A 576,716-nucleotide genomic window follows, 5' to 3' on the forward strand; every position below is an offset into this window, starting at 1 on the left:
ACACAAAATAAATAGCTTAAAACAGATCAATAGCTTTGGTTTTGTACTGTTGATTTTGTTATAGGTGCTGGGGGTCGCAGGATTTAGCTATCATTTTCTTTCTCAAATGGCAAAGATAATTTGGTATGGTCTCTTTAAAAGTTGCTGCCCACAGACCAATACACTGATTTTACAGTGAAATTATCACTTAAAGGTGCTACACAGGATTTGTTTGTATTTCTGCATTGTAATTTCAGAAAATGTCCATAATATTACCCACAAATGTTGTGATTGGCTGTGATATTCACCTATTGATTTCTCCCATCAGAGCTGCATCTGTTGTCAAAATGGGAAAGCTGTGACTGTGTTCTCTAGTGGAAATCGGGTCAATCACCAATGTAGAAATCGCTCTGTAATTTCCAGGTTTCTAAAATTCTACACTGTTCGCTCAATTTCAGTTTATGTGATAAAACAAGCACTGAACAGTGTAGGGAGTCATTGTACCATCTAAATCGCTGTGGAGTATATTTCCAATAACAAAAAAATCTAAATTATAAGTCTCAAGCGCGACTCTCAGCCTTGTTATGGGAAAATGTGATGCGGGGGGAGAGAGGATTTGTTTTGAATGTGCCTAGTGCAATTCACCTAGCTTCCACAAAGCGGAGAAATTCTGAGAAATTCTAGGTGTAGCACCTTTAAATAGCAGCCAACCTTTGTCACTGTTGATACCCTATGGCAGGTCGTGATTCGCTGAAGTTAACAGAAAAAGCGGTTTCTTCCCTTTTCCATGATGGCAGCCTCCCGAAATCAATATCCGCCATTCCAAAATATAGGTATAAGCCTTCTACAAGTTCTCATCTAACCAACCACGTATAGGTTATTCACGTGTCCATGTGCCCTTTGAAAAGTGTTTGTTAAAAAAGCGCTACACCCCAAAAGGTTGCACCCTGTTCTATTGATTTCAGTGTGATATCGAGGATAACAAAACGTGTTGCATTAGGGACCGATCTAAATTTACTGTTAAAAATATTTTCACTTGACTCTCCCCTTGTACTGTAAAATAAATTGAACACCCTCCCCCCTCATATAATTAACTCAAAATAATGTTTACGCCCACAAATATCAATAACTGTAGCTACCCTGTGTTTATAAATGTGGATATTGACTTTGCCACTTCAACATGCTTTTGTGTCACAGGGCTATGGGCCAGAAGGTTCACTGACCACCACAGACAAGCTCACTCTCCCTGTCTGTTTCATTGCTTCACTACCAGAGACGGTTGCAGACTGATCAGCTGGGGGAATCCGATTTTCAAAATGTTGATGTCATATTTATAATTATATACAATATGTGCAACAAATGTTCCAATTTCTAGCTTTACCCTTAGACTTGGCGTGACGTAGTGTCCCCATGAGTAACAGATCACTGAGCCAATCACGGCCCAACACTCTGTATTGTCTGCTGAAACACCTGCATTTGGGAGCTGCCTTACTCAATAAAAAAAAGAGACCCTGATTGTACGCGGCTTTATTAACTCAATGATAAATATGTTTTTATTACATTGTTTGCAAACTGATATGTGACACTTATTAATTCCAAAATAACATGCAAAACAGGCAAGCACAAAGGCATACTCTACTGACACTGACAACAGATCAATAAAAAATGACCTTGTCTTGAATGCAACCATGTAATCTAGGCCAAAAATGGGTCCTGGCTAAAAGGATCCAGCGTTTGTCAAATTAACATCAAAAGTGTTTTATTTTTTTATTTTAGCTAACCCTAACCCTTTTCCTAACCATAACCTAATTTTCCTAACCTGCTGCGTAAATTCTCCTAATCTGCTACGAAATGTCACATATCACATTAATTTGACAAAAGCTGGATCACATCTAGCCATGACCATGAAAAGGAAGAGGCAAATTGTACAATATCACATCCATATACCCTGGAAGACATGATTGTCCCAAAAAATCCAGTGGCTATCATATATTCATATAATAACCCATCATAATGTGTTGCTCTGGACTACTGACCTCTGCCTGACCCCGTTTCTGTAATAAACTGCATGCATCTGGGTCTTCTCCTGAGCCTTGTAGTTTATGATATTTTAAACATACTCTACTTAAATAGGCTATTGTTGTATGGGTGAAATTAAAAGCATTGTCAAATCAAAAATCAAACCAAATTTATTTATATAGCCCTTCGTACATCAGCTGATATCTCAAAGTGCTGTACAGAAACCCAGCCTAAAACCCCAAACAGCAAGCAATGCAGGTGTAGAAGCACGGTGGCTAGGAAAAAAACTCCCTAGAAAGGCCAAAACCTAGGAAGAAACCTAGAGAGGAACCAGGCTATGAGGGGTGGCCAGTCCTCTTCTGGCTGTGCCGAGTGGAGATTATAACAGAACATAGCCAAGATGTTCAAATGTTCATAAATGACCAGCATGGTCAAATAATAATAATCACAGTAGTTGTCGAGGGTGCAGAAAGTCAGCACCTCAGGAGTAAATGTCAGTTGGCTTTTCATAGCCGATCATTAAGAGTATCTCTACCGCTCCTGCGGTCTCTAGAGAGTTGAAAACAGTAGGTCTGGGACAGGTAGCACGTCCGGTGAACAGGTCAGGGTTACATAGCCGCAGGCAGAACAGTTGAAACTGGAGCAGCAGCACGGCCAGGTGGACTGGGGACAGCAAGGAGTCATCATGCCAGGTCGTCCTGAGGCATGGTCCTAGGGCTCAGGTCCTCCGAGAGAGAGAGAGAAAGAGAGAATTAGAGAGAGCATACTTAAATTCACACAGGACAAGACAGGAGAAGTACTCCAGATATAACAAACTGACCCTAGCCCCCGACACAAACTACTGCAGCATAAATACTGGAGGCTGAGACAGGAGGGGTCAGGAGACACTGTGGCCCCATCCGATGATACCCCCGGACAGGGCCAAACAGGAAGGATATAACCCCACCCACTTTGCCAAAACACAGCCCCCACACCACTAGAGGGATACCTTCAACCACCAACTTACCATCCTGAGACAAGGCCGAGTATAGCCCACAAAGATCTCCGCCACGGTACAACCCAAGGGGGGGGGCGCCAACCCAGACAGGAAGATCACGTCAGTGACTCAACCCACTCAAGTGACGCACCCCTCCTAGGGACGGCATGAAGGAGCACCAGTAAGCCAGTGACTCAGCCCCTGTAATAGGGTTAGAGGCAGAGAATCCCAGTGGAGAGAGGGGAACCGGCCAGGCAGAGACAGCAAGGGCGGTTCGTTGCTCCAGAGCCTTTCCGTTCACCTTCACACTCCTGGGCCAGACTACACTCAATCATATGACACACTGAAGAGATGAGTCTTCAGTAAAGACTTAAAAGTTGAGACCGAGTCTGCGTCTCTCACATGGGTAGGCAGACTATTCCATAAAAATGGAGATCTATAGGAGAAAGCCCTGCCTCCAGCTGTTTGCTTAGAAATTCTAGGGACAATTAGGAGGCCTGCGTCTTGTGACCGTAGCGTACGTGTAGGTATGTACGGCAGGACCAACTCGGAAAGATAGGTAGGAGCACTGGAGTAATATGATCAAATTTTTTGGTTCTAGTCAGGATTCTAGTAGCCGTATTTAGCACTAACTATCTTTGCCTAAGCCCATTGAATCAAAAGTATTTCTTATAGCCCAACTATTTTCTTTCATTTACAATCTAACTTCTTAGTGATCCCTTCGCGCGACGGGATTGATTTGACAACACCCAGTGAAATAGCAGCGCGCTAAATTCAAAAACAGAAATACTCATAATAATAATTCCTAAATCATACAAGTGTTATACATCGGTTTAAAGATTAACTTCTTGTTAATCCAGCCACAGTGTCAGATTTCAAAAAGGCTTTACGGCGAAAGCAAACCATACTATTATCTGAGGATAGCACCCCATCAAACAAACAAATTATGAAAATCATAATTCAACCCGTCAGGCGCGACACAAAAGTCAGAAATAACGATATGATTCATGCCTTACCTTTCAAAATTGTCTTCTGCTGGCACTCCAATATGTCCATTAAACATCACAAATGGTCCTTTTGTTCGATAAATTCTGTCGTTATATCCCCAAAATGTCCATTTATTTGGCACGTTTGAATCAGAAAATACACCGGTTCCAACTCGCGCAACATAACTACAAACTAGCTAATAAGTTACCTGTAAACTTGATCCAAACATTTCAAACAACTTTCCTAATCCAACTTTAGGTATTTTTAAACGTAAATAATCGATCAAATTTAAGACGGAATAAACTGTGTTCCATACCAGACGAAAACAAAGTGGAGCGAACTTTCAGGTCGTGCGCCCCAACCACAACAGTACACTTGGCTATCCACCCAGATAGGAAATGGCTACTTCTTCGTTTCTCAAAGGAAAAACATCAACCAATTTCTAAAGACTGTTGACATCTAGTGGAAGTAATAGGAACTGCAAGAAAGTGCCTTAGAAATCTAAATCCACATAGAAAACCCATTGAAAAGAGAGTGACCTCAAAAAAAGAAAATCCTGGATGGTTTGTCCTCGGGGTTTCGCCTACCAAATAAGTTCTGTTATACTCACAGAAATAATTTTTAAAATTGTTAGAAACGTTAGAGTGTTTTCTATCCAAATCTACCAATTATATGCATATCTTAGCTTCTGGGCCTGAGTATCAGGCAGTTTACTTTGGGCACACTTTTCATCCGGACGTGAAAATAGTGCCCCCTAGCCTTAAGAAATTTAGCATAGACAATGTAATTGTTGTGGTAGTCTTAGGCAAACCATCTTCATTATCACAGTGGCACCCAAGTGCTACTCAGACCTTATGGGAGAAAAGTATCTGGCATTGAACTTGGATCCCATCTCCTGCTTCCACACATTTCACCACCTAGATTACAAGGGTTGGTTTGCTTTAAACAATTTAATGTCAGCACAATATATGTACAAAATCCAGTATACTGATTAGGCTCATTAGACTCATAGGTACATTGTCTACTGCTATTGTTTTTAAATTGAGAACATAAAGCTGAACAATGTATGAGTTAAGCTATTATTAGCTTCAGATGCACAATGTCAGGGGCTGCATTGCAAATGCCCATAAGGCTAATGCCATCATACTGGAGTTGGGAACCACTGCTGTAGACCTATGGCTGCATTGGCGTTGCATGCCATTATCAGCTGCAAAATGGTTTCACATGGCTGATATACTGACATTGTGAAAATTAAAACTAATTGGAGAGCTTATGACTGAACAAAAAGGTAATGTTAATTTGAGAATACAACAAGGAAACAGACAAATTAGAGACAGATTGCCTTCCCCTCTTTATTGCAGGAATATGATCTGCTATTAATCAACATCGACACTGGTTCATCTTAAATAATAGTTAAGTTAACAATTAAAACAAGTTTAAACACTTAACTTCAAATAATCAACACTATTTCATATAATTTCAAAGTCTACAAGTAATCTAACTCATATGTATTAGTAACAAGCAGGTTATTATACTCCAAGGCTCGATCCTAGGCCCCATGCTCTTCTCAATTTACAACATAGCTCAGGCAGTAGGAAGCTCTCATCCATTTATATGCAGATGATACAGTCTTATACTCAATTGGCCCCTCTACAACAAAGCTTTCTTAGTGTCCAACAAGCTTTCTCTGCCCTAAACCTTGTTCTGAACACCTCCAAAACAAAGGTCATGTGGTTTGGTAAGAAGAATGCCCCTCACCCACCGGTGTGATTACTACATCTGAGGGTTTAGAGCTTGAGGTAGTCACCTCATACAAGTACTTGGGAGTATGGCTAGACTGTACACTGCACATATCAAAGCTGCAGGCTAAGGTTAAATCTAGACTTGGTTTCCTCTATCGTAATCGCTCCTCTTTCACCCCAGCTGCCAAACAGTGATTCAGATGACCATCCTACCCATGATAGATTACGGAGACGTCATTTATGGATCGGCAGGTAAGGGTGATCTCAAGCGGCTAGATGTTGTTTACCATTCGGCCATCAGATTGCCACCAATGCTCCTTATAGGACACATCACTGCACGCCTCTGTAAACTGGTCATCTCTGTATACCCTGCCGCAAGACCCACTGGTTGATGCTTATTTATAAAACCCTCTTAGGCCTCACTTCCCCTTATCTGAGATACCTACTGCAGCCATCATCCTCCACATACAACACCGTTCTGCCATTCACATTCTGTTAAAGGTACCCAAAGCACACACATCCCTGGGTTGCTCCTCCTTTCAGTTCGCTGCAGCTAGCGACTGGAACGAGCTGCAAAAAACACTCAAACTGGATAGTTTTATCTCCATCTGTTCATTCAAAGACAATGGACACTCTTACTGACAGCTGTGGCTGCGCCGCATGATGTATTGTTGTCTCTACCTTCTTGCCTTGAGCTAACTACCTAGCTACAAATGCATTTAGTTATAACAATAAATACATCACGATAGCTAGCGAACTAGCTAATATGAAGTTAGAAAGCTGGTGATATTTAATTCACTTAGCTAGATATACGGTATGTAAATTTAGCTAACTAGCGAACATTATATTGGCAGCTCATTTGAGTTATCCTGCACACTAAGTTTCTGTAGCAAGCTAGCTAGCTAATAATACATGTTTTTTAAATATTTACTTACTTGAATAGGTTCTCCCAATTCCTCAGTTTTCTGGGTCCTTAAATAAACAAAATAATGGGCAATCTTCCCAAAGTTTCCGATGGTAGTAAAATGCAGCCAGCCATGTGGACGATTGGAGAACTTCCAACAAACTGACTTTGGTCTTCCAACATGGCATCTGGTGTGGTTGCTAGATGATTTGAGACACAACTGCAAGCCCTCTGTACGAGTATTTCATTAATACATTTTTTTACCCCCGTTTTCTCTCCAATTTCATGATATCCAAACGCGACCCAATTACGATCTTGTCTCATCGCTGCAACTCCCCGACGGACTCAGGAGAGGCGAAGGTCGAATCATGCGTCCTCCAAAACATGACCGCCAAGCTACGCTTCTTAACACTCGCTTAGGAAACACTGTTCAACTGACTACCGAAGTCACCACCATGAGTCACTAGAGTGCGATGAGCCAAGTAAAGCCCCCCCGGCCAAATCTTCCCCTAACCCAGGCGATGCTGGGCCAATTGTGCACCACCCCATGGGATTCCCGGTCACGGCTGGGTTGTGACACAGCCTGGGATCGAACCCCCAGGCTGTAGTAATGCCGCAACACTGCGATGCAGTGCCTTAGACCATGCGCCACTCCGGAGGCCTCAGGGTTTCCTTTAAGGAAAATTTGGTGGACAACATGCCCGGGAAGATGTTAATTTACTGGACATTTAAAGATTTGAGAAATTTGGAGCAGCCAGCACCCCAATAAAGGAGGGATATTGGCTAAATGAGCCACATTGACATGTCCTTAAAAACAGCCTAAAACAAATTACAAAAACACTATTCCTTGTGTTTGGATGTGTAGCACATACAAAACTTTATAGCCAACTTTCCTAAAACAATCATTTGAGCACTAAATGCATCAGGGCATTTCACGCATAGGCCTAGGTGTCCACTGTAAAATATGAATATAAAAATATATATATTGCCTATATAAAGGAAGAGAAGTTTAGGCCTATCCCCAGAGAGATTGCGATAGAGATATGCCGGTGGCATGCTACAACACCGACATGCAATTCTTTATGCCAGATGGCTACTGCATCTGCTGTACAGATTTAGGGCTCTATTTTCGGCTGGCGTTAGTCAATGGGGAGGGGTGGAAATATTTGAGGCGTGTCTTTAAAAACACGATCCAAAGTGCTAATTTCAGGCAGCGTTTATAGCGATATTTAAGACCAACCAAAAGCTGGTTTTAGCGGTAACGCAGTTGGTTAGGGCATGAATTTTGACAGCGGAAACGCAGACTATCCAGCCTTGACGCACACTGCCCATATGCGCATGGAACAACAGTAGCCTAATGTGCTTTTTGTGCCTGTATACTTTGAATTTAGAAACGTAAAAAACGATAGTTTTTTCCCCATTTAATTTAATTTGGTTAAAAACCAAGGATAGCCTCCTTTCCTCTCAGTGACGGTTGTTTTGTCCTGCCCAGTGCAATTAGTCAAGACTGTCAATAAAGGGTTTGGCTCGTGAGACCGCTTGGAAATAAATCTTAATCACCGAAGTATTATTAAAATATAAAGTTTGAGGGGAGTAAAACAGTGAGCTGATGTTCCCTTTTTATCTATGCATTGTATCTATGCGTTTTGAAGATGCGTAAAACCCCCTCTATGATGTAGGCTACGTGTCCACGCATCATGAAATGAGAACCTTGTTGAATACCGGTGAACCTCATTTCGAATGTATCTGTAACATTTGCTTGTTTTTTCATATGTTCAAAACCCAAGCCCTCCCTTAGGCCTACTATAAGGAAGGCTGGTTCAACAGCAATGCGTGTCTTTCTTATCCTGGTGGTTTTATGATATCATTACATTTTACATGTATTTGTTTAATTTAAAAAAAAAATGTTTGTAATAACATTTTACAAAAAACAAGCAATCTTATTAGAATGATTCACCTTCCTGGTTTTATGGTTACAACATCATGTTCGCTCATGTAATTCAACTTCTGGAGATGTGTGAATGCGATCTGATCTGTAACATGGTTTTGATTATGTTCATAAAACATAGGCCTATTTGGGAGCAGTATAATGGTGAGTGGACATTCTCCCATTCTCTTCATATTGGATCTTTGTCCAGCTACTATGAAAAGTTTGGATGTGTCTACAACCCTCTATAGTCTGTTTTAATATCACATGCCCATTGGAAGAAATTATGGTGCCTGTAAGTGTGGCAAAGCCTATTTAAAACAAGTTTAGTCTTGGTTAGAATTTGAGTCGAATTATTGGTTTCCTGTAAATACTCAACTACATATTTTGCCATGGATCACGTTCTGATTGACCAGTGAGGGGCCAAGCCTTGACCCACCCACAACTTCTTTATTCATCAAAACCCAGGCCCATAGACTTACAGGAGGTTAATTCATACATTTGCAATCCCAATATATTGTATAAATATAAGCATTATATTGTTAGAATATAGGAGTAACTCTGCTAGGCTTGAAACACTATTAACACTAAGTTCAACTGTAGGAGTCAGTTGGAGCACCAGTAAGCACTGCCTTCCTATCATAGGCTTGCAGTAGCTAAAGCTTAATAGCCACATTCACACCAAACCTTCACAAAAGTTTCTGAACTTGATTATGTTAGTATCAAATGTATCGTTTATAGAGAACACATGAGCAGGCTATCATATTGTGGCAAACACAGCATTACAGTTGGAATTTAATTTGGCCAAAGACCAAAATGATCAGAATAAGACTCAGATGCAGACAGTTCGACTCAGAAGTTTATTTACAAAACGGGGCAGCCAAACGACAGGTCAAGGGCAGGCAGAGGTCGGTAATCCAGGGCAGAGTCCGTAAAGTACAGAACTGCAGGCAGGCTCGGGGCAGGCAGAGGTCAGTAATCCAAGGCAGTGCCAAAAGGTACAGAACGGCAGGCAGGCTCAAGCCAGGCAGAATGGTCAAAACAGGAAGCCCTAGAAAACGGACTAACACGAACAGGAGTATGGCAAAACGGGGGTTGGCTTGACGAGACAAGACAAACTGGCAACAGACAAACAAAAAAAAACACAGGTATAAATGCACAGGGGATAATGTGGAAAATGGGTGACACCTGGAGGGGGGTGGAGACAAGCACAAGACAGGTGAAACAGATCAGGGTGTGATAGAAATAAAAAAATTGCAAACTGGTTTAAACCTTCACAAAAGTGTTGAACAGGCTATATTGTAGCAATTACCAACAAAGGCTGGTGCCTACCCTACCCAACAAATGACAGAAATAGGCTAACGTTGTTTATTTTATAACAGACCTAGTCATCTTAAAATAAATATGGAGCACACAATTAAAAAGACAGATCAAATTTAATTTAGCCAATGAAAATGTCTCAACAGAATTAAACAAAACAGGTTTTGCATATAAAAAAACTGGTTTTGATGAATAAATAGGCTTATATTAATAGCAATGATATACAATAATAATAATGAGAAAAACAAATATTATTAATAAATGTAAGGTCCAAAATTGCATCCTATCTGAATAGGTAGTTGCATATTTTCAACTCTAGGCCTACTGATGTTTTTGTCACCAAAAATGTTGCATAGGTATAGCGAATGTGCCCACTCTGGTATTGGCGCGTGCGCTCTAGCCAACAGCTTGCAGATACAGTGCGACGTATAGCCTATTACATTATGAGATTATCATGTGCGAGATTATAAATGTGCAAGATTATTTTTTATTTGTCAAATGGTAGCCAAGCATCGATCATCGTGTCACCAGAATATGACCCTCCATATTTATTGGAAGGAGCATCAACCTCATCACTGTGGACTTTCACCACCCTGTGAAGTTCATCATAACTTATTTCATCTGTAGCCTAATAAAGTTCACGTCAATCCATTTTTTATCTGACATTAAAAGGTTAATGCATCTTAAAGCCTAAAGTTAAAGCCTATTTTAAAGCCTATTTTACAAGCAAATGTAACATACAACCTTAAAATTAGTAACACATCCATGGCTACATTTTGAGCTTACTCTAACTATAAATGTATTTTTCTGTAATCATAGAAAGCATGCAGGTTCAAGATAGCATGCATAGATCGTCGCAGGTCTGTGGAGATTTTCACAATTGCTTTAATAATCTGAGCAGAGTCTCGAACGGCATTGATCACTTGCACTATGCAGCACCCACTCGTAGCACGCGCTCCAGCAGGTATATCTCACTGGTCACCCCCAAAGCCAATTCCTCCTTTGGTCGTCTTTCCTTCCAGTTCTCTGCTGCCAATGACTGGAACGAACTGCAAAAATCTCTGAAGCTGGAAACACTTATCTCCCTCACTAGCTTTAAGCACCAGCTGTCAGAGCAGCTCACAGATTACTGCACCTGTACATAGCCCGTCTATAATTTAGCCCAAACAACTACCTCTTCCCCTACTGTATTTATTTATTTATTTTGCTCCTTTGCATCCCATTATTTCTATTTCTACTTTGCACATTCTTCCACTGCAAATCTACCATTCCAGTGTTTTACTTTCTATATTGTATTTACCTCGGCACCATGGCCTTTTTTTGCCTTTACCTCCCTTATCTCACCTCATTTGCTGACATTGTACATAGACTTATTTTTCTACTGTATTATTGACTGTATGTTTTGTTTATTCCATGTGTAACTGTGTTGTTGTATGTGTCGAATTGCTATGCTTTGTCTTGGCCAGGTTGCAGTTGTAAATGAGAACTTGTTCTCAACTAGCCTACCTGGTTAAATAAAGGTGAAATAAAACATAAATATGTACTTCTAATGTAATCTCATCTGCAATCCAGGTCATGTGGTTCTGCTACTAGATGAAGCACAATGGTAACGCATACCGTTTTTGTATACTGTAAATAAACACAATTTTACATTGTATTCCTCAACTTTGCTGTGAATTTAAATGGTTGAAAGCGCAGTGACATACATTTGGGTGACTAAACCAAAAATCGTTTTTCCATTGGAATTTGGTTGTGCTTTTAGATTGTTGAAAGTATAGAGTTAACACATTGTAACTAACTTTTGGCTGTCTTTTTAAATAGGTCAATATACACCGAGTGCACAAAACATTAAGGACGCCTGCTAGTAGGTGCCAGGCGCAACGGTTTGTGTCAAGAACTGCAACGCTGCCAGGTTATTCACGCTCAACAGTATCCCATGTGTATCAAGAATGGTCCACCACCCAAAGGACATCCAGACAACTTGACACAACTGTGGGAAGCATTGGATTCAACTTCCCTGTGGAAAGCTTTCAACACCTTGTAGAGTCCATGCCCTGACAAATCAAGGCTGTTTTGAGGTCAAAAGGGGGGTGCAACTCAATATTAAGAAGTTGTCCTTAATATTTTGTACACTCAGTGTATCTTGTCAGCACATTGTAGTGAATGGCGGGGCTAGGAAGCGAAACCAGTTCGCTGGCTTGAAAGGCAAACACCCTACGCATGGCGCCAATAGGGTTTGTTTCCCTGCCCTGACATTCCTTCCAATATTTTACATAAAGCATAAACAACTCCTAGGAGGAGACCAATCATCTATTCAATACAGAAACCATGGCCTGGCATACCGGCCACAGCACTGACATACCAGACACCCCCTCAGCCCCTGCAAGGCTACGGGGCCCACAAGCTCTGGGGGCCCAATGCGCCTGTCATTGATGTACTTTAAAAAAAAATATATATATATATATATATATAAATAATTTGGACAGTTAACTTCCAAAAAGTCCTTCATAAACCTGTACTAGGAAGCTAAGTATTTGTTTCTTGAGCTTCAACAATGTGACTGATCAAAGTGCCTCAGGCCTTAAAAAATAAATAGCTGAACTGATTGAAAGTAAGGGGATATCATTGAACAAATGCTGTGGTCAAGGCTATGACGGACAATGAGTGGAGCTTACTCAGGTGTTCAAAAGCACATATCAGACGAGAGCTTCTTAGGTAGTTATTTATTAGTTTTAGTTTAGAAAATTATCTCTTCGCAGAAGCGACAGTTACAGGGATGGTACAGCAGTTCTGCAACATCTTCAATTGAGCCTCTCATTCTCCTTAATTGTCGGCCTCAAAAAAGTTACGGAAAGAGATTAACTGTATAGGAAGCTCTGGGACAGATCATCAGGATACTGGACAGCCAATAAATTGGCAGATGCAAACAGATGATCATGTTCAGCAGACAACAGTTTTTTAGTGATAGTTCCACCTGTCACCAGAGGGCGGCAGAGACCATCCTAGAGACAATTATGACACTCAGGTGTGTCCTATTACTCATTATGATTTCCCTGTTAAAAGAGGTGTGTTTTCTGGTATCCTTTGAAGAAGCTTGAAATGTTTAGTGCGTGCGTGCGTGCGTGCGTGCGTGCGTGCGTGCGTGCGTGCGTGCGTGCGTGCGTGCGTGCGTGCGTGCGTGCGTGCGTGCGTGCGTGCGTGCGTGCGTGCGTGCGTGCGTGCGTGCGTGCGTGCGTGCGTGCGTGCGTGCGTTGTTTTTGAGACTTAGTGTTGAGTTCAAGACAACTGGGAACTCGGGGGAAAAAAACGGACTTCGACTGGGAAAATATGTTTTGAACGGTCATCCAACTCAGAATTTTAAAACAGGAACTTGGGACTCTTTCTAGAGCTCCATATTGAAGATCATTGACGTCATGATTCAACCTTGTTTTTTTAGGATTCCCAGTTGTCTTGAAAGCACCTTTGACACAATTTTCCCACAAGAAGGATCACTGTACCACCTTCCTGTTCAAGTGAGCACAGCACAACAACATTGAGTCCAAAAATGCATTGTATTCTGTTGCATAAATTAGCTTATGTACTTTTCAAGAGGGGATACTATATAATGTTATTGGGTAACCATGTTTGACATTGACAGTCTCTCTTCCCAATCAAATATTTATTTTCAACAAAAAATCAGTAATAGACCCATGTACACTGAACAAAAATATAAATGCAACATGCAACAATTTCAAAGATTTTACTGAGTTATAGTTCATATAAGGAAATAAATTAATCAGGCCTTAATCTATGTATTTCACATGACTGGGAATGCATCTATGCTTCTGTTGGTCACAGATACCTTAAAACAAAGAGGGTTGTGGATCAGAAAACCAGTCACTATCTAGTGTGACCACCATTTGCTTCATGCAGCACGACACATCTCCTTCTCATAGAGTTGATCATGCTGTTGAATGTTGTCCCACTCCTATTTAATGGCTGTGCAAAGTTGATGGATATTGGCGAGAACTGGAACACTGTGTTGTACACATTGATCCAGAGCATCCCAAACATGCTCAATGGGTGACACTGATGAGTATTCAGGCCATGGAAGAACTGTGACATTTTCAGCTTCCAGGAATTGTGTACAGATCCTTGCGACGTGGGGCCATGCATTATCATGCTGAAATATGAGATGATTGGCAGCGGCTGAACGGCATAACAATGGGCCTCAAGATCTCGTCACGGCATCTCTGTGCATTCAAATTGCCATCAATTTAAAATACATGTTTGTTGTCTGTAGCTTATGCCTGCCCATAGCATAACCCCTATGCCACCATGACACTCTGTTCACAACATTGACATCAGCAAATCACTCGCCAACACACTGTTGAGCATTTGCCCACTGAAGTCGATTATGAAGTCACACTGTAGTCAGGTCAAGACCCTGGTGAGGACGACGAGCATACAGATGAAGTTCCCAGAGACAGTTTATGACAGTTTGTGCAGAAATTATTCAGGTTCCGGTACCGCTTGCCGTGCTGTAGCAGAGAGAACAGTCTATGACTTGGGTGACTGGAGTCTTTGACAACATTTGGGGCCTTCCTCTGACACCGCCTAGTATATAGGCCCTGGATGGCAGGAAGCTTGGCCCCAGTGATGTACAGGACCGTACACATTACCCTCTGTAGTGCCTTACGGTCTGATGCCGAGCAGTTGTCATACCATGCGGTGATGCAACCGGTCAGGATGCTCTCGATGGTGCAGCTGTAGAACTTCTTGAGGATCTGGGGACCCAGGCCAAATCTTTTCATTCTCCTGATGGGGAAATGGTGTTGTCGTGCCCTCTCCACGACTGTCTTGGTGTGTTTGGACCATGATAGTTCGTTGGTGATGTGGACACCAAGGAACTTGAAACTCTCAAGCCGCTCCACTACAGCCCTGTTGATGTTGATGGGGGCCTGTTCGGCCCGCCTTTTCCTGTAGTCCACGATCAGCTCCTTTGTCTTGCTCACATTGAGGGAGAGGTTGTTGTCCTGGCCCACACTCCCAGGTCTCTTACCTCTTCCTTATAGGCTGTCTCATCGTTGTCGGTGATCAGGCCTACCACTGTTGTGTGTCCCCCCCCCCCCCCCCCCCCCCCGCCGTGTTGAGGATCAGTGTGGCATATGTGTTGTTACCTACCCTTACCACCTGGGGGCGGCCCATCAGGAAGTCCAGGATCCAGTTGCAGAGGGAGGTGTTTAGTCCCAGGGTCCTTAGCTTAGTGATGAGTTTTGTGGGCACTATGGTGTTGAACGCTGAGCTGTAATCAATGAACAGCATTCTCACATAGGTGTTCCTTTTGCCCAGGTGAGAAACGGCAGTGTGTAGTGGTATTGAGATTGAGTCGTCTGTTGATCTGTTGGGGTGGTATGCGAATTGGAGTGGGTCCAGGGTTTCCGGGATGGTGTTGATGTGCGCCATGACCAGCCTTTAAAAGCACTTCATGGCTACCGATATGAGTGCTATGTGGCTGTAATCTTTTCGGCAGGCTACCTTCGCTTCCTTGGGTAGAGGGACTATGGTGGTCTGCTTGCTGCTTGAAACATGTAGGTATTACAGACTCGATCAGGGAGAGGTTGAAAATGTTGGTCCGCGCATGCTTTGAGTACATGTCCTGGTAATCCGTCTGACCCTGCCGCTTTGTGAAAGTTGACCTGTTCAAAGGTCTTGCTCACATCAGCTACTGAGAGCGTGATCACATAGTCGTCTGGAACAGCTGGTGCTCTCATTCAGTGTTGCTTGCCTCGAAGTGAACATAAGGCTTTTGGCTCATCTGGTTGGCTCACGTCACTGGGCAGCTAGCGTCTGGGTTTCTCTTTGCAGTCCGTAATGGTTTAAGCCCCGCCACATCCGGGCGTCAGAGCCGGTGTAGTTGGATTCAATCTTAATCCTGTATTGTTTCTTTGCCTGTTTGATGGTTCATCTGAGGGCGTAGCAGGATTTCTTATAAGCGTCCGGATTAGTGTCCCGCTCCTTGGTCAGATTTTCCAAATGGAGGGCGATGGAGAGCTTTGTATGCATCTTTGTGTGTGGAGTAAAGGTGGTATAGAGTTTATTTATTTTATTTTTTTATTTCCCTCTGCTTGCACATGTGACATGCTGGTAGAAATGAGGTAAAACGGATTTAAGTTTGCCTGCATTAATGTCCCCGGCCACTAGGAGCGCCGCTTCTAGATGAGCATTTTCTTGTTTGCTTATGGCCTTATACAGCTTTTTGAGTGCGGTCTTAGTGCCAGCATCGGTTTGTGGTGCTAAATAGATGACTACGAATAATATAGATGAGAATTCTATTGGTACATAGTGTGGTCTACAGCTTATGGGGTACTCTACCTCAGGTGAGCAATACCTCAAGACTTCTTTAATATTTGACAACTAGACACACACCCCCACCTTTTGTCTTACCAGACGTAGCTTCTCTGTCCTGCCGATGCACAGAAAATATAGAGCTGGCTGGGTTATCTGTATCGTCGTTCAGCCACGACTCGTTGAAACATTATACATCACAGTTGTTAATGTTCCGTTGGTAGGATAGTCTTAATCGTAGATCATCCATTGTATTTTCCAATGATTGCACGTTGGCCAATAGAACAGTTGGTAGTGGAGGTTGACTCACTCGCCTACGAATTCTCAGAAGGCACCATGACCTCCGCCCCCTTTTTCTGTCTTTTCACGCAAATGACAGGGATTTCAAATCAAATTTTATTTGTCACATACACATGGTTAGCAGATGTTAATGCGAGTGTAGCGAAATGCTTGTGCTTCTAGTTCCGACAATGCAGTAATAACCGAGTAATCTAACCTAACAATTTCACAACAGCTACCTTATACACACAAGTGTAAAGGGATGAAGAATATGTACATAAAGATATATGAATGAGTGATGGTACAGAACGGCATAGGCAAGATGCAGTAGATGGTATCGAGTACAGTATATGCATATGAGATGAGTAATGTAGGGTATGTAAACATTATATAAAGTGGCATTGTTTAAAGCGGCTAGTGATACATTTTTTACATGTATGGCAGCAGCCACTCAATGTTAGTGGTGGCTGTTTAACAGTCTGATGGCCTTGAGATAGAAGCTGTTTTTCAGTCTCTCGGTCCCTGTTTTGATGCACCTGTACTGACCTCGCCTTCTGGATGATAGCGGGGTGAACAGGCAGTGGCTCGGGTGGTTGTTGTCCTTGATGATCTTTATGGCCTTCCTGTGACATCGGGCGGTGTAGGTGTCCTGGAGGGCAGGTAGTTTGCCCCCAGTGATGCGTTGTCCAGACCTCACTACCCTCTGGAGAGCCTTACGGTTGTGGGCGGAGCAGTTGCCATACCAGACGGTGATACAGCCCGACAGGATGCTCTCGATTGTGCATCTGTAGAAGTTTGTGAGTGCTTTTGGTGACAAGCCGAATTTCTTCAGCCTCCTGAGGTTGAAGAGGCGCTGCTGCGCCTTCTTCACAACGCTGTCTGTGTGGGTGGACCAATTCAGTTTGTCCGTGATGTGTACACCGAGGAACTTAAAACTTTCCACCTTCTCCACTACTGACCCGTCGATGTGGATAGGGAAGAAATCTTTGTCGAAAAAAGAATCTTTGTCCAGTTCGCGGTGGGTAATCGCTGTTCTGATGTCCAGAAGCTCTTTTCGGTCATAAGAGACAGTAGCAGCAACATTATGTACAAAATAGGTTACAAACAAAGCAAAAAAACTAACAAAATAGCAATAGCACAGTTGGTTAGGAGCCCATAAAACGGCAGCCATTCCCTCCGGTGCCATTGTACATTATCACTTGTGAATGATGCCCATCATAAGTAACAATGCCTTTTTTTGCTACATTTTCTATACATAGTCGCACACCTCATGTAGCCAAGCTATGGAGGTACATTTGTACTAGTGGTTGTTTTAATTTGGGATCTATCCACAACTGTCCCAGATTATGTTTGGATTTTTTTTTTCTCGCACAGAATAGAATAGGTCAACTTTGTACTATGGGGGATAGTAGATTGACATAGGCTAGTGCCTTTGCTGTTCGTTAGGCCTACTCATCTTGACTGACAAAGTAAATGTGGATAGTTCTTCCAATATCTTCAATATGCACCTCGGAATTGGATAAGGACACTCACAATTGCGTCCACCTCCACTACCATCCGTTCACTCAGGGAGAAGGGCACAACTCAGCATTCCGGGCCAAGGGCACAATGGCCACTGGCCGCAAAAGCCATGGACTTTTTTAGGGTGCATTACGGCCACTCAAAAGGGATGTCGCAGTGAAATTGGAGGCATTATCAAGTGCTTGTCAAATTGTGAATGAGAAACTGTACAGCCTGCACAAAAAAAACTTAGCAGAGCTCATGCCTTTCAAGCTACTTTTTTCAAATCATTAGTCGCATCATGCAGCCTTACAATGTATTAAAAATCAAAACATATAGCCCAGCATTCGTAGAACAACTAAATAACTCTAAATTAACATTTTGTCTGACAAAACTGCACATTTTTAGTGGCCTTTTATTGTCCCCAGCACAAGGTGCACATGTGTAATGATCATGCTCTTTTATCAGTTTCTTGATATGCCACACATGTCAGGATGATGGATTTATCTTGGCAAAGGAGAAATGGAACATTTCTGGGATCTTTTATTTCAGCTCATGAAACATGGGACCAACACTTTACATGTTGCGTTTATATTTTTGTTCAGTATAATTCCTTTTGATATTGCGAGTTTGCCCCACCAAGATGTACATGCTAAAATCGCCACTGACAATGTCTCAGGAAAGACTGTCTGGGTCTATTAGCCAGTCAAACAATAAACATTGGCTAAATGTATTCTCAAGCCGACTACTTTTTTCTTAATTGTTAGGCTATTTGATGTGTAACTTTTATCAAAAAGTGTATAAATAGCAGCTAAATACTGTATATACAGTAGCTATAGATAGTAGGCTACACTGCATAGTAAAACACTCCATAGTAAGCTAGTGTTTTGAGGGTGGACTGACTGTATTATTTGGCGTTAACAGACTGATTTTATGCACAACTTTCTATCCACGTTGGGAGACAGCATGAGGACGGCTCATGTCATGCAGGTTCAGGTATGCTATGCATTGCAGCTGTATTTAAAAAAAAAAAAATGTATTGCTAGTTAGTATCAATTTTTTTTTTTACAATCTGCAATGTTTGAATTTTAATTACTGAACAGGTATTTACATTATTGCCAGCAGTCTAAATGGCAGCCTTGATTAGCTTTGTTTCATGTTTTAGTCATTTAGCAGACATGCTTATCCAGAGCAACATACAGTAGTGAGTGTATACATTTTTTCATTTGAACCCATAACCATAGCATTGCAAGTGCCATGCTCTACCAACTGAGCCACACGGGACCCTTTATGAAATGTTAGGTTTAACATGAAAAAATGACAACCAAATAGGCCTACCAATAAACATTTATCCATTAGCTAAAGCAACGCTATAGGCTACATGCCCTTGCACCACAGAAAGCCGATCATTGATTTGATAACCAGCTGCATAGACATGTCCCAATTTCGCACCATGGACAGCGTTCAGTAGTCTATACTGGTATGGCTGTCTGGCTGAAAAACTAATGCCAATGTGCAACGTTTTCAATCAAACAGGGACCTCTTGTGGTTTGTCTGAGTGTCACAGTTGTAAACTGTGAAACAGGATTTTTAGAAAGACTTGTCAAGGGCTTGACATACAAACTAAACTATCCATTGACTAAATGACTATTGTTTACTTGTATGAAAATTATAATAAAAACATGTAACAATGCAGAATTCCATATGAACTATGTCAGATCGGAAGGCTCAGTGTGACTGAGACACTTCAAGTTTATATCATGCATTTCTTTGGTCTTGTTCTCTTCAAAGCAATTGTCAGATCCATAATACAATTTTATATAATCAACAGCAGCATTAAAGTGCAATGATTTGCAACCACATACAGTATAGCACTATGTAAAGAATATGGGTTAAAACAGCCTGCAGATACAATGCCTGCTATACAAGTTTCTATGTCTTGTAATAAGGCATATAGTATGTTATATCTCTGTCTCTCCAGATCATTAGATGAGTATAAGACAGACACTATAATATGGGGTAAAATGCTCTTAACAAGACTCGTAATCCATTATAACTGCATCATATTGCTTTATGTAAAGTGGTGGCAGGTAGCCTAGCGGTTTGAGCGTTGGGCCAGTAACTGAAAGGTTGCTAGGTTGACTCCCTGAGTTGACAAGGTAAAATTCTGTTCTGCCCCTGAACAAGGCAGTTAACCCACTGTTCCTAGGCTGTCATTGTAAATAATTTGTTCTTGACTGACTTGCCTAGTTCATTTTTTTTAAATAGACTAGTTGTGGTTCTCTGCAGCTCAGTTGGTAAAGCATGTTGCTTACAATGCCAGGATTATAGTTTTAATTGCTGTTGGGGCCACTCATACCAAAATGTATGCACGCACTACTGTAAATTGCTTTGGATAACAACAAAAGCGTCTGCTAATATGGCATATATTATAATTAGTTATTTAAAGACATGCTCTGGAACTGTGGTGACTACTACATGTAAGTATTTTTTAAACCTCCCGCTTTGGGCTGGGTGTCAATGTGTAGTTCATACGTGAATAATCTATAAGCAGAATTACTGTTTTACCTCAATTAAGAGGTAAGACATTTTCCCCCATGTGGGCCAGCCCCCTAGCAATTTCTATTTAAACCAATGAGCTTCAGCCCCTCGCCATATGAGTGACACATAGCAAGAGGCACATCATGCACCCACAGCAGCGTGAGGGAGAGCAATGATGTGGTGCACATATCTGCACATAATGTGACGTTGTACCAATTTTCGGGGACCACTTTTGGCTTGTGAGCGCTACTTTCAGAACTACTGGCTAAAAATTATACAAACATACTGGAGAATCTCTTTAATTGATTTAATTGTTTATAACACAAAATGCACATTAGCAAATTGACTATATACAGTTTCAAATAATGCGTTTTTAATAAATTGTGTATCATTAAATCACAACTGTATTATTTTGGAGCGCCTTGATGCATTGTAACAAATGGAAATGTGTGTCCTGAATTAGGTACAGTTTGCTTTTACTCAAAGGTAATGACCTACTCTTGGAATCTTCTGGGAGTGTTTAAAATGGCAGTTAACAATGGTGAGTCATTATTTTCCCTATCCAAACCAATCAATATGACACAGTATAGGCCTCCATCTTGACACTATTCTTCCCAGTTCCCATCAATACAGCAACAGCACCTCTTTGGCACAAAACCTAATGAACCTTACTCTGTGTTGCTGTTCAACATATCCCCTACAACCACATTTCCCATTATAGTGGAAATAATTAGTTGACTAGCAACTTGTAGCCTCATTAATTCACCATTGAATGTTTTTATTTACAAAACAGATGGTGACCCCCTATCACACAGTCCAGTGGAGAATATCCTATTGACCCCTTATAAGTCTATTGATAGAGAATGTCCTGTGTTTTACTCTCCATAATACTCTAGTTTTCCATTAATGTGGTCAGTAAATGCAGCAGTCCAATTTTGTTGGATTGTGGCCCCCTGAGATTTTTATATTAGGTTAATCATAAATTAGATTTCAGGGCACAAGATTAATTGATGGTATAGAGACAATAATGACCAAAGGGACAAGGGACTTGCTACATACAGCATGTTATACATTTTGGTTTAAGGTATTGTAGACTTGAGCATTCAGGCCAGTGGGTAGCCCGAACAGGCATCGAACCTGGGTCCTCATGGCTGTCAGTCCAATACATTAGCCATTACACCAAGAGGTTCAAACCCTCTTGATGAGGTATCTACACTACCCCTTCCTTCAGAAAGTGCATCCCTGCACCTCACTCTTACATGTCCCTCATGCCCATACCAATTGGCGATGGGACACACTTTCAATGGTCTCACCAAGATGCACTTCTAAAACCAATGTAGAAAATTCAGGGAGTAGCCCAACCAGGACTTGAACCTGTTCTGCAACTGTCAGTCCAACACCTCATTCATAGGGAAGGATCACTGCCGCTACCTCAATTTCCAACCAAGGTGCAAACTGTTGTAGAAAGGAGATTCAGCAACACTTGGAGGACAAAGGAGAACACTTGGAGGACCCATCGCAAAGAATATGCAAATACAAACACGATGTGATTGGTTAAAACAGTTGTAGAAAGAGCAACCAATAGATTGAGTGCATGTTGCTACGCCCTCAACCGCATGTCTCTCCAGAGGGTGGTGCAGGCAGCCCAATGCATCACCGGGGGCACGCTGCCTGCCTTGAGGACATATACAGCACCCGGTGTTCAAAGGAAGGCCAAGAAGATCATTAAGGACCTCAACCACCCGATCCACGGACTGTTCACTCGTCTACCGTCCGACAGACAGACAGTAGAGGTACATCAGAGCTAAGGCCAATGATATACTGTGCGTTCGGGAAAGTATTCAGATCCCTTCACATTTTCCAAATTTTGTTACGCTACAGCCTTATTCTAAAATAGATTTTTTTTAAATCCTCAATCTACACACAATACCCCATAAAGAGAAAACAAACAGGTTTTTAGAAATGTTTGCAAATTTATAAAAAATGTATAACAGAAATACCTATATTTACATAAGTATTCAGGCCCTTTGCTATGAGACTTGAAATTGAGCTCAGGTGCATCCTGTTTCCATTGATCATCCTTGAGATGTTTATACAACTTGATTGGAGTCCACTTGTGGTAAATTCAATTGATTAGACATGATTTGGAAAGGCACACATCTGTCTATATAAGGTCCCACAGTTGACCGTGCGTCAAATCAAAAGCCAAGAGGTCGAAGGAATTGTCGGTAGAGTTCCTAGATAGGATTGTGTTGAGGCACAGATCTGGGGAAGGGTACCAAAACATTTCTGCTGCAATGACGGTCACCAAGAACACAGTGTCCTTCATTCTTAAATGGAAGTTCTGAACCACAAAGACTTTTTCCAGAGCTGGCTGCCTGGCCAAACGGAGCAATCGGGGGGGGAAAGGGTCTTGGTCAGGGAGGTGACCAAGAAGCCGATGGTCACTGACAAAGCTCTAGAGTTCCTCTGTGGAGATGGGAGAAACTTTGAGAAGGACATTCATCTCTGCAGCACTCCAACAATCAGGCCTTTATGGTAGAGTGACCAGTAAAAGGCACATGACAGCCCGCTTTGAGTTTGCCAAAAGGCACCTAAAAGACTCTCAGACCATGAGAAACATGATTCTCTGGTCTGATGAAACCAAGATTGAACTCTTTGGCTTGAATGCCAAGCGTCACACCTGGAGGAAACCTAGCACCATCACTACGGTGAAGCCTGGTTGTGGCATCATCATGCTGTGGGGATGTTTTTCAGCAGGAGGGACTGGGAGACAGGTCAGGCTCAAGGCAAATATTAACAGAGCAAAGTACAGAGATCCTTGATTAAAAACCTGCTCAGGACCTCAGACCGGGGTGAAGGTTCACCTTCCAACAGGACAACGACCCTAAGCACCCAGGCAAGACAATGCAGGAGTGGATTCGGGACAAGTCTCTGAATGTCCTTGAGTGGCCCAGCCAGAGCCCGGACTTGAGCCCGATGGAACACCTCTGGAGAGACCTGAAAATAGCTGTTCAACAACGCTCCTGATCCAACCTGACAGAGCTTGAGAGGATCTGCATAGAAGAATGGGAGAAACTCACCAAATACAGGTGTGCCCAGCTTGTAGCGTAATACCCAAGAAGACTCGAGGCTGTAATCGCTGCCAAAGGTGCTTCAACAAAGTACTGAGTAAGTCTGAATAGTTACGTAAATGTGATATTTCCGTTTATTTAAAAAAAAATATTCGCAAAAATGTATAAACCTGTTTTTGCTGTGTAGAATAGGGCAGTAACCTAACAAAATGTGGATAAAGTCAAGGGGTCTGAATACTTTCTGCATGTACTGTATGTAATGGGGAATTGATAGACACAGCAAAAAATGCACTCAATGAAGTTATGAAACAATAAATACCCATGAAATGGCAGGAGAGAGCACATTCTGGAGAGAGACATGCCTTGTGCATCCGAGCTACAATCTCTCTTGGACTGCGGCATCCCTGCGGCCTCCTCAATGGATTAGTCCACTGAAACAGGCACAAATCATTCAGGAGTCTCGTGTGCCATGAAAATATATATATATTTGCGACTGCTCGACAAAGCAAATGTGTTCAATACCAACCCCTTTTGTCATACAGTATTTCGTATAAGGCACCCAGACCTTATGAAAGTTGCACAGTATACCCTTAATTGTAATACATGAAATCTAGTGATACATAACTTGACATTTCTGCCATCCAGTGTGACATTGTGTGAGGATAACCAACCTTCCAGTTAATGGCAATTCCAGTTAATGGCAATGGATTTCATGGATGGATTGGATCCTCTCATGGATTTCTTAGCTGCTGTAATTGCTAAGTTACACAGTTTAATCTAAGTTTCCAGTATCAGCATTTACAAGCAAACAAAAACAGAGAGAAGGGAGAATCTGTATACCTCCTGAGATAAAATAACATATTCTTTGCCAGAATTCAGCCAGCCTTCACATGATCATAACATATGCAAATATGTTCCCTTTTTTGTTTTACACCTCCAGCAGAGGAATTACATTTCTGAGTGCATGATATTCAGTTTCACTGGCATATAGTATGTTCTATGGAGGACCTTAAAGTGCAGTAATTTATGTCTGTGATTTATATGAACATGACTGGGCATTCAAATATATCTGTATCCATTCATCAATAGTGTCTCCCAGGTCTTCCTCACATTTTTGTTTGGCATGTTTTTGTCACACCCTGATCTGTTTCACCTGTCTTTGTGCTTATCTACACCCCCCCCCAGGTGTCTTCCATCTGCCCCATTATCCCCGTGTATTTATACCTGTGTTCTCTGTCTTTTGCAAGTTCGTCTTGTCTTACCAGCGTTCTTTCCTGTCTTCCTGTTTCTCAAGTTCTGTTTCCTAGTTTTTCCCGGTTCTGACCATTCTGCCCTGAGCCTGCCTGCCGTTCTGTACCTGCCTGACTCTGACCTGATTATGAACCTCTGCCTCTCCTGAGCCTGCCTGCTGTCCTGTACCTGCCTGACTCTGACCTGATCACGAACCTCTGCCTGTCCTCGACCTTCCCTTTGCCTGCCCCGTGTTTATAATAAATGATCTTAGAACTGTACTATCGGCCTCCTGTGTCATTCTGAGTCGTGAAAGTATGAACTGGCCATGACTGGCCCAGCAGACTCAGACCAGCTCCCCATGCAGTCTCCTCCCAGGGAGCCACCATTGGAAGACACGGGGAGTTACTTCAAGGTCTTATGGAAGGATTCCAGACCTTGGAGTAACGCCAGGACCGTGCCTTCAACACATTGCTTGAACAATTCCGCAGATTGTCTGAGGCAACTACAGTAACCCCTCAGACGGCCAATTACCCCGCTACCAGTGGCGTTTTTCCCCAATCTACCCTTTCTTCCCAAGAACCTTGCTTACCACCTCCAGAGCGCTACGCTGGAGATCCCGGATCCTCCCGGGCATTTCTCTCCCAGTGTTTCCTCATCTTTGAGCTTCAGTCATCTTCATTTCCCTCGGATCGCTCGAGGATAGCGTACATGATAACGCTGATGTCCGGGAGGTCTCTTGCCTGGGCTATGGCGGTGTGGGAACAACAATCCACCGTTTGCCTCAAGCTGGAGGAGTTCGTGGTGGAGGTAGGGAAGTGTTTGATTGAATTAAAGACGAGCTCGCAGCCCGGGAGCTGCCCCTGGACCTCAACTACCTCATAGCCTTGACCATCCAGATTCCTCGGAGGCGAGGAGATCCCCGAAGCCCACATTTCCGAGTGGATCCGATGTCGCCCGAGTTCTCTAAGAGGTCACATAGGGCTGTCGAGTCGTCTCCTCCGGAGCCCATGTAACTGGGCAGAGCTAGATTGTCTCCTGCTGAACGCTTACGCAGACTTAACACCCAGAGCTGTCTGTATTTTGGAGCTACGGGAGCTTTATCTACCTGCCCAGTAAAGAACCAGGCTCATCAAGTAGGTACTAGTACGCTGATGAGCCGTATGGGGAGTTTCCCATCTTCCATTTGTCGTACCCGTCTCCATGCTACCCTGTTGTGGGGTGACCAGTCCAAATCTCTCCGGGTGCACATAGACTCTGGGGCCGACGAGAGCTTTATGGACGCTACCCTAGTGTCGGAGCTGGGAATCCCCACACAACCCCTCTCCGTTCCCATGGACGTCAGAGCGTTGGATGGGTGCTCTATTGGCAGAGTCACCCACACTACGTGTCCCATTAACCGGGTAATCACAGTTAGTCCATGCAGTTCCTGCCCATCGACTTCCTCTCATGCACCCATGGTTTTGGGGTTTTCCTGGCTCCAGAGGCACAACCTTCTGATCGACTGGGTTACTGGCTCTATCCTGGGTTGGAGGCCATTTTGCCATGCGGATTGCCTGAAGTTGGTGCTGCCTGCCCCGGGACATCTTCCTGCGGGCTTGGGAAAACCTGCGAGAGGTTTTCAGCAAAGCCAGTGCCACCTCGCTTCCTCCGCCATCGACCTTCTCCCGGGCACTACACCGCCTCTGGGGCGGCTTTATTCCCTGTCAGGGCCAGAGATCAAGGCGATGGAGACGTATATTGAAGACTCCCTGGCTGCAGGGGGTATCAGTCCTTCTGCCGGCACAGGGTTCTTCTTTGTGGAGAAGTAGGAGAAAACCCTGCGTCCGTGTATCGACTACAGGGGGCCTGAATGACATCATAGTTAAAAAACATTACCCGCTTCCACTCATCGCCTCTGCTTTCGAAAATCTCCAGGGGGTTAAGTTGGACCTCCGGAACGCCTACCATCTGGTACAGATACAGGAAGGGAATGAGTAGAAGACCGCCTTTAACATGGCTAGCATGTACTACGAATACCTGCTGATGTCATTCGGACTGACCAACTCTCCTGCTGTGGTCCAGGCCCTGTTCCGGTACATGTTGAACCGGTTCGTATTCGTCTACCTTGATGACATCCTTGTCTTTTTCCACTCGGCTCAAGAACATGTCCTCCATGTCAGACAAGTCCTCTGGCGTCTTCTGGAGGACCAGCTTTTCAACGAAGCAGAAAAATGCGAATTCCATCGCTCCACCATCTCCTTCCTTGGGTACATCATATCTGCAGGCAACATACAGATGGATCTTAAAAAGGTGAGAGCGGTGGTGGATTGGCCGCAACCCACCTCCAGAGTGCAGCTGCAACACTTCCTGAGGTTTGCCAATTTCTACTGCCGGTTCATCCGGGGCTACAGCACCCGGGCTCCCCCCCCCCTGTCAGCGCTCACCTCTCCTAAGGTCCCCGTTTACGTGGTCTACAGCTGCAGACTAGGGGTTCTTGGACCTCAAGCACCATGGGGGCCATCCTAATCCATCCGGATCCGTCCCAGCAGTTCGTGGTGGAGGTTGACGTCTCAGTTGTCGGAGTGGGGGCTGTCCTGTCCCAGCGTTCGGCCCAGGACCAAAAGCTGCATCCCTGCGCCTTCTTCTCCCATCGTCTCAACCCCACAGAAAGGAATTACGACTTAGGAAACTGGGAACTACTTGCGTTGAATATGGCGTTGGAGTGGAGGCAATTTTCAATTATTGAACCATTGATTCTATTCTTGGATATCGTGCATAAATGGTTCAATAATTGAAATCACAGTGGTTCCCCCAGAACAGAGAAACAAGGGGTTTTACTCACCCTACTTCCTGGTTCCAAAAATGACAAGGGGCTTGAGGCAGCCTGAATGAGAGCATAGCCAAACCGCCCTTTCACATGCTCATGAACAAAAAAAATGTCTGCTGGAATGTATGCACCTAAACAATTTTTGTACGAGTGTAGACCTGAAGGATGTGTACTTTCATATGCTGGTGACACCACGCCACAGGAAGTTTCTCCTCCTTGCCTTCCAGGCAATACCACAAACGAGTGTCTTTCGGTTACTATCAGGCCCCTCTAACCTTTTCCAAATGTGTGGAGGCAGCTACAGAGCTATAGACACTCATCAACACAGACGGTTAATTACGAGGAGATCGCATTGCATATCAACCACTAGGCTAGAAGCTAGCTAAATAGTTTGTCACTAGCAAACCTGCCAATATGACAACCGAATTCAGAAATATTAGTGGCAGAGGGAATAGGAGAAATTCATGTTCATCACTCACCACGTTAGGTCATCAGATGCTCCCAAAAAATATGTCTCTGCAAAAACAAATCAATGCAGACGCCTCACAAGTCCTCAGGGACTTGGATGCTGGCCTTCTAGGCAGTTGCAAAGAAACAGCCATATTTCAGACGGGCCAATAAAAAAAAATAAGATGGGCAAAAGAACACCGACACTGGACAGAGGAACTCTGCCTAGAAGATCATCATCCCGGAGTTGCCTCTTTACTGTTGACGTTGAGACTGGTGTTTTGCGGGTACTATTTAATGAAGCTGCCAGTTGAGGACTTGTGAGGCGTCGGTTTCTCAAACTAGACACTAATGTTCTTGTCCTCTTGCTCAGTTGTGCACCGGGACCTCCCACTCTTTCTATTCTGGTTAGAGACAGTTTGCGCTGTTCTGTAAAGGGAGTAGTACACAGCTTTGTACATGATCTTCAGTTTCGTGGCAATTTTTTCTCATGGAATAGCCTTCATTTCTCAGAACAATAGACTGAGTTTCAGAAGAAAGGTCTTTGTTTCTGGCCATTTTGAGCCTGTAATCGAACCCACAAATGCTGATGCTCCAGATACTCAAATAGTCGAAAGATGGACAGTTGTATTGCTTCTTTAATCAGCACACAGTTTTCAGCTGTGATAACATAATTGCAAAATGGTTTTCGAATGATCAATTAGCCTTGTAAAATTATAAACTTCGATTAGCTAACACAATGTACCATTGGAACACCAGCGTGATGATTACTGAGAATGGGCCTCTGTATGCCTATGTAGATATTCCATAAAAAATCTGCAGTTTCCAGCTACAATTGATAACGTTGTAAATGACTATGTCTACACTGTATTTCTGATCAGTCTGATGTTATTTTAATGTGTTAATGGGAGTGTTAATGGGATTTATCTGTTAATTAAATGAATAGAATATTCCACCCTGAAACCATATTGTATGGAATTGATTAGAATGCATAAAATTATAATCAATAAATGTGTAGTTCTAGTCAGAATTAGGGTAAAACAATATAGCTAATGTTTGTCTTTATGGTATTTTAAAGACGGACTGTCTGAGCAAAATTCGGCGCCAACCCGAATAGAGATTTGGGAGAGAACGGGGAGTACGTCTCAAGGTCAAGGTCTCCCTAATCTCTGTCGGCTGGGTAGTGAGACAGTATGTGCGTAGGATACCTTCTGTGTGTGTGTATATATATGTGCGTAGGATATCTACTGTTTGTGTGGAAGTATGTGCGCAGCAATAAAATGGATGTCTTTGTATTCTTGACTTTAGAACATTCTCTGAATAAACTGTACTAACCTTTTGCATAAGCTGAGTGTTTGACTAATTATTATACCCATGGTCTTACAAACCTCGGGAATTGGTCAGAGCTATTGATTGATTGTTATTATCATTGGGATTGGAAATTCTCGTGACACTAAGTGACCCCAAACTTTTGAACGGTATTGTAGTTCTTAGAGATTATTCTGAACTGAAGACACGTGTAAGTGTAACCACGTTAAGTCTTAGCCTATTGGTGATAGTAATTTACTCTAAGTAGGCTGAAATGTATCATGTATCTCATGTACACTGTAATTTGAGTTAATTCTTTCATGACCCAATAAATTATATTAGTTGAATTGAGTAAATGCATTCCTCATATTACAGAGTAATTATTTGATTATACACTTATAATTTAGTAGGTCTATTGGTAATTATATACACTACATATGCCTCAATAAACTAATGCTAGAACATTGGTCGCCAGGATTAGCTATTTGTATCCAGCCTCTTAATAATCGCATAACGATGAAAGTTGGACACATGGTCATTGTTGTCACGTCCTGACCTTAGTTCCTTTTTTATGTCTCTATTTTGGTTTGGTCAGGGCGTGAGTTGGGGTGGGCATTCTATGTTTTCTGTTTCTATGTGTTTGGCCTGGTATGGTTCCCAATCAGAGGCAGCTGCTTATTGTTGTCTCTGATTGAGAACCATACTTAGGTAGCCTTTTTCTACCTATGGTTTGTGGGTGGTTGTTTCCTGTTTTGTGTTGTGTCACCTTTCAGGACTGTTTCGATTTTTGTTTCTTTCATTCACTTTGTTATTTTGCATTTTGTCACGTTCCTGACCTGTTTTCCTTTGTTTTGTATTTATTTTAGTTGGTCAGGGCGTGAGTTGGGTGGGTTGTCTATGGTTGATTTTCTATGTTGGGATTTTGTGTTCGGCCTGGTATGATTCTCAATCAGAGACAGCTGTCAATCGTAGTCCCTGATTGAGAATCATACTTAGGCAGCCAGGGTTTCACTTGTGTTTTGTGGGTGTTTGTTCCTGTGGAGGTTTTGTTGCCACACAGGACGGTTTCGGTTTTGTCACGTTGGTTGTTTTTGTATTTTGAAGTGTTTTGTTGATTTTCATTAAAAGAATGAACACTAACCACTCTGCGTTTTGGTCCCCACCTTCTGTCAGCGAGGACAGCCGTAACACATTTTCGTGTTCAGTTGTAATAAATTAACATGGACACTTACCACGCTGTGTGTTGGTTCAATCTATCCTGTTCGTCAGATGAAGAAGATCGTTACAATTGTAGTCATACTGAGAGGTGAGATAAGGCTCACTTCCTTGACTAGATTCTTCCAGAGATGCACAGGGTCTTTTGTATTTTTTCACATAATATTGGAGTCAGATTGATAAATGTAGTTTATTATTATATTCAACATAACACCTACATAATAGTTGAATAACTTCCACCAACCTATATGCCTACTTGTTAATACTACTTGTTTAGACAAAGATGTCTAATATTTACATACGAGTTCACTTTATTTGTACATTTTGAAGTGAAGTGTAAAAACTTGTTTTAATTGTTAAACTACTATTCAAAATGAACTAGTGTCAATGTTTATTAATCACATATCACAATCCTGCAATAAAGAGGGGCTAGGGGTTCTGTCTCTGTGTTGCATTCTCAAATGAACATTTCCTTTTTGTCTAGTTGTAAGATCTTCAATCTGATTTACTTGATTGTCACGCTCTCTCTCTCAGTATATCAGCTATGTGAATCAAATTAGCAGCTTATCATATGACATGCGTCACCAATGCAGCCATAGGCCTACAGCATGATGGCATTACTGGCCTTCTGTCATCTGAAGCAGAGAATAGCTAAACTCACACATTGTTTACATGTTGAGATATATGTTCTAAATTTAAAATGATACCAGTAGACAATGTATATGATTTTTGTACATGGCTTTTGAAGTGCTGACATATAAAATGGTTTAGTGCAAATCCAACCCTTGTAAATTAGGTACAGTATGAAAATAAGATGACAATCAGGCTACATGAAATTAGCATTTTATTTAATTCATTTCAGCAATGTTGCTTGGAAAATGATTGCAGTTATTCCCATAGAGCAACCATGTGCTGTCTATGTATCACTGATCCTGGATAAGCTAGCAACTGGGCTAACCTATTAGGTCAATAATATCCCCTAGAATCTATTGACGCACCGGCGCGTCAATCTAAGTAACATAAGGATTAAATCCCCATCAAAATCAGTCAGTTTAAGCTAGAGATGTTTTCTTCCATGGGCTGCGTCTCAATCCACCGTAACCACATATGACGGCCTTCCGCATCTCGGGGGAAGGTGGCCAAGCTACAGCGGTGTTTGTCAGACCATGAGACATCCCGAAAATCGGTCTTCTTGCGAAAACGTCTATAGCGTCCGAATGATGGTGTTCTCCGTTTTGCTCTATGCACCCCACAAGTATCACATGACTCGTCTGAAGGTAACAGTTTAAAAACGTATGGTAGTGTGGAGGTAGTTTTGTAGCTAAATGATACATGGTATGACGCCCCCCCCCCCCCCCCCCCCCCCCCCCCAACGTCTTAGGCTCATAAGAAATAATATGCTGTTTTCATTCACATTTTGTTGGCTTTATAATCTTGATAGAAATTTAACTAACTTAGCTAGATAGTTACTTATACATAGGTAGTTTACAAGGTTAGCTGACTTTTCTCAAAACAAACTTCATTGTGCCTTGCTACTTCTTGTCCCTGATACTAGCCTTTACTGCCAAATATCACTTCAGAAACGTAAAAATAAAAGATTGTGATATAGCCAGCATTGTAGACCATTTCTCCCCTCTTGCTGCAGCTTTAGCTCATCTCGAAATAACAGAGAAATGCTGTGAAAACCCACGCGCTGCAAACATTCCAAAATGTTTTGTCACCAGCGCTTGTTTTGTTCTTTTTTGTCCTCACGGACTGTTGCTCCTAAGGCACTAATCTGGTGAGCACCTTCGGAGCTCCGACCAAGCAAGGCATTTGATTGGTTGGACGTGTTGCTCGGCATCACTGATTTACACTGGGTTCCGACCCAGGGGCGAAAATCTGATATCAACCTTGGAGGGAACAATTACATTAAATTTTCTCAAGAGCAATTCCTGAGGGGGACACCAAAAGTAGTGCTGTAACACATAGCCTACGTTGTAATACAGTAATCCCTCGTTTATCGCGGGGGTTACGTTCCGAAAATGACCCGCGATAAGTGAAATCCGCGAAATAGAAAACTTTTTTTTTTTTTTTACAATTAGCAACTATTACATGTATACAAATACAGTGACTCACGTGTAGGCCGTTTCACTGCTCTTCAGAGCGTTTCGTCGACATTATGGGTTTAGGAGATGTTCGAAATTACAAGATAATTTGGCCAACTTAATGTAAGTTTGCCAAGCTGTTTTATGTACGTACACATAACTGCACGAGACGACAAAATGATAGCACAATTCGTAGCATGTTTTGATACAAGAAGCGGGAGTGAGTTTTTAGCGAATCAGAATGCAGAGCACAATGCACCAAAAAAAAAAATAAATGCATTCTGAAAATCCGCGAAATAGCGAATCCGCGATAAGTGAACCGCGAAGTGGCAAGGGATCACTGTATGTTAAATGTATATTGAGGAACCATAATTCCTACAACTGGATAATTGATAGGTACAGTAGTTAACTGAAGGGTTTTCCCAACTTGTTCAAATGTTTAAATCATTATAATTCTACTACTAATAATAGTTATAGCAGTGCTCCTTACCAGTCCAGTATGTATGCAGGTATTCGTACTTACAACCAGCAATATCAAGAAAGGTCAGTAGGTGACAATGGTACTGTACACTGTATGGGTGTAGTTTTCATAAATACAATGAACATGGTGTGATCACATCTAAAAGAATCTCCATTGAGACCCATCACAAAGTTGGTCTCCGTATTGAATTGACCTTTTAATTTGACTTTTTCTGATACATTTATATAGTCATTAAATATGTGCACCTGGGCTGAGTCTACTACAATATCTTTGCAAGAACAAAAAGCTTAAAATAAGTACAGTTCTAAAAGCAAGATAACTACTTCAATGAAAAACCCAAACAAATCAAACAAAATATCCTTCAGTCAGTGTCTCAACTCTTCAAACAGCAGCTATGGACAAGTATGTCGCACAAACTATGCAATTTTAAATAAAATAACATGAAATAAATAATTTGTGTAATAAAGTGTACTGAAAACTACTAAACAAAAGAACAAATATCAATTACACCAAGGGTTCTCAAACAGGGATCCATGGACTAATTGCAAGGGGTCCATGAAATGAAAAAGTGTAATGAATGTAGTCAGTACCACAAGGTTTCCAGTAAGTTTACATATAATATAGAGGGGGTGGAGGTCCCTGAGGACCGCTCAAAACCTTGCCTGCCTTGCCTTGCCTCAAAATATGCAGGGGTTCCAGTACCCCAAAAAGGTTGAGAACCACTGCTATACACACTACTGAACAAAAGAACCGAGCATATGTTTGCGGGTTTCCTCAACAACACATCAGTTGCCACTTTCGCAATGCCCTCGCCTGTTGTCTCCGACACCCTGTATAGCCCAATAAACTCCTCGTGAGAGACAAGGTCATGGTCAACATAACGCAGACAGACACTCTCCTGTTCAGCACCAGAGACATCTTGAGTACCATCAACAATTAATGAAAATTGTACAATCGGAAGAGACCTAATCTCAGCTGCAATGCCTCAAATGACTATTGGCCATGATGTTCAGAATTTCATTCCGTGCTTTGGGGCCTGTGTACATTGTGGTACGCTCTGTTAACCACTTCAGTAAAATCCTCTTCTGCCCTAAGTTTCAAAATCTGGTATAAATTCCCACTGTCATCCGTGTGGCCTCTAAAGGCTTGTCCCTGTCTTACTACATGCCGCACCGAACTAACAATTTTCATCAAGCAATGCCTTGCGTCATCCTGCTGTTTACCCCACGCGCTGGATAACTGGACACTGATTGGATTTAGCTAATGAAGGCAGCATCTGCTCTTTGGCCAAAAGATGGCTGGCTTGAAAACCCTTGGCTACAGTGAAAACACAACACTCCTTTTATTGATTGATAATAATGTAGCCAGGGGAAATCGCGAAACCATCTCTCTTGAAACGTCAACACTCTGTTGGCAAGAGTTTGCGGTTCTATAAATTGTGGGTGTGGCTGATATGGTTTTGTGCCATCACTGTGGTAACTGGACAATGCTGTGCCACTGTCCCCTATACTGGTGCTGCTGGCAACAAGGGTGACACTTGGTCCTGCCGTGGCTGTGACACTGTCCTCTGAAGTCTCTCTCCCTGGCTCTTTCCCTTTCACCACCCTAACTGACTCAGTCTGTCTCCTAGAAAATAAATAAGGTGTTTGCCGTACTCCTAACTACCGGTACCCAAAACTACACAATTAATCACAACAGCAATACCATTGCCGTAAACAAATCTTAGTTTAGTCACCAGTTTAAGTTGAGAGTGGGGGTATCCATGGCATTTTCCAATTATGTCCCTATTTTACAAGTCAAAAAAATTGAGAACCTTTCATAATGTTGCCAAACAAAGACTCAACAAACTTACCTGAGACTCCCTGTCTCTGCCAATCTGTCCCTGCATATCTGTCCCCAGCTCTGCTGTCTGTGTCCCATCTGTTGCCTGCTCTGCCTAATGACATCATTGTGAAACAATACCATTAGCATTTCACTTCTTTCTTATGAACATTTTATCAACTAGTCTTTGAGATATTAGGCTACTAGAGTTCTTACTATGCGTTTTGGTGTACTGACAAATACTCTGATGTCCGTCTTCTTACTTTTTTCTGCCATTTTTCTACCTGGCTGGCTGGCCTAGCTGCACACACACACATTTACACAACACATGCTGCAACCTTTTGTAATTTTAACATAGTTTGTTTCATATTGGCTGGCTTCCAACAATAGCTGAATTTGTAAAGCTAGCGAGCACCAATTCCGTTTCTGTGTGTTTGCTATAATCTTTGCTACCTGGTTAAATAAAGGTGAAATAAAATAAAATAAAAAAAGTTCACTAGCGACAATTTATCTTTTGCAACGAGACCATTATATATATTTAAGACAATGGTAGAAGAGAGTGTAGTTCTGTTCTGTTCAATTTGGACTTCAGTTTGTCGCTAACCTTATCACAGGGACGTCGAAGCACTACAGCTGCATGCTGATCTTGGAATAAACTGACGATAGCAAAGATTCCATCTTTGACGACGCCACATAAATGGAATAGGTACTAACTAGCTTGATAGTTAATGTTTGCTTTAGTTTGCGCGCTAGCTCTGCAAATTCAGCTAGTGTGTGAACCCTGCCAACATAAAATAAATAAATAACATTGCTATGGACCTGCTATGGATTGACTGGATTACCTCACGTCAGTTACGTACATGTGCCTTTCGGACAGTAGATACGAACCCTCTATTACCTTGCCAGCTAAAGAACTGGCAGTGGATCAAACCATCGTGAGGCAAAGGGAGGGGGAGGTCGCAATCTTTTGAAACTTAAAAACGCGCTATTAAGTGTCTATAATCAGCACAAGTGCTTTCATTGCGTATTATTAATATTATTGAAATTACATAGTTATGTTTACAGTGATATATTGGGGGGGACAAATCATATTTTTCCCAAGATGGGGGGGCCGTGTCCCCCCCGTCCCCCCTGGGATTTCCGCCTATGTTCCGACCACTGAGGTATAATAAGAACTGGAGTATGTATCCAAGATGTCCAACTGTTTTCTCGGTAATCTACTCACGTTCGCATACGCTGATTCATGGACAGTCTATATCCGTGTTTCTTCCGGTTTAAACACCCTAACATCACATGCACACTAGCACTGAGGACGCAGTGCGAGCAGCGACAATGTCATCACTTTATCCAAAAACATGTTAGACATTGGATGAATATAAAATGTTAATACTGTATCTTCGGCTGCGCTTGCCCACGCCTCCGCTACAATTATTTGTGTAACAGTCCTGACCTGTTTTATGTTGTTTTTTATGTGTTTATGGTCAGGGCATGTGTTTTGGGTGGGCAGTCTATGTTATCTGTTTCTATGTGGGTTTCGGTTTGCCTGGTATGGCTCTTGATTAGAGGCAGGTGGTTTGCATTTTCCTCTAATCAAGAGTCATATTTAGGTAGGGCATTATCACTGTGTGTTTGTGGGTGATTGTCTCCTGTGATGTTCTCGTGTTTTCGATGTATTCACTTTTGGAGCTGTTTGGCTGTTCGTTTGTTTCGATGTCCGTTCCTGTTCGTGAGTTTACGTTTGTCATGTGAGTTTATGTTCAGGTTCCGTTCTACATCGTTTTGTTATTTTGTAAAGTTTTGTAAGTGTTTTGTTTTGTTTAGTCTTCGTCGTTTTTTGTAAATAAAAATGGCTTATTTCCCTGACTCCGCATTTTGGTCCGAAGATCCTTCTCTCCTCACCTCATCCGAGGATGAGGAGAGCGACAGCTATTACAATTTGAATAATTCGATGACCGTTTAGTGCACAAAGGTGATGACTAAAGTGTCTTAGACATTAGACCAATTTCTTATTAGGAATTTTCAAATCTGACTTCTCTATGTGACCACCTATGGGCATCAGTTAAACTACAGTAACAAAACAACTCTGTAGGAGCAGTCGAAACTGTGCTTCTAGACCGGAACCCTGGAACCTTGGTTCCGACCCCGCTTTAGCGGATTTCTGAAACCTTGGTCTCAGCCTTGGCTGGATTTGACCTTCTCATTAGATGGGAAGTGCTGAGTCCGGCATGGAGTACATTCTGGGCATCATAGGCTTTGCCCTAAACCAATAGGAACGAAGCCCCCCTCTGGGGTGGAGTTTTATGACCTACAGTACCAGTCAAAAGTTTGGACACACCTACTCATTCAAGGGTTTTTCTGTATTTTGACTATTTTCTACATTGTAGAATAATAGTGAAGACATCAAAAATATGAAATAACACATAGGTAATCATGTAGTAACCAAAAAAGTGTTAAACAAATCAAAGTATATTTTATATTTGAGATCCTTCAAAGTAGCCATCCTTTGCCTTTATGACAGCTTTGCACACTCTTGGCATTTTCTCAACCAGCTTCATGATGTCACGTTCTGACCTTAGTTCTTTTGTTATTTCTTTGTTTTAGTATGGTCAGGGCGTGGGTTATCTATGGTCGTTTTTCTATGTTGGTTTTTGCGTTTGGCCTGGTATGATTCTCAATCAGAGGCAGGTGTCAGTAGTTGTCTCTGATTGAGAATCATACTTAGGTAGCCTTTTTCCACCTGTGTTTCGTGGGTGTTTATTTTCTGTCTTTGTGTATGTCACCAGACAGGAGTGTTTCGTGTCATTCTCGTTTATCGTTAGTTTTGTTCGAGTTTCGCTTTCATTAAATTAAAAGGGATAATGAATACTTACCACGCTGCACCTTGGTCCTCCTCTCTTTCTCCTAACGACGAGCGTTACACATGAGGTAGTCACCTGGAATGCATTTAAATTAACAGGTGTGCCTTGTTAAAAGTTACATTTGTGGAATTAATTTCCTTCTTGGTGAGTTTGAGCCAGTCAGTTGTGTTGTGACAAGGTAGGGTTGGTATACAGAAGATAGCTCTATTTGGTAAAAGACCATATTATGGCAAGAACAGCTCAAATAAGCAAAGAGAAACAACAGTCCATCATTACTTGAAAACATGAAGGTCAGTCAATCCGGAACATTTCAAGAAAGTTTCTTCAAACCATCAAGCGCTAAGATGAAACTGGCTCTCATGAGGACCGCCACAGGAAAGGAAGACCCAGAGTTGCAGAGGATAAGTTCATTAGAGTTAACTCAGAAATTGCAGCCCAAATAAATGCTTAACAGAGTTTAGGTAACAGATACATCTCAACATCAACTGTTCAGAGGTCAAATTGCTGCAAAGAAACCACTACTAAAGGACACCAATAAGAAGAAGAGACTTGCTTGGACCAAGAAACACAATCAATGGACATTAGACCAATCCTTTGGTCTGATGAGTCCAAATTTGCAATTTTTGGTTCCAACTGCCATGTCTTTGTGAGACGCAGAGTAGGTGAACGGATGATCTCTGCATGTGTAGTTCCCACTGTGAAGCATGGAGGAGGAGGTGTGGGGTGCTTTGCTGGTGATACTGTCTGTGATTTATTTAGAATTCAAGGCACACTTAACCAGCATGGTTACCATAGCATTCTGCAGCAATACGCCATTCCATCTGGTATGCGCTTAGTGGGACTATCATTTGTTTTTCAACAGAACAATGACCCAACACACCTCCAGTCTGTGTAAGGGCTATTTGACCAAGACGGAGAGTGATGGAGTTCTGCATCAGATGATCTGGCCTCTACAATCACCCAACATCAACCCAGTTGAGATGATGTGAGATGAGTTGGACCGCAGAGTGACGTAAAAGCAGCCAACAAGTGTTCAGCATATGTGGGAACTCCTTCAATACTGTTGGAAAAGCATTCCAGGTGAAGTTGGTTGAGAGAATGCCAAGAGTGTGCAAAGCTGTCATCAAGGCAAAGGGTGGCTACTTTGAAGAATCTCAAAAATAAAATATATTTGGATTTGTTTGACACTTTTTTTGGTTACTACATGATTCCATATGTGTTAGTTCATAGTTTTGATGTCTTCACTATTATTCTACAATGTAGAAAATAGTAAAAATAAAGAAAAACCCTTGAATGAGTAGGTGTGTCCAAACTTTTGACTGGTACTGTATAACAATACTTGGAATTGTAACTCCAGTTATATGAGTAAAGTGGAGGCCCATAGGGCTTCAAGCCCTGCCCGATCTCAGGAGTCTCGTTGAAAATATTGTTTGGGGAGGCAGATTGAGGGAAATAGCCTCAATATATAAGGGCACCTGTACTCTCATACCCTCAAGGTGTGTGCATAATTAATTTTCTCAGGCAATGCTGCAGCAGGGTAAACCAATAGGAGCGTAGCCTCCCTATCTACTCATATGACTGGAGTTACAATTCCCAGTAACTATCGTTCTTCTCTTTGCAATAAAGACACTTTTTTATTTAATTCCATTTGTCCTCCAAGTGTTGCTGAATTGCCTCTCTACCTCAACACTTCCTTCATTACCAACAAGCTCAAACCTTTTGCAATATTACCATTGCATAGATCTTTTCAACTCATGAAGGAACAAACAAATCTTATTACATGCATGAGAGGATATAACAGTGTTATATCAGTGTGGAGATCTGTATTATGAGTTTGTTTCTACTGTAACTCATCCTGTATCATAAATGTGTGTATTGTATAAGCCTAGTATGGAATCGATCAGTTTTTGATACATTCTGTTATAATCCACTTTACAGTTATACCATTGTAGTGATCTATAAGAATATTTCATTATGCTTCATAAATATAGCTTGACTTACAGTGCCTTTGGAAAGTATTCATACCCCTTGACTTAATCCACATTTTGTTGTGTTTCAGCCTGAATTAAATATTGTTTTGTCTCACCCATCTATGCACAATATCTCATAATGACAAAGTGAATTTTGTTTTTAGAAATTTGGCCATATTTATTGAAAATTTAAATACAGAAATATCTCATTTACATAATTATTCACACCCCTGAGTCAATCCTTTGTTGAAGCACCTTTGGCAGCAATTACAGCTGAGTCTTTCTGGATAAGTTTCTAAGAGCTTTCCATACCTGGATTGTGCAACATTTGCCCATAATTCTTGCCATTTGGCCATTGCTAGACAACCAATTTTCAGGTCTTGCCATAGATTTTCAAGTAGATTTAAGTCAAAACTGTAACTCGGGCCACAGGAACATTCATTGTCTTCTTGGCCAACAATTGCAGTGTAGATTTGGCCTTGTATTTTTGGTTATTATCCTGCTGAAAGGTGAATTAATCTCCCGGTGTCTGGTGGAAAGCAGACTAAACCAGCGGTCTAAGGCACTGCATCTCAGTGCTAGAGGCGTCACTACAGACCCTGGTTCGATTCCAGGCCGTATCACAACCGGCTGTGATTGGGAGTCCCATAGGGCGGCACACAATTGGCCCAATGTCGTCCGGGTTATGGTTTGGCCGGGGTAGGCCGTCATTGTAAATAAGAATTTGTTCTTAACTGACTTGCCTAGTTTAAGGTTAAATAAATTTAAAAAATGTGTTTTTATTTTATTTTACCGTTATTTACCGTTATTTACCGTTTACCGTTGTTGGAGGAAACACCTTACAACTTGTGACCGAACTCAGCGTCTATGCGCCCGGCCTGCCACAAGGAGTTGCTAGAGCACAATGGGACAAGGACATCCTGGCAGGCCAAACCCTCCCATAACCCGGACAACACTGGGCCAATTGTGCGCAGCTTCTTGGGTCTCCTGGTCACAGATGGTGAAAACCCTAAGCGATTTCCTTCCTCTCCGGCAACTGAGTTCATAAGGATGCCTATATCTTTGTAGTGACAGGGTGTATTGATACACCATCAAAAGCGTAATTAATAACTTGACGATGATCAAAGGGGTATTCAATGTGTGCTTTTTTTTACCCATCTACGAATAGGTGCCCTTCTTTGCGAGGCATTGGAAAACCTCCCTGGTCTTTGTGATTGAATCTTTGTTTGAAATTCACTGCTCAAATTATCTGTATGTATGGGGTACAGAGATGAGGTAGTCATTCAAAAATCATGTTTAACACTATTATTGCACACAGAGTGAGTCCATGCAACTTATTAAACAGATGTTTACTCTTGAACGTATTTAGGCTTGCCATAACAAAGGGCTTGAATACTTATTGACTCAAGACATTTCAGCTTTTCATTTTGTATTAATTTGTATTATGGGGTATTGTGCGTAGGCCAGCTTAAAAAAATTAATTTCATCAATTTCAAATCCAGGCTGTAACACAACAATATGTAGAAAAAGTAAAGGGGTGTGAATACTTTCTGAAGGCACTGTATCATAAACAACTATTCTCAAATTATAATAAAAACATGGCGCACTTGTAAAGGGCGCCTGCCCACGCCTCATTTTCACAGCAGCCGTCACCAGAAATCATATGCAGCGGTTCTTCGTGCATTTTTGATACTTGGCATAACCGTTTTATTATGTCGAACGCCCATTCAACACTGAAAATGAATGCAGATTGACTGGCTATGAAAAAGAGACGAAAGTAAGTGGTGCTTTTTCATCAATCGACAATAAGGACAAAAGAGGGTAAATGCGCAGGATTGGGACCGTGGCAAGTCAAAGCAGCAACAAATTGCTCCGCGTATTTCTATGAACCGAGTGCTACTTCTCTCCAGATGAGTTTCACTGAGTTTACATCCGGGTTTTTTCCCTAGGCAATGGAAGGCGTAGTACCCATGATCCTTAGGCAAAGTGAAATAAATTCGCAGCACCGTGACAAAAAAATAGTTCGCTTTTCAAACACATTTTCGTTTCACCTTGTGACGAAAATCGACTCAAAATTAATAACTTCAACGATATACTATTAATGAATCAATCGATTTGGGGTACAACGGCTACAATTGTCACATTTAAAAATAGTTTTCCTACCCCCTTCTTCTCCCTTCTCTTGAGCGCATTGATAACGGTTGTGCTCAGGCTGTGGTGAATGAGATTGAAGAAGAGTTCTTGTTTTGTATCTCAGTTTCTCTCTTTTTGGACAAATTTTATTTAAACAAATAAAAATATACTACGGAGATCTCAGACTCTAATCAATGGAGGGTATTTTAATATTTACATCATAATTGTATCGGATATTCGGTAGAGCGGTATTGGGTTGTTTTGTAAATATTTATTTAATAAATTTCTGAGGAGAGAAGGACTGCTGCTGAGTAGAGTGGAGGGTAAGTGCACGTTGGGATCTTTTATTATTATTTGAAGTTTCATTTTCATTGTTTAGAAACTTTCATTGTTTTCACATGCATTTGATCCCTATATCCGTAATTCGTGTTATTATAGGCAAGATGGCTTGAAGGATACTGTTTTTGTTCATAGCTATTTCTTATGATAGGAGTTGGATGATACTCTAGCTAGCGAAGTGCCCTGCTATTGGAGGGCAGCGGACATGGCTAGCTAGAAAGGGGTTGATTCTAACTTGTAACCACCAGCGCGTGCCTATTTGTGATAATTTAGTCAAATTCTATATTTTAAGCTATCCCCCAAATATTTTTCTTAATCTTATGCTACCGGTGTTTATTTTATTTTATAATTACTTAGCTACCTAGATTGACAGCTAGCTTGTTTTCTAACGTACATTTAGGGTTGACAGTTTTATGTGGCTTATGTAGCGAGCTAGCTAGCTTGCTCTTGTAGTGATTGGCTGCTGTGAAAGCTCGACTTGTACTAGCCGGTTATTTTAGCTTGCGAAGAGGCTAGCTAACGTTAGCTAGTTGACGTGGATGTCTATGTATACCTTTTTTAGTTGGTGATAGCTTATTTTGAAACGAGTTTTAAATCGTGAAAGTTAACTAATAAAGTCTGACTCTATCCCATTGGCTAACAACGTGATGTTGTTCTCTCTAGTTTGCACCAACTAGCTATGTAACAAGCCATTTCTAGCTACCTGGCTAACGAAGTCGAATTAAACGTGCGCGAGCGGCTGGACAGCGCAAGATGGCTAGCTATTTGTACTCTTATAAATGAAAGTTATGAAACACTTTTGTTGACGCTGAAATACTGTTAGTATAAAATATTATATAATAACATGTTAGCTCAGTATGAAAACATTACAATTCGAAACCCATCATTTCAAATGTCTTAGGTAAATTTATATTTGATACACATCTTACCTAGGCCTAGCGTTCAATGGTATGTGATGGTGCCTGAAGTTTACCTAACCGGCTAGCTAGCTACCTACCTAACTTATTCAGATCCAAAGAGACTGCGCCTTGAAAGCAGTCTTCCTAGATAGTGGTATTACAACAAGCATATAAGAGAAGTCACTTATCTATTTCAGACAGAAAAAGACAATGCAACTGGTAGCATGGCATTGTGCAAAGCCGGGCCAAATAGTGCTAAAGAGGAGTTTGGGCCCTTATGTTATGAAAACGAATCAACATGCTCACGGAGTAATTTTATAGACTGCACGCCATATTAATCATTATGAAAAATGTAGATTACTGTTTGCCCCCCAAAATGCTTTAAAAGTGCCAAAGTGAGGGCCATTTAGGATGTTTGTGTAAGGTCATGTTTCTATGCAATACAGTCTATTTAGAAGGTAGCCTTATTTAACTAGGAAAAGTACGATGAGGTCCTCATCAAGGCATCATAAAGGTTCCAAATCCTTACGCTTCACAGAAGTGAACAAAAGTGGACTGTCCCTTTTGTGTGGGTGTATGTAGGCCTAGGCCTGTGAGTGTGCATGTGTATTTAGATCAATCCCCAATGCTGGCTTTAAAAATAACCCCAAACCATAAAACAATACTGTGAGGTTGTAATCTTCTATCTATAGCATAAATTAAGTGAAATAGTGTTGAATGGAAGAGAGCGAGGTTGCTCTGTTGGCACTGACAGGGTAGGAGATGAGGTGGCTGTCGTTCTGTGCGTCTCACCTCGGCAGGTTAATTACTAGACTGAACCGCATGCCATTACTCTGATAAAGGCTACCTGCTTAAATGGTCTCGTAAGCTATTCTTTTCTGAACATTAGATGACGTACAGATTACTTAGATCGTGTGAAAGTGAAATTTGATAGAAATTATACCCCTAATTGTAAGCTAAGTAATGGTTTTTTTAGACTGTTCTACTGCTGGTCTGTAGGACGGCTCCATACTGTAGAATGGCCACTGGAATTTTTATGAAGTGACTCAAGCTTTAAATTACACACTCTTACTCAGCTTTTCTAGCTTCATAAAATCAACCTCTATAAAGAAAATACTTTCATGTAAAGTAACTGTAGCCCACCTAATGAACTATGTGAGATTTCCTGATTACGTTTCACACTAGTAGGTTTCAAACCAATCTGTGTCATTAGGAAGCATGGGTACTGGATTGTACAGGTGGTATAGATCAGAAGTAGGGAAACCGAAAGGAGCCAAGGGCTAGTATTGCGACCCAGTGCTACCGATGGACTTTTATACGTGATATTATTGTCTGTTATGACCACAACCATACATGAGAATTAATGTTTGGTCAACCCACGTTTGGTTGTGAATTGTCCTGCAGGTTGTCCACCCATGTTTAACATGACAGACTTCAGTATGGCATCGCTGTAATACTGTCACTTTACAATTGACTTTGGCTCGGTTGCTCTGGTGGTTTTCCAACATTGGGATAACTTAAACATGCTGAAAGTCCCATTTGTGGTGGTGGGGAATCTCATGTACGCCTAATGGGCTCTGTTTGTCCTGTCTTGCAGGGAGTCGGAGAGATTGGAGACCAGTCACACTGCCAGGTGGTGAGTACTGCAACAGCTCCTGTTGTAATTGTTCTCTTGTCTCACAGCCTTGGCCCGGAAATCAATCGGACTGGGCGGCTGTAACATCGCCTCGGACAGACTCACTGGTTTCCTGGTTCTCACTGTCTATTAATTGTTGCGCCACGGAACCAGCCAAATGGATGCTTTTGTGAACTTGGCTTTTAGTCATTGCTCTGCGAATGTCATTTCCGAGTTGTTTTATTTACTCTCGTGCATGCGGAGAACAAAAATCCCAATTCAGAACACAACGCAATTGTCTTTTCTTTTTTTCTTTTTTACATTGCACGCAGATCCATAAACCAAGGCGGTTGTGCAGGATTTAAAGTGCTGTCTCTTTGGCATAGTAATACTCTGGGCCTTTGAATCAATGAGCTTTACACAGATGCATATCATAATTACAGTCCCTTTAGATCTGTCAGGGGGACAGTTGGCGTAAACACAAGTTCCCTTTGAGTCGGTACTCTCGGTCAGGTTTTCGCTTAGGAAAATTTGGCCCCCGGACAACGTGACTGGCAAGATTTTGATTTACAGGACATTTGAGAAATTGACCGGACATCCAAATGCATTGGGTGTGTAACGCATAAGGTTGTCCACCCACGGTGCTCAAAATCACATTTCTAATATTGTAATTCACCATAACAGAATAGTAATTTGTAATAAAGTTGTAATAAAGTATAATGATGTTCTTATACCAACGCGACAGGGTTTATGAAAAGCAAAACATTTCCCATTGGATTTTCATCCCTGCTATATATCACGAATGAATATAATTTTTTTTTAAATGTAGCCCAGAAGAACAAGTCGCATAAACAGAAAAAACTTCAAAATATATTTCTATAATATAATTTGCGAATGACCTGTCCCATAGGATATTTGTATGAACATTTTAATTAATACATAACAAAACAGCTGTTTTCAAATACAATCTATGCCTCTCATTTAATTTAACTTAGGCATGAACATTTTAATTCGGTCTAATAAATAATAAAACATGTCTGTCTACGAACTCCAGGGCCGGCCCGCCCCACACCTCATTTCTGCTGTGATTCAGTACCACAGCAGTGGAAAAAGGCCACTCTAGGCACCCACAAAATGAAGAAATTATTAAATTGATGTAGGACAATAAAATTCAATATGTAAATAAATAAACAAAATTCGTTAGGTTTTCTTCATTGAGTAAGCATATTTTACAATGCTCCTGTGAAACGAGGCCCGCGCCATGCATTTATGAAAGCACTTGTTTCCAAAGATCTAATTTTATCTCACGCTTTTAAGTTCTACTGGATGATGTTAATAAATGTTATGTTTATTGTACACTGAACAAAACATTTTGCATAACATGTAAAGTGTTGGTCCCATGTTTCATCAAATCAAAGCAAAGTTTATTTGTCACGTGCGCCGAATACAACAGGTGTAGACCTTACAGTGAAATGCTTACTTACAGGCTCTAACCAATAGTGCAAAAAAGGTATTAGGTGAACAATAGGTAAGTAAAGAAATAAAACAACAGTAAAAAGACAGGCTATATACAGTAGCGAGGCTACATACAGACACCGGTTAGTCAGGCTGATTGAGGTAGTATGTACATGTAGATATGCTTAAAGTGACTGCATATATGATGAGCAGAGAGTAGCAGTAGCGTAAAAGAGGGGTTGGTGGGTGGCGGGACACAATGCAGACAGCCCGGTTAGCCAATGTGCGGGAGCACTGGTTGGTCGGCCCAATTGAGGTAGTATGTACATAAAAGTATAGTTAAAGTGACTATGCATATATGATAAACAGAGAGTAGCAGCAGCGTAAAAAGATGCAATAGTCCGAGTAGCCATTTGATAACCTGTTCAGTTGAGAAGCCTTTTTGTCCTAAACTTGGCACTCTGCTACAGCTTGCCATGCGGTAGTAGAGAGAACAGTCTATGACTGGGGTGGCTGGGGTCTTTGACAATTTTTAGGGCCTTCCTCTGACACCGCCTGGTGTAGAGGTCCTTGGTACTGTACCATGTACTGAGCCTCTGTAGTGCCTTGCGGTCAGAGGTCGAGCAATTGCTGTACCAGGTAGTGATGCAAACAGTCGGGATGCTCTCGATGTTGCAGCTGTAGAACCTTTTGAGGATCTCAGGACCCATGCTAAATCTTTTTAGTTTCATGAGGGAATAGGCTTTGTCGTGCCCTCTTCACAACTGTCTTTGGACCATTCTAGTTTGTTGTTGTGGTGGACACCAAGGAACTTGACGTTCTCAACCTGCTCCACTACAGCCCCGTCGATGAGAATGGGGGCGTGCCTGGTCCTCCTTTTCCTGTAGTCCACAATTATCTCCTTTGTCACGTTGTTATTATGGCACCCCATAGGCTGTCTTGTCGGTGATCACTGTTCTGTCGTCTGCAAACTTAATGATGGTGTTGGAGTCGTGCCTGGCCATGCAGTCGTGGGTGAATAGGGAGTACAGGAGGGAACTAAGCACGCACCCCTGGGGAGCTCCAGTATTGAGAATCAGCGTGGCAGATGTGTTGCTACCCACCCTCACCACCTGGGGGCGGCGCGTCAGGAAGTCCAGGATCTAGTTGCAGAGGGAGGTGTTTAGTCCCAGGATCCTTAGCTTAGTGATGAGCTTTGAGGGCACTATGGTGTTGAACGCTGAGCTGTAGTCAATTTTTATTTATTTTACCTTTATTTAACTAGGCAAGTCACTTAAGAACAAATTCTTATTTTCAAGAACGGCCTAGGAACAGTGGGTTAACTGCCTGTTCAGGGGCAGAACGACAGATTTGTACCTTGTCAGCTGGGGGATTTGAACTTGCAACCTTTCGGTTACTAGTCCAACGCTCTAACCACTAGGCTACCCTGTCACATTCTCACATAAGTGTTCCTTTTGTCTAGGTGGGAAAGGGAAATGTGAAGTGCAATAGAGATGGCATCATCTGTGGATCAGTTGGTGCGGTATTCAAATTGGAGTGGGTCTAGGGTTTCTGGGATAATGGTGTTGATGTGAGCCATTACCAACCTTTCAAAGCACTTCATGGCTATGGACGTGAGTGCTATGGGTCTGTAGTCATTTAGGCAGGTTGCCTTTGTGTTCTTGGGCACAGGGACTATGGTGGTCTGCTTGAAACATGTTGGTATTACAGACTCAATCAGGGACATGTTGAAAATGTCAGTGAAAATACCTGCCAGTTGGTCAGCGCATGCCCGGAGCACACGTCCTGGTAATCCGTCTGGCCCCGCAGCCTTGTGTATGTTGACCTGTTTAAAGGTCTACCTCACATCGGCTACGGAGAGCGTGAATACACAGTCATCCAGAACAACTGATGCTCTCATGCATGCCTCAGTGTTGCTTGCCTCGAAACGAGCATAGAAGTGATTTAGCTCATCTGGTAGGCTCGTGTCACTGGGCAGCTCGTGGCTGTGCTTCCCATTGTAGTCTGTAATAGTTTGCAAGCCCTGCCACATAAGACGAGCGTCGGAGCCGGTGTAGTATGATTCAATCTTAACCCTGCATTGACTTTGCCTGTTTGATGGTTCGTCGCAGGGCATAGCAGGATTTCTTGTAAGCTTCCAGGTTAGAGTCCTGTTGGTAGGATATTCGTGATCATACCTCGTCTAATTTATTGTCCAATGATTGCACGTTGGCGAGTAGTATTGACGGTAACGGAAGCTTTCCCACTCGCCTTCTCCGGGTCCTGACCAGGCACTGGCTCTTTGTCCTCTGTACCTGCATCGCTTCCTCTTGCAAATAACGGGGATGTCAGCCCTGTGGGGTGTTTGGAGAATGTCTTGTGCGTGCTCCTTGTTGTAGAAAAAAATCTTTGTCTAATCCGAGGTGAGTGATCCCTGTCCTGATATGCAGAAGCTCTTTTTTGCCGTAAGATACGGTTGCAGAAACATTATGTACAAAATCATTTACAAATAACGCGGGAAAAAACACATAATAGCACAATTGGTTGGGCGCCCGTAAAACTGATGCCATTTCTTCCGGTGCCATTTTATGAGCTGAAATAAAAGGTTCCCAAAATTTTCCATAGGCACACAAAGATTATTTCTCTCAAATGTTTCGCACAAATTTGTTTACATCCCTGTTAGTGAGCATTTCTCCTTTGCCAAGATAATCCATCCACCTGGCAGGTGTGGCATATTAAGAAACTGATTAAATGGCATGCTCATTACACAGGTGTACCTTGTGCTGGGGACAATAAAAGGCCATTCTAAAATGTGCAGTTTTGTCACACAACACAATGCAACAGATGTCTCAAGTTTTGAGGGAGCGTGCAATTGGCATGCTGACTGCAAGAATGTCCATCAGAGCTGTTGCCAGAGAATTGAATGTTAATATCTTTACCATACGCCGCCTCCTTTTATAGAATTTGGCAGTACTTCCAACTGCCCTCACAACCGCAGACCACGTGTAACCACTCCAGCTCAGGACCTCCACATCCGGCTTCTTCACCCGTGGGATTGTATGAGACCAGCCACCTTGACAGCTGATGAAACTATGGGTTTGCACAAACAAAGAACTTCTCAGGGAAGTTCATCTGCGTGTTCGTCGTCCTTACTAGAGTCTTGACCTGACCATTCTATTATCCCACAGCTCACCCTGAAATTCTTTTCATTCCAGGTAATTACATTCAATAACAAATCATCCCCTGTCTGTTACCACAGAAGGGGTCTGTTTTTAAGAGCTGTCTGCCCCTTTCCTAGCTAGGTTACAAGGCGCTTTGTTGCCTGTACCTATGATTGGTCGGTAGGGTAACCTCCATGATGAAGTCTAGTTTTGTGCAGTCCAGCCCTGCAGTCCAGCCCTCGGTGCCAGACAGTTACCAGAACACATCTTATCACCTAAATTGAGTGAGGTTTGTTGTGACAACAGTACCCACAAGTGGCACTGCCAATCGGGGTATGTCACTGATCGCCAGAGCCCTTGTACCCAGAGTAGGCCGGGCTTTAGGCAAACCTTGGCTCATGAACAGTTTCAGCTCCAAGTTCCACAGTGTTCATGGGTGTCAAGTGTTGTCTCCCGTGTTAGTTGTTCAATTAAGTGTCCCTTCTCCACATCCAGACACACGGTTGTCAAGAGTGGTGGACATGGAAGCATAACCACTCTCTCCCATTCCACAATGTGGTGTCTTGCCCCTTCAGTTGGCACTTCACGGGAGGTTCGCTGTCTGCGCCAACCAATGATGCACATGCGTAGTGTCGCACTGGATCATGTGAGCAGTGACGTCGGGGTATGGGATACAATTTGTTGTGCTTTCCCCGCCCTTCTTCTGCGTTATCACGTCAACTGTTCCCGAGGCCTCAGCGCCCGTTTTGAGGGAGGAAATATCCTCCCTACTCCAGGAGCAGGAAATCCGAGTGGTTCCTGTGTCGGAGATCCAGGACAGCTGGTACAGCTGGTATTTCCTGGTTCCGAAAAGGGACGGGACTTTGCGTCCCATTCTAGACCTACAGTACCAGTCAAAAGTTTGGACACACCTACTTTCTTTTCTTTTTTTTGCATTTTCTACATTGTAAAACTAATAGTGAAGACATCAAAACTATGAAGTAACACATGGAATCATGTAGTAACCAAAAAGGTGTTAAACAAATCTAAATATATTTGCCTTGATGACAGCTTTGCACACTCTTGGCATTCTCTCAACTAGCTGCACCATCTTCCATGCTTCACGGTGGGAACCACACATGCGGGAACCACACATGCGGCTATCATCCGTTCACCTACTCTGCGTCTCAGGTAGACACGGCGGTTGGAACCAAAACTCTCAAATTTGGACTCATCAGACCAAAGGACAGATTTCCACCGTTTTAATGTCCATTGCTCATGTTTCTTGGCCCAAGCAAGTCTCTTCTTATTGGTATCCTTAAGGAGAGGTTTCTTTGCAGCAATTCGACAATGAAGGCCTGATTCATGCAGTCTTCTCTGAACAGTTGATGTTGAGATGGGTCTGTCACTTGAATTCTGTGAAGCATTTATTTGGCCTGCAATTTCTGAAGCTTGTAACTCTAATGAACATATCCTCTGCAGCTGAGGTAACTCTTCCTTTCCTGTGGCGGTCCTCATGAGAGCCAGTTTCATCATAGCGCTTGATGGTTTATACAACTGCACTTGAAGAATCATTCAAAGTTCTTGAAATTTTCCACATTGACTGACTATGTTTTAATAATGGACTGTCTTTTCTCTTTTCTTATTTGAGCTGTTCTTGCCATAATATGGACTTGGTCTTTGACCAAATAGGGCAATCTTCTGTATACCACCCCTATCTTGTCACAACACAACTGATTGGCTCAAACGCATTAAGAAGGAAAGAAATTCCACAAATTAATCTTTAAAAAGGCTCACCTGTTAATTTAAATACTTTCCAGGTGACTTCCTCATGAAGCTGGTTGAGAAAATGCCAAGCGTGTGCAAAGCGGTCATAAAGGCAAAGGATGGCTACTTTGAAGGATCTCAAATATAAAATGTATTTTGTTTAACACTTTTTTGGTTACTACATGATTCCATATATGTTATTTCATATTTTTGATGTCTTCACTATTATTCTACAATGTAGAAAATTGTAAAAATAAAAACTCTTGAATGAGTAGGTGTGTCAACTTTTGTCTGGTACTTAACGTACCCCAACAGGCGCCTCAGTCTACATATTCGCCGGCTATTACAGTGGATTGTTTGGTGGCAGCAGAGTATAGGGAACAAGCAGTGTTACATACATCCATGCTTCTATCCTGTATTGTCTCGAAGCTGAATAAGAAACCAGAAAAATAGCTTTCTCACTCCATCTCAGTGCTTTCCTCTTCTGGGTCTCGAGCTAGACTCACTCGCCTGTCACGCTTTTCTATCCCCACAGAGGGTGTTCCTGGCTCTGCTTAGCCAAATCTCGGCTGGTCACGCAGTGCGTTTTCGCCTGTGCCTGTCGAACCCTCCTTTATGCTTAAAGAAAAGTTAAATGTAACCTTTATTTAACAAGGCAAGTCAGGTAAGAACAAGTTGTTATTTACAATGACTGCATACGCTGGCCAAACCCGGACGAAGCTGGGCCAATTGTGTGCCGCCCTATGGGTCTCCCAATCATGGCCAGTTGTGATACAGCCTGGAATCGAACCAGGGTGTCTGTAGTGACACCTATAGCTCTGAGATGCAGTGCCTTAGACCACTGCGCAACTCTGGAGCCCATTTCCTCACATGAAGCTGATTAACCCCACGTTGGGGAGAGTGACTGGTGGGCTTGTCGTGGATTTGTGGCCCGCTGTTGGCGCAAGCAACTTTGGTCCGTGTAGATCTTTTGCCTATTGGACGAGGTCCTGTGGCAACTCCCACTGCGCGGAGATCTGTTATCCCAGGCGCACGGGCAGGTTTACCACCGTTGCCTAGAGATTTGGGGTCTATGGGCTTGTCCACTGAGTGTTCCAATCTCGTGGATGGTTTACCTCTGAACGTGATCACAACTATTCTTCCGTACGGGAGGGCTGTATAAGTGGCAGGATTATTTTGCTCGTACTGTAGGCCACTCCCGACCGGTCACGTTGTACAGCGCCTGAGTGGCGCAACAGTTAAGACAGTGCAAGCTGTGTTGCTACAGATACTGGTTCAATACCTGTGCTGGCCTTGACTGGGAGACCCATGAGATGACTGCAGAATTTTGGTTTTTCTCCCTCAAAAAACAGAAATAAATCATTCTAAATAACGAACTGGCGTTATTTACAAATTAGTTACAATGTCTCACCCCATTTTAGTTACAATGTCTCACCCCACTCACCCCACCTCATTTTACGTTATTTGAAAACAAAAGCATCTCCAAAATATATATTTTTTTAAACAAAGCGATTATTATTCATTTAGAATTATATAAAAGCCTGTTGGATATTCTCACAGATATATTATTAACCCTGTTTTTATTATGACAAAATATATTGGTCATGGCTCAAGTTTTACAACTTGCAAATGTTTGTTCCATAATGCTATTAGCGGGAAAACACGGTTGTCAAAAGGGCATTGCAGTTTCATGTGACAGAGACAAATATCCGTTAGAACGAGAGGAGATCTAATAGGCTACTTTGACGCAAGGTAAGACATGCCTCATATGTATTACAACGTTCAGGTTTCGAACAATTGAAGTATGTATTTTCAAAATGCGTACTGCCTCCAGCTCATTGCAAAGTGTTGTGTGATGCGCTGATGAAGCCTGACTTCTGTTGCCGTTTGATGCCGCGTTAAAAACAACTGGAAACCCAAATCTCCGACTTCAAGACCACTGGGGGAAAAACAAGTTCCGACTGGGGAAAAATATTTTTGAACTGTCATCCAACTTGGAATTTCAACTCGGGAACTTGCGCCTCTTTCTAGAGCTCTGACTTTCTGACCTGAAGATCACTGACATCATGATTTGACCTCGTATTTTTCAGAGTTCCCAGGTGTCTTGAAAGCACCACGGGATGCTTATCTGTCTATAGGTTAATTTGATAGGTTTAGTGGAATTAAATTTGCGCATTTACGGTTTTCGTCATGTACCTTATTTTTCACACCCATAAAGCATACAGAAACAGAGCTTTTGAGTGGAAAACACCTTCTCAAACAGCAAATGCATAGGGAACGGAAGACAGGCTTCATCAGCGCGTCACATACCACTTTGCAATGAGCTGGAGGCAGTATGCATTTAGAAAACATACTGTATACTTAATTGTCTTGCCATGTCTTGCCTCGCTTCAAAGTACCCTAGCCAAAACCAGACCATATCCGTTGAGGCAATTATTTTATTTCAACTTTCTTTCATTGTCCGGTAGCCAAAGGCACAATCCTAGTCATATTAGCAATCCATGCTAGTTGTTGCATATTAGATCTCCCCTGTTTCTAATAGATATTTTCATCTCTGTCTCGTGAAACCATGTAGCATGTACAAGGTGCTTTTGTCTTGTGTTTTCCTGCTAATTGCATTATGGAACAAACATTTGCGTGTAGCCTACCGCCTGGTGCGCATTGCACCCTCAACTTGCATGTTCGGTTAATATGAATTACCGTGATCTAAATGGGATTTCTGTCAGTCCTATAAAGTGTAGTAGAATTGCATGAAATGTGTTTATAAAATGCCAAGAAACGTATCTGATATAGCCTAGGCCTGCATTACGCCACTACGCAGTTTTTTTTTGCGAACAGTGATTGAGTTGTATTATTTGCCTAAATTGTCTATCCAATCTATTCATCACGTTAGGAATGGTAGGCTGTCTTACATAAGTTTGCAAATGCGATGATGCATGGAATGCCTTTATTATAAAGGTGCATTTTTATGATGAAAATGTGCCTCCCCAAACTTGAAACTCACGCACCGCCTATGGCTACAGAAACGCGCCCTCTGCACCATGGGGTCTGGCGGCATCTTGGGTGCTATATTTAAAGGGTTGACTGTAGGGGATATTTGGGCTGCGGCGTGTTTGGAATCATCACACTTTTTTGTGAGGTTTTATAGCTTGTATGTCACTGCTCCCGGTGTAGCCTACAGTGTGCTTACAGCTGGGACAGGAGAGGGTCATTAGGCATCAAGCAATGTGCAAAATACCCGGATCTTGTCTGGATAGTCTGCCATGGGCCATTTCATTTTGTATTTGTTGTGGCCGGCTTGAGGCGGGATTCCATTTCCCCATAGCTGTGCCGTACAAAGAGTACCGACTGAAAGGGAACGTTAACCTGTTGGGGATGGGGGCGCTGTTGAGACTATTTATGCTAATTGGGTAATTTTTGAAACGGCTTCCCACAAAATCCTTGATCGTACAATATGCATATTATTATTATTATTGGATAGAAAACAGTCTATAGTTTCTATAGGAGTTGAAATTTTGTCTCTAAGTGGAACAGAGCCCATTCTACAGCAATTTCCCTGACATGGATTCAGATTTCAGAAATGTTGGCCACTGTTCTGAAGTCAGTTAAAACGGCACTGATATTGCTATGACTATACGGACACTTCTTACGTCTTCCCCTGGATGCCTTTACGTGATGACGATTCCAATGGGGTCGATTGCGCGTTCACAGGCCCTATAAATCAAAAAACCCTGTAGCTAGCAAGTCTTTCCTTGGTGCGTAACGCGCGTGCTGGACACCGACCCGCTCCTGTTCCAAGCGTTAGTTTAGCCTGTTATATTTCTCCGGTCATCTTTTCACTCGTTATAGGAGTTAAAAACATCATAAGGTAGTTAATTTAAAGCGTTTTATAGCAATTTATATCCGTTTAGTGCGATTTTGGGACATTTATTTTTGCAACGATGTGAATAGTTGGGCACGCTTTTCAGTTCATCCCGAACGCAGTTGGCATTTCCACATGGCAAGAGGACAGCTTTCCACCAAAAGACGATTGCTCCCAAGAAAGGATCCTTTGCCCAAGATACTGATGGAAGAACAGCTCAAGGTAGGACATTTTTATTATGATAAATCGTGTTTCTGTCGAAACATTTTAGTGGCTTAGGACGCCATGTTTTTTGACGTAGCTTCGCTTGGCGCAAACTGTATTGAAAAGTAAGGATAAATTAAAAAATGTTATTCCGCAATTGTATTAAGAATTAAATTGTCTATCAATCCCTGTCCACCCTATATTTTTTAGTCACGTTTATGAGTATTTATGTATAAGAGTAGATCACTGTCTAAGTGGCGCAAGGACTTTTTCTGACCAGCTTGTCTACATTTCACATTGTCTAACCATGATTTTGGTGGCTAAATATAAACATTTGCGATCAAACTCTATATGGAATGTGTAATATGATGTTACAGGAGTGTCATCGGAAGAATTCTGAGAAGGTTAGTGAAAAAATTAATATCTTTTGGCGATGTTGACTTTTATCGCTCACTTTGGCTAGAATCAATGCTGGGCTGCTATGTGCTATGTGCTATGCTAATATAACGATTTATTGTGTTTTCGCTGTAAGACACTTAGAAAATCTGAAATATTGTCTGTATTCACAGGATCTGTGTCTTTCGATTCGTGTATGCTGTGTATTTTTACGAAATGTTTGATGATTAGTAAGTAGGTAAACACGTTGCTCTAAGTAGTTTTTCTATTCCATTTGTGACGGTGGGTGCAATTGTAACCTATGCCATCTACCTGAAATATGCACTTTTTTCTAACAAAACCTATCCCATACCATAAATATGTTATCAGACTGTCATCTAATGAGTTTTTTTGTTGGTTAGGGGCTATAAATATCTTAGTTTAGCCGAATTGGTGATGGCTACTGGTGTTGGTGGACAAATAAAAGATGGTGGATTATGCTAATGTGTTTTTAGGTAATAGATGTACATCTTTACATATTGTGTCTCCCCTGTAAAACATTTTAAAAATCGGACATGTTGACTGGATTCACAAGATCTGTGTCTTTCATTAGCTGTATTGGACTTTAATGTGTGAAAGTTAAATATTTAAAAAAAATATTTTTTTTGAATTTCGCGGCACTGGTTTTTCAGTGGGGGGGGGGGGTGTGTGCCGCTAGCGCCACGCTGATCCTAGACAGGTTAACATTATGCCTAACTACTGTTCCCTGAAGAAGGGAAACAAGGTACAACACCTGTTTGGCCCCGCCCAGTTTTTGGCTCGGTGAAGAGTGGTACTGAAAGAATGAATCCGAGCCTCAGGGTTATCAACTGTGAAAGGCAGGGCTTTCAGCGACGTGTGTGGATTTCCTTGGCCTAGTCAGGCATGATTCTAATTCTTCAATCGAGGTCTCGAGAGTGTAACTCCCCATAGTTGTGTTGTACCTCGCTTCCCTCCTTCAGGGAACAGTAGTTATAGCAGGGGTCACGTTAACCTCTACAGAGTACCTAACCCGGATCCGGGAGCACCCCCCACACCCCCCACACTGATTAGCATCGCTAGCATAGCGTCACAATTAAATAGTAGCATCTAAATATCATTAAATCACAAGTCCAAGACACCCAATGAAAGACACAGATCTTGTGAATAAAACAACCATTTCAGATTTTTTAAATGTTTTACAGGGAAGACACAATATGTAAATCTATTAGCTAAACACGTTAGCAAAATGACACCATTTTCTTACTCCAACAGTTTCTTACTCCATCAGGTGCTATCACCAATTCGGCTAAACTAAGATATTGATAGCCACTAACCAACAAAAAAATTCTTAAGATGACAGTCTGATAACATATTTATGGTATAGCATAGTTTTTTTTTTTTAAATGTGCATTTTTCAGGTATAAATCACAGTTCTACATTGCAGCTGCAATCTGATATAGTGCTGATGCAGCTAGAACAATTACAGAGACCAACGTTATATAACTAATTACTTGTCTTAAAACATTTCAGAAAAAATACACAGCGTACAGACATTGAAAGCCCAACATCTGGTGAATCCAAACAATATTTCAGATTTTTTAAATGTTTTATAGCGAAAACAAAATGTAGCGCTAAATTAGCATAACCAGGCCAGCCAGAACCAGCTGGACGCGCGCGACCAGTTCACATGCACGACAGATATATGAAATAACATCGTAAATTGGGTCTTACTATTGCTGGTCTTTCATCAGAATGTTGATCAAGGTGTCCTTAGTCCTGATGAGTCGTTCAATCCATTCACAATGGCAACTTCCCCTCTTCATTTAGCCTGGGTACTGGTCGACTAGCACGGCTCTGTCCAAAGTTAAAAAACTCAAAGAACGGAACACGGCAAAACTCCCGAAAAAATTCTAATAATCTGATTAAACTATATTGAAAAAACATACATTACGGTGATATGGTCACATGTATCAAACAAACTTTGACACGGAGATAGTTTTCATCCGTAACGTCAGCATAACAAAAGTCAATGGCTTCTCTAAACGCGCATCTCAGGAAACCGGAAGTTGTCGGTCACGCTAAAGAAATAGGTCTTATTTCACGTCAGTACAAGATAAACAAAAAATTTCTCCTCTGACGTCTTCCAGAGGAAGAAGAAGGAAGTGTGTTTCGGGTCATAGGTCGCGTGACCATATATAGGCAGAGCTTTGAAGCGAGCATACACATCTTGCAATCTTTTTCTGGCTCAGGGAAAGTGCTGTGAAATGACCTGTGTTTGACTCAGAGACAAAATTGGAACGGTTTTAGAAACCATAGCTTGTTTTCTATCCAATGGCATATGGTTATATGCATATAGTAACAGCAATAATTGAATAAGAGGCAGTTTTATCTGTAGAGGCAATTATGCTAATGTGAAAACAGCACCCCCTGTATTCTCAAGAAGTTAACTCAGGATTCTACGTTTATCATGCAGAAAAGGAAAGATAAACGCAGAAATAATATCTTGCTGTGTTTTGTAAACGCATATCTATAATGTTTTTTATTGTAAATTCTGCTCGGCTTCAGTCAGAGTTCGCTTCTTATCATTACTGTAAAAGGACTATTTTTGCGCTTCAGTTGCACTTCTCCTCTCAGATGAAATGTCAGACAGCACTCTGGCTGATGTGTAGGCTACTTTTCTCCGGTACTTTCCTCTGGTGTACAGTCGTGGCCAAAAGTTTTGAGAATGACACAAATATTCATTTTCACAAAGTCTGCTGCCTCAGTTTGTATGATGGCAATTTGCATATACTCCAGAATGTTATGAAGAGTGATCAGATGAATTGCAAAGTCCCTCTTTGCCATGCAAATGAACTGAATCCCCCAAAAACATTTTCACTGCATTTCAGCCCTGCCACAAAAGGACCAGCTGACAACATGTCAGTGATTCTCTCGTTAACACAGGTGTGAGTGTTGACCAGGACAAGGCTGGAGATCTCTCTGTCATGCTGATTGAGTTAGAATAACAGACTGGAAGCTTCAAAAGGAGGGTGGTGCTTGGAATCATTGTGCTTCCTCTGTCAACCATGGTTACCTGCAAGGAAACACGTGCCGTCATCATTGCTTTGCACAAAAAGGGCTTCACAGGCAAGGATATTGCTGCCAGTAAGATTGCACCTAAATCAACCATTTATCGGATCATCAAGAACTTCGAGAGCGGTTCAATTGTTGTAAAGAAGGCTTCAGTGCGCCCAGGAAAGTCCAGCAAGCGCCAGGACCGTCTCCTAAAGTTGATTCAGCTGCGGGATCGGGGCACCACCAGTACAGAGCCTGCTCAGGAATGGCAGCAGGCAGGTGTGAGTGCATCTGCACGCACAGTGAGGCGAGGACTTTTGTAGGATGGCCTGGTGTCAAGAAGGGCAGCAAAGAAGCCACTTCTCTCCAGGAAAAACATCAGGGACAGACTGATATTCTGCAAAAGGTACAGGGATTGGACTGCTGAGGACTGGGGTAAAGTCATTTTCTCTGATGAATCCCCTTTCCGATTGTTTGGGGCATCCGGAAAAAAGCTTGTCCGGAGAAGACAAGGTGAGTGCTACCTTCAGTCCTGTGTCATGCCAACAGTAAAGCATCCTGAGACCATTCATGTGTGGGGTTGCTTCTCAGCCAAGGGAGTGGGCTCACTCACAATTTTGCCTAAGAACACAACCATGAATAAAGAATGGTACCAGCACATCCTCCGAGAGCAACTTCCCCCAACTATCCAGGAACAGTTTGGTGACGAACAATGCCTTTTCCAGCATGATGGAGCACCTTGCCATGAAGCAAAAGTGATAACTAAGTGGCTCGGGGAACAAAACATAGTTATTTTGGGTCCATGGCCAGGAAACTCTCCAGACCTTAATCCCATTGAGAACTTGTGGTCAATCCTCGAGGCGGGTGGACAATCAAAACCCCACAAATTCTGACAAACTCCAAGCATTGATTATGCAAGAATGGGCTGCCATCAATCAGGATGTGGCCCAGAAGTTAATTGATATTATGCCTGGGCAGATTGCAGAGGTCTTGAAAAAGAAGGGTCAACACTGCAAATATTGACTCTTTGCATCAACTTCATGTAATTGTCAATAAAAGCCTTTGACACTTATGAAATGCTTGTAATTATACTTCAGTATTCCATAGTAACATCTGACAAAAATATTTAAAGACTCTGAAGCAGCAAACTTTGTGAAAATTAATATTTGTGTCATTCTCAACTTTTGGCTACGACTGTGGGTTTTCTCAGGTAGCAGGTTAAAATGATAGATTAACTTCAAGCAAAACATTAGGATATGTAGCTGGCTACATTCTTTCTATTTATCGTTTTTGCAAAAAATAAAGTTAAAAAAACCTCCACTTGACTTTCAATATAAATGCAGGTTAAATGGTTTAAAATAAGTTTTTGAAAGCTAATGCAACCCCTGGTTATAATAATAATAACGTTATATCATAGGCTACCCTCTTTGAAAAAGGACAACGGCGGGGGAAGAATTTCTTGTACTTATCCAAAAACATAGGCTTGTTTTCTGTTGGAAACCGTGTACCCTAATAGACAACCCATTTGTCTTGTTACTGAAACGTGAATTGTAAAAATTCTGTAACTTTGTCGTTTTCTTTTTTGCATACAGCGGCTCTTTAATGCTTCAATTGGATGGTATTCAACCTGGAGACGGTGTGAAGGTAAGATATGGAGTTAATTAGCTCATTCCCTCACCATTTTTAACATTCACAAGGTTACGTCATTCTGTTTTTTGTACGTCCAAGGCTATGGTGATGAATATCCTAAAAGACTCAAACAAAAAGTGAATAGCTGTTGTTTGAGGCCGTTTGACTCATAACCTTGCTTTGTTACCAAGATGTATTCCCTTCTGGACTTATGTAATGCACTGTACTCAATGGACATGATTCTCTGTGATGTACATGGTTAAGTAGAAAACCAAGTCGTTATTACAACCTAATGAGTATTATGTTCAGAGTCCGATGGGGACAGTGTAATTGTTTGAACTCTCCACATATTGCCAACAAAATGGTTGCCATCATGGATTGTGTGACCGCATTGGAAACAGGGTCCGACGTTAACGCTGGCCCGTGGTCAGTAAAAACATGTTGGGCCAGTGGATCTCATCAGTCACAGGCCCAGTCAACTTCTCAGTGCATTTTTGCTTTCCAGTTCAACATTTACCTGCTCTGTCATAGTCTACCATTGAAAACTACACGCTGAAAAGTCATGCCATTTATATTTGAGCAATATGATTGGCCATTCATTCAAGCACCACCACACTCCTGCGAGTCGCAACTTCTCGAGACGTATATAAGTTGATGCCTTCACACAGCACACGTGAGCTGTCCAGAGCAAAAAGAAGTGCCCATCAATCTACTCGCTGAGCTGATTTATTTTAGCTAGGGAAAGCGATTTCCAAAAGTTAAGCTTCAATAGTGAAGATGCTTGCAATGTGTTGGCTACTGTTGATTAGCCTGCAAAGAGAAAACTACAAAAAGACACATTTGTCTTGGCTAGCTTACTCTAGCCAGGTTATCTCTTTTCAACACATTTGTCTTAAAGGGGTTGTGTCCTTTTTTGAGATGTAAAAGAACATCTAAAAATGGCATACTATTCTAAAGAATATAGTAATGACTTAAATTTGGAAATTATATTAGTTTTTTTATACACGTCATAGTAACCAAATGTAGCCTATTAGAGATTCTCTGGTACCTTTTTTGTATACTTTTTAGCCAGTAGTGGTGAAAGTAGCGCTCACAAGCCAAAAGGGGTCCCAGAAAATTGCGTACTACGTCACATACGGTATGTGCAGATATGTGCATTACGTCATTGCTCTCTCTCGCTCCGCTGTGTGTGCATCTTGCTAGCTGTCATTCAAATGGCAGGAACTCTAATCGCTAGGGGCCTGGCCCACATGGCGGAAATTGAAAGCGACTGTTTATTGGAAGCAAACTAGGGATTTCGTGGCTAATTGAGGTTGGACAGTAATTATTCTCATAGATTATACATGTATAAAGTACACATTGACACATCCAGCCCAAAGCGGGAGGTTTAAAAAAAAGACTTACTAGGCCCAGTGCCTTTTAAAAACTACACCATTTCCGGGCCAGTAGATTTTTGGACAACTGGCCGTGACAGGGCCAGTGAGAGAACATATGTTACCGTTGGACCCTGTTTGGAAATTTTTCATTATTTTTGGTTGCTATTACTGCAAGCTTGAAACCACTCATTCAACTTTTACAGAAATACACCATATAACAAAATGTAGTATTTGTGAGAAATAAAGGGGATTTATTTTAATGTGTTCGCCATTCCCCCTCTGTCTCTGTACATAGGCTGAACGTTTCCCCGGACTGATTGGCACACTGACTGGCTCAATGATGGAACTACAAACATTACAGGAGGCCCTGAAAGTGGAAATTCAAGTCCATCAGGTAGGAGGAAAACATCCCTAGATGGTTTTAAAATTGATTTGTTGTTCATCTGCTCTGTGTTCAGGCTCTTTGTTAGGCCTGCAAATGATTAAAATACTTTTAATCATCTGGGCTAACTCAAATGTTGAGGGTCACCACTATTATGTGGTCACCACTATTATGAAGAGTGCTATTGAGAAGATCCACTGAAGACTATTGCATTATGGGGCGATTCCAAACGTCCACTTAAGCGGAATTTTCACTTTGTCTCCCATTTGATATCAATGCATGACTAGGTTCAAATTTGACTCAAGTGGGAAGTTAGGATTTGTCCCTATGTTTCAACATCAGGCATCCATTTGTATTCCATGTTCGTTAGTGAGTAAGCATGAGTGTAATGGAGGTTCTCTCCTCTGTATGTGCTATGATAAGGCATGCGTCCCAAATGACACCCTATTCACTGCTTTTAACCAGGGCTCATAGATTACATTTACATTTAAGTCATTTAGCAGACGCTCTTATCCAGAGCGACTTACAAATTGGTGCATTCACCTTATGACATCCAGTGGAACAGCCACTTTACAATAGTGCCTCTAAATCTTTTAACCTGTCTAGGATCAGCGTGGCGCTAGCGGCACACCCCCCCCCCCCCCACTGAAAAACCAGTGCCGCGAAATTCAAAAAAAATATTTTTTTAAAATATTTAACTTTCACACATTAAAGTCCAATACAGCTAATGAAAGACACAGATCTTATGAATCCAGTCAACATTTCCGATTTTTAAAATGTTTTACAGGGAAGACACAATATGTAAAGATGTACATCTATTACCTAAAAACACATTAGCATATTCCACCATCTTTTATTTGTCCACCAACACCAGTAGCCATCACCAATTCGGCTAAACTAAGATATTTATAGCCCCTAACCAACAAAAAAACTCATTAGATGACAGTCTGATAACATATTTATGGTATGGGATAGGTTTTGTTAGAAAAAAGTGCATATTTCAGGTATATGGCATAGTTTACAATTGCACCCACCATCACAAATGGACTAGAATAATTACAATGAGCAACGTGTTTACCTAACTACTAATCATCAAACATTTCGTAAAAATACACAGCATACACGAATCGAAAGACACAGATCCTGTGAATACAGACAATATTTCAGATTTTCTAAGTGTCTTACAGCGAAAACACAATAAATCGTTATATTAGCTTAGCACATAGCAATTAGCAGCCCAGCATTGATTCTAGCCAAAGTGAGCGATAAAAGTCAACATCGCCAAAAGATATTAATTTTTTCACTAACCTTCTCAGAATTCTTCCGATGACACTCCTGTAACATCACATTACAACATGCATATACAGTTTGATCGAAAATGTTTATATTTAGCCACCAAAATCATGGTTAGACAATGTGAAATGTAACTCAGCTGGTCAGAATTTGTCCTTGCGCCACTTAGACAGTGATCTACTCTTATACATAAATACTCATAAACGTGACTAAAAAATATAGGGTGGACAGGGATTGATAGACAATTTAATTCTTAATACAATTGCGTTATTACATTTTTTAATTTATCCTTACTTTTCAATACAGTTTGCGCCAAGCGAAGCTACGTCAAAAAACATGGCGTCCTAAGCCACTAAAATGTTTCGACAGAAACACGATTTATCATAATAAAAATGTCCTACCTTGAGCTGTTCTTCCATCAGTATCTTGGGCAAAGGATCCTTTCTTGGGAGAAATCGTCTTTTGGTGGAAAGCTGTCCTCTTGCCATGTGGAAATGTCAACTACGTTCGGGATGAACTGAAAAGCGTTCCCAACTTTTCACATCGTTGCAAAAATAAATGTCCCAAAATCGCACTAAACGGATATAAATTGCTATAAAACGCTTTAAATTAACTACTTTGTGATGTTTGTAACTCCTATAACGAGTGAAAAGATGACCGGAGAAATATAACAGGCTAAACTAATGCTTGGAACAGGAGAGGGTCGGTGTCTTCCACGCGCGTTACGCAGCAAGAAAAGACTTGCTAGCTAAAGGTTTTTTTCATTTGTAGTGCCTGTGAACGAGCAATCGAGCCCGTTGGAATCGTCATCACGTAAAGGCATCCAGGGGAAGACGTAAGAAGTGTCCGTATAGTCATAGCAACGACAGTGCCCGTTTAAATGACTTCAGAAAAGTGGCCAACGTTTCTCAAATCTGACTCCATGTCAGGGAAATTGCTGTAGAATGGGCTCTGTTCCACTTAGAGACAAAATTTCAACTCCTATAGAAACTATAGACTGTTTTCTATCCAATAATAATAATAATATGCATATTGTACGATCAAGGATTTTGTGGGAAGCCGTTTAAAAAATTAGCCACATTAGCATAAATAGTCTAAACAGCGCCCCCATCCCCAACAGGTTAAGGGGGGGGGGGGGGGGGGGGGCAGAAGGATTGCTTTATCCTATCCTAGGTATTCCTTGAAGAGGTGGGGTTTCAGGTGTCTCCGGAAGGTGGTGATTGACTCCGCTGTCCTGGCGTCGTGAGGGAGTTTGTTCCACCATTGGGGTGCCAGAGCAGCGAACAGTTTTGACTGGGCTGAGCGGGAACTGTACTTCCTCAGTGGTAGGGAGGCGAGCCGGCCAGAGGTGGATGAACGCAGTGCCCTTGTTTGGGTGTAGGGCCTGATCAGAGCCTGAAGGTACTGAGGTGCCGTTCCCCTCACAGCTCCGTAGGCAAGCACCATGGTCTTGTAGCGGATGCGAGCTTCAACTGGAAGCCAGTGGAGAGAGCGGAGGAGCGGGGTGACGTGAGAGAACTTGGGAAGGTTGAACACCAGACGGGCTGCGGCGTTCTGGATGAGTTGTAGGGGTTTAATGGCACAGGCAGGGAGCCCAGCCAACAGCGAGTTGCAGTAATCCAGACGGGAGATGACAAGTGCCTGGATTAGGACCTGCGCCGCTTCCTGTGTGAGGCAGGGTCGTACTCTGCGGATGTTGTAGAGCATGAACCTACAGGAACGGGCCACCGCCTTGATGTTAGTTGAGAACGACAGGGTGTTGTCCAGGATCACGCCAAGGTTCTTAGCGCTCTGGGAGGAGGACACAATGGAGTTGTCAACCGTGATGGCGAGATCATGGAACGGGCAGTCCTTCCCCGGGAGGAAGAGCAGCTCCGTCTTGCCGAGGTTCAGCTTGAGGTGGTGATCCGTCATCCACACTGATATGTCTGCCAGGCATGCAGAGATGCGATTTGCCACCTGGTCATCAGAAGGGGGAAAGGAGAAGATTAATTGTGTGTCGTCTGCATAGCAATGATAGGAGAGACCATGTGAGGTTATGACAGAGCCAAGTGACTTGGTGTATAGCGAGAATAGGAGAGGGCCTAGAACAGAGCCCTGGGGGACACCAGTGGTGAGAGCGCGTGGTGAGGAGACAGATTCTCGCCACGCCACCTGGTAGGAGCGACCTGTCAGGTAGGACGCAATCCAAGCGTGGGCCGCGCCGGAGATGCCCAACTCGGAGAGGGTGGAGAGGAGGATCTGATGGTTCACAGTATCGAAGGCAGCCGATAGGTCTAGAAGGATGAGAGCAGAGGAGAGAGAGTTAGCTTTAGCAGTGCGGAGTGCCTCCGTGATACAGAGAAGAGCAGTCTCAGTTGAATGACTAGTCTTGAAACCTGACTGATTTGGATCAAGAAGGTCATTCTGAGAGAGATAGCAGGAGAGCTGGCCAAGGACGGCACGTTCAAGAGTTTTGGAGAGAAAAGAAAGAAGGGATACTGGTCTGTAGTTGTTGACATCGGAGGGATCGAGTGTAGGTTTTTTCAGAAGGGGTGCAACTCTCGCTCTCTTGAAGACGGAAGGGACGTAGCCAGCGGTCAAGGATGAGTTGATGAGCGAGGTGAGGTAAGGGAGAAGGTCTCCGGAAATGGTCTGGAGAAGAGAGGAGGGGATAGGGTCAAGCGGGCAGGTTGTTGGGCGGCCGGCCGTCACAAGACGCGAGATTTCATCTGGAGAGAGAGGGGAGAAAGAGGTCAAAGCACAGGGTAGGGCAGTGTGAGCAGAACCAGCGGTGTCGTTTGACTTAGCAAACGAGGATCGGATGTCGTCGACCTTCTTTTCAAAATGGTTGACGAAGTCGTCTGCAGAGAGGGAGGAGGAGGGGGGAGGGGGAGGAGGATTCAGGAGGGAGGAGAAGGTGGCAAAGAGCTTCCTAGGGTTAGAGGCAGATGCTTGGAATTTAGAGTGGTAGAAAGTGGCTTTAGCAGCAGAGACAGAAGAGGAAAATGTAGAGAGGAGGGAGTGATGCCAGGTCCGCAGGGAGGCGAGTTTTCCTCCATTTCCGCTCGGCTGCCCGGAGCCCTGTTCTGTGAGCTCGCAATGAGTCGTCGAGCCACGGAGCGGGAGGGGAGGACCGAGCCGGCCTGGAGGATAGGGGACATAGAGAGTCAAAGGATGCAGAAAGGGAGGAGAGGAGGGTTGAGGAGGCAGAATCAGGAGATAGGTTGGAGAAGGTTTGGGCAGAGGGAAGAGATGATAGGATGGAAGAGGAGAGAGTAGCGGGGGAGAGAGAGCGAAGGTTGGGACGGCGCGATGCCATCCGAGTAGGGGCAGTGTGGGAAGTGTTGGATGAGAGCGAGAGGGAAAAGGATACAAGGTAGTGGTCGGAGACTTGGAGGGGAGTTGCAATGAGGTTAGTGGAAGAACAGCATCTAGTAAAGATGAGGTCAAGCGTATTGCCTGCCTTGTGAGTAGGGGGGGAAGGTGAGAGGGTGAGGTCAAAAGAGGAGAGGAGTGGAAAGAAGGAGGCAGAGAGGAATGAGTCAAAGGTAGACATGGGGAGGTTAAAGTCACCCAGAACTGTGAGAGGTGAGCCGTCCTCAGGAAAGGAGCTTATCAAGGCATCAAGCTCATTGATGAACTCTCCAAGGGAACCTGGAGGGCGATAAATGATAAGGATGTTAAGCTTGAAAGGGCTGGTAACTGTGACAGCATGGAATTCAAAGGAGGCGATAGACAGATGGGTAAGGGGAGAAAGAGAGAATGATAGGGGATAGTGTGCCATTTGGGATGCAGGCCAGGTCTTCAGCCTCCTTGCTGTTGAGTAACTAGCAGGTCAGGCCAGCATCTTATAGTGAGCTCAGTCCCTAAAGTCCCATAACCACACTCAGCACATTGAACAGGCATCTCCCAGAGGAGTGGTCAGCCACGTAGAGTAGACCTGGCATCAGCGCTTTGATAGGCCAGCTAAGTAATGTCCCCAATCACCTCATAGCGATAGGAACCAGAGTTTAGCACCCAGTTTATGAAGGTCTAGGGTGACCTTGGCATGTGGGGTTAGTTTTATATGTATTTTTTTTTATTACAACCCTTATCCACGCTGTTTTTTTTGTATTTAGTTTTTGTTTGTGTTAATTGTTCTGCAGGATGAGTAGGACATTTTAATATCTCTGCAGTTTCTTTATAAAATTGGATGTAAAATGTATGGGTGTAAAGTGTATGGGTAAGTAATTCCTATGTAAGAAGTCACATTTCACTATTTATAAAGTAATCTCCTAATCTGATATTCAAATTATAATAATCATATTTATACTATATGCTATTCAGTGTTATGCCTGTTCAAACTGAATGATTGCCACTGTCACAATTAGGTATGGGACAGGATTAGATGAATGTATTAGTCACATGCTCACGGTCACAGATGTAATTGCAGGGTACAGTGAAGTTCTTAAACTCTGAGCTCTAACCAACAGTGCAGGTCAAAAGAGAAATGCATGAAACAATAATAAAAGTAATAATATACACATTTACGACTGTAACAATGATACATGTCCACAGGGGGATGGGGACAGGGTAAATGTCTGTGGGGGGAGGGGGTTGTTGGTGTGTAAGAAGGTCCATAGGCGGATGTGTGCAGTTACCGTAACAGTATTCTCTCGATGGTGCTCCTGTAGAACACTGAGTGCCCTCGGGACAGGCCGAATTTCTTCAGCCTCCTGAGGTTGAAGCGTTACTGCCGTGCCTTCACCATGGTGTCCGTATGGTTTGACCATTTCAGCTCTTTGGAGAGAAACTTGAACGTTTTTGACCGTCTCCAGTGCGGCCCTGTTGATGAAGATGGGGGCCTGCCCAGGCTGGTTCCTCCTGAAGTCCACGAGCCGCTACTTTGTTTTAGTGATGTAGAGGTTGTTTACCTGGCACCACGGAGTCAGAGTACCTACCTCCTCTCTGTAGGCCGTCTCAAAGTTTTTGGTAATCAGACCACTACTGTCGTGTCATTAGCGAACTTGAGGATGGAGTTAGAACTGTATGAGGCCACACAGTCTGAGTATACAGGGAGTATAAGAGGGGACTGAGGACGCACCCTTGTGGGGACCCCAGGTTGAAGATCAGTATGGAGGAGGTAATGTTGCCTACCTTCACCACCTGGGGATGGCCCATCATGAAGTCCAAATGGAGGAGCCATTCCCAGGGCCTTTGAGCTTTGTGTTGAGCTTAGAGGGCAATATCGTGTTGAAGGCTGAGCTGTAGTCAATGAACAGCATCCTCACATATGCATTCCTTTTGTCCAGGTGGGTGAGGGCAGTGTGCAGTGCAATGGCGATTGTGGATCTGTCAGGGCTGTAGGTGAATTGGAGAGGGTTGAGTGTGTCGGGAAGGGAGGAGGTGATGTGGTCTTTGACTAGTCTCTCAAAGCACTTCATGCTGAAGGTGCACTGGGTTAAATGCAGTGCCTGTAGGTGTCACTGTCCACAGGCTGTAGTATAGTCTTGTGGAATGTCCCTGAATGCATTTGTTATTCTACTGACATTTTGTATCCTTCTACAGAAACTGGTCGCCCAAATGAAACAGGACCCACAGGTAAAGACATTTATCATTAATAATTGTTTTTGCTATTAGTAGACATGGAAATGTTGCCAACAAATTGCATATTTTGTTTCAGTCATTTAGCAGACGCTCTTATTCAGAGCGACATACAGGGGCAATTAAGGCTGTGCCTTGCTCAAGGGGACATGGACAGATTTTTAACCTAGTCGGGTCGGGGATTTGATCCGGCGACCTTTCGGTTACTGGCCCAACTCTCTTAACCGCTAGGCTACCTGATGCCCCATACATTTCTTACTGATAAGATACAATTTATTTGGAGATGTTTGTGCATGTGAAGCATTAGTGTGGCGAATGCGACAAAAGTGTTAAAATTCAGTTGTAAATTGTTGGTCAGGTTTAAATGAACCAAACTGCCTTTTCATGTTAACCTGGATGTGAATTGCTTGAGTTTGGAATGAAAGTGCCCTAAAAAGAGCTTTGCCTTCCTTTGCAGAATGCTGATCTGAAGAAGCAGCTCCACGAACTTCAGGCTAAGATCACAGCGCTTAGCGAGAAGCAGGTATTTCAAGACACCCTGCTGACACAACACAAGGATATCCCAGGTTGCCCTGTATGAGTGCAGACGCACACCATGCGTTTGATAAACAGGAGATTTAAAAAGGAGGAGATTCCAGGAGATTCACCTGGAATGCTTTTCCAACAGTCTTGAAGGAGTTCCCGCATATTCTGAGCACTTGTTGGCTGCTTTTCCTTCACTCTGCGGTCCAACTCATCCCAAACCATCTCAATTGGGTTGAGGTCGGGTGATGGCGGAGGCCAGGTCGTCTGATGCAGCACTCCATCACTCTCCTTCTTGGTCAAATAGCCCTTACGGAGCCTAGAGGTGTGTTGGGTCATTGTCCTGTTAAAAATCAAATGATAGTCCCACTAAGCGTAAACCAGATGTGATGGCGTATTGCAGCAGAATGCTGTGGTAGCCTTGCTGGTTAAGTGTGCCTTGAATTCTAAATAAATCACTGACAGTGTCACCAGCAAAGCACCATCACACCACCTCCTCCATGCTTCACGTGGGAACTACACATGCGGAGATCATCCGTTCTCCTACTCTGTGTCTCACAAAGATTTCCACCGGTCTAATGTCCATTGCTCGTGTTTCTTGGCCCAAGCAAGTCTGTTCTTCTTATTGGCATCATTTAGTAGTGTTTTTTTTGCAGCAATTTGACAATGAAGGCCTGATTCATGCTTTCTCTTCTAAACAGTTGATGTTGAGATGTGTCTGTTACTTGAACTCTGTGAAGCTTTTGTTTGGGCTGCAATTTCTGAGGCTGGTAACTAATGAACTTATCCTCTGCAGCAGAGGTAACTCTGGGTCTTTCTTTCCTGTGGCGGTCCTCATGAGAACCAGTTTCATCATAGCGCTTGATGGTTTTTACGACTGCACTTGAAGAAACTTTCAAAGTTCTTGAAATGTTCCGGATTGACTGACCTTCATGTCTTCAAGTAATGATGAACTGTCGTTTCTCTTTGCTTATTTGAGCTGTTCTTGTCATAATATGGACTTGGTCTTTGACCAAATAGGGCTATCTTCTGTATACCACCCCTACCTTGTCACAACACAACTGACTGGCTCAAACTCACCAAGAAGGAAATTAATTCCACAAGTGTACAAAGGCACACCTGTTAAAACCTCTCTAGGATAGGGGGCAGCATTCGGAATTTTGGATGAAAAGTGTGTCCAAATTAAACTGCCTGCTACTCATGCCCAGAAGCTAAGATATGCATATTAGTAGATCTGGATAGAAAACACTCTGAAGTTTCTAAAACTGTTTGAATCATGTCTGTGACTATAACAGAACTTATTTGGCAGGCGAAACCCCGAGAACAAACCATTCAGATTTTTTTTTTTTGAGGTCACTCTCTTTTCAATGGGTTTTCATTGGGAATCCCGATTTCAAAGGGACCATCTTGCACTTCCAATCGCTTCCACTGGATGTCAAAAGTCTTTAGAAATTGGTTGTTTTTCCTTTGAGAAATTAAGAAGTAGCCATGTTCAGAATGAGACTCGAAGGAAGTATACTCTTTGTTAGAGGCGAGTGACCTGAAAGCTAGCTACACTTTGTTTTCCTCCGGTATTGAACACAGATCATCCCGTCTTCAATTTTATCGATTATTTACGTAAAAAAATACCTAAAGTTGTATTACAAAAGTAGTTTGGACAAAGCTTACAGGTAACTTTTGTAGTCATGTTGCGCGAGTTGGAACCGGTGTTTTTCTGGATCAAACGCGCCAAATAAATGGAAATTTTGGATATATATCGATGGAATTAATCGAACAAAAGTACCATTTATGATGTTTATGGGACATATTGGAGTGCCAACAGAAGAAGCTCGTCAAAAGTAAGGCAGGAATTATATCTTTATTTCTGCGTTTTGTGTTGCACCTGGAGGGTTGAAATATGATGGTCTCTGTTTGTTTGCTTGGGTGCTATCCTCAGATAATAGCATCGTTTGCTTTCGCCGTAAAGCATTTTTTAAATCTGACACGTTGGCTGGATTCACAACAAGTGTAGCTTTAATTTGGTATATTGAATGTGTGATTTCATGAACATTACATTTTTAGAGGAATTTATTTGTATTTGGCGCTCTGCATTTTCACTGGATGTTGGCCATTTGGGTCGCTAGCGTCCAAACATATCCCAGAGAGGTTATTTTAAATCAATTCCAGGTGACTACCTCATGAAGCTGGTTGAGAGAATGCCAAGAGTGTGCAAAGCTGTCATCAAGGCAAAGGGTGGCTACTTTGAAGAATTTGTTCAATACTTTTTTTGGTTACTACATGATTCCATATGTGTTATTTCACATTTTTGATGTATTCACTATTATTCTACAATGTAGAAAAAGGTCAAAATAAAGAAAAACCCTGGAATAAGCAGGTGTGTCCAAACTTTTGACTAGTATTGTATGTCCACACTGAACTTGGAATAGTAATGTGAAAATTATGATAATGCTCTTTTTAGTGTTAGAGCTGTTTTAGAAGACCACCTGAAATCTCAGCCTGTTTTGTTGGGATGGTGTTTTGGCCTACTTGGTGACATCACCAGGCAGTAAATTAGTTAATAGACCAATAACACAGCTAGTTTTCAGTTTTCCTCTCCACTCAGAACAATCCACAACAAAATTCTTGCTTGAGAAGTTGGTCATTGCTAAGAAGCTATTTTTGACCATTTTAATTGAAAATAATCACAGTAAGGTATATGATTGCTACCCAGAAATGATTTGGTATTGAGATAAAAATGACCGCATTAGAACTTTAACATCATATTCGAAGATAACCACAAATGAATCATACATGTTTAAATGTTAACCGTTTGTCTTAAAGGAAATATGCACCCATTTTGAATGTTATATAATTTGTAGGCATCTCTGAGCAATGTTCTATCGATTCCCAGGGTCATTTCATGTTTATCTGAGCTCTTGCCGTTCACGTGGGCAGAAATGTAGCTGGTATGACACGGCCTTTCTAGGGTTTTTCCTAGCCACTGTGCTTCTACTAGAGGTCGACTGATTAATCTGCATGGGCGATTTTTCAAGTTTTCATAGCAAACGGTAATCGGCATTTTTGGAAGTCGATTATGGCCAATTACATTGCATTCCATGAGGAAACTGCGTGGCAGGCTTGACCACCTGTTACGCGAGTGCAGCAAGGAGTCAAGGTAAGTTGCTAGCTAGCATTAAACTTATCTTATAAAAAAACAATCAATCTTCACATAATCACTAGTTAACTACACATGGTTGATGATATTACTAAGTTAACTAGCTTGTCATGCGTTGCGTATAATCAATGCGGTGCCTGTTAATTTATCATCAAATCACAGCCTACTTCGCCAAACGGGGGATGATTTAACACATTCGTGAGAAAAGCGCAATCGTTGCACAAATGTACCTAACCATAAATGTCAATGCCTTTCTTAAAATCAATACACAGAAGTATATTTTTTTAAACCTGCATATTTAGTTAAAATAAATTAATGTTAGCAGGCAATATTAACTAGGGGAATTGTCACTTCTCTTGCGTTCATTGCGCGCAGAGTCAGGGTATATGCAACAGTTTGGGCCGCCTGGCTCGTTGCGAACTATTTTGCCAGAATTTTACATAATTATGACATAACATTGAAGGTTGTGCAATGTAACAGCAATATTTAGACTTAGGGTTGCCACCCGTTCGATAAAATATGGAGCGGTTCCGTATTTCACTGAAAGAATAAACATTTTGTTTTCGAAATTATAGTTTCCGGATTTGACCATATTAATGACCTAAGGCTCGTATTTCTGTGTTTATTATAATTACGTCTATGATTTGATAGAGCAGTCTGACTGAGTGGTGGTAGCCAGCAGCATGCTCATAAGCATTCATTCAAACTTTACTGCGTTTGCCAGCAGCTCTTAGCAAAGCTTGATCCACTGTTGTTTATGACTTCAAGCCTATCAACTCCTGAGATTAGGCTGGCAATACTATAGTGCCTATTAGAACATCCAATAGCCAAAGGTATATGAAATGCAAATGGTGTAGAGATAAATAGTCGACGCGTCATAATTCCTATAATGACTACAACCTAAAACTTCTTAACTGGGAATATTGAACCACCGGCTTTCATATTTCTTATTTTATTTTATTTCACCTTTATTTAACCAGGTAAGCTAGTTGAGAACAAGTTCTCATTAACAACTGCGACCTGGCCAAGATAAAGCAAAGCAGTGCAACACAAACAACAGCACAGAGTTACACATGGAATAAACAAGCGTACAGTCAATAACACAATAGAAAAAAAGAAAGTCTATATACAGTGTGTTCAAATGGCGTGAGGAGGCAAGGCAATAAATAGACCTTAGTAGCGAAGTAATTATAATTTAGCAGATTAACACTGGAGTGATAAATGAGCAGATGATGATGTGCAAGTAGAGATACTGGTGTGCAAAAGAGCAGAGAAGTAAATAAAAACAATATGGGGATGAGGTAGGTAGATTGGATGGGTTATTTACAGATGGACTAAGAACAGCTGCAGCGATCACTTAGCTGCTCAGATAGCTGATGTTTAAAGTTAGTGAGGGAAATAGAAGTCTTCAGCTTCAGAGATTTTTGCAATTCGTTCCAGTCACTGGCAGCAGAGAACTGTAAGGAAAGGCGGCCAAAGGAGGTGTTGGCTTTGGGGATGACCAGTGAGATATACCTGCTGGAACGTGTGCTACGGGTGGGTGTTGTTATCATGACCAGTGAGCTGTGAGCTGAGATAAGGCGGAGCTTTACCTAGCATAGACTTATAGATGACATGGAGCCAGTGGGTCTGGCAACGAATATGTAGCGAGGGCCAGCCGACTAGAGCATACAGGTCGCAGTGGTGGGTGGTATAAGGGGCTTTGGTAACAAAACGGATGGCACTGTGATAGACTGCATCCAGTTTGCTGAGTAGAGTATTGGAAGCTATTTTGTAGATGACATCGCCGAAGTCGAGGATCGGTAGGATGGTCCGTTTTACTAAGGTAAGTTTGGAGGCGTGAGTGAAGGAGGCTTTGTTGCAAAATAGGAAGCCGATTCTAGATTTGATTTTGGATTGGAAATGTTTAATATGAGTCTGGAAGGAGAGTTTACAGTCTAGCCAGACACCTAGGTATTTGTAGCTGTCCACATATTCTAGGTCAGAACCGTCCAGAGTAGTGATGCTCGTCGGGCGGGCGGGTGCGGGCAGCGAATGGTTGAGAGCATGCATTTGGTTTTGCTAGCGTTTTAAGAGCAGTTGGAGGCCACGGAAGGAGTGTTGTATGGCATTGAAGCTCGTTTGGAGGTTTGTTAACACATGGTCCAAAGAAGGGCCAGATGTATACAGAATGGTGTTGTCTGCGTAGAGGTGGATCAGGGAATCACCCGCAGCAAGAGCGACATCGTTGATATATACAGAGAAAAGTTGGCCCGAGAATTGAACCCTGTGGTACCCCCATAGAGACTGCCAGAGGTCCGGACAACAGGCCCTCCGATTTGACATACTGAACTCTATCGGAGAAGTAGTTGGTGAACCAGGCGAGGCAGTCATTTGAAAAAACCAAGGCTATTGAGTCTGCCAATAAGAATGCGGTGATTGACAGAGTCGAAAGCCTTTGCCAGGTCGATGAATACGGCTGCAAAGTACTGTCTTTTATCGATGGCGGTTATGATATCGTTTAGTACCTTGAGCGTGGCTTAGGTGCACCCGTGACCAGCTCGGAAACCGGATTGCACAGCGGAGAAGGTACGGTGGGATTCAAAATGGTCAGTGATCTGTTTATTAACTTAAGGCAGGGCAGGATGCATATAGGTCTATAGCAGTTTGGGTCTAGAGTGTCACCCCCTCTGAAGTGGGGGATGACTGCGGCAGCTTTCAAATCTTTAGGGATATGTTCTGAGCAAGGAACTTAAACGTTAGCTTTTTTACATGGCACATATTGCACTTTTACTTTCTTGTCCTCTGTGTTTCTTGCATTATTTCAACCAAATTGAGCATGTTTCATTATTTAATTGAGACTAAATAGATTTTATGTATTATATTAAGTGAAAATAAGTGTTCATTGTTCATTCAGTATTGTTGTAATAGTCATTATTATATATATATATATATATACATATATATATATATATATATATATATATATATATATATATATATATATATATATATATATATATATATATATATATATATATATACACTGCTTAAAAAAATAAAGGGAACACTAAAATAACACATCCTAGATCTGAATGAATGAAATATTCTTATTAAATACTTTTTTCTTTACATAGTTGAATGTGCTGACAACAAAATCACACAAAAATTATCAATGGAAATCAAATTTATCAACCCATGGAGGTCTGGATTTGGAGTCACACTCAAAATTAAAGTGGAAAACCACACTACAGGCTGATCCAACTTTGATGTAATGACCTTAAAAAAAGTCAAAATGAGGCTCAGTAGTGTGTGTGGCCTCCACGTGCCTGTATGACCTCCCTACAACGCCTGGGCATGCTCCTGATGAGGTGGAGGATGGTCTCCTGAGGGATCTCCTCCCAGACCTGGACTAAAGCATCCGCCAACTCCTGGACAGTCTGTGGTGCAACGTGGCGTTGGTGAATGGAGCGAGACATGATGTTCCAGATGTGCTCAATTGGATTCAGGTCTGGGGAACGGGCGGCCCAGTCCATAGCATCAATGCCTTCCTCTTGCAGGAACTGCTGACACAATCCAGCCACATGAGGTCTAGCATTGTCTTGCATTAGGAGGAACCCAGGGCCAACCGCACCAGCATATGGTCTCATAAGGGGTCTGAGGATCTCATCTCGGTACCTAATGGTAGTCAGGCTACCTCTGGCGAGCACATGGAGGGCTGTGCGGCCCCCCAAAGAAATGCCACCGCACACCATGACTGACCCACCGCCAAACCGGTCATGCTGGAGGATGTTGCAGGCAGCAGAACATTCTCCACGGCGTCTCCAGACTGTCACGTCTGTCACGTGCTCAGTGTGAACCTGCTTTCATCTGTGAAGAGCACAGGGCGCCAGTGGCGAATTTGCCAATCTTGGTGTTCTCTGGCAAATGCCAAACGTCCTGCACGCTGTTGGGCTGTAAGCACAACCCCCACCTGTGGACGTCGGGCCCTCATACCACCCTCATGGAGTCTGTTTCTGACCGTTTGAGCAGACACATGCACATTTGTGGACTACTGGAGGTCATTTTGCAGGGCTCTGGCAGTGCTCCTCCTGCTCACAAAGGCGGAGGTAGCGGTCCTGCTGCTGGGTTGTTGCCCTCCTACGGCCTCCTCCACGTCTCCTGATGTACTGGCTTGTCTCCTGGTAGCGCCTCCATGCTCTGGACACTACGCTGACAGACACAGCAAACCTTCTTGCCACAGCTCGCATTGATGTGCCAATCTGGATGAGCTGCACTACCTGAGCCACTTGTGTGGGTTGTAGACTCCGTCTCATGCTACCACTAGAGTGAAAGCACCGCCAGCATTCAAAAGTGACCAAAACATCAGCCAGGAAGCATAGGAACTGAGAAGTGGTCTGTGGTCACCACCTGCAGAACCACTCCTTTATTGGGGGTGTCTTGCTAATTGCCTATAATTTCCACCTGTTGTCTATTCCATTTGCACAACAGCATGTGAAATTTATTGTCAATCAGTGTTGCTTCCTAAGTGGACAGTTTGATTTCACAGAAGTGTGATTGACTTGGAGTTACATTCTGTTGTTTAAGTGTTCCCTTTATTTTTTTGAGCTGTATGTATGTATGTATGTATGTATGTATGTATGTATGTATATATATATATATATATATATATATATATATATATATATATATATATATATATATATATATATATATATATATATATATATATATATATATATATATATATATATATATATATATAAATCGACCAATTAATCAGTATCGGCTTTTTTTGGTCCTCCAATAATCGGTATTGGCGTTGAAAAATCATAATCGGTCGACCTCTAACTTTTACATCTGCATTGCTTGCTCTTTGGGGTTTTAGGCTGTGTTTCTGTATAAGCACTTTGTGACATCTGCTGATGTAAAAAGGGTTTTATAAAAACATTTGATTTAAAGTCAATAGGAATATGACTTTTAGATCACGGAAACCTCTCATACATGTATTTCAATACTTACCAATGTTATAATGCGGGAGGTTGTCTTTTCACGGATGAGCCATTGATCATATTTTTGCAATATTCCTACCTCTAGAAATATGTTATTTAAGAGGTTCCACCACATTTCTCCTATTTTTATGCCTCTTAAGGCTAGGGTGCATTGCTTAGTGCCGTTCCATGGCCGTTGCTAATCTGCAGGTTGAAAATGGTGAGATTGTAGACTCCTTACAGCTAACTAGCTACTAGGGCTGTGACGTTTATGGAAATTTGGAAGACGGTAATTTACAGCCAAATGACCACTGTCTCCGTAATAACCGTTCGAATAAACATTTTCTATTTTACCATTTTAAAAGGTAGATTCTGCGGCTAATGGGCTTTGGAAAAACGGGGCCATCTTGTTACAAAGTTGCCTTGATGTTGCTATGCTTCTCACTGAAACCGGCATTCTATTTATTTTTCAGCGAGGAAACAATGTTTCTGCCTTTTAATAAATGCTGCATGAACAAACATTGTAGATAGCATAAACTGGGACTAATCAACTAATTATGATCTTTGATCTAGACTGGGGACTTCATTAAAAGACCGTTGTTACACTCGTCTCTTCTACCTGATTCGGGTGTGTGAGGAAGAAAAGCAACATAATAGTTATGACTAATATGGCGATTTTATATAATTTTCCCAAAGTGAATTATTAGTAACTTACAATGCCATGCATGCAAGAAGCCTTGACCTGGTGCACACGTACACAATATATACAAAAGTAACTGGACACCTCTTCAAATTAGTAGATTTGCCTATATCAGCTACACCCGTTGCTGACAGGTGTATAAAATCGAGCATACCGCCGTGCAATCTCCACAGACAAACATTGCCAATAGAATGGCCTTGTTGAAATTCACTGAGCTCTTTAGTATGGCACCACCTTTCCATCAAGTCAGTTCATCAAATTTCTGTCCTGCTAGAGCTGCCCCGGTCAACTGTAAGTGCGGTTATTGTGAAGTGGAAACGCAGCAAAGCCTGCTCCTAGAAGTGGTAGGCCACACAAGCTCACAAAACAGGACCGCCGAATGCTAAAGCATGTAAAAATCGTCTGTCCTCAGATGCAACACTCACTGCCGAGTTCCAAACTTCCTCTGGAAGCAACGTTGGGAGCTTCATGAAATGGGTTTCCATCACCGAGCAGCCACACACAAGCCCAAGATCAACATGCGCAATGCCAAGCGTCAGCTGGAGTGGTGTAAAGCTCACCGCCATTGGACTCTGGTGCAGTGGAAAGGCGTTCTCTGAAGTGATGAATCACGCTTCACCATCTGGCAGTCCAATGAAAGCTACCTGCCAGAATGCATAGTGCCAACTGTAAAGTTTGGTCGAGGTGAAATAATGGTCTGGGGCTGTTTTTCATGGTTTGGGCTAGGCCCCTTAGTTCCAGTGAAGGGAAATCTTAACGCTACAGCATACAATGGCATTCTAGACGATTCTGTGCTTCCAAATTTGTGGCAACAGTTTGAAGGCCCTTTCCTGTTTCAGCATGAAAGGTCCAGTGTGAGGTCCATACAGAAATGGTTTTTGAGATCGGTGTGGAAGAACTTGACTAGCCTGCACAGAGCCCTGACCTCAACCCCATCGAACACCTTTGGGATGAATTGGAACGCCGACTGCGAGCCAGGCCTAATCGTCCAACATCAGTGCGCACCTCACAAATGCTCTTGTGGCTGAATGGAAGCAAGTCCTCACATCAATGTTCCAAAATCTAGTGGAAAAGATTCCCAGACGAGTGAAGGCTGTTATAGCAGCAAAGGGGGGACCAACTCCATATTACTGAACGAGATGTTTGACGAGCAGGTGTCCACATACTTGTCATGTAGTGTATCTTCTTCCATCACTCCAGTGTCCCTACACATTGTAAATTTGGAATTGGAATTCACTTTTTACAAACATTTCCTGTATATAGTATGCCCCCCCCCCCCCCCATTTCTTGTAGTCCGCGATCAGCTCCTTTGTCTTGCTGATGTTGAGGGAGAGAATGTTGTTCCGGCACCAGACTGCCAGGTCACCCTGTAAGCAGACTCACCGTTGCTGGTGATCAGGCCCACCTACCACTTTTCAGCGAACTTGATGATGGTGGAGTCGTGCTTAGCCACGCAGCCATGGGTGAACAGGGAGTACAGGAGAGGATTAAGCCCAGACCCCTGTGGGCCCCCTGTGTTAAGGGTCAGCCCGTCAAGGATCCAGATGTAGATGGAGGTGTTTAGACCCAAAGTCCTAAGCTTGGTGACAAGCTTCAGGGGATAATGGTGTTGAATTCTGAGCTGTAGTTAATGAAAAACATTCTCGCATAGGTATTCCTTTTATCTAGGTGGGTGAGGGCAGTGTGGAGAGCAGTTGAGTCTGTCGTCTATGGATCTGTTGGTGCGGTATGCAAATTGGAGTGGGTCTGGGGTGGCTGGGATGGAGTTAATGTGTGCCGTAACCAGCCTCTCAAAGCACTTCATGATTAAAAAGTGAGTGCTACAGTTCTCGTTGTGGCATGAAGCCTTAGAGTTTTTAAACTGAAATGATTGTGGTCATCTTAAAACATGTGGGGATTACAGACTAGGAGGTTGAACATTACTATGATTATGCCTGCCAGCTGTTCTGCGCATGCTCTGAGAACGCTCCCTGGAATCCCGTTGGGCCACGCGGCCTTGCAGGTGTTGACCTGATTTAAAGACCCTTCTCACGTTGGCATCAGAGCGAGATCACCCAATCCTATGGGTCGGTGACGGCCCTCACACCCGGCTCGATGTTGTTGTCAAAGCGTGCACCGAATGCATTGAGTTCGTCTGGTAGAAAGGCATCGTTGTGCAGATCACAGTTGGGTCTTCCTTTTGTAATCTGTAATGGACTGTAGCACCTGCCACATGAGGCGGGCGTCGGGGGCCTGTGTAATATGATTCCAACTTATTCCTATATTGTCCTTTTGCTCTTTTGATGACTCTGCGGAGGTCATACCAAGACATCTTATACTTATTCCTGTCCTCGGCCGTAGCCTCAGGGTTGTTAGCTTGTCAACGTTATCGGCGGAGTCTAAACATATTTCAATTAGCACTAGCAAAGCAGTCCTGTAGCATAACCTTTGATTCTGGTGACCATTTCTCAACGGAGTGAATCGTGGATACTTCCTGTTTCAGCATCTGCTTGTCAACAGGAAGCAAGAGTACAGAGCCATGATCTGATTTGCCGAATGGCGAACGAGGGAGGGCCTTGTATGCTTGGTTGTGGGTCGAATCGCAGTGGTTTAGGACTTTATCTCCCCTAGTGGCGTTGGAAACGTGTTGTTGGAACTTGTCTTAGTGATGCCAAATTTAAAATCGCCGGCAAACAGAAAGGCAGCCTCTGAATTGGCAATGTCTGAAGAAGCCACACTATAGTAGGTCTATGTGCTGTATGGACCATGGGGTGTGTTTTTATTATTAATATAAATTAATTTTTTCTCCCCCTTCCTGCTTCTCAGGGGCATATAAGAACTTCCCTCCCTCTGCCTCCAGCTTAGCCCTCCTGGCTCAGGTGTCTAACAAAGGTTACTAAGAGCTCAAGTGTAGCTCTCAAGTGTCCACAGGACGTGCCCGTTTCAATCGCATCTTTGAGGGGTGCCCTTTGATGGGCTAGTAGGCTGTTTATACCGACCATAAAGATGCTTTTTCCCCAGATTCTCCTACAACGGCTGTCTTGTTTGCTGTTGAGGTAATAGGGCCAACTGTGGATGTCAGGCTTGATTTATAACCCTATTTGATTAACAGTATTTAAGGCTGCCCCCTGCCAGGTCCCATAAAAAGGACAAACACACAGTAAATCGTCCTCTTTTTTCCCCCTCGGCTGCTGTTTAAAGGACTCTTGATTAACATGGAAATTGGCTTCTTGGCAAGAACACCAAGCCATGTCTCTCCGGAAAAAAACTGCCAACAGCCTGAAGCATGAAAGGCAGCAAAGGGATTTGCTGAATCTCTTGTTTGTAGCACGTTTTGTTAGATTGGCTCTGCAAAACCACTTTAGGCGCATCCCACTTTTCTTTCTTCAAGCGAAACCCTCCAATGCAGAAAAAAAGAGCAAAAGCTCTATGCAGACTGCAGATAATATAATGAGCAAAGAGAAGCAGTTGGAAGTACAATTTTCCCCCCAAGAACAGGAGACGGTGCATTTGCTTGCTTCAGACCAGCACACGTCTTGGTTTTCCTCTGTAAATGCATATCCAACGGCCTAAGTCAGGTTCCATGAGTAAATATTTACCAAAAATAATGAATGTGCACTGCAACAGTACTTATTTCATACTTGCTTGCTCCCCAGTCTCTACCCTTCCTCAGAGCAAGTCTAATTCCCTGTCCGGAAGAGCATTTTGTGTCTTCATAGTAGCGGAATTAGCCATTGAGGTGACTTGGCAGTGTCGTGGATGCTAATTTGCTTTTTTACTCTTGTGAGAGCTGCAGTTGATGCCAAGGTGAAAGGTCAGAATCTCCTCGAATTTAAGTCATGGAAGTCTGTTTGATCTTTAAGCCGAGGAACCATCATCACATTTTGGTATTCTCAACGTGAATTAACCAACTTGGTCAACGTAAAACTAAAAAGTTCTAAATGTGCAGTGATTTTGATTTGACATCCAATTGTTTGCAAATGTTAATGAGTCTTGTTTAGTTACTCATACATTTTGAGTGAGTGGATGGGTCATGGATAAAAAGGAGGTTACCGAGCATTTTGTGCTGCGACTTCTTGACACACTTCTCTCCCTATCTGCTACACCCCTCCCCTCTGCTTTTCCCATCCTGTACACCCCTCTTTCCCTCCCCCTCTACTTTCTCTCCCCCCCTCCCTTCTGTTCTCCAGAAAAAGGTGGTGGAGCAGCTGAGGAAGGACCTGCTGGTGAAACAGGAGCCGGAGGTGAAGGTTCAGGTGCTGGCTACAGACAAACACGTCCTCCAGATCCCCTCCTCCACTACTCTGCAGGCCCTACAGCAGACCACACACAGCCAGGCCCTGCAGCAGGTAGCCACACAAGTCCACAGACACTGTCGACCTCTACTCAATTGCTTGTTATGTTGCACAAAGGCTCGTTGTAACTTTGCAGTAGAATACACAAGGTTTGCAAAATTCCCTAGGTTTTCAGGAATTCCAGTTGGTGGAACATTGCAATGGAGAGATGTAGAATTTTTGGTCATGTTTGTGGAATTTTGAAAACCTAGCCTACCCTAGCCTCAAACTTGTCAGTGTTCACAAACTTGTACTACTATAGAGCAGGGGTCTTAAACCACTTCTTGCCCAGGGACCCCCTCCCAGGCAAAATGGCGACCCAGGGAGCCCCATCATACGTTAGCAAAAAATGTTCTTATCATCAGGTCAATGATAATGGCAAGGAAAAGTAATTAACATTTTTAAATTAAAAGATTTGGTAAATGAATAGATTTTGACCTCCCACAATATAATTGGAAGAGGAAGTGTAAACTCTTAACAGCCTGTTTTCTAGAAAGGTAACTCCAAACACATTTTCGCTTAGAGTTATTGTTTAGCTGGTTGATCGACTAAGGTCGATGTCCGCGTGGAAATCTAATTGGCATAATAAAATAATCCCAATAAAAGTCTGTCATCTTAAACTAGAGATCTGTTATTTTACATTGGATGTATCTCAATCCACCGCATCCACGTATGTAACACTTCCCCGTTTGTGGTGAAAGGTGACCGAGCTAGAGCGGTGTTTGTCAGACTATGAGACATCCCGAAAATCGGTCTTCTCACATAATCGTTTGTAGCGTCCGAACGGTTTGGCCTATAAAACTAAGTATGACCCCTCTATGGAAAGATGAGACACTAACGAGCATGTACATGCTGCTCTCGGGCGCCCACAGGCCTCAAGACTCATCTGAAAGTCCCCCGGGTACCAGTTGAAAAAATGTATGGGAGTGTTTAGTGTAAATAGAAAAATAAGGGTTTTAATACATTTTACATTTGTTTTGATATTTCATGGGGTCTTAAAATTCTAAATCAAATGGCAAAATTATCCTTGGTATGACCTTTTTAAAACAATTCCATATAGCTTAGTAAACCCCCCCCCCCCCCTCACCCAGCTTAGAGGGTCTTAGGCTGTTTAGTGCCAAAAATAAGGGGGTAAACACATGTCCAAAAAAATTACATGTTTCCTGATCTTATAGGACAGACTCTTCAGAACAAACTTCCTTTAGATTTTTTGGGGGGGATTATCTGTTCTATGTAGTGAATCTGTTAATCAATGCTAATATTGGCTAATAGCAGCAAGGCCAAAAAAAACATTTTCATCAATTATTTTTCTGAATTGTTTTTGATACTACAAGGGGTCTTTTAAAATTAGAAAATCGAATAGAAAAATGGTCCTTGGTATGAGCTTCTTAAAACAATTAAATCACCCTAAGAAACACCATCAGAGGCCCCTGGTCAAAAGTGTCTGACTTTCTGGGTTGTTCCTTGTACTGACATTAGTTACGTTATGAGATGTCCTTCAGCGATGCCAGTTCTTTTCGGCAGTACTTCTTCGTTCTCAGACCTTGATCCCCACTAGACGGACACAGCTGTAAAACCTCAAATCTACGTCATTCATGGCTCTGTAGATTTATCTCTAGCTCTTAGCGCAATGGGAAGTGCTCAGCTGGCAGGTTTCCTGTGGCGTTTGATGTAATCAGAGCTGCGTATGTCTGCGGCGCTCCTCTGGCTCAAGCCTGCCTTGATGGCAATGGGAAACGACTTGGCCGATAGAATTGCTGACTAGGCCCTCTTCCTCTGGGTCCTGTTGAGGGGGTGAGGTAGGGGATTGGAGAGAGGGAGGGGACTCCCTACAGGGAATGGTTTGAAGTTAGCCCTAGTATTGAGTCCCCAGGCTTCACATAAGTTCACATTTGCTTAAGCTAGATATAACAATCTCACTTGTCCTCTCCCTTTTTTCAACCCAATCTCATTACTATCTCTTCTATTTTTCTCTGCGCTCCGATGAATCAACTATTTCCTTCTTTCTTTCCTTTCTCTCCTCTGTCAGAAGACGCTGACAGTCACCCCAGTCATCTCCACTAAGACTCTACCTGTAGTGCTGAAAGCTGCCACTCCCACCATGCCTTCCTCTGTTGTGGCGCAGCGCCCTGCCATGGTCGCTGCCATCAGCCATGCCTCCAAGCCTAGTATCGTCAACTCCAATTCCCAGAACACACCAGTGAACCTTCAGGTGGCTAGCAAATTGACCAATCAGTGTTTTGAGCCCGTCCGACTGGTGTCGAAGAATGCACTTGTGGTAAGGGTCATTCATTTCCTATCATTGTCATCCTTTCTAGTTCAACTCTTTCAAACACTTATATTATAACTGGTGGCAGTTTGGGGACACCAAAGTGTTTTCAAATTAAGCAGTAGATTCAATCTGGGTTTTTTTTGGTCTCTTACAAAGTTTATTAGAGCAAAGTGGCTAGAACGTGTTTCCTGTGTAGATGTGTATGGAAATATGCATGGTCAAAATTGAGATTTATTTGATTGAAAACCATGTCTCTTAATGAGGAGGTGCTTTGGGGCGGTGGTGTGTGGTGGCGCTTGGTACAAAGTCATCTTTCTCTCTGTAAAACTACTTGCAGAAGTCGACGAGTTTAGATATATAATTGTCTGCAGCTCAGGTAGAGAGAATACAGTATTTGCTGTGGTTTTGTCTCAGGTGCAGGCCACCACCACCCCCACCTCAGCACAGCCAATCAAAGTTCCTCAGTTTGTCCCTCCTCCTAGACTGACGCCTCGACCCACCTTTCAACCACAGGTGCGTCCCAGTAAGACCTGCCCCCTAACCTTAATCCCCACCAAAGATTTTCTATTATATTGACATGATAGTGAAGTGACCGCTCTAACAATGGAAATACATGTCCTCAAATGTGGAAGACAGGTGGGAGGAGGCCATGTGGCAGGTGGGAGAATGCCACCTATATCAGTGCATTGGTAACAACCTAACCATTACGGAACTTATATTAGATCTAATTAGCTTTTTAGCAAATTAGCTATTACATTTTTTGGTTGACCAAATTTGATACTCATTGACCTCTATACAAAAATTTGTGGGGTTATTTTACTATGAAAATATATGCACTCACTACTGTAAGTCGCTCTGGATAAGAGCGTCTGCTAAATAAATTACATGTACATTATCGGGGACAGATTTTGGGCAGATTAAAACCTCTCGCTTCGCCGCTTCCACTCTGCCATCAATACAATCCAATGTGAGAGTGGCCACATGAAATTTAAGCTTTTAACTCAGCAGTCACTAGAGGGCGACAGTGTACACAAGAACAGTGCAGTCAGTCTTGGCTCCAAGTTATTGTTTGTGTTGCTTTTTTCATAACCTTTCCTCTTGTCTTCTATTGCTTTCAGAATGTGTGCTTATGTTGCATTTGTCTGTGTTAATACATTCCTTTGCTGCTGTTGTGTGTCTTTGTCTTTATGGTGAAATATTTTGTTGTCCAGCAGCTTCTGAATGTTTTGTGTTTTGGCTGTTGGTATAAGGGTATAAGGGTAATTCCACGGTAACAGTGATGCTGAGACTCAAATATTTCACTTTTAAAATGTATGTCATACAAAAACCATTGATTGCTAAGTTAAACAAACCATACAACTCGTTGATGTACAAGGACTACTTTTAACAATTTCCGCAGGACATTTGACAAACACATTTACCCCGAGGACCAGTGCAGATCAGGGTTTCTGTTAGGAAAATGTCGTGCTGGACAACATTTTGGGGATTTTTTTAAATTTACCAGCCATTTAAGAAATTTGCGGACCCGTATACTATGGGTTCATAGCCCATTATGGCATCCACCCACGGTGCTAAGAATGACGGAAATCACATTTAGATTATGGTAATAGATCTTAACAGAAAATGCAACTCATGTAACGAAGAAGCAAATAAAATGTCATTTTCAAACGTTTGCCAAAGTACAATTCACGAGGAAAGACCATTCGAAACAGCGCACCTGATAGCGGTTCCATATGTCACAGAGATCTGTTAGAAACTTAGAAAGAGGGGAATCTAAAGATGCAACAACTATGATGGTTTGCTAATATGACTAGGATTGTGCTTCTGGACAACGAAAGAAAGTTGATATGAAAACCAATAGAACTGGAGAGAAATGGCACAGCAGCGGAAAATGGAAATAAATTGGCCAGAATTATATAATTACCCCTGTCTGTACAGAAATAAATAACATGATTCCAAATATTTCACCAGAAAGCTTGACTTAGCCACAGAGGAATTGAGGATCATTAGCTTATTTACATTATTTTTTTTGCTGTGGATTGTTTCAAATCACAAGCTCGTAGGCTTGCCTATTGGGGAAGCCTGCAATTTGGGCATTGCGCATGGCAATAGGCCTTGCTGATTATTGACTTGCTGCTGTCAGTGAAAAGCATCTAAAATATATATATGTGAAGATAATGTCTTCAGTACAATAAAAATAATTGAGACAAGAAGGGGAGGGGTGTATGGCGAAGATATAGGCGAGTCTCTCTCCAGAATGGCTCAGCTGTCTCCCGCAAATTCTTGCGCATTCATTGTTTAATTGAGTGTTGAATTGTTTGCCCTTCAAATTTTCCAGGGTGGATCAATTCTCCATTACATAGGTCACCAGTAGTAAATGTATCGTTAATCCCTGTCAGTTGGTGACATAAACTTCTGTTAATGCATGTATTATTTACAGTCTCATCATTCTCGGAGTGGAAATGTTTGCACAGTTCCCTACAGCTACACCTATGAGAAACAAGTTTTGGTTGATTTCACAACCTGTCTTTTGTTTGGAGTGCTCCATGTGAGCAATGAGTGTGTCTGGTTTCTCTGTCATGATAATGTTGAGGTAGCGAGCGCGCATAGAAGTACTTGGCCTGCTGCGTGGAAATGTAGGAGTGTTTTATTCATTTTTACATCTGTTCCAAATGATAATTTATCACCTTCGATTATTTGGGGTAATTGCCAGTTTACAGAAACCCTGGTGCAGATGCAAAGTTTAACAGAATGACAATTTGTTCTGTTTGTGCCATCATTCTGTTACCAGACTTTGCGTCTGCACGGTTACATTTTTTAAAAATTAAAAGTAGTCGTGCATAGTTGCATGGTTTGTTTAACCCTTTAAAACCCATAGCGGCCGTCAACGGCCTTTCTTTAAATGACTTTGGGAACAGTCTTGTTTTTCTAACAATAATATTGGTGTCAAATATCGCAAAATGTAGTTGCTAACAACCTGTTGTCGTATTCGCGTGGCAGTTGTCATCAACCAGAAACCGGAAACTGGGTATGCTGTCATTTTGACTTTTAAAAGTTGCGCCGAGCAGCCACGATTTTTCACTGTGGAAGAGGCTGTATCTATGTTGGTTGGTGATATGGATTCGGACATGTCCTTGCACTTTGAAAGCGATGATGTCGAGGTGAGTGAAATAAGTAAACAGCAGATATGTTTGGTGTTGATGTTTGATGCTGTGAAACTTGGGGAATAGCTCTCAGATTAGCAAATCCTGTCATGATGAGCACATCAACGGTGGAGCAGGAGCTTGAATGATTGCTCTCTCTCATGGAAATAATTGCAGTGTTTAGCTGGATATAGTCTAGAGGTCGACTGATTTAATCGGCATGGCATTTTTGGACGCCGATTACATTGCAATCCACGGAGACTGCGTGGCAGGCTGACCACCTGTTACGCGAGTGCAGCAAGGAGCCACGGTAAGTTGCTAGCTAGCTTTAAACTTATCTTATATAAAAACAATCAATCTTAAAATAATCACTAGCTAACTACACATATTCAATGTGGTGCCTGTTAATTTGTCATCGAATCACAGCCTACTTCGCCAAACGGGCGATTTAACAAAAGCGAATTAGCGTCAGGGTATATGCAGCAGTTTGTGCCGCCTGGCTCGTTGCAAACTGTGTGAAGACCATTTCTTCCCAACAAAGAACGTAATTCATTTGCCAGAATTTTACATAATTATGACATAACATTGAAGGTTGTGCAATGTAACAGCAATATTTAGACTTAGTTGCCACCCGCTAGATAAAATATGGAACGGTTACGTATTTCACTGAAAGAATAAAAGTTTTGTTTTTTTAAGTCATAGTTTCCGGGTTTCACCATATTAATGACCAAAGACTCGTATTTCTGTGTGTTTATTATATTATAATTAAGTCTATGATTTGATAGAGCAGTCTGACAGAGGTGGTAGGCAGCAGCAGGATCTTAAGCATTCATTCAAACAGCACTTTCCTGCGTTTGCCAGCAGCTCTTCGCGATGCGTGAATCACAGCGCAGTTTGACTTCAAGCATATCATCTTCCGAGATTAGGCTGGCAATACTATAGTGCCTATAAGAACTTCCAATAGTCAGTATAGGTATATGAAATGCAAATCGTATAGAGAGAAATAGTCCTATAATTCCTATAATAACTACAACCTAAAACTTCTTAACCGGCAATATTAAAGACTCATGTTAGAAGGAACCACCAGCTTTCATATGTTGTCATGTTCTGAGCAAGGAACTTAAACGTTAGCTTTTTTACATGGCACGTATTGCACTTTTACTTTCTTCTCGAACACTGTATTTGCATTATTTAAACCAAATTGAACATGTTTCATTATTTGAGACTAAATAGATTTTATTTATGTATTATATTAAGTTAAAATAAAAGTGTACATTCAGTATTGTTGTAATTGTCATTATTACAAATATGTATATATAAATTAATCGGTATCGGCTTTTTTTGGTCCCCCAGTAATCTGTATCAGTGTTGAAAAATCATAATCGGTCGACCTCTAATATAGTCAGCTAAGCGCCAAACTCAGCTGTCACTTTCACTAGCTAGTTATATAGACAACCAACTAACTAGCCACAAAAAATGGAGATTTTAAAGTAATTTGTGTTTATCTGTTGGGCTTAGGTCCGGGTTTGTCAAGTTTGCTAGGTACAGATGTTCATAGGATATACATTGCCTCGTTTTCCTATTATTTGACAGCCTAGCTGTCGCTTTAGGGTAGATGCCCGCGCAGTTGAGCTCATGATATTGCGTTGCAGTGATATTTGTTTACATTGCCAGCGAACAACTTGCTTGTTTTGTCCTGTTTCTACCTATTCAATTCATTTGGAAACTGTCCCAGCTTCGTAACTAATCAGCGAACACTGGCAAACTCTGTAGTTAGTCTGTCAGGCAAGAAAACGAGTTGGAGGCAACATTGTGCTTCGCTCATAATGCTGTCACTTGATCGTCTCACTCCCTCCCTACGAAGACAAACATCTAACTATGCCCATTGAAGTAGATGAGGTAATATTCTAAACGTGTTGGGCTAAATTGCACAGAGTCATCTTTGTAATCTTTTTCTTTCAACATCCGAAATGAATAAACAATAGTTGATGGGATTGGAGGGAGAAAAACATGAGGGAGATAAGGATGCAGAAGGAGAGGAGGAGGAAGCAAGCAGAGGGAGAGCATACCCAAGAAGGGAGCCTATGTTTCCATGGAGTGCGCCTGCCCCGTCAACTTTTTGTCAGGCCTAGTCTGTACTTAATCTTATTAAGAGAGGTAATCTACATTTTGAAATAGTCTGAATAGTTGTTAGCATTTTTACATTGTTACAGTAGTAAGAATCTTTGTCAATTCAATGGCCTACTTTGTGTGGGTGCGTTTTTAGATTTTTTCCTCTTAATCTTCATCTAATACTTGTTGCATTAACTGAATTGTTGTCAAAGTAAGCTACTATTTCTACATTTGGTGTCAGGCCTGATCGGTACTAAATCTTATTTAGAGAGGTTATTTACATTTTGATATAGTTCTTTTTTTATTGTTACAGAAGTAAGAGTCATTGTCAGTCAAATAGCCTACATTGTTTGGATTTTGAAATACATTTTCCTCTCGTCACATTTTTTGATCATTTGAAATATTTGTGTAAATACTATTTCTAAGTATAATATTTTATACTTGGTACATTTTGAGTGAGTAACTTAGTCAAATTTACTACAATTTGAATACTCAAGTTTTATGTTGTGTTATCGTTTTTTGATAGAGTGTCTTTACAAAATGAGTGTTATTCCTATAGGCATGAATGTGGTGTCATATTAAAGAGGAGGTTGTGCTCTTTAAAACTACACTGAACAAAAATATAAACGCAACATGTTAAGTGTTGGTCTCATGTTTCATGAGCTGAAATAAAAGATCACATAAATGTTCTATATGTGCAAAAAGTGTATTTCTCTAAAATGTTGTGCATACATTTGTTTACATCCCTGTTAGTGAGCATTTCTCCTTTGCCAAGATAATCCATCCACCTGACATGTGGCATATCAAGAAGCTGATTGAACAGCATAATCATTAGACAGGTGCAGCTTGTGCTGGGGACAATAAAAGGTCACTCTAAAATGTGCGGTTTTGTCACACAACACAATGCCACAGATATCGTGTCGAGATCCCGAGGCCCATTGTCGTGCTATTCATCCGTCGCCATCACCTCATGTTTCAGCATGATAATGCACGGCCCCATGTCTCAAGGATATGTACACAATTGCTGGATGCTGAAAATGTCCCAGTTCTTTTATGGTCTGCATACTCACCAGACATGTCACCCATTGAGCATGTTTGGGATGCTCTGGATCGACACGTACAACAGCGTATTCTAGTTCCTGCCAATATTCAGCAACTTTGCACGTCCATTGAAGAGCGACAACATTCCACAGGCCACAATAAACGGCCCAGTCATGTGAAATCCATAGATTAGGGCCTAGTGAATTCATTTAAATTGACTGATTTCCTTTATATGAACTGTAACTCAGTAAAATCTTTGAAATTGTTGCGTTTATTTTTGTTCGGTGTAAGTTAACTTGTAATTGTCATTTGTTCTTTGTTTTTGAGCTATGTCTGTTTTGAAATATATGTGATTTGTTTTATCTTAAATTCTTAATTCTAGAATGTTGCTGTAGATTACTATTGAGGTCTAAAGGATTACATTTGCAATTATTGATTTTTGTTTGACATCTTGAAGTGAAAAATCTTGAGTCTCTGTATCACTCATTTACTGTGGAATTTCCCATAACCTGTTTTTAACCCTGGGTGTGAACGTTTGATTTAATGCCCTGTTATTAAGGTGTGTAATGCCACTGGGAGCTCAGCATTCCTCAACAGTGGGCTCATTCTTAGTCGCGCTTTAGGCATTCCCGGTCCAGCGCGACTCACAGTAAGTCCATCCAACCAGGGGGTTAAACTAAATCGTGGTGGGCTATGGTGTATTGAACTCCTAGGAAATAACAACGCGACTCTAACAAGCCATGTTGACTCCTGCAAAAATGTTCTGCTTATATGGATAAGGAACACCAGCAAAGGTAAAAGGAACATTAGCAAAACCACCAAGGTCACCAGTATTGTTGCTGGTTTTGATTGTGTTCTTTTTTTAAATGAATGACTGCTCACATCTGTGGTGTCACTTTTACTTATAACTGACTTACCTAAGTGTTCATAGTTAAGTGGCGACTGTAGTACGCCTCCATCTACAGTCAGTGATATCTCAGCACCACGCTGGCATTACCTTTCCCTGGTCGATCCCTTTTACACACGTTTATGAAGACCCCTAAGCTCCAAAATGACACTTAATGCCTTATCGACTAATTGGCTAATCTTTGACCCCTATCCTTACGACTCAGGTCCGGCCGAAGCCCGCCACGCCCAATAACAACGTGCCAATCGCCCCGGCACCCCCTCCGGCCATGATGGCGGCGCCCCAGTTGCTCCAGCGGGGCCCGGTGATGCTGACCACCAAGTTGAGCTCCTCCTCGCTGACCTCCAGCACCGGGCCCATCCACCAGGTGCGCATTGTCAACGGCCAGCCATGTGCTTCCGCTGGCGCCAAAAGTGGCCAGCACACAGGCACTGTGACAGGCATCGTTATCACGGCCCCGGCATCGGCACGCCTCACCACCCCCAAGCAGACACTGCAGATCAGCAGCCTCTCCTCAGACACCAAGGTCAGTACCATGGTTAGGGGATGGGGAAAGCGACTTGTCTCCTTTTCAGAATTGAAGTCATTATACACTTATAACTCTTACTTTGTTGGTTTGTAATTTGAGAGCTTTGTTTTCCTCTCACATGTTTCCAGGCTGTTAAAGCTCACAGGGGATTGGAGCAGAAAATGTTGACAAGCAGCACCCCTCCTCTGTCTCCAGCACCCAGACCGAAGAGAGAGGACAATCCTCAGGTACACTGGAGTTGGCACTAATGCTTCATTGTAAACTTGGGGTCAAACCGGCATAACAAATGCATACTTTTACATTTTGGGGAGTATCAGCCTACTGATAGAACCTCAGTTTTAGACAATCCTTCACAGATAACATTCTGTAATGAGGCAGGCTCTGCCAAAGATACAGTATAAACATATCAAGTAAATTATAGATAGTGCCTTCAGAAAGTATTCACACCCCTTGACTTTTTCCACATTTTGAGAGTTTACAACCTTATTCTAAAATTGATTAAATAGTTTTTCCCTCGTCTATCTACGCACAATAACCCATAATGACAAAGCAAAAACAGTTTTTTATACATTTTTGCTAATTATTATATATTTTTTTAATTAAATATCACATTTAAATAAGTATTCAGACACTTTACTAAGTACTTTGTTGAAGCAGCGATTACAGCCTTGAGTCTTCTTGGGTATGAAGCAAAAAGCTTGGACAACTGTATTTGGGGAGTTTCTCCCATTCTTATCTGCAGATCCTCTCAAGCTCTGTCAGGTTGGATGGGGAATGTTGCTGCACAGGCATTTCCAGGTTTCTCCAGAGATGTTCGATCGAGTTCAAGTCCGGGCTCTGGCTGGGCCACTCAAGGACATTCAGAGACTTGTCCTGAACCCTCTCTTGTCTTGGCTGTGTGCTTAGGGTCGTTGTCCAGGTTTTTATCAAGAATCTCTCTGTCCTTGTAAAACATCCCCACTGATGCTGCCACTACCATGCTTCACTGTAGGGATGGTTTAAGGTTCCCTTCAGACGCTAAATCTTGGTTTCATCAGACCAGAGAATCTGTTTTTATTGGACACCTCCCTGACCAATGCCGTTCTCCCCTGATTTCTCAGTTTGGCTCTCAGAATGTGTTCTTGGTGACTTTCAATGCTGCAGAATTTTTTTGGTACCCTTCTCCAGATCTGTGCTCGGCACAATCCTGTCTCAGAGTTCTACAGACAATTCATTCGACCTCATGGCTTGGTTTTTGCTCTGACATGCACTGTCAGCTGTGGGACCTCATATAGACAGGTGGACTTACCACAGGTGAATTTGCCACAGGTGAACTACTATCAAGTTGTATAAACATCTCAAGGATGCTCAATGAAAACAGGATGCACCTGAGCTCAATTTCGAGTCTCGTAGCAAAGGGTCTTAATACTTAAGTAAATAAGGTATTTCAGTTTGTTTATAAATTGGCAAGAAATGTTTTAAATATGTTTTCACTTTGTCATTATGGGGTATTGTGTGTAGATTTAACGTGAAAAAGTCAAGGGTGTGTGTGTTTTAAAAAATAATTAGGAATTCTCCTCACACAGGGCACCATTTTTGTGGGGGGTTGTCCTAATACCTTTTCATTGTTTCCCCCAGAAACTTGCCTTTATGGTTGCCCTCGGACTTGTCACCCATGACCATATGGAAGGTACGTGCTGCCGGTTAGGCCTGAATTAAATTCCAGTTGCTACATTCACCTACATTCCCTAGACGTTTATACTGCAATGCTTGTATTAAGATACTGCTCTTTGTTTATAGAAATTCAAAGCAGGAGGCAGGAGCGTAAGCGAAGAACAACGGCGAACCCGGTGTACAGTGGAGCTGTGTTTGAGCCCGAGGTATGGCTGTTCTTCTACTTAACAATTTTTTTATATAGTGTAACCACACGTTACTACAACAACTGATACACAATCAATGTTGGGCGGATTACTTAAAAAATGTAGTCCGTTTACCGATTTTATTTACATGAAAAGTAAAGTAATCATTAAAGTATTCCTTTGGATAACTCAAAATGAATAAAGTAATCTGATTACTTTCACTTATAACACCCAGATGTTTTAAAAACAGGCACCTACTATAGCATTATTTCATTTAGTAGCCTAAAATAAGTATTTCCAAATTGCGATGTGTGAGATTATAAAGGTCCTATCAGTCACATGTTCTTTATGTGTGAGAGCATTGTCACAGGGCTCCATACTAAAGTTTTCAGCCCATGATTGGGTTGCAAAAGAATTTGTGGCAGGGTCACGCAATAGATAAAACGTATAGACAAATCATCTTGAAAAGTCATTCAACATGCTTCATTAAGAAGTGTACTAGACTAAGATGGTATGATTTTAAGAAATTAATTGTTTAATCTAACATGTCCAAGCAGGAAGGCATGATTCCAGTTTTTTTTTTGTGATTGTTGGGATTTTTGTTGTTTATTTGACTGTCAAAATGGGGTTCCAGAATTATTTATTTTTTTGTTCAATAGAGATTAATTTGTCTACATGGGGCACTAATGTCAAATAGCCTGGGCTAATTCACCACCAGGGTAGTAGTAGCTAGATTGCTAACTCTCATTGATATATCCCAATATTTAGGTTACTGATATGAGGCTAAGCTGTGTAATTGATATCAGTAATAAATTGAATGAAAAGGCCTATTCGCTCACCTTAAAAGAATACAAAAGAAGCCATCCACCCTTGATAGGCGATCAGCAGAACAACAATAGAATCTTTCGATAGCATGTGAGAAATTTTGAATATGTGCTAAATGACAGCAATGCTGACAAATCAGGTATTTTTAAGAATGTAACTGTAATCTGATGACATGTTGTTTTTTAAGTAATCCAAGCTGATTAGTTACTTCATAAGCCGTGGCTACGGGTACAGAGTTTTCGCCCATGCCCCCACCGGCCCCTCCAGAGACCTCTTTCTTAATGCTAAATATCAGGATCACATTCTGTTATTTTACTGTTATTTTACACACACATTTGAAGCTGCTGCTCACACCCCCCCTCCCTTCGAGTTTCGCTATTTACTCACCTTCTGAACCATGATGATGTAGCCTGTGTCTTTGCCTCATATTTCTGAACAGCTGAAATAAAAACCCTGCGGCGATTTGAACTAACATTCCAAAACATATATATTATCAAGGCTACAACCTGTCTGTCTGTTGTAACTGATATTGCAGTTGCACAGCAGGACACAGTCCCTACACTTTCAAGCAAAACAGTCAGCGTTTTGTGTGATGATGTAGGCTAATCTTTATAGTTGCTGCCATATCGTAGTTCCTGAGAAAAGAACACCACTTGACTGCCTGTCTGCTGCCTGCGCAATTTAGGCAATATTGGCAATGATGATAAAAAAAAAAACATTCAATCGCTAATTAGACTGCGTGTCTGTGTCTTGCTGCGTTCCACCTCTGGGCAGCCGAATGTTCTAGGCAGCCGAGCATGTGTCCGGACCGGTAAAGAGTCTGAATGGGCAAGTTTGTTTTTGAATTGCCCAGTGCCATAGTTATGCCATATGTTGATATCGTGGCGAGAGGAAATATGTGCATGTAAGTCGGCAGCTAAGAAGAACATTAAGTCGCTATACTGCCTGTTTGTGTTGTGCTTATAATTTAATTTGTATTCATTTAACCTTCATTTAGCTAGGCAAGTCAGTTAAGAACAAATTCTTATTTTACAATGACGGCCTACCCCGGCCAAACCCTCCCCTAACCCGGACGACGCTGGGCCAATTGTGCGCAGCCCTATAGGACTCCCAATCTTGGCCGTTTGTGATACATCCCGGGATCGAACCAGGGTCTGTAGTGACACCTTTAGCTCTGTGATGCAGTGCCTTAGACTGCTGCACCACTCGGGGGGGGGGGGGGGGGGGGCGCAGTATTTGCAACACTGACAACGCATTTTGTACGAACATGTCGATTTAATGTTTTTTGTGTAAAACATGTAAATAGAAGAAAAAAAACATGAAATCGTTCTTATGCTAACTGAGGCATGGACTGCAGTAGTTCAAACAGTTTTGTATACAGCATGAAGTTTGCAGGCGACACTAGTGACCAGACAAGGGAAACCAAGGAGGGGAGATAGGCAGCGGAGCACTCAGCACAGCAGCTACGTTGGCAACGAAGTAGGCACTGGCTACGTAAAAAACAATATCCTGCACATGTGCAGAAATATCTGTATTTTTAGCAAAAGCAAATTGGAATACAGAAACTCCATATTTCCATATCTGTAATCGGATAACGTAATCTCCATTACATGTAATCCATTACTACCCAACCCTGTACACAATGTGTTTCTTATTAGGTTGAATGCCAGTGCACATACTTTTAAAAATGCGACCATAATACGCACCATTTTCCTTGCATGTGAATATCTGAATTCATGTGAATATCTGAATGCATGGACTCCGAGTTAGAATTTAGCCCTGTGTTGCATATGAAAAGAAAACGGGTGTCCTTTTGAGTGAGCAACATGGACTTTGCAGTCAAATCAAAGCTGGATTTGTTCTCCCACATATGTATTCCTTTCGACGCTGTGCAGAGGAAGAAGAGTGCAGTGACCTACCTAAACACTCCGCTCCACCAGGGAACCAGAAAGCGAGGTCAGTATCCACTCAACAAGCTGTCAACACTGGAGGCTGTAAACACCTGCACATACACCTGTTCCAATGCCCAGGGTACATATAGATGTATACATTACTGAGCTGGCCTATATTTGATGCATGTATGTTTTAATCTACTTAATGTAAATGGTACGAAATGCTCTGAATGTCTCACACACAACTTTTCTGCTGACACCTCTTTGCTTGCTGGCCCGAATCGCATGCAGGGACACTTACTAAGAGACTGCTATTCTGACCTTGAAGACTTCATTATGACTGCCTTTTCTTTATCCCTAACTGTAGAAATTTCTTGAGTTTTTCCCAATTGTCATTTGTGAAAAACGGAAGGTTTTGGTGAGAGAGATAATAGTTCATCTCAAAGTGTAACAGTGTCAGATGTTTCCATGCATCAACTAGAGCGGAGTCAATTTGTTGATCCGAGCACTAGGAAATCGGTAGGCCTCAACCCCAAATGAATGGGAAAGATGGGCACCATCCAAATACACTTACACACCATGTTTTGCTGAATGAAAGCATCTGACAAACTGTGATTCACTTTGAACTGTCTCTTTTTGAGGTTGATTTTGTAGACGTCCAAGTGAATAGGGAGAGATGTCTCACTCCCTTCAACTGTCAGCTTCCCTCCACCCTGCCAACGTATTTGCTCTGCTTTTTCTTTTGAACCCCACTTGCATGTAGCTTCTGTCTCTTAGTGCACTAACTCCGCTCTGTGCTTCTCCTCCTCCACCCTCAACTCAACACCATCCCCTTTTTCACGCTAGCCAACGAGGACCGCCTGTCAAAGGTATGTTGGACAGACGGTTTGTTTGTTTGTTTGTTTTCCTCCCACCTCCATCTTTTTTTTTTTTTTTTTCGTCTGTCTCATTTCACCCAGGTCGCCCACCCAAATACAGCAGTGTTCCGGAACTGGGCAGCCACACCCCGACCTCCCCCTCCAGCTGTCTCACTGCTTCCCTGGTCCCCGAGCGGCCCAACACGGGGGGGAGATTCCCCTTCCATGTCCACCCCCACCACTCTCTCCCCCTGCCCAGCCCCAGCTCTGGGGATGTAAGTAGCAGATGGAGAGACCAGAACAGCAGCCTGGACTTTCTGGGGCTCTATCCCCACTTACTTACCTACTGTCGCCACTCCCTTTTTTATACCGGTGGTATTATCCACAGGCTGTAACCTCTCCATCACACACAAATACTTAAGTGGAGTTCAAATCTCCCAGTTCCTTCACATCTAAAGACCTAGACAAGTACAGACACTTGTTTATTGATTTACTCCCTACTGTCTGATCCTGATCTTATTATTTAATTGTTTTTATGCATTACAAAGTGAACAGTACCCCTCTCCTTAAATTTAGTACCTCTTTCCCCCTACTCTTAGCCTGTCAAATGGATAATTTACTCATTTTATGTTTTAAGTGGGATCAGTTCGTTTAGATCCTCTTTTAAATACCATTAAAAATATACTGCAGTTTATTACATAGGTTAAACTATATTTTTAAATAAGAAATGTAGAATGGTATGCACAGTGGCTTTTAGAATGGCCTTCACCCATTTCAGTGTTGGAATTACACACCTTACTTCCTTAAGTGTTCTCTTTTTATAGGGTGGCTAATTAAGTTATTTAGGCTCAGTTTCAATCTTTCTCTTTAGGAAATGCGACTGAGAACGAGATTTGGGTCTTGGCGGCGTGCTTTGATGTGGGTGTCTCTTGTGTGGGAAGCATTTGTACATTCACTCTGCCAAAACAGTACACAGTTAGTCACTCACTGTTCTAGATTATTTATAACAATCTAACCAGGTCTTGTCTGGAACTAGCCTAGGCTGGCTAGCAAGCTAGCCAACTTCTTTAGCCAATTAGCTACAGCCAGCCTGTGTGCAACTGTGGCAAAATTGGTTCGACTTTGGATAGCTGATCTGTGGGGTTAGTTGCGGACCGCCAGTATATATTACATTATATTGTAATTCATGTTATACATTTTTTCATTAAATGCTTTGAATATTTGTATATGAAGTTCTACAATTTGTTAGGGATTTTTGGATCCAATTTTAGAGTGGAAATATTCACAGATAACTGATAACTATTTATACAAAAGTATATGAACACCCCTTGAAATGAGTGGATTTGGCTATTTCAGCCACACACGTTGCTGACAGGTGTATAAAATCGCGCACACAGCCATGCAATCTCCATAGACAAACATTGACAGTAGAAAGGCCTTACTGAAGAGCTCCATGACTTTCAACGTGGCACCATAGGATGGCACCTTTTCAACAAATCAGTTTGTAAAATTTCTGCCCTGCTAGAGCTGCCGGTCAACTGTGCTGTTATTGGGAAGTGGGAATGTCTGGGAGCAACAATGGCTCAGCCACGAAGTGGTAGGCCACAGAAGCTCACAGAACGGGACTGTCGAGTGCTGAAGCGCATAGAGTGTAAAACTCATCTGTCCTCGGTTGCTACATTCACTACCGAGTTCCAAACTGCTTCATGAAATGGGTTTCCATGGACAAGCAGCCGCAGCACACAAGCCTAAGATCACCATGCGCAATGCCAAGCGTCGGCTGGAGTGGTGTAAAGCTCGTCGCCATTGGATTCTGGAGCAGTGGAAATGCATTCTCTGGAGTGATGAAGCACGCTTCACCATCCGGTTGTCTGACGGACACATCTGGGTTTGGCGGATGCTAGGAGAACGCTACCTGCCCAAATGCATAGTGCCAACTGTAAAGTTTGGTGGAGAAATACTGGTCTCGGGCTGTGTTTCATGGTTCGGGCTAGGCCCCTTAGTTCCCGTGACGGGAAATCTTAACGCTACAGCATACAATTACATATTAGTCGTTTCTGTGCTTCCTACTTTGTGGCAACAGTTTGGGGAAGGTCCTTTCCTGTTTCAGCATGACAATGACAATCCCCCGTGCACAAAGCGAGGTCCATACAGAAATGGTTTGTCGAGATCGGTGTGGAAGAACTTGACTTGCCTGCACAGAGCCTTGACCTCAACCCCATCCAACACCTTTGGGATGAATTGGAACGCCGACTGTGACCCAGGCCTAATCACCCTAGGAAGAGTAGCTGCTGCTTTTGCAACAGCTAGTGGGGATCCTAATAAAAATCCAAATACATCAGTGCCGACCTCACTAATGATCTTATGGCTGAAGAAAAGTCCCTGCAGCAATGTTCCAACATCTAGTGGAAAGCCTTCCCAGAAGAATGAAGGCTGTTTATAGCAGCAAAGGGGGGACCAACTCCATATTAATAATGCCCATAATTTTGGAATGAGACGTTTGACAAGCAGGTGTCCACACACTGTAACGCTCGTCTTCCTCCTCGGCTGAAGAGGAGCAAGGATCGGACCAAAACGCAGCGTGGGTTGAATACATAATAATATAAAAAATAATAACGAAGACGAAAATACACTTGAACAAACTACAAAATAATAAACGACGTTAACAGACCTGAACTTGAGAACACATAAAACAATGAACGCATGAACAGGAACAAACGAACGAACGAAACGAAACAGTACCGTGTGGTGAACAAACACAGACACAGCAACAATCACCCACAAACAAACAGTGAGAACAGCCTACCTTAATATGGTTCTCAATCAGAGGAAACGTAAAACACCTGCCCCTGATTGAGAACCATATCAGGCTAGTTGACAATGAACCCAACATAGAAACATAGAAACCCCAAGGTGCGGACTCCGGCCGCAAAACCTGAACCTATAGGGGAGGGTCTGGGTGGGCATCTGTCCAAGGTGGCGGCTCTGGACGTGGCCCCCACCCCACAATAGTTAATCCCCGCTTCCGTGGCCTCCTTCTAATGGCTACCCTCCATATTAACCCCACTGGATTAAGGGGCAGCACCGGACTGAGGGGCAGCACCGGACTGAGGGGCAGCACCGGACTGAGGGGCAGCACCGGACTGAGGGGCAGCTCCTGGCTGACTGACGACTCTGGCGGATCCTGGCTGACTGACGGCTCTGGCGGATCCTGGCTGGCTGACGGCTCTGGCGGATCCTGGCTGGCTGACGGCTCTGGCGGATCCTGGCTGGCTGACGGCTCTGGCGGATCCTGGCTGGCTGACGGCTCTGGCGGATCCTGGCTGGCTGACGGCTCTGGCGGATCCTGGCTGGCTGACGGCTCTGGCGGATCCTGGCTGGCTGACGGCTCCTGGCTGGCTGGCGGCTCCTGTCTGGCGGGCGGCTCTGGCGGCTCCTGTCTGGCGGGCGGCTCCTGTCTGGCTGGCGACTCCTGTCTGGCTGACGGCTCTGGCGGATCCTGGCTGGCTGACGGCTCTGGCGGATCCTGGCTGGCGGCTCCTGGCTGGCTGGCGGCTCCTGTCTGACGGGCGGCTCTGGCGGCTCCTGTCTGGCGGGCGGCTCTGGCGGCTCCTGTCTGGCGGGCGGCTCTGGCGGCTCCTGTCTGGCGGGCGGCTCCTGTCTGGCGGGCGGCTCTGGCGGCTCCTGTCTGGCGGGCGGCTCTGGCGGCTCCTGTCTGGCGGGCGGGTCAGGCGGCTCCTGACTGACGGACGGCTTTGAAGGCTCAGGACAGACGGGCAATGCAGGCGGCGCTGGGCAGACGGGCAATCCAGGCGGCGCTGGGCAGACGGACGGCTTTGAAGGCTCAGGACAGACGGGCAATGCAGGCGGCGCTGGGCAGACGGGCACACCTGTAGGGAGAAGACGGAGAGACAGCCTGGTGCGTGGGGCTGCCACAGGACCCACCAGGATGGGGAGACCTACAGGAGCCTTGGTGTTAGGAGGAGGCACCTGAAGGACCGGGCTGTGGGGGAGCACTGGAGCTCTGGTGCGCAGCCTTGGCACCACTCCCCCAGGCTGGAATACTACTCTAGCCCGGACCCTCCAGAGTGCAGGCACAGGTTGAACCGGGCTGTGGGTGAGCACTGGAGATCTAGTGCCTACTACGCGGACCTCTCCTTTAGGCTCCACTCCCACATTTGCCCGATACGAGCGGAGCGCAGGCATAGGACGCACTGCACCCTCCCAGCGCCCGGAGACACAGCACGCAGAGCCGGCGCAGGATACCCTGGACCGAAACTGCGTACCGGAGACCAGACGCGCTGAGCAGGCACAATACGCCCTGGCTGGATGCCCACACTCACATGACACTTTCGGGGGGCTGCCCTATAGCGCACCGGGCTATGGGCACGCACTGACAACACGGTGCCTGACCAGTAACGCGCTGCTTATGATAAGCACGAGGAGTGAGCTCAGGTCTGCTACCTGGCTTAGCCACACTCCTCTTTAGCGCCCCCCCCCAAAAAAAAAAAATTCTGGGGCTGCCTCTCGTACCTGTCGCGCTGCCGTGCTGCCTCCTCATATCGCCGCCGCTCAGCTTTCGCTCCCTCCAACTCAGCTTTGGGGCGACGATATTCCCCAGCCTGTGCCCAGGGTCCTTCTCCGTTTAAAATTTCCTCCCATGTCCAGGAGTCCTGAGATTTTGGCCACTGCTGCTGTTGCTGCCCGTTACCATGCTGCTTGGTCCTTTTATGGTGGGTGATTCTGTAACGCTCGTCTTCCTCCTCGTCTGAAGAGGAGCAAGGATCGGACCAAAACGCAGCGTAGGTTGAATACATAATCATTTTAATAATAATAACGAAGACGAAAATACACTTGAACAAACTACAAAATAATAAACGACGTTAACAGACCTGAACTTGAGAACACATAAAACAATGAACGAACGAACGAACCGAAACAGTACCGTGTGGTGAACAAACACAGACACAGCAACAATCACCCACAAACAAACAGTGAGAACAGCCTACCTTAATATGGTTCTCAATCAGAGGAAACGTAAAACACAATTCCCTGATTGAGAACCATATCAGGCTAGTTGACAATGAACCCAATATAGAAACACATAACATAGAATGCCCACCCAGCTCACGTCCTGACCAACTAAACCATACAGAACAAAGGAAATAAGGTCAGGAACGTGACACACACTTTCGGCCATGGAGTGTATCTGCCGATATTATAATAATGATAATAATAACTGAAATTTAAAAAAAAATATATATATATATATATATATATATATATATACACACACACACACACACAGTACCAGTCAAAAGTTGACACCTACTCATTCAAGGGTTTTTCTTCATTTTTACTATTTTCTACATTTGTGGAATAATAGTGAAGACATCAGAACTATTAAATAACACATATGGAATCATGTAGTAACCATAAAAGTGTTAAACAAATCAAAATATATTTTATACTTGATTCTACAAAGACCATCAAGCGTTATGATGAAACTGGATCTCATGAGGACCGCCACAGGAAAGGAAGACCCAGAGTTACCTCTGCTGCAGAGAATAAGTTCACTGCACCTCAGATTGCAGCTCAAATAAATGCTTCAGAGTTCGTGTAACAGACGCATCTCAACGTCAACTGTTTAGAGGAGACTGTGTGAATCAGGCCTTCATGGTTGAATTGCTGCAAAGAAACCACTACTAAAAGACACCAAGAAGAAGAGACTCGCTTGGGCCAAGAATCACGAGCAATGGACATTAGACCGGTGGAAATGTCCATGAATTCTAATTTAAAAAACTGATGAGTCCAAATGTGAGATTTTTTTGTTCCAACCGCCGTGTCTTTGAGACGCAAAGTAGGTGAACGGATGACCTCCGCATGTGTGGGTCCCACCGTGGAGCATGGAGGAGGTGGTGTGGGGCTGCTTTGCTTGAGACACTGTCAGTGATTTTAATTAGAATTCATGGCAGACTTAACCAGCATGGCTACCCCAGCGTTCTGCAGCGATACGCCATACCATCTGGTTTGCGTTTAGTGGGACTATCATTTGTTTTTCAACAGGACAATGACCCAAAACACACCTCCAGGCTGTGTAAGGGATATCTGACCAAGGAGAGTGATGGAGTGCTGCATCAGATGACCTGGCCTCCACAAACACCCGACCTCGACCCAATTGAGATGGTTTGGGATGATTTGGACCGCGGAGTGAAGGAAAAGCTGCCAACAAGTGCTCAGCATATGTGGGAACTCCTTCAAGACTGTTGGAAAAGCATACCTCATGAAGCTGGCTGAGAGAATGCCAAGAGTGTGCAAAGCTTGTTTAACACTTTTGTTTTCTGCATGGTTCCATGTGTTATTTAATAGTTTTGATGTCTTCACTGTTATTCTGCATTGTAGAAAATAGTACAAATATAGAAAACCCTTGAATGAGTAGGTGTGTGCAAACTTTTGACTTGTACTGTATATGTTTGTAAAACAGCCCTACAACGATACTCAGAAAGCTGATTTCTCAAGTTTGATGAAAGAACATTAATGGAAGCACCACATGATATGTATGTGCACCTGAAAGATTGGATTTTATTCATGGAAAGACTGTGTTACTCTATTGAAAGGAGTATAAACTACAATGATTCCGGCAAAAAATGTACCTAGGCTCTGAAGACTCATTGCCCCCCAGCAAAACTAGCTTACATTTAGGCTATTGTTTATATGTCTATTTCACTCTATGTTGAGGTAAAAAATCAGAGTATAATGCTTGTATGGATGTCAACCCCAATACATGTTCATGTCATCATCAATCAACTGCATTACAGTTAAACTACCACCGATTTATGTATGCTAGTTATGCTACCAGCTTATACGAATGGGAGTTAGCATTTAGCAGTCCGTTTTTCTAAACCTGAAAAAGGACGACTTCTAAATGTTATGCAGCAAAAACAGCCAAATACAGTTGAAGTCAGATGTTTACATACACTTAGGTTGGAGTCACTTAGGTTGGAGTCATTAAAACTAGTTTTTCAATCACTCCACAAATTTCTTGTTAACAAACTATAGTTTTGGCAAGTCGGTTAGGACATCTACTTTGTGCATGACGCAAGTAATTTTTCCAACAATTGTTTATAGACAGATTATTTAATTTATAATTCCCTGTATCACAATTCCAGTGGGTCAGAAGTTTACATACACTAAGTTGACAGTGCCTTTAAACAGCTTGGAAAATTCCAGAACATTATGTCATGGCTTTAGAAGCTTCTGATAGGCTAATTGCCATAATTTGAGTCAATTGGAGGTGTACCTGTGGATGTATTTCAAGGCGTACCTTCAAACTCAGTGCCTCTTTGCTTGATGTCATGAGAAAATCAAAAGAAATCAGCCAAGACCTCAGGGGGGAAAAAATTGTACGCCTCCACAAGTCTGGTTCATCCTTGGGAGCAATTTCCAAACGCCTAAAGGTACCACGTTCATCTGTACAAACAATAGTAAGCAAGTATAAACACCATGGGACCACGCAGCCGTCATACCACTCAGGAAGGAGAAGCGTTCTGTCTCCTAGAGATGAAAGTACTTTGTGTGCGAAAAGTGCAAATCAATCCCAGAACCACAGCAAAGGACCTTGTGAAGATGCTGGAGGAAACAGATACAAAAGTATCTATATCCACAGTAAAACGAGTCCTATATCGTCATAACCTGAAACGCCGCTCAGCAAGGAAGAAGCCACTGCTTCCAAAATCGCCATAAAAAACCCAGACTACGGTTTGCAACTGCACATGGGGATAAATATTGTACTTTTTGGAGAAATGTCCTCTGGTCTAATGAACCCGAAATAGAACTGTTTGGCCATAATGACCATTGTTATGTTTGGAGGAAAACGGGGGAGGCTTGCAAGCCGAAGAACACAAGCACGGGGGTGGCAGCGTCATGTTGTGGGGGTGCTTTGCTGCAGGAGGGACTGGTGCACTTCTCAAAATAGATGGCATCATGAGGCAGGAAAATTATGTGGATATATTGAAGCAGCATTTCAAGACATCAGTCAAGAAGTTAAAGATTGATCGCAAATGGGTCTTCCAAATGGACAATGACCACAAGCATACTTCCAAAGTTGTGGCAAAATGGCTTAAGGACAACAAAGTCAAGGTATTGGAGTGGCCACCTCAAAGCCCTGACCTCAATCCCATAGAAAATGTGTGGGCAGAACTGAAAAAGCGTGTGTGAGCAAGGAGGCCTACAAACCTGACTCAGTTACTCCAGCTCTGCCAGAAGGAATGAGCCAAAATGTACCCAACTTATTGTGGGATGCTTGTGGAAGGCTACCCTAAACGTTTGACCCAAGTTAAACAATTTAAAGGCAATGCTACCAAATACTAATTGAGTGTATGTAAACTTCTGACCCACTGGGAATGTGATGAAAGAAATAAAAGCTGAAATTAATCATTCTCTCTACTATTATTCTGACATTTCACATTCTTAAAATAAAGTGGTCATCCTAACTGACCTAAAACAGGGAATCTTTACTAGGATTAAATGTCAGGAATTGTGAAAAACGAGTTTAAATGTATTTGGCTAATGTGTATGTAAAGTTCCGACTTCAACTGTATATCCAAATTGGATTTTAGTAACCACATTGTGAGCCTGTTACCATACGTATTTGACAAATGTCCACTTTGTTAGATCAGATTTGTTCAATATGCGCCAATCCAGCATCCTTCTCTTCCCCCCACTGTCTGCATTCCATTGACCTCTTTACCGCGTCTATCCCCGTTACCCTCTCTCGCTCTCTGACATGTGACAACCCATGCATCAAAACGTAGCTACGAAGCGTTACTTCGTAACCTGCTATGTTTATTGTTTTTGTGTCTCTGAAAAAATTAAATGACAGAGCTTGAGGAATACCCTTCGCAAAAAGCAAATATAACCCACCAGATTTCGCAGGCTTCACTAAAGGGCTGTAATGTTAACGTTACCACAGTTGAATGTTCCTAGCACGGCACTGGCTTTATGTTTGGGCATAGCATCCATTGTTTGTCACAACACCCAACACGACACTTCACGTAACAGTTTGTGACAAGTGCGCATTTGACACTTTATTGAGCTGGCAAGCTTCTATCTACTCGGCACTCACCGTAGAAGCAGTAACAGTTAGATCACAGTAGTTCACTCTCTTCTCCGACTGGCGTAGTTGCATTGGGTGATAGTGTCCAGCCAAAGCAAGATTGGGTTATACCCATGTAAAGAGCACCCTGTTCAGGACATATAATGAAATGCACCAAAAAAGTCACCTTCTATGAAGGATGCCTTTTTTCTTCATCTTATATCAGTCCTTTTCTGTAGATTAAATGCCGACACAAATACATCCATGAAAGGTAAATATCGGTCAACTGATATATCGGTTGGGCTCTCCAATTCATAGTTGGTTTGAGTTTTTTTACTAATTGAAATTTTGAGCTAATGAAATGTTTCGGAGTGTCCAATTTGACTGACTAGCACCATAGGGATATCCAAACCAAATGTTGCATGGTCAGTGCGTGTTGGGCATTACGATCGGGTCTCTTGCGGTTGTGCTCCAAATGTATGATTACTTGGATGCTGTGGGCATTTTGGCAGGATTTAAATAAACGCAACCCAACGAAAACTGTTACATACCATTAATTCCTTGACATACCCTTTTTTCCTAATTATCTTGCAAATCTCTGAGACTGAATTTATGACCAAAATGATCTAACACTTTGTAGTCCATTTTGATACTAGAATAAATCTGACTCGTCTCCATGCCACATAAGCCGTCTCCAGCCACTTTTTAAGTGTTTTCTTTAAACGCCACAAAGACCCTAATATAATTCGATAATCAACAAACATGGCCCCTCCCCTCTGCCCTGCCTCTGCACACCTGATTGGTCAGGCCTAGACGGGCAGTGAAACTGATTGGTGCAATTCTTCCTGACAGGGAGACATCCATGAGGATTTCTGCACTGTGTGCAGACGCAGTGGCCAGTTGCTCATGTGTGACACATGCTCACGTGTCTATCACCTGGACTGCCTGGACCCACCCCTGAAAACCATTCCTAAAGGCATGTGGATCTGTCCAAAATGTCAAGACCAGGTAAACGCAGCACCCGACCTACTGATCAGGGGGGGGGCATGGCCCAGCAGTCCAGTGGTTCAGTGGTCTAGATCTGAAAAATTGGTTGCCTTTTCAAAGTGGGCAATTGCCACAGAATTGGCCACAGGTTATCCAGAAATGTAATCTTCCCCTTAGGCTGTCATCAGCTAGGCTTTTTTCCTAAACGACAACATTAAGATATGGCTGTTCAAGAAGGAACGGCAAGCTTCAACATGATTCAATATTGTTTTATGTAATTCTTTCCCATTCATTTTGTTAGTGGATGATGGCATCTTACACTCCCATCTGATTTTGTTTGTTTGTCCATCGTTACATCACCAGAGGGTGGCCAGAGAAATGTTCTCTTCCATGTCTAGGTAATGTAGTGACATCACAATCACAATACAACAAAGCTGTGCTCTTCTCTCCAGATACTGAAAAAAGAAGATGCAATTCAATGGCCGGGAACATTGGCTATTGTTCATTCCTACATCGCCTATAAAGAAGGTAGGAATAGCACACCAAAGACCTTGTGCCTCGACAAACATGAAATGTGTGGTTGGGCTACATTCAGCTGAAGCGGTGGTAGATGGAACAGTTCTGTCACTGGCATCTCAAACAACCAAATGGCCTTTTAAATCTCACTGTTGTCTGTGTGTTGTTTCTGTTTCCTAACAGCTAAAGAAGAGGAGAAACAAAAGCTAATTAAGTGGAGTGCTGAGCTGAAACTGGAGCGGGAGCAGTTGGAACAAGGGGTCAAACAACTCAGCAACTCTATAACGGTAAGCTCCATAGTAACAGCAGATCGCCTTTGTAAGCGAGTTGTTTCCAGATGGCCATACTGGAATAGACGGAAGTGGCTCAGATCTTGAATAATAGTGTCAGCTAGGTATTTCACGTAACTACCCCTATTGCTCTGATCAGAGATGCAAACTCGTCACTTTTCGGCAAGATTTGCCATTTTGATCTCCAAAATAGGTAATCCACGTGAATCGTGTAGTGGGCTGACGAATAGTGCGCAGATGCAGTGTATCACCCATTGAGCTATAAAAGAGAGGCGCTAACAGATACTGTGCAGCAAAACTTTTCCTAATCTTTAGTCTTTTTTGGAACACTTATATAAATGTGTCCTGTGGAATGCACATGGAATTTTGACTTGGGAGCACCAGTGTGCTCAGATAATACATTGAATGCTCAGGCTGTTGTTTTTATATGTATCATTTTAGGGGTGTGCGTCACGAGCTAAATAATTTGTAAAATGTACCACAGCCTCTGCCATAGAAACTAATGGAGCATTGTTTTGTGCCTATGGTTGCACCTCTACAATGCAGAAAACCGGTTGTCTCTAGAACAAACCATTTTAAACTAAAGACCTATTTTACCGGAATAAGTGAGGATTCACAGGATGCTCTTTAAGGGGTATACACAAATGAATCATCATGATTTGAACAATAGTTCAAATAAACCCAATTTAATCTTTAAAAATAATTTGTCACAGAAAATAGATGATTTGCACTATGTATCAGAGGTCATTACCACTATAAATTAATAGGGACATTTTCAGGTATGGCACCATTTATATTCTTTACTACATTCCTTTACTACATAACCTTTTCTATTATAGAGTAAAAAGTGTGATGTGTTGTATTGAGTAGAGGTGTGATTAAAAGGGACAGGTTTTTGGGAAGAACACATAGAATATGGGAACATGCATCCTCGGGGGGGGGGGGGGGGGGGGGGTACTCTGTGGTATCATGATGCTACTTGGTATCTTGATACTTGACCTGTTATGAAATCGATAGTAAAATGTTGGTATTGTGACAACCCCACTCTAAAGATAGGCACATTTTCTTGCAGTTAACACCGATTTTTCACATGTTTCCATGCGAAAAAACATTTCACCTTTTTTTGGCCCTCACCAGTTTGCATCCCTGTCTGATGCTCTCGTGGCTTTAAAAAAACAGATAATGCCCAGAGATACTGATGGCTGACGTTAAATTACATTTAAATAGAACTGCATAAAAAATGTTGCACACTGTTAGCAAAGCTTTCTAGCTACATAGCCAAATGCTAGCTAATTGTCTAAAGTCCTACAGTTTGCAGTTAATTAGCTATCCTAATACTGTAGCTGATTTCGAAAAACTTTGCATTTATAATAACCGCACTAGTAGTGATATTTTTATAGTATATAAAGTATATTATAGTATATATAGTTAGAGTTCAGTAATTGGCCATGATGGAGACTAAGCTAGCTTGCTATCTCGCTTGTTAGCAAGTGAATGTGGATCTGTCAGGAACAAACATGATAAAAGATACAGCTATGACTAGTTTTGGGGAATCTTAATCTGACAGCAAAATATTTCTGTAAGCAAATGAAGAATCCATTTGACACCAGATAAGGTGCAGTGGCGTAAAATAATGGTCTCAATATAGAGTATTTTGAAACTGTTCTTTTTTAAGTGGCTTTATTGAATTCATTTAAGTGTGTTCATTTATTATTATTTAACCCTGTTTCCTCCCCTCTAAATAGAAATGCATGGAGACCAAAAACACCATCCTGTCTCGACAGAAAGAAATGCAAGTTTCGTTGGAGAAGGTCAAACACCTTGTCCGCCTCATTCAGGCTTTCAGTTTCAGTCAAACCATGGAGACCGAGGGTACAGGTGACATCACAGAAGATGTTACAAAGAACATCACGAGGGCCAAGGATGCAATTGTCCCAACTGAAAATGCTGTGGACACAGTCAACACAGAGGCTGTAGCAGAAGTCAATATCCAGTCTGTGTATGGGGTGAAGGCCAAGGTCACAGCACAGGACAGCAGCGATGTTGAAGCCGGAAAGGAGGAGGTTGTAGCTGATGTTACCATCAAGACGGTAGCAGGAGTTAGTGCTGAGCCTGTTGCCGGGGTCAGCACCGTGGCTACAGTGGACAGCCGTGTTGAACCCGTGGCTGAGGTCAACACCGCTGAGGAAGTGACTGAGGCCGAGATGAAAGCCACAGCAGTGGTCAGTGCAGAGGACTCTACTGGGGTCACGACCAATGGCACCACTGACCTTGTGTGTACTGACGAGAGCTGTACTAACAAGGATGAGAGCTGTACTAGCAACACAAACACCAACCCTGAGAACAAGGTCACCACCACTAACAACACAGAGCAGGTGGAAGAAGAGGAACAGGAAGAGAACACAAACGATGATGGCAGCAGCACCAACAACAGCAAAACCTCAGAACCTTCCCAGAAATCTTTGCCAGCTCTTCTCGACAGTTTGGACAATAAAGAGTAACACTCTTAGATCGACCCCACCACCACATTAAAAAATGACTTTGCTTTCAGCTTTGAAAGGTGCCCGACGTTGCCAATCTATATAAATGTTACTTGTTTTCAATGTATTGTCAGACTGTGTCAATAGTAAATCTACAGCCCGAGTCTGAGATTGCTCTTGGATGCTGTAGGCTATTATACCCCAAGCATGGGTGAAAGGGTGGTTTGTGTACCAGTGTCATGCCAATTAAGGATAGAAAGAATAGTAGTAATGCTAAAAGCAAGATAATTTATAACATCACACCATTGTGTGCCTGCAACAGCTGCCCTCAGAACTCTTGTGGGGGTTGTTTTTTTTAGGTTGTCTTTTGTTCCTGGGGAGGCAGGTTAGAGATGTCCAAAGACTGCTGCACCGAGAACGTGGTTCTCTGGCATTAACTGAGAGAAACATCAAACCAAAAGATTGGCAAAACAGCTGAGGATAGGGCTTTGAAAAATTCTAAAGCATCAGTATTTAAGTGGGAAACATTGAGGCGCCAGTTGAGCGTCATTGAAAATCAAACATGTAAAACAAGGGAGCCTTCAGTTATCCCAATACCTTCCTCCCCTTTCCCCATTCTCAACCTTACATGACCAATAACTATTGACCCATTTACACAACACCTCAGGCAAAAAAAAGCACCGTCCACCTGCTTTTGAAGTATGAGGCAGACTGCTTATAGAGCTTGCTGACCAGGGCCTTGCTGAGGAAGACCCAGGTAACAAAGACGGTCATCTCAAGAGACAGTGGAGTCAGATCACACATGGTAGCTTAAAGTTTTCAAATGGTGTAGGTCCAGTGCAGTGATTTGAGTTTCATTCGTGAGTCAGTGTCAACTGTGAGCACTAAATGTTCAATTGCAATAATGTTGCAATGTCAAAAACAAACACACAAAAATATCTATATCTGGGGTGTGTTTCTTTTATAGGAAAAGATATTCAGGTCTTCCTAGTCTTAAAAAATAAGTGCATTTCTGTTTCATAAAACAGTTGTTTGTTATTAAATGTGTTTAACTGGCATAGTTTATGCAAGTAATTATCTTTTAAAAGAGGTGACCTTTGCATATTATGAAATGTATGTTTTTGTTTTAATTCTGAACTGCCAAAATGCTATTGTATCCAAATATAGCAGGGACATGTCCACTAACTGTATGGAAAGATCAAGGGAAAAAAATTGAATATTCAATACCATCTCAGAAATTGGCAATACCTGGTAAATAAGCATGAGTGCTTATTCAACAATCTCATCAAAATATATTTATTTCCTGGAAAATGGAGAGTGTGTTGCATCAGCCCATTTTGGTGGTGGTAAGGAAAAAAACAAATCCTGAGATTAAAGCACAAGCTTCTGCATAACAAATGTGTGCTGAAAAGCTTTTTTGTATGTTACATATAGAACATAACAGTATGCATTTTGTTCATTGTCATGTAATTTATCCCCAACTTGCCAATATTTTTGTATTACCCAACTTATCTTTGAGGGTGAGACTGAGGCCTTGTGCAGCAGAAATTGTCTTGCTTTCCTACCCATGAAACATGCTTGGATAACAGAACTAACCAACAAACCTATCCCTAAATACTCAATAGATTTGTGCTTCCACTGGTATTTGTTTTTTAATGCGCCATCAACATATCTGTCCAATGTTTTATAATTTGTGGGGCCAGTACCCAGTTTTTCCTCCACTTGTTTTCGACCAAGTTGTTCATGAATTGTTCAGCAACTTTTGGGGTTGGGACCATTCAGGAGACTGGGGATATATATTATTAGAGCATGTGTCAGGTCTCAATTGAAATTAATATTATTTTTTTATGCTATACTGTTGCGCTTTGCAGTGCACAGACGGCAACATACATATCATGTTGACGTCAATCAATGACCAATCGACATGTCTTTGGAGAATGTTTTCTGTTTTGAAAACGGGGACTTTAAATTCCAGAAATTCTACATTTCAAGGGGCTGAATTTTCTCAACATTGCAATTTTTCTTTCTTAGCTATGTTTAAAAAAAAAAAAAAAAAAAAAAGATTTATAAATGCTGAGTCAATCAAAATACAAGTCTATTTTTTTGCAGTTTTTTAAACATCTTAATGGAAGAGTTTGACCAAGAGATGCAATCAAGTGCAATGGCTATACTTTCTTGTCTTGTACTTTCTCATAGATTGAATGAAAAGGTTTTTTTGCCTTCTGAGTCTCACACAGTACTCGTAAGGATATATCTTCACCACGGAAACACTGCATAAATTGGCTGGATGTCAAACATTTTTCATACTGTGTCCCTTGAATAGAACAAAGTATTCAGAAATCCACTTCACATTCATATGTTTTTGTCTTTGTTAAACCTGAACTTATTTTACAGAGAAACTTGACCTTTCCCCTTTTTAGGTACCTCGAGTGCCTTTCTTCCAACAGCATATTTTGTCTCTTGACTTGCACTGTGGCTTGTATTATTACCTTACTACACACAAACACACTTGTCTAGCTCTTGTCCTATGTTTTCCCCATGTGATTTCATATCCGCCCACAAAACTTTGAATCTTCAGCAAACATATGCATCTGAATTATAGAGCACAATTTGAATCTGCATAATGAAGAGAATTTTTGTTTTTGTTTTTCACAAGTAGTCTGTATAGCAGCTGCCTTAAATGTATTTTATTTTTTGTTATCTCAAGGTGAATTCAATTCATTTTGAAATATCTGTAATGGGTAATTCCTGTAAAACATGGGCAAATCTGTGATTTGTTCATAATGTACACCACTCAGTAGTTTGTTCAAGTGTCACAGGCACTGGTACAATATTTATGGAGGATTATTTACAAGCTCTTGTATAAGAAATGGAACATGTGTGACTGTTAGAATGGTATGTTTTGTTGTGATGCACTTTTGGTTGAATTCCCACCCAGTATTATTTTTATACGGTCCCGTCCACCCCAAAAGATGTGATGTGTACATAATATGAAATAGAAATAATCCAGATATCTTCTTACCCTGAATTTACCTCCCTATTGTTGAGATTCTACAGAGGCATTCTAGACTAGTCAGCATTAAAACTCCGTAAGTACAGTGCCAGTGATCATTACTTGTCCTCTTTTTGTTCCCTCCTTGTGGAGCTTTTTCTTTTCTCACCCATTCTTTTGTATTTGTCGTGCAGTAAGTTTCATCAAATCAGGTCATATGAATTGAGCCTTGGCCTGTGTGCGTTCAAACAAAACAGCACCCTGATTGGATAAACTTTTAACCCCCCTTAGCACCATCTTTCCAATCAGTCCAACAGAAAGCATGCCTTCTTATGCAAGTTTTTTTTTTATACAAATGTTTGTCAAACTTTTTTAATATGCATTAACTGTCTGTTTATTTTCTAAAGGTTGTGAAATTAGTCACTTTTCATTTTACATTCTGGCAACATGCCATAACTATAGTATACACAGTAGGCATCTCAAAATAAGAAAAATGAAGTTTTTTTTAAACACCATTTGATGTGGCATCTCTGGCAATAGTGTGTTATATTTGGAATTCTCTAATGGCAGAGGATTCTAATGCCATGAACTGTGAAGTCTGTAATTGAGGAAAAAACATCATATAAGATGTCATGAAAGTGCAGTGTCTTTTGGCTCATTCTTCTCAAGGACCATTTTCTATAAAATGTTTGCCTTCGCTAATGCACCATGCTGAATGTTATTGTTCGGGACATGGGGTGGGGATAGTTGGAAGTGGTCTAAAATGGTCTTGTCTAAAATTGTTGAGTGCATTGTCGTGTAAAAAAAAAAAAAAAAAAAAAGAGAAAAGAAAAAGAAAAAAAAACATTCAGTTAAAGTACTTGAGCTCTTAAACCAATATACCCAAAGAATATTGCAAATGTGCATTTATATTTGGAAGCCATTATGCATTTGATACATATCAGTTCATAGTGAGGCTATGTTAATTTCTGCTTCAGTATAGCGTATAAGTTCACGGATGTGAAGGAAAAAGTAGTTAGCAGCGGAGACACACTCAGATGTACGTTGTTGGGCTAGAGGGTTGAAAAGTGAAAGAGTTTCTTTTATGCATAAAAATTACATTTCCCGTTCATTCCAGAGTGAAACTTCACAGAACGATCCTGTAGAGTAGCTCACTTGTACATTCTCACAAGTGCATTATATTCTGTCAATGGCTTTTTTAATATAGTCGGGATTTTTTGTTCTTATGATATACCAAGTCATGATCGTGGCCTTCTAGTATTGTTGGTACATTTCATCATCCATAATACTCATCATTCATATGTTGTGACTTCCCTGTTGTGACACCTTGAGCTTCTTACCTCATCCACTGTAAATTCAATTGGAGGAGTTTCTTTTTTAAGAGTGCAAAAAAAGTGTCAAAAAAAGAAGCTTCCATTTGGTGAAAGATGATGCATTGTAGCGATACAAATAAACAAAGGTTCACCTGGTGTGCTGAATTATGTGTAAATTGTTAATTACACAACTGAATATTTGTAAAAATTGTTTGTATTTTTTCATAATTTTAAAAGTGTGTATTTGACTTCTCTTCTGTTACAGATATTTTTTGTTTGTTCGCCTGACATTGAGTGGTCCGTTGGGTTTCTTACCTCTCCTGTATTGAGCCAATTCTGTGATGAATAATTTGTATGCAGTGTTTAGAAAATACTGTAGGGAACATGGGAAGAAGTTGATATTAGGAGCATTTGATCAATTTGTATTTATTTATTTTATCATTTTGTTAATAAATTGTCAAAAGCAACCTGCCTTGTCATTCATTGGTGTGTGTTAGGGCTTGTGGGAGAGGGAATATTCGATATAGTTTCTGCAAAATGAAATGTTCTGTTGTACAATTTAACTATTTAGTTTAACTAAGAAGTTTAGTTTGACTCAACTTTCCTTTACATACATTTACATTTCAATCTCGTCTTGTGATTGTCCATTAACTGTTGAGGTCTGGTTTGATTGTGTACATTTTCCAGTTATTTCAACCATAGTGCCGAAATAAGTCTATTTGAGTGTACCCTGTAAAACTTAATTAACTTTTAGCGTGGAACAATTCTACAGTTTAGTTGCTGAGCATTCCGACTCAAGGTTGTTTCTCTCACGCCCAGACAGCAGCTCCAGCAATGCGCGTTACACAAAAGGTGAGTCATTTTTCACCAGAGATAAATATTTTTGTACTGCGCCTTTCATCTCTGAATTCAAGTAGGTTTCTTCCGTTTTCCATGTCATTTCCTGTAATAAAAAGATGGTGGTCAAAGCCGAGAGAAGCGGTTGACTCGTAGCAATTATTTCTAATAAACACTGCATTGCCCTGGACTAGTGAAATCAAAGAGTGGCGGTCCGTCAACGGCGAGGAATACAGAGGCTTGAGTTGTGGTCGGGGGATAACGTGTTCATCGCAGACCGTCCGAAGCACTGCAGATTCTGTAGAAGGTGAGTGTCTTACTAGCCAATGTGGCCAATGAAAAATGGCTTCCGAAAGCGTTAGGCAAATTGCCAATTGCCTGCAGACGGGAACCAAGGAAATATCTGGGAATAGCGCAGTGCAAGACACAGCTGGAGTCTGTCACATAGCATACATGTTGCTGTGCTTTTCCTTGTTATTGTGTAGTAACAGCAAACTTTGGCGATAGGTGTAAGTTTTTTGTTTGTTTTTGTATCATTGTAACGTTATCCCGTTTATGTTCCGTGTCTCTACTCACTAAACTCGAGCCTACTGAGAGCGGCAGTCTTTCCGACCAATTAGATTTCGCTGCCGAATTTATTTTTGCTGCCGATATATTTTGTGGGGATTTGTTCCGGAAGGTGCATTATCAACAACCGTGTGGGTCGGACTTGGGTTTCTTGCGGTCACTTCGAACGTTTGATGTCCAGATTTCCCCGTTTGTGTTCTCAGAATACAAACTTTGCATTATGAGATGTTTACAATCTAACCATATTTGCTTGGTCTGTAATGGTTTTTGCCTTTGAATGGATCTTGCATTATGAAAAACTGTTTACTAATTAAAAATATATATTTTCAAAGACTGGATGTTAATGACAGTTTCCCCTATTGCATTGAGTCAGAGCGAGAGGGTATATGTCGCGTTCAAAACAACTAACTGGGAACTCAATTTCCGAGTTCCCATGGTCGGAAAGTCGGAATTCTGGAAAGAGGCCCGAGTTCCCGACTTGGAATTCCGAGTTGAATGACCATTCAAAACGATTTTACCTTGTCGGACCTCGTTTTTTTCCCCCGAGGTCCTAGTGTCTTAAACGTTCTGAAGTCTTAAATCAGAGATTTAGGCAGTTAACCCACTGTTCCCAGGCCGTCATTGTAATTACGAATTTGTTCTTAACTGACTTACCTAGTTAAATAATAAAAAATGTATAACATTTTCGAGTCCGAGCTCCCTGTTAAAATCGGTCCAGGAAAATGACACCACCAAGTGGGTAATTTTTGTATGGAGGTAATGAGTATCGAATTTGGTCAACACATTTTCTTTGTTATTGCTAATTTGCTATGTGAGGCTTGTTCTATGAGATCATCTTCATCAGCTAACGTCACTTTTTGTGGATTTTGAAGCATTAATGTAAAACAACTACAAAGCACAGCTTCATAAAGGTCATGTTAACTTTATTTATTTAACTAGGCAAGTAAGTTAAGAACAAATTCTTATTTACAATAACGGCCTACCCCGGACGACGCTGGGCCAATTGTGCGCCGCCCAATGGGACTCCCAATCACGACCGTTTGTGATACAGTCTGGATTTGAACCAGGGACTGTAGTGACGCCTCTTGCATCGGGAACTGACTAATATTATCTCAGATCAAAACGTGTAAGATCTCATAAACCTGTGTTAACACCTTATTTTCTGAGTTTATTCCAAAACCCTATTAATTTTGCCCATAAGAATGGCTGAAGGAAGTGGAGGTAAATCATTTCTGTTTTTTTTTTACTAAGCTGTTAAGCTCTGACAGTATACGGTGTATGAGGTTGTATGTAGGTCACTGTTTTTCCTTGTGTTATTTGCAGATGAATTATGTGGGACTGAATTTGCACTCAGTGAGCCCACTTCCCTCCACAATGGCAGCATCGTCTGCCTATCAAACCAAGCCATCCTCAGAAGCCGGGCCCAACAGCAGCACCAGGTGGGTGATGCTCCTCACAGACAAACAAGCTGTCCTGACTGATTTTATATATACTGAACAAAAATATAAATGCAACAATTTCAGTTATTTTACTGAGTTACAGTTTATACAGTATGAGGAAATCAGTCAATTGAAATGCATGCATTATGCCTTAATCTATGCATTTCACATGACTGGGAATACAGATATGCATCTGTTGATCAAATATACCTTAAAAAAAAATGGGCCTCACTAATGGGCCTCAGGATCTTGTCATGGTATTTTTGTGCATTCAAATTGCCATCGATAAAATGCAATTGTGTTCGTTGTCCGTAGCTTATGCCTGCCCATACCATAACACCACTGCCACAATGGGGCACTCTGTTCACAATGTTGACGTCGCCCACACGACGCCATACATGTGGTCTGTGGTTGTAAGGCTGGTTGGACGTACTGCCAAATTCTTTAAAATGTTGGGAGGTGGCTTATGGTAGAGAAATTAACAATAAATTCTATGGCAACAGCTCTGGTGGACATTACTGCAGTCAGCACGCCAATTGCACACTCCCTCAACTTGAGGGCAATGTGTTGTGTGACACAACTGCACATTTTAGAGTGGACTTTTATTGTCCCAAGCACAAGGTGTAATGATCATGCTGTTTAATCAGCTTCTTAATATGCCACACCTGTCAGGTGGTTGTATTATCTTGGCAAAGGAGAAATGCTCACTAACAGGGATGTAAACAAATCTGTGCACAATTTGAGAGAAATAAGCTTTTTGTGCGTTTGGAACATTTCTGGGATCTTTTATTTCAGCTCTTGAAACATGGGACCAGCACTTTACATGTTGCGTTTATTTTTTTTCAGTGTATATTCACATCAGCATCAACAGAGTAACTGTACATTATACTGCCCTTGTACCACAGCATTGTTGAGTACTAATTTATGATTGGCTAGAAGGGCATTCTAGAATGGTCATTAAAACCAGATAACGGGACAGTTGGAAAAGATATTGGGACACATTTCAATCATGACCCAATATGCGCCATTGACATGCAGACATTGACAGCCATTCCTTGTCATGTTGCTCATAAAGGTTTTGGGATTAGGCAGCAACCAAATTGACTAGTATTCAGTTATGCAGTGTTGCATTGTTCTTTGCATGCAATGTTGAAGAGAAGCTTTTCAAACCCATGTAGTGTATCATAAATAATCATGTACTGTATGTGACTTACCACAGCCTAATCAAAGACGAGTGTGAGTCCGAGGAACCAAGCAAGAAACTCAAGGTTGATCACGAGCACGGTGCCAGTGAGAGCCACCATAAAGTAGACTTCTGGTGTAAGTGTCATCATATTTTTCCAACAATTCTCGCGCTGAACATTGATGTATACTCCCATCAAAAATGGATCCATAGGGTAATAATTGTAATGAGGTAAAGCCATTTGAATTCAATCACTTTTTGACAGCACCCCTTTTGATTTGAATGAAACCTTCCATACATATTTTGCCCATTGCAGAAGTTCACAGAAAGTGGCTTTTTGGACCTGAATGCCAAAATCTTCAAGAGATAAAGGGTGCTCGAAGTTGACCCATTTTGCATACCCCACCATATCACGAGACATCCATGTCTTCATCACTGGAAAATATAAACGCTTGAGATTTGATATATTTTAAAAGTTTACAATCGAAATGTCAACTTTCAAATGCTTGAATTTTGAGAGAATCTGTCGCACACCCGAAAGTGCAGGAGATAAAAAGTAACACTGAAATTAAAAGGAATCTCCTCACACTCAGGATCAATGCACAATTTTCTATTTATTTAGGCTGAGTTTTCTGGCAGCGTCATTAAATAGTACCCGCAAAATACCAGTCTCAACGTCAACAGTGAAGAGGCAACTCCGGGATGCTGGCCTTCTAGGCAGAGTTCCTCTGTCCAGTGTCTGTTCTTTTGCCCATCTTAATCTTTTCTTTTTATTGGCCAGTCTGAGATGGCTTTTTCTTTCCAACTCTGCCTAGAAGGCCAGCATCCCGGAGTTGCCTCTTCACTGTTGACGTTGAGACTGGTGTTTTGCGGGTACTATTTAATGAAGCTGCCAGTTGAGGACTTGTGAGGAGTCGGTTTCTCGAACTAGACACTCTAATGTACTTGTCCTCTTGCTCAGTTGTGCACCGGGGCCTCCCACTCCTCTTTCTATTCTGGTTAGAGACAGTTTGCGCTGTTCTGTGAAGGGAGTAGTACACAGCGTTGTATGAGATCTTCAGTTTCATGGCAATTTCTCGCATTGAATAGCCTTTATTTCTCAGAACAAGAATAGACTGACGAGTTTCAGAAGAAAGTTATTTGTTTCTGGCCATTTTGAGCTTGTAATCGAACCCACAAATGCTGATGCTCCAGATACTCAACTAGTCTAAAGAAGGCCAGTTTTATTGCTTCTTTAATCACCACACAGATTTCAGCTGTGATAACATAATTGTAAAATGGTTTTCTAATGATCAATTAGCCTTTTAAAATTATAAACTTGGATTAGCTAACACAACGTGCCATTGGAATGCCGGAGTGATGGTTGCTGATAATGGGCCTCTGTAAGCCTATGTAGATATTCCATAAAAAATCTGCTGTTTCCAGCTACAATAATCATTTACAACGTTAACAATGTCTACACTGTATTTCTGATCAATTTGATGTTATTTTAATGGACAAAAAATACACTGCTCAAAAAAATAAAGGGAACACTTAAACAACACAATGTAACTCCAAGTCAATCACACTTCTGTGAAATCAAACTGTCCACTTAGGAAGCAACACTGATTGACAATACATTTCACATGCTGTTGTGAAAATGGAATAGACAAAAGGTGGAAATTATAGGCAATTAGTAAGACACCCCCAAAAAAGGAATGGTTCTGCAGGTGGTGACCACACACCACTTCTCAGTTCCTATGCTTCCTGGCTGATGTTTTGGTCACTTTTGAATGCTGGCGGTGCTCTCACTCTAATGGTAGCATGAGACGGAGTCTACAACCCACACAAGTGGCTCAGGTAGTGCAGCTCATCCAGGATGGCACATCAATGCGAGCTGTGGCAAAAAGGTTTGCTGTGTCTGTCAGCGTAGTGTCCAGAGCATGGAGGCGCTACCAGGAGACAGGCCAGTACATCAGGAGACGTGGAGGAGGCCGTAGGAGGGCAACAACCCAGCAGCAGGACCGCTACCTCCGCCTTTGTGCAAGGAGGTGCACTGCCAGAGCCCTGCAAAATGACCTCCAGCAGGCCACAAATGTGCATGTGTCTGCTCAAACGGTCAGAAACAGACTCCATGAGGGTGGTATGAGGGCCCGACGTCTACAGGTGGGGGTTGTGCTTACAGCCCAACACCGTGCAGGACGTTTGGCATTTGCCAGAGAACACCAAGATTGGCAAATTCGCCACTGGCGCCCTGTGCTCTTCACAGATGAAAGCAGGTTCACACTGAGCACATGTGACAGACGTGACAGAGTCTCGAGACGCCGTGGAGAATGTTCTACTGCCTGCAACATCCTCCAGCATGACCGGTTTGGCGGTGGGTCAGTCATGGTGTGGGGTGGCATTTCTTTGTGGGGCTGCACAGCCCTCCATGTGCTCGCCAGAGGTAGCCTGACTGCCATTAGGTACCGAGATGAGATCATCAGACCCCTTGTGAGACCATATGCTGACACATGCACATTTGTGGCCTGCTGGAGGTCATTTTGCAGGGCTCTGGCAGTGCACCTCCTTGCACAAAGGCGGAGGTAGCGGTCCTGCTGCTGGGTTGTTGCCCTCCTACGGCCTCCTCCACATCTCCTGATGTACTGGCCTGTTTCCTGGTAGCGCCTCCATGCTCTGGACACTACGCTGACAGACACAGCAAACCTTTTTGCCACAGCTCGCATTGATGTGCCATCCTGGATGAGCTGCACTACCTGAGCCACTTGTGTGGGTTGTAGACTCTGTCTCATGCTACCACTAGAGTGAGAGCACCGCCAGCATTCAAAAGTGAAAAAAACATCAGCCAGGAAGCATAGGAACTGAGAAGTGGTGTGTGGTCACCACCTGCAGAACCATTCCTTTTTTGGGGGTGTCTTGCTAATTGCCTATAATTTCCACCTTTTGTCTATTCCATTTGCACAACAGCATGTGAAATGTATTGTCAATCAGTGTTGCTTCCTAAGTGGACAGTTTGATTTCACAGAAATGTGATTGACTTGGAGTTACATTGTGTTGTTTAAGTGTTCCCTCTATTTTTTTGAGCAGTGTATGTCTGTGACCCCAAATTTAATGGACAAAACTTTTGCTTTTCTTTCAAAAACAAGGACATTTCTAACTTTTGAACGGTGGTGTTTATATGTATATATACATTGCATTCGGAAAGTGTTCATACCCCTTGACTTTTTCCACATTATGTTACATTACAGCCTTATTCTAAAATGGATTAAGTGACATTTTTTCCTCATCAATCTACACACAATACCCCATAATGACAAAGAGAAAACAGGTTTTTAGAAATTTTTGAAAATGTATTGATAATAAAAAAAGATATACTTATTTACATAGGTATTCAGACCTTTTGCTATGAGACTCAATTGGGCTCAGGTGTATCCTGTTTCCATTGATCATCCTTGAGATGTTTCTACAACTTCATTGGAGTCTACCTGTGGTAAATTCAATTGATTGGATATTATTTGGAAAGGGACACACACAGTGGCCTCCATCATTCTTAAATGGAAAAAGTTTGGAACCACCAAGACTCTTCCTAGAGCTGGCTGCCCGGCCAAACTGAGCAATTGGAGAAGGGCCTTGGTCAGGGAGGTGACCAAGAACACGGTGGTCAATCTGACAGAGCTCCAGAGTTCCTGTGTGGAGATGGGAGATCCTTCCAGAAGGACAACCATCTCTGCAGCACTCCACCAATCAGGCCTTTATGGTAGTGGCCAGAGGGAAGGCACTCCTCAGTAGAAGGCACAAGACAGCCCGCTTGGAGTTTGCCAAAAGACACCTAAAGACTCTCAGACCATGAGAAACAAGATTCTCTGGTCTGATGAAACCAAGATTGAACTCTTTGGCCTGAATCACGTCTGGAGGAAACCTGGCAATATCCTTACGCTGGGCATCTTGTGATGACATGCATTATCTGAATTAGGCCCACAGAATTATACCTACAGAGGAGCAGCTTCTATGGAACTTTGAATGTCTTTGAACTTCAGAGTTGGTTCTAACTTTGGGCCAAAGAAACTAGCTAACAAGCTTGTCTGTACAGAGCAGCACCGGATTTAAATACACGTCTTACCTTTTTTGTAGTTAATAAATCCAATTTGATAACTATAGTATCCCTAACTAGCATTGAAAAAGTGAGTCCATTCTTCTCTAATTAAAAAATATCTCTCCCTATCTTCTGAATTACTCTTGTAACGTCAGTAGGCTACAGGTATGCTTTGGTGGGGGAGGGGCAGGTGGCCTGCACACACACACTGACAAAGATTTTCAGCTGGCAGTTAGACACTGGAAAAAGTTTCTGAGTGACAGAGGAGGGTTTTGCATAGGCGCTTTGTGTTTTTTTTGTGGGACTGGGAAACCGGAATGTAAAAGAGCGTTATTAATCGCATCCCATGCTTTTACAATACCGGGTCTGTTCCGGAACAGGGTAGATCCTTTTCGTTCCCAGTTCTGATTCTGTGTGGTCTTTCAAATAAAAGGAATGCTGTCAAAAAGTGATTGATTTCAAATGGATTTACCCAATGTCCACTTTTTTTCAGTCTGTGAGGAGTGCAAAGAGTATTTCTTGGAGGAATGCCCAAACCATGGTCCTCCGGTCTTTGTGCCAGACACACCAGTGGCACTGGGGGTGCCCAACCGGGCTTCCCTCACAGTGCCCTCGGGAATAGAGCTCGTCCGGGAGGAGGAGGAGGTGGATGTGTGCTGCATAGATGCGGGCATCCCCAAGGGGGCGCTCTTTGGCCCGTATCAGGGGGAGTTGGTATCTAAGGACTATTCCTCAGGGTTTTTCTCTTGGATGGTGAGTCGAGCAACATCCCCACTCTCTTAGGTGCACCATGTGGTGCAGGGACGTTTCCTGGAAGTCGTCCAGTAACTTTCACAAAATAAGCATTTTAATGAACTATTAATAAATATGTATTTCATTATTTGTCAATGTTTTTAAGCATTTATAATAGCTTATTCATTTCATTAATGTTTATTCATGAAAGTTATTATAAAAATGTTAACCCAACTTTGCATGTTAGACATTTGTAGCCACATCCTTCAGTGTGATAAAGGCTTAAACATGTCAGGGATCTTATCTTTCTCCAGAGAATGTATCTCATCCTTGAGCTCTCATCTATTCTAAAGCATCGACCACACCATTTCATCCTTACTCTCTCAGATCGTTGATGAGAACAACACATACAAATCCATTGATGGCAGTGATGAAACTAAAGCCAACTGGATGAGGTATAATTTACATGTTGATCATAAACCCTCTCAGTTTTGAGATTAGAGTTGAACAGAAACAGAGGAACTTAATCAGCTGTGATACTTTGACATCAGTGACGAGTATTCAAGGAATGTGAGAGGACAGCATATATGAGGGTTGTGAAAATCCGGTATAATCGAACTGGTTGACTGTATGTACATTGCTTAAAACATGTTGTATGCTGCAACCCATGTTGTATCAATGCCTTATGCAACTAAATGATATTTCTGGGTTTTTGTTGCCTCCAGGTATATACGTAATTCGTCGGATGAGAATGAGAGGAACATGACTGCGTTCCAGCATGGAGAACATATATATTTCCGTGTGTGTCGGGAGTTGTCGGCGGGAGAGAGGCTCCGTGTGTGGTACAGCGATGACTACATGAGGCGGCTACACAGTGTCTCGCAGGACAGTATTGGCCACAACCTGGACACAGGTGAGACGTCCCCCTGAAAGTTATTTCAATTTGCTTCTCATATTGCTGCTCAAAATGACTGACTTTGTGAAAGAAATATCCATCAAGTAGTAAAACTAGTGTTATTCGTGTTCCATTGACTTCTTTTGGAGCGATTATGACGGCCAGTGTGGATCGAGGGAGATTTCAAATTCAAACAACACTGCACAATATTTTTGTACTTTTTAATTTCTTTTTGAATCTTGGATGGACGCAAAACCTGTCTCGGTCAGTACAATGATTTTAATCCGATGCTCGGTTCATTGAGCCATTGAATAAGTTTTTCTTAAACTACAAAACATGAAATGTTCGTCACAAATTTCCTTGAATAAACTCTCAATTTAATTCAAAGATCAAATGAAGGACAGTTATTATCCTCTTGAGCATCCTGGGATGATATAACTTCACCACATGATGGTGCGATTGACTCCTTCATGCTGACCAAACTAGCTCCACGCGTGTATCTGCATGCGCCATCGTATCATGTTGACTTTGTCTGTCCCCACCAGACTCTTTCATGACACGCAGGTTAAAATACCTGAACCAACTGTACATTTGGGGAAAGGTCAAAACACACATGAAACATTCATGGAAATGTAGCTAGCTTGCTGTTGCTTGCTCATTTGCCCTGGGAGATGAACATCAGGCTGTTATTTTACCTGAAATTCAAATGGTCCTTTTAAAAATATATATTTTGTTGAATTTTGACCCATTTTGAGTCACACAAAATTGTGTGTTCTCTACTCTGACAATTCATCCACAGAAAACTAACTAGGTTTCCCCATTTTTTTCTTTGATGAATCTCTCCTCGTTCATCTTGCTGCTTCTGTGGATTTTATATGGCGGTTGGCAACCAAGGTGCATTACCGCCACCAACTTTCAATCACCAACGTGTGTATTATGGTCTTTCTTATTAATGAAGGGGCCAATGTGTGACATCAGAGTAAACATTTCAAAATGATTAGATATACATTTTAAATATGATTTTCTTGCAGCTTCACGTGTAGTTACAGGAATACATTTCTAGGTAGGCACAATGAGACCGTAACTCTACGTAGCAACAACAAAACATCTACATGTCATTCAAAATGTCACAAGAAACATAGACACAGCGTGTTTCTTTGTCATGCCTTGTTGCCAGTTCTTTTTGTGCTTTCGTCAACGTCTCTCATTTAGATCCATGCTAAACATTCCTGAAGAATGAAAAAGATAAACAACAGCATGTCTATGTTATAATAAAAATAATTTTGTTGGCAAAGCCCATTATAGAAAATAAAAATAATCATTATAATCAGTGAACTCTTTAGGCATTGTGTGTGTGAGTCTGTGTCTGAATTAGCCATCAAATTCTTGCTTCCTCTGTCCTTGTTTCTTCCACTCCTTGCCTTTACTTGAAAGTGCATTGTAGCCTGAGGGGAGGAACCTTCACTCCTCTCCCACAATGTTCTTTGAGAGGAAGGTGAGGAATGGGGGAAACAAAGGGGAGAATCTCAATTGAGATTCACCAAAGGACAGAGGAAGCAAGTATTTGACCGCTATTAAAGCCCCCATGAAGTCTTTGTCATTTTACTTAATCATCACTGTATGTCTAATAAAGCACTGTTTTATTTAATGAAAATAACTTAAATATATTTTTTTTATCATTTATTTTCGTGAGCCTACTTCTGCTCTTGAAATGCCCAGTCTGATCGTATAGGCATTAGGAAACAAATGTGAAGATATTTACATACACAGCCCTGATTGGCTGATGGGATTGTCTAGAGCCCACCCCCTTACCCAGATGAACAATCATTGGTCTATCCCACCTGGACAGGGTGTAATTTCAGGCATTTTTTTCAAATAGTTCTTACACAAAAAGTGCATTATCATAATTTTCACAATCTCAGAGGGTTATTTCGACCTCATAGTAGGGCCGGGACTATACCAGTTTCGCGATACTCGTTAGCATCGTGGCAACGAAACAAAACACTTCGTGGATTTAACCTCTTCAGGAAAACAGCCTTAATGTTGGAAACATGTTGTCATTCAGTCACACATTTATTTTCCAAGCTATAGCACACTATTTTACATACAGCAGGTTTTTAAAGGACCAAAGTGTTTGGTCTGCTTCGTGTTTTCATTTTTGCCATGGAAAAAAATATTGTGATACTGATATCATCCTGGCCCTATCGCATAGCGTGTGTGTGGAAATATAATTAAAAAAAAAAAAAAAGCTACATCAAGTTTAACTGCACTGTCCCTTCAACATTTTAGACAGTGCTAGGCTGACTGACTGCGCTGCCATAATACCCATATCCTGTCTAGAAGTGGTAGGCCCCTACTGGCCATAGTCTAGACACTTGTGGAGATCTGAGAGGGATTGATGGGTGGTAACATGGTGAGAGCTCCACCTTACACCTGTCCAATCATCTCAGATCTCCACAAGTGTCTAGGGGTAGGGGGTTGCTTCTGGCAGGACCCCACAACCCTCCGGTGGACCTACTGCATTGGTTGGATGTTTCATTCCATTGCTATACACACATGGATTTCGACATAACCTGAAAGGCCGCACAGCAAGGAAGAAGGCACTGCTCCAAAACCATAAAAAAGACAGACTACGGTTTGCAACTGCACATGGGGACAAAGATCATACTTTTTGGAGAAATGTGGTCTGATTTGGCTCTGGTCTGATGAAACAAAAATAGAACTGTTTGGCCGTAATGACCATTGTTATGTTTGGAGGAAAAAGGGGGAGGCTTTCAAGCCGAAGAACACCATCCCAACTGTGAAGCACGGGGGTGGCAGCATCATGTTGTGGGGATGCTTTGCTACAGGGGGGACTGGTGCACTTCACAAAATAGATGGCATCATGAGGGAGGACAATTATGTGGATATATTGAAGCAACATCTCAAGACATCAGTCAGGAAGTTAAAACTTGGTTGCAAATGGGTCTTCCAAATGGACAATGCATACTTCCAAAGTTGTGACAAAATGGCTTAAGGACAACAAAGTCAAGGTATTGGAGTGGCCATCACAAAGCCCTGACCTCAACCCTATAGAAAATTTGTGGGCAGAACTGAAAAAGCGTGTGCAAGCAAGGAGGCCTACAAACCTGACTCAGTTACACCAGCTCTGTCAGGAGGAATGGGCCAAAATTCACTCAACTTATTGTGGGAAGCTTGTACCCAAAACATTTGACCCAAGTTAAACAATTTAAAGGCAAAGCTACCAAATACTAATTGAGTGTATGTAAACTTCTGACCCACTGGGAATGTGATGAAATAAATAAAAGCTGAAATAAATCCTTCTCTCTACTGTTAGTCTGACATTTCACATTCTTAAAATAAAGTGGTGATCCTAACTGACCTAAGACAGGGAATTTTTACTCTGATTAAATGTCAGGAATTGTGAAAACTGAGTTTAAATGTATTTGGCTAAGGTGTATGTAAACTTCCAACTTCAACTGTAGATGAGAAATGCAAAATATGTAAACATTATTTAAGTGACTAGTGTTCCATTTATTAAAGTGGCCAGTAATTTAAAGTCTATGTATATAGGCAGCAGCCTCTAATGTGCTAGTGATGGCTATTTAACATCTTTGATGCACCTGTACTGACCTCGCCTTCTGGAAGATAGCCGGGTGAACAGGCTGTGGCTTGGGTGGTTGTTGTCCTTGATGATTTTTTTGGCCTTCCTGTGACATCGGGTGCTGTAGATGTCCTGGAGGGCAGGTAGTTTGCCCCCAGTGATGCATTGGGCAGACGCACCATTCTCTAGAGAGCCCTGCGGTTGCAGGCGGTGCAGTTTCCATACCAGGCGATGATACAGCCCGACAGGATTTTCTCAATTATGCATCTGTAAAAGTTTGAGGGTTTTAGGGTCCAAGTCAAATTTCTTCAGTGCTGTTATTGTGAAGTGGAAACGTCTAGGCGCCACAACGGCTCAGCTGCGAAGTGGTAGGCCACAGAAGCTCACAGAACGGGACCGCCGAGTGCTGAAGCTCGTAAAAAGCATCTGTCCTCTTTTGCAACACTCACTACCGAGTTCCAAACTGCCTCTGGAAGCAATGTCCGCACAAGAACTGTTCGTCGGGAGCTTCATGAAATGGGTTTCCATGACCAAGTAGGCGAAAACAAGCCTTAGATCACCGCGCGAATGCCAAGTGTCAGCTGGAGTGGTGTAAAGCTCGCCACCATTAGACTCTGGAGCAGTAGAAATGCGTTCTCTGGAGTGACGAATCACGCTTCACCATCTGGCAGACGGACAATCTGGGTTTGGTGAATGCCAGGTGAACGCTACCTGCCCGAATGCATAGTGCCAACTGTAAAGTTCGGTGGAGGAGGAATAATTGTCTGGGGCTGTTTTTCATAGTTTGGGCTAGGCCCCTTAGTTACAGTGAAGGGAAAGCTTAATGCTACATCAATCAATGACACTCTAGACGATTCTGTGCTTCCAACTTTGTGGCAACAGTTTGGGGAAGGCTCTTTCCTGTTTCAGCATGATAATGCCCCCGTGCCCAAAGCGAGAACGATACAGAAATGGTTGTCGAGATCGGTGTGGATGAACTTGACTTGCCTGCACAGAGCCCTGACCTCAACCCCATCAAACACCTTTGGGATGAATTGGAACGCCGACTGCGAGCCAGGCCTAATCGCCCAACATCACTGCCCGACCTCACTAATGCTCTTGTGGCTGAATCGAAGCAAGTCCCCACAGCAATGTTCCAACATCTAGTGGAAAGCCTTCCCAGAAGAGTGGAGGCTGTTATAGTAGCAAAGGGGGAACCAACTCCATATTAATGGCCACGATTTTGGAATGTGTGCTTACTTTTGGTCATGTAGTGTATCAGTCAGCTAACCATTTACAGCAACCACAGTTCTTTAAGTCATTACACACTAAATCATAATCAGAAATTGAGAAATTAAATGTGTACTTTGGCTGTTCAATTGCGTGCAGTTTCACACCAGTTCTTTATCATTCAGAAAATAATTACCTGAATCGGCTGTTGCACGATAATTTCCCCACATAACTAAACAACTCACCCAACAACATCAATTGCACACCCAACAACTATTATGCGTAATTATTGAAGAACCCCATTAATGACAGTGTACATTTTGGTTTGATTCATCTTGTTAAAGTTACTCTTTCTGTTAGAAGCATTTGATTTTGCAATCCCATACATTATTTTGGATATGTGTGCCCATAAACTGTTTTCACACCATAACATAGGGAACTACGAAATGTTACGAGGTTACAGTGCACTTCTGAGATCGCCATACAAAAGAGTCCGACAGCAATATCCAGGAATTTTACAGGATCAAGTTCAATGTGTAATTCAATTGTTAAATGCTTAGTATATGATATAATGACAAACAGCAATATCATAAATGTAAGGAAAGAAAGGTAGTGTTTTTTGTCACATGATTTCTACCAAATCTGTGAAGACTCTAAGCATGAGAAAGGGTTTAAACAGGTTTATTATTAATGACTTTGTAACAGCTCCAAATAGTTGTCCACTACAAGAAATGCGCACTGCTACCCGAGTTTATAGAAAGACCTAATATGCTCGTAGATAACCAAAGAATAGATGGGAGAGACAGGACTTACAGCGCGTCAAGCATCTAAAATAGAACCAAGTTCTAGTTTAGGGCCTGGCTACGCAGGCACCTGTTGACGCGCGTGAGCAGTTTGGATGAAATGATTGAATAACATGTATGTGTTCTTTTATTTTTGCAACGCTCGCGCATGCTATGTGGCCGGTTTGGTCAGCATGCTAGACTTTTACATCCAGGGCTCAAATTGAGGGGGTGTGCCCTACATCCATGACAATATGTGAACAATCACCACTGGTTTCCGTCTGTACTCCAACAACCTGTATTTTAAAAGAATGGATTAGAGCAACAACAAAAAATCACCAATGAGTAAACACTATCTCCATTGGGAAAAGCGTCTGCTATTTGACAAAACAGGTCTCTGATATGATAATCTGGCATTGGGGATTAGGTCTACTCTAGCCAGTTGGTGCACCGTTGACCCACTTATGCTATATGAGTAGCTACGTCCTACATCCAGATCCAAGCCTATGGTCTTAGTATTTTAATCTGATTATGAAAATTTGCCTGGGATGGCAAAAACGTGGCAAAATCATGTAGTGTATGTCTGATGAAATGAAAAGCGACGTCATCGGGATCATTTCAGTTGACATTTTATTCATATCTCCTTTGACCTTCGGCATTTCAAAACAATCTCTATAGGGCTGAAACTTCCATTCTGTTGTTTAAACCGTTGCCATTTTTAACCAGCAACAATACTCTCCAAGAGGAAAAACCTTCCGGATCGTTTACCTGCATAGGTTCTGCAGGTAAGCAAAGTAGGTTCTCGTTTTCTTATGCTGTTACGTTTTTTTATAGGATAGGGAATTAGTCATTGTCTTTGTCTGAGGTTACTTTTCTTTTCATTCTGCTTGGTATTTTGTATGTTATCACATCCATTGTACTAGTAGTTGGCAATATTATACACCGGTGTACTTCTACACAGCTAACTCTGCACTGTTGTGTTCCAGGACTGTTGACTGTTGGGAAATCCGAGGCCCAGGAGGAGACCAAAGGACCTGTGCTCAGGTCAGCTCTGCATGGCAGGTGCAGCCTCAGCAAGCACACCAGCGAGGAGGGGGACGGCCAACCACAGGCCAAGAAGAAAAAGATCGACCTGATCTTCAAAGATGTCCTGGAAGCTTCTCTGGAGGCCTCCAAGAGCCAGGGAAACCCCCTGAACAGCACCTTCTCCATGAGGCGGACCAGAGCTCAGCGCGTCACGCTCACTTCCCAGAGTGGGGAGTCCTATCTGGCCCAGGAGGAATGCAAAGTGGCTGGTCTGGGTCTCCACCCATCAGAGCACCTAGAGGGGGGCTTTAATGTTCGGTGTCTGAAGATGGAGGATTCCGAAGACGACCCTGGTCAGATTCATGAGGAGCCTTCTACCTCGTTCTGCCCCAACTGTGTGAAGCTGAAGAGGAGGATTCGGGAGCTGGAGGCAGAGGTGATTCGTCTGAGGGGAGGAGAGCAGGTGGAGGTACCACCCCACCCTGAGCTGGCACCAATAGATGAGCTCCAAGGTAGGTCACAGAGAGAAACCGAGCAGTGTGGCAAGGGTTATTTGGTGAGATTATTCCTCTGCTTTGTAGCACAGAATTTCAGATGTGACATTTTCTTCACATTTAATATTCACCTTCAGTTAAGATTTGAGTTCCCCATATCACAATCTTTATCATTATCAGTAGAAAAGCATGTTTTATTATTTTGGTTAGACTAAAACTGAATTTAGAAACCCCAAATAGTTAAATTAACATTGAATTACCACACAACAGGGTTTAAGAGAAACTGTCAGTGATTTCTTGCTTTTGATTTTGTGGTGGTGAATGTTTGTTTTTTGTATATTCCATTGGATTTCAAATAAAAATTTGTTTGCACATTTTGTCTTTTTACTTTGTCTCAAATTAAAATCACATTAAATTAATTAAAAACTGATGTGTTCATTTCCGTGGTTAGTATTACCACGCGTCATTGGCATTTTATAGTTTTAAAACAAATTATTAATTTCTAGGCACATTTTGGAAATGTTTTGATATACTGTGGATTTGGTATAATATTAATCTGATCGAATTCCCTTAATAGGATGAAAAGCTTCATTATTTTCCTTAGGTGTTGAATGAAAAGACATCGGTCTACTCAGATACAGTATAGATAGCATTGCTGAGGTTGTCTTTTATGATATTAATGTTATATCTTATTCTTTTCAGCAGCTGAGGCCATGACCCCTATTCCCGTGGTGCTGGATGAGGATGATCAGGATGTGGACTCTGCAGATGAGTCCATCACTGCTGACCTCATGGTGGCTGCTGACGACTCCTCCAAGCTGTTGGCTGGGCCTGGCCGACGGATACGCCGCTTCAAGCAGGAATGGCTCAAGAAGTTCTGGTTCCTGCGCTACTCGCCAACCCTCAACGAGATGTGGTGTCATGTCTGCCGCCAGTATACCGTCCAGTCCTCACGCACCTCCGCCTTCATCATCGGCTCCAAGCAGTTCAAGATCCACACTATCAAGCTGCACAGCCAAAGCAACCTGCACAAAAAGTGCCTGCAGCTATACAAGCTTCGGATGCACCCGGAGAAGACAGAGGAGATGTGTCGTAACATGATGCTGCTGTTCAATGCTGCTTACCACCTGGCACTGGAGGGCCGACCCTTCTCAGACCTGCGAGCGCTGGCTGAGTTGCTCAAGAAGTGCGAGCTCAAGGTGGTCGACCAGTACATGAACGAAGGTGATTGCCAGATCCTCATCCACCATATCGCCAGGGCGCTTAAGGAAGACCTGGCGGAGAGGATACGCCTGTCGCCCTTCCTCAGTGTCATCATGGACGGGCAGAACGATGACTTGCTGTCAGACACCGTTGCCGTCTATGTGCAGTTCACCACCAGCGAAGGACCCCCTGCCACAGAGTTCCTCTCCCTACAGAGGCTAAGCGTTGGCAGTGTGGATGGCTACCTCCAGGCCATTGATCGGGCCTTTGCTGTGCTTGGTCTGAAGCTTCAGGACATGCTGGTGGCCGGTCTGGGGGTCGATGGCTCCAACATCTCCTCCAGTTTGAGAGCAAATCTGTACATTGCAGTACGGAAGAAGCTTCCCTGGATCCTCTGCTTGCCGGTCATGATCCATCGTCCTCACCTGGAGGTGCTGGATGCCATCAGTGGGAAGGAGCTGTCCTGCCTGGAGGACCTTGAAAACAACCTGAAGCAGCTGCTGAGCTTCTATCGGTACTCCCCTCGCATGATGGCCGAGCTCAGGTCTACCGCCCCCACGCTGTCTGAGGAGACAGAGTTCCTGGGAGATATACGAGCCGTCAGCTGGATTATAGGAGAGCCAAACGTCCTGAATGCCCTTATCAAAGATTACCTGGAGGTGGTGGCGCACCTCAAGGATATCAGCGGCCAAACGCAGAGGGCAGATGCAGCTGCCATCGCCTTGACCCTGCTTCAATTCCTCATGGATTACCAGTCTGTCAAGCTAATATACTTTCTCCTGGATGTCATCGCTGTTCTTTCGCGTCTGGCCTTCATCTTTCAGGGGGACTACCTGCTGGTGTCTCAGGTAGACGCCAAGATCGAAGAGGCAATCCATGAGATCGGTCAGCTGGTGGACTGCCCTGGGGAGTATCTGCAGGAGTTTGAGGAGAACTTCCGCGAAAGCTTCAACGGCGTAGACCTGAATAACTTGCGCGTCGCCGAGTCCAAGTTCCAATCCATCCGCGAAAAGATCTGCCAGAAGAGCCAGGGAATCTTGTCCCAGCGACTCGACATGCACAGCCGCACGGTGGTCAAGGCGTGCCGTGTGCTTGACCTCACCACCTGGCCACGCAACAGGGATGACCTACGAGCCTTCGGGGAGGAAGAGATCCTGCTCATTTTTGACCACCTTGAAGCGATCCCCTCGGCTGTCCGGGAGACGTCGCGGGACAGAACTGACGCTCGGGGCAGCTTGCTGGTGGAGTGGAGGGACCTCAAAGCCGACTACTACAGCATGAATGGCTTCAAGGAGGTGGTCAGTCAAATCTCCAGGCACAAGCAGCGCTTCCCTCTGCTTAACCGCATACTCCAAGTTGTCAGGGTCTTGCCCACTTCCACCACCTGCTGTGACAAGGGCCGAGGGTCCCTGCAGAAAGTGCGCAAGAACAACCGCTCAAGGCTGACGCTGGACCAGATGAATGACCTACTGACCCTAGCAGTCAACGGGCCGCCAATAGCAAACTTCGATGGCAAGCGACCATTGGACAGCTGGTTTGAGGAGAAGTCTGGCAACAGCTATTCACTCTCAGCCGAAATGCTGAATAGAATGTCGGCTAATGAACAAAAGTATGTTCTGCACAGCATGAATGTGAACACAGAGTTCTACCCTGATATTTGACTGATGAGAGCCAGGGCTTTACTTCACTTTATTCCAAAAGCCATCCCGGGGGGAGGGGTGATCTGGGCTATAATGTGATTGGCCATACAAGTGTGCAATGGCCCTGCTGCTAAAATGGCCTGATCAGCATCACTTTAGAAAATGGAAACCTAGCTAGTAAAATCTGTTGAGCACACGTTTATGTCAAGCTCAGGAGGCAAAGTTGGTCTTAAAAGGCAAGACAGCAAACCTGACTTAGTGAAAACAATCAGTTTGTATGAGTGTTGAATTTTAAGTATGTGTAACATATAGCACTTATTTAGAGCATGTGCTGATCACTGGTATCAACTCTGTTAGAAATGGCCATTATCATTTAGTGGGGCTTTTAAAATCTGCAGTCAACACCATTATTTGGAAAATGCCATAGGTTAATAGCTCAAGTATATGTTTTTTGTAACAATGCAAATTTATTTCTCTTTCAAACAAGTCTTTGCTTTCTATACATTTACGGTTTATTTTAAAAGTAGTAAATGTTTGGTTCAAATGACATTTGTATGAGATAGTGCCATAACAGCATATTGCAAGGTGATAAAGTGAAAGTTCACAAATAACCAAGGTGCTATGCCACACATCGTCACAAGAGATTATATGGTTTGTTTAAGTGGTTTTTTTTTGTACAGGTGTATATACTGCTGTGGTGATTGATATTTCTTTTGTGGCTTTTATAGGTCTTAAAAGATTCCATCGAGGGGAATGTATTCTTTGTTTAATTGCCTAAACAAATGTAGGTCTATTATTCATTATGAAGCAGGTAGTTTGGATGCTGATTGGATGAAAGGCGTGGTATATCAGACATAATGAACTCGGGGGTTCGAGCCCTGAATGCTGATTGGCTGACAGCCGTGGTATATCAGACCGTATACCATGGGTATGACAAAACATTTATTTTTACTGCTCTAATTACGTTGGTAGCCAGTTTATAATAGCAATAAGGCACCTCGGGGGTTTGTGGTATCTCGCCAATATACCACGGCTAAGGTCTGTGTCCAGGCACTCTTCGTTGCGTCGCGCATAAGAACAGAACTTAGCCGTGGTATATTGGCCATATACCACACCCACTCGGGCCTTATTGCATAAATATACCACGGGTATGATGCAAAATTACTTGTTTACTGTTCTAATTATATTGGTAACAAGTTTATAATAGTGTTAAGGCACCTTGGGTATGTGCTATATTGACCATACACCACACTTATTGCTTAATATTAAAGTATACTATTCGTTTTGCAAGGTGAAGCTTATATAGCCATAAATTAGCCAAAAGTTTTCAATATATTGTTTATACTTTACATTTCTTGTAGCATTTATTCTTAAGTATTTGTTTAGTAATACTTCTGCCAAATCATGTATGCAAGACAGAGTGCATTCAAAAAGTATTAAGACCCCTTGACTTTTTCCACATTTGACATTCTAGAATTGATTCAATTGTTGTTTTTTCTCATCAATCTACACACAATACCCCATAATGACAAAGCAAAAACAGTGAATTTTTTTTTGTGCAAATGTATTAAATATAAGAAACTGAAATATCACATTTACATAAGTATTTAGACCCTTTACTTAGTACTTTGTTGAAGCACCTTTGCCAGCGATTACAGCCTTGATTCCTCTGGGTATGACGCTATAAGCTTGGCACACCTGTATTTGGGGAGTTTTTCCCATTCTTCTCTGCAGATCATTTCAAGCTTTGTCAGGTTGGATGGGGAGCGTTGCTGCGTAGATATTTTCAGGTCTCTCCAGAGATGTTCGGTCAGGTTCAAGTCCAGGCTCTGGCTGGGTCACTCAAGGACATTCAGAGACTTGTCCCGAAGCCACTCCTGCATTGTCTTGGCTGTATGCTTAGGGTCGTTGTCCTGTTGGAAAGTAAACCTTCACCCCTGTCTGAGGTCCTGAACACTCTGGAGCTGGTTTTTGTCAAGGATCTTTCTGTACTTCGCTCTGTTATTCTTTCCCTCGATCCTCCCAGTCCTAGCCGCTGAAAAACATCCCCACAGCATGATGCTGCCACCATGCTTCACCTTAGGGATGGTGCCACGTTTCCTCCAGACGTAACGCTTGGCAATCAGGCCAAAGAGTTCAATTTTGGTTTCATCAGAATAGAGAATCTTGTTTCTCATGGTCTGAGTCCTCTAGGTGCCTTTTGGCGAACTCCAAGCGGGCTGTCATGTGCCTTTTACTGAGGAGTGGCTTCCGTCTGGCCACTACCATAAAGGCTTGATTGGTGGAGTTCTGCAGAGATGGTTGTCCTTCTGGAAGGTTCTCCCATCTCCACAGCGGAACTCTGGAGCTCTGTCAGAGTGACCATTGGGTTCTTGGTCACCACCTTGACCAAGGCCCTTCTACTCCAATTGCTCAGTTTGGACGGGAAGCCAGCTCTAGGAAGAGTCTTAGTGATTCCAAACTTCTTCCATTTAAGAATTATGGAGGCCACTGTGTTCTTCAATGCTGCAGAAATGTTTTGGTGTACCCTTCCCCAGATCTGTGCCTCGACACAATCCTGTCTCGTAGCTCTACAGACAATTCCTTCGACCTCATGGCTTGGGTTTTGCTCTGACATGCACTGTCAACTGTGGGACCTTATATAGACAGGTGTGTGTGCGCCTTTCCAAATCATGTCCAATCAATTGAATTTACCTCAGGTCAGGGCCAGGGCCAATCAAGTTGTAGAAACGTCTCAAGGATGATCAATGGAAACAGGATGCACCTGAGCTCAATTCCGAGTCTCATAGCAAAGGGTCTGAATACTTATGTAAATAAGGTATTTCTGTTTTATTTTTAATACATTTTCAAAAAACGCAAGATGTGGAAAAGGGTACGGGTCTGACTACGTTCTGAATGCAATGTATGTTACTAGAATTTATTCACAACGAGTGCAATATGTATTATGACTTATGGCCAAATTCAACAACCATTTAGAGGGGGAAAAGTTATCCCCATCTTATTATACAATTTACTTATTGACATTGCCAAATTAAGTAGTGGACAGAAAGTTTTGCTAAAATGCATTTTGCATATTATTTGTGGCTGCTACAGTTGTTGTCATACATGCCAAAGTTTAGATTTCAGAAGGGTTTGTAAACTGGAATGTGTTGACATAATGACAACTTTCTTTGCTTTTTGAAAACACTTTTGAGATAGTATACTTCATCAGTAATCTGAAACTCAGATCATTTAGGTGGAGTGAAATGTGTTGAAAATCCTAGAAACCACTAAATTTGCACCTGTGTTGTATGAACTGTATGAGTAACTGTTAACTAAGGTTGATGGGATCATTTCTCTCATGTTGGTTCATGACCTAAGACTTTTTGACTTTACTGTTTGAAATGTAATTGAAATTGTACATGTATTATACTTTTATATTCACTATATAAAATTAATAAGTGGCCATGCATTAATAGGCAAAGAATCTTTTTGCTTGTATGTTGAAAGTGAGTTATTTGAACTTAATTTTGGATATTATATTGAACCTTTTGGTTGGTTTCAAAATATTGTTTTAAATTGTCAACAATTAAATTACTGAAAGGCATATTTAAAAAATAAATCTATTTAACCTTTATCCAGGCGAAATAATTAAGAAAAAAATATTATTTACAATGACGGCCTGGCATACCAGTCTGAGCCAGACTGCTTTAAGCCTGTGATTTCACCTTTAAATGAATTACTGTAGTAATTTTAAGAGGTACGCACACTTGCTTGTTTGCATGGTTGTTGTACTGTATATGCACCACGATTGTAATCTTCAAATTATTACATGCCAATTTAAATAACATGCATTCTTCATATGTGTTTTGGGTGGATGTATAGACTATTACCTCAATGAGGTATGCTATGAAGTGTCACAAAAACAATTTTGCTTTCATTACTGTGTTTACTTCATGTATGGACTCTTAACGATAGGCAGCTGTGTAATTCATGGGAGGGGGTTGAGAGAAATTTTGTCAACAATCACTTCTTCACAACTGGAATCACAGTGCCAAAAATATTTCCCACCCCAATGCAAATATTCAGAGGAATGCTTTTTTTGTGTTATCTTGGCCAATCATCTTTTTACTTAGATTAGGTCGGGGTATGTGGAGTTTTTTTGCTTATTCTATAAATGATTGTTTTGCACCTTATATGTTTATATTTCTGTGTATTTTATGTTAATGATTGTGAGTATGTCCACAGCAAATGTGCATGTTAATTCATGAGCCAAGACCAAGAAAAATAAGGAGTTCTTGATCCTAGTGCATCTAGATTTATACTGTCATCTATTTCAGATTTTCCAAACTGAGCTTGTACCAAAATTCAAATTCTAGATCTACATTTAGCCTACCATTTGATATATTGTAATATACACAATGTAGTTTTAACAAATGTATGTATGCACAATATTGTATGCAGCCAAATGAAAGTCAATCAGTTATACTGTGGTATTAGTGTATTTCTTATATATTTTTGAGGGGGGAAATTGCAACGATTCATTTGAATGGTTGAAATGCCTGCACTCTTAACACTCTGTTTTTGAAAAGGGATAAATTAACAATATAAACATTTACCTTAATCGGTAACACTTCACATTTAAGGGGGTTGTAAAGGGTTTATACGTATAACGAACAAAAATCTAAACGCAACATGTAAAGTGTTGGTTTCATGAGCTGAAATAAAAGATCCCAGAAATGTTCCATATGCACAAAAGCTGATTTCTCTCAAATGTTGTGCACACATTTGTTTACATCCCTGTTAGTGAGCATTTCTTTTTTGCCAAGATAATCCATCCACCTGACAGGTGTGGCATATCAAGAAGCTGATGAAATGGCATGATCATTACACAGGTGTACCTTATGCTGGACACCTTAAAAGGCCACTCTGAAATGTGCAGTTTTGTCACACAACACAATGCCACAGATGTCTCAAGTTTTGAGGGAGCGTGCAATTGGCATGCCGACTGCAGGATTGTCCACCAGAGCTGCTGCCAGAGAATTTAATGTTAATTTCTCTACCATAAGCTGCCTCCAACATTGGACGTACTGCCAAATTCTTTAAAACAATCAGCCTCACAACCGCAGACCACGTGTAACCACGCCAGCCCAGGAACTCCACAGCCGGCTTCTTCAGCTGCGGGATGGTCTGAGACCAGTCTCCTGGACAGCTGATGAAACTGAGGAGTATTTCTGTCTGTAATAAAGCCCTTTTGTGGGTAAAAGCTCATTCTGATTGGCTGGGACTGGCTCCCCAGTGGGTGGGCCTATGCCTTCCCAGGCCCACCCATGGCTGCACCCCTTCCCAGTCATGTGAAATCCATAGATTAGGGCCTAATGAATTTATTTAAATTGACTGATTTCCCTTTCTGAACTGTAACTCAGTAAAATCATTAATTGTCGCATGTTGCGTTTGATATTTTTGTTCAGTATAGTTTAAAAACAATTCATTATTAATTAACATGTAGTTCATAAATCATTGATAAACATTTAAATCAGAAACATAGTGTATAAGACAATCAGATTGGAATAGTCATTTTGTTAAATAGTGTGATTATGCCGCCAGAGGCATCATGCCCATAGTGAGCACAGGGGCATGTGCCCCCTCAGATTTGTCCTGTTGAAAAATAAATACAAAAATATACATTTCTTTTGTTGTTTCTCTGTAAAACTGCTAGCCACCTAGCAATATTATGAAATTGGCTTTAGTTAGCCCAGATAGATTCCCAACATCATAACTAGCTACCAAGAAGACATTTCAGGATATCAGTGAAGTTCGAGTAGCTAGCTTGTCTAACTATCTTAGCTTGCATGCCTGTTGTCAAGGTCGGTAGACTTTAGAAAAGCAAATATTTCCTAAATGTACTGAATAAGACTTGCATTCCTTTCAATCTTTGCAGAGAAGCATATTTCTTATTTTTTTTAAAGACATGTCAGAAGCATATATGCTTAGATATGCAGAAGAATACGGCTCTAGATTGCAGGAAAAGGGGTGTTTCAGGTGTTTAAAAAGTCAAAGTTCTTCAATTTACAGATGGGGGGCCTAGCCCCCCTATGGACCACTCCCCCAGCCATCCTCACATACTTTGTGCCCTCTTAGATGTTTGAGGTGCATGATGCCGCTATACCATTATTAATAACCATAGTAGTTGATTACAGTGCACAACTCCCATTAAAGGGTACTTAATGTAAAATGTTACTAATTAATCTAACTGTTCAGTGGTACCTGTTTGGATGCATTTAACACTGGAAACATATAAACCTGTCTGTGAACATGAGTATAACGTGTACATATATCCATATATATTCATATGACATGTATACATGAAAATGTATAGACCCCCTGTAATTGATATTGTAAGAATATCTATATGGCGCAAATAATTGTTTAATAAAATATTTTCCATGGTATTTTAACTATTTGTTCATCATGAAGAAACTATTGTACTCAAAGCAAAGCTTTGTCTGGATAGTTTAGTTTCAATCGTGAGGTTCACAAATCAAGCGGTAACTAAGCTGAAGTAATGATTTATTTCTTAAGTCATTTTATAACTTTTTTATAGAGATTTCATTGTACAAAATAATGCTTTTGTCCAACATAAACCCAGCATCATGTAGAATAGTATACATGCCTACAAGCAAGAGGCCAATCAAGTAGTCTTTGTTGAGGCCCATCAATAACGATAAGTGGCTGGGCCAATTATTTTGTCATCATAACGTCCACTTTGTCTCAAGAGTGCAGATGGCATGGCTTTCTTGCATTAGTTATTCTATTCTGCAAGACTAACCATTTGTTACATTAATTGCATAAATCGAATACAATTACTTCAGTTCCCTTGGAAGAAAAAAGTGTTCTCAATGCAATATTGTCAAAAGCACAAACTGATATCACATTCAAATGCTTACACACGAGACCCATAGAGAGGTCATGAATTGAACACTGACACTGACATACAGTATGCCTTTTGTAAACACCAGCTGGGCGTACTGAAAAGATGTCTGAATAATCAGTGTGTCATCCCCGGTAACTGGTAGTTCTCTATCCAACTTTAGGCAGGCAACGCCAATACACAAACCATTGCCATTTCTAAAAAGATTTTAGGTATATAAGGATTTTGCTGATCATATGACACACTCCATATTCCAGCAAATGTACATGAAATGTTGACAGTCGCTTGTAGGCTACCTTCCAGACCAGTTACTTAATAGTGCAGGATACTCTGTTGCCCTAGAGCGGCAGGGTAGCCTAGTGGTTAGAGCGTTGGGCTAGTAACCGAAAGGTTACAAGTTCAAATCCCCGAGCTGACAAGGTACAAATCTGTCGTTCTGCCCCTGAACAAGGCAGTTAACCCACTGTTCCTAGGCCGTCATTGAAAATAAGAGTTTGTTCTTAACTGACTTGCCTAGTTAAATAAAAAAAAAAAGGTTAAAAATGTAAGTCGCTCTGGATAAGAGCGTCTGCTAAATGACTTAAATGTAATGTAAATGTAGACTTTTCTACATTGCTGTTGGAGGGATAATGTTCCCAGGGAGCAACACACATTTGTAATAACACAAGGTACTTGAATAAATGAAGTACGATCGGTTTGTTTTCCAGCTGAGGTACAGCACAGTGACCTAGGGTACCCTTTCATAGGTTGGCCTGAAAACTAGAGTAAGGAAAGTAAAATACATCTTGATATGACATTTAATAAAATGCACATACAATTATATTTGTATTCTGGGTGCACGTGTTGTTGAAATACTATCCATAGAAAGAATGCCAGAACCAGTAAGACACAATTGAACAGTTCCTCTGGGGACTGGGGGAGGAGCTGTGTTTGACAGAGAGCCTTTGTACTGGACAAAGAAGTCTTCATATTAGATAGATCAGCCTGACTGCTGCCGGTCATTTCATGCTGAACTTGGAGGAGGCATAACGCTAATCAATAGAGTAGGTGTGAGTATTGATTGTATCCTAGTTAGCAACCTAATTTAACCTTTGTCTTAATTCCCTTTGTATTCTTGGAGGGTATCTGGGAATGGTTAAGACTTCACATACTGCCTACTACAAGAAGGATACAGCTTAATGATTCATGTGTTTCATCTAGTTTGTCTGCAGATTTCAAATTTTCCTAATGAATACGGTCTTATATTTAGGGTACATAACAAGGCAGCAAAAATGAAGCGCTCCCTTGGACTTTGCTTGGTGGTCTGTTTTGGGATACTCGATTTGGGTAAGTGCACTTTGGCTGTAGTGCGCTTTTAAATTGCTGTATGAGGTTTGACTAGTGCTATATATATCACACTTTTTGGTGAAAGATGAGGAATAATAAACACAACTCATTCATTGTAAGAATAGCTTCATTTTGTGACATGTTATATATGATATGTTTGTGATATGTTTAATATGTTGCATGAAAACAATTGCCGTTTGTAGGTTAATTCTTAAGATCACTGAAAACGTTTTCTTGCCTCGGAGCCATGCAAACTTAATTGTACTCTCAGAGTGATGCAATCTACATTTATAAGTTGATGTTTGAAAAATATCTGACTTCAAATAACCTACTCATTAAAAAACATATATATTTTTAGGCTGTGCACTTCGTTGCTTCAAGTGCTCTGATTACACAGGGCGCTGCGAAAATGTTCAAGACTGCACTTATGAAGATTCCTGTTTATCTCTGAGTGAAAGAGGTGTGTTTTTAAGTAACTTTGGATAAGAGTGTCTTATATGACTAAAATTTAATGTAAATATAAGTTTGCTATAGGTGGGTAAAATGTACATTTAAATCTGATTACACCATATGTAGGACATTGGCTGAAACATTTTAGGTCTAAGGCATTTGATTGTAATTGAATAACAGTTATATTCTTTATAGGTGGGAAGACAATTCGACAGTGTATCAGATACACAGACTGTGACAATTCTCGGCTGTCCCAGATGTTCCCTGCAGTCTCCGGATTCACGTACCGGTGTTGCAGCAGCAACCTGTGTAATAGTAGTACCACTATTGCCACGAGAGGGCCAGTTTTCGCTTTGATGGGGTCACTATTGGTCTTTTGGTGGTCCTCACTGTGAGCTCCAACTGCCATGGACAGCTGACGCAGAGCCGTAAATGGAGTCAGTAATATGATTTTATGTTATGGTTGATAGAGTTAAATGTGTTGTTTAAACTGTGGATGAACAATGTCCGACTTAGCTGCAGTCTTCCTGTTTTCTCAAATGCTTTTTTTTTCAGTGAACTAACCTAGAGGAACACTCAAAATAGAAATGTACATGTTTATTTATTTTGGTTGTTGTAAATTGATACTTGACAGTTATGTGCATATTTGGGTTAGGCCATTCGCTTTAGAAGCATCAGGCTAAGACAACCTCGTTCATCCAATAATGAATAACCGGGAACATAGTACAATGCTATCCATACTGTAGTCTGAAGGAGGGTTTCCTCCCACTCTATGTACACTTACTACAGCCTCATTTTACCATGATGATTAATCAATTTCACTAGGAACGCAGAATAGTCGTGAAGATAGGCTGCACAGATGGGATGGGATATGTTAGTAATCTATTCACCCACCTAGGCACCTACTCACCCAAGTCAAGACTGAAAAAAATGTAAGCTGAAAATATATTCCCCCAGTGTTTTAAGTTGTGATAAGAAATTTGTTTCAATAACATTTAAAACCATGTTAAAAGTTGTAAATTGTCAATCAGTTTTATTCTCACTTGTAAAAGACTCACCCAAACCAATAAAAGGACCTAACGGTATTTAAAAGAGACTGTTTCCCATTTCTTTCTAACCCTGTTTATAATAGTAGCAAGGAGGTTATCTACAGTAGCCTGTAGCTGCCATAAATGGACTGTTAAGTTTCCAGCTGCTAGCTTACTAGCTAGCAACAAACAAAAAAGCAACAATAGTATTGGATTCTCCATCAACACACTGCAATTTAAGACACACTTTTGAAAGTACGGCCAAGTGCATCTTTTAATTATTTAACTATTTATACAGTTTATTTTTTCTGGAAATTGTTTCACTTTTTTTATTTTTTTTTATGAGTTTGTCGGGTAGGGAAAGTTACTATGCACCGGAGCACGGCGAATGGTTGACCAGCCAATAATGTGCCCGAAATTAAATTACACCAGTTGTTTGCATAACATTTGGAATATAATTGAATGTTCACATCAAATATTGGTTATCAATAAATACAAATAAATACATATATTAAAAACATCCCGTGGCATTATGTGGGATGCAGTGGGATCTAAAAAGGATTCTGGGAACCCTCTCCATTGTGATTATAATAAGCTACTTGAGTCTACACTTTGTGCTTTCTTACAATTTAACTTAATTTATGTTAAGGTAAAATAAGAATGACAATACTGTTGACTAAGGGCTCTATTCGATCTGTAAAGCTGAAGTGTTACAGATCCCGCAATAGAAATGTAAAGGTAATTTCTGATTGAGCCAACATATGCAACGTTTGCCATGAATGCAGTCTCCGCTAAAGCGGGAACATTGCCTTTAAATTTCAATCAGCTGTAAAACTAAACTTCCGTGGTGTGGACTGAATAAAGTCCTAAGTCAACAACTATTTAATAAAATAAAAATGAAAACAAAGGTAATCATTTCACTAGAGCATTATATCAATACATGTACCTTATTTTCAGGCATCAATTTTACTATTCTCTGTCACTAAAGTCTCCCAGACCTTCCACCTCAATCTTTCGACCAATCTCTTCCAGCTGAACTGCTTTCTTCTGCCCATTCTTCTCCTTTGCTTTCACATGCTCCTCCTTCTCTGGCTGTGCTGCATACCAGGGCCGGGAGGCAGAGCTGCTATCACAAGTCCGTCCCCCTCTTCGGAACCCTCCCCTGCCAGCCCTGACCAATCCCCAGCCCTGTAGCTGGCCTTCAGGCACGTCCCCTTCCTGCACTCCTCGTATCTGGTCCAGCTCCTTGGCGCTGAGGGCAGGCATGCGCACAGGGACCGTGTTCCCGAACTTCGAGTAGTCCACTGAGTAGCGGCCATCCTCCTCCGTCATGATGGAAACAAAACGCCGGCCCCACAGAATCTCGTCGGGGGTGTAGGAAGTACGCGCCTGCATGGTGATACCTGTGGTCTCCACCACACCTGTCAATCAACAAAGACAATAAATCAGTCATTTGTTTTTGACAAATCAGAATACCAAAAATGATTGATTACTTAGAATGAAATTCAAAATTCATTTATTTGTTTGTGATACTGTAGACATGAAAGAGTATACAAAAAAAACTATAATTTGAAGGGCTACAGTAGAGCACTTGAGGTCTGAAAACATCTGACAAACTTTGATTTTGGAGTGAACTATCACTTGAAGGTTGTAGGCTCTATTTTAACAAACCTAACGCAATGGTAAATGTTAGTGCTGGCGTCAGGAATATCTTTTGCTTGATGAATAAACAAGTTGTGTAGGTGTCGAGGCTTGGCCCCTCACTCAGAATGTGCTCCATGGCTAAATATGTGGTTGCTTCAAGTTGTGTATTTACAGTCTTATGTATTACGTAGTCATAAACTCTAATTATAATGTTAGTCCGTTATAGCCTAGTTTGCCCCATATTTTCTAAATATCTTGAACATGTTTCTAGTCCCCATTGTTCTCATTGCATTGCTTCAATATGGAAATACATTGTTAAACATAGGCTAAAGCATTCACACTGATATAGTACAAAACTTCTGTAAATTGCAGTCTGGACATGGACATGCCAAACATAGTCAATAAGCAAGACTTAATTCACTGGGCTATTGATAAGGCCTAAAAATACAGTTTATAATTCTAATTATTCTAATTCACTTCTACTTGATCACAATCCCGGATCCGGGAGCATCCTCATTAGTAAAAAAGCTGACTAGCATAGCCTAGCATAGCGCCACAAGTAAATACTAGCATATAAATATCATGAAATCACAAGTCCAAGACACCAAATGAAAGATACACATCTTGTGAATCCAGCCATCATTTCTGATTTTTAAAATGTTTTACAGCGAAAACACAATATGTATTTCTATTAGCTAACCACGATAGCAAAAGACTCAATCGCATATTTTCACAATTTTTTTACCGCATAGGTAGCTATCACAAATTCAACCAAATAAATATATAATTAGTCACTAACCAAGAAACAACTTCATCAGATGACAGTCTTATAACAGATTTATTGTATAGCATATGTTTTGTTCGAAAAATGTGCATATTTCAGGTATAAATCATAGTTTTACATTGCAGCTACAATCACAAATATCACCAAAGCAGCTAGAATAACTACAGAGAGCAACGTGAAATACCTAAATACTCATCATAAAACATTTATGAAAAATACATGGTGTACAGCAAATGAAAGACAAACATCTTGTGAATCCAGCCAATATTTCAGATTTTTAAGTGTTTTACAGCGAAAACACAATATAGCATTATATTAGCTTACTACAATAGCCAACCACACAACCGCATTCATTCACCGCAAAGGTAGCGATAGCGAAAAAAACAGCAAAAGATATACATTTATTCACTAACCTTGACAAACTTCATCAAATGACAGTCCTATAACATCATATTACACAATACATATATGTTTTGTTCGAAAATGTGCATATTTAGCGGTACAAATCGTGGTTTTACAATGTGAATACGTAGTCAAAATGCACAAAATTGTCCGGAGAAATCTTGGAGAGTCACCTAATCTAATCAAATAACTCATCATAAACTTTACTAAAAAATACATGTTGTACAGCAAATGAAAGATACACTAGTTCTTAATGCAACCACTGTTTTAGATTTTTTAAATAACTTTAGTACGACATACAGCTTACGTTATAGCGAGACAGCGCCCAAAATCATGGCGGAAAATATGACTAAACATTTTCAACAGAAATACGAAATAACATAATAAATGGTTCCTACTTTTGATGAGCTTCCATCAGAATGTTGTACAAGTTGTCCTTTGTCCAGAATAATCGTTGTTTAGTTGTAGAATGTCCTCTTCTCCTGTCGAATTAGCAACCAAAGCTAGCCATGTGGCGCAAACGTGCCCAACTTCACATAACGCAAAGAAAAGAAAATGCCGAAAATCGCAATAAACTGATATAACTCGGTTTAAAATAACTACTTTATGATGTTTTTAACACATATATCAAATAAAATCAGAGCCAGAGATATCTAACGTCTATACCGAAAGCTTTTCAGAACGCAATCTGGGGTCCCTTCTCGCGCCTTCCAAGACAATGAAAATTCTGGTCACGTCATTCCAAAAGCTCTTGTTCGGCCTCAGATCAAGCTAGACACCCCATTCCACCTCTCACTGCCTGGTGACATCTAGTGGAAGGTGTATGCAGTGCATGTAGATCCATAGATTTCAGGCAAATTAATAGGAAGGCCCTGGAACAGAGCCTCAATTTCAGATTTTTCACTTCCTTACAGGAAGTTTGCTGCAAAATTAGTTCTGTTTTACTCACAGATATAATTTAAACGGTTTTAGAAACTAGAGAGTGTTTTCTATCCAATAGTAATAATAATATGCATATTGTACGAGCAAGAATTGAGTACGAGGCAGTTTAAATTGGGAACGATTTTTTACAAAGTGAAAATAGCGCCCCCCTATTGAGAAAAGGTTTTAAAGAAGACATCAAAACTATGTAATAACACTTATGGAATCATGTAGTAACCAAAAAAAGTGTTAAATCAACATATATTTTATATTTGAGATTCTTTAAAGTAGCCACCCTTTGCCTTTAACAGCTTTGCACACTCTTGGAATTATCTCAACCAGCTTCACCTGGAATGCTTTTCCAACAGTCTTGAAGGAATTCCCACATATGCTAAGCACTTGTTGGCTGATTTTCCTTCACTCTGCGGTCCAACTCATCCCAAACAATCTCAATTGGGTTGATGTCAGGGATTATGGAGGCCAGGTCATCTGATGCAGCACTCCGTCACTCTCCTTCTTGGTCAAATAGCCCTTACACAGCCTGGAGGTGTGTTGGGTCATTGTCCTGTTGAAAAACAAATGATAGTCCCACTAAGCGCAAACCAGTTGGGATGGTGTATCGCTGCAGAATGCTGTGGTAGCATTGCTGGTTAAGTGTGTCTGGAATTCTAAATAAATCACTGACAGTGTGACCAGCAAAGCACCATCACACCTCCTCCTCCATGCTTCACGGTGGGAACCACACATGCAGAGATCATCCGTTCACCTACTCTGCGTCTCACAAAAACACGGCGGTTGGAACCAAAAATCTCAAATTTGGACTCATCAGACTAAAGGACAGATTTCCACCGGTCTAATGTCCATTGCTCGTGTTTCTTGGCCCAAGCAAGTCTCTTTTTCTTATTGGTGTCCTTTAGTCGAGGTTTCTTTGCAGCAATTTGACCATTAAGGCCTGATTCACGCAGCATCCTCTGAATAGTTGATGTTGAGATGCGTCTGTTACTTGAAATCTGTGAAGCATTTATTAGATCTGCAATTTCTGAGGCTGGTAACTCTAATGAACTTATCCTCTGCAGCAGAGGTAACTCTGGGTCGGTCCTCATGAGAGCCAGTTTCATCATAGCGCTTGATGGCTTTTGCGACTCCACTTGAAGACACTTTCAAAGTTCTTGAAATTTTCCAGATTGACTGACCTTCATGTCTTTAAGTAATGATGGACTGTCATTTCTCTTTGCTTATTTGAGCTGTTCTTGCCATAATATGGACTTGGTGTTTTACCAAATAGGGCTATCTTCTGTATATCACCCCTATCTTGTCACAACAGAACTGATTGGCTCAAATGCATTAAGGAAAGAAAATCCAATAATTAACTTTTAACAAGACACACCTATTAATTGAAATGCATTCCAGGTGACAACCTCATTAAGCTGGTTGAGAGAATGCCAATAGCGTACAAAGCTGTCATCGAGACAAAGGATTGCTACTTTGTAGAATCTCAAATATAAAATATATTGTGATTTGTTTCACACTTTTTTGGTTACTACATGATTCCATATGTGTTATTTCATAGTTTTTTATGTCTTCCCTATTATTCTACAATGTAGAAAATAGTAAAATAAAGAAAAACCCTGGAATGAGTTGGTGTCCAAACTTTTGACTGGTAAGTAGGGGTAAAAGTGACTAGGCAGGCCTCCCGAGTGGCGCAGCAGTCTAAGGCACTGCTTCGCAGTGGTTGAGACGTAGCTGTAGACCCGGGCTGTCTACAGACCGGGACCGGGACCGGGAGACCCATGAGGCGGCGCACAATTGGCCCAGTGTCGTCCGGGTTAGGGGAAGGTTTGGACGGCCGGGACAACCTTGTCCCATTGCACTCTAGCAACCCCTTGTGGCGGGCCGGGAGCCTGCAAGCTGACATCAGTCGCCAGCTGGACAGTGTTTTCTTCGACATGTTGGTGCGGCTGGCTTCCGGGTTAAGCGAGCAGTGGCAGGGTTGTTTTTCGGAGGACGCATGGCCTCTCCCAAGTCCATAGGGGAGTTGCAGCGATGGGACAAGACTGTAACTACCAATTGGATATCAGGAAATTAGCTTGGTACCTAGCTAGCACCAATACAATCAGCCTGAAAACAATTACTAGTTGAAGCTGCAGTCATTTTCATTATTCTTAACAATGATTTAGGAATCCTTGTAAGTAAGTATTAGCTAGGTTGCCACTTGTTGTTCGCCTATTGAAATTGAACTTCAGTTCATGAAAATAAATGTTGTCCAAAGCTAACGTTATAAGCAGCCAGCTAGCTTCATCTGGCTAGTGAGGCTCGACGGGACAGGGTTATGTGTTGTGAAGCTAGCCACAATAAGGATTAGGCACAATAGTGGACTTTGCGATTAGCCTTCAAAATAAAAGTATATTACATTGCACTAATTTGCCAGAATTTTACGTAATTATGACATAACATTGAAGGTTGTGCAATGTAAGAGGAATATTTAGACTTATGGATGCCACCCGTTAGATAAAATACGGAACGGTTCCGTATTTCACTGAAAGAAAAAATGTTTTGTTTTCGAAATGATAGTTTCCGGATTCGACCATATTAATGACCAAAGGCTCGTATTTCTGTGTGTTATTATGTTATAATTAAGTCTATGATTTGATATAACAGTCTGACTGAGCGATGGTAGGCACCAGCAGGCTCGTACGCATTCATTCAAACAGCACTTTCGTGCATTTGCCAGCAGCTCTTCGCAATACTTCAAGCATTGAGCTGTTTATGACTTCAAGCCTATCAACTCCCGAGATTAGGCTGGTTTAACCGATGTAAAATGGCTAGCTAGTTAGCGGGGTGCGCGCTAATTGCGTTTCAATCGGTAACGTCACTCGCTCTGAGACTTGGAGTAGTTGTTCCCCTTGCAGAGGGGCTTTTGTGGAGCGATGGGTAACGATGCTTCGAGGGTGGCTGTTGTCGATGTGTTCCTGGTTCGAGCTCAGGTAGAGGCGAGGAGAGGGATGGAAGCTATACTGTTACACTGGCAATACTAAAGTGCCTATAAGAACATCCAATAGTCAAAGGTATATGAAATACAATCGTATAGAGAGAAATAGTCCTATAATTCCTATCATAACTACAACCGAAAACTTCTTACCTGGGAATATTGAAGACTCATGTTAAAAGGAACCACCAGCTTTCATATGTTCTCATGTTCTGAGCAAGGAACTTAAAACCTGTTATGGCTGCACGCTGAATATTGAAAAAACTGGAAAATGTGTGCACATTTTCAAACGGCCTCCTAAGAAACTTTTTATTTTCCAATATGCATATATTTACTACTGTTGGATAGATAACAGTCTGTAGTTTCTAAAAAGGTTTGAATTGTTTCTCTAAGTCGAACAGAAATATTTTTACAGCCATTTTCCCAGCCGAATTGAGTTTCCCAAAATGCGATGTGTCTCTTTAAGACCTTCTCTATAAAAGGCCATTTGACTTGGGACCATATAAACACGTCAGAGGCGTTCGTCAGACTGTAATGCGGAAGTGAGAATTGAAAGGAGTCGAATATCTCGTCCCTGGACTGAATAACAGAACTTCTTGTGAGACCTGCGCAGTTAAAATAAAAATCCGGGCGCGAAGGATAATTTGATCTCGGCTTCTGGAACAAGGTAGATAACGTTGAATATGATGCCTGACTACGATATTATTTGCTACATGTCACAAAATCATCCTAAAGTATGTTTTTTCAATATACTTTAATTATATTATTGCAATTTATTCTGGACTTTAGATGTGAAACGACTGAAGAATTTTTTGAAGAAACGCTTTCTGGCGCAGCAATGCTACCGTGCTAGCTAACCAAAGAGGGAAATAATTCGTTCTGGAACCCAACTAAAGACTCTACTGGACATTGGACCCCGTTACAACATTCTGATGGAGTACCAAGAAAGATAAGACCCAATTTGGGATGCTTTTTCATATATATGTCGAACTGTTGAATGCTAACTCTGCTAACTATGCTAGGCTAGCGCTTGACTAGAATCAATGCTGCCTTATGCTAGCTTATGATGTTAGCTAATATAACGATATATTGTGTTTTCGCTGTAAAACACTTCAAAAATCGGAAATGTTGTCTGTATTCACAAGATATCTGTCTTTCATTAGTTATCCACCATATGTTTTTCTGAAATGTTTTATGAGGTGTAATTAGTAGCCGACGTTGGTGTATGTATTTTCTCTGGCTACTCCCGGCTGGATTCAGACTGTAGCTATGTATTAGCATTTTTGGGTAGCATCAATGTAAAACAGATTTATAGCTAAAATATGCACTTTTTATGAACAAAACATAGATTTATTGTGTAACATGTTATATGACTGTCATCTGAGGTCGTTTTTTCTGGGCTCTTTAGGTTGGTTTTAGTTTATTTCGGTTGGTTGTGCATGCTACTTCAATCATAATTCATACTTCATAATCATAATTCATACGTGTCTGTCCACTTTTGTATTTGGTGGTGAGCTAACATAAATATATGTGGTGTTTTCTCTGTAAAACATTTAAAAAATCGGACATGTTGGCTGGATTGACAAGATGTTTATCTTTCAAATGCTGTATTGGACTTGTTAATGTGTAAAAGTTAAATATTTTTAAAAAATAGATTTTGAATTTCGCGCTCTGCAGGGGTGTCATTTTCGGTCCGAGGTCGGGCTTGCACCCCAAACAGGTTAACCTGTTGAGGCTAGGGGGTGCTGTTGTCACTATTTATGTAAATCGTGTAATTTTTTAAACGGCTTCCTACTAAATTCTTGATCGTACAATATGCATATTATTACTATTATTGGATAGAAAACAGTCTATAGTTTCTATAGGCGTTGGAATTTTGTCTCTGAGTGGAACAGAACTCATTCTACAGCAATTTCCCTGACATGAAGTCAGATTTCACACATTTTGGCCCCTGATCTGGAGTCAGTTTTAAGGCCACTGTTATTGCTATGAGCATACAGACACTGCTTACGTCTTCCCCTGGATGCCTTTACGTGATGACGATTTGAATGGTGTCGATTGCCCAATCACAGCCACTATAAATGAAAAAAACCTGTAGGTAGGAACTCTTTTCTAGGTGCGTCAGGCGCGCGGTGGCCACCGACCCGCACTTGTTCCAAGCATTAGTGTAGGGAGTAATATTTCTCCGGTCATGTTTCTATTTCCACATGGCAAGAGGACAGCTTTCGACCAAAAGACGATTAGACCCAAGAAAGGATTCTTTGACCAAGATTCTGATGGAAGAACAGCTCAAAGTAGGAACAATTTATTATGATAAATCGTGTTTCTGTCGAAAAATGTTAATGGCTTAGGACGCCATCTTGTTTGACGTAGCTTCGCTTGGCGCAAACTGTATTGAAAAGTAAGGATAATTTAAAAAATGTAATTCCGCGATTGTATTAAGAATTAAATTGTCTATCAATCGCTGTCCACCCTATATTTTTTAGTCACGTTTATGAGTATTTATGTATACGACTAGATCACTGTCTAATGTGGCGCAGGACATTTTCTGACCAGCTGGGCTACTTTTCTCATTGTCTAACCATGATTTTGGTGGCTAAATATGCACATTTTCAAACAAACTGTATATGTATGTTGTAATGTGATGTTACAGGAGTGTCATCTGAAGAATTCTGAGAAGGTTAGTGAATAAATTAATATATTTTGGCGATGTTTAGGTTATTGCTCTCTTTGGCTAGAATCAATGCTGGGGTAATGTTTGCACATGTGCTATGCTAATATAACGATTTATTGTGTTTTCGCTGTAAGACACTTAGAAAATCTGAAATATTGTCTGTATTCACAGGATCTGTGTCTTTCGATTAGTGTATGCTGTGTATTTTTACGAAATGTTTGATGATTAGTAGTTAGGTAAACACGTTGCTCATTGTATTTATTCTAGTCCATTTGTGACGGTGGGTGCAATTGTAAACTATGACATCTACCTGAAATATGCAAATTTTTCTAACAAAACCTATCCTTTACCATAAATATGTTATCAGACTGTCATCTGATGAGCTTTTTTCTTGGTTAGTGGCTATCAATATCTTAGTTTAGCAGAATTGGTGATAGCTACTGGTGTTGGTGGACAAAGAAAAGATGGTGGATTATGCTAATGTGTTTGGCTAATAGATTTACATCTTTACATATTGTGTCTTCCCTGTAAAACATTTTAAAAATCGGACATGTTGGCTGGATTCACAAGATCTGTGTCTTTCATTAGCTGTATTGGACTTTAATGTGTGAAAGATAGATATTTAAAAAAAATATTTTTTTTGAATTTCGCGGCTCTGCCTTTTCAGTGGGGGTGGCTAGCGGCACCCCAGTCCTAGACAGGTTAAACATTAGCTTTTTTACATGGCACATATTGCACTTTTACGTTCTTCTCCAATACTTTGTTTTTGCATTATTTAAATCAAATTGAACATGTTTCATTATTTATTTTAGGCTAAATAGATTTTATTGATGTATTATATTAAGTTAAAATAAGTGTTCATTCAGTATTGTTGTAATTGTCATTATTACAAATAAAATAATTTTTTTTTTAATCGGTCGATTAATCGGTATCGGCCTTTTTGGTCCTCCAATAATCGGCATCGGTATCGGCGTCGAAAAATCATAATCGGTCGACCTCTAGTCTGAATACCTTCCGAATGCACTGTAGGCCAATTCCCACGAATGTAATGGGTTAACACAAAACTACCAAAACAATTCATTATAGTGAACATGGCAATCGAAAAGCCCAAATCAGCGGTAAGATTTGCAATAAGCAAGATGTGAGTTGTGTCCACTCCAGTCTACACAACTCTGCCGGTAAAACACATTTTTCTACAGTGCATTTGGTAGCATCACCCAACAATGATTTGACATTACAAAAGCCATTTCACATGCAATTGAATGCTGAAGGTGCTGCACAGATATACACATTTTAGATCAAGGATTGGCTTTCCTTGGCCCGAGCAGCTGCCCTCTGTGTTCTGACTAGTTTGACAGGCTACTGAAGGAGAGGACACATCAATTCAGTCACTAAAGATTAGGGTTATTTTCTGAGTAATAAACATTAGTGAACCGGCAGTTCGTAACGGGCCTCCCGGGTGGCACAGTGGTCTAGGGCACTGCATCGCAGTGCTAGCTGCGCCACCAGAGTCTCTGGGTTCACGCCCTGTCTCTGTCGCAGCCGGCCGCAACCGGGAGGTCCGTGGGGCGACGCACAATTGGCATAGCGTCGTCCGGGTTAGGGAGGGTTTGGCCGGTAGGGATATCCTTGTCTCAGTATGTAAATGTAATAAAATGTATGCACTCTACTGTAAGTCGCTCTGGATAAGAGCGTCTGCTAAATGACTAAAATGTAAATGTAAAATGTAACGTTTGAAACTATTTTCTGTCCGATTCATGCTGACGTTGAATCGGTTTGGGCTCCCGATGCACTAGCCCTTAAACATTTGAACCGGAACCGATGCGTATCAGTGAATCGTTCCAACTCTATTGTCATGACGTTGCCCTCTTTGGGTACAGCAAGCCCAATCCCCCTCTCCCTGCCTCCTACAACTAGGCTGCTGTGGTCAGAGAGGTCGTAAATTCCTGGAGGAGATGATCTCCTCATGGCCACAGTATAGAGACAGAGTGAAGTTTCATAGAGAACAAAGGAATTTCTTCCATCTCACAGAACTTGAGGTCCGAACAACATTTATGTTCCGGAGAAGGTATAAAATATTGGTGAAGAATCCAGCTACGAACTGGTCCGTTTGGTACAAGTTTGTAAAACTCATGAGAGACGGTGCGGCCACATTACCATAACACTGTTTATATAATAGCCTCAGATATGAGGTTTACATCTAATTGTTGTATAAGATGAATGAGTGAGGATGATACTGTTTGTAAAATTGTGTAATGTGATTTTGGACTGTTTAATGAAGGAAACTCCAATTCCCTTTTGAGTTTAACTAAATCAGAGGACCGCTCATGAGCCCAGTTAGGGACGGGCATCCTGGGACAGGCCCTTTTCTGCAACTTCCGAATAAAACCCCCACCTTGAGAATTTCTCAACAGACCATGTTTTCTCTCAATCACGAGAGGACAATTTTCTTACCTTACCTTTACCTTACCTTTCTTACCTCTTACCTCGATAACGAGAAGGCCAAGGTTTGAGTAGATGGCTGAATCTTTTAACCATACCACGTGGTTAAACTCTTAGACTATCGATACCGACAGAATAAGAACAAGTCTTTGATATTAATTACTAGTCTGTAGCTAGGAATTCGGTATCATTGAACGCGAAGACCAACAACCCGCCGACACATCTATCCATAACGACATGAATGAATGTCACTCTGAACTATCCATTCTAACTACGAAAGAGAGAGAGAGGACGGAAACTCTCCAACAGAAACTAACTTTTCAGCAGAGATCCCGACGACACACTGAGCATAAATATATATATTGATTGTAATTGTTCCCGAATGAGTGAGCGTTCATGTGCAAAGGATTAACATTTCAATTGTTATAGTTATCAACTATGTAGTGACTTCTCAGCTGACACACACTCCCCTTTTGTCTAACAAGCCGCCATGCTGGTTTAGCCTACTAGGGCACATTCCCCTATCATTTCTTGTAACCATATTTACTTTGTTTGTTTGTGTGTGCACTTCTGTGATTGTTTAGTTAGTTAATAAATAAATGATTTAAGACAATTGATGTATGGATGACTCATAGTGAAGACTGGGTTCGTGCAGATAACCAACAATTTACGACGTTTGGAATGAGACTAACGTGAGTTAAAATAAATAAATAATTAATTCGAAGACTAATTGATCAGATATAAAATATCTGAAAAGTTATATTAGGAAAATTATAACTTTGTAATCTAAATATTTTCCTTGGTGCCCCGACTTCCTAGTTACATGATTAATCAGTTTAATACTAATTACAGAGAATCTTTGATAAAAACTAAGTCTTCAGTTTAATGATGCCAAAGACATGACACTATGAACAACACCCTCATCTCCCATCCTACCTTCAAGAATAACAATGATCTCCATGTCCTCTGTGGCCAGGGAGTGGGCGGAGACCTCATAGAGTGGGCTGCCACGTTCTATGGTGTGACTAATGATGAGAGGGGACACCAGGAAGATGCCGTTGCTCCTAAGGGGATTCTCCACCTGGATATCCAGCTGGCAGACAGGGATCACCTCACCCTCAGTGGTGACCGTCCGGCGGATCACCTGCCACCGGCAGACAGAGAGAGGGGACATGTTAGAGAGCTCCTCATCACTCACTACAGCTCAAGTACCGTCAATGGTTTCACATGATATCGGTCATCTGTTAAAACCATTATCAGCTACCTAACTGAGCACTTATTGAAAATACTTTCATAACCATACATAACCCATAAATGTACATGTTGTGATTCAAGAGGTTATTGCACAGTAATAACAGTAATAACAGTGTGAATATACTGCATTTGAACCCAAAACTAGCACCTCACATTTACGCTGATGGTCCCAATTACTAGTGATCGGGGGGAAAAATAATCGTTACATATCGGGATCAATTAATCAATCAATCAAATATATTTATAAAGCCCTTTTTACATCAGAATATGTCACAAAGTGCTATACAGAATCCCAGCCTAAAACCCCAAACAGCAAGCAATGCATATGTAGAAGCACGGTGGCTAGAAAAACTCCCTAGAAAGGCCGGAACCTAGGATGAAACTGAGAAACCAGGCTCTGATGGGTGGCCAGTCCTCTTATGGCTGTGCCGGGTGGAGATTATAAGAGTACATGGACATTTAAGGCCAGATTGTTCTTCAAGATGTTTAAACGTTCATAGATGACCAGCTGGGTCAAATATTATTTTTAACGATATATCGTATCGGTTTGACAATATCGCAATATTATTTTTGCGCTAGTTGGCTGTACCTACACCAAAACTCATTTTTTTCCCTTCAAAGATTGTTCTCCATCTTCTTTTTAAATAGGGAGCCAATTTGTTTTCAGTACTTATTTCCATGACTGATGAAAACTTGTTTTCTCATGGCTCTCTTGTCCCTCTGCAGCAGACATATGGTGAGCAATGTTTGGAACATCGAATCACAATAATATCAGTATCGAAACACAACATTTATTTGTGGTACAAAGTGGGATTAAAATTGATTTGACTATCATTTTTTTGTCAATGATCTACACAAAATACTCTAATGTCAAAGTGGAAGAAAAATTCTAACATATGTAAAAAAAAAAATGCATGAAAAATATAACACTAATATATCTTCATTAGATAAATATTCAACCCCCTGTTTGGCAGTGATTACAGCAGTGAGTCTTTCTGGTTAAGTCTCTTAAGAGCTTTGCACACCTGGATTGTACAATATGTGCACATTACTATTTATTAAATTCTTCAAGCTCTGTCAAGTTGGTTGTTGATCATTGCTAGACAGCCATTTTCACGTTTTACCATAGATTTTCATGCCAATTTAAGTCAAAACTGTAACGAGGTAATTTAGAAACAAATAATCTTAGTAAGCAACTCGTGTATATTTGGCCTTGTGTTTTAGGTTATTGTCCTACTGAAAGGTGAATTTGTTTCCCAGTGTCTGTTGGAAAGAAGACTGAACCAGGTTTTCCTCTAGGATTTTGCCTGTGCTTAGCTCTATTCCGTTTCTTTCTATCCCAAAAAACTCTGTAGTCCTTGCCGATAACAAGCATACCTATAACATAATGCAGCCAGCACCATGCTTGAAAATATTAAGATTGGTACTCAGTGATGTGTTGGATGTGCCCCAAACATTACGCTTTGTATCCTGTCCAAAGTGTAATTAATAGCATCACCATGCTCAAAGGGATATTTAATGTTTTACCCATCTACCAATAGGTGCCCTTCTTTCCCTGGTCTTTGCGGTTGAATCTGTGTTTGAAATTCACTGCTCAACTGAGTAACCTTACAGATAATTTTAAGTGTGGGGTACAGAGATGAGGTAGTCTTTCAAAACTCATGTTAAACACTATTATTGCACACAGAGAGAGTTCATGCAACTTATTATGTGACTTGTTTTTACTCCTGAACTTATTTAGGCTAGCCATAACAAAGGGGTTGAATAGTTATTGACTCAAGACATTTCAGCTTTACATTTTGTCTTAATTTGTAAACATTTCTAAAAAGATAATTCAACGTTGACATTATGTGGTATTGTTTATAGGCCAGAGACAAGAAATCTAAATGTAATCAATTTTAAAAATTCAGGCTGTAACACATCAAAATGTGGAAAAAGTCAAGGTGTGTGAATACTTTCCGAAGGCACAATTGTGAGAATCACAATACATATCGTATCGGCACCTAAGTGTCGTGATAATATCGTATCTTGAGGTCCCTGGCAATTCCCAGAACTACCAATTACTGTATATCCTGGGCCCAGTATCAGATAGGATTAAATGCATATGAATAGAATGGACGATTCATTGACTTGAATGGGGACTTCTGATCTATTCATTCTGTTTGTATGCATTTAATCCTATCCGATAGGCGAAATCCAGATAACTTTTGAAAAACTAGGCCCTGAGCATAACCTGGAGTTGAATAGTGGCCGAGATGATCATGCTCTTCCGCAGGTCACCCAAGCGGAACATGAACGTGGGCCGGCCTTGGCGTGGTGCGATCACTGCGTTCCGGGAGAAGATGAGGGTCTCTGCTCGCCTGTTAGCCTGAGCAGTCTTCATGAAGACACAGCCAAGCATCACAGCATTGACGATCAGCCCGAGAATGTTCTGGACGATCAGCACCATGATGGCCAGCGGACACTCCTCTGTCACCATTCGCCCCCCAAAACCTATCGTCACCTGGAGGACAGATGGACATGTAAAATCAGATAATGACTACATACTACAAGACAATTTAATTCATGTGAGACAAAAGGGTAGGCAAATTATTTAAAAATTCTAACGGTCCCATTAAGTGTAGTTTGATTTGTTTGTACAAAACTATCTCCAAAAATGTTTTTAACAAAACCAATGTCAAAAGGTTTGGTAAGTGGATGCTTACCTGCACTTCGATGGAGAAGAGGAAGGCAGAGGTAAAGGAGTTAATGGCAGTGACACAGGGCACGGGCCCGGGCTCCCCGTTTGGGTCACGGGGTTCCAAGTCACCGTGGGCAAAGGCCATGAGCCACCACATCATGGCAAAGAGCATCCATGAGCAGAGGAAGGCCGAGGTGAAGATGAGGAGGGAGTAATGCCATTTTAGGTCCACCATAGTCGTGAAGACATCCTGAAGGAATCTGCCCTATGGTGGCAAAGAGATGAAAATAAGTATCCATATTACAAGTACAACTCCACTGTAAATCAAATGTAAATCAAACGGTTTGTTAGATGATGCTCAACTGCCAGCTTCCTCCGCCTGCATTCTAGAGATGGTTAGTATTGTAGTGGAATGGAGATCTGGGATCCATATGTATCAAGCGTCTCAGAATAGTTGTGCTCATTAAGGATCAGTTTAGCCTTTTAGATCACAACGAATAAGATTACATGGACGTGGGGCCTGATCCTAGATTAGCTACTCCTACTCTGAGACACTTGATTTTTGGCCAAGAAAAGTCGACATTTTCAAAAAAATTCTGACCTGCTCACGAATGTTCTTGTGGGCCACATTACAGGATCCATTCTTGGTTATAAACCTGGCCCGTTGGGAATTGGTTTTGAACTGGTTGGGCTGCTTGGCATTCTCTGCCAGTCGGGTCAGAAAGAACCCATCCGGTAGTAGTGGGCCCTTCCGGGCCAGCATATTGCTGGTAAGGAAAAATTATGTATTTCACTGGAAAGAGCACATTTTATTTTATTAAAATCTGTGAAAACAAAATATGTCAATTGAATACATCATATATCAACTGAAACATTTTTCCAGATAGATATCTATTAGGGACAATTAATGCAAAAAACAGCATCCTGATGCCAAATCATTACATACAGTAGTCATTACATAATATCATGTCATTCATTTTTAAGCTTGTAACGTTTCAAAATAGTCTACACTAGCATAGGTTTATCGCAGTCATTGGATATGCAAATGCAGGTGTAACGTTACCTTTGAAGGTAGCTGAATAATTATACGATATTCGCCATAATATTTTTATCAGACTATGCTAGCTAGCTATTCTAGCCAGCTAGCTAGTTTAGCCACTTCAGCCATGAAGGCAATTGAACGAACAACAAAGCATCTATTTTTGAAAGACTTGCTAACTAGCAAGCTTATATAAAATGCTAGAATTTGAACAATTTAGTCGCCAAGCGAGTGTATAATATTAACAACACATGACATCTAGTCGCGTGCACTGTACAAGAAGCAGGTGCACAAGATTTAGGAAGGTGACTGGTTCGCGCGGCCGACGTAAACATCTGTAGTCAGGGTGGTGACGATGATGAGAATGTAGCATTTGTAATTATTACATTCACTGAGTTTCACGCCTATGGTTTCACAATATGATAAACACATATCTTACCTCGATATAAGTGGCAGTGAGTCTTTTGGAAAATAAATTGAACAAATAACCAAGATGATTTTAGAGCTACGTGTGTCCCCAGTCCATTGTACTGGCGCTGTTGCAGAATGTCAAATGTATCCTGAGTGGACCACTGACCCCAATGCACTTAATGCAGTTTGCAGGTTGAGGTCAATTGAATTTATTGGATATTGTGATTCAAAGAAATTGAAAAGCAACATTTTATGAACAATTATTTACAAGTTCATTTTTGTAAACAATTAGCGATTTCTTTAGCTTTTTCCTTTCTGTAAAATATTTTTTCTTCATACTTCATTGATATAAAAGTGTGTCTTAACTCCACAAGAAAAGAAACGCAGAAGCTGCTAATAGTCAATTTTGTATTTTAGATTAAGATTGAATGGAATGGTGTAGTATTTGCTGATCCTATCTGTGTCTATGGGGAACTGGAACTTTATCACACAGTCTGTAAATTTCATTGTAAAACATTTCCTGTAAAATGTACAGTAATTTACTGACAGCAGTTGGCCAGTAAGTTACTGTAATTTATTTTACAGTACAGCTACTGTAATACATTTTACGGTAATCAATTTTACAGTACCACATATTTTACTGTAATCAAATGTCCAGTGTATTACAAAATAATTGTAATTACAACAATATATCTTATGACATACCTCTGACTATCTCTGGATAGTGCCAATACAATACTGAGATATTCATTGTAACTTAATGCCAGAGCAATGAAACAGTACAAAAGAGTAAAAGTTACTATTAAACTGTAGGAAAATTATTTCTACAGTATTTTACAAGGGATTAGAGCAACCAGGCTGGCTGTAGACATTTGCATATTATATCATATTAAGGAATACTAGGTGTTTTATATCACTTGCACCTCTAGTGATTACAGGGCAAAACAGGGCAAAACAGATCAAATGGACATGAAAAGGTTTTAGACCCGCTACCACTCTGATCTATTAGGAAACTACTACCACATATCACCTAACAAAGGCTTCTAAATTGACAGTCACTACACGGCGAAACAGATAAAAAAGGATATGGCTAGCCACTCAACCATTAAAGGTTAGATCTGTTCTCTATATACAGTTGAAGTCAGAAGTTTACATACACTTAGGTTGGAGTCATTAAAACTCGTTTATCTCCATCTCTTCATTCAAAGACTTAATCATGGACACTCTTACTGACAGTTGTGGCTGCTTTGTGTGATGTATTGTTGTCTCTACCTTCTTGACCTTTGTCCTGTTGACTGTGCCCAATAATGTTTGTACCATTTTTTGTGCTGCTACCATGTTGTGTTGCTACCATGTTGTTGCTATGTTTGTAACAGCTTTCGTTGGTGGAAGGAGAGGAGGACCAAAATGCAGCGTGGTACGTATCCATAATAACTTTTAATGAGAATGAATACAAAATACAAAAAGAACAAGAGAATCAAACTGAAAACCGAAACCGTCCCGAATGGTGAAAACACTCAAACGGAAAACAACCACCCACAACTCATAGTGGGAAAACAGGCGAGGGGCGACTCTGGACTGACTGGCAGCTCCGGACAGGAGGGAGACTCTGGCAGCTCAGGACAGACGGCGGCTCTGGCAGCTCAGGACAGACGGGCGGCTCTGGCAGCTCAGGACAGACGGACGGCTCTGGCAGCTCAGGACAGACGGGCGGCTCTGGCAGCTCAGGACAGACGGGCGAACCTGGAGGGAGGAGACGGAGAGACAGCCTGGTCCTCGGAGGAGGCACAGGATAGACCGGGCCGTGGAGGCGCACTGGAGGTCTCGAACTAAGGACCTGCACAATCTTTTCCTGCTGCCTCCGCTCTCCTGGGTGCCTCCACCTGTTCCCATGGGAGGCGATCCCTACCAGCCAGGATCTCCTCCCATGTGTAGGATCCCTTGCCGTCTAGAATGTCCTCCCATGTCCATGAGTCCAGATTGCACTACTCCTGGTTCCCACGCTGCTTGGTCCTTTATTGGTGGGTAGTTCTGTCCTGAGCTGCCAGAGCCGCCCGTCTGTCCTGAGCTGCCAGAGCCGCCCGTCTGTCCTTGTTAGTTGCCTGGATGCACTACGTTGGCTTCACGTGTCGTTTTGATATTTATTGTTTTTGTTGGTGACATCGGTAAATAAATAAGTATGTACGCTCAAAACGCTGCGCCTTGGTCCACTCCTTTAAACGGCCGTGACAATGTTGTTGTCTTAGGTCTCTCTTTATGTAGTGTTGTGTTCTCTCTCTTGTTGTTATGTGTGTTTTGTCCTATATTTATATTGCATTTATTTTTTAATCCCAGGCCCCCGTCCCCTCAGGAGGCCTTTTGCCTTTTGGTAATTGTAAATAATGTCATTGTAAATAATAATTTGTTCTTAACTGACTTGCCTAGTTAAATAAAGGTTAAATAAAAATTAATAAAATAATAAAATAAAAAACAAAGGCACGCCTTACAATATGTTAATGAGCCAGAGACTCAATTTCCCCACCTACAACATTTTCCCACAATTCACTATAATTAATACTGTAAAACACATTTACAGTATTTTACTGTGCATTCTACGGTGTTTTATTGTTGAAATTACAGAAAGGTCTTAGTGTGCCATATATTTTTTTAGATATGGTATTCTACTGTTCATTCTACAGTAATCAACTTTATTACGTTTATACAGTATCAAATCAAAATGTATTTGTCACGTGCGCCGAATACAACAGGTGTAGTAGACCTTACAGTGAAATGCTTACTTTCAGGCTCTAACCAATAGTGCAAAGAAAAGGTATGTGTGTGTGTGTGTGTGTGTGTGTGTGTGTGTGTGTGTGTGTGTGTGTGTGTGTGTGTGTGTGTGTGTGTAGGTAAGTAAAGAAATAAAACAACAGTAAAAAGACATTTGAAAAAAAGAGTAGCAAGGCCATATACAGACACCGGATAGTCAGGATTATTGAGGTAGTATGTACATGTAGGTATGGTTAAAGTGACTATGCATATATGATGAACAGAGAGTAGCAGTAGCGTAAAAAGAGGGGTTGGCGGGCAGTGGGACACAATGCAGATAGCCCGGTTAGCCAATGTGCGGGAGCACTGGTTGGTCGGGCCAATTGAGGTAGTATGTACATGAATGTATAGTTAAAGTGACTATGCATATATGATAAACAGAGAGTAGCAGCAGTGTAAACGAGGGGTTGGGGGGGGGGGGGGGGGGGGGCACACAATGAAAATAGTCCGGGTAACAATTTGGTTACCTGTTCAGGAGTCTTATGGCTTGGAGGTAAAAACTGTTGAGAAGCCTTTTTGTCCTAGACTTGGCACTCCGGTACCGCCTGCCATGCGGTAGTAGAGAGAACATTCTATGATTGGGGTGGCTGGGGTCTTTGACAGTTTTTAGGGCCTTCCTCTGACACCGCCTGGTGTAGAGGTCCTGGATGGCAGGCAGCTTTGCCCCAGTGATGTACTGGGCCGTACGCACTACACTCTGAAGTCGGAGGCCGAGCAATTGCCGTACTAGGCAGTGATGCAACCGGGCAAGATGCTCTCGATGTTGCAGCTGTAGAACATTTTGAGGATCTCAGGACCCATGCCAAGTCTTTTTAGTTTCCTGAGGGGGAATAGGCTTTGTCGTGCCCTCTTCACGACTGTCTTGGTGTGTTTGGGCCATTCTAGTTTGTTGGTGATGTTGAGAGCTTCAAGTTCCACCTGCTCCACTACAGCCCCGCCAATGAGAATGGTGTGTCCTCGGTGCTCCTTTTCCTGTAGTCCACAATCATCTCCTTAGTCTTGGTTACGTTGAGGGATAGGTTGTTATTCTGGCACCACCCGGCCAGGTCTCTGGCCTCCTCCCTATAGGCTGTCTCGTCGTTGTCTGTGATCAGGCCTACCACTGTTGTGTCGTCTGCAAACTTAATGATGGTGTTGGAGTCGTGCCTGGCCATGCAGTCGTGGGTGAACAGGGAGTACAGGAGGGGACTGAGCACGCACCCCTGGGGAGCTCCAGTGTTGAGGATCAGCGTGGCAGATGTGTTGCTACCTACCCTCACCACCTGGGGGCGGCCCGTCAGGAAGTCCAGGATCCAGTTGCAGAGGGAGGTGTTTAGTCCCAGGTTCCTTAGCTTAGTGATGAGCTTTGAGGGTACTATGGTGTTGAACGCTGAGCTGTAGCCAATGAATAGCATTCTCACATAGGTGTTCCTTTTGTCCAGGTGGGAAAGGGCAGTGTGGAGTGCAATAGAGATGGCATCATCTATGGATCTGTTTGGGCGGTATGCAAATTGGAGTGGGTCTAGGGTTTCTGGGATAATAGTGTTGATGTGAGCCATTACCAGCCTTTCAAAGCACTTCATGGCTACGGACGTGAGTGCTACGGGTCTGTAGTCATTTAGGCAGGTTGCCTTTGTGTTCTTGGGCACAGGGACTATGGTGGTCTGCTTGAAACATGTTGGTATTACAGACTCAATCAGGGACATGTTGAAAATGTCAGTGAAAATACCTGCCAGTTGGTCAGCACATGCCAGGAGCACACGTCCCGGTAATCCGTCTGGCCCCGCAGCCTTGTGTATGTTGACCTGTTTAAAGGTCTTACTCACGTCGGCTACGGAGAGCGTGATCACACAGTTGTCCAGAACAGCTGATGCTCTCATGCATGCCTCAGTGTTGCTTGCCTCGAAGCGAGCATAGAAGTGATTTTGCTCATCTGGTAGGCTCGTGTCACTGGGCAGCTCGCGGCTGTGCTTCCCTTTTTAGTCTATAATAGTTTGCAAGCCCTGCCACATCCAACAAGCATCGGAGCCGGTGTAGTATGATTCAATCTTAGCCCTGTATTGACGCTTTGCCTGTTTGATGTTTCGTCGCCGGGCATAGCGGAATTTCTTGTAAGCTTCCGTGTTAGAGTCCCGCACCTTGAAGCAGCAGCTCTTCCCTATAGCTCAGTGCGAATGTTGCTTGTAATATCTGGCTTCTGGTTGGGTTATGTACGTACAGTCACTGTGGGGACGACGTCCTCAATGCACTTATTGATAAAGCCAGTGACTGATGTGGTGTTTTCCTCAATGTCATCGGAAGAATCCCGGAACATGTTCCAGTCTGTGATAGCAAAACAGTCCTGTAGTTTAGCATCTGCTTCATCTGACCACTTTTTTATAGACCGAGTCACTGGTGCTTCCTGCTTAAATTTTTGCTTGTAAGCAGGAGTCAGGAGGATAGAGTTGTGGTCGGATTTACTAAATGGCGGGCGAGGGAGAGCTTTGTACGCGTCTCTTTGGTAGAACTAATTTAAGTGTCCCTGCATTAAAGTCTCCGGCCGCTAGGAGCACCGTCTCTGGGTCCTGTTTGCTTATTTCCTTATACAGCTGACTGAGTGCGGTCTTAGTGCCAGCGTCTGTTTGTGATGGTAAATAAACAGCCACGAAAAGTATAGCTGAGAGCTCTCTCGGCAAGTAGTGTGGCCTGCAATTTATCACAATATACTCTACTTCAGGCGAGCAAAATCTATATCATACGTGATACAGTAATTTACTGATAGAATTACGAAAACGGCTAACAGTGTGTTAATCTTTTCTGGATCATAACTACTCTCTAAATAGGGTAATGAAAATAGATTGCTTTTCAAGCCCCTAAAACAGACAAACATGGTGAGAACGTGTATAAACCCTAACCATAATGGTCACTACTAGAGCATTCTCAAGCAGCCCTCCTAGAACCACAGGGGGCTTCAGAGAGCTTTCAGGGGGTCCCTGAAAATACAGGGATAAAACAAATCAAGGGAAGATACCAGCAAGCATCAAATATCTCCCATTTATGGAAAAACGGAAATGTTGAAATAGAACATTTATGGGCCTTGTCTGACATTGAATTATCTCAAGACTTCTGGCCTATAAAATCTCCACACGATGGTAGCAAACACTGTGCAGGTGAGCAGCTTCTGGACCATTAACCATGGGGTCCAACCAATGATATATAAATTGGGTCCAACCCAGATGAGTCAAGCGATACAGTAATTTAAAGGTTCAATCAGCAATAGCTACTGCTGTTCAATAGTAATTTCAACAAATGTATAACCTTTAATTTTTTTTACCTATTTTTATTTAACCTTTATTTCGACAGGGAAGTCATATTGGGGGACTTGCTATTGACAAGGTATAACGAAACACAACCATGTTTTCCATATCTCTAAGGTCTCCCATATATGGGACTCAAACAGTGCAGAATAATACCAGTCTGGAGGGGGGTTGGACCACATAAGCTCATGTAACTAGGGTGACCACATTCAAAATATCCAAATGCGGGACAACAGGATGATTTTGCAGGACATTCGCGGGACAGTGTAGTCTACATGAATATAAACATTTGGCAGCATTTGCATATGCATTTAGATTTTCTTGCATTACTGTTTTGTGGGCAAATTAGAGCAGATGGTGTCAAAAAAAACAATAATAAAACTGTATTTTGTTTAAATTCAAGCACATTCTGCCTAGTGGTTGAGTTTTGGCAGCATAATAATTTGTTGGGACTATTCGGCTAACCATCCTAAAATCTCATATGAAATGAGTAATGGTGGAAAAAGTACCCAATTGTCATTAAAGTAAAAGTAAAGATACCTTAATAGAAAATGACTCAAGTAAAAGTGACAGTCACCCAGTAAAATACTACTTGAGTAAAAGTCTAAGTATTTAGTTTTAAATATACTTAAGTATCAAAATAAAGTATAAATCATTTCATATCCTTATATTAAGCAAACCAGATGGCACAATTTTCTTGTTTTTTAGATTTACCAATAGACAGGGGCACACTCCAGCACTAAGACATCATTTACAAACTAAGCATTTGTGTTTAGTGAGTCTGCCAGATCAGAGGGAGTAGGGATGATCAGGGATGCTCTCTTGATAAGTGTGTGAATTTAACCATTTTCCTGTCCTGTTAAGCACTCAAAATGTAAGGAGTAGTTTTGGGTGTCAGGGAAAATGTATGGAGTAAAAAGTACAATATTTTCTTTAGTAATGTAGTAGAGTCAAAGTAAAAGTTGTCAAAAATATAAATAGTAAAGTATAGATACACCAAAAAACTACTTAAGTAGTACTTTAAAGTATTTTTACTTAAGTACTTTATACCACTGTAAATGAGGTGGTGTTTTTGGTGTAACAGCGACGCGGTACGGATCTCAATTTGGCCTCTGCGTGCCTCCAGAGTCTCCGCAATTGGTCATACATCCATACGGCGCCTCCGACCACATTTTTGCATCAAGCATAAATTGTCTCTCATGCCTTCCTTGCACAATGTTTGGTGATGCAGAAACGAGAGACCACATGTGTGCCTGTTTTATGAAAATCTGGGAATATTTGGCCAAATATGGGACTATTTGATCAACATTTCTATTTGGTCTCAGGGAATGTCAAACAGTTAGGATGGGAGCCTTTTAAAACGGGATTGAGTGAATTCGTAGCAACAAATATGTTTAATGAACAACTAACGAGCATGGAGAGCCTCACAAGTTTGACGAAATTACCTTATACCTTTCAGTGTAGCTCTTGATCAGAACCATACTTTTTGTAAGTTGTTACGAGGCCTGACTATCCTCCCCAAATGTAGCTTGGAATTTAGCCTGAAAGGATCAGATAAATATTGGTTGGTAACAGGCCTATGACATTGGCCTACTTCTCATATTGCGTTGCACAGAATATCAGATCTCAACAACGATCTGAGAAGTGTTTAACATCACCAGTACCAAATCCTTATGATATACACTGCTCAAAAAAATAAAGGGAACACTTAAACAACACAATGTAACTCCAAGTCAATCACATTTCTGTGAAATCAAACTGTCCACTTAGGAAGCAACACTGATTGACAATAAATTTCACATGCTGTTGTGCAAATGGAATAGACAAAAGGTGGAAATTATAGGCAATTAGCAAGACACCCCCCAAAACAGGAGTGATTCTGCAGGTGGTGACCACAGACCACTTCTCAGTTCCTATGCTTCCTGGCTGATGTTTTGGTCACTTTTGAATGCTGGCGGTGCTCTCATTCTAGTGGTAGCATGAGACGGAGTCTACAACCCACACAAGTGGCTCAGGTAGTGCAGTTCATCCAGGATGGCACATCAATGCGAACTGTGGCAAAAAGGTTTGCTGTGTCTGTCAGCGTAGTGTCCAGAGCATGCAGGCGCTACCAGGAGACAGGCCAGTACATCAGGAGACGTGGAGGAGGCCGTAGGAGGGCAACAACCCAGCAGCAGGACCGCTACCTCCGCCTTTGTGCAAGGAGGTGCACTACCAGAGCCCTGCAAAATGACCTCCAGCAGGCCACAAATGTGCATGTGTCTGCTCAAACGGTCAGAAACAGACTCCATGAGGGTGGTATGAGGGCCCGAGAGACAGGTTGGAATGTCTGACTGAAACAAGGGACAAATAAATAAAAAAATCTAAATTGGTGGTGTTTGAATTTGTTGATAAAATGCGGGACATGATTATTTGGTTGTGGGCACAAAGGGCCAAAATCTGTGACTGTCCCGCACAATCTGGTACGTGGTCACTCTACATGCAACATCTGATATTGCTCAAATTTGAAATACAAGTACCGGTAGTCAGTTGTCAGCCCTAGATACACAGACAGCATTAGGAAATCTTCATGCCTATTGGAAATATAGACCTGTAAACAGATACAATAGGCGCAAATATCAACTATGAATATTTATGTGTTCAATAGACTTTCCAAAACTTTTCAAATCAAGTTTGTTGGCATCCAAAACCAATATGGCTGCCATAATAACATTTGTGAAGGTTAAATCACCTGTAAATATGAATTGTGTAAATGAGAAATATTTTCAGTAGTGTGTAAAGCACACTATAGAGACTGTTAGTGTAAATACATTTTATTATGAATCCAATATGGCCAAGTATGATTACACCCAAACACCTTTGACTGCATACAAGTAGCCCTTGTGCATTTTGTATTGTGTTATTGTCACGTTCCTGACCTGTTTTCCTTTTTCTTGTATTTATTTAGTTGGTCAGGGCGGGAGTTGGGTGGGTTTGTCTATGTTTGATTTTCTATGTTGGGATGTTTGTGTTCGGCCGGGTATGATTCTCAATCAGAGACAGCTGTCAATCGTTGTCCCTGATTGAGAATCATACTTAGGCAGCCTGGGTTTCACGTGTGTTTTGTGGGTGTTTGTTGCTGTTGCTGTATCTGTGCACCACACGGTACTGTCTCGTTCGTTCACGTCATTTTGTCAGTGTTCTGTTTTGGTTGGATCTTCATTAAATTTCATTATGTATTCAGCACCCGCTGCGCATTGGTCCGCTCAATCACCTATAGACGATCGTTACAGTTATTCTGTCTTTAAAACTAAGCACATTCCTTGGGCAAATTTGGAGAGGGATGTCTGAGTATTCTCTCCTTGATTTACAACGGGGTGTGAGGTATTAATCGCCACCAGTTCCCTCCTCCCCCCTCTGTTGGTGGGTGGGGGGGGGGGGGGGGTATGTTTTAAGTTAATTATTGCAAAGCTGATCTGACCTATTTGGAGCCTCACAGGACAGTCATGACAGTCAATCTTGGAAGGATTCTGCAAGTTTGTCACGATCGTCGTAGTGAGGAGACCAAGGCGCAGCGTGAGAGAAATACATTCTTCTTTTTAATAATGAAGAACACTTAACAAACAATACAAAATAACAAAACGAACGTGACCGCTATAATACTGAGTGCAAACATGCAACATCACATAGACACACAACATAGAATGCCCACCCAGCTCACGTCCTGACCAACACTAAAACAAGCAAAACACATAAGCACTATGGTCAGGACGTGAGCTGGGTGGGCACCAACCCCCCCCCCCCCCCCCCCCACACACAGGCCTCATCATGGGTCTGGGCTAGTATTCCCCCCCTTTGTGTCTCAGACTTCCCCCACCAGCGGTTGGTGTTGGTGTCTGAGGCACTAACAAAAAGATTGTGCCCTTTGTACGAGTTGTCAACAGTCACGTTGTTAGTAGATTGGTTGTAACCTTTCAACCAAATCTCCTGGTGTTTGTGTTTCAAAACGCTCAATGGCTGTCGTGGCCCTGCCATTCACCACAGCGTCCGCGTGTGGCAACCATTCCAATACCTGCGAACTGAGACGGGGATATCTTTCAGCGATATCGCACAGTGTTTCACCAGTTGGAATCACCGGGCCAGTGGCGGGACTGACGCCGTTAGTTTCATTGAAAGGGGTTTCAGTCCTTCTCAAAGTGGAAAATGTATATTCGGAAGCAGAGTCCACTCTGAACGTTGATACTTTGTTCCCTGAGACGGCCACGGGGCTTGCGGATGTGTCTGAAGGACAAGAGAAGTTAATCTTAGCTACAGTATCGCATGACTCCAAGAAGGAGGACAGTATCTCACTCACAGAGACTGCTGGTTCGAACTCTTGAAAATAATAGTCTATTAGGTTTGATGATTGTATGTGCCGAGGTATCGTAACATCTGCTTGAGTCAGATTTTGCACAGAGAGGTATCGCAACGCCTTTTTCCCCAATGGGTCCTGTCGACAGATACTCCTTGTGGATGACTGTGTTGCAGCCAGCATTAGGAGAAGACAGTGTGGTCAGTGGAGATGGCACGGTTACCTGTGACCACAAATGGTTGTTTTTCCAATCCATGGTATTTAGTTTTGAGGCTGGTAACATACACAGGGTGAACTAGCGATATGTTTTGGAAGTGTAGTTTTAGCATGAGTCGCATTGTGAGAGGCGAGGTAGTCTGACTGAAACTTCGAAGTTTAGTTTCGTATCGTTACGTTTTTAACCAACATTTAGCTCGGTTCACAGCTCTTTTGAGATCATTGAACAACATTTGAGAGATGAGCGATATTGTCGAGCGTGAATCAATTAGCGCATCACAGGTTAAGCAGTGCTCTAGAACTGTTTTCAGGTTGTGACTTTCAGAGTTGCGTTTTGTCGTCATATTCCCCACAAAGTGGAGTGATTGTTCGCAACAGCGTGATGTGTCATTTGTGTTCATGGTCAAAACAGATCGACTTATCGGCGTTTGAGTGGAATTGGCTATTGCATGTTACTTACATTGTGCATTGCAACATTTGTATCTGAGTCTATAGTGAAAACCCGTGGGCTTGTTTCTTGATTGAGCGGGCCCTGGATAGGGTTTCGAGTGAGAGCGGGAGTCATTTGATTGTTTACATCCTCGTAAATGGTGTTAATTTCCACAGACCTGTTCTCCGGTAAATCCTCGCCTAGTCATGGCAACTTGTCTTTTTCCTCTTTGTCAAATTTTTTGTGCTTTTGTACTTCTCTTAGCAGAGCTTCTAGAGCGCATCCGTCTATTATTTGATCATCATTGAAACTTTTGCTACCCTTGTGCCCTGACACTTTGTGTGGGTTGGGTGCAGGAACGTAGCGATCAGTTTGATTGTAGAGGTAGTCGTTTCGCTGGAGACATTCTTTATAGTTACTTGGACCGTGGTGGTTATTGGTATCGTGGTTTCGTGGTAGATACCGTTGTTGTGCGTCATCTCTCACCGCTACTATCCCTGATGACGCACCCTCTAACTGGAGTGACTGCTCCTGTTCAATATTGAAAACCGAGATGTCAGGGCTCTTAGCTCGGCTCACTTTTGATGCCTCAAAATCTGTGCTTGCAAGTTCTCTAAATTCTGAGATTGGCAAACCTACGTGGGCTGTAGGGTCCAAGTAGTTAATGAAGTTGGGATACCTGTTCGACAGAAACATTTGTTTGAATAGCATTAGCTCTTCCTTTCCTGTTTCAGTGAGTAGGCCAAAGTATGCTGAACGAAGCCTATGATAGTATGCTTGTGGATGTTCATTCCGAGCTTCTTTGACAGTGTTAGCCAACGGGCTGTCATGTTTGTGAGTCGCAGAACCACTGAATTCTATTTTCAAAGCCGTGGCAAGTTTCGCGTAGTCGTTTTTCACGTGTTGCTGTTGTAGACGGATGAACCTTGTCAAGTGGCTATTAGACGTTCGCTTCAACAGGTAAAGCCTGTCAGTACCCATCCAAGGCATCCTCTATGTCTGCTAAGAACGTCTCAGTGTCGATTGGCTTCCCTGGAACGGGGTCAAAGTTCTTTATGATTTTGTAAAGGTGTTCCTCGTCAAGTGCGCAGAGAGGGTTGTCTTCATCCTGTTTTGAATTTTGGGCCGAAAGCCCAAGAGGAGAAGCCAAGCTTGGCTTTGTTGGCGAGGAGGCGGCATAGTACTCTGTGCCTAATGGCCAAAAGGAAAAGACTGAAGGGGCACCTGAGAGAGGTAAAGTCTGAAACCTTCTGTCTTCACTTCTTTGTGTACCAAGCTTCGGTTGCGAGCTTGGTTGCTTTGTTGAGTAGTCACGCTGTAGCGCGTGACTGTTCTGGAGTTCCTCCAGGTGGTACCTAAGTGTGGTATTCTGCTGCATAGATGAGTACACTTGGGTGCTTAGAGTACTTATTTTAGACACGTGAATGTCGCACTTGCTCCGTTTGGCCTCATGCTTATCTGCCATGGTTTGCAGGTGGAGGTCTTGAGTGCGGAGTGAGAGATTCAGTGATTAGTTTTCCCCCGCTAGTTTAGAGATACATTTTTCCATCTTCCTCACTTGGGTTCTCTCATCATTCAATTGGTCACCGACTTCAATGAGTTCCGCTGTTTTGTCATCCAACTTGGTCATTATGTTCATTAACTGATCGTTTTTGGTCTGCAGCAGTAGGACTAGAACATTATTGCTTTGAGTGTTGTTCATCAAAACTGCACGCATGTTATCAAGTTGCGCGCCCGTTTGTAGATAACTCGTCAAATTTATCTCGATTGGCATGGACTTCGTCATATTTATTTTTGGCTAAATCGAGTTGTTCCTGTAGAAGACAATTGTTTTCCTGTAGAAGACAATTTTCTTCAAGAGTTTGTGCTCATTCGTCATCATAAGTTTTTGCCATTTATTTTAATTGTTCCGTTCTCAAAACGCAGTTCCTCGTCTAGCAGTATCTTTCCTTTTCGGCTTTTGTCATTAGTTTCCTGGTTCTCTCCACCTGTCCCTTTATCTCAACCGTTTCTTGTTCGTGCTTCTGCTGTGCACTGTGGTACTGAACCGATGTCAATCTCTGGTATGATTAATCATTCACCGCACATCTATTCCCTCCTTGTCTAGGCATTTTTTTTATTATACTCAATACACATAGCCTAATTTTTACAGGAAAAAGCCTAGGCGTTACCTTAACGTGGTCAGGTTAAAGCAGTAGTAATTTATAGAAAACAAAGTAAAAATCAAAAGGCCCAAGCAGTGCATCAAAACCAATTATTATGTTTACCAATGCCTGCTTTTTTATAAAAAACAGATCGTAAATACAGTGCCTTTGGAAAGTATTCAGACCCCTTGACTTTTTCCAAATTTTGTTACGTTACAGCCTTATTCTAATATTGATTAAATCGTTTTTCCCCTCATCAATCTACACACAATACCCCATAATGACAAAGCAAAAACAGGTTTGTAGAAAATGTTGCTAATTTATTCAAAATAAAAAACTGAAATATCACATTTACGTAAGTATTCAGACCCTTTACTCAGTACTTTGTTGATGCACCTTTGGCAGCAATTACAGCATTGAGTGTTCTTGGGTATGACACTAGAAGCTTGGCACACCTGTATTTGGGGAATTTCTCCCATCCTTCTCTGCAGATCCTCTCAAGCTCTGTCAGGTTGGATGGGGAGCGTTGCTGCACAGCGATTTTCAGGTCTCTCCAGAGATGTTTGATCAGGTTCAAGTCCGGGCTCTGGCTGGGCCACTCAAGAACATTCAGAGACTTGTCCCGAAGCCACTCCTGCGTTGTCTTGGCTGTGTGCTAAGGGTCGTTGTCCTGTTGGAAGGTGAACCTTCGCCCCAGTCTGAGGTCATGAGCGCTCTGGAGCAAGTTTTCATCAAGGGTCTCTCTGTACTTTGCTCCATTAATCTTTCCCTTGATCCTGACTGGTCTCCCAGTCCCTGCCGCTGAAAAACATCCCCACTGTATGATGCTGCCACCACCATGCTTCACCATAGGGATGGTGCCAGGTTCCCTTCAGACGTGACGCTTGGCCTTCCAGCCAAAGAGTTCAATCTTGGTTTCATCAGACCAGAGAATCTTGTTTCTCATGGTCTGAGAATCTTAGGTGCCTTTTGGCAAACTCCAAGCGGGCTGTCGTGCCTTTTACTGAGGAGTGGCTTCCGTCTCGCCACTCTACCATAAAGTCCTGATTGGTGGAGTGCTGCAGAGATGGTTTTCGTTCTGGATGGTCCTCCCATCTCCACAGAGGAACTCTGGAGCTCTGTTAGACTTCACTCTCCTGACCAAGGCTCTTCTCTCCCGATTGCTCAGTTTGGCAGGGCGGCCAGCTCAATGAAGAGTCTTGGTGGTTCCAAACTTCTTCCATTTAAGAATGATGGAGGCCACTGTGTTCATGGGGATCTTCAATTGTGCAGAAATGTTTTGGTACCCTTCCCCAGATCTGTGCCTCGACACAATCCTGTCTCTGGGCTCTACAGACAATTCCTTTCGACCTAAGGTATTTCTGTTATTGTGTTTTAATAAATGTGCAATCATTTCTAAAAATCTGTTTTGTCATTATGGAGTATTGTGGGTAGATTGATGGAGAAAAAAATGAATTGACCCATTTTAGAATATGGCTGTAACTTAACAGAATGGTGAAAAAGTCAAAGGGTCTTAATAATTTCCGAAGGCACTGTACACACATACATACATGCATACATACATACATACATACATACATACATACATACATACATACATACACATACATATACAGGTTATGGAGAGGTGTAGGGGGCTGCAACACTCGAGGCTTGGGAAGCTGTTGTTGTGGGGGGTTAAGTAATAATGACTTGGTTACTAAGTAGTGTCTTTTCTAACACGGACCATTATGTATCCACGGGAAAATGGGCATATACCTGAACCGTCTACTCTGGGTAACACTGCAGCATACAGTGCCTTCAGAAAGTATTCACACTCCTTGACTTTCTTCACATTTTGTTGTGTTACAGCCTGAATTTAAAATGGATTGAATTGAACCATTTTGTTATGGCAAGCCTAAATAAGTTCAGGAGTAAACATTTGCTTAACAAGTCACATAATAATTTGCATGGACTCACTCTGTGTGCAATAAGTGTTTAACATAATTGTTGAATGACTACCTCATTGCTGTACCCCACACATACAATTGTCTGTAAGGTCTCTAAATTGAGCAGTGAATTTCAACACAGCTTCAACCACAAAGACCAGGGAGGTTTTCCAATGCCTCACAAAGAAGGGCAACCTTTGGTAGATGGGTAAACATAGAACAAGCAGACATTGAATATCCCTTTGAGCATGGTATTAATTGGTATTAATGGTATTAATTACACTTTGGATGGTGTATCAATACAGCCAGTCATTACAAGATACAGGCATATTTCCTAATTCAGTTGCCGGAGAGGAAGGAAACCACTCAGGGATTTCACCATGAGGCCAATGGTAACTTTAAAACAGTTACAGAGTTTAATGGCTGTGATAGGAGAAAACTGAGGATGGATCAACAACAATGTAGTTACTCCACAATACTAACCTAATTGACTGAGTAAAAAGAAGGAGGCCTGTACAGAATACAAATATTCCAAAACATGCACCCTGTTTGCAACAAGGCACTAAAGTAAAACTCCCCAAAAATGTGGCAAAGCAACTTTTTGTCCTGAATAAAAGTATTATGTTTGGGGCAAATCCAATACCACGCTCCATATTTTAAAGAATAGTGGTGGCTGCATCATGTTATGTATATGCTTGTAATGGTTAAGGGAGCTTTTCAGGATAAAAAATAAATGGAATGGAGCTAAGCACAGGCAAAATCATAGAGGAAAATCTGGTTGTCTTCTTTCCACCAGACACTGGGAGATTAATTCACCTTTCAGCAAGACAATAACCTTAATGATCGGCTATGAAAAGCCAACTGACATTTACTCCTGAGGTGCTGACTTGCTGCAACATCGACAACTACTGTGATTATTATTATTTGACCATGCTGGTCATTTATGAACATTTTAACATCTTGGCCATGTTCTGTTATAATCTCCACCCGGCACAGCCAGAAGAGGACTGGCCACCCCTCATAGCCTGGTTCCTCTCTAGGTTTCTTCCTAGGTTTTGGCCTTTTTAGGGAGTTTATCCTAGCCACCGTGCTTCTACACCTGCATTGCTTGCTGTTTGGGGTTTTAGGCTGGGTTTCTGTACAGCACTTTGAGATATCAGCTGATGTCACGACTCCGACCGAAGGTGACTCCCCTTCCCGTTCGGGTGGCGCACGGCGGTCGTCGTCGCGTGCCTACTAGCTGCCACTGACTCTTTTTCCACCCCCTCCTTATGTGTTTATTTGTTACACCTGTGTGGAGGTGATTATCATTAGTTGGGCTTTATTAGTCAGCCAGCCCGTACGTTGCTTTGTGCGGGATTGATTCAGTTGTACATTGGGATTCGGGAGTAGATGCACGTATTTGTTGGTTGCGTTCATTAGAGTGTATTTGGACTGGGTTTTTGTCCCTCGTGTATGGGACATTTGTTTTGTTTCACCCAGTGTTTTCGTGGGGACATTGTTTCCCGTGTGGGCATTAAAAGCACTATATTGAACTCTCTGTTGTTCCTGCGCCTGACTTCACACCCCCGACACCCAGAGCGTTACAGCTGATGTAAGAAGGGCTATATAAATAAATTTGATTTGATTTAAATAACCTAAAACACAAGGCCAAATCTACACTGGAGTTGCTTACCAAGAAGACAGTGAATGTTCCTGAGTACCCAAGTTACAGTTTTGACTTAAATTTACTGAAATCTATGGCAAAACCTGGAAATGGTTGTCTAGCAATGATCAACAACCAATTTGACAGGGCTTGAATAATTTTGAAAATAAATTTGGGCAAATGTTGCACAATCCAGGTGTGGAAAGCTCTTAGAGACTTACCCAGAAAGACTCACAGCTGTAATCGCTGCCAAATGTATTTCTACAAAATATTGACTCAAAGGTGTGAATACTTAAGTAAATGTATTTTTCAGAAAAATTGCAAAAATGTCTAAAAATGTGCATTCACTTTGTCATTATGGGGTATTGTGTGTAGATGGTTGAGAACAATTTAGGCTGTAACAACAAAATGTTGAATAAGTCAAGAGGTATAAATACTTTCTGAAGGCATTGTAGATGGTGGGGCCCCTTAGTGGGGACTAGTAGAGCTGATAATGATGATGAATTAGCTGTGCAAGCTAGCTGTGCAAGAACTAGAACCACCACTGGCTACTTTGTGACCTCACCCTGTTAGGGCACACTCATGTCCTGGTCACCTCAAATATTTGAATCAACCTTGCACACTTAGTTTTGGTGGGGAAAATAAGGCTGCACACTACTAGAGTAGCTGACTGTTGAGTTAAGGTTGCTTTCCTGTGTGGTTGTGTCGTGAAATACTTTTTTTATTTTTTGGAATTACCCATTGTTGATATGCTGTAAATGTGAATGAGATTAAAACATGAACACACACTGAAAAACAAGTTGGATTCGGCTAGTCAAGCACAACAGAGGCATGGCAGTGCCACTCATAGTCCTCCATATACCAAGAACTTTGTGAAACACTTTTAAGAAGACTTTTCCCGCCAAAACGCTAACAAGTTCAAAAGTAACTACTTGAACAATATTTCTAACATAGACCGTGGGGAATGGTCAGAGGCGATCTAAAAAGAACACTAATGTCATTTTGGATGTTATTTTGTGAAGTCATAAAAAAGGTTATAAAGGAAATACTGTAACTTGAAAAGTATACACACTACATGTACGAAGTTTCCATCCTCTGCATTGTGCATGCTATATGAAAAATGATGAAAGTATTTTTGTTAAGAGAGGGATGTGATTTTAGAAACTATAAGAGGAAACCGTTTCTATAACTGTGCACAGTAAGTTGTCACCGCCCCCTTTAGTGAGGTCAGAGAGCATGCCAGCCTAACGAAACCGCCCCTTTTGATTGAACTGTATAAAATGATGGGTTAACAATTAACATATCAGACCAGAGTGACGTGGAGCTGCAGCTCACGTTTAAAGTGGTTTCAACTCTGAATCTCAACACAAGGTAGAGAGCGATAAAGTCACCTCCCGGACAATCATTGGTACGGCTGATTAGCTGTCCTAAGTAAAGTATCTAGAAAAGTGAATTGAAGTGGAACCATGCTACTCTGCTCAAACCACAGTAGTACGCTACTCTCATCACCCCACTGGGAACCATCAACACGGCTGACTACCCTATCTTCAAAGAAGCATTTTCCAGAGCAAATGGAAGGAGATTAAACTTATAGTTCTGTTCAGGACTGCACGACATGTCACCGGATACCGAACGACTGGTTAGGAGAACAACAGAGAAACCCCTCTTGGACAATCAGAGCCTTACAAGCGTGCCGTGAAAAGGCCCAACACCCTTTCCAAGAAAGCCCTGTCCACTGAGAGAAACCAAGGATTTTCACATAAATAGATTCATGATTTCTTACTCCAAACGGGCCGCGGTTTGTGTGTAAAGTATAGGAGTGCTATAAGTGAGAGTAGATTCTAAAATGTACCAACGTTAAGTGTCTCTGTCCCCCTCTCTCTCTCTCGCCCTTTCAATATCTTTTGTAACAAGCAGCCATATTGTTGTCAGTCCGCTAGGGACCTGTTCTTAACGTATTAAGTGTGTATGTTTTTCCTGTGTTACCTTGCTAGTTAGCGAGTAAATAAACAATTAAACCAATTTGTGTAGTACTGCATCATAAGTAAAGCTCAGGTTTTTGCAGATGCAAGGAGGTTACGACTGTTCAGAATGATGATATGATACGAGGTTTTGATTAATAAGTTAACTGTTTATGGATGTGATAGGTAAAGACATTTAGAGTTTAATTCGGGAGATGGTAACACTTTAAAGAACCACTCTCATGTTGCCCCAGATCCCAATGAGTTAATTGCTACAGGATTAATTTAAATCGGGTAACAATTAACTATATTTAGGTTGATTAGATAAATAACAGTCTTCAAATGAATGTTAGAAGTCAAGTCACGACAACCACCATAGATTACATTTCTTTGCCATTGTTATTCCTAGTAAAAAATTAAAAAACATTAAATGTCTGTGTCGCTGCCGAGCTCTCAAATGCCGAACGGTCACTGCTATCCGGATTCCTTTGGATGTCCCTACCCTGAACCCTAGCCCTTACCTAACACTAAACTTAACCCTTACCTTAACCATTTCACATCTCTACTTGATTGAGGTAGGGACACCCCAAGGATCCTGGATAGCAGGGACCCTCTGGGAAATTCTATGAACTCCACTATTTGAGTGAAAGTCATTGACACCACTCTTATTGGTTGTCTGACATACTGGGAATTGGTAACAACACAGTCTGCGAGATAAGTACCATCCCATGAGGTGTTGAGGGAAAGCCAGATTACTTATAGAATGGACGTCATCTTTTCTAGGCCGTGATAACCAGAAATAGACAAGCCGTAGGCTACACAATAGCTCAATGTGGCTACATAAGAATGTTGACTTGCACTGGAAAAACTGTACGTTTCTAACATTTATGGTTGAGATTTAATTAAAATAAATATAAACGATGCACCTCATAACTTATTAACTTGCAGATGTTATTAAAGCATTGGTATGACGACATGTTAGTTACACGTTCAATGGTAGGGAATTTGATACACGCAGGCTTCACGCAGAAATTAGTAAGGCATTGGTATCACGTCAGTCAGACGTTCACTGGTAGGCGACAGCCACATGGTGGTACTGTTGCCTAGGTTTATATTTGGCCTTCATCACCACTCATACGGAACAGTTTTTCAAGGTTCAGAGAGAGACATCCACAGGAGCTCAGCCATCCACACAAAAATATGTGCATGTTGTGAGAAATTTTACATGATGTCACAATCAGAACGATTGGGAAGATTTTTACATGACAAACATCACTACACTGATGGAGCCGAAATCCCAAAAGATAGATGTGGTAGTTGCAGCAGCAGAAAAATATTTGGGTGTGAGAAATTTTTGTGCATTATATCTACAGGAAGTTTTGAGAGAAGGAGTTCCATCCTTCTGTAGGATTGTGTAGGATTGTTTAGGGCCAAGAAATGGGATAAGGTGGTTGGTTTTGGGGGGGGGGGGGGGTAGCAGGGGCGCAACTTTCACTGGTGACGGGAGAAGACATGCCCCCCCACATTTTGAAATTGCATCCCCACACCAGTTTTAGCATTGGAATGTGATACAAAACTATGCATTGGTGTGCTTTAGGACCATGCGGATGCCTCCAAGCGTCCGGGTAGGATGTGTGGAGTGTTTTTCGACTGGATATAAAATTAAAAACATAATAATAATGTTATGTCCCCTCCACTTCTAAAACCAAAGTTGCACCCCTGGTGGATGGTGTATAGATGCAGGGTTAGATGGTGGTGCAATGTAAGTTTTTCCAATTCCCCTTTATTTGTTGGTTTCGTCACAATGTGGAATTCACTTTGAGAACTGAGAAATGCAGCAATAATCCAAAAAGTGTCTAGTCTGTCGGGAATTCACAAGAAGAAGCCGAAACAAGAGTGGTTTAATTTACCCCACTCTCCCCTACTGCTCTGCCCTTGAGTTCAGACGTGGCGCCGGGTCTGAACTGTCTTTATACCTCAGAGATCTGAACACCAAGTTCCAGGACATCATCATCTACACTACAGAAAGACCCTAATTTCAACCCGACTTATCCTGGTTCGTAATTCCCCCCCCCCCCCCCCTAGACAAGCCTATAGTTGTTTCCAGCTATCGTAGATAAATCAGCTATCCAGGTAGCTACCAACCTTGTTTTTGATTGGGTCTGTCTTAAAAGTTGTCAAGCAAGCTGGCTAAATTAGCCAGCTAGCTAACAAATATATTTGATAGGATGCTAGCGTACTTCTAGCTGATAATGCTAGCTAGCAAACTAGCAATGTTTGAATGGAGATAACGCAAGTTTGACAGTGGTTGTCAGTATGTTGGGTATAACGTTACCAAACCGTGGAGGCATTACGTTAGCGTACTAGAAACATGTTTTTTTTTGTAGCTTTTTAGCTGCATTGGAGTGCGTGAGCTAGCCAGCTCAGCAACGGTAACGTTAGACCCAGAGCTATCCGATCAAGCTAGCTAACATTTGATACTCGTCAACAACTTCATTGGTAACTAGCTAGCCGTTCGTACTACTTATAACATCTTTTGCCATACTAGCCGTGTCTGAAAGTGATTTACGAATGGATAACTAAAGTTAGCTAGCTACTAATAATATGGAAGTTAATGCAATGATGACACATCACCCTGTTTAACTTTGATGCTAGCTAGCTACCATGATTCAGCCTGTTAACCTTGATAGCTGTAAAGTCATTTCGCCCATCAGCTAGCTAGTTAATTGTCAGTATGTGAGAGTCTTGTGCATATCCATTGCAATTCCACTGCTTATTACATTTTCAGACAGGTTTATTTTCGCGCACACAAAAAATAGTAGGTTGTTAAAGTTACAATATGTAACTTTTTGGGCGACCCGACCAAATTCGAATAGAAATGTGAGTTATAGAGCTGTAATTCCCATTGAAAGTACGTCTAAGATGCGTGAGATCTGTATTATGTGCGCTATTCTATGCTTCCAGTTCGTACGTTTAGTTTTTGCGTCTTACTTTTGTACACCAGTTCCAAACCGCTAAAAATACAATATTTTGGGTTATTGAAAATATTTCATAGCGGTTTAGATGGTACAATGATTTTCTACAGTATACTTGCTTTGTCAAGAACTTAAATTAGGCGAACTATTAGAATCTTCGGAACCAGCAAATGGCAGCGAAATTTGTCTCATTAGTCCATTCTTGATATATAGACCCCAAAAATGTTTTTCATGTCAGCAATCAAGTTTAAGATATCTTTCAAAATACAGAAATACTGCAGGTATTATGCATTTTGCTGCCAACATACTGACTCATCTTTAGCCACTTTAATAATGAAAAATTGATGTAATAAATGTATCATTAGCCACTTTAAACAATGCCACTTTATATAACGTTTACATACCCTACATTACTCATCTCATATGTATATACTGTACTCTATACTATCTACTGCATTTTGCCTATGTCGTTTGGCCATCGCTCATTCATATATTTTTATGTACATATTCTCATTCATTCCTTTACACTTGTGTAAGGTAGTTGTTGTGAAATTCTTAGATTACTTGTTAGATATTACTGCAGGGTCGGAACTAGAAGCACAAGCATTTCGCTACACTCGTATTAACATCTGCTAACCATGTGTATGTGACAAATAAAATGTGATTTGATTTACAATGCAAAACTTAGCATCATATGTTGCAAAATGACAGACAGGAAGACTTGTGTACATTTAGCAGGTATCATTACAGTAGTATTATGCATGTGTGTGTTTGCACTCATATTTCAGAAGTCTGAGAAAACATGTGGCGGAAGGCTGCGGTAGCTGCCCTGTTGGCCTTGGCCGTTGGATACTTCTACCACACCAACCCTGAGCTGCCTGAACAAGTTCTCCAGTACTTGTCCCTGCCTCATCCATCCACTCAGGGCGACCCAACCTTGGAGCAGGTTATCTCCACTGCCTGGGAGACCCTAATAACTGCCCCCGCCAATCAGTGGGGCAGAGTGGCAGTAGGGTGAGTTTCAGAGACAACTAAGCATTCATGATGTCATGATTTAGAGTTTGCTGTTTTGGTTTTCATCATTCATCCAACAAAACACGGAACTTCCCAAGTGAAATGGTAGTGCGTATTCGGAGTGTTTACTTTTTCTCTGGCTTCCTCCATTTAGGGTAAATGCATGTGTGGATGTTGTGGTGTCGGGGATAGGGCTGCTACAGGCTTTGGCTGTGGATCCTGGGATGGGTCGTGACCATGAAGTGTTACACTCTAAAGAGGAACTGAAAGAGGCTTTCATCCACTACATGGAGAGGGGGTCCGCGGCGGAGCGTTTCTTCACCGACAAAGAGGTCTTCCAGAGGATTGCACGGGCCGCTGCAGAGTACCCTGGTGCTCAGGCAAGTTAACAGTGTTTCTCCCTATTTTTATATCAGGGTCTTGAAAGCTATGATCCTGAAACAAGGTTATATAAGTTATTTTCTTCAAGAATCAATGGGTACATATCATTAACTTATGAGTCCAAAAATGGATATAGCAACTGCTGATTGCCCCTTTATAAAATGGACCTAATCACTGATCTGACATGACAGGATTGTCTGAATCCCTGTTTTTGATGGTTATTCATCAACTATGAGAGCTGAACAGAGTTTGTGAATTTCAGTTGGCCACAATAACAGGAAACTGTTAGATAGCATACACTTCATATCTATTCTTGATCAAGCCTCATCCTGTAGCTAAATGAGTGAAACTAAAATATCAGCAGTATAAGCAAAACAGTATCAGAAGGATTTCCTATGGTCAGATCAACAATATATCACCCAACCCTTAGTTTGGTTTCACACTCTCATGGTCTATACATCAGATAGTTAACACTAACAGAAACCAACTGAGCCTAATTCAAGTTTTTGTATCCATTTGAAATGCATCATCCTTTCTGTACTTGAGGTAATCATCACCAATCCAACATGATTGAATAGGTGAAGGGGCAGTAGGTAGTCAAGAGGTTAGAGAGTGGGGACAAGTAGCTGGAAGATTACTGGGTCAAATTCTGAACCAGGCAATAAAACGTGGAAGATAAACTGGCAAAACAAAAAGTGAGGTTGGGAGCAAAGCAGACAAAGGAATTATGTCTCCACAGACAGACTGATAAAGTTGTAGGTCTATTTGAAAAAATCAGTTCAAGCTCACCCTGAAAGTTTGATATCACATGTATTTTTGGCATCTGTAATTGGCTTCACCCCCCTGAAGACGAAGCACTTTTCCTTTTGAATAAAGGTTCCATCCAGAGAGGTTTGAGTGTCTGTGTCAAATTTAATTCTACATGATCAACAGTAATTAATAATTTCACTGCTGGGCTATTTCTTGGTGCAATTGTGGTTATTATGATGGCATTTTCTATCAGACTCACTGATAAACCTCAACTCATTTTTCATCTCTTGCTCTCTCTTTCCCTCGCTCTCTCACTAATTAGCTATATGTTGGAGGAAATGCTGCTCTCATTGGACAGAAACTTGCCACATACCCTCAGCTGATGGTAGGTTGGCACTTTTAATCTCTAAACTCCTCATTAGAATGCACACATTTTGTACCATTTCTACTGTTCAACCACTGTTGAATGGTTATCTGCACAGGGTTGTGTTTTTTTGGCACAGAGAAACTGTGGCAGTTTGTTTAAAAGGAATTGAGGACATTGCTTAGCTTTTGAAATGTCCCCTACGTCTATATTACTGAAGTCAGTGACGGTGGAGGTTTCTGCCTTTAATAGGTTCTGCTATGTGGGCCTGTTGGGCCTAAACTACACGAGATGCTGGATGAGCAAATCGTTGTCCCCCCCGAGTCCTTGCAAGAGACTGATGAATATCACCTAATTCTGGAGTACAAAGCAGGTAAGGACCAAAGGCAACCTGAACCACAACTAAAAATAGGTTTCATAAGCTTTTAATAGCTAGGTGATTAATGGAAACACATTCCTTATTTGTATTTCTTTACCTCATGTAGCCTAACTACACTGTCGGCCACTATCAAAATATTTGTAGAAAATGAATAAGTCTGTCCTTTTGCCTCTCTATCTAGGGGAGCAGTGGGGTGCGACACGGGCTCCCCAAGCAAACCGCTTCATCTTCTCCCATGACGTGTCCAATGGGGAGATGAGAGCACTGGAGATGTTCGTGGCCAGCCTGGATGAGTTCCAGCCAGACCTGGTGGTCCTGTCCGGTCTGCACATGATGGAGGGCCAGGGGAGGCAGATGTGGGAGCAAAGGCTCAAAGAGGTCCGTAGCAAAGCACAAACAACAGCACAATAGTATAGCGCATTTAGGGTTCTCGCCAGAGTTTTGTTAAACATTTGTATAGACTGAGATGGTTTGCTTGATACCTTTTCAGGCAGTGGCGGCCATTTCTGACGTCCGCAACGCGGTCCCCGTCCACCTGGAGCTGGCAAGCATGACTGACAAAGACTACATGAACAGCATCATGCAAGAGGTAAAGGTGTAGGTTTAACAGTAACTAAAATACAAGTTTGGCAGAACTCAATATTATTATTTTTTTTAAAGGCACTGTCTGGTTAAAATTGGGATTTCTATCAAATTTGATCATCTTTGTACGTGATGTCGTCAAAATAGGTGATGTCAATTTAAAGTGGATTATAGCGCTGCGTAATAAAGTCATGTATTGGAGCTGATGCATACAATAAACTATTTGGTGTTGTGTTCTGTTAGCAGGTCATGCCCATAGTGACATCCATCGGGCTGAATGAGCAGGAGCTACTTTTCCTCTCCCAGGCCGGCACAGGGCCTCACGCTGAGCTGTCCTCCTGGGGGGGCATACCGGATGTAGGCCGAGTCAGTGACATCCTCCTGTGGGTCCTTGAGCAGCATGGACGCAGTGACCCCGAGTCGGAGGCTGACCTCACGCGTATCCACTTTCACACTCTGGCGTACCATGTCCTTGCCACTGTGGACGGGCACTGGGCCAACCAGGTGGCCGCCGTGGCAGCAGGGGCCCGTGTGGCCAGCATCCAGGCCTGCGGCCTCCAAAGCATAGATGCCAGTAAGGTGGTCCTTAGAGCTCCGCTGGAGTTCCACAGTTCCCATGGCGAACCTAGAGAGAAGTTGTCCCTGAACCCAACTGAGCCTGTCACTGTTTGGCACCGTGGCAACGTGACCTTTCACCTTGCACCCGTGCTGGTCTGCAAGCAGCCAATCCGGACAGTAGGGCTGGGGGACGCCATCTCAGCAGAGGGGCTCGTATACTCTGAGCTCAGGCCACAGCTGCCATTTTTGTGAGGTCCATTTTTGTTACACTCTTGTTCTTTTATTGTATGGTGGTATGCACCATATCTCCCCAACCCCAACCAACCAGTGATGTCTTTACCTGTACTGTAGCTTTTTCTTGGGTTGAAATTCTGATCCTTGGTTAGCTAAGTATTTTGCACTGGGCACAGTTTAAGCCATTTCTGTAACTCCAAGGAGTTGTGCTGGGTTACCTCTGATTTCATTTGCCTTGTGAAAATTCAATGTAAATGTTTGTGTACAAAGACAATGCCAAAGCTGCTTGTCAGTTCGGTCTGGAGGGGGGGGGAAATGGAAAAATATTCAGCGATATGGTCTCCATAAGTAGCGGTGCAATTTCAGACAGAGTTTGAGCTTTCATGCTGCACAATAGAGGAGCAAACTCCTGTGCACATATGCAGATGCTGAATAGTGCCAATGAGTTCAGCCTCTTGCATCACACTCTTTTGGAAGTTTATTTTCACATCATCTCGCTGAGTCTTAGTTCAATTTCCTTCAATAATCTTTTCTTGCTGACCCTGTTCAGAACAAGCTCCCTCATCCAAGCACTATAGTTGGGGAAAGTGGGGTAAGTTGAGCCAAGTGGTTAGTTGAGCCACCCCTTGTTTCTAGGAAACGATACATTTTGTGTATCATGTGACCAAATATTTAGGAAGAGGTCATAATTTCATGGAGTCTGTGAAGGAAGAAAGAAACCACATGGAAAAAGTGGTCCAAAGGGTAAAAAAAAAATCACAGTCAAATTCATTTCTGTTATAGGTTTCATGTTTGTATCTAAACCAAAGTAGATTGTTTTATACATCAGTTGCCGTTTCTATAAGCTGCAATATGAGGTCCTAAACCTAGCATTAAAGTGCATTCTTGTAGCTACAGTATATGGGCTAGTGTTCGGGCTACTATGGGCTAGTGTTTGTCTCGGGGTAAATTGAACCAATCACTACCATACCCCATACAAATTATGATTATTTTGTTAGTTTTATGCATTGTATTTTAGCAAGGTGTCATGCATATGAACTCGAGTGGTGTATTTTTATTGTTACAGCGCAGACATCATGCCACGTGTAAACAAACGTAAAACAAGCAGGGGTCTAGCCCCCCCTTGAGGTTCTTGAGAGCAGCCAAGGAAGGGAAGAAGTCCATTCAAGCAGCAGCAGCAATGGAATATTTTTTTTTTACTGAATGACACTGAAGAGGTACTATAACGTTTTTATGCGAGTAAAATACATGTTGGATAAAACATTTTTGACAGTCCTGATGGAAAACCATATTTCTTGGTAGACTTTCCAAATGTCGACAAAACAAAATATGCCAGACACGGTGGGATCTTTTTGTGTCTATAAAATGTGTTATGTGAGAAATGGTGGTGGAAAAGCTTTTACGTGCTTAAAATTGATATAACTATATCAATAACCACCAGGCATACACAAGGCTCATTCCTCTGCACAGGCATTGCTGCTGCCTGGCAGATCTGGATAGGTATATCAGCGGACGTCAGCTAATATATAACACATGTTATGGCAATCTGTCAGTCAATGACACAGTTAATGTGGTATGCAAACATTGGTTAATGCATGCAATGTCTGAGCAGGGGAATGTGACCAAGGTCTTATCTGACGACATCAAGTCTGACTTGCTAAACATATCAAGAATCTTGCGGACTAGTTTTATGGGCTTAGTAGCCTCAAATACAGAGAACATGCCTATGATTTGTCACATCAAAACTACTTCCCTGTCCCAGACAACTGCTTAAGTTGAAATTGAATAGTATTGAACAGAGAGATCTATATCAATGTAGGCATACATTTAACATATACAATATACCACACTCCCATCCATGAATTAAACACTGCCCTACCAGCACCATCACCCAATTACCCACTTAGGGTAAGTTGTGCCAAGAGACCACTTTTTTCTGGACAAGCTATGTTTTCAAAACGTATACTATATTGCCCTTGACATAGTGATGCTGAATGTAAAAAAAAAAAGTAGTAGAATCTCACAACTACATCCCCTCATTACAATCAATACAACACCTGTGCAAACTGGGGCAGGAGCTAGAGGTTAAGCACCCAGACAGTTTTCTGTGGGGATTTGGTCATTTAGTTTTCATTTGGCCAAATGAATACATTTAATACATGAATACATTTAATCCATCAATGAAAACAGATGAAGCAAAAACAAATATTATTTGGGGTTGGTTGGCGCTATAACTTATTACTTAAATTTATGGGTAATAGTTCAGTGCTTCATTCAGGCTTAAGGTGTCCCCTTTTTAACGTAGCCTTTACAAGTTTCCATCTCACGCAGATGATAGGACCTGTTCAATACCTACAAAGTGCAGTAGGAAGGGTTGTGACTGACATGTCCTATGACACGCATAGCAAGGAAGGCTGCTCACCCAGACTGGGTTTCCCAAACTCAGTGCACATTTTGTTTTTTTCTCTATCACTACACACCTGTTTCAAATAATCAACTAATCATCAAGCTTTGATCATTTGAATCAGCTGTGTAGTGTTATGAAAAAACCAAGATGGCACCCCTTGAGGTCCTGAAAACCGAGTTTGGGAAACGCTGCAGTAGTAACTCTTTAGCACATCTGATGAGACTGCTATCTATTCTAGTACGTGGTTGCTGTCCTCTGGCTAGCTGTTTGCCCTGTCACTGTCTGTTTGAATACTTTGAATGCCAGTAGCACATAAGCTGTACTCCTACAGCTGTCATGACATCCACCTAAGCCGGAAATAATATTTGGATCTCCTGTCCGCAATGGCAGACGTACACAAGCATTCCAAGCCCATCTGTATCCTTGACTCACAACTGGGTCAAGCAGACTGTGAGGGGTGAATTGTGGCAATGAAATACTTCATATTATTGTGAATTGTCACTTTTTGTTCAGCTATTTTGATCAACTTTAGGGCTGTTTTGTTTGCCCTATGTAGGATGTTCCACATGGACCATTTTGTTTGCCCTATGTAGGTTATGCCACATTGACAAGTAAACATGTAAATTATACCTGTTACACTGCAACTAATGAAGCCCCTTGTTAAAATTCCTACAAAGCCGGATTGTTACTGACAGTGTGCTGTTGGACATTGCACACAGCAGACTGTGATGAAGCCTGCAGACCCAGTAGTGATTCAGCACATCTGATGAGAGTACGATCTAGTACTTTGCTGTTGTCCTCTGGCTAGCTGCTTGCTCTAGCTTCTGCCAGTCTGACTGAATGATACAATGAATAATGCAAAGATGTACTTCTACGGCTGTGTAGTCTACTCTGCTGCTGTCAGGACATCCACCTCGCAGCTGGAAAGTACTATGTTAATCTCCTGTCCACAATGGCGGACGTAAACAAGCATTCCAAGCCCATCCTTGACTCACAACTGCATCAAGTGCAGATTGTGTGGTGTCCAGCCACTATGTAAAGTCAAGCAATAGAATACTACATAATATTAATATTCAGAGTTGCTACTTTTCCCCCCAGCTATTTTGTAAAAATTTAGGGCTGTCTTGTTTATCCTATGTATGACATGCCATATGGGCAATTCAACATGTTAATAATTCCTGGTATACTATAACTGATGGAGCCCATTATTTCTACTTCTTGGTATATGCCATGTTTATTGGTTTCACATCATTTGTGACCTTGAGTAATTAAGTAGAGGAAAGATCAATTTTAAAAGTATTTGAACGCTCCATCCATGCTCAAACATCACTTACCTTACCACTGCTAAAAAGAACTGGAAATAATATTTTTTGTTTTGATGCCCAAAGTACATTTTTGCTTTGTTGCCGCGAAACTGAGAATTGGGATGGTACAAAACAGAGCAATCATAAGCTATGCAGAACTTATTTGTCTCGAATCTCACTGCTTTCTTAGCCTGGTGGAACCAGACAAAGTGTATGATAGGTCACATTGTTTCACTTAAATGAAACGGTGAGCATAGCGGTCAGTCTGCATCATATAGATCATATTAAATTACTAGAAAGAGCCTATGTCATGAACCCTCAAAGTTCCATAATGGTATGATAATGGAGGCCATTTTGGTCAGGGAGAAATCCAAACCACTTTAGTTGCGGGAAAGGGGTTCATGGTAATTGAACGCAGACGTTCCATTGACCGGAATGGCGCACAATCAACAAATCTGATCTAACAATTTGGAGATTCTTCAAATCCGTCATGATTTATGCATTGTAACAGGCCCACAGTGTGCTTACTTGAGTCCGATTTTGATACATTTGGCTGTTTTTGCTGCATGTAGAAGCTGTCCCTTTTCAGGTTTAGAAGAAGTGACTGCTAAATGCTAACTCCCGTTCGTATAAACTGGTTAGCATAGAGAAATCATTGATGGTAGTGGGTCGTTTTTAACTGTAATGCACTTGATTGGTAACGATGACATGTGTTGGGGTTGGCATCCATACAAGCATTATATTCAGATGTTTACCTCAACATAGTGTGAAATACACATATAAACAATTGCCTAAATGTAGACTAATGTTGCTGGGGGTCAATGAGGAGACTCGGATGTTTCCCCCCCACGCGTTTCCATGGCAATTCCATTGTTTTGGTCGAGTACGGTTTACCTTTTACCGCATCTATTTCGAATGAATGGCAGAGGAGGCATAGGTGATACGTTTCCTGCTTGTACTTATGCAGGAAAATAAAAGGCATGCGATATCAGAAATTGTGTAATAGAATTGTCAACCTAAAAGACTGTCATAATTATAAATACAGTTTATACAGGTTTTATACAAATGTTCTGTATAGATAACCTCTAAAATATGTAAACCGACCATAAATGTCTACATTTTAGTTTTTTGGAAAAGCTGTGAGTTATTATATGAGTACTTGTATTTACAATGTGTCTTAAGTCCTATCATCAACTGATTTCAGACAGTGTATGGCTGTGGATTGACTGCATTGTTTGTTTGGAATGTTAATTAGAAAACATTTATGGAATCATTCCACTAAAACTGGTTGGCTAGCTAGCAAACATACAGTGCAGATAATCTTCAAATCATTGTTTTACACAATAGCGTATCCAGCGGTGGCTGGTGGCACTTTAAATGGGGAGGACCTGCTCATAGTAATGGCTTGAATGGAATGTTATCAAACACCTGGTTTTCCAGGTGTTTGAAACCATCCTCCCCTCAACAGCTTCCCCTGCTCTTATCACAGCACTGGCTGACCATGGTTGACCAACTCCCTTACCAAAGTGGCTGATCTTTTATACCAGGGGTGTCAAACTCATTCCACGGAGGGCCTAGTGTCTGCAGGTTTTTGGTTTTTCCTTTCAATAAAGCCCTAGACAACCAGGTGTGGGGAGTTCCTAACTAATTAGTGATGTTAATTCATCAATCAAGTACAAGGGAGGAGCGAAAACCCGCAGACACTCGGCCCCCCGTGGAATGAGTTTGACACCTGTGTTTTATACTGTCAGGTTCATGTCCATTCTAGTATTCTAATTTCTAATTCTATCGTCTGCTTGACCAAGCTACTGCTTATTGTATGATCTTGGGAATGTGCCAGTCTTCTTTGACAGCTTTGTGTTGAAATAGTGACTGTAAATATGCATTTAGTAAGAAATTTAGTATTCCTTTTCATTGCAGTGAATTTGTTAGGTACAATGGTTTGGTAATACAGTTCGAGAGTTGCTAGGGGTTTCAGGGTGTTCTTCTGAGGCTGGTGAGACATATGCCTCTACTTCCTTCGCAGATTTCATCTGTTGTTTTTGTTCGATAAATTCACATCCAACCGTTTGATTGACACTCATCATTGAGGATGTTGCCCCTTGGATGGAGCTATGATCAAATTTGGGCGTAGCTGCCATCACCCACACCTTTATATGCATACGTAGGTTTCACACATTTTTGTCGACAATATGACATCTTACAGATCGTGGTTACTTCCTGCTTACAGATACTACCACTAACAGCAATATTCAAGGTGCAGTGGCTAGATGTAGATGCGAGCATAGGTTATTTACTACTAATTTTCCAAAGATAATTGAGTATTTACCAGGTATCATTAAAGAAACATTCTGCCTTGTTCGTGTCTAGTTTAGTCACTTGTGGCTCTGAGTTTTCAGCACTTTAAAATGAGACTATATTTGATGTAATTTCATATTAACACCCATGTCTTACTGTAAAGGTTAGCAAGAGTTATGCTAGCTCATTAGGTGGAAACACTGCAACTTAACAACTAGACCTCTTTTTGAAGGTTACTTCAACTGGTACCGGGCTACCTTCAGACAAGTTTTGTGAGGTTTGTGGGCGTCCTAGAGCAAAACAACCAACATGTTCGTGAGAGTCTCACCTTTCCATAGAGTGGTCATATTAGTTTGTAGGCCAAACCGTTCGGACATTACAGATGTTTGTGAGAAAACCGATTTTCGGTATGTCTCATGGTCTGACAAACGCTGCTGTAGCCCGGCCACCTTCCCCCGCAGATGCGGAAGGTTGTCATTGGCGTATGCGGTGGATTGAGACGCAGCCCATGCAACAACAAAAAAACATCTCTAGTTTAAAACAGACGGATTTTGATGGGTATGTTTTTATTATGTTGATTAGATTTCCGCGGGGGCGCGGACATCGACTATGGGGTTAAATGTTTGTGGAAATATATATGGAAGTAGTTTAGTGCCAAAAAAGGGGTTATATATGGGTACATAAAAAAAAATCATTTTGAGTCTGAATCTGTTATTCAATGCGTTGCTATGGGCAGTAAGTAAGCAGTAAGTTTCCCCCCAAAAAATTGCTATATATTGATACCTAAAATTCTATATCAAATAGCTAAATGATCCTTGGTATGACCATCTTAACCCCCCCCCCCCCCCCCCTATAATTTGTAGGGGCAGTTATACACAAAATACTCCATATGTACATACATTGTTTGTTGATTAGCAGAGTATGGAAATCCATTTTTCCAGTACAAGTAGATGTGTAATATGTGGGGAAATAATCTGTGAATTTTAGAGATCAAATGTTTTTTTGTGTGTGTCAGTGAGATGCTTAGAATTTTAGTGAGGAAATCAGGAATTTGTCTTAAACTTTGTTGACTCCATAATCTGTTGTATGAAAATATACTGTACTCTCACCACGAACATATGAGTACAATAATTATTTATTAAAAATCTATTCTAAAATATAAAATAATTATTACTCAAGAATTGTTCAGACTTTTGTGAATTAGTGTCCATTATGCAAAGTCTTATTGGATTCCCTTTTCTTCTGTCATCTGATGTTAAGACTGGAACTCAACTGACATCTTAAGTTTGGAAATGTTTTTATATTAATAAAGTCTGCTATTTTCATGTCAATTTTGTGTTAAAGATGTATGTATGTTGCTAGCCTGGAAATCCAGACTGAATTAAGCTTAGTTTCACATTTGTTTCTTTGCATTCAGGTCATTCCACACATTGGCCTAGTTAGAAAACAACCAGGAAAGTCAAAATTGTATATATATATATATATATATATATATATATATATATATATATATATATATTCTGTAATAACATTTTATTTAGAATGCAGCATAATTTTTTTAAATAATTGACAATATTTGAAATAAATTATAATTATCAATTGATTTTGTTACAAATAAAATCTGGCAAACAATAGTCATGATTAATTTCAATAGCCCTAATAAAGTCTATGCTTTACGGCTATAGATTTTTTTATTTTCAGAAAAATTCTTACACTTCGGAGAAAATGTCATAATTCTGAGAATGAATTTCTTAGTATTAGTATGCCTTGTGAATTCGAGCCCTGAGATCTTACCATCCTCAATAACTCAGTACACAACTACTGTTTAAAAATGCTGATTCACAAAATACTTACTGTAAAACTTAAATTCAATGCACACAATCTCAAATAGCTGCCTGTCCCTTTTATTCGCGGCGCATCGGCACACATTTAAGCAAATAAACGGCTGTTTAAAAAAACAAAAAATTCACGAGTGAACTTCAGTAAGTACCGTAAAGATTGGGCAAAAGAAGAGAAAGGAGAGCAACATTATTGCCATGGATGAAACAGCAGTCTGGTTTGACATGGTTGGCTCAACTAGCAAGATCTCACGGTCTCACTTCAGTATTCAACGTTTGTCCAGGGGGGATAAACCTCTATGGGTGAAGTGAAAGTAGGTAAGGGTTAAAGGTTGTTAAAACAGAAAATATATATTTTTAAAAAAGCAACAAAAACTTGACTGTTAAGTTGTCCCTAGTGGATGGAATGGAAGGCATCTCCCGATGTCCCGGGGACCTGAACAATCGTTGATTACTGAATTCTATCTGGTAAGATCATGTTGGTGCTGATGCATGACATTGGGGATGTATGATAGGCAACCTAGTCTTTGAAAGTCTGATCTGTGATGAATTTATTATGTTTGTACTGGTCAAAAACAGTGTGCTAGTCTTTTCAACATTTTATTGAGGAAAAGCTGTGTGCATTAAGGATAGACACCTGTCTCAAATAGGAGCCTGTCTCTAATAAACGCCGGTTATGTTCAGTGATTGAAGCAAATAAACATCCAGACTTAATTTAAGTTTAGGGGTATTTGGACCACATCGTGTTGGCTTTCCAAAAGCATTTTTTCTTATGAAAGGCTGAGAGGATGAGACAACACTCAAGTCAGGAACACTAACAGTTTATACATTTTTATACCGCGGTTTTGTTGAACATTCAATTCTGATTGGCTGAAGAGTGCTTGATAGGTGGGCATACATTTGATTAACCATTCAGTTGCAAAATCCTCCAGAGTTACACCTTTGTGTATTCAGACCCCTTGACTTTTTCCACATTTTGTTACATTACAGCCTTAATGAATACGTTTCTTTCCTTAACAATTTACACATAATACCCCATAATGACAATGAGAAAACACGTTTTTAGAAAGGTTTTCAAATGTATTAAAAATACCTTATTTACATAACTATTCAGACCCTTTGCTTTGAGACTCGAAACTGAGCTCAGGTGCATCCTGTTTCCATTGATCATTCTTGAGACGTCTCTACAATTTGATTGGAGTCCACCTGTGGTAAAGTCAGTTGATTGGATATGATTTGGAAAGGCACACACCTGTCTATATAAGGTCCCACTGCAAAAACCAAGCCATGATGTCGAAGGAATTGTGCGTAGAGCTCAAAGACAGGATTGTGTCGAGGCACAAAACATTTCAGCAGCATTGAATGTCCCCAAGAACAGTGTCCTCCATCATTCTTAAATGGAAGAAGTTTTGAACCAAAGACTTCCTAAATCTGTCTGCCAGGCCAAACTGAACAATTGTGCGAGAAGGGCCTTGGTCAGGGAGGTGACCAAGAACCAGATGGTCACTCTGGCAGAGCTCCAGAGTTCCTCTGTGGGGATGGGAGAACCTTCCAGAAGGACAACCATCTGCATCACTCCACCAATCAGGCCTTTATGGTAGAGTGGCCAGATGGAAGCCACTCCTCAGTAAACGGCACATGACAGCCCGCTTGGAGTTTGCCAAAAGGCACCAAAAGACTCTCAGACCATTTGAAACAAGATTCTCTGGACTGATGAAATGCCTGAATGCCAAGCGTCATGTCTGGAGGAAACCTGGCACCATCCCTACGGTGAAGCGTGGTGGTAGCAGCATCATGCTGTGGGGATGTTTTTCAGCGGCAGGGACTGGGAGACTAGTCAGGATCGAGGGAAAGATGAACGGAGCAAAGTACAGAGATCCTTGGTGAAAACCTACTCCAGAGCGTTCAGGACCTCAGACTGGGGCAAAGGTTCACCTTCCAACAGGACAACGACCCTAAGCACATAGCCAAAACAACGCAGGAATGGCTTTGGGATAAGTCTCTGAATGTCCTTGAGTGGCCCAGCCAGAGCCCGGACTTACACTTGATTGAAAATCTCTGGAGAGACCTGAAAATAGCTGTGCAGCGACGCTCCCCATCCAACCTGACAGCTTGAGAGGATCTGCAGAGAAGAATGGGAGAAACTCCCCAAATACAGGTGTGCCAAGCTTGTAGTGTCATACCCAAGAAGACTCGAGGTTGTACTTGCTGCCAAAGGTGCTTCAACAAAGTACTGAGTAAAGGGTCTGAATACCTATGTAAATGTGATATCAGTTTTTTATTTGTAATAGATTTGCAAAAATTTCTAAAGACCTGTTTTTGCTTTGTCATTATGGGGTATTGTGTGTAGATTGATGAGGGAAAAAACTATTTAATACATTTTAGAATAAGGCTGTTGTTACGTTCCCCAGTTTCTGTGTTCTGTTTTGTATTTGAGTGTGTGTTTCAGGAGATGGCTTCCTGAAGTACTCCCCAACCAGCTGATTGGTCAACCCCAGGCTAATTGGTGATTGGAGCTGACCCCGCCCCCTCGTCAAGAAGCAGCTGACACTAATCACCATTGCCACCTGAAGATAAAAGCCAGTGTTCTGCCCAGAAGAGGAGAGATGAGGAGAGAGAGAGGAGATGAGATGAGATTTGGAGTAGAGATTTGGAGATTGAGAGAGAACTTAGATTGTGATATAGTGTGGGTTGTGTATCAGAAAGTGTGGTATGTAATGTTGTTGGTAGCAGTTTTTCTATGTCCTGTGTTTGTGAGTGTTTGTGAAATCATTAATAATTACTCTGTTTCATTTGTTCCCAGGGGGGAAGGAGAAGGCACTTTGTGAGTGCTTAGGCAAGAGGCCCGCGGGCATACATATACCCGTAGTATATTTACTGTCTAGGCACACTAGGTAAGACCTGGGCGGACCACCCCCTGTATTTTGGTTAGGGCACCAGACGGTGCTAAGTTAGTTAAGTGGGTAGGCAGGTTAGATAGGAGAGGGGGAACTTTGATATTTACTTTCTTTGCTTTGGTTCCGTCCAGCCCCTTTTCCCCATATTACAGTGTAAGAAAATTAATTCTAGTAAACGGTAAATTCTGCTTTTGTGTCATCCTTACTCGCACCTACAGTCCATACCTCTTGCACTTCAGAGAGTTGAGTTGTAGCAGGGAGTTGCGTTCCCTCTTCTGAGGCGTGCGTAACAGCTGTAACCTAACAAAATGTGGAAAAAGTCAAGGGGTCTGAATACACTAACGTCTCCCCCTACTTTTATTCAAAACATCTTAAACCTGCAATTAACAATCCAACCCCAATACAGTACATACTATTCAACTATACACTGCTACGCTTCACATATAGCAGTGGATCATGGACCCTACTCAGCCACAGGTTTAGACTTGCTCTTCTTTTCTTTGGCTTTGGGATCCTCTGACTCAGGGTCCCCCAGGGGAGGGGAAGGGGCATTCTCCACATCATGCTCTTCATCTAGCGGCGTGGAGGTGGACTTGGGTGGAGCCTTAGAGCCTTAGGGATGAGATAAAGGATATTTTTCTCTTACAACGTCTGACACGCATTCCAGTGGAATCGTATCACATGGAAACTAAAAACTTTCTACTTCATGTCACTTTGTGCAGTGGTGGACAACCGTTAAAAAAAGGTAGGATCATATGCAATCTGTGTTTGATCAAAGGTGCAGCAAAAAAATCAAGTAAGGTTTGGTGTCTGGATATGGTTGATCCAGACCAGCCTACTGCAGAACTCTATTTAGAGAAAGATGATATGGAATTACAACTAGAATCCAAAAACTCATAAATTAATGGGTGAACGAAAACATTCAAAGGCAGCAACATGGCGTCCATCTCTAAATTTGACCTCCGCTTTCACTGCCACACACACCTGCAGCTAGCTGGATGCTTTTGCTGGCAGCTGAAGACATGGCTTGCCCAAGGGCCTGGTTGGTGCCCAGGGGTTGCAGGGACGTTGTCTTGGAACGCTGACCGACTTTGGAGTCCTTACCTGGCTTGGTCCACACCGAGGTCTCTCCCACCTGGAGAGCAGATGCCAACTTCTGGGCCATCTCAATGAGCTGGGACAAAAAGGGTACAGACCGCTCAACATTAGGGATATGTGTTAGACTGGGAGCCAGCTTGAAGTGTTCAAGAAAGGAGCCCTGCTTCAGTATCAGAACATGGAGAACACGGTCAACACACTGACTTTTTATGATGTGATTGTGGATCTATCAGGAGTCAACAGCACTGATGTTTTATTCCGGCTTTTTCAGTACCCATTTTCTACTTCTTGGTGTTAATGACATTGCATTATGAGCAACATGTTGCATAACATCATTACTGCAGTGCAGATTGCACTGGTTACACTTTATACCTAATCCTCTCCAGTCTATGATGTGTTAACTCTTAAAGGGTCAATACACAGTTGAAACAATAACAAAATGACACCCTGCCTCGGTTTTGGTAAATTCATAGAGCTATTTATGCAAGGACTGACATTCCAAGATAAAGCAATTATATTTTTAAAGCTATATAATGTTTGTGGTAAAACAAGCTTATATTTTGGGTTTTAATGGTGTACGACAGTTGAACTAAGCTGATGAGCAGGGGTGAAAGTAAGACGAAGGTAAAGAAATAGTTGGGATACACCGTACCGGTAAAACATGAGCCTATCACAATTTTTTTTTAAGATCACAAGAAAACTATGCTATTACATCGTCATTTATTATGACTGCCTGTCAGCCGCATTAAAAATATGGTAGGCCTATATACTCCAAAATGCGGTGTGGTTCGACGTGAACACAAAAATAACTGTCCGGGACCGAGATCCGCGCGGACAGCAGTGGACTCTTAAATCAATGTTATTACCCTTTTTGGTATTTTAATAGACGTCTTTTTCCATTCATCAAATGGCGTGTGCACATTGCACTGTTATAGATGATGGAATTATTTTAAAGTGGACAAACATGGGCAGGTAGCCTACTTTATGAAGTGATTTGTTTGACAATCAGATGAAAACATCATGCCACATTAAAAGGTCAAACATTTTTATAGTTAAATAACATGGTCTTTACTCTTAAGTGTACCAGGAAGAAACGATGGGTCTTTCTCAATAAGCATACTACCATGCCATCTCATGCTCCGAGTACATTCTCAGAGGACGTTCTTGTGAGGAAGAGTGTAGAGAACGCATAAAACATTACATTTGAGCAGCACTTGCACTCCCTCTACTGTATTACCTCACGCTGCACCTCCCCATTCACTGAACTTTCATCCAGCCAGGACAAATGGTAACAATAGAGACGAAACAAGATACACAAAGCATATGTTTTACTTCATTATTATCAGCTAGCTATATGTGAATCGTAATAATCTAGCTAGCCAGCTAGTTAAACAAGCAAAAATGACCTAAAATGAATGTTATGCAAGGTAGATGTCAATTCTTCGTGGGTAGCTACTAGTTGGCGGCCAATTATTCGTGGCTATCTAGCTAGCTAACAGTAGCTAGCCAGTTATCCTTGTTGACTTACTATGGGCATACCCATTCACTCAACCTTCTTCCAGACAGGACAATGGCAATAGACAAAACAAGATATACACAAAGCAAACATTTTGCTTCATAACTATCAGCTAACTATTTGCGAATCATAACCTAGCGAAACAGTTTAACAGGCAAAAGTTACCTAACACTAATGTTATGCCAGGTAGATTTCAATTATTCGTAGGTAGCTAGTTGCCAGTTATTTGTGGGTATCTAGATAGCTAACAGTAGTAGCTAACCAGATAGCCCTATTGACTTACTATGAGATTTCGATCTTCACTACAGTGGGTATTGTAGGCAGGTAAACATGCCAAAATTAACACAGTATGTATTTATCAAGATAAAATATTGTAGTCAGGCAACATATGAGATGTGAATGGGCAACATTTTATTGCTGAAATCTGGGTTTATTTTCTCTCGCTTCAGCTAAAATAATGGTTGATTTCAAGTAGTGCTGCGCTATTTTCTACATAGTTCTACATATTTATGTGCAAACTTTCTATTGAAGCTTGCATCGATGCATGCTTTAAATATGTACAAACGGAGTACACATCCGAGAAGTGCCCTCCAAGCTCTGTTTCGTGTATTTTGATTTAGACTCATACTCCAACCCTCCCGTGCTCCAATTTGCATGCTCAGAGCAGGGTAGTATGCATTTTTGAGAAACATCCTATATCTACTTTCACCACTGCTTATGAGGCATGTATAAGTTATATTCTTCAAGAATCAATGAGTATACAGTATATCACTCATTTATAAGTCCAAAATTGTATTGATCAATTGCGGATTGCCCCTTTTAAAGAGTCTGTGAGTAATGGTACCTCAAAAACACAGACATGTACGCATGCACGTTCACACACACACACACACCTACCTACCTCTGGGTCAAATTCTTCATTATGGCTGCTTTCCATCACTTTACTCTCCATCTCCAGGTACTGTTCTGTGGCTCCTTTTTTGTCTCCTTGATTGTACAACAGGACTGCGAAATTCAGATTGATCAAGGGGTTACAGCTGTGAAAGATAGGCACAGAACAGTATACATTAGTTTAAGAACTATTAGACAATAGCTTTTGTAATATTAAAAGGCCTGAAAATGTAGGATTGAGGATGACACCCCCCTCCCCCCACCCCGCCGTTCATAAAAAAAAATGAATTCAGGTAAAATACTTACTCATCCAACAACACTGCTTGCTCGTATGATCGCTTGGCATTCTCCCCGTCATCCATATTAGTAAGTGCAACTGAAAGAACATTTTAAAAATCTGATTGTCAATCAGTCATGACCAATAAGCCATGATGACATTAGAATTTAGACACTGCTTTAAGCCACAAGAAAGTACTTGTCCACAGGAAATTCAATAAATTGGAATGGACATTCAAATGCAAGTGGGGGAAAATAGAAGAAGAGAAACACATCAGGCAGTGCCTGCTTGATGCCAAGTCAACAAGGTTAAAACTACAATCTGGGATTAACAGGCAATATATATATATAGAAGCCAAGAAATGAGCGAAACAGGCAAAAAAAAAGTATGTGTTGAAAGACATTGAATCGGAGATGGCAGCCATAAGGAAAAACACGAGGTAAATTTGTGAAACTATAGTATCACTGAAAATGCCCAGGGGAGCATACATAAAAATCATCCCTGTATGGTGGCACTAAGGGTAAAAGTAGGTTACTACATTTTACAAGCTACTTTGCCCCTTGGTGCCACGGTACTTTTGCAATTAGTTCTCCTGTACCTGCCAGCAGCATATAGAGCTCTGCCATCTTTGGCTGCAGATTGACGGCAGCACTGAGGAAGTGGAAGGCTGAGGCGTACTGCTGCATGGTGAGATGCACCAGGCCCAGGTTGTACAGGATTTTCCAGTCAAACGGAGACAGGTAGTTGGCCCTCTTCAGACAGCTGATGGCCTGAGGATGTGGAGGAATAGAAGATAAAAGGCTAGAGAAAGACTGTATACCCAGTAGCTGGTTATGTCAATAACACAAAGTGAATGGTTTAGATTTGTAGTGGTCGTAGTTTCACAAATGCATTTCTATGTGGTACGTATTCGTAGATGTTAGGTATTTTCTCATTCTTTTTAAAAATAATTATGGGACTGACAGAGACAAATATTGGTTATGTGTAACGGTACCTCAAAACACACACACACAACCCTCTGGGTCAAATTGTGAACTATGGCTGCTTTCCAGCACATCAAATATTGGGATCAGACTGAAAATGTGGCATCGGTTGGCCAATTGGTCGGAGGGAAGTCTAGTTCGAAATGAGTCGGAGAGATGGAGCGAAACAGGCAAATTGGAGGTTGTCACCCCATGAATTTCCCTACCGCCACATATTTCTTATTTCCGAAGAAGCACATGCCAATGTTATTCCAGAGGGGTGAGCTCTCAGGTACAGCATAAGCTGCCACGCGGTACTTATTCATGGCAACATCATAGTCCCCATGCGTCTGCATCATGCTGCCAGCTGCCAGTATGGCCTGAAGAGAGTAAAACACACACACACTGCTGCAGTGATATTTAAGTAAGTTGCAAATATAGCATCCAATAGGATAGGGAGTATTAGGGAGGGCCTCCCCTACCTTAAAGTTGTTGGGGTCATACGTCAGGGCATTCCCAAGGTGTTCAAAGGCTTTCTGATATTTGCCTTGCTGGAGAGGAAATAAACTGATTTAGTTTCAAACTCACAAACATGACTTGACCCATCATGGTTGGAGTGTGATCTTAGGAGGGACTGAAAGGCCTCGACTTACCTGCATGTATAGCAGGCCAAGAGTGGTGAGAAGATCCGTGTTTTCAGGAGAAAACCTGAAATAAGAGGATTTTTTATTTACTCAACCTTGACCACAAAAAGTGGTCTAAGCTGTACCGCTAGAGATCTTGGTTTGAGTCCGGGCTCTGTCGCAGCCGACCGTGACCGGGAGACCCATGGGGCGGCGCACAATTGGCCCAGCGTCGCCCGGATTAGGAGAGGGTTTGGTCGGCAGGGATGTTCTTGCGGCATCGTGCACCTACAACTCCCGTGGTGGGCCGGGTGCAATGCACGCTGACACGGTTGCCAGGTGTACGGTGCTTCCTCTGACACATTGGTGCGGCTGGCTCCGGGTTTAGCGGGCAGAGAGGCTTGGCTGGGTTTGTTTCGGAGGACGTAGGACTCTTGACCTTCGCCTCTCCCGAGTCTGTACGCAATTTGCAGCTATGGGACAAGACTGTAACTACCAGTTGGATACCATGAAATTGGGGTAAAAAATAATTTACAAAAATTACATAAAAAAAACAAAAACAGGATGGCCCATTTAACCAGGTCAGAAGACCTCTTTCCCAATGACATAATGTATGTTCGTAGATGGCCTAATATACTAACTACGTGAACTAAGCAAGCTCATGGAAATAACGCTAACAAACATTTCCTTGTTAATCTATATGTAACATTAAAACAACACACAGAAAAACATATACTGTAAAACTTCAATTAATAGCCCGGGCATTTACTTGCTTAAATCACTGAACACAACAGGCGATTATTAGAGACAGGCTTATATACTGAACAAAAATATAAACGCAACATGCAACAATTTTAAAGATTTTACAGAGTTACAGTCAATTGAAATAATTTAATTAGGCCCTAGTCTATGGAATTCACTTGACTGGGCAGGGGCGCAGCCAAGGGTGGGCCTGGGAGGGCATAGGCCCACCCACTGGGGAGCCAGGCCAATCAAAATATTTTTTCCCCACGAAAGGGCTTTATTACAGAAAAAAATACTCCTCAGCAGCAGCCCCCCTCAGAAGATCCCGCAGGTGAAAAAGCCGGATGTGAAGGTCCTGGGCTTAGAGGACGGTTGGACGTACTGCCAGATTCTCTTATGCCACACCTGCCAGGTGTATGGATTATCTTGACAAAAGAGAAATGCTCACTAACAGGGAAGTAAACAAATTTGTGTACAACATTTGAGAGAAATACATTTTTTGTGCGTATGGAACATTTCTTTGATTTTTTATTTCAGCTGATGAAACATGGGACCAACAACTTTACATGTTGCATTTCTATTTTTGTTCAGTATATTTTAGCAAGGCATCCATTTCCTTAATGCACACAGCTTTTGCTCATTTGCATAGTTCATTTTCTATTAAGGTATCTTTACTTTTACTCAAGTATGACAACTGGGTACTTTTTCAGCCACTTTTGTTGTTTTTTTGTTTGCCAGTTAGCTAGCGGTTCTCATCTGTTAGCAGTCAATGGCTAGCAGTTTCTTACTGGTGATAAAAAGGGATGATTGCCCTCATTTTTTTATCATTACTGATTTATTTTATGTAACAAATCAGACATTAAAAACTGTCAACAATTCATGGTAATCTTGTACACAATTCATTTAGAACCGTCATTTATTTGAAACAGGCGTTTATTTGCTGAAATGTGTGCTTATTGTGTGCCTACAGGCAGCTATTCGAGACTACGTTTAATTGAAGTTTTACGGTAGATAATAAAAGGGAACAGATGAGCAATAACCATTCTCAATCAGTCATGGAAATGCCAACACACTCACTCTCACAGACTTTAGTGGTCCTGTGTGACTCAGTTGGTAGCGCATGGTGCTTTCAACTCCAAGGTTTGTGGGTTCAAATCCCGCTGGGGCCACCATCCATAGGAAAATGTACACACAAGTCGCTTTGTATCTGCTAAGTCCCATATAATACTCACTCAACAGCACTCCTGTACACGTCGATGGCTTTGTCAGTGTCCCCTTCCAGCAGGTGAATCTTTCCCAGCATCATGTAGGTCAGGTCGTGCTTGCTCAACTCCAGGGCGATGTTCAACTGCTCTTCTGCCTGGCAGTGCACACAAGCACACAGCTTTTACTTTCATTAATTTACAATGTTGGTGTTTGAAACATTTTAACAATACTACACTGAACAAAAATGTAAACGCAACATGCAACAATTTCAAAGATTTTACTGAGTTACAGTTCATATAAGGAAATCAATCCATTGAAATACATTTCATTAGGCCCTAATCTACAGATTTCACATGACTGGGAATTCAAATATGCATCTGTTGGTCACAGATAACATAAAAAAAGGTAGAGGAGTAGATCAGAAAACCAGTCAGTATCTGATGTGACCGCCATTTGCCTCATGCAGCGCGACATCTCCTTCTCATAGAGTTGGTCAGGTTGTTGATTGTGGCCTGTGGAGTTTTATTCCACTGCTCTGCAATGGCTGTGCAAAGTTGCTGGATATTGGCGGGAACTGGAACATGCTGTCGTACACGTCGATTCAGATCATCCCAAACATCCTCAATCGGTGACATGGCTAGTGAGTATGCAGGCCATGGAAGAACTGGGACATTTTTCAGCTTCCAGGAATTGTGTACAGATCCTTGTTACATGGAGCCATGCATGATCATGCTGAAGCGGCAGATGAATGGCACGATAACGCGCCTCATCAGGATCTCATCACGGTATCTCTGTGCATTCAAATTGCCATCGATAAAATGCAATTGGGGTCGTTGTCCATAGCTAATGCCTGCCCATACTATAACCCCACCGCCACCATGTGGCACTCTGTTCACAATGTTGACATCAGCAAACCGCTGATACACGTGGTCTGCGGTTGTGAAGCCGGTTGGAAGGTATTTCCAAATTCTCTAAAACGATGTTGGAGGCGACTTACGGTAGAGAAATGAACATTCAATTCTCTGGCAACAGCTCTGGTGGACATTCCTGCAGTCAGCATGCCAATTGCTCGCTCCCTCAAAACTTGAGACATTTGTGGCATTTTGTTGTGACACAAAACTGCACATTTTAGAGTGGCCTTTTATTTTCCCCAGCACAAGCTGCACCTGTGTAATGATCATGCTGTTTTATCAGCTTCTTGATATGCCACACCTGTCAGGTGGATAGATTATCTTGTCAAAGGAGAAATGCTCCCTAACCGGGTTGTACACAAATTTGTGCAAAACGTTTCAGAGAAATAAGAATTTTGTGCCTGAGGAACGTTTCTGGGATATTTTATTTCAGCTCATGAAACATGGGACCAACACTTTACATGTTGCATTTATATTTCTGTTCAGTGTATTTTCAAGAGGGACTAAAAGATGTAACTTACACTGTTGAAGTCTTTGGTATAGATGTAGCACACACCTAAGTTGTGGCTGATCTCCTTCAAGTAGAGAGGTTGAAAAAGGGGCATTGAAAATGTGATAGCCTGTAAACTATATTTCTTATCTGGGAATCATAAATACGTAAAATGTGGAGTAAAACTTTTCATACTTACATTTTTTTTTTTTTACTGGTCTTCACAAAGTAGTATATTTATAAACCAAAGTTACTTACCCAGTCTTTCTCATTGAGCTGTGAAGCCTCATTGTAAACCTCTATGGCAGCCTTATGCTTACCAAGGAGAAATCTAGAAAAGCAAAAAATGAACAAAATGTCTAAATTGCCAAATCATATGTACATACCTGGGATTCAGACTTAGGAAAGTAAGCAATTTTCCATGGATCAATAAGAGTTAAAAAAAAATTGTATTCAGATATATCTTGCATGGGCACAACACACACAAAGGCAGCAAATATCTTAGCAAATAGCCTTGACGCTTGAATTATAAAAAGGCCCCGATTTTTCGAAAAGTGTGCTCCTCACAGGGATCTGGCCACTTGTTTGAGGTTATCCGAGCTGCCAGGGTTGAGTATTGCACAGCTCTGGAACAGGTCCAGTGACTGCTGGATTTTCCCTTCCAGGCGAAGGATTAAAGCTGAACAGAGAGAGACAGACAGGTATCCCATCATGCTGTGAGAATCTAACATTTGGTCAGTTACACCTGACCTATTGTAATATACTTGTAACGATTGAAATGGTTCTGTTCTGATAGACAATCGCCATACCTTGTACATAGATGGCATATTCACACATCCCCCCGGTTTCGTGTAGCTGCTCTTTGATAATTGACTGAATGAAAAAGAGGACAGCATGAAATTATACACTTTCAACAAATGCATGTTCCTGTCCATTGTTTTACAATGACACTTTATATGCAGTGTTGGGGAAGCTACTGTGAAAATATACACTGCTCAAAAAAATAAAGGGAACACTTAAAAAACACAATGTAACTCCAAGTCAATCACACTTCTGTGAAATCAAACTGTCCACTTAGGAAGCAACACTGATTGACAATAAATTTCACATGCTGTTGTCCAAATGGAATAGACAAAAGGTGGAAATTATAGGCAATTAGCAAGACACCCCCCAAAACAGGAGTGATTCTGCAGGTGGTGACCACAGACCACTTCTCAGTTCCTATGCTTCCTGGCTGATGTTTTGGTCACTTTTGAATGCTGGCGGTGCTCTCACTCTAGTGGTAGCATGAGACGGAGTCTACAACCCACACAAGTGGCTCAGGTAGTGCAGTTCATCCAGGATGCCACATCAATGCGAACTGTGGCAAAAAGGTTTGCTGTGTCTGTCAGCGTAGTGTCCAGAGCATGCAGGCGCTACCAGGAGACAGGCCAGTACATCAGGAGACGTGGAGGAGGCCGTAGGAGGGCAACAACCCAGCAGCAGGACCGCTACCTCCGCCTTTGTGCAAGGAGGTGCACTGCCAGAGCCCTGCAAAATGATCTCCAGCAGGCCACAAATGTGCATGTGTCTGCTCAAACGGTCAGAAACAGACTCCATGAGGGTGGTATGAGGGCCCGACGTCCACAGGTGGGGGTTGTGCTTACAGCCCAACACCGTGCAGGACGTTTCGCATTTGCCAGAGAACACCAAGATTGGCAAATTCGCCACTGGCGCCCTGTGCTCTTCACAGATGAAAGCAGGTTCACACTGAGCACATGAGCACATGTGACAGACGTGACAGAGTCTGGAGACACCGTGGAGAACGTTCTGATGCCTGCAACATCCTCCAGCATGACCGGTTTGGCGATGGGTCAGTCATGGTGTGGGGTGGCATTTCTTTGTGGGGCCGCACAGCCCTCCATGTGCTCGCCAGAGGTAGCCTGACTGACATTAGGTACCGAGATGAGATCCTCAGACCCCTTGTGAGATCATATGCTGACACATGCACATTTGTGGCCTGCTGGAGGTCATTTTGCAGGGCTCTGGCAGTGCACCTCCTTGCACAAAGGCAGAGGTAGCGGTCCTGCTGCTGGGTTGTTGCCCTCCTACAGCCTCCTCCACGTCTCCTGATGTACTGGCCTGTCTCCTGGTAGCGCCTGCATGCTCTGGACACTACGCTGACAGACACAGCAAACCTTTTTGCCACAGTTCGCATTGATGTGCCATCCTGGAGGAACTGCACTACCTGAGCCACTTGTGTGGGTTGTAGACTCCGTCTCATGCTACCACTAGAGTGAGAGCACCGCCAGCATTCAAAAGTGACCAAAACATCAGCCAGGAAGCATAGGAACTGAGAAGTGGTCTGTGGTCACCACCTGCAGAATCACTCCTGTTTTGGGGGGTGTCTTGCTAATTGCCTATAATTTCCACCTTTTGTCTATTCCATTTGCACAACAGCATGTGAAATTTATTGTCAATCAGTGTTGCTTCCTAAGTGGACAGTTTGATTTCACAGAAGTGTGATTGACTTGGAGTTACATTGTGTTTTTTAAGTGTTCCCTTTATTTTTTGAGCAGTGTAGTTTACCAAGCTACCAATTACTTCACACTGGAAGAAGTTAAGTTACACTAAAGCTAACCTTTAAGGTCCAATGCAGCCATTTGTATCTCAATATCGAATCATTTATATGTAACAATTAAGTACCTTGTGATTGTTTTCAATTCAAATGGTCAAAAATAAACAAAATTAGCTTCTTAGCAAAGAGCATTCTCAAGCAAGAATTTTGCTTAGGACTGTCTGCGAGTGGTCTGAATATAGAGATCCTATTAAATTACGTAATTAAAGTATTACTGAATAGCCGTTAATGGCAGAGAGTTTAGAACTCTTTCTTATTGGTCTATTAAGTCATTTACCACCTGGTGATGTCACCAGGAAGGCCAAAACTTGGTCTTTTCAAACAGCTCTTACACTAAAATGGCATTATCATCATTTTTGTTACAATTTCACAGTATTATCAGTGTGGAAATATATATAACACACAGAAAAATCAAGTTTTGACTGCACTGGGCCTTTAAGAAAAATACAGTTACTTAATTAACTAAAGACACGTTGAAAGACACTTCGAAAAACTACATCCAAATTACGTAGTAAATTATATCTAAGTGTCATAGAATACAAATTGCAAGAACAGATCACTCTGGAGGCAGATGTTAACAGAATGTTTAATTTAGCCTATTAAACACAAAAACTGTTTCAAGTGTAGGAAAGTTCGATGTCAAAAACAAAAGGAAATTCTTGCCTACTTCATCCATATTTTATTTTTGCAAAAGAACTAGTGAGTAGTTCGCTACAGTAAAAGTAATGAACTACTAAAAACACTACCCATATCTGAATTTAGTTCAACTACCACCAAGCTACTACAAAATGTAGTAAATATACTGGTTAAATACATGTAGTTCCCTACTCCCAAACACTGTTAATATGACACTTTTTCCACAGAGACAGAGACCTAACAAACAGATGTCCTCCTACCTTACAGATCTCATAGTCTTTACGGATGTAGTGAAGGTGGATGAGCCAGTTTCTTCTCTCCAAAATAGGGAGCTCAGGTGCTGAATAGAAATAAAGGCAGATAAAACCCAGACCTATCTAAAGTATGTCATATCTCCAGTAATTTCAATTAATTAAATATGCTGTTTGATTTGAAAGAATATGACTTATAAATAGAGGTGCAATATGCAATAGTTACTGCAGTTCAATAATTACTATTTAAATGAATGATATACCAATTGATTATTGAAGAATATAACTTATAAATATCTCAAGAGCTATGAACAACTGTCTTAATGGCCCAGTGCAGTCAAAAATGCGATTTTCTTGTGTTTTATATATATTTTCACAATATGAAGACGAAATAAAAATGAAATCGTGAAAATTATAATGCCCTTTTAGTGTAAGAGCTGTTTGAAAAGACTGCCTGAAATTTCAGCCCGTTTCCGTGGGTGATATCACCAGGCGGTAAATTAGCTGCCAATAACAGCTAGTTTTCAGTTTTTCCGTCAGACCCCTCCCAAACATTCAGCAAAATTCTTGCTTGAGAAATTGCTCTTTGATAAGAAGCTATTTTAGTTCATTTTTGACTATTTTAATTGAAAACCACAGTAAGATACATAATTGTTACCTAGAAATTATTTTATATTGAGATAAAAACGCCTGCATTGGACCTTTAAGCAACCATAACTCTAAATAAAAGGTTGATCCACCCCTCTGTGGAGGGGTGGACGTATGTTTAAAAAGTTATTTCCAGGACATCAAAGGCACTAAGGAAGCAAAGTGAATTGACAAACACAGCCTTGCCTTCCAGGCAGCTACCAAATCTGGTTTAGCTAAAGCTGTTCTATTTTGGTCTAATCCTCTTCAAAGGGAAATGAACCTGCTCAATAATGACACTTAGTGGACAAAAAGAAACCTAGTCAAAAACCTTTCTATTGCATTTCTAATGCATGCAAACAATATATATCTTTACTAAACCTTTAGTGTGGATTGAATATACCCATGAAGTAGTCACCTGTAATGTTTGTATTCAGTGCAACGCAAATTGGACAGCCTGAATTAAATCTGTGTAATTGAATAGTGGCAGCTACAGCTCACATCAGAGCTGTAGGCCTACATACTTCATAAAATAAAGGGATAATGGCTACTGTAGAACAGTTTACATCAAAGAACATGTCTCCGGGAAATTGGAATGCTTGGTAAGATAGTTCAACTTTCAAGCCCAATGTTGTACATTTCTCTCTCAGTGTAAAATAGTTAGCATATTTGTCAGTAATGTCAATCTAGGAGGCTTCAATATGGGTTTGAACAACAAACCTTTTTTCGGACGAGGCTTCCTGATTTCAGAAGCTGGAGGCAGTTGAACATCCTGGGAAAGACACGCACAAACCATGCGTTACAAAACACATCATCATCACATTTGTTGCTCTATACTGAAAGTTCTCATCCAAAACAAAGTCATAGGCCAAATGTTTGACTCAGAGTAAATCAATATTTGTACTACAGTATTCCTGACGCAAGGCTACTTTATACCTCTTTCAGAATGACACAAGTGCAATATGGGTTAATTCACTCTGAGTGCAATTACAGTAGTATTCATATTGACACACATGACACGACTGACATGCAGTGTTGTTAAGTTGCAGCAGAGAAGCGAAATAGATGCAATCAATTACAAGTAATCTGTACAAGCCTCAACAAATCTAACTGATGATTCAAATAAAATCAGTATGCATTGCATATTTTATTTATGTAACCTTTATTTAGCCAGAGTGATTGAGAACTAAGTCTACAAAGAAGAGGTGCACAAGCTGTACATTTGTTATTTAAGTCTACAATATTTATCAGAAAAGCATTATTTTTGGAGGCTACATGGGGAGCAGATTGACGTATCTCGAGGTGGGACGCATCTTCTCGATACAACACGCACCTTTATAAATCTTGCAAGGCAAGTCAAACTCTCTATCAGTTAAGGCTAAAATAATGGATATACTGATCTATTCGCTAAATAAATGCTGCATATAACACAACTAAATGCAAATGTGCAATGGCAATTTGTTAAATTGTTCTAATTAAATGGCTTACCGCTACGGGATTGTCGTCTGCCATGTTTACTTCTATGGTCGGGTTCTTCTTCTTTGATGAGGTTTAACGGCAGTTGGCGTCCAATAAAATGTTGCATTACCGCCAGCTACTAGACTGGAGTACAACTCCCTTATACTTTCCTTGATAAAATAAAATAAACAAATACCCTACCATCTAACACTGCACTCACAATGTTTTAAATTATAAAATGTAACACCACCCTACTCCACTATTTTAATCTATTTAGTCCTACCTCAGGCCAACAACTTGAAAGGATGGGACACCACCAGTTAACAAACCCTGTAACTCTTCTGATTTTAAGTCTTGCACACCCAAATGCCTCTCTGCAGCTGCCACCAAAACCTACATTTTTTGCGATTTATGTTCCATCCCTACAGTACAGTTGATAACTATTTCTATAAATGCTAAAAATCCAATCTTACTGAAACATATATCACTTGTTGACCGATCCCTCTGTGCTGGTACAGATCTACTACTCACACCACTCCTCTCAGGAACCCTCCCCCTTGACCCATCTTCCTCTACTTTCTTCACTACCTCAGCAAATGCAAACTACGGCACTACTCTAACCCTGGAAACCTCAACCTGCCTCTCTCGCACGGGACATTTCTGATACCCAGCCACATGGGCACCCCTACAATTAATACACTACTGTCCCCAATGCTACACATTCCTTTGTCTCAGGCCTTTCTGCACACTTCTCACACCTAGAAACCTCCATCCTACACACTGCTGCCACATGCCCATAACTTTGACACCTGTAGCAACATTACAGCACAAAATCTCATACAGGATAACTTTAATATCCTAACATCACTTTGTCGGCCAAAGACTCAACGTCAAATCTCAAAAGAACAGACAATGACTCTTCTGTTTCACCATTCACGCCACCCTGTCTGCGTCGCACCAAACGACGAGCATCACAAACATCAGGAATCTTCCCCTTCAGTTGGTCAGGTGGCACATTTGTGGCCTGCTGGAGGTCATTTTGCAGGGCTCTGGCAGTGCTCCTCCTTGCAAAAAGGCGGAGGTAGCGGTCCTGCTGCTGGGTTGTTGCCCTCCTACGGCCTCCTCCACGTCTCCTGATGTACTGGCCTGTCTCCTGGTAGCGCCTCCATGCTCTGGACACTACGCTGACAGACACAGCAAACCTTTTTGCCACAGCTCGCATTGATGTGCCATCCTGGATGAGCTGCACTACCTGAGCCACTTGTGTGGGTTGTAGACTCCGTCTCATGCTACCACTAGAGTGAAAGCACCGCCAGCATTCAAAAGTGACCAAAACATCAGCCAGGAAGCATAGGAACTGAGAAGTGGTGTGTGGTCACCACCTGCAGAACCATTCCCTTTTTGGGGGTGTCTTACTAATTGCCTATAATTTCCACCTTTTGTCTATTCCATTTGCACAACAGCATGTGAAATTTATTGTCAATCAGTGTTGCTTCCTAAGTGGACAGTTTGATTTCACAGAAGTGTGATTGACTTGGAGTTACATTGTGTTGTTTAAGTGTTCCCTTTATTTTTTTGAGCAGTGTATAAATTTATTCTGTACAGGCTTCCTTCTTTTCACTCTGTCATTTAGGTTAGTATTGTGGAGTAACTATAATGTTGATTTCTCCTATCACAGCCATTAACTCTGTAACTGTTTTAATCCTTAAGAGATATCTGGATGGGCTGCGTCTCAATCTGCCACATCCGCCTATGTCAGCCATCTGCATTTGCTGTGGAAGGTGGCAGAGCTAGAGTGGTGTTTGTCAGACCTCCCGAAAATCAGTCTTCTCACAAAATGTCTGTAGCGTCCGAACGGTTTGCTCTACGGGACTCGTCTGAAGTTAACCCATACAAATGAATGGAAGTATGGTGGTAGTTCTGTGCCAACAAAAATAAGGGGTTAAATATGTGCAAAAAAATTACAAATATATATTTCCTGAGTTTTCTTATATCTTTTAGATATAGTACAGACACTTCAAAACCTTATTCCTTATGATACTGTCTTTTTGGCCATTTGTGAACGTGTTATTCAATGCCTTTCTATGGGCTATAGTAGTAACGGCCAAATTAATTATTTTATCAAATAATTTTTCTATATTTTTTGGGAAAATTATGAACACACAAAGAGACGAAAGATAAATTATTACATTTTTAGATTTTTATTGGTCAAATATTTGGGGAAGCCTGGCTTTACCTGGCAAACATGAATGCACACAACTGATACAGACAGGGAATCTGAGCATACTACATTTCTGACCGTTTGAGTGTCCTCCACCCACTGGAGAGGAGTTACTATCGCCAACAGTTCAACTCAGTATACTGACAATTCATTAGTTCATCATTGTGAATAAGAATTTGCTCTTAACTAACTTGCCTAGTTAAATAAAGGTTAAATAATTTTTTTAAATTATTATTATTATTTTCATCTGTAAGTCTTCAACATATCTCCACATCAAATTCAGGAATGTAAACACCTGCTCCTGTATGACCACTATCTGGGTCCTTGATTTAAAAAACTATTAAAGCTTCTACTAATGTAATTGTCAACCAGTTCCCCTATGCCACTCCCTTCTGACCAATATTTTATTTTTTTCTATCAAGATTAGATCAACAGGATCCAGGAGTAAACATGGAGGAACATCTCCCATCACCACAGAAGGGCCAACCTCCAACTCTTCTCAGCAAACTTTCCATCCAAAGTCACTGCCTTGTCTATTAATATATTCCCTACATTCATCTAGATCAATAACAGTGGGATGATCAATCTTGCAGCCTTTCAGTAGCAACCGTAGGTTTTAGGTTTTAAAAACAATTCCAATAAATGCAACAGTTGGACAAAGGCTGAAGATACTCCAAACTTTTTGAATTTTCTAATCCATCAGATATTATCTTGTAAGGGAGTGCGTAACTGGCGGCAGGGAAGTCAGGCGCAGGAGAGCAAAACTGGGTAATCAACGGAGCAGTTCTATTCATAAAAAACACCGGAAACCAGAACAAACAAATGGGTACAAAAACCGTTACGCACCAGCAAAAACATGCACTTACAATAAACATTTCCGCACTAAGACATGGGGGGAACAGAGGGTTAAATACACAACATGTAATGAGGGAAATGAGACCAGATGTGTGGGAAAATAAGACAAAACAAAAGGAAAATGAAAAGTGGATCGATGATGGCTAGAAGACCGGCGACGCCGACCGCCGCCCGAACAAGGAGAGGAACCGACTTCGGCGGAAGTAGTGACATCTGAATTATAGCACATGAAACCTTTTACTGGCACAGACAAATAATGAATGTAGTTCAGTGATTTTTGTAGGAATTCAGGTATTCAATTTATTGTGAAATTTAGAAGGCACTCATATATACATTTTTTATTGTATCAGGTATTTTGGTAACTCTTAATTTTAAGGGGTCCTTATTCATGTATTTAATAAAACATGTATTTTTACTGCTCTAATTACATTGGTAACCAGTTAATAATAGCAATAAGGCACCTCAGGGGTTTGTGATATATGGCCAATGTACCACGGCTAAGGGCTGTGTCCAGGCACTACGCATTACGTTGTGCATAAGAACAGCCCTTAGTCGTGGTATATTGGCCATATACCATAACTCCTCGGGCTTCATTGCTAAAGTAGATAATGGGTGCATTTGTAAATTCGCTCTGGCTATCTATTCCGATTTCAGAGCAGTCTTGTCTGAGTGTGCCAGAGCGCAGAATAACTGATGAATTTAAAAACACCCAGCACCGGTTGAATATGGCAAAAAAGCCTAATTAAATTATTGCCAGCAGCACAGTTACCAACGCTCTGGAAAACATGAAAACAGCCTAACCAGCTCTGCTACAGCGAGTAAAATAATCAGAGTGAGGTGTTCTCTCATTTGTGTCTGTACCAGTGGCGACCCGTCATTCAGGGCAGGTGGTGCAGAGTCTTTTAGGCTGTTTTCATGTTTTCTAGAGCGTTGGTAACCGTGTTGTTTTGTGCTGTGCTGTTTTGAGCCCCACATTTTTAGCAAAAAAAAAAGGGGGCTTGCATGTTATTTTGGAATTATTACGTGTCACATATCAGTTTACAAACAATGTAAAAATATATATATATCAGTGAGTTAATAAAGCTGCATACACACATGTTCAATTATTTGTTTTCTTGAGTAAGGCAGCTCCAAAATGCAGGCGTTTCAGCATATCTCAGTGCTTTCTGTGGTGGTGGGGCGTGCCAGCAAAAAATAGGAGCATTGCGCCGTGATTGGTTCAGTGTTCTGTCACTCATGAGGACACTACGCCATCGCAAAGTGTATGTCCTTAGAGAAGGAGAAATAATAGACATCCAAAATTTCAGCCCTTTGGCTGAAATTGAAATGCCATAGAGTTATATTACAAGTGCCCTTCCAAGAAGGCTCAAGATCACTGGCCACAGATAAAATGACATCAAATCACGTTATATGTACAGTAGTTTAGATTGGACTGTTCATGTCAACATCTTACTTTCAAAGTCTTAGCTAGGAGTCATCATCATGAATCAAGTTGACAATCTACTGGCAAATGCTTTTTAATCGTTGTCATATGAAGAGAAATTATAGATAAAGCGTATCGGTGCTCATCGGCCATTGGACATAAAGATTACACAACAAGTTGGAAATTGCAAATTCAACAATGAGTCGTTTGTAAGGTATCAGTGGCTGACTGCAAGCAGTGCAAAGCAACCAGTAGCCTGCTATTCAATGGTGGCTGTGTGTTTGACAAAGTTTGATGACAAAACCACCTTCATGTTTAAATGAGCACATCCGAAGCCAAGGTGAGTCCAAAAATGTCTTGTATGCTGCTGCATAAATTATGCAATATGCAAGGGAGATATGTATACTGTAGCTAAGAAAGTAATACTAAGTGTGTGTTGTGTGGTAAGCTGTTAGTAGCCCATGTGCCTCACCCTAATAATTTGGTCTATTTTCACCTTTTAATTTTGCGGTGCACATGTAGCCTACAACCTGTTTTTGAGAAATGTCATAATCTAATATTGTAAGAGCTTTCATTGCCTGCTTATATGCCCCCTTTATTTATCCTACGGTTCTGACTTGGTGTACAGGTTAAATACTGTAAGAGCAGCCCACGTTCTGCATTCTGTTGCTGTACATTTCAAAAGTGCTGAACACATAGTTACTATATTGACTACATCCTTTGTCATTCGCTCATTAATTTCTTAATCGAAATTACGGAATGACTCTTATCGTTCCCTTATGCCATCGTTTGTACATCTAAATTGTAAGAAGAAACCATATTTGCTTAAGCAAGTCAGCCATATCAGCTATGTTTTTAAACGAGGCTGAATTAATTTTTTCACTGACAGCCAGGTGTAGCGGTGGTAAAGGATTCACTCCATTGTGCTGGAAAGAAAGCTTTGCTGTTGGGCCAGCTTTATGTAGGCCGTAAAAGTTTGTGGGCACCGCTTGCCACCGTTATAGTGCAAGTAATGTATTTTTTAGTGTTGTGTAGTGTCTTTGCTGGCATGCATTTACTTTTATTTTTTTAATGTTTGAGTTTTCCCCACCAAGATTTACATGTTAAAATCGCCACTGGTCTGGACGTAGCTAGCAAGTTAGCCAACGTTAGCTTTGGTGCTTGACTGCGGTTGAGGTCAGAACGCTCGGATCAACCCAACTCCTTGACAGACTGACAGACAGAACGCTCTGAATTTACAAACAGTCTGACAACGCCCAAAGCGCACTCCAGAATGAATTTACGAACACACCCAAGTTGCTAGGTTTTTCAAATTTACAGCTATGTTGTTGCCATGGCAGCAGCCTAAGCAGAGAGCTCTATGTACATGTAAGTGTTTTTAAATGTTTTATCTGTTTTTGATAACATTCAGTTTTATTACAAATTTGCAGATGGACTGGCAGGTCAATTCTTTTTGGCTTGGCTAGCTAGCTAACGTTAGCTGGCTGGCTAATTATTATTGTTCGAATGATGCATCTGGACCAGCTTTTTTGTTTCACCTAGCTACTGGTTCTTTTTGTTTCACCTAGTTACTGATCTTTTAAAACAGAGTCACCTGAAAGCAATGTGTAATGGAATAAAGGAATGCAGTGCTGAGGCAGAGGGCTTGTAGTGAGGATGACTGGCTTGCAGTGTTGCCAAATCCTCAGTAAGGAAAGTAGCTATTGGCTGTCCTAAAAGTCGCGAAATGGCGTCATCACCTAATTTACATAATTGGCCATGTTAATGTAATTGTGATGGACGCTGTAGGAGAGGAATAACGTCGTGGGAGAGACAGAAGGTGAGTAAAAAAACACCCTAAATATTGTAATGAAACAGGCAGGGAGCAGGTCTCGAACCCTCGACCTTCTAGCCCGAAGTCCAGCGTGCTATCGACTGTGCCGCAAAAGCATGCTCGTGCGGCAGAGTCGATTTCCGCGCTTATAAACCCAGGGTCGTTACACTACTCCCTCCTTTCAAAGAGCGCGTCCTCGCGCTCTACGTCTTACAGGAACGCGCTCACCGGCCAAGCACACAGACTGCCGTGGATGCAAGGTCCGATCACTTCTGACACCAATGTAATGAAACAGGCAGGGAGCAGGTCTCGAACCCTCGACCTTCTAGCCCGAAGTCCAGCGCGCAAAAGCATGCTTGTGCGGCAGTCGATTTCCGAGCTTATAAACCCAGGGTCGTTACACTATGTTTAGAACTACAAATGAAATTTTTTTTTTTTTATGTCACAATTCCAACCCTCCTCTTTTATCCGGGCTTGGGACCGGCAAAAGTGACCCAAAATAGACACTGGCGAAGTTACTTTGTTGTTTATTTTATGTTTTGTTTTTTATTTTTCTTAATTTGGTTTGGTTTTTAACCTATGGTCCACTTAGGAGCCTACAACAAGTCACAGTAAAACATGAACATTTTTAACCATAACATAAAAAATATAAAATTTGTATACAATCTACATTAACAATCTAAATGGACCAAAAAGAGACAATAGAAAAAACTGTCAATGGCAATGTGAGAAAATTATGGTAACTAGTCTGGCCCTAATTCAGGTTAATTGTATTTTTTTTATGTAAGCCATGGTGGGATCAGACAGCGGTGGCTTCCCACATGAGCGATTGATTAATTTGCAGTCTGGACTCGGAGGGGTGAACATCTCCTTCTCTGACTGCTGTGTGAGGACTGGGCCGCAGTCCCTCCACCCCTGTGCTTTGGGAGCAACAACTGTCAGTTTACATAATTGTTTCACAATTGGGGTATCAAATGTATCAAAATAATGAAATGTTTGTATTTGTACAAATGATGATCCTGTGAAAGCTTTTGCCGCGGACAGGTGAAGGTTGCTGGTTAGATACTTGTCAGCCACAACATGTTCCATTCATAGGAATGCTCACTGCGAGGGCATGTCTGCATGATGCTGATGAGGGACCCCTTGCTTGTCTTTTCTATGCTGCATGTTCAGCTGCAAACTGGACATCTCTCAAACAACTGCAGCAGCCAATCTTATTAGGTGGTGTTGACTGGAAGTGCCTGTGACAGGGTGATATAATAGACAGGCAAGTGATAAATTGCATTTTGTTCTAAAGGACAAAGCTTTTTGCTAATGCACTTCACAACCAAAATGACTCTACTTGACTGGGGAATTAGCCTATTTTATCAAGCCGGGTATTTATAAAAAATAAACATTACCTGTCGATGAAGCCATCTCTGTCGTCAGGGCAGTAACTCGGGTCACGGTCAGATGCCTCATGATGGCGTGTCCTTTTCATCAGAGTTGAGGGAGACTGGCAACAATGGATGAGGTGTCACGAGTACTTGTTGTGAAACACACTTATTCTTAGGTCTTGCCTGACAAGCTGTGGAAAAAAGCAAGTGAACAGTGAATTCAATTATTTTTTGAGTTCTCTAAACCATTGCAATCACATTGCTGGACATGTTATGATACCCACCTTTGCTCCTTCTGGTAGGTTCCAGCATCCGTTCATGACCACGGGATCAGTCTGGCACCCAACTATGCACTTCCTCTAACAGAAAAACAGGGTCATCCTACCTAAATTATAAACACAGCTCGAGAAATAACGTAATCTCGTTTGAAAGCTACTTCTATGCTTTACAGATGTAGATTGACTGTTTGAGTTTGTTTCTGTTAGTTGGTACACTGTTGTAGTCAGACATGAAGCTGCATCCAATATTTATTTGTGCCCTAGATGACATGCATGGGTTGCACCTCAGAGGCTAATGTGACTGTTTCGTCTAAATTACACTAATTTCGAATGGCATGGCAATATGACATTGCTCGAGTAGGCAAATAATTAGTAGCAAACAACTTTGCCATAATTATGTCAAATTTACTTTAGATCGGTTGCAACTCATTACTGTTACAATCAAAGTTTGTCAAAAATAGCTAACAAAGCTAATGTTAGCTAGCTAAAATACAGCGGTCCCTTCAAATCTGCATCTGAAGTCAATATGGCGACATCACAATCATGACAAAATGTTTTCCTTCTAAGTATTTGCCTTCTTTTGAAATGTTATTTTTTCCAAGCCAAATCCGAGTTGTATTGAGGTAGGCTGACATTAGCTAGCTGTGTCAGCTATGATAGTGATGATGGTTATCAAAATATACTGACCTCTATGGTCTAACTACCGGTATACTGACATCCACTGGGGACCAACGAAATACAACCTGCATGATGGAGTCCTTCTGCAGGGCATGCAAACCATAGTTGTTGGGTGTGCATCCTGCTGGAAGACTAGGTTCAAAATATACCCACCTTCAACCTAGCTGGAAGCATGCTTTGCATGGTCAATCCGTATAGGGCTTTTCAGTCTCAAACGGCCATGATCGCTTTGGTTTAGGACGAAGAAACAACTGAGCTACATTCCATGAAGGGGAACGAAGTGGGAGGGGCAATTTACACGTGGAGTTTGACAAAAGGGGCATGATTTATCGACATAATTGTAATCGAAACCCAAACTTAATTTACTCGGTGTGATGCCCCGAGGTTCTAAACTCGGGTTTAGACAAGACTGACTTCATGAACAAAATTATTATTTTTACACTTTGTAGTCAAGTTTGACACTATAATACATGTTTCTGACTCATATCAATGCCACATCGCTGTTTTTTTAGGGGCAGTCGCTCTTTAACCATTTTAAATTGAAATCTAAATGGGGTAGGGACCAACCCGGGCCAGATAATCGAATTCCTTCACGGATGTGTCTTTTTGTGCGCATTACGCGTATCCATCCATGATTGGGTTATACATTGCATTATGTGCAGACTAAACCAATCATAGTAAAACGTTTTATTTTGGCTAGATTAAAACCGCACCTCCTCCAATTGGATATCATGGGCGGAGGATAAAGACCTGCGTTAGGCAGCTGTCTCCACCCCGGATATACCCACTTTTCCCCCGGCACATATACGTACATTAGGGCCGCCACGGCTACACTTTTCTTGTTCATGGTTCGAATCTGCGAGAGAAGGATGAAGTTTTTGGTTGCGGTCACGGTCATCGTTGGGTCGGTGATATTTCTGCTCTTCCCGAGCGGATCAGACGCTGACGAGAAACAGAAGGGCCCAAAAGTGACGGCCAAGGTAAGGTATCTAGCAAATCGAAAGACCGGAGTTTTTTTTTTTGTGCACAGCTAACGTTTGCAGTAAGAAACCGTCTTGTGTTGTCTGACTTCAGGTCTAAAACATTGCGAACTACAATGTCACAAGACGTGATACAATGAAACGAACTCGGCGAAATGCGATGCAGCCGTTTGTTACTAGTTAATGCACGGCCTCGATGCTTGCACGAAATGCAGGCCTTAGCTAGCTAGGTTTTTTAGCTGTTGTAGTTAACTAGGCCACGTCCACTTATTTGGCCTGGGGCTACGTGTGACTGCGCCCAACGTCGTCAGCAATTGTTTTTATTTAACTTGGTAAGTCAGTTAAGAAATTATTTACAATGACGGCCTACACCGGCCAAACCCTAACCAGGACGCTGGGCCAATTGTGCACTGCCCTATGGGACTCACGTTCACGGCCGGTTGTGCTACAACCCGGCATGGACCCATGGTCTGTAGTGACGCCTCTTAACATTGGTGCAGTGCCTTAGACCGCTGCGGTACTCGGGAGCCCATTCACGAGTAAAAAAAAGCGCTCACGTAATTGAAAGTAATTTTTGCGATTGTTTGTGCAAACATTGGGTTTGACCGGTTATAGGCAATGCAGTTCGCGTGTTACTTCCATAATCAAATTTCCGGACAACCTACTGCAACTAATGGTTAAATGAGAACTAAGACACCGGTGTTGCAAATCACAACCTTTCAAACAAGTCTTACTGCCAAGCATGTCTGGGCGGAGTCTAACTCCTATACCTTTTAAATGAAATACCAAAAGCTGTTTTAGGTTTAAAGCCACTCTAAGCAGTAGCGATGCGTGGGTAAAATCAATGGGAAAGCCATTTTACAACCTGGGTGATAATTGGGTTTGCTCTAGAAAATGAATGCTTTGCAACCGTGACACATAGGCCTAAAGGACAAGACAGAAGCAGAATAAATTCAACCACCTTTTTGTTTTATCACAAAACCGGATAGCAAACTGCCTGGTTTAGTCCACAAATCGCATGTAAAGACAGCTACATGACCTTACAGCATGGTAAAGGAAGTTAATGTTTCCGTATTTTTCGGACCACTAACACCAATTGCTTTAGAACCACGCGTCGCAAAGAAACAGGAGCTGCCTGCACAATTAACGTCATCAAATCACCTCTGCTTAGTCTAAATCAGTGACTATTAAAAAACACCAAACACAATTTAGTCCAACTTATTGTAACGACCCTGAGTCGTTATAGTATGCTAAATATGTCTGTTCATGGTTCGAATGTGTGCGCTCGTGTTGACTCACCCTACTTGTAGAGAAATGCCAATGCTATCCACATGTTGAAGAAACTCACTGTCCTACAGTACACGCTGTTTGGGGTTTTATGCTGGGTTTCTGTACAGCACTTTGAGATATCAGCTGATGTAAGAAGGGCTATATAAATACATTTGATTTGTCCTAAGGCTACATGGCTAAAATGCTTGCTCTAGCATAACTTTTATTCACGGGTAACGTTAGATGGTTAACACTGCCTTCTACATTTAGCTACATATTGAACTTCCATCCTCTCAAACCAGGGGCACAACAATGTATGAATTGTTTTGAACAAATCGCCATTCTAATCATTGGTCGCTCTTGTGCTGAAAATCCTCCCTCCCTCCTCCCTCCCTCCCTCCTCCCCTCCTCCCTCCCTCCCTCCCTCACCTCCCTCCCTCCTCACCTCCCTCCCTCCTCCCCTCACCTCCCTCCCTCCTCCCCTCACCTCCCTCCCTCCTCCCCTCTCCCTCCCTCCTCCCCTCTCCCTCCCTCCTCCCCTCTCCCTCCCTCCTCCCCTCTCCCTCCCTCCTCCCCTCTCCCTCCCTCCTCCTCCCTCCCTCCCTCCTCCCCTCTCCCTCCCTCCCTCCTCATCTCCCTCCCTCCCTCCTCATCTCCCTCCCTCCCTCCTCATCTCCCTCCCTCCCTCCTCATCTCCCTCCCTCCTCTCCTCATCTCCCTCCCTCCTCCCCTCATCTCCCTCCCTCCTCCCCTCATCTCCCTCCCTCCTCCCCTCATCTCCCTCCCTCCTCCCCTCATCTCCCTCCCTCCTCCCCTCATCTCCCTCCCTCCTCCCCTCATCTCCCTCCCTCCTCCCCTCATCTCCCTCCCTCCTCCCCTCATCTCCCTCCCTCCTCCCCTCATCTCCCTCCCTCCTCCCCTCATCTCCCTCCCTCCTCCCCTCATCTCCCTCCCTCCTCCCCTCATCTCCCTCCCTCCTCCCCTCATCTCCCTCCCTCCTCCCCTCATCTCCCTCCCTCCTCCCCTCATCTCCCTCCCTCCTCCCCTCATCTCCCTCCCTCCTCCCCTCATCTCCCTCCCTCCTCCCCTCATCTCCCTCCCTCCTCCCCTCATCTCCCTCATATCTTCCGTCTTCATTGCTGCGACCTGCTTGCTAGTTGAGATTTCTGCTCTTCACTCAGTTTTCGGTTTGGCTATTTATTTCAAGTGTGTGGCGGTTCTAGCTTGTATGGCGCCCTGGGCGAACCCCCAACCTTAGGCGCCCGCACCGTCCCCGGCAAGATGCCTCCTTGGGCGGCTGCCCATGTCGCCCGTACCTAAATCCGCTACTGATTTGTATTAGTCTATACAAATCTCAGCCAAAATTCGTCATCTTTCTCATGTCTTATTCGACTAGTATTTTTGAAAGTGTAAGGATAATTCAGCCATAGTTCTGAAATGTTTATTGCTTGCCAACATTTTACGCCTATGTTTAACATGCATTCATTAATTTAGGTTGCCTATCCTGAAGTGAAGTTTATTCTATAGAAAGTTTGACTCGAGCCACAAAATTAAGGCAATTAGAGGGGGGGGATTTCTGGCAGGGGGGAGATTTGACACTGGACAGTACGGAGATTTAAGTAAAACCACAAGTCGCGACGAGACGACATGTAAATGCATCGTGACATTTCTCTCATGTCACTTGAGTTCCATGATGGCCTATCTGTAGTGCTCAAGGGATGGCATTCCAGGATGAGGACTAGTTGCTTTTTGATGATTCCTGCTAACCCATTTACTCATGCTTTCCCTTAACAGGTTTATTTCGACATCAGAATTGGAGATGAGGATGTTGGACGAATTGTCATTGGGTTGTTTGGGAAAACGGTACCCAAGACAGTTGAGAACTTCATTACACTAGCAACTGGAGAGGCGAGTTTTAGTTGTTTTTTTTATACCCAGGGTATCGATTAAGCAAATTGGATGTGTTATGGTAGAACCATTGAGGTACTGACTAATGCATTGCTTCTTGTCTTCACAGAAAGGATTTGGCTACAAAAGCAGCAAGTTCCACAGAGTTATCAAGGATTTCATGATCCAGGGTGGTGACTTCACCAGAGGAGATGGCACTGGCGGTGAGGGGAATTCACTTGGATATCGCTCTAACTACCAAAAATGATATGGGCATCAATGCAAATGTTGATTATCGTCAATGTCCTTGTTTCCCTGAAGGAAAGAGCATCTACGGAGACCGATTCCCTGATGAGAACTTCAAGCTGAAGCACTACGGACCTTACTGGCTGAGCATGGCCAACGCTGGCAAGGACACCAACGGCTCCCAGTTCTTCATCACCACCATTCAGACGCCTTGGTTGGATGGCAAGCACGTGGTTTTCGGCAAAATTTTGGAAGGCACGGTGAGTACTCCCCACCCACCCCAACACAGAACAAATACACACCTCCCCCTGCAGCTGAATCTGTTTGCATACCCCTCACTCGCGGTTTTGCTCCCCTACAGGATGTGGTGAAGAAGATCGAGGGCACAAAGACAGACGGCCGGGACAAGCCCCTCAAAGACGTGTCCATCCACGACTGTGGCAAGATTGAAGTGGAGAAACCCTTCGCGATTGCCAAGGAGTAAAAACAAGTCAACTCTATTAAATGGGGGAACAGGACTGTGGGGTGTAGGTAGACCATTGAATTTTCTGTTTTGTTTACCACTGGTCCTGTAGTGGGGCTCCTGCGCGGGTTGTCCTGGTAGCAGAAGCTGCCCATTGAAGTTAAGTGCCAGATCAACGCAAAGGCACACTGGGTCCATTTCCAAACAGGCATTCCAGTATGGTTGTCGTGCAGCTGATACCTGCTCGTTTTGTAAAGAATACATCTTCAATAAAGGATCCAGGTTTTGTTAAGATGGTTTCTAGTGTTCAATTATTGTCAATGTTTTAGTAGTGTTGTCAATCTTATGTATGTTGTACCTTTTTAGTATTACATTGTTATTGATTACTGCATTGTTGGGGTTAGAGCTTGCAAGAAAAGCAGTTCACTGTTCTTGTGCATGTGACAACTTTACTTTATTAAGTGGCACTTTGTTCTACTTGAATCTCCTACAAGAAACTATGAACATCCAAACTGACCACTTGATTGGGGCAAGTATTACATTTATATAGCTTAACATGGGAAAACATTTACATATGAAATGCCAGTGATTGTGAGACTGGCATTCCAGGCAGACTTGCTTTCATGCATAAACCAATGGTTTGTTGCCACACTGGATAGGTGCAATGGCATGTTTTACAGGATCAGCCATAGTACAGCATCCCTGGGGGAAACTAGGGTTTAGTGCCTTGCTCAAGGGCAAAGCATTTGTCAGCAACCTTCCGCTTACTGGCCTGACAGGCTACCTGCCACCCTATTAGTGAGGCATCAAATCGTTGTATGTAGATAGCCGATAGACAAATCTGGACATTGATCTGGCAGGTGACCGATAGTCAGGCCATTGAGTGAGTTAAGGCAGTTAATGGTGGACTCAACTGCTTACAAACCAAATTGCAGACTTGAGTTTTGTTAATAAGCAGGAACCACCCCGCTTTATCTTAACCTTCAAATGGCCTATATTTGTGACTTTAGTCAAGCACCCAGAGTAAAGTAAACATCTATTGTATGGTAGTATACAAGCAAATGGGCCTCCACTGGTTGCCGATTCTGACACTGGACATTAATCCAAATTATCAAGGCCATTTAAAATCCACAGATCCTAGTGTCAGGACTTCTGCACGAGCTGCCACTATATAGAGGGAAATGCTGGAGCTTTGAAGGTACGGGCTGGACTTGGAGCCAGACTGGGTCTCTCTGGGAGGCTGGGTTTTGTGCAGGCTGTGAAGCTGACACGGATGTCTCGGGGGTACAAGCCCTGCAGGACCCCATCCATGACGATGTCTGGCAGATCTGTAAAATATTAATTCAAAGTTCAATACTGACAAGATTAGTTGCACGCCATATAAGCATAGCTGATACCACCTATCCTGGCAGGCAACTCCAATGTACACTGAGGCCAAAAGTATGTATATGGACATCCCTACAAATGAGTGGATTTGCCTATTTCAGCCACACCCGTTGCCGACAGGTGTATAAAAATCGAGCACACAGCCATGCAATCTCCATAGACAAACAGTAGTAAAATCAACCATACTGAAGAGCTCCGTGACCTTAAATGTGGCACCGTCAAAAGTCCAACAAGTCAGTTTGTCAAATAATCTGCCCTGCTAGAGCTTCTCCGGTCAACTGTGCTGTTATTGGTTCGGGCTAGGCTCCTTAGTTACAGTGAAGGTAAAGCTTAACGCTACAGCACATGACATTCTAGATGATTCTGTGCTTCCAACGTTGTAGCAGCAGTTTGGGGATGGCTCTTTCCTGTTTCAGCATGACAATGCCCCTGTGCACAAAGCAAGGTCCAAACAGAACTGGTTTGTTGAGATTGGTGTGATGGCTCTGTACAGGCCAGTCAAGTTCTCTGACCTCAACCGCATTTAACACCTTTGGGGTGAATTGGAATGCCTGCTGCGAGCCAGGCATAATCGCTCAACATCAGTGACTAACCTCCCTAATGCTCGTGGCTGAATGGAAGTCCCCGCAGCAATGTTCCAACATCAAGTGGATGCCTTCCCAGAAGAGTGGAGGCTGTTATGGCAGCAAAGGGGGAGACCAACTCCATATTAATACCCATGATTTTGGAATGGGATGTTCGACGAGCAGCACGTGTCCACATACTTTTGTCCACCTACTGTCTTTGATCTGGAACACGACCAATAACTAAAACGTAAACAAAAATACTAGTGCACAGGGCATTTGCGGAGAAAGCTTTCAGCAAGCTCTTTAAAAGGGAGACCATCCTGAGGAAACATTAACATTGAGCTAGCTGGATGTTACTGGCAATGATGGTAGTGTGGTGATCTCAAAAGGAGGAGATAGGCTCTAAGCCAAGGGTGGGCAGTTCTAAATATACAGTATAGGTCCATTATCATTTCTACTTACTCTCTACCTAGTTTTAGACACTCAAGTGTAAGCCCCCCCCCCATTTAATCATCTGGGTGGTCTAAGGATCTCCAACAACCATACGACAATGAGGAGGCCTGCCGTACCTGAGGGGGTCTCCAGGAGATAGGGGTCACGACAGAATCCCACCACACGCTGATGCTGCAGCTGACAGCTGAGGGACAAGAGACCACTGGGTGAGTCGAAGAGCTGAACGAGTAAAATGTATGTTGCTACAATATAGATGTGTGCATTGCAATATGGAGTGTAACCTTTGCAGATTTCAGCATTCTAAATTGAGATTTTACTTTTCTTATGCATAAATTTAATTGCCATCTTTTTGTATGGCATTTACACTTGCCCTCTGCTCATCATGCCCAAACCCTCATAAGCCAGACGTTCTCACTTTGCCCCCCCAGCCAATCGACCAGGACAACCAATCCACCAGGACAACTGACTCAACAAATCAAGGGCTTGCTGATGAGTTGGCAAGATGAATCAGGTGTGCTAGTGTTAGAATAGATCATAGTGGAACTTCAGAGGATCCCGAGCCCGAGCATAAACCCGAGGACCGGTTCGGAAACCAAAGTACAGGGGGACATGTACTCTATGGCACACAGGAGGAATACACATGGCTGTTCACAAGATGAAAGGGAAGCTCACCCATATCCCTGAGGGTCACTATCATCAAATGATCTGAAATGAGGAAACCACCGTTTTTATTACAGCCTATTATTTGCCCATGTTAAACAATATACAGAGTATACCAAACATTAGGAACACCTTCCTAATATTGAGTTGCGCCCCCAGCCTCAATTTGTCGGGTCATGGACTCTACAAGGTGTCTAAAGCGTTCCACAGGGATGCTGGCACATGTTGACTCCAATTCGTCACACAGTTGTGTCAAGTTGGCTGGATGTCCTTTCGGTGGTGGACCATTCTTGATACGCACAGGAAACTGTTGCGCGTGAAAAACCTGTCAAGAAACTTGAGCGTCAAAAACCTGCCAGTGTTGAAGTTCTTGACACAAACCGGTGCGCCTGGCACCTACTACCATACCCCGTTCAAAGACACTTGTATCTGTTGTCTTGCCCATTCACCCTCTGAATGGCACACACACAATCAATGTCTCAATTGTCTTAAAAAATCCCTCTTTAACCTGTCTCCTCCCCTTCATCTACACTGATTGAAGTGGATTTAACACATGACATCTGTAAGGGATCATAGCTTTGACCTGGCCAGTCTCATGTAAAGAGCAGGTGTTCTTAATGTTTTGTACAATGTGTATATTGGCTACATATAACATGACCGAATTCAATAGAGGGTCTCTACATTTTCAATTGCAAAACACTGCAGTGTATAAGGTACAGTGCCTTTAGAAAGTATTCACACCCCTTGAAGTTTTCCACATTCTGTTGTGTTATAGAAAGTGGGATTAAAATAGATTTAATTATCATTTTTTTGTCAACTACATACACAAAATACTCTGTCAAAGTGAAAGACAAACTAATTTAAAAAAAATATTATTTTGGAAAATAAAATACTAATATATCTTGATTAGATAAGTATTCAACCGTATCAGGCGATACAAGTTAGAATCACCTTTGGCAGCGATTACATCTGTGAATCTTTTTGGGTAAGTCTCGAAGAGCTTTGCACACCTGGATTGTACAATATTTACCCATTATTCTTTTCAAAATTCTTCAAGCTCGGTCAAGTTGGTTGTTGATCCTTGCTAGACAGCCATGTTCAAGTCTTGCCATAGATTTAAGCAAAAATGGTATCTAGGCCACTCAGGAACATTCAATGTCGTCTTAGTAAGCAACTCCAGTGTATATTTGGCCTTGTGTTAAGTAATTGTCCTGCTGAAAGGTGAATTTGTCTCCCAGTGTCTGATGGGAAGCAGACAAACAAGTTTCTCTAGGATTTTGCCTATGCTTAGCTTAATTACATTTATTTTTATCCTAAAAAACTCCCTTGTCCTTGATGTTGATAAGCATACCCATAATATGATGCAAACACCACCATGCTTGAAAATATTAAGAGTGGTACTCAGTCATGTGTTGAATTTCCCCCTAGACAAAAAGTGAATTTCTTTGCCACATTTTTTGCAGTATTACATTAGTGCCATATTGCAAAAAGGATGCATGTTTTGGATGTAAAAAAAAAATTCTGTACAGGCTTCTTACTTTTCACTCTTTCAATTAGGTTAGTATTACAGTCATTAAACTCTGTAACTGTTTTAAAGTCACCATTGGCCACATGGGGAAATCTCTGAGCGGTTTCCTTCCTCAGAGTTCGGAAGGACGCCTGTATCTTTGATACACCATCCTAAGTGTAATTAATAACTTCACCATGCTCAAACGGATATTCAATAGGTGTCCTTCTTTGCGAACCATTGGAAAACCTCCCTGGTCTTTGTGGTTGAATCTGTGTTTGAAATTCACTGCTCGACCTTACAGATAATTGTATGTGTGGGGTACAGAGATGGCGTAGTCATTTAAAAACCATGTTAAACACTATTATTGCACACAGAGTCCATGCAACTTGTGACTTATTGAGGCTTGCCATAACAAAAGGGTTGAATACTTATTTTTATATAATTTTTAGTTAATTTGTAAACATTTGTAAAAACATAATTCCATTTTGACATGGGGTATAGTGTGTAGATCAGTGACATAAAAAAAAGTCAAGGGGTGTAAATATTTTGAAGGCACTGTATACCTCAGATATCATACAAGCGTGACTGACATCGGATTCTCCATTCCTAACCACACATGTCATATTCAGTATACTTTTTTTCTGTCTGATAACTTTATTGAAGTGAACCTGATGTGAGTAGCTGGTTGAGGTGAGGGCACAGAGGCAGGCAGGCAGGTACATACTCAAGGCTGCTTATTTTGTTCCCAGAGTGGAAATGTTTCACATGCAGGAAGTCCAGCAGCACCTGAGGGACTTCTTCATACTGGTAAATTATATCCTACAAAGAGGCCAGTAGAAAATACAAAGAAAATGGTTTTGATCACACACAGTCTAAAATTAGATTAGTAACTGCTATTGAAAATTTAAACTATCCCAGACTGCAATCCAGTGGGGCTAGTGTAAGCATCAGGTAATGCCCATACGGAACATAGTCCCTCAGTCATACCTAAATATTGTATGTCAATTCATACCTGAATATAGTTTCAAAGTCCTAATATGGCACGTACAATATATTAATTCAATACATTTCATACCTGAATGTGGTAACTGAACATGGTATGTAATTAATATATGTAGTCCTCCTAACTGAATAAAGTAAATACGGTAACACTTTACTTGACACCCAGCGTCATAACATGTCATTACAGCTGAAATAACTTGTCATAACACTGTCATGACATCTATTTAGACCTGTTGTGACATATATTGCGTTATTTTATGGCTGGTTATGACACCTACATAAGAGTCTCAAAACCCACAAAACCTACCACACAAGGCAAAACATTCCATTACACCACAGCCTATTTGTTAACAATATATTTATGTTCTATAAAATGTTCTGAAATTGACCATCTTAAAACATCATTGTAATTGAGCACAAATTTCAGGAGCAGGACAAGACACCGTCTTTTTCACTGATGACTGACAAGGGCATGTACGTGATAGGCCTATCTGGCTTAAATGATTTTGACGGTCCTAATGCTTCTCGACGGGGTCATAAAGTGTATTTTCTTAGTCCAAGTAAAGTGACACAGGATGGTCATAATGCTTCACGACAGTGTCAAAGTGTATTTTCTGCAAGTTATTTAAAATATGATGAAAAAAAAACATGACCGTAAAACAGAATTCATTACAACAAAGGACTTAAGAAACAAACTTTCAAAACGAAAGGAAACTTCTTGGCTGGGAAAAAACACATTGGAATAAATGTGGTTTTTGACAACCTTATGTAGGTGTCATATTGCATTATTTTATGGCTGGTTATATGTCACAACATGTTTAATTATATTGGCCATGACTGTGTTATGACCATATTATGACACGTTATGTCAGTTATGACGTTGGGTGTCAAGTAAAGTGTTACATGTATCTACGCTATTCTACCTGAATGTAGTCCTCCAGCTGCTGCCTCCTCTGCTCAAGAGGCTTGGTTCTCAGATGGGTGCTCCTCTTGCTGGGGAAGTCTGGGGGATGCAGAATCTTCTTCAGCTATGGAGGCAGGAGGAAACTGTAAATGACATTACGGGGATGGGCCTGTAATGGCTTAATGTCCATCACGCAACAACAACTAAGCCGTTGCATTGCGACCATCATTTGCATGTTTCAAGCAGGGAAATGTAAGCATATTTGTAGAGCAGTTAGCCATTGGTTTGTATGGCAACAGAGTAGAGTATACTGTGTAAAAAAATTTTTTTTTAATCATTCAGATACTGTATAATTCTGGTGTCAAGTAAGGGGAGGCAGAGAGTCAGCAATTGCTTTACCTTTCTGTGCAGGGTCTGGAATTCACTGTGTCTTCTGAGCACAAAGTGTTTCCTTCCATTGAACAATATCTCAACTCTAAAGAGCTAGAAAAGAAAAGAGCAGAGCGGAGCTTTGCGCTATTACACTGGTTTTCTGGAAAGGAATATCAATAGAATTATGTTTGCTCGTCATCGGACAGAAACATTTATGTACAAAAGGTAAGTCTTTCCATTCACATGAGAGTTTGCCTTTCTAAAAAGGTAGTTCTACACAAACTAGATGGGACTTGACGTGCTGCAATCATGCCTGAGTTTAGTGTCCAGTGTAATGCAGTCAGATATCCAGCAGGGGAAGGAAGAGGCCTGTTGGAGATAAAAACGAATCCTATCAAACTTTGCAGCTTTTGCTTGAGGAATTGGACAACAAGTGTGCGTCCCAATATCTCCTTTCTCCTGCAGTATGGACTCGTTCACACAAATGGTTGGTGCGGACATAGGCTTGTGGGAGTTCCCACCATATTTCTTATAGTAGTAATTTCCTTTCAAAATCAGTGAAGGGGTCAAATGTCTCCTGACCCCTCATGTCTCATCCTCCAGTATTTATGCTGCAGTAGTTTATGTGTCGGGGGGCTAGGATCAGTTTGTTATATCCGGTGTCCTGTGTGAATTTAAGTATGCTCTCTCTAATTCTCTCTTTCTTTCTCTCTCTCGGAGGACCTGAGCCCTAGGACCATGCGTCAGGACTACCGGTCATGATGACTCCTTGCTGTCCCCAGTCCACCTGGCCTTGCTGCTGTTCCAGTTTCAACTGTTCTGCCTGCGGCTATGGAACCCTGACCTGTCCACCGGACGTGCTATCTGTCACAAACCTGCTGTTTTCAACTCTCTAGAGACCGCAGGAGCGGTAGAGATACTCTTAATGATCGGCTATGAAAAGCCAACTGGCATTTACTCCTGAGGTGCTGACTTTCTGCACCCTCAATAACTTCTGTGATTATTATTATTTGACCATGCTGGTCATTTATGAACATTTGAACATCTTGGCCATGTTCTGTTATAATCTCCACCCGGCACAGCCAGAAGAGGACTGGCCACCCCTCATAGCCTGGTTCCTCTCTAGGTTTCTTCCTAGGTTTTGGCCTTTCTAGGGAGTTTTTCCTAGCCACCGTTCTTCTACACCTGCATTGCTTGCTGTTTGGGGTTTTAGGCTGGGTTTCTGTACAGCACTTTGAGATATTAGCTGATGTACGAAGGGCTATATAAAATAAATTTGATTGATTGATTGAAATGCAGTCTTGGGAAGCAGGAGAGACAATTGGGACATTACCCAGGAGCACTTGCCTAGACCTGACCTGTCAACAGACAGGGCAAACAACTAGATGTACAAAAATCGCTTTGCCTTTTCGTGGTTGCTAAAATTCTAATTTAAAGTTTGTGGCAAAACACGCAGTGTAGTGTATAGAATCATTGTATCATCTAAACCGCTGTGAAATATATTTTCAAATACCAAAAATATAGTATTTTCAGCATTTTGAAGCTGGTGTACAGAATTGAAAGTATAAAGGGGCTTAAACAAAACTTCAGAACAGATTGCATAGACAATTCGCACATAGAACGTATCTACCGCTTCTTATACTCGTTTTTAATGAGAATCACAGATCTCTCTCTCAAATTTCTATGTGCATTTGGTCGGGTCGACCAAAAAGTTACATATTACAGCTTTACGTGGTCAAAAACAACTCAGTTATACATGCATTACTGCTCACAAGAAAAGCAAAACAGATCCCCTAGAATGACCATAACCCTAGGTAAAAGTACGACCTGTGGAAATGTTCTTTCTTAAAGACATTCTATACCTTCCTGAATGGGAGGACACGTCCGCTACAGCGCACCTGCACATCCTTAGCAATCAGTAATTTGATAATTTGACACTCGTCACCCAGAACTGAGGTTTAATGACAAGTACAAAAGTGGCCATCCTTTGGTCTTCCCCACTTTCTAAAATGAAGAAAACAGGGATATCTTTTCCAAATTGATCTGAAACCAAGTTAACAATAATACATAAATAGCCACTGACAAAGAGAGGGATAGAGTTTCAAAAATATGAATAGAAGGGACTCTGTCTAAACATGACAAGGTGTGGTGAACAATGAATGACAAAAATTCTAGCCTACATTTCCAGCAAGCTATGATCTAAATATTCCTCTGAAGTTGTTGACTTAAAGTTGGAGCTTCAGGACATGCTGTTTAGAATCCAGTATTCAGGGTCATGTTCATACGGGCATGCAGCAGAAAACAATCCAGGTAGACCCTCCCCATTTGAGTCTGTTTCCTTATATTTAGTGCCAAATGAACATGACCCAGGACAGAGAGTCCTCCTGACATGGGGATTAGCAGAGTCATGCAGTTGATCCACACTTTTTTTTTTGCCAGGCCCTCACGTTAAATATAGCTGACTGGCTACATTCAGGCTATAATTAAAGGCCCATGCCCCCCTTTCCACCTAAACTCATCTCTCATGGGTTGATCCAGAGTGATTGCTACAAGGATGATTTTGCCACCCTATAACTAATTTAAAGCTATATTTTAATCTATGAACTAGTCTACAACCATACAACACAATAAATAAATAAAAACTGTACATTAAAGAGTTTACCTTTTTGGTATTTATTCTTGATCTAAAAATACATTGGGTCCTTAATTATTCGTAACTGGCTGAGCACTCGCTCTGTTACTTCGAAAGAGTGCTGACCCTAAAATCAGCAGTGACTCGAGCGGTCAGCCTAGTACAGTACTTAACTCCTCTCTCAGCAAACAGTCATGTTGACTGTCTGTAGCTGTGTAGCCTGGTCCCAGATGTGTCTGTGTTGTCTTGCCAAGTACCAACTCTGGCAAGACAGCACAGACCGATCTGGTACCAGGCTAGCTGTTCAAAGAAGGCACAGGGCCTCCATATTCCTGGGTTGCCAAGGCGACTCGCGACCCAGTGGACCGATGGGGCTGGAGCCATGTCATCACATACCAATGATGGTCCAAAACAGATGACCCTCAATCCATGGATGAATGAGCTCTCAGAGCAGGAGGGCTGTGGCCATTATCCAGGCAGCCACTGGATCTAACATGGATCCTCATGAGCAGAATAATCATCGATCATTGACTAATTATCATATTGGTAAAATCGTTAAGTTATTTTTATAGAGTTACCATACTCTGCAATCAGTGCCCACTGCCCAGAGTATACATTTGAGATGTTTCAAGATTACTGTTTACATAATACAAGATTATTACCCTGACGATACAGACTTTTGACCATCACCTGAACTGTGATTAATGGTTATTTAGTGACAAAGATATGTGACTGACTGTTCATGAGCTTTAAAAGTAACCAATTCCTCTCAATGACACACAAATTTCCCTTTCCTGAAGTTGCTGTTCTTCCTGCTATGGAGGAACTCACTGGTTTAGTCAGTTCCACAAAGTCAAGTATCACAATGAACAACAAGTACCTGCTTCTGCTCAATGTTCAGCCTGCTTCACTAATCTGCAGAAGTCAGTCTCAACCTCAGCGCCTATTTCATATGAAATAACTCCCCTGGCCTACGCATGCACACCTTGTGCTTCTTCATTCGTTTACCAAATTACTGTTCAGGACAAGAAGCACATGATTTAATTGATTGAGTTACATCTGCCCAAAAAGGTACTTCTTGTCAAAGAAAAGAGTCTTTGTCTGCTCACTCGAGACTGGTAAACAAGTTAAAAAAAAACAGCTCATCCACTTTTGATGCTTTAACTCGTTAATTTCAGGTAACAAAATGTCACTATATGTTCCCCATGCAATTATATGTCTACAGATGAGCTGATGGTACATTCACTGAGTCCGTGGGGATATATGAGAGTACAGAGATTGTCATCAGTTTATGGGAAAGACCATTTTTCCATATCGGGTCTCTTTGTTCTTGAAGCCATACAGCCGGTTTACAGACAGAACTGGGGCCATCCTCTCTTTCTCGCCATCCCGTCAATGGTCACTCTTACGTCACAGAGCTTTCAATGTTGCGGGTGTGCAGATAGGACTAGATATTTCCACCTGCAAACCCCTGGCACAGAGGGGCCCGATGCCCCCTCCTTACATAACACAGCAGAAGGCTCAGAGTGGAACACGCAGCACCCCAAATCAGACAGTTAACAGACAAGCAAGACCCTTTTCACACTACTTAGCCGAGCTCATCCAAGGTTTGCTGAACTGGCCTGGATATGCATGCACCATACTAGCTTGAACCCTGTTTGAAATGGCAAACTGTATGTGCATAGAAAATATACAAGTCAGCACAGAATAGTTTGGGTCGGCATGTTGGCGTGAAAGGGATATGATTGGACCACTTCTTGAACCCCACTCTATTTCAAGAAATGGATAATTGACTATGCCCCTCTGCTTGTTTAAAAGAAGACTGGCACCAGCTATATTATCAGACTAGCTAAGGGTCAGCTCAGCTCACTTTTAGCTTCCCAAGCAATATTAGTCTCGTGCTGGAAAGGAGTAGACAATGTGAAAAGAACATATCCAAGCCTGCACAGAAAGTGCTGTTCAGGTTGGCACAATAGTGTGAACACACACACACACCAAAAGCTCATGAGTGACTCGAAGCAGAATTATGTGTCAGTCAAAAATGACTTCAGTCTTACGTTTGTTGATCATGGAGGCAGGCAATTTAGTCATCCTGTTAAGACTACAGCTGCTGTGGGATGTGTAACGTGAACCCATTTTTCAACTGGGTCATGGGTTTGATTCCAGCCGTGGCCACCAATAAGGAAAAGTATACAATTACTGCTTTGGATAAAAGTATCTGCTAAATGGCATACAATGAGTGTACAAAACATTAAGAACACCGTCCTAATATTGAGTAGCACCCCCTCTTTTGCCCTCAGAACAGCCTCAATTCGTTGTGGAATGGACTCTACAAGGTGCAGAAAGCTTTCCACAGGGATTCTGGCCCATGTTGACTCCAATGCTTCCCACAGTTGTGTCAAGTTGGCTGGATGTCACTTGGGTGGTGGACCATTCTTGATACACACGGGAAAATGTTGAGCATTGCAGTTCTTGACACAAACCGGTGCGCCTGGAACCTACTACCATACCCCGTTCAAAGGCACTTCAATACTTTGTCTTGCCCATTCACCCTCTGATTGGCACACACACAATCCATGTCTGAAGGCTTAAAAATCCTTCTTTAACCCGTCTCCTCCCCTTCAGCTACACTGATTGAAGTGGATTTAACAAGTGACATCTAACTTGGATTTAACAAGTGCATAGCTTTCACCTCATCCATCTATTTCATGGAAAGAGCAGGTGTTCATAATGTTTTGTATTCTTTGTTTAATTTGGCAACATATAACGTGACTTAATTTACTGGCTCAAAGTTCAGAGACTTGGGCAAAGGGGTTCCTTTTGCTTGTTTTTTACAGTGAAATTAGATCTTTTCACATCAGATATTTGTTAGAAAAAAAGACCAGAATTGGGCTGCCCTGTGTAGCCAACAAGCAGACAGCTCTCAAGCCAACAAGCAGACAGCTCTCAAGCCAACAAGCAGACAGCTCTCAAGCCAACAAGCAGACAGCTCTCAAGCCAACAGCTCTCAACAAAAACCGGTGGTAAATGACTTCAGACATTGTTTGGGGATTTTCAGTCAAAAACAAAAAACTTCTTGCCCAAGTCCATGAACTTAGAGCCAGTATATTCAGTCATGTTATATGTATCCTATATATGCCATTATATGTATCCTATATAAATGCAGACAAAAAGTGCACTCAAGTCCCCAGTGCTAGGTAGGTGCAAAAAGTGCTGTCAACTAGAGGTCGACCGATTAATCGGAATGGCCGATTAATTAGGGCCGATTTCAAGTTTTCATGACAACCGGAAATTGGTATTTTTGGACACCTTTATTTAACTAGGCAAGTCAGTTAAGAACACATTCTTATTTTCAATGACGGCCTAGGAACGGTGGGTTAACTGCCTTGTTCATGGGCAGAACGACAGTTTTTTACCTTGTCAGCTCGGGGATTCAATCTTGCAACCTTACGGTTAATTAGTCCAACGCTCTAACCACCTGCCTTACATTATACTCCAAGAGGAGCCTGCCTGTTATGCGAATGCAGTAAGAAGCCAAGGTAAGTTGCTAGCTAGTATTAAACTTCTCTTTTAAAAACAATCAATCAATCATAATCACTAGTTAAATACACATGGTTGATGATATTACTAGTTTATCTAGCGTGTCCTGCGTTGCACTTAATCGATGCGGTGCGCATTCGCGAAAAAGGACTGTCGTTGCTCCAAAATGTACCTAACCATAAAAATCAATGCCTTTCTTAAAATCAATACACAAGTATATCTTTTTAAACCTGCATATTTAGTTAATATTGCTTGCTAACATGAATTTCTTTTAACTTGGGAAAATGTGTCACTTCTCTTGCAACAGAGTCAGGGTATATGCAGCAGTTTGGGCCGCCTGGCTCGTTGCGAACTGTGTGAAGACTATTTCTTCCTAACAAAGACAGCCAACTTCGCCAAAGGTGGGATGACTTAACTAAAGTGCATTTGCAAAAAAAAGCACAATCGTTGCACGACTGTACCTAACCATAAACATCAATGCCTTTCTTAAAATCAATACACAGAAGTATATATTTTTAAACCTGCATATTTAGCTAAAAGAAATCCAGGTTAGCAGGCAATATTAACCAGGTGAAATTGTGCCACTTCTCTTGCGTTCATTGCACGCAGAGTCAGTGTATATGCAACAGTTTGGGCCGCCTGGCTCGTTGCGAACTAATTTGCCAGAATTTTACGTAATTATGACAGAACATTGAAGGTTGAGCAATGTAATAGGAATATTTAGACTTATGGATGCCACCCGTTAGATAAAATACGGAACGGTTCCGTATTTCACTGAAAGAATAAATGTTTTGTTTTCGAGATGATAGTTTCCGGATTCGACCATATTAATGACCCAAGGCTCGTATTTCTGTGTGTTATTATGTTATAATTAAGTCTATGATTTGATAGAGCAGTCTTACTGAGTGATGGTAGGCACCAGCAGGCTCGTAAGCATTCATTCAAACAGTACTTTCGTGCGTTCTGCCAGCAGCTCTTCGCAATACTTCAAGCATTTTATTTTTTTAAATTTTTTTTTACCTTTATTTAACTAGGCAAGTCAGTTAAGAACAAATTCTTATTTTCAATGACGGCCTAGGAACAGTGGGTTAACTGCCTGTTCAGGGGCAGAACGACAGATTTGTACCTTGTCAGCTCGGGGATTTGAACTTGCAACCTTCCGGTTACTAGTCCAACGCTCTAACCACTAGGCTACGCTGCCGCCACTTCAAGCATTGCGCTGTTTATGACTTCAAGCCTGTCAACTCCTGAGATTAGGCTGGTGTAAGCGATGTGAAATGGCTAGCTAGTTAGCGGGGTGCGCGCTAATAGCGTTTCAAACGTCACTCGCTCTGAGACTTGGAGTAGTTGTTCCCCTTGCTCTGCATGGGTAACGCTGCTTCGAGGGTAGCTGATGTCGATGTGTTCCTGGTTCGAGCGAGGAGGGGGACGGAAGCTATACTGTTACACTGGCAATACTAAAGTGCCTATAAGAACATCCAATAGTCAAAGCTATATGAAATACAAATCGTATAGAGAAATTGTCCTATAATAACTACAACCTAAAACTTCTTACCTGGGAATATTGAAGACTCATGTTAAAAGGAACCATCAGCTTTCATATGTTCTCATGTTCTGAGCAAGGAACTTAAACGTTAGCTTTCTTACATGGCACATATTGCACTTTTACTTTCTTCTCCAACACTTTGTTTTTGCATTATTTAAACCAAATTGAACATGTTTCATTATTTATTTGAGGCTAAATTGATTTTATTGATGTATTATATTAAGTTAAAATAAGTGTTCATTCAGTATTGTTGTAATTGTCATTATTACAAATAAATAAAGTGGCCGATTAATCGGTATCGGCTTTTTTGGTCCTCCAATAATCGGTATCGTTATTAAAAAATCATAATCGGTCGACCTCTACTGTCAACACCAACTTTTCTTCTGGCAACTGTCATTCCAGCAGCTAGGTGTAGTCAGTGGTGTAAAGTAACTAAGTACAAATACTTTGAAGTGCCATTTAAGTATCTGTACTTGACTATTTAAATTTTTACTCCACTACATGCCTAAAGAAAAATGTAGTTTTTACTCCCATACATTTTTCCTGACACCCAAAAGTACCCTTTACATTTCGAATGCTCAGCAGGACAGAAACATTGTCAAATTCACGCACTTGGTCATCACTACTTCCTCTGTCATGCTGAGCAAACCCAGCCCGCATTTCGTGCAAGAGCATTATAAAAAATACATTTACACATACATGTTATTAAATCGTTTCCTCCAAACTGCTCGTGGATGTCAGTATAGCCAGCCTCTAAAATAGAACTTCGTTCTATTGCGCACAATGACTCACGCGCAGAGCCAGTTGTCAGCATATGATCTGGCGGAGTCACTAAACAAATAATTTGTGTATTGTGTTGGCTTTTTTCCCCTGGCAGTGGAGATTTTAGCATGTAAATCTTGGTGTGGCAAACTAAAAAATTTTTTTTAGATGCATGTCAGCAAAGACACTACATAACACTAAACAATACATGAATTGCACTATAACAGCGACAAGCGGTGCCCAAACTGTTAGGGCCTTTGTGACACGTATTAATGCCAAAATAACATGCAAAACAGGCAAGCCCCCCCCAAAAAATGGCATCTATAAATGTGGGGTTCAGAGCCCCACCTGCCCTGAATGATGGGTCCCCGACTGGCCCCTGGCAATCCGTAATTAAAAAACTAAATCATGCTGTCTTGCTTACTTAACAAGGAATGTGAAATGATTCATAGCATTTATTGTTGATACTTAAGTATTTTTAAAACGAAATACATTTTGAATTCTACTCAAGTAGTATTTTACTGGGTGACTTTCACTTGAGTCGTTTCTATTAAGGCATCTTTACTTTTATTCAAGTATGACCATTGGGTACTATTTCCACCACTGGGTGTAGCCTGTGTTTATGGCAACTGTCCTCGAAAAAAGATTGGGTGCTTGGCTTCCTTTTGTTTGGCATGCAAACTGCAATACTTTGTGTTTATGTGTCTCTTTTTCAAATGAGGCTCAGGGCTTTCAAATTATATTTTAAGGGAAAGTGGGAGAAAGCTGCCACAGACAACTGAAACTTTTCACACTTGTGTAATACAAGACACAAGGGCAACAATGGTTCACAAAATGATAGAAATGATATAATATACGCTATATAAATCTATGGAATAGGTGCCCTTCTAGCTTGCCTGGTGCAAAGGAATGGCGCGGCAGCCAGCACGAATGGCAAACCTGGACCAGTGGAATATCGCCTATCCAAGCAGTAAAAAATATTTTTTAAATCTTATTTGTCCAACAAAATGTGCATGACAAGTTGTGGGAAAACATAAGAGAATGCCTTAAAATAAGTATTGAACTTTACTGTACCACACATATCCAGATATTTTTTAAGTCTACAACAGTTTACCTTTCTCAATTTCCCCGACTCGTCTACCTCTCGCTCCAGCGACGGAATCGATACCTCAATCATAGGGGAATCTTCAGCCATTCATCGGACTTTTCTGAGTGCAAACTGTCCAATTACCTTCCTACTGAGTGGTGCTGCGGCTTTTCTGTCTTCAATCTTTAACAATGTCCCCTTCTAAACATTCGGGAAAATTCAGGTAAGAGAACATAAAGCGATAATGGCCAACGTGACAATATCAACTCGGTTACCGTAAATTCAGGACAACGTTTGAGACTCTCTCCAATGCTCCTCCCACAAACTATTTGGAGAATCTGTGCACCCCATCTAAAATGCCCTACGTTAAAAGAAAAAAACGATATCCTTGTGTTGATTCAAATGTTTCGTGGTACACAGGGCATTAATTCAATAGCCATAATGCCAAACAACATTATTTTACATGGTGTGCGGGAATAACTGGTTTGACAGATTACATATAGCTTCGTCTCTTGCTGAGGTAGGGCTATTCTGCCTTTGTAGAAAGACAACAATGAAAGCTTCGGACTATGAGGTTCTATTTGAAATAAATAAATACATGAGTTGGTCACATAATTGATGTTTAGATGGTTCTTCATCTGTCTGTGAAGTTAGATTTCAAAAAGATTTTTTTTTAACTATAAAGTTCTATCTGCATAAACCCATTTGAACATGGCACTATATGACTATAAGGTTATATCTGCAATCCAATCACCAGCCAAAACAATTACAGATGGACCAAACAGAACACGTCTTTGCCAATAGAGTACTACAGTATGAGTAATAATACCCATAAAACCTAGCGGTCAAACAAGGAAATGGTTCCAATAGTTTTCCCACCATTCATTTTTCCCCCTAGGGGATTTTTTGAAACACTTCAAATAAGGGCTGTGTTTTGTGTAGGCTTACCCTGGAATGATGTTTTGATAACCATGTAAATCACTCTAGGACAAAGTGACTTTTAATAATATATTCACCAATATTTACCCCCCCCCCGAAATTAAATGCTAATTTGGCTATCATAAAGAACTAATAATGCCATGATGATCTGGCTGAGACTTCCGAATCGAGGCAAAGGCAAGAATCTCTGGATTAACTATCTAATGTTAGCTAAATGTAGTAATGAACAAAATGGCTACATTTCTTTAAGTGGACAATTCTGTGAACTGTCTTGGGCAAGTTAGCATAGGTGTCAGAAAGCGATGACGCTCAGGAGTTTGCAGGGATTTGTAGTATTGCATGATGTCTACGTTGATCCTCATTAGCATTTTCTAATCTGAGCATAAATATAGCCAAATATATTGATAAGTCTCCTTGTCCGAGAGATTTACATGGTTAGCAAAATGTCAAGCCTACACGAAACACAGCCGTTATTTTAAGTGTTTCTAAAATCCCCTAAGGGAAAAATGAATGGTGAAAAAACGATTGGAGCCATTTCCCTCTTTGACCGCAAGGTTTTATGGTTATGGCACCTCCATTGTGGTGCTCTATGGTCTAGGCTAGTCGGTCATCACTTCCACAAAGTCATAAACCCTGCCTATGTCTACAATTAATTTTCTTATAGATGCACTATGCAGAAATCACTCAGCCATTTCCAGGTTGCTAAAATTCTAATAGTTCACCTCATTTCAGTTTGTTACAAAACAAGCAAGTAAAGTGTAGAGAATCATTGTCCCATCTAAACCGCTATGAAACATATTTTCCATAACCCCAAAATATTGTATTTTCAGCTGTTTGAAGCTGGTGTAAAAAAAACGAAAGTAAAAAATGCAAAAACAAAACTGAAAGAACGGGAAGTATAGAAATAGTGCACATAGAACAGATCTACCTCTTCTTAGACTTGCGTTCAATGAAAGACATAAAACACATTTAAGTGAATTGTTTCCCAAAAAGTTAAATATTGCAGCTTTAAATTGTGATTTTAAACCTAACCTTAACCATACTGATAATACCTAACCCTAATCTTAAATTAAGACCAAATAGCACATTTTTATTTTCCTGAATTTTTACTATACAGCCAATGTTGACTTTGTGGCTGTAGTAACTAGTGGGAAATCCAGTCTAGCCAGCAATAATGGAAGGCAAATTAAAAAACTACACTGTCAAAAATCTTAGTGTATGATGTTGGATCGTTGTTCAGGGACGACAGTAATTATTCTTAATTTCTTAATGTATTGGATTATGTGTTCTGACTCTTATATTGGTAAAATAGTGTTATTTTACCAATATACATATGTTTTACCAATATACATATGTTATATGTATGTATTCAAATAGCTACAGTTTTCTTAACGGAACATGTCTAATTCAGAAGTGTCAGATAGAACCTCATGGCTGGACCCAGATTGACATTTCAGAGCCATAAGGTTCTATCTGCGATTGCACCCCCCTAAAAAAAAACAAATTTACAAATGTCTCAGGATTTTGATACTCTGCACTTTAGGTACCTTTAAGACCTTAATGGCTTATTAAAGAGAAATTCACTACAAATCAGTTCTGAGATCTGAAAACTATATTGCACAGGTAGAACCTTATCTTCCCAAAGTCATTTCATAAGCTACACACACACACACACACTTTCTAATGTGAAACAATATACTTATTATTGTGGATATTAAAAAAAACTCCCCCTCCCCAAACATGGTTACCTGACCAAACACGAATTTGCATGTTTACAATGACATTATTTTCTATGTATAGAAAATGATAAATGAGAATCACATGGTGTGACATGATATCCTGTGACTTCCTCATTCATGTATTCCTCTGCTGACTTGGGCTTATTCAATCCAAGCAGGAAATAATGCTCACATAAGCAACTCTGAGGAACAGGGCATTGTTCTGCGCTATACACTTGGTTAACCAGAAAAAAACAGAAGGCTAGAGTATAGTAGGAACAAAGATAACATTAGCTGTACGCACACAACTACTGCAGTAGAAGTCACAGCATCAGCAAACTAAAAAAACAGCACAAAAAGAAAGTTAGTCTCAGCTGTGTGGTCATTGGCCATGTGAGGCCGGGCTTTGTATAATGGACAATCTGATCTGTTTGGAGCCTCTGAACACACACACAAACTAATTAAAATAATATCTTCTAAAAGGCTTTATTTCACCAGAGTTCTGAGAAAAGTTATGTCCTTGAGGTGACAGTGGCTGTAAAAATAAATTAAGTTAAAGATAAACAAGGCAAGGTTCCCGTAAAAAGATTTACAGTTTAGAACTTGGACTATAAACCCACAAGTCGTTGTTGGGAAATAATTTACCCTCAGCTTTTGTAAGACATACTGCCTACCAAGGCCTTGTTTAGACTTGACCTGAAGTGAGTAAAGGGAAAGTTGGGGGAAAGGTATTTCTCCACCTGAATAGTCAGCTAGCTTGGGCTGCTCAGTCAATAACCTCAGGGGGTTTCTGTATGTGCATAATCCTAACCCTAATGTGATGTTGGCAGATGAGTTGCAAAGATAGACTGACGTCAACAAAACTACTCCTACAGTAAGTCTAGTTTAAGCAATTCAACCTAAAAGCAAAGGACATTGAGACTAAGGAGGAGCTTATAAAAGAAATGTGACTAAAAACATAAGCAACAGTGAAAGTGTGAGGGCTTCAAACCAAGGATCAGTTCCCTACTAGTGTCTCGGAGTAGGATGTGTGAGCCCGAGGGCAATATAATAGCTTAATACACATCCTCTAACAGGTTAAAAGTGGAGAAAGTGGATCCATTTGTGGTTTCAGGGTGGGTGGGAAAGGAGTTGGGTGCAGTTGAATCAGTGAAGGTAACCTGTAGTGGTCTTGTGATATGTTTGTTTTTTCTGCCCAGATGGAGCAGGCGCTCTGTGTCACGCAACATTGGTCAACATCTGTTTCTTGTTTTGTGCTTAGGAATAGGGCACTACTGAAAGGCGTGATTGATTTCTGGTGTAGTGTTAATTGTGGAGGTAGAGCAATTGAATTTGAAGTTTGGCGTTCGTGACGCCTGCTGTTTGATGCAACACAGACCCGGTGGTGAGCGTGGTGAAACAAGAGTCACAGTCAGTCGTTTTGAGTCAGTGTCTTTTACCAATAAAGTAATGTTAGAATATATCAGTGTCTGTTAGAGCTTTTCTGCTGAATCCACAGCAGTGTCTCAGGTGCAACATTTATGGACAGGTTGCAGCAGTGTGTAGGAGGGAGATTCCAAGTTGTGGGAAGTGTTCAGGAGGGCATAGGACAGAGGATTGTGTAGTTTCAATGGATAAAGTTGTGTGTGCCAACTGTAGGGGGTGTCCATTTTGCTGGGAATCAGAAGTGTCTGGTGCGAAAGAGGCAGGTTGAAGTGGCCAGAGTAGTGCAGAAGTTGTCGTACGCTGAGGCAGTGAAGAAAGTAGAGGAGGATGGGTCAAGGATCCTGAGAGGATCCCTGTGAGTAGTAGATCTGTGCCATCACAGAGGGATAGGCCAATGAGTGATATATACTTCAGTAACATTGGCTTCTTAGCATTCATAGCAATGGTTCTCAACTGTACTGCAGAAATCACTGAAAATAGATGTTGGCAGCTGCAGAGAAGTACATTTGACTTCAGAAGATTTACAGGGTGTGTTGAGCAGTGGTGTCCCGTCCTCCCAGGCCGTTGGCATGGTGCAGGAGCAGATAAGGTCAAAGTAGTGGAATGGGGTAGTGGGGTTTTTTCACAAAAAAAATTGTATCAAAGTATAATGGATTTATATTATATTCCAGTTGGGGGCAGTAATGCAACATATTGGATGCCAACCGCTATTAAACATTGATGTCACCCATTAAATCCACTCCAATCAGTGTAGATGAACTGGAGGAAACAGGTTAAAAATATACTTTTAAGCCTTGAGACATGGATTGTGTGTGTGCCATTCAGAGGGTAAATGGGCAAGACACAAAATAAGTGCCTTTGAACGAGGTAATGTAGTAGGGGCCAGGCACACTGGTGTCAAGAACTGAAACGCTGCTGTGTTTTTCCACACACAACAGTTTCCTGTGTGTTAGTCAACAATGGTCCACCACCCAAAGGACATCCAGCCAACGTGGCACGACTGTGGGAAGCATCGGAGTCAACATGGACCAGCATCCCTGTGGAACGCTTTCGACACCTTGTAGAGTCCATGCCCCGGAGATTTGTGGCTGTGTTGAGGACAAAAGTGGGTGCAACTCAATATTAGGAAGGTGTTTCTAATGTTCTGTACACTCAGAGGTTGGAATAATACTGTGAAAATGCCTTTTTAATGTAAGAGCTGTTTGAAAACTTGGATGGAGCTTTTGGCCTGCCTGAAGACATCACCATGTGCTAAATTAGTTACACCAATAAGAATTTCAAACATCTCTGCCAATAACAGCTACTCAGACCACTTCCAGGCAATCCTAGGAAAATGCTTGCTTCAGAAATTGTTTTAAATTAAAATGGTCAAAAGCAATCACAGCAAGGTACTTAATTGTTACCCAGAAATTATTTGATGAAGAGAACTCCCAGAATACAGTAGCCCTTTATTAGTATTGCACATGGAGGGGGCATATAAATAACGGGTAATTTGACGCCTTTTTTTTTTTCTTCAAACAACTTTATTTCCCATGATTTACGGCAGTTAAAAAACCTCTGGCTTCTGAGCTGCCAACTAGAATTAAACGTTCCCATTAGGTATAATCTGTTGTGCAGCCATTACCGCAATTGTGTTTAAGAAAAAAAAACATGCTAATCAAAAATAGAGAAATGTATGTTAGAAGTGGGATCGATTAATAGGGCTGTCATTACATCATTTATTTGACAGCAGCATTGAGTGTGTTGGAAATTAGCCGCCTTATATGTAAAAGTATAACATTTATTTATTTCTGCCTTAACCAATGATCTGTGTCTCTCTTAAAGTGGTAATACAACGATGGAAGAAACGTGATCTGTGTATTGGCCTATGGTTTACATAAACATATATAAAAGAAAACTCTCAGTATATTGTATGCTCTAAAATAAAATGCATCCCAACAAGTAAGGAGAAGCATTTGAATTGCACTATAGAAGCTGACAACGTCACAAACGACGCGCACGCTTCTAATGGGGCTTGTGGAGACTCGTAGGTGGCTCGTTTCATCTTGTTCTTGAAACCATGTCTTGAGGTATTTTGACGTTACGTATATGCTAGATAGCTAACCAACAACTAACAATGTATTTGAGTGCTCATCGTGCAAATGTATTCGTTTTCAATAAACATTGAAGACGAAATAAAGTTTACATGCCAACAATCTAAGCCAACCCCATCTGTTTTGCACCATAGCTGCGCACGCGTCATTTTGTTGCTAAACAACCGGTCTCTAGCATCCTCCAGGTTGAAATTAATTTAGCTATGGTTTACATCCCAAAATCCCATACATTGAGTCTTGCTTGTTTCTCTTGACTACTACAATTATGATTTGTGCATCTTTAATCTTAACATGTGTTGTTTGACGCAAGCATCTTGAGGACCATGTTCTTAGACTAATTGATAAGCACTGAAAAATAGACTTAGTCATATGTATATAGCCAACACATGGCTCTAATCTGAGCCAATAAATCATGATCAACTGTTTGCACAAGATCCAGGAATCAGAATGACCAACCCAATTGTATTACTAGCTAGTCTACTGAATTAAAGACCCACTACCTTTCATTCTGGGAAAGTAACAACCTGTAACAACTCTGTTCCACAACAATTACAGGTAGTTGAACCTTTTAATGGATGCGGTTCCTCGTGCAAAGTGAAAACTACAATGCATGTTGAGAAGATTTGATTGCCCTTTTGATGTAGGAGTATTTCCCTGAAACAGTTTAATTTCCCCCCAAATCCAATGCCATTCATCACAATCTGCAATAACTATTATATAAAGACAGCTTCCATTGAAATTAACGCGTTTTCCATGTGGACCAGCAGTACTTTTAACAGTTACTGACGTGGTTTCAACTTTTTACATTATTTTTCACACAATCAACCATGGTTCTTATTTTCTTGACTTTTATTTTGGAGGGTTAATGTCATGTCCACAGTGATTGAACCGATCATGTATAATAATAAAAAAAAAGTTTGACTCAATTTTGAAATTTAAACATCTCAAGATCCTCCCAAATTATACAGGCTGAATGTGGCTCCACGTGTGTCTTTGACTCAATTCCAAATGGACCCCCAGCCACAATATAGCAATAACGCCAAGCCTTTTGGAAGACTGGGTGGATGTTGTGTTATTATTGCTTACTTCTACCCAATCCTTTATCCTGATTTTTAAGAAGTGCATGGGGAGTATGGTGCTGGTGTTTGATTTGGAATTGGGCATTTAATTCAACTAGGTCCCCTTGAAAGCCCCAGAAACTCTGCCTAGTGTGTCATGTTTTGTGTGATGGGCACTCTGTTGTGAATTATTAACAATGCTAATGTGTAAAAATCTCCTATTGTTAATATAAGGATGTTGCACTGAGAACAATGATTTCTCCTGCTCTGAAGTGGAAACTAATGGAATCATTAACATTGCATACGCAAGTAGGACACCCAGCCCTCACACACATCCATACCATCACAAAAGAGCTAAAGTTTGTTTTCACCATTTAGAAAATATATGTGGAAGGTTAAATGAAAATATACAATTATTAATACAACAGTTAGAATGAAGCGCTATAGGTTTAGGATGATTTTAAAAAACGAATCAAATTTCCCTTTGCAGCGCACTCTCTGGTTATTTTCTTGGTTTATAGGCGAGAGGTAAAGTGTATAAAAAAGGCAGCCTCCTCTTCTTTCTTTCCATTGGCTGGCGGACTCCATCACGCAATTGCTTTTGCCTCTGGCAAGAATGCCTCCCAGTACTTTATCAGCTAAAAAGAGGGAGAAGAACAAGAACATTGTCACTCATGTTCCCAAAACAATTCAGATATTCTTGCCATTGGAAACTGCCTTCTTATACCAAATAACTCATGCGTTATGTACTGCATCTGACCCAGTCTTTATTTAGCAGGGTCCATATTCAAAACATGTCTCAGTATGTGCTTAAATAGGATAAAATGCCCCTGTCCATATGAAAGGGCTAAATGTATCCAAGATCAGCAGTCATGTTCTGAGACACTATGAACACAGGCCCAGGTTTACACCAATGCACAGAAACGATTACCTGTTGCTGCGACTGTAGCAGAGACTCCAGGTATTTGATGATCTGTTTTTTGAAATCGCGGGCCTTCTCTTTCTGTTAGAAAAAATTACACAAGTAATAATTGTTTTTATATTCTCTCCATCTTATCCAGCACATAACCCCCCCCCCCCACAGAATAAAAATGTTTTACCTCAAACCTGAGCACCTCCTTGCGAACTGTAGCAGAGACTCTGTCAAAGTCTCTCTCATACTGAGTCACCTTGGCCTCCCACTAGGAAAGAGAGGAGTTGAGAAAGGAGGGACAGTTGGTATGTAAGCAATGCACATTTACTTCCCTATAGGTTACCATTTGGTTTGTATGCTAATGTGTACAGCTGGAGACAAATCCAGTATTCACAGTGGATTTAAAGGATCAAATGTTAAGAAACATTCTAGTGGTGGGCAATGGGTGAAAGGCACAATCTGCAAGTTTAATTTCTGGTAAAAAGTGATGCCATTTTTGGAGGACTGAAAGTTAAAGGAACAGGTGCATTTTATTGGCATTAGTCAAACAGTGACTTTCGTGTCACGTGACTTTTGTATGTACTTGGTCTGGTTGCAACAGGGGACAGAACTTCCTGACCATGTGTTTAAGTCTGAGACATTAGGGCACGATTCAGAAAATGCTTTACGACGAAAAATACAATTAGACTTTTCTAATAAAAGAAAAATGTATATGCATTCTCTCCCTTTTCAATTTGTTTTCTTCCATTTGGTGCCTAATGAACACAACCCTGAGAGACAGATGGTATTGGGCAGTACAGGTGTTGGGCAGCGCTCTACCTCAGTGATGTCATCCTTGGCCTGCTGCAGCTTGTCAGGCTTGTTGGCCCACAGCAGCTTGGCCTCTGTCTCCCTCTTTTTCTGCAGCATGTTCTGAGCATCCTGCCAGCGCTGCCACGACTTCATCCGCTGGTCAAAGGAGGCCTTAGGACAGAAACGCACACCGTTTAACGGTCTCATCTCAGGGTGACAGTTATTATGGTGTGTTGCCTATAGCTGCATCTGAAAATGTTACTCTTATTAGGGCTGTGGCAGTCATTACATTTTGTCAGCCAAGTTATTGTCATGCAAAAGACTGACGGTTTCACGGTAATTGACCATTAATTAACAAGCACGTTTAGCTTCACCAGGCCTCCACACATAAAGGCCTACATGCCTTTGGAACATATACATTAAAAAAAAGTAATATACACCATCAAATGTTTATTTTAGTCAGGTCTAAAGAAACACGAAGAGAATGTATTTCAGAAGAATAGAATGAGTTAGCCTACTGTATGTAATCTGACTATGGGTCTGTTAAGAAATGCTTAAAGTCCCGTGCCATTATTGTATATGGAACAAAAATATAAAATGGCAACACGCAACAATTTCAAAGATTTTGCTAAGTTACAGTTCATAAAGGAAATCAGTCAATTTAAATAACTTCAATAGGCCCTAATCTATGGATTTCCCATAACTGGGCACTGGGGAGCCAGGCCCAGCCAATCAGACAGCAGGAGCGGTAGAGATACTCTGAATGATCGGCTATGAAAAGCCAACTGACATGTACTGAGGGGCTGACCTGTTGCACCCTCGACAACTACTGTGATTATTATTATTTGACCATGCTGGTCATTTATGAACATCTTGGCCATGTTCTGTTGTAATCTCCACCCGCCACAGCCAGAAGAGGACTGGCCACCCCTCATAGCCTGGTTCCTCTCTAGGTTTTGGCCTTTCTAGGGAGTTTTTCCTAGCCACCGTGATCATATTTTCACCCATCAGACTATTCTCAATTTAATTTTCACTAATATGTCATTTGTTTGTTAGGCTCTGTTGTTAGGCTTTGAAACATCCATAACGACCATGTTTTACACCGTTTCAACCTGCTGTTAAACATCAGTGAGGTAAGTTTTGAAATCATGTTTTGATGATAAGTGTTATGTTATTTTCGATTGCATTTGCATTGATGTCAGAGTGGTTAGAGGGACAATAGAGCAAAGAGTACCAGGTCATTAGGACCTGATGGTCATTAGCAAGATGGGTACTACCAACATGTCCAGAGTTCATAAGAGGAGATTACCGTGACTCCAGTCACATGGAATTTTACTGCAGTCATGTCACGACTGCCGGTGTCGTGGTAATACGGTCACCGCAACAGCCTTAGTCATAGTCAAATCGCTTCCTCCGTCCTTGTTTCCTTAATACTTCACTCTCAAAGTGCCCTTACCTCCAATGTGCTTTGAGAAAGGGGAAAGAACTGGAGGAAAAAAGGATTTAACAGCTTTTAACATTTTCAGACACAGCCTTTGTTATGCCATTGACTCTCTGTAGGTACCCGGACGGATCCCAGCAGGCGGATGTAGTCGGCGAGCAGCTCGGCGAAGCAGAACGAGTCGCTGGCTGCCTGCTCTTGGTGCAGCTGCTCCATCTTGTCCTCCACCTCGGCAAGCTGGGAGAGGGCTCTGGACAGGGCCGTGTTGTCCTCCGAGCTGCCCAGCATCGCCACGCTCTTGGCAAAGCCCCCCGTGTTTACCGACAACTCTGGGGGAAGTAGAGCGGGGGAGGTAAGCATGTGCCGCTTAAAGCCTATTGTGTGTATTTTGGTGGGAAAAAGGGGCAGCAAGAAGACATATTTCCATTCCACACACAATAGGTGGCCACGCACTGCTTATAGCCTTGTGTCCGTCTGAGTCTGTCCGATAAAACACTTATATTCCATTGTACCGTACCTTTTCTGTGTCCAACCAGAGAGTCCACCATGATGTGGAGCTTCCTCAGCTGCTGGTCCTCAGCCTCCACTTCCTGCAGTTTCTCCTCGAACCACTGGTAACACAGCATGACACAGGCAACCACACATTAGAGCCGCAACGGTTGTATCTATTATGCAAGATAGTGGGTGTATTCGCTTTAGTGACGCTGGGTCCATTCGCCTGGATGGGTGGAGATTTCACTTTAAAATAAGCACACTCCGCCACTGGGGCTACAGGCGAGGTAAAACGAACACACCCAGTCAAATGGAGACTGTGTGTCAGTGGAGGGAGACTCACCACGTCCGACTCGTTCATTTTGATGGTCATCTTGCTGATGGAGTCTGTAGCCCTGTTGATCATCTTCAGGAAGCCGGCGCCGCTCAGAGCCTGGGTGTTGTGAGCCCTGGGCATCTATAATACACACACACACCCCCTAAGAGTCACATCAGGGTCGCATTCATTAGTGCACAACGTAGCAAAATGCTTTGCAGCTAGGTCTCTTGTTGTCAATTCAGGCAGTCAATTGAAATGGCTGCAAATTCACTCATGGAAAAATCCGAATTGAAAATGGACGGCGCTCTGAAATTCTTGAATCAGGCACTTGCACACATGGATGACAAGTCTGAACAATTTGGGATAATATAGATCACTTAGCGTGTGAAAATGTAACAGAAAGCCTGTCAAGCATTTAACAGAAAATGGGACAGCAGGGTCCTGAGACATTAAATGGGTCATGTGCAGTGCAAGCACCTCTTGTGTGTGGATAAACACACAGTATCTTTGTGTGAGGGTGGTGCACGCACACAAGCCGAGCTTACATCGTCTCTCTCCAAGAATTCTCTGACATCAGGGTCTTGTAGCAGCGATGGGTGGAACACCACTCTCTGCAGATACCTTTTGGGATGACAAAACCAAACAAATTAAAACATTTCACTACAATTAAATTGGAGCCATTTAGTCCGAACTTCTTATTGGCCTCCCAACTTTTTGCATACTACCATGACAAACCAAGTCCCTATGCAATGGGTCATTAAAATGTGCTCATCTGCAAGTTATACTATCACGGTTCCAAGTCTACTGCTACCCATCACCATTTTGCCAATACAGGAAACCTCAAGAGGAAAGCCTATTCGGTACCTCTCCAGAGCCGCCCGCCTCCTCTCCACAAACTCAGCCGACGAGTTGTCCTCTTTTCCCACTTTGACTTTAGTCATGCCTGTCCGAAACATGACAAATCAATTAGGCTAAAACACACATACAATGGTCAAAACAAGGACAAACACATCAATAGGTCAAAGACCCACGAACCAAAATTGATCCTTTGGCAAGTCCCGCCCCCTTGTAGCTACTGTTATCATTTAGGTATTAGTGGAAAATGCATGACTCCCATTGAGAAACTATGAATGATTTGCTGCCTAAAGCGACATTAACTCATGGTATCCAATTATGCGTATACTATAGATTACCCATAATGCTCTTCTCAGGCGGCGGGGGCACAATGTAGCCGTTCAGCGTGTGTTTATCCGAGAGCTTCTCGTAGAGGCCTAAGAAGTCACTGAAACGCCGGCGCACTGTGAACGTCTTACTGCGGAACATGGGCAGTGTGGTCTAAAAGAGAGAGGAGTGGAGATGCAAAGTGTTAGCTAAGGGGTAAAGAAGACACTGAACTTTAGAAAATGTTACATTGATATTACCTGTGTGGAGACTTTGTAGGCCATGTATGCGTTCATGCCATCCCCTGTAGAATGAAAGACAATTATTAACTGGACAATTATTCTAAGGGGTAAAACCAATATCAGTTTTAAACTTCTTGGTTTGACCCCTTTTATCGTTGCATGTTACTTTTGTTTAAAAAAATATGACCTCCACGTATTACATTGATATGGGTAGTTTGGTAGCGATCATAAGCAGAGTAACAGAAGGGTATACTGTATACTGTACTGGAGGACATCCACTGAAAATTACAATATCTTTACCATGAAAGAACTAGAAAATGTCAGTCTTTAGAAAAGCAGTTAACAGGAAGAACCAATCAGATCTACAGCTCGATTGCTGGCTACGCCCTTCACTCTCACTTCAGAGAAAGGAAGGAGAGGAACCAGGAAAAGAGAAGCAGCAGGCATTGAGAGAAAGAGGAAGCCATTTATTTTTATGACAACACTGATGCAGGGTTCCGCATAATAGGTGTCATTTTCACAAAAGGAAGAAAACGGTGAAACTCACCAACTTTCTCTGGATTGGTTATTGAGATATTCAGCTCAAATTTGTCCTCAACCTCCTCTTCCAACTGCATGTAGTAGGGACAAAATGGTCATTCAAATCAGTCAATTGCCATTATCTGAAATGTTTTCACAACAAGTTCACATACAAAATAGTGATGTTGTATTGTTGGACCCAGACAATTTAGAGTAAGAACTATACTAAACACAATTATAAAAAAAGTGTTGGTTCCATGTTTAATGAGCTGAAATAAAAGACCCCAGACATTTCAGGGACACATTTGTTAGTTAGTGAGCATTTCTCCTTTGCCAAAATAATCCATCCACCTGACAGGTGTTGCATATCAAGAAGCTGATTAAACAGCATGATCATTACACAGGTGCACATTGTGCTGGGGAGAATAAAAGGACACTAAAATATGCCGTTTTATCACAACAATGCCACAGATGTCAACTTTGCACAGCTATTAGAGGAGTGGGACAACATTCCACAATCAACAGCCTGATCAACTCTATGTGAAGGAGATGTGTTGTGAGGCAAATGGTGGTCACACCAAATACTGACTGGTTGTCTGATCCACAACCCTACTTTTTTTATTCTGTTACTAACAGATGCATATCTGTATTCCTAGTCATGTGAAATCCATAGATTAGGGCCGAATTAAATGTATTGCAAATGACTGATTTCCCTATAACTGGTACTGTACATACACACATCTAAATACATTTTCCTTGATTAATTTCTAATCCTACCACCCGTCCCCAAATTGGAGAAAACTAGTGAACAACAACTTAAGCTTCTACTTTCAGCTTTTATTTATATATACACACACTATATGCATTTTATGGACACAGTCTATTTTACAATAGTAATATTTTGTTTGTTTTTACTTATGTCCTTCCTCTAACCTCAACAATCTATTTCTTTCACAAAAGTTCTGAACCTATATATATTTTACGGACTTGGTATGTTTTAAATTAGTTAGCTTGTTGTTATTAGTTCCACCCTTCAGCGCCATTCAACCCCTCCCAGCTATCTCTTAACACCATCCATATTGGATTTCTATTTGCCTTGTATTTTTCAACTGTGCTGTTTCACAAACATTCTGAACCTTACATTTCTACAGATTGTAAATTATTAAAGTATATTATTGATCGATTGACTTTTCAGATCACCCAGTAGTGCAATCTGCAGAGTTAGCGCCAGGTAAATGTTGCAATTCTTCAGCCATTCCTTGACCGGTGACCACAAACAAGCTACATATGGACAGTACTAAAACAGATGATCTAATGATTCTGTCTCTTCGCAGCAAAATCTGCAGAGCGGGGAAGGTTGTATCCCCATATTTTATATACATGGATACAACCTTCCCACACAAATACATAAAGAATTTAAATAGAAAAATTTGAGGTTTAGAAAAATTCCCCATTCAGTTACACACGTGACCCCCCCCCCCCCCCCAATACCTTGCGACCCCACTGAGAACCACTGCGCTAGCTCACACGACCTGTGCTGATTGACAGTTTGATGGTCCAATCAGAGGACTGAGTGTGCGTTTCACTAGCACGTTTTTTTTTGCAAGGGGGGTGCTGCGGCTACTGTCTTGATGCGTGTAGAGTAATCCACGGAGACTCAAGTCTGAAGTTAGTTTATATCATGTCGGGTATCACACCTCTTCCAAATATACACTTAACTGAGTCAATTGACATAACCAAGGTGGTGGAAGAAAAGCATGTACAACTATTTTGAGTGACCTTTAAATTAAATTGTACAACACTGAATACCCATGTTGGGATGATCTGTGGGAGTGAACATGTGAATGAGCAGTTAAAACCCCTTAAGGTCAATGTATACGACGCACCCATGGAAATCTAATTAATAATAGAAAAATCAGTTTAGTTACAGTTCTGTACCGTACTGTAATGTACTGTACCTCCTCCAGGGTCTTGGGTTGCGGTTTGGAAGCACTTGTTGAGACTGAGGGAGCAGGGGCAGAGGCAGAGGGCTTGCCTGCCTCTTTCTTTTTTCTGTCATTCCTAGGACTGTCCAGAGACAGCTCTACAGTGGCTTCTGAAAGAGGGGAGCAGAAAAAAAGAGAGAAAGAGCAATAAGGGTAGTAAGACTAAAATGTAATGGTATTGGAGACAGTCACGCTTTTTCAAATTTAAGTTAATTGGAGTCAATTCCCACATTTCCAATTTACCCCAAACCTGTTTATTTTCTTTGCATCAGTAGAACCACTGCGAACCTGCTGGTTGCCACAAACTCACTCAAAGGTCTGGAAGACTGACTACAATAGAGGCACCGTCTCTGTCAGGGAATAGTGACAACAGCACTATTCTTCCAGACTAAATCATAGTCAATATTTTCTGAGATTGTGGTGGAAAAGCCAATGGGAGAATCAATTGAAGATTTTGACTGATATTTCACTCCCGTCTTTTGGTCAGGTGAGTGTGTTTGAGTCCACGTGAGAGGGGCCACATTCCTTATGATCAACACCAGGAAGGTACTACTCTGTCTGTTTATTAATGTGAGTGAGGTGTCAGCAAAGGACACTCCTGTTCCAGCTTTCCTCTTCCTAACGGCACAACGCTGAGACAGCAGTTTCCTTATCAGCCCAAATGGCGTGCACACACACACACACACCATTTTTGTTCATTTCACTGCTTGTTTCAAGCCCTCAGCAAATATAGGACGTTAAAATGTATCATTTGAAATATATGATTAATAATCTGTAAATTCTTACCTGCAAATATATCAGGTTCCTCCTCATCGGAGTGGACCCCGTTGGTCTTGGAGTTGACGGAAACAGTACTGACTGCACTAGGGAGAGTAGTGATGGCCTCCTCAGTGAATATATCAGTGGGGTCCTCTTTGTAGTTGTCACTCAGAGGCCCGCAGACATTGCTAGCTTTAACCACTGGTGCAAGTGCTTCTTTGAAGACATCATTCTGAGGTTTCTTCGAGGCTTCACCCAGTGGGTCGCCGAAGAGGTCGTCATCAGGTTCGTCGAAGATGCTAGTTTGTTGTTGCTTGGCAGTGTTACTTTGTCGTGGTTCAGCGAAAAGTTCGCTGGGCTCATCGTCAAAGAGGTCGCTCGGTGGCTCATGGGGCATCGCAGCAACCAGTGTTTTGACTTCACTGAGTGGAGTGTCGTTGATAATGTCAGCCAATGGGTCGATGTCAGGTTTGGGAGGCTCCTTTAGGTCGTCGCTTGCTGGTTCCATAAGGAAGTCAACCATTGGAGCACCAGATGCATTGCTTGCTGGTTGCATAAGGAGGTCCACCATTGGAGCACTAGATGCCTCGCTTGCTGGTTCCATAAGGAGGTTCATCATTGGAGCACTAGATGCCTCGCTTGCTGGTTCCATAAGGAGGTTCATCATTGGAGCACTAGATGCCTCGCTTGCTGGTTCCATAAGGAGGTCCACCATTGGCGCACTAGATGCCTCGCTTGCTGGTTCACTAAGGATGTCCATCACTGGAGGACTAGATGCTTCACTCAGTGGTTTGGTTGAACTTGCGATGTCACTTGCAGACAGCGAAGGGTCCATCTTTATCTCCAATGGGTTATCCTGGAGATGAAGAAACAGCATTTCTCAAATCATGCAAATAAGCAAGGTTGCAGCAGCAACAGCAAAGACACTCGAGTCTGTCACATTTTACAATTGATTTAACATCCATGTGAATTCCACCTAAACTACATAAGAGTCAAAGATTTAAAACAAATACAAATAACTATTCCACATAAAAATGAGTAACTGCACAGGAGAAATAGAGAACTTACCAGGAATAACACAAAACGTCTGTCGGGTCTACACAGATAAATGCATGTCTACCACAACTTCTAAGAGGAGGAATTCAATGTTTTTCAGGAATCAAAGATTGCGTTCAGAAGCCAGATTGAAGAATTCAAACTTGGGATCTATGGAAAACTTCCTGGTAGTGAGCATGTGGCCACATCTGAGACTCACATGACTGGAGGCTGAGCTTTAGCCTCCCTTCCTGTACTTTTACAGCAATATGAGGTTCACTTGACATGTGCAAACTCCAGGGTGTGACCTATACTCAAACTTGCCTTGCCCTCCTACACACTGAGTGAGTAATTTAGCTGACAAAGCTGTTGGGTTCACCGACAGAGGTTTTTAGAAAAGTTTGCACAAGAATCTAAAACAGGGGAGCTTTGGAGCAGGTAGGGACAGTTCACTCCAAAATCAAAGCTTTTCAAATGTTTTCAGGAAAGTACTCTACTGTCAGGATAAATCCACATCATGGGTTGTGTAGATCATGGGTTGTCTTACGAGCGAGCGGGGGGGGGGGGGGGGCACAGCACTTAGAATGCAGCTATAAAGTAAGTAGGCACGTGCTCATCTAACATCTTATTCTAAAAAACCATGGGCATTAATAAGGAGTTGATTCCCCTTTGCTATAGCAGCCTCCACTCTTCTGAGGATATTGGAACATTGCTGCGGGGATTTGCATCCATTCAGCAACAAGAGCATTAGTGAGGTCGGGCACTAATGTTAGGCGATTAGGCCTGGCTCGCAGTCGGCGTTCCATTTCTCCCCAACGGTGTTCGATGGGGTGGAGGTCTGTGTAGGCCAGTCAAGTTCATCCACACCGATCTCGACAAACCCTTTCTTTACGGACCTCGCTTTGTAAACAGGGGCATTGTCCTGCTGAAACAAGAAAGGGTCTTCCCCAAACTGTTGCCACAAAGTTAGAAACACAGAATCGTCATTGTATGTTGTAGCGTTAAGATTTCCCGTCACTTAATTTTAGTCACAGGAAATATTAACGCTACAGCATACAATGTTGATTCTGTGTTTCTACCTTTGTGACAACAGTTTGGGGAAGGCCCTTTCCATGAAAAACACCCCCAGACCCTTATTCCTCCCCCACCAAACTTTACAGTTGACACTATGCATTGGGGCAGGTAGCATTCTCCTGGCATCCGCCAAACCCATATTCATCCGTTGGACTGCCAGATGGTGAAGCATGATTCCTCACTCCAGAGAACACGTTTCCACTGCTCCAAGCTTTACACCAATCCAGCCACCGCTTGGCTGTGCACGTGATGATTTGCGGCTGCTCGGCCATAGAAACCCATTTCATGAAGCTGCTGACGAACAGTTCTTGTGCTGACATCACAATTACGACGCCATGGTCCTTCTACACACGCTCAATATAAATATTGTCTTATTTTTATATATACATATACACACATTTAACTGGGCAAGTCAGTTAAGAACATATTCTTGTTTACAATGATGGCCTACCGGGGAACAGTGGGTTAAAACAGCCTTGTTCAGGGGCAAAACGGCAGATTTTTACCTTGTCAGCTTGGGGATTCGATCCAGCAACCTTACGGTTACAGGCCAAACACTAACCACTAGGCTACCTGCTGCCCCAGTGTCTGTCTGCACATACTTGGCCAAATCCTTTATAAATTCTTACACTGAAGTTGTTTGGGGAGGAAAGCTATTACAGCGTCTTACATAACCAAGCTTCACAGTAGGTATTTGATCTTAATCAAAAAGCAACAGGACCGACAGACTTCTGTTTTCTCCATTCACCCAGCAGGTCAGACGACGGGCACCAACCACACCAGGAATTCTCTTCAGGTATTCAACCTGAACATTTGTCCTCACCACTGAGATGACTCCTTTGAAGGGTGCTCTACTCCAAAGTTCAAAACACAATTTCTATTGTCTGGATTATTTGAGGCCCACTGCAATCTTCCTCTTAGAAATACAATTAATCAAAAACAAGACCACTCCTGGTCACAGACTACATTTTTCCTAACTGCATACTTCACAATTTCCAACAACTCAAACCGGTCTCTCGCATACGCATCCTTAAACAAACGCATCCCAACAAGAAGTGATTCATCATCATTCATACACGCATCTTCCACTCCAATTTTAGACAATTCCCTTTTTGTTCCAGTTTTCGATACTACTGTTCGTAGTTCGTCCATTCGTATTCACCAACTTTGCTCGACGCGCTGCTTGATTCGATCTCAGCATCCACTTCCGCTACCTTCTTCAAATTCCGAGTGTTTTTTTGAGTAGTGATAGTTTTAATAGGACATGCAACCTCATCTCTCGTGCAATTGATTTCAACGTGATAATTGATTGTTTTGTCGATGTTGCGTTTCTGTTTAGGTGACCCCCGTAACAAAGCGCAAATGGTTAAGGACTAGGACACTTTAAAAAAATGTTTTGACATTGGGTTATTTATCATTAGGTCTTGTCAACCGGACGCATCTACAGCATCATTTTCAACTTAAGTTTAAGGAATATAAAATGGAACTTTCAATATTATTTATTGTGGTATTGTACTCGGGTAAAAACTGCTGAATGAGTCCAAAAACGTGCTGTTTATTTTGATGATATACCAGAAAATCCCCCAAAATGGTTTGCCCTGCCTACTATTGATCAAGGTACAGTACTGCTTCCCCGGGGACTTTTGTAAGAGCCACAAAGCTTGCGTTTATTACGGTACGGGTTTGCAAACATAACGAGCGCATCTTTCATATCAGCGAGAAATAATGTTTAACTAAAAAGTTTAATTACTACACACCTTAATAGAGTTAGGGCTAGTGTTCCCACACCGCCATATCTCCATGTTACAGCGCGTGTTTAGGGAAGACCGCTAATTAGCACAAGTGGTCGTCTATCTAGCATGCTCTGAACGCCTACCTGTGTGTGGAAGGCCGCCAGAAACGTGTTGTGACTGAAAAGACTTCTGGCTGCAACTGTAATAGCAGGTTTAAATAGTGTATATTTAGTATTTGTGAAATTATTTTGATGTGACTTGAAAGTAAAGGGCTTTATGTTTCTAGAACCGTATCGCAATTGAACATTAATTCACGTTTATATGGAGTATTTGGCTGTTTTGGCTGCCCGAGCCAGTCTACCTCTGAAAATAACATGTATTTGGACCTGAATGAGTAAGTTACCGTTAACGGTAGGACACGCCATACTCGGGGGTAACGTTAGCTGCTCCGGAGACGAGCACTAGCCAGTTGATGTATATCCGGCTAGTTAGCTAACTAATAGCTTCGTGTCAATGAACCCAATGGATTTCGCAGGCCCTTGTTAGCAATGTTTGGCAGCTACAGTAGCTAGCTACTTGGATAACAACCCGGGGAGTGCCGAGTTTCCTACACAAAATAATAACGTTAGTATGAAATCAACAACAGACACTCACTGCGCCAAGAAAAATGTCTTCTCCGTCATCACTGTCTTGGTCTCCAACTTCGTCAGGCTCCGGTTCCAGGTCCTCGGGAAAGGGAGGGGGACTACGCTCTGAACTGGTCGCCATCTTCATTCAACGCAAACAGACAGACAGCATCATATAAAACTTTTGAGACTGAGGGGAGGCAGAAAAAAATAACACCACCTACCGGCTCAAACAATAGTGTGCAAGTGCAGCCTACAATTAGGGGCATTCCTGCATCTGCAGGAACGCCTCCATCACCGAGTATCCAATTGGTTCCTTCATGAACATCCCCCCTCGAGTATCCCATTGGTTCCTGTATGGACGCCCCCACCCCCAGCACCCCTTGTGTTCCTGCAAGAGTATTCTTCAAATGTCATCGCTAGGTTATTAATTTAGCATTTCATTAAAATGTCAATGTATTGAAATAAGCACTTTTATTTTGAAGGCCAACCAAATTCAGACCGCAAATTTTAACCTTTATTTAACTAGGCAAGTCAGTTAAAAACAAATTCTTATTTACAATGAAGGCCTACCCTGGCCAAACCCGGACGACGCTGGGCCAATTGTGCGCAGCCATATGGGACTCCCAATCATGACCAGATACAACCTGTGATACTGCCTGGAATCAAACCAGGGACTGTAGTGACACCTCTTGCACTGAGATGCAGTGCCTTAGACCGCTGCGCCACTCGGGAGCCCAATACAATACAAAGAACAGTGGTTCTCAACTGGTCTTGCCTTGGTACCTAAATTGAACCAGGTTGTCTCAGTCGTGACCCAACATTCGCACCGCGAAAAATGTTTGCCAAAATACAATCTGGAAAACTATTTGAATGCTATATTAAATGTACAATGTAAATGCTACAATGTAAATGTAGCAACTCTTTCATTGTCAATAATAAAATTTTCCCCCATATTCTTGACAAGGAATCAACCAAAATAGTGCCGCTAATAGCTGTATTGATAATACTGTGATTGAAAAAAAAAAAAGGGTTAAATTATTTAAAAATAGACACACTTTCTACCTGGTTTAAGTCATTTAGGTTCAGACTGAAGTATTTTTTCATTGTAAAAAAAAGTAATTTATTATTAAATTTTTTACTCAGACACCCGCAACCCATTCAAAACCTCGACCCACCAGTTGAGAATCATTGCCATAGAAGAAGGCCAACCAGGTCCGTGACACCTGTGACACTCGCAGACCCAGTGGTGAAACAGAATGTCTGTCTGTCCTTTTGAGTTTTGATGCTGAGTCGTTACCCAACAAAGTAATGTTAGTAATCAGTTATCCCATAGAACCTTTTGTGCTGAATGGTGTTTCAGGTGCCAAGTTTATGGTCATGTTGTGTGTAGGATCTGATAGGGTTAAATTTGTGCAAGGTTGTGGCGGTTTTTTAGTGAGTATAGGGGTTAGTTGTCAGGAAAAAAAACATGTGATCTTCCTTTTCCTATGTTGTGTCACAAAGTATAATGGATTTGTACTCCAGTTGGTGGCGGTAATGCAACATTATATTGGATGCCAACCGCCGTTAAACCCCACCGAAGAAGGCTAACAGATCATCCATTTCTTAAAACAGGAAGTAGGTTCAGTTCACTCAGAGAGGAAGAGGCGAAGCAAGAGGGGTAACTTAGGCCAAAATCTGTCTACTCCGGCATGTGGCGTTTTTCCGCTCACCAAGCGAGGAGTTTTTGTATGGAGGTCAATGAGAGTGTCGAATTTGGTTAACAAAAAGTTGAATGGTTTATTTGCTACATGTGGCTTATTTGATATAATCGAAGTTTTGAAATGCGTGGTTTGTTACGCGTGTACTGAAATACGTAGGACACGTGACATCCTGGCAACTTTGAGAAAAAACACTTAATATCGGAGTTGCGCGTGTTGTTCACTCAAGTTTAGCCCTCTCATTGGCTAGAATGGTCCCACATGATCTTGCCTCCTCCGACTGCCTACCTTTTTTTTCATATCAACATATCGTTTGATTGTTAGAGCGGGCACTAGAGTATCTGGTCACTATAGTGGATAATTTTTTGGTTCACTCCATAACTGTGTGGATAAATATGTGATTCTCTTGTAAAACAGATACTGTGCATTAAGAAAGTCTACACTGACATGTAGTTTCTACAAAACAAGAGGTCGTACTGGTGCTTTAGCTTGATGAAACAGCCGGCTATGTCTCGACATATCCATATAGATGCGTCCGGCGATGATGCAGCACGAGTGCCACTTCTCACCAGCCACCTGGAGCTAGCTAGCCTCGACTCGGATGAAGGTACATGCGTAAACTCCACCTGGTAGACTTGGAACTTTCATGCAGTCTCCCACGTAAACTAGTCCAACCTGTGTACTCTTTATTAGTTTAAAAATGTAATCCTGATGTCAAATTCAACAGGTAGTAGCTGTACCTGTTATCAGACGTATGTTTTCCATGAAATGTTTTGAGTAATTTATGCTCATACAATTTACAAAGCCATTTATCATGCATGTTTTTTTTTTTACATTTCAGGTGAAGTTATTTTTGAGAGGAGTATTGGAGATAATGCAAATGATGTTCAGAGAAGTACACAAAGAAAACGAACATATGAGGAAGCTGTTGAAGACGCAGGTAGACTTTACTGGTACTTTAATTTTGATGTGTAACACGAGGTGTATTCATTATTATAAACTGGGTGGTTTGAGCCCTGAATGCTTTTTATTAATTGTTACTGTTCTAATTACGTTAGTAACCAGTTTATAATAGTGTAACGACCCTGGGTTTATAAGCGCGGATATCGACTCTGCCGCAAGAGCATGCTTTTGCGGCACAGTCGATAGCGCGCTGGACAATAGCTATAAGGCACCCCACCCCAAAATCTACACACAATACCCCATAAACTGAAATGTATCACATTTACATAAGTATTCATAGTCCTTTAGGTGCCTTTTGCCAAACTCCAAGTGGGCTGTTATGTGTCTTTTACTGAGGAGATGACTTCTGTCTGGCCACTCTACTCTACCATAAAGGCCTGATTGGTGGAGTGCTGCAGAGATGGTTGTCCTTTTGGAACCTTCTCCCATCTCCACAGAGGAACTCTGGAGCTGTGTCAGATTGACCATCGGGTTCTTAGTCACCTCCCTGACCAAGGCCCTTGTCCCCTGATTGCTCAGTTTGGTTGGGCAAACTTATTCAATTTAAGAATGATGGAGGCCACTGTTCTTGGGGACCTTTAATGCTACTACAGATTTTTTTTTTGGTACCATTCCCCAGATCTGTGCCTTGACACAATTCTATCTCAGAGCTCTACGGACAATTCCTTTCGACCTATGGCTTGGTTTTTGCTCTGACATGCGCTGTCAACTGTGGGCCCTTTATATAGACTGGTGTGTTACCATAGGTGGATTCCAATCAAGTTGTAGAAACATCTCTAGGATGACCAACGGAAACAGGATGCACCGGAGTTCAATTTCAAGCCTCATAGCAAAGGGTCTGAATACTTATGTAAATAAGGTATCTGTTATTTTTTTTATAAATATGCAAAAAATCTAAATTATGGGCAATTGTGTGTGTATAATGATGAGGAAAACAATTAATTGTATCCATTTTAGAATAAGGCTAATGTAACAATGTGTAAAAATTTAAGGGTCTGAATACTTTCCAAAAGCACTTTATATGGCCAATATACCATGACTAAGAGCGGTATCACTTTGCGTCGTGCATAAAACCAGCCCTTAGTTGTGGTATATTAGTTATTATACATTTACATTTACATTTAAGTCATTTAGCAGACGCTCTTATCCAGAGCGACTTACAAATTGGTGCATTCACCTTATGATATCCAGTGGAACAACCACTTTACAATAGTGCATCTAACTCTTTTAAGGGGGGGGGGGGTTAGAAGGATTACTTTATCCTATCCTAGGTATTCCTTAAAGAGGTGGGGTTTCAGGTGTCTCCGGAAGGTGGTGATTGACTCCGCTGACCTGGCGTCGTGAGGGAGTTTGTTCCACCATTGGGGTGCCAGAGCAGCGAACAGTTTTGACTGGGCTGAGCGGGAACTGTACTTCCTCAGAGGTAGGGAGGCGAGCAGGCCAGAGGTGGATGAACGCAGTGCCCTTGTTTGGGTGTAGGGCCTGATCAGAGCCTGAAGGTACGGAGGTGCCGTTCCCCTCACAGCTCCGTAGGCAAGCACCATGGTCTTGTAGCGGATGCGAGCTTCAACTGGAAGCCAGTGGAGAGAGCGGAGGAGCGGGGTGACGTGAGAGAACTTGGGAAAGTTGAACACCAGACGGGCTGCGGCGTTCTGGATGAGTTGTAGGGGTTTAATGGCACAGGCAGGGAGCCCAGCCAACAGCGAGTTGCAGTAATCCAGACGGGAGATGACAAGTGCCTGGATTAGGACCTGCGCCGCTTCCTGCGTGAGGCAGGGTCGTACTCTGCGAATGTTGTAGAGCATGAACCTACAGGAACGGGTCACCGCCTTGATGTTAGTTGAGAACGACAGGGTGTTGTCCAGGATCACGCCAAGGTTCTTAGCACTCTGGGAGGAGGACACAATGGAGTTGTCAACCGTGATGGCGAGATCATGGAACGGGCAGTCCTTCCCCGGGAGGAAGAGCAGCTCCGTCTTGCCGAGGTTCAGCTTGAGATGGTGATCCGTCATCCACACTGATATGTCTGCCAGACATGCAGAGATGCGATTCACCACCTGGTTATCAGAGGGGGGAAAGGAGAAGATTAATTGTGTGTCGTCTGCATAGCAATGATAGGAGAGACCATGTGAGGATATGACAGAGCCAAGTGACTTGGTGTATAGCGAGAATAGGAGAGGGCCTAGAACAGAGCGCTGGGGGACACCAGTGGTGAGAGCACGTGGTGCGGAGACAGATTCTCGCCACGCCACCTGATAGGAGCGACCTGTCAGGTAGGACGCAATCCAAGCGTGGGCCGCGCCGGAGATGCCCAGCTCGGAGAGGGTGGAGAGGAGGATCTGATGGTTCACAGTATCAAAGGCAGCCGATAGGTCTAGAAGGATGAGAGCAGAGGAGAGAGAGTTAGCTTTAGCAGTGCGGAGCGCCTCCGTGACACAGAGAAGAGCAGTCTCAGTTGAATGACTAGTCTTGAAACCTGACTGATTTGGATCAAGAAGGTCATTCTGAGAGAGATAGCAGGAGAGCTGGCCAAGGACGGCACGTTCAAGAGTTTTGGAGAGAAAAGAAAGAAGGGATACTGGTCTGTAGTTGTTGACATCGGAGGGATCGAGTGTAGGTTTTTTCAGAAGGGGTGCAACTCTCGCTCTCTTGAAGACGGAAGGGACGTAGCCAGCGGTCAATTATAATTAATTAAAATTAATTATAAACTGGATGGTTTGAGCTCTGAATGCTGATTGGCTGAAAGTCGTGGTATATCAGACCGTATACCACGGGTATGACGAAGCATTTATTTTTACTGCTCTAATTATGTTGGTAACCAGTTTATAATAGCAATAAGTCACCTTGGGGGTTTGTGAAATATGGCCAATATACCAATGCTAAGTGCTGTGTCCTAGCACTCCGTGTTGCGTCATGTATAAGAACAGCTCTTAGCCGTGGTATATTGGCCATATACCACACCCCTGCTCTAATTACGTTGGTTACCAGTTTATAATAGCAATAAGGCACCTCTGGGGTTATACCACATCCCCTCGGGGCCTTATTTCTTAAAGTGCAAACCGTAGCAAACGTCCCTTATTGATCAAGTTCAGGGGTGTATTCATTAGTGCACACCATCATAATGGAAAATTCTAAAATTAGAGTTTCTGTTAGAGAAATTCAGGTAGGTCCCTCCCCGTTTCCTTCTGTTTGGTTCCGCTTGGTTCATAGTGAATACACCCCAGGTAGGTTCCTCCCCGTTTCCTTCTGTTTGGTTCATAGTGAATACACCCCAGGTAGGTTCCTCCCCGTTTCCTTCTGTTTGGTTCCTAGTGAATACACCCCAGGTAGGTCCCTCCCCGTTTGCTTCTGTTTGGTTCCTAGTGAATACACCGCTGATGCCTCAGTCTCAGACTTCCAGACATCAAACTGTATTCTCATTAGAAAATGAACAGTATTCCTGTAGTGTCTGGTCTCTGCGCCCCACCTTCAGGTTTTGGTTTGTTCCATGGGCTCCTGTTGGTGGTGTGTGGATGGGCCAATGCCAGTGATGCGGTGGAGATCCTGTGTGTTTCCTTTCTGCTGCCCACTGCCCGCTGTGACCTCCATCTCAGCACCTCAGACATGGGGTTACTGACGGCCAACATTTTCCTCGGTAAGGAATAGCTTATATGGGTAAATAGTTGAAATTATATAAACTAACGAATTCAGTCATCACATTTTAAAGTAGGCCTAAATATCAGTTCAGTTGATTACAGATGCTGCTGTATTACTTATATGTAAGTGCAGACTTAACCAGGGTTCTATTAGTGTGATAAGACTCATGCTTAACAACCAAGTCATTAATCATCAATCGCATGTAAAACAAAATTTCACATCAAGTTCAAGGATTATGAATAGCAACATTGTAAGAATTCTGTGCATAAAACCTTTTCTAAATGAGGCCTCTGACTTTTCTGTGCTCTATTTTTGCCCTTTGTCCCAATAGGAATGATGATAGGTGGGTACATGTGGGGTTACCTGGCTGACCAGAGGGGGCGCCAGAAGGTCTTGGTGATGTCCCTGACAGTGAACGGAGTGTTTGGAGCGCTGGCCAGCTTTGCCCCTAGGTTCTGGCTCTTCCTTCTACTACGGTTCATCAGTGGTGTAGGGTAAGCACTTCATTACATACCCCTCTGATTGGATCTAATGAAGATGGTACACACACACACACACACACATCCACAAAGACACCAAAACGGAAATGTAACGTGAATCATTTTACAAACACTCAAAGTTGCATCTGTCCTCTTCATTTAAAGAATTCCTTTCAACTTTCACCGGAGTGTCTTTCCAGGGCATAGGCTACTCATATGTTTCCCTCTCACCCTTGCCAACAGACAGTTGTCATTGAAATACCTAGACTCTGCTCAGTTAACACTTTGGAAATCTACTGTGTAGGCACTCAAATTGTGTAGTGGATTCTAACAAGTCTTTTCCATTTGCCTTTTCCAGGGTGGGAGGTTCAATCCCGGTCATCTTCTCCTACTTTTCAGAGTTTCAGCCCCGGCTGAAGAGAGGGGCAATGATAAGTGCTCTGGCCACCTTCTGGATGGCAGGGAATATTCTGGCAGCAGGTGCGCAGTTGACACCATTACTACACATTGTCTTCTGTTAGTCAGATGATGTTTGTCCTCGTGTAAAATGTTTAAGGGAGGTAGAGATGATTACTGTTGCATGTGTCTGTAGGCAATGTTTAGGTCCACATGCTCGTTAAAAGCATAAAATATAGACCCATGTCCAGTAATATGATTTTTTCTGTTTGTCAATCATTCGTGAGATGTGTACCTAATGGAAATGCGTTAACAAATAGTCTAGCTGCGCAATTTTGCTCCAATGCAAATTATTTATGGAAAGTCACAATATATGATGTTAATGAACATTAGGTAAGCGTCTGGGTGTGTGTTTTCCCTACAGGCCTGGCGTGGTTGGTCATTCCCCGGACCTGGGTCCGCTTTTCTCTGGGTGGGCTGGACTTCCAGAGCTGGAGGCTGTTTGTGGTGCTGTGCTCTGTCCCCAGCCTCACATCGGCACTCATCTTCAGTCTGGCCATGCCTGAGAGCCCCCGGTTCCTCATGGAGGTACACCAGTGCTTACAGGCCACCAATCTTTAAAATCCAAAATGCTGTCTTTAAAGACTGCCTTTTTGTGTAACAGTAGGCCAGTCATACAGTATAGATCCAATAAGTGTTTCTGAGTAATACAATAGGACACTTAGCCTTGTATACAAGTCCAATCAAGTTTAAGAAGTTAGTTTACAAAATAATATCTGGTGTTTGGTTTGTTTCTTCATTAAACACACTTCTCTTTCTTTGCAAGGCTGGCCGTGAGACAGAAGCCCTACGTGTCTTCTGCAGGATGTTTGCAATAAACCACAGAGGCAGTCTCAAGACCTTCTCAGTATGTACCGTACTATGTGTACCTTAGTGCAGTGGCTCCCAAACTGTGGGTCGGGGCAGATGTGTCGCGCGTTCACACGATTTTACATTTTTTGGCCATAGATACTCATCAACCCTTATTGGGGGTTTGCCACATGCCAATTGGTGGGTTATGAAGCAAAAGGTTTGAACCCCAATGTATACCATCCCATAACTCTCCAGGTATAACAAACTTTAATATATAAGATATTGGTTTTGTTAAAATGTTTTACTAAAAAAAAAAATAGGAGTTCAGCAGGCACATTTATTGAGTATAAAGATTACAATATAAACATCAAGGGTATAAATTTAGAGTTCTTAAAGTGACTTAATAATAACTTCTTAAATAAGTGGTTAATGCTTTATTAATAGTTAAATGGCTACAATGCTTAGAAATGTTGTAATTGTAAATGTTGAAAAAAATGCTGGACTACTCATTTATTGATAACATCATTTTTAGATAGTTCAGTTTTTCAGTAGTTTTAGATAGCTTAACAAGTTTCAGTAATTAAAGTGATTCATCACACTTACAAATCATCAAATATAATCTAAAATATTATACTTTATTAACGCTAATTGTGGACCTTCATGTTCTATACAAACTCTGATAAATGTACTATGTTACTATAACATGTGAAAATGAATAGTACAGGTCATGAAACATTTCCCTCAAGGACCCCTGATACATGGGAGTTTCCCATCCTTAAGGAGGTATAGGAGGGTCTGCACACACCCTGTCACAACTACAATAGACAAACTAATTGCCCTGGCAAGAATACCCCGTGTGAATTCGAAGTAATCTTGCATTACTATTACCACTATCATCGGAAGATAATTAATCAGCATTGTAACTAGGATAATCAAAATGATCCCGCGGCCCAGGTTTCAGACCTCTCAGAACCGTCAAACAGCAGAACAACTTCAGAGAACCAGACCAGGGAACTGCTTGTAGAATTTAACACTATTTGACGTTGACGTGTCAAATAACACTATTTGACGTCAAATAAGCTTCTTTACCAATCAGGACCTGAATATGACGCCGTCACATAATGATTTAACACGTTCATTAATTTTGTACGTAGTTATTACATATTGATTACACTCACTCGTATTTCATATATCACAACTATTCACAGATTTTGTCACTGATGAGCACATTTGCATAAAGGTCGTTTGGACTCCGCCCAAGTCTCAGGTACTGATGAAAGACGTACACTCAACTTCTGTTCTTCCGAGGTAAAATTAGCTAGCTAGTTAACAATGGCTGCAAAATGTCTCGAAAATTGTAAATCAACCATCTCTGATTGCACCAGACTGCTGCTCACGGACAGAAGACATGGACTTCAACCATCAATAGCCAGGTAACGTTAACTTAATGTTAGCTAGCTATCTAACGTAGGTGTTGAGAGTGAGTGGTGTAACAGCTGCAAAAAAACTAACGTTACATAATATAACACTAACGTCACCTAACTACCAACGGCGTTAGCTAGCTAACGTTAGATCTGCCGGGCCATTGATATTTAACTGAACTCAAGATAGCTAGCTAAAGTTAATTGTTCATAATCTAATGTTAATGATGGAATCTATAAAACGTTAACTAGTTACTACTGTACAGTAACGTTAGCTAGCTAGCGAATGAAGATACATTTTTTAGCTAGTTTGTAGCTAAAGTACGTTAGTTAAAACTGAATATGTTAGTTGGCACAGTTTAGACAAGAGAGAACTTTTGGGGTTAACTACATACAGATAAAATGTCACTGGACCCATCGGGTCTGCGGTCTATTTTTCAGGCTAGAGACCATGTTGCGGAGACTCCGGTGGGCAAGCGGTCATTTGATTGATGAAGAGATGGCCAGCAATCTAATTGCTGTTGCAGAGGAGTTCCTACAAGAGGCAAATGACATCCAACAACGGAGCCTTACGAAGATGGCAAGTTGTTACATTTGTATCATTTTTTGTTGTTGTATGGCATGAGTGGCAAAGGCTGAGATTGTATCATTTTACTTGTCCTGTGTTAAAACTTCTTATGGCTGCAGGGGCAGTATTGAGTAGCTTGGATGAAAAGGTGCCCAGAGTAAACTGCCTGCTCCTCTGTCCCAGTTTCTAATATATGCTTATTATTATTATTATTGGATAGAAAACACACTGAAGTTTCTAAAACTGTTTGAATGATGTCTGTGAGTATGACAGAACTCATATGGCAGGCAAAAACCTGAGGGAAAAATCCAACCAGGAAGTGGGAAATCTGAGGTTTGTAGGTTTTCAACTCATCGCCTGTGGGATATGGGTCAGTTTGCGCTTCCTACGGCTTCCACTAGATGTCAGCAGTCTGTAGAACCTTGTCTGATGCTTCTACTGTGAAGTGGGGGAGACGGGAATGAGTCAGGTCTATCATGAGCTGACCATGTGCATTCACATGAGGGAGTTCTGTTCCATCGCACTTCTGAAGACAATGGAATTCTCCGGTTGGAACGTTATTGAAGATTTATGTTAAAAACATCCTAAAGATTGGATACATCATTTGACAATACATCGTTTGACATGTTTCTACTGACCGTTACGGAACTTTGACATTTCGTCTGCTTTTAGTGAACGCGCTTCCTTTCCTGACTTTGGATTTGTTTACCAAACATGCTAACAAAAATAGCTATTTTGACATAAATTATGGACATTACCGAACAAAACTAACATTTCTTGTGGGAGTCCTGGGAGTGCATTCCGACGAAGATCAGCAAAGGTAAGTGAAGATTTATAATGCTATTTATGAGTTTTGTTGACTGTACAATTTGGCGGGTAACTGTATGGCTTCCTTTTGTGGCTGAACGCTGCTCTCAGATGATTGAATATTGTGCTTTTGCCGTAAAGCTTTTTGAAATCTGACAGCGGTTTTTATTTTTATTTTTATTTCACCTTTATTTAACCAGGTAGGCTAGTTGAGAACAAGTTCTCATTTGCAACTGCGACCTGGCCAAGATAAAGCATAGCAGTGTGAACAGACAACAACACAGAGTTACACATGGAGTAAACAATAAACAAGTCAATAACATGGTAGGAAAAAAAAGAGAATCTATATACAATGTGTGCAAAAGGCATGAGGTAGGCAATAAATCGAGTAATTACAATTTAGCAGATTAACACTGGAGTGATAAATCATCAGATGATCATGTGCAAGAAGAGATACTGGTGTGCAAAAGAGCAGAAAAGTAAATAAATAAAAGCAGTATGGGGGGTGAGGTAGGTAAATTGGGTGGGTAGTTTACAGATGGACTATGTACAGCTGCAGCGATCGGTTGCATTAAGAACAAGTGTATCTTTAATTCTATGTAAAACATGTATCTTTCATCAAAGTTTATGATTAATATTTCTGTTATTTGATGTGGCTCTGCAATTTCTCCGGAAATTTGAGGCATTTCTGAACATGGCTCCAATGTAAACTGAGGTCTTTGGATATAAATATTAACTTTATCGAACAAAACATATATGTATTGTGTAACATGAAGTCCTATGAGTGTCATCTGATGAAGATCATCAAAGGTTAGTTATTCATTTTATCTCTGTGGTTTTTGTGACTCCTGTCTTTGGCTGGAAAAATGGCAGTGTTTTTCTGTGATTTTGCGGTGACCTAACAATCGTTTGTGGTGCTTTCGTCGTAAAGCCTTTTTGAAATCGGACACTGGTGGGATTAACAAGAAGTGTATCTTTTAAAATGGTGTGAAATACTTGTATGCTTGAGGAATTTTAATTGAGATTTGTTTGAATTTGGCGCCCTGTACTTTCACTGGCTGTTGTCTTATCGATCCCGTCAACGGGATTGCAGCCATAAGTCTCCTGTGTCAAGTCAATCATTAAAACAACATTTGGTTGGCCTATAATGCTGTTCCTAAATTCTATATTGTGATCTTAGTCTTTTAACCTAAAGTTTTTAGGAGTGTATTTTGTAATTAATTATAATATTTTTTTATTTCAGTATCCTATCAAGTGCCTTTGGAGGGAAGGCGGTATCACATCACCAAGGAGCAGCTTGAGTTCCTCATAGATTATCATATGACCATCAGACAAATGGCAACTGTTGCGGACAATAATTCCATTGGAAGGCCCCAGAAACAGCCTGGGAGTTGACAATCTACAGAGGGTTATGGCAATTATATCTTCAGCGCCACTCGTTCCTACTCCAACCTGACTTACTACATACACCCCTACTGGGATGAGGGATTGGACTTTAGCGCCACTCGTTCCTTTGAATCAGTTAATTTTTATAATACTATTATACATTTTATAATACTAACATTCCCCATCTTTCACACACTGTATGATTTGGTCTCTATAAAGGTACGATAGACTCTTTAACTCTAAACGGATGGGACCAGAGTTTAGCCACAGGTGGCCTTAACAAATGTTAAATACTTCCCCATTCCAGTACGATTTTGTTTGGTCATATTTGGAGATAAGGCCTATGGTTATTGTATTTTGCTCTATGGCGCTTTAGCACAGCATTCCATCTGCTGACACAATATTTGTCTTCCACTCAGTACAACATGACCCAGGAGAGGCCTACTGCGAGCACTGGATTGGAGCCTTCAGAGCGTGCTTGCTGTGGGAGGACAACAGAACATTCTGAATGGACATTATTAAAACAGAACTTACATTTTTATAATGCCCAATCGGGACTTTTATAAATTGTTTAAATAAGTGTGGAGAACGCCCTATAGTTTAAAAAAAATGAACTATGAAGATAGTGGTTTGCCCCCGTTACATTTTATATAATTGTGATTAACAGCAACCTATTACAGTTAGTAACATAACATTGTTGACACATTGTGACAGCTCAAATTATGTGGTTGAAAATGGACTAGTGCAGGGCTCCTAACCTTGTTCCTGGAGAGCTACTGTCTTGTAGGTTCACTCCGACCCTAATCTAGTGCACCTGAATTTAATAATTACCTGCTTAATAAGTTAATGAGGTTAGATAAAACTGAGGTTGGATTGAAAACCTACAGGAGGGTAGCTCTCCAGGAACAGGGTTGGAGAGCCTAGGACTAATGGATCTAGTTCTTAGATCAATGCATTTGAAATTTGATAAGTCACTACAAAGGTGCAGTTCCCAGAAGTGGAGCTGTCACTTAATGCAGTGGATGGGAAGCCTTATTTCATCTAGTTCTAATTAAATGATAATGGCTGAAGTTAATTTATTCTTAATGTAGGACATCAAGTTTGGATGTGTTGGCTGCAGTACTTCAGTCAATATCAGCAACGGCTATTGGTTATTAGTAAAGTGTTAATAAAAAAATGTAACTTTAACACCAAAACAAGCAATATATATTGTATAATTAAATTTTAATGATCATTAAGTGAACAATAACAGCCAATATGGAAATACAGTGCATTTGGAAAGTATTCAGACCCCTTGACCTTTTCCACATTGTTACATTAGAGCTTTATTCTAAAATGTATTAAATAAATACACCTGTAGCGTCATACCCAAGAAGACTATTGTGTAATCGCTGCCAAAGGTGCTTCAGAAAAGTACTGAGTAAAGGGTCATAAATGTAATATTTCCATATTTTTTAAAATACATTTATAAAAATGTCAACCTGTTTTTGCTTTGTCATGATGGGGTATTGTGTGTGATTGATGAGGGGGGGAAAGTATTGTATCCATTTTTGAATAAGGCTGTAACGTAATAAAATGTGGAAAAAGTCAAGGGGTCTGAATACGTTCCGAATGCACTGTACAAACAATACAGATGACAGATGTAAGTAGATAAATGCTTAAATATTGATGTGCAGTTACATTTTCAAACACTCAATTGCTACTATAAGTTAGAGCTACTAGATATAATTATGTATCGTAAAAATGTTTTTATGCAACACCGAAATGTGGGGAATTCACAATACCGGAGGTCATGAATTCCCTAAAGGCATTGTAGGTGCTATGAAGAGAGAGCCTTAGTGTCACAGCACACGTGTTTGCCTCGGGGACTTTTTCTTCTGCTGCCCAGCGAGACGCCCTCGCGCTGTGTGGAGGAATTCAATGGTCGGGGTGTCCTCAAACCCACCGTTGCCCCAGTAGCAAACTCAAACACCATCGCCACTGTTAGAGGACATTATCCATCTGTGGAGTACACAGTAAAACATTTAAAATACATATTTAAATCACAAAATGGAATAATATGCAGTTACCGATAAACTTGAACAATTTACTAATTTTACCTTGCACCTCAGCCAGCCAGTTGAACCAGTGGCAGATGGTGTTGTTCTCCAAACACCGCCGGTTGCCGCCAGGTATGGAATGGGTTACTTTAAACAGGTCCCTGGCAGTGGGAGGCTTTATGGAGTCCACAAAAAGTGCTCGGAAGCTGTCCGGGTGGTTCCTCAATGCTTCGAGCAGCCCAAGAGAGTTGAGACGATATTTGAACCTGTTATGGTTTTGAGACAGTATGTATATTTAAAATAAGTGTTAAGGACAATATAGTGATGTGTATTGATTTAGGGGGGTGGACTGATTCAAAATACTTATGTTAGAGGAGGTAATGACAAGTACTTCACAGATTTATGACAGAGTTGACTTACTGCTCCAAGGCCACCTGCATGCTCCCTTGGACAAATTGTTGAGCCATCAATTCAACCACACCATCTCTGTCCTCCATTGTCTTGACAACACTCCTTTAATTGTAGGGGAACAAGCCTCCTCCTGTCTGTCTTAAAGGCCTCTACATTTGGATTAATCTGGGGGAATGTTTCCCCCAAAACCTTTAAGAAGCTGCTCTCCTCCTGACCATGGGGCACTTTGATCTGCCTCACAGGACACTCTAAAGACACTGATATATGGAAACATTATTTAAATCGAATAAAAAGTATGCTAATATAAAAACCGTGAAATAGTCCATGATCTTTAAATCAGTAAAATAACATACAATAAATCTATGTTGAATCACAAGATTGATTCACACCTAGCTTACTTACAAAGCAAGCACTGTGCATCACACTGTGTCCTCATATACTACATGGATATAGGGAAAATGTACCTATCCTGTTCAGCTGCTGCATGTTAGGCTCAGATCAGGCAAACCCTCATAGTTATCAACCTGATTCTCCCGGTTTGCCGCCTTTGGACTCCAGCATTATTCCGTCCCCTGAACGATTGAAATCTGACATGTGCAAACGTTATAAAAGTTACAATAATGACACTTGGCATAATCGCCGCCGCCCATACTCGCGCACCCCACGGTAGCTGTTGCAATCATCAGCAAGCTAACGTTACTAGGTAGTTGTGCCGGTTAATGTAGACTTTTGCCAGGTATTACCTAACCTACCAGAATTAATCCTACCTTTGAACCACCCGATCCTCCTGGGGTGGTTGCACTTGGTTGGCAAAAGTTAAAAAGCGGTCTCATGTTTTCAAGGTTCGACATGAATTAGTCGTTTGTTGGTGATGAATGAGAAGTTTTTCATATAGTGATTGGCCAACATTTGCATATAGTTTACATATTGTTATTTGACGTGTATCTTTTTGACACGCAAAGACCCAAACGGCGTTCCATAAATTATAGAAGTTTTTAGTGGCCGTTTAAAGAAACCATGGAAAACCGAACCATGGATTACAGTGTCTCATGTCAGACGTTATAGACTACTTTCAGGATGAGGAACCATAAAACATCAAGTTATAAAATCCTGAACTTCCCCTTACGCGAATACAACTGAATACAATATTTTGCTATCCAAATATGTGACATTTCAAAGATATATTTAATTTTAAGTACTTAATTTAACATTGATGCTGGTCTTTAAAAAAACAATGGCTATATGAATGTACAAAGCCATTGATCACGTGACACCATTCATTCCTATGTCATGACTTCATGACCTCATCAGTCCATTAGAAGCTTTCAGGCCCGTACACACTATGGTCGCAGGATGGATGTACAGCCAGATCTGGGTTCAAATACATGATTTTTATATCACATATCAGTTTAGGATTAGGTATGCTTCATTTTGTGGACCCTGCTCAATATACAGTATATGTCTTGGAGGGACCAGTTAGACCAGGGGTGTCAAATGTGGTACATGGGCCATTTTTGTCTCCATTTTTTTTTATAAATCTGGCCTTCACTTGTGCTCCCTATTTCCAGTAATGGCCCCAATGGAAAAATTACTTTGACACTCCCAAGTTAGAAAGATCACTTTTTAATGTTTTGGCCTTGATGAACTGCATGTACTGTGTTACTGTAAGTGTATAGTGGTTGCTTCTCCAGTTAAGCAGTAAATCTCTCTAAACCGATCCATTCTTCCTGAACACGTGTCTCCATCTTTTTGTAAATAAATACAGCCCATCACATGGAGCATGGTATGTAAAAGTAGAGGGAAATTGGCACTCATGACCTTTCTGATCAACCCCTCTTCACAGTAATGGCAAAATCACACTTGCAAGTTAGACAGACGTTTTAGCTCCCCATATCTCTGAACTAAAAGCTGCCCAATTTTGTTGATATCATCTTTTCAAATCCCTTTGTTTTGGCCTCGATTAACTGCACATATGGTATTAGCTCATATACCAGAGGTGATCAATCTTGGGTCTCTATTTAATCTGTATCTCTGAAGTGTTACAGATAGCGAGATAGAAATGTGAAAGGTAATTTCCGATTGAGCCAATATATGCAGTGTTGTACGATGAATGCAGTCTCCGCTAACACGGGAACATTGCCTTTAAATTTAAATCGCGCTGTAACGCTGAACTTCCGTGATACGGATTGAATACGGCCCTTATCCTTCACGTTTCAGTGTGGTTGCAGCCTTTTGCTCCAGCCAAGCAGTAAACATACTTCTATCAATCATAGTCTTCCTTCATTAGTAGAATCAGATATGTTAATGATGCTACTACTTTTCACTTGATATGTTAAATATAGTGTGTTCTATATCATTTACAGATTTGTGGGCTGCATATCCCTTCTGAGAAGAAAGAGAGGGAGACTAGGAGAGGTGGAACACACACTCAGCGCTTTGTCAACCTCCTCAAACAGGTAACACCATGCATACATGTACACATGCACACAGACATAGGAGACCGGCACATACACAAATACACTCTCATGGTGTTTTTTTCCCTTTAAGACTGGAGCACCCTCCGATGGGGTATCACAGCTTCAAAACTATCGGATTTGCTGAAGGAAATGTTGTACTGTACTTTATGCTGCATCTCAGATCCCCTATATACATGTATGCTGTTGGTCTTTACATTCAGGTTTTTCTTTATCACATGAGGTTCAGCACAAAGTAAAATACAAACCCACTATGTGAATATTCCAATAACACTTATTGTATGTAGGACATGTTTATTTTCACTTAAATCAATGTTGCTTGTGTTGCAGGTCTTGGCACCAATAAGACAGCTGTTTGTTGGAGAGTTGGCCTCTAGAAGTGTATGTCTGGTCGTTATATTCTACTGCATCTCATTTGGGTGGGTCTCAGCTCTCCTTAATAGAATGTCTGTCTTCAGCTATCCTTGTTATCCATACTGTATGTACGGATGACTTTTTTGACACAAATATACATAAACATTGACAGCTAATATTTCTGTGGGTAGTTATCCTGTGTCCTAACGCCTTTGTGTGTGTGTGTGTGTGTGTATAGATACTATGGTCTGTGGATGTGGTTCCCAGAGCTTTTCAAGAGAGCAGAGGATGGAGGCTCACCTTGTGCCAATGTGTCTCGCTTACAAAGCCATGACAACCAAAGCTGCTACCCAGTCAAAACGGCAGGTGTGTACAATACACGAGAGCAATGCACTGTTCAATAAAATGCTCACTCCTGTCAGACTTACAGAAAAAGGTTGTGTAAACAGTAGCTATGTGTGTTATGTAAATCTGTGGGCACCAGTTTCTCTTAAATGATGAAATATTGCGCTATCTATAACATTTTGCAAAGTTTGTTATTCAAGTAAAAAAAGTATATTTCATGGCACTTTACTGGCACTTTTATTTATTGAAAACTAAGTGAGTGTGTTGGACTGCTTCCTTTCGCAGTGTACATGGAGGGCTTTGTCACTGCAGCCTCAAACCTACCAGGGAACATCTTCACCGTTCTCCTAATGGATGTCATTGGAGGAAAGGCCCTGCTTTGTGAGTTGTTTTCCCCTCCCTTCTTAAAAGACAGTAGGGCATGATCAAAAAATTAATTTAGTTATTAGAAGTTTCAGTGACATTGTGGCTCAATCAGAATAATTTTGCAGCATTGGGAATGGTGTCATAAAATGGCCATTTGCAGACGCTTTGATCCAAAGCCTCTCACAGTTAACCCATGTTTGTGGTCTATGCCGGAATCAAGTCAAAGTTGCTAGCCTAGAACCACATTCCAACCAAAGCCATCTTGGCATGGATTCTATTCCCCGTGTGTGTCCGTCTGGTTTTTTTGAAGTATGTACTGTGCTCTCTGTCCCAGGTTGCAGCCTATTGTTGTCCAGTGTGAGTGTGTTCCTCATCTACGAGGTGAAGACGAAAGCACAGAGTCTGCTCATCTCCTGTGTTTTCAGTGGAGTGTCTGTGGTGGCCTGGAATTCCTTGGACGTGTTGGGCACTGAGCTCTACCCCACCCAGCTACGGTAACTGCAGACACCATCATAATAGCCTGGTCCTAGATCTGTTTGTGTTGCCTTCCCAACTCCTATGTACTAGAAGGCTTCACAGATTCACCTGTACCGGAATACACGAGACCCAAGCGGGTCCGGATCCAGAATTCTAAATAATGTCATGGTTCTGATCTAATATGATTGTCACGGGTCTCGGGCATGTGTAATTTTAACGGACTTGTCCAGGAGGGCCCGTACAGATCATAAACGCGACTGCTGCAGTAGAAGCGAGACATTTTGTAATTCATGCTGCTGCTGTAGCTTTTCACGAGAGTGCAGCATGGCGCGTATAGCTTGTTGTTGACCAATCATAAGTCATCAAAGCGGCAAAGCGGCATTAGGCTAACGTCCTCACTCCGTGTGTGGCAAAAGTTAAGAGATATCTAATCAATGGAAGATGGAATCAAAAGTTAAAGGAGAAGGATAGGCTACAACAACCAAGAGCCAACAGGTAGGCAGGCTGCTACTTAATATTCAGAATGGCGTTGTTGTCATTTGTAACTGTAGGATGAGGAAGCGCATGCGCTGCAGCCTCAGCCTGCTAGCTAACGTTAGCTAGCTTAACTAGCTTCTCCCGGTTTGATGCAATCCAGGACAGATACTACGTAATCATATTTGATGATAAATAACCTAGCTATGTCAGCTATTAGTCTACTAAGTCGGCTTGGTTGGTTGCTGTCTCTTCCTCCCTGCTCCCCATGTCACTCGCAGCCTCTCCCCCGCCTGCTAGAGCGACACCCCTCTCGCTTTCAGCTCCTTTTTAACTTAAATTACTTTTCAGCTGCTTCCCTCACTCGGATCAGACAGGCTCTGGATCCAACCAGATATATACAGTCGTGGCCAAAAGTTTTGAGAATAACACAAATATTAATTTTCACAAAGTCTGCTGCCTCAGTTTGTATGATGGCAATTTGCATATACTCCAGAATGTTATGAAGAGTGATCAGATGAATTGCAATTAATTGCAAAGTCCTTCTTTGCCATGCAAATGAACTGAATCCCCCAAAAACATTTCCACTGCATTTCAGCCCTGCCACAAAAGGACCAGCTGACATCATGTCAGTGATTCTCTCGTTAACCTCTCTAGGGTACGTGGGACGGTAGCATCCAAATTCAAAACAACAGAAATCCTATAATTAAAATTCCTCAAACATACATGTATTTTACACAATTTTAAAGATAAACTTGTTGTAAATCCAGCCAGTGTCCGATTTCAAAAAGGCTTTACGACGAAAGCAAACCAAACGATTATGTTAGGTGAGTGCCTATTCACAGAATAACACAGCCATTTTTCCAGCCAAAGAAAGGATTCACAAAAAGCAGAAATATAGATAAAATTAATCACTAACCTTTGATGATCTTCATCAGATGACACTCATAGGACTTCATGTTACACAATACATGTATGTTTTGTTCGGTAAAGTTAATATTTATATCCAAAAATCTGATTTTACATTGGCGCGTTACGTTCAGTAGTTCCAAAACATCCGGTGATTTTGCAGAGAGCCACATCAATTTACAGAAATACTCATTATAAATGTTGATGAAAATACAAGTGTTATGCATAGAATTTTAGATGCTCTTCTCCTTAACCTGTTAGGGGTGCAGCCCGACACCGGTACACTTATGACAACATCCAGCTCAAAGTGCAGGGCGCGAAATTCAAAAGATATATTTTTTTTAAATATTTAACTTTCACACATTAACAAGTCCAAGACACCAGATGAAAGGTGCACATCTTGTGAATCAAGTCAACATGTCCGATTTTTAAAATGTTTTACAGGGAAGACACAATATGTAAATCTATTAGCTAATCACGTTAGCAAAAGACACCAATATTCTTACTCCATCAGTTTATGACTCCATCAGTAGCTATCACAAATTCGGCCAAATAAAGATAAAAATAGCCACTAACCAAGAAACAACCTTATCAGATGACAATCTGATAACATATTTATTGTATAGCATGTTTTTTTCAAAAAATTTGCATATTTCAGGTGTAATTCATAGTTTACATTTCAGCTACAATCAGAAATTGCACCGAAAGCAGCCATAATATTTACAGACACCAACGTCAAATACCTAATTACTCATCATAAAACATTTCTGAAAAATACATAGTGTACAGCAATTGAAAGACAGGCATCTTGTGATTCTAGACAATATTTCCGATTTATTAAATGTTTTACAGCGCAAACAAAATGTAGCGTGATATTAGCATAGCAGCAATAGCAAGAAAAACTTGGGCGCCCACGACCAGTCAACATGCACGACAGATATATGAAATAACATCATAAATTGGCTCTTACTTTTGCTGATCTTTCATCAGAATGTTGAACAAGGTGTCCTCTGTCCAGATGAGTCGTTGTTTGGATTCAGAATGGCAAATTTCCCTCTTCACTTAGCATTGGCACTTGCCAAGTGACACGGATTACTCCAAAGTCAACAAAGTTAGAAAACGGAACACGGCAAAACTCCCGAAAAAGTTTCAATAATCTGATTAAACTATATTGAAAAAACGTACGTTACGATGATATGGTGACATGTATCAAATCAAATCTAAGACGGAGATGTTCGTCTTTCATAACCACAGCTAAACATAAGCCATATCCGTGTCCTCTTTCGCACGCTCCAGAAACAGGATATGGACGGTCACGTCAAACAAAGATCTTTTATTCCACCTCAGACCAAGGTAGACACGAAATTTCTTCTCTCACCGCATCTAGACAACCAGGGGAAGGCGTAGGAAGTGTTTGTAGACTCCTACGTCACACGCCCATGTATAGGCATGAGGTTGAACAGAGGATAGATTTCTGACATTTCACTTCCTGGTCAGGAAAAGTGCTGCAGAAGGATTTCTGTTTCACTCAGAGAAATAATTCAAACGTTTTTAGAAACTAGAGAGTGTTTTCTATCCAATATTAATAATAATATCCATATTGTACAAGCAAGAATTGAGTAGGAGGCCGTTTGAAATGGGCACGATTTCACTGGCTACTCAACACTTTGCCTTGTTAATGCAACCGCTGTGTCAGATTTCAAAAAAGCTTTACGGAAAAAGCAAACCATGCAATAATCTGAGGTCGGCGCTCAGAGCCCAATCAAGACAAAAATATATCCGCCATATTGTGCAGTCAACACAAGTCAGAAATAACATTATAAACATTCACTTACCTTTGATGATCTTCATCAGAATGCACTTCCAGTTCCACAATAAATGTTTGTTTTGTTCGATAATGTCCATCTTTTATGTCCAAATTCCTCCTTGTTCTAGCGTTCAGTACACTTTCCAAACTCATGACGCGCGGGCAAGTCCAGCGGAATGTACGGACGAAAAGTTAAAAAAGTTATATTACAGTGCGTAAAAACATGACAAACGAAGTATTGAATCAATCTTTAGGATGTTTTTAACATAATTCTTCAATAATGTTCCAACCGGAAAATTCCTTTGTCTTCAGAAGTGCGATGGAACAGAGCTTGCTCTCACATGAACACGCATGGTCAGCGCATGTTCAGGTCATGGTAGACCTTACTCAATCCCCTCTCATTCGGCACCACTTCACAGTAGAAGCATCAGACAAGGTTCTAAAGACTGTTGACAGCTAGTGGAAGCCTTAGGAAGTACAACATTACCAGTATCTCACTGTATCTTAAATAGGAGCTGAGTTGAAAATCGACCAACCTCAGATTTCCCACTTCCTGTTTGGATTTTTCCCTCAGGTTTTTGCCTGCCATATGAGTTCTGTTATACTCACAGACATAATTCAAACAGTTTTAGAAACTTCAGAGTGTTTTCTATCCAAATCTACTAATAATATGCATATTCTAGCTTTTATGGCTGAGTAGCAGCATAATTGACAGCATGCCAGGGCAGATTGCAGAGGTCTTGAAAAAGAAGGGTCAACACTGCAAATATTGACTCTTTGCATCAACTTCATGTAATTGTCAATAAAAGCCTTTGACACTTATGAAATGCTTGTAATTATACTTCAGTATTCCATAGTAACATCTGACAAAAATATCTAAAGACTCTGAAGCAGCAGACTGTGAAAATTAATATTTGTGTCATTCTCAAAACTTTTGGCCACGACTGTACATAACGGGCCTAGTTGTCCTCGGTTCCGTTCGGAACGGGTCTCTATATTTAAAGAAATGTATTTCTGCATATTGGGTCTGGGTGGGAAAGCCCCAGGTCCACTTTAGAACGGGTTCTATTGGTCCTCTATTGTCACGACTGGTCCAAGATCTTTTTCTGCTGTCTTGCCAAATCCTATGACATGTAATGGGACCAAGCTACCATACAGCCTTCTTTTAAACAATTTCCCAGCAAAGGCTCTTTGCCAGGCTGATTGTCTCGTCTCTCCCACTGTGCTCACTGTCAATCTTGGTTTATTTTAGGTCCTCCGCTCTGGGCTTCTTCACAGCAATAGGCAGAGTGGCAGCCATCATGGGTAACATAGTCTTTGGCCAGCTGGTGGACACCAACTGTGTGATACCAGTTCTACTTGTGTCTGCTTTGCTGCTGACAGGGGGGATCACTGCCTTGCGCCTTCCACGCACTAAACAGGCAGAGCTCACCTGAGGTCTCTGTGAAAATGAAGTCCAGAAGACACTTTTTTCCCCCTGCTCGTAGTCCTCGCCAAGGGTTATTCCCTGAACCTAGTCTACCTAGAGATGCCTTTTTCCTATCATGACCAAAGATAGACGTAGAATAGATTTTATAAAACGGATGTTGTGAAATATTGGATTGCACAAGTGCACTTTGAGAAACCGTGTACCTTAATGGTTTCTCAATCATTAACACATCATTGACCAGAGCTAATAATACAGTGATCTACAAAAGTATGGGGACAGTGACACATTTTTTGTTGTGAATTAAAATTAGTCAAAAGTTTAGTATTTGTTCCCATATTCCTAGCATGCAATAATTACATCAAGCTTCTGAATCTACAAAGTTGCTGGATGCATTTACTCTTTTGGTGGTTTCATTTCTATTGGCAAGACAGAATCAATGGTAAATAATGTATTGTCATTTTGGATGAACTTTTATTGTAAATAAGAATAGAATATGTTTCTAAACACTTCTACATTAATGTGAATTAGTGTTGCATGGTATACCGGTACCACAGTAATATCACCGTACAAAAACATCATGATACCAACATTTATAGATTATCGTTTCATATAACACTACCACATTTTTCAGTCCTACCGATCTAAGGCACTGGCGCCTGTTATAAAATGTGTATAAAGTCAGTTTTGTTTATAAATTCTGTAAAAAAAAAAAATACATGCAACTAGTCTCTTGTCCAATAATGTCCACTTAACTTTCATGCCATATCACATGTAGCAGCTGTAATCCGCCAGCCCATCCCATTCCAGCCATCACTCACCTGTTTCTCTCCGTCTGCTCTTCCTGCACATCCATTCCGTCATCAGTTTTTAAAATATAATTTAGCCGTGATGGCAAGGGGGATGCATACCCTGATCAGTCTTCTGTTGTTACATTTGTACATTTAATACTTTGGAGCAGCGTGTGCAGAGCAAGCAAAATTGATACATTGTATATCATTTAATCTCTGGGTTAACCAAGTGCACAGGCCAGTCGTATAGGCTTTGCAAGTTTGCTGTCACACAGCAGTGCTAGAGGAAAAACAGCTTTGCGACAGTCATACTTGCAGCTTTACAGCATAGAAAACGGCTCCTCTCTAGATCAAACGGTTAAAAAAATTACTCATTACCGGAGCTACTTTTTTCCCCTTTTTCTACCTCCGATTTTGCACACATTTGATATATTGAACAAAAATATAAACACAACATGCAACAATTTCAAAGATTTTACTGAGTTACAGTTCATAAAAGGAAATCAGTCAATTGAAAAATTAATTGGGCCCTAATCTATGGATTTCACATGACTGGGAATACAGATATGCATCGATTGGTCAAAGATACCTTTAAAAAAAAAAGAAAAAAAAAAAAAAAGTAGGAGCGTGGAACAGAAAACCAGTCAGTATCTGGTGTGACCACTATTTGCCTCATGCAGCGCGACATCTCCTTCGCATAGAGTTTATCAGGCTGTTGATTGTGGCCTGTGGAATATTGTCCCACTCCTCTTCAATGGCTGTGTGAAGTTGCTGGATATTGGCGGGAACTGGAACATACTGTCGTACACGTTGATCCAGAGCATCCCAAACATGCTCAATGGGTGACCATGTCTGGTGAGTATGCAGGCCATGGAAGAACTGACATTTTCAGCTTCCAGGAATTGTGTACAAATCCTTGTGACATGGGGCCATGCGTTATCATGTAACATGAGGTGATGGCGGTGGATGAATGGCACGACAATGGGCCTCAGAATCTCCTCACGGTATCTCTGTGCATTCACTTTGCCATCGATAAAATGCAATTGTGCTCGTTGTCCGTAGCTTATGTCTACCCATACCATAACCCCACCGCCACCATGGGACACTCTGTTCTCAACGTTGACATCAGCGAACCGCTCGCCCACATGACCCCATACACGTGGTGTAAACAAATTTGTGCATAACATTTTTGAAAAATAAGCTTTTTGTGCATATGGAACATTTTTGGGATCTTTTTTCAGCTCACAAAACATGGGACCAACACTTTACATTTTTATATATTATATTCCCCCCCCCCCCCCTGAGTAATTTCACAAACCATGTCGCGGGTCGTTTTAAACTAATCCCAGGATGCTTATTATTGTTTTGATAACAAACAATGTTGTTCAAATTTGATTGGCACAGGAAAAAAGTCCTGGTATCATGGTAGCATCCACATGAATGTAGAAATATATTCTGTCCTTATTTACAATAAAAGTGACTCCAAAATGACATTCATTTCTATTGGGCACAAAATAATCTGAAACAAACAAAACAAACAGCAAATGCATACAAGTTTAGAGTGACAAACTTGATGTAATCATTGTGTGCTAGGAATATGGGACCAAATACTAAACTTTTGACTATAATACACCATAAGTGAATTTGTCCTAATATTTTTGTTCCCCTAAAATTGTGGGACTATGTACAAAAAGTGCTGTAGTTTCTAAATGGTTCGCCTGATATGGATGAAAATACACTCAAATTAAAGTTGACAGTCTGCTCTTTAACATCAGTTTAACATTGTTTAATTTAAAATAAAGTGCTGTGTAAGTGTTGGTGTTCACTTTGTATTCGATATGAATAAATCAGTGATTCATTGCTTCATTAATTCATTGCTTGAGTCTGGGCACTTAAAGGAGAACTCCACTTACTATCTTTTGGTCTTTTTTTCATTAGTCCACTGTTGATACAATCACAACATGTTTTGCATGTTAGCAGTCAAGTCTAAAAGATATTGGATTTCAAGAAGCCAAGTGTTACCAGCCACATCACAAAACGCATCATCATCATGATGTGGCCGGTGATACTTTGCTTGAACTTGACTGCTGACATGCAAAACATTTTGGGACTATATCAACAGTTGATTATTGGGGAAAATACCAAAAGATCGTTTGAGTGGAGTTCCCCTTTAAGTCAAGTGACAATCAAGATAGTGTGGCCCGCAACGTTTTGTCAAAATGCTAAGAAAATCCAATGTATAGGTATTTGCATTGAGTTGACTTAATTAGATCCAAAGATGTATGACCATCTGTAAGGATAGGTTGCCACTGCTTATAGTCCATGTTATAACACACGTTGCATCGAAACCCAGATATGGTGCAGAGCGTTCGATTTGGTTGCTGGGGGGCAAGGAGACCCCCAGCTCCGCTTAAACCATTGACAACTACTTACCGTTTAAGAGACTGTTAAATAAATGCTAATTATTTGGTTGTAATGTCATCACCTCTTCAAGAGCACTATACAGAACTACAAATGTCAGATTATTCCATGTAAAACAATTGTGCACATTTAGCTCTATCATCAGTGTTAAAGTAACTGTAGGCTTAACTGTAGGCTTTTCATAATCAGTAAACATTGATCATGTAATTTGAATTGCATATACTCGACGGTAGTGATGGGTTCTGATTTCTTAAATGTTGGAATCATGAAATATACTTATTAATTTCACTGAGGGAGAGAGGATAATGTATAACATTTACATTATGTCAGGATATGTTATTGTTAGCCATCAGGGATCCTATGGGAGGAGAAGGGACAGTCTAGTACCAGTCACCATGACAGCCATGAGTTGGGGAGGAGTGAGGAATTTGGGCAGAGGTCAGGTTAGATGAAGTGAGGAAGAATATATATATATATATATATATGGGCCGCGCCGGAGATGCCCAGCTCGGAGAGGGTGGAGAGGAGGATCTGATGGTTCACAGTATCAAAGGCAGCCGATAGGTCTAGAAGGATGAGAGCAGAGGAGAGAGAGTTAGCTTTAGCAGTGCGGAGCGCCTCCGTGACACAGAGAAGAGCAGTCTCAGTTGAATGACTAGTCTTGAAACCTGACTGATTTGGATCAAGAAGGTCATTCTGAGAGAGATAGCAGGAGAGCTGGCCAAGGACGGCACGTTCAAGAGTTTTGGAGAGAAAAGAAAGAAGGGATACTGGTCTGTAGTTGTTGACATCGGAGGGATCGAGTGTAGGTTTTTTCAGAAGGGGTGCAACTCTCGCTCTCTTGAAGACGGAAGGGACGTAGCCAGCGGTCAAGGATGAGTTGATGAGCGAGATGAGGTAAGGGAGAAGGTCTCCGGAAATGGTCTGGAGAAGAGAGGAGGGGATAGGGTCAAGCGGGCAGGTTGTTGGGCGGCCGGCCGTCACAAGACGTGAGATTTCATCTGGAGAGAGAGGGGAGAAAGAGGTCAAAGCACAGGGTAGGGCAGTGTGAGCAGAACCAGCGGTGTCGTTTGACTTAGCAAACGAGGATCGGATGTCGTCGACCTTCTTTTCAAAATGGTTGACGAAGTCATCAGCAGAGAGGGGGGAGGAGGGGGAGGAGGATTCAGGAGGGAGGAGAAGGTGGCAAAGAGCTTCCTAGGGTTAGAGGCAGATGCTTGGAATTTAGAGTGGTAGAAATTGGCTTTAGCAGCAGAGACAGAAGAGGAGAATGTAGAGAGGAGGGAGTGAAAGGATGCCAGGTCCGCAGGGAGGCGAGTTTTCCTCCATTTCCGCTCAGCTGCCGGAGCCCTGTTCTGTGAGCTCGCAATGAGTCGTCAAGCCAGCCATGAGGTCAAGCGTATTGCCTGCCTTGTGAGTAGGGGGGGAAGGTGAGAGGGTGAGGTCAAAAGAGGAGAGGAGTGGAAAGAAGGAGGCAGAGAGGAATGAGTCAAAGGTAGACATGGGGAGGTTAAAGTCACCCAGAACTGTGAGAGGTGAGCCATCCTCAGGAAAGGAACTTATCAGGGCGTCAAGCTCATTGATATGATACTTGATTGATTGATACTCATATGCTGGTGCGGTTGGCCCTGGGTTCCTCCTAATGCAAGACAATGCTAGACCTCATGTGGCTGGAGTGTGTCAGCAGTTCCTGCAAGAGGAAGGCATTGATGCTATGGACTGTCCTGCCCGTTCCCCAGACCTGAATCCAATTGAGCACATCTGGGACATCATGTCTCGCTCCATCCACCAACGCCACGTTGCACCACAGACTGTCCAGGAGTTGGTGGATGCTTTAGTCCAGGTCTGGGAGGAGATCCCTCAGGAGACCATCCGCCACCTCATCAGGAGCATGCCCAGGCGTTGTAGGGAGGTCATACAGGCACGTGGAGGCCACACACACTACTGAGCCTCATTTTGACTTGTTTTAAGGACATTACATCAAAGTTGGATCAGCCTGTAGTGCGGTTTTCCACTTTAATTTTGAGTGTGACTCCAAATCCAGACCTCCATGGGTTGATAAATTTGATTTCCATTGATCATTTTTGTGTGATTGTTGTCAGCACATTCAACTATGTAAAGAAAAAAGTATTTAATAAGAATATTTCATTCATTCAGATCTAGGATGTGTTATTTTAGTGTTCCCTTTATTTTTTTGAGCAGTGTATTTATGTTTCATCAGACCAGAGGACATTACCCCAAAAAGAATGATCTTTGTCCCCATGTGCAGTGGCAAACCGTAGTCTGGATGTTTTATGGTGGTTTTGGAGCAGTAGCTTCTTCCTTGTTAAGCAGCCTTTCAGGTTATGTTGATATAGATCTCGTTTTACTGTGGAAATAGATACTTTTGTACCCGTTTCCTCCAGCATCGTCACAGGGTCCTTTGCTGTTGTTCTGGGATTGATTTGCACTTTTCGCAACAAAGTATGTTCAGCTCCAGGAGACACGACGTGTCTCCTTCCTGAGCAGTATGGCGACTGCGGGGTCCCATGGTTTTATACTTGCGTACTATTGTTTGTACAGATGAACGTGGTACTTTCAGGCATTTGGAAATTGCTCCCGAGGATGAACCAGACTTGTGGAGGAATACAATTTTTTTTCTGAAGTCTTGGCTGATTTCTTTTGATTTTCCCATGATGTCAAGCAAAGAGCCACTGAGTTTGAAGGTAAGCCTTGAAATATATCCACAGGTACACCTCCAATTGACTCAAATTAGCCTATCAGAAGCTTCTAAAGCCATGACATCATTTTCTGGCATTTTCCAAGCTGTTAAGGCACAGTCAATTTAGTGTATGTAAACTTCTGACCCACTGGAATTGTGATAGTGAAATAATCGACTGTAAACAATTGTTGGAAAAATTACTTGTGTCATGCACAAAGGAGATGTCTTAACCGACTTGCCAAAACTATAGTTTAACAAGAAATTTGTGGAGTGGTTGAAAAATGAGTTTTTGTGTTTAGTTTTTACCACCCCCTTTTCGTGGTATCCAATTGTTAGTAACTACTATCTTGTCTCATCGCTACAACTCCCGTACGGGCTCGGGAGAGACGAAGGTCAAAAGCCATGCATCCTACGAAACACAACCCAACCAAGCCGCACTGCTTCTTAACACAGCGCGCCTCCAACCAGGAAGCCAGCCGCACCAATGTGTCGAAGGAAACACAGTGCACCTGGCTACCTTGGTTAGCGCGCACTGCGCCCGGCCTGCCACAGGAGTTGCTGGTGTGCTATGAGACAAGGATATCCCTACCGGCCAAACCCTCCCTAACCCGGACGACGCTAGGCCAATTGTGCGTCGCCCCACGGACCTCCCGGTCGTGGCCGCCTGCGACAGAGCCTGGGCGCGAACCCAGCGTCTCTGGTGGCACAGCTAGCGCTGCGATGCAGTGCCCTAGACCACTGCGTCACCCGGGAGGCCCGAAAAATGAGTTTTAATGACTCCAACCTAAGTGTATGTGAACTTCCGACTTCAACTGTATATTCAGGTTGACACACCTGTGTGATGTCTGATATACATACATTTCTAAAAATGTATTCATCAATTAGCCTATCAGAAGCTTCTAAAGCCATGACATCAATTTCTGGAATTTTCCAAGCTGTTTAAAGGCACAGTCAACTTAATGTATGTAAACTTCTGACCCACATATATAGATGAACGTACTTTGGTGCGAAAAGTGCAAATCAATCCCAGAACAACAGCAAAGGACCCCGTGAAGATGCTGGAGGAAACAGTTAAACGTATCTATATCCACAGTAAAATGAGTCCTTTATCGACCTAACATGAAAGGCCAATCAGCAAGGAAAAAGCCACTGCTCCGAAACCGCCATAAAAAAGCCAGACTACGGTTTGCAACTGCACTTGGGGACAAAGATCGTACTTTTTGGAGAAATGTCCTCTGGTCTGATGAAACAAAAATAGAACTGTTTGGCCATAATGACCATTATGTTTGGAGGAAAAAGGGGGAGGTTTGCAAGCCAAAGAACACCATCCCAACCGTGAAGCACGGGGGTGGCAGCATCATGTTGTGGGGGTGCTTTGCTGCAGGAGGGACTGGTGCACTTCACAAAAGAGATGACATCATGAGGAAGGGAAATTGTGGATATATTGAAGCAACATCTCAAGACATCAGTCAGGAAGTTAAAGCTTGGTCGCAAATGGGTCTTCCAAATGGACAATGACCCCAAGCATACTTCCAAAGTTGTGGCAAAATGGCTTAAGGACAACAATGTCAAGGTATTGGAGTGGCCATCACAAGGCCCTGACCTCAATCCTATAGAAAATCTGTGGGCAGAACTGAAAAAGCGTGTGTGAGCAAGGATCCTACAAACCTGACTCAGTTACACCAGCTCTGTCAGGAGGAATGGGTCAAAATTCACCCAACCTATTGTGGGAAAATTGCGGAAGGCTAACCAAAACGTTTGACCCAAGTTAAACAATTTAATGACAATGCTACCAAATAATAATGGAGTATGTAAACTTCTGACCCACTGGGAATGTAATGAAAGAAATACAAGCTGAAATAAATCACTCTACTATTATTCTGACATTTCACATTCTTAAAATGAAGTGGTGATCCTAACTGACCTAAGACAGGGAATTTTTACTATGATCAAATGTCAGGAATTGTGAAAAACTGAGTTTAAATGTATTTGGCTAAGGGGTATGTAAACTTCCGACTTCAACTGTATATCCCAGACAAGACTGAAGAATGGGACAAATAGACCGTGAATACAAGTCAGTCAGTGATTGTAGCCACTTGTATAAATTTGAGAGACTGTTGCTGTACTCCCAGGTAAGGCCCTTGCTTCCGGTACCACTGAAGGCTACAGTATTCAGTCAGGCAGCTGAAGAAGATGTGTGACCATCCAGGCCTATGTCACAGCATGCAGTGGTTGTGGAGATTACAATAAATTCATGATGCACCTTTCATCACCAAAGCCATGTTAGCGTTAACTGCACATGCTGCTTAACAGTTCAACTCCGTAGTTTGTGTCATTGATATGGAAATTCACCCAGAATATTCAGTTCATAAGCATTGACTATAATACCTCTAGGGCAGGGGTGGGCAACCCTAGTCCTGGAGTGCCGCAGGCACTTCATGTTTTTGATTGAACAAACCTGGAAACCAGGTGTGTTGAATTCAGGCAATTTTTATTTAACTAGGCCAGTCAGTTAACAAATTCTTATTTACAATGATGGCCTACCAAAAGGCCTCCTGCCGGGACGGTGCTGGGATAAACATTTTATATATATGCACACACCACGACGAGAGACATCACAACACTACATAAAGAGAGACCTAAGACAACATAGCATGGCAGCAACATGACAACAACATGGTACAAACATTATTGGGCATGACAACAGCAAAGGGCAAGATGGTAGAGACAACACATCACGCGAAGCAGCCACAACTGTCAATAAGAGTGTCCATGACAGTCTTTGAATGAAGAGATTGAGATTTTTTTTAAACTGTCCAGTGTGAGTTTTTTTGCAACTCGTTGAAGTCGCTAGCCGCATTGAACTGACGAGAGTGAGGCCTAAGAGGGTTTTATAAATAAGCATCAACCAGTGGGTCTTGCGAAGGGTATACAGAGATGACCAGTTTACAGAGGAGTGCAGTGATGTGTCCTATAAAGGAGCATTGGTGGCAAATATGATGGCCGAATGGTAAAGAACATCAAGCTGCTTGAGAGCACCCTTACCTGCCGATCCATAAATTACGTCTCCGTAATCTAGCATGGGTAGGATGGTCATCTGAATCAGGGTTAGTTTGGCAGCTGGGGTGAAAGAGGAGCAATCACTGAACCGATGAATCAGCTCAGTTTGTCAGGGGTGCGTTCAGTACATAAAAACGTAATAGAACATTCAATTGAACGGAAACTGCTGTACTGATCAACCAGTTGAAAAACGGGGAGGGGTAGGGGGGTTCAAAATGCACCGCTTCTCTTTTAAATACGTCACTCATTGCTTCAAGACACACTCCGGCACACCCACCGAACGGAGCAAGCGTATCTCAAAGTATGTTCAAGAACGTACAAGAATGTTTTGGGGAAAGGTGTCGTTCAGTACAAGGTGTTCCGCAACCTAGCAAACGTTCAAGCGAACTGAACGCACCCCTGGTGTGGCGCCTTGTTGGACAAAATCCTTCAGTACTTTAGGCTTACGAGTGTTTCAACAATGCATCGTAAATATAATGTCCGAAGATGTCACACCCATCTCCCAAAACACCACACAGTTATACAAAGTTACATTTAACTGTGTCGTTACAGGAGCTGTCCCGTGCTGAAAATTATTCCAGAATATTAAATAGAGCTCACAGTAGCTCTTAAATGATTTATGGCATTTCAAAGTAATCTGTTGTACACAATACCGTTTTTTTCAAAGTAATCTGTTGTACACAATACAGTTTTCCCATCATAAGAATACATTTTGTGTAGCCTATTATACTTTATATGTGTTTGTATTATGTTTGCCATTTGTTATGTATTCTGTTTTTTCGTGCTAATTTGTATGCAATGTTTGCTTATATAAATTCAGAATTTCTTCAGTTTGTGTAAAGGGAGAAAAAACAGTCAGTCGCTCGTTCGCTATAGAAAATATCAAAGTTACCTAAAAATAGAATATGTTGACAATGATTTTCGTAATTGCTCAACAAATCATTGTAACCTAATGTCATGCAAGGTGTTCTTAATGTTTTGTACAGTGTGTATAATTCGGTTCTGTTTTTTTTTAGCCTTGCCTCATTTGTTTATAACATTGCAAACTTTTAAGCTACTAATATTCAACAAAGTTTTCTGCGGTCACAGAAAGACATAAAAAATCTTCATTCAATGTTTACGGATATCTTCTGTGTGTAAAGTGACTTGTGAGAGAAAACGGTGATCTACGAGTGGTCTGAGGCGGGCGTTAGATTAAAAGAGATTTCAAGTGCAACATTTATTATTATTATACTTAAAAAAATGTAAGTAGTAAATTTAAGTAGGCAAGTCAGTTAAGAACAAATTCTTATTTACAATGACGGCCTACACCGGCCAAACCCGGACGACGCTGAACCAATTGTGCGTAGCCCTATGGGATTCCCAATCACGGCCGGTTGTGATACAGCCTGGATTCGAACCAGGGTTCGATGACGCCTATAAATGACACCTCAAGCACTGAGCTGCATTGTCTTAGACCGCTGCGCATAACGAGCATAACGTTAATAAAGATGATTTTGGGAAACGTCTCAGAAATTCAAGGATGCTCTTACAAAGGTTCTAACGATGACCTTTTAAGATGTTGTTGGGAAACCGGGCCCAGATGAATAGCTAGCAAATATATAAATATATGGCTGACCCAAGTTTTCGATGCATGCCTCCACACAGAAAAGCAGGTACAGCGGAAATGTTGTTTTCAGCTGAGGCCAGCACTTCCAGAGCCACCTATGTGAAGCTACCCACAATAACTATTAGCCACAATAGTGACATTTGTGGTTCACTTTCAAAAATAAAAGTCCTGCATTGAAACTGATGCAAACAGATACAAAGATGCAAACAGATACAAATAGTGGAATCATGACATATTTGGGCTAGATAATGCTTAAGAAGTTTGGAATGTTATATAGATTTAACAAAATACAATAATTAGTTCATTTGACTAAGGACAAATCAGTTGAAATCACACTGTGGATGTATTAGACTTCATAATTGCATTGGAGGCATACTGTATGCGCTGTACAGCCTTACCTATGGATCTAGGGTCCGTGATATGGGGTATCAGCCTATTCAGTGACACCCACAGAACACAACTGTTCAGAGTCTACACACATATTGTCGTAGCTCTTATTGCAAATCTTTTACTTTGGGAAATCACCTCAATATTGAGCCTATTGTGTGTATTGAACATTCATATTGTCATGTACAGCCTTACCTATGGATCTTGTGTCCATGGAATCAGGTCCTAAGAGCTATGACGCTAATATTTGTGTAAAAACTTCACAGTTGTGTTCTGTGGGTGTCACTGTGTAGGCTGATACCTATGGATCTTGGGTCCATGAAATGGGGTCAGGCTATACATTGCAATATTAAATGTTTAGTTTATTAAGATCCTGCACATGCAGCAGCTACTCTTCCTGGGGTCCACATAACATGTACAAATACATGACAAAGTACAGAACAGAAAAACAAAGTTACCTTTTGTCCTCTGAAGAGAGGGGTGGATGGGCCAATAAAATAAATACAAATAGAGTATGTAAACTGGGTTAGGGTGGCGTTTCCCCTTACACTGTAAATAGCTTTAGGTGTCTAGAAAAGTGCCAAGTAAGTCCAATCAGTTATTATTATTGATACATGTTTTGCCGTCTTCCATAGTTTGAAGACCATGCCTTTGTAGAGAGACAGAAACTGATACAAAGAAAGTTTAGTTAAATAAATTACTATAGTAAGTGCCCAGATGCCAAATAAATTAACAGGGTTGAAGTTATCTTAATTCAGCCAATTTCAAAAGTTGACATTTTTGTGAGTCTACTTTTGAACTTTCGTTTTAGGACTATTGCCTCGCTGAGCGTTCTACTCAATGCAGCGTCAATGGGTGCTGATGATTTAGTCAAAAGTGCATTACTGTAGCTTGGAAATACATGACATTTCAAAAGGAATCAAATACTTAGTAGGGCAAGCTTTTGTCATCGTGATGTTTCCAGATTGACTTTAGATGCAGTATAATTTTAGCTAGCTAAAATTAAGGGGGGACAACATTTTTGCCAGTTAACGTTGCTAGCTATTTCTTTCTTTTACCTCTTTTTCTGTAGATACAGTCTTGTCCCATTACTGCAACTCCCCTACTGGAGAGGCGAAGGTCGAGAGCCAATGCATCTTCCGAAACACGACCCTTCCAAGCCGCGTTGCTTCTTGACACACTGCTCACTTAACCCGGAAGCCAGCCACACCAATGTGTTGGAGGAAACACCGCCCAGCTGGCGAAAGTTAGCTTGCAAGCGCCCGGCCCGCCACAAGGAGTAGCTGGTGCGCGAAGGGGCAAGGAAATCCCAGCCTGCCAAATCCTCCCCAAACCTCAACAATTGTGCACCGCCTCATGGGTCTCCCGGTCACGGGCATCTGACACAACCTGTGATTGAACCCAGGTCTGTAGTGACGCCTCAAGAACTGCGATGCATTGCCTTAGTTAGCAATGGCCTCCTGAGTGGCGCAGCAGTCTATTTCTTACGAACTTTGCTAGCTCATGCATGGCAACTTTGCCATCTCCCTAAAATAAAATGTTCATCATAATGGCAAACCTGTTTACTAATTATCGGTCTACTTTAGAAACATATTTCCAGGCCACTATAGTGTAAATTTGACGAAACAATCATTAGCCCCGACCAGAAAGACTTGGCATTAATCAGAGATCCAAAAAGATTACTAGAGGGAGAATGTCATAAACCTCAGATACATATTCGGAAAAAAATGGCAGCCATCTTGGACAGGGAGAAATCCAAAACCAGTCTAATTGGAATGAATGGCAGTAGAGGCATAGGTGATGCATTTCCTCCTTTTTAATTATGCAGGATAATTTAAAAGACACGTGATGTATCAGACATTGTGTAATGGAATATTGTCATATATAGTTTATGGGTTTTATACAAATAGCCTCATATGTTTGACCATAAATGTCTCAGATTCTGTTTTCTTGTAAAGCTGCAAGTGCGATTAAATGATATCAGTTCGTGTTCGTGTACAATTTGTCTAAATCCTATCAACTGATTTGAGCCAGTGTATGGCTGTGGATTGACTTCATTGTTTGAATGGAATGTTAGCATATTGGCAGTTTATTAGAACAATTCTAAAATTGGCTAGCTAGCTAGCACACATACAGTGCAGATAAATTCTTCATATTCATTGTTTCAGACATTATCTGATCACAAACCAACATGGCTGACTTTTGGATTATCACAAGGGTGGATGCCATTCTAATATTGTAATATCTAATTCTATGGCATTAACCATCATTCAGACAACAATATGCTGCAGCTGTAGAAAGTTGATAACAATGAGACTTAGAGACAGGTGCAATCCATGTATCCGAACATTTTGTAAAACTGGAGGGAACTTGGTTTATGCAAGATAGTCAAACAGGACATACAGTTGAGGCCAAAAATATTGGCCACAAAACAAGCACTCTACATGGTGATGATTTGTAGAGAGGAACTAGCTAGTTTAGCATAAGTATTGACACCTGACTTCAACTAATCCCCATTACCCAGGGTAGCGTACCCATTCATACACACAGAGTACCAGTCAAAAGCTTGGACACAACTAATTCAGGGTTTTTCTTTATTTTGACTATTTCCTACATTGTAGACATCAAAACTATCAAACACATATGGAATCATGAAGTAACCAACAAAAGGGTTTAACAATTCAAAATATATTTTAGATTCTTCAAAGTCGCCACCCTTTGCCTTGACAGCTTTGCATGCGCTCAACCTCCATCACCTGACCTCAACCCAATTGAGATGGGTTGGGATGAGTTGGACCGCAGAGCAAACTCCTTCAAGACTGTTGGAAAAGCATTCCAGTTGAAGCTGGTTGAGAGAATGCCAAGCGTGTGCAAAGCGTGGCTACTTTGAAGAATCTAAAATATATTTTGATTTGTTTACTACATGATTCCGTATGTGTTATTTCATAGCTTTGATGTCTTCACTATTATTCTACAATGTATAAAATAGCACAAATAAAGAAAAATCCTTGAATGAGTAGGCGTATCCAAACTTTTGATTGGTACTGTATATAAACACACACTAAGATCATGTGTACATTTGTGAATTTACTCTCATATTCCCTTGAAGCCAACACTCAATGCGGGTTTTTTAGCAAATAAACAAGGAACCAATGATAATGCTTCAACACCTTTATTGTGCAATCAGAACACCATCCACACCTGTAGGCAACTTTAGCAATATTAGCAAACCAATGAGGTAGACTTTCAAACCCTAAAAAGCAGCACAAGAAACTTGATAAAATAGAGGGATGACAATAGGTCTTTGGAACAGAGCCTCCGATGACAACAAAAGGGGTGGGAGAAGGGTATGGGGAGGTAAGCCATGTTTGGTCGCATCATACTAGCAAAGTTAGTTCTACATTCAACAGGAACCAAGCGGCTAAGAAAAACACTTCCAATGACATCTGTCCTGCTGAAAAGAAGATAACAGGTGATTAAAAAAACAAGTCAAACCTTCTCAAGTACAAATTAAAAAGTACAACACTAAGTTGATTAAAACTATGTACAGTCGAGATCAAGGTTTGTTCCAGTGTTATTTCCATATTATCTGATCATTAGTTGAAAGCCTGTTGGTTTGACTGGTCAGCATCTGGCAATGGATGGCTAAAAACGCTGGAGCACCGACACAGCTAGGCAGAGCAAAGGCTTCAACCACTTCATATTTCTAAAAAATTAAATGTACAAACCGACAGCCCCAGGCAATTACTTTGAAGGGGCAAAAACAAAAAATCGTCCCCAAAAAATTAAAAAGCAGTCAAGTAAATATTATATTAAGTTACCATGTTAGGACTTAAAACCATGAGTAAAAATGTGTAAAATACCTGCGTAAAAATATTAAGGTACGCTACTGGACAACTGATTCCCAAACTCCTCACCCCCCCCCCCCCCCCAACAAAAACATCTACCTCTGAGGAATTTTAGTAGGTGTGGTGGGATGGTCAAAATCACAAAAAAACAAAAGGCATAGTCTGGCATCTGCAATGAAGGACAATGGGACCTGAAATATATAAAGTGAAGGATCAACAACAAAATAAACTCAAAATCTAGGGATAGGAACATCTATGGATGCCTTTTAATGTCCTGCCCTGAATTGTAATAGTAGTTGTCTCAATGACTCCAACACTTTACTGTGCATAAGTGCCATTAGTGAAAACAAGTAAACGGCAAAAAGAGATCGCAGTGCAGTAGTGAATATTCCTAGTGGTTCTTCCCCTGGGCCCTGTTGAGGGGGACAACAAGCTCTGGGGCTCCTGTGGTTAACCTATCCCTCATCCTGGCTCCAGCTCCTGTGGGGGATCTCTGGAGCCCCCTGGAGTGTTGCCATGGCAGGCAGCTTAGCTGCAGTCCAAGCGCTTCTGGTTCCTCATGAGAGGCCTGTGGCTGCGGAGCACGTCCATGGAGTGCTGCCAGTGCCAGCAAGAGCGGCAGAAGTACTTGTAGCAGGCCTGTAGAGAAAACAAGTCACTCAGTCAGTCACCATTTCAGACTGGAGCACTCGCATTTATTTCACTAATAACAAGACCTGAAATGCAGCATCTCTAAACTGTTTAGTATTAAGTAATAACCCATCAATAAAATTAGTGCTGGACATTATCCTCTACCCTCCATTGTATGGTGTGTTCTCACCAGGTCTCTGCAGAAGAAGGGCCCTGGTTGTCGGTTACACACTTGGCACGTGGAGTCCTCCAAGTAGGGGTCGATCTGAACCTGAGTAGACAAATAAATCAATGCATTGATCCAGCCCTGTAAAGAGGTTGAGTACTGGTTAAGGCTAGAGAGCTTAGGTTGCCTCAATCCATCTTTCAATGGAGATGCCCAATGGAAGCTCTCCTTACCTTTTTGGTGAACTTTGGAGTCTTGATCTCCACAAAGGCGGCGCTCACAGCCTTCAGGTAGCTCCTCTGGTTGTTGAAGGTCACACGTCCCGACCCTGCCGTTAAGGACACATGCTTAAACATCCCCTTCGTCAAAGTCACAACTACCTCAGTCAGACTGTCAGCTGTTAACAGATTCATTTCCCCTTGTATTATAAAGGCACTATTCCCTTTTTAAATATCATGCTACTTGTTATCCCTGAGAAAAAACAGCTCACGTGGTCCAGTAGACAATGATGGAGCTTGGGAGGGTAAAGAGTAGTGTCAGGAGACAAGGCTAACCAATCCCAGAGTGCGTTGGTCCACACTACACCTACCTATAGGGTACTTGTGTTTGTCAGTGTCGATGCCAGAGTACATGACCCCTCCGAAGAGGTTGTTCATGATGAAGGCCAGGGCCTCTGCGTTGAGCATGCCATGCAGCGCTCCTACAAACACAGTCTTACTGGGGACCAGCCGCTGGGACGGGCAGCGCACAAAGTTACTGTCAACCAGCACCCAAGGGATTACCTGCACCTGAGGACATGCGGGGAAGGGGAAGATTTAAAAAATGTAATACAGAGGGTTTCAATTTGAATACTGCAACCAATTATGAAGGCTCCATCCAAAGTCAGTCACACATGGAAATGAGTCTAGCCCTGATGGGGCCAAAGACTGAATTAGTGAGAGCAATATAGCAGAAGGGCCAACCTCATTGCCTTCACCCATCCAATTCCTACAGGTCAGACAGCAGGTAGGCTAGGTGCTACAAGAACGTCCCATGGACAGAAATGGAACCAGGCGTTTGAAAGGGCACTACTCACGTCCTTGCAGCGCATCCTTCGGCTAGACATCTTGTAGTAATACTCCCTATAGTCATCCTTGTGGAGCAGGTCCTGGGTGCAAGCCTGCAGCAGCCCATGGACAGACCGCTCACTCTCAAACACCAGATACACATAGCCTGCAGAGACCAGTGTCAGTTCAAAAACACACGCACGGAGTATATCATTCCCTGCCTGACGTAGGCTAGACATACCACAGCGTGTCAGTGTTATTCTACATTCTTCAATATCTATATCCCTGTAGCATTGTATCCCTGTTGTATATCCTTACCGCCTACACGCAAAAAAAGGCACATAACATTTGCACATTTCCCTGAAATACAATTCAGGTTGACTATGGATTTTAGGTTATTTTATTCGACCGAAGAATAAACAAAAATAGAAGGCACCACTTACTGTTAAACACCAGAAGTGAATACATGCCAATGTACGTGTCCACCTCTGTGCTCTGGGAGAACAATGAGTAAAATAAAATTCCTACCACATCAGCATTACCTTTACGCATATTACCTTTGGGTGGGCAGCGTGGGTGCCTCCCATCCTTACCCGGCCACTCCACACTCAGAGGTCCGTACATGCTGAACGTGCCGACCAGGCTGGCTGTGGAGGGAGGGGAGAGAAGAAGTTTGTCTGCTAAATTACTGTGACTTATTCATCAAACCTGGGTTATGTTCAGTAGCGCACAACGTTTTGAAACAGAAACAAAATTAGCATTCTTATTGGGTTATTTGGCTCTTCTCACCTTCAGTCACATCCCATGGCACACCGCCCAGGAACACTTTACATGAGTACACTTGGTTCTTGTAGTTCCTGGGAGGCAGCTGGCCACTCCATGTGAAGGTGGCATCGTTCACAGCTGGAAGAAAAATAAGAAAGATGATAGCACAGAACTGTAGCATGTAGAAGAATATAGTGTAAAATGCAACTAAATTACTAGACTCCTGAAATTGTCAATCATTTACATAATTGGGCAATCAAGTTGAGTGAGAGGGAACCAGCAAGAACGTGGCCGTGGAGAACTGGGGTGTATTCATTACTTCTTGCAACAAAAACATTTACTGTTTAAGAACCAAAACGGAAGCAAACAGAGCAAACGGAAAGAGGGGCCTACATGAATCTGTCCAATAGACATTGGAAAATGTTTTCCGTTTGGAGTAAACAGTGTTGCAAAACATTTTGTAAAACACAAATCATTTTGCAATCGAATCAAACTAACGAATACACCCAATGTTGTTTCCTGTGGTAGCTACAGTACCTGCAGCCTGTCTGTGCAGGCGAGCCTCCCTCTCGATGTTGAAGGGCTTTTGGGGATCCTCCAGCAAGTCCCAGCTGGGCCACACTGAGGCCTGGGGAAAGCGCTTGGCCAGGGGCACCCCACAGCGGCCCTGGCCCGGTAGGGTGGGGGGCTCAGGGCTGAGAGCAGAGTTGTCGTCGTGGAGGTCCAGGCGAGAACAGCTAACGGCTGTGCCTAGAATGTGGGGGTCCCTCTGTTGTACCCCCGGCATCATGAAGGGCAGGGGCGGAGAGATCCGCAGAGAAGACTGCAGAGAGGGAACACACACACTTAACTACAGCCAGAACTGTGCACAGAACTCTAGTGTCAGTTCCAAATCAATACCTACCAGTGTTGTGTAAGAGACCGATTCAAGATCAAGACCGGGAGGGGGACAAGGGATCCGAGAGAGTCAAGACCAGAAAAATGCCAGTCCAATTCAAGACCATTGTAATTTTGTAAAACCACCACCATAAGAGTTCAAAATATCCAGTATTTCTGTGTTCATATTTCAGAACATTTGGATTCTTTGGACATTCAGAATAGTGAAAAAATACATGTGGAGGGAAAAATAGAGCCACGTTACAAATTATTACTAGCCCAAACACCGTGGGGAATAATGGGCCTGCTAACGATTTATAAAATAATGTAATTCTTTTTAAATATTTCCGATTTATTCTCTTTAGTTTTTGTTGGAAAGGAAAGGGTTAACGCGGAAGAGAAAATATATATAAATCCTGATTGTTTCTTTGCTGGTCTCTAGCTAGCCAAGTCAGCTATTGGCTAGGCCATCTAAAGCAAGATAAAGGCATCTGCCACTCAACTGTAGTAGGGCAACATTTTGTGGAGTGACAGTGGAATCAACCAATAACTATTTTTTATTAACTAGTCAAGTCAGTTAAGAACAAATTCTTAATTACAATGACGGCCTACCCCGGACGACGCTGGGCCAATTGTGCACTGCCCTATGGGACCCCCAATCGCGGCCGGATGTGATACAGCCTGGATTCGAACCAAGGACTGTAGTGGCGCCTCTTGCACTGAGATGCAGTGCTACACCGCTGCGCCACTCGGGGAGCTTAATAGGTGGGACCGTTTTTATAAAAACGTATGGAAACTTCTGCCTTCTTGAAGGCCAACACGTCACCGCGCAATAGCGAGCAGTAGTTTTCCCCATCTCGCTAGCTAGCTTTTGTCGTCGGCTAGTTTGCAGTGGCTGCAGCAGGTGTTATCAAAGAGGATGTTGTTGCTAATTTGTTCATTTGCTAGTTAAGTTTCAAATGATCATCATCAGGTAAATGGAACTGTTTATTGCAGAGCGCTTGCTGTTTGCCATCGCTGAAAATAACGTGTGAGAAACATTGCTGCATTTAAAGTTTTAGTGACAGCATTTTAGCGTCATGAAATCTTATTAAAATCTGTTCATATACACCCCCAGGAAGTATGACACTTAAACATTTTCTGACAAGCGACCACTTAGAGGTGGCCATTTTCACGTTTACATTAATTTTTAGAATGTGTATACTATGGCATGTGAAAATTCTATAGCAATATAGTGTGTGAAAGTGGCTGTGCATTTGGACAATTAATAGACACTGCAGTAAATAAAACATGTCTTGTCCAGGACCGGAGTCTACACAGACCTGACAACAGCGCAAATTTAGATAATTCGAACGCATTCGCTAAAAGCCACAAAATACACCTGCATGGATATCTGTAAACACCACACGAGTCCTCTAACATTTGGGAACTTTACAGTCCTATTGATCAAACAACCATGAAAGGTAGAATCTCTCCCTCAGTTATGCACATCAACTAATGCTAGCCAGAGCAAGATGAGCTCAAATTTAACAACGGAACATTAGATAAACCCTCTCAAAACTTTGCAGCTAGTTGGCCGTCAAAATTGCACTGATAAACGATGGGGAATTGTAGCCTCCTCATCCTTCTGCAGCTTGCCTGCCAATGCATGCTTATCCCAACCTAGCACCCAAGCTAACTGGCTAAAGTTGGCTAGCTAGCTACTTCCAGACAAATGAGAGAACACCTCACTGACCATTTTACACACCTTAGCAGAGCTGGTTACATGTTATCTAGAGCATTCTTGACCATCACACTCCCCATCCAACCTGACAGAACTTGAGAGGATCTCCAGAGAAGAATGGGAGAAACTCCCCAAATACAAGTGTGCCAAGCTTGTAGCATCATATCCAAGAAGACTTGAGGCTTTAATCGCTGCCAAAGATGCTTCAATAAAGTATGGAGTAAAGGGTCTGAATACTTAAATCCAGGTGATTCAAGTTTATTTTTAATACATTTGCAAAAATGTAAAAAGGTATATTGTGTGTAGATTGATGAGAAAAGCAAAACAATTTTATCCATTTTAGAAAAAGGCTGCAACATTAAACGTTGAAAAAGTCAAGGGGTCTGAATACTTTCCGAATGCACTGTATATTGAAACGTCTTTCCTTCCCTACCGATGTCATTCTTCTGTGAGCTGCTCCTTGCCAAAACAAGTTGAAAGCTGCACAATCTTGCTGCCTGCAGATGATATTCCACTGAAACTAGGCTGTGTGTGCGGCGCGCATGTAAATATACACTGCTCAAAAAAATAAAGGGAACACTTAAACAACACAATTTAACTCCAAGTCAATCACACTTCTGTGAAATCAAACTGTCCACTTAGGAAGCAACACTGATTGACAATAAATTTCACATGCTGTTGTGCAAATTGAATAGACAAAAGGTGGAAATTATAGGCAATTAGCAAGACACCCCCAATAAAGGAGTGATTCTGCAGGTGGTGACCACAGACCACTTCTCAGTTCCTATGCTTCCTGGCTGATGTTTTGGTCACTTTTGAATGCTGGCGTTGCTCTCACTCTAGTGGTAGCATGAGACGGAGTCTACAACCCACACAAGTGGCTCAGGTAGTGCAGCTCATCCAGGATGGCACATCAATGCGAGCTGTGGCAAGAAGGTTTGCTGTGTCTGTCAGCGTAGTGTCCAGAGCATGAAGGCGCTACCAGGAGACAGGCCAGTACATCAGGAGACGTGGAGGAGGCCAACAACCCAGCAGCAGGACCACTACCTCCGCCTTTGAGCAGGAGGAGCACTGCCAGAGCCCTGCAAAATGACCTCCAGCAGGCCACAAATGTGCATAGGTAGCGGTCCTGCTGCTGGGTTGTTGCCCTCCTACGGCCTCCTCCACGTCTCCTGATGTACTGGCCTGTCTCCTGGTAGCGCCTCCATGCTCTGGACACTACGCTGACAGACACAGCAAACCTTCTTGCCACAGCTCGCATTGATGTGCCATCCTGGATGAGCTGCACTACCTGAGCCACTTGTGTGGGTTGTAGACTCCGTCTCATGCTACCACTAGAGTGAGAGCAACGCCAGCATTCAAAAGTGACCAAAACATCAGCCAGGAAGCATAGGAACTGAGAAGTGGTCTGTGGTCACCACCTGCAGAATCACTCCTTTATTGGGGGTGTCTTGCTAATTGCCTATAATTTCCACCTTTTGTCTATTCAATTTGCACAACAGCATGTGAAATTTATTGTCAATCAGTGTTGCTTCCTAAGTGGACAGTTTGATTTCACAGAAGTGTGATTGACTTGGAGTTACATTGTGTTGTTTAAGTGTTCCCTTTATTTTTTTGAGCAGTGTATTTCATGCGCTTTGCGATTATGTAGGCTACTTTGAGCATGATTTCTCTATTGTACTACATAATTGATCGTATACCTCCACTACACTACCTTGATACATATCAGTAGGGATTAAGTAGTGAGTATACACAATGCCCACTGAAAAAAAAGATGGGTATAATGTTTATACCTGCGTATACCCTCCTCTACACCACTGGCACTTTGTGAGTGCGCTGGTATTACGTTTGCTGTCCTTTCAGAATCGCAATGTTTTCAAGAAAGGAGTCTATACATCCATCCTGGTATGGCAACAGCTTGGCCTCCGACCGCAAGGCACTACAGAGGATAGTGCGCACAGCCCAGTACATCCCTGGGGCCACGCTTCCTGACATCCAGGATCTATATACTAGGCGGTGTCAGGGGAAGGCCCCAAAACATTGTCAAAGACTATAGTCACCCAAGTCATAGATTGTTCTCTCTGCTACCGGAGCTCCAAGTCTAGGACCAAAAGGCTCCTTAACAGCTTCTACCCCCAAGCCATAAGACTGCTGAACAATTAAATCAGATGGCCACCCAGACTATTTACATTGACCCCCCCCCCTTTTTTGTTTTTACACTGCTGCTATCACTTATCTATGCGGTCACTTTACCCCTACCTACATGTACAAAATAACTTGACTTACTGTACCCCTGCACCGGTACACCCTGTATATAGCCAAGTTATTTTTATTGTGTTACTTTTTAATTTGACTATTTTTACTTCAGTTTATTTAGTAAATATTTTCTTAACTCTTTCTTGAACTGCATTGTTGGTTAACCTGATGAGGACAGAGGGCGCTGTTTTCACTTTGGGGGAAAAACGTGCTCAATTTAAACGGCCTCGTACTCAATTCTTGCTCGTACAATATGCATATTATTATTACTATTGGATAGAAAACACTCTAGTTTCTAAAACCGTTTGAATTTTGTCTGTGAGTAAAACAGAACTCATTTGGCAGCACACTTTCTGACCAGGAAGTGGAAAGTCTGAAAATGATGCTCCGTTCAAGGGCCTGCCTATAAATGGGCATGATACGTATGAGTATATATGCATGTCATACACCTTCCCCTAGATGTCAAGAGGAAGTGAGAGAAGAAATGAAGTGTTTATCTTGGTCTGAGGTGGAATTTATCCTCTTGGCACGACGAGTCACCCATTTTTTGTTTTCAGGAAGGCGCGAAGTTGGACCTGGATTTGCCTTCTGAATAGCTGTCGTTATAGGCGACTACCATCTCCGGCTTTCATTTTATTTGATACATGTGACAATCATCGTAAAGTATGTTTTTTCAATACAGTTTTATTCGATTTTTTAAATTTATTCGGGACGTTAGGCGTGTTGCGTTGTGTGCCTTTGTTCAGAAAGGAGAGCTTCGCGCCACTTGGCTAGTGCGCTTGCTAATTCAAGAGGGAAAATGGACGTTCTAAATCCAAACAACGATTGTTCTTGACAAAGGACCCCTTGTCCAACATTCTGATGGAAGATCACCAAAAGTAGGACCCATTTTGTGATGCTATTTCATATATCTGTCGAACTGTGTACTAGTAGTTTTGCGCCCAGGTTTTGGCCACTCTCTCGCTATAACATAAGCCTTATGTCGTAATGAAGATATTTTTAGAATTCTAACACTGCGATTGCATTAAGAACTAGTGTATCTATCATTTCCTGTACAACATGTATTTTTTTGTAATATTTAGCGATTAGCTATTTGGTCAGAATAGGTGAGAGTCTAATAGAAATATCTGCACATTCTGGGAAAAAGAAGCTACGTTAGCATAATGGATAACCACTGATTTCAGCTCTAAATATGCACATTTTCGAACAAAACATAAGTGTATGTATAACCTGATGTTATAGGACTGTCATCTGAGGAAGGTTTATGAAGGTTAGTGAAAATTAATATCTTTTGCTGGTTTATTCGCTAACGCTAACGTGCCTATTGCTATCGCTAAAGTGCCTTGATGAATGAATGCGGTTGTGTGGTAGGCTATTGTAGTAAGCTAATATAATGCTATATTGTGTTTTCGCTGTAAAACACTTAAAATCAGAAATATTGGCTGGATTCACAAGATGCTTGTCTTTCATTTGCTGTACACAATGCATTTTTCAGAAATGTTTTATGATGAGTATTTAGGTATTCCACGTTGGTCTCTATAATTACTCTGGCTGCGTCGGTGCTATTTTTGACGGTAGCTGTGATGGTAGCTGCAATGTAAAACTGATTTATACCTCAAATATGTACTTTTTTCGAACAAAACATAGATTTATTGTATAACATGTTATAAGACTGTCATCTGATGAAGTTGGTTCTTGGTTAGTTAGGTTGGCTTTGTGCATGATACCTGTGCTGTGAAAAATGTCTGTCCTTTATTGTATTTGGTGGTGAGCTAACATAAATATACGTGCTGTTTTCGCTGTAAAACATTTTAAAAATCGGACATGTTGGCTGGATTCACAAGATGTGTACCTTTCATTTGCTGTATTGGACTTGTTAATGTGTGAAAGCTAAATATTTCTAAAAAATATATTTTGAATTTCGCGCGGTGCCTTTTCAGTGGAATTTGGGAGGAGTTCCGCTGGCGGAACGCTGGAGCGGTAAAGGTTAAGGGCTTGTAAGTAAGCATGTCACAATACCTGATGTATTCTGAGCATGTGAAAAGTCAAATTTGATATACATTTTGGCTGACAAAGCAGTTATGCGCTGACAGAATGGAAGCAGATCATTTGGTTTTTTTGTGTGCTTTTAAAAAAAAACTCCGCTGGTCTAGGCTGTCTGAGACGGAGTCAAGACCGAATACATATGTATCCGACAAGACCGAGCCAATGTGTGATCTCGAGACTGGTTTTTAGTACTACAACACTGATACCTACCCAACCTTTACTCTGACATACATTTTTCACAATTAGTTTGTTGTTGATGGATCCAGACAGTTTAAGTGCATACCAGGAATATTTCCAGCTGCCTCAGGCTAGCCATAACTGATTATAGTGGAATCAAATGGGGCAAACCGCTATTTCACTATAAAAAGCACAAAATGGCCTACATCATCTTGAATATAGCTGAGGAGTGATCAGATTAAACAGGGCCCCTTAACTTACTGTTGAGTTTGAATAGTAGACATCAGCAGTGCTCCTCGTCATTCACTAACAGACCTTAGCTCAATTAGTAGCCTTTAAACTGCAACATTGTATCTCCACCCCATGCCAAAATGTGTTGAATTGCAGGAAATTAGCTTTTGATTTGGTTGGTGGGGTGTCGCAAAAGGTCCCAAGGTGGTGGGGCCCCCAACCTAAACTTGCTTAGAACCCCTAAAAGGCTAGGGCCGGGCCTGAATCTGGGCCTATGAAACTGCGCCATAAAGATGTCTATTCTAGGGTCTTCAATCAAAACTCACCAGCAGCTCAGAGAGGTGGTCCGATCCGGAGCTAAAACCACTGGTTTCAGAGTCGGCCGGGCTGTTGCAGCGCGAGTCCAGGAAGGCGCGCCCCTCCACGCGGGGATTCCCACCATGACTCAGCCCAGGGAACATCGCCAGCAGATCTGTGGTGCCCAGAGGTTCCAGAGGCTGGCCCAGTGGGCTACCCAGCATGCCTAGCACTATAAATACAAAGAATACTCATGTGCTCATCATACTGCAACTTGAGTGGGACGTCACTGAAGGAAACCTCAACAAATTCACAGAGCCAGTGAAGACAGCATTTTGTTTCCTCTAGGTCAGCGTTTCTTAATTCTGGTCCTTGTGCAAAGAGGTACACATTTTAGCCCCAGCACTACAAAGCGGATTCAAATAATTAACTCAAGCTTTGAATCAGGTGTGTAGTGCTAAGGCAAATGGCAAACAAAAATGTGCACCCCTTTGGATTCCTGCAACCAAGATTAAGAAATGCTGCTCTGGGTGATTTCAAGTTATAAACCTTGGAACACATTAAAGTGAAGTACACAACCTTAATGTATGGGTTTTAATGGTAAAAGGATAAAGCAGAGGAGTATTCAGATGAACAGCCCTGGGCACAGTTTCCCAAAAGCGTCAACGCTAAGTTCATCGTTAGAACTTGCATAAGAGCGTCATTAAATCGGAGCGGTTTCCCCAAAACATTGTTAACGTTGCAATTGAAAAACGCTCGTAATCTAACACCTGCCTAAGACCACTCATAGAAGACCTAAGTATGTCATTAGATACTTTTTGCCCTTCCGTCACTTTATACACAGATCTCCATTTAACAGAATCACACGCTTTATCCATATCTCTGTGACCGTGATAACTTCAGAACAAAGTTGATAAGTTGCCAATGTCTTTGCAATTGATACAAACGCGCAACGTATAAAACAATGCTTCAAATGAAAACAAATCATATTTAAATACATTTCATGTTCAAGCAATTTAGTTATTTTGCTACTGTCCAATTTGTCTCGATACATTTCATGTGTAGCCTAACAGTGTGACAAATCTGTAATTTAGTGTATTTTCATTTTGTAAGCATTAGATTAAGCCGCCTCAATATTTGCAGGCATAGGTGGTAATATTCCTAGGAGCTGATCAATCAACATTATAATTTCACAATACTGACAAGGTAAGATTTGATTGGAGAAAGTACAGCGCTCCCCTTTTGATCCTATAGTATCAACATGCTCCAACGACACACTTAGCATCTCTGCATGGTGTTTTGGGAAACTCATGTTACATCTTCGGCCGTTGTAGAAAAGATGCATTGTTAAAACCCTCCTAAGCCCCATCGCTATTAGGAAACTGGGCCCTCGGCATTCAAATGTAATTACATTCAGTGGCCTCACTGCCCTGGACGAGGGTGCCACTGCCAGGCCAAACAAAACCGTGTCAGCAGCGAGTGTGCCATGCCAGAGAAAACTGATTAGTCATAGCAAAGAATTAAGAGACGTGACGAGGCAGAACCAGGGCTGGCCCCTTCTGGAAGAGTGTTTACCCTTGTGCACAGAAATAGGTCTGATGAATCATCCTTGGAAGTAGGAGCTCATTGCTGCCACTTGCATCAGAGGCCATCCTAATTCAGAGAGCACATTATAGCTTAAAAATCAAACCAGCACACCCCAAAAGGGGATTAGGGGGTTCTATTAGAACATTTGAAAGAATTAATCACAGCAAGGTTTATCACAGCAAAGGGTTCTATTAGGGCTGTGGTGGTCACTAAATTTTGTCAGCCAGTAACTGTCAAGCAAATAACTGTCGATCTCACGCGAAATGTGTTTCGCATCTCCCGGCTTCCACACAAGCCACTGATGCAGATCTTTGGAACATCTACATTTTTAAAAGTCTATAAGTCCATGTAATATAGGCTACACCTTCACAATAAATACATTATTTTTGACAGTGTGCGAGCAAAATTGAAAGATTGTTATAATACTTTATTGCATCAAATGGTTGCTTTATGCAACAGAATAGAGAGTTCCTATTGTGTCTGTGTGAACTGAAAGTGGGCCTCGGCCTCTGGTAGATAACACTGACAGGAGATTTACAATGTCTTTGGGGATACTGCATTCCAGAGTATGAGTTAATGTTTCTGTTCTAGATGGTACCAGAGAGACATGGCTCCAGTATGGAGTTGGGGGGCGAGACACTGGTCTCTACACAATGAAAACTTTACAGCAGATACTGTCTGCTGTGAATTATAAGTATCTTTCATATAAACCTTAACCTCGTGACCCCTATTGTGTTTTATGTAGACTGGGAGATGGACTTTGCTATAAAATGCTGTGGCTCAAACCAGCTTGTTGAATTGGCAGTGATCACCTCCAGGGGTGGTTACCGACCAGCTCCATTACTGCAGTAATTAAATAACGTTTGATTTTTAGATTTCTTCAAAACAACCTCTCCTTTTGATTACAATATTTACACCACAACAGGCCTAAAGAAACATGATATGAAGAAAATGTAGTCTATTTCAGAAGAACAGAAAAGCATACTTTTTAAAAGTTATCCTTATGTTAGGTACTGATCTGGCTATGCCATATGGCTGTGGGCTACACTAGTTCATTTAGCAGACAAGATTTGCTTATAATTCTGTGGCATTATTTTATAGTATGGAGATCAAATTTAATAGAAATAATATTTCCTCCAAACAATTTGAGGTAGTGCGCACATGCAGCTATGTTGAGAGGTTATTAACAAAGAAATAGGTACTCCTATATACTTAATTTAGAGTTAAGTAACTTTAGTTGTGATACAAATGGTGGGCTACATGTTTAGATTTTTAATACATTGTAAGGCTGCATGATGCAACTAATGATGATTTGAAAAAAGTTGCTTGAAAGGCATGAGCTCTACTTTGTTTTTTTATGCAGGCTGTAGACACTTCGTCGTCTCTCATTCACAATTTGAGAAGCACTTGATAATGCCTTGAATTTCCCAGCGGCATCCCCTTTGTGTGGCCATAATGTAACCTAAAAAAATCCATTCCTTTTGCATCCCTTCTCCCCGAGTGCTGCCTGCTCCGAAGCACCTCTCGCTCACGCGGCTGATCGGATCTTTCTCACAGGCTACAAGTGAAGACAGACACATCGGGACGCAACTGCTTGCGTCCTTATCCAACTCCGAGGTGCATATTGAAGATATTTGAAGAACTGTCCACACTTACTGTCAGCCAACAAGATGAGTAAACCTAACGAACAGCAAAGGCACTAGCCTATGTCAATCTACTCCCATAGTACAAAGTTGACCCATTCTATTCTGTGCCAGAAATAAATAATCCTACGTCTGGCACAGTTGTGGGATGCGATAGATCCAAAATTAATACAAGCACTAGCATCAAAAAAAATTTTTTTTACGTAACGAGGCTGACATGACTGATTTCTTCACATTATATGAGCAGCAATGCACACACGGCAGTAGGCTATAAGCACGAATGGTCCATTAGCTGGAAAACACCATTATGACCACAAATGCGATTATGCGTGTAATGCTTTTATTATAAAAGGGGAATTTTTATGGTGAAAATGATCTTCCACAAACTTGAAACTAACACGCTACGTGACCCAGTTAGGCTCTACACCTGTTTTAAAGCGGATTAATGTGGTTAATTTTAAGAAGTTATTCGGCCACTGTAGTTGTGATACAAACCTTACAGGCCTCTGGGCAAGGCTACATGTGTGCAACTGTGATTAGAAATTTGTTTAAAAAGGCATTGTTTGCCTTAAGCTGGGCATCATTCAAGTGCTAATATATAATTCACAAGTGATACAGTAGGCTAATATTGTCACCCATCAGACTAATCTTGATTTAACCTTTACATATACTAACATGTGTGGAATTCATTTTGATTTAGAATGGACCATTATCATGCACGGCCTCAAAATAGGGACAGGGGGGGAAAATGATGATGTTGGCTTCGTGACTGGTTGAGCACCGCCGGTACACACTACCAAGTGCGCCATTTTTCAGATGTTGCCCTACCGGGGATACACAGTAATAGCGTCACTGCCATTAGCTTCACGGCATACTATGGAACGCCGTTTGGGTCTTTGTGTGTCAAAAAAGACACGTCAAATAACACTATTTGACACGTTAACCTTTCAAGGACACACGTTCCGCTAGCGGCACACCCCCCCCACCCCCACTGAAAAGGCAGAGCTGCGAAATAAAATAATTTTTTTTTTTTTTTAAATATTTAACTTTCACACATTAAAGTCCAATACAGCTAATGAAAGACACAGATCTTGTGAATCCAGCCAACATGTCCGATTTTTTAAATGTTTTACAGGGAAGACACAATATGTAAAGATGTAAATCTATTAGCTAAAAATACATTAGCATAATCCACCATCTTTTATTTGTCCACCAACACCAGTAGCTATCACCAATTCGGCTAAACTAAGATATTTATAGCCCCTAACCAAGAAAAAAACTCAGATGACAGTCTGATAACATATTTATGGTATAGGATAGGTTTTGTTAGAAAAATGTGCATATTTCAGGTAGATGGCATAGTTTACAATTGCACCCACCGTCACAAATGGACTAGAATAATTACAATGAGCAACGTGTTTACCTAACTACTAATCATCAAACATTTCGTAAAAATACACAGCATACACTAATCGGAAGACACAGATCCTGTGAATACAGACAATATTTCAGATTTTCTAAGTGTCTTACAGCGAAAACACAATAAATCGTTATATTAGCATAGCACATGTGCAAACATTACCCCAGCATTGATTCTAGCCAAAGAGAGCGATAACGTAAACATCGCCAAAATATATTATTTTTTTCACTAACCTTCTCAGAATTCTTCAGATGACACCCCTGTAACATCACATTACAACATACATATACAGTTTGTTCGAAAATGTGCATATTTAGCCACCAAAATCATGGTTAGACAATGGGAAAAGTAGCCCAGCTGGTGAGAAAATGTTCGTGCGCCATATTAGACAGTGATCTACTCGTATACATAAATACTCATAAACGTGACTAAAAAATATAGGGTGGACAGCGATTGATAGACAATTTAATTCTTAATACAATCGCGGAATTACATTTTTTAAATTATCCTTACTTTTCAATACAGTTTGCGCCAAGCGAAGCTACGTCAAAAAAGATGGCGTCCTAAGCCACTAACATTTTTCGACAGAAACACGATTTATCATAATAAATTGTTCCTACTTTGAGCTGTTCTTCCATCAGTATCTTGGGCAAAGGATCCTTTCTTGGGTCTAATCGTCTTTTGGTGGAAAGCTGTCCTCTTGCCATGTGGAAATGCCAACTGCGTTCGACATGAACTGGAAGCGTGCCCAGAGATTCACAGCGTCTCAGAAATAAATGTCCCAAAATCGCACTAAACGGATATAAATTGCTATAAAACGCTTTAAATTAACTACCTTATGTTTTTAACTCCTATAACGAGTAGAAACATGACCAGAATAATATTACTCCCTACACTAATGCTTGGAACAAGTGCGGGTCGGTGGCCGCCGCGCGCATGACGCAGCAAGAAAAGAGTTCCTAGCTACAGGTTTTTTTTATTTATAGTGCCTGTGATTGCGCAATCGACCCCATTCAAATCGTCATCACGTAAAGGCATCCAGGGGAAGACGTAAGCAGTGTCCGTATACTCATAGGAATAACATTGGCCTTAAAACTGACTCCAGAACAGGGGCCAACATTTCTGAAATCTGACTCCATGTCAGGGAAATTGCTGTCGAATGAGTTCTGTTCCACTTAGAGACAAAATTTCAACTCCTATAGAAACTATAGACTGTTTTCTATCCAATAATAATAATAATAATATGCATATTGTACGATCAAGAATTTTGTAGGAAGCCGTTTCAAAAATTACACGATTACCATAAATAGTGACAACAGCACCCCCTAGCCTTAAGAAGTTATTAAAAAAGCTGTTAATTTACCACGTCAAATAACAGTTCTATTAAAGAATGTTGTGTGTTCTGAATTTGCACGTGCAAGCCAAGCGCCACCACTACTATCAGTAGCACTGTCAAACAAGCGAACACCGACCACGAACGATGTGCTTACAATACCGCGTTGGTAATAAAGAATAATTCGTTCGACTGCAACTTCTGGGGTAGCTAGCTAGCTTTAGCTTGCTACCTAGTTAGCACCAATACAACCAGCCTGAAGACCATGACCAGTAGAAACTGGAGTCATTTTCATTATTCTTAGCAATGATTTAGGAATCCCTGCGAGTAAGTATTAGCTAGGTAGCAACTTGTTCGCCTATTAAAAATAAATAACTAGCCAGCTACTTAACCCTGTTGCCCAAAGCCAACGTTATAAGCAGCCGGCTAGCTTCATCTGGCTAGTGAAGCTCGAGTGGACCGGGTTTTGTTGTGAAGCCAGCCACAATAAGGATTAGGCACAATAGTGGAATTTGCAGTTTGCCTTCAAAATAAAAAGTACCTCTTTGAAAGTGATGCAGAAGGTTACAAATTGGTGAAATCATACCATATTTAGACTAGATAATGTTAAACAAGGTTGGAATGTGAAGCAATGAAATGGGGTATCAGTCTACTCGGTGGTACCCAAAGAACACAACTGTTAAAGAGTTTACGCAAATATTAGCGTTGTGTCTCTTACCGCAGGACTGTGGAATCACCTACCCAGTCAGCCTATTGTGTGTATTGACATTCATATTGCACTGTACAGCTTTAACTAAGGCTTGGGGATCAATGAAATAAGGTATCAGTCTACTCAATGCCCAAGATATTTTTTTCCCCAACGTCCTCCTCAGAGTTCAGATTCCAAAATATCCACGCAGTATTGTTTTTCCTCAGGAATAGTGTTCAGTACACATAGGTTGACAATAGATGTGGCTCAATTCAGTTGTTGTTTCAGAGTCCCGCAATAAGAGCTACACTAAAGTTCTCTGGGTGTCACTGAGTAGACTGATACCCCATGTAATTGATCCACAATCCATAGGCTGTATAGTGAAATAAGTAAGCCCCCAATGCAATTCTAAAGTATAATACATCCAGTGTGATTTCAGATTAAATAATTTTAATTTGACACTTGTTGATTTTATGTAACATGCCAACCTCATTTAGCATGATCTATTCAATTATGGCATAATTCTACTATTTGTATTAATTTGCATCACTGTCAATGTCATATTTATATTTTGAAGGCTAACCTCAAAGTCCGTGGCTAATCCTTATTGTGGCGAGCTTTACATAGATGGGTCTGACCACCATTAATCAAATAAAATAACTGTCTTATACACTAGGGTTATTTTAGATGACACCTAGCTATGTAGTTAGCTAGCTAACTATAGCTACTGAAACATGTTGTTTTGCTATGTTTTAGGGGAAGAACATTGTTTGCATCCATAAACATTTTTAATTTATTTTTTTAATTTAAAATGACCAGCACTGTAGGTGTGCGAGACAACTTCACCAGCATCATAGCATACGTATCGATGAACCGTTGTGACATATGAAATACAAGTGAGTGTAACGAATATGTAATAACTCCGTAAAAAAATGTATGAACACGTTAAATTATTATGTGACATGGGGTCATATTCAGGTCCTGATTGGTCAACAAACTTATTTGATGTGCATCTTTGACACGCAAAGACCCAAACGGCATTCCATAGAAATCCTGGTTGAGAATGAAACGACTGAACAAATGAACAACAAAACAGCACAGCAAGTAAATGAAAGAAATAGGTTTTGATTATGTTTCACTGGTAATGGGGACTAGAGGTCGACCGATTATGATTTTTCAACGCCGATACCGATTATTGGAGGACCAAAAAAGCCGATACCAATTTAAAAAATGTATTTGTAATACTGAGAATTACAACAATACTGAATGAACACTTATTTTAACTTAATATAATACATCAATAAAAATATATTTAGCCTCAAATAAATATTGAAACATGTTCAATTTGTTTAAATAATGCAAAAACAAAGTGTTGGAGAAGAAAGTAAAAGTGCAATATGCGCCATGTAAAAAAGCTAACGTTTAAGTTCCTTGCTCAGAACATGAGAACATATGAAAGCTGGTGGTTCCTTTTAACAGGAGTCTTCAATATTCCCAGTTAAGAAGTTTTAGTTACAGGAATTATAGGACTATTTCTCTCTATACGATTTGTATTTCATATACCTTTGACTATTGGATGTTCTTATAGGCACTTTAGTATTGCCAGTGTAACAGTCTAGCTTCCGTCCCTCTCCTCGCCTCTACCTGGGCTCGAACCAGGAACACATCGACAACAGCCACCCTCGAAGCGCCGTTACCCATCGCTCCACAAAAGCCGCGGCCCTTGCAGTGTAAGGGGAACAACCACTCCAAGTCTCAGAGCGAGTGACGTTTGAAACGCTATTAGCGCGCACCCCGCTAACTAGCTAGCCATTTCACATCGGTTACACCAGCCTAATCTCGGGAGTTGATAGGCTTGAAGTCATAAACAGCTCAATGCATGAAGCACAGCGACGAGCTGCTGGCAAAACACACGAAAGTGCTGTTTGAATGAATGCTTACGAGCGTGCTGGTGCCTACCATCGCTCAGTCAGGCTGCTCTATCAAATCATAGACTTAATTATAACATAATAACACACAGAAATACGAGAAATACTTATGTCATTAACATGGTCGAATCCGGAAACTATCATCTCAAAAACAAGACGTTTATTCTTTCAGTGAAATACGGAACCGTTCCGTATTCTAAGTAAATATTCCTATTACATTGCACAACCTTCAATGTTATGTCATAATTACGTAAAATTCTGGTAAATTAGGCGGCCCAAACTGTTGCATCTACACTGACTCTGCGTGCAAAAAACGCAAGAGAAGTGGCACAATTTCACCTGGTTAATATTGCCTGCTAACCTGAATTTCTTTTAGCAAAATATGCAGGTTTAAAAATATATACTTTTGTGTATTGATTTTAAGGCATTGACATTTATGGTTAGGTACAGTCGTGCAACGATTGTGCTTTTTCCGCAAATGCGCTTTTGTTAAATCATCCCCCGTTTGGCGAAGTTGGCTGTCTTTGTTAGGAAGAAATAGTCTTCAGAGTTCGCAACGAGCCAGGTTAGCAGGCAATAACTAAATATGCAGGTTTAAAAATATATACTTGTGTATTAATTTTAAGAAAGTCATTGATGTTTATGGTTAGGTACACAGTGGAGCAAGACAGTCCTTTTTCACGAATACGCACCGCATCGATTATATGCAACGCACAACACGCTAGATAAACTAGTAATATCATCAACCATGTGTAGTTAACAAGTGATTATGATTGACAGATTTTTATAAGATAAGTTTAATGCTAGCAACTTACCTTGGCTTCTTACTGCATTCGCGTAACAGGCAGTCTCCTCGTGGAGTATAATGTAAGGCAGGTGGTTAGAGTGTTGGACTAATTAACCGTAAGGTTGCAAGATTGAATCCCCGAGCTGACAAGGTAAAAAACTGTCTTTCTGCCCATGAACAAGGCAGTTAATCCACCGTTCCTAGGCCGTCATTGAAAATAAGAATGTGTTCTTAACTGACTTACCTGGATGTCATAAGGTGAATGCACCAATTTGTAAGTCGCTCTGGATAAGAGCGTCTGCTAAATGACTTAAATGTAAATGTTAAATGTACCTAGTTAAATAAAGGATAAATAAAAGGTTTAAAAATAATACAATTTAAAAAAAAATATATATATATATAAAAAGGCCAAATCTATGTAAAAAAAATACAGATTTCCGATTGTTATGAAAACTTGAAATCGTCCCTAATTAAAATCGTCCATTCCGATGAATCGGTCGACCTCTAATGGGGACATACGTAAATGCCAACAAAATAACCTTTTGGTCAGTGTGGTGTGTGTGTAACCTTAAACTAGGAAAATCAGTTAAGAACAAATGTATTTACAATGAAAGCCTACCCCGGACGACCCTGGACCAACTTTGCGCCGCCCTATGGGACTCCCAATCACGGCTAGATTTGATATAGCCTGGATTCGAACCAGGGACTGTAGTGACGCCTCTTGCACTGATATGCAGTGCCTTAGACCGTGGGTCGTGGATGGGTATTCCAGCATGACAATGACCCAAAACACACGGCCAAGGCAACAAAAGAGTGGCTCAAGAAGAAGCACATTAAGGTCCTGGAGTGGCCTAGCCAGTCTCCAGACCTTATTCCCATAGAAAATTTATGGAGGGAGCTGAAGGTTCGAGTTGCCAAACGTCAGCCTCGAAACCTTAATGACTTGGAAAAGATCTGAAAAGAGGAGTGGGACAAAATCCCTCCTGAGATGTGGGGAAACCTGGTGGCCAACTACAAGAAACGCCTGACCTCTGATTGCCAACAAGGGTTTTGCCACCAAGTACTAAGTCATATTTTGCAGAGGGGTCAAATATTAATTTCCCTCATTAAATTGCAAATCAATTTATAACATTTTTGACATGCATTTTTCTTGATTTTTTTGTTGTTATTCTGTCTCTCACTGTTCAAATAAACCTACCGTTAAAATTATAGACTGATCATTTCTTTGTCAGTGGGCAAACGTACAAAATCAGCAGGGGATTAAATACGTTTTCCCTCACTGTACATATATATATTTTTAAATCAGCCGTTTCCAGCTCCAATAGTAATTTACAACATTAACAATGTCTACACTATTTCTGATCAATTTGATGTTATTTTAATGATTATTATTTTATTTTTTTACGTGCTTTTCTTTCAAAAACAAGGACATTTCTAAGTGACCCCAAACTTTTGAACGGTAGTGTACATGCTCGTAGTTCGTCTATTTTATAATCCAATGATTGTACGTTGGCTAATAGGACCGATGGTAAAGGCAAACCCACTCGCCGTCGGATCCTTACAAGGCACCCAGACCTACATTCCCGATATCTCCCTATCTTTCTCCTGCGAATGACAGGGATGAGGGCCTTGCGGGTGTCTGGAGTAAATCCTTCGGGCCCGACGAGTTAAAGAAAAAATCTTCTTCCAGTACGAGGTGAGTAATCGCTGTCCTGATATCTAGAAGCTCTTTTCGGTCATAGGAGACAGTGGCAGAAACATTATGTGCAAAATAAGTTACAAATAACGCAAAACAAGACAATAGCACAATTGGTTAGGGGACTGTAAAATGGCAGCCATCTCCTCCGGCACCATTATCCTATCCTATAACTAATGTACTTCATATTAGGAAAGTTGAGAAATAAATAGAGTAGGCCTAGCCTATAGAAAGCTGATGGAATTGTCTTTTTAAGAGGCCATCACTTTGTTTTCTCACGCAATAGCATAGCCTATAGAAATGTTACACAACATGAGCTCATGGGCTCTCATGAAGTGTTTGATTAGATTTTTGATTACAATTGCATTGATGTCAGAGTGATTATAGGGACTATAGAGTGCTGAGTATCAGGAAGTTCACAAGTTTGGTAAGCTACTAATAATCATAATCATCATCAGCATAAGAGATTGAGAACCCTAATTACCGTGACCCAACGGTCACATGGAATTTTACGGTCTTCATGACCGTGATACGGCCCCCGCAACAGCCCTAAGTCATATTCCTTCCCGGTGATCCCAAAACCAGTTTCTAACGAAAAGCAAAAATCATGATTCTTCCATCTATCCAAAACAGACTACTCCCACCTCAACTACATTTCATAAAGGTTTTTTAATTTCTTAAAGAAACCCATTTTCCCCCCCTTATGAAGGTTTTGTAGGTATGTGTATAATATGGCACTGGTACTCACTGGAGGGCGAGTTGGTGTGCGACGGAGGCTCCATGGCAGCGGAGGGCTGCTCCCAGCAGGCTAGGCTGAGCGACTGCAGCCCCAGGCCCAGCTGAGTGAGGTCAGACAGGCCACCACTACGGAGCGTAGAGCCCTGGGCTCTGGAGGGGCAAGGAACCTTGCTGCCTATAGGGCTACCCATCGGAGCAAAATCACCATCTAGTAAGTCTGGAGAGAAGGAGAGAGAGATAGAGTGAGTATAAATGAGGCAGAGAAAGAGTACAAAGAGAGAGAACCAGACAAACCAAGTTGGGAGAAACTGAGTAAGGGAGGACGTGAATCAGACAAAATAACAGAGCAGGTATAAAGGGAGGGTATAGTGAGAAAACATTCACAGCAGGCAACACCAAGAGAAATGCAAAACCTCTGGAATATCAATTCTACATAGTCTAGTACCTAACTACCTCATCCACCACACCCCTACCATCATCTCAGCCTTACCTACTGTACCCGGGCAAGTGCCCAGAGGCTGCCATGCCTCTGTCGGCATCACCACCCAGCTAAGCATGTGACCTGGACTCGGCTGCCCTCACACACTTCTGACGCTGCCATTCGGTGGTGTGAGAGATGGGTTGAATAAAGCTCTCACTCAGCACATGGATCCAACCAGGCAGCACCCGTGGCTGGGTGGCTCAGGAAGCAATGTGCTCTACTCGGTATCTCTCGGTAGAACGTGTGTGAGGCTCAGCAGTGCTCCCCAGAATCTCTCGGCCGACTATGTATGTGTGCGTGCGCGTATGGCCGACTCTTGTAGCTCTCGCGAGTGTCCAACCGCCGCTGCGCACTGATCAGACAGGCTGAGAGCTGCTTTCTCTTGCCTGCCTGAGCATGTGTTCCAAAACACTGACTGGATTCACACAACAGCGATCTGAGGAGAACAGCAGTCTGAGAAGTTGGACCCCCTCCAGATCCCCTCCCCATACGCCTCAGTCTGGTCTGACTCAGCAAATTGAACCGGTAGGGAGGCAGACAGATTCAACACTACTATTCATTCAACACTACAAAAAAAGCCTAGAAGCTTATTCAGAAGAGTATAAATTTAATGCTCAGATAAAGATATATATTTTGAGATGCATAATTCTCAGCCTTGTAGAACAGGGCATTATGTCAGTTCAATACATTACAATTCTATCTGCAATGTTACAAATCTTGCATCTTGCTGAATAAGCCCTTTACCATTTGGCAAAACTAACAAGACGTCCCTGTAAGGAGATGGAAGTCAAGTTCTGCCTCGGTATTGGCAGGAACTAGTACCTGGATCGGTTACAAGAGCAGCATGAATCAGCTTCAATGCTTTCCCAATCTCATTGACAAAAAGGGAATCAGCTGACTGCCATTGTGGTCCCAAACTGCTATAGAATGAATTCTGCAGGAGTTATGAGAAACAATGCTGAGAACTCAGCATATTTATCAGAATAAAACTGAAAAGTGATGCCTCATAGCTGTTCAATTCTAGACTAGACCCAATTTTACAAAACATTTCTTGAATGGCTTTGGAATTACCTGACAGGTGATGGACACGCTCCCCCTTGTGGTTTGTGGGTGTAGTGCACACCCCAGTGAGGTCCAGAGAGTTGCCCAACATATTGTTAATTCGGCGGAAGATATCACCATTGCTGCATGTAGGCAGGGTTTGAGAGCCTGTATGCCAGTGGTCATGGAGCCTCAGGTCTTCTTTCTGTTTGCAGTATGAATGTAGAACATGCAGTGTACAACAGACAATACTGCACATACATCAAATTTAGGCTTATTCCCCAATAAAGTAGGTTTATTCCCCGTGTAGTCTAGATAGGAAACGTTAAAATAATAGGCCTAGTCTTTACAATTTGGCCTTGTTGGCTATTATTTCTCCGGTTGTCACTACGTTTGAGGTAAACTTATTATCAGTCAAGTGATGGCAAAAACACGATTAAATTTGCACTAGACATAAAAGGCAACCATAAATACATTTACATCGTTCAACAGTTAGAGCTGGACTGGTGATTATTTATGAATAGAAAATGTTAAATTGAAATAACATATTGAAAATGTCTATAGCTAACGTTAGCAGTTACACCGTGGACAAAAGCTAAAGATGCTAAAGGTTCATTTCACAAAGGACATAGTCGTAGAACGACTGCGAAATTTATTTTATAGACAGCGCTCGACTATTCACACAAAAAGTCTACTTACCAGAGAAAAGGCCATATTATTGTACAGGAAACCGCGGGGATGTGTCAAATATCTGTCTGTCTGCCTCGAAACACTATTTGAAGACTACTTTCAAGACTCAGGTGTCATGATTAGGAACATGTGCGTCAACTTCTGTTAACGGCATGCGGGGTAATTCATTTGAAATGGCTGAAGCGGCACCACTGAAGTAGATGCACAGACCTACAAATCAAATTTTAACAAATTAAAATGGGGTACATCATGTCGTAGTTTCAGTACTATAACTTCAGTATTTCATTGCCTCCAGTTAACCTCTGAAAACGGATTTTGAGACACCTATTGAACTATTTAAAGTTCAGCACGCGGAGCGAAATCACACTGTCTGCTCATGGGCCCTAGGGTCAATTGCTTCCAGACATGACGTCATATCATATCTAAATTGGATACATTGTACTTTACAGACAGGAAGTCGCTGAATTTGATGACAAGTCGATAACAAATATCCACATCAAAGTGTATCAAGTTACGTTTTCCATCTCTTCGGTCCACATACAAAAAGGCTATAGACATTGACACATTTCATCCGTTTTATTTCATTATTTTCATTTGAATAATAAATAAAGCTTAAACACCACATTATTTCATAACCACACAGAAGATATGGTAGACCATAATCATGACATCAGAAAGAGAAAGCGAGTGTGCATTAAAATAACAATACCCTTTAAAGGATTGCTCCATCCACTATTATCTTAAATTCATTGCAAAGTTTTCATTTTGAGAGAAAGGTTTAACCTTTTAAAGTTATATATAGCTTTGTATTTTAGGGGAGGAAATAATAGACCACTGCCACGTTTAACAGTACTTTTCATAAGGTATGTGGTCAATGGTATGAGTTAAGCAAATTATGTCCTCAAATTGTCTGCATACCAGTAGTAAAATGAATTTGAAATTACATGTAAATTCAACTTAAATTCTCCTTTGTTCTTTGACTGTGTCATGACTCTACAAACCAGTGAATTAAGTTCACAAGCTTGAAAGATTTACCAGTGCGATACTGAACAAATAAAACAATTCAAATTTCAAGGAGTAAAAAACTGCTGTCATTTTCCCTTTTCTTTCACTCTTCAACTTTCTATGATAACTGTTATTGATGCTTGCTGTATTGAACTCCTTTGGGGAGACGATACAATTACATGTTCCTATGGCAAAAACAATCTAAAGAAATAAATAAATAACTTCACTTATATCATGAAGGCAGCTCGCAGATATGCAGCTGGGTTATATCATATCAGGTGTCTCCCCTATACAGAGCAAGGCCCTTTACCTAGCGCCCAAAACAGCATAGCACAGTTTCCTTAGGATCGCGTTTCCATTTCCGTAGGTCTCATTATGACAACATCAGTGGGTTTATAGCATCATAGAAACCACCTTTAATTATAGCATGGTTAACCTATACTGGAAATACAGTAAGTATATGCAAAAGTCAATGGAAAGGCAGAAAAACACAGACAGCTGCTGATTACAGAACAGTTTGCCTTGGGCCATGAGGATTTAATATTGTCATGTTTGGAAATCATTCATACACACAGACACAGACACACACTAACACAGACCCTCATTTTTGTATTAAATATTGCAATGCATACAATCACATTTACTGTATATCATTTTCATCTGCAGGAGTCCCACTCAATAACATCTATTCTATGTGTATGACATTTAGCGGGCCAGGCGGTAGAGATTGAGAATAGAGAACCACACTATTCAAAGGGGGACTTCATTGAACATTCAGCAGACCAAAGTAAATTGAGGAGCGACCACTTTTTCCTTGATGATATACCCTGTTACTGTACCTAAGTAATGTTGGTAATGGTGTAATGGTACCACGCTACATTTAAAAAAGGCATGGTGTTTTCTACATAGTACATTTGCGCTTGGCTGAAACAAGTATAGCAAGAGTATAGGTGAGGACTCGCAGTCTTTCGTTCAGACAACAATGTACTGTACATCATGAGCCATTCGTAGATATGGCTAAAGAGAGCATGTCAAACCTTTACAGCAGTCATGACAAATGATAAGGAGGATTTTAGGTTAGGATAAAAATCCCACCGGGCACTGACCTCAGTTCAATGTCTAGTTTTGATTAAAACATTTTTGAGTTAACGTGAATTCAATGTGAAATCAACAAACAAATGTAGGTTAAAAGTTGGGTGAAAAAAATAACAAAATTCCCTTACGTTGATTACTTTTTGCAAATCCAATCAGTTTTCCATGTTGATTCAACGCCGTCACAGATTTGATTTGATCAGTGGGATGATTCTTAATGACTTATTGTCTTTACAAATCGTGTACAGTAATGCCATTCTGTAATTTGTTATGACAGTTCATAGGAAGTGATTTTAAAAGTCAAAGTGGGGCCTATTATTTCCCCCAGATTTGCGTCTCTCGTATAAGTAAAAAATCATCATAATTTGTTTGAAACCTGCATTACATGCAGAATATCAATTGAGCGATGGATCAAACCTGTCTTCTACATATTCTTATCAGACTACCAGTATCTTAATGAAAAGAAAGAGGACCCTAAGTATGGGGGTATTTGGAATGGGAGTGGATGAATGTGTGGTTGTATGTATGTGAGTGAGCAAAGGGAGACAGAACTGAGCTGTAGGAGAGGAAGGAAATTGCTGGGGTCAGGGGTCAAGAGTTAGGGGTCATCACTGGGTGAGGGCCTGAAGGATGTCCTTGACCAGCATCGTGCCAATCACCATTTTCTCACAGTTGACCGTCAGCTGGGCGGCCCCGTCCTCTTTGGTGACCACACTGACCAGTACAAGGCTGCCACTGGTCACCGTCTTCCCAGCGAACCTGTGAATCGGAAACGGGGGAGGAGGAACAGGAGGGCTAAGTTCAAAGATCAAAGAGCAGAAGTAAAGATGAAGTTGAATAGTTGAATCAATATTATGACACAAAACAGCAATATTCTTTCATGATTTCATAACTTCCTATTTGACACATTCCCCTACTATCTCCCCTGTCTAATAAAACATGCAACATACTAATTCAATAAATAAAAAAATCTATATCAATATGTATTCTGGCGACAGCTGCCAACTTTGACAACTTTTCCAAACGCTCGCCACCCTCACCTGCACTCCTTGTCTGAGCCACAGGGCACTCGGCTGAGGTTGGCGGCAGTGGTAACCCTCTGAACGACAGCATGCTCGCCCTGACACTTCTCCTCCAGGGTCAGCTTCTCTGTGATCTCATTCATGCCCATCAACTGACCTGAGGACAGTACAAAATACCAGCGGTCAAAAGACGAGTGGTCAAGGAGTCTGCATCAGCATCTCAATTCATCTTCCCGCGATTCCTTGCATCCTATCTCCTCGGCTCCTTCCCCTCCGTATTGGAGGAGACGGTCCAAGGCCCCTCGCCTCAGACTTTCTTCTCCAATACCTTTTTAGGGATGCAAGGAAAGAGGATGTGAGGAATCTAGGAAAGATGAATTACAGGTTCCAGCTTGAGTGAGATTGAACATGTGTTTGAAGAAGGTCAATTGAATTTTAGTTTTTATGAATGCTCATTGTCACCAGACTCCTTCAAAATAGGAGACTGTCCCGTGAATACATAACATTTTAACCAAACCTCCTTGTGTAATATCTCATACTATATGGAGGCATTTGTGTCCATATACCATTTGATACTACAACGATCTAAAATCCATACAACTCTATACGGTCTACTACCATAAAAGGGTTGGGTTTTACACAATTCTCTTAGGACTACACTAACTATATAATGCCTTAGGATTAAAAGACTAGAGATATGAGCCATTACATAAGCATGGGGCTTAATGTGAAAAACTAATCTCGCAAGGCAGTGACACTTTCCTAAGAATAAGAAAAGAATCTGATATTTGCCAAAAACAGGAGTTTGAGGGGAATAACCTGCATGTGGATTACTTTATTTATCAGGTTGCAGGTCTATAACTCATATTTCTATCCTGCTTGTCTACTTGTCACAAACTAATTTTCTCATATATCACTGTCAAACTTCCATGAACATAGAAAAGGCTCCCTGAAAGAGATTGAAATGTTCCCTCTTCGTTCTGTGACGTCTTAGTTATATATAGCTGAATTCAGCAAACTTCTGCACAAACTTCCTCCACATTAAATCTAGAATACAATGACCATTAACTTGAAATGTATTATAAAACACCATTATATGCATTAAATGGAAGCAGCATGCTATACTGTCCTCTCACCACTCAGACAAAGTTAAGTTAGCTATACTTCTCTAAAACATCTGAATGTGGTGAATGTGGCCTACAGTATGCATTAGTTACAGCCCATGTGTCTTACAGCCCGTATAACACAATCAATGCTGTGAAAGAAGAGCGTAATGGTTTCAAATGCAGTGCCTTTTAAAAAATTGGACATCCTCTTTGCGCATTCCCGGAACTACAGTATTCCAGTGCTAAGACATTGATTTGGGATTAGTGGATCTAAGTGGAGCATTCCCAGTCATTCCCAGTGGAGCTACAGTACATGTTAGAGGCTGGGATGCAGGTTAGGTTATGTTAGGTCAGTTGTGTCTGCCATTGAAGTGAACTGGAGATACATAGTGCAAATAGTCATTGGCACCCAGGCATTAGATATCGCTGTGGGGGGTATAGGAGGGAACAGCTTGAAGCAAGGGGGGAGATGTTGAGGGGAAGGATGGGGAGGAGAGGTTGAGTCTCGTATGGGGGGTAGGTTGTTAAGGCAGGTGGCACATAGACAGCTGACGAGAACAAGTTCTATCAAAGGAAACTTACCTAGACTTTGTAATAGCGTCTCTATTGGGGCCAGTATCAAGAGGGAAGAACGGAGGATATGACACGTTTAAACACACAATATGGTTGGATTTGAGTTGAAAACCTTGCCCAGTGTTAGTGATTATGCTCCAAGGGTGACCATTGCTATTAAACCAAGTTAGAATGAATACCAAGGTTTACTGGTGGATGTGGATTTGATCAAGTCAGAGGTGATAGTGCGGTAGTAGTCACATGCCATTGTTAGGGTTAGTTTGTGTAGTGACTGGTGGAAACTGCCAGTCACTGGCATTATTGACAAAAAATAAATATACTATGATTTGCCTCAGAAATGTATTAATTCTTGAGTGTTCTTTTGGATACCAACTCAAAACAACACACAGAGGCAGACATCTCAAAACATACTGCATCAATTCAGGGATTTTACTATTACAAAACTATAAAGTTGTATTACTCTTTGTTGACACTAGCATTGTTTCTTTAGCTCAGCCAAAATGGGGCCCATATCAAATGTGTTTGAGGTGGTTTTGTTGTCACTTTGATGTTTTTGTTCAATTGTTTGATTTCCATGCAGTGGTTCCTGTGCTCACCTTGCTCCTTTTTGAACTCATTTTCTGTCATAAAGATTGGCATCATCAGCTCTCCAACCGGTGGCTGGATCGACACAAAGAACTTCCTGGTGTGAGTGCTGCAAAGGAACAATAAAACATGACATGATTCACTTATAGGAGAATAGAGCAATAGGACTGTACGGTGATTAGGGTCGCAAACTTCCGGAAACTTTCCCAGGAATTCTCTGGTTTTTCAGAACTCCCAATAAGATTCCCGGAATCAGGAGGGAATAAGTAGGTATCCTACAACTCGGAATCTTCCAACCAGGATTTCTGAAAAACCCAGGAACTTTGTGAAAGTTTCCAGAATTTTGCAACACTAGTTTGATACTTGATTGGCCATATGGGGGATGGGGGGGGGGGGGGGGGCTCTCCCTACAGCCATCAGGGAGCAGGCTCTTTCTTACCAGAGCTGGAAGTTGGCCGCCTGTGTGGAATCACAGAAATCGATGCCCATCACCACGCTAAGAGTCTCACCCGCAGGTAACACCTCTGAAAACAACACAAGATACTAGGTAAAAGAGACACTGCACTAACTAGCCCAAAACAATGACAAACAGCTACCAAGATAGATCACTGAATGACTGAGGTGTAATTCTAATTTAAACTGACCCCGTTGCAAAACTTAACCCAACAAAGAACCATTTCTTTCAATGAGCTTTTCCAAAAAATCTTCTTCAGATAAAAAAGGGTTCCATGTAGAACCCTACCGGTCCTCAAAGGATCCTTTTAGAACCCCTTTTTCAAAACTATTAAAAGAGGAATTCTGTTGTGAAATGTTGACTGACCAATCTCAGGGAACTCTTTGATCCTCATGCCTGACTGCAACTTGGTGTCCTCCATGTGCAGGCTCTTGGCCTCGGTGGTGGCGCTGTTGGTGAACTGGATTTTGACTGCCACCATGTGTGGGTCGGGGCTGAACGGCTGGCGGCTGAAGCAGTACTCCACTGACAGGCCCTCGCCGGTGATACGGTGGAGCAGCTCATAGCTCTTCAGGTTGCCGGATGGGACGATGGTCTGTGGTACGGAAACAGGTAGGGGGTTGAGTAAAAACTGCATGTTCAGCCAACCAGGCGCAAACACCTGGACACCTCATGATCTGTTGATGTAAGGGCTATAGTGTTGGGTTGACATTCGCTGGACCCAGTTTAGAATCCCGGTTGGGGCTACTGTAGTAGGATGGCCCTTGTGGGTATCCGTACCTACAGTATGTATGACATGCGCAGACTAGGCTAGTAAACATGCTGAAGCAAGAACCTCGTTGTTGTACCTCCTTATTTTAGATGATACTACATTGTGTCAGAAGTGGTTTTAATAATCACATAAACGTGAAGGACTTACCAAGTAAATCATACATTCAGTATCTGTATGACGTGTGAAATGCTTGATAATGTATGTGATATCAACACAGAGGTATATTTTCTGGGTGATATAAATATTGACTGGCTTTCATCAAGCAGCCCACTCAAGAAAAAGCTTCAAACTGTAACCAGTGCCTGCAATCTGGTTCAGGTTATCAGTCAACCTACCAGGGTAGTTACAAACAGCACATGAATGAAATCATCAATATGTATTGTTTACATCTTTACTAATGCTGCAGAAACTCTACTCCACATCAAGTAACTCATGCAAGCAGTAAAATTAGATTAAAAAAACAGACAAAAAAAACATCTTATGGAACAGCGGGGACTGTGAAGCAACACAAACATAGGCACAGACACATACATACACACACGATAATATACGTACACATGGATTTTGTACTGTATATATGTGGTAGTGTTGGAGTAGGGGCCTGAGGGCATACAGTCTGTGAATGTATTGTAATGTTTTTAAAATTGTATAAACTGCCTTAATTTTGCTGGACCCCAGGAAGAGCAGCCACAGGAAGAGTAGCCTTGGCAGCAGCTAATGGGGATCCATGATAAAAACAAATACAAATACAAAGCAAATGCATGAGGTCTCAGAGGAGGAACAGCAGCTACAGCAGGACAGCATCTTTCTGGGACAAGTAAGGAGAAAACAATGCTGGCTGGTTCTCAGATATTAAACTCAATGGGGAGGTGTCATTTAAACCAGACACAGGGGCAGCAGTGACAGCAATCCCCACAAGACTGTATACCGTAATTGCTGGACTATTAAGCGCACCTGAATATAAGCCGCACCCACTGAATTAAAAAAAAAAAAAGTATTTTGTACATAAATAAGCCGCACGTGTCTATAAGCCGCAGGTGCCTACCGGTACATTGAAACAAATGAACTTTACACAGCCTTTAAACGAAACACGGCTTGTAACAAAAATAAATACGCTTTAACGAAACACGTCTTGTAACAAAAATAAATGGGCTTTAACGAAACAGGCTTGTAACATATATATATTTTTTAAATAGCAGTAAACAGTAGCCTACCAAGAAAGTCCTTGGTCACTATCTTCCTCCTGTGCACTGAAACCACTGAAGTCATCTCCTTTGGTGTCAGAGTTGAATAGCCTCAGAATTGCTTCATCCGATGTTGGATCGTTTTCATTGTGCTCTCCTCACTTTCATCCGGAGGCAAATTCCCCGCTGAGTTTATGCTGCCCTCTTCAATACGCAGCAGCTCCACGCTGTCAGGACCCACTGGCAGACTTGACCATAAGTCGCTCTTCGCATGCGGCCCGTTTTAGTGAAGGATTTCTCCCCACTTGTCATCCAAGCCTCATTTTCTAGTTCGGGCCATCTGCTTTTCTTTCCTCTGAAAGCTTTTGTTGTCTTTTTGCACTAAGTCAGTTTCTCACGCTGCTGTTTCCAACGTCTTATCATCGACTCATTAAGGCCAAGCTCCCGTGCAGCAGCTCTATTTCCTTTTCAAACAGCCAGATCGATCGCCTTCAAATTGAAAGCTGCATCATATGCATTTCTCCGTGTCTTTGCCATGATGAGGGTGACAAAATGACTACCGTAATCAGAATGATGGAAAGTTTGAGCGCGCTCGATTTACTTCACATTATGTGACGGTGCTCAGTTTTTTGGCGGCATGAATTTGTGAAAGCGGGAAAAATCCATAAATTAGCCGCGTCATTGTATAAAGCGCAAGGTTCATAGCGTGGGAAAAAAGTAGCGGCTTATAGTCTGGAAATTACGGTAGTTATAGTAGAAATGGCCCTTTGCTCTCTACAAACAAAAAACTGTAAGATATTACCAGTGGTAGGGCAGTTGGTGAGTAAACTGGAGAGTAAAGACAAAAGTGCCATCCAACCTGTCTTCGTCATTCCCTCTCTGGCCAGACCGTTGCTGGGGCTGCCAGAAATTGAACTGGATTACCCAAGGGAGGTTTTCCAAAAGACATTCCCAAAAGTGTTTTCTAGCCTAGGAAGGTGACTACAAAATCCACCTGAAAGAGGATGCGGTACCCTATGCCCCCCCCCCCCCCCCCCCCCCCCCCGTGTGCTTATCCCTTTATTGGCCAAAGTAAAGGAAGAGTTGGTGAGGATGGAAAAAATTGGGGCTGTGTCTAAAATAGAGTCCCACTGATAGGTGTGTAGGGATGATGGTGGTCCCAAAAGCCAATGGGGACTTGAATGAGGCTCTCTGCTGAGAGAGACACATCAGTGGAGCAGTAGCTGGCTCAGTTGAATGGCTCACAAATCTTGATGCCCGCTCAGGACTGTTTTAACGTTTTGCCATTTGGAATCGCTTCCGGTCCTGAGCTTTTCCAAAGACACATGTTCCAATTGCTGGATGGGCTGAGTGGCATCATAGTCCACGTCGACGACGTGCTCATGTGTGGACGGGACAGAGCAAAACATGATGAAAGGCTCATAGCATTTCTGACCAGACTCCAGGAGACTAGCCTGACACTCATTGAAAAATGCATCTTTGCACAGTCATAGGTCTTGTTCTTGGGACACAAAATCAGTGCAGCTGGAATAGAGCCGGGCCCGGAGAAGATCAGCATCATCACAGATGTGCCCATCCCCCAGAATGCGGCTGAAGTCAGGACCTTCTTCGGCATTGCCACATATTTTGGTATGTTCCTCCCACAGTTTTCAGATACAATCAAACCCCTGAGAGACTTACTAGCCAAAGAGAATGACTGGTCATGGGGTCACACGCAACAGGTGGCATTTGACAAGATCAAAGGAGACCTGCTGTCACAGAGAGTGTTGGCCCAGTACCGTCCCCAAGCTATGACAAAGGTGTCAGCAGATGCATCATCCTTTGGGCTAGGGGCGGTCCTCACACAGATGCGGGACAACATGGAGTGGCGTCCAATAGCATACATCTCACAAAGCTTATCCGACACGGAGCAAAGGTAGGCACAAGTGGAGAAGGAGGCGTTTGCTATCACATGGGCATGTGAAAGGCTCAGCCAATACCTTATTGACCTGCAGTTTTCAGCAGAGACTGACCACAAACCACTGTTGGCTCTGTTAGGGACAAAAGCACTGGACGACTTGCTTCCCAGAGTTCTGCGCTTCCGCCTCAGATTGCTGAGGTTCACCTACAAGATGGTGTATGTGCCAGGGAAGGCACTGATCACAGCAGATGCACTCCCCAGGGCCCCAATTAAACGTCCATTAACAGAGGAGGAGCAATGTCTGGAGGGTGACGTACAGGTGTCCATTAATGCAGTAAGAGACAGTCTACCTGCATCTCAGACCAAACTGCAGCAGATTGCAGAGGAGCAACAGTGAGACCCCATCTGCCGACAGATAGTACAGCAGTGCAAAATAGGATGGCCCTTGCAGGAGGAACTGCCTCAGCTGCTGAAGCCCTATTGGGTGCACCAAAGTGACTTCCACTATAATGGAGACCTTCTCATGAAAGGACAACGAATAGTTATCTATGAGACTCTACAACCGGAAATTCTAGAGAGTGCATGAGGGACACATGGGGATAACCAAATGCAGACAGAGGGCTCAACAGTCGGTGTGGTGGCTGGGTCTGAGTGAGGTGTGTGCACAATGTCAACCTTGTCATCCTGAACCAATGATGGCAACGGAGCTGCCAAAACAGCCATGGCAAAAGGTAGGGGCAGATAAGTTCTTATGGAAAAAAGACACCCATTACCACATCAGCTGGTGTTATCAATGTACTAAAGTCCATTTTTTCTGGGCAAGGGGTCGCTGAGGTCCCGGTTACAGATAATACTCCCCAGTTCTCCGCAAGCTCCTTTTTTGCTTTTGCCGTAGAATATGAACTTCACACGTGACCAGAAGCCCCTACCATGCACAGAGCAACGGTGAGGTAGAGAGAGCTGTGAAAACAGTCAAAGGACTGTTGAAAAAGGACAAGGATCCGTACATTGCTCTGTTAGTTTACAGAGTTACACCACTGCATCATGGGCCGCCGCCTGCCGAGCTCCTGATGGGCAGGAGGCTGCGCTCCCTCCCTTGCCTGTCTCGGCGGCTGGGCTTAAACCCCAATGGCCTAACAGGAAGGCATTCACTAAGAGGGACAAATGGCTGAAAAAAACACAAACTGGAGACTTTAAATCTGAGACACCATGCTACGGAGAGGCAAGAGCTGACAGAACGTCAACGTGTGTGGATTACAAACTAAAAGACACCAGAAATAGTGCTGAGGAAAGCGGATGCCCCACGCTCCTATGTGGTGGACACAGGCTCTGAGGAGGTAAGGATGAACAAAACACACCTCAGAGCTCTTCCAGATCTACCAGGCACACAAGGTTGAGGAGGCCACAGACAACGCACAAAAAGAGGGAGAAGGAGAGAGAATGCTCACAGAGCCACAAGCTCACCCAAAAAGGGATGTGAAGCCACCAGAGTGGCTGAAATACTATGTTACGTGAAGAGAAAACATACTGTTGGGGACCATACCCAGCAAAAAGAGACAGTACCTAAGTTAATGCATAAGTGTTAAAGAGAACAATACTGGTTTCCAAATTGCATTTCAGTTATGCTTCAGTGGTTATGAGTGTAGAATTACTTTTCATTGGAGAGGGGAAGATGTAGTAGGATGGCCCTTGTGGGTATCCATACCCATGTATGACATGCACAGACTAGGCTAGTAAACATGCTGAAGCTAGACCCTCATTGTTGTGCCTTATTATTTTAGATGATACCACAGTTACCCCCTAAAATTTTACTGAAAATACTATACATTTAGATGATACTACAGTTACTCCCTAAAATTTTACAGAAAATACTATACGTCTTCAAAAATATTCAGTAAAATTGGCACTCATAAAATGTTATAAAGCTTGGAATGTATGGTACTTAATCTCTCTTTAAATCTACGTACATTATCTTTCTCTATCAATCGACATCTTTATGAAGTGCTTAAGCCCTCGGGGTTAGCGGCTATGGGTAGTTTGTCCTAGAAAGGGTACTCACCGTAGGGGACAGAACGTTGTCGGTCAGGGACAAGCCCTCCAGATCTGTCACTAGGCTGCTGGACAGGAAGTTGTTGAGGGGCGTGACTTGAGACGGAGATGGAGCGGGGTCAACTAGGAAGAGGAAGGAGCACAGCGTTTTCTCAAAGACTGGGGAGCAATCATGTATAGTCTGAGGCTGCGCTAATGTAAACAAACAAGCAAATAGCGGCGATTCTGCATCATTGACAATGGTGATTGTGTACTTCTGAAGATGCAATGTTCAGTACCACAGACACGGATATATTTGATTTTAAACATTTGATTTCGAATTTTAAATAATAGGGAATAAATCTGCACATAATTAAAATAGACTTATCCAGTGACACCCATTACCAATCGTTCATCACCCCATTCAAATTCTATGTAGGACCACTTGAGGGGGAAAGTGTAGACTGTCACTGTATTCCTGGTATCGTGGATTTAGTAAAAAGGAGGTGAACTTACAGTCATCAAAATCAAGCAGAGACATTTCTTTCTTTTCTTTCTTGTTCTCTTTTTTGGGTGGTTTGGATGGAGGTTTAGATGCTGTGGTCTGAAAAGAAGAGAAAGAGAAACTAACCCACAAGCAAAAGGAGACCTGCCACCTGAATATAGTGAGGAAAAAACATAAATAGATATAAACTATATTACCACTTGTGCATGAAAGCAAAGGAATATGTTCATACAGTCCCACCGTTGGTACGCTGGTACGCTGGTACGTTTTGGACTTCTAACCCCTTTTAAACATAGTGTGTTTGAGCAACAGACTTCTGTTGAACCATTGGATTAATCTCGCTCTTCTGCATCCATTGAAACCAATCACTAGTCTGTGTGATTAACTTGGGCTGAGCTAGAGCAGTGTTTGTGAGACAAGGGCGGATCACAAAGGGGCCTGGGGGCGATTTTTCTCACAAAAACGTCTCTAAAGCCAGAATGGTTTGAGCGGAGACTCTGTCGTACACGTACATGTAATCGTGCATGTTTTGCATGCATTGTTTGCTCTATGATGCTCACAAGCCATACAACAGTTTTTTGAAGGTAAGGAGTTTTTCTACATTGAAGATCATAGGAAATCCCAGGACATACTGTCTATAATAGTGTAATAAGCTCAGATAGTTGCTGTCACAAATTCCAAACTTCACATTTGCCACTGACCAGTTGGATATTAGTTTCCCAATGAGTAAACATAAAATCAATTTTATCAGGTTTTTACTTGGCAGACCTTTTTTTTTTTTTTTTTACATTTGTCAATAAAACTCATGAATGTAACTGTTTATGTCAAATTGTAAAACACTTCATTGTGAGGCTAAATATAAGGGTTAGACATGTAGATAAATGAAAGTAACTCCACGACTTTTCAGCCTCATTTTCATTATGTCCAGCACAATACCAGTGTCAATATATGTGAAAATGGCGAATTTCGACGTTTTGAAGAAAATAAATTGTTAACAAGTTCATCAAAACTTAAAACATTTTAAAAACAGTGATTTTCAAACACTGATATTTGAGGGGAGCAAGAAAATACCCTCCATTCTTGGGCTAGAAACTCATTTTATTTTTTTATTTTTTTTATTCATAATACAAAAATCAACTTACATTGCTACATCATGATCTAGAAAGTCATTGCAGGTTTTGATCCTACCTTGTGAAGTCACAGAGAAGCATTTCTATTTTAACCATGGATCATAGAAACACTGTTTTCACATATGTAGACACTGGTTGGTGGTGGAGATTATGAAAATGAGGTTGAAAAGTGGCAGAATTGCCCTTTAAGTTTATTAGTTTACTGTATCCATTGGGATACATGTTGACATCAAATAATATCTATGTGCTTTATGCCAACCATCAGATAATGCCAATGTAGAATGTGTGTGTTACGTTTTTCCTTTATGAAGTCTTATAAATTGAAAAATTATTTTTACAGCTTATTAGCGTACACCTAATATGTTCCCCCTGTTGACGATGCTCATTATATATTAAGGTTGAACCAAAAGATTACATGTAACAAAAATGAAATGAAATGATTATGTGAAATTGAATGAAACAATAATATATGTTGATGCTAATATGATGTACAATATTTCATTATGTTTCTATATGATAACAATAGTGTAATATATTTAATATGCCATATACTATTTTTTAACAGTTTGACAAATTTCTTTTAATTAACTTAATCATTATGACACACCCCTCACTATTGTCATTGGTTACACTAATTGCACTGTGTGTCTGTCTACATAACCTGGTTCAAAGTATTTATGATATTACCCTGAGGAAGGCACAGTGATGCCGAAACGTTGGTAAATACCCATTACATTGCTGGGAGTTTATACATGGAGTGTGCAACTTTCTTTATTTTGATAGTCCATGGGCAATTTTGACATCAAAGAATATCTATGTGCTTTATGCCAACCATCAGATAATGCCAATTTAGAATGTGTGTGTTACGTCTCTCACTGTGTGTGTGTGTGTTTGTGTGTGCGTCTGTAGTACGTGTATTTTCGAGTCTCTCTATCTTTACCCACCTTCTTTTTCTTCTTGGTCTCCTCCTCTGACTCCTCTTCTGACTCCTCCTCCTCTGACTCGCTGCTCTCTGAATCACTATCGCCGTCCTCCTCGGATTCTGACTCTGTGCTACCAATCCGCGGTTTGCTCTTCTTCTCGCTCTTCTTCTCATCCTCTCCACTGCTCTGCTCACTGTGATGCAATGGTCAACAAGTATCAAAGGTTTAATGAAGGAATTTCACATCTTTAGAGCTCATGTCATAGCATTGCATTTCCTAGTGCTCTGCTACAGATTTTGACTACATTCCCTGGGTTACACACTTGGTAGACATATCAGATTGAATATGAATTAATAGGTAAAGGGCAAAAAATGTACAATTTCAACTTTTGACTGGAAATCCTCTTTAATCATTATCCAGGTCATGTATAATTGAGATTAGGGCCAACAATGAATTGTCAATGGCTGATATTAAAGATGCGTTATAAACGTTTTGTATAATTTTAGCCAATAGTTTTGAAAGTAGCGCACACGAGCCAAAACGTGTCCCCGAAAATTGTGTACATCATCACATCATTGTTCTCGAGCCTCTGTAGAGTGTGAGAAGAGAAGAAGAAAAAAGATGTTGGGCTCATTGGACAATAGTGTGCTGACCTGATCCCACCTCCCACTTTAATCTTGCAACCTCATTGGACATCATTCCACCTGCCAATCAACATTGTTTATCAGCTTCGGTTGTCACGCATGGTCTCATCCGATTAGTATGGCAAACCAGCAAGCGAATGTGATAATGTAATTTTATACAACGGAAAATGTATACTTATGTTTGCATCAAATGTCCTACTCCTTGAAAGTCAGGTATCAATTATATCATATGCCTACGTGATGAATGATGATCGCTGGCAACTAACAGCTGTAGTGTTGCCTACATTGGATTGCCCCATATCATAGAATATGTGTGTGAAAGTTTATAAAGACAAAAAGTGGACACATTAAATTATTTGATTTGGATGGACGGTTGAGACAACATAAAGGGGAATCTGGTAATGAATGTTATAGCTGTTGAACAAGTTGAGACTAAATTACTTGTTGTTACCTTAGATAGTAAACTGTCACGGTTAAAACATATCGATTCAATGGTTGTAAAGATGGGGAGAGGTCTGCCCGTAATTAATAGATGCTCTTTTTTCATGACACCGCATTCCAAAAAGCAAGTCCTGCAGACTCTAGTTTTGTCTGCTCTTGATTATTGTCCAGTCGTGTGGTCGAGTGCTGCAAGAAAATACCTAGTTAAGCTGCAGCTGACCCAGAACAGAGCGGTACGTCTTGCTCTTCATTGTCATCAGAGGGCTAATATAAATACTATGCATGCCAGTCTCTCTTGGTTAACAGTTGAGGAGAGACTGACTGCATCACTTCTTCTTTTTATAAATTGTTTGCATAGTCAACTTACACACACTTACCCCACCAGACATGCCACCAGGGGTCTTTTCACAGTCCCCAAATCCAGAACAAATTCAAAAAAGCATACAGTACTATATAGGGTCATTATTTCATGGAACTCCCTTCCATCTCATATTGCTCAAATGAACAGCGAACCTGGTTAAAAAAAAACTGACAAAGCAACACCTCACGGCACAAAACCTCTCCCCTATTTGACCTAGATCGTTTGTGTGTCTGGATTGATATGTAGGCTACATGTGCCATTTTTAAATGGATGTACTTCTGTTCTTGAGCTGTTCTTGTCTATTAATGTCAAATCAAATCAAATGTTATTGGTCACATACACATGGTTAGCAGATGTTAATGCGAGTGTAGCGAAATGCTTGTGCTTCTAGTTCTGACCGTGCAGTAATATCTAACAATTTCACAACAACTACCTTATACACAGAAGTGTAAAGGAATGAATGAGAATATGTACATATAAATATATGGATGAGCGATGAACGTGCAGCATAGGCAAGATGCAGTAGATGCTATAGAGTACAGTATATACATATGAGATGAGTAATGTAGGGTATGTAAACATTATATAAAATGGCATTGTTTAAAGTGACTAGTGATACATTTATTTCATCAACTTTTTTATTATTAAAGTGGCTAGAGATTTGAGTCAGTATGTTGGCCGCAGCCACTCAATGTCAGTGATGGCTGTTTAAAAGTCTGATGGCCTTGAAATAGAAGCCTTTTTTTCAGTCTCTCGGTCCCAGCTTTGATGCATCTGTACTGACCTCGCCTTCTGGATGATAGCGGGGTGAACAGACAGTGGCTCGGGTGGTTGTTGTCCTTGAGTATTTTTTTGGCCTTCCTGTGACATCGGGGTGCTGTAGTTTGCCCCCGGTGATGCGTTGTGCAGGCCTCACTATCCTCTGGAGAGCCTTACGGTTGTGGGCGTAGCAGTTGCTGTATCAGCCGGTGATACAGCCCGACAGGATGCTCTCGATTGTGCATCTGGAAAAGTTTGTGAGTGTTTTCGGGGAAAAGCCAAATTTCTTCAGCCTCCTGGTTGAAGAGGCACTGTTGCGCCTTCTTCACCACACTGTCTGTGTGGGTGGACCATTTCAGTTCACCCATGATGTGTACGCCGAGGAACTTAAAACTTTCCACCTTTTCCACTACTGTCCCGTCGATGTGGATAGGCGAGTGCTCCTTCTGCTGTTTCCTGAAGTCCACAATCATCTCCTTTGTTTTGTTGACGTTGAGTGTGAGGTTATTTTCCTGACACGACACTCCGAGGGCCCTCACCTCTTCCCTGTAGTAAGTCTCGTCGTTGTTGGTAATCAAGCCTACCACTATAGTGTCGTCTACAAACTTGATGATTGAGTTGGAGGCTTGCATGGCCACGCAGTCATGGGTGAACAGGGAGTACAGGAGAGGGCTGAGAACGCAACCTTGTGGGGCCCCAGTGTTGAGGATCAGCGGGGTGGAGATGTTGTTTCCTACCCTCACCACCTGGGGGCGGCCCGTCAGGAAGTCCAGGACCCAGTTGCTCAGGGTGGGGTCGAGACCCAGGGTCTCGAGCTTAATGACGAGTTCGGAGGGTACTATGGTGTTAAATGCTGAGCTGTAATCGATGAACAGCATTCTTACATAGGTATTCCTCTTGTCCAGATGGGTTAGGGCAGTGTGCAGTGTGATTGCGATTGTGTCGTCTGTGGACCTATTGGGGCGGTAGGCAAATTGGAGTGGGTCTAGGGTGTCAGGTAGGGTGGAGGTGATATGGAACAATAGTGGCCCTCTTGAAGCATGTGGGAACAGCAGACTGGGATAGGGATTGATTGAATATGTCCGTAAACACACCAGCCAGCTGGTCTGCGCATGCTCTTAGGACGCGGCTAGGGATGCCGTCTGGGCCGGCAGCCTTGCGAGGTTTAACACGTTTAATTGTTTTACCTACGTTGGCTGCGGTGAAGGAGAGCCCGCAGATTTTGGTAGTGGGCCGCGTCAGTGGCACTGTATTGTCCTCAAAGCAAGCAAAGAAGTTGTTTAATTAGTCTGGGAGCAAGACGTCGATGTCCGCGACGGGGCTGGTTTTCTTTTTGTAATCCGGGATTGACTGTAGACCCTGCCACATATGTCTCGTGTCTGAGCCGTTGAATTGCGACTCTACTTTGTCTCTATACTGACACTTAGCTTGTTTGATTGCCTTGCGGAGGGAATAGCTACACTGCTTATATTCGGTCATGTTTCCAGTCGCCTTGCCATGATTAAAAGCAGTGGTTCGCGCTTTCAGTTTAGCGCAAATGCTGCCATCAATCCACGATTTCTGGTTGGGAAAGGTTTTAATAGTCACTGTGGGTACAACATCACCGATGCACTTGCTAATAAACTCGCTCACCGAATCAGCTCATCTATCAATGTTGTCTGAGGCTATCCGGAACATATCCCAGTCCACGTGATCGAAGCAATCTTGAAGCGTGGAATCTGATTGGTCGGACCAACGTTGAACAGACTTGAGCACGGGCGTTTCCTGTTTTAGTTTCTGTCTATAGGCTGGGAGCAACAAAATGGAGTCGTGGTCAGATTTGCCGAAAGGAGGGTGAGGGAGGGCTTTGTATGCGTTGCGGAAGTTAGAGTAGCAAAGATCCAGAATGCTGCCGGCCTGGGTCGCGCATTCGATATGCTGATAAAATTTAGGAAGCCTTGTTTTCAGATTAGCTTTGTTAATATCCCCAGCTACAATATATGCAGCCTCAGGATATATTGTTTCCAGTTTACATAGAGTCCAACGAAGTTCTTTCAGGGCCGTCGAGGTGTCTGCTTGGGTGGGGATATACACGGCTGTGATTATAATCAAAGATAATTCTCTTGGTAGATAATGCGGATGGCATTTGATTGTAAGGAATTCTAGGTCAGGTGAACAAAAGGACTTGAGTTCCTGTATGTTGTTATGATCATACCACGACTCTTTAATCATAAGGCATACACCCCCGTCCTTCTTACCAGAGAGACGTTTGTTTCTGTCGGCGTGATGTGTGAAGAAACCGGGTGGCTGTACCGACTCTGATAACATATCCAGAGTGAGCCATGTTTCCGTGAAACAGAGAATGTTACAATCTCTGATGTCTCTCTGGAAGGCAACCCTTGCTCGAATTTCGTCTACCTTGTTGTCAAGAGACTGAACATTGGCGAGAATTATACTCGGGAGCAGTGCCCGTCTACGCAGCCTGACCAGAAGACCGCTCCGTCTGCCCCTTCTGCGGCGCCGTTGTTTTGGGTCGCCTACTGGGATCCAATCCATTGTCCTGGGTGGTGGTCCAAACAGAGGATCCGCTTCGGGAAAGTCGTATTCCTGGTCATAATGTTGGTAAGTTGATGTTGCTCTTATATCCCATAGTTCTTCCCGGCTGTATGTAATAATACTTAAGATTTCCTGGGGTAACAATGTAAGAAATAATACATAAAAAAACAAAATACTGCATAGTTTCCTAAGAACGCGAAGCGAGGCGACCATCTCTGTTGGCGCCATCATCTCTGGTCTGTTCTGTATTATGTCATGTTTCATATGGACCACAGGAAGAGTAGCTGCTGCTTTCGCAACAGCTAATGGGGATCCTAATAAAATACCGAATACTAAGGTAGGCCAATAATTTTTCATCTAAAAAGTGAGTGAAAGTTTGCAGTACACATTTCTCGAGCGTATCAAAGTTGTATGTTGTGTTGCGATTCACGAAAGGGATGGATGGATGCGTGCCTTGTAAAAATCTTATAGCCTATTCCACAACATATTCTAAAATGTTAACAAAATACACCAAAAGCATCATTTAGGAGATATGAGCAGAGTGTTTCTGATTGGGTTAACAATGATCTTCTAATGTGTTTGTGTGCCTACAATGCCATTGACTACAATGCCAGTGAACAACATGTTCTGGTTTGCAGAGAAATACAATGAAAAAGATAAATGAAACCACTACCGAGGTCTAATACATCTAACTTATAATTTGAAATGTTTTATCACTTATAATGCATGGATTTGATTGATGCATTCAATGTATTTTCACTGTTATCAAAATAACTAATGTTAAGCCATGCAGCCACTTGAAAACTTGCTTCAGAGTGGGGGTTCACTACATCACAGGAACGAGCACATTCTAAAGGATGGCAGGTTAGAATGTAGATGGTTTATTATGCATTTATGAACCATATATTGACATGTCGAGTCCAAAATGTGAGGTTTAAAAAATAACAAGGTAGTTTTCAATATTCCGGAATATTTCTTTAAGCGAAAAATGTGTGCTACCTTTCACTTTCTGGAACAGGTTTCCTTGCTTTGATCTTCTCCACATTCTTCTTTTTCTTCTTCCCCTCCTGCTCCTCGTCCTCCTCGCTTGCAGACTCAGACTCCTCGTTGCTCTCCTCACTCTCGGATCCCGAGCCGCTCTCCTCACTGCCACTGCCACTCTCTGAGCCGCTGGCTGTGTCTGAGGCTGGGGGTGGAGAGGAAAGGTTTATATTCATCCCATCCTACACAGATTCTGTCTCATATACTTAAAGGTAGGGTTGCAAAAGACCTGTAAGTTATTGGCCTTTTCATTTTTTATTAACAGGTAATCTATGGTAATTTATACTTGAATAACTTATTTTTTTTTTGATTTATATAAAATATAATTTTTTTGATCATCTTTATATCTGTCTCCATATTTTCTATGAGGTTGTAGTGGAAAATAGGCTAATTAATGAAAAAAGCATTGAATTAACAATGGCATCATTTTCAATTAAACTCTGCAACTGTCACAACTATTGACTTTTTTCACAACTGCCTCAAAAACATTTACAACAAAGACATATTGACATAGTAAAATAAATAAAAGTGTGTAAAAATATAAAGGATATTTCATGCTGAAACCCTGATATTAAACACCAACGGTATTCACTAAGTTGATGGGTTATATTTAGGATAATGTTTTACAGCTTTTACATCATTTTCTTTAATTTAAAAATCATCTTATCTTATATTTCATGAAAATTACATAAAATCCTTGAAAGTTTCCCAAATTCCGGTGGTTTTCTGGAAAACGTAATATACCCTTCCTTTGCAACCCTACTCATAGGACATGATAAAACACATATAGGCAAACATTTCCACGGATGCACACACACGCACACAAACGCTTTTTACGTCATCACAGTATTATTCTTCATTTTAGGACGTGTGGTGAAGGGGGTTGTGAGGATGTGTATGGAAGTAAGCAGCCCAAGTCACCACTGTCAGCAGACTCGGTCGGGCCAGACTCGCCCTCCGAGTCAGAGTAGAACGGCTTGTCCGCCTTCTTTTCTTTCCTTTTCTCACGGCTGCTGCACTTGGTCCACTCCGGCACCTGGCAAAGAGGTCAGAGAGTCAGCCGTGTCACCACCACGTCCGAAGCATTTCAATGGAAGCAGAGAAGAGGGGTTCATCTGAAATGCCACCGTATACCCTAGTGCACTACTTTTGACCAGGACTCGCATAGGGCTCAGGTCAAAAGTAGTGCGCTATAGGGGAATGGGGTGCCATTTCGGATGCAGCCAAGGATCGAAGACGCAGCATGGCCATGACTGCTTCCCCCTGGGGCCGACCCTGTGAACCAAACCAACCAGCCATAATGGGCTTCCATTATGGTACAGTCCCGTGAAGCTTTAGTTTACACAATTGTCATAACATGTACTGTATAACATGTTTAACTTGTATTTATTGTTTTCCACAACTAGGTGGCAGCACCAGGTGATGCCTTCATGGCCAGTTCGGTAACAGTGTTTGATTTGGATTTTTTAAAGGGAGTAGTTCCAATAAAGATGTAATGTCCTCCAGGAGTAGTCAATGTCCTGGCACTGAAAAATGTAACAACATTAAAATGTATTGTATTAACCAGGGTGTATTCTTTTCTATTCTTACTGATACGGTATGTTAGTTGTTTATCTCACATGCAAAAAACAACAACAACAACCATAAAAAGTAAGAAGAAGAGAAGTTTCAACAAGTGGGAGGACTGTCAACTCTTCTGAAGGAATCGACTCTTTAATGGTAGAGAGAGGAGGTTGCTGAGCTGGGTAGTTTTGCTGAGTTAGCTAGGCACAGAACAGCAGCTACGGTAGGCCGGGGGTGTCAAAAAGCACTTTGGCGCTTTGGGGAAAGGGGGGGGGGGGGGGGGGGGGGCTCAAAGAGGCAAGCTCTTTGCCACTGACTGACTCACGCTGGTTAAAGTTGTGACTCTTTCAAGCAGCGTAATAACCTGGCAGGACGGAAGAAAGAAAAAGATTGGGATGGAAATGAGATGACAAAAAGGAAGAAAAGTCTAGAAAGAGGTATGAAAAACAAGGCAAAAAGGAACAGACGGATTCAAGTTGCACTTACTCAATACTGTAGTTGTTCAAAAACAGTTTTCACCTCTACGCGATTGTTACAACAAGGATTTATCTTACTCTCTTTAAAAAATATTATTTAACCATAATTAAGCATTCATGAAACAACATTACCAAAGTACTTAAACATTACTTCAACAACTTGAAATTACTTCAACTAGCAATTTGATAACTTACTTTAACCAAGTTATTAAAAAACGTAATACAGTTAAAGTTAACAAATTCACAATTACTTATGGTTATCATAATCATTACAGTACACCCAATATCAAAGACTATATATCAATGGTAAAGCATGAGGTGGTGTTTGCTTATTTAACTTCGCTATGGTAGTGCAACCTTGATTGAATGAATCCAGCGGGGGTTGAATGGTGGAATACATGAGGAGAGGAACATAGAAGATCGAGAGAGGCAGATTTTGGATTGGAAACCAGGTTGGCACACACTGCACAACAAGCAAGAGTCAAACACAGCAGTTCACACGCAAAATACACAAACTGTACCACTAACTCAAGTCCAATTTCAGTTACTAAAATTAGAGACCAGTAGCCTAACTATCCATCTAGCTAAGGTCCCTTTCAAAACGGAAACTTTCTCTTCATATAAATAGCTATAAGAGACAGAGCTTCTATAGCATTAATTATTGAAATACGTTCATAGAATACCTGTAGCAATTTACCATCCTTTATAGGCTCAGCTAAGTAATAGTAATAAGTGAATTCCCATCTAAACCAATCGACACTTTGACATCCAACACCAATCTTTTTTAATATGGTGCCACAGCTGGTGTGCGATCTCTAATATTTATATCCTGTAGTACTGCTCAGCGGAGTTGGAATACTTCAATAAAAACTGTCGACCATACTATTTACCAAGAATTTTCATCTATATTTTTCGTAGCTGTCTATTTACCACCACAAACCAATGCTGGCACTAAGACCGCACTCAACGAGCTATATAGTGCCATAAGCAAACAAGAAAATGCTCATCCAGAGGCAGCGCCCCTAGTAGCGTTTTTTTTTTTACGCAGGGAAACTGAAATCTGTTTTACCAAATTTCTACCCGTATGTCACCTGTGCAACTACAGGAGAAATAAATCTAGATCACCTTTACTCCACACACAGAAACAAATACAAAGCTCTTCCTCTGCCTCCATTTGGCAAATCTTACCATAACTCTATCGTCCTGATTCCTTACAAGCAAACACTCAAACAGGAAGTGCCAGTGACTCGGTCAATACAGAAGTGGTCCGATGAAGCGGATGCTAAGCTACAGGACTGTTTCCCTAGCACAGACTGGAATATTTTCCGGAATTCATCCGATGGCATTGAGGAGTTTACCACATCAGTCACCGGCTTCATTAATAAAGTACATTGATGACATCATCCCCACAGTGACAGTGCGTACATATCCCAACCAGAAGCCATGGATTACAGGCAACATCCTCACTGACCTAAAGGCAAGAGCTGCCACTTTCAAGGAGCGGGACATTAGTCCGACGTAGACGTAGAGCCGGAGTAGTAGGATTTGATCTTAGTCCTGTATTGAAGCTTTGTCTGTTTGATGGCTCCTGCTACGACCTTTGATGAGCCATCAAACAGACAAAGCATCAATACAGGCCTAAGATCGCATCCTACTACACTGACTCTGATACTCGTTGGATTTTGCAGGGCTGGCAAACTATTACAGATTACAAAGGGAAACCCAGCCGCGAGCTGCCAAGTGACGTGAGCCTACCAGACGAGCTAAATGCCTTCTATGCTTGCTTCAAGGCAAGCAACACTGAACCATGCATGAGAGTACCAGCTATTCCGGACGACTGTTTGATCACACTCTCTGTAGCCGATGTAAACAGGTTAACATTCACAAGGCCGCAGGGCCAGACAGATTACTAGGACGGGTAAGAGCATGCGCTGGCAAGTGTCTTCACTGACATTTTCAACTTCTCCCTGACACAGTCTGTAATACCTAAATGTTTCAAGCAGACTAACATAGTCCCTTGTGCCAAAGAACGCCAAGGTTATCTGTCTAAATGACTATCGCCCCGTAGCACTCACATATGTAGCCATGAAATGCTTTGAAAGGCTGGTCATGGCTCACATCAACACCATTATCCCATACACCCTGGACCCACTTCAATTCGCATACCACAGATGACGCAAACTCTATTGCACTCCACACTGCCCTCTCCCACCTGTACCAGAGGAACACTTATGTGAGAATGCTGTTCATTCACTACAGCTCAGCGTTCAACACCATAGTGCCCTCCAAGCTCATCCCTAAGCTAAGAACCCTGGGACTGAACACCTCCCTCTGCAACTGGAACCTGGACTTCCTGATGGGCCGCCCCCAGGTGGTGAGGGTAGGCAACATCCCAGCCTCCACGCTGAACCTTTAACATGGGCGCCCCTCAGGGATGCATGCTTAGTCCCCCCTGTACTCCCATCATTAAGTTTGCTGACAACAAGACAATGGTAGGCCTGATCACCGACGATGATGAGACAGTCTATAGGGAGGAGGTCAGAGACCCGGCAGTGTGGTGCCAGGACAACAACCTCTCCCTCAACGAAAGCGAGACTAAGGAGCTGATCATGGACAGGGGACGGGTCGAGAGCTTCAAGTTCCTCGGTGTCCACATCACTAATGATCTATCATGGTCCACACAAACAACACAGTTGTGAAGAGGGCACAACAATACCTTGGGTTTGGCCGGCCGGGATGTCCTTGTCCCATCGCGCTCTAGTGACTCCTGTGGCGGGCCAGGCGCATGCACGCTGACACGGTCGCCAGGTGTACAGTGTTTCCTCCGACACATTGGTGCGGCTGGCTTCCGGGTTAAGCGGGCATTGTGTCAAGAAACAGTGCAGCTTGGCTGGGTCGTGTTTCGGAGGACGCACGGCTCTCGACCTTCGCCTCTCCCAAGTCCGTACGGGAGTTGCAGCGATGGGACAAGACTGTAACTACCAATTGGATACCAATAAATTGGGGAAAAAAAGGGGTAAAAATAATAATAATAATAAAAAAGATTCTATAGCTGCATTACTGAGAGCATATTGACTGGCTGCAACACCGCTTGGTATGGCAACTGCTTGGCTTTGACCACAAGGGGCTACACAGGGTAGTGCATATGGCCCAGTACATCACTAGGGCCAAGCTCCCTGTCATCTAGGACCTCTATAACAGGTGGTGTCAGAGGAAATCCCTAAAAATTGTCAAAGACTACACTCTGCTGCCGCACGGCAAGCGATAACGATGCACCGAGTCTGGAACCAACAGGACCCTGAACAGCTTCTACCCCCAAGCCATATGACTGCTAAATAGTTAGTTAAATAGATAACCAAATAAACTGAACAAAAATATAAACGCATCATGCAACAATTTAAACATTTGACTGAGTTACAGTTAATTTAAGGAAATCAGTCAATTGAAATAAATTCACTAGACCCTAATCTATGGTTTTCACATGACTGGGGATACAGATATGCATCTTTTGTTCACAAACACCTTAAAAAAATGGGCCTCACAATGGGCCTCAGGATCTCATCACGCTATTTCTGTGCATTCAAGTTGCCATTGATAAAACGCAATTATTTTAGTTGTCCGTAGCTTATACCTACGCCACCGCCACCATGGGGCACTTTGTTCAAAATGTTGACATTAGCAAACCGGTCCGCCACACAACACAATACACATGGTCTGCTGTTGAGCGGCTGGTTGGACGTACTGCCAATTGCAATCTGTGGCATTGTGTTGTGTGACAAAACTGCACATTAGTGGCCTTTTATTGTCCCCAGCACAAGGTGCACCTGAGTAATGATCATGCTGTTTAATAAGCTTCTTGATATGCCACACCTGGATGGGTTATCTTGGCAAAGGAGAAATGCTCACTAACAGGGATGTAAACAAAATGGGAGAGAAAAAAGTTTTGTGTGCGTATGGAACATTTCTGGGATCTTTTATTTCAGCTCATGAAACATGGGACCAACACTTTACATGTAGCGTTTATATATATTTTCATACTTACAGTATTTTACTAGGTGAATTTCACTTTTACTTGAGGCATTTTCTATTAAGGTGTCATGACTCTCCTGTGAGGATCCGAAGGATCAGGTTACAGTGAGTCCGCTCTACAGCGCCCTCTCTCTCCCGCAGAGGGGGAGAGGGGTGACGTTGGTCGTTTTATGACGCTCGTAAATACATTGTAGAAACAGGATTGAGGGGAATGAAACCTTTTGTTTCAAGGAGATTACTCCCGCCAAAACTACAACATCAAAAGGCTGGATAATGAACAATATTTCTGTAATCCAGACATTGGGAATGGTCCGTGGGTATTTAAAGAATAATGATGTTAGCCTTCTAAATGAAAAAATTGTTTTTCATATAAAGTCTTAACCAGTCAGTGACCACACCCACGTGGGCACAGACATTATGTCGGCGTCATGGAACGCCCCTTTTGCCAGAGTGCATAAAACCCCTTGTGAAGAATTAACCTATCAGACCAAGCCGGTGGACGGTGTTGAACCGGACGTCACAAATGGTTCGACTCTATGAGACCAGAAAAACGTGAAGCGCGGCTGCACGTTGAAATGGTAGGAATTTAAATCTCTAGATATAGTACATTGCTGTGTTGCTAAGGGCGTGTAAAATGGTTAGACTCTACATTAGACCAGTGTGACCGACAGCGTGAGCTGAAAGATACGAAATGGTTAGAAACTCTCTCTCTCTCGAAGACAACACAGGAACATTCAGTCTGCAGCTGTTTAAGTATTATTCAACTGTATGTACGATAGTGGAATTCCTTTGTTTCTCCCTTTCCCTCTCTTTTGAATCCGCCATTTTGTGTAACAAGCCGTCATATCGGTTTAGTCCACTAGGGACCTTTCATTGCATTGTGTTAGTAACCAATAACTATACTGTGTGTGTGTGTGTGTTTATGTATTTCTCTATGATTATTTAGTTAGTTAGTAAATAAATAATTACGCCAATTTGTATATTGCTGATTCATAATTTATGCTAGGGTTCGTGCAGATATCCAAGAATATTGACTATGACTGATGTAAGAGATATTTATATCTTTAGAGTTTAGTCAGGAGATAGTAACTCATTAAATAACTTTTCACGTGGTGCCCCAGATTACTACTTAATGAATTGTCATATGATTCATTTAATTGCGTAATAATTGAACGTGGAATGTAATTATTTTATAAGATAACAGTTTTACTCAAGTATGATAACTGGGTTCTTTTTCCACCACTGGATAGAATCCTCTGCAAAGGGTTATACCCAGCACCAAAAAGGGTTCCCCTATGGGGACACACCGAAGACCCCTATATGGTTCTAATTAGCACCATATAGGGGCTAGACTATCCGTACAATAGGATCAACTAGTTATTTGGGCAAACTACCCCATCAAGTGTCTGGAATTAGTTATTTGGATGAACTATCTCTTTAAGTCACTGAAGCGCCCTGTTTGAGTGGTACAGAGAAATTAGAGAGAGAGTAGAGCAGTCAGTAAAAATACACTGCACTCTCAAACGGGAGGCACCTCTTGCCTGTCTCCTAGCAAGCCGATCCGCCCCTCACTGCTGGTTATGACCTCCTCTATCTGCGGACCGAGGGCAGAGAGAGAGAGAGGTCATGGGGTCAAAAGTCACCAGATACAAATCCACATGTGAACTCGTCTGGAAATCTGCTTTGGTCATGAATGACACATTAATGCAGAATCATGGGGAATGAAAAGACATTGTTAACACAAACATAAACAGTTCACGGAGCAACGATAAACCAAGGGAACAACCAAACCAAATCAAGAATTCAAGTCCCTCCTCCAGTGCAACAAGAACATTTTTTTAAAGGGTTTTGTAGGCTGATTTGGACGTAAGGAGCGAGACTTAAGGATATTGATTTGATGTCAGCCGTTGGCACATATCGTTGAAAATGAACCGATGGCACATGGAATGATAATGTGGAAAAATGGGAGCCTCTGTGGTTTGGGTAATTAGAGGTGTTTAGGTGAGACTATACTGCAAGGTGGTTATTTGAGTCTGTGTGGTGTGTTTTAGTAACAGTACATTTGCTGGGTTGTTTTCATTAGGCATCAAACAGAAGAAAACTACTTGGAGTTGTCCAATAAACGCTTATTATGGTTTTCCGTTGTAAAATGAATAAGACCCTGTTTTGCCTCTTTTCTGTGTGTTCCAAGCTGAGCTGCATTGCTGGAGGTACCCTTCCATCCCTTTATGCCATGTGCCATTGGCTCAAGCAGGTGAGTTATCACCAAATGGGGTGTGGGTTTGGGTGATTGAGTGTTTGTTACCCTATAGAGGCCAGAGGAGCGAGGGGTCTAATGGGTAGCATAGTATTGGATAAACTTGGCAAGTAGGCCACAGCTAGGCCAGCTAGAGTTTACTAGCGGACACCTGACAGTGATTTCCCAATTTCACTAGTGTGTGCTCAGATGTGATAGCTAACTAGCCTCAGCTGACATTAGCATAACAATATTCCACTCTGTTACCAGTTGATCGGAGTTGACACTGGGACAGGTGATTCCTGTTACCCAGTCAATTTCAGATTCATTCTGTTACGTTATTAGCTGTTACATAATCATGTTTACTGGGCAGATAATATGGCAACCATACAGTTCAAGCATCTGGGTCCTTGAACTTGACTAAAACAGAATTAACCTTTTCAGGACGCATTCTGGCACCACTGGCAGTATGTGCGGAAGCAGCATCCCATTGACAATGCATGGGAGACAATAGGGATGTCCGTAGTGCATACGTGGATGACGTTATGCTAATGAACAGTGAGTGACCAGTGAATGACTGGCAGGTGGTCATGATTAATGAAGTCAGTGTTATGTGTCAGTGTTTGGGTGCTACTGCAATTTGGTAGTGGTGCTGCGCCCCCTCCAAGGCAATGCCCAACTAGAGGAGCGCCCCCTCGGGCCCCCCTCGGGTTTTGGGGGGCCCCTAGAGGCCCCCTGTCTCTGGCTGTTACTGTTTCCACTGCACGCACAGACTCCTTCACCTCCACGTTGCGCACAGAGGGGTCTGGGGCGGCCTCGGGCCAGTCGGGCAGCACCTGGTAGCCGCCGGCCTTGGCATTCAGTAGGTGGGACAACGAGCCCAGCTGGAAGTGGTCTCGATCTGGAAAACACAGAGGAAAAAAGACCGTAAGATCCACATAATTTCATAAAACATTATTATATTGTATCTCTATGGTATGAATTATGGTTAGGACCATGTTAACTTACAATTTATTTTTAAAAGGCTCATGTCTGACAACACAAAACAGAAATAGTAAGAGTCTCAGATCTGGTTGTGCCATCTTGCCAACTCTGCGGTCATTATCGCCATAGACGTTGGCAGTAGAGCACAAACAGATCTGGGACCAGGATAGTAAAAAATAACACCATCTGATGAAAGACACCTTTAAATGGAGACTCGAGGACGGGCGCAGGCTTAAGGGCCAGGAACAGCTTCTTGGCATACTTGCTGAGGGCACCACTCTTGTCAGTGGGCACGATGAGCTGGCGGATGAAGCGCGCCCGGTCGCGAATGTCATAGTTCTGGTCGTACTTGGCCAGGTTCAGCACGTACTGAGTGAGCAGTTTTGTCTGAGGGAGGAGAGGAACAAGGGAGGAGGGAGGGTGGGAGGAGGGGAAAAGAGAGAGAATGTTACTTTCAACTGGAGGGAGGTGACAGCTTGGTGCCAGAGACAGAGAGAGAGAGACACAGAGAGAGAGATTTCAACACCATGGACAGCGCCATAGGGATGACTGTATCATACCAGTGGATCATTGGTGGAAGGACCATAGAAATAGTAACGACTGCACAAGAGTCTTGGCTGTACCATATTGAATCATGCTGAAAGTCTAAATCACTCCCTACCTATGGAAAATATGCTTTAATGGTGAGATGGAAGTGTTTTTATCCAAAAAGGGAGTAAGCCTGCTTGTGCAGTAAAATGAGAACAACACTATTTGCTTCTCTGACATCTTGGGAAAGGGTTTAATACAAGACACTGCTGCGAAGCTGGGGAGCTAAAGCAGCTAAAGGACGTGGCAATACTAAACCCACTGTTTTGGTAAAGACTTTACAAATACAAGCTGCTGTACCAGCTGTTCCCTAGAGAACCATGGGATAGAAGGGGAATAAAGACAAAGGGAAAATATAGCCTAGTGCTGTGCCTGTCTTATTCTCATATGCTGAAACATGAGGTGATGGCGGCAGTTGAATGGCACGACAATGGGCCTCAAGATATCTCTGTGCATTCAAATTGCCATCGATAAAATGCAATTGTGTTCGTTTTCCGTTGCTTATGCCGGCCCATACTATAACCCTATCATGGGGCACTCAATGTTGACATCAGCAAACCGCTTGCCCACACAACACCATACACGTGGTCTGCGGTTGCGAGGCTGGTTGGACGTCCTGCCAAATTCTCTTAAACGACGTGGGAGGCAGCTTATGGTAGAGAAATTAACATTAAATTCTCTGACAAAAAGGTCTGTTGAACATTCCTGCAGTCAGCATGCCAATTGCACGCTCCCTCAAAACTTGAGACATCTGTGGTATTGTGTTGTGTGACAAAACTGCACATTTTAGAGTGGCCTTTTATTGTCCCCAACACAAGGTGCACCTGTGTAATGATCATGCTGTTTAATCAGCTTCTTGATATGCCACACCTGTCAGGTGGATGGATAATCTTGGCAAAAGAGAAATGCTCACTAACAGGGATGTAAACAAATTTGTGGACAACATTTGAGAGATTTAAGCTTTTTACACGTATGGACCATTTTTGGGATCTTTCATTTCAGCTCATGAAACATGGGACCAATATTTTACATGTTGTGTTCATATTTGTATTCAGTGTAGATGCTGGCACCTGTTCGGAGTTGGCCAGGTAGAGTTTGTCAGCCAGGAGATGGTTATAACACATTATAACGGGGTCATACAGGCTCATCACAAGTCCTAAATGCATTATAACTGCATCACCTGTTTGGAGTTGGTCAGGTAGAGTTTGTCAGCCAGGAGATGGTTATAACACATTATAACGGGGTCATACATGCTCATCACAAGTCCTAAATGCATTATAACTGCATCACCTGTTTGGAGTTGGTGAGGTAGAGTTTGGCAGCCAGGTTGATGATCTGCAGCTTGACGATGTCTTCCTCGTTGGTGAAGGTCTTGGCCATCTTCCTCAGGACATCCGGAGCGATCTTGGGAACGTGCTCACAGTACTCCCCGATCAGCCACAGGATACTGGCCCGCGCCATGGGCACCTGTGTAGGCAGACAGTGCATGAACATTGCAAACAGGCTGAGTCAAGTGGAGAAACTGGAAGAGCTAGCTCTGGCTCTCGGTCTTTTGTTACAATTCCTGAAATACAATCATAATACAATATAATTCGTTTTTTCAACAAAAGTGCCTATTTGTTGCTTACTCAAAACAAACTGACAGCACAACCAAGCAGGACGGTTGTGAAGGTTTGGTGACAAATATGATTTAAAAAAACAATAATTATGACAAGAAAAAGAGCACCTCATGTAGTAGCACTCTGGGGTCAAAGTTAAGATCAGAGGCCTAGGTACACATACCTGGATGTTGTCGGTGAGTTTGGCCATGTGCTTGATGATGTCACTGTGCTGCTCGGGCTGCATCTGCAGCAGCTTCTTAATCACCACCACCGACTCGGCCACTACTAACTCTGCAACCGACACATGTTCATGCTGTTATTTCACAACCTTCATTGAACTTTTGTTATATCACATGGGCCGTTGAGAGGAAATGGTTGATATGCTGTCAGCTGAAGCACAGGGAATCCTGACATGAATGTACGTTCAAACCCAAAACTTGACTCTACAGGAATGACCTCAACACAGCCAAAACCCATTTGTAAGAAAATCAATACTTAAAAAAAATAATTACCAGCCGTGACTGTACTTGCTTTTCTTCTCCTTTTCTTCAGTTTACAATAGGATTCACTATATCTTTACCTTTAGTAAAGATAGGCACATAATTGAGGAATATGATATAGGAACATTTTTAATGAAAAAATACTATTTTTATATAATATTATTTTTAATATTATTTACATAAGTATTTAGATGTTTCTACAACTTGATTGGAGTCCACCGGTGGTAAATTTAATTGATTGGACATGATTTGGAAAAACACACACCTGTCTATATAAGGTCCCACAGTTGACCGTGCAAGTCAGAGCAAAAATCAAGCCATGAGGTCGAAAGAATTGTAAATGGAGCTCAGAGACAGAATTGAGTCGAGACACAGATCTGGGGAAGGGTACCAACAAATGTCTTCAAGACAAGAACACAGTGGCCTCCATCATTTGTAAATGGAAGAAGTTTGGAAACACCAAGACTTCCTAGAGCTGGGCGCCTGGCCAAACTGAGCAATCGGGGGAGAAGGGCCTTGGTCAGGGAGGTGACCAAGAACCCGATGGTAACTCTGACAGAGCTCCAGAGGTTCTCTGAAGAGATGGGAGAACCTTCCAGAAGGACAACCATCTCTGCAGCACTCCACCAACCAGGCCTTTATGGTAGAATGGCCAGACGAAAGCCACTCCTCAGTAAAAGGCACATGACAGCTTATTTGGAGTTCGCCAAAAGGCACCTTAACGATTCTCAGACCATGGCGAAGGTTCCCTTCCAACAGGACAACGACCCTAAGCACACAGCCAAGACAACGCATGAGTAGCTTCGGGACAAGTCTCTGAATGTCCTTGAGGGGCCCAGCCAGAGCCCGGACTTGAACCCGATCAAACATCTCTTGAGAGACCTGAAAATAGCCGTGCAGTGATGCTCCCCATCCAACCTGACAGAGTTTGATAGGATTTGCAGAGAAGAATGGGAGAAACTCCCTAAATACAGATGTGCCAAATTGTAGCGTCCTACCCAAGAAGACTGAAGGCTGTAATCGCTGCCAAAGGTGCTTCAACAAAGTACTGAGTAAAGGTTCTGAATACTTACGTAAATGTGATATTTACATTTTTATTTTAAATACATTTGCAAAAAAATTCAAAAAACCTGTTTTTGCTTTGTCATTATGGGCTATTGTGTGTAGAATGATGAGGGGGATTTAAAAAAAATCCATTTTAGAATAAGGCTGTAACGTAACAAAATGTGGAAAAAGTCAAGGGGTCTGAATACTTTCCGAATGCACTGTGCCTTCGAGTTTGCATCAAGATCTGCAATGCTGCTGGTATTTCCACGCTCAACATTTTCCTGTGCGTATCAAGAATGTTCTACCACCCAAAGGACTTGATACAACTGTGGGAAGCATTGGAGTCAACATGGGTCAGTATCCATGGGGGGTTGCAACTCAATATTAGGAAGGTGTTCGTAATGTTTAGTATACTCAGTGTATGTCCATGTGTTTGAATAATAGACCAAGATCAACTCAAGTATTTTGAATAACCCACAGATGAAGGTACAAATGAATCTGGACATTTAAACCTATCTGGAACAGAATGACAACGGTGAGGTGTCACCGTCTGTGCTCTGGGATGTATGCAAAGCTGTAATAAGGGGGGAAATGATCCCCTCTACATCTCTTTTCAAGAACATTAGAAGAGAGAAACTTAATAAACTGCAATCTCAGTTAAAACAATTAAAAAGGGCATAAACCTCTGGATCCCAAGCTGAAACAAGAAATTAAAGAATAAAAGAATAAAATGGGAGAAAATGTACTCACAAGAAACAAAAAGTATATTCCTACAACAGAGGTACTATGAAGTAGGCAGTAAGTCTATGAAACTATTAGCCTATAGACTGAAAAAATAACAGGGCAACAGTCTCCCACAAATGATTCAGCACCCCCCCCCCCCCCCCCCCCCTTGGGCCAATTAGTGCCAATTATTGAAATGTATGATGCGTGGAGTAATGAGAGAGAGAGATAAATAAAATTTAAAATTAAATTAAAAAGTCTAATTTGCAGAAAATATAATGGGCGGAGCTTATAGGTCCTTATGGGAAAATTGTTGGTTAATTTCCTTATGGGGGACAACAAGCAGATATAACTGTCTACAAGATAAGGAACCCCCAAACCAAAATAATTCAACATAAAGTAGAAGGGATACAAGAGAGCTTCGAAATATTTTACAGAAACCTGCACTCCCAATCACACTTTGACAGTGACTGTCACGTTCGTCATAACTAGGAGACCAAGGCGCAGCGTGATGATAATACATCTTCTTTTTAATAACGAAGAAGACTGAACAAACTATACAAAATAACAAAACGAACGCTAAATGACACAAGTGCAGACATGCAACATCACATAGACAATAACCCACAAACCAAACTGGAAAATGGCAACCTAAATAGGATCCCCAATCAGAGACAACGATAAACAGCTGCCTCTGATTGGGAACCAATCTAGGCCACCATAGACCTACATATGACTAGACTACACACACACACACCTGGATATACAAAAACCCTAGACAATACAAAACAATCATATCCACCCTCGTCACACCCTGACCTGACTATACACATCTATTCTAACTAGAAAAATAGAAAATATCTTACCAGAGCTCATTCACTTAGACCAGACAGGCTTTATCCCACAGACACAGTCAGTACAATATTACACGAACATTACAAATGATGATACATTTCCAAAATAATAAGGTAGAAGCCATTGCATTGTGCCTGGATGCTGAGAAGGCTTTTGATTCTGTCAGATGGGCCTATATCTATTCTGTGAGGACATTATTAAAGCCTTTCAGGCATTATATGATAGACCATTAGCAAGAATTAAAATCAATGGTAACCTCTCAAACCAGTTTGTATAAGAACAGGGTTTGACACAGGGATGCCTGGCCTCGCCCCTTCTCTTCGCCCTATTTATAGAACCCCTGAGTCAATGGATTAAACAGAATAACAACATTAAAGAGATGGATATGGTGGGAGGAGAAAAGATATATGAGATAACCAGTTTAAAGGATGGGCAACAAGAGGCCTCTCAGCCTACTGTACTTTAGTACACAAGGGTGCACTTCAAAGCTTCCAAGTATTAAGAGAGTGAAAAGGATTAGAACGTCAAGATTTCCATTAATATCTCAAAATATGTCACCGATTTGATGAAATCATAAAGGTGGAGGACTCTGAGACTATAGAACATGCCATATTCAAATAGTAATATCTGCTTATGAATCAGAAACATGCAGCAAAACTATCGTCAGACTATACAACGACTTCTTAAAATACACTATACTGTATATAAAAGGAGAAATGGGAAAGGAAGGGTAACATGGTCATTTCTGTGGATGAGTGGGAAACCCTATGCCAATTACAATGGAAAACAAGCTATTTGACTTGTGGGGAATTTGGATGGAAAAATATGACGCAGTTCTTTAACACGTCAGGGTAATGAAATGGAGTGTTGGAGATTATGAGGGCCTATTGAAGTAAACCATTACCACATATTTGGGAATGCCCTAAGCTTGTTCCATACTGGCAGGATGTCCATAGATGCATGGAAGCCGTATTTAGTGTTGATGTCCCATTCAGAGGGGAGGTCCTGTATTTAGGGTGCATTACATTTGATCTCAGTGATGCTTTAGACAAACACTTGAATGGGATACTTCTAGTAGCAAGTAAGAAAGCCCCAACTAAAAAATGGTCACAACAAGAGGCACCCGTGGTCAATGATTGGACAGATGTGATACCGACCTTTTCTCTGAGACTACTGTCACGTTCCTGACCTGTTTTCTCTTGTTTTGTATGTGTTTATTGGTCAGGGCGTGAGCTGGGTGGGCATTTCTATGTCGCTGTGTCTATGTCGATGTTCTATGTTGCATGTATGCACTAGTTCATTCGTAGCTTCACGTTCGTCAGTTTTGTTATTTTGTTAGTTTGTTAAAGTGTTTAGTTTCATGTTCATCTTCGTAGAAAAATAAAAGAAGATGGCTTATTTTCCACATGCTGCGCCTTGGTCCTCACTCTCTACCTTTGACGACCGTGACAACTACGAAAAATACAATCATAAAGATTTGGTTGAATTGAGTATATAACAGTGTTAAGGTCCGATTTTGTTACATGGTCAAAGTGGAAAAGACTAACATCCCCATGTTCAACTGTTAATAGTTACTGTGAGAAGAACAGAAGAGAAGAAATAAAATCATGGCGATAATGCCTAATTATTAAGACCGTTGAGCTATTTGTTTTTCACATATTTTGTTTTGTTGTGCTCTTTTCCTTTTTAACCGTTGACATCTTGCATACTCTCGCTGTTCATTAACGGTGGCAACTATGTACATGCTCTGTATGGACTTAGTGGTGCGGCGTGGCCCTGAGGGCTGCGTTGCATGAATAGACTTGCATTTGGACTATTGCCAAACTATGGATTGGTGTAAAAGAAGTCTCAATGGCAATGCAAAAATGTCACGCGTGTCTGAACGGGGAGAGTGTGACGTCTACTCACCATCGCGGTTGGAGAGCAGCTGCACCAGGCCGTTGAGACAGGTGTCCCTCACCTCCCCAATGTTGGTGGCACAGCGGCCGATGGCCTGGATGGTGGCTGCCACAAAGTCCTTATCATTGCTTTTAATGTACGTCTGCCAGAGAGAAAACATGGAATGAAGTTAACCCACTGTAGGCAGACCTGTACTGTACCTCCATGTACCCCTAGTGACACATGTATCCAAACACACAGGAAAGCAAAACAAATAATCCTCCTGATCACAAATGGCAGTCAAGCCAACCAGAAGTCTGATCCATTTTACCTGGAATTCTCTCAGGATGGTAGATATGTTTGTCTCGTTGGCCAGATTGGTCAAAACCTCCAGCTGTCGAAACAATCAGGACCATAATTAAAGTTCTGAAAGGTCAACGTGTTGCAACATGTCATTGTGAGAAGTGTTTGGTCACCTTGAGGACTTTAATCTGGGTTGGGTCTGTGGAGCGGATGTAGAAGCTCTTCAGATAGGGCTCAAACATCCCCTGGGAAACACAGAGACAAATAACATGTATCATTTCAGATCGTGCTGCAGACCCCATGCAGTACCTCCTCGGTTCCAAACAATCAGCCCCTAAACTATTTTGAATCCATTTTACCATTCAATACAGCCCCCTTTGGAGATATTATTGGAGTTATGACTCACCCTTCTCTTGATGGACATCGTTGCCACATTCTGAAGGACGACATATTGCACTTCACTACATGGGGATAGAAAGGGGGGTGGGGAGAGAGAGAGAGAGAACATTAATATAATTAATTACATGCAGCTGCCTCTTCACACACACACACACACACACACACACACACACACACACACACACACACACACACACACACACACACACACACACACACACACACACACACACACACACACACACACACACACACACACACACACAATGAGATGTAGCTGCTGTCACGTCACACGTGACAATACTGAAGTCATCCCTGGGCAGATGGATGTAGCCTGTTCTCTGAGCAATTTCATGGTGACATTTCCTCGTTGCTGACTGATGACCTCATCACTGTGCACGCAGCTCCACAACACCATAAATAAACTAAAGAGCAGGTGCTAGACAGCCAGGATGAGACACAGTAATTTCTTTGCTTTTTGTGACATTGTTCACTGTTTGTGCCTGTTCTTGTCTATGGTCCCATTCATGTGGACTCTAGATTAGAGTTATATTAATAATATTCAAACACATTCAAACAATATAAAAAGTCTGACTTACAGGTGTAGGATCTTAATTTGATCACCCTGTTGTGTGACTATTTTCCTGCGCTGCAGGCAATACAAACTTGTAGCGTATTCAAGGTTTAAAAAGGCTTCTAAAGTTAGTAATTTCCTCTAAAATGTCAGACTTGATTTGCTCTAATGAAAAGTGGATAAACCCCTACAAAAATGTCCATTAATTATTATCCACATAATAATTCCCATTTCCTGTTGTTGCAGGATTATTTTGCTGCTGTGAGGAACTGGTCAAATTAAAACCCTACATATGTAAATTAATGACACTAATATAACCATATAAGTTATGACAATGTAGTAGATAAGAGAATTCTCTAACAAATTTAGAACAGGGTGTTGAGTTTCTCTAATGGAAAGAGAGCACCGTCTCACGTCATATAGCATGACGACGCTGTACTGAGTATAGATAGTTCATGGCAACACGTCGGCTACAATGACTCCATCTCTGGGAAGACAATGGGAAAGACAGGTGACACTGACCTGTGACTCCTCATGAGGCGCACCAAAGCCTTGGCAATGACGCCTACCTCCGCTTTGGGTGCCAGGTGGAAATATAGCTGAGCCACAGCCATCACCACCTAGAGATAAGAGAGAAGGAAGAAGGGAGAAATAATCATTAGAATAGTAGTAGTAGTAGTAGTAGTAGTAGTAGTAGTAGTAGTAGTAGTAGTAGTATTGGTAGTAGTAGAAGTCGTAGCTGTAGTAATAGTTGTATGATACTCACTGCTGCGTTTCGACTCTGCAGTAGGGGCTTGGTATTCCTCAGCAGTAGCCGGTGGTCTGGGTCCATGACGTAAGGCTTCCTCTTGACAATGGCAGTCGCCTCAGTCTTCTTCTTCTCCTTCTCCTCTTTGTCTTCCTCATCATCAGTGTCATCATCATTATCAGAGCCATAGAAGGCCTTCTCTCCACCCCCCTCCTCCAACAGGGATTCCTATAGAGAGAGGGAGGGATGGATGAGTGAAGTAACACAACATCCGGTTTGGAGCGAGCGGTCGCATTCGCATTCGCTCCGCAGGTAGTATAACTTTTCATTACATTTCATTACATTTCATTATAGTACAACGGTTTGATTTGTCTAACCTTAGCAATTTCTTCTTAGCTAGCTACATAGCCGTCTTTGTATCAAAGATAATTGCGTAATTATCGTATTTCGTCGTCCTATCGTAGTCCACACTGCTATCTGCCCAGCAGCTAGCCAGCTAGCCAGCTAGCAAACGTCCACCGTCTACCGAATAGTAGTATAACTTTTCATTACATTTCATTACATTTCATTATAGTACAACGGTTTGATTTGTCTAATCTTAGCAACTTCTTCTTAGCTAGCTACATAGCCGTCTTTGTATCAAAGATAATTGCGTAATTATCGTATTTCGTCGTCCTAACGCAGTCTACACTGCTATCTGCCCAGCAGCTAGCCAGCTAGCAAACGTCCACCGTCTACCGAATAGCAGCACTGTAGAAACTATTACACTCAACGGAACGACTTGATTAGTGTAGTGTTAGCTAGCTACATAGTTGTCTTTGCTGTCTTCGTATCCAAGATAATTGGGTAGTTCAGAGTGTGTAGTTTTAGAGTGATTATCTTAATTTACCGAGGTTAGCTAGCCAGCTATTTGTCGTCCTTAACGTAGGAAACACTGCTAGCTAGCCAACAGCTAGCCAACGTCTACCGAATAGAACTTCCGCACTCAACAACCCGGTCGCATTCCGCTTCGCTCCACAGGTAGTATCACATTTTCATTTCATTTCATTACAGTACAACGGTTTGATTTGTTTGATCGTAGCTACATAGCCGTCTTTGTATCAAAGATAATTGTGTAGTCTAGAGCGATTTTCTAGGTTAGCTAGCCAGCTATTGTCGTTCTTTTAACGCAACGTAACGTAATCAACACTGCTAGCTAGCCAGCTAGCCACCGAATAGCAGCACTGTAGCAGCACTGTAGAAACTATTACACTCAACGGAACGACTTGATTAGTGTAGTGTCAACAACGCAGCCACTGCCAACTAGCCTACTTCAGCAGTACTGTATTATTTTAATCATTTCAGTCAATAAGATTCTTGCTACGTAAGCTTAACTTTCTGAACATTCGAGACGTGTAGTCCACTTGTCATTCCAATCTCCTTTGCATTAGCGTAGCCTCTCCTGTAGCCTGTCAACTATGTGTCTGTCTATCCCTGTTCTCTCCTCTCTGCACAGACCATACAAACGCTTCACACCGCGTGGCCGCGGCCACCCTAATCTGGTGGTCCCAGCGCGCACGACCCACGTGGAGTTCCAGGTCTCCGGTAGCCTCTGGAACTGCCGATCTGCGGCCAACAAGGCAGAGTTCATCTCAGCCTATGCCTCCCTCCAGTCCCTCGACTTCTTGGCACTGACGGAAACATGGATCACCACAGATAACACTGCTACTCCTACTGCTCTCTCTTCGTCCGCCCACGTGTTCTCGCACACCCCGAGAGCAGCTGGTCAGCGGGGTGGTGGCACCGGGATCCTCATCTCTCCCAAGTGGTCATTCTCTCTTTCTCCCCTTACCCATCTGTCTATCGCCTCCTTTGAATTCCATGCTGTCACAGTTACCAGCCCTTTCAAGCTTAACATCCTTATCATTTATCGCCCTCCAGGTTCCCTCGGAGAGTTCATCAATGAGCTTGATGCCTTGATAAGCTCCTTTCCTGAGGACGGCTCACCTCTCACAGTTCTGGGCGACTTTAACCTCCCCACGTCTACCTTTGACTCATTCCTCTCTGCCTCCTTCCTTCCACTCCTCTCCTCTTTTGACCTCACCCTCTCACCTTCCCCCCCTACACACAAGGCAGGCAATACGCTTGACCTCATCTTTACTAGATGCTGTTCTTCCACTAACCACATTGCAACTCCCCTCCAAGTCTCCGACCACTACCTTGTATCCTTTTCCCTCTCGCGCTCATCCAACACTTCCCACACTGCCCCTACTCGGATGGTATCGCGCCGTCCCAACCTTCGCTCTCTCTCCCCCGCTACTCTCTCCTCTTCCATCCTATCATCTCTCCCCTCTGCTCAAACCTTCTCCAACCTATCTCCTGATTCTGCCTCCTCAACCCTCCTCTCCTCCCTTTCTGCATCCTTTGACTCTCTATGTCCCCTATCCTCCAGGCCGGCTCGGTCCTCCCCTCCCGCTCCGTGGCTCGACGACTCATTGCGAGCTCACAGAACAGGGCTCCGGGCAGCCGAGCGGAAATGGAGGATAACTCGCCTCCCTGCGGACCTGGCATCCTTTCACTCCCTCCTCTCTACATTTTCCTCTTCTGTCTCTGCTGCTAAAGCCACTTTCTACCACTCTAAATTCCAAGCATCTGCCTCTAACCCTAGGAAGCTCTTTGCCACCTTCTCCTCCCTCCTGAATCCTCCTCCCCCTCCCCCCCCCTCCTCCCTCTCTGCAGATGACTTCGTCAACCATTTTGAAAAGAAGGTCGACGACATCCGATCCTCGTTTGCTAAGTCAAACGACATCGCTGGTTCTGCTCACACTGCCCTACCCTGTGCTCTGACCTCTTTCTCCCCTCTCTCTCCAGATGAAATCTCGCGTCTTGTGACGGCCGGCCGCCCAACAACCTGCCCGCTTGACCCTATCCCCTCCTCTCTTCTCCAGACCATTTCCGGAGACCTTCTCCCTTACCTCACCTCGCTCATCAACTCATCCCTGACCACTGGCTACGTCCCTTCCGTCTTCAAGAGAGCGAGAGTTGCACCCCTTCTGAAAAAACCTACACTCGATCCCTCCGATGTCAACAACTACAGACCAGTATCCCTTCTTTCTTTTCTCTCCAAAACTCTTGAACGTGCCGTCCTTGGCCAGCTCTCCTGCTATCTCTCTCAGAATGACCTTCTTGATCCAAATCAGTCAGGTTTCAAGACTAGTCATTCAACTGAGACTGCTCTTCTCTGTATCACGGAGGCGCTCCGCACTGCTAAAGCTAACTCTCTCTCCTCTGCTCTCATCCTTCTAGACCTATCGGCTGCCTTCGACACTGTGAACCATCAGATCCTCCTCTCCACCCTCTCCGAGTTGGGCATCTCCGGCGCGGCCCACGCTTGGATTGCGTCCTACCTGACAGGTCGCTCCTACCAGGTGTCGTGGCGAGAATCTGTCTCCTCACCACGCGCTCTCACCACTGGTGTCCCCCAGGGCTCTGTTCTAGGCCCTCTCCTATTCTCGCTATACACCAAGTCACTTGGCTCTGTCATAACCTCACATGGTCTCTCCTATCATTGCTATGCAGACGACACACAATTAATCTTCTCCTTTTTCCCTTCTGATGACCAGGCGGCGAATCGCATCTCTGCATGTCTGGCAGACATATCAGTGTGGATGACGGATCACCACCTCAAGCTGAACCTCGGCAAGACGGAGCTGCTCTTCCTCCCCGGGAAGGACTGCCCGTTCCATGATCTTGCCATCACGGTTGACAACTCCATTGTGTCCTCCTCCCAGAGCGCTAAGAACCTTGGCGTGATCCTGGACAACACCCTGTCGTTCTCAACTAACATCAAGGCGGTGGCCCGTTCCTGTAGGTTCATGCTCTACAACATCCGCAGAGTACGACCCTGCCTCACACAGGAAGCGGCGCAGGTCCTAATCCAGGCACTTGTCATCTCCCGTCTGGATTACTGCAACTCGCTGTTGGCTGGGCTCCCTGCCTGTGCCATTAAACCCCTACAACTCATCCAGAACGCCGCAGCCCGTCTGGTGTTCAACCTTCCCAAGTTCTCTCACGTCACCCCGCTCCTCCGCTCTCTCCACTGGCTTCCAGTTGAAGCTCGCATCCGCTACAAGACCATGGTGCTTGCCTACGGAGCTGTGAGGGGAACGGCACCTCAGTACCTCCAGGCTCTGATCAGGCCCTACACCCAAACAAGGGCACTGCGTTCATCCACCTCTGGCCTGCTCGCCTCCCTACCACTGAGGAAGTACAGTTCCCGCTCAGCCCAGTCAAAACTGTTCGCTGCTCTGGCCCCCCAATGGTGGAACAAACTCCCTCACGACGCCAGGACAGCGGAGTCAATCACCACCTTCCGGAGACACCTGAAACCCCACCTCTTTAAGGAATACCTAGGATAGGATAAAGTAATCCTTCTGACCCCCCCCCCCCTTAAAGGATTTAGATGCACTGTTGTAAAGTGGCTGTTCCACTGGATGTCATAAGGTGAATGCACCAATTTGTAAGTCGCTCTGGATTAGAGCGTCTGCTAAATGACTTAAATGTAAATGTAACACAGACACACATGTGCGCGCGCGCACCCACACACAAACTGTACACCCACACACAAACAAACAGACAACCACGAAGACACAGTATGTGGGGACCTGCCGTACTCACGTTCATGTTGGGGTTGAGGAACTGCGTCCGGGCATAGCGAGTGAGCATGTTGATGATGACCACCTGACCCCACTCCTCCACGTCGATCAGCAGGTTACACAGCTTACGGTAGTTCTTATGGATCAGGTCTATGCGCTCAGGACACACCTCCTCAAAGGCCATGACAACACTACCTGCCACTAGCTGCAGGCACAGTCAGAGGGAGAGAAATTCTGTAAGTCCTGTAGATACCGTAAGCTCAAAATATGGCCATATGTTGACTTTAGCAGAGGCATGAGAATTTGCACATAAGTATCATTTTCACACTTAACACAACCTGATATGGTACCATTCACGCAAGCCTGTAATGCCACCAATAGGCCAAAGCAGAATATGGGTTTACCTGAGCTTAAGTTTTCAGTCATAGTTTCCCTTGTAAAGGGCATACAGAGTTGGCTAACGGGAAATATTTAACCTACTGTGGTTTTATCAGCCAGGAGCTTCTCAATGACCTCAATCAGACAGTCCTTCTGCTCTGGGTCCAAGCTGAGAGGAGTCAAGAGACATGTGTCAGGAAGACAAGGAGCTGGATTCAATCTCTCTCTTTCTGCCTATATCTCTTTCTCTCTCGTACAGACACCCCCCCATGTTATACCTGTAGAGTTTGGGGATGGCGTGAGCGGCCGTCTTCCTCACGTAGGGGGACATATCGGAGGCAGCCTCTTTGATGGCCAGCATCATGATAGGGACAATAATGGTGACTCTGATGCTGGAGAGCACACGCAGAGCACTGGCCCGGATCAACTGGTTAGGATCCTAGAAAGAGACAGAAAGAGTCAGAGACACAGAGAGAGAGAGAGAGAGAGACACAGAGAGAGAGAGAGAGAGAGACAGAGAGAGAGAGAGAGAGAGAGAGAGAGAGAGAGAGAGACAGAGAGAGAGAGAGAGAGAGAGAGAAAGATTTAAGAGACATTTTAAGAGATCATTGAATGACAAGCCATTTCTTTATAACTCAATTACTTCCTTTATTATACATATGGCTATTCTTGACCGCTGGGAGGCTCTGTAGGTCCAGTGTGAATTCAGTGAAGTGTCAAAAACACCATGACCCTCGATCATGAAGAAACCTACTGATATGCTACATGTATCAAGCTTCCAACCTTTTGGACCTATTTGGACCTAGCAGCATCCTTACGTGTGGCAGCGAGGACAGAGTGACAAAAAAACGAGAACTCTAATCTCAGAATTAACTCTCGATTGGCTATTAAATCTGTGAGAGAGAGGAAATGGAAATGGAAAGGGGAGAGAGAGGAGATCTAGCTATTTTTTATTAACCTCCTCTAGTATCTCCTCTCAGATTCAGTAGGAGAGCAGGTGAAACAGATGGTTATTGTAACATGGCTGGAGAGAAATCCCGTGCTCCTGCTGTGTATGTGTCTGAAGAAAAAAATAATGATCTTACGACTTTGATAATAGTCTAATCTTTGTCTTGTCATAACAACACCATCGGATCATGTCACGTGTTCACAACTCAATGGACCCCTTTTACTCCAGAGGAGTACATAGAAGTTGCCTCTGACCACAGGTCTAGGGTCAGATATCTTTGTCTCCCTCTAATGCTAGATCTGTGGTTATGGGCAAGGTGACTGACCTTCAGGCCTCTCTGAAAGGTTGAAATGGAGAGCAGAGCCAGATCCTGCTGCTCCTCAGCATAGCGCACCAGGTACACATAGACCAGCTTCTTCACCTGAGATAGTGAAGAGGTCGGGAGGAGGGGGGGGGGGGGGGGGGGGGGTGGAACTTGAGACATGACGGTACAACACACCTTTGGATATATTACCCAAACCCTGCCAATTACCAATCTACAATGCTTCCATTCATTGCCATTCACTGGCATTCATAGGCAGTCTTTAAGCACAACCATCACCTTAATATTTGTCTCGCATCCACACTTTGTTTCACATGAAACAGAGCAATATTCAGTCTGTATGCAAGACAACCTAAACATTGCCAAGCCTTCAACTACTCTTCTGCCTCTATATTGTTAGCTTCATTGTCTGCTTGAGATAGTTTACAAAATGAAAATAACGGGCAATTTAACAGTTTGATATATAGGCCTATGCACGGCTCAAAGATCTAAAATGTAACACTCGGGCCAGCCAATACCCCCCTGAAAAATAAATGTGACCTCAACTGCATGCTACTGTATATGTGGGATGGCTGGCTGGCTCCAAGACTTACCTCGATGTTCTTGCAGGCCACATTCTTCACCACTGCTGGGAAGAGGTCTGAGGCATTCTTCCCTCTGGCGATCATCTGGGGATCACAAACCCAGTACAGAACGGTCACACACTGGACTGCATTGTCAAAACCATCAATTTAGCCGTGTGTTATTGGATTAGTGAGAAACTATGAACACTCAAATGCATAGCAGCAGACAGTAGCCTGAATCTCAAAGGACAGTGTGGGCTTTAAAATATATTATGTCCATGTGGAATGGAGTCAAACACATGATTTCATATGTTTGATATGGTAAAATGTATTCAGTTCTTGACATACAACGAGCCCGTCCTATAGCTTCTCCCACCAGCCTCCACTGTAGTACATTTTCTGCTGTTCTATTGCGTATGCAATGACGTTCGAGAGAAAAAAGCAGTGTTTGTTGTTTGCAGTAACTTTGGTGTTGTAATATCCCAAACTGATGTGGCAGTTTCAGCAATTAGTGATTCCAGCTTTAAAGGTAAACCCAGCAATATGACATCATCATAAACAGCCACATCCTGCTTGAAACATTACACTGCTCCAAGATTGTCACCATCGGCTCTTGAGTTGAAGGGGGATAACGGCAAATTCTAGCCAGGTGCAAGGTGGCTAACATTAGCTAGGCTAGGGGTTAAGTTTGGGAGTTAGGTTAAAAGGTTAAGGTTAGGTGAAGCGCTAAGGTTATGGTTAGGGGAAGGGTTACTTAACATGCTAAGTAGTTGAAAAGTTGGTAATTAGCTAAAATGCTAAAGTTGTCTGTGATGAGATTTGAGGGTTAATGCAAAGTAACTAAAAAGTAGTAAGTGGTTGAAAAGGTGCTAATTACCTAAAATGAAACAGTTATCCCGTTATGAAATTCGAACTCGGAACGTTTGGTTTGCTAGACGTTTACCCACACCGACCAACTACCATCCTATCGTTGTTGACTTAAGTAATCATCAGTCTTACGTAACCATACCAAACGTGACATATCATACCAAAGGAGTTTCTCGGAATTACGTACAGAATAATACGAAATGCTCTGAGACCAGGTCGTCCCAGGGTTAATACAGCCCGCCACTCACTGCACTACTAGATATATCTTCGCCAAACGCAACTCTACGAAAAATATAAACGTTCTGTCACAACAAAAATACTAAATTGGGAAAGTCCAATCGATTGTGAGATATGGCATATACATTTTATATGATACATTTGGGTCGCGGGTTCACAATTTGACCTTTTCTGAGATCTCTGCCCATCAAAGAGGAAAAAGCCACCAGTTTATGCAACAACACACGCATGAGGGGGCTGCTCATAAAACACAACACACAGGCAGTTTTCAAAATAGCCTACATCAGAATTTAGCACAACACAACACGCCTTTTAGCCTACTATATTGTCAGAAGCATCACCAGACCTCGGGTAGTAGCCTATTTATCTCTGTTTCAATGCTCTGGAAACCAAGCAGAAAATCCCATGCTCTAAAGGTGGCATCATAGCCACACAAATACATTATAAGATAATTGTCGATCTGATCAGAAACAGTGTGCTCACAACCTTAATCTCGTAAATTATGTCGCTGATGTATTTTGTTTGAATTTTGGAATATATTGCGCAATAGAGCCCCACAGTGGAGGTGTCATAATACCCATAAACCCCAGCGGCCAAACAGGGACATGGTTTTTCCACCATTCATTTTTCCCATAGCGAATTTTAGAAACACTTAAAATAAGGGCTGTGTTTCTTGTTGGCTTACACTGGCGTGATGTTTTGATAACCATGTAAATCTCTCTCGGACAAGGTGACTTATCAATATATTCGGCTCTATTTCCTCTCAGATTCAGAAATGCTAATTAGTAAATCCCTGCAAGCTCCTGCACGTCATCGCTAAGAATACTTTTCCATTTGATCAAATTTGCCTACATTCTCTGGCTCGCTCGAGGAAGGCAATTTGGGGAAATAATAGCAAATTTGATCTATGAAAACTTGGACGAGAGCATGAAATACATTTCAATAGATTCATGCATCAGTACCTAAGCTATCTATTATATCTGCAACAGAAATTCATTTACAAGGATATGTTCGGTGTCAGCTGGCTTCTGGATGAAATTTATAATCAAATTATACATTTGTTTCATAAATAATCCTTATACCCTATATGTGTCATCCCATGAAGCGGCTGTTATGTTGTACACTCACTAGTCTTTCCCTCTCAATTTACTAGATATTTTTTGCCGTAATGATCTGATCACACCATGCAATGAGGGAAGTAGCCTACAGTCAGAGAGGGAAGACGGACAAATGTGTAAACTGCAGCCCGCAATTCGAGGCGTTCCTGCATGTGGGCATTCTTGCATCTGCAGGAATGCCCACCCCCACCCCCCTCGACCCCCCTCGAAATGGTTAGCGGGATGCGCGCTAATAGCGTTTCAATCGGTGACGTCACTCGTTCTGAGACTTTGAAGTAGTTGTTTCCCTTGGTCTGCAAGGGCCGCGGCTTTTGTGGAGCGATAGGTAACGATGCTTCGAGGGTGTCAGTTGTTGATGTGTGCAGAGGGTCCCTGGTTCGAGCCCAGGTTGGGGCGAGGAGAGGCACGGAAGCAACACTGTTACACTAGTTTGCTTGTTAGCGACACCATGTGCTTGCTTGCTAGTTAGCTAGCAGATTGTGTAACCCCCGCCTGCTGTGTACCGGAGAAACCCGTGCCCGACAGGTGGGGGCGAAGGACACTGTCTACCAATGTTGTCCATGCCTACTGCTAACTACTCTGGTACACAGCAGGCAGTGGCGACACTGTGTGCTTGTGACACAGTATGCTAGCTTACTAGTTAGCGAACCAGCACATGGTGTCGCCCCCACATGTCATGTACCGGAGACCTATTTAGGACTAGCTGGCTAAGCTAGCATACAGTGTCCTTTCTCTCCCACCTGCCGAACACCTACCCTTGCCGTCGTTAACAGAGCTGTGAGAAAACACTGCCAAACAGGCAGGGGCGAAGGACATCTGTGTGTACTAGTTATAGCTAGCTACCATTGTTGGCCCCGGAATTAGGATTAGGTTAGCTCATTTCCTCATTGCTTAGCAGAGATCTCAGGAAAGGTACAATTGTGAACCCGCCACAGGAGGTTGGTGGCACCTTAATTGGGGAGGTTGGGCTAGTGGTAATGGCTGGAGCGGAATAAGTGGAATGGTATCAAATACACGGTTTACATGTGGTTGATCCATTTGCACCGTTCTGGCAATTATTATGAGCCGTTTTCCAATCAGCAGCCTCCTGTGGAACAGATTATTTCAATTCACTGTATTACAATTCCAGTTGGTCAGAAGTTTACATACACTAAGTTGACTGTGCCTTTAAACAGCTTGGGAAATTCCATAAAATGATGTCATGGCTTTAGAAGCTTCTGATAGGCTAGTTGACATCATTTGAGTCAATTGGAGGTGTACCTGTGGCATTATTTAAAGGCTTACCTTTAAACTCAGTGCCTCTTTGCTTGACATCAAGGGACGCCCTTACAGACGGATCCGGCCCGTGGGTCGTATTTTTGACACCCCTGGCCTAGACGATTATATCCGCCAAGCAGGGTTGTGTATATAACAATAAATATAAGGAGGCTCAGCGAAATGATAAAACCTGTATTTGGAGTTATTTTCATAAAATAAACACAGTGGGTTTTTTTTTTTTTTCATACAGTGATAATGTTAATTTTTAAGACAGCATGGCTTTAAAAGATGTTATCCAATTCTTCTATCCTTTTGTCAAAGTAGGCTGAACATGAAACCTTATACTTTGTGTAACAGTACTGGTGGTGGCAATACATTCGCAGTCGAACAGACTTATATTTGACCACAAACTTACTCGGCCAAGCTTCATTTTCCCCTCCACCTCTCGAACTATTCTCAGATATAAATTATGCAGTCACGGCTGCTCTGCTTCAGTAGTAAGAAACTGACACCAATAATGAATATTCTCTCGCTTTCTCTTACAGCTGTCGTCTTTTATGGGACGTCTGGGATCAGTGTTAGGAACGGCAGATATTCAACTTCAATACCTCAGGCTATTCTTGTTATCAGGAGTATGTCCTCTTCGATTGAAAGCACATTTTTGACAGTAGCAGAGGAAATGATTTATGCGAAAGAGGAAAGAGAAAGTGTACTCCAGAAAATAAACTGTTCTGCCTTTACAATTACATAATTAATGTCATGAATATTTTAAAAGCTACCGTATTCATAATAGATGTCGATTGGAAAATGCAAAGGGTGCAACTGACGTATGTGCTAATTGGGACAGTCAGGAGGGTAACTCACACAAGTTAGAAGACTAAAGCCTACTGATGGTTGTTGAAGCTAGGACTAAGACCCTGTATCAACCACCAGAAGGATATAAGATATAGAAGGATATAGGATAAATGCCATCTATGATTTCCAAAATAGTGTGGGCTAGTGAGTTTACAGAAATCATAATTACTCAAAGAGTAAGATCTGAAACTTTACCTAGGACATGGGGACAGATTTGAAAGTAATTTTTTTGAGTCATTTTTTATGATGGACAGAAGGTGTCAAGGTGACAGTGAATCCTCTTAGAAAGTATTGAGTCTGTTTCTCTTTTTACTCCCGTTTGGTTATTTTGAGAGAGAGAGAGAGAATATTGAAAGTATTTTCCAAAGATTCCTCATGTGCTTGATTTCTCGCCTCCACCTGAGTAATCAAGGAATGACTTCTGAGATTCACCCAGTGAGTTTTTGTTGTTGTTGAAGATGGTGGTGGTTGACAGTGGAGATGAAGACAGCAGTACTCACAGCCACAATCCTCTTCATAGCTTCCAGCTTCAGGGAGTCTTTGTTGCTGTCCAGCATCTCTTTCAAGTCATCATGTCTGGGGGAAGAAGAAGGAAGAGTCTTCAGTTACTGAAGTTATCCAAACTAGCCACTTTCTGGTGTAAAAGGTCATTCGCAACCTTGTCTGAGACCTGAAGACTCACTTTAGCTCCCTGAGCTTATTCCTAAGGCTTTAGCTCAGCAGGCTAAAACAGTTTGTGGAGTGCCGATGACCCCGTTTTCACACCCAGTTGATCACACTAACAGACATCTATGTCTGTGGTTGAGAGCAACTTCTACCTCGAGCATGTAAACCATCGCAGGTGATGGGTAACGAGATACTTCTGGGTCCTGTTCAGTAGGCACGAAACCATCTGAATTTTTCAATAAGAAGCACTCATATTTGTTTTCTATTTTAAAATAGATGTCGGAAAAAACAAGATGAGGGACATGTCAAAATCCATATTTTTTTGCACTTTAGCAAGTTTTTTTTCCATATCAAAATGTATTGAACTTTCCATGTGGTCTATATTAAAAGGGTACAATTCAATATTGGTGCACAATACTTACTTTTTCAAATCAAAGGGATGCAAAATGTACTCTATTCTTGGAACGACCCACGAGACGAGATTTGGAAGTATGGCCACGCGAGACTATATTTGACATGCTACATAAATATTGCAATGTAGGCTTGATCGAATAGAGCTATGAGTCTAGGTTTACAATATTAAACTAACTCTGAAATCTTTCGAACAGCAATCCCAACCTATTTGTGACACTGTACGTTGAGTAGCGAAGCACGTTTTTGCAGTGGCTTGACTCATTCACTCATCATGGCTCTACTCTGTATTGTGGAAGCTTTGTTATTGTTTCAACTGCGGATTTCCCCTTTAAGGCTGTCACGAGAGACTACCTGTTCAGTAAAGCCACAAAGCCAGTCCCGGTGACAGCACAATGGTCCCATTTAATCCCATGCTATCGAGTCTGAAGATATGAAACAGTATATCAATGACAATTTGGTTAAATGGTTTATTCAGAATATAGAAAAAAAACTAGACTATAGATATGAATTATGTGAATTATTCAATTAGAAGTGCAGTGACCATCTCAGTATATATCACAGGCTTGGATGTGAGGGATGAAGCTTTCCAATCTACCTCATTGATACTATAAGTGCCTATTTAACTTCCAGTCTAGAGGTACTGTATACTCAGCAAATAGTTAAGTGATTAGTTTGGGTTGGTCATCATCTCTGATCATTACCAGTGTACTCCCCCCCTCCATACACTTCTAAGGAGCAGCAGCTTGGGCACTAAGTAACAACGCTATTTAAGGCTAATTGAAACCAGTTGAGACTAAATGGTGTAAGGTAGGGGGGCAATAAAGCAATACATCATAAGGCAATGAATCAAAACCATGACTGTCCATAAGGAAAGCATGGAAGACAGTGGTTTTAACTTTGTTACTAAATGTAATCCTTTGGTGAGCTAAATATGGGAGAAACGTGGGAAGAATGCAGAGGGACAACAGAAGACCAAGCAACTCGCAGTCGAATTCCCCCTCTACATGGATATATTCACTAACTGTTAAATACTAATCTGAATTAAGCCTGAACAGTGTAAAAATAGGCCTCAACACGATGGCACATGTCGCAAAAATGCTCCTGCTCCCGTACACACACATGTGCACATGCATGCAGACAGACACACACATGCACGCGTGCACACACGCACGCACGCACGCACGCACGCACGCACGCACGCACGCACGCACGCACGCACGCACACACACACACACACACACACACACACACACACACACACACACACACACACACACACACACACACACACACACACACACACACACACAAAAAGAGCTCCTGTAGCCTGTTATTCACACTTGGCTTGGGAGATGTCCAAACAGGCCCTGAGAGAGACAATCCAAAACACCACAGCACAACACTCAATAGTTTATGTGAAAGATAAAACACACACTGTGTTTCTATGGCAACAGTCATTCGTTTCTTTAGCGCAGGTGATCAATGGCGTCGTTAGTAAGATTCCCCAGCGAACTAATTTCACATAAGAGATAGGACATGCAGGCAGAGTGTGAATTATACTGTGACATTCGGGGGTGTATATTTTTTTGTTGATGGGATTTCCTATTTGGCGTGCACTTTTTTTATGGGCCTAATAGTAAACACATGTATTTTAATGGTACACATGTAGTACAATTTAATGTGGTGTTAACACAAGCAGTCATGATGTTCTCATCTGATTGTCAAACAAATCTCTTAAAAAAGTAGGCTACTTGTGCACATTCGTCCACTCCAAAATAATTCCAGCATCCAAACAGTGCACTGTGCACCTGCCATTTGATGGGAAAGAGACATCTGTTACAAAACACCAAAACGTGTAATGACATTCGACGATTGCCATTTGACCTACAGTCTGAATTCATTTGATGCGTCTTGCTGACAAATGTACCTTTTTTTGTCAAAAGAAAAGCCGGGACACCTGAAAAGGGGCTGAAATACGGGATTCAGGTACAGCTGAGCTCATCCATGCAGAAAACTGTGAGGGCCCAGTTGAAACAATGTTGCAAGTTCGCTAGCGAAAGCTCAACCCACTGGGCACACACTGGAATAGACATTGAATTGACGTCTGTGCCCAGTGGGAGAGAGAAAAAGACAGAGATAAAAAGGCGATTGAAAGAACCTAAACCAACTGTGTCACTGGTTTAAACCATGTCCGAGATGTGGGGGTGTTCGTTTCATTTGGATAAAGCTTTTATTTTCATATTTGACACTGTAGCATAACAGTACACAATTGCATTTCTAACAACTAGGAGAATGGTTAGAGACTAAAGTTTGACGAAAGTTTGAGTTTTGCTGCATCTCATTCGGTGGCCATGATCCCCTGTAATCCGTGCACATGTTTCACATGGTGAAAGAGTTATAACACTTTACTATCATAACTGATTTGGTACTGACCATGCCCCGTTTAAAAGCCGTCTATATTAATATATTTCTAAAAAAAGCACACGGATGCCTGCTCATTTGCTGATAGTCTCAATAGTGTACTCTACAGACACTTTACGGTAACTTACTGGCAGCCAGTTGCCTGTATGTTACCGTTAATGAAGGTGCCGTATGTTACTGTACAGTATTTTACGGTATCCAATACTGTTACTGTAACTGATTTATTGTACCAGTAATGCTACTGTAGCCATTTTACGTTAACATATACTCTTACCGTAATCTTTGGTATCGTTGTTTTAAGGTAACTTACAGGCAACCGGAACATCACTCTCTTTAACAGTACAACAAATGTAGCCTCTTACAAGGCATGCCTAAAAACATGTTAATGAGCCAGAAACAACAATATCATGCACCCACTAGTGGTCAAAACGTTTTTGGCGCTCCAAAAATACAGTAGGGTACTGTATTCTGTCAGGTGGAATTACAATACCATTTGAAATACAGCAAATATTTACAGTAATGTACTGTTAAACTAAAGTTAATTTGGAATTGATGGTATCATTTAACAGTTATGCCTAAAATCATCCAGAGTGCATTGCGATTTACATCAATTTACTGTAAATGCTTGTCATTGTTCATTCTATCTGTTTGTAGGCAGTCCCCTGCCCCTGTAATATGTTTGGATGTACTGTACCTTCCTTTCTAACTGAAAGCAATACCTCATCATTGGAAAGATGGGAGGAGTCCATAACCTGTGGTGCCCCACAGGGTTCAGTGCTAGGATCCATTCACTTAATCTATACATGCTGTACTGTAGCAGTACCTTCTCAATATCACACTTACAGTCCTATGTGTTAAAAGCTTACAACGATACACCCATGCATAAAGAAACTTGAATTCTATCCAAAAAGAGGATGATATCACATTGATACATTTATAGTCAGTCCAGGCCAGCCTGAAATGGTTCTGTAAAATTCCTAATATGTAGCTATTTGATCTGTGCTGTCTTAATGTGTTCATGGGCCATTTGGGGAGCAAAGACGCAAAGACCTTGGCTCCATCCCAAATCGCAGCCTATTCCCTTTGCACTACTTTTGACCAGAGCCCTATGGGCCCTGGTCAAATGTAGTTCACTAAATAGGGACTATGGTGCCATTTGGGACACATCTCTTCTCTAAATAGCAGCCCCATTTGCGAAGAGCCTGCTGAATGTGAAAGGAGATGGGTTTTTCATTGGGCCAGGGTGAGGGAGATTTGTTCATCTGTCATCCATGCGAGTGGCAATGGGGACAGACTAGCTGCAACACGTGTGGGCTTAGAGTCATGCTGAGGGGATCTGAGGTGATATTTTCTCTACCCCCTCACCTCCCTAGACACACACACACACACACACACACACACAATATCTTCCAAATTGATTTTTATTATATGCTATACAGAGATTCTCTACAAATCCTATGAGAATAGGAACAATTGATCATTTTTAACCATGGCCTGATTACCTTACCTGGTTGGCAGAAACTCATGAGATGACTTATTCCAGTAAACTAGCCTATGTATAAGTAATCTCGTCCCCCAAGCCGGCTCTCTCTCTGCTGAACCAATTGAGCCTGGGGACGAGGTCAATGTATAAGCCATTTCTGATCAATACACTACTGCATGCATTCATACAAACAAAACTCTGCCCTAATAATACGTAGTCCGTTTGAAAAGCATTCTTCCATTAATATTGCTCAAGGATATACAGTGGGGAGAACAAGTATTTGATACCAACCAATAAGATTTTCTGGACCCCTCTGGCAAGAATGCAATATTTTTTTCTAGATTTGAACACGATATCCCAGAAACCCCAGTTCTCATTGGTTGTCGCCGCTGGGATGACGTAGCACAGGCCTGGGCAATTATTTTCCATGGAGGGCCACATTAGAATAGATTTTGCCATCATGGGCCAAAATCATATTACAGGATTATACATCATGTGTATGACTGTGTTATACAGATATAGATACAGATATAGATACAGATATCTACTACAAATCAAGTCCATATATGCTACTTTTACTTTTTTAACATGCATAGAAATAAACCACTTATATGTTCTCCTTTCGGTAGGTCTTTTCATTATTAAACATGCAATGAACTACACGGAGGGAAAAGTACACTGTACATTGAGCACCACAGACAGAACTCTTGTTAACTCTTAAGGATCCGCCCCTTTTTTCCAATTTTCGCCTAAAATGACGTAAATCTAACTGCCTGTAGCTCAGGCCCTGAAGCAAGGACATGCATATTCTTGGTACCATTTGAAAGGAAACACTTTGCAGTTTGTGGAAATGTTTGTGGAAATGTGAATGCAATAGAAAGGCCATAATGTATTATTCCAGCCCAGGTACAATTTAGATTTTGGCCACTAGATGGCAGCAGTGTATGTGTAACGTTTTAGACTGATCCAATGAACCATTGCATTTCTGTTCAAAATGTTGTATCAAGACTGTTCCTAATTTGTTGATTAATAACTTTCCATGTTCAAAATTGTGCACTCTCCTCCATCAATAGCATGGTATTATTTCCCTGTAATAGCTACTGTAAATTGGACAGTGCAGTTAGATTAACAAGAATTTAAGCTTTCTGCCAATATCAGATATGTCTATGTTACAACCTCATGCTAATCACATTAGCCCACGTTAGCTCAACTGTCCTGTGGACGGGACACCGATCCCGAAGAACATTTATTAACGGGTATGCACAAAAACACAAGAAAGAGAGAGAGCTCAACATTACATTTAAACTAGTCAGTGTGAGGAATGAAGTCTCTGAAGGCCATTGACAGAGTAGTGAAGTCAGGTATAGTTTCTGACGTCGCTATACACAGAATTGTTGAGAGGTGAGAGTCAGTAAGAGATGATTTGTCTCAGGAGTGTAAATTGGTGGTTGAAGATATCCCTCTAGTGGTGCGGGGGCTGTGCTTTGGCAAAGTGGGTGGGGTTATATCCTTCCTGTTTGGCCCTGTCCGGGGGTATCATCGGATGGGGCCACAGTGTCTCCTGACCCCTGCTGTCTCAGCCTCCAGTATTTATGCTGCAGTAGTTTATGTGTCGGGGGCTAGGGTCAGTTTGTTATATCTGGAGTACTTCTCCTGTCTTATCCGGTGTCCTGTGTGAATTTAAGTATGCTCTCTCTAATTCTCTCCTTCTCTCTTTCTTTCTCTCTCTCGGAGGACCTGAGCCCTAGGATCATGCGTCAGGACTACCGGGTATGATGACTCCTTGCTGTCCCCAGTCCACCTGGCCTTGCTGCTGTTCCAGTTTCAACTGTTCTGCCTGTGGCTATGGAACCCTGACCTGTCCACCGGACGTGCTACCTGTCCCAGACCTGCTGTTTTCAACTCTCTAGAGACCGCAGAAGTGGTAGAGATACTCTTAATGATCGGCTATGAAAAGCCAACTGACATTTACTCCTGAGGTGCTGACTTGCTACACCCTCGATAACTTCTGTGATTATTATTATTTGACCATGCTGGTCATTTATGAACATTTGAACATCTTGGCCATGTTCTGTTATAATCTCCACCCGGCACAGCCAGAAGAGGACTGGCCACCCCTCATAGCCTGGTTCCTCTCTAGGTTTCTTCCTAGGTTTTGGCCTTTCTAGGGAGTTTTTCCTAGCCACCGTGCTTCTACACCTGCATTGCTTGCTGTTTGGGGTTTTAGGCTGGGTTTCTGTACAGCACTTCGAGATATTAGCTGATGTACGAAGGGCTATATAAAATAAATTTGATTGGATGATTTGTGCCTTGACTTGTTATATTTCATCACTGAAAATGTCTGTTTACATACATAGGTTGACCCAAACAGTACAAACATCTTCTGAGCATGACCCCTAATCTTTGGAAAGTTTTGTTCATCAAGAGATGCATAGAACCTCATCAGTGACATTGTTTTGAATAGTTCTCCAATCATTGCATCAGACTGAAGATCAATAAGCTCAAGTTGCATGTCAGTGGGAGCGTTATCCACATTGAAGGTGAAAGGAGAGGAAACCAACAGCATGTCATTTTCCAACACTTTGAAATCCTCAAAACGGAGAGAAAACTCACCATTGAAAGCACACAGCAGCAATGTATACTTCTCCCGCTGGTCAACTGATAGGGAACAGACTAGTAGTGTTGGAAGGTTGGTGAGATTGTTGGCTTCTACTTGGCGGGTCAGGAAGAGTAATTTTCCCTTGAAGGCTTTGACAAGGCTGTACATCTGATGTGCATAAAGGCCCTTCCCTTGTAGTTTGGAATTCAGTTCATTCATGAGGAACATGATGTCCACGGTGAAGGCAAAATCAGCCAACCATTCTTTATCTTGAGGTTGAGGGAATTCCACATATTTTCCTTTAATTTGCAAAAATTCAGCAATCTCTGACTTCAGGTCCCACACCCTTTTAAGCACCTTTCCCAAACTCAGCCATCTCACGTTTGTGTGGTAGGGGAGATCTGCATGACCCAACTCTGTTTCTTCCAACAGTGAGACAAACTGCCTGTGGTTTAAAGATTTTGCTCTTATGAGGTTTACCACTTTAGTGACTTGTATCCACAACATGGCTCGTTTTCAGAACACCCTCCTGATGAATAATGCAATGCAGGAAAATCATTTTCTGATCTGGGTTCAGCTCAGCTACTTTATCTTGTATCCTTCTCAAAAGGCCAACGTTTTTTCCTGTCAAGTTTGGGCACCCATCAGTGGTGACACTGGATAACTTTTCAAAACTCAGTCCCAGTTTTGCCACACTCTTATTAACCGCCTACCAATAAATATTACCCTGTGGTTGTGTTCATCCTTGAATGCACTGAAGCAAGCTCCTCTGTAATTACAAAGTCTGGGGTTATGCCTCATAACACGGAACCCAAACAGGCTGCGCGAGCGTGCCATCGTGCATAAAATGTATTTTGTCCCCCCACACCAAACGCGATCACGATACACAGATTTTTAAAATATCAAAACAAACTCTAAACCAATTACATTAATTTGGGAACAGGTCAAAAAGCATTAAACATTTATGGCAATTTAGCTAGTTAGCTTGCACTTGCTAGCTAATTTGTCCTATTTAGCTAGCTTGCTGTTGCTAGCTAATTTGTCCTGGGATATAAACATTGAGTTGTTATTTTACCTGAAATGCACAAGGTCCTCTACTCTGACAATTAATCCACACATAAAACGGTCAACCAAATCGTTTCTAGTCATCTCTCTTCCTTCCAGGCTTTTTCATCTTTGAACTTATATGGTGATTGGCATCTAAACTTTTATAGTATTACTACACCGACTGGCAACACAGTTCGTCTTTCAATCACCCACGTGGGTATAAACAATGAAGAGATGGCACGTGGGTACCTGCTTCTATAAACCAATGAGGACATGGGAGAGGCAGGACTTGCAGCGCGATCTGCGTCAGAAATAGAAAGGAGTTCTATTTTATCCCTTGGCAACTCAGACGCTTGTTGACGTGCACAGTGTGGTGCAATAATTGAATAACATAGATTTCTAAATTTATGTTGCAACTGTCGCGCACACGACCCGAGCGGTGTGGTCAGCCTATTAGAATATCAACAACTACACCGTGTCACGTGCATCACTGCTCTCATCCAGGGCCAAGGAGAAATAGGTGAAAGGTGAAATCCTTTACCTTGTCTTTCAACTGTTGTTCCATATACTCTGCGATGTCCTCAACACGCCGTGTCACTGTTCGTCTTGACAGGGAAACGTTTTCAAACAGCTCTTTCTTGTCGGGGCAGAGTATTGCTGCAGAGTCAATTAAACATTCTTTAATGAATTCGCCCTCAGCGAATGGCTTGCTATGTTTAGCAATTTTGTGGGACAGTACATAGCTAGCTCTCGCAATTCTGTTGTTTGTTGAATGCAGTTTTGTGAAAAGTCCTTGCTGCTTTTGCAACTGAGAAAGCAACTTTTTCGATGCACTTGCCCTCTTCTATGAAGACATATTCCTATATTTCTGTGCATGCTTCGTCTGGAAGTGTCGGGACAAGTTGTAGTCTTCAAGACAGCGATGCTCTCTTTGCACACTTCCCTGATACCTCAATAAAGAAATATGTTGATGTCCACTCTTGCTGGAACACCCTACATTCATTGTCTACATTCCTTTGATTTGAAAGCTTTGAAATAACTAATTTTTGCTAGCTAACTTAGCTAGCTACATGGTTGATAATAGCTACCATGAATTTCCCTGCTCGGTACAAAATGGTAATTTAACGATAAATTTAGCTAGTACATTAGTTATCACACTTGCGTAAAAAAAAGCAGTGTAAAATAAGGAATTTTGACTCATTATAGCTTTGTCTTCATGGAAAATAAAATTGGCTTTGGTAAGTCTGATGAATGTGTTTGTTTTTTTATGACAATGTTTTTTTTAGCTGCTTGCATTTTGTATTTATATTTTGATGTGGGTCATTTCTGTAATTTCTGTAATTCAAGGGTCATCTGTAAAAGAGACCTTGGTCTCAGTAAGACTCCCTGATAAAATAAAGATAAAATAAATTAAAAGTCCGTTGCCCTTCTTTGACTCCTACACTAGCTAGCTAATAACATTTATGGGATGGCCCGTTGAGTTTTGAGAGCAATGGCTATGAAGATGTTTATTTATTGTAGAAGTGTTACACTTAACTCTTCTGCATGAAAATCCTTATTGGTTATACATAAAATACCATGTAATGAACATAACAATACTAATAAGTGTTGTGTACATGTTTTTTTCTGTAGGATTTCAGTTTGAAGAGCCGCAGACCGTCCAGTGACACAGGCAGGGGTGCAGAAAGAACTGTAAAGGAAGACCTTGAAAGGGCTGCCCGACTGCAAGAAGAGAGGCTGGCCGAGATGAATGTTAGTAAAAATATTTAACATTTGGTGCTGTTCACCCTTTTCACAACATTATAATCATATCACACAACATTTGGCTGCATTCTGTAATTTCATGTTGCTTATTTTCTTATCATTACAGGCTAAATTGCAAGAGATATCCTTTAATGAAAGGGGAGAGGTACTGGAGCTGTCCTCTTCCCATCTACATGGAGTGATTTTTGGCATCATGGAGTACCGGAGAGCTATCCCGGGTTCTCCGGACAACCTCGCTGGTGCACCTGCATGAATTGACGGGAGACTCCTGCACCTTACAACACACAACTTCTGCCATTTTACCACTGCAGTATTCCATTTATTTATTACCAAGTATGTTTACATCGTTGGCTGGCCCTCGCTTCATATTCGTCGCCAAACCCACTGGCTCCAGGTCATCTATAAGTCTTTGCTAGGTAAAGACAGTCCGGAGCTGCCCCTTATCCCGGTGCTGCTTCTTACCCCGGTGATGCCCCTTAATTTAGGTGGGTTTATTTGGAGGGTGGTCATGGAGAGGGTGATACGGAAGCAGGGAGTGATTATGGTGGGATGGGGACCACGCCCAGAGCCTGAGCCGCCACCGTGGACAGGTGCCCACCCAGACCCTCCCCTAGACTTTTGGTGGTGCGTCCGGAGTTCGCACCTTGAGGGGGGGGGGGGGGGGGGGGGGGGTTCTGTCACGTTCCTGACCTGTTTTCTGTTTTTTTGTATGTGTTTAGTTGGTCAGGACGTGAGTTGGGGTGGGCATTCTATGTTTTGTGTTTCTATGTTTAGGTAATTTGTAATTAGCCTTATATGGTTCTCAATCAGGGACAGGTGTTTGACGTTTCCTCTGATTGAGAACCATATAAAGGTAGGCTGTTCACACTGTTTGTTTGTGGGTGTCTGTGTATGTGTATGTCTGTATGTCTGTGTATGTGCACCACACGGGACTGTTTCGTTTTGTCGTTCGTGTATGTAGTCTGTTCCTGTTTGTGCGTTCTTCGTCATTTTGTAAGTGCTCATAGTTCAGGTCTGTCTACGTTCGTTTGTTATTTTGTAGTTTGTTGAAGTGTTTTCGGTTTTCGTCTTTACTTTAATAAACATTCATTATGTCAAACTATCACGCTGCGCTTTGGTCCAATCCCTAATCCTCCTCTTCTTCTGAAGAGGAGGAGGACGACCGTTACACAGAGTGGTCATTCGGTTCTTGGTCACCTCCCTGACCAAGGTCCTTCTTACCTGGTTGTCAGAGTCTGGGTAGTTCCATTGTTTTTCAATTTTCCAATGATGGAGACCACTGTGCTCTTGGAAACATTCAACATTCTTGAAATTGTTTTATATCCTTCCCCATATATACTGTATGCCTCATCACAATGCTATCTCACAGCTCTACGGACAGTTCCTTGGTATAGTTTCTGCTCTGACATGCACTGTCAACTGTGGGACTTTATACAGGGCGTGTACAAAATGTTAAGAACGCATGCTCTTTCCATAACATAGACTGACTAGGTGAATCCCTTATTGATGTCACTTGTTAAATCCACTTCAATCAGTGTAGATGAAGGGGAGGTTAAAGAATTATTTTTAAGCCTTGAGGCAATTGAGGCATAGAATGTGAATTTGTGCCATTCACAAAATATTTAAGTGCCTTTGAACTGGGTTTGGTAGTAAGTGCCAGGCGCACCGGTTTGTGTTAAGCACTGCAACTCTGCTGGGTTTTTCACGCTCAGCAGTTTTCCATGCGTATAAAGAATGGTCCACCACCCAAAGGATATCCAGTCAACTTGAGACAACTGTGGGAAGCATTGGAGTCAACATGAGCCAGTAACTCAATATTAGGAAGGTGTTCTTAATGTTTTGTACGTTGAGTGTATAGCCAGGTGTGTTTCTTTCTAAATCATGTCCAAACAATCGAATTGGCCACAGGTGGACTCCAATACAGTTGTAGTGACATCAAGGATGATCAAAGGAAATTGGATCCACCTGAGCTCAATTTGGTGTGTCATAGCAAAGGGGTGTGAAGACTTATGTAAATTAGATATTTCTGTTTATAATTTTCAATACATTTGCAAAAAATTCTAAAAACATGTTTTCACTTTGTCATTATGGGGGATTGGGTATTGATGGTTGACGCCCCCCCCACTTTAATCAATTTTGAATCCAGGCTGTAACACAACAAAATGTGGAATAAGTCAAGGGGTATGAATACTTTCTAAATATAGTGGGGTCCAAAATTATTGACACCCTTGATAAAAGGTGAGCAAAAATTACTGTATAAAATAAATCATTTAAAAAAACTGAGCTAAATAGAATGCTTGTGCTCAGTGCTTCACCGAAATGTTGGTTATTTTTAGTTTTTTAAACAACTACTGTAATTGACCTACGTTGGATCAATTATTTGAATTCCATTTAAAATAATGGAGTAGGGATGTAGTAGGGAGTTGTAGTTTCCAACAGGCCAGTATTCTACATAGTTTAGAGCAAAAACGTGGTAATTGACTACGATGACCACAATCCATTGCACGCCTACTTGTCCGGTCTGTGTTTTTTTTTACGCCTGCTACATAAAAAAGAGACAGAAGAATGCGCAATCGAGAGGGATAGAGAGCAGTTGCTTTGTGAGGTATTTCTACCTTAAAATACATGATCTAAGCAATTGATAGTTGGTATTCAGAAGTCATAAAATAATGCCTTATTTACTTTGAAGAACTACTAGAATAAGGATTTTCTCAGACAGCATAAGCAGCAGCTCTATTGAGATGAGATGATGACTTGGAGTGAAATAATAAAGTCATCAAATTAAACATGTAATATACACAACTGAAATATGTTAACAATTATATGTTAACAATTTATCACGGTTTTTGATTTCAGTTTAGGTATTTTTTTAAACATGAAAATGCACTATGCATTATGTGGGTTGAATGCTGTAACAACATAATACACTATTCATAAAAGTCCCATGATGGTAGTGACTGCCCATTACTGCTTATCACATGATGTACTCACATTACTTTATTTTATCCCAAATTCTAATATCATCACTATAAAGCTGCATGCTGCCTATGCTGTCTGAGAAAATCACAATTTTAGTTGTTTTTCAAAGTAATTAAGGCATACTATTATGACGGCTCAACACTAATTATCATCACTTAGATCATGTATTTTCAGGTATAGATACTTTGTGAAGAAACTGCTATCCCTTTTGATGGTGCATCCTTCTGTCTCTTCTTGAAGCAGGCGTAAAATAGGCGCGACATGGATTATGGTCATTGTAGTTAATTACCATGTTTTCTGCGCTAAACTATGTTGAATATTAGCCTGTTGGAAATTACAACTCCCTACTAGGTCACACACTTTTGGCTTGATCTGATTTTTTTATTTTTTATTTTATTTTTTTATTTCACCTTTATTTAACCAGGTAGGCAAGTTGAGAACAAGTTCTCATTTACAATTGTGACCTGGCCAAGATAAAGCAAAGCAGTTCGACATACAACAACACAGAGTTACACATGGAGTAAAACAAACATACAGTCAATAATACAGTAGAAAAATAAGTTTATATACAATGTGAGCAAATGTGGTGAGATAAGGGAGGTAACGGCAAAATATGCCATGGTGGCGAAGTAAATACAATACAGCAAGTAAAACACTGGATTGGTAGATTTGCAGTGGAAGAATGTGCAAAGTAGAAATAGAAATAATGGGGTGCAATGGAGCAAAAATAAATAAATAAATAAATACAGTAGGGGAAGAGGTAGTTGTTTGGGCTAAATTATAGATGGGCTATGTACAGGTGCAGAAATCTCTGAGCTGCTCTGACAGCTGGTACTTAAAGCTAGTGAGGGAGATAAGTGTTTCCAGTTTCAGAGATTTTTCTAGTTCGTTCCAGTCATTGGCAGCAGAGAACTGGAAGGAGAGGCGGCCAAAGGAGGAATTGGCTTTGGGGGTGACCAGAGAGATATACCTGCTGGAGCGCGTGCTACAGGTGGGTGCTGCTATGGTGACCAGCGAGCTGAGATAAGGGGGGACTTTACCTAGCAGGGTCTTGTAGATGACCTGGAGCCAGTCGGTTTGGCGACGAATATGAAGCGAGGGCCAGCGAACGAGAGCATACAGGTCGCAGTGGTGGGTAGTATATGGGGCTTTGGTGACTAAACTAATGGCACTGTGATAGACTGCATCCAATTTATTGAGTAGGGTATTGGAGGCTATTTTGTAAATTACATTGCCGAAGTCGAGGATCGGTAGGATGGTCAGTTTTACGAGGGTATGTTTGGCAGCATGAGTGAAGGATGCTTTGTTGCGAAATAGGAAGCCAATTCTAGATTTAACTTTGGATTGGAGATGTGTGATATGAGTCTGGAATGAGAGTTTACAGTCTAACCAGACACCTAGGTATTTGTAGTTGTCCACATATTCTAAGTCAGAGCCGTCCAGAGTAGTGATACTGGACTGGCGGGCAGGTGCAGGCAGCGATCGGTTGAAGAGCATGCATTTAGTTTTACTTGTATTTAAGAGCAGTTGGAGGCCACGGAAGGAGAGTTGTATGGCATTGAAGCTCGTCTGGAGGGTTGTTTTAAGTATAAAGAATGGTGTCGTCTGCGTAGAGGTGGATCAGAGACTCACCAGCAGCAAGAGCGACATCATTGATGTATACAGAGAAGAGAGTCGGCCCAAGAATTGAACCCTGTGGCACCCCCATAGAGACTGCCAGAGGCCCGGACAACAGGCCCTCCGATTTGACACACTGAACTCTATCAGAGAAGTAGTTGGTGAACCAGGCGAGGCAATCATTTGAGAAATAAAGGCTATTGATTCTGCCGATGAGGATGTGGTGATTGACAGAGTCGAAAGCCTTGGCCAGGTCAATGAATACGGCTGCACAGTATTGTTTCTTATCGATGGCGGTTAAGATATCGTTTAGGACCTTGAGCATGGTTGAGGTGCCCCCATGACCAGCTCTGAAACCAGATTGCATAACGGACAAGGTGCGGTGGGATTCGAAATGGTCGGTGATCTGTTTGTTGACTTGGCTTTCGAAGACCTTAGAAAGGCAGGGTAGGATAGATATAGGTCTGTAGCAGTTTGGGTCGAGTGTCCCCCCCTTTGAAGAGGAGGATGACCGCAGCTGCTTTCCAATCTTTGGGAATCTCAGACGACACGAAAGAGAGGTTGAACAGGCTAGTAATAGGGGTTGCAACAATTTCGGCAGATCATTTTAGAAAGAAAGGGTCCAGATCGTCTAGCCCGGCTGATTTGTAGGGTTCCAGATTTTGCAGCTCTTTCAGAACATCAGCTGACTGGATTTGGGAGAAGGAGAAATGGGGAAGGCTTGGGCGAGTTGCTGTGGGGGGTGCAGTGCAGTTGACCGGGGTAGGGGTAGCCAGGTGGAAAGCATGACCAGCCGTAGAAAAATGCTTATTGAAATTCTCAAATATAGTGTATTTATCTGTGGTGACAGAGTTTCCTATCCTCAGTGCAGTGGGCAGCTAGGAGGAGGTGTTCTTATTCTCCATGGACTTTACAATGTCCCAGAACTTTTTTGAGTTTGTGTTACAGGAAGCTAATTTCTGCTTGAAAAAGCTAGCCTTGGCTTTTCTAACTGCCTGTGTGTATTGGTTTCTAACTTCCCTGAAAATTTGCATATCACGGGGGCTGTTCGATGCTAATGCAGAACGCCACAGGATGTTTTTGTGTTAGTTAAGGGCAGTCAGGTCTGGAGAGAACCAAGGGCTATATCTGTTCCTGGTTCTAAATTTCTTGAATGGGGAATGCTTATTTAAGATGGTGAGGAATGCATTTAAAAAAAAACAACAGGCATCCTCTACTGACTGGATGAGGTCAATATCCTTCCAGGATACCCGGGCCAGGTTAATTAGAAAGGCCTGCTCGCTGAAGTGTTTCAGGGAGCGTTTGACAGTGATGAGTGGAGGTCGTTTGACCGCTGACCCATTACGGATGCAGGCAATGAGTCAGTGATCGCTGAGATCTTGGTTGAAAACAGCAGAGGTGTATTTAGAGGGCAAGTTGGTTAGGGTGATATCTTTGAGGGTGCCCGTGTTTACGGCTTTGGGGTGGTACCTGGTAGGTTCATTGATAATTTGTGTGAGATTGAGGGCATCAAGCTTAGATTGTAGGATGGCTGGGGTGTTAAGCATGTCTCAGTTTAGGTCACCTAGCAGCACGAGCTCTGAAAATAGATGGGGGGCAATCAGTTCACATATGGTGTCCAGAGCACAGCTGGGGGCAGAGGGTGGTCTATAGCAGGCGGCAACGGTGAGAGACTTGTTTTTGGAGAGGTGGATTTTTAAAAGTAGAAGTTCAAATTGTTTGGGTACAGACCTGGATAGTAGGACAGAACTCTGCAGGCTATCTCTGCAGTAGATTGCAACACCGCCCCCTTTGGCCGTTCTATCTTGTCTGAAAATGTTTTAGTTAGGGATGGAGATTTCAGAGTTTTTGGTAGTCTTCCTAAGCCAGGATTCAGACACGGCTAGGACATCCGGGTTGGCAGAGTGTGCTAAAGCAGTGAATAAAACAAATTTAGGGAAGAGGCTTCTAATGTTAACATGCATGAAACCAAGGCTATTACGGTTACAGAAGTCATCAAAAGAGAGTGCCTGGGGAATAAGAGTGGAGCTAGGCACTGCAGGGCCTGGATTCACCTCTACATCACCAGAGGAACAGAGGAGGAGTAGGATAAGGGTACGGTTAAAAGCTATGAGAATTGGTTCTTCTAGGACGTCCGGAACAGAGAGTAAAAGGAGCAGGTTTCTGGGGGCGATAAAATAGCTTCAAGGTATAATGTACAGACAAAGGTATGGTAGGATGTGAATACAGTGGAGGTAAACCTAGGCATTGAGTGATGATGAGAGAGATATTGTCTCTAGAAACATCATTGAAACCAGGTGATGTCATCGCATGTGTGGGTGGTGGAACTGAAAGGTTGGATAAGGTATAATGAGCAGGGCTAGAGGCTCTACAGTGAAATAAGCCAATAAACACTAACCAGAACAGCAATGGACAAGGCATATTGACATTAAGGAGAGGCATGCTTAGTCGAGTGATCATAAGGGTTCAGTGAGTAGTGAGGTTGGTTGGGGTGACGGCGATTCAGACAGCTAGCCGGGCCATGGGTAGCAAGCTGGCAGAGGATGGAGGTCTGTTTTTAGCCACCTCGTGCATTTCCGTCGGTAGATTAGTGGGGTTCCGTGTGGTAGAGGGGACCAATCCAATTGGCAAAATAGTTATAGTTATAGCGGCCCAAGAAAATTGTCCGATAGACCTATTCAGATAGCAGCCAATAAGACAGCTAACGATTAGCGGGTCGCAGATGGGCGTTCAGCTTACGTCGCGACGGAGGGGCCAGTTGGATAACTCCCTCGGGCAGATAACGTCGATAGTCCAGTCGTGAAGGCCCGGTGGGGCCCCGCATCGGCAGTAAAACGGGTCCGGATAGGTGATTGTAGCCCAGGAGTGGCTGATGGAACTCTTCAGCTGGCTAGCTCTTGAATAATTGATGTATGCTCCGGGACCGACGTTAGCCAATAGTCACTCGGATAGCAGCTATTTATCTCTAGAGAAACCCTGCAATGTGCGCATTGAGCTCACAGGGAAAAAAACGGGTAAATTAGTTAGTTTAAAAAACAAATGGAAAATTGCTCAGCACTAGCCAGCAGAGACCTCACATGAGTATCTGTACAGTTTTTCCCTTGGCAATCCTCTACTGACCAAACCACCCCAAGCCAGTTTCTCTAGAAGACACGTCATAGCACTGAGAAATAACAATACAGTAGCAGCCCCTGAATGTCTCCCACACCCACCTCTCTTCCAAATGAACGTCTATTGAAATGAGCCAGACTACAACAGGTTAGGCGAGGGAAGCAGACCTGGGTTCAAATACTATTTGAAATCTTTCAAATACTTTGTGTTTGCTTTAGCCTGCCTGGAGTGCCAGATGGGCGGGGTTTGGACTTTTGCCGCTACTCTATTGTGCCAGACAAACTCAATCAAACCCAGTTCAAGTATTTGAAATACATTAAAATAGTATTTGAACCCAGGTTTGGAGGGTAGCAAACAGAATAAAGAAAACTGGCTAATTGAAAAGATTCCCCTGGGAGTCCGGGCTCTCCATAATTTAAATAGCTATGATATCTCTGCACAAGCCCAGGTTCTCCTGACTAGTTTCCAAGGCAACATAGAATGTGATAAAGTGAAGGGAAGTGATTTCCTGCCTCCGTCGTGTCTTTGTTGCAGCTGCATGCAGAGAAGCAGGCATGAAGTGTCTAACTAGGTGTGACACCGCAGTCTTAAGAGATCATTCCCCCAGGTACATTCCTTTGAGGAAGACGGTCGTTCAAATTCACCTATCAATCAAATCTCTTGACGTCATCTTTTGGGAGGCTGCTGGTTTCAGATCCCAGGTAGTGGCACTATCTCCTGCCATTGTGCCCTTGAGCAACAAACGTGTAAACAACATTTTTACTTCAGGGGCCCTGTACAATGGACCATGACCCTGGGTTGCTCCCAAAATGTGGGCTGTCTGTTGGGGACAAAGCAGAATTTCCATCTCTGCAGATGGACTAATGATTGCTGACTAAAAGCAATACAATCAAAACAGTCATTAAAAGTCCATTAAATAACAGAAGAGAGCACATCTGGCAAAGTAGACAGCCAAATACACAGCCAAACGGAGGGCAAAATAGCCCTAGTCAATTGTGGGTAAAATAGCCAAGTGTGGGTGCGAACACTGAAAAGACCACTCTTTCAACATAGCACCCGCCTGCCATTGTCTGGAAAGCTCTTCTATAGGTCGTTATCAATAAAACGTTACAATAAGGTGCAGAGCATTCTATTTGCCTTCTGGGGTGCAAGGAGACCCGCCGCTCCTCTAAAACCATTGCCAACTGCGTGCTATTTTCAAGGGATTGTTAAATAAATGTTAACTATTTGGTTGTAATATTATCACCTCTTGAAAAGCATAGTCACAACTACACATTTCCGATTATTCCATGCAAAACAATTTCACACATTTAGCTCAATCATCAGAGTTCTAGGCCAACAGCAAGTAGACCTAACAGCATGCTTTTTATGATCAGTAAACATAAATTGATTGTGTAATTTTAAATACGTGAGGGAAGCTTCATGATATCTCCCAATATTGGCCATCATTAATTGGATATTTGAGTGATATAAAATGGAAGTGAACTATACCTGACAAGTATGAGTGATTTTGGTTAATTTCCCATCCTTTGTGGGATCTGCCTGTCAAGCAGCAGAAGGGCGCATTTGCCGATGTAACGTTACTGTTGGCTGATAATGTTTACTTTAAGTTGGTAAGTAGACCTTTTTCTCCAACCAAATGTCGGATTACCTAGCGAAGTTAGCTACCATTATCCCATTTTCAACATTGTATTTAAATAATGTTTAAACATGATTGCTGCTGACAGACATGATAGACTACATTGACTGATGGACCATATCAAATTGGCTACCTAGCTAACAACATATCAGGTCAATATTGCTAGTTTAACAAGCTAACTTTCAGGGGATAAACTAGATCGCCATATTCAAATATTGTTTGATTTGCTTGCTATCTATATCAGTCATGACCATTAGGCTGACTGACAACTTTACCAGGACGATGTCAAGCTCTTTCCAAAAGCCTTATCTCTGATGAAGCAAGCTAAATTACACGTTGTTTGCTTTAGCTAGCTAGCTAGCCAAATGGATGTGGTTACACTCACGTATCTGAAAATAAATGATGAATTGATGTTTACTGATTGCTGTATAACTCTGATGATGGAGCTAATTGTGGAATAGTCTGAAATGTGTAGTTTGACTATGCTCTTCAAGAGGTGATGATATTAAAACCAAATAGTTATAACATATATTTAACAATCCCTTGAAGACGGCACGTAGTTTTCAATGGTTTTAGCAGAGCTGGAGGTCTCCTTGCCCCCCAACAGCCAAATCGAACGCTAGTTTTATTGATAATGACCTATAGTGTTGAATGAAGCTTGGAGGGTCAGACAGGGAAAACTCTAACTTGGTAGATGATGAAAAACGTAATATCTTTCTACATTGACCATTGTTTTGAGTTGATGTTGAGGCATTTTCTGGTTGACGTTTGATCTTTACATGCAAAGCGTTCAAACATATCAAAGGCTACATCTATTTCACTACAATCTGTTATATCCTTCGGTCCATATTTGATTGCACAAAGGTACATAATCAAACACAGGCAGGATTTCACAAGAAAAGCCTGTACAACTTTAGGAGGGTATTATCTATGGGAGATTGCCTTAATTCCACGCAATCAGAAAAAGACTGAACATTTGATGCAGGCAGATATAAAGACATCATTAAAAGTGGCTGGGCCTGAGAAGAAGATTAAAGATTCAACAGAGCCAATTTTGCAACATTGAGTTCAGACTGAACTGAAATAGCTTATTCTCTCCTGAGGGTTGATTAGCATTTCTAGCTGAATTATGATTAGGAGGAACCCCTACTTTGGTCTCGGTACACTTCAGAGGAGGCTGCTGAGGGGAGGACGGCTAATAATAATGGCTGGAATGGAGCAAATGGAATGGCATCAAACACATAGAAAATGTTTGTTTTTTTGTATTTGGTACCATTCCACTAATTCCGTTCCAGCCATTACCACGAGCCTGTCCTCCTTAATTAAGGTGCCACCCTCCTTCTGTGCTACACATTCATGCAGTGGTGACCCGTCATTCAGGGCAGGTGGGCAAAGTTATTTTGGCATTAATACGTGTGACATATCAGTTTGCAAACAATGTCAAAAAAAAAGAAGCATTGAGTTAATAAAGCCACATACAAACATAGTCTATTTTTTGCTTTCTTGAGTAAGTGCTTTCTGTGGTGGTGGGGCAGCCAGCGGAAAATATGGAGCATAGGTGTTGGTTATGTTCTCTAGTTGCACCATGATTAGCTCAGTGTTCTATCACTCGTGGGGACAGTATGTCACCGCCAAGTCTAAGGGTAGACCTCGAAAATTCACGCCCCTTGGATGCTGCCATAGAGTTACATTAGAAGTGCCCATCTAAGAAGGCTTAAGGTCATTGGCCACAGATAAAATGACGTCAAATCACATTATATCTACAGTAGCTTTGATTGGACTGATCATGTCAACATCATACTTTCAAAATCATAGCTAGCAGTCATCGTGAATCAAGTCGACAATCTACTGGCAAATCCTTTTTAATCCTTGTCATATGAAGATAAACTATTAGGATAAATTATAGATAAAACGTATCGGTGCTCATCGGCCATTGGACACAAACATTTCAAAGGAATCCGTGACAGTGGCTAACTGCAAGCATTGCAAAGCAATCACTACTGCTATTCAGTGGAGTGGCTGTGTGGTCCTAAATCTGTGATTAAGTGTCTCTTTTCCAATTTTAAAATGATAAACATTCAACATTGGCCATGCTGTCAATGAAGCATGATTTGTGCCGTGCTCAAAACAACTGTTAACTCGGAACTGCGAAAACTTGACTTCAGTGAGTTCAAGACAACTGGGAATTTCGGAAAAAACGAGCTCCGACAGGGAAATACATTTTGAACAGTCATCCAGCTCAAAATGTTAAGTCGGGAACTCGGGCCTCTTTCTAGAGCTATGACCTGAAGATCAATGACGTCATCATGATTCGTGACTCAGACGGGAGACACTGTTGAAAGCACCATAAATCCAGAGAATGCCAGACTTTGATGACAAAATTTGCCCACGAAGGACCGCCGTGCCACCTTCCTGTTCAAGTGAGCACAGCACAACAAGGTGAGTCAAAATGTATTGTATGCTGCTGCATAAATTATGTAATATGACAGGGAGATATGGATACTGTAGCTAAGAAAGTAATACTAAGTGTATGTTGTGTAGTAAGCTGTTAGTAGCCCATGTGCCTCACCCTAATAATTTGGTATATTTACCCCTCTTAATTTCATCTACTGTTCTGACTTGGTGGTGCACATGTAGCCTACATCTTGTTTTAGAGAAATGTAATCATCAAATTTTGTAAGAACTTTCATTGTTTGCTTATATGCCCCATTTATTTATCCTACAGTTCAGCCCATGTTCTGAATTCTGTTGCTGTACATTTCAAAAGTGCTAAACAAATAGTTATATTGACTACGTCTGTACTAGCTCGCTCATTAATGTCTAGATCGAAATTACGGATTGCCTATTATCCGCTTGTCGTCCCATTATGCCATAGTTTGTACATCTCAATTGTCATTAGAAACCACAGTTGATATGGCTGACTTGCTTAAACAAATATGTTTTTTTACAAGGCAGTAAATGAGGCTGAATGAACTGTTTCGTTGCCAGACAAGGCTCCACTGGTAGCCAGGTGTAGCAGTGGTAAGATGTTAGGGCCTACATAAAGCTTTCCCAACAGCAGTCCCAACAGTTTGTGGGCACCGTTTGTTACCGTTATAGTGCAATTAATGTATTGTTTTGTGTTGTGTTGTGTAGTGGCTTTGCTTGCATGCATCCCACTTTTTGCCCCACCAAGATTTACATGCTAAAATCGCCACTGCATTCATGTTCCTACATGGCTTCTGTTGGTAGACTGTGCATTATTCAGTTATTTCAAACTGAACACTGGAAGCTTCATAGAGGAGAGCTAGAAGGACTATAGTTCCCATAAAGCAATGCACCATGCTTCCATGTAAAATCAAATCGGGTAATAACTTAAAGTTAAAGTAAAAATGATTTTAGTGCTAGGTTAACAATCTTGCATTTGTCTCCTTATGAATACAAGTCATAATGTACATGATTGAGCCAAAATTTGCATCCTGCATGACCAAAGAAGCCTTTTTGGTGGCCATCTTCAAAACTAACACTTGATTCACTGTCGTTGTCAAATGTTAGTGTGATAGTTTAGGAATGCCTTACACCCTCTTTCTCTCCTGCCAGTAAAGAAAGACAGGTGGGTGAGTTGATCCAGAACTAGTCAGATATCAAGTTCCACAGAAAAGGAACCATACACCTATATTGGGTTTCACTGTCCTAGGTCTTTGTGTTGCCCGGCAGAGAATAGCTTAATTTACGAACCCAGTACTCAAATATTTAACTTACCGAGGCATTGTAGAGCACTGGCCCAATGTCTGCATTGGTGGTCAGGTTACTGGTGGTCAGTTTATAAGATCAGCCAGAACTTTCTAGCTATTTTGAACTATTTTAGAAGCGTTTCACAAACGCAGAGTAGGGTGCCTATGGCAGTTACTACAAAGTTAGAGTATGTACATGTATGTTTTACTGTGTATACATCCATGGCAATGGCAGGGTAATTATACTGTACGTTTGTGCTAATGGATACAGAGCCTTCAGAAAGTATTCACACCACTTGACATTTTCCACATGTTGTTGTGTTACAGCCTGATTTTAAAATGGATACAATTTAGATTTTGTGTCACTGGCCTACACACAATACCCCATAATGTCAAAGTGGAATTAAGACATTTTTACAAATTAATAAAAAATGAAAAGCTGAAATGTCTTGAATCAATAAGTATTCAACCCCTTTGTTATGGCAGTTCTAAATAAGTTCAGGAGTTAACTTTATGTCCGGAATGCAAAGCGTTATGTTTGGGGCAAACCAACACAACACTCTTCATATTTTCAAGCATGGTGGTTGTTGCGTCATGTTATGGGTATGCTTGTCATCGGCAAGGACTAGAGAGTTTTTGGGGGGATAAAAATAAATGGAATAGAGCTAAGCACAGGAGGACCTAGAGGAAAACCTGGTTCAGTCTGCTTTCCAAACAGACACTGGAAGACAAATTCACTTTTCAGCAGGCCAATAACCTAAAGCACAAGGCCAATATACACTGGAGTTGCTTACCAAGACAACATTGAATGTTCCTGAGTGGCTTAGTTACAGTTTTCACTTAAATCAAGACTTGAAAATGGCTGTCTAACAATGATCCACAACCAACTTGACAGAATTTGAAGAATTTTTTAAATAATAATGTGCAAATATTTTACAATCCAGGTGTGCAAAGCTCACAGCTGTAATCATTGCCTAAGGTGATTCTAACATGTATTGACTCAGGCGTGTGAATACTTATGTAAATTAGATATTTCCACATGGTTTAATGAAAAACTCATGAGGTTCCAGCCTGAGTCCTGGTCAGTAGATTAAACAACTCAGTGTCCAAAGAGCTGTTGTGTTGTGAACCTCAACATGCAGAAACTTCCTAACTAAGTAGTCAGTTTAGCCTCCAGCTAGAACAAGCTCGTACTGTGACAGTCACATCCATAAAACATAGAAGAGGCCTCTTCTTGCATTCGAAATTCGACTAAAAGGCGCATGTAATTAACACCACCCATGAATTCACATAAATTGACTAGGACACTTTGAGAATCTACAATGTCCTCGTGCCTCTGTTAAACTATCCCTTGGTTCTCAAGAACAGCTACATTTGCTTGAATTCTCTGATGCATTGCTGGGGGGAGACTACTAGTGCAGTTTTTTACGACAGCGCAAAAATAGACTGAATCCTTTGAACCCTGTGTACAGCTCAAACCTCTGGGATCAGGAGAGAGGCCTCGAGAACACAAAAACAAAATAAAAAAGACCTCTAGAACAACTGTTTCATACCTGTGCTCTTTAAACATTTACTCTCTCACTGCAGCTGCACACACAAAAACAGAAGCGATTCGGGTGAGAAGCTTAAAGTAAAGAACATCAATGACTAATACGTGTGAGCATATATGTGTGTGCGCATGTGTCTGAGTAACTCCACAGCAGCAGGTGCGAGCAAGGTTTTTTTCAGGCATTTTCAGCAGTACATAACCTAGCGGTGTGCTTATTTCTGAGGTCCAGACACTAGCCGATGAGTCACGTAAGTACCCGTGGCCTTTTAAAAGACCCCCCCAGAGGAAAATTGCCGACACTGTCCTTGAGAGGAAATGCACGTTTAGGTTCCACTTCTGAAGAATGATGAAGGCTACATAAAGATATTAACGAATTGGGTGTGCGAATTTTCCTGTGGAGTTGATAAACATCAACAAATAGGGCACTGACAGCTGTCAGTGTAGCTAGCTAGCATGCTAACCTTATCGAGCTAGCTATCTAGCTAACCTTATCTAGCTAGCTAATGTTATTTGTCGTTTCATTTATTTTATTTTAACAACACCGTATTCAAAAGATTAACCAGCTGTCTCAATGGCTGGTTCTGGGGCTGGATTTGTCATAAGCATTGACTTAAGGAAAACTTCGCCACTGATAAACTACTGGCAGCGAATCTGCTATGGAAATACTTAGAAATAATAAGATGACGTTCCAGGTTATATGGATAACTATTGACAGATAGCTGATATGCGTTTTTCTACATTGTAATGGACACGGTGCAACCATTGGTAGGTAGTCTGCTGGCAGACATCGGCAGCGGTACAGCAAAGCCAAGTCAGCCCGTGCTCATGTTTCTCACAGGGGAGGTGAAATTAAAGGCTACAATGACTTTGCTCATGATCATGCATGCCACAAATGAAATGTGTTACTTGAATTTTCTTTTGCGGGTGCTTGCTCATTATCTGAATATACACTTGTGGTTTCTAGCTAACGTCACAACAATAAAAGCAGTGGAGAATGAAGTGAAGCAAAACTTTAGTGGTCAAAACCATTCATCTTGGGGCAAAGGTGGAGCGGGTTCTCAAAATGCTATCATATCAAGTAATTATATTTATAAAATGGCCACACATATATTTTTAATACAAACTATCTCCAAAATTGTTAACATTTACAAATTACCCAGTAGATTATGATAATTTTCTGTGGAGGTGCAAAAACAGGTTTGCGCAATTTATTTTTATTTGCTCCATGGCTCAGGAGGCCAAGTAGATACAAGGCTGTTTGGCTCATCTCAGTCACGAAGAGGAATAACTTTGCAGTGGTTTCTGATTAATAAAAAATGAAAGAAACGAAACGTAGGCTGAAAATAATTTGTACATCATATCATAGGAATAGTCGCCGCATTCACACGGATTGTACAAAGTGGGCAGTTTTGATTTGTTACTTCAAGCTTCAATATATCATACTTTGACTAAAACGACGACTTACTGACTTAAATCGTTGTGCAACATCATGGGTAAGCTCTGGCCATCGTCTTTCAGCTCAAAAAAGTAGATTTCTACTGGTGTGGGTGTTTAACAGCAGTATTATTAACATAGATTACAGTTTTCACAAGGCCTGGACGCAACAGGCATATAGTGTTAAGAGTTTGTGTGTGTACACGAGGTGTTTTCACATCCCAGGTGTGTGTGTGTGTGTGTTTATGCTTATCTAATTACGCTTGTCTTTTTCTCATTATGTCTAATTACTGTCGTCTGCATACTCACTCATCAGTAGCACACGTGCGCAAGCGTTTTCAGGTCTGTTTATGCACATATTCACACGGCACAAGTGTCTCATGCTGATGGCACCCTACCGCAAAGGCTGGGTCACAAGGCTGGATAAACTGCCTCCCCCTTCCTCCAGGTGGGCCCGCTCCTCCTGGTCACCACCTCCGCTGCCAAACCGGATGTGGCGCGGGTCGTTGGGCTCCCCGTTGTACCAGTTATGGTTTCCGCCATCCGGGGTCATCACAGGGCTTTTGGCCTCATCCTGCTGCCCCATCTGGTCCTGCGCCGTCTTCACCATATTCATCGCGTTCACCGGCAACTGGAGGAGCTTTTGCATGGGCGTCATGGCTAGCGTCGTAGAGTCCTTTCCCGAGAAGAAGCCCAATCGCAACCTTATGGACTGAAGAACTCAAAAAAACCTAGACCTTCGTAGATCGTTTCTATATGGCGTAGCTGTAGATGTGGGGTACTGGAATGAGGATTGGAGAAGGTAGATCCAACAGTGGGTGTCCACTTTCATTCTCCAGAAACTAATGTGGTGAATACAGTCATCAACAACAAACCCAAACTCTTGCTATCTTCCTTTGAGATGGTCCTACTGAGCTGGAGAATAATGACTTATCCACTATGGATAAGCCTTCGAAGAGGAAATAATGATGCGTCAGGTCTTGCCTTGGATGAAGCCTTAATGATGACGAGTGCTGACAGCTTCCTCTGACACCACATAGAAACACAGCCTTACAGTTGCTCTTCTCGTGTGAACCGTACGCTCTGCTATGCTAGGGCTGTCTAAGGGAGTCCAGTGAAGCAACAGTAGACTGCACAGCACAGTGAGTAGCAAGTAGGTGCTGAGGATAGAAGGCGTGGATGGAATTCCCTCCCCTTATTTTTCCTCCTTCGCTTCCTGTTCTGCTCCTTCTCTTGCTCCTCTCATGGGAAAAGGGGCTCCGTCTGCCTCTCCGAGGGTTTGGCGTCTGGCGCTGATCTCCAGTGTTGCTCTGCGCCGATGGCATAGCCCCCTTCTCTCCCTCCTTCCTCCTTCTCCGCCACGTTAGCAGCTAGCACCCCTCCCTTCTCCTCTCCTCTTCACTCCTCCCCCTCTCCCTCTCCATCTCGTGTGTACGCAGGTTTTCCGACGCTCTGCTCCGTTTCATCTCTCGCTCTGCCTTGACTCCAGTGCACTCCTCTCCCCTGAAACTGTATTTGTCGCTCATCGCTTGCTCTCTTCTCCCCACCATCTTTATCTCCATCATGCATAGTTCCCTTCTTCTTCACCTGATCTTGTTCCCTTCGTTCACCACCCCTCCCTGTTTCCTTGCTTGCTTCCTTCTGGTTACATTATCTTTGTCCGTGCCCTCTTTTCTCTCCCTTCGTTTTCCTGTTCCCTCGCTCTCGAGCCTTACATGACTCAGCTTTCACAGCAGTGTCGTGGTGATGATGTTGCTCTTTCTCACACGCACACTCCTCCTCGTTCTTCCAATCAACAGTGCCACCTAACAGCAGGAATCCTTTCTCTCTTCCTCTCTCTCATTCCTTCCCCTCTTCCTCTCTCATTCCTCAACCTCTCCCATTCCTTCCCCTCTTCCTCTCTCATTCCTTCCCCTATTCCTCTCATTATTCCTTTATGCCTCACTTTCTCTCTTTTTCCTTTCTCTCTTTCTCTCTCTCATTCCTCTTTCTCCCGGAGGCTATAATGTAACGGGTTAATTTACAGCCAGAGAAAGACTGTGGGATTGTGGAGGACTGATGGCCATGATGATGGCCCCCTGTGTGTGTGTGTGTGTGTGTGTAGGCTGATCGAGATAAGGGAGTGCCGCACTGAAGCAAGGGAACATTAAATCACATCCTTTACTAAAGGGGCATAGGCTGCTAGGCAAGGGTACTAAATTACCCCCTTCAGTAAGGGGCTAGGACACAGAGATGTGGCCCATGTTCTGTTCAGTGCTAAGGTTCCAGAAAACACAGATTGAGCATCAAAGTCAGGTTCTTTTGCTTGTATCTGTACTGAATCTAACACACTAAATTAAACATGTCAGATGCATAAAATCTCAACAATTATCCAATTTGCTTTTTCATGGTATGGTATGTCTCTCTTCTCTCTCTCTGCAGTATTACTGGTACCATCCCCCACCTATCTCCTTTCACCATTTCTCACCAGCATGCGTGAAACTGTGACATCGCGCTCTAGTGAATTACACACACACACACACACACACACACACACACACACACACACACACACACACACACACACACACACACACACACACACACACACACACACACACACACAGTCAGCCAGCCAATGTGGCACATAAACAGTTTCTCCTCACAGCTCGACATCATCTCATCAGTCAGCCCTGCTGCACTCTCTGCAACTCATGCCAAGTCAATTGCCCACCATCCAACAGACAGGGATACTATGACATTTCATCTTCAAGTGAATTTGTCTGATACACACTCCTGTTTCAGAGACCGAGAAAGAGAGCGAGACAGAGACACAGAGACTGATCCCCGACTGACCGGACCGACTGATCTAGAAATTATAATTATTAGTTAGATAGGATGCAGGGTGATTTACAGATCTCCTCAAACACACACAGATAAAGAGACCGAGACTGCAAAATCAATTGAATAATAGGGGAATTGTTCAATTATCAATTGACAATTAACACTGAGTGACATTGTTGTAATCAACAATCAAGTGAACACTGCAAACAACCAAACCAAGATGGCCGCTTAGATGGCGCACAAACATATTGAGTCTTCTGAGAAATAAACAGAGAGGATGAGTAGGTGTGGGCCACAGGAGAGAGACATTTTTCAGAGAAAAAGCCAGACAAAAATCAATGACATTTAGAGAGGCAGGGGAGGGAAAATAAAGATGATATCAGAACAGACAGTCATACGTACTCCGAGGAGGTGAGAGAGAGGAGAAAGATCAAGTGAAGTGAGCAAAAGCGAGGGAGTCAGGGGAAGCAATGTATTATACACAGTGCCTACAGAAAGTATTCATACCCCTTGACTTTTTCCACATTTTGTTGTGTTAGATTTTGTGTCACTGGCCTACACACAATAACCCATCATGTAAACATGGGATTATGTTTTTACACATTTTTACAAATTAATACAAAATGAAAAGCTGAAATGTCTTGAGTCAATAAGTATTCAACTCCTTTGTTATGGCAAGCCTAAATAAGTTCAGAAGTAAAGATATGCTTAACAAGTAACATAATAAGTTGCATGGACTCACTCTGTGTGCAATAATAGTGTTTAAAAGGATTTTGAATGACTACCTCATCTCTGTAGCCCACACATACAGATAATTGTAAGGTCCCTCAGTCGAGCAATACATTTCAAACAAAGATTCAACCACAAAGACATGGGAGGTTTTCCAATGCCTCGCAAAGAAGGGCACCTATTGGTAGAATAAAGAAAATGCAGACATTGAATATCCCTTTGAGCATGGTGAAGTTATGAATTACACTTTGGATGGTGTATCTGTCACACCCTGGCCTTAGTTTTCTTTGTTTTCTTAATTATTTTAGTTAGGTCAGGGTGTGACATGGGGAATGTATGTGTTTTTGTAGTGTCTAGGGTGGTTGTAAGGTTTAGGGGGTTTATTAGAGTAGTTGGGTTTATGTTTAGTATAGAAGTCTAGCTGTGTCTATGGTTGAGTGTAGGTATCTAGGAAAGTCTATGGTTGCCTGAATTGGGTCTCAATTAGAGACAGCTGGTTATTGTTGTCTCTGATTGGGAGCCATATTTAAGGCAACCATAGGCTTTAGCTGTTTGTGGGGAATTGTCTATGTCAGAGTGTTTAGTGTCAGCACTTCTGTTTGTATAGCTTCACGGTCGTCTGTTTTGTTGTTTTTGTAGTTTGTATAGTGTTTGTTTCGTTTTCGTCTTCTTTCTCAAATAAAGAGGATGTACTTTCCACGCGCTGCGCCTTGGTCCTCCCTCTCTCCCTTTGACGAGCGTGACAGTATCAATACACCTAGTCACTACAAAGACACAGGTGTCCTTCCTAACTCAGTTGCCGGAATGGAAGGAAACCACACCATGAGGCCAGTCGTGAATTTAAAACAGTTACAGAGTTGAATGGCTGTGATAGGAGAAAACTAAGGATGGATCAACAATATTGTTGTTACTCCACAATACTAACCTAAATTACAGAGTGAAAAGAAGGAAGCATGTACAGAATAAAATGATTCCAAAACATACATCCTGTTTGCAATAAGGCACTAAAGTAAAACTGCAAAAATTGTGGTGCAAATCCAACACAAACCATCACTGAGTACCACTTCATACACTATGTATACAAAAGTATGTGGACACCCCTTCAAATCGGCTATTTCAGCCACAGACGTTGCTGCCAGGTATCTAAAATTGAGCACACAGCCATGCAATCTCCATAGACAAACATTGCCAGTAGAATGGCCTTATTGAAGAGCTCAGTGACTTTTAATGTTGCACCGTCAACATTTCTGCCCTGCTAGAGCTGCCCTGTAAGTGTATGTGCTGTTCTTGTGAAGTGGAAACGTCTAGGAGCAACAATGGCTCAGCCGCAAAGTGGTAGGCCACACAAGCTCACAGAATGGGATTGTCGAGTGCTGAAGTGTGTAGTGCGTAAAAGTCGCAGGTCCTCGGTTGCAACACTCACTACCAAGTTCCAAACTGCCTCTGGAAGCAACGTCAGCACAATAATTGTTTGTCGGGGGCTTCATGAAATGGGTTTTCACGGCCGAGCAGCCGCACACAAGCCTAAGATCACCATGCGCAATGCCAGGCGTCGGCTGGAGTGGTGTAAAGCTCGCCGCCATTGGACTCTGGTGTAGTGGAAACGCGTTCTCTGGAGTGATGAATCACGCTTCCCCATCTGGTAGTCTGACGGACGGGTTTGGCGGATACCAGGAGAATGCTACCTGCCCGAATGCATAGTGCCCACTGTAAAGTTTGGTGGAGGAGGAATAATGTTCTTGGGCTGTTTTTCCATGGTTCGGGCTTGGCCCCTTAGTTCCAGTGAAGAGATCTTAACTATACTACATACAATTACATTCTAGACGATTCTGTCCTTCCAACTTTGTAGCAACAGTTTGTGAAGGACTTTTCCTGTTTCAGCATGACAATGCCCCTGTGCACAAAGCGAGGTCTGTCAGAAATGGTTTGTCGAGATCGGTGTGGAAGAACTTGACTGGCCTGCACAGAGCCCTGACCTCAACTCCATCGAACACCTTTGGGATGTATTGGAACGCCGACTGTGAGCCAGACCTAATCCCCCAACATCAGTGCCCGACCTGACAAATGCTCTTGTGACTGAAAGAAGGCAAGTCCCCGCGGCAATGTTCCAACATCTAGTGGAAAGCCTTCCCAGAAGAGTGGAGGCTATTATAGCAGCAAAGGGGGGACGAAATCCATATTAATCCCCATGATTTTTGAATGAGATGTTCGACGAGCAGGTGTCCACATACTTTCGTAATGTAGTATATTTTCAAGCATGTTTGGTGATGGTTGCATCATGTTATGGGTATGCTTGTCGTCGGCAAGAACTAGAGTTTTTTTAGGATGAAAATAAATGGAATAGAGCTAAGCACAGGCAAAATCCTAGAGGAAAATCTACTTTCCAACAGACACTGGGAGACAAATTCAACGTTCAGCAGGACAATAACCTAAAACACAAGGCCAAATATACAATGGAGTTGCTTACCAAGATGACGTTGAATGTTCCTGAGTGGCCTAGTTACAGTTTTCACTTAAATCGGGTTGAAAATCTATGGAAAGACTTGAAAATGGCTCTGTAGCAATGATCAACAACCAAATTGACAAATTAATTATTTGCAAATAATGTGCAAATACTGTACAATCCAGGTGTGCAAAGCTCTTAGAGACTTACCCAGAAATACCCAGAGCTGTAATTGCTGCTGATTCTAACATTTATTGAATCAGGGGTGTGAATACTTATACTTTAATATTTCTATATTTAATTTTCAATACATTTGCAAACATTTCTAAAAACATGTTTTCACGTTGTCATTATGGAGTATTGTGTGTAGATGGGTCAAAAACAACAACATTGAATCCATTTTGAATTCAGGCTGTAACACAACAAAATGTGGAATAAGACAAGGGGTATGAATACTTTCTGAAGGCACTGTAGACTACTGTCGAGATCTTACTCCGAGGGAGTAGTTCGCTGGGTGAGAATGGTGCTGTTGACAGGTTGAGACCTCAAATCCCACAAACCTTAAAACCTGCTCCCTTCCATCATCCTTGTATACAGTCTATGGTTCCTCCACAGAGAATACAATGGACTTAACCGGACTTAGCTTCACAACCGCGCCTCAACCAACGCAGGCTTAACAAGACATTTATTCTCTTCCTTCAGGAGCCTGTTAGTCGATGACTCATTGCTAATAGAAGAACACATTACGTAGGGACGTACAATAGGCCTCCGTGACTAGAGAATCTTCTGATGTTTAGCATCATGCTAACAGAGGATGATACTAGTGGGCTGGCGTATTGCTCAGCAGGGTGGGACTGTAAATTAGATTTCAATAGATAATGAAGTTATCGATTTTGACGATGAAAGGAAGGCAAATCTTGGAGAGATTACTAGCCTGGTCCCAGAGCTGCATTTACTGTTTAGCCAACTCCTATAGTTGTTGTCCTGTCAAATTTGTTGGCACAAAACAGATCTGGGTGTCACGCCCTGACCGTAGATTGCTTTGTATGTATTTTTAGTTTGGTCAGGGTGTGATGTGGGTGGGTATTCTATGTTGTAGGTCTAGGTTTTCTATTTCTATGTGTTTGGCCTGGCATGGTTTTCAATCAGAGGCAGCTGTCTATCGTTGTCTCTGATTGAGAGCCATACTTAGGTAGCCTGTTTTCCCACTTTTGTTTGTGGGTGGTTATTTTCTGGTTAGTGTTTGTTGCACCTGTCAGAACTGTTCGTTGGTCATTTTGTTGTTTTTGTTTGTGTATTCTTCTTGATTAAATGTAATTATGGATATGTACCACGCTGCACTTTGGTCCTCCTCTCCTTCTCCCGACAACAAACGTTACACTGGGACTGGGCTAGTAGATTACACCACCAAGACAACAACCTATTCAAATAACCTACCCAAAATAATGAGGAGGAACATCTTGACTTTACTGTGTGTAAGCGGTTAGTGGTTTGTCTTTGGCTTACATGACAACATGGAGAATGTTTGTGCAGAAACATGAACATTCCTTCATCTGCTACATCCATCTCCCAGCTGTGTGAATGTCACATTGAAAAAGCAATTCTCTCCAAGGTCTTATTGCTTTTTCTCCACAAACGTCACTTCATCCTACATCTCAACTCAAAATGTTATATTGGAACCAATTTTCGCGATTTTTTTTATCATCCCTGAGAAAATTTCAGGTCTGCTGAGAGAAAACTCTAACATTCTGTGCATCTTCTGGCACGTGTTTAATGTTAATACTGAGGCTGTACCCGCTTTAAGTTAGTTTTAACAATGGTCAAGTAAGCTACTGTGGCTATTTGAACGTAATGTAGGCCTACCAGAGTGTCTCAAAATACAACAAAATAAGACAAAAGCAAGCACTTTACCTGACTCGCTTTTCAAAGATGTCTAGAAATGTACACGTTTTGTGCTCTTGTAGGAAGCAATCCCTCCCCCATTACTGACTACAGATGATCTATAACTGCGCTAATAGCAAAGGATATGAGCAAATGTACACATGTGCACACCTCGCTACATGTAACTCAGTTTGATCTCAAAACAAGCGTATCTACCCACAACCGCTGATGCTGTAAAAACAGTCCAGTTTAAAGTGAATGGCACTGGTCTATTTTCATATAGGCCTACTGCATCTCTGATTGGTTATGGCGCACCGGTCTGTGCTGAGTACATGTCTGAATCGTGCCAGTCAATTAAATAAAATCATACTCTGTGTTCTGCCTACAATAAAATCTCCTGTATTGTTAGTTTTGCACGCTAAGTCTTGCGTAGTTCATTTTGTTTTGTTATGTTGCATTGAAAGTGGCTAATATTGCGTTGATTCGATCACAAGTAAAGGGAAAAGTTGAGTGAAGTTCAATCTCGTGCTTCTCTGCGGCGTGCTAATATTTCTTCTGCTTGGCAGTCCAGGGGAGCTGTGCTTTAGAGGGAACATAGATTGTAACCCCACTTCATCCTAATTCATTCAATGCAGAATTTAAGGATTCAAATGGACAATTTGTTTAAGAGCCAAACAGATCTACAAATGGCATCAATCTGTCACGTTTTCGATGACATGGCAGAGAAAAATGCCCCTAAGCAACATGGAATGTGGTGGTGACTCGGGCAGGTTTCCAAGGCAACAGCCTTTCCTCTGCCATGTTTATACAGAGACCAGCCGACTTGCCATCCTGTGCACCTGGGATACAACAGAACAATGCAAACATGCTGGGTAATTGCACATCAGATAAAAACTAGCTGTCGAGTGGCCATTATTGAACAGTTGACTAAGTGCTGCTGCTGCTATGACAATTTAAAAACGGGATTTAAAGCTGTACAACGGAGGTACATTGTGTGTGTTGTTGTCTCATCTAGACATGTCATATAAGCAAGGTTTAGGGTCCAACTTTAAGAAATATTTTGTGCATGAACCAGTTTGTTCAAGCTCTGTAGTAATTGTTGTTGCTGCTATGACAATCTAAAACGGGATTTAAAGATGGACGATAGTAGTATATTCTCTGTGTGTTGTCTCAACCAGACTTGCAATATAGGATAGGCTAAGCAATATAGGATAGGCTTCAACTTTTAGAATGTCCATGCACTGGTAGTTTGTTTGGCTCCCCATGTCCTGTAAAAGCACATTTTCTATGGCATACATTATACGTGCCACTGCCACTAAATCAATCTCTCATTTGAAAGGCCTGAGCTAGATATCTTTCCCATTATGTATGATACCATAAAAAATAAACTGAATGTACAAAACATTAGGAACACCTGCTCTTTCCATGACAGACTGACCAGATAAATGCAGGTGAACGCTACAGGATGATCCCTTATTGATGTCACTTGTTAAATCCACTTCAATCGGTGTAGATGAAGTGGAGGAGATAGGTTAAAGAAGGATTTTTAAGCCTTAAAACAATTGAGACATGGATTGTGTATGTGTGCCATTCCAACTCTCTCTCCAGATTTTTAGAAGTTCAGCTGTGAAGACAGGATCATTTTTTAAAATGACATTGCTGCAAAACAAAATCTCTGCTTAGAACATAAGATTGCACAGCCTACCAAACATTTCTGCTGAATACATGGTATATACTGTAAAGCTTCGATACAATAACCCTATTTCCATCCACATTTTTTATTTGAGTAAAATCATAGCATATGAAACAAAATCACAACAGCTGTGATGGAAACAGGAAGTTACTGTACATTTGTATAAATGCCAACAGTTCATTAGTTCGTTCGACAGTGTGGGATCTTTTTTGTGTCGGTAAAATTAGTTGTGTGAGAAATGGCGGTGGAAGCAACTTTATTGGCAAATATTGACATAACAACCATCATATTGAAGTAAACTTGGAGTAACGCGATGATATGGTGACTCGGGAAACCATGCAGTTTATTAGGCTACAGATTAAATAAATGATGATGAACTTCACAGGGTGGTGAAAGTGCACATTTATCTTGATGCTCCTTTCTAATAAATATCGAGGGCCTTATTCTAGTAACATGATGATTGACGCTTAACTGCCATTTGAGAAATACAAATATTCTCGCTCTTACCCATAATAATCTCATCATGTAGACTAGCCTACCCGCACTTTATCAGCGAGCTGTTGGCTAGAGCGCACGTTGCCAACTCCTCAGTAAGGAAAGTAGCTATTGGCAGTCCTAAAAGTCGCTAAATGAAGTCATCACGAATTTACATAATTGGCCATGCGCATGTAATTGTGATGGACGCTGTAGGAGAGAGGAATAACGTCGTAGGAGAGACAAAAAGTGAATAAAAACACCCTAAATATGTTTAGAACTACAAATGAGCAAGCTGCAGTGGCACACACAGCGAATAAGAACCAGATATTTGAGGCCATACTCCTCCTTCAGCACTTTATGGACCCCATCGTTAATCCGTCATAACAGAGGCATTGTCAGTCCCTATCCCCAGGAGTTTCTCTTTTTTTAAGACAACACTTCTCGAGGAAAGCCACAACAGCACGGGCTATAGATTTAGCATCTCCTCCCTCAACTCAACAAGCCCCAGAAATGTTGATACAATTGTCTGATTGGTGTCACTAAAGTACCTTATCACAACCCCCAGGTACTTAGAAACACTTACATCCGTGGACTCATCGAGGAGGAGGCTGAAACGCTGGTCACCCACATCTGCAACCAACTTTTTCAGAAAGTATGGTGCTAGAACACCATTAATCATTTCTGTGCACTTTGTCCTGTTCATTTTGAAGTGGGTAGCAGCAGTGGAGTCTGAGAAAGCAGCTCTACATGCTTCTCCAATGTGATCACATGCCAGCATGGAACAGTGCGATAGCTAATGCCATGGTGGCCTCAGCCTTTTTTGCAGAGTGAATTTTTTTAACCATAAATGGCAGCTTGTTTTGGGTGGAACTGTTATAAGGCTTTGCCTTTTGAGTATGTTTTTGAGTTGTCATGTGTTTTTTTTACATCACTAAGTTTGGCGTAGAAATCAGCGTTACAATACAGGCAGTATGCCCGTGTATCATCTCCAATAAACGGCTTCAACCAGCCTTTGAATTCAGGGTTTGATTCCCACTCCTTTCTGTATTTTTGAGTGTACAGTTTAGACTGAGACATGATGAGCTAGCCAGTTAGATGTTTAGCTTATGTCACAGAGAGGCACACACACAGTGGACAAGGTGAGTAAGTGATTGAGGCTGTGTGAGTCAAATGCAGTGATTTATTTTAGACAAAGAACATTTTACATCCCACCCTGAATGTAAGCCAGGGCGGGATCAGCCAGCAGCGGCTTCCCGCATGCGCGATTCATTTGAAGTCTGGACGCAAGGGGTGAACATCTCCTGCTCTGACTGCAGCTGGGAGGGACTGCTGCGCGAGGACTGGGCTGCCTGTGAGTGCTTTGGGACAGGGGTGGGGCCCATGGCAGCACCCGCTGCTCGTTGAGAAGAGTAAGAACGATACGTGCTTTCACGTCAGAGTCTCCAAAAGTCTCCAATAACACCAGGAAAAGTCGCTAGATTTGTCGCTAGAGGGGTCTGAATTCTCGCTAAATATAGCGACAAAGTTGGCAACACTGGCCAAGACTAGAGTGGGCACATTTGCTATTTAATGCAACAGTTTTAATGCAAAACTACGGGAGAGTTGATGGAGCGACTCTACCGTAGCGATGGAAACACAGTTAACTTTAGATTTTTATTTGGTACATGAAAGATGTTGTGTGCAGTATGTCATCACTCACTGAATGGAAAATGCGCATCTTTTCTTCTTGCAGATTTTAGAATATTTGCATTAAAATCTGTCACCAATTGGATGGAAACTAGCTATTAATTAAGTGGCCAAGAATAATTATATTGTTTTGAAAATTGTGAATTTACACTGCTATCCCAATTCACTCAATTCACCTTAACTCTCTGTGTGTGAAACATTCAATTGGCTTAACTCTAATACATCATCTAAAATTGGGTTATTTGTGATGTTCATAGTTTTATCACAGGTTGCACTCTGTCTCACTAAGGTTGCAAACATGGCCAGCAAAATCCATGGAATATTAAAAAAATTATTAGTCAGCAACTTGGCGTGCCTAGCTGGTTGGGGTTCTCTGACATAGACTGTGTACTCATTGAAACCACTCAAGGCCATCCTGTCATGGAATAGCAATCCAGTGAAAAAGCCTTCAACACAGTGACTTAACTGTGAGCACCATCTGCTGGTGTAAATGTTTCAGTACACTTTATCGAAGGTTATCTATTGTCAATAGCATTGACTTTTGTGCTTATGTCAACAATTGCAGGTTAGTATGTCACTGAAAATATGTTAACGTATATTATATTGATGTTATAATAAGGGGTATTGAGGGTTTGTGCATTGAGTATTTCACAATTGCTTTTGCAGGGGTGCTTTCATGTAATGGAGGCTAGTTTGTTTGCCATCCTCATCCACTAAAGCCTAAAGAAGACCAAAATATATAATATGTGAAAAAAGTTTATTACAAGACAATTTTATGCCAATTGTTTATCCCAATAGACAGTTTAATATTTTACACCATGATGTCATGGTTAAAAAACGTGGAGCTTGCTTGCAAATGAACTCTGGGATCACAGTTATGGCAATCATTTCACTGTGAATACATCATGGCAATCTCCAAAACGGATCTTGCAATAACAGCCTCTGTTCTATTCCACCAAAAGAGAGTAAGTGTAGCTCCTGTTTGGTAAGCCTACCTTAAATTGTGATGTATTATCTGTAAGTTTAAAAAAAAGGTGCTTAAGTAAACCTTCCTTAAATGGTGGTGTATTATCTGTCAGCCAAAATAAAGTTGCTTAAAAACTCATACTTCCATCAAAAATGAGCTGACCTATTTAATGTAAGAGCAATTTGAATGATTTCTCACTAATTTGTGGTTGTCATTAACACTGAATATTTCTGAGTGAAAATCTTTCAAAAGATGTAGAAGGAAAATCATGAAGGTGTTCAAACAAAGGTGTGAATGTGTAATAAAACATGCTTAATTTCTAGCCTAGTCACTACATATAGTAGGCCAGTCACTAGACTACACGGCTCCCCAGACACATATAAAGGCTACACTTATATATATATATCATCAAATATACCAACATACCAGACCAGAACCTCTACATGGCCAGGAAATTAACTTATTTTTAATCACACAAGATGAGAGCATCTTTGCTATTGGCTTCAGCAACACACACACACACACACACACACACACACACACACACACACACACACACACACACACACACACACACACACACACACAGATGCCTCCCATTTTGCATATTTAATGCATTCATTTCACAGGCACCTAAATATAGCCCCTACCTGGAGTACATCCCAAATGGCACCCTACTCACTATATCATACACTACTTTTGACCAGGGCCCATAGGGAATAGAGTTCCATGTGGGACACACCCCTGGAGTGCAGCAAATACAGTAAATACCATAGACTAGTCCGACTAGTCTCATGGAGAATCATAAAAGAATAAATTAATAATTATGTTTTTAATAACAGAATGACAAGGGCAATCTGCTTCAGCTGGGGACTTAGAGCACCATGCAATCATGCTTAAGAGTAGCACTTCGGCTCAAAGTGATGGCGTCCTTTAATAAAGGCCTAATGGGTTGGAGCTGAAAGCTATGCTCATAAGGGGGAATTCCGACCAGAGTTATGCGTGCGTAAATGGAACATAATTCCCTTTTTTAATGGACTTTTTTCTCGACGCATCTGCTGACCTTAGACTATGCATGAGAATAGCATGCTATTCCCCCGCTATTTGTTTGGGGTGGAGACCAAAGAAATTAACATGTGGTGGAGGTGTGTCTACAGATACGCCGTATTCCAACCTTGACTTAATTCCCTAATAATTCCACCACCTTTATGCGCGATAAAGTGATGAATAAGGTCAAGCAACCTGTAGGTTCCAAGTGGAAAAACATCAAATGTATTTTTCCCCCGATAGAAATAACACCATTCTCCATTAAATGTAATTTACAAATTGATCAGAGCTATTGATAAGAGCTAAGTAAATGAGTAAGCCGTTTGGAGAAGGGGATTGTAAACATAAATTACCCTTTTTTAAATCTATAAATCTATTTTATCTTATGATCGCTGGAGATAAATGTTAAACAAGTCATATGGCAGCAAACTGAAGCATACACAGCTAATGACCATTTCCACAGTGAAGTTTATTAAATGCTGGCCTTTATAATTTGCAGGGATGAAAGAGACCCACTCTATAGGCTTCTGTTGACATGCGCAAACAACAGTATAGCACCAAACCTACCTAATTGATTTATGATTTCTAGAATGTTTTAATTATATTACCGGACTTTTCACTGTATTTGTTTTTTTACAATTTTGATCATATACATTTTTCTGCCACTAATCGGTAACCACAGTCAGGTATACCCACATACAGTGCCTTCTGAAAGTACTCAGACCCCTTGACCTTTTCCACATTTGTTAGGTTACAGCCTTATTCTAAAATTTATGAAATTGTTTTTTTCCCCCCTCATCAATCTACACACAATACCCCATAATGACAAAGCAAAAACTGTTTTTTAGAAAAACTGAAATATTACATTCACGTATGTATTTAGACCCTTTACAAAGTACTTTGTTGAAGCACCTTTGGCAGCGATTACAGCCTCAAATCTTATTGGGAATGATGCTACAAGCTTGGCACACCTGTATTTGGGGAGTTTCTCCCATTCTTCTCGGCAGATCCTATCAAACTCTGTCAGGATGGATGGGGAGCGTCGCTGCACAGCTATTTTCAGGTCTCTCCAGAGATGTTCGACCGGGCTCAAGTCTGGGCTCTGGCTGGGCCATTCAAGGACATTCAGACACTTGTCCCGAAGCCACTCCTGCATTGTCTTGGCTGTGTGCTTAGGGTCGTTGTCCTGTTGGAAGGTGAACCTTCGCCCCAGTCTGAGGTCCTGAGCCCTATGGAGAAGGTTTTCATCAAGGATCTCTCTGTACTTTGCTCCGTTCATCTTTCCCTCATTCCTGACTAGTCTCCCAGTCCCTGCCGCTGAAAAACATCCTCACAGCATGATGCTGCCACCACCATGCTTCACTGTAAGGATGGTGCCAGGTTTCCTCCAGATGTGACGCTTGGCATTCAGGCCAAAGAGTTCAATCTTGGTTTCACCAGACCAGACAATCTTGTTTCTCATGGTCTGAGTCCTCTATGTGCCTTTTGGCAAACTCCAAACGGGCTGTCATGTGCCTTTTACTGATGAGTGGCTTCCGTCTGGCCACTCTACCATAAAGGCCTAATTGGTGGAGGGCTGTAGAGATGGTTGTCATTCTGAAAGGATCTCCCATCTCCACAGAGGAACTCTGGAGCTCAGTCAGAGTGACCATCGGGTCCTTGCTCACCTCCCTGACCACCTCCCTCACCCCAGAGAATGCGATTCCACTGCTCCAGAGTCCAATGGCGGCGAGCTTTACACCACTCCAGCTGATGCTTGGCATTTCGGCCATGGAAACCCATTTTATGAAGCTCCCGATGAATAGTTATTGTGCTGACATTGCTTCCAGAGGCTGTTTGGAACTCGATAGTGAGTGTTGCTACCGAGGACAGACGATTTTTATGTGCTACGCGCCTCAGCACTCGACTATCCCGTTCTGTGAGCTTGTGTGGTCTACCACTTTGCAGCTGAGCCGTTGTTGCTCCTAGACGTTTCCACTTCACAAGAACAGCACTTACAGTTGACCAGGGCAGCTCTAGCGGGGCAGAAATTTGACGAACTGACTTGTTGGAAAGGTGGCATCCTATGACGATGCCACATTGAAAGTCAGTGAGCTATACTGGCAATGTTTGTCTGTGGAGATTGCATGGCCGTGTGCTCGATTTTTATACACCTGTCAGCAACGGGTGTGGCTGAAATAGCCAGATCCACTACTTTGAAGGGGTGTCCACATACTTCTGTATATATAGTGAAATTAGTGCGTAAAGTGTCGCCAAACTATTTTTTTAATTATTCATAACTACTTTCCTAACGCTAAATAATATACAAGATCAGAGTATTTTTAAATATACAAATTTGTCACACCCTGAACTGTTTCACCTGTCTTCGTGCTGTCACCCATCTTCCTCATTATCCCCAGTGTATTTCTACCTGTGTTCTCTGTTTGTCTGTTGCCAGTTTGACTTGTCTTGTCAGGTCTTACCAGCGTGTTTTCCCGTCTCCCTGCTTTCTCAAGATCTGTTTCCTAGTTTCCCCGGCTTTGACCATTCTGCCTGACCTGACCCCGAGCCTGCCTGCCATTCTGTACCTGCCTGACTCTGACTCGTTTACGAACCTCTGCCTGTCCTGACCCCAAGCCTGCCTGCTGTTCTGTACCTTATAGACTCTGCCCTGGATTACAGACCTCTGCCTGCCCCCTGTTCGGGTCAATATATATCTGTGACTCTAGCTGTCTGCATCTGGGTCTTATCCTGAGTTCTGATACCAATTAGTGCTGAAAAGGAGAATAATATGTGTATATTTAGGCCTATGTGGCTTTATTTCATTGATCCCTAATATTCTGAACCGTTCTCTCCATATATTCCAGGTAGTCAGTCGAGAAAATGCTAACTAAAAGGTACACCAAATTTAAAGGGATGGCTTTAGATAAATTTACTGAAAACCATTATGAATGAACTTCACGAGAAAATCTGTTGGTTGGAGGGTTTTCAGCGGTTGCATTCAATTTATTCAGGGCACGCATGGGAACCAGGCCTGCAAAGCCTGTTATGCACCTACATAAGGTAAGTCTGAACATCAACTTCTGAGACGTGTGTAGGAAAAGCGTAAATCTGAATCGGGCCCATTGTATATAACACAGTCTGTCTCCAAAGGATATTGTCAAATTAATTTTAAAATGTATTCAATGAAATATCAGGTACATGATCTTTTTTTTTATCACAACATTAAATATGTTTACAGAGATAGTTCACCCAAATTACAAAATGACATATTGGTGGTTTCCTTACCCTATAAGCGGTCTATTGACAAGGTATGACAGCAATCCATGCTTTGGTTAAAAGGCGCTGCATGGTCAATCGGACGTCTGCATTGGCCGTGCAGCATTTACGGGGATACGGCCTCTGCAGAAGGCAGGGCATTCATACTTCTTGCTCTGCACCGAGCAGAGCAGCACTGTTGTGAAGGAAGTTGTCAAGGAAGTAAGTTTGTGTTTATACAGGACCTCCCGCCCCCACCTCCCATCAACCAATCATGTCAATGCAATCTACAATCTAAGCTTGATGCCCTCAATCTCACACAAATCATCAAGGAACCCACCGGGTACAACCCCAAATCCGTAAACATGGGCACCCTAATAGACATTATCCTGACCAACTTGCCCTCCAAATACACCTCTGCTGTCTTCAATCAAGATCTCAGCGATCACTGCCTCATTGCCTGTATCCGCCACGGGTCCACGGTCAAACGACCACCCCTCATCACTGTCAAACGCTCCCTGAAACACTTCTGCGAGCAGGCCTTTCTAATCGACCTGGCCCGGGTACCCTGGAAGGATATTGACCTCATCCCGTCAGTTGAGGATGCCTGGTCATTCTTTAAAAGTTACTTCCTCACCATATTAGACAAGCATGCTCCGTTCAAAAAATGCAGAACCAAGAACAGATATAGCCCTTGGTTCACTCCAGACCTGACTGCCCTCGACCAGCACAAAAACATCCTGTGGCGAACTGCGATAGCATCGAAGAGCCCCCGTGATATGCAACTGTTCAGGGAAGTCAGGAACCAATACACGCAGTCAGTCAGGAAAGCAAAGGCCAGCTTTTTCAAGCAGAAATTTGCATCCTGTAGCTCTAACTCCAGAAAGTTCTGGGATACTGTAAAGTCCATGGAAAACAAGAGCACCTCCTCCCAGCTGCCCACTGCACTGAGGCTAGATATCAGTGGTGACCGTGTTAAGTCCGTGATAATCGAAAACTTCAACAAACATTTCTCAATGGCTGGCCATGCCTTCCACCTGGCGACTCCAACCTTGGCCAGCAGCCCCGCCCGGTCCGCTGCTACTCGCCCAAGCGTCCCCAGCTTCTCCTTTACCCATATCCAGATAGCAGATGTTCTGAAAGAGCTGGAAAACCTGGACCCATACAAATCAGCTGGGCTAGACAATCTGGACCCCCTATTTCTGAAACTGTCCGCCGCCATTGTCGCACCCCCTATTACCAGCCTGTTCAACCTCTCCTTCGTATCATCTGAGATCCCCAAGGATTGGAAAGCTGCCGCTGTCATTCCCCTCTTCAAAGGGGGAGACACCCTGGACCCAAACTGTTACAGACCTATATCCATCCTGCCCTGCCTAGCTAAGGTCTTCGAAAGCCAAGTCAACAAACAGATCACTGACCATCTCGAATCCCACCGTACCTTCTCCGCTGTGCAATCCGGTTTCCGAGCCGGTCACGGGTGCACCTCAGCCACGCTCAAGGTACTAAACGATATCATAACCGCCATCGATAAAAGACATTACTGTGCAGCCGTCTTCATCGACCTGGCCAAGGCTTTCGACTCTGTCAATCACCATATTCTTATCGGCAGACTCAATAGCCTCGGTTTTTCTAATGACTGCCTTGCCTGGTTCACCAACTACTTTGCAGACAGAGTTCAGTGTGTCAAATCGGAGGGCATGTTGTCCGGTCCTCTGGCAGTCTCTATGGGGGTACCACAGGGTTCAATTCTCGGGCTGACTCTTTTCTCTGTATACATCAATGATGTTGCTCTTGCTGTGGGCGATTCCCTGATCCACCTCTACGCAGACGACACCATTCTGTATACTTCCGGCCCTTCCCTGGACACTGTGCTATCTAACCTCCAAATGAGCTTCAATGCCATACAACACTCCTTCCGTGGCCTCCAACTGCTCTTAAATGCTAGTAAAACCAAATGCATGCTTTTCAACCGTTCGCTGCCTGCACCCGCACGCCCGACTAGCATCACCACCCTGGACGGTTCCGACCTAGAATATGTGGACATCTATAAGTACCTAGGTGTCTGGCTAGACTGCAAACTCTCCTTCCAGACTCATATCAAACATCTCCAATCCAAAATCAAATCTAGAGTCGGCTTTCTATTCCGGAACAAAGCCTCCTTCACTCACGCCGCCAAACTTACCCTAGTAAAACTGACTATCCTACCGATCCTCGACTTCGGCGATGTCATCTACAAAATAGCTTCCAATACTCTACTTAGCAAACTGGATGCAGTTTATCACAGTGCCATCCGTTTTGTTACTAAAGCATCTTATACGACCCACCACTGCGACCTGTATGCCCTAGTCGGCTGGCCCTCGCTACATGTTCGTCGTCAGACCCACTGGCTCCAGGTCATCTACAAGGCTATGCTAGGTAAAGTGCCGCCTTATCTCAGTTCACTGGTCACGATGGCTACACCCACCCGTAGCACGCGCTCCAGCAGGTGTATCTCACTGATCATCCCTAAAGCCAAAACCTCCTTTGGACGCCTTTCCTTCCAGTTCTCTGCTGCCTGCGACTGGAACGAATTGCAAAAATCTCTGAAGTTGGAGACTTTTATCTCCCTCAACAACTTTAAAAATCTGCTATCCGAGCAGCTAACCGATCGCTGCAGCTGTACATAGTCCATCTGTAAACTACCCACCCAATTTACCTACCTCACCCCCATACTGCTTTTATTTATTTACTTTTCTGCTCTTTTGCACACCAGTATCTCTTCTTGCACATGATCATCTGATGATTTATCACTCCAGTGTTAATCTGCTAAATTGTAATTATTCGATTTATTGCCTACCTCATGCCTTTTGCACACATTGTATATAGATTCTCTTTTTCCTACCATGTTATTGACTTGTTTATTGTTTACTCCATGTGTAACTCTGTGTTGTTGTCTGTTCACACTGCTATGCTTTATCTTGGCCAGGTCGCAGTTGCAAATGAGAACTTGTTCTCAACTAGCCTACCTGGTTAAATAAAGGTGAAATAAAATAAATAAATAACTAAAAATGCGGAGCTATACAGAGCCCTATGCATTGTTACAAAATTTGGCCGGCGAATGGTGATGCAGCACGGAACTCAATTTGGCCTCTGCATGCCTCCGGAGGATCCGCAATTGCGTCACACCATCCATACGGCCCCTTTGACCACATGTTTGGATCAAGCATAAATTGTCTCTTGGTTTCCCTGGCGTGGTTACCCGCATACTTAGGGATGTGGCGGTGATGAGATTTTGTCAGCCGGTGATTGTCAAGCAAATAACTGCCGGTCTCACGGTGGGTAATCAAATGTTAATTAACATAAATACATTTAGCATCTCATCGCTTCCACGCATAGTCTACAAGCCACTGATGCAGAACTTTGGAACATCTACATTTTAAAAAGTCTAATAAATCCATGTAATATAGCCCACACCATCACAATAAATATTTTTTTGAATTTTAGACAGGTCTAAAGAAACATGATATGAAGAACATTTCGTCTATTTCAGAAGAACAGAATAGCATACTCTGAGTTATCCTTATGTTAGGTCCTGATCTGGTTCTCTCATGTGAGTGAGAGTTGCTCCGAAGCAACTCTCACTCACATGGCTATCTCAGATAGCTTAATTCTTATTAGCCAATGCCAGTCACGTGATCAGAACTTAAAAATATATATATTGAATATTAAAACATACAATCAACCTGCAGTGAAGTCACTCAACATTTACATTGCATTCAGTCATATAACAGACTCCCATCCAGAGCGACCCACAGGCGCAACCAGGGTTAAGCGCCCCGCCCAAGAGCATGTTGACAGATCTCCCATTAAGTCAAAACGGGGACCCGAACTAGCAACCTATCGGCCACCGGCCCAAGATCCCAACTGCCAGGCCACCAACCATCTAAGATCCCCCCCACAGTTCCCTGTGATCGGTTCTTTGTCACAGGCTAAAAGTGAAGACAGACACATTGGGGACACAACTGTGATCGTTCTTATCCAATTCTGAGGTGCATATTGAAAATATTGGAAGAACTGTCCACATGTACTTTTCGTCAGCCGACAAAATGAGTAGGCCTAATGAACAGCAAAGGCAGTAGCCTATCTCAATCTACTATCCCCCATAGTACAAAAGTTAACCTATTCTATTCTGTGTGAGGGATAAATATTCCAAGCATAGTCTGGGATGTGATAGATTCCAAATTAATACAACCACTACCATCAAAAAAACGTTTTTACGCAATGTGGCTGACATAACAGATCAGAACATTTAGCTTAAAATGTTGATAAACTATTAGGCTATTTCTTCACATTATAAGCGCAACAATGCTCACACGGCAGTAGGCTATAAGCGCATATGTTCCAAAATAATATCAATTAGCAGTAAAAAACGCCATTCTCAAAAGTCAACTCCAATGCAGATATGCATGTAATGCTTTCATTATAAAGGTGCATTTTTATGGTATGCATGCCAGTTAAGCTCTACACTCGTTGTAAAACTGATTAATGTGCTTAATTTTAAGAAGTTGTTTGGCCATTTAATTGTGATACAAACCTTATCAGGCCTATGGTCTTGGCTACATGAGGTGTGTGACTATTATTTGAAAAAGGTCACAAAAAAAAGGCATGCTCTGTTTCTTGCCTTATTGCACACAAGCTGGGCATCATTCACACGTGATAATATGTAATTCACAAGTGATAGGCTAATATTGTCACCCATCAGACTATTCTTGATTTCATCTTTTGTCTTTACATATACCAAATAATATATGTGTGAAATTTGTTTGGATTTAGAATGGACTGATATTAGCAATTTTCACACATCATCTTCAAATCATCTATAAGTGACTTTGTTGAGCTTCACAATCAATTGTAAATACTTTTGGACATAATGTGCAAAAAATTCTAATATTGGTCCTATAATTTGAATGGGACTTTTTTGTCACAAATGCTAAAACGTTAGCATATGGAAACAGTGCCATGAAAACTAAACCAAAGAATGAAATCCTGTCATATCTTGTCCATAGACGGCTTAAAGGGTAAGGAAACCAGTGTGTCATTTTGTAACTTGGGTGAACTATCCCTTTAAGTATAAAAAGGGGATTACCGATAAATGTATAAAAGATGCCACATTTTGGCAAAAGGACCAGATGTGGCTTAATGACCTTGTATAACACCCTCTATGTAGTACTATAACTTTGCTTATGAATGATTAGTTAACCAATATGTAGTGATTGTGGAGACTATGAAACCTTTATAATTTGTTGTTATGCCTGTTTTAAAGGTGTGACCGATGAAACAAACACCTACAAAGCACAGATGCAAAAGATAGATCTTTATGAGGTTGTCTTATCTTACATGAAAAATCGTTTGTGGTCCTTCCAATGCAGCCATGCATGCACATATCAAATAACACAAGCCGTTGTGACATCAATGTTTCCTCTTTTATGAAGAAAGCATCAATGTGAAAGTGACAGCTCAAGCAAAGGCAGCTGGGATGACCTGTCCTGTCCCGCATATTTTACTCTAGCTTTCTACCTGGAGCCATAGACCAGCCCACTTGCCGTGTCAGAAAGAAATACAGTATTTGGAATGGACATTTAGGCTATAAAGTATTACTTATACAGTAATCTTGGCACCCTGAACCAAACAGTGACACAAGAGACTTATACAGTATAAGTATCTACCCTGACTTGGGCATATTAATAGTGTAACCAGTGCTCCTTTTCTCCAATGCACTTTATTGCATTGCACTTAGAGTGGGTTGGGGTTGATGCCTGCAGCAATCAATGAACTTCAGATAAGAGCAGAAGTGACAGGTAGGCAGACTGCCCTTTCCTCTGCCCTGCAATCTTCAACCATAGATCCAGGATCCAAGAGAATACACTCGACACACACACTAAGCTACAAACTAGTTTCAATAGCAGCATCAGCATCCCACCTACTCCTTCATCAATCTCAAATAACATGAATACAACAATACTGATAAATAATACAGTACAATTTAATAGCACTGTCTAGACCTGCAATGATTAGACTCAACAGAGCATTGTGTAGGGTCAAACATCAGATTCAGACAGCACAGTTAATCAACTGAATTATTTAAATGGCAAACTTTATATCTCAGAAATTCATTAATCAAATAACATTTTAATAGTGTAAAATAGCAGTGAATATCGGTTGATAGCAGCCTATTAATTGTCTTAGTTTGCCTTCGCTTTCTTAACCTTGGCCAAAAATGGAAATTATATTAATCACAGTTCCCTAATTGCCCTTCAAGAGTAGGCTATACAGACAAGGCCACTTGAAACGACCTTTCTGGAGAGCATTCTATGAACACAAGCCACTTCGCCCTACACACACACCGTCCTCTTCAGCACCACGGAGCTGTCCGGTCGGCTGTTCTGCAAATATATAGAAAACGAACGCTCTTTACGTAGACTATTATGAAGATTATTATGCCTAGTTTCATCTGTAGTATCAATTTCCAGCAACAATCTATCGCATATTTTCCCCTCCTATCATGTTTGGTTGACTAGGCACTGTAAACTGATTTCTAATGGGACAGCGTTTTGGACGAATAGGCTATGCTACACACGAGTGGAAAGCCCCATTCGCGTTCAACTCAGATTAAGAATTTAAAATGTAGCCTATGGCCTAGATAGGGTACTGAACAATTACGCTATGTAATAGCAATCTGTCAATAAATAAACTCACTCTAACAGAATATGCATATTGCTTCTGCGGCCTAGTCCCAATTAAATTGGCCCAACACCAAATCACTGTAAGATTCAGAGCTTCAGCCCTGATGGCCTTGTCGTGGTAGCAGCATACGGCAGTTTTCCCAAGCAAATAATCTAGGACTCAAGAAAATACACAACTATGACTGTTCAAACACATATTTTTCAATCAAAGTAGGCTATGTTGGAGACATGTTTTATTCTAACGTCCCCAAGCCTATAAAGCCCGTTCAAGCGCCGCTTCCTCTCCATCTTGACAGGCAGGAAATTGCATCCACCTCGCACCTCCCCCATAAACTGCCCATGATATTTCAATATGACAACATTAAACATAACCGCGACAAACGCAAGCGACGACGGGTTTTTGCACCTACCTTTTGTAGTCGGAGGAGAAAATCCCTCCGCTGGCCGGGTCGTGGCCATATTCGGGCTCCCCGACATTCGAGGAGCCCCCTTTTTCATCATTGAAAGCGGAGCTAGCAGACATTTCAGCAGCTTCTTTGGAACACAATGATGGGGATTTAGTGCGGCGGTCAGGACACCTCTTAAAGGCACACTACCCGCTATCTCCCCTCTATTCTCTGTGACACACTGTCACCAAGTAGACTAGGAAATTCCCCCAACATTGGAGCTACGTAAGCCTACAGTCGACAACATAAGGTCTGGGGACTCATTTATAACAGTTGCGTAGATTTCTGTGTGCGCCATTTCTGAAAAGTCTGCGCATGTACACAAATATTGAGATTTATAAATTTGCCATAAATACATGTTTCTGTTATAAATCAGACCTGTCGTAAAACTGCCCATGAACAAGCATTAAAACTCTGTTTGGAAAACGCCCAACGTTCACCTTTTATGGTGACAATAACGCCATTTATTTGCTGTAAAATGTGAAACTATTTGAATTAGGCCATGGCAGTTTCTATAATATATATATATATATATATATATATATATATAGAGTGGCAACCCAGGGGGTTTGGTCAAGACGTTTACACAGATCAGACACGGACAGAGTAGGATTAGCTCGGTTTCAATGGTGTTTATTAAAATAATAAATCAAAAGAAAAGAATAGGTCTCCCCCATGAGACCCTCTCCGGGATACGGTCTTCTGGACTCCGGGTCTTGCTGTATCCTGTCGGGCACAAAAACTGAACTCCCTCCTTTTAGCTCGGGCACCGTCTCCAACTATACGTAAGTCACCTTTTTCACCCCAGTCCCTCCCCTTGTGTCTTTATGGGACTCGTACAAGCTGGTGAGCAATCAGCCCTTGATTACCCACCAACCACTATCAGCCCCGATTAGTCCTGGCCGGAGAGCCCGTCGAGACCTGGCACGTCCAGCAGAGGGAGCCATCGCCTCGTGATGTAGACTCCATCTGCCACCAGGCCTCGACGAGTCTACCCCTGGTGGCTGATCTGCTGTACGCCACAATATAGTACCAGTCAAAGTTCGGACACATCTACTCATTCCAGGGTTTTTATTTATTTACAGTATTTTCTACATTGAAGTCAATATGCCTTGTCTATTGCTGTTTTGGTTAGTCGGGGTTCAACTGCAGAGATAGCCTGCAGAGTTCTGTCATTCTATCCAGGTCTGTGCCCAAACAATTCTAGCTTCTACTTTTAAAAATCTACCTTTCCAGAAACAAGTCTCTCACTGTTGCCGCTTGTTATAGACCCCCTTCAGTCCCCAGCTGTGCCCTGGACACCATATTTGAATTGATCGCCCCCCATCTATCTTCAGAGTTCGTACTGTTAGGTGACCTAAACTGGGATATGCTTAACCCCCCGGCCGTGCTACAATCTAAGCTAGATGCTGACAATGTTACAAAAAATAATCAAGGAGCCTATGAAGGGAAAAACCCTAAATCCGTAACCATGGGCTCCCTCTTAGATATCATCTAGACCAGCTTGCCCTCTGAATACACCTCTGCTGTCTTCAACCAGGATCTCAGCGATCCCTGCCTCATTGCCTGCGTCAGTAATGGTCCGTGGTCAAACGACCACCCCTCATCACTGTCAAACGCTCCCTAAAACACTTCAGCAAGCAGGCCTTTCTAATCGACCTGGCCCAGGTATCCTGGAAGGATATTGACCTCATCCCGTCAGTAAAGGATGCCTGGTTGCTCTTCAAAAGTGCTTTCCTCTCCATCTTAAATAAGCATGCCCCATTCAAAACATGTAGAACTAAGAACAGATGTAGCCCTTGGTTCACCCCAGACTTGACTGCCCTTGACCAGCACAAAAACATCCTGTGGCGTTCTGCATTAGCATCAAATAGCCCCCGCGATATGCAACTTTTCAGGGAAGTCAGGAACCAATATACTCAGTCATTTAGGAAAGCTAAGGCTAGCTTTTTCAAACAGAAATTTGCTTCCTGTAGCACTAATCCAAAAAGTTTTGGGACACTGTAAAGTCCATGGAGAATAAGAGCACCTCCTCCCAGCTGCCCACTGCACTGAGGCTAGGAAACACTGTCACCACCGATATACAGTGGGGAGAACAAGTATTTGATACACTGCCGATTTTGCAGGTTTTCCTACTTACAAAGCATGTAGAGGTCTGTAATTTTTTATCATAGATACACTTCAACTGTGAGAGACGGAATCTAAAACAAAAATCCAGAAAATCACATTGTATGATTTTTAAGTAATTCATTTGCATTTTATTGCATGACATAAGTATTTGATCACCTACCAACCAGTAAGAATTCCGGCTCTCACAGACCTGTTAGTTTTTCTTTAAGAAGCCCTCCTGTTCTCCACTCATTACTTGTATTAACTGCACCTGTTTGAACTCGTTACCTGTATTAAAGACACCTGTCCACACACTCAATCACTGCATTCTTATCGGCAGACTCAATAGCCTTGGCTTCTCAAATGACCGCCTCGCCTGGTTTAACAACTACTTCTCAGATAGAGTTCAGTGTGTCATATCGGAGGGCCTGTTGTTCGGACCTCTGGCAGTCTCTATGGGGGTGCCACAGGGTTCAATTCTCGGGCCGACTCTTTTCTCTGTATATATCAATGATGTCGCTCTTGCTACTGGTGATTCACTGATCCACCTCTACACAGACAACACCATTCTGTATACTTCTGGCCCTTCTTTGGACACTGTGCTAACAAACCTCCAAACGAGCTTCAACGCCATACAACACTCCTTCTGTGGCCTCCAACTGCTTTTAAATGCTAGTAAAACTAAGTGCATGCTCTTCAACCGATTGCTGCCCGCACCCTCCCGCCCGACAAAAATCACTGATGCTGGAGTCTTATATCTCCCCCTCTAACTTTAAGCATCAGCTGTCAGAGCAGCTTACTGATCACTGTACCTGTACACAGCCAATCTCTAAATAGCACACCCGACTACCTCCTCCCCATATTATTACTTACCCTCTTGCTCTTTTGCACCCCAGTATCTCTACTTGCACATCATCATCTGCACATCTATCACTCCAGTGTTAATGCTAAATTGTAATTATTTTCGCCTCTATGGCCTATTTATTGCCTTACGTCCCTACTCTTCTACATTTCCACACCCTGTACATAGATTTTTGTATTTTTCTTTTCTTTTGTGTTATTGACTGTACGTTTGTTTATGTGTTACTCTGTGTTGATGTTTTTGTCGCACTGCTTTGATTTATCTTGGCCAGGTTTCATTTGTAAATGAGAACTTGTCCTCAACTGTCCTACCTGGTTAAATAAAGGTGAAAAAAGCACGAGCAACAGTGTTTAAACCCTTTACAATGAAGATCTGTGAAGTTATTTTGAATTTTACGAATTATCTTTGAAAGACAGGGTCGTGATAAGGGGACGTTTCTTTTTTTGCCGAGTTTATATACACTGAGTGTACAAAACATTACCAACACCTTCCTTAAGTTGCAATGTTTTGTGCACTTTGTATATTTCAAATGAAACATGCATGCTGCTTATATAGCGAGTGCCTGTCCACGCATTCTGCAATATTGATTGTATTTTCGAAACAATTTAAAAGTAAGCTAAATGCTACACTTTTATGCAAAATACTTTGTTTATTATTGGGTTTCTATATCCTGCTTTGGATTAGGCTCTGAGATTCAACAGGCAATGATGTTGCACTGTTATCGCACAGCAATAGGCTACTGTAATTTACGCATACTATCACATATTTTACATAAGCTACCAGTCTATTTACTGTGTTGGCAGAATCTTTTAATCTTTTGCAGTAATTTATACCGTATTTGGCAAAGGACTGTGCAAGTTTCTGTAAGAGAAAACAAAGGCAAATTGTTGTGGACCTTTCAGCGGAACGTTTGAATTCAACAATGTATTGCATCGACTTTTCCCCCAGTCTAAATATTATTGACCTGAAATATTATGGACCTGCCAATTCTGAAACATTGTAAAAAACAACAACAATTTTAGTACTTACAGTAGCATACATACAGTGCCTTCGGAAAGTATTCAAACCCCTTGACTTTTTCCACATTTTGTTACGTTACAGCCTTATTATAAAATGTATTAAATATTTGTATTCCTAGCAACCTACCCCATAATGATAAAACGAAAACAGGTTTTTAGAAATGTTTGAAAATATATAAAAAAAAAAAAACAGAAATACCTTATTTACATAAGTGTTCAGACCCTTTGCTATAACACTCGAAATTGAGCTCAGGTGGATTCTATTCCATTCACCATCCTTGAGATGTTTCTACAACTTGATTGGAGTCCACCTGTGGTAAATTCAATTGATTGCACATGATTTGGAAAGACATACACCTGTCCATATAAGGGCCCACAGTTGGAAGTGTATGTCAGAGCAAAAAGCAAGCCATGAGTTCAAAGGAATTGTTCGTAGAGCTCTGAGACAGGATTTTATCGAGGCACAGATCTGGGGAAGGGTACCAAAAACATTTCTGCAGCATTGAAGGTCCCCAAGAACACAGTGGCCTCCATCATTCTTAAATGGAAGAAGTTTGGAACCACCAAGACACTTCCTAGAGCTGGCCGCCTTGCCAAACTAAGCAATTGGGGGAGAAGGGCCTTGGTCAGGGAGGTGACCAAGAACCCAATGGTCACTCTGAAAGAGCTCTAGAGTTCCTCTGTGGAGATGGGAGAACCTTCCAGAAGGACAACCATCTCTGCAGCAGTCACCCAATCAGGTCTTTATGGTAAAGTGGCCAGACGGAAGCCACTCCTCAGTAAGGCACATGACAGCGCACTTGGAGTTTGGCAAAAGGCACCTAAAGACTCTCAGACCATGAGAAACAAGATTCTCTGGTCTGATGAAACCAAGATTGAACTATTTGGCCTGAATGCTACGCGTCACATCTGGAGGAAACCTTGCACCATCCCTACGGTGAAGCATGGTGGTGGCAGAATCATGCTGTGGGGACGTTTTTCAGTGGCAGGGACTGGAAGACTAGTCAGGATCAAGGCAAAGATGAACGGCGCAAAGTAGAGAGAGATCCTTGATGAAAACCTGCTCCAGAGCACTCAGGACCTCAGACTGGGGTGAAGGTTCACCTTCCAACAGGACAATAACCCTAAGCACACAGCCAAGACAACGCAGGAGTGGCTTCGGGACAAGTCTCTGATTGTCCTTGAGTGGCCTAGCCAGAGCCCGTACTAGAACCCGATCGAACATCTCTGGAGAGACCTGTAAATTGCTGTGCAGCAACGCTCCCCATCCAGCCTGACAGAGCTTGAGAGGATCTGCAGAGAAGAATGGGAGAAACTCCCCAAATACAGGTGTGCCAAGCTTGTAGTGTCATACCCAAGAAGACTCGAAGTTGTAATCGCTGCCAAAGGTGCTTCAACAAAGTACTTTGTAAAGGGTCTGAATACTTATGTGATAGTTCTGTTTTTTATATTTGATACATTTGAAAAATATTCTAAAAACCTGTTTTTGCGCCACCAGAGTCTCTGGGTTCGCCCCCAGGCTCTGTCGCAGCCGGCCGCGACCGGGAGGTCCGTGGGGCGACGCACAATTGGGCTAGCGTCGTCCGGGTTAGGGAGGTTTGGCCGGTAGGGATTTCCTTGTCTCATCGTGCTCCAGCGACTCCTGTGGCGGGCTGGGCGCAGTGCACGCTAACCAAGGGGGCCAGGTGCACGGTGTTGCCTCCGACACATTGGTGCAGCTGGCTTCCGGGTTGGAGGCGCGCTGTGTTAAAGAAGCAGTGCGGCTTGGTTGGGTTGTGCCTCGGAGGACGCATGGCTTTCGACCTTCATCTCTCCCAACCCCGTACGGGAGTTGTAGCGATGAGACAAGATAGTAATTACTAGCGATTGGATACCACGAAAATTGGGGAGAAAAGGGGATAAATTTATTTTAAAAAAAATATTAAAAAAAAAATGTTTTTGCTTTGTCATTATGGGGTATTGTGTGTAGATTGATGAGGGGGGAAAACAATTTAATACATTTTACAATAAGGCTGCAACGTAACTAAATGTGGAAAAGTCAAGGGGTCTGAATACTTTCCAATGGCACGGTAGATCTACTTCAATGTAAAAGATCAACTGTTAAATTCGACTATATATGTAACGAGTGCGCTGAGAGTTGGGAAGCAATTACAGGGAGTGTTTTAATAAGTAAACAAAACAATAAAAACACGAAACACAAACAACGCACCGACATGAAACAAAGTCAATAACACCTAAGGAAAGAACCAAGGGGAGTGACAGATATAGGGAAGATAATCAAGGAGGTGATGGAGTCCGGGTGAGGGTCATGAGGCACTAATAATAATAATCAGCAGCCTGATGACCTAGAGGCCGGAGAGGGAGTATACGTGACAATATATTATGAACTGCGCTGCCTATGGGATTGCAATACGTATGCAATGTCTATCAGGCATTTAGCAAACAGAGAAATGATTCGATTTTCCCAGAGCAAGAAGCACCATCCTACTTGAGTTATAGTGTTTCAGAGACTTTTAGCAATGAATAAAAATCGCTGAAAGACCTCCAATTGTCACGTCGTGTATGTAGGTGGCAGGGAAGTCAGGCGCAGCAGAGTATTTTAATAACTTAAAACACAAACTTCAAAACCAAAGTCCATAATAAATTAAATGTGGGTACAAGAACCCGTCGCACACCAATCCATGAAACATGAACATAACAACAAACAATCTCTGACAAGGACATGAGGGGAAACAGAGGGTTAAATACACACCATATAATGAATGGGATTGGAACCAGGTGTGTAAGAAGACAAGACAAAACCAATGGAAAATGAAGCATAGATCAATGATGGCTAGAAGACCGGTGACGTCGACTGCCGAGCACCGCCAAAACAAGGAGAGGCATCGATGCGGCTCCAGCAGCGCGTCGACACCGGCCTCGGGGACGACCCGGAGGACGAGGCGCAGGGCGATCTGGATGGAGACGGTGGAACTCTCGTAGCAGGGAAGGATCTAAAACGTCCTCCACCAGAACCCAGCATCTCTCCTCCGGACCGTACCCCTTCCAGTCCACAAGGTACTGAAGGCCCCTCGCCCGACGTCTCGAATCCAGGATGGATCGAACGGAGTATGCCGGGACCCCTTCGATATCCAGAGGGGGCGGAAGAACCTCCCGCACCTCAGCCTCCTGGAGCAGGCCAGCCACCACCGGCCTGAGGAGAGACACATGGAACGAGGGCTTAATACGGTAATCTGTAACCTATAGCATACCTTGTTCACTCTCCTCGGGACTTTAAATGGCCCCACAAACCGCGGACCCAGCTTCCGGCAGGGCAGGCGGAGGGGCAGGTTTTGGGTCGAGAGCCAGACCCTGCCCGGGGCCTCACTGCGGTGACGGTCTGCGCCAACTTTCTGGCGCAGTACAGCGTGCTGAAGGTAGACGTGGGCGGCGTCCCATGTTTCCTCCTCGCGCCGGAACCAGTCGTCCACCGTAGGAGCCTCTGTCTGACTCTGATGCCATGGAGCCAGAACCGGCTGATACCCTAATACACACTGAAATGGAGAAAGGTTAGTGGAGGAGTGGCAGAGCGAGTTCTGGGCAATCTCTTCCCAGGGCACGAACGCCACCCACTCCCCCGGCCGGTGCTGGCAATAAGACCTCAGAAACCTACCCACATCCTGGTTAACTCTCTCTACCTGCCCGTTACTCTCGGGGTGAAATCCTGAGGTAAGGCTGACTGAGACCCCCAGACATTCCATGAACGCTTTCCAGACCCTTGACGTGAATTGGGGACCCCGATCAGACACTATATCCTCAGGCACCCCGTAGTGCCGGAAGACGTGTGTAAACAGGGTCTCGACAGTTTGTAGGGCCGTAGGGAGACCGGGCAAAGGGAGGAGACGACAGGACTTAGAAAAACGATCCACAATGACAAGGATCGTGGTGTTACCCTGTGAAGGTGGAAGATCGGTTATAAAATCCACCGACAGTTGCGACCACGGCCGTTGTGGAACGGGTAAGGGTTGTAACTTACCTCTGGGCAGGTGTCTAGGAGCCTTGCACTGGGCGCACACTGAGCAGGAGGAAACATAAACCCTTACGTCTTTTGCTAAAGTGGGCCACCAGTACCTTCCACTAAGATTGAGCACCGTCCGACCGATCCCAGGATGACCAGAGGAGGGTGACGATTGGGCCCAATAGATCAGCCGATCGCGGACAGCAGACGGAACGTACAGACGCCCAGCTGGACACTGAGGGGGAACGGGCTCTGCACGTGACGCCCGCTCAATGTCCGCGTCCAGCTCCCACACTACCGGCGCCACCAAGCAAGAGGCCGGGAGTATGAGAGTGGGATCCATGGACCGCTCCTCTGTGTCATACAGCCGGGACAGTGCGTCTGCCTTAATGTTCTGAGAGTCTGGTCTGTAAGAGAGGGTAAACACAAAACGGGTGAAAAACATGGCCCACCTTGCCTGACGAGGATTCATTCTCCTCGCTGCCCGGATGTACTCCAGATTGCGGTGGTCAGTCCAGATGAGAAAGGGGTGTTTAGCTCCCACAAGCCAATGTCTCCACACCTTCAAAGCTTTAACGACAGCCAACAGCTCCCGGTCCCCCACATCATAGTTACGCTCCGCCGGGCTGAGCTTCTTAGAGAAGAAGGCACAGGGGTGGAGTTTCGGTGGCGTACCCGAGCGCTGAGAGAGCATAGCTCCTATCCCAGCCTCGGAGGGTCCACCTCCACCATGAATGCCAAATAGGGATCCGGATGCGCCAACACAGGAGCCGAGGAAAGCAGAGCCCTCAAGTGCCTAAAAGCCCCGTCCGCCTCAGCTGACCACTGCAAGCGCACCGGGCCCCCCTTCAGCAGTGAGGTAATGGGAGCAGCTACCTGACATAAAACCCTGGATAAACCTCCGGTAGTAGTTGGCAAACCCTAAGAATTGCTGCACCTCCTTCACCGTGGTGGGAGTCAGCCAATTACGCACGGCTGCAATGCGGTCACTCTCCATCTCCACTCCTGACGTGAAAATGTGATTCCCTAGGAAGGAGACGGACTGTTGAAAGAACAGGCATTTTTCAGCCTTGAAGGACAGGTCATGCTTCAACAGGCGACAAAGCACTTTGTGCACCAGGGACACATGCTCGGCGCGTGTAGCAGAGTATATCAGAATGTCATCGATATACACCACTACACCATGCCCGTGCAGGTCCTAGAAAATCTCGTCTACAAAGGATTGGAAGACTGATGGAGCATTTACCAACCAGTTGCCCCTTGCAGTTGAAGTCGGACGTATACATACACCTTAGCCAAATACATTTAAACTCAGTGTTTCACAATTCCTGACATTTAATCGTAGTAAATATTCCCTGTCTTAGGTCAGTTAGGATCACCACTATATTTGGAAGTATGCTTGGGGTCATTGTCCGTTTGGAAGACCCACTTGCGACCAAGCTTTAACTTCCTGACTGATGTCTTGATGTTGCTTCAATATATCCACATAATTTTCCTGCCTCATGATGCCATCTATTTTGTGAAGTACACCAGTCCCTCCTGCAGCAAAGCACCCCCCCACAACATGATGCTGCCACCCCCGTACTTCACGGTTGGGATGGTGTTCTTCGGCTTGCAAGCCTCCCCCTTTTTCCTCCAAACATAACGATGGTCATCATGGCCAAACAGTTTTTGTTTCATCAGACCAGAGGACATTTCTCCAAGTTATTCTTTCAAGTTATGTCGATATAGCACTCATTTTACTGTGGATATAGATACTTTTGTACCTGCTTCCTCCAGCATCTTCACAATGTCCTTTGCTGTTGTTCTGGGATTGATTTGCTCTTTTCGCACCAAAGTACGTTCATCTCTAGGAGATAGAACGTGTCTCCTTCCTGAGCGGTATGACGGCTGCTTCGAAATTACTCCCAAGGATGAACCAGACTTGTGGAGGTCTACAATTTTTTTTCTGAGGTCTTGGCTGAATTCTTTTGATTTTTCCCATGATGTCAAGCAAAGAGGCACTGAGTTTGAAGGTACGCCTTGAAATACATCCACAGGTACACCTCCAATTGACTCAAATGATGTCAATTAGCCTATCAGAAGCTTCTAAAGCCATGACATTTTCTAGAATTTTTCAAGCTGTTTAAAGGCACAGTCAACTTTGTGTATGTAAACTTCTTACCCACTGGAATTGTGATAGATTTTTTCACTTACAGTATAATTCACTCTGCCTGTAAACAATTGTTGTAAAAATGACTTGTGTCATGCACAAAGTAGATGTCCTCACTGACTTGCCAAATCTATAGTTTGTTAACAAGAAATTTGTGGAGTGGTTGAAAAACAAGTTTTAATGCTCCAACCTAAGTGTATGTAAACTTCCGACTTCAACTGTATCAAACCAATCAAGTTTGCTGGCAGCAGACTGGGCTGTGGGTGAAGCACGCCCGGTACTGGTGGCATTGGGATCAGTCTTGGTGGGGCTGGCAGCAGAGAAGTCAGCTGTGGTGGTGATGAAGTCATCCAGAGGACTACCAACTGTGGGTTCCAATGCATAGTCCTCAAAATCAGTCTCTTCAGAGTCAGAGTCATTGTCCTGTATGGCCTTCCCAGTCTACCTAAGCAGCCAGTCCACACCAATCAGCTTTCCTGAAAATGAAAAAAAAGACAGAATGCTAAGCAAGACAAAACATATATGAATGATTTCTCACAATATCTTCATCATATCAACACACTGACACATGGTTTTGTTTATGCTATGTTTTAATGGATGTAATGATATTAATTAAGAAATGACTGTGTGTCACACCCTGATCTGTTTCACCTGTCCTCATTATTGTCTCCATCCCGTCCAGGTTTCGCTTGTTTTACCCAGTGTATTTATCTCTGTGTTTCCTGTCTCTCTGTGCCAGTTTGTCTTTTATGTCCAAGTCAACCAGCGGTTTTTCCCTTTCGCCTGCTTTTGCTATTTCTCCTTTTTCTAGTCCTCCCGGTTTTGACCTTTGCTTGTTTCTGGACTCTGTACCCGCCTGCCTGACCATTCTGCCTGCCTTGACCTCAAGCCTGACTGCCACTCTGTACCTCCTGGACTCTGATCTGGTTTTGACCTTTTGCCTGTCCACGACCATTCTCTTGCCTACTCATTTTTTGATTATTAAACATCTAAGACTCCAACCATCTGCCTCCTGTGTCTGCATCTGGGTCTCGCCTTATGATACTGTGCATTATGCACTGAGGTTTCTCTTAGCGGCTATAGTAGAGGAGAGCACTTGCAGAGCTGGCGGTGTCTTGAGAAACAACAGAGGCAGTGGTGGTCTTCAGAGGTTGTAGCAGAGGGGGTCCTGGAGAAAGGTGAGGTCTCAACAGAGGCCCGTTGCAGGCTGGAGAGGAGCCGGGAGAAATGGGAAATATAACCTAATATGAAAATAATTTGAGGTGTGACGACCGTCCCACTCTGTCTGCCGTATTCTTTCTCTTTGCTCTTGTTTTCCTTATTAGGATGTCGGTGGGCAGAGCCGGGAGGGTCGTCAGCGAAATGGGACACCTGGGCTCGGGTGTGTCTTGGGGATAAATGCACTTTTCCCCCATTTGTTGAGACTCTCTCCATGCAGACACAATGTTGGATTTTGGTTGTGACTGTTTTGTTTTGGCTTGCTTGGGTGCTTTGGCACCTTTCAACACCCCTCATTATCACATCTATGCACGCAACCACTCACTTACACTACTGACACACACATCATTGTTACTTGTTTATAGTTTACTTTGGTTAATAAATATATTTTTGTTATTCCTCAATCTCCATGTCTCCCTTTTTGTTATGGGCTACGAGCCGGTTCGTGACAAGTGGCGGCTCATCCGGGATTATAAGGTTGGTTCCTAGACATTTTGGCACACAGTATTATGTGGTAATGTTATTTGGGATGCGCTTTGGTTGGTATTCACTGCATAGTCTTATGCATGTTCGGTATAGTACCTTAGAAGCGGATCAATGTTTTTGGTTGTCCGGTGATGTCATCAAAATGGTGTGTCGCATGAATAAGTATGCCAGTAGGCCCAATACTAGTGTTGTTGAGCTAACTGTATGAGTCATTTGTTTGGGAGAAAATGTAGAGTTGGTGTTTGAGAACTCTGTAGGTGCTTTGTTTGCATCTTTTGTGACATCTTTTTTGAGTTGCGCTGTTTGGTAGGCCCAGTGTTGGTTGCCTTTTGTTTGTTTTTTCTGGTAGATTTGCCACTTCGGTGGGTAGTTGGAGAGAGTAACAGTGGTTAGTTTCCAGGCCCCTGCCTAGGCTGGAAAATCTTGCTCTACTCGCTGTTGGGACATCGGTTGAGGAGGTGAGTACAATCTGCGGTGTACCTCAGTGGGAGATTTGGGTAGGGTAGTGCCATTTGCTACCCGGAGCTATAGCTTTTCTTTTCCCCTGTTTCACTTTGGAATACGTTGGGCATGGTTATTTATTTTTTGTTGTGTGTGGTGTCCATGGACTGAGCACTTGTCTCCTCGGCACATCCGTGGCTTGGGGGGAATCCGCAACGTGCTGGGGGGGGGGGGGGGTCCGTGACAGTGGGCTACAATGCATAATTACCCACCGTGAATCCGCACAAAGACTAGGGTTCAGTTATTGTAGGATTTATATCTCATCTCTTTACTGTGGTGCCCAGTGTGATTGGCACTTCTCTTGTTGTGGTCTGGTGTGCTCAGCAGAGGGGAAGAGCAAGATTCTTTTTAGTAGTTACTTGTGACTATGTCATCTAATGTAGACTAGTTCCATCAGAGGAACTGTTAGAAGTATGTACTAAAGAACAGCAGTTGCAGATTGCTCACCACTACCAGGTTGAAATTAGTGATAAACATCTAAAATTCTGTTAGGTTGATATTGGCCAATCTGATGGAGAGTGGTATACTACAAGTTACCACTAGGGCACCTTTGCAGAGGACTCGCCACCTCCCCAGCCGTCTCCCCGTTTTGTTACAATGGACGCTCCTTCTGTTAGCCCTAGTAGTCTGTATTTTGAACAACAGAAAGAACTGCTTCTGTTACAACTGGAGCATGAGTGTGTTAAGCTAGAGCATGAGCGTGAGCATGAGCGTGTAAAGTATGTAAAGGAATTGGAATTTAAACAGGATTTGGAGCGTGCTAAAATCAAGTGGCTAGAATTGGTTAGGGAAGGAAAGCTCTCGGGAGAGTTTTCTCTGGGAAGGTGACTCAGATTTACCTAGGGGTCGCTCCTCTCGGTCGTGCCCCGGACACATTTGATATTGTTGGAAACTTACGGCTGTTGCCCAAATTTTATGAAAAGGATCCTGAGACATTCTTTTCATTGTTTGAGCGTGTTGCTAACGCTAGGAGTTGGCCTGATTCTGATTTCACTTTAATGTTGCAGTGTGTGTTGACTGGTAAAGCGCAGGAAGCATTTTCAGCTCTTGGTGTAGCCGACAGTGTCAGCTATGATAAGGCCAAAATGGTTGTTACAGATTTACGAATTGGTTCCTGAGGCTTACCGCCAACGATTTAGAACTTAAGAAAAGGCTGATAAACAGACTCATGTTGAGTTTGTGCGAGCGTTGTCTTCAGTTTAATTGCTGGTGTTCCGCCTCTGCGATTACCACTTTCCAGGGGCTGTATGATTTATGCTAGAGCAATTTAAGGATACAATCCCTGATCGTATAGCCACGTACATTAGCGAATAAAAAGTTAAGACTGTCTCTGTCTGCGGTCCAAACACTTAAGACACACCCTTATCCCCTCAGCCCTCAAATTAAGTGGACACTTCTGATGACGTCTGACGGGTATCTTTTCTTAGCGGATGTACAATTGTCGTGAATTGAATTATGGGGAGTGAACATAATTGTACACTTGCAAAGCCGACAAAATGAGGGCCGAGGGGCTTATGTTGCAAACTTTCCTTGCTTGGCTAATCATTTGGACCACCCGCCAAAATAGCGAAGGGGATTCCCCCAAGGGCATAAGGCGAGGGTAAATTGCCGAGGGTGTGTCTTAAGTGTTTGGACCGCAGCCTCTGAAGCTGTGGTATTGGCGGATGAGTATGTTTTGACTCACAAGTGTCTTTGCAGAGCCCCATATTCAGAGCGGGGACGTTCAGAGAGATTTGGGCCTCGCCCACTGAGGCACTCTGGTTTACTGGCAGAGTTTCATTCATCTAGGGTTGAGCATGGCTCCCGTGGTAAAGCTTACTTCAGTCAAGACTGTCACGGTTCAGGTCATTGGAAAAACAAATGTCCTGTTCTCAGGGCTAAGGGTAAATTCAGTACTCGCGCTAACGTTAAACCTATGGCGTGACCAGCGCCTGTGAAAGTCCCAATTGATCCAGATTATTTACCTTTCATTACGGAGGGTTTTGTGTCTCTGTTAGGAAGTAACGACCTAGTGCCAGTGAAGATCGAGAGACACAGGTGCCTCGGAGTCGTTTGTGTTAGTCTGTGTTACCCTTCTCTGCTGAGACTGATTCAGAGAATAGTGATTTAATTAGAGGAATCTGTTTGAACAGTGTCAGTTCCATTGCACAAACTGATGTTGAATTCTGAACTGGTGAAAGGCAAGGTTGTTGTAGGGGTGCGTCCTTCGTTGCCTATTGGAGGTATCAACGTTATTATTGGGTATAACTTGGCAGGTGAGCGTGTATGGCCTGTCATGTCGCCAATCTCTAGTGGTTTCCTCTAAGCCGTCACTTGTAGGGATTCCCGATGAGAGCGCACAGTTTCCCAGAGGTGTTCTCTGCATGTGTGGTGACGCATTCCATGAGCCGTGGCGACATGGTCATTGCATCGGCTAACAATCGTGCTACAAAGAAATCTCACTACTTTTCCTGTGATCCCGTTATCTGTGCCCCACTCCAATTTAATCAAGGAGCAATGGGCTGACATCACATTAGAGGAGTTGCATGACCAAATTGTGCCCTTGTAACAGTTGGGAGATGTCGCACACGGTTATTTTCTCCAGGATGATGTCCTGATGAGAAAATAGGTGCCTCATAGTAGTTGTTTTGTGGGGGAGGCTATTAGTCAGGTTGTTGTAGCAGTTAAGCTTTGTGAGTTGATGTTGAAAACTTAATAATAAAATAATATCAAGCTTGATTAACAACCCCCCCTTCCACATCATTAACATACAGCTTCTCCACATAAAAAAAAGACAGCTACAACCGTCTTCTTATTCACTTGGACCTTCCTGTCCTCTGCTTCCCTTTATTCAGATTACAAATCGCTCACTTTCGGTTATTTGAGATGAAATCATCTCCAAAATATCGTAATTTTTTAAACAAGCCATAGAAAGTTGGTTGCAATTTCAGTAAAAAAAAAGAAAAAGGAAGGAACTTGTCTGTCAGCCCTGCATTAATGACCAAAATTGGTTAAAGAAAATTGTGATAAATAAAAATATATACCAGTTTCATTTCAGGACTCAAAAAATGACAGCTGTGCCATATAGATTGCAAAATAGTTGGGAAGAGTTATTTGATGTACCGATTTATGAATTGACATGAAATTTTCCATATATTATAACCTACTGCAGGCCTAAAACCTATGGGTTTAACCTTCTGAATTAATGATTATATTGAAGAGTTCCGAGAGCTGTGTCACGATCGTGTGGAGGATTGACGGACCAATACGCAGCATTTGGAAAATAAGCCATCTTCTTTTATTAACACCACGAAGATGAACACGACACAAAACTCTATACAAACTAACAAAACAACAAAACGACCGTGAAGCTACAAACGTTGTGCACATACATACAGGCTACAAACGTTCTACATAGACAATTACCCACAACCAATGAGAGCCTATGGCTACCCTAAATAAGGCTCCCAATCAGAGACAACCGAAATCAGCTGTCTCTAATTGGGAACTCATTCAGGTAACCATAGACTCTCCTAGACAACTAAACATACATAGACAATACTAGAAACCTGTACTCCACACAAACCCATATACTATACACAACCCCTTTACCATAAACAACACCCAAAACCAACAAAACAAAAACATTCCCCATGTCACACCCTGACCTAACTAAAATAATAAAGAAAACCAATAATACTAAGGCCAGGGCGTGACATAACCCCCCCCTTGAGGCGCGAACTCCGGGCGCACCATACACAGTCTAGGGGAGGGTCTGGGTGGGCTTCCATCCACGGTGGCGGCTCCGGCTCTGGTCGCGGTCCCCACGTCACCACAGTACCTAAACACCTCCTAGGCTTCCTCCAAACGACCCCCCTCCACCTTAACCCCATTGCATTCAGGGGCAGTTCCGGACTAAGGGGCAGTACCAGGGTAAGAGGCAGTACCAGGGTCAGGGGCAGTACTAGGGTCAGGGACAGTACCAGGGTCAGGGGCAGTACCAGGGTAAGGGGCAGCACCAGGGTAAGGGGCAGCACCAGGATAAGGGGCAGCTCCGGACTGAAGAATGGCAGCTCCGGACTGAGGGACTGCAGCTCCGGACTGAGGGACTGCAGCTCCGGACTGAGGGATGGCCCATGGCTGGCTGACGGATCTGGCTGCTCATGGCTAGCTGACGGATCTGGCTGCTCATGGCTAGCTGACGGATCTGGCTGCTCATGGCTAGCTGACGGATCTGGCTGCTCATGGCTAGCTGACGGATCTGGCTGCTCATGGCTAGCTGACGGATCTGGCTGCTCATGGCTAGCTGACGGATCTGGCTGCTCATGGCTAGCTGACGGATCTGGCTGCTCATGGCTGGCTGACGGATCTGGCTGCTCATGGCTGGCTGACGGATCTGGCTGCTCATGGCTAGCTGACGGATCTGGCTGCTCATGGCTGGCTGACGGATCTGGCTGCTCATGGCTGGCTGACTGATCTGGCTGCTCCTGTCTGGTTGGCGGCTCTGGCAGATCCTGTCTGGTTGGCGGCTCTGGCAGATCCTGTCTGGTTGGCGGCTCTGGCAGATCCTGTCTGACGGACGGCTCTAGCGGCTCCTGTCTGGCTGGCGGCTCTAGCGGCTCCTGTCTGGCGGACGGCTCAGTGGGCTCATGGCAGACGGGCGGCTTTGCAGGCTCATGGCAGACGGGCGGCTTTGCAGGCTCATTGCAGACGGATGGCTCAGATGGCGCTGGGGAGACGGATGGCTCAGATGGCGCTGGGGAGACGGATGGCTCAGATGGCGCTGGGGAGACGAGCAGTTCAGTCATCGCTGTGCAGACGGCAGACTCCTGCCGGCTGAGGCGCACTGTAGGCCTGGTGCGTGGTGCCGGGACTGGTGGCACCGGGCTGGGGACACGCATCTCAGGGCTAGTGCGGGGAGCAGGAACAGGGCATACTGGACCCTGGGGACGCACATTAGGCCTAGTGCGTGGGGCCGGAACTGGTGGTACCGGACTGGGGACACGCATCTCAGGGCTAATGCGGGGAGCAGCAACAGGATGCACAGGACTCTGGAGACGCACAAAAGGCTTAGTGCGTGGTGCCGGAATTGGTGATACCGGGCTGGAGACACGCACCATAGGACGAGTGCGTGGAGGAGGAACAGGGCTCTGGAGACACACTGGAAGCCTGTTACGTGGTGTAGGCACCGGTGGCACTGAACTGGGGCGGGGAGGTGGCGCCGGAAATACCGGACCGTGCAGGCGTATTGGCTCCCTTGAGCATTGAGCCTGACCAACCTTACCTGGTTGAATGCTCCCCGTTGCCCGACCAGTGCGGGGAGGTGGAATAACCCGCACCGGGCTATGTAGGCGAACCGGGGACACCATGCGTAAGGCTGGTGCCATGTAAACCGGCCCGAGGAGACGCACTGGTGGCCAGATATGTAGGGCCGGCTTCATGACATCCGGCTCAATACTCAATCTAGCCCTGCCAGTGCGGGGAGGTGGAATAACCCGCACCGGGCTATGCACACGTACAGGAGACACCGTGCGCTCTACTGCGTAACACGGTGTCTGCCCGTACTCTCGCTCTCCACGGTAATTACAGGGAGTAGGCGCAGGTTTCCTACCTGACTTCGCCACTCTCCCTTTAAGCCCCCCCCAAAGAAATTTTTTGGGTTTTCCCACAGGCTTCCTACCGCTTCGTCGTGCTGCCTCCATTCGCCGGTATCCCTCCTCGCACTGCGCCAGAGAATCCCAGGCGGGCTCCGGCACTCTCCCTGGGTTGATCGCCCACCTGTCGATCTCCTCCCACGTAGTGTAACCCAGATCCTTTGTAGGTTCCTTTTCCTGCCTCCGAGCTAGCTCCTCATATCGCCGCCTCTCTGCTTTCGCTGCCTCCAGCTCAGCTTTGGGGCGGTTATATTCTCCTGGTACCTCCCGGTCTAAAATTTCCTCCCATGTCCATAAATCCTTGTATTGCTCCTGTTGCCGCTGGTCATGCCGCTTGGTCCTATGGTGGGTAATTCTGTCACGATCGTGTGGAGGATTGACGGACCAATACGCAGCATTTGGAAAATAAGCCATCTTCTTTTATTAACACCACGAAGATGAACACGACACAAAACTCTATACAAACTAACAAAACAACAAAACGACCGTGAAGCTACAAACGTTGTGCACATACATACATGCTACAAACGTTCTACATAGACAATTACCCACAACCAATGAGAGCCTATGGCTACCCTAAATAAGGCTCCCAATCAGAGACAACCGAAATCAGCTGTCTCTAATTGGAAACTCATTCAGGTAACCATAGACTCTCCTAGACAACTAAACATACATAGACAATACTAGAAACCTGTACTCCACACAAACCCATATACTATACACAACCCCTTTACCATAAACAACACCCAAAACCAACAAAACAAAAACATTCCCCATGTCACACCCTGACCTAACTAAAATAATAAAGAAAACCAATAATACTAAGGCCAGGGCGTGACAAGCTGATCTGTTATCCAACTATTATTAAATTGTATTATTATTAACCCTGCATTATACTTATATAAAAGCCCACCAGATATTCTGTGTTTAGCTCATTCAAATAGCCATTGTGTAGAACAGGGCTGGGCAACTGGCAGCATGCGACGCCCCTTTTGAAGGCCCTCAGTCGAGGTCTCAACTTACTGTTGCGAGTTAGAATAGTACAATGCTTAAGGTGGAAGTTCCAAATTTGGTTGTGCATCAGCGTCAGTCACTGATAGTCACCCATGTCGGCAATTCTTTTTTTAGATTGGTAGCAATCATTGTCGAATTACCGTCCGGGGGCCCTCATTGATTTTGATAGTCAATGTCACTGCAAACATTTCACTCCACCCTATAGAAAAATGCATAGAATTGCAGGAAATTAGCTGTTAAACAAAATTTGTATAATTGTACGAAATTAACTCTAAAATGTAAAAATTTGCTCTCTGCTGTCAAGAGCAGGACAGCTAATGTTTTGCTCCCAAGGTAGGGGTGTGTGGTGGTATATGGATGTGGGTACGCAGAACTGCGAGCAACTGCGGCCCCTCATGAGGAGTTCAGATTCTTTGTGGCCCCACCCCCGTCAAAGTTACCCATCCCTGTGGTAGAATAATATTCAAATATGCAAAAGAAGGATATTGCATATTTATGTGCCTATTAGGATACATCACCATGAAGTGAATGACATTCATATCCATAATTAGGCATTTCTGTGCAGTAGAGATCAGGGACCCATGATGAAATTCCATTACCGCAGTTTTGTTACCGGGTGTAAATCCACTTCACTTACTGTAGTTCAATAACCAAAATATATTTTTTCAAAGTCAATGTGTCATGTCACAGCTGACACCCCATTCTTTCTGCAGGCATCATTGCATCCTAATTCGGAGAATATACAATATAATGTATATACAGTACCAGTCAAAAGTTTGGAAACACCTACTCATTCAAGGGTTTTTCTTTATTTTTACTATTTTCTACATTGTAGAATAACAGTGAAGACATCAACTACGAAATAACACATATGGAATCATGTAGTAACCAAAAAACTGTTAAACAAATCTAAATATATTTTATATTTTTGATTCTTCAAAGTAGCCACCCTTTGCCTGGGGGGTGGCAGGTAGCCTAGTGGTTACAGTGTTGGGCCTGTAACCGAAAAGTTTCTGGATCAAATCCCTGAGCTGACAAGGTAAAAATCTGTCATTCTGCCCCTGAACAAGGCAGTTAACCCACTGTTCCCCAGTAGGCCGTCATTGTAAATAAGAATTTGTTCTTAACCAACTTGCCTAGTTAAATAATAAAGAAAATGCCTTTGACAGCTTTGCACACTCTTAACCAGGTTCACCTGGAAGGCTTTTCCAAAAGTCTTGAAGGAGTTCCCACATATGGTGAGCACTTGTTGGTTGCTTCTTCTTCACTCTGCGGTCCATCTCATCCCAAACCATCTCAATTGGGTTGAGGTCAGGTGATTGTGGAGGCCAGGTCATCTGATGCAGCACTCCACCACTCTCCTTCTTGGTCAAATAGCCCTTATACAGCCTGGAGGTGTGTTGGGTCATTGTCCTGTTGAAAAACAATTATAGTCCTACTATGCGCAAATCAGATGGGATGGCATATCTCTTCAGAATGCTGTGGTAGCCATGCTGGTTTAGTGTGCCTTGAATTCTAAATAAATCACAGACAGTGTCGCCAGCAAAGCACCCCCCCACCATCTCCTCGTGCTTCACGGTAGGAACTACACATGCGGAGATCATCCGTTCACTGAGTCTCCCAAAGACACGGCGTTTTGAACCAAAAATCGCAAATTTGGACTCCGGTCTAATGTCCATTGATCGTGTTTCTTGGCCCAATCAAGTCTCTTCTTCTTCTTGGTGTCCTTTAGTAGTGGTTTCTTTGCAGCAATTCGACCATGAAGGCCTGATTCACGCAGTCTCCTCTGAACAGTTGATGTTGAGATGTGTCTGTTATTTGAACTCTGTGAAGCATTTATTTGGGCTGCAATTTCTGAGGCTGGTAACTCTAATGAACGCTGCCTGATGAGGACTAGTAGTCGAAAAAGCGTTGCAGTTGTGCGTTCGGACGTACTAGGCTGACTGCTCCCATATGTATTATTATGTAAATATATGATGTTCTTAGTTCACTAAAGTTTATTGCAACATACCGGCCGCCTACCGGTCTTCTTCCGTTGGGTTTCCTGCCATTTAGGGGCCTGCCTTCTCACCTGTGGAACATAACTGTCACTTTGTCAGTTATTTAAAATGTACGCTTAATCCAGTATAAACTAATGTATAGAATTGATTACACAACTGACACAATTCACAAATTCTACAGCACAATGGCAGAGTCATGTCTTAAGTGCAAAACTAACAATGACTCAATAATCCATGCCTTCTGAGAATGCTGTCCCCATGCTCTTAACCGCTAGGCTACCTGCCGCTTAGGTAAAGGAGCGCAAATAAATGTGGCTCAAACCAAACAGGTGAGACAAGATAAAAGGCTTTGTTTCACAACTTAAAAAGGGCGAGCTATAGTAAACAGCAGTCTAGCGCTTCCAACATCTCTCATTCCAACAGTAGCATTGGCTCTGCAGCTCTTAACTAACTGACTAAACGAGGCGACAGGTGCAACACATCCTGACCAATGAGGAAGACTCCAATCACACCCAAATTGAACCAACCTTGAAGTCGAAAACCAAAGCGTGTAACACTCATAGCGTAATCAGCTGGATAGTATAATGTACTGCATACTATGTATGCAGTACATTATTCAATCCAGGAGATGGAGGAGTTGTATAAATAGGCACAGTCTAGGAATCGGCAGTGTTGCCTCTGCAGTCACTGTTGCCTCTGCAGGCTCTTGTCTGGTTGCTGTCCAGAAAGTATGAGGAATTGGGTGATGTGCAAATGGAAATCATGGGCAGAATTTCTGGCAACAGTATATTACAACTGATTTACAAATGCACACCTTGCTGTCCACTTAGTAAACTGTGATCAGATCAGATTTTTTTTATTTTACTTAAAGGGTAGGTAACATAAATGTAACAAACATGTAACATATGGATTTGCAGTAGTGTACACATGAAAAGTCACACTGCAAAGTTACACCTCACTTTAAAAAAAACTTTAAAACAGTGCAGGCTGAGTTAGCTACCAAAGCAAAGGGGAGGCGGGAAATTCAGAGCTCCGAGACAGGATTGTGATGAGGCACAGGTCTGGTGAAGGGTACCAAAAAATGTCTGCACAGTGGCCTCCACCATTCTTAAATGGAAGACGTTTGGAACCACCAAGACTCTTCCTAGAGCTGGCTCCCCAGCAAACTGAGCAATCGGGGAAGAAGGGCCTTGATAAGGGAGGCAACCTAGAACCCGATGGTCACTCTGAATGAGCTCCAGAGTTCCTTTGTGGAGATTTGAGAACGTTCCAGAAGGACAACCATCTCCGCAGCACTCCGCCAAATCAGGCCTTTATGGCAGAGTGGCCAGATGGAAGCCACTCCTCAGTAAAAGGCACATGAGAGCCCGCTTGTAGTTTCCCGAAAGGCACCTAAAGGACTCATACCACAAGATGGAACCAAGATTGAACTCTTTGCAGGATCGTCGGGCTAATAAATTCATGAACTTCTTTGAGGAAAAGATCATGATCATTAGATCATTAGAAAGCAAATTACGGACTCCTCTTTAAATCTGCGTATTCCTCCAAAGCTCAGCTGTCCTGAGTCTGCACAACTCTGCCAGGACATAGGATCAAGAGAGACACTTAAGTGTTTTAGTACTATATCTCTTGACACAATGATGAAAATAATCATGGCCTCTAAACCTTCAAGCTGCATACTGGACCCTATTCCAACTAAACTACTTAAAGAGCTGCTTCATGTGCTTGGCCCTCCTATGTTGAACATAATAAACGGCTCTCTATCCACTGGATGTGTACCAAACTCACTAAAAGTGGCAGTAATAAAGCCTCTCTTGAAAAAGCCAAACCTTGAACCAGAAAATTAAAAAAACTAATCGGCCTATATCGAATCTTCCATTCCTCTCAAAAAATGTAGAAAAAGCTGTTGAGCAGCAACTCACTGCCTTCCTGAACACAAACAATGTATACGAAATGCTTCAGTCTGGTTTTAGACCCCACCATAGCACTGAGACTGCACTTGTGAAGGTGGTAAATGACCTTTTAATGGCATCAGACCGAGGCTTTGCATCTGTCCTCGTGCTACTAGACCCTAGTGCTGCCTTTGATACCATCGATCACCACATTCTTTTGGAGAGATTGGATACCCAAATTGGTCTACACGGACAAGTTCTGGCCTGGTTTAGATCTTATCTGTCGGAAAGATATCAGTTTGTCTCTGTGAATGGTTTGTCCTCTGACAAATCAACTGTACTTTTTGGTGTTCCTCAAGGTTCCATTTAGGACCACTATTGTTCTCACTATATATTTTACCTCTTGGGGATGTCATTCGAAAACATAATGTTAACTTTCACTGCTATGCGGATGACACACAGTTGTACATTTCAATGAAACATGGTGAAACCCCAAAATTGCCCTTCGCTAGAAGCCTGTGTCTCAGACATAAGGAAGTGGATGGCTGAAAACGATCTACTTTTAAACTCGGACAAAACAGAGATGCTTGTTCTAGGTCCCAAGAAACAAAGAGATCTTCTGTTGAATCTGACAATTAATCTTGATGGTTGTAAAGTCGTCTCAAATAAAACTGTGAAGGACCTCGGCGTTACTCTGGACCCTGATTTCTCTTTTGACGAACATATCAAGACTGTTTCAAGGACAGCTTTTTTCCATCTACGTAACATTGCAAAAATTAGAAATTTTCTGTCCAAAAATGATGCAGAAAAATGTATCCATGCTTTTGTTACTTCTAGGTTAGACTACTGGAATGCTCTACTTTCCGGCTACCCGGATAAAGCACTAAATAAACTGCAGTTAGTGCTAAATACGGCTGCTAGAATCCTGACTAGAACCACATTTTTTTATCATATTGCTCCAGTGCTAGCCTCCCTACACTGGCTTCCTGTTAAGGCAAGGGCTGATTTCAAGGTTTTACTGTTAACCTACAAAGCGTTACATGGGCTTGCTCCTACCTATCTTTCCGAGTTGGTCCTGCCGTACATACCTACACGTACACTACGGTCACAAGACGCAGGCCTCCTAATTGTCCCTAGAATTTCTAAGCAAACAGCTGGAGACAGGGCTTTCTCCTATAGATCTCCATTTTTATGGAACAGTCTGCCTACCCATGTGAGAGACGCAGACTCGGTCTCAACCTTTAAGTCTTTACTGAAGACTTATCTCTTCAGTGGGTCATATGATTGAGTGTAGTCTGGCCCAGGAGTGTGAAGGTGAACGGAAAGGCTCTGGAGCAACGAACCACCCTTGCTGTCTCTGCCTGGCCGGTTCCCCTCTCTCCACTGGGATTCTCTGCCTCTAACCCTATTACAGGGGCTGAGTCACTGGCTTACTGGTGCTCTTTCATGCCGTCCCTAGGAGGGGTGCGTCACTTGAGTGGGTTGAGTCACTGACGTGATCTTCCTGTCTGGGTTGGCGCCCCCCCTTGGGTTGTGCCGTGGCGGAGATCTTTGTGGACTATACTCAGTCTTGTCTCAGGATGGTAAGTTGGTGGTTGAAGATATCCCTCTAGTGGTGTGGGGGCTGTGCTTTGGCAAAGTGGGTGGGGTTATATCCTTCCTGTTTGGCCCTGTCCGGGGGTATCATCGGATGGGGCCACAGTGTCTCCTGACCCCTCCTGTCTCAGCCTCCAGTATTTATGCTGCAGTAGTTTATGTGTCCTTGCTGTCCCCAGTCCACCTGGCCTTGCTGCTGTTCCAGTTTCAACTGTTCTGCCTGCGGCTATAGAACCCTGACCTGTCCACCGGACGTGCTACCTGTCCCAGACCTGCTGTTTTCAAATCTCTAGAGACCGCAGGAGCGGTAGAGATACTCTTAATGATCGGCTATGAAAAGCCAACTGACATTTACTCCTGAGGTGCTGACTTTCTGCACCCTCGACAACTACTGTGATTATTATTATTTGACCATGCTGGTCATTTATGAACATTTGAACATCTTGGCCATGTTCTGTTATAATCTCCACCCGGCACAGCCAGAAGAGGACTGGCTACCCCTCATAGCCTGGTTCCTCTCTAGGTTTCTTCCTAGGTTTTGGCCTTTCTAGGAAGTTTTTCCTAGCCACCTTGCTTCTACACCTGCATTGCTTGCTGTTTGGGGTTTTAGGCTGGGTTTCTGTACAGCACTTTGAGATATCAGCTGATGTACGAAGGGCTATATAAATATTTTTGATTTGATTTGAGTAGTAGCGGGTAGCGGTGCTTCTCTGTGATGTCAATGAGGCCCCTGTGGTCCATGCACGGCGCAGGGTTTTGTCCTTCTTCCCCACAAAGGAGAACCCTGCGCTGGCTGAGGAGGAAGAAGGACGGATACACACTGCAGCTAAGGAGTCCTCGATGTAGGTCTCCATAGACTTGGTCTCCGGACCTGACAGAGAGTACAGTCGTCCCCGGGCGGTGCTGGGAGAAGATCAATCCCACAGTCATAGGGTCGGTGCAGAGGAAGTGGCCTTACTGATAACCTCCTGGAGGTCCTGGTACTCCGCGGGAATGGCGGGGAGGTCTGGGGCAACTTCTGAGCCCACAGGAAGACGTTCCGGGGCAGTCAGCACTGACTTCAGGCAATGGGTGTGGCAGAACGGGCTCCAGCCCATGATGGCACCAGCAGAGCCAAGAGCATCCCAATACCATGGGAACCTGAGGAGACTTAATTAGCATGAATTGGATTGCCTCTCTGTGTTTCACTGACACTCGTAGCTTGATGGGAGTGGTATTGTGAGTGACCCGGCCTATAGAGTGCCCGTCCAGCGCTCTAACGTCCATGGGAATGGAGAGGGGCTGAGTGGGGATGCCCAGCTGTTCAACACGTTCCTGCATGGATTATCTGAGGAAGTGAAGGACGAGCTAGCAGCCTGGGAACTACCGACGGATCTCGACTCACTCATTGCCTTGACCATCCAGATTGACGGGAATGTAGGAAGGAGAGGAGGTCCAATTCCACCTCGCCTCTGAGGCATCCCGGAAGTCCCCGACGTCTCCGTGGCAGAGAGGACCTGAGGTCTGCCGATTCACCTCTTCCCGAGGCGATGCAACTAGGCGGAGCTAGGCTGTCCCCAGATGAACGTCTACACCGGCTACTTTTGCGAGTTTGAGTGAACTATCCCTTTAACATTGATTTTCTTTGAAAAAATAAATAAAATACCATCACCCAAAAGTAGGAACAGCACCATCTAGTGGTCAGCACCATGTAATATCCGGATGTAGGATGGAACACATACCTAACAACTTCAATGATACATTTCTCTGAACAGGGGGAAAAAACATTAACAAATTCACTGAGAATACATTACATAGGATGAAAAAACAATACTCCAAGCCACAGCTCCATACTACTTGTCATACATAGAGAACTGATACTCTATACTCGTTGTTAGAGTGGGATTGGCGTGAGGTGTTGTGGGTCCGTGGGAGGCTTTTGATAATTTCTTACTCTTTGTTACTAAAAACTTTTGTCCAAATTGGATGTTAGGTACTGTATTTATTGAATATTACATGAGTCCTATAAATTCAAATGTCCAATTTGGGTGCACTAAATTAGATTAATTTCTCAGAGATAAAATTATATTTCAACAGAATAATGGCAAATTGTGGCAAATTAATGTCAGTGTCATTGTGGACCTTTCCATGAAATGAGATGTTGGCCTATCAGGGCTTATACCTGCATCTAGCACAGCAAAGCATGGGAACGTTCAATTGCAATTATAAACCCTGATTTTAGTCAGCCTATATGCCTATTGAAATAACAAATCAATCTTGCAATTAGGCCATTTATAACAGTTTGTAGTCTTAACATCTGGAATATAATGGCACAATTGCCAGAAAATAGCTTAACATTTGTTTTTTGAAGTACGTTCAAGTGTTCCTTGCAGAGATTTCGAGATCCTCTGCCTAACTTTCAGCACTCTCCTGCACGTGAGCAAATGGCACTTATTTACAATTATAAACTGGGTGGTTTGAGCCCTGAATGCTGATTGGTTTAAAGCCTTGGTATATCAGACTGTGTACTGACGACCATTTTCTTTACTGTTCTAATTACATTGGTAACCAGTTTATAATAGAAATAAAGCACCTCAGGGGTTTGTAGTATATGGCGAATATACCATGGCTAAGGGAGGTGTTGTGGGACACAGCCTCGGGCCTTATTGCTTAATCATAGCAGTGAAACAAGTTAAATCGACATCCATTGATGGAAAATAATCTGGCGAGTTTAATAAAAGGCAAATGATCTTTTCTTTAAGGACATATTCTTAAACTCGCAAGAATTATTATTTTGATGGAAAACGTGCTTCTTAGCCTACATCGTTACAAATTACATCGATATTCCTTAATTTGCTCGATAACGTTATGGAAAAAGGGTTTATTGGATAAACGTGGCAGCTCCTCTCTTGGTGCAAAAACCCCCAAAACATTTTGGGCTCGTTTTCAGGCCTTGTGGGTGGGGTTTGAGATGTCATTGGGCTAGACATGGCCACCCCGGGCATGTTTGTTTGGATTAGCAGACGATGCCCCCATACAAAAGTATGTGGACACCCCTTCGAATCCCCGAGCTGTCGTTCTGCACAAGGCAGTTAACCCACTGTAAATAAGAATTTGTTCTTAACTGACTTGCCTAGTTAAATAAAAGGTCAAATAAATAGACAAACATTGGCAGTAGAATGGCCACACTGAAGAGCTCAGGGGCTTTCAACGTGGCACCGTCATAGGATGCTACCTTTCCAACTAGTCAAATTTCTGTCCTGCTAGAGCTGCCCCCCTGAACTGTAAATGCTGTTATTGGGATTTGGAAACGTCTAGCGGCTCTAGGGGCAACAGCGGCTCTAGGGGCAACAGCGGCTCAGTCAGGAAGTGGTAGGCCACACAGAACAGGACCGGAGAGTGGTGAAGAACGTAACGTGTAAAAAATCGTCTGTCCTCATACTTTTGGTCATGTAGTGTACCTAATTTGTAAATCCGGGTTGGTTAGCATGTCTTTGTCCGAGTTGAAATACGTTAGCTAGTTCGAGTTGAAAAATTGAAAGCAAGCTGGCTACATCCTATGATTAGTTAGCAAGTTAATATCCAAGTGCCTGCCTTGAATTGACCCTAAATGCTAATGGACTACAGTTAGCTGTTGTTAGCAAGGTAACGTTAGCTAGCTAACGTGAGCTATACTGTACACTTCTTCCTCTGACAAACTACAGCACATTACCTTGCTGTATTTAACTAGCTACAGTATCCTTCCCCTCGAATCTGGTATCAGAGCTAGCCTGGCTCACTAGCATTACCATATAACGTTGTATAACCAAAATTCAGGTGGGACCAAATCACTATTATTCGATGGTCCAAATCGAGATTGTCAAGTCCAAGTCGTGCATTCTGAAGTCGTAATAATTCATTTGAACAAATTCCAAATGCAAACTTCATAAGTAAAGATCAATTTCATGCTATTTGGACATACCAAAAGACCAGTAGGCCTTTGCTAGTAATTGTTGCCCCATTGCCAGTGATATTGCAAAATAAACTGTTCATATTCTTGATCACCAAACTATTTTTTTAGCTGCATATTCATTTATGGCAGTCCTCTCTACAATTTCGCGTTTGCGCTGCAACGGGTCCTATAGCTATTACAGCAAATCAGCAATCTGTTCGCTAGCTCAGCGGTTTTCAAACTTTGACTCGCCACCCCCAAAAAGATGTGGTTCAAAACTTGAGAACCCCGCACGCGTTCATGGACGCACAATCGCATCGCAAATGTATCCTGTCATTACAGCCCTAAACGGTGATGCATTTTCAAACCGCAAAATAGAGAAATAAACTACATTTTAAACCTTTCATGTTAGCAGTCAATATCAACTAGCGATGTCATCACATTGTCACTTTACTGGAGTCCAGAGGAAGCAGGATCATACCTGTATCCAGTGGAGGTTGCAGGATCAGATGGAAAGCATGATCTGTCTCACAAATATCATACATAAATTGCCAGAATGTTGCATCTTCATCGAATAAGTAGTCCCTACCGAAGGACATATAGCCAGTACCACCACTGAGGTATATAATTACAATGGACAAAAATATAAACACATGTCCTAGGGAGTTTTTCCTAGCCCCCGTGCTTCTACACCTGCACTGCTTGCTGTTTGGGGTTTTAGGCTGGGTTTCTGTACAGCACTTTTGAGATATCAACTGATGTAAGGGCTTTATAAATACATTTTATTTGATGTTGTGTTGGTCCCATATTTCATGAGCTGAAATAAAAAATACCAGAAATGTTCCATACACACAAAGACCTTATTTTTCTCTCATTTTGAGCACACATTCGTTTATATCCCTTTTAGTGAGCATTTCTCATTTGTCAAGATAATCCATCCACCTGACAGGTGTGGTATATCAAGAAGCTAATTAAACAGCATGATCATTACACAGGTGCACCTTGTACTGGGGACAATAAAAGGCCACTTTAAAATGTGCAGTTTTGTCAACACAATGCCACAGATGTCTCAAGTTGAAGGAGCTTGTCCGTCAAAGCTTTTGCCAGTGAATTGAATGTTCATTTCTCTACCATAAGCTGCCTCCAATGTCATTTTAAAGAATTTGGCAGTACGTCCAACCGGCCTCAACCGCCTACCACGTGTAACCACGCCAGCCCAGGACCTCCACATTCGGCTTCTTGACCTGTGAGATAGTCTGGGGGGGGGGAGCTAAGGAGTCTTTCTGTCTGTAATAAAGCCCTCATTCTGATTGGCTGGGCCTGGCTCCCCACCCAAACAAAACTAGGCCTGTCACTACATGTTTCCCTCCTGTGGTCACAATACCTTTGCTGTCTGATATTTTGTGCATACATCGAAAAGTGACTTAAGATGTTATGTCTCATTTTCAGAGCACAACATCGCCTATTGTTCTAATCACCATTTAGGTTGAGCTTGTTAGCCATCTCCCCTAGTGGTAGCATTTCCATTCAGAATGAATTAGCATGCAGAGTAGAGCGGTGCTATAGTCTAAGTTTTACCTCATTTCAGAACCACAATCATTTTCAGTCACAATTACTGTCAGAGTGGTGTTGGATCTGTGTGTGTGGATAATATATTATACCTCGAAGCTGAAACACTGCATCCTCGTTTTGGCAGAATATTTCACCTTTGCAGTAACTTATGCTGTATTTGGAAAAGGACTGTTAGATTTTATAAATGTACATCATTTGTGGACCTATCAATAGCATGTTTGAATCTATTTCTCTCAGCCCATGCTGGACTGACCGCAAATTCTGAAATATTGTCTACTCCAGAAATATGAAATTACAGTATTCACACATCAATGGAAAAGGTGAACTGTCCTGAAGTTCAACTGTAGCCTATTGTTTAAACTGTGGTCCAGGTCAGATAGCAAAATACTTTAAGTAGCCATTTACAATTGTGAAGTAGTTCCAATTAAATGGGACAAATGGTATCCTTATTTTTGGGCTGTGTCGGGAGTATGAAAGCATCAGTCAAATTATATTTATTCTGCTAATTATTTTAGATTGCACAAACTCCTCACTAACGGCAAATGACAGAATCTTTTCACAATATTTTCCAGTGAAAAAAAAGCCTAAGCGTGGCATATCCCCCATTTTCACAAAACACTGTCTGCTTGCAATTCAACCACTACATATGCACGGTCTAAAGTTTGCAGGGCATGAAGCACATTTGGTTCAGTTTTTATTAATGCCCATTTTTGCATGAACTGGCACCTGTTTGAGTAGATTTTTTACATTATCATTTAAGTAAGTCCCCAGAGCACTACAACTGCTCCTAGGCATTCATAACAAAGACCCACAGGCTGAATGGAAAGAAATACAATCCAAGGACATCATGGGGGACCACCAGAAACCAAAAGTGCCCAATTCAAAGTGTACATTTATGTTCAAATCCATCATGTTCCATCCTTCAGTTTAGAGGTAACATTTGATCATCAGTCCGTGTTAAAAAAAAGAAAAAGCAACACTTCAGATCAATCCATTTATTATCCAGTTTCACATTCTGAATGATCAGCATTTTGTTTTACAGCAATCTCATGTTAGCAGTCCATGTACAGTAGCAGTTCTGACTGCCACGGTCAGAATATTTCAGTATTTAACACCAAGCCAAAGAAAATTGCACTTTTTTTCTACTTCAAAACAGGATATTATAGACAGGATTCAACATCCATCAAAAATAACACCAAAGAAACCCACAAGGGCAGACTAAACATCAACTTATACAGATTACTTCTTTAAATTGCACAAAAATGCATAAATACTCATTACACAAATGTACAAAAATACTTGTACTCACTTTTTTGTTCAAATATAATCTAAACAGACAGATATTTTGTCAAAACTGGGTCGTTAGAGGATGCATTCAAATGGTCCAAGGTTACAGACAGCGTCAGCATTCTTGGACAGGTTTACAGTTAAAGATCAGAGGAAGAAAAAGAAGACCCAGTGCATACATTATCCATTCTGAACAAAGAAAAAACAAAAATGACAAGTAACAAGATGTCTGCATCTACTTCGCAGGTAACATCGTAAGCAACTCAATCCAAGTTAATCTTCAAAGCAGCGAGACTAAGAATAATAAAAACATACTGTAGGGGTCCGCCGAGACCTCTCGCTATTATGGCAACATAAGCAATATGAAACGAGGACAAAAGTTTGGATTTCTAATTCATGCCGAATACCTCAACATGGGTTGATTGTTGAGTCCCACCCACATTCAATAGAGAGCAGCTTGATCGTTTTCAGCACAGAGTTAGTTAGGTTAGGTCCACTTCGAGAGAAGACTGCACACACTTTTTTTGGGGGGGGGGGGGGGCTGTACCGTCAAAGGCCAAAAAGTCAGATTGTCGTCCGCTTCAGATTGTCGTCCTCAACATGTTTCTACGGTCTCAAAATCCTCTTACTCAATTTTTCTGCGAGGAAAGCAACATCGGTAATGCACCTTAATGTCCGTTAAATAAACCTGATTTAAATTCAATCGAGTTCAGAATACCTTTACTCTGCTCTGAGGGAAAAACAAAAACCTTCAGGTAATGACTGGGATCTGGGGAGATCGAGAAAATGGTTTAAAAACATTGTTTTGCAAGTCCATACAAATTAGCCAACTGAAAGCCTCATGTGAAAGCTCAAGAAATAATGACATGGGCTGAGTCTGAAATGGCACCCACCCTATTCTCTACAGTGCACTACTTCCTATGTAGGCCCTTGTCAAAAGTTGTGTAGTAAGTAATAGGGTGCCATTTCAGATGCAGAGTTAGCTAGGCCTTTTGGGATGGGTCATACTTACTAAATACTTAACAGAACTGACGGGATTTCCATCCTGGTTGTGAGGTTTCAGATGGGGACGGGTACCAACGCATCTGGGGAATACAAAGCAGACTTATAGGGCACTCCAGCAGAAAAGCCCATGCTTGGGTCATGTTCCGCATTTGATTTATGAGACAAGGTAGTCCCTCCCTGTTGGTCTGTTTTCTTCCATGTGCTGCCTAATGAACACAACCCAGGTGAAATACTGGCCTAGTATTCTTCTGATCACCTTACCAGAGACAAAATTACTTTCAGGGTTACCAAATACTTGGTTGTGTGAATATTGCTTCAGACACTTTACAGACATTCAATTGTTACAGAGTAGCCATTGTTTGTCCGGTCAATAAATCTGATTTACACAGCAACAGAGTGCTCCTTTTTCTTTTTTCTCCCAGATAGTGACCAGTTAAAGTATCCTGGAGTAAGGAATGTTGTTTTAGCCACAGAGGTACTAAAAATGGGGAGACCAAAAATAATCAAAACAGGGGGGGTCCATTCTGGGGGTGCTCCAAGTTCAAATAATGGACTTTCACCGACAAGACATTTAACATGCAGTACAACTCCACACGCCAGAAGGCATTAGTGTCAGTCTACTCTACAAAACATCCACTGAGTTGTACAGGAAAGCTACTATTTTCAGACCCAATTTCTGTAGCTTTCACCACGTCGCCATTAGTCGTTTTCCTGTCCTGTCCCCCATTGGACAGTGCCACGCATCAGACCTTTGTGTTCCGGCCAAGGGCACCGGTAGGAGAACACCAGACAATGTGTTTGGCACTTCCATACCCTGTAGTCATGTTGCATTCTTTTTTTCCCCCCGGAACGCGCCCCTCAGAATGCCCCACATTCCTCGGGCCCCGCTGGGCTTGGAAAATAGACTTAACAATTAACTTCCTATGCAAATAGAATGAGAGGGAGCCTGTTAATGTATGAGAGGGAGCCCATCAATGAGAAGCCATCATTGTTGGGTCAAAGTTCAAGTAGCAGAGCTATTAGCCACAGGCTCCAGGGTGACGTTTCCCCAAGGAACAGATACAGGAGGCTGTTGAGGGGAGGACAGCTCATAAATGCTTAAATGAATTAAATGGAATGGTATCAACACATGATAACCATATGTTTGATACTATTGCATTTATTCCAGACATTACTAGGTGCCCGTCCTCCAATTAAGGTGCTACCACCCACCTGCAATACAAATCTAGGGGATCAGCATCTTCTCCCCTAATCCTAACCATTAGTGGGGCAAATGCAAAACTGGCTCAAGATCAGCATCTAGGGGTAGCTTCACTCTATACCTACCAACTGTGAGGGAGGTGGTTTTACTACAGTAAACAGAGCTACAGGGTGTGCAGGCTTTTGTTCCAGCCAGCACTAAACAATGCAGATCTAGCATCAGTAGTCTTTTCAATCATAATGAAAAAGAGGGTGAGGCTGAGCTATATCCCAGATATCCGTGTTCACAATATGTAGTTTTGGTGCCGGTCGGTTACTCGCCATTTATCTATGCATAGTCACTTTACCCATAATGTACATATTACGTCAATTACCTCTACTAACCTGTACCCCCGCACATTGACTCAGTACTGGTAGCCTTGTTAATTAACAGAATATTTACTAAATTAAATGTTTGTTTTAAACTTATTTTGTTTTAAACTGTGGTTTCCAATTGGTGTGTATACGACAACTATTAAGGGAACGGTTAGTACAATGCCACCCATGGAAAACTGCGATTGAATGTGTGAGTGAGAAAAGGCAACTGCATTCCCTTAAACCAGAATATTGGGAACAGCAAAGGGAACAGCTACAGGAACAACATGCCCAAGACTTCAGGTACACTGTAGCCCTGAAGTACATAGATTCAGGTTGATAAGTGCTGGCAGGTAGAAAACGGTCAACCCCTACACAGCTTTGACCTTTAACTCGCATTGAGTTATTGCCACGGCAATTCGCAGGAATGCCAGAGCCAACCAAAGGATTGGTCTGCTCACCGAGAGCTGGTTCTCAGGACAGCCAGTCACAACCGATTAAAGGTTTACAATGAACATCATTTAGAGTCATAGCACTCTAGTCACCAGAGTGCTGAGACACATTCTTATACTGTATGAAAATAGAAAGTATGATATTTTACTTGTGACAAAGCCATTAAGATGCATATCCAGGGGCGAAGCAAGCAACTTAATTTCATTCAACAGATGTCATACACGAGAAACAACGTGAGACACCCCGTATTTAATGACACCTCATAATTCCATGTATCATACTTGAGGGTCAGAGTTCATTGGGAATAAAACAATGCTCTATCTGAGCAGTGCTGTCAAGACTGTCCTCACTCGTTTTAAGAGGTCATAAAAACAGCCAACAGTGGAGAGGCTTGGCTAACGTTTAACAGGACTTTATGGGCAACAGATTCACTCAACGACCAATGCATAATCCAACCTGAGAGCCAATTAAAAACAGATTTTCTCTGTTGTGATCTCTTAGCAACGATTCCCGTGCACAGGAATGTTGTTGTGAGGAATTTTACGAAAGGAGTGAAGCAGACAGAGGTTGGACCCTTATTTTACTCCACTGGTGTGGTTTCTTACAGTATGCAAGACAGGCAGTCAGCGGGCTTGGTACCAAGCCCCCTAAATGCACACAGAATGGATCCCCTGTCATGCTGAACAGTACAGTGTCAGGTTGTGGATGTTTAAGGGTGGATAAGCTCACTACTGGTCCCTTAGTTCCATTTCAATCTGATGACATATCAAGAATGATTATCCAATTTTATTTGGTCTTAATCCCAATCCTGATGTGTATCCATGCATGTTCCACGATCATATGCGACACAGAGCAAGGGATGGTAAATGAGAGAGATGTTGAAGGGGCAGTAGACCCACCGGTTGGTCCCTCACCTGGGCGTGGAGGGCTGCGGCAGCAGCGGCAGCTGCCGGGTAGGTGAAGGCAGCATGGGGGAGCCCAGGGGGAAGCTCCGTGGTGTACAGTGGGTAAGGGGCCCACGCCTCCGGAGAGGCCGGGATCAGTGCTGCCCCCGATAGGTCATCTATGAAAAAAGATATGCTCAACTGCGTAGTAGTAGTTCTGATCTCAATTTGGGAATTTCTTGGGGGAGGAGGGGGGGGGGGGGGGGAACAAAGATCACTTTAGGGAGTTATCAATTACCATCTCCACATTTCAAAGCATTTGCTCCCTTTTGGTGCCTACTAAAAATGACTCAGGACTATTTTAGGACTAGATCTCAGGACTAGATTATTTTTGATTTAACGGAATATGATGTGTGAAATCAAGTTCCCAACCAAATCGTTTACACCGGTGTAAATATGTTAGATCAGTGTACCATGAATAAGGGCAGGTGGATGTATTGGTCAAGTATTCAAACTGGATCCATGTCCTGCTAGTCTGACTACAACAATCATCTCTTTCACCGTGCCTTACTTCTGGGGGACCCGTCATGAAGGATGAGAGCCGAGACTATTTAAAGTGTGGATTTAACAGTGTTGGGGGAGCAAAGCGCAGGTGCATGTGATTAAAAACCCTGGTGCTGCAGATTAATCAATACCACTGAGGACCCCTCTAAGTCCTGGTTCCAACAATCGGGGTGAATTTAATTGAAGTGGAACATTGTGCACTACCTAGTTGTGCCTGACCAGCCGAGATAAAACGACAATCTACCAGAGGTGAGTTAGTTGACCCAGCATCGTCTGTAGTGCATATTCTAAAAGGAGAGGGGGAAAGGAGGATTGGGGGAAGCCTATGTTCGCGTGGTGAGTGTTTCTAGGGTAGAGCCGCACACTTACATGGGTCCCGTGCAATGAAGTGTGCTCCTAGAGCTGGGTGGATATTTGTGGGGTTCGGTGTGGCCATCAGCTTACTCTTTGCCATCTTCGTGTTGGCTTTAGCGAACTCTAAGCGCAGGGTCTGGGGACTCTCGGGGTCAAAACGTATCCCCTAGGGAGAGATGGTGAACACTGTAAGGGGGTGGCGGTGGAGGGACTATACTCTGCGAAGAGGTGCAAAGTGCTCTTTAGTCTGCTCACATGCATGCAGGTCAAATTCCTGTACCACGGTAACTCTTCAGAAGAGCCCATTGAAGAAAACACTTACACAGGGAGAGGGGGGGGGGGGGGGGGGTATAGAGCTTCTGGCCAATATGGAAAAGGCCATTTAGTTGACTGGTTAAACATGACTACATTAGTTGAACCATAGAGGTCAAATATATCACAGTAAAAACAGCCATCTTGTCACATTTCAACTGCATTATGGTAAGTAGACAATTGAGTCTTCTGTAGTGGGCAGTCGTGACCCAACAATCTTGCATATTGGAATTGAAGTCAAGGTCAACATTCAGTTCCTATGTCAAGGTGTCAACCTGCAGTTCAGCATTAAAACAAATCCCCAAAGGTTGAAGAGGATTACTCAATAATTCAGGGCTAGCCTCACGTCCACTTATTAATGTCTGAATGACTGCGTACGTTTAATGCGTTCTTCGCAGCTTCAGCACCAGTCCGGTTGTCAAAGGTAACAAACCCGACAGGCTGGAAGAGAGAGCGAGAGAACAGAGCATCAGAGACAATACAGGGAAAGACTGATGGCCCTTAGATTGGCTAAAAGGTACACTGTTACATTTCCACATGCAAACAATGGTGTCTGTTAGCGGTAATAATGAAGGAATGAACCAAAAGAAACATTTAGGCTACTAGAGCATCATTTGAAGGTATAAAATTGCAAGTCTACAGTACAATCAACTACAAGCATCCTCGCTCCCTTTGTACCTCTCATACCTCAGATATGGACATACTCTCACCTGCTTTGAAGTCAACTTAATAAGGGATCCTTCATAACCCTGCAAATACAAGTAAAACCACAAACACCTTGTAAGTCATCATAGAAATGGCAAGGTCACAAGAACACCGAACTTGACAAGCTAGACACACTTATTAAGCATGTCAATTCGGCAAATCAGGAATAAACTAATAGTTCAGACATTTGACAAAATATTCTGGCCTACCTTGAATGGTCTGAAGAGCAGGTAGAGTTCCCGTGGCTTGATATCAACTGGAAGGCCGCTGACAAAGAGAGTTCGTACCTGGAAACACAAAATGCTAAATTGAGACACACGCTATTAAAAAGGTCAGATTAGGTTGGGTATAAAGAGCACAAGAGATCATCCAAGAGTGAGGGTTGAGGCAATATGCATACCCCCAATTTAAAACCTGGCTATGCTATTTTTTATGCTTTGATTCTGAACACATTTTGTCCTGGCAACAGGACTATTGGTTTTGGGATTCAGAAACCAATGTTTGAGTTTATTTTACCTTTAAACTAGGCAAGTCAGTTAAGAACAAATTCTTATTTTCAATGACAGCCTAGGAACAGTGCCTTGTTCAGGGGCAGAACAACATTTTACCCTGTCAGCGTGGGGATTTGATCTTGCAACCTTTCGGTTACTAGTCCAACGCTCTAACCACTAGGCTACCCTGACGCCGAGTGAGGCCGGCATGGGAGAATAGAATGAAAAGCGCAAGACAGAAACAACCCTACTTTGATTAAAATTTAAGCTAAGTTTATATATTCAATAGTAATCATTTGTCCATGTCTTTTTTTTATTTTTATTAGCTCAATAGGTCAAGTAGCCCATTTCTGATGTAGCTTCAAATTCCAGATAACAACTTATGTCAGAATGTGTGAAGCCAACCAACGCACATGAGAATGCAGAGTTTACTAGCTGAAGCACAGACGCCTCAGAAGAGGTGTACATTTAATATTGAAAGCGAAACTCTAGCTATTACAACTATCAGCATTGATATATTCATTGTTGTGAATTGAAATGATTGTAAGTTGAGCTTCAGGGTTCATTTGGGTACAGCTTTGAGCCTTTAACACTCACTCAGCACCTTAAGGCTACAGAAGCGTGTATATTGCTTTGTGAAGTCACCCCAGCTGTTTAATTTCAGGTTTGCCATTCTTACATTCTGTAGCATTTTTCACTGAGGCTTACTTTGGAAAAAATGAAATTTTCATAAAAATTTCACTGGTATACCTATGTGTCATTCCTAACATTGGCTTTTAATGGGCTTTTTGCAAAATGTGCAAATATCAGAATACTTAATGTATAGGTATTCAGAGACTTCTGCCAATGTACAGCTAATCTGTGAGAATGTTTTTGCACTAGATAGGATGAGAACAAGTGAATGCCAGGCTTTCGAAGGAATAAATGTGAACACCACCTAGGGCTCATATTAACAGGCCTTTTGGGAAAATTATGTCCACTTCAGCCAAAGGGAACTGATACTTGTTAAATTGAACCTGCCGATTAAACACAAGGGTGAATGGCATCTAATTTTAGAACAAATGGGCATCACAGCTTTTTCCAGACAGAGGATGTGAGGAATCAAGGAAAGACTAAATTTAGAAAGCCTATTTCAGAACCTAGCCAAGCATATGGTCGAGGTTTCTGGACATTAAAAGGGAGGATAAGGATGCACACACAACAAAAGACAATCTCAAGAGATGCGTTTTCCTTATTCAAGACAGATGGTAATTTCCACCAATACACTATACACTGGAAATTACGCAACGCTTCAAAGACACAATGAGTATATTATTCCTGGGAGAACACAATCAATTGATTTTCTAACAAGGGTAATTATGATAGCAGCACAGTAACTAACACCCATCTAACAATTCAGAGAAAAAAGTAAATAATCTTAAAGCTGGAATCAGTAATGGTGAAACTGCCACGCCCATTTCCGATATTACAACAAAGAAAACAAAGACTTTCCCCTCAGAACAGCAGATTATGTATTGCGATATATATATATTTTTTAACCACAATTCTAAAATGGCCCTCGCCTAAGTTTCATAAACAAAAAAACAAGGTGCTGGGGTGAACAGTGCACCGTTTCCCGTAATGTGGATTCCAGCTTAAAAGCAAGCAATGCTCAGGTGGTAAATTAAAATACAGATCTCATTGCACGTTGTGAAGAAATTCACAAGTGACATTTTGCACACATTTTCTACTCAATTAAAATAGGAAAAGGTTGACTTTTCCCTTAGGGCCTACACACTTGGGTTAGGGTTGAAGGACTTGATTGGTATGAGCAAACTTCTACCTAAACTACCAGCGGGAGCCATTACCATATTTCTTACACTTGTTACATCATTTCAGATCTCCACAAGTGTGAAGGGTTTAGTTGTCTATTTGGGATTGGGCTGTAGGCTACAGGTACTGAAGCCTTAGAGATTAACTGTACACTGGAGGACATTTACGACAGTAAGCCCTATGAAACAAGAACAGTACCCCTGGTCCAAAAGCTGACTTCAGATCACCGAGGACAGGTCTGAGGATATAAATGACAACTGAATTTTGTTTATCCGGTAAGACAAGGCACAATGAACTGAAATCTAGGTCTTAACTTTGAAGAAACATGAAACTCACCAAAATAGTCGTATTCATCCAATTATTCTACAGTCACTTCATTGGCTTTTGACAAAGATCCAAAATGCATTCAGGGCCTGTAACATTTCCATGAGCAAGGTCGCAACAGCCTCAGCACAATTGGTAGATTGAACTCAAGTGAACAAATTATTATACTGCCTCCTACTGGAAGATTTTACATTGGTTTTTGTAGGCATAATTGCTTGACAGGGCTGGCAGTGCATTCAAGAGCTTCCATTGGACCAAAGCTGTGCAGTTTCATCACTGTAGCTATACATTCAAGGGCCAAGGCTAGACAGTAAACATGCAGATTAAACGATATACAGTACCAGTCAAGTTTGGAAACACTCATTCAAGGGATTTTTTATTTTTAATATTTTCTACACGGTAGAATGAAGGCATCAAAACTATTAACACATGGAATCATGTAGTAACCCAAACAAAGTGTTAAACAAATCAAAATACATTTGAGTCTTCAAAAGTAGCCAATCTTTGCATTAATGACAGCTTCGCACACTCTTGGCATTCTCTCAACCAGCTTCATGAGAAATGCTTTTCCAACAGTCTTGGAGTTCACACATGCTGAGCGCGTTGGCTGCTTTTCCAACTCATCCCAAACTGGGTTAAGGTTGGGGGATTGTGGAGGCCAGGTCATCTGATGCAGCACTCCAGCACTCTAATTCTTGGTCAAATAGCCCTTACACAGCCTGGAGGTATGTTAGGCGATTGCCCTGTTGAAAAACAAAAGATAGTGGGACTAAGCGCAAACCAGATGGGATGGCGAATCGCTGCAGAATGCAGTGGTAGCCATGCTGGTTAAGTGTGCTTTGAATTCTAAATAAATCACTGACATGGTCACCAGCAAAGCACCCCCACAGCTCCATGAAGAGTTCCGTTCATCTACCCTGCGTCTCACAAAGACATAGCGGTTGGAACCAACAGATTTCCACCGGTCTTATGTCCATTGCTCGAGTTTGACACAAGCAAGTCTCTTCTTACTGGTGTCCTTTAGTAGTGGTTTCTTTGCAGCAATTCAACCATGAAGGCCTGATTCACAGTCTGAACAGTTGATATTGAGATGTGTCTGTTACTTGAACTCATTTATTTGGGCTGCAATTTGAGGCTGGTAACTCAAATGAACTTATCCTCCGCAGCAGAGGTAACTCTGGGTCTTTCCTGTGGCGGCCCTCATGAGAGCCAGTGTCATCATAGCGCTTGATGGTTTGTGACTGCACTTGAAGAAACGTTCAAAGTTCTTTACATTTTCCTGAATGACTGACCGCCATGTCTTAAAGTAATGGTCTGTCGTTTCTCTTTGCTTATTTGTGCTGTTCTTGCCATAATATGGACTCAGTCTAATCAAATAGGGCTCTCTTCTGTATACCACCTCTACCTTGTCACAAAACAACTGATTGGTTCAAATGCATTAAGTAAAGAAATTCCACAAATTAACAAGGCGATGTTAATTGAAATGCATTGCAGGTGACTACCTCGAAGCTGGCTGACAGAATGCCAAGAAATTGCAAAGCTTTAATCAAGGCAAAGGGTGCCTATTTGAACCGCAAATATATTTTGATTTGTTTATTTCATAGTTTGTGTCCTCAATATTATTCTACAATGTAGAAAATAGTACAAAATGAAAAACCCTGGAATGAATAGCTGTCCAAACTTTTGACTGGTACTGTACACAACCGTTCAAAAGTTTCGGGTCACTTAGAAAAGTCCTTGTTTTTGAAAGAACATCTTGTCCATTAAATTAACGTCACATTGATCAGAAATACGGTGTAGACATTGTTAATGTTGTAAATGACTATTGTAGCTGGAAACAGCTGATTGTACACCTATGTAGATATTCCATAAACAATCAGCTGTTTCCAGCTACAATAGTCATTTACAACATTAACAATGTCTACACCGTATTTCTGATCAATTTGATGTTATTTTAATGGATAAAATGTGCTCTCAAAAACAAGGACATTTCTAAGTGACCCCAAACTTTTGAACGGTAGTGTACATCTTAAAGGATTCCCCACTAATAGCTAGCCCTTATTAATATTTGTAATTTAGCAGGACTTACAGTAGTGACTGAATACATTTTACTGGTCCACCATGTGAATCGAACCCACAACCCTGGACATGCTACGCCACACAGGACATGTCATACAGTGCATTCGGAAAGTATTCAGACCCTTTGACTTTTTCCACATTGTTATTTTACAGCCTTAATCTAAAATTGATTAAATTGTCCCCCCACCCTCAATCTACACACAATACCCCATAATGAAAAGCTAAAAATTATTTTTGGAAATAAAAAAATGGAAATAACACATTTACGTAAGTATTCAAACCCTTTACTCAGTACTTTGTTGAAGCACCTTCGGGGAGCAATTACAGCCTTAAATCTTCTTGGGTATGAGGCTACAAGCTTGGCACACCTGTATTTGGGGAGTTTCTCCCATTCTTCTCTGCAGATCCTCTCAAGCTCTGTCAGGTTGGATGTGGAGCATTGCTGCACAGCTATTTTCAGGTCTCTCCAGAGATGTTCAATCAGGTTCAAGGTTCACATCAAGGATCTGTACTTCGCTCCATTCATCTTTCCCTCGATCCTGATTGGTCTCCCAGTCCCTGCCGCTGAATAACATCCCCACAGCATGTGTCCACCGCCACCATGCTTCACCGTAGGGATGGTGCCAGGTTTCCTCCAGACATGCTTGGCATTCAGGCAAAAGAGTTCAATATTGATTTCATCAAACCAGAGAATCTTGTTTCTCAAGGTCTTAGAGTCTTTAGGTGCCGTCTGGCCACTACCAAGAAGGCCTAACTGGTGGAGTGCTGAAGAGATGGTTGCCCTTCTGGAATGTTCTTCCATCTCCACGTAGGAACTCTGGAGCTCTGTCAGTGACCAACACCTCCCTGACCAAGGCCCTTCTCCCCCGATTGCTCAGTTTGGCTGGGCGCCCAGCTCTATTGGTGAGTATTGGTGGTCCTTAACGTCTTCCATTTAAGAATGGAGGACACTTCTTGGGGACCATCAATACTGCAGAAATGTTTTGGCACAGTTCTGGGGAAGGGTACCTCGACACAATCCTGTCTGAGCTCTACGGACAATTCCTTCAACCTCATGGCTTGGTTTTTGCTCTGACATGCACCGTCAACTGTGGGACCTTATAGGACAGGCGTGTGCCTTTTCAAATCATGTCCAATCAATTGAATTTACCACAGGTGGACTCCAATCAAGTTGTAGAAACATCTCAATGATGATCAATGGAAACAGGATGCACCTGAGCACAATTGAGTGTCATAGCAAAGGTTTTGAATACAGATGTAAATAAGGTGTTTTTTATATATTTGCAAAATGTCTAAAAACCTGTTTCGCTTTGTCATTATGGGGTGTTGTGTAGATTGATGAAACTACATATTTTTTTTAATCAATTTTAGAATGAGGCAGTATTGTAACAACTTGGAAAAAGTCTAGGGTTCTGAACTTTCCATAGGCACTGTATATCACATTGAAGAGACAATCTCAAATTCAATTAGTAGTATCACCACTTTTTTACTATAAAAGCTAAGAGATGGGGCTGGAGAAACTATTCAAATTCATAGATTGAGCTATGGATGCAAATAATGAAAATCCATGAGTTCAAGTTTAACACATTGAAGCTAAACAATAATATAAATTGTTTACAATGGAGTAAAACAACATTTCAGTTCTTCATGGGGTAATAGTTGTACTATTAAAGCTCATTAGGCGTAGCCTACAAATAATATTCTTCAAGAATCTATGGGTACATTTAATTATAAACTGGGTAGTACGAGCCCTGAATGCTGATTGGCTGACAAATACCACAGGTATGACAAAACATGTGTTACATTGGTAACCAGTTTATAATAGCAATAAGTCACCTTGCGGGTTTGTGGTATATCGCCAATATACCACGACTAAGGACTGTATCCAGGCATTCCGCGTTGCGTCATGTGTAAAAACAGCCCATACCCCTTGTGCCTTATTGCTTAAATGACCATTGAATAGCATTAATTGCAGATTGTTCCAGTAGGCCTACTTGTAGATTATGTGCAGTGTGTATTTTGATTATGCATCACCCTCCCCATAGTAGTGAAGTAGCCTCCAAAACCCATCAAATATGCTGTATTTAATAACGCAGTTGCAGCCAATTCATGATTTAAAAATCTTGGGGAATCAAATGTTCAGCAATTAAGGTCTCAATTATGAAGGGAAGACTAAGCTGAACATACATCCCACACAGAATCGAAATCCAACCTTTTTTTCCTGAAATGATCTCAAGGTCAAGGGTGACTAATAAAACGATGAGATTCCCACAGGCCCCCCACTGTTTGTAAATAATATTTCGACTTACGAGATCCTCCCTTTAGTTTGCAAGTAGTGACCTCTCGTAAACAATCTTTGCCTTTACAAGACACAGGACGAAAAAAATTGTAGCAATATTTGTGGTTTGATCGCACGCTGACTTTCCCACAAGGTAGCCTACGTTACAGGTGTGTCGCATAGTGTCAATCCACCTTAAGACCCAAATGTGATGCTAAAAGTCAACATGTTTTTGGTCAACTTGCCCCATAATATCCTTATCAAATATATTGACTTGGTCAAAAATAATACAAGGTACTATGTTGAAGTGTGAAAAGAACAGTGAATTCGGAGTAAAAAATAGAAAAGTAGCCTCATTCCTACATTTGGATTTATATGGCGCAATTTGCAAGGCCTACAGAAGTGTAAGATACAACGAAGCGAGGCTACAAAGGAAGATACATGCGCTACAAGTTTACACACAATGCAAATCAGTCTTAAATGTAATAAGACTTCTTGGAATCCTCAGACCTGAAAAAAAAGCGACAAACGCCACTGACACGCTCAATAAAAGTGTGCAACAAAACACCAAGGACTAATCTCCCCCTTACCTCCTCTTCCAAGGATACAACATTGTTGTTCGGCTCAGAATCAGATTTGAGACTCATTGTGTTACTTTTGCGCTTCTTTGTATACGACAAAAGTAGGTTTTCCCTGTTGGTGGATTTTTCTCTGAAGTGCTTTAAAGTTGCGGAAGAAATCTTGGTGCCGTTTCGTGAGACTGGAGTTAAAGGGTGACCAGGTGAAGCCGTGCTGTAAAGCCAAAAGTATCCGAGGAACCACAAAATAAGTTAAACTAAAGGTGAAATAGTGGATAGGTGCACTGTGAAGGTGAGAGAAAGGATAAAAAAAAACAAGTGCTCTTGTTTCCCCCTTGCTCACATCAAGCTCGTTTGCGTCAAAATGAAATAAGAGAGAAAAAAATAATCGACCTAGGAAAATCTTTAAGGTGAGGTGTCCACGCCGTTGTCCCTCGTCCTCTGCTTTGCAATTTGCTCATCAATTACATTAAAAGCCAAAGCGAATGACTTGCACTCATCTCTGATGGCTCTCAGCTTGTCCAACAAAGCCCAACCCACTCCACCACCGTCAATCATTGGGCTACTTCAAAAAGGAAAATGAAAGGTCCAATGCAGGCGTTTTTATCTCGACATCAAATCATTTCTGGGTAACAATTAAGTACCTTACTGCGATTGTTTTCAATTGGTCAAAAATAAACAAGAAATAGATTTTTAGCAATAGCAATTTCTCAAGCTATAATTTTTCTAGGAGTGTCTAGACTTTTTTTTTTCAAAGTACAATCCATATTATTACAAAAAATCCGATTTAGCTTCATTTGATTTTAGTAGCATTTTTCGTTCAACTAATTTTAAATACTAATTTCGTCACATTTATGTGGTAAAATCTAGATTAAAATAAAGGTCCTATTTATCAAATTACTATAGGTGGAATTAGGTGTTTTTGTTTGGCGTCAAAATGACCCCAGTATGAGGGTTAATAAAATGCTTCTTTGCACATAATTGATTAATGGGAAAATAATGAGAAACTCTCATATATTATTGAATACTATTACACATATTATAACAAACAAAAATATTTACTGTGAATAGTGATTATTAAAATGTCGATATTAATAGTTTAGACAATAAACTGTAAGAGCTCCCCCTTTCTGATGGCAGAGTAGGCCTATGTAATATCTTTGTCTACCTCTTAAAAATAATAGTGCTTAGGTTATGATAATACTGTATAAATGTAAGTTTTATGTTTTTCAATTTGTTTTTAATGCTATTCACAAAAAAGTCGTCAAAGATGGTTGCATTGCTTTATTGTCTAATTCTATAGGTTAAGACAAATTTGCCCAAGAATATCAATGCAGAAAGAAAACAATATAAAATAATATAATGCCCTATATGCATTTTGAGATTTTATTTCATTTACATGTTTTATTTGTATAATATATAAAAGGGGATGAAAAGGAATAAAACAAATTGGTTGAATAATAAATTTTATAAGAATAATTGTATGATTTTCCCCCAAATTTATTAAAAACACGTTCTAAAAAACAAAATAAGAAGACTAAAGAAGGACCTCCCAAGTTTTCCATCTCAACAATGCATCATATCAGTTAAGAGGTTACAATTTGTGCCTCATGTTTTCTTTGCCTGTGATTAACCCTGTCCTGGGCTGTGCCCTGCATGCTGTGTGGTGCAGAATTAGCTGCTAATGAAGCGATCAAGGGGAGGCTCCATCTCTGATGACGAATCCCAGACCTCCAGAGGCCTTGATACGGAGCAAAACAACACCTAACACCCCAGCACCAGTTCAGCCAAAAGGGGGGAGAGGGCGGAAACTTGTGCCCTGCCCTCCCTCCCTACACTAATCTCAATTTCTCCCCAATGATGGCCCCTGGTCCTGCCCATAGAGATAGATAGACGACTCTAGTGCCCAAAAGCCTGTTTTAGCATGGCCAGTGCCATTAAGGACTTTCACCATTTTGAAGTAGTCTCTTCCTATGGGTTAAGGAAGGATCACATGATTCCATCCAGGTCACCAGGGGGGATAAGACAATTAATTAAACTTGTGAGGAAACATTCCATAACCGCATGTGGCAGTAAGTCGCCAACCTTGGGTTTATACCTGTTCAAACAACACACTATAGGTGGCAGTGGGAACCCTTTCCAGTTTGTTTGACAACTCATAGAAGTAGTAGAAGAAGAAAATGGACTACTTCAAAATGGAGATGTCCTCAATGGAGGCCATGCTCTCACAAACGCCATAATAAGACAGATACAATGATGTACGTCTATGGTCCTGCATCAATTCCCTCAGGTGTCGGTGAAAATGTTTTGTACAGAGCTCTGCCTGGGCCGCTCTATCTCTTAAATCTCTGACGCGAGCGTAGGCGCTCATCGCAAACTGCCCTAGTTCCTCAATTAAAGAAGAATGTCACAGAATGTTATAGAAACATGCAGTCGAATAAAATGCTTCGGAGAAGGAGTGGATATTTAATTAAAAGGGGAGATTAGCCTAGGTTTTCAGCATCAGCGAAGTAGGGGGCCTTGTTTAAGTGTGTGAGACCCCGTTGGAGGCTGTCCGTTGATATATTAAACAGTTTTCCTCTCCTCAGGAGTGTGGAGCTAGCTTGTGTCTCCACGAGCATACCGTTTCCTGACTTTGTGTGGGAACACAATTAGGGAAAGGCCGGGCTCTCGAGGGGGGGGGGCTCTGGAAATATTTGGTTCTTTTGTAATCATTGACCCAATGTTGTTTCTTACAGCCAGGCCTATAAATAGACACCAGGGCCCCTTTCGTTTTTCCCTCCCTAGCTTTCTATCAAACTTGGCAGGGATGCAAAATATTAGCACTCCTTAGTAACTGCTGCAGTGATGGTATATCTCGGTGTGAAAACCTTGCTAGTTGAGGAAAGGAGCCGGTGTTATTGTGATGTGATATAATACTTGTGGAATGTTACAACTCCTCAGTTATTCTTGCTGATAATTCATGACCTATTTTCTCTATTTGGTTAGATGTGCTGTTTATGTTACGGTTTATGTTGCTGTTCATATTAGGAATGGTCATATTCTCCCAGTGGTGTGAGACATTACTCAAGAAACATAAAACCACATTCTTCTGCAGTTGATAAACTTTACACAAATGTTACACAAAAACTAGTACACATTCTGTATAACCTTTACACAGATGTTACACAACATTTCAAATTCATGACATCAGTTTGACTAGGATTATTGTTATGATCTGATTCCATTGGCTCAGGAAAATGCCAAAATTAAGTCAATACATTATATTCAGTGCAAAAAAAGCTGGTGTTAAAACTGCAATGGGTAAATTGGGGAAAGTCACAGACAGACATATACTGTACATTTACAGAGAGACAGACATCTCTCTCTCTTTTCTAATCCCTTCCTCTCCCTATCTCTCTCTCTCTCTCCCCTCTATCCCCCTCCCTCCTTCACCCTCTCCCCACCTCCCTCTTCTCTCATTCTCCCGCAATGGGTAAATTGGTGAAAGGCTCAGAGAGACAGGCAGGCAGACTCTAATCTCAACCCTAAACCTACCCTAACTTCATGTCCAAATTCTGGCTCAACCCTAACCCTAACCCTTGCCATAGGTTAAGTGTTGAGTATGGAGTTAGAGTTGGGCTGGGATGTGGACAATAATTTAGGTTTAGTGTTATAGCTAGGATTGAGCCAAGATGTGAAGATGAAGCGAGGGTTGAGGTTTAGGGTTGAACCAGGAGTGGATGTGAAGCTAGGGTTATGGTTATGGTTAGGTTTAAGAGGGTTTCTGTTTGTGCTGGTATCAAGCCTTGGGTTGCACGGGCCTATTGCAACTTCCTGCTCTGGTTAGTGTTGAGTCTTAGGTGAGGGTTGAGTCGGAATGTGGATTTGAAGCTAGGAATAGAGTTAAGGTTTAGGGTTGATGCGGGCATGAAGCTAGAGACATCGGCAGAACGGTTGAGGCTAGAAATAATTCACGTATTAAATCTTTCAGCAGACACTCTGGATCAACGCAAACCTACACGTCACCATGTGAAATGAACTTTTCACGGTGAAAACTTGGTCCCACAGCGAACATTCTTCCATAGAAAAGCATTACCTACAACCCTTACATAACCCTTACGCCCGTGAACTCCATTGAACTAGCTAACCGTCCTTACACAAACCCATCGTGACCTTATAGGATGCCAGGTGTTGAGGTTCAGCTTCCTGTGTCAAAAGGATGTGGCTTAATTTGTCCTCATCATGGTCCGTCATTCTCTCCCTGCAGTTACACAAAAACACTGGCTTCCATCCTCTGTAAAATAGTCCATTCTTAATGTAAAGACTCAGAACCTTGTTAAAAAGTGTCCCCAGGAGGCTGTACGTTGAATTGAGGGTCATGGGGGCGATTTGGATGGGTTGAAAGATTGAGTTGAAGTCGGAAGTTTACATACACTTAGGTTGGAGTCATTAAAACACATTTTTCAACCACTCCACAAATTTCTTGTTAACAAACTAAAGTTTTGGCAAGTCGGTTAGGACATCTACTTTGTGCATGACACAAGTCATTTTTCCAACAATTGTTTACAGACAGATTATTTCACTTATAATTCACTGTATCACAATTCCAGTGGGTCAGAAGTTTACATACACTAAGTTGACTGTGCTTTTAAACAGCTTGGAAAATTTTAGAAAATTATGTCATGGCTTTAGAAGCTTCTGATAGGCTAATTGACATTATTTGAGTCAATTGGAGTACCTGTGGATGTATTTCAAGGCCTACCTTCAAACGCAGTGCCTCTTTCCTTGACATCATGGGAAAATCAAAAGAAATCAGCCAAGACCTCAGAAAAATAATTGTAGACCTCCACAAGTCTGGTTCATCCTTGGGAGCAATTTCCAAATGCCTGAAGGTAACACGTTCATCTGTACAAACAATAGAACGTAAGTATAAACACCATGGGACCACGCAGCTGTCATACCGCTCAGGAAGGAGACGCGTTCTGTCTCCTAGAGATGAACGTACTTTGGTGTGAAAAGTGCAAATCAATCCCAGAACAGCAAAAGACCTTTTGAAGATGGTGGAGGAAACAGTTAACAAAGTATCTATATCCACAGTAAAACGAGTCCTATACCGACATAACCTGAAAAGCTGCTCAGCAAGGAAGAAGCCATTGCTCCAAAACCACCATAAAAATGCCAGACTACGGTTTGCAACTGCACATGGGTACAAAGATCGTACTTTTTGGAGAAATGTCCTCTGGTCTGACTAAACAAAAATATAACTGTTTTGCCATAATGACCATCGTTAGGATTGGAGGAAAAAGGGGGAAGCTTGTAAGCCGAATAACACCGTCCCAATCGTGAAACATGGGGTGGCAGCATCATGTTGTGGGGGTGCTTTGCTGCAGGAGGGACTGGTGCACTTCACAAAATAGATGGCATTATGAAGAGGGAAAATTATGTGGATATATTGAAGCAACATCTCAAGACATCAGTCAGGAAGTTAAAGCTTGGTCGCAAATGGGTCTTCCAAATGGACAATAACCCCCAAGCAGACTTCCAAAGTTGTGGCAAAATGGCTTAAGGACAACAATGTCAAGGTATTGGAGTGGCCATCACAAAGCCCTGACCTCAATCCTATAGAAAATCTGTGGGCAGAACTGAAAAAGCGTGTGCGAGCAAGGAGTACTACAAACCTGACTCTGTTACACCAGCTCTGTCAGGAGAAATGGGCCAAAATTCACCCAATGTATTGTGGGAAGCTTGTGGAAGGCTACCCAAAACGTTTGACCCAAGTTAAACAATTTAAAGGCAATGCTACTAAGTACTAATTGAGTGTATGTAAACGTCTGACCCACTGGGAATGTGATGAAAGAAATAAAAGCTGAAATCAATCATTATCTCTAATATTATTCTGACATTTCACATTCTTAACATAAAGTGGTGATCCTAACTGACATAAGACAGGGAATTTTTACAATAATTAAATGTCAGGAATTTTGAAAAACTGAGTTTAAGTGGATTTGGCTAAGGTGTATGTAAACTTCTGACTGCAACTGTAGTTGTGCCTGTAGGACCATCATGACATGGTGTATCAAATTTGACGTCAAGCGGCCCAAAAGCATATTTAACTACCATTATACAGTTCAAGAAACTAAGAGCCTTGTTAGAATGAATTCTGAAGAAGGTGTTGGTGACATATTTTTTGATTTGACTTGAAACTGTCGGTCTGTCTGTTTACCCATTGCAGCTTTATCAACAACTTTTTTGGCTTGATTGCAATGTATTATCATATGCATCACCACTTATAACCCCATATCGATGTAGACACAATTTCTAGACATGAGTCAGGTTTGAGGTGAATTCGGAATTTCGCAATTTAATTCAATTCAGCACATGAATTGAAATTCTAATTGGCCACACTCCACAGGAAGCAGAATTTGAAGGAAGTAGAATTTAATTCAAATAAATTAAACTGAGACATGAAACATGAGTCTCAAACATTTTGTCAAAAGCATCTGCCACTTATTAATGCAACGAATACAGACACCATTTAAAATGAGCTTGATTATAATAAAAAAATATCAAACAGTTGTCACGCCCTGACCGTAGAGATCCTTTTTATGTCTCTATTTTGGTTGGTCAGGGCGTGAGTTTGGGTGGGCATTCTATGTCTGGTGTTCTATGTTGTCCTTGTTTTGTATTTGTATGTGTTTGGCCTGGTGTGGTTCTCAATCAGAGGCAGCTGTCTATCGTTGTCTCTGATTGAGAATCATACTTAGGTAGCCTGTTCCCACCTGTGTTTGTGGGTGGTTGTTTCCTGTTTAGTGTTTGTTTCACCTTTCAGGACTGTTCGTTTGAGGTTTGGCTAGTGGTTCATATTTAAATAAATAGTATGAACACTTACCACGCTGCACCTTGGTCCTCTTCTCCTTCTCCCGACGACGTGCGTTACAACAGTATTTTATTTGTATTTTTGCCATGATATGTCAGGCTGCTCCCTTGCATTCTGGAGTGTTTCATCTAATGCATTCTGAGAAATGTATTTTTCCCCTGATATTTAATAACATTTAAGTGAAGTATGAATTATTACAGACCTACAAATGTATCTTAGAATATTTCCAGACCACTGTAATTATAAAATATTTTTTTTAGGAGGATGTGTTTTAAAAATTAAATGTTTCCAGAACATGTTAAACATACATTGTAAAAATAAACATGTGAATAATGACGTATGGAATAAATTAACCATTTGAATTTGATTGAATTCTACTTTCTTTAATAAAAATTCTGCTTCATGTGGGGTGTGGCAAATTCAATTAAAATTCAAGAATTGGAATTAAAAACTAATACGCAACTCAATTCAGAATTGACCCCAACCCTGGGGTCAGTAGCAGTGTGTCACGCCCTGACCCTAGATCCCTTTTATGTCTCTCTTTTGGTTTGGTCAGGGTGTGAGTTGGGGTGGGTATTCTATGTTCTATTATTTATATTTCTATGTTTTGGCCGGGTAGGGTTCTCAATCAGGGACAGCTGTCTATCGTTGTCTCTGATTGAGAACCATACTTAGGTAGCCCTTTCTTCCACCTGTCTTTGTGGGAAGTTGACTTTGTTTATGGCACATAGTCTTTAGCTTCATGGTTAGTTTTGTAGTGTTTATTGTTTTTGTCGGCATTTCCAATAATAAAGGAATATGTACGCTTACTACGCTGCACCTTGGTCCTCTTCCTTCAACAGCCGTGACACAGTGTAATGTATTGACCTAGACCAGGGCTAATGAACTATATTATTACGGGGGCCAGATGTTTAATAAAAAAAGGGGGCAGGACATTTTCCACATGCGATATATAGATATATATATTTAAAAAACGCACAGCCTCCAAAAAAAAGCCCTTTTCTTAAAATGAAATGTTGCCAAAAGTAATGAGGAGAGAAGGATAAACATAATACTTTACTGAGAAACGGTAAGCAAAGGATCACAGTATCACTGGGAAAACAACAAACACTAAGTCTCAAACTCACCCAGGAGACAAAAGCACATGGCAAACAATGTCCAGTTAATTTAGAGGAGTGTCCCCATTGTAGTACCTGGGAACGGGCTGATCGCAGAACATAAAGTTTGTAAGTGGGACCCCCGCCGGGGTCAGGTTCTCAGGTCTGGGCTTGTCGGACCATGGTCTCAATATTTCATATCACAGTGGCCACAATGCAGGAGCTGGGGATGATGGGCTCAGAGTCCCTGTCCTCGTTAGAGACATCGTGTTGGCGGGACAGGGCGTCTGCTTTCTGATTCTTGGATCCCGGGCAATAGGCTAGTGTGAAGTTGAACCTGTTAAAGAACAGAGCAAACCTAGCCTGGCGAGCGTTCAACCTCTTGGCTTCTTGAATGGAGACCAAGTTCTTATGGTCCGTCCAGGTCACGAAAGGATGAGGTGCCAGTGTCTCCACCCCTCAAGGCCCCACTTAACTGCCAAAAGCTCCCGGTTGCCTACATCGTAGTTGCGTTCTGCTGGCGAGAACCGCTTGGAGAGAAAGGCACATTGGTGCAGTTTCTTGTCCCACTTATTCTGCTGTGAAAGGACCGGCCCTGCTCCGGTGTCTGAGGCGTCCAACTCTACTACGAGGGGACAGGTAGGATCAGGATGGGTCTGGAGGTGAAATGTCCCTTGAGCTCCCCGAATGCCCTGTCAGCCTCGGGGTCCAGCAAGAAAAAATGGTTCTGGGACTTGCGGGTTAGGGCCGTGAGAGGTGCTGCAACCGCACCAAAGTTTGGTATAAAATGCCTGTACAAATTGGCAAACCCGGGGAACCGCTGGACTTGAGAGGCGGGACAGGGCCAGTCGGTGACCGCCCTCACCTTTACAGGGTCCATTTGGATGCCGGCTGTAGAGATAATGTGGCCCAGGAAAGAAACTTGGCATACAAGGAACTCACACTTCTCTATCTTGATGTATAGTTGTTTCTGCAGGTGGTGCCTCAGTACCTGCAGGATGTGTTCCGGAAGGGTCTTGGAGAAGATCAGGATGTTGTTCAATAATCCGAAGGGCATGACTAAATGGCCACTCGGGGTGTTAAAGGCAGTCTTTCATTCATCTCCCTCCCTGATTCTCACCAGATTGTAAGCGTTGCGGAGGTTCAGTTTGGTGAAGAATTGGGCCCCATGGGCCAACTCCAAGTCGGCGGACATCTGGGGTAGGGGGGTAATGATTCTTTATCGTAATCCTGTTTAGCCTTCTGTAATCGATTCAGGGACGCAGACCTCCATCCTTCTTTCCCACAAAGAAGAAGTCTGCTCCAGCTGGGGATGTAGAGGAGCGAATGTAACATGCCTCCAGCGACTCCCGGATGTAATTGTCCATGATTGCTGCTTCAGGGGTCGAGAGGGAGTACAGACGAGGGGTGGAGCTGGGTAGGAGTTCTATGGCACAGTCGTATGGACGATGAGGAGGGAAGGTGGAGGATTACCTCTTACCGAAGGCCTCCCGGAGGTCGTAGGACTCGGGAGAGAGAGTGGAAAAGTCTTGGTCTTCAATGGATGCCGGGGAACACGGCAAGGCTCTTGGAGGGGGTCTTAGGCATTTAATCTGGCAGTTCTAGTAGGTATCCTGTGGACCTGGATAATAGTGGGTTATGTAGCACTAGCCAGGGGTACCCTAGGATAAGGGGGTTCTCGGGAGCAGTGATCAAAAGAAACCGAAGAGTCTGAGGGGTTCACCCCGACCTGCAGTAGAATGGCTGAGACCTCCGCAGTAGAGGCAGCAGCTTCTGCAAAGTACAACAGAAAACACACCACATTTAAAGGGAAATCATAACGAGTAAATAGGACACACCTGAGTGTCGTTAATGTCTCTAGGACGGTCTCTGCCGCCCTCTGGTGACAGGTAGAACCATGACAATATATTTTGGATCAGTGTGAGGCTAATCTCCCTAAACATAAACGTCATGTTCCTTGAATTATATATTTTTTGAAAATGATATCAGATTGACGCTTATATGCTGATACCAGGCTGAAAATACTTGTACAACTCAAAGCTGGGTATTATTTCAGAGATGTCAATGTTCAACCTCTACACAGCTGTTATTGCAGAGGCTTTGTCTCTTGGGTAGCCGTTCCCGGCAGTTAATAATAAACATGATTTTTTTTAAAGACGCAGAAAATCCGGTATTTCTAGGACAAAAGCTTTTGTTATATTTCAGGCTTCTGTGATGTAGAAGAGGAATATTGGGATGCAAACTCAAAATTGAATACATTTCAACTCTACAGTGCATTCGGAAATTAGTGAGACCCCTTCCCTTTTTCCACATTTTGTTACATTACAGCCTTATTCTAAAATTGATACAATCGTTTCCCCCCCTCATCAATCTACACACAACACCCTATAATGACAAAGTGGAAACAGTTTTTTAGAAATGTTAGCAAATCTATAAAAAAAAATATATATACGTATTTACGTAGGTGTCCAGACCCTTTGCTATGAGACTCAAAATTGATCTCAGGTACATCCCGTTTCCATTGATCATCCTTGAGATGTTTCCACCTGTGGTAAATTCAATTGATTGGACATGATTTGGAAAGGCACACACACGTCTATATTAGGTCCCACAGTTGACAGTGCATGTCAGAGCAAAAGCCAAGCCACGAGGTCGAAGGAATTGTCCGTAGAGCTCCGAGACAGGATTGTGGCACAGATCTGGGAAAGGGTACCAAAACATTTCTGCAGCATTGAAGGTTCCCAAGAACACAGTGGCTTGCATCATTCTTAAATGGAAGTAGTTTGGAACCACCAAGACTCTTCCAAGAGCTGGCTGCCCGGCCAAACTGAGCAATCAGGGGAGAAGGGACTTGTTCAGGGAGGTGAGCAAGAACCCAATTGTCACTCTGACAGAGCTCCAGAGTTCCTCTGTGGAGTTGGGAGAATCTTTGAGAAGGACCACCATCTCTGCAGCACTCCACCAATCAGGTCTTTATGTTAGAGTGGCCAGACACAGCACGCTTGGAATTTTCCAAAAGGCACCTAATGGACTCTCAGACCATGAGAAACAAGATTATCTTGTCTGATGAAGCCAAGATTGAACTCTTTGGCCTGAATGCCAAGTGTCACGCCTGGACGAAACCTGGCACCATCCCTACGGTGAAGCATGCTGTGGGGATATTTTTCAGCGGCAGGGACTGGGAAACAAGTCAGGATTAAGGGAAAGATGACCTAATACTGGGGTGAAGGTTCATCTTCCAACAGGACAACGACCCTAAGCACACAGCCAAGACAATGCAGCAGTGGGTTTGGTACAAGTCTCTGAATGTCCTTGAGTGGCCCAGCCAGAGCCCGGACTTGAACCCGATCGAACATCTCTGGAGAGACCTGAAAATAGCTGTGCAGCGACGCTCCCCGTCCAACCTGACAGAGCTTGAAAGGATATGCAGAACATAATGAGAGAAACTCCCCAAATACAGATGTGCCAAGCTTGTAGCGTAATACCTAAGAAGACTCAAGGCTGTAATCGCTGCCAAAGGTGCTTCAACAAAGTACTGAGTAAAGGGTGTGAATATTTATGTAAATGTGATATTTCAGGTAAGAAAATATATATCCATTGTGTGTATATTGTGTGTATTGTATTGTGTGTAGATTGATATGGGCAACAACAAAAAAATATATATTTTTTTGAAAAAGTCAAGTCGTCTGAATACTTTCAAACGCACAGTATATCTGATATGGTACAGGTGTCTTATTTTTTTAAGCCCATAACCACGTGTGTGAGGTGTATACTTTTGTTTCAAAATAGATTTATTTAAGACTACCAAGAAACACTCTGTGTGACCCTGATTTTGCCCATTGCAGTAAATTAATATTCAGGCCACAATCCGTTTTCTCTGATGTGGTACGATTTAGTCAACACGAGTGAAAGAGTTACCTTTTTCCCCTGAGGCAACTGTTTGCCAAGCCTGATCCCTTAATTCCTTGAGGGCTTACGGAAGCTTTGCCTGCCCCTCCCTCCCTCTATCCGAAGGCTTCTGCCCTACCAGTTTGGCAAGAGACCTGTGAGAAGGATTCAGACACTGGACCCGGGAGAGAGGAGCCATCCCATCCCATTTCTATGAAATTTCTCTGACCAAGTGCTTGAGAGGAAGCAAGCCCTAGAACAGCTGTACTCAACAGGCGGACTGCGGTCCAGATCTGGACCCAGAACAGGGTCAATATGGACCGCTGGTCCCGACAAAAAGGAACTGTCGGGCCTCAACCGCTGATATCATATGAACACACATAAGACATGGTCAAATGTAGAATTGCAGGAAATGAGGTTTAAAATGCTAAATTTTGTCTCTGCACCATGGCAAAATGTGTAGAATTGCAGGAAATAAGCTTTCAAAATGCTACATTTATTCTCTGCCAACAAAAGGAGTGTGAACATTTTGAATAGTTTGGGATCACATGGGTTGCGAGGTGCGTGTTTGTTACTTCGCCAATAAATGACAATATCCTTGCGGACCTTTGCCACCAAGGAAGTTTTTGTGACCGGACCTTCTCAAAAGGACTTGAGTACCCCTGCCTTAGAAGTTGAGCCCATCCTACTTTGGCTATCCAGGCATTGGTTCAGAGTTAGTATATCCTCGAAGTCAGACTATTGTCCTATAAAGGCTGTCAGAATGACAAAGGGTGACCAATAGGGCTGAACCAACATCCAATGGTGGGGGGATTAACTATTTATTTAATAAAGGGGAATGGAACCAAACTCCCATTTTGCATTTTTCTCTATTTTAAGACCGTGCTAAACTAAACAGAAAGTAATAGACAGCATAGAAGGTGGCACACCAGGGTTTCAAACCCAGTGCTGTAGGGGGCTATTTGTGGTTTACAGTCAGCTGTGTTGACCACAAGGCCAACCTCTGGCACAATGCTTGGTTATGTACCCTGTCCTTCCCACTGGGTAAATCTCTGTGATAAAGATGTCTCCAAGCGCCTCTCCTCTATCAGCCGCTCAGGGTTTTTAGATAACAACCCTTGTCGTGTCACATCTCCCAACACTCTGAAAGAGGACCTAGGCTAGTTCTGTGGAAGGCAGGGCCATAAAGTTAGACATACAGTGCCATGAGAAGGTATTTTCCCCCTTTCTAATTTTCCCTACTTTTGCAAAGTTTTTATACGGAATATTATCAGATCTTCAACCAAAACCTAATATTAGATAAAGGGAACATGACTGAACAAATAACACAACAATACCATCGAGAGCATCCTGACTGGTTGCATCACCGCCTTGTATAGCAACTGATCGGCATCCGACCTGAAGGCGCTACAGAGGGTAGTGCGTATGGCCCAGTACATCACCGGGGCCAAGCTTCTTACTAGGCGGTGTTAGAGGAAGGCCCCAAAAATTGTCAAAGACTCCTGTCACCCAAGTTATAGACTGTTTTCTCTGCTACCACACGGCAAGTGGTACCGGAGTGCCAGTTCTAGGTCTATAAGGCTCCCTAACAGCTTCTACCCCCAAGCCATAAGACTGCTGAACAATTAATCAAATGGCCACCCGGACTATTTGCATTGATGCACCCCCTCCCCCCTTTTGCTTTTACAAATCCCAAAATAGATGGCAGAATGAGGAAGGAAAATTATGTGGATATATTGAAGCAACATCTCAAGACATCAGTCAGGAAGGTAAAACTTGGCCGCAAATAGGTCTCCTAAATGGACAATGACCCCAAGCATACTTCCAAAGTTGTGGCAAAATGGCTTAAGGACAACAAAGTCAAGGTATTGGAGTGGCCATCACAAAGCCCTGACCTCAATCCTATAGAACATTTGTGGGCAGAACTGAAAAAGTGTATGCGAGAAAGAAGGCCTACAAACCTGACTCAGTTACACCAGCTCTGTCAGGAGAAATGGGCCAAAATTCACCCAATGTATTGTGGGAAGCTTGTGGAAGGCTACCCAAAACGTTTGACCCAAGTTAAACAATTTATAGGCAATGCTACCAAGTACTAATTGAGTGTATGTAAACTTCTGACCCACTAGGAATGTGATGAAAGAAATAAAAGCTGAAATAAAAAAAGGTAAAATAAAAATTCTCTCTACTATTATTCTCTCGACTATGACATTTCACATTCTTAACATAAAGTGGTGATCCTAACTGACCTAAAACAGGGAATTTATCCTATTATTAAATGTCTGGAATTGTGAAAAACTGAGTTTAAATGTATTTGGCTAAGGTGTATGTTAACTTCCGACTTCAACTGTATATGTTGTGTTATTTGTTAGATATTACTTGTTAGATATTACTGCACTGTTGGAGCTAGAAGCACAAGCATTTTGCTGCACCCGCAATAACATCTGCTAATCACGTGTATGTGACCAATACAATTAGATTTGATTTGATTTATAATTCACACTCTGTGAGAGCTAGAGTAGTGACACTCTTCATGAGGGAGAGAAGCTAGTAGAACCAGAAGGCGGGAGATTCCTTTTATAGAAGTGAAAGTCTCACCTCATTTGCCACTCTACCTGTCTGCAACTCAATATTAGGAAGGTGTACCTAACATTTGGTATACTCAGTGTATACATTTTACTGCAAAAAAGCTCTGGCACTGCACATACCATTTTACCAAATGTTGTGTCACAATGTCATGCATCACATTTTTTTTTAAAGAATGAGATTAACAAGAAGACCCAATTATGTCATGGCAAAAGAGTGCTCTGATCAACATGTGTTACACGTGTTACTTTATCTGGCTCCTGTGTTGCTCCTGTGGTACTGTTGTTGTCAGTATGCACTGCCCAAGAAGGGCCACAGAAAGCCCAGTGGCTATCATTCCACAGGATGGATGTACCTTTCTCAAACCTTTTCTATTCTTTACTTTTCATTAAAAAGCCAAAATTGTCTATTCAACGACAGCTATCCTCGGCCGGTTGGTACAGTTACCACTTTGCCTAAGTGTTTGGGTTTGTCTCGTCAGTTTCCACTTTACCAGAAATACTTTAGCGCAGCAATAAAATATGAAATGCTTTTTATAGCAATTTCATGTCAGTGAAAAAGATACTGGAGTTAAAAATGAAAATGTATCCCTGTAAATTTTAAATCCAGAACCCAGATTTTGTTTACCAAACCCATCCAAAAATATGATTCAATGTTCCCTGAGTTTTGAGGAATTTCTTTATTCATTTGCTTTTTACCTTGCTACAAATACAAATGCTTGGATGAACTCAAATGAATGAGTAGAATAAAGATCATGCCGTCCAGTGATCTTTCTCACCACATTTGCTAGCAGAGATACTGTTTGTTTTTCACTTCAGTGTTTGTTAGAGATGGTTTATAACAGTGGTGAAATGAAAAATAAGTGTTTCACTGTCCAAACAGGAAGAAAACTCTTGAATTTGGACTTTGGTGAGGCCTGAATATTGACAGATCATAATCAAAAGATACTTGTTGAGTGAATCTTTTTTCAAATCTTTCATATTCAAGTAATTTTTCTTGAAGGGTTTATTGTAGGCCTATATTGACAGATACTGAGGACATTTTGTTTCGTGGTCCCTCACACAACACACTATACACCCTTGACTCACCCATTGCAGTAGACAACTAGTCAAACAGAACAGAAGCTACATGTGCCACAGAAGAGTGACTACAAACTGTTGGTTGAGGTGAAGCCATCGAAGCGCTTCATTTGGTTTAAGATAACAGTGAAGATTCCCCTCCTTTTAAGGTGATCTCATGGATGTGTTTTGCTCAGGCCCAACGCTCTGTGCGATGGCTGCCAAGATCAGGGTGAGCGCTTCTCAGTGACTCCTCAAGGACTGTCACTGGGATATTCACCAGCCTACCCCGCGTGTGTTAACCACACTAACAACAGGACATAATAAACTCTACATGTTCTCTGGTCTCTGTTAACAGCAACATGCTGTCCAATAAGGTGACGTGTGTGTGTGTGTGTGTGTGTGTGTGTTAACAGGAGCTAGAACGTGCCTCACATCCCCTAGAAAATACATCATGCTCCCAGAACAATGAACTGTGTAAACACGATTTCTCCAGTACCACAGGTCCTTTTACGGTCTCCTGTGCTGACCTACTTAAACCACCTTCACCGTTTACTTTCAGAGGCATTTAGGAGTTGAGGGACCCCTTAATCTCACAATTGAAATTCTCTGTTAAGAGGAAGCCCCACCCCCCTAAAAGGTCTAGTCTGGGAAGATCTGTGCCCCCATTCATAAAGCGTCTCAGAGTCGGGCCCTGGAATCTGAAAGAGGAAACCTAGACAATTGACACCAAGCAGATAGACGATGACAAGAGCAAAGATTCAGAGTCAGTTCAACCTTACGTGGATTGAAGATTTCTCCCTCCCATTTGAATTGGTTACAAACCTGTGTGGTCCAGTGTCTTTGTGGCTTTTATTAGATACTCACCAAATTGAAAAAGCGTGGACCCTATTTAGGGAGATCTGTGGTATTTTGTGCTTTCCAGTCCTTGTAGGGAAGCGAGGCAGTCAAGGACATCAAAGTAAATACAATGAAGGAAAAACACATCACCAGCTATTGTCTTCACTGACCGTGTGCGTGTGCGTGCGTGCGTGCGTGCGTCAGACCAAATTCAGGAGCGGGGAAAAGAACAGTATGCTCTGAGGTTCTTAGTGCGGTTTTATGTGTGGTTTATGTGGCGGGAACTCTGGAACGACAGGACTTGTGTGTAGTGTTTCTCTGTGAGTCTGATGTATCACCCCGCTAGGTGACTCTGAGGCCCGCAGAGTTTGTGTTATTTAAAACTGTGTGTTCAAGAAAGGCTCGTCCGCTAAGGCTACATGGTTATTTCACCTGATACGAATTGACATAACTTTAAATATTACAATCTCTGTGTTGTAATACAATCTCTGTGTTGTAAAATAGACAGACAGACAGACAGACAGACAGACAGACAGACAGACAGACAGACAGACAGACAGACAGACAGACAGACAGACAGACAGACAGACAGACAGACAGACAGAGCATATGTGAGTGTGTTTGTTTGTGTTTGGAAGAGGGAGACTGGGTAATATGCTTGTGTTTGTTTGTATGATGTGTTATCATATGTGTGTATAGTGTAGCACTACACAAGAATAGCAGCCTGGTCTCATAGACTAGATGTAACATAGTAAGCTGGACACTCAAATAAGAATGATATGCTATGTTCGGTATGTTTACGTAAGACATTATGGCTAAGTTGGTTTGACGTTGGATATCTGGGGACAGTTAGGGACCGTCAATAAATTACACAGTGTATATAAATGGGACAATGTTTTCATGTTGCATATCTTTTAGTTCTCTCATTAAATGCTTTCAATATTGGTATATGAATTTCTACAATTTATAGTTGGTTTTTAAGGCATTGAAATGTGGAGCTATTGACCTTCTAAAATATTGTTCCTTATAAATTGTTCAATTTACCGATGGTCCCTAACAAGCCCATAGGGATATTGAATGCCAAACCAAATTAACCTTGGGTATTATGATTGGGTCACTGAAAACTGTTACGGTACCCTTCATTCCGTGACATACAATTTTCTGCTATCATCTCGCAATCTCAGTTTTGGATGAGACTGACTTTATGACCCAAATGATCCCATTTAAACTTTGTAATCAACTTACTTCAGGTTCTGTTTCTGTTCATTGAAAAATGTAGTTATTTTCTGGTTTTTGTTTCTGGTTCTGGTTCCTGAACCGGTTCCAACCCCTGCTTGTCAGTACACTCATAACAACCTATGCACTACGAAACTTCTATTCGATCCAATAAGCCACATGTAGCAAATAAGCCACACATTTTTGTTAACCAAATTCGACACTCTCTCGTTGACCTCCATACAAAAACTCCTTGATTGTTGAGTGTAAAACAACGGGCCCCAAAACACACATTTAAGTGAAATACTATAGCCCCCACATTGGGCCAATTAGTGTAATTTTGTAAATGCTATGGCAAGACACATCATTCTTCCAAGTTTTGTCAAAATTGGGCCAGTGCTGTCTGAAATGTCGCTTGTGACTACAGTATCATATATCAAATATCATCCTTGATGCTATGTAGGCCTATATAGCCTTTAAAAAGTCATGAACAGCTATTGTTTAAATTCAACCTAGAATTCAACAAAAAATAGACAATGCATATTGTCACGTTCCTGACCTATTTCTGTTAGTTTGTTGTATGTGTTAGTTGGTCAGGACGTGAGTTTGGGTGGGCATTCTATGTTTTCTGTTTCTATGTTGGTTTAAGGGTTGCCTGGTATGGCTCTTAATTAGAGGCAGGTGTTTTGCGTTTTCCTCTAATTGAGAGTCATATTTAGGTAGGTTGTTTCACAGTGTTGGTTGTGGGTGGTTGTCTCCTGTGTCAGTGTTTGTCGCACCATACGGGACTGTTCGGTTTGTTTGTACATCGTTCTTTTTGTGTAGTCTATTTTTCCCTGTTGGTGCGTTCTTCGTGTTTTATGTAAGTTCGTATAGTTCAGGTCTGTCTACACATTCATTTTGTTATTTTGTTAGTTTCTTCAAGTATAGTTCGTTTTCTGTCTTCGTTGTTTTGTTTTTAATAAATCATGTCATTTCACAACGCTGCGCCTTGGTTCAATCACTACTCCCCCGACTATCGTTACACATATACTGTAGGCCTAGGGTTTCAAGCTAGAGTTTCTAGCAAATCTAATGATATTTTATGATATTGAATGGTGTTTGGTTGTAAACGCAACCAAATATCAACATTTGAAGGAAATGTATATTCTGCTTAGTCTGGCTTTATCTACAAATTCATAATTGACATGTTTGATTGACGTCTCTGTCTCAACCAAAAATCTAAGTTAAAGAATAGAACTAAATGAAATCAAACTTTATTTAAAGCACATTTAAAGTTTGATTTAATTTAGTCCTATTCTTTAACTTAGATATTTGGTTGAGATGGAGACGTGAATCCAATATAGCCTATCAATTATTAATTTGTAAACAAACTGGAACAAACTGGAATCCAAACAGAAGATAAAACCTCCTTCAAATGTTGACATGTGGTTGCATTGACAACCAAACACAACTCAACATAACTTTTGAAATTCAATAAATAGCCTATAAACTTGTCGACAACTGAAGTTAACAAATGATATGTTGGATTCACGTCTCCAACTCAACCAAAAATAGAAGTTAAAGAATGTTATTAAGCCAGTGGCCCCGATGTATCTATCCAAGCAGTATAGATCATCTCCTTTAAATGTAAATGTTGATATATGGTTGCGTTGTCAACCAGTCAACCAGCATTCTCTGGAAAATAATGAACGAAGTGCAAGATGTGTTCTGCGAAAATAAATTTAGAAATCCATTTTATTCAATTATTGCACCCACACTGCAAGCACGCGCCAACAAGCGTCTGCGATGCCTAAAGGGCTAAAATAGAACTCCTTTCTATTTCTGACGCAGATCGCGCTGGAAGTCCTGCTTCTCCCATCTCCTTATTGGTTATACCCACGTGGGTGATTGAAAGACAAACTGTTTTGCCGGTAGTCGTGGTAGTACTAGGAAAGTTTAGATGACGATCACCATATAAGTTCAAAGATGAAAAAGCCTGGAAGGAGGAGAGATGACTAGAAACGATTCGGTTGGCCGTTTTATGTGTGGATTAATTGTTGGAGTAGAGGACCTTGTGCATTTCAGCTAAAATAACAACACAAGGTTTATATCCCAGGGCAAATTAGCTAGCAACAGCAAGCTAGCTAAATAGGACAAATTAGCTAGCAAGTGCAAGCTAACTAGCTAAATTGCCATACATGTTTAATGCTTTTCGACCTGTCCCCAAATGAATGTCATTGGTTCAGAGTTTGTTTTGATATTTTTACCTGCGTGTTGTGAATGTATTTACCTGCGTGTTGTAAATGTATTTTGTCCCCCTACACCAAACGGGACAAAATACATGTATGCACAATAGCGCACAATGGTGCACGCGCGTAGCCGGTTTGGGTTCCGTGTTAGTTACATTATTCGCATAGAGCCCCGAGTTGATTATCCCTTTTATACCGTGGCTATAATTTAACACATTTGCATCTAGAAATGTGTTCATTTTCAGGAAGAAATGTGTTCAACATCCAGTGAAGTAGCTAGTACGTTTACTAGATATACAGTTGTTGCTAGTTTAGCTAAACAAACTGTCAGTCCTAGCTTGCCATTATGAAAATCTAATTCAACAATCCCAATAATGTTTTAATTTCGACTCTTGCTTTCAAGAGCTCAAACATAGAACACGTAATAAGGAACTATATCCATTGAATTCTACCATGCAAATATACCGTACATTATAGGGAAATAATGCACGCCCTAGAATGGCCGTCAAGCCAATCAGAAACAAGTATTCAAAATGCCATGGTACAGTACTTTTGTAATACAGTTAATAGCTTAAAGTTAAGGCTATTTTACTAACTAATGTAACATTCATCCTTAAAATGAGTAACATATCCATGGCCATTTTGAAGATACTGTAATATAAATGTCTTATGTAATCATATAAAGCGTGCATGTTCAAGACAGCATGCATACTATAGGTCGTCACAGGTCTGTGGAGATCTTCACAGTTGCTGTAATAATCTGCACAGAATCTCTAACGGCATTGATCACTTGCACCATACTCTTTTAATGTAATCTCAACTGCAATCCACCATAGCAACACCCACCCGTAGCACACGCTCAACTGCAGCAGGTATAATTCACTGGTCATCCCCAAAGCCAACACCTGCTTTGGCCGCCTTTCCTTCCAGTTCTCTGCTGCCAATGACTGAAACGAATTGCAAAAATCACTGAAGTTGGAGGCTTATATCTCCCTCACTAACTTCAAGCATTGGCTGTCAGAGCAGCTTACCGATCGCTGCAGCTGTACACAGCCCATCTGTAAATAGCCCATCCAACTACCTACCTCATCCCCATTTTTGTTTTTTTCTGCTCTTTTGCACACCAGTATTTCTACTTGCACATCCTCATCTGCACATATATCACTCCAGTGTAAATTGCTATATTGTAATTACTTCGCCACTACGGCCTATTTATTGCCTTACCTCCTTACTTCATTTGCACACACTGTATACAGATTTTCTATTGTGTTATTGACTGTACGTTTGTTTAGCCCATGTGTAACTCTGTGTTGTTGTTTTTGTCGCACTGCTTTGCTTTATCTTGGCCAGGTCGCAGTTGTAAATGAGAACTTGTTCTCTACTGGCCTACCTGGTTAAATAAAGGTGAAATGTGGTTCTGCTATTAGATGAAGTACAGTAATCTGTTGTATAAATTAACAAAATATTTGACATTGTATTCCCATTTGATATTTGCTCTTTTAAATGGTTGAAAGTGCAGTGATAGACATTTGGGTGAGAACTACACCAAAATTCTGACATTGTTTTTCCAATGTAATTTGGTTGTGCTTTTAGATGGTAGAAAGTGTAGTCATAACACATTGGAAATTCAACTGACTTTTGTCTGTCTTTATGAGTGTGTAAATATAGGTTGTAATTTCACTAATCAACGTCTCAACCAAATATTACCCAATTATCCACGTTGAAATTACGTTGTGTGTAGGTAATGACAATTGTCACTGGGTCTACACTCTTGTAGCCTGAATTAAATTATGTGTTTTGCTGACAAAAATGACCTTTTTTATAGAAAGAAAAGTTGTGACACCTGAAAAGGTGCTGAGATACGGGACTGTCCCGGGATGACAAGAGCAGACCATTTTTAAACCCTGACACAGAGGTGGGGATGTTTGTTAAATTTGGAATAAACTTATATTTTTACCACTGCATCAGTACAAATTGCATTTTAAACAATTAGGAGAATAGTTCAAGTTTGACTGTTGCATTTATGGGGACCCTGTCTCATTCAGGGGGTCTGAGTCCCCCCTGGGCCCCTGTAATTGGCACTCTGAGAGAGGGAGATAAGCATGATCTCCCCTTCTTCTTCTCTCTTCCTTAAAAGGGCCTGTCTGTTCCTGAGGTCTTTATCTCTAACTGGTGGAGAGCAGGAGGACTGGGGCTCGCTCCCTGACACTCAGCACATCCCCTACGCCCTAAGGAGGGCCCCTGATAAGCATATTAGGGTTGACACTACGCAGTCCCAGGCCCGGCTCCATAAGGGGCACCTTGGTGAGATGTCTGGGCCTCGGGAACGGGGTAGTGGTTATAGAGCTTGATTCACCACTGTAGGGTTGAAGAGTCAGTTTCACTGTAGGAAACCCATGTAATCTAATACTGTACCTTGGCATTTTGCTTTGAGTTTAGATTGGGTATTTTTGAAGTTGGGCATATTATGTGTGTGGAGCGGTGGACTTTTGGAAGTGATGTCATCAACATCATTGTAATTATGATCATCATCATAGTCACAAGAATACATTGTATTTTTGTATTTATTTAACCTTTATTTAACAAGGCAAGTCAGTTAATTAAAATAACAAATTCTTATTTACAATGATGGCCTATCAGAACGCAAAAGGCCTCCTGCGGAGACAGGGGATGGGATTACAAATACAAAATACAAATAACATATAGGACAAAACACACATCACGACAAGAGAGACACCACAACACTACATAAAAGGGGGACCTAAGACAACAACAGCATGGCAGCAACACATGAAAACACAGCATGGTAGCAACACAACATGACAATAACATGGTAGCAACAACATGGTAGCAGCACAAAACATGGTACAAACATTATTGGGCATAGACAACAGCACAAAAGGCAAGAAGTTAGAGACAACAATACATCACGCGAAGCAGCCGCAAATGTCAGTAAGAGTGTCCATGATTGAGTCTTTGAATGAAGAGATGGAGATAAAACGGTCCAGCTTGAGGTTTTTTTGCAGCTCGTTCCAGTCGCTAGTTGCAGCGAACTGAAAAGAGGAGCGACCCAGGGATGTGTGTGCTTGAAATGTATCATGAAATCTCATGTAAATACAGGATTTCGATAAATGTTGTGGATACAAAACCAAGGACCTTATGACTGGTTCACCACTGACCACCATTGACCCCTAATATTGACCCCTAATTCCCCAGTAGTTAAGTAAACTATTATACACGTTATAGTCAAGATTATTTAGGTTATGTGGTTTCTTCCTCAATCTGTCTATCACGCAAATAGGGAATTTGTCATTTCAAATTCAACTCCTAAATATTGAATTCACTCTAACCCTAGATTGTAAACCAGTGTATGCTCAAGACGAAAGCAGACATTGACGGATGAAGAGGTGACGTATAACCACCAGCCATTCCTCAGTCAGTCAGTGGTAGCTAGAGTAGGGTTCGTCGAACAGGAGTGGCCCCAGGACAGAGCAACAGAGGCAGGCTTTTAGCAGACCTCGGGGGGCCTGTCTTCTGTCTCGCTGCCTCTCTTTCCACAAAGATGATTCTTCTGCTTCATTACCCAGGCAAGAAAGTTCAGAAAGTACCTTTCTCCTATCACACATGTTGGGCCTGCTTTTAGAAACAGCAGCCAGCCAAAGTAATGTAATGCAAATAAAAAATAAATGCAATGTGTGCGCTGGGATCATGGCAAAAAAATGAGGTGAGGGGAGAGAGGAAGAAGGGAGAGAGAAAGTTTAGTGTAGAGTTCTAGAGAAAGTGCAATGTTGTCTTGATTTAGTGGTGAGCTGAGCTGTTGAAAATCAGGAGCATCTGCCATTTGTCACAATAGGAGAAAGGAGCTTGGAATCTATAGTATAGCCACTCAACAGCAGAAGAGTGAGATTGTGTACTTGTAGGTCATGAGGGCAATTTGGGTCAGAAACTGAAATTCCATTCCTCAATAAATACTCCATATGAAATCATGACATTGGATATCCCTAAGGAAACATGGAGGGGCCTTATTTGGCGTTGTGTATTGTATTGCCCCCTAATATGAGTAAGAGATTGGAATGAATGGAAGGTAATCTACTTCCTGCTTTCTTCCTGGAAACTACTGTAGGCTGGGAAACATCTGTAATATACACACTTTTCCCTCCCACATAGAAAGTGGTCACATCTGGAGGGTCTAATCTAATACATTTTGTATTAATAAAATGACCATTAAACTGATTACATTGTTCGGTATTTGAATGGTTATTTTCCACAGCGCCGACAAATGGAACATTTCTCTAAAATGCTGTATGTCCATAAATGTACATTATTTGGAGCAAATGGTTCTAATCAACGCCAACACAAATGCTAACAGTGGCCAATAGTTCTTCCTTCGGATGTGAATGTACATCAGTACATAGAGCCAGCTTCATAGGTTAAGTAGCATGATCCACGCTAGCCTAGAGAGTTCCCAGCTTATTAAGGCCTGAAACTGTTGCTGCTGTCAAGTCCGATGAGCCTCAACACCCTCAGCTACAACATGCATAGCTCTGCGCCCACGTCTGGGGCGGGCCAGATCCCCTTATGTACTCTGTGCATTAGCCACCTGCTGATGCCTCCCGCTGGGCGCTCACTTGATGGACCTCGACTGAGAGAAACATCCCCAAGTACGTAGAACCTCCCTAGGCCTAGTTTACAGTACAACCCCCATTGGAAACATCAGCCTTCCACAGAGTCTTCAACTAAAGTTCGCGTTAAAGGGGGTCTGAACATCCTGATTTGGCCTTATTTTATGCTTGCTCATTAAGAAATGCTAGCAACCATGACTGAAGTCAAACGAGAGTTGTCTTGGGGGTGTGGTTTGATGTGGGTATTTCTTTGGTGTGTCTTTGCCATTCAAACACAACATACAGTGAGTAGTGACAGCGAGGTAAGCTAAGCTAGTTTTGCTATGGAGAGAACAAAGTCAGCCAATTCAGTTATATGTGTAGGCTAAGGCATTCGCTGACCTTGTGTTTAGCCAAGTTGACAGCAGCTAGCTAGCATAGCTTGGGGATAGCTGCAGCTGGCTAGCCTATCTAGCTGATATTTCTCTGTCAAATCACAGTTATGCCATGATAGCAAGAACCAGTGTCTGGAATATTTCATGAGACACTCGTTCGCTACAACACCTTGCTACGAAAGTAGCTTGGAACTTAGTTGCAAAGTTTCATCACGTCATGTAAAGACATGTTACTATGGAAACGGTATCAACTGCGAGTTGAATGCCTGGATTTCAGTCATAAAACACAATATTCTGTAACTGGTTGCGTCTTGTCTCTCCTTATGTCCACTGTTAGATATTTCCCTGGGGACAAATCCCAGAACTACTAATATCCCTACAGGTGTAGGATACATGTGGACATCTCACAAACATCACCCAACTTGAGTGTAGATGCATTTATCAATTGATGGGTGTGTTCATGTTAAAAAGAAAGAAAGAATTCTGCTGTAAAAATCATATTGATGTGCTTATAAAGACAGTATGCCAAAATAAGTTGTGTGAAGAACTAGATAGAATGTCTAACCAGAAGTCCCTTCCATCTATGTAATGTCTTACAGGGTATGGACAGGTGCAGACAGGTGGCAGGAGTGGTGAAGTGCATGACACTCCATCCTGGATATGACAGAGTTTGCTTCAACCCATGGGTCCGGCAGTTAGAGTTCAATAACTACAAGCAGATGTTTGACGCTGGAAGACGGCACTCTTCTCATACCACTCTGTAGGCTACTGACCGATTCAAAGCTTCCTCCAGAAGTTAAAGCTTCCTCCAGGAGGAAGCTTTGAATCAGTCAGTAGTTTACAAAGTAGTATGAGAAGAGCGCAATTGCTGAACATATAGTATGAAAATATTCTAAATATATTCCAGTGTAACAGTTCCGTGTAGAATAAACCATAATTCACATAATACTGTAGAAGCAGTGTTCTGCTTACCCAACAAGGTGACACATGACACCCAGCATCATATCACGTTATGAAACGGTCATAACCATGTCATAATGTGTCATAACAGCTGACATAACCTGTTATAATATGGTCATAACACTGTTATGACACATATTTAGACCTATTGTGACATTTTGCATTATTTTATGGCTGGTTATGACACCAACATAAGAGCGTCAAAACCCACAACACCGGCCTCCCGGGTGGCGCAGTGGTCTAGGGCACTGCATCGCAGTGCTAACTGCGCCACCAGAGTCTCTGGGTTCGCGCCCAGGCTCTGTCGCAGCCGGCCGCGACCGGGAGGTCCGTGGGGCGACGCACAATTGGCATAGTGTCGTCCGGGTTAGGGAGGGTTTGCGCCAACCAAGGGTGCCAGGTACACGGTGTTTCCTCCGACACATTGGTGCGGCTGGCTTCCGGGTTGGAGGCGCGCTGTGTTAAGAAGCAGTACGGCTGGTTGGGTTGTGCTTCGGAGGACGCATGGCTTTCGACCTTCGTCTCTCCCGAGCCCGTACGGGAGTGGTAGCGATGAGACAAAGTAGTAATTACTAGCGATTGGATACCACGAAAATTGGGGAGAAAATGTGATAAAAATTATTTAAAATAAAAAAAATAAAAAAAATAAAAAAAACACAACACCTACCACACAAGGCTTTGGGCTCCCGAGTTGCGCAGCGGTCTAAGGCACTGCAGCTCAGTGCTAGAGGTGTCACTACAGACCCTGGTTCTATTCCAGGCTGTATCACAACAGGCTGTGATTGGGAGTCCCATGGGGCGGCGCACAATTGCCCAGCATCGTCCGGGTTAGGGTTTGGCCTGGGTAAGCCGTCATTGTAAATAAGAATTTGTTCTTAACTGACTTGCCTAATTAAATAAAGTTTTTTTTTAAAAAAGGCTAAACATTCCTTTACACCATAGCCTACAGTATCTGTATTTTATATATTTTGGGGGAAATTGACCATGTTAAATTATCATTGTAATTTCGCACACATTGATATTAGATATACACCTACCTCAATGCTTTAAGATTATTTCCCAGAGTGCTTTCCTATTTATTTTCTTCAAACATGTCAGTAGGCATATCTTCCTGTATGGTTTCCCACATAAGACAGGAGTTCCCTGACATGTTTTGATAGTACCATAAGATTCATAGATGTGTATTGTATAATCTTTTACGTTTTACATTTTAGTAATTTAGCAAACGCTGTTATCCAGAGCGACGTACAGTTGTGAGTGCATACATTTTCATACCTTTTTCGTACTGATGCCCTGTGGGAATCGAACCCATTATTCTAGACTAGCAAGCGCCATGCTCTACCAACTGAGTCACACGGGTCCTTTTTCCTTTTTCCATAAATAAGCATTTCACTGTTAGTATACACCTGTTGTTTATGAAGCATATGACAAATAGATTTTTTTTGATTACATGTTGTCACACCCTGATCTGTTTTACCTGTCTTTGTGATTGTCTCCACCCCCCTCCAGGTGTCACCCATCTTCCCCATTATCCCCTGTGTATTTACCTGTGTTCTCTGTTTGTCTGTTGCTAGTTCGCCTTGGTTGTCAAGTCAACCAGCATTTGTGTTTCAGCTCCTGCTTTTCCAAGTCTCTCTTTTTCTCACCCTCCTGGTTTTGACCCTTGCCTGTCCTGACTCTGACCCCGCCTGCCTGACCACTCTGACTGCCCCTGAGCCTGCCTGCCGACCTGTACCTTTGCCCCACCTCTGGATTATTGACCTCTGCCTACCCTGACCCTGAGCCTGTCTGCACCGTTGCCCCACCTCTGGTTAATGACCCCTGCGTGCCTTGACCTGTCTATTGCCTGCCCTTGTTGGATTATTAAACCATTGTTAATTCAACGTTGTCTGCATCTGGGTCTTACTTTCATACCTGATACACGTTGGGGAGAGGCTACATATTTAGCTAGTTACATCACTGTATTATGGCTAGCCTGGCTCTCCAGCATTGATCAAATACGTAACTAGCTAGCTATAACCAACAACAACACACCAGTCTCAGGTTTGACGGTTGACAGCCCACAGAGGTAGTAGCTAGCATCGTATTTAATCCATATCCTTGCCATCTGCCCAGGATTGCTGAACTTTATGTAAACCCAGATTCACTCGTATTTGCATAGCAAAATGTGTATAGCACCACATGCTGCATCCGTAGACATGACAATATGATCCTCATGGCAGGGGGGTGTTACCACACTGTATCGTCACTGGGGAATTGGGCACCATCATCCATACCCAACCCCTCAGGAAAACTGTGGCATACCCTTCACTCGTGACATACTGTACTATATTTTCCTAATCATCTTGCAAATCTCCGTTTTGGACAAGACAGACTTTATGACCAAAATTATCCTATTTACACGTTGTAGTACATTTTGAGACTATAATAAATGTTTCTGACTCATATCGATGCCACATAGGCCGTTTTCAAAAGGAGATGTTGCTTTTGTGGGTCAGTCGCCCTTTAAAGCTATTTCTTATTAATGGTCAGTTTCTATTTTGTGCTCGCTCAGGAGGAAACATTGTGTCCAACCCCTCCTCGCCCACGGAGGCTCCATAAGTAATGAGCCCCCAGAAGCAACCGCAGGGGCCCTATGCCTGTCCGCTGCTCAACTCGACATCAACTAGTGCCGTCAGGGAGTTAAATCATTCATGGGTATATAAATGCAGAGAATAGTGCTGGAGTGAGCCAAAGTTAAGCTAGCTACTTTCCTCTGTGAACCACCTGATGAAACAAGTGTGGCTAGTTTTCAGCTTCCATGATGTCCCTAGACTTTTGCAGCTCTGCATGGCATCAACATTGATCAAATGAAGAGGGTTTTGGACTTGAGGCTTGAGGCTTAAACACAAAACTGTTTTTTTTAAAAACAGCTTTAGGTTTAAGATGTGAACACAGACAAATAGTTAGACATGTAGCCACAAGACTGCTCTGAAGAGTTTGGAAACCCATTGTTTCATGGCACAGAGTTGCTGTTTGTTCCATGGTCTGGGCTTGCTTGGCTCAGCACTTGATTTGTGTCTTAATTGTTCTCCATCTTGGCTTTCGGCCATTGAGTGTTACTCTACCAACCTCGCTGGTCCTATCTGTGTGTATAAGCCTTCCTTCCTTCCTTACTCGTGCTAACACCTGGGTTGTGTTTATAAAGTACACTATATATACAAAAGTATGTGTACACCCCTTCAAATCACTGGATTGGTGACAGGTGTAGGAAATCAAGAAAACAGGAATGCAATCTCCATAGACAAACATTGGCAGTAGAATGGCCTTACTGATGAGCTCAGTGACTTTCAGCATGGCACCGTCATAGGATGTCACCTTTCCAACAAGTCAGTTGTCTGCCCTGCTAGAGTTGCTTCGGTCAACTGTAAGTGCTGTTATTGTGAAGTTGAAATGTCAAGGAGCAACAATGGCTCAGCCGCAAAGTGGTAGGCCACACAAGCTCACAGAAAGTGACCGCCGAGTGCTGAAGCACGTAGTGCGTAAAAACCGTCTGTCCTCGTTTGCAACACTCACTATCGAGTTACAAACTCCCTCTGGAAACATCATCAGCATAAGATCATCGGGAGCTTCATGAAAGGAGTTTCCATGGCCGAGCAGCCATACACAAGCCTAAGATCACCTTGCGCAATGCCAAACGTTGGCTGGAGTGGTGTAAAGCGTGTCGCCATTAGACTCTGGTGCAGTGGAAACGTGTTCTCTGGAGTGATGAATCACTCTTCACCGTCTGGTAGTCCGAAGGACGATTCTGGGTTTGGTGGATACCAGGAGAACACTACCTGCCCCAATGCATAGTGCCAACTGTAAAGTTTGGTGGTGAAGGAATAATGGTCTTGGGCTGTATTTCATGGTCCGGGCTAGGCCTCTTAGTTCCAGTGAAGGGAAATCTTAATGCTACAGCATACAATGACATTGCAACGATTTTGGGCTTCCAACTTTGTGGCAACAGTTTGGGGAAGGCTCTTTCCTGACAATGCCACCATGCACAAAGCGAGTCCATACAGAAATGGTTTGGTCCCCAACCCAATGGTTTGGTCCTCCGCCAAGGATATACACTGCTTTGTCAAGACAAGACCCAAATCTCTGTCATCAGCTTGAAGAATAGCTTGTCCGTTTGTGGATAGTACACTCTAGGCCTCACCTGTTTGATTCATAAAAGATTGCAGACATCTTTCATTACACAAGGTGCCCTGGTCCGTCCAAATTTCCCGCGGGATACCCACTCGGCTGAATAAATGGAAGAGCTCCCGTGCGTTACCTTTCGCTGCCGCCGTGCGTAACTGCATCGCGTCCGGATACCGGGTGGTGTAATCCACGATTACCAGGTTGTATTGGTGTCCTTTCGCTCCTTCACCAACGGACCCACCAGATCCATTGCCACCCCCTCAAGCGGCACCCCTATAATGGGCAGGGGAACCAAAGGGTTTCTATAATGTGCCCTCGGGGCTGTGACCTGGCACTCCGGGCAGGTACTCCCCCCTCGGGGTCGCTATGCATCCTTGGCACGGTTGGGTACCTCTTCGTGTCCCTGTGTACACAGGACACAGTCCTTTTCTAATCCCCCGGTTCATTTTTCCCCTCTTGTGTAAGCCACTGCAGTTGGGCCAGGGTCACCATGCTGCCAAAGTCCAGCAGAGCGCTGGTGTCGACGCCATCAATTCATACTGGAACCATTGGAGGGGCTGTCTCGGTGTGCACCCAGCTCGCCTCCCTCATAACAACGCCTCTGATCTGGGTCTAGCAGCGGACGTTGTCGTCGGTTCAGGTCACCCTTTGGCTTCATGGCCTCGGCTGATTCCATCCAGGCCCCCTTCAGCCCTGGCCTCTCTCGCTGCTTTTCTTCCCCCTACCCGCACCCCCTCTCTCTGCCCGGGCCCCTTTCAGCAGGTCCTGGGTGTTCCGGTGGAAACAGCAAATCAGCCAGGCTTTGGGGGTTCTACGTCGGTCAGTAGCCAGCTCTTGGTAAGGCGCACCAGGTCACTCTTCTACAGCATGGGTAGAGGTGATGGAGTCAAAGGCCCAGTCATGGACCAGTTGTTTACGGCATGCGAGGCTTAATCCATAACGGCTCAGGATCTCGTGTTTGAGTCCCTCATAAATCGCTGCCTGGTCGGCGTTCAAGTCGAAGTAGATCTTCTGTGCCTTCCCGGAGAGGTAGGGTGACAAAAGTCTGGCTCCCTTGGGCTTGGGCCACCCTTCCTGCTGGGCCGTCCTCTTGAAGGTGCACAAATACTTCTCCACGTCATGTTCCTCCGTTAGCTTGACCAGGAACTGAATCGGGCTTGACTCCTGAACCGCACCACCTTTCAACTGGGCTACCTCCGTTTTGTTGGCGCTGCTCCTCCAGTGCTTGCTCCTAGAGAGCCTGTTGCTTCTGCTAGCTGAGGATAAACTGAGCCACCAGTTCTCCATGGTAATCTCCATACACTCGGCCCCACGGCACCCAAAGCTACTGAGATGCCTGCATTCTCCACCATATGTGGTAAACCGTTGGGTGTTGGGCTGAGCGCACAGAGAAGGACACAGAGACAGGGAAGTTCTAGTCAGAAAACCTGACTTTACTAGGCAACAAAACATTTACGTAGCAACAAAATAACTTTGGGTAGGCTCGGTCCTTCTCTCATATTCAGCTCTGTGCCTCCAGGAGCTTCATTCCCCTCTGTCGGCTCACTCTTTGCCTCTCCCTTTTCCCCCTCCCACAGTGTGCCACGGTGCTCCATTTATGTTGCCTGCACGGCTGGTTGGCACTCTCCCCTAATTGGTAACATCAGCGTCGGGGTGCCCAGCCCGGGTACTCCCAGCAGTGGAAGCCAACCGTCGCGGCACGTACCCCCCCTCTATCACCAACCCTTGGGGTAGACCTCCCGGGATAGCGCAGTACATGTAGGTAGGGGTAAAAGTGACAAAGCAATCAGGATATCCTGTTTGGGATAGGGGCAGTATTTTCACGTTCGGATGAAAAGCATGCCCAGAGTAAACTGCCTGCTACTCAGGCCCAGAAGCGAATATATGCATATTATTATAGATTTGGATAGAAAACACTCTGAAGTTTCTAAAACAGTTTGAATGATGTCTGTGAGTATAACAGAACTCATATGGCAGGCGAAAACCTGAGAAAAATCCAACCAGGATGTGGGAAATCTGAGGTTTGTAGGTTTTCAACTCATTGCCTATCCAATATACAGTGTAAATTGGGTCATATTGCACTTCATAAGGCTTCCACTAGATGTCAATAGTCTTTAGAACCTTGTTTCAGGCTTCTACTATGAAGGGTTAGCGAATAAGAGCTGTTTGACTAAGAGGTCTGGCAGAATGCCATGAGCTAAGTCACGTGTGCGGCCGTGAGAGCGAGCTGCGTTCCTTTTCATTTCTAAAGACAAAGGAATTGTCCGGTTGGAATATTGTTGAAGATTTATGATAAAAACATCCTAAATATTGATTCTATACATCATTTGACATGTTTCTACGAACTGTAATATAACTTTTTTGACTTTTCGTCTGGACATTTCTTGTGAATTTTGATTGGTGAACTAAACGCGCTAACAAAAAGTAGGTATTTGGACATAAAGATTAACTTTATCGAACAAAATAAACATTTATTGTGGAACTGGGATTCCTGGGAGTGCATTCTGATGAAGATCAGCAAAGGTAAGTGAATATTTATAACACTATTTCTGACTTTTACTGACTCCACAACATGGCGGTTATCTGTATGGCTTGTTTTTGTGGCTTAGCGCTGTACTCAGATTATTGCATTGTGTGCTTTTTCGGATAAAGCTTTTTTTAAATCTGACACAGCGGTTGCATTAAGGAGAAGTATATCTTTAATTCTATGCATGACACTTGTATCTTCTATCAAAGTTTATGATGAGTATTTCTGTAAATTGATGCGGCTCTCTGCAAATTCGCCGGATGTTTTCGAGGCACAACATTACTGAACATAACGCGCCAATGTAACTGAGATTTTTGGATAAAAATATGAACTTTATCGAACTTAACATACATGTATTGTGTAACATGAAGTCCTATGAGTGCCATCTGATGAAGATCATCAAAGGTTAGTGATTAATTTTATCTCTATTTCTGCTTTTTGTGACTCCTCTCTTTGGCTGGAAAATGGCTGTATGTTTTTTTTTGACTAGGCACTGACCTAACATAATCATATGGTGTGCTTTCGCTGTAAAGCCTTTTTGAAATCAGACATGATGACTAGATTAACAAGAAGTTAAGCTTTAATTTGGTGTATTGCACTTGTGAATGCATGAAAATATTTTTGAATTTCGCGCTCTGCCATTTCAGTGGATGTTGTCGAGGGGTTTCGCTAGCCTTAAGAAGATACATAATAAACAGTAGCGGCAGCGTGTGTGAAGAGTGAAAGAGTGTCTGTGTGTGTGTCTATGTGTGTGTGTGTGTGTGTGTGGCCTCAATATGCACATTTCTGTATGTTTTGTATGTGTAAGCGTATGTCGTGTGTGTGTGTGTGTGTGTGTGTGTGTGTGTGTGTGTGTGTGTGTGTGTGTGTGTGTGTGTGTGTGTGTGTGTGTGTGTGTGTGTGTGTGTGTGTGTGTGTGTGTTGGAGTGTCGGTGTAGTATGGGTGAGTGTGTGGAGTGTGCACAGCGCCATAACCTGGGCCGTGTCCTTGGCTGAGGGCAACTTGGGAAGGGAAATGAAATGTGTGGCTTTGGAAAACCTATCCAAAACCATAAGGATGGTGGTGTTGCCATCTGATGGGGGGAGACAAGTGACAAAGTCCAGGGATATATGGGGCCAGATGCGGTGAGGAACAGGGAGTGGTTGAAGGAGGCCAGCTGGAGCTTGCTGCTGAGTCTTGTTCTGTGTGCACACAGTGCAGGCAGCGACAAATGCAGAGACGTCAGGAACCATGGTGGGCCACCAAAAATGTTGTCGGATGAAAACCAGGGTCTGACGGGAGCCGGGAGGACAGGTGAGTTTAGTGGAATGAGCCCATTCCAGGGCCGGGGACTGGGCCGAATCAGGGACAAACATCCAGTTAGCCGGGCACCCCACCCGGGGTCTGGCTGGGAATTCTGCGCCTTGCAGACCAAGCTCTCAATACCCCAGACAAGTGTAGCTGCAAGACAGGAGGTAGTGAGGATAGTCTCTGGGTCAGCGGGTGTAGCCATAGAACTATACAGGCGAGAGAGGGCATCAGGCTTAACATTCTTGAACTTAGGGCGGTAGGAAATGGTAAAAATTTAACTGAGTGAAAAACAGAGGTCAGAGCCTGCCTTGAGTTGAGGTGTTTGTGTGAAGATATTCTAGATTATTATGGTCGATCCACACTAAGAGTATGTCTTCCTCCCCGTCAAGCCAGTGCCTCCACTACTCCAGGGCCATCTTGACTAGAAGAAGTCAGGGGGTTGTGCCTCTGGAGCCATGAAAATCCCAAAACCACAGGAACATGAGGAGATTAAATTAGTGGAAACTGTATGGACTCACTGTGATTGCCCGTCACTGACAGGTTAATGGGAACCGTACTGTGAGTGACCCTGCCAATGGAACGTCTGTCCAATGGCATCCATGAGAATAGAAAGGAGTTGAGTGGAGATACCCAGCTCAGATACCAGGGTAGCATCCATGAAGCTCTCATCTGCCACAGAGTCAATGAGCACCCGGAGAGATTTAGACCGGTCACCCCACAGCAGAATAACATGGAGAAGAGTACATGTAATGGGAGTTTGGAGACTCCCTGTATGGCCCACCAGCGTACACGTACCTACTGACGAGCCTGGTCTTTTACTGGACAGGTGGATATATAATGTCCTGTAGTACCACAATACAGGCAACTGTTGGAGCTCAGCCTACATAAACGTTCATTAGGAGACGGTCTAGCCCTGCCCAGCTGCATGGGCTCTGGAGGAGATGAGTCACCAGTCCCCGATGATACCCGAGGGAACTCCAATGACTTTGGATTCTTTCAGGAATGCAGAAGTCTAGGACTTCCCAGGGTTCTTCAGAGGCGAGGGAGAAACCGTGGACGAGAGAGTGTGGCCGAGAACAGACCTCATCTCCCTCCTGCGTTCCCGTAGGCACCCATCAATCCTTGTGGTCAAGGCTATGAGGGAGTCGAGGTCCATGGGTAACTCCCAAGCCGCGAGCTCATCTTTAATTTCCTACAATAATCCATAAAGGAAGGTGTCGACCAGGGACTCCGGGTTCCAGGTACTCTCGGCAGCCAACGTGCGAAAGTCTACCTCGTAGTCTGCCACACTATGAAAGTCTTGACGTAGTTGAAGTAGCTTCCAAGCCGCCTCTCTCCGGACACTGGAGACATGAACACTTTCCTCATTCACCGCTGGTTCTGCTGGTGATCAGCGTGTGCTTTTACACTCGTGACCAGCTTTTGTTGGTCACCATTGTCCAAAACACAATGAAGGCTGGTCACCAGCAAAAATACAGCAAAGGCTGGTCACCAACAAAACAGCACTAGTCACCAGGCATGACCAGCGGCATGACCAAACGAAGGTCAGAGTCAAATGTCTTCCAGGATCAGCTGTTGCCATGGCAATGAGACAACCCTGCAAGTCTGTCTCCTGTGCGACACTGAGGGGACCCGGGACTGAAATTTTCTTCACCACCCACATGACATAATCTCTCTTTATCTACCACAAAGCGTAAATAAACTACACACACCCCATATCACCAAGAGAGGATTATGGTCATCTAAGATTTACTAAAGTCGTTTAGAAAAACCCCATGTCCTTTGTAATGAATCACTATCAAAGGCTTCAGTTCTTCAGAACTTCCTTGGAAAAAATTATGTTATCATACTGTATTTTCAGAAAATCATCTATTGGGTTCTTACATAAGTACTGTATCAACTGTGCAATGTTTATGTTTAAATCCAATCATGTGTATTAATTTAAACAGTAGAAATGACTGGGGCTGTGTCCCACTACTCTTAGTTACCCAGCAAACATGACCCCATTGGCCCCATGTGGGTATTACTGTAGGTGGGCAAGGGCTACCCCACACCAAGCCACACCAACCTCACACCATTCCAGCACGAGCAAGTCCAGCACAGACTAGCCCACAGCAATCCCGCACCAGCTCAACACAGGCAAGCCCACACCAATCCCAACACAGGCAAGCCCACACCAATCCCAACATGGGCAAGCCCACACCAATCCCAACACAGGCAAGTCCACACCAATCCCGCATCAGCCCAACACGGGCTAGACTACACCAGCCCAAAACAGGCTAGCCCACAACAAGCCCATATCAGCCCAACACGGGCTAGCCTACAACAGCCCAACACAGGCTAGCCTACACCAGACCAGCACAGGCTAGTAGACACCAGCCCAACATGGTCTGTCCCACACCAAACCCAGCTACTATTTCATAATGTAGAAGCAAGGGTTTATTAGAATATTTCAGGGCATGGTTTGCAAATACCCCAATTCATGTTGTTAAATAAAACAACAAGATAAAAATTGCTAACACCATTCAAACTAATGAGGGTTCTGAAATTTAAAGCCAATTATCTCAGAATCCAATTTTTTCAAATGACAATTTTTGTGAAAACCGTTACTTTGTCGTTCCACCTCAAGTGTTCTGTTGTGTGACATTAACAAATAAAGTATATTATACACTGCCAATGATGAAGTCTGAAGAGACTTAGATAAGTGCATGTGACATTATGAGAAACAGAATTTTTCTTTGGGAGAAATATATACCAGTGTGATAAATATTTTGAAGGTCTTCCTAATATTGAGTTGCACTTAAGTATTTTGTCTTTCCCATTCACACATACACCAGTTATGTCTCATTTGGCTCAAGGCTTAAAAATCCTTCTTTATCCCATCTCCTCCCCTTCATGCTCCCGAGTGGCGCAGCGGTCCAAGGCACTGCATGTCAGTGCAAGAGGCGTCACTACAGACCTTGGTTCTGCATCAGGCTGTATCACATCCAGCTGTGATTGGGAGTCCCATAGGGCGGCGCACAATTGGCCCAGCGTCGTCCGGGTTTGGCCGTCATTGTAAATAAGAATTTGTTTTTAACTGACTTGTCTTGTTAAATAAAAAAATAATGAATCTACACTGATTGAAGTGGATTTAACAAGTCGCATCAATAAGGGATCATAACTTTCAATTCGATTTACCTGGTCAGTCTATGTCATGGAAAGAGCAGGTGTTGGCCACTTTAATAAATTGATCACTAATAATGCCACTTTAATAATGTTTACATATCTTGCATTACTCATCTCATATGTATATACTGTATTCTATACCATCCATTGTATCTTGCCTATGCCGCTCGGTCATCCATATATTTATATGTACATATTCTTATTCCATCCCTTTACTTAGATTTGTGTGTATTAGTTAGTTGTTGTGGAATTGTTAGATTACTTGTTAGATATTACTGCACTGTCGGAACTAGAAGGACAAGCATTTCTCTAGACTCGCATTAACATCTTCTAACCATGTGTATGTGACCAATAAAATGTGATTTGATCCTAGTGTTTTGTACACTCGGTGTATATGACAGCAACAATTTATTGTCGCAGATACAATGTAACGGGCAGCAGATCCAATAGGGTGGGCTTATTTCAGGTGAAGTGAGGGCTGTCCTTGGGGCCAATGTGGAGCCGAGGAGCAAAGGCAAATTGGCCCAATCTACATGGGTCCAATGTTTTAACCCACATTGGGCCCACATCGTGTCAATGTGGACATGTTCGCTGGGTAGCACCTTTCCTCATCTGACTGGGTGGGTGCAAAACAGTTGTGGAAGTTCCACCATCTTGCCCTCACTTATCTTGTCCTTTTAATTCCGGGTGCATCATAAATTAACGGAAAGGAGATGAGGAAAGGAAGCCATTTAATAGAATTGGGACGTAGCCTAGTTCTGTATCCTCCCACATTCATACTCAATGTCAGATTAACCCAGAACTAAGTGCTTTGAGGAACCTTGGCTCTTCTCGTCCTCCTCCTCGTCTTTCCCTTTCTCTGGCATAACTTTTCCTTCGTTTATACTGTAGCTTCATAAATCCCAACCCCATCCGAAGGGCCAAGTGTCAGAACACACTGTCCTGCCTGCTTTCTTTGGTTCTGTTAACATTCTAGAGAGTGCTCTTTTCTCTCTCACTCCACACCGAGGAGAACACGTCTTTCGCACGTCAAACCCCTTTCAACCAATAACGAGAGAGGGAGAGAAAGTGGGGGAGGTGTAAGGATATGTATGAGGAATAACTTTTGACCTTAAGTAAATATTGCTGCCAATGGAATGTGTTGCTCCCAGTAATGCTTTACACCTGTGAACATAGGGGGATAGGGGCCATGAGTTGGGGGGATCCTTGGGGGGCCCATGGTTTTACATAGAGCTAGCAATAGAGATACTAACAACTGAGCCCTATTGAAACACAACCATTAGCTATGTCCAGACAAAGATGAAGACAATGCTCTTGCATTGCGAGAATGCATGTTTGGAGTCATGTTATCAATTCATTTAAAAAAGGTAAAGTCAGTGACGCACAAAATGAACAGCAATATCAGGTCGATTTCCAAACTACTAAGTGCATTGAAGCACAAGGCTACACTTTTCTGCTGTTTGGGTCCTGTTGCTATCACGTTGTAGCAGCGTAAAGTGCACCAGTCCACGTGTGCAGATACTCTGTGTGACCGTGTGAGAGCAAAGTCACGCATTGCGCTCATCTCAATGTCTGCGGTGCTGCTCGTGACAATGTCTTATCACTAAGTCTCAGTTTAATACAGAAAATTAAATAAATGGGATTACTACCAGTGTGTTTCTTCATGAAATATAGAAAATAGCTTGTGATGACTAAAATGAAAATTCAGCTATTAAGTATTTACGGTAACTAGGTAAATTACGTAATAAAGAGCTTACATATACAGTGCCTTCGGAAAGTATTCAGACCCCTTGACTTTTTCCACATTTTTTACGTTACAGCCTTATTCTAAAATTATTAAATAAAAAATCCTCAGCAATCTACACACAATACCCCATAAGGACAAAGCGAAACCTTTTTTTTTTTGTATACATTTTTTAAAACAGAAATATCTTTACATAACTATTCAGACCCTTTGCTATGAGACTCGAATTTGAGCTCAGGTGCATCCTGTTTCCATTGATCATCCTTGAGATGTTTCTACAACTTGATTGGAGTTCACCTGGGGTAAATTCAATTGATTGGACATGATTTGGAAAGGCACACTCCTTTCTATATAAGGTCCCACAGTTGACAGTGCATGTCAGAGCAAAAACCAAGCCACGAGGTCGAAGGAATTGTCAGTAGAGCGCCAAGACAGGATTATGTCGAGGCACATATCTGGGAAGTACCAAAAAAATGTTTGCAGCATTGAAGGTCCCCAAGAAAACAGTGGCCTCCATCATTCTTAAATGGAAGAAGTTTGGAACCACCAAGACCCTTCCTAGAGCTGGCCAAACTGAGCAGTTGGGGGAGAAGGGCCTTGTTCAGGGAGGTGACCAAGAACCCGATGGTCACTATGAATGAGCTCTAGAGTTCCTCTGTGGAGATGGGAGAACATTCCAGAAGGACAACCATCTCTGCAGCACTCCACCAACCAGGCCTTTATGGTAGAGTGGCCAGACGGAAACCACTCCTCAGTAAAATGCGCATGGCATCCCGCTTGGAATTTGCCAAAAGGCCCCTAAAGACTCACAGACAATGAGAAACAAGATTCTCTGGTCTGATGAAACCAAGATTGAACTCTTTGGCCTGAATGCCAAGCGTCACGTCTGGAGGAAACCTGGCACCCTCCCTATGGTGAAGCATGGTGGTGGCAGAATCATACTGTGGGGATGTTTCTCAGGGGCAGGGGCTGGGAGACTAGTCAGGATCAAGGCAAAGATGAACGGAGCAAAGTACAGAGATGAAAACCTGCTCCAGAGAGCTCAGGACCTCAGACTGGGACGAAGGTTCACCTTCCAACAAGACAACAACCCTAAGCAGACAGCCAAGACAACCCAGGAGTGGCTTCGGGACAAGTCTCAATGTCATTGAGTGGCCCAGGCAGAGCCCGGACTTGAACCTGATCAAACATCTCTGGAGAAACCTGAAAATAACTGTGCAGCAACGCTCCCCATCCAACCTGATAGAGCTTGAGAGAATCTGCAGAGAAGAATGGGAGAAACTCCCCAAATACAGGTGTGCCAAGTTTATAGCGTCATACCCAAGAAGACTCGAGGCTGTAATCACTGCCAATAGGTGCTTCAACAAAGTACTGAGTAAAGGGTCTGAATACTTACAATACCAGTCAAAGGTTTGGACACACCTACTCATTCAAGGGTTTCATTATTTTTATGCCAGCGTCTCCCACAAACGGTCGCAGTACAAGCTCAAAACGTTTAAAGGAAGAACCACTGTATGGATATAAATAAAAAGTGATAACCAAATTAAAATATATTTTAGAATTTAGATTCTTCAAAGTAACCACCCTTTGCCTTGATGACAGCTTTGCACACTCTTGGCATTCTCTCAACCAGCTTCACATGGAATGCTTTCCCAACAGTCTTGAAGGAGTTCCCACATATGCAAGGCACTTGTTGGCTGCTTTTCCTTCACTCTGCGGTCCAACTCATCCCAAACCATCTCAATTGGGTTGAGGTAGGGTGATTGTGGAGGCCAGGTCATCTGATGCAGCACTCCATCACTCTCCTTCTTGGTCAAATAGCCATTACACAGGCTGGAAGTGTGTTGGGTCATTGTCCTGTTGAAAAACAAATGACAGTCCCGCTAAGCGCAAACCAGAGGGATAGCGTATTGCTGCAGAATGCTGTGGTAGACATGCCTGTTAAGTATGCCTTTAATTCTAAATAAATCAAACAGTGTCACCAGCAAAGTACCCACACCATCGCACCTCCTCCATGCTTCACGGTGGGAACCACACATGTGGTGATCATCGGTTCACCTACTCTGTGTCTCAAAGATACGGCTATTGAAACTAAAAATCGAATTTGGACTCAGATCAAAAGACACATTTCCACCAGTCTAATGTCCATTGCTCGTGTTTCATAACCATAGCGAGTCTCTTCTTATTGGTATCCTTTAGTAGGGGTTTCTTTGCAGCAATTTGATCATGAAGGCCTGATTCACACAGTCTCCTCTGAACAGTTGATGTTGAGATGTGTTGTTACTTGAACTCTGAAGCTTTTATTTGGGCTACAATTTCTGAGGCTGGTAACTCTAGTGAACTTATCCTCTGCAGCAGAGGTAACTCTGGGTCTTTCTTATCTGTGGCGGTCCTCATGAGAGCCAGTTTCATTATAGCGCTTGATGGTTTTTGCTACTGCACTTGAACGGTCACATTTTTTTTTTAAATGTTCCAATTGACTAACCTTCCCGGTCTTAAAGTAATGGACTGTCATTTGTCTTTGCTTATTTGAGCAAAAATATGGACTTGGTATTTTACCAAAAAGGGCCATCTTCTGTATTCCAACCCTACCTTGTCACAACACAACCGATTGGCTCAAACGCATTAAGAAGGAAAGAAATTCCACAAATTAACTTTTAACAAGGCACACCTGTTAATTGAAATGCATTCCAGGTGACTACCTCATGAAGCTGCTTGAGAGAATGCCAAGTGTGTGCAAGCTGTCAAGGCAAAGAGGTACAGGGGTACAACGGAGATACTGCCTCCATCGGACCGTGAGAAGAGTTACACCCTCGTCTCGTGCCTCTCCGGGAAAGCCCTGGAGTGGGCCAGTGCTGTGTGTGGAGAAGAGGATGCGGTGTTGGACCATTTTAAGGAGTTCACCCGCCATTTCCGGACAGTATTCGACCACCCACCCGAAGGCAGAGTGGCGGGTGAGCGCCTCTACCATCTGATGCAGGAGACGAGGAGCGCCCAGGAGTTTGCTCTGGAGTTTAGGACCCTGGCTGCCGGCTCTGGATGGAGCGACAGGGCCCTGATCGGCTATTACCGCTGTAGTCTACGCAAGGACGTCCGTCGGGAACTGGCCTGCAGAGACACTGTTACGTTCCCCAGTTTCTGTGTTGTAGTTTGTATTTGAGTGTGTGTGTTTCAGGAGATGGCTTCCTGAAATTCTCCCCAAGCAGCTGATTGGTCGGCCCCAATTGACGATTGGAGAGCTGACCCCGCCCCCTCGTCAAGACGTAGCTGTCTCTAATTGCCAATGCCTTCTGAAGCTATAAAAGCCAGTGTTCTGTTGTTCAGAAGAGAGATCATAGGCAGGCTTAGATCATTGCAGGCTGAGATCATTGCTGGAGAGATTGAATGTGATATAGATCATTGCTGAGAGAGGAGGTTGATGGTTGAGGGTTATGGCATGTTGGTCGTTGATATGTACTGTGTTAGTTGTTGCTGGGAGCAGTTGGTATGTTCTGTGTGAGATTGTTGCTCAGATAGAGCTTATTTGATGTCCTTTGTTTCTTAGTTTGTTTGAGTAATTGTTTGATATTCTGTTTCATTTGTTCCCAGGGGGGAAGGGGAAGGCACCTAGGGAGTGCTTAGGCAAGAGGCCCGCGGGCATACATATACCCGTAGTATATTTACTGTCTAGGCACACTTGGTAAGACCTGGGCGAACCACCCCCTGTATTTTGGTTAGTGCACCAGGTGGTGCTAAGTTAGGCAAGTCGTGTGTAGGCAGGTTAGATAGGAGAATGGGGGGCTTTGACATTTACTTTCTTTGCTTTGGTTCCGTCCAGCCCCTTTTCCCCATATTACCGTGTAAGGAATAAATCCTAGTAACGGTCAATTCTGCCTTTTGTCGTCCTTTCTCACACCGTTGAGTTGCAGCAGGGTGTTGCGTTCCCTCTTCTCAGAGGCGTGCGTAACAGACACCACCCTCACCTTCGACCAGCTGGTGGACCTGTCCATCAGGCTGGACAACATGCTGGCTACTCGTGGACGTCTAGATCGGGGTCTGGTTATTCCATCCTCTCGCACCCTCTCTCCTGTACCCATGGAGTTGGGAGGGACTGTGCGCAGGGAGACCGGAGGGGGTTCCCGCTCGTGCACCATATGTGGTCGCAGAGGTCACACTGCTGGTGTGACCGGGTTGGTTCCTCTGGGAATCGAGGCAGCAGGCAGGGCAATCTGGCGTCACCCCAGGTGAGTAGGCACCATTCTCATCCAGAGCCCTATGTTGCTCATATGTTTGTCTCAGTCACTTTTCCTGAATTATCCCCACGTTCACAGCATAAGGCGCTAGTAGATTCAGGCGCGGCTGGGAATTTCATTAATAAGGATTAGCTCATAGTTTAGGGATCCCCATTGTTCCTGTGGATATGCCTTTCCCCATTCATGCTTTAGATAGTCGGCCATTAGGTTTCAGGGTTTTTCAGGGAGGTCAACGGTCCTTTGAGTATGGTAACGCAGGGGGGGTCACAGGGAAAGGATTGGTCTTTTCCTTATTGATTCTCCTGCGTATTCTGTGGTGCTGGGCCTACCCTGGATAGCTTGTCATAACCCCACTGTTTCTTGGCCACAGAGGGCTCTCAAGGGGTGGTCGCGAGAGTGCTCAGGTAGGTGTTTAGGGGTTTCCGTTGGTGCTACTACGGTGGAAAGTCCAGACCAGGTCTCCACCGTGCGCATTCCCCTAGAATATGCCGAAGAAGGCGACTCAATTACCACCCCATCGAAGGCGACTCAATTACCACCCCATCGACGGGGGGATTGTGCGATAGATCTCCTGGTAGACGCTGCACTTTCGCCTGTTGGAGCATGACCTGGAAGAACAGGCATTTCTCAGCCTTGACGTACAACAGTCCGTCTCCTTCCTAGGGCATCGGATTTCCACATCAGGAGTGGAGATGGAGAGTGACCGCATTGCGTAATTGGCCGACTCCCACCACGGTAAAGGAGGTGCAGCAATTTTTAGGGTTCGCCAACTACTACCGGAGGTTTATCCGGAGTTTTGGTCAGGTTGCTGCTCCCATTACCTCACTGCTAAAGGGGTGCCTGGTGCGCTTGCAGTGGTCAGCTGAGGCAAACAGGGCTTTTAGGCACCTGAAGGCTCTGTTTACCTCGGTTCCTGTGTTGGCTCATCCGGATCCTTCTTTGCCGTTCATAGTGGAGGTAGACGCATCCGAGGCTGGGATAGGAGCAGTGCTCTCTCAGCGCTCGGGTACGCCACTGAAGCTCCGCCCCTGTGGCTTCTTTTCGAAGAAGCTCAGCCCGGCGGAGCAGAACTATGATGTGGGGGACCGGGAGTTGTTGGCTGTGGTGAAGGTCTTGAAGGCGTGGAGACATTGGCTTGAGGGGGCTAAACACCCTTTTCTCATCTGGACTGACCATCGCAATCTGGAGTACATCCGGGAGGCGAGGAGACTGAATCCTTGTCAGACAAGGGGGGCCATGTTTTTCACTCGTTTTGTGTTTACCCTCTCTTACAGACCAGGCTCCCAGAACGTTAAGGCAGATGCACTCTCCCGGCTGTATGACACAGAGGAGCGGTCCATGGATCCCACTCCCATACTCCCAGCTTCTTGTTTGGTTCCGCCGGTAGTGTGGGAGCTGGACGCGGACATTGAGCGGGCGTCACGTGCAGAGCCCTCTCCCCCTCAGTGTCCAGCTGGGTGTCTGTACGTTCCGTCTGCTGTCCACGACCGAATGATCTATTGGGCCCACACGTCACCCTCCTCTGGTCATCCTGGGATAGGTCGGATGGTGCTCTGTCTTGATGGGAGGTACTGGTGGCCCACTTTAGCTAAGGACGTGAGGATTTATGTTTCCTCCTGCTCAGTGTGCGCCCAGTGCAAGGCTCCTAGACACCTGCCCAGAGGTAAGTTACAATCCTTACCCGTTCCACAACGGCTGTGGTCGCACCACGATCGCACCACGATCCTGGTCGTTGTGGATCGTTTTTCTAAGTCCTGTCGTCTCCTCCCTTTGCCCGGTCTCCCTATGGCCTTACAAACTGCGGAGGCCCTGTTTACACACGTCTTCCGGCACTATGGGGTGCCTGAGGATATAGTGTCTGATCTGGGTCCCCAGTTCACGTCAAGGGTCTGGAAGGCGTTCATGGAACGTCTTGGGGTCTCGGTCAGCCTTGCATCAGGTTTTCACCCCGAGAGTAATGGGCAGGTGGAGAGAGTTAACCAGGATGTGGGTATGTTTCTGCGGTCTTATTGCCAGGACCGTCCGGAGGAGTGGGCGAAGTTCGTGCCCTGGGCAGAGATGGACCAGAACTCGCTCTTCCACTCCTCCACTAACCTTTCTCCCTTTGTATTAGGGTATCAGCCTGTTCTGGCTCCTTGGCATCAGAATCAGACCGAGGCTCCTGCGGTGGACAATTGGTTCCGGCGTGCGGAGGAAAACGGGGAGGCCGCCCACGTCCACCTTCAGCGCGCCATACTGCGCCAGAAAGTTGGAGCAGACCGTCACCGCAGTGAGGCCCCGGTGTTCGCACCAGGAAACAGGGTCTGGCTCTCGACCCAAAACCTGCCCCTCCACCTGCCCTGTCGGAAGCTGGGTCCACAGTTTGTGGGGCCGTTTAAGTCCTGAGGAGAGTGAACGAGGTATGTTATAGGTTACAGCTACCCACTAATTACCGTATTAACCCCTCGTTCCATGTGTCTCTCCTCAGGCCGGTGGTGGCTGGCCCGCTCCAGGAGGCTGTATTGCGGGATGTTCCTCCGCCCCCTCTGGACATCGAGGGGGTCTTGGCGTACTCTGTTCGATCCATCTTGGATTCGAGACGTCGGGCGAGGGGCCTTCAGTACCTCGTGGACTGGGAGGGGTGGGGTCTGGAGGAGAGAAGCTAGGTTCCGGTGGAGAACGTGTTAGATCCTTCCATGCTGCGAGAATTCCATCGTCTCCATCCGGATCGCCATTCGCCTCGCCCTCCGGGTCGTCCCCGAGGCCGGTGTCGACGCGCAGCTGGAGCCGCGCGTCAGGGGGGGATACTGTCACGACTTCTGCCAAAGTCAAGGCCTCTCCTAGTTCGGGCAGTGCTCGACGTCACCGGTCTTCTAGCCATCATTGATCCATTTTTCATTTTCCATTGGTTTTGTCTTGTCTTCCTACACATCTGGTTTCAATCTCATTCATTACCTGTTGTGTATTTAACCCTCTGTTTCCCCTCATGTATTTGTCAGAGATTGTTTGTTATTCAGATTTCGTGTTTGTATTGGTGCGCGACGGGTCCTCGTACCCACTTTGTTTTATTTGTATTAATAGTTTTGGAGATATGTTTCGTTTACAGTTATTAAACAACTCCATTTCATTAAGTTTGATAATCCTGCGCCTGACCTCCATGCCACCTATAAACACGACTCTGACAGCTACTCAAATATAAAATATATTTTGATTTGTTGAACACTTTTTTTTGGTTACTACATGATTCCATAGTTTTGATGTCCTCACTATTATTCTAGAATGTAGAAAATTGAAAAAAATAAAAACCCTGGAATGAGTAGATGTGTCCAAACTTTTGACTGATACTGTATGTAAATGTTATATTTCAGTTACATTTTGCAAATGTAAAAAAAAAAATCAAAAAAAAAAAAAACGTTTTTGCTTCCTTATTATGGGGTATTGTGTGTAGATTGAGGGGGGGAGAAAAACAATGTAATCCATTTTAGGATAAGGCTGTAATTTAACAAATGTGGAAAACATCAAGGGGTCTGAATACTTACCGAAGGCAAAAAACGAAACTAGAGGAAACACACTAGAGCAGCCCGACAGTACACTACTCCCCCACATCTTCCCATGTTTCTTAGGGCACCACAGAATTCTTGTGCATCCTGTTTAGTTCTGGCTTGTGAATGTGATGAAAGGGGGTTGCACTCTCCAATCCAAAGGGCAACATGTTCCCATCGAACAATCCCAAGCCTGGGAACAACAGTTTCTATCCCTGCAAGTTAACAGATCTTAGGAGTCTCTTCTAACACCCCCTTGGCTCAAACAAAACCCCAACCCACCAGCATCCTCCCACCCCCCTTTGTCAGTGAGAGACATGACCCTTAGGGACCTCCTTTTGGGGTCCAGTGAGAGAACAAATAAACCAAACGTCATCAGCTCTCACTTTGAGAGCGGCTGGGAAGATTGATAACCCTAATAGGGTTATAGGACCCACCTGACTGGCTCTGGTGCCAAAAAGTGTGTATGTGATGGTTTTAACACCTCAATGCACAGTACTTGGAAGAAGTGCTATACAAATTGATTGATCGATCCACTTAAAAAAGGACAGGGTATGTGAATCTGGTGGAAAGTAGAGTATGCATGTATTAGTTCCTTGATGAGAACTTGAGGCAGATGATGTGGAAAACTGGACACACATGGGGAGAGATAAAAATAAAAAAAATCCCAGGACCAGATATGCTGGAAAAATGTTGTCAATGGGGTGTGCTCCAGGAGGCGTAAAAGGCCTAAGTGGGTAAATAAATATGTATTGGTTCCTCTCCAAAGATGTTGGGTTGCCTCAATGAATGAGTGTCCCATAGCCTTGCGCCCTAGCTATCTCACACAGAAAAAAACAAGCAACAAGGCAACCCTCCTAAACCAAGTAGAGTACTTTTACTTCACTCTTCCCAGGGTACTACCCAGAGCTCACCATATGAAAACTTGACCTCTGATCCATTTCCTGAGGGTCCCTTTGAGTGAAACCACAGTGGAAGGAGAAGGGGTGGCTGGGACATGGGTCTTTCCCCCTGAAGGCTGATTCTCCCAGTACCCCCATTTCCTCCTGTAAATTGTTAGACTGGTAGGACAGAAATGTGGATAGGCTGACATATATAGCTGGCCTCTGAGTAACAGGCAGTAAGCTTTAACATAGTGTATTTCACTGCCAGTGTAAGTCAGCCTTCAGGAGTCCTTGCTACCTACTGTAGCACAGTAAGCCTGTGTTTTATGTGTCGTAGAGTGACTAGTGTGCTGAAATCTCTGTCTTCTTAGAAATGTAATAGATGGGTCGAACTTGGACTCTGTTGGGAAAGTCAGTGTAATTATGTGACTTGAAACACAATTTTTCACTTTAATTGCAGACTTTTGGCCACATCGGTTCTTGTTATTTCAGAAAAGACGTTTTGGAAACGTGCAACCAAATCACGTGGCAACCAAATTGTACAATTCCCTTGTTCTAGGTTTTGTACATATCCCCAGGAGGAAACAATATAATATAGCACAGATTGTTATCCCCAATGCCTATAATATACACAAATAGTATCAAGAAATGTTTTGAAATGGAGAGACATGACACACTTGATCTTATGTAGCTTGCTCATGGTCACATAGGACTTTGATCTTTATAGTTCAAAGATGTTTAGGTCAGATATCTTGTTTTGTTCTTGAGTTCTACTTATAGCACATGGCATTCATGTGGCTAAGTTACACAAACATACAATAGGGCCACACAGTGTTTGTGCAACCCAACATGTCCCCTGAACATCTTTGATTCTATGATTTCTCTACATTTTCATCAGATTAAGAACCTCTGCGGCTGAAGAGAAACTGTTTAAAAACCGATCACGGAACCTACAACCTCAAAGGCAGGAAGTTCACAAGGTCAATATCAACTAACCTTTTTATTACAGTCGATGGGTAAACTTCATATTAACGTTCCTGTCTAATGGGAAACGTTATATTAAAGTTCCAGTCTATATTTTATAGCATTTCTTGGATCTGATGGTGACTTCCCCCATATATGGTCTGTAACAGTTGATCCAGAGCCACAGAACTATCTAATCTCCTCAATTATTCTTTACTTTGTACGCACTTTACAAGTGTCCACTATAGATCAAATAGCTTACATCTGGATGTAGTTTAAAGCTACACTCAATCAGGTGTGAATATTCTGTCAGAACTCTAACGTGAAGATAATTAATAACCCAGATCAGGGCGATAAACAGATGTTCAGCGTTGCTCTTAATTTTTGGCTCTCTGACCCTCGACTGTCTGTGGTATTGGGGTGACAATAGGCAAGACTTCCCTCAGCTCTTCATTTACATTTACATTTAAGTAATTTAGCAGACGCTCTTATCCAGAGCGACTTACAAGTACATACATTCATACTTTTTTTATACTGGCCCCCCGTGGGAATCGAACCCACAACCCTGGCGTTGCAAGCGCCATGCTCTACCAACTGAGCCACACGGGGCCTCGTGTGGCTCAGTGGGGTTGTGTGGCCCTACCTGGCAGTAGCTGTTAACAGCCCTATGCTTGTTAATGAAGTTGGTATGAGCTCTGGCCAGCACGCCATTTCCAGCTCTCTGAGAAGAGTTTGGAGATGTTATCGGGGGAAATTTGTCAAGGCGCCTGTCAGGCACAGAGAGAGCGGCTTCCAACCCCTTTATACAACATCAGGTTGCCGTGGGTGCTATATCTCTCAAAGCTAGTTCAGCTCCACTTTGCCAATGTAAACATTTTCAGATCTTGGTTAGGTTTTGATATGATCAGTAGCTTTAGATCCTCTTACTTGTTTCATAACTACGGAGCTCCGATTGAGAAATCTACCGCTCCATGTAACATCTGTTTCCAACTCACACCCTCAAAGATCCCCTGAACGCAGCTCACTCTGCAGATCCCAATCCCCTGAATTCTAATCACCTGTATGTCATTATCACACTATTTAGTTCAGTTCTTTGCACCCCATCACTGTGAGGTATTGTTTGTTTTGTGACACACGTCTTTCGGAGCGCTGTTTCTCCCGTGAATGATAGTGACGCAGGCAGAAACTGACGCCTTTTGCCTATTCCCTGCCTGTACGGATCAGGCCTGCCTATCGGATCTCCCGGACTACGCTACTAGCCCTTTCCCTGCCTATACTGTTGCCCTTTTGGACGCCCTGTGTATGACCTGCCTGCCCCCAGCTACCTGCCTCCTCCTGTGGTCCTTTGCAATAGACACCTGCTGCACCCTGCGCTTGAAACCAGCTCTCTGTCTCCTCTCGTGTTCATCACACTCCCGGCTTTGGTTCTACACCTTGGTATTGTTAAGGGTGTGTTAAGACAACTTGATCTCACAATGGAATAATTTACAATCCTCATATCTTGAATCCCTGGTGCCAAAAGGGCAGTTTAGAAAGCTGATAAATTGAGGTTTGCGACTGTTCGTTTGATTGTAATAATTGATTTGTGTTGTATTCTGCTGCAGCACCCTAATCACTCCTACCTCCAGAGGCTATGGTTCTCAGAGCATCACTCTCTGTAGTGTTGCCCAATATGGTTGATAGTAAAGTATAACGCCTAATGATTTTTAAATCAATTATGTAGCATTCAACCCGAGTAGTGCCCAATACTAACAATTGACTACCTGGTCTCAATTGGGCTCCCCTGAATAAATAAAAGTTAAATAAAACAATGGTCACATTGTTCAAATTGTAACAGCCTAAGAGCTCAGGTTCTCCGAATTGCAAAGGGCCAAAATGCTAGCGAGTGGTTTAGGCATGCTAGCGAGTGGTTTAGGCATGCTAGCGAGTGGAAACAAAACATGGAAACCTTTTTAATTTGCTAAACGCAAAGGACAATGGGAAAAATAAATAAATCACAACGTGTTTTCCAAGTTGCCTACAAATCTATCTCAAGAACCTTATAAACATCTAGTATGAATCTGCTGGACTGAATGCCAGCAGAACTCGATTCTAAGACACTCTTACCAAGTCTTTATTATTACTGATCGTATCAGTGCTTGACAATATATTGTGATTTCATCCCACTGTTATGAGCCAAAAAGTATTTTGATTAGTCTGATTGCGTCACAGTTCTCCTATTTCCCCTACTTCTGATATTGAGCAAAAGTTTGCTCTTAAAAAAAAAAAGCACCCATACCAGCGAAAATCCACTTTTTTCAGCTGGAAGATGATGCCCAGAACTTACCCATGATGTTGCGCAACGATTTAAGCCATTGTTTTAGTCGAAGTATTATATATTTGTCCTTGAAGTGGGAACTTTGTGGAAATCCATGTCAATGGATGTAAGTTCTTCCTGACTTGCATGTCAGTTATAGGACTGGCATTTAGTTCATTTTGAACCACCTACACTACATGAACAAAAGTATGTGGACACCTCATTCCAAAATCATGGGCATTAATATGGAGTTGGTCCCCCCTTTGCTGCTATACCAGCCTCCACTCTTCTGGGAAGACTTTCCACTCGATTTTGGAACATTGTTGCGGGGAATTGCTGCCATTCAGCCACAAGAGCAATAGTGAGGTCAGGCACTGATGTTGGGCGATTAGGCCTGGCTCGCAGTCGGCGTTCCAATTCATCCCAAAGGTGTTCGATGGGGTTGAGGTCAGAGCTCTGTGCAGGCCAGTCAAGTTCTTCCACACCGATCTCATTGGACTGACAGATGGTGAAGCGTGATTCATCACTCCAGAGAACACGTTTCCACTGCTCCAGAGTTCAATGGCGGCGAGCCTTACACCAATCCAGCCGACACTTGGCGTTGAGCATGGTGATCGTAGGCTGGAGTGCGGCTGCTCGACGTTGCTTCCAGAGGCAGTTTAGAACTCGGTCGTGAGTGTTGCAAACGAGGACAGACCATTTTTACTCGCTACGCGCTTCAGTTCTGTGAGCTTGTGTGGCCCACCATTTCGTGGCTGAGCCATTGTTGCTCCATGACTCACTTTATGTTATAGCCCTATGCTAAAATGTATTAAAATACCCCCCCCCCCCCCCTGAAATATCACATTTACATACACTACCGTAAATGAAAGAGACACTTTCATTTAAGATTGGAGGCCACTGTGTTCTTAGGGACCTTCAATACTGAAGAAATTTTTTGGTACCCTTCCCCAGATCTGTGCCTCGACACAGTCCAGTCTTAGCGCTCTACGGAATAATTCTTTCAACCTCATGGCTTGGTTTTTGCTCTGACATTCACTTTCAACTGTGGGCCCTTATATAGACAGGTGTGTGCCTTTCCAAATCATGTCCAATCAATTGAATTTACCACAGGTGTACTCCAATCAAGTTGTAGAAACATCTCAAGGATGATCACTAGAAACAGGATGCACCTGAGCTTAATTTTGAGTCTCAAAGCAAAGGTTCTGAATACATATGTAAATAAGGTATTTCTGGGTTTAAAAAAAATACATTCTAAAAACCTGTTTTCGCTTTGCAATTATGGGGTATTGTGTGTAGATTGATGAGGGACAAAATTATTTAATCAGCGCACGTGACAAGTAAACTTTGATTTGAGTAAGAAAAGAGCTATATTATTCTGATTAGAGGATCGGTGAAATGTAAACAGCTGGGACATCTCATTGTTTCTGGAGACGTGCACGGTGGCGCTACAGCAAGAGTGTAGCTAGCTAGCAAGTAGCAGTTGCTCTCTAACTCTGCAAGTTCGGCTGGCTAGCTAACATAGCTAACTGTGCGGTGAGGTAAATCCATATGAAGCACCGGTACGTTAATATATAGATCAGTGAGTAAATCCCTGCTTTACCAGTACTAATGCTACCGCCTTGCCTTAGTTTTTTATACCAAATGCGAAGTTGTCTGCAAAACTGCACGGTGTCGCTACAGTAATAAACCTAGCTGTCAAACGGAATGTGCTTGATGGACAATGTGATACAAAGTGCTCGAAGGTAATCTAAAAATCTGCAAACTACACTTCAGTTAAAAACAATTGTTTTAATTAGCTAGCTAGCTTTATTTCAAAGTAGAGAGATTGGATGTGTGTAGCTAGTGAAATGAATTCATCCCTAATTTTGCACTTTGTGTTTAGCAGAGTAACATTCTGTCCTATCCAACAGGCACCAAATGTGAGGACTAATACTGTAGTTGCCAACATGCAATTTTCTTAGGCTACCCATCCCAGCAACCCTCTGCTCTGCGTGGCCACAGATGTGGAACAGTCAGACAGACACCCTCCCCCCACTGAGAATGTTTGAGTATGTCATTGTCAAGTTCATAGAATTTAGGCTATACATTGATCCATGACTGACAGGAAATGTGACTATTCACTTACTCCACATTTGTCTGCTTCAGGAGTTAACAGACAACAATTCAGCCTCACTGAAGTTTGTCCAGAAAATACAGTGTACACTATAAGGGCACAAGGTGAGACCTAAATGCAGACACAGGAGGCAGATGGTAGAGCTCCGATATTTATTATAACAAAGGGAGTAGGCAAAGGCAGGTCGGGGACATGTGAGAGTTCATAAACCAGGTCAGAGTCCAAACAGTACCAGATGATAGGCCAGGCCAGGCAGGGGTCAGATACCAGATCTGAGTCCAAAAACAGTACAAGGGGACAGGCTGGCTGGTAGTCAGAACAGGCAGAGTGGTCAGGCAGGTGGGTTCGGAGTCAGAACAGGCACGGGTTGAAACCAAGAGGACTAGAAACAGATACGCTGGAAAACTAGGCGCAAGGAAAACCACTGGTTGACTTGGAAAACAAGACGAACTGGCATAGAGAGACAGGAAACACAGGGATATATACACCGGGGATAATAAGTGACACCTGGAGGGGGTGGAGACAATCACAAGGACAGGTGAACCAGTACACATGCATTTGAGTAGCTTATTGTGAAAGTAGGTCCATATCACTTAATAACGTCATAACTCACACACGCCCAAAAAAGTAAGAAAGAGAGGATTCTCTCTCTCCCAAAAAAAGCAAAATCATGATAAGTTCTTACCTGCTAAAATCCCTACAACACCTGGATGAAGTAGAGTAGAGTAGAGTCAGGACTACAACAAGGCTGGACAATCATGGGGGACTTGACCTGGGTGTTGATGTACACAGTCGGTAGGAATCCGAAAGCACTGTCTTGACTATATGCAGAGAGAGAATCCCTGCCTGATAATCAATTCTCTGGATTAAACTGAGAACAGCAAAATGGTAATGTATGGTCAGGATCCATGACAGACATAATGACAATTGAACAACCTACATGTGTTTCATGTGTCTTACAGGGCTGAAGACTCCAGGCTGTTGGATGCAGATAAATGACTGAGGCTGAGCAAGCAGGAATATTGACATAAAATGAGGATGAAATTGTAAAAAAAAAATATATATATAGAGCTAGCACAGAATGGGTCCATGTTTTGTTATTTTTATCAGTCATTGCCTGTTCTGATAATGTTTACAAAACCAATTACAAACTGAGCAAACAATGGAGTGGAAAATAAATGAGTACAATGTACAGAACACCCACATGTTAATTCTAGTCTACTCCTGTGCTCAGGGTCCTATCACACATTGACTACTGAGGGTTCCCAATGTTACAATAAGTTTGAGAGGGGCAACATTGACATTTTTATGGGGGTCCTCATGAGCACCACTGAAATTAGAACCATGTCTGTCCTCTTACAAGCCGCCACTTCCTCCTCTCTTGGCTATAACCTATATTACAGTACACGCATTCTGGTACAGAAACACTGGTGTCATTGTTCGGAGAATACAAGCTAACTAGTAATGTTGTACTGCATAAACATCAACAGTCTCACTTCTGGATTAAGTTTTATAATCAAAGTAAATAATAAGGAACATACAGTAAAATTATATGATATGTATACATTGTAAGATGTTTATTGATAGGCAATGCATTTGGTACAGAGTATGATTTAACCAAGTCACAGCCTTATTCTAACCAGCTCATCAAAACAATGTGCAAGAAGGTGGGCTATTAGTAGCTTGCTATATTGCTTCAAAAGTATTGGTCCACATTCTAGCTAGTGTCCATCACCGATACAGGCAATAGTTTCTTTCCTTGGCTCCCTACAAAAGCTTCAGGGCCAACTGTTATATTGGTCGTCTAGTAGCCAGCTAGTGGGGATACTTGTAAACATTACAGCTAGGTCATTCCAGCTGTTGTTTAGTTAGCTAGCTAGGTAACGTAAACTCACTCACTTTTGTACATCGCCTTGGTCCGTACAATTGACCTCATTTTAGCGCCCCAAAAACATAAGAATTCCAGATCAACTGTAATGTCAATACCATTGTAAAGCACAATTTCTCCCCTTTCCAACAAAATTAATGACATGACCTCCACGCTGCCCGTTTCTGCATAATTCAAGAAGGCAATGAGCTCCTTCGGGTCTTTTTAAAAATGGCGGGTGTCGAAGCGAAACTAATGCGTGATAGGGAGAAGGAGAGGAGATGTGTGGGAAAACTGCTTTTTTTTCACTCGATCTGTCCAACTTATCACCTTATCGCCTCTAAAATGTAAATAAAACACTATAAAGAGTTTATATAATGTGTCATTACATACCTATTTGAAGGTTTGTGTCGAATTTGAATCGGGTTTTTTAGGGCGGTGCTAAAGTGATCTTCAGAAGTAAACAGCGGCTTTGAAAGTCATGATCGCTTACAGTGATGACGCAAAAAATGACTAGGTATCCCCCCTTACCCCCGTCACTGTCCATTTCTTGTTTTTAAACGATGAGAGAAGTGCTACACCTGGTGAAGAGGCTGTAAGACAGAAACACAGTGGGGAGAACAAGTATTTGATACACTGCCGATTTTGCAGGTTTTCCTACTTACAAAGCATGTAGAGGTCTGTAATTTTTATCATAGGTACACTTCAACTGTGAGAGACGGAATCTAAAACAAAAATCCAAAAAATCACATTGTATGATTTTTAAGTAATTAATTTGCATTTTATTGCATGACATAAGTAGTTGATACATCAGAAAAGCAGAACTTAATATTTGGTACAGAAACCTTTGTTTGCAATTACAGAGATCATACGTTTCCTGTAGTTCTTGACCAGGTTTGCACACACTGCAGCATCGATTTTGGCCCACTCCTCCATACAAACCTTCTCCAGATCCTTCAGGTTTCGGGGCTGTCGCTGGGCAATACGGACTTTCAGCTCCCTCCAAAGATTTTCTATTGGGTTCAGGTCTGGAGACTGGCTAGGCCACTCCAGGACCTTGAGATGCTTCTTACGGAGCCACTCCTTAGTTGCCCTGGCTGTGTGTTTTGGGTCGTTGTCATGCTGGAAGACCCAGCCACGACCCATCTTCGATGGTTTTACTGAGGGAAGGAGGTTGTTGGCCAAGATCTCATGATACGTGGCCCCATCCATCCTCCCCTCAATACGGTGCAGTCGTCCTGTCCCCTTTGCAGAAAAGCATCCCCAAAGAATTATGTTTCCACCTCCATGCTTCACGGTTGGGATGGTGTTCTTAGGGTTGTACTCATCCTTCTTCTTCCTCCAAACATGGCGAGTGGAGTTTAGACCAAAAAGCTCTATTTTTGTCTCATCAGATCACATGACCTTCTCCCATTCCTCCTCTGGATCATCCAGATGGTCATTGGCAAACTTCAGACGGGCCTGGACATGCGCTGGCTTGAGCAGGGGGACCTTGCTTGCGCTGCAGGATTTTAGTCCATGACGGCGTAGTGTATTACTAATGGTTTTCTTTGAGACTGTGGTCCCAGCTCTCTTCAGGTCATTGACCAGGTCCTGCCGTGTAGTTCTGGGCTGATCCCTCACCTTCCTCATGATCATTGATGCCCCACGAGGTGAGATCTTGCATGGAGCCCCAGACCGAGGGTGATTGACCGTCATCTTGAAATGTTCTAATAATTGCGCCAACAGTTGTTGCCTTCTCACCAAGCTGCTTGCCTATTGTCCTGTAGCCCATCCCAGCCTTGTGCAGGTCTACAATTTTATCCCTGATGTCCTTACACAGCTCTCTGGTCTTGGCCATTGTGGAGAGGTTGGAGTCTGTTTGATTGAGTGTGTGGACAGGTGTCTTTTATACAGGTAACAAGTTCAAACAGGTGCAGTTAATACAGGTAATGAGTGGAGAACAGGAGGGCTTCTTAAAGAAAAACTAACAGGTCTGAGAGACGGAATTCTTACTGGTTGGTAGGTGATTAAATACTTATGTCATGTATTAAAATTCAAATCAATTACATAAAAATCATACAATGTGATTTTCTGGATTTTTTTTCCGTCTCTCACAGTTGAAGTGTACCTATGATAAAAATTACAGACCTCTACATGCTCTGTAAGTAGGAAAACCTGCAAAATCGGCAGTGTATCAAATACTTGTTCTCCCCACTGTAGTTGCTTTATGCGTGCTGTACGTTACGGCATGACACGTCACGATGTAACGGAGGGTCAGTTTTTTTTTCTCCCAATACTAGAGAGCCATTACCATGTCGATCAACGCTTGAATAGAAACGTAGTTCACACCCCAGATTTTGAAGTCAACACAGTCGCTACAGTCCCATTAGTTTTCTTTGTAGCCTCGTTTGAATGTCGCGGTTGCACACATTTGTAGGGAATGGGGTGAGTTTACGTTAGCTAGCTAGCTACATTTCGAGTACTGTAGCTAGCTACTAACTATTGAACCTTTACTCTTAAGGGCTTGGTTTTTAAAAAGTTATCTGGATGTTGCCTATCAGATATTATTAAATGCATAGAAATACAATGAACGGACAAATCATTGACTTGAATGGGGACAGCTGAATGGTAGCTAGCTATCTAGCATATTTGTGACTCACCGCCTCGATTCGGTATTACGTAGAAAAAGTGGCTGAGCAGCAGCATAAAAAAATAGTAGCAGTGGCATGTGTGTGTGTTTAGGAGAGAGTCATGTGAATGTGCATAGAAGCATTGCAGATAGTCCGGATGACTGGGAACTCGCCCCCAGTGATAAACTGGTCCGTCCGCACCACACACCAAGGGAATCTATTTTCGTAGAGCCTGTTTCTGTCCTACCCTTGATTTTGGTGCAGTGTGTCATGTAACAATCTTCCCAGCGAGAAATAGTTCCCAATCGTTCTGATTGTGTTCTGATTGTCACATCATGCTGTAATATTCTCCCAGCATGAAAATGTTCCCAGTTCAATAATTGCATGCGCATCTCTTAATGTGGATGGCTGAGCTCGTGCAGATGTTTCTCTCACACCTCCCTCGACCTTGAAAAACTGTTCATGGGCATTTGCTTCCCAGATCTGCCAATCAATGGTGGCTAGGAGTATTGACACTGGCCAATCAGAAACTTGTTGAGGCATGAGGTCAGCATATAAACACCCGGACTCGCGCATCAAAATGCTGAGGGTTGATGTGAGGAGAGATTTTTCACATTTGTAAAGACTTGGGCGCTTACGGGAGGGTGTGAGAGAAACATCCGCATGTGTTGCCTGTGATCAGGAAGTGAAGGTCAACACTGTGGTGGAGATTGTTCTTGTTTTGGCCACTGTAGTTTTCACATTTCATCTCCACACTTGTTTCCTGTACTCCGTATTTGGTGAAGAAATAGTGCATGTAGTTGATGACTGCGCTGCTGCCTTTGCTGGATCAATCTGGCTTATTGTATTATCAGTAACTCTGATAAATACATAATGTACAAGAAGCATATTGTTTTTAATCAAATCGGTCCTCCTTATCTTTGCATTCTCCTTCTTGTACTAAACTGTGGGCTAGTGCGTGCGCAAGATTTTTTTGGACTAGGCCTAATCAAAAATTATTTTATTTGAGACTCCTCCTGGACTACCACTATAGCCCTACATAGCACAGCCAGTGGTTAGGCAGCACACAAAAACGTTTTTGACCAGCAAGAGCAGAGCAGGCCGGGCTCAAGGTTGGAATATCCATTGCAGTATGTAATGCAGCCTAGTTTTATTAACACCATCCCAGCAGTAATCTTAGAAATATAACTTTGCGGTGCGCTTCTCCGAACATGCACTTTGTAGCCTATGTATAATTTGATTGAGACCACACTAAATAGCTTATAGTGTCACGCCTACTCCCACTCTCTTTCTCCAGCGCTGGTCTCCTAACCACCGGCCCTGGCAACAATCATTACGCACACCTGCTCCCCATCATTACGCACACCTGGTCATCATTATATCCTTGATTACTCCCCCTTTATTTAGCCCTCAGTAGTCACTAGGTAGTATTGTTTTCCCTCACGTTCTGGTTGCGGCTCATGTTGAGTTCGTCTGCATTGTTTCATTATTAAACTCACCTTCTCCACCTGCTTCCTGACTCCTGGCGTACTACATTACAGAATACTACCTCGCAATATGGAAGCAGCAGAGGATTAAAAACATATTCCAAAATCTAATTTTATTGGTCACATTAACATCTGCTAACCATGTGTATGTGAGTGTATCAAAATGCTTGTGCTTCTAGTTCCGACCGTGCAGTAATATCTAGCAATTTCACAACAGCTACCTTATACACACACAAGTGTAAAGGAATGAATAAGAATATGTACATTTAAATATATGGATGAGCGATGGCCGTGCACAATAGGCAAGATGCAGTAGATGGTATAGAGCACAGTGTATACATATGAGATGAGTAATGTAGGGTATGTAAACATAAAGTGGCATTGTTTAAAGTGACTAGTGATACATTTATTACATCCAATTTTTTATCATTAAAGTGGCTTGAGATTTGAGTCAGTATGTTGGCAGCAGCCACTCAATGTTAGTAATGGCTGTTTAACAGTCTGATGGCCTTGAGATAGAAGCTGTTTTTCAGTCTCTCGGTCCCCGCTTTGATGCACCTGTACTGACCTCGCCTTCTGGATGATAGCGGGGTGAACAGGCAGTGGCTCGGGTGGTTGTTGTCCTTGATGATCTTTTTGGCCTTCCTGTGACATCGGCTGCTGTAGGTGTGCAGACCTCACAACCCTCTGGAGAGCCTTACGGTTGTGGGCGGAGCAGTTGCCGTACCAGGCGGTGATATAGCCCGACAGGATGCTCTTGACTGTGCATCTGTAAAAGCTTGTGAGTGTTTTCGGTGACAAGCCGAATTTCTTCAGCCTCCTGAGGTTGAAGAGGCGCTGTTGCGCCTTCTTCACCACGCTGTCTGTGTGGATAGACTATTTCAGTTTGTCCGTGATGTATATGCCGAGGAACTTAAAACTTTCCACCTTCTCCACTACTGTCTCGTCGATGTGGATATGGGGGTGCTCTCTCTGCTGTTTCCTGAAGTCCACGATCATCTCCTTTTTGTTTTGATGGCGTTGAGTGTGAGGTTATTTTCCTGACACCACACTCTGAGGGCCCTCACCTCTTCCCTGTAGGCCATCTCGTCATTGTTGGTAATCAAGCCTACCACTGTAGTGTCGTCTGCAAACTTGATGATTTAGTTGGAGGCGTGCATGTCCACGCAGTCATGGGTGAACAGGGAGTACAGGAGAGGGCTGAGAACGCACCCTTGTGTGGCCCCAGAGGGGTGGAGATGTTTCCTACCCGCACCACCTGGGGCAGCCGGTCAGAAAGTCCAGGACCCAGTTGCACAGGGCGGGGTCGAGACCCAGGGTCTCGAGCTTAATGACGAGTTTGGAGGGTACAATGGTGTTAAATGCTGAGCTGTAATGGATGAACAGCATTCTTACATAGGTGTCTTGATAGGTGCCTATCTTGTCCAGATAGGCTAGGGCAGTGTCCAGTGTGATTGCGATTGCGTCGTCTGTGGACCTATTGGGGTGGTAAGCAAATTGGAATGGGTCTAGGGTGTCAGGTAGTGTGGAGGTGATATGATCCTTGACTAGTCTCTCAAAGCACTTCGTGATGACGGAAGTGAGTGCAACGGGGTGATAGTCGTTTAGCTCAGTTACCTTAGTTTTCTTGGGAACAGGAACAATGGTGGCCCTCTTGAAGCATGTGGGAAAAGCAGACTGGGATAGGGATTGATTGAATATGTCCGTAAACACACCAGCCAGCTGGTCTGCGCATGCTCTGAGGATGTGGCTAGGGATGCCGTCTGGGCTGGCAGCCTTGCGAGGGTTAACACGTTTAAATGTTATACCCACGTTGGCTGCTTTGAAGGAGAGCCTGCAGGTTTTGGTAGCGGGCCGTGTCAGTGGCACTGTATTGTCCTCAAATCGAACAAAGAAGTTGTTTAATTTGTCTGCGAGCAAGACGTCGGTGTCTGCGATGGGGCTGGTTTTCTTTTTGTAATCCGTGATTTACTGTAGACCCTGCCACATACGTCTCGTGTCTGAGCCGTTGAATTGCGACTCTACTTTGTCTCTATACTGACACTTAGCTTGTTTGATTGCCTTGCAGAGGGAATAGCTACACTGTTTATATTCGGTCATGTTTCCGGTCGCCTTGCCATGATTAAAAGCAGTGGTTCGCGCTTTTAGTTTTGAGCGAATGTTGCCACCAATCCACGGATTCTGGTTGGAGAAGGTTTTAATAGTCACCATAGGTACAACATCAGTGTAAACATCAATGTTGTTGTCTGAGGCTATCCGGAACATATCCCAGTCCACGTGATTGAAGCAATCTTGAAGCGTGGAATCTGATTGGTCGGACCAGCATTGAACAGACCTGAGCACGGGCGTTTCCTGTTTTAGTTTCTGTCTATAGGCTGGGAGTAACAAAATGGAGTCGTGGTCAGATTTGCCGAAAGGACGGCGAGGGAGGACTTCGTCTGCGTTGCGGAAGTTAGAGTAGCAATGATCCAGAATGCTGCCAGCCCGGGTAGCGCATTCGATATGCTGATAAAATTTGGGGAGCCTTGTCTTCAGATTAGCTTTGTTAAAATCCCCAGCTACAATAAATGCAGTCTCAGGATATATGGTTTCCAGTTTACATAGTCCAGGGCCGTCGAGGTGTCTGCTTGGAGGGGGGCGCGGGGGGGGGGATATACACGGCTGTGATTATAATCGAAGAGAATTCTCTTGATGGATAATGCAGTCGGCATTTGATTGTAAGGAATTCTAGGTCAGTTGAGCAAAAGGACTTGAGTTCCTGTATGTTGTTATGAACACACCACAACTTGTTAATCATAAGGCATACACCCCCGCCCTTCTTAGCAGAGAGATGTTTGTTTCTGTCGGCGCGATGCGTGAAGAAACTGGGTGGCTATAACAACTCTGAAAACATATCCCGAGTGAGCCATGTTTCCGTGAAACAGAGAATGTTACAATCTCTGATGTCTCTTACTGTACATCTGAATAATCTATGCTGTAAATAATATTTGTTGCAACCCTTGCTCGAATTTCGTCTACCTTGTTGTCAAGAGACTGGACATTGGCGAGTAGAGTACTCGGGAGCGGTGAGCGATGTGCCCGTCTACGGAGCCTGACCAGAAGACCGCTCTGTCTGCCCCTTCTGCGGCGCCGTTGTTTTAGGTCACCTACTGGGATCTGATCCATTATCCTGGGTGGTGGTCCAAACAGAGGATCCATTTCTGGAAAGTCGTATTCCTGGTTGTAATGTTGGTAAGTTTACGTTGCTCTTATATCCAATAGTTCTTCCCGGCTGTATGTAATAAGACTTAAGATTTCCTGGGGTAACAATGTAAGAAATAAAACATTAAAAAACAAAATACTGCAAAAGTTTCCTGAGAACGTGAAGCGAGGCGACCATCTCTGTCGGCGCCATCACATACAGATGGTCAACGAACAGGGTCATCTACTCCACCAACATCCCGACCAGCTGGCGCAATTGGGTATGGCAATGGAGGAGGTCCTCTGTGTTCTCCACCACCTCGATACCACCAGCGAGACTCTCCATACCCCTATCCGAGGGCCTCCACGTGTCATCACAGTGAGCCAGTTCTCTAGCCTACCCAGCTGTCCGACCAGATCAGCAATGTCTGATTGTCCCTTCCGGAGAAATATGGCGGTACTCCATCAAAATGCAGTGGCTTCCTACTCCAGTGCTCCCACTATTTTGCCCATCAGATGGGAGCCCCCACCACCGAGAGGTCCAAGGTTGCCATGGTAATTTCCCTGCTGACCTGGCGGGCGTTGGAGTGGACTACTCAGATGCACTCATCGCAATGGCCATCCGTCTGGCCTTAGCTGCTCCCATTGATTATAGCTCTGTCTTCAACACCATAGTACCCTCCAAGCTCATCATTAAGCTCGGGGCCCTGGGTCTGAACCCTGCCTTGTGCAACTGGGTCCTGGATTTCCTGCCGGTTCACCCCCTGGTGGTGAAGGTAGGAAACAACACCTCCACTTCGCTGATCCTCAACACAGGAGCCCCACAAGGGTGCGTGCTCAGCCCTCTCCTGTACTCCCTGTTCACCCATGACTGCATGCCCACACACACCTCCAACTCAATCATCAAGTTTGCAGACGACACAACAGTAGTAGGCCTGATTACCAACAATGATGAGACAGCCTACAGGTAGGAGGTGAGGGCCTTGGCGAAGTGGTGCCAGGAAAATAACCTCTCCCTCAACGTCAAACAAAACTAAGAAGATGATTGTAAAAAGCAGCGAGAGCATGCCCCTATCCTCATTGACGGGACCTGTTGTGGTAATTTCCTGTATTACTCAATAAAGAGAGAGAGAGAGCCAACCACACACAAGTCAGAGTTATATTATAAAGTACATCTTTAATATATATATAAGCTTCACCAAAGCCCTTTTTTGACTCTCAGATCAATTCAGTATCTATAAATGAATTCTCTGAGAGTCCTTACAAAACAATTCTTAGTTTAATTTATAGCCAAGATACACCCCTCTCAACTTACAAAGAATCCTTTACCCGAAAGAGGTGTATCCTATCGCTAGACAGCATCAGCTATAAATCATCGTTCAGTTTGGTCTCCCAAGACAAGATTTCAATCTCATGCTTGGTACTTCACTGTCTACCAAAACATTACCTCATCCAATGGCATATATCAATTGACAATCCTAGATACTCCCAAACCTGGACAAACTCACTGAAGACAGTGAGCCTCTTAGGTCATATACCAGATCAACATAAGGGCAACCTCAGAGGGGACATACAATGGTTCCAAACACAGCCATACTCCTTCCCCCAATGAGAAAAGTAGGGAGTGACTGGCGTACAGACATTGTATGAGATAACTAACTGGTTCCCCATTAATAACGCCATCCCGTCACATGGTTTAAGATTATAGTTACAGACACATTCATAAGAAAACAACGTTCAATTCTGTCCTCCTGCCCTTCTGATATTCTACATAGCACCACATGGTTTAACAGATACATTGACATATGAAGACAAGCCTGACCTCTCCCCTCTCTGGCCCCAAGTTACTAAGCCCTATCACAGAAGGGGAAAATGCACAGCCAATCCTATAGTCCAAAGGGCACCATTCTAATGACAAGTATCTAACAAGCATATGATGAAAATAACATCTTATCTATCTATGTTACTTAGCTAAATCTGATTCTGCCACGACAGACCGCAGTGGAAAAAGTGGAAAGCTTCCTAGGCGTACACATCACTGACAATCTGAGATGTTCACCCACACAGACAGTGTGAGGAAGAAGGCGCAAAAGCGCCTCTTCAACCTCAGGAGGCTGACGAAATTTGGCTTAGCCCCTAGGACCTTCACAAGCTTTTACAGATGCACAATTGAGAGCATCCTGTTGGGCTGTATTACCGCCTGGTACGGAAACTGCACCACCCTTAACCCTTAATGCATCACTGGGAGCACACTGCCTGCCTCCAGGACACCTACAGCACTCGATACCACAGGAAGGCCAAAAAGATCAAGGACCAACCAACCGAGCCATGGCCTGTTCACCCCTCTACCATCCAGAAGGCAAGATCAGTACAGGTGCATCAAAGCTGGGACCGAGAGACTGAAAAACAGCTTCTATCTCAAGGCCATCAGACTGTTAAATGGTCATCACTAGCAGGCTACCACCCGGTTACTCAACCCTGCACCTTAGCAGTTACTGCCCCATGTACATAGACATGGAATCACTAATCACTAGAGTAATGTGCACATACTGCTTTACTCATTTCATATGTATATACTGTGTTCTATTTGACTGTATTTTAGTCATTGCCATTCCGACATTGCTCGTCCTAATATTTTATTTATTTCTTAATTCCATTCTTAAACTTTTAGATGTGTGTGTATTGTTAGATACTACTGCACTGTTAGATGGTAGGAACACAATCGTTTCGCTACACATGCAATAACATATGCTAAATATGTTTATGTGAACAATAACATTTGATTTTAATAACCTTACATCGGGAGCGCCGGTGTCCACCTCGCCAGTCGCCTCCCTCCTTTGGCCGTCCAGAGACTGAACCCATGGAGATAGGATCCACACACCTCCTCGCAGCAGAGCGGCATCCCCGGAGACAGCTGGGACTCTGTGCCTCTTGTGATCGGGAGGGGCACCAGCTTCAGCGATGTCTGTTGCATCACAGCACCACTCACCTTCACCGTGGGTTCCATGCTGCAAGAGAGCCTTCCCTTCCTCGTCATCACCGTACCAGTGCACAAAGTCATCCTTGGCCTCCCGTGGCTCCAAAGTCATGATCCCTCCTGGTTGAGGATGGAAATCACCGACTGGTCACCCGGATACTGGAAGACTTGCTTTGCCGGTTGAGTCTTGTGGTTGCCCTGCAGCCCGACATCCCTGAGGCTTACCAGGTTCTTCGGGAGGTGTTCTCCAAGACTCAAGCCACCTGTCTCCCTCATCGTCCCTGGGACTGTGCCATCAACCTGTTAGAAGGCTCTGCGTTGCCGTGCAGCGCGTCTACCCTCTGTCGGTGGCTGAGACCGAGGCCATGGAGGTGTATATCCAAGAGGCTCTCCAGCAAGGTTTTGTCCGGTCATCCACCTCTCCTGCATCTGCAGGCTTTTCTTTGTGACCAATAAGGATGGGGGTATGCGTCCCTGCATCGATTAGAGGTCTGAATTTCAATACATATAAGTACCGTTACCCCCTCCCGCCTTTGAACAGCTCTGCTGGACCCATTTTATTACGAAGCTGGACCTGCGGAGTGCCTACAATCTTATCCGCATCCGAGAGGGAGATGAGTGGAAAACAGCCTTCAGCATGACGTCTGGGCACTACGAGTACTTAGTGATGCCTTATGCACTTGCCAATGCTCCGTCAGTGTTTCAGGCGTTTGTGAACGAGGTGTTCAGGGACATGATCGGGCACCAGGTGGTCATGTATATCGATGACATAGTCCTGAGACGCCTTCTGGGGAACCGCCTTTATGTTAAATCTTCTTAAGCCTAGGCGTCCCGCTAGCGGGACAACTTCCGGTGGACCTGAAAGGGTGCGCAATTCAAAACATAATCATAACATTCATGGATATTAAACATTTAGGTACATACAAGTGTCTTATATTGATTGAAAGCTTATTCTTGTTAATCTAACTGCACTGTCCAATTTACAGTAGCTATTACAGCGAAAGCATGCAATGCGATTGTTTGAGGACGGCGCCCCACATCAAAATATTTTTCCACCGGCACAGGTTTCATAAATTCACAAATAGCGATTAAATATTCACTTACTTTAAAAAAATCTTCCTCTGATTTGTCATCCAAAGAGTCCCAGCTATAACATGTGGTGTCGTTTTGTTAGATAAAATCCTTCTTTATATCCCAAAAAGTCAGTTTAGTTGGTGCCATCAATTTGAGCAATCCACTTGTTCAACATGAAAAGAAAGGAGTCCAAAAATCTACCCCTAAACTTTATTTCAACAAGTCAAAATACGTTTCTATAGATTCCTCAGATACCCTAAAATGTAATCAAACTTTAATATTTCTTACGGAAAGAAGTATGTTCAATAAGAAACAGGTGCGTCTTTTTCTTCTTGGTGCGCACAAACACGGATTTCCAAGTCTGTGTCCCTGGACTACAACTGTTATTTCTTATTCGTTATTCAAGTTGCAATCCTGAAACCTTGGACTGCTGACACCCAGTTGAAGCCATAGGAATTGCATCCAGGGAGGTAGAATTGAGTATGCCCTTATACTGGCCATTGGAAGAGAATGGTCTCTCAAAACAAAAATCCGGTTGGTTTTTCTTTGGATTTTCTCCTACCATATCTATTGTCATACTCCCCTACATTATTTTAACATTTCTACAAACTTCAAAGCGTTTTTTTCCCAATGGTACCAATTATATGCATATCCTGGCTTCAGAGCCTGAGTAACAGGCAGTTTACTTTGGCCACGTCATTCAGACAGGAAGTGGAGAAAAAAGGGGCCTAGCCTTATGAAGTTTAAAGTGGAGAAGTGCCAGTTCCATCATGTCGGGGTCTCCTTCTTGGGATACCGGATCAGCCCATGGGGTGAGCACGTATGAAAGGAAGGTCGAAGCAGGGGTTTACCAACTTCTACCGCCGCTTCATTAAGAACTTCAGCTCCTTCGCCTCTCCCCTCACCTCAATGGTGGTCCTTGTCAGTTGGTGTGTAGTCCTACAGTGGATGAAGCTTTCTACCTACTGAAGGGGCATTTCACCTCTGTCCCGTTGCTGAGGCATCCAGATCCTACGATTTCCTTCGTGGTGGAGGTGGATGCCTCGGAAGTGGGCGTGGGAGTCATCCTGTCTAACGCCAAGGTAACCACAGAAATTGTATCCATGTGCATACTGGTATCCATATGCATACTTCTCCTGCAGAAAGGAACTATGACGTCGGTGACTAGGCGCTTCTGGCGGTGAAGTTGGCATTAGAGGAGTGGAGAAACTGGCTGGAGGGCACCAAGGAGCCATTCCTCATCCTCACCCACCATTGGAACCTGGAGTACATATGGGTGGCGAGGCAACTGAAACCAAGCCATGCAAGGTGGGTGCTTTTCTTTGCCAGATTCCACTTCACCCTGTCATAATGCCCAGGTTCTAAGGAAAATCAAAGCCGATGACATGTCCCTTCTCCACGATTTGGGAGAGATTCCGATCCCGAGTGCACCCATCCTTCCACCCTCCACCCAATCATTGCCCCTGTGCTCTGGGACATGGACATCCGCCAGGCTCTGGAACGAGAACCCGCGCCTGCTACCTGCCCTCCGGAGGGTATCTACATTCCCATGGGGGTAAGGGATTTGCTGTTGACTTGGGCACACATCCCTTGCCACAGGACACCCAGGTATCACCTTGGCTCAGGATGTCGCCCACTATATCAACTCCTGCTCAGTATGAGCCCAAACCAAATCTCCCCGGCACGCTCCAGCAGGGAAACACCTTTCTCTTCCGGTGCCTCAGCAGCCTTAGTCACATCTGTCTATAGACTTTGTAACTCATCTTCCCCGTTTCTGATGGTTTTACCACTATTAAGATTGTTGTTGACAGATTCTCTTAATCCTGCCGATTTATCCCTCTCTCTGGTCTACCTACCGCTCTCCAGGTTGCTGAGTTACTTTTCCATCAGGTCTTCCGGCACTATTGCCTTCCGGAGACATAATTTCTGACTGGTCCCTAATTCACGCCGCGGGTATGGAATTTTTTTATGGAGAAGCTGGGGGGCGACGGTTAGCCTCACATCCGGGTAACGGCCTCAGTCCAATGGGCAGATAGAGAGGACCAACCAGGAGCTGGGGATGTTTCTAAGGAGTCACCGCCAGGACCAACATGGGGAGTGGGCCCGGTTCCTTTCCTGGTGGAGTACGCACAGAACTCACTTCGGCATTCCTCCACTGGACTGACTTCCTTCCAGTGCATCCTTGGATTTCAGCCGGCCCTGGCTCCATGGACTCCGAGCCAGACCAAGGCCCCTGCAGTGGACGAGTGGTTCCGGCGTGAGGCTCCAGCACACCGTCAGCCATCAGAAGGATCAGGTGGACCGCCGTCCAGGAATCTCGTGCTCCACCTGCCCTTCCCAGAAACTGAGTCCCTGATTTGTGGTGCCCTTCAACGTCCTCTGGAGAGTGATTGAGATAACTTATCGTCTACAACTCTCCTCCAACTGCCGGATCTCACCATCCTTTCATGTCTCACTCCTGCTGGTGGTTCCTGGTCCCCTGGCGGATGCCATCCCCCGTGACACCCTCCGCCGCCCCTGGACATTGAGGGGACCCCCGCCTATGCCGTTAAGGCCTCCTGGATTCTCGACGTAGTGGGGGCCGGCTCCAGTACCTGGTGGACTGGTAGAGGTACGGTCCTGAGGAGCGTTCTTTGTTCCCAGTGGCACACATCCTGGACCACAACATCTGGGATTTCCATCTCTGCCATCCTGACCAGCCCGCTCCTCGCCCTCGGGGCCGTCCTCCTGGCCCGTGTTGTTCTAAGCTGGAGATGCGCATCAGGGGAGGGGTACTGTCACGCCTGCTCCCTCTCTCCAGCGCTCGACATCGCCGGTCTACTGAACACCGGCCCTGTCAACAATCATTACGCACACCTGTTCATCATTATCTCCTTGATTACTCCCCCTTTATTTAGCCCTCAGTAGACAGCAGTCACTCTGTAATATTGTTTTCTCTCACATTATGTTCACTTCTCATGTTATGTTCTTCTGCATTTATTCTTTATTAAACTCATCTTCTGCACCTGGTTCTCAACTCCCGGTGTATTATGTGACATATAGGCGCAATTGATATTGCGTGCCCAGCGGAGAATGATAGATTAGGGGCGGCATCGGCCACACGCTGACAAATAGCCTAATAACTAATGCTAAAACACTGAAATATCATTAATTATATGACCCTCCCCTGGACTAGATTTAAAAAATACTAAACCCTCCCCTTGACTGAAATTGAAAAAGCATGACCCTGCCCCAATTTCTATAAATTTCGATCCGTCCAAAGGCCTATAGGCTTATTTGAAACATCGCCATTTCCTAACAGTATTTACCTGCCAAATTCAATAGCTTGAAAACCCAATTGTCTAAAGTTTAGGGCAAACACTGAACATAATGGTGATGGTGATTTTTGTTTTGGAGTCAAAGATCATTTTAGTTTTTCAAACAGGTTTCTTAATTATTTTGTGTCAGTTTAATAAAATCGTTTTCTCACGATTTTCATTTTAGTTTACCCTTGGTTCAGATTGTGGAACTAAACAAGCATTTCTGCACTAGGACAGGAATTAGGTCAAAATAGTGGCAGCAACTTCCTCCCAAGGGGTCCTTTTAAAGGTACACTTTGTAGTGTTGGATTTTTGGGGCAATGTTGGCACTGGTGGCAGTGAGAGTCATTTGATGGTTGCAGTTGAACACACTTTATCTCGTGCCCCATACAATGAATGTGCTATGCTGACATGGCTTTCTGACGGGGTGCCTGCTCAGAATTGCATTGACTCGCTGTTGACAGTCCCAGAGGAAAATGTTTGGACTCTCGTGGAGCAGCATTGATAGCAGTGACAACAAACGTATTTCTACAGTAGCATTTCATCTCGACATGTATCACATGGCCAGATCTCTGACCTCCCTATAGGCTGTCTCATCGTTGTCAGTGATCAGGCCTACCACCGTTGTGTCGTCAGCAAACTTGGTGTTGGAGTCTTGCTTGGCCTTCGCAGTCGTGGGTGAACAGGGTCGGTAGTCATTTAGGCAGGTTGCCTTGGCGTTCTTGGGCACAGGGACTATGGTAGTCTGCTTGAAACATGAATAAGCAGACTTGGTCAGAGAAAGGTTGAAAATGTCAGTGAAGACACTTGCCAGATGGTGAAGGGAGGGCGGCTCATAATAATGGCTGGAACGACGCAAATGGTATGGCTTCAAATACATAGAAATCATGTGTTTGATACCATTGCACCTATTCTGCTCCAGCCATTACCATGAGCCCGTCCTCCCCAAATAATGTGCCTCCAACCTCATGTGGCACACATCCTGGTAATCTGTCTGGCCCTGCGGCATTGTGAATGTTGATCTGTTTAAAGGTCTTACATCGGCTACGGAGAGTGTGACCACACAGTCATCCGGAATAGCTGGTGCTCACATGCATGCTTCAGCGTTTCTTGCCTCGAAGCGTGCAAAGAAGTCATTTTGCTGATCTGGTAGGCTTGTGTCATTGGGCAACTCGCGGCTGCGCTTCCCTTTGTAATCCGTAATAGTTTGCAAGCCCTGCCACATCCGACGAGCATCAGAGCTGGTATAGTAGGATTAAATCTTAGTCTTGTTTGGATGCTTTGCCTGTTTGATGGTTCGTTGGCGGGCAAATCAGGATTTGTTTTAAATATCTGAATTAGTGTCCCGCTCCTTGAAAGCGGCAGCTCTAGTTTTTAGCTCAGTGAGGATGTTGACTGTAATCCACGGCTTCTGGTTGGGATATGTACTTACGATCACTGTGGGGACGACATCATCTATGCACTTATTGATGAAGCCGGTGACTGATGTGGTATACTCCTCAATGCCATCGGATGAATCGCGGGAACATATTCCAGTCTATGCCATCTGACCTCATCCGTATTGAGCGAATCACTAATACATCCTGCTTTAGTTTTTGCTTGTAAGCAGGAATCAAGAGGAAAGAATTACGGTCAGATGGAGGACGAGCGAGAGCTTTGAACCCGTCTCTGTGTGTGGAGTAAAGGTGGTCTAGAGTTTTTTTTCTTTCTCTGGTTGCAAGTTTTCCTTCATTAAAGTCCTCGGCCACTAGGAGCACTGCTTCTGGATGAGCATTTTCTTGTTTGCTTATGGCCTTATGCAACTCGTTGAGTGCGGTCTTAATTCAAGCATCAGTTTGTGGTGGTAAATTGAAAGCTACAAAAAATGTAACTCTCTTGGTAAATAGTGTGATCTACAGCTTATCATGAGGTCCTCTACTTCAGACTAGCAAAACCTTGAGACTTCCTTAATATTAGAGATTGCACACCAGCTGTTATTGACAAATAGACACAGTCCACCACCCCTCGTCTTACCGGAGGTAGCTGTTCTGTCTTGCCGATGCACGGAAAACCCAGCCAACTGTATATTATCCATGTCGCCAATAGGACGGTTGGTAGAGGCGCGTTACTCACTCGCCGACAAATTCTCACAAGGCTGTCAGATCTGCAGCCCCTGTATTGGCGCCTCCTCTTCATGCGAATGACGGGGATTTGGGCCTGGTCCGGGAGAAGCAGTAAATCCTTTGCGTCCGACTCATTAAATAAAAACTCTTTGTCCAGTTCGAGTTGAATAATTTTTGTTCTGATATCCAGAAGCTCTTTTCAGTCAGAAACAAAAAACACACAAAATAGCACAATTCATTAGAAGCCCAAAAACGACAGCCATCCCATCCGACACCATTATTTCTAAAATAACTATCTACCCCCCAGACCACCAAAGAGCCGGAGGTTGCCAAGAACATCTGACCAGAGGTTGCCAAGAAGAAGCCTAATCCTGATAACCTGACCTATGCCAAAGACAGGAATTTTTAAATGTTCTGTGCTAGCAGTAACATTAACGTCTTCCCATACTATCCTCTGTGACATTTATGTTGTGCAATGTGTCATTGGTTCTCCTTTCTTTGGTCTCTCTCTCTCGCTCTCCCTCCGCAGGAGTGATGTTTGGTGTCAGAAGGAACCTGTTGGTGACACAGCCCAGACGTGACCGGTCTGTCCCTGGTACATCTCTTCTCTAAACACAGAGAAAGAGAGAGCCTCTGGTCTATGTTCTAGCCTAAAGTCTAAAATAAACTTTTGCGATCCTGGTACCAGGGACCAACTGTGTATGCTAAGGTTTCTCTCCAGCTGAACATTAACGATTGAGCAATATTGATTTGGACTCCAATCAAGTTGTAGAAACATCTCAAGGATGATCAATGGAAACAGGATGCACCTGAGCTCAATTTCGAGTCTCATAGAAAAGGGTCTTAATACTTATGTAAATAAGGTATTTCTGTTTTTTGTTTTTAATAAATTTGCTACAAATTCTTAAACCTGTGTAGATTGATATAATCCATTTAAGAATAAGGCTGTAACGTAACAAAATGCGGAAACGTCAAGGGTTCTGAATACTTTCCGTAGGACACTTCCATCCATGAACAAGTGTTGGAACACGTCCAACTACTTCAACTATGTTGTTTGGCTGATGCTCTTTTGCCAGGATATAGTCAGTGCCACCTGTTGAAGTTAGCATAGGGCCAACTTGTACCATGTTATCTGATCTTAGCAGCTACAATTTAACATTTGGTCACAAGTGAAGAGGTGACTCCAGGATGCTGGCCTTCTAGGCAGAGTTGCAAAGAAAAAGCCATATCTCAGACTGGCCAATAAAAAGAAAAGATTACGATGGGCAAAAAAACAGACACTGGACAGAGATATGGCTTTTTCTTTGCAACTCTGCCTAGAAGGCCAGCATCCCGGAGTCGCCTCTTCACTGTTGACGTTGAGACTGGTGTTTTGCGGTACTATTTAATGAAGCTGCCAGTTGAGGACTTGTGAGGCGTCTGCTTCTCAAACTAGACACTCAAATGTACTTGTCCTCTTGCTCAGTTGTGCACTGGAGCCTCCCACTCCTCTTTCTATTCTGGTTAGAGCCAGTTTGCACTGTTTTTTGAAGGGAGTAGTACACGGCGTTGTACGAGATCTTCAGTTTCTGGCAATTTCTTGCATGGAATAGCCTTCATTTCTCAGAACAAGAATAGACTGACGAGTTTCAGAAGAAAGTTCTTTCTGGCCATTTTGAGCCTGTAATCGAACCCACAAATGCTGATGCTCAACTAGTCTAAAGAAGGCCAGTTTTATTGCTTCGAGGTCCCTGTTCTGAGGTCAGTTTATAAGTCCCCATGTAAGCTAAGGGGCTACATGCACTGCATACGCCTTCCTCTAGATGTCAGTAAGCGGGGAGTATTTGAATGGAGTGGATTGCGCAATCTGGGCCACTAAAAGGATCATGGAACGGAAGTACCGTTCTTTTCAACGGGGCATCTGGCGCAAGGGGGACATCACAATGGCGTCCTGCAAAATCTTTCGTTTTAGCAGTTCTATATCTCCGGTCATGTTTTTATTCGTTATAGGTGTTAAAGACATCATAAGGTAGTTAATTTAAACCGACTTGTAGCAGTTTATATCAGTTTATTGCGATTTTCTGGGATTTCTTTGTGACGCGCTTTCACGAGTTGGACACCTCTCCAGTGGGTGGCTATCGTTAGCTGCTATTTCTACAGGAGAAGAGGACATCTTTCAACCAAAAGACGATTGTTCTGGAGAAAGGACACCTTGCCCAAGATTCTGATGGAAGCTCGGCAAATAGTAAGCAATCTTTATGTTGTTAATTCGTATTTATGTTGACAAATGTCAAATAATAATTCTGCCATGAATTTCGGTGCGGTCTCGCTTTAGCGCACGCTGTATTGCGCAGTAACGTTAATTTTAAAAATCTAACACAGCGGTTGCATTAAGAACTAATTGATCTTTCATTTGCTGTCCAACCTGTATTTTTTTAGTCAAGTTTATGAATAGTTTTCGATTAGATTAGGTGCCTCTCCAAGATGGCGCCGGACAGATTGCTTGAAGTTTTGGCCACTAATCACATTGTATAACCACGATTTGTGCCGCTAAATATGCACATTTTTGAACAAACTCTATATGTATTGTGTAATATGATGTTATAGGACTGTCATCTGAAGAATTCTGAGAAGGTTAGTGAAAAAATTAATATATTTTGGTGGTTTATACGTTATCGCTATTTTTGGCTTGAATCAATGCTGTTGTGATGTTTGCTATTGTGGTAAGCTAATATAACGCTATATTGTGTTTTCGCTGTAAAACACTTAGAAAATCTGAAGTATTGTCTGGATTCACAAGATCTGTGTCTTTCATTTGCTGTACGCTGTGTATTTTTAAGAAATGTTTTATGATGAGTAATTAGGTAATACACAATGGTCTCTGTAGTTATTCTAATTGCTTTGGTGAGAGTTGTGATGGTGGCTGCAATGGTAAACTATGATTTATACCTGAAATATGCACATTTTTCTAACAAAACATATGCTATACAATAAATATGTTATCAGACTGTCATCTGAGGAAGTTTTTTCTTGGTTGATGGCTATTTATATCTTTATTTGGTCGAAATTGTGATAGCTACCTATGCAGGAAAAAAATGGTGGACAAAAAAAGTTGTGTCTTTTGCTATCGTGGTTAGCTAATAGATTTACATATTGTGTCTTCCCTGTAAAACATTTTAAAAATCAGAAATGATGGCTGGATTCACAAGATGTGTATCTTTCATCTGGTGTCTTGGACTTGTGATTTAATGATATTTAGATGCTACTATTTACTTGTGACACTATGCTAGGCTATGCTAGTCAGCTTTTTTACTGATGGGGGTGCTCCCAGACCCGGGATTGGGTGGAAGTAGAACAGTTTTCAGCTGTGCTAACATAATTGCAAAAGGGTTTTCTAATGATCAATTAGCCTTTTAAAGTGATCAACTTAGATTAGCTAACACAACGTGCCATTGGAACACAGGAGTGATGGTTGATGATAATGGGCCTCTGTACGCCTAAAGAATCTGCTATTTCCAGCTACAATAGTAATTTACAACATGATCAATGTCTACACTGTATTTCTGATCAATTTGATGTTATTTTCATGGACAAAATATTTATTTTAATTTCAAATAGAAGGATATATCTAAGTGACCCCAAACTTTTTGAACGGTAGTGTATATACAGTACCAGTCAAAAGTTTGGACACACCTACTCATTCAAGGGTTTTTCTTTATTTTAACTATTTTCTACATTGTTGAATAATTGTTAACACATCAAAACTATGAAATAACACATATGGAACCATGTAGTAACCAAAAAAGTGTTAAACAAATTAAAATATATTTTAGGTTCTTCAAAGTAGCCACCCTTAGCCTTGATGACAGCTTTGCACATGCTTGGCATTCTCTCAACCAGCTTCACCTGGAATGCTTTCCCAACAGTCTTGAAGGAGTTCCCACATTTGCTGAGCACTTGTTGGCTGCTTTTCCTTCACTCTGCGGTCCAACTCATCCCAAACCATCTCAATTGGGTTGAGGTCGGGTGATGGCGGAGGCCAGGTAATCTGATGCAGCACTCCATCACTCTCCTTCTTGGTCAAATATCCCTTACACAGGTGAGTTTTGGGTCATTGTCCTGTTGAAAAACAAATGATAGTCCAACTAACCGCAAACCAGAGGGCATGGCGTATCACTGCAGAATGCTGTGGTAGCCATGCCTGTTAAGTGTGCCTTGAAATCTGAATACATCCCAGACAGTGTCACCAGCAAAGCACCCCCACACATTCACACCTCCTCCATGTTTAACGGTGGGAACCACGCATGCGGAGATCATCGGTTCACCTACTCTGTGTTTCACAAAGACACGGCAGTTGGAACCAAAAATCTCAAATTTGGACTCATCAGACCAAAGGACAGATTTCCACGCATGTAATGTCCATTGCTAATGTTTCTTGCCTGAAGCAAGTCTATTCTTCTTATTGGTGTCCTTTAGTAGTGGTTCCATTGCAGCAATTCGACCACGAAGGCCTGATTCACACAGTCTCCTCTGAACAGTTGATGTTGAGATGTGTCTGTTACTTGAACTTTTATTTGGGCTGCAATCTGAGGTGCAGTTAATTGCTGATTTCCTTGGCTGGTAACACTAATGAACTTATCCTCTGCAGCAGAGGTAACTCTGGGTCTTCCTTTCCTGTAATTTCTCGTTGCTTATTTGAGCTGTTCTTCCCATAATATGAACTTGGTCTTTTACCAAATAGGGCTATCTTCTGTATACTAACCCTACCTTGTCACAAAACAACTGATTGGCTCAAACGCATTAAGAAGGAAAGAAATTCCGCAAATTGAAATGCATTCCAGGTGACTACCTCATGAAGCTGGTTGCGATAATGCCAAGAGTGTGCAAAGCTGTCATCAAGGCGAAGGGTGGCTACTTTGAAGAATCTCAAATATAAAATATATTTTGATTTGTTCAACACTTTTTTGCTTACTAGATGATTCCATAACTGTGAATTTCATAGTTTTGATGTCTTCAATATTACTCAACAATGTAGAAAACAGTAATAATAAAGAAAAAGCCTGGAATGAGTAGGTGTGTCCAAACTTTTGACTGGTACTCTATATATATATTTTTTTTGCTAAACAGGTGGTGCTCAAAACAGGCTCTGCCCCACCTGCCATGAATGACTGGTCGCCACTGTCTCCATCAGACCAGGACAAAGACTTGGTGCGCTGAGGAAGGTGGCCAACAAACTTGACAGAGGGCCGAGAAACATTTTTCAAAGCTCAAGTCTGCATTGTCATGGAGTACACCTCTTTGTGCTGGATGAACGCCTTAAACCATTGATTATGCTAATTGGATGTACTGATGTCTGATATGGCTATTGTTCATCCAATAAATAATAAATAAATAAAAACAGGCTATGCTCGAGCGTTAAGTCTGGTTTAGGCTAAGGATTTGTGCTCCTATACTGATTCGTCATTTTAGTCTGGTTTAACCAAATTAACAGATCCTCCCTTACAAGGATCAATACAAACAGACCATTATGCTGCACCAAAGCAGAAAGGCAGGCAGGTAGGCAGTCACTCGCTGCTGCTCTATTTAGGAGGCCGAAGAATTCACTGGGCAGAACTAACACTGCAAAGCCAGTCAGCAGAACTAATCTCATCAAAAATTAAAAGGGTCGCCACGAAGCATGGAGCAAGGAGGCTGTGCCTCCCCAGGATCCCAAGGGTCCCACAGAGAACAGGCAAGCAACAAGGTTTTGGGTGGTTGAATGTGTTGTGAAAGTTGGGCACCACAAACCCTATTTTCTTTATACACGGAGCTTCAACAGGGACTCTTAGAAATCCATTGACTTGTTGACGTGTTTCTTATTAATAAACATTTAACAGAGTAAGGCTTAGTCCTCATCCAATACCAGATAACCAAAGTTGGGAAAAGGATTCTGGGAGGTGTTTGAGTAATTACAGGGACATTCTTCTAAACTATTGCTGCATTTCTGTATTGCTTAATCTATTGAGGCAGGGGTGTCAAACTCATTCCACGGAGGGCCTAGTGTCTGCAGGTTTTTGGTTTTTCCTTTCAATAAAGCCCTAGACAACCAGGTGTGGGGAGTTCCTAACTAATTAGTGATGTTAATTCATCAATCAAGTATAAGGGAGGAGCGAAAACCCGCAGACACTCGGCCCTCCGTGGAATGAGTTTGGAATGAGTTTGACACCTGTGTATTAAGGTATCAGGGCCGAGTATCTGCAGGTTTTAGTTTTTTCCTTTCAATTAAGACCTAGACAACCAGGTGAGGGGAGTTCCTTACTAATTAGTGACCTTACTTCATTGATCAAGTACAAGGGTGGAGTGAAAACCCGGAGACACTCGGCCCTCCGTGTAATGAGTTTGACAAGTCCTTTACATGATCTACCACAGAGAAGGGGAGACAGTATTGCAAGTTAACTTTAACTTGCCGCAAGTTAACTTGAACTTTTTAATAACCAAATGTGTCTTTTTAAACTGTAATTATTGAAAGCTTGGACTATTTTAATTGATAAGCATCTGCAAATCTTAATAACAAAATGTGCCTTTTTAAACTGTAATTATGTAAGCTCTAACTATTTTAATTGATAAGTATCTGCAAATCTTAAAGTGTGACTTTGCTGTAATTTCTCTAATAACTGTATATATTTTTTCCTGACGCACCAGCATTGACTGTAACCAGCACAATATGGGGCTGCGGGTAGCCTAGTGGTTTGAGCTTTGGACCTGTAACCGAAAGGTTGCAAGATTAAATCCCAGAGCTGACAAGGTAAAAATCTGTTGTTCTGCCCCTGAACAACGCAGTTAACAAACTGTTCCTAGCCTGTCATTGAAAATAAGAATTTGTTCTTAACTGATTTGCCTAGTTAAATTTAAAAAAAGGGAGATTAAAAGTCATCCAGTTTGGCCTTTTTTGATCGAGTAGCCCACAGTTAAAGGGAAACCTCGATACATTAAAAAAGTAAGACACCATTGAACTGTCTCCCTCTTGCAGAGTTTTACAGAGGCCACAGAATGGCTTCGGGAGTCATTTCCTGTTTGCGTTGACGGAAGCGGTGTGATTTACACCAGGGACATCCCGTCGATCAGATGGGACGGTAGAGAAGGATCTCATTTATCCCTGTGGCCTCGCAGGAAATTCCTGCTGTTTCTCTCCCCCTCTGTTTACAAGACGTCCTCCCGCTCCTCTCCCTCCGGAGACCCTCACAGCCTCACTAAGCCACAGTTACGTCCCAAGTGGCATCCTACATAGTGCACAACTTTTGACGAGCGCCCCGTGGGCCCTGGTAAAAAAAAACGTTGTGCACTCTATTGGTAATAGGGTGCAATTTGGGACACACATTGTGCAAAGAGAGAGAAAAAAACAGACCCAATGCCAGATCCCCTTCATTTCTCTGTCTTCACTTTGATCACATTGTCCTTCCTTTCTCCATGTTTTCCACCAGAACTCAGTGAGATCTGCCAGGATAGTGTTATACCTAGAGGCTCATGGTCTAATAAGCCAATTAAAGATTTAGATGGAGGGAGAATTCAGTGGTTTTCAGCAGAGTAAAGTGAGGGAAAAGGTAGGAGTGCATACACTATTATACAAGATAAATCTCCCACCTAGTGTAAAGTATGGTCATGTTCCTATGTCATTTAAGGTGAACAGACTGGGATCTGTGTCCCAAGTGGCACCCTATTCCCTATATAGTGCACTTCTTTTACCAGGGCCCAATGCAATTGCACATTCAGTGACGCATTCTCAGTATGTACTGTATGAGCCTAGTATGTTGATATTGCTAACTGCATATGTTTTTACAAAACTGTATGTTGTAAATAGTATGTAGTACGATTAATACACGGGATGTAGTTTTAGTAAGTAGTAGGCAAGACAGATTTCGGATACCGCATCTGTTTACCCTATATCTGATCAAAAGTAGTGCACTGTATTTGGGACTCAGCCCGGGAGACCTGTGAGGCAGGATAGGGGTCCATTTGAATGGTAACGTAATAGTAGACTAGCCTAGCCTCCTGAAACTGAATGAATCAGAGAACCATTCCGCTCCTATTTCTTTGTAAAGCATTTATTTACTTCAGGTGGTACTGGTAGTTATCGCTAATTGTAAGGCGACAAATGTAAGAATAAGTACCTCATTAATTACAAAATAGCCTGTTTGAAATCAGCCGTATCAAACTTGCAATCAGGAATTACATGTGGACAGCGTAAGTTTGAATTTGACCGTCTGACTACATGAGAAACTTGAATGAGTCTGAAATCCATCCAGTATTATTTGAGGCTTTTCAGTTCAATGACAAATTCATCAACATTTTGTTGGATCTGTTTTCTCCCAATCAAATGAGAATTTCTATGTAGCGTATACATCTGTGCCCATACAATACAAACAATAGGGTAACAATACGGCTGGCACACATGGGAATCATACAAATAACATGCAGCATGCAACATCCATCTCCTTCCACCTCTGTCACCGTGGACCAGAGGGTCAAACAAGATTGAACAGAGATGAAAGTCCCCATTAGACCCAGTGAGTGAAACTTGACTCGTTTCCCTGGCAACAGAGACCGAGCGTTTTTTAACAATTTGTTTAATCTTCACTCACTTTTATTTTCTGTACCCTTCAACGGAGAATGTAGTATGTTTTCCCTCCAACACTTATTTCCAAATTGTGCATCACTGGTCTTAAATACAAAATCCTATTAACGGTGTTAAAGAATGGCTTATAAATTCACAAAATAGCATGTTCTTACCTTATAGGGGGAGCAATGGTAGTAAAGGGGTGTATACTGTACACACACTATGTTAGTGTGTGTGTGTGCATGCATGCGTGTGTTCCCATCTGTGTACGCATACACATGCGGTTTTCGGGGGGCTGTAAAAGGTGGAGAAACGGGTGTGTAAAATGTTCAAGAGTTCCAAAGTGAAGTGCATTACACACAGGTCCTCCCATGAGGCCTGTCGCATTATACGGCCGCCCATCGCCTCTCATCAGGGCCAGCTTGGCTGAGGCCTACTTAGCAGTGTGAATATTTCATGGCCTCTTCTCCCCCGCCTATACCACCCTGTCGCTTTCTGTTTGGAGGTACATCTAAGGGCCGCCCTGCCTCCACCCAACTCAGCCCCACAGCCCATGCGTTATTCAGGGACCTTTCCACATCTCCTCATGTTGCTCTCCATCCCACCCTCCCACAAACCGTTGCCACACTCCTCTCTGATTCTATAAACAGGTGAAAGGCTCTCTGAGCTGTAGAGGATGAAGGGGAGGGAAAGAAGGAGGAAGAAGAGGGGGAAGAGGGCAATGACAGCACAGTCCTTACAGATCTCCTATTCACCTGCCATCTCCCTTTCTACACTTTCTGCTCCCTTACTCTATTTAGGGTTATATTTGTTTCCTCTGAGTTGAAGATAACAGGGATGATGAAAGATGAGATGAGATGATGAAAACAAGGCCTTGTAAATCTCTTTATGTCTGTACCTCTCTCTCACTTTGTCTGCTCTCTGTTATCACAAACAGAGGAGAAGAAGACCAGAGCAAAAAGGATGATTTGTTTCACCTGAAATCAACTGTCAAACAAGGGATATATTTCTATTCAGTAGAATTTATGTAAATCGTTGGGCCTTCAGGAACTTCAAAATAATGTTGAAATACCTATTCGGTATAACATTCTGGTATAATATACATAAAGTCAGCAAAAAAAGAAACGTCCTCACTGTCAACTACATTCATTTTTAGCAAACTTAACATGTGTAAATATTAACAAGTAATCAACAACTGAGACATAAACTGAACAAGTTCCACAGACATGTGACTAACAGAAATGGAATAATGTGTCCCTAAACAAAGGGGGAGGTCAAAATCAAAAGTAACAGTCAGTATCTGGTGTGGCCACCAGCTGCATTAAGTACAGGAGTGCTTCTCCTCATGAACTGCACCAGATTTTCCAGTACCTGCTGTGAGATGTTACCCCACTCTTCCACCAAGGCACCTGCAACTTCCTGGACATTTCTGGGGGGAATGACCCTAGCCCTCACCCTCCGATCCATCAGGTCCCAGACGTGCTCAATGGGATTGAGATCCGGGCTCTTCGCTGGCCATGGCAGAACACTGACATTCCTGTCTTGCAGGAAATCACGCACAAAACGAGCAGTATGGCTGGTGGCATTGTCATGCTGGAGGGTCATGTCAGGATGAGCCTGCAGGAAGTTTACCACATGAGGGAGGAGGATGTCTTCCCTGTAAAGCACAGCGTTGAGATTGCCTGCAATGACAATAAACTCAGTCCGATGATGCTGTGACACACCGCCCCAGACCATGACGGACCCTCCACCTCCAAATCGATCCCGCTCCAGAGTACAGGCCTCGGTGTAATACTAATTTCTTCGATGATAAATGCTAATCCGACCATCACCCCTGGTGATACAAAACCACGACTCGTCAGTGAAGAGCACTTTTTGCCGGTGATGTCTTGTCACAAGCCGGCTCATAGCCTGTGACAAATGAGAGGACACGAACAACAGGTATAGGCCAATTTAAAAGTGTTCTTTATTATTAAACAAACTATGAACTTAATAACCTGTTATGGCTGCACGCTGAATATTGAAAAAACTGGAAAATGTGTGCACATTTTCAAACGGCCTCCTAAGAAACTTTTTATTTTCCAATATGCATATATTTACTACTGTTGGATAGATAACAGTCTGTAGTTTCTAAAAAGGTTTGAATTGTTTCTCTAAGTCGAACAGAAATATTTTTACAGCCATTTTCCCAGCCGAATTGAGTTTCCCAAAATGCGATGTGTCTCTTTAAGACCTTCTCTATAAAAGGCCATTTGACTTGTGACCATAGGGACACGTCAGAGGCGTTCGTCAGACTGTAATGCGGAAGTGAGAATTGAAAGGAGTCGAATATCTCGTCCCTGGACTGAATAACACAACTTCTTGTGAGACCTGCGCAGTTAAAAAAAATATCCGGGCGCGAAGGATAATTTGGTCTTCGCTTCTGGAACAAGGTAGATAACGTTGAATATGATGCCTGACTACGATATTATTTGATATATGTCACAAAATCATCCTAAAGTATGTTTTTTCAATATACTTTAATTATATTATTGCAATTTATTCTGGACTTTAGATGTGAAACGACGGAAGAATTTTTTGAAGAAAAGCTTTCTAGCGCAGCAATGCTATCGTGCTAGCTAACCAAAGAGGGAAATAATTCGTTCTGGAACCCAACTAAAGACTCTACTGGACATTGGACCCCGTTACAACATTCTGATGGAGTACCAAGAAAGATAAGACCCAATTTGGGATGCTTTTTCATATATATGTCGAACTGTTGAATGCTAACTCTGCTAACTGTGCTAGGCTAGCGCTTGACTAGAATCAATGCTGCCTTATGCTAGCTTATGATGTTAGCTAATATAACGATATATTGTGTTTTCGCTGTAAAACACTTCAAAAATCGGAAATGTTGTCTGTATTCACAAGATATCTGTCTTTCATTAGTTATCCACCATATGTTTTTCTGAAATGTTTTATGAGGTGTAATTAGTAGCCGACGTTGGTGTATGTATTTTCTCTGGCTACTCCCGGCTGGATTCAGACTGTAGCTATGTATTAGCATTTTTGGGTAGCATCAATGTAAAACTGATTTATAGCTAAAATATGCACTTTTTATGAACAAAACATAGATTTATTGTGTAACATGTTATATGACTGTCATCTGAGGTCGTTTTTTCTGGGCTCTTTAGGTTGGTTTTAGTTTATTTCGGTTGGTTGTGCATGCTACTTCAATCATAATTCATACTTCATAATCATAATTCATACGTGTCTGTCCACTTTTGTATTTGGTGGTGAGCTAACATAAATATATGTGGTGTTTTCTCTGTAAAACATTTAAAAAATCGGACATGTTGGCTGGATTGACAAGATGTTTATCTTTCAAATGCTGTATTGGACTTGTTAATGTGTAAAAGTTAAATATTTTTAAAAAATAGATTTTGAATTTCGCGCCCTGCAGGGGTGTCATTTTCGGTCCGAGGTCGGGCTTGCACGCCAAACAGGTTAAACTAAGAAAAAGGAATGAGGTGTGGATGTATCATAATGTAAGGTGTATGTAAAGTGCATGGATGCGTGAATCTGTGTGTGTGAACATGACTGAGTGAAAACTATGCAAAACTAAAAAGGAACAAACAAATCATGAGCATACCTGGAGGAGCAGAGAGAGAGAGAGAGAGGTGATTACTAAGCAGTTTTATACCCTGAGCCCAGGTGGCTCCAATCACTTAACGACCCTCCTCTGCCTGCAGGAGGAACCGCCCCCTGCACTGCAGAGGAGCCGTGACACCCCCCTCCTTAAAATGAGGGTCCCACCCTCAACCCAACTTCCTCCAACATATTCAAAATAATTCAAATTTCCCAAAAAACAAATAAACAACAAAAATACCAATCCCGGCTCCTAGCAGTAGCCCCGTGTCCCCCAGCTGACTGTCCGCCCCTCAAACTCAGCAGCCCTGGTACCTGGGGAGCAATTTAAGAGAAAAGAGGCGCAGACAGCCCGTAGGGTCAGCAGAGAAAAGATACAAGCTAGGTTAAAGGAGCACGGGACAGAGCATCAGCAATGATATTATCCTTACCACTAATGTGCCTAATATCAAGGTTGAATGGTTGCAAGAACAAAGCCCAACGCATCAGGCGCTGGTTGGGGTTTTGCAGGGACCTCAGAAAAACAAGTGGGTTGTGGTCAGTGAACACAGTTAACCTGTTGGGGATGGGGGCGCTGTTTAGACTATTTATGCTAATGTGGCTAATTTTTTAAACGGCTTCCCACAAAATCCTTGATCGTACAATATGCATATTATTATTATTATTGGATAGAAAACAGTCTATAGTTTCTATAGGAGTTGAAATTTTGTCTCTAAGTGGAACAGAGCCCATTCTACAGCAATTTCCCTGACATGGAGTCAGATTTGAGAAACGTTGGCCACTTTTCTGAAGTCATTTAAACGGGCACTGTCGTTGCTATGACTATACGGACACTTCTTACGTCTTCCCCTGGATGCCTTTACGTGATGACGATTCCAACGGGCTCGATTGCTCGTTCACAGGCCCTACAAATGAAAAAAACCTTTAGCTAGCAAGTCTTTTCTTGCTGCGTAACGCGCGTGGAAGACACCGACCCTCTCCTGTTCCAAGCGTTAGTTTAGCCTGTTATATTTCTCCGGTCATCTTTTCACTCGTTATAGGAGTTACAAACATCACAAAGTAGTTAATTTAAAGCGTTTTATAGCAATTTATATCCGTTTAGTGCGATTTTGGGACATTTATTTTTGCAACGATGTGAAAAGTTGGTCACGCTTTTCAGTTCATCCCGAACGTAGTTGACATTTCCACATGGCAAGAGGACAGCTTTCCACCAAAAGACGATTTCTCCCAAGAAAGGATCCTTTGCCCAAGATACTGATGGAAGAACAGCTCAAGGTAGGACATTTTTATTATGATAAATCGTGTTTCTGTCGAAACATTTTAGTGGCTTAGGACGCCATGTTTTTTGACGTAGCTTCGCTTGGCGCAAACTGTATTGAAAAGTAAGGATAAATTAAAAAATGTAATAACGCAATTGTATTAAGAATTAAATTGTCTATCAATCCCTGTCCACCCTATATTTTTTAGTCACGTTTATGAGTATTTATGTATAAGAGTAGATCACTGTCTAAGTGGCGCAAGGACGTTTTCTTTACCAGCTTGTCTACATTTCACATTGTCTAACCATGATTTTGGTGGCTAAATATAAACATTTTCGATCAAACTGTATATGCATGTTGTAATGTGATGTTACAGGAGTGTCATCGGAAGAATTCTGAGAAGGTTAGTGAAAAAATTAATATCTTTTGGCGATGTTGACTTTTATCGCTCACTTTGGCTAGAATCAATGCTGGGCTGCTAATTGCTATGTGCTAAGCTAATATAACGATTTATTGTGTTTTCGCTGTAAGACACTTAGAAAATCTGAAATATTGTCTGTATTCACAGGATCTGTGTCTTTCGATTCGTGTATGCTGTGTATTTTTACGAAATGTTTGATGATTAGTAGTTAGGTAAACACGTTGCTCATTGTAATTATTCTAGTCCATTTGTGATGGTGGGTGCAATTGTAAACTATGCCATATACCTGAAATATGCACTTTTTTCTAACAAAACCTATCCCATACCATAAATATGTTATCAGACTGTCATCTAATGAGTTTTTTTGTTGGTTAGGGGCTATAAATATCTTAGTTTAGCCGAATTGGTGATAGCTACTGGTGTTGGTGGACAAATAAAAGATGGTGGAATATGCTAATGTGTTTTTTAGGTAATAGATGTACATCTTTACATATTGTGTCTTCCCTGTAAAACATTTTAAAAATCGGAAATGTTGACTGGATTCATAAGATCTGTGTCTTTCATTAGCTGTATTGGACTTTAATGTGTGAAAGTTAAATATTTTAAAAAAATATTTTTTTTGAATTTCGCGGCACTGGTTTTTCAGTGGGGGGGGGGGGGGAGTGCCGCTAGCGCCACGCTGATCCTAGACAGGTTAAAGGGGTCAAACCAGAACCAACATAGACCTCGAAGTGCTGTAAAGCCCAAATGAGACCTAAAGCCTCCTTTTCAATTACAGAATAGTTTTTCTGATACTTATTAAATTTTCGGGAGAAGAAACTGACTGGACACTCAACCTTGTCGTCATTCTCCTGGAGAAGCACAGCCCCAGCACCGATTTGACTGGCGTCTACCTGCAATTTGAAAGGTTTCCCAAAATTTGGTGCTGCCAACACAGGTGCCAAACACAAAAGAGTCTTAACTGCATCAAATGCCTCTTGACACTGGGTGGACCAGATAAATTCAGCCTTGGCCTTCAACAAATTGGTCAGTGGGGACACTACTACCGAAAAGTTTTTACAAAAAGCACGGTAGTACCCCGCCATTCCCAGGAAGCGCATCAGTTCTTTCTTTGTAGAGGGCTGTGGGAACTGTCTCACAGCCTGAACCTTGGCTTCCACGGGACAGACAAATCCCTGAACCACAACCTTGCCTAGGTATGTGACTGTAGCTTTGGCAAACTCACATTTTGCCAAATCAATACCTGTGTCCAACATAGACTGCATCTCTGTTTCCAGTTTTAGTCTCTTCTCCTCAGATACACGATAAAATCTGTGTTTGATAGGCTTAGCATCTCCGATGTCTATATCATGTTCAATTAAGTGGGTTTGTGATGGACTGTCAGAAAACAAAACAGGGTAGTTTCTAATAAGAGCTACCAATTCATCACGTTTCTCAGAGTCTAAATGATCTACCAAAACCCCAAGGTTTTGCAAAGTCTGGGAGTTTTTCAACCGTCCTTGTAAGACCTCATCTGAAACTTCAACTTCCTCTTCTCCCCCCTCCACCAAATTAAAGCCACAAGATGCAGGGACTGGGGCAGCAGTCAACACTGACCTCACTGCTGGAGTGCCTTCAACTTTGCTTAGATCACGGGAGTGATAACATTTTAACAGGTTCACATGGCATAATTTAGAGGACTTCCTATGACTAGGGGTTTCAATAAGATAGTTCAAATCTGACACTTTACGCAACACAGTGAAAGGACCACAGTATTTTGCCTGAAAAGGTGAACTTACAAGAGGCAGAAGAGCAAATACCCGATCACCGGGACTAAACTCACGCAGCTCAGCCTGTCCGTCATATTTCAGTTTCATTTTCCGTTGAGAACATTTTAGTTTTTCTTTCGCTAGTTCACCAGCCCTATACAACTTCAACCTAAAGCCATTTACATAGTCAATAAGGTTCCGAGGTGGTTCCTCAGGCAAACAACCATCCTGCAACACTGCTAAAGGCCCACGCACCTTATGGCCAAACACTAAGTCATTTGGGCTAAACCCTGTGCTTTCCTGCACTACTTCACGAGCAGCTAGTAACAGCCAAGGTAACCCCTCCTCCCAGTCGGCAGACAGTTCCGTACAATATGCACGAAGCAAGGATTTTAAAGTTTGATGAAAACGTTCCAAAGCTCCCTGGCTCTGGGCATGGAACGCAGTAGACTTGTTGTGTTTAACTTTAAGCTGTTTGAGAACCTGAGCAAATAAATGAGAGGTAAAGTTAGACCCCTGATCTGACTGGATGGTTTTTGGAATCCCAAATGTTGAAATAAATTGAGTTAAAGCTTTAACTACTAATTTTGAAGTTATGGTACGCAAGGAAAAAGCTGCCGGATATCTGGTTGCTTGACACATAACAGTTAATAAGTAGCTATGACCTGACTTGGACCTTGGTAATGGCCCAACACAATCGATAATAAGATGCTCAAAAGGTTGCCCTACGGCTGGTATTGGATACAACGGTGCAGGCTTTACAACCTGATTTGGCTTGCTTGTGCGCTGACACGTATCACAAGTTTTAATAAACTGAGATACATCCCGCTTTAAACGTGGCCAGAAAAAATAACGAAGTATGCGATCATAAGTTTTACAAACACCCATATGACCTGCCACATCACCATGTGAAGTTTGCAACACTTTATTTCGCAAAGTAGTAGGTACAACTATTTGAAAGACTGGTTCTCCTAGACCCCGATCATAGTGTGGAACCCATTTCCTGACCAACAGCCCATCAAGAAGAAAATAACACTGAGCACTATTCCTCACCACTGAATCAGGAACCACTTTATCAAACAGATCAGCCAAAGTAGTATCGGCTTTTTGCTCAGCCATCAATGAATCTCTAGAACTAGTCAACTGTTCTGTCTGGAGTTTGACTGGCAACTCAAGACTTTCTGGCTTACTCTCAATCTCCTTACGAGAGGCTGCGCGGGTAACCGCACAAACTGGAAATATCTCAGGAGACACAGTTCTGATCCGGAGATTCCCTTGCAGGGGACACTGAAGGTTGCTTCTTATAGATGTTTAATTTGCCATCTGCCCACACCTTACTACCTGCGAAGTCATTCCCCAAAATCATGTGTACTCCCTCTACTGGCAACTGAGGTCTAACCCCAACATCTACATCACCCTCTACCAGACCACATTTTAGGGTAACTTCATGTAAAGGACAAGAGAATGGAACTAAACCCATACCACATACCATTACACAACGGTCAGTATCAGACTCTTTAGAGAACGGCAAAACAGATTCCAGAATAAAAGAATCTAAAGCTCCAGTGTCTCTTAGGATCTTGATTTTAACATTCTGGTTGCCATCTACCAGGGACACTACACCATCTGAAATGAAGGCTGAAAAATCACAGCGGGAAAACTGAGAATCAAACTCAACTAGTGGCTGACACAGCTCACCCTGGTGGTCAGAGGCTGTAACAGGACTTGCCATCACAGCAGGTTTAACTTGAACTGACTGTTTTGATTTAAGCAGAGGACAATTTTTCTTCCAATGTCCTTCAACTAAACAGTAGCGACAGGTATTAGCATTAACCGGTCCTTTAAGTCCTCCAGACCCAAACTTCTGCCCAGGCCTTTGGAAAGAAGCCCCCAAAAAAGGTGACCTACTATTCCTAGGAGTAAAGTTATTTTCATGGTACATGTCACTGTTTGACTCAAAATGGCTTTTATGTGTTAGCCTGTACTCATCTGCAAGGATTGCTGCATCACTTGGAGACTTAACTTTACGTTCATTCATGTATGTAGCAACCTGGTCAGAAACAGAATTTTTGAACTGTTCTAACACAATCAAATTAGACAGACCCTCAAAAGTACTAACTTCAGAAGCTGTACACCAACGATTAAATGCAGAAGTCAAGTCACAAACAAACTCAGAATAGGTTTGTGAATCTAACTTTTTCCTGTAACGAAAACGTTGACGAAATGCCTCTGGCACAAGCTCGTAGACCTTCAGAACTGCTGATTTAACTTTAGCATAAACTTTACTGTCAGCTACACTCAGTGCTGCAAAAGCCTCACGTGCTTTACCTGTAAGTACACATTGCAACAACATAGTCATGTCCAAATCTGACCAAGCTCTAGCTTCCGCAATACGCTCAAATAAAGTAAAGTATGTGTCTGGATCTGACTCATCAAATTTAGGCAACAAACGAAGATTCTGTGAAACATCAAACTGTGGTAGTCTTTCCGGTCTATTAGCATTTCTCAATCGCTCTATCTCTAATTGCATTTGCAACAGTTCCCTCTGCTGCTCAAAAGTTAATGAAGGGCTAGACTGAACTTGCACCCTCACTACTAGCAGACTGACCGCCAAAAACACGCATTTCCCTAAGACCCTGCTTTAAGCTAGTTTTAACAGTCTCTTTAATTTTTTTATCAACAATCTCAATCTGATAATGTTCAGCAATTTCAATTAACTGCTCCTTAGTACACAACTCTAAGGCTACCTCTGAAGGAGCTTGAACAAAACTACACAAAATGGAAGACATTTTCCTCAACCAATACAACTATTACAAATGCTCAAAAAAACACAACTCACCTGCTGTCAATCTGGGTTCAAGGACAGGAGCCACACCCCACTATCCTCCAAAACTACTAACTAACTGGCCCTGGTCTTCGTGCAGTCACATGTGGTGGGGTTTTATGCACACAAAACCAGTGGAGTGGAAAAGACAACCAGAAACTGGCGGCCCTCCCACAACCACGGAGGTGCTCCCGAGCCGATGTAGGGGAAAAGGGAAAGGGATGCTCTACCCACGTTCACTGCCACCTAAAACAAAAACACCACAAGCCTCCTATTGACACTCGCTGATATGCCTGAACAGGAGAGGACTCCCACCTGAACCAAACCCAGAAAAACACAGAGTGAATTGCTTAGCTACCAAGCTAACTCAACCAAAAGAACACATGGCTCTCAACGCTCTCTTCAACAAAATTGGCCCAACCAAAACATCCACTCAAACAAAAAAAAATTGTCAATCTGAACTAAACTAACCCAAGTTAACTACTATCCCGGATGAGCCCCCAGTTGTCACAAGCCGGCTCATAGCCTGTGACAAATGAGAGGACACGAACAACAGGTATAGGCCAATTTAAAAGTGTTCTTTATTATTAAACAAACTATGAACTTAAACTAAGAAAAAGGAATGAGGTGTGGATGTATCATAATGTAAGGTGGATGTAAAGTGCATGGGTGCATGAATATGTGTGTGTGAACATGACTGAGTGAAAACTATGCAAAACTACAAAGGAACAAACAAATCATGAGCATACCTGGAGGAGCAGAGAGAGAGAGAGAGGTGATTACTAAGCAGTTTTATACCCTGAGCCCAGGTGGCTCCAATCACTTAACGACCCTCCTCTGCCTGCAGGAGGAACCGCCCCCTGCACTGCAGAGGAGGAGCCGTGGCAGGTGAGGACCTGCCTTACAACAGGCCTACAGGCCCTCAGTCCAGCCTCTCTCAGCCTATTGCGGACAGTCTGAGCACTGATGGAGGGATTATGCGTTCCTGGTGTAACTCGGGCAGTTGTTGTTGCCATCCTGTATCTGTCCCGTCTTAGGCGTCTCACAGTATGGACATTGCAATTTATTGCCCTGGCCACATCTGTAGTCCTCATGCCTCCTTGCAGCCCTCATGCCTCATTGCAGCATGCCTAAGGCAGGTTCATGCAGATGAGCAGGGTCTCTGGGCATCTTTCTTTTGATGTTTTTCAGAGTCAGTAGAAAGGCCTCTTTAGTGTCCTAAATTTTCATAACTGTGACCTTAAATTGCCTACAGTCTGTAAGCTGTTAGTGTCTTAACGACCGTTCCACAGGTGCATGTTCATTTATTGTTTATGGTTCATTGAACAAGCACGGGAAACAGTGTTTAAACCCTTTACAATGAAGATCTGTGAAGTTATTTGGATTTTTACGAATTATCTTTGAAAGACAGGGTCCTGAAAAAATGCATGTTTCTTTTTTTGCCGAGTTTATAATATTATATACTGCATTTGTATCATCCCAACCCACAGTCATTGCGATTCTGTTCCAAAACAAAGCCGTTTTGACAGTATTTTTAAGTACTTCCACAGTGTTGCCTCTGACCTTGAGCCAGCCTCTTTGGAAAATCATTGACAACACCTTTCTGCTCCAGTTGTACATTGACACTTGGGTTACACAAGAAAAATGACACTGCATTAGTGGGGGAAAGTCAATATGATCAGGGCCCTGGCCTGTATTCACAAAGCGTCTCAGAGTAGAATACTGATCTAGGATCAGTTTGGCCTTTTAGATTATGACAAATAAGTCTATTATGGGATGGGGGGGGGTGATCATAGATCAGCACTCATACTATAAGACACTTTATGGATACTGGCAAGAAAAAAAGAAAGAAAGAAAGAAAGAAAGAAAGAAAGAAAGAAAGAAAGAAAGAAAGAAAGAAAGAAAGAAAGAAAGAAAGAAAGAAAGAAAGAAAGAAAGAAAGAAAGAAAGAAAGAAAGAAAGAAAGAAGTCAGTCAGTCAGTCAGTCAGTCAGTCAGTCAGTCAGTCAGTCAGTCAGTCAGTCAGTCAGTCAGTCAGTCAGTCAGTCAGTCAGTCAGTCAGTCAGTCAGTCAGTCAGTCAGTCAGTCAGTCAGTCAGTCAGTCAGTCAGTCAGACAGACAGACAGACAGACAGACAGACAGACAGACAGACAGACAGACAGACAGACAGACAGACAGACAGACAGACAGACAGACAGACAGACAGACAGACAGACAGACAGACAGACAGACAGACAGACAGACAGACAGACAGACAGACAGACAGACAGACAGACAGACAGACAGACAGACAGACAGACAGACAGACAGACAGACAGACAGACAGACAGACAGACAGACAGACAGACAGACAGACAGACAGACAGACACTTTCATTTGCAGCAAATAGTGGTAGTGTCTGCTTCTCTGAGTGGAATTCCACTTTTTACTCATCAACTGCCCTTACATGAAGACAGGGCATCACATACCAGTCATATGCCATTCGATTTTCAGCGCTCTATAGGCAACATCCCAGCTAGCACATTTGGTTTCTTGGAAGTTGTGGGAACGTAAGTTTTTGGTTTCACATTGGTTGTGAAAACAAAGACAGTTTCCTGACTGGTAAAAAAATTTTTTTTTACATTCTTAGAACAGAAGTGAACATTTCACCTGTTCTGGGAATGTTTGTTTTTGGCTTCCATGGAGGTTCTGAGAAGGTTTTACTCCGGTTCCTTGAAAGTTTTCCTGGGAGATTTTAATAAAGATCTGAGAATGGAAATTATAGGTATTTTGAAGTTAATTAAAGAACATTCTCTAAATGTTGTGAAAGTTTTGTTATGGTTATTATAGAACGTTTTCTTAACACTCTAAGAGCAAAATGTATAATATACCCACATGCTTCAAGATGTCCACAATCATCCCGTGCCCAAAAAAGGGAAACTAACTGAACTGAATGACTACCGACCAGTAGCACTCACTTCCATCATCACAAAGTGCTTCGAGAAGCTAGTCAAAGACCATATCACCTCCTCCCTCCCCGACACACTCAACCCTCTCCAATTTGCCTACCGCCCTGACAAATCCACAGATGACTCAATTGCCATTGTACTGCACAATGCCATTACCCACCTGGACAAAAGGAATGCATATGTGAGGATGCGTTTCATCGACCACAGCTCAGCCTTCAATACCATAGTGCCCTATAAACTAATTTCAAAGCTCACGGCCCTGGGTCTGAACTCCTCCATATGCTGCTCCCCTTATGGACATTTTACCCCCACCCGCTCAATGGACGTTTGCTCTGCCCACACCCCAATGACATTCATCACTGTTGCAGTTGTTAATATGTACAGTTGAAGTCAGAAGTTTACATACACCTTAGCCAAATTCAGTTCTGCCCACAAATTTTCTATGGGATTGCGGTCAGGGCTTTGTGATGGCCACTCCAATACCTTGACTTTGTTGTCCTTAAGCCATTTTGCCACAACTTTGGAAGTATACTTGGGATCATTGTTCATTTGGAAGACCCATTTGTGACCAAGCTTTAACTTCCTTACTGATATCTTGAGATGTTGCTTCAATATATCCAAATAATTTTCCTTCCTCATGATGCCATTTATTTTGTGAAGTGCACCAGTCCGTCCTGCAGCAAAGCACCCCCACAACATGATGCTGCCACCCCCGTGCTTCACGGTTGGGATGGTGTTCTTTGGCTTGCAAGCCTCCCCCTTTTTCCTCCAAACATAACGATGGTCATTATGGCCAAACAGTTCTATTTTTGTTTCATCAGACCAGAGGACATTTCTCCAAAAAGTACGATCTTTGTCCCCATGTGCAGTTACAAACCGTAGTCTGGCTTTTTTTATGGCTGTTTTGGAGCAGTTGCTTCTTCCTTGCTGAGCGGCCATGCAGTTTATGTCGATATAGGACAAATTTTACTGTGGATATAAATACTTTTGTACCTGTTTCCTCCAACATCTTCACAAGTTCCTTTGCTGTTGTTCTGGGATTGATTTGCACTTTTCGCACCAAGGAGACAGTTCTAGGAGACACATCTCCTTCCTGAGCGGTATGATGGCTGCGTGGTCCCATGGTGTTTATACTTGCGTACTATTGTTTGTACAGATGAACGTGGTACCTTCAGGCATTTGGAAATTGCTCCCAAGGATGAACCAGACTTGTGGAGGTCTACAATTGTTTTCTGAGGTCTTGGCTGATTTCTTTTGACTTTCCCATGGTGTCAAGCAAAGAGGCCCCGAGTTTGAAGGTAGGCCTTGAAATACATCTACAGGTACACCTCCAATTGACTAAAATGATGTCAATTAGCCTATCAGAAGCTTCTAAAGCCATGACATCATTTCCTGGAATTTTCCAAGCTGTTTAAAGGCACAGTCAACTTAGTGTATGTAAAATTCTGACCCACTGGAATTGTGATACAGTGAATTATAAGTGAAATAATCTGTCTGTAAACAATTGTTGGAAAAATTACTTGTGTCATGCACAAAGTAGATGTCCGAACCGACTTGCCAAAACTATAGTTTGTTAAACAAGAAATTTGTGGAGTGGTTGAAAAACGAGTTTCCAACCTAAGTATATGTAAACTTCTGACTTCAACTGTATATTATTATTTCAATCTTTATAATAATACAATCAGAATAATTTAACTTGGTCCCCACAACCGCTCAACGGTCATTTAGTCTGACTACTGCTTCCCCTGTGGTCATTTCCTCCCAACAGTCTTTACTCTGCCTACACCCCAATGGACATATATTTATCACTGCAACAGTTATGATGTATATAGTGCTATTTCTATTTCTATTGTTGTTGGTTGTTTTTTTTTACCATTTTCATTGTTTTATTTATTTCACTTAGTTCACTGGTTCCTCTAAAGGTTTCTTCCAAGGTTCCTGCCTTTCTAGGGAGTTTTTCCTAGCCACTGCTCTTCTACATCTGCATTGCTTGCTCTTTGGGGTTTTAGGCTGGGTTTCTGTATAAGCATTTTGTGACAACTACTGATGTAAAAAGGGCTTTATCAAATAAATGGGATTGATTGAGTAACAAGATAGTGGTTAGAGAGCATTTGGTGACGCTGAAAATGGAATGTATATGTTTTTAAATAATGTTTTCTTGTGTTTTTTGATGAAAAGTTTTCTTCAATGTTTTTGGAACATTCCCAGAATATTGCCAAGAACTGACATAAAAGAGAACCATACATTCTCTGAACGTTTTGAAAACATTGCTTAAGTCACACAATTTTTGAGAACGTTCCCAGAATGTAGTGAAAATATGACATTAAATAGAACTGCATGGGAACTTGTGTGGAATGCCCTGTGGAAGTAATACAATTCCCACAGAACAATGTTGTTTCCTCTTAGGGATCCCTTAAAGCGCCAATCCCGTTAGCGGGATAGATTTGACAACATCCGGTGAAATTGCAGAGCGCCAAATTCAAACTACAGAAATATAAATATTCAACATTCACGAAAATATAAGTGTAATACATCAAAATAAATCTTAACTTCTTGTTAATCCAGCCGCTGTGTCAGATTTCAAAAAGACCTTACGGCGAAAGCACACCATGCGATTATCTGAGGACAGCGCCCTGCGTACAAAAACATGAAAATTGTTTTTCAACCAGGCAAGTGCGACACAAAAGTCAGAAATAACGATATAATAAATGCCTTACCTTTGAAGATCTTCATCTTTTTGCAATCCCAAATGTCTCAGTGACACAATGAATGGTCATTTTGTTCGATAAATTCCTTCTTTATATCCCCAAAATGTCAATTTATTTGGCGTGTTTGATTCAGAAATACACTGGTTCCAACTCGCCCAACATGACTACAAAGTATCTAATAAGTTACCTGTAAACTTGGTCCAAACATTTCAAACAACGTTTTTAATCCAACCTCAGGTACCCTAAAATTTAAATAATCGGTAAAATTTAAGACGGGATAAACAGTTTCCAATACCGAGAAAAACAACACGGAGCGTGCTCTTGTTCACGCGCACCAAAAGACTAAAGACCTTCTGAGTGACACATGGAATGAATAGGACTACTTTTTCATTTCTCAAAAGAAAAACATCGAACAATTTCTAAAGACAGTTGACATCTAGTGGAAGCCATAGGAACTGCAATCTGGGCCCTAATAAATCAGGTTTCCCATAGAAACGCATTGGAAAACACAATGACCTCTCAATTATTTTTCCCTGGATGGATTGTGCTCGGGGTTTCGCCTGCCAAATCAATTCTGTTATACTCACAGACATTATTTTGACAGTTTTAGAAAATGTAGAGTGTTTTCTATCCAAAACGATGCATATGCATATCCTAGCTTCTGGGCCTGAGTAACAGGCAGGTTACTTTGGGCAAGCTTTTCATCCGGATGTGAAAATACTGCCCCCTATCCCGAAGAAGTTAATGTTCTTGGAACATTACCAACAATTCAATTAAATGTAACCATGTTAGAAATTTTAGGAAATGTTCTGGTTTAGTATTTAAATTCCAAGAAAATAAATGTTTTTTGTCAAGTTCCTTAAATGTGCTGAGAATGTTCCAAAGCCAAGCAACTGTACTGCACCATTCTTAGAAAGTTGGGGGATGGTTATATGCAAAAGAAGCATAGGACAACTATGCACTCACCAAGCTCTAAGAAACATCGGTTAGCTAGTCAGCTATTTTCGCCTGCCGCGCTGCCGTCCTCCTACCTAGCCAACACTGCTAGCTAACACTGCTAGCTAGCCAACTTCTACCGAATAGCAGCACTGTAGAAACTTACATTACAACGGAACGACTTGATTAGCGTAGTGTTAGCTAGTTGTCTTTGCTGTCCTTGTATCCAAGATAATTGTGTAGTTTAGAGAAATTTAGAGAAATTGTCGAGGTTACCTAGCCAGCTTCACTTTCAACAACACAGCCACTGCTAGCCAGCCTACTTCACCAGCCAGCAGTACTATATCATTTTTAGTCAATAAGATCTGTTATTTTATTTTTTTGCAACGTAAGCTTAACTTTCTGAACATTCGAGACGTGTAGTCCACTTGTCATTCTAATCTCCTTTGCATTAGCGTAGCCTCTTCTGTAGCCTGTCAACTATGTGTCTGTCTATCCCTGTTCTCTCCTCTCTGCACAGACCATACAAACGCTTCACACCGCGTGGCCGCGGCCACCCTAACCTGGTGGTCCCAGCCCGCACGACCCACGTGGAGTTCCAGGTCTCCGGTAGCCTCTGGAACTGCCGATCTGCGGCCAACAAGGCAGAGCTCATCTCAGCCTATGCGTCCCTCCAGTCCCTCGACTTCTTGGCACTGACGGAAACATGGCTCACCACAGATAACACTGCTACTCCTACTGCTCTCTCTCCGTCTGCCCACGTGTTCTCGCACACCCCGAGAGCTTCTGGTCAGCGGGGTGGTGGCACCGGGATCCTCATCTCTCCCAAGTGGTCATTCTCTCTTTCTCCCCTTACCCATCTGTCTATCGCCTCCTTTGAATTCCATGCTGTCACAGTTACCAGCCCTTTCAAGCTTAACATCCTTATCATTTATCGCCCTCCAGGTTCCCTCGGAGAGTTCATCAATGAGCTTGATGCCTTGATAAGCTCCTTTCCTGAGGACGGCTCACCTCTCACAGTTCTGGGTGACTTTAACCTCCCCACGTCTACCTTTGACTCATTCCTCTCTGCCTCCTTCTTTCCACTCCTCTCCTCTTTTGACCTCACCCTCTCACCTTCCCCCCCTACTCACAAGGCAGGCAATACGCTTGACCTCATCTTTACTAGATGCTGTTCTTCCACTAACCTCATTGCAACTCCCCTCCAAGTCTCCGACCACTACCTTGTATCCTTTTCCCTCTCGCTCTCATCCAACACTTCCACACTGCCTCTACTCGGATGGTATCGTGCCGTCCCAACCTTCGCTCTCTCTCCCCCGCTACTCTCTCCTCTTCCATCCTATCATCTCTTCCCTCTGCCCAAACCTTCTCCAACCTATCTCCTGATTCTGCCTCCTCAACCCTCCTCTCCTCCCTCTCTGCATCCTTTGACTCTCTATGTCCCCTATCCTCCAGGCCGGCTCGGTCCTCCCCTCCCGCTCCGTGGCTCGACGACTCATTGCGAGCTCACAGAACAGGGCTCCGGGCAGCCGAGCGGAAATGGAGGAAAACTCGCCTCCCTGCGGACCTGGCATCATTTCACTCCCTCCTCTCTACATTTTCCTCTTCTGTCTCTGCTGCTAAAGCCACTTTCTACCACTCTAAATTCCAAGCATCTGCCTCTAACCCTAGGAAGCTCTTTGCCACCTTCTCCTCCCTCCTGAATCCTCCTCCCACTCCCCCCCCTCCTCCCTCTCTGCAGACGACTTCGTCAACCATTTCGAAAAGAAGGTCGACGACATCCGATCCTCGTTTGCTAAGTCAAACGCCACCGCTGGTTCTGCTCACACTGCCCTACCCTGTGCTCTGACCTCTTTCTCCCCTCTCTCTCCAGATGAAATCTCGCGTCTTGTGACGGCCGGCCGCCCAACAACCTGCCCGCTTGACCCTATCCCCTCCTCTCTTCTCCAGACCATTTCCGGAGACCTTCTCCCTTACCTCACCTCGCTCATCAACTCATCCTTGACCGCTGGCTACGTCCCTTCCGTCTTCAAGAGAGCGAGAGTTGGACCCCTTCTGAAAAAACCTACACTCGATCCCTTCGATGTCAACAACTACAGACCAGTATCCCTTCTTTCTTTTCTCTCCAAAACTCTTGAACGTGCCGTCCTTGGCCAGCTCTCCTGCTATCTCTCTCAGAATGACCTTCTTGATCCAAATCAGTCAGGTTTCAAGACTAGTCACTCAACTGAGACTGCTCTTCTCTGTATCACGGAGGCGCTCCGCACTGCTAAAGCTAACTCTCTCTCCTCTGCTCTCATCCTTCTAGACCTATCGGCTGCCTTCGATACTGTGAACCATCAGATCCTCCTCTCCACCCTCTCCGAGTTGGGCATCTCCGGCGCGGCCCACGCTTGGATTGCGTCCTACCTGACAGGTCGCTCCTACCAGGTGGCGTGGCGAGAATCTGTCTCCTCACCACGCGCTCTCACCACTGGTGTCCCCCAGGGCTCTGTTCTAGGCCCTCTCCTATTCTCGCTATACACCAAGTCACTTGGCTCTGTCATAACCTCACATGGTCTCTCCTATCATTGCTATGCAGACGACACACAATTAATCTTCTCCTTTCCCCCTTCTGATGACCAGGTGGCGAATCGCATCTCTGCATGTCTGGCAGACATATCAGTGTGGATGACGGATCACCACCTCAAGCTGAACCTCGGCAAGACGGAGCTGCTCTTCCTCCCGGGGAAGGACTGCCCGTTCCATGATCTCGCCATCACGGTTGACAACTTCATTGTGTCCTCCTCCCAGAGCGCTAAGAACCTTGGCGTGATCCTGGACAACACCCTGTCGTTCTCAACTAACATCAAGGCGGTGGCCCGTTCCTGTAGGTTCATGCTCTACAACATCCGCAGAGTACGACCCTGCCTCACACAGGAAGCGGCGCAGGTCCTAATCCAGGCACTTGTCATCTCCCGTCTGGATTACTGCAACTCGCTGTTGGCTGGGCTCCCTGCCTGTGCCATTAAACCCCTACAACTCATCCAGAACGCCGCAGCCCGTCTGGTGTTCAACCTTCTCAAGTTCTCTCACGTCACCCCGCTCCTCCGCTCTCTCCACTGGCTTCCAGTTGAAGCTCGCATCCGCTACAAGACCATGGTGCTTGCCTACGGAGCTGTGAGGGGAACGGCACCTCAGTACCTTCAGGCTCTGATCAGGCCCTACACCCAAACAAGGGCACTGCGTTCATCCACCTCTGGCCTGCTCGCCTCCCTACCACTGAGGAAGTACAGTTCCCGCTCAGCCCAGTCAAAACTGTTCGCTGCTCTGGCACCCCAATGGTGGAACAAACTCCCTCACGACGCCAGGACAGCGGAGTCAATCACCACCTTCCGGAGACACCTGAAACCCCACCTCTTCAAGGAATACCTAGGATAGGATAAAGCAATCCTTCTGCCCCCCCCCCCCCCCAAAAGATTTAGATGCACTATTGTAAAGTGGCTGTTCCACTGGATGTCATAAGGTGAATGCACCAATTTGTAAGTCGCTCTGGATAAGAGCGTCTGCTAAATGACTTAAATGTAAATGTAAATGTAAACATATGGTTCTCAGAACAGTATGTGCAAGCTGGGATTACTGCACAGTAAATCATACAATCTGGTAACATGGTTTGTTAAACAAGACCAAAGGCCAAATTATGGATACATATGTTTGACCCTTCATACATAAAATGTACTTAATCATCATCACAATCTTCATCCTCTTCATTCTGAAAAGCCATGCTGAAAACCCAACAATTAGAGCGATATTAGTAGTAATATGTAAGTACATTGGAGGGTGTACAATGCAGTACCAGTGGAGGCTGCTGAGGGGAGGACGGCTCATAATAATGGCTGGAACAGAGTGAATGCAATGGCATCAAGCCATGTGTTTGATGTATTTGATACCATTCCACTGATTCCGCTCCAGTCATTACCACGAGCCCGTCCTCCCCAATTAAGGTGCCACCAACCTTCGGTGCTGGGTACAGTACAGTATATCTTGAAACTAGTGCCCCAGGATACTACGGATTCTGTGTGTGTGTGTGTGTGTGTGTGTGTGTGTGCTGCTCTCTACTGGAGAACAGAGAAAATGCTTTGGGATGTCAATAAGAGCAACGGATGTGAAAGACTGCACAAATGGACAACTCATGGGAAGAATCTCAATTGCATTTCCTTGATTCCTCGTGTCCTTGGCTCCTTCTCAAACCCCATTGGATGAGAAGGCCAGGGAGGACAGGGGGAATCAAGAAAATGCAATTGAGATTCTCCCATGCTACACAAACCATGCATATAGTAGGCTGTGCAGAGGAGGCTGGTGGGAGGAGCTATAGGAGGATGGGCTCATTATAATAGCTGGAATGTAATTAATGGAAACAAGGGCCATAGTATGAATTAAATAGAAGAAAAGGTCTTTACAGGGGCTGTGGCATTAGCCTGATATCAGGGTGGCATAAATGTGGAATTAGCCTGATATCAGGGAGGTGGGGAAGGAGATACCTAAGCCCCATCTCTCCCTATAACACCCTCTGTGGGAAAGAGGGGGTATTGGTCTTAAGGGTCCATGCCCCTAGAAGCTTTTGGAGGTCCTCCTGCCTCCTCAGCCTCACTTTCCCACCCTGACGTCACCTAGCTGGGGTAGATATAGAGGGAGTGAGACCGAGGGCCAGACGACTGGTGGGGATGAATATGATATGCTTTTTTGGCAGGCTATCGTATGGATGTGTGTGACTGGGTTTAGCAAGCAGTGCAATGCAAAAGAGGCTACAAACGAACTATGATGTTCATTCTCACAAAAGATGTGATAAGGATGTAATATGAGGCAAACGGGGTTTACTGTGATTTGTATACGATGTGTCAATCTCATGCTATTAACCCTGCCCCTTTGTGTGTAAGCCCCCCCCCCCCCTCCATGTTTTATTGTCACATACACAGGTGCAGGGAAATGTGCTGTTTTATAGGGTCAGCAATAGTAGTATGGCACCCCTGGAGCAAATTCTGTCAGCATGTTGGCTTGGGTTTTCTAACCTTTCGGTTACTGGTCTAGCACTCTAACTGCTAGAATATTTGCAGCCCCAAATCCAAATCCAAATCCTGGACTCAGGGGTAACATAGTAAATGTGAGTCCGGAACACTCCAATTAGTATGATATGTTACGTTTTGTATGGTATTTATCAGAGATGGAAACGCAAGTCTGAGACTCGGACTCGAGTTGCACTTAAGTCACAAAGACAATTACTTAGACTCGTGATCAATTGACTTGAGACTTGACTTGGACTCTACATGAGAGACTCGTGAACAATGCAAGTCAGTACTGGGATAGGTTTTTGTTGTGCATTCTGTCAGATAACATGGAACAGGCGGCATTGTAACACAGAGAAAGTAGTTTAATACAGAGGGCTGAAAGGCGTTCTAGAACGTCTGCGTTCTGAAAAAAAATTGCATACAAGGATGTATCTATTTCAATGGGAGGATAGTGATTACTCATATTTGCACTTTTTCCTCATTTTATTTTATTTATTTGACATTTGACATTTATTTAACCAGGTAGGCCAGTTGAGAACAAGTTCTCATTTACATCTGCGACCTGGCCAAGATAATGCAAAGCAGTGCGACACAAACAACACAGAGTTACACATGGAATAAAGAAACGTATAGTCAATAACACAATAGAAAAGTCTATATACAGTGTATGCAAATGTATAAGATCCACCTCTTACTATTGTCACTATGAATGACGGATACAGGGCAGGTTATACTGTTAGACTATACTGACCTGTGGTATAGTAAGACGTTAGCACATGGAAAAGCGTAGTGCATAAAAGAAGTACCAAAACACCTTGACATGCAAGCAGATGAGGACATTTGGCTAGGATGGAAGAAATGATATAGTAAAAGCTGCTAAACAGTGAATGTAAACCATGGGGGGAAAAATGCACTACCGTCCCCTGTGCCCAATCAAAACAGCGAATTGGCTCTGGAAGCCAAAACAGCATCTAAATGTGAATTGATTCTCAATTGCGGTACGGTTGTAGAAACATAAATCCCTATACATAAAAAATTATTTCACAACATAATTTCACAAAATACAAAATGATTCTGCAACTACGGGCACTTCTATGTCTTCGGGTCAATTTGGGGGATTTTATAAAAAATAAAACAAATGCAAATATTTGTATGTTAAGTTCACACTGGAATCACCCCATACTTTTTTAAACACCTCTCAAGTATTTTAGCTACTTTTAAGATGCCTTTTATACCTCAATTTCACTATTTTGCCCTTGTCCCTGACCCAGACTTTTAAGCTTCTACTATGTTTTTCTATGAGAAAACATTCATAATTACACATTATGTAATGTTATGTACTACAGAAAGAGTCAATTAAATCAAATCTATATCAATATGTATTGTGAGTATGCCCTTTATATTGTTTTTTACACAAAATATACCTGTTCTTTGGGAGTTAACTTTTTTTTACTTTAGGTGTATTTAATCATGTTTTAAATTCATTTCTTCTAGAAAATTTCTCCAAGGTGTGCACAAATTGAAAACTAAGTAGTATTTGTCTTTATTTTTGGAAGATGCCACATAAAACAGCACAGAGGTCAAAGACATTTCGAAACAAAATAAAAAATTATCCTACACGATACAAGTAACATCTGCAAAAAGACAGGGAGAGATACTGGAAGCAAAAATAGAAGGGAGAAGTGAAATCTATCTCTGAGCTTACAAAGCGAGAACAAGGAAACAAGAGAAGGCAATGGAAATGTAACCAACGGAATAGAAGACAGACTTTAAAGAGAACAGTTGCAATGGAGACCTACCTATCAGGCAACACACCACCTCAGTCACCAGATGACTTGCAGCCAGAACATGAGGCTAACATACCTATCCCTAACTTACCTGCCCCTGTTGCACACCCTGATACCCCTTCCTCATCGTCTGCAACAGGAATGAGAAGTCAAATATTTGCTGGAAGGAAAAAGGTTGGAAGAGGTCGCTCAAAGGCATACAGAGATCTTAGTATGACAAATGTCAAACTTGATAATGCTTTACGAAAAGCTGAGAAATATAAAAAAGGTATGATCGACTGATGAACAAAATGGAGAGACAAGATTCCCCAAAGACAAAGACAAAACAGCAAATGAAGGGAACTCCGAAGAACTTGAGAAGGATTTTATTGTTTCAAAATGCCGTCATTGCAGAGTTAAAACAAAAGTATTAAAAAATGTGCAGTGCCAAGGACAAACAAGTGGCTTCAAAAATGCTCAGAGGCAACATCCTGAGAAAGTATGGCCTGGTCAAAGCCGCAAATAGAGAATTTGGATTTTCAGCAAAAGCAATGAGGGCAAATGAAAACAGACCATCAAGTCTTCAATTACTCCAGGAAAAATCCGTGTAAACAGAATTAGCAGAGCCACAGAAGAGAAAATCACTAGATTCTATGAATGTGATGACAACAGCAGAGCAACTACAGGGGAAAAGGACGCACTAACGAGGAATAAGCAGAAAAAGCAGAAGCGCTTCTTGAATGGCACAATTCAGAACCTTTATCAGAAGTTTAAGAGGAAATATTCAGAAATTCAAATTTCCTACTGTGATTTCTGTAAAAGACGTCCTTTTAGGGTTGTCAAGCCAGCAGTCCAAGATAGGGACACATGCCTCTGTAAAACCCACGCCAACCAGTTCATGGCGGACAAACTACAGTATCACAAAGTGATCAGCTGCAGCTACATTGAGAAAGTTTTTGAGTCTTTGTGCTGTAAAAACCTGAAGAAAGAGTGCATGTATAGAGAGTGCTGCCTTTGTCAAACCAAAGAGCTTAAAATATTTGACTTTGATGCTGGTGAGCAGACATGGCGGTTTGAGTGGAAAAACTAAGCTGAAGAGAGAGAGAAGAAAAACAATAGGGAAACATGCAGAAGTTCACTGTACATTTGACAGTAAAAGAAGAGGTATGTGGCAAGCTGCAGATTCTACTGGAGGACTTCTCCAAAGGATTGAAAGAGAAGTTGAGGAAACACATGTACAACATTCCACACCAATACTCCAAACTGAGAGAATTAAAAGATAATCTGGGGAAAGAGGAGATCATTGTGCATATTGACTTTGCAGAGAAGTACCTGTGTAAATACACAAGTGAAGTCCAGGTAGTTCACTTTGGTGATTCTCACAAGCAGGTGACCCTCCACACCTGTGTTGGATATACAACAAATTTCACTTTGCTCACTGAGCTCTTCTATGTGGCATAACCCCTCTGCCATCTGGGCCCATCTCTCAAAAACACTGGCCTACTTCCTCGAGCTCTGCCCATCGGCTACTGCTGTACACTTTGTGAGTGATGGGCCTACAACCCAGTATAGGTCTAAAAATTATTTATACTATCTCTCCACCCTTCCCTTTGAAATGGGCTTCCAGAGAGTAACATGGAATTTCCTAGTAGCCGGACATGGAAAGGCGCAGCTGATGGGGTAGGAGCAGCTGTGAAACGAAGAACAGATGGAATTGTGTCACAAGGCAAGGACCTCCCAAATGGAAAAACTGTATTTGAGGAACTGTCAAAAGATCAGTCAGCTATCAAACTCTTATATATCTCAGAGGAGGAGATAGAGAGCATCGAGGCCCTCCTACCGGATCACCTGGAGACAATCCATGGGACAATGAAGATTGAATAGTTGTGTGAAGACCAGGTAATAGTTGTGGGTTATTTTATGTTGAATTTCACATTTTTTATACAAATATATTATCACTACACTATGTATCACTAGACTATGCTATGATTACATATTCCGAAGGTGCATAACTTTTAGAATTTCCTGTGTTTCCAGATAATCACCGACAGTCCAGGGGAGATCACTTGGCGGATACTCAGTTGCTTCTGTGCCTTTCCACGTCACTGCAGCTGTTTCAGCCCACAGACTGTGACTCTGGTCGAAAAAACAGAGGCAGACCAAGATGGAAAATTCAACTCATCTCAAAGCACCGTCCAGCCCATTGAAGATCTAAGTGAAGCATTGATTGGAAAGTGGTGTGTGGTGGAGTATGATCAGGACGTTTACCCTGGTATCGTGCAAGACGTTGACGCAGAGAGTGGTGCTTTTGTGAAAACCACGAGTCGCGCTGTCCCCAACCATTTTTTGGGGGGCCAATGAGAGATGACATCATATGGTACAGACCGCAGCATGTGCTTGGACCAAAAGGCACATGGAGCTGGATGCCTTGGTCTGGGAGGAACTTAGTTCTATTTCTAAGCCTTAGATACACTTGGAAACTCACTATACAGTACATACAAAGCAGGGCATAAAATCATGCATTAAATAAAACATGTGTAGCTCTCAATGAACTCTTTCCTCTACATATGTGTTTGAATTTCTATTTGTAACATCTAAGTGTGGTCAAGGACAACACATGTTCTCATGTTGAAAAGGTGCTAGTTCCAGTGTTTTGGAATCTTACTTTGTCTTATATTAATGAAATGTTTAACAATGGCTGTTGTTCAAAATGTTTGCAATAAAATATTGTTTTCATACATTTTTTATTTACATAGATGTCATTTCCACTACACCTT

General features: G+C 42.5%; 13 protein-coding genes, 2 long non-coding RNA genes and 1 other non-coding gene across 49 annotated transcripts; 6 read left to right on the plus strand and 10 right to left on the minus strand.

Annotated features, from left to right (window-relative positions):
- Positions 1-41,983: 41,983 nt before the first annotated feature.
- On the plus strand, positions 41,984-113,964 carry phf21ab (PHD finger protein 21Ab). Of its 6 annotated transcripts, none has more exons than XM_055934846.1 (19): positions 41,984-42,257; positions 44,770-44,808; positions 60,237-60,288; positions 61,945-62,043; positions 68,854-68,886; positions 69,347-69,412; positions 82,405-82,563; positions 84,578-84,826; positions 85,235-85,333; positions 92,229-92,549; positions 92,681-92,779; positions 94,170-94,221; positions 94,332-94,411; positions 97,111-97,171; positions 97,954-97,976; positions 107,911-108,066; positions 108,498-108,573; positions 108,745-108,848; positions 110,597-113,964. In XM_055934846.1, the coding sequence occupies exons 3-19, from the start codon at positions 60,247-60,249 to the stop codon at positions 111,350-111,352; spliced, it is 2,475 nt and encodes an 824-aa protein (XP_055790821.1). In that variant the 5' UTR covers positions 41,984-42,257; positions 44,770-44,808; positions 60,237-60,246; the 3' UTR covers positions 111,353-113,964. The 6 variants fall into 6 exon arrangements, with proteins under 6 accessions (XP_055790821.1, XP_055790818.1, XP_055790819.1 ...); XM_055934843.1 differs by lacking the exon at positions 97,954-97,976 and adding an exon at positions 98,067-98,239; XM_055934844.1 differs by lacking the exon at positions 97,954-97,976 and adding an exon at positions 98,067-98,239 and having other exon boundaries at positions 84,581-84,826.
- Positions 113,965-116,560: 2,596 nt separating this feature from the next.
- On the plus strand, positions 116,561-141,756 carry prdm11 (PR domain containing 11). Of its 4 annotated transcripts, none has more exons than XM_055934839.1 (8): positions 116,561-116,780; positions 118,364-118,479; positions 119,699-119,799; positions 124,228-124,487; positions 124,854-124,921; positions 125,192-125,379; positions 131,943-132,494; positions 133,179-141,756. In XM_055934839.1, the coding sequence occupies exons 2-8, from the start codon at positions 118,364-118,366 to the stop codon at positions 135,338-135,340; spliced, it is 3,447 nt and encodes a 1,148-aa protein (XP_055790814.1). In that variant the 5' UTR covers positions 116,561-116,780; the 3' UTR covers positions 135,341-141,756. The 4 variants fall into 4 exon arrangements, with proteins under 4 accessions (XP_055790814.1, XP_055790815.1, XP_055790816.1 ...); XM_055934840.1 differs by having other exon boundaries at positions 133,182-141,756; XM_055934841.1 differs by lacking the exon at positions 131,943-132,494.
- Positions 141,757-143,165: 1,409 nt separating this feature from the next.
- Positions 143,166-145,099, plus strand: LOC129862830 (CD59 glycoprotein-like). Its single transcript, XM_055934853.1, has 4 exons — positions 143,166-143,272; positions 143,479-143,555; positions 143,914-144,015; positions 144,201-145,099. The coding sequence occupies exons 2-4, from the start codon at positions 143,501-143,503 to the stop codon at positions 144,398-144,400; spliced, it is 357 nt and encodes a 118-aa protein (XP_055790828.1). The 5' UTR covers positions 143,166-143,272; positions 143,479-143,500; the 3' UTR covers positions 144,401-145,099.
- On the minus strand, positions 145,012-162,448 carry kcnj11l (potassium inwardly rectifying channel subfamily J member 11, like). Of its 3 annotated transcripts, none has more exons than XM_055934850.1 (6): positions 162,299-162,448; positions 161,422-161,613; positions 160,846-161,085; positions 160,374-160,643; positions 157,823-158,030; positions 145,012-146,454 (listed from the first exon to the last, which is right to left on the minus strand). In XM_055934850.1, the coding sequence occupies exons 2-6, from the start codon at positions 161,581-161,583 to the stop codon at positions 146,003-146,005; spliced, it is 1,332 nt and encodes a 443-aa protein (XP_055790825.1). In that variant the 5' UTR covers positions 161,584-161,613; positions 162,299-162,448; the 3' UTR covers positions 145,012-146,002. The 3 variants fall into 3 exon arrangements, with proteins under 3 accessions (XP_055790825.1, XP_055790826.1, XP_055790827.1); XM_055934851.1 differs by lacking the exon at positions 162,299-162,448 and adding an exon at positions 161,884-162,197; XM_055934852.1 differs by lacking the exon at positions 162,299-162,448 and having other exon boundaries at positions 160,846-161,080; positions 161,422-161,562.
- A 20,219-nt stretch (positions 162,449-182,667) lies between these two features.
- On the plus strand, positions 182,668-195,581 carry adpgk (ADP-dependent glucokinase). 3 transcript variants are annotated; one of them, XM_055934854.1, is made up of 8 exons: positions 182,668-183,060; positions 184,768-184,993; positions 185,148-185,373; positions 186,447-186,509; positions 186,741-186,861; positions 187,049-187,245; positions 187,358-187,456; positions 187,693-195,581. In XM_055934854.1, the coding sequence occupies exons 2-8, from the start codon at positions 184,782-184,784 to the stop codon at positions 188,257-188,259; spliced, it is 1,485 nt and encodes a 494-aa protein (XP_055790829.1). In that variant the 5' UTR covers positions 182,668-183,060; positions 184,768-184,781; the 3' UTR covers positions 188,260-195,581. The 3 variants fall into 3 exon arrangements, with proteins under 3 accessions (XP_055790829.1, XP_055790833.1, XP_055790830.1); XM_055934858.1 differs by having other exon boundaries at positions 187,696-195,581; XM_055934855.1 differs by lacking the exon at positions 182,668-183,060 and adding an exon at positions 183,151-183,503.
- A 1,094-nt stretch (positions 195,582-196,675) lies between these two features.
- Positions 196,676-213,430, minus strand: bbs4 (Bardet-Biedl syndrome 4). Of its 4 annotated transcripts, none has more exons than XM_055934861.1 (16): positions 213,323-213,430; positions 212,555-212,606; positions 211,217-211,296; positions 208,513-208,576; positions 208,271-208,382; positions 207,962-208,034; positions 207,735-207,788; positions 206,329-206,456; positions 204,383-204,437; positions 204,212-204,280; positions 203,957-204,109; positions 203,366-203,537; positions 202,797-202,866; positions 202,501-202,636; positions 200,090-200,159; positions 196,676-199,597 (listed from the first exon to the last, which is right to left on the minus strand). In XM_055934861.1, the coding sequence occupies exons 1-16, from the start codon at positions 213,344-213,346 to the stop codon at positions 199,449-199,451; spliced, it is 1,461 nt and encodes a 486-aa protein (XP_055790836.1). In that variant the 5' UTR covers positions 213,347-213,430; the 3' UTR covers positions 196,676-199,448. The 4 variants fall into 4 exon arrangements, with proteins under 4 accessions (XP_055790836.1, XP_055790834.1, XP_055790835.1 ...); XM_055934859.1 differs by having other exon boundaries at positions 199,970-200,159; XM_055934860.1 differs by lacking the exon at positions 211,217-211,296 and having other exon boundaries at positions 199,970-200,159.
- Positions 213,431-215,470: 2,040 nt separating this feature from the next.
- LOC129862835 (uncharacterized) lies at positions 215,471-222,623 on the minus strand. The gene is made up of 4 exons (XR_008760830.1): positions 222,090-222,623; positions 221,265-221,339; positions 221,005-221,171; positions 215,471-220,845 (listed from the first exon to the last, which is right to left on the minus strand). It is a non-coding gene; the product is annotated as an uncharacterized LOC129862835 (long non-coding RNA).
- Positions 222,624-222,701: 78 nt separating this feature from the next.
- On the plus strand, positions 222,702-227,073 carry ppib (peptidylprolyl isomerase B (cyclophilin B)). Its single transcript, XM_055934865.1, has 5 exons — positions 222,702-222,916; positions 225,980-226,093; positions 226,203-226,296; positions 226,394-226,578; positions 226,680-227,073. The coding sequence occupies exons 1-5, from the start codon at positions 222,782-222,784 to the stop codon at positions 226,800-226,802; spliced, it is 651 nt and encodes a 216-aa protein (XP_055790840.1). The 5' UTR covers positions 222,702-222,781; the 3' UTR covers positions 226,803-227,073.
- A 90-nt stretch (positions 227,074-227,163) lies between these two features.
- snx22 (sorting nexin 22) lies at positions 227,164-243,533 on the minus strand. Of its 2 annotated transcripts, none has more exons than XM_055934863.1 (7): positions 243,229-243,533; positions 233,662-233,745; positions 233,282-233,386; positions 232,025-232,175; positions 229,859-229,891; positions 229,303-229,370; positions 227,164-228,109 (listed from the first exon to the last, which is right to left on the minus strand). In XM_055934863.1, the coding sequence occupies exons 1-7, from the start codon at positions 243,307-243,309 to the stop codon at positions 227,903-227,905; spliced, it is 729 nt and encodes a 242-aa protein (XP_055790838.1). In that variant the 5' UTR covers positions 243,310-243,533; the 3' UTR covers positions 227,164-227,902. The 2 variants fall into 2 exon arrangements, with proteins under 2 accessions (XP_055790838.1, XP_055790839.1); XM_055934864.1 differs by having other exon boundaries at positions 232,081-232,175; positions 243,229-243,528.
- A 6,392-nt stretch (positions 243,534-249,925) lies between these two features.
- On the minus strand, positions 249,926-263,759 carry snx1a (sorting nexin 1a). 2 transcript variants are annotated; one of them, XM_055934866.1, is made up of 15 exons: positions 263,554-263,759; positions 259,085-259,913; positions 258,272-258,408; positions 256,342-256,405; positions 255,813-255,856; positions 255,585-255,726; positions 255,256-255,334; positions 254,937-255,012; positions 254,416-254,529; positions 254,098-254,191; positions 253,704-253,909; positions 252,167-252,310; positions 251,535-251,615; positions 251,366-251,437; positions 249,926-251,072 (listed from the first exon to the last, which is right to left on the minus strand). In XM_055934866.1, the coding sequence occupies exons 1-15, from the start codon at positions 263,671-263,673 to the stop codon at positions 251,022-251,024; spliced, it is 2,253 nt and encodes a 750-aa protein (XP_055790841.1). In that variant the 5' UTR covers positions 263,674-263,759; the 3' UTR covers positions 249,926-251,021. The 2 variants fall into 2 exon arrangements, with proteins under 2 accessions (XP_055790841.1, XP_055790842.1); XM_055934867.1 differs by lacking the exon at positions 263,554-263,759 and adding an exon at positions 260,126-260,292.
- Positions 263,760-265,024: 1,265 nt separating this feature from the next.
- On the plus strand, positions 265,025-299,776 carry sv2 (synaptic vesicle glycoprotein 2). 3 transcript variants are annotated; one of them, XM_055934868.1, is made up of 14 exons: positions 265,031-265,188; positions 265,646-265,835; positions 266,070-266,168; positions 269,664-269,825; positions 270,159-270,321; positions 270,665-270,786; positions 271,127-271,290; positions 271,529-271,609; positions 280,550-280,642; positions 280,991-281,079; positions 281,253-281,380; positions 281,645-281,740; positions 282,060-282,219; positions 298,860-299,776. In XM_055934868.1, the coding sequence occupies exons 2-14, from the start codon at positions 265,721-265,723 to the stop codon at positions 299,068-299,070; spliced, it is 1,683 nt and encodes a 560-aa protein (XP_055790843.1). In that variant the 5' UTR covers positions 265,031-265,188; positions 265,646-265,720; the 3' UTR covers positions 299,071-299,776. The 3 variants fall into 3 exon arrangements, with proteins under 3 accessions (XP_055790846.1, XP_055790843.1, XP_055790844.1); XM_055934871.1 differs by having other exon boundaries at positions 265,025-265,835; positions 266,070-266,181; XM_055934869.1 differs by lacking the exon at positions 298,860-299,776 and adding an exon at positions 286,645-289,475 and having other exon boundaries at positions 265,038-265,835.
- On the minus strand, positions 275,588-298,933 carry LOC129862839 (uncharacterized). Its single transcript, XR_008760831.1, has 3 exons — positions 298,846-298,933; positions 277,836-278,041; positions 275,588-277,737 (listed from the first exon to the last, which is right to left on the minus strand). It is a non-coding gene; the product is annotated as an uncharacterized LOC129862839 (long non-coding RNA).
- Positions 299,777-300,943: 1,167 nt separating the features above from the next.
- On the minus strand, positions 300,944-326,271 carry cpeb1a (cytoplasmic polyadenylation element binding protein 1a). 4 transcript variants are annotated; one of them, XM_055934885.1, is made up of 12 exons: positions 325,890-326,271; positions 325,221-325,395; positions 323,679-323,885; positions 311,878-312,080; positions 304,780-305,065; positions 304,267-304,380; positions 304,035-304,154; positions 303,507-303,643; positions 303,021-303,219; positions 302,665-302,759; positions 302,456-302,536; positions 300,944-302,274 (listed from the first exon to the last, which is right to left on the minus strand). In XM_055934885.1, exons 1-12 carry the CDS (start codon positions 325,902-325,904, stop codon positions 302,164-302,166), a joined length of 1,743 nt encoding a protein of 580 aa, XP_055790860.1. In that variant the 5' UTR covers positions 325,905-326,271; the 3' UTR covers positions 300,944-302,163. The 4 variants fall into 4 exon arrangements, with proteins under 4 accessions (XP_055790860.1, XP_055790859.1, XP_055790861.1 ...); XM_055934884.1 differs by having other exon boundaries at positions 304,020-304,154; XM_055934886.1 differs by having other exon boundaries at positions 304,020-304,124; positions 325,890-326,270.
- A 170-nt stretch (positions 326,272-326,441) lies between these two features.
- On the minus strand, positions 326,442-426,411 carry LOC129862840 (AP-3 complex subunit beta-2). Of its 11 annotated transcripts, none has more exons than XM_055934877.1 (29): positions 426,176-426,411; positions 376,125-376,200; positions 371,321-371,395; positions 370,731-370,826; positions 369,735-369,895; positions 369,559-369,625; positions 369,101-369,283; positions 364,463-364,672; positions 364,219-364,316; positions 363,130-363,184; positions 362,897-362,968; positions 362,752-362,814; positions 362,451-362,583; positions 357,599-357,708; positions 357,107-357,283; positions 355,429-355,615; positions 355,015-355,145; positions 347,829-347,867; positions 346,862-346,976; positions 345,899-346,085; positions 340,181-340,352; positions 338,118-338,205; positions 337,633-337,745; positions 332,084-332,312; positions 331,703-331,787; positions 331,275-331,372; positions 330,688-330,708; positions 329,018-329,156; positions 326,442-328,736 (listed from the first exon to the last, which is right to left on the minus strand). In XM_055934877.1, the coding sequence occupies exons 1-29, from the start codon at positions 426,286-426,288 to the stop codon at positions 328,586-328,588; spliced, it is 3,444 nt and encodes a 1,147-aa protein (XP_055790852.1). In that variant the 5' UTR covers positions 426,289-426,411; the 3' UTR covers positions 326,442-328,585. The 11 variants fall into 11 exon arrangements, with proteins under 11 accessions (XP_055790852.1, XP_055790848.1, XP_055790847.1 ...); XM_055934873.1 differs by lacking the exon at positions 426,176-426,411 and adding an exon at positions 402,459-403,899 and having other exon boundaries at positions 355,027-355,145; XM_055934872.1 differs by lacking the exon at positions 426,176-426,411 and adding an exon at positions 402,459-403,899.
- A 30,741-nt stretch (positions 426,412-457,152) lies between these two features.
- Positions 457,153-471,399, minus strand: rbpms2a (RNA binding protein, mRNA processing factor 2a). Of its 2 annotated transcripts, none has more exons than XM_055934888.1 (8): positions 470,865-471,399; positions 463,500-463,577; positions 463,296-463,334; positions 462,964-463,026; positions 462,289-462,439; positions 461,371-461,534; positions 458,472-458,544; positions 457,153-458,228 (listed from the first exon to the last, which is right to left on the minus strand). In XM_055934888.1, the coding sequence occupies exons 1-7, from the start codon at positions 470,919-470,921 to the stop codon at positions 458,479-458,481; spliced, it is 618 nt and encodes a 205-aa protein (XP_055790863.1). In that variant the 5' UTR covers positions 470,922-471,399; the 3' UTR covers positions 457,153-458,228; positions 458,472-458,478. The 2 variants fall into 2 exon arrangements, with proteins under 2 accessions (XP_055790863.1, XP_055790864.1); XM_055934889.1 differs by having other exon boundaries at positions 461,386-461,534; positions 470,865-471,396.
- Positions 471,400-519,608: 48,209 nt separating this feature from the next.
- On the minus strand, positions 519,609-519,684 carry trnaa-ugc (transfer RNA alanine (anticodon UGC)). The gene has a single exon. It is a non-coding gene; the product is annotated as a tRNA-Ala (tRNA).
- Between the last annotated feature and the right edge of the window lie 57,032 nt (positions 519,685-576,716).

Source organism: Salvelinus fontinalis, chromosome 9, assembly GCF_029448725.1.
Source record: "Salvelinus fontinalis isolate EN_2023a chromosome 9, ASM2944872v1, whole genome shotgun sequence".
Taxonomy (NCBI): domain Eukaryota; kingdom Metazoa; phylum Chordata; class Actinopteri; order Salmoniformes; family Salmonidae; genus Salvelinus; species Salvelinus fontinalis.

Bases quoted from the DNA above. Each gene is read 5' to 3' on its own strand.
- ppib (XM_055934865.1), top strand. From the start codon at position 222,782: ATGGTTCGAATCTGCGAGAGAAGGATGAAGTTTTTGGTTGCGGTCACG. The intron at 226,094-226,202 runs GCGAGTTTTAGT...TTGTCTTCACAG, and splicing joins TTACACTAGCAACTGGAGAG to AAAGGATTTGGCTACAAAAG. The intron at 226,297-226,393 runs GTGAGGGGAATT...GTTTCCCTGAAG, and splicing joins CAGAGGAGATGGCACTGGCG to GAAAGAGCATCTACGGAGAC.
- snx1a (XM_055934866.1), bottom strand. From the start codon at position 263,673: ATGAAGATGGCGACCAGTTCAGAGCGTAGTCCCCCTCCCTTTCCCGAG. The intron at 256,406-258,271 runs GTACAGTACATT...TACTACATGCAG, and splicing joins AACCCAAGACCCTGGAGGAG to TTGGAAGAGGAGGTTGAGGA. The intron at 255,727-255,812 runs GTAATATCAATG...TCTCTCTTTTAG, and splicing joins CCTACAAAGTCTCCACACAG to ACCACACTGCCCATGTTCCG.
- LOC129862840 (XM_055934872.1), bottom strand. From the start codon at position 402,718: ATGACGCCCATGCAAAAGCTCCTCCAGTTGCCGGTGAACGCGATGAAT. The intron at 369,626-369,734 runs GTATAACATGGG...GACTCCTCTCAG, and splicing joins GCCATCCCCAAACTCTACAG to CTTGGACCCAGAGCAGAAGG. The intron at 355,616-357,106 runs GTGATGCAGTTA...CTCCTCCCTCAG, and splicing joins ACCTCACCAACTCCAAACAG to ACAAAACTGCTCACTCAGTA.
- prdm11 (XM_055934839.1), top strand. From the start codon at position 118,364: ATGAATTATGTGGGACTGAATTTGCACTCAGTGAGCCCACTTCCCTCC. The intron at 125,380-131,942 runs GTGAGACGTCCC...GTTGTGTTCCAG, and splicing joins TGGCCACAACCTGGACACAG to GACTGTTGACTGTTGGGAAA. The intron at 132,495-133,178 runs GTAGGTCACAGA...TATTCTTTTCAG, and splicing joins ACCAATAGATGAGCTCCAAG to CAGCTGAGGCCATGACCCCT.
- adpgk (XM_055934854.1), top strand. From the start codon at position 184,782: ATGTGGCGGAAGGCTGCGGTAGCTGCCCTGTTGGCCTTGGCCGTTGGA. The intron at 186,862-187,048 runs GTAAGGACCAAA...CTCTCTATCTAG, and splicing joins AATTCTGGAGTACAAAGCAG to GGGAGCAGTGGGGTGCGACA. The intron at 187,246-187,357 runs GTCCGTAGCAAA...ATACCTTTTCAG, and splicing joins GGGAGCAAAGGCTCAAAGAG to GCAGTGGCGGCCATTTCTGA.
- phf21ab (XM_055934843.1), top strand. From the start codon at position 60,247: ATGCTTCAATTGGATGGTATTCAACCTGGAGACGGTGTGAAG. The intron at 62,044-68,853 runs GTAGGAGGAAAA...ATCCTTCTACAG, and splicing joins TGGAAATTCAAGTCCATCAG to AAACTGGTCGCCCAAATGAA. The intron at 108,849-110,596 runs GTAAGCTCCATA...CCCTCTAAATAG, and splicing joins AACTCAGCAACTCTATAACG to AAATGCATGGAGACCAAAAA.
- snx22 (XM_055934863.1), bottom strand. From the start codon at position 243,309: ATGGCTGAAGATTCCCCTATGATTGAGGTATCGATTCCGTCGCTGGAG. The intron at 229,371-229,858 runs GTGAGCTTCCCT...CTTGTCCCTCAG, and splicing joins AGTGACCCTCAGGGATATGG to CTGTCAGCTGCAGCATCAGC. The intron at 228,110-229,302 runs GTACGGCAGGCC...AATATTTTACAG, and splicing joins TCTCCTGGAGACCCCCTCAG to ATCTGCCAGACATCGTCATG.
- kcnj11l (XM_055934850.1), bottom strand. From the start codon at position 161,583: ATGCTGGCCCGGAAGGGCCCACTACTACCGGATGGGTTCTTTCTGACC. The intron at 161,086-161,421 runs GTCAGAATTTTT...TTGCCACCATAG, and splicing joins ACAAGAACATTCGTGAGCAG to GGCAGATTCCTTCAGGATGT. The intron at 160,644-160,845 runs GTAAGCATCCAC...TCTGTCCTCCAG, and splicing joins TCTTCTCCATCGAAGTGCAG to GTGACGATAGGTTTTGGGGG.
- cpeb1a (XM_055934884.1), bottom strand. The intron at 312,081-323,678 runs GTGAGTACCAGT...TTGTATTTATAG, and splicing joins GCACACCAACTCGCCCTCCA to TGCTAGGCATGCTGGGTAGC. The intron at 302,275-302,455 runs GTGAGAACACAC...TTTTCTCTACAG, and splicing joins CCTTCTTCTGCAGAGACCTG to GCCTGCTACAAGTACTTCTG.
- LOC129862830 (XM_055934853.1), top strand. From the start codon at position 143,501: ATGAAGCGCTCCCTTGGACTTTGCTTGGTGGTCTGTTTTGGGATACTC. The intron at 143,556-143,913 runs GTAAGTGCACTT...ATATATTTTTAG, and splicing joins TTTTGGGATACTCGATTTGG to GCTGTGCACTTCGTTGCTTC. The intron at 144,016-144,200 runs GTGTGTTTTTAA...TATTCTTTATAG, and splicing joins TTTATCTCTGAGTGAAAGAG to GTGGGAAGACAATTCGACAG.
- bbs4 (XM_055934859.1), bottom strand. From the start codon at position 213,346: ATGGCAGACGACAATCCCGTAGCG. The intron at 204,438-206,328 runs GTGAGTATTATA...CTCTTATTTCAG, and splicing joins GTGTACAGGAGTGCTGTTGA to GTTTTCTCCTGAAAACACGG. The intron at 202,637-202,796 runs GTAAGTATTTTA...TATCTTTCACAG, and splicing joins CAAGCAGTGTTGTTGGATGA to CTGTAACCCCTTGATCAATC.
- sv2 (XM_055934868.1), top strand. From the start codon at position 265,721: ATGAAACAGCCGGCTATGTCTCGACATATCCATATAGATGCGTCCGGC. The intron at 269,826-270,158 runs GTAAGGAATAGC...TTGTCCCAATAG, and splicing joins GACGGCCAACATTTTCCTCG to GAATGATGATAGGTGGGTAC. The intron at 270,322-270,664 runs GTAAGCACTTCA...TGCCTTTTCCAG, and splicing joins CGGTTCATCAGTGGTGTAGG to GGTGGGAGGTTCAATCCCGG.
- rbpms2a (XM_055934888.1), bottom strand. From the start codon at position 470,921: ATGAGTCTCAAATCTGATTCTGAGCCGAACAACAATGTTGTATCCTTG. The intron at 463,578-470,864 runs GTAAGGGGGAGA...TTGTGTTTCCAG, and splicing joins TTGTATCCTTGGAAGAGGAG to GTACGAACTCTCTTTGTCAG. The intron at 463,335-463,499 runs GTAGGCCAGAAT...TTGTATTTGCAG, and splicing joins TGCTCTTCAGACCATTCAAG to GGTTATGAAGGATCCCTTAT.